Source organism: Tenrec ecaudatus, chromosome 4, assembly GCF_050624435.1.
Source record: "Tenrec ecaudatus isolate mTenEca1 chromosome 4, mTenEca1.hap1, whole genome shotgun sequence".
In the NCBI taxonomy this organism is placed as follows: domain Eukaryota; kingdom Metazoa; phylum Chordata; class Mammalia; order Afrosoricida; family Tenrecidae; genus Tenrec; species Tenrec ecaudatus.
In genome coordinates this window covers 191,659,082-192,235,797 of record NC_134533.1, presented here as the reverse complement: position 1 = coordinate 192,235,797, position 576,716 = coordinate 191,659,082, and the positions used below count along the sequence as shown (strand labels likewise).

Genomic DNA, 576,716 nt, shown 5'->3' with positions numbered 1-576,716 from the left:
TTGTGTCTCAGCAGGTGGTGGTTCATTCTCAAGAGTCTCTGAGCGGCACCAACGACCAAGTGCTTAACTACCAACAAAAAGGGTGGCCAGGTCAATCCCATTCAGAGGCCCCCTAATAAGAAACACCTAGGTACCTGCTTCCAACAAGTTGCAGCCTTGAGATCCCTGTGGAACACATATGGAAACTGTGCGCACTACGGGACACCATGAGCTGACACCATGAGCTTCCCTGAATAGCAACTGCTGGTTGGTTTCTGTCAAGTTAGTTTGGGAAATGTATTCTACAGTCCGCTGTCAGAAAATAAGTAAGCCCACTCATGGGAATTATTGTAATGACCACAAGTTTGTTCCAAAGAATGGTTCAGGTTTAAGCGTCAGTCGAGGAACTTTTTATTACTGTATATACCGAGTTTTTCAGCACACATAAGCCGAGTTTTTCAGCACATTTTTCATGCAGTTTTTGTGGTAAAATTAGATGCCCTGGCTGGTTTTCTGGTCAGCTTATACTTGAGTATATATGGTAGTATTGATGGGCATTTCAGTCCTGGGCAAACCTTGGAGAGAATGAGAGAGAGAGAGAGAGAGAGAGAGAGAGAGAGAGAGAGAGAGAGAATGTGTACAAGGAGGCTTCCAAATGTACATTTAAAAATGGAAAGAAAAGATAATGAAATTATTATTACTGTTGAAGAAGCGGAAAATACGGTTTCCACTTACGTTAAGAATTCTACCTTACTTTTTCCATGATTGTTTTTATAATCATCCACTTTTAATTCATGAAAACAAATTTGGAGGAAAAGCCAGTTATAAAAATCTACCAGTGCATTTTCTCACAGAATTTTCTGATACAACTTAGAAACTAAAATGCTCCTGGCTGACTAGATTCATTAAAAAATTCTTTTCATGTATGTATTATGTATATATACATATATAACTAAACACTTTCCCTTTCAACAATTTTGACATATCCAATTCAGTGACAGTGAAAAATCGCTGTGTTTCCCAACTTTTGGCTTCTAAAGAAAGATTGATTAACTTTTTTTGGTAACTATTGTATATGTAATCAAGAAAATCTACTGCCTCCATGCCTTAAGAATGAATCAACAGGCTACCTCCCACCACCTCTGATACTAAATCATGGATTACCTGAAATCACACTCTCTCAATCTCTCTCCTCACCTCATCATCTCAAATTGCATTGACATCTGACCTCAATTCTTTCTCCATCTGGGATGCCATTGTATCATGCCAACATGAATAATATCCGCTCTTTTGTTCAGTCTTCCTCAAAGTATCTCTCTTTTCCACGAGACTTACTGATCCCAGGAGCAACTGCCTACAGACACATTTCTACAGACAGCTGGTGCAGAGGTGGTCCTGCCCTCCCTCTGACCTTGACACTCCAAGGTCATCCATCCTCTGCTTTACTCCCAGGCTTCCTGGTATCCTACAGAAAGGCCCTCACTCTGCAATACTTAATAACCTAAAGTAAACTGTTGATAACCTGAGAATTAACTGTTTGGGCTTATAAATAAATAAACCAATATGGTTTGTAAAGTATGAGGAAGCTTCCAAAGAGTTAGTGGGGGAAAAATCCACTATATTTTAGTTCTGTGTTTCCACAAACTTTTTCAAGCACCCTTGTAGGGCTTACACAAAAATAGGACATATTAGGGGTTACTGGGGTGAGGGGCGTGGCGGGGAGGGAGGGAAAATGAGGAATTGCTACCAAGGACTCAAATAAAAAGTAAATGCTTAGAAAATGATGATGGCAACATATGTCCAAATATGCTTGATACAATTTATGTATGGATTGTTGTAAGACCTGAAAGGGCCCTTAATAAAAGGTAAAACAAATAGAACTTGTTCTCTAATATCAAATTGATAATCGCTTCTCAGCCTTTTGGCTAAGATCAAGTGTAATATCAAGTTGATAATACCGCCTTACACAGGTACTGGTTGAGGTCTTTGGAGGGAAAATTCCCATGACAGTGATCCCAGGTGCCAGTTTGCACTCACCAAGCTTTTTAGAGCATTCCAAACCTGGCCACCGGCCAGAGATCAACACCTCAGACCCCACGGATCGTATAAAACGTGCCAGTTGGGAGATGCAGCCAGAAACCTCATTTTTAAAATCTCCGTTCCTACAACACTGAGCCATCAAACCAGCCTGCTGGGTTGGCAGAGGCTGCCCTGGTGATGTCCAAGACCAGAACAGTGGCAGTGAAAGGGACGCAGGGTTTGGCAGCAAGGACAAAGAACAGTTTCTCAGCACCTGCCCACAGCATGCTTGCTTCCAGGTGCTATGATAAACACCTTGGCTTTTTTATGACTCCCCCAAATCATTCCTCAGGCCAACCTGAGACTGGAAACAAAGGGGGGCCAGGGGAAGTAGATGAAGTAGAGCTGCCTCCTTGGAGAGTGGTCCATTTCATAGGACCCACATTACCCTTCATAATTCATCTTTGGCTCTTTTTTTCATAGTTTAGTTTCATGCCTATGACAACTCATGGCAGTAAAATGCTATATTTACTTCATGGTGAGCTTAGAACTAAAAATTCTAATAATTCACGCTAACACTCTCAGTAGTTCTCTAAAATAAGTGCTATTTTACAACCCTTAATCCACGTGGATCAGCTGAATCTTGAGAACCCCCTACTAAATGAACCAGAATTACTCCCAGTTGTCATATTGTTATTTATTTATTTAATGGAGACCCTTTTATTCAGCCCTAAACAGGACAAAGACAAGACATAGGCAAATCATCCAGATAAAGAGACCACCAACAGGAGGCCAGGCCATAAGGGCAGCTTAAGGATCCGCAGCTGCATGGTTACTTACATGGAACATGGAAACCAAGGATATAGGCACCAACTCGTGATTGGTAGCAGATAAGTTCATCAGTCACAGACAGGACGAGGAAAATGGGAAGGGATCATGATTGGGATGTGTGCACCATTGCAGGTTAAAAACGTAAACCAGGTTGGTTCTGGGGCCCATAACTATGAGACCCTGATACCCCAGTTTCCATGAAGGGCATGCTCAGACAAGACGTTGAGGCGAGCTTCCCCCTCTCTGCGATGGCCAGCAAAGAGGACTCTCATTTCAGAGACGAGCATGGTGCACTGTGGTGATGACAAGGAGTTCTAAATGCAGGCGGGCGTGTTGTGGGCTACCGGGAGTTGTCGCAGTCGAATGGCGTGAGGGGGCAGCAGGTGAGCTTGAGAACTAACTGCAGGTGGATGCAGGAGAACTCCGACCTCCTCAGTGCCCATGGGACAATGAGAGGATAATGAGAGTTTAATCCTCATCTCAGTCAGCCTCAGTTTCCCCATCTGTAAAATAAATCCATCTTTCCCACAGAACATTTGGAAACTTATTTAAAAGCATTGTAGAAACCCATGCCAACCACTAGGAATAGCGTGGCACCCACTATTAATAAGAAGTCAAAAGGAATGGGAAACCGCACTTTGAGCCAGGTTTGTCCAGCTCCCAAATTATCCTCTCTTCACCATGGAGCGGGATGGTCGCCCCAGCAAACAGAATTAGAACATGGCTGAAAGAATGCTTCCTCTGGGGCCATGCAGAGCACCAGGCTCTGGGGAAGATGCTGAAGGAAGCTATCTTTCATGAGGAACTGCAACCACTTTTAACTTATTCGGGTAGCCGTTGAACATGGGTCAACCCAGCCTGAACCCTCACTTTATAGGACTTATCGGAAGAAGTATGTTTTGCCAGGAGGCAAGCCTGTGGCAGGTCTAGGCAAATAAGACAGTCCTGCATCAAAATGCTAGCAGCCGTGACTACATGGTAGGGTGGGTGTGTGCCTGCGTGTGTTGGGACAGCGGTGGCAGGATTTCAGCTCAACCTACTCCTGCGGACATTTGAGGCTGTCTATAAGATCACAGCACAGAGTGTCTACCTGGAAATCTAAGAGTTCTGTCTTCATGCCCAGGATTCCAGAAAACCTGGCGAAGACGCATTCCACCTTGCAGCAGGAGATTTTACTATGCAGACCTGCTAGGTCTCTTATAAAACAAAACAAATCACCAACAAGTCTCCATCAGACATGTGTGTGTTTGTGTTTGTTTGCTTGTAACAAGTATTGCGATGGGCCTCTGTAAAGGATTTCTAAAGTATCCATTGTAATCTATGAGCTTCCCTTACCAAAACCTCTTTGGCGTCCCTCCAGCTCACGCTGTCGATTTGGACTACGACAGGCAGTACACATAGGGAGACCATTTTATGATCGTGGAATCGAGAAACCCACTTGGAAGATCCTGAGCAATTTTGCTGGGCTGTTTGACTCCGCAGCGCCGTCACTGTGCAGTGGAGCTGTGCTGCTTTAAAGGGCCTGGCCCCAAAGGCACATCTCTCTGCATCTCAGGAGCATGAGCCAGAGCCATCCCGTTAGAGTAAATTCCTTTTTTTTTTTACAGCAGAGATGAATAATGAATAAGCATGCATTTCTTATGGCCACTCCAATGAATTTTCAGAAGACTTTTAATGCTAAGTGACCAAAGGTGGCCTTAGGTTTTTCACGATCATACATGTACCAAGCCTGAAATAGGAGAAAATAAACCTGAAGAAACTTAGCAGAATCGTCTTTCTATCCTCCAACACGTGTTGGTGTCTCTGGAAAGCTCCAAAGTGTCACTGCACATATTTCAGAAAGTAGGAGAAGAATAGAAACACAATGAAGTGACCTCCTGGAGGTATCATGATGGACACTGTGCAGGTGAGGGCAAGCGAATGGCTTCTCGGCACCTCCACCCTTTCCAAGCACCGTAGAAATCAAACATGAGCATGATGATGGCCTCTGGAGTAACTAGCACAACAAAACACCATTCGGGTGAGGGGGCACATTCACCCCTGCATGCCCACCTAGAGACATGCAATACAAGGTGACACAGCACAGAGACATAGCGGTAACGAGGACCATCTCTCTGTAATCAGAATCCATGTAAGGAAGGTCTTGGATCAGGAGCTTCCATTTCCAGGCCATGCAGTCAGCCACCCTCATCTCTGAACTACAGATGGAAAATGCTCTTCAGAAGGCTCACCTGGAGATGCTGCAGGTGATTCACCTCACACTTCATGTGAAAAATACTTACTGCTCAATGGCTTGAATCATAAATAAAAGGATGAGCCAACCCTGCTGTGAGACCATTTATGTTTTCTTGTGTTCATCTTTGGTGTAAAATGGTGATGTTTATTTACATAATATTAATTCCCCAACCCTCTTTTCTATTCAGAGCAGCAATGTACCCAATTAAACATAGTCCATTGCAACTACAGCCAGCCAGGAGACATCATTTCAGCAAAATCGCTGAGGGTCTCTGTAAAAGGTTTTCCCAGTATAGATCCCACTGCTTCCTGTTTGACCCAGTCTCTACCTGCAATGGAAATAAGGTGACAGTAGGTAGAACTCTCTGAGTTCCCCCAAATAAAATGAGTAAAAGAAAAAAAGAAATATCTGAGTTCTTGATATTTCTCTTTTTAAAAATCATTTTATTGGGGGCTAGTACAACTCTTACAAAAATCCATACATACATCCATTGCAACAAGCACATTTGTACATTTGTTGCCATCACCATTCTCAAAAACACTTGCTTTCTACTTGAGCCCTTGATATCAACTCCTCATTTCCCCTCTCTCCCTGCTCCCCCTCCCTCATGAACCCTTGATACTTTACAAATTATTATTATTTTGTTATATCTTACACTGTCTGACATCTTCCTTCACCCACTTTTCTGTTGTCCATCCCCCAGGGAAGAGGTTATATCATCAGAGCCTTCAATCATCCCCTTTGGAAATTCCACTAATTAATAAAGAGTAGTCTTGATGCGCTGGAGTGACTACATCCAGGTATTCTAGTCTTTGAAGCCGATTTCTATCTGACCAGCCTTAGCAGACTGCACTCACAATTTTGGGTGGCCGAAAGTATTCTTGGTGGGTTTCTTTGGAGGTTGGTGGAGCTAAACCATCTGAAGCAGAGTTCTTCTTTCAGATTTCCTCCTAAACAATTGGACCCACAATGCCACCAAGGAAGACTCTTTGCTTCCCCCCACTTGCCCTTCCAGTGCCCCGAGGCATCCTCTCTGGGTTTGTACATCTTCTTCCCTCAGGGGTTCCAGCTCACTTCAGTAAAGTTAACAGAAAAGTCAGACGGAGTAAGTTAGAGGTAGAAGTAGAACTATTTGAGTTTAAAGACCAAGACCTACAAAGCAGACCTTAGAACAAGCATTTCAGTACATGCAGCATGTCTGGGAGGAGATGCCAGGAAGCACTCTGGGGCAGTGAAGCAGTGAGACAAGGAAGAGCAAGAAGTAAACTAAGAGTATATATTTTTAACCAAAAACCACCAATGGGCCCATCAGCTAAGGTAAACGGTTTAAACCTTGCTTCAGAAGTATCCTGATTTTTTTCAACTACTACCAAACCTAGCAAGGCCGTTGAAGTGTTTATCCATGAAGTTATGCCCATGATTGGTTGGGGGGTATTGGTGAGGTTTGGGGTCGATTCCCTACACACTTGGCTTGCTGGGTAAACCAAGCAGTGCCCAGAAAAGAGCTTGATGCTGAAAGCTCTTAGTTGGTGCGCTCACAATGGTAAGCGTTGTGCTTTGGGTAGGGCCGCAGCAACATCAGTTATACTCAATCCTGTGGATTAGTCTTTTCAACTTCTGCCCCACCAGAGTTGATACTTCTCCAAGATCACGCTCAGTTTCAAATAAAATATAAAAAATACATAGCAGTATGTTTAGTGAGACAAGTTACTATCCTTGTTACTGTGCTATACCCAAATCCTCAATTAATGCTTATCCACTTCTGACCTCATCACCCATTCTAGATTCTTCTCATTTTTGTTTCTTTTCATAACAGTTTTATTGACATAATCACACATTTTCAATTCAATAGTTCAATCATATTAAGAAAAGTTGTATAATCATCACCACACAGTTAATTTTAGAAAAGTTTCCTCTTTCTTGTACTCTTGTTATTAGCCCCCATTTCCTGATAACCTCCCTTGCCATGCCCACAAGAAATCACGAATGCAGTTTCTCGATAGATTTACATGTCCTGAATTGCATATACAGAAAAACATCAAAGAAAACCACCTAACAACAACAACACAGTAAAACAGAGAAAAACCTTAATCCAAAAGAAAGCAGAATATACTAAAATATAGAACAAACTTTAAATGTGTCCAAAGGGAAATCAGATGATAAGGTGTTCAATTTTAACCAGCTCATCTGTAAAACTCCACTTTCCAGTGCACTCTGTCTGAAAGAGAGGCGATTCACTCCCCTAATCTGAGATCAGAGGGGGCTCACTGGAGACTTAATCCACATGTATCCCCCTCGCTTTTTTTTAAACTGAAACAACTTTAAAACATGTCCAAAGGGAGATCAAATAATAAGATATTACATTTTTATCTAGCTACATCTGCCATAATCAACCCTCTGTGTGATAACAAAGCTAGTCTCATTCCTCAGCCATGACTAGAGGGGATTCAAGGGAGACTTCATTTCTGTGAGGAGCCTGCAAATGGGTTTGGGGGCATCTACGGTCATCCATAGCCTTCCAAAAACCAGGTGTTCACCATTTAAGCTCTGATACCACTCTCTCCTTTGGATTTGAATTTTATTATTTACAATCCTTGGATCACACTGGCTGGTGTGAGTCCTTACCCAGTTATAAGTGTAATTCCATGTGGAATTAATTGACACCTCGCTTCGATGATTGCTTGTTTGAACACAAGCCTGTTGGGCACCAGACGCTATTATTTATGATAGTTGGGCATCGTCTGCTTTCTTCACCACAATTTGCTGTAGCACTCATATTGTCAGTGGTCTCTTCATGAGGGTGAGTGAGCATTGAGTAAGGCCATGCCGTAAGAACTAATTGTTCTTAGATCAGGGCTAGAATTGTGTGTAATCCTGAATCCATCCACACCTTAGAGACCTCATTAATATGTCCAATCACTTAACAATATGTCCAGTCAACAATTCATGTGTTGCAGCTCATAGCCAGCCTCTATTACCCTTTTCTCAACAGCATTTAAATTCTATACCACTGGCTAAACTAATGACACTATCAATCAAATTACTTTATGCCCCAGGGGGCATGATTGATAATGGTCTTCATCATTCTTGTGTTTTGCTTGATGGAGTAAATCAGGCCTTCATCCCTAAACTGCTTCAACCTACGGTTGCCATCACTTACAAGGTTACAGTTAGTGAAATTGCCTAGTTACAATTATAACGGGCATGCAAGCACCATGACAAGTCCCAGTAGACCCCTGAGTCCCAGATACATTTCTTCTGCATTCGTATGCAGTGCAATGTTTTCTCCTGTTGATAAGCAGGGATAATGACCCCAGCCAGGAGAGTAAGTTTGTTCTTCGCCTGCTTGATTACTCTCAGAAGACCAGGTGACAGCTACAGTTCTGTTTAGTGAAACCCTTGTTTCTCCTGAAAGAAGCCTCACCCAAGCCCACTCCCAGAAAGTAGGGCATTGAGTTCATCAGAGCAAAGTTTGGGGCACAGAAAGTAAACATTCTGCAAGTAGAAGATAGGGACTGAAGGTAAAGGGGGCCACTTCTATTTACACTCTCAGCTCTCGGATCCGTGTTTTCTAGCTAATGGAGAACAGGCTGCGACACGATGAGTGTTGGCTCACAGTGGGTGCTATGGTTTCAGAATTGGTGTTTCTGCTCTGAAAGATCTTGTCCCCAAGCTGGGACCTTAGCTGGGCCTCCAAACAGTCATTTCACAGCTCTCTTGAACCGGTACCTTCTGAGTTATGGGAATCTCGTGGCCACGTGCACCATACAATAAACCACGTGATTCAAAAAGATTCCATCGTGGTAAATTAGCACCACTTCAGATGGTGAGCTCTAAACTACTAGGATGGGTGGAAAAGGCAAATCCATAACTAAGTGCAGGTGACCTGACATACAAGTATTTTACTCGGGAGCTGCATTCCCACTTTATTCCAAAATTAGAAATGGGGGGAAATAGAACTTTCCAGTGGAAGGTTTATACCAGCGAGGAGCCCAACAGTGCAACAGGCTGTCTCTGTGGGGTTGTGTTTGAAATCACAATACAGAGAGAACTTCCAGATACATAGAGCACTTTTTAATTTGGAATTCTCCCCTTGAGGAGTCACAACTAGACGTTTCACATGAACTCAGCTTCTGGTAACGACAAGAAATGACTGCTGACCAAGAGCAAACAAACAGCGATAATATTCTTTATGTCTTAGGCCACTCCTAGAAGGTCTTGGTTGACTAAACTAGATAGCAGGACCCAGCTATTAATCACTGACTAACTGTTGGGTAAATAAGAGAAGATGCTCAGAATTGTCTGGCCCCTCTGGGTGACTTCTACATGCAACCTGTTTGTCCTTAAAGCAATTTCTAGAAATTTCATGGAGACCGCTTTAAGTAAAGTACCTTAGGCTAACTGCATTTAGTAAGCCTAAAAGCAAACTAACAGGTTATGTACACATTTTCCTCAATAATCACAAGCCACTGGCCTTTCCATAATAGGAGAGATATAAGGTATCAACTTGCGGAGATGACCCAGTTCATGTCTTTCAGTATTGGTTCATGCTGAATGCTTAACACCTGTCTGTATGCACGTAGGCCATTTAACAGAGCAGTAACATGCCAAAGCTTGAGAAATCCATGTTCCAGGGCCTATGCATTACTGTGCACACCGAACATCACGGAATGGGTCATCCTGCCCATCTCATTGCTGTTGGCCTGCTCTGTTCTGCTCGACCTGGCACAAGTGGCCACCCTTGTGAAAGCATCAAGATTTTCAAAACGTCCAGTTCAATAGGGCAGAACATTGATATTGCCCTTCCCAGGGGTCTAACCATATATACTTCTTCCCAGACCGCTTTACCTCTGAGCTGACTCTCTTACAGATTGGGCAATATTTTTAAGGTTAAAATTAGAGGTTTATTATTGATTAGAGAAGAATGAATAAATGACATGCCATTAATAGGGCAATGAATACATACGATGAAATGGAAAGGAAAAACAAGCATTTTCCTCTGTTCCAGAGCCCGTGCACATGTTTACGTCAGGCTCTGCCCAGTTGAGATACAGCCCATGGCTAGACATCGGCCCTGAGGAGGTATTCCCTGCTGTCTTCAGTATCTCAAGTCAAACTGGTTCCTAAGTCAGTCCAGAGGACTTGATTTCCCGGACTGCTGGGCACATTCACCCCCTTTACTTACAGGTTTTAAAAAAAATCCCAGGCATGTCTATGGACACATTAGAACCTCTGTCAGACAGACATACTTGTGTCAGGACACTGTCATCTGGCTTCTGCATGTTCTTATCCATTAAAAGGGCCACGCTGGCATTTTTGAGATAGCTGATTTCAATGTCATCTGAAATCTACCAATGAGTATTCCCTTTGGTGTGAGGCTACAAGACCCTTTGAAGAAAAAGCTATGATATGTCCCTTGGTATTAAAGGCTACTTCCTCGAAGGAACCTGGAATGTCTTTCCATTAAGCAATGCCTTTCATATCATGGTCATATATGCATCTTCTTGCCTGGGGCTGGAAACTGGCTCATACCTAGAAGCTCTGTGACTTTTTCCCCTTTGACCCAGCTCTCATCAATCCATCTTCCTTTCATTTGGCGTGGTAGTGATATCAGAAAAACAATATTCTCACTAGCTACCCCTCCATGTCATCCCCAGCTGCATCCTGATCTACATAACATTGCCACAGATTGCTGCAGGTCAGCACACACTGGGCCTCCCTGGTCTTTTTTGCCCCCATGCAATTGCATGAATCTTGCTTTCTTGTGGCTCAGCATTACCAGAGGGTCCCTTAATCTGCTTCCCTATTATCTCACTGACACAACCAGGAGAGACCAGCCACTGATGAACTTTGCAAAGATGCGAATGTTCGTGTCCTCCATGCATTTCTTAGTATCTTCATATGTAAAGACCTTTCAACACACTGGTCTGTGTACATTTTTAAGTTCGTCCTCAAGTCTTTCCCAAGATATTTTCCCAGATTTATCTCATTTACTGCCGTTGTTCCCATTATCAAAGAATCCTCAGAGTTTGGGAATGGTGAGAACCAATTGTTACATAAAGGGAACCCAAACGATCATCTCCAAAAAGAAACAGGGGTCTCCTTGCTATTATTTATTTGTGTTTTGCTTCATTCTTGTAATTTATTGCTTTTAACCCCTTGCCTGTCACTGTGGGGGCTTGTGCATTGCTGTGATGCTGGAAGCAATGTCACTGGTATATCAAGTGCCAGCAGGGTCCCCCAAAGTGATCAGGTTTCAGCAGAGCCTTCAGACTAAGAACAAGGAAGAAGCCCTCAGCCCCCCCCCCCCTTTGAAGGAAGGAGCCTCTGAAAACATTATGCTGAGCTTCAAAACACTGTCAGGGGCTGAAGACCAAGGAACTGATGCAGAACATTGTCAGAGATGGTGCCAGAGGCTGGGCCCCGGGGATCCAAGGATCCACAGGCACTGGAAATGTGACTGAGGTGGAGCTAATTTCTCAGAGTGGAGTTGAACCTAGTAACGTGAGTAGGTTAAAGCCTGTGGGGGTGGATCTTTGGAAACGTCACTTGCTGATGGCGCATGGCTCAGGACAGGAGAGATAGTTGCAAAAATATGCTCATGTTCAGACCTTGAAATGTTTGAAGTCTGGTTCTAGGAAAATTGGAAGTCATAGATTGCACCCTCAACTATTTCAAGGGGCAGCACCTGAGCAAGAACCAGCGGTACTGAAGGAAGATGGCCATGCTGTGCTGGAAACGAAACAAGGCCCCGAGAACTGAGGCAATGGCAATTGAAAGACTGTAACAAGCTGATGAAGCTCTGGAAGCACTCACTCATCGACGCCAATGAATTTGGAAGAGAGCTACTTGGCCAAATGACTAGAAGAGGTCTGTCTCTGTGCCCATCCCAAAGAAAGGTACCCCAAAAGAATGATCACATTATAGAACCATAGCATTACTATCATATGCGTGTGCATTTCCTCTGCAGACCACCCAGCAACGGTTGCAGCTGTCAGGGAAAGGGAGATGTCAGAGTATATCTACAGGATGTTGTCAGAGGCTCAGGCCCACGTCAGAAGAGCATGTGAAACAGGAGATAACATTGCTGGTGTCAGAAGGATCTTAACTGAAAGCAGAGAATCCCAAAAAGATGTTTGCTTGTGTTTTATTGACTATTCAAATACACTTGACTGTATGGATCATTAAAAAAACTATGCATAAATCCTGAGAAGGATGGGAACTCCAAAACACCAGATTGTGCTTATGCTGAACCTGTACATGGCTCAAGAAGCAGTTGTGGGAACAGAACAAGGAAACATCACATGGTTTTTAAAAAAGTGGATGACAGGGTTGTATCCTTTCATGATCTTTATTCAATCTATATACTGAGCAAGTAATCAGAGAAGCTGAATGAAATGAAGAAGAATGCAGTTTCAGGATTGGAGGAAGACTTATTAACAATCTTTCATTTATAGGAGGTACACATTGCTTGCTGGAAATGAGGAAGATTTGAACCCCTTGATAATGAAAGTCAAGAGTTGCAGCTTCCAATATGGATTACAACTTAATATAAAAAAATCTCACAAAACCATATTAAGACCCAAATTCCCACAACATAATAAATGGAGAAAAAAATTGAAGTTGTCGAGTAGTCTTTCTTGCATGGATCCACAACCACGACCCATGGAAGCTGTAGTCAAGAGATCAAAGAATTCATTCCATCGCCAAGACCACTTTAAAGTGTTTTAAAGCAGAAATGTTACTGTGAGGACAAAGCCGTGCCTGTCCTTAGCCACTATATTTCATATGTGCCACCTGCATGTGAAATTAAGTCATTGAATAGGAAGATCAAAAAGAAAAAGAAAGAAAAGAAAACAGCTGCATTGGATGTAAGGTGCGGGTGAAAAATAGGGAAAGTAGCAGGGACCGCCAAAAGAACCAACAGGTCTGTCTTGGAAGAAGTACAGCCAGAATGCTCCTTAGAGGCTAAGAACGTGTGACTTGTCTAGAGTACTTTGGGCAGATTTTCAGGAGAGACAAGTCCCTAGAAAAGGATGTCTTGCTTGGTTAAATAGAGGGATGGTGGGAAAGGCCTTCCTCAAAGATGGGTGACACAGTGCCTGAAACAACAGGCTCTCGAAGAACAACTGTGAGAATGGCACGGGACCAGGTGGCGTCTCCTTCTGTTTACAAAGGGTCGCTACAAGTGGGACCAGATGCAATATCACCCCAAAACAACAAGGTTTCCCTACTCAAAGTAGTTTCCCCTAGATAAATATGACTATTTAAATGGAAAGGAATTCGTATTAAGGAAATCTGAACATCATTTCCTGTTTCTATAACTTTGTCACAAGTATTCAATAGCCATGTGCAACTACTGAAATAGAAGAAAATAGATCATTTTCATCATCAAAAAAAGTTTTATCGACAATGCTCCTTCCAATAAGTACACCATGATAATATTTCTCCTGCTAATAACATTATTAGCTAGCATGTGTTTACCACCTGCAATGCCACCAGCTCTTCACAATCATTTTCACAAGAAATCTCTGACACAGGTATTCTTTCGGCCACCACCATCACAGAGATTACCAGATCACTTTCTTGAGATATAAAGAGATGAAGAATTCACCCAAAGTCACATAACACAGGAGTGGTGAATCTGGAACTGAGAGTAGGTCAACTGTCTCCCATATTGCCGCTCGGATCAGATCTTTTCTATAGACACACATTTTTATGTCACATACATTTCCATTGGAAAGAAGCCATGGATCCAGACCGTGAGTTCCAAGAGTAAGAGAGAAAGAGAACGTTTCTGTAAATGTATTTAAAGGTGTCATCTAAACTAGCCAAGAAAATACATTTTTCCCTCTATCTGATATAATAGTCATTAGCTCCATGTGACTATCTAAATTTAAATTTAGGGATTTTTATTTTGCTAATTATTCAGGAAATTTTTTGTTTTTATTCTTTACTTTCATAGTTATCTATATACTAATGTATACATTTTAATTAAATGTTACAAAAACTTCGTGCTTGGTTTTATAGGGCTAAAATTAGGTAAAATTTTAAATTCACTTTCTTACTTATAATTACAAAAATACAAGTGACCAATATCTGCATGTATCAAGTGGTCACCATATTGTTATAGAACAGTGCATCTATAGCACATATATTTCATTTTAGGATCATCTAAATGACAATGCTGGCATCTATAATCTGTAGGTCACAAATGTATTTTCACACTGTCGACTATTTTTATCTCTTAAAAACAATTCCTGAAGGAGTCCTGGTTAGCATTAAATTGTTCATCTCAAAGGCAGGAGTTCAAACTCACCAGCCGCACCACAGGAGAATGATGAGGTTATTTGCTCCTGTAAAGAGCTGCAGCCTCAGATACCTTCCCATAGAAAGGGACACTATGAGTTGGAATTGACTCAATGCTAATGGGCTGGCTAAGGAAAATTCTTACTTTAAGATTTTTGTCCATTCTAGTTTTAAAATGATTTTTCTTTTTAAAAACTATCCCCCCAAAATGGTGTAATTTTTAAAAATGCTCTTCCCATAAAAGGGGGAAAAAAACAGTGGCCACCCTATAATAGTTGCCTTCTCTCCTATCCAACTTCCTCACATAAAGAGTCTGGATCCATTGATGTATAATGTTCTCAACATCACCTCAATTTGAAAGTCTATGCAGAGGGAAAAAAAATACTTTGTAAGACTAAAGGTAGAGACAGGTAAGAATCTTATCTTATTAAGATCCATTTTACTGTCATGTAAATATTGCAGCTTAGTTTAGAAACAAAGGTGATGCTGACAGTGAAGTGCTAATATTTCAACCTCAACTTGGAGGGGGGAGAGGTATGCAGTTGACTGAATCAAAAGTATTCCAAAAGGAGGGGGAGGGATTATTTTGTTGCTGTATCTACAGAAGAGGGAAGAGATGAGAGAAGACATTCCGTAGACATTCAGCTTTTCCCAGTCATCTGGGTGTGCCTTTGATTGTATTGTACTCAGCTCTGTGAACAATACCACAATATGTCAAGACCGTTAAACTTCAACTACAAAGGAGCTAAGAAAAGAGCTCGCTGGTTCTCATGTTGATCAGCATCTTCTGCCTAGACTTGAAGGACTTAAAATTAACTCAAGCAATATATTTTTAAAATATATATCAGACACAATGTATAGCAGGCAGTCTCCTGAAAGACTTCCTTTATAGCTCATCAGAGTAAATGTCTTGTCAAAATACTCCCTGCACTAAGTTAAGGTTATCTATTCATATGAGCACCTGATTTATAAAATCAATCAGGGCACAATAGAAAGGATGCCAGCTTCTTGTGTGCCTTCTCATTCTTGCTTGCATTAACTTAACTTCCTAAAAATATATTTCAATTTTTTCAGACTGCTCTGCATAACTCATTAACATCATAATCACCAGCAATAATTGCCTGAAGTGAGTAAAGAAAATCGCAAAAGATGAAGAGTTGAATTACCACTTAATGAAAGAAAAAAGGGAGACAATTTAAATCAACAGTCTACAACGCTGCACCCGTCCCCTTCCTTGAGAAAAATGTATAGTAATTGTGTGTCTTGGAGTCTGTTGTTTTAAAATGAGGGTTCCCAGACAGTGAGTTCTCAGAATGATTCTCAGGGTTTAATTGATGGTATGAAACAGACAAACTTCAGAATATTTGCTCAGGAATCTAAAAAGACATTTTAAAAGAAAACTTTTTATTAAGAAGTAAGCGAAGGTTTACAGAGCAGCTCATCAATGCTACATTCACCATTGGATACACGGTTTGTTTCAACTCATCCATCGTAAGCCCTTTATGGGGCCATCACTTAACTGACTTGCTCCTTGTGTCACTGTTTCCCACCTCCTGGTTTCCTAGCCCTCTGAGCTTTGCCCTGGATCTTAAATGGTTGACTATTCTACCCTAGATGGAAATTCTGTTTCAGACCTGAAGTTCCTTGGGGAGCCCACAAGGGCAGCTCGACGCTATCTTGTAGGGTGGCTCCAAGTCAGGATTGACTAGATGACTATGAGTCAGGGAGTAAATATAATGGCTCTCAACTGCGTGCATATGTCAGACCCACCAAGAGGAGTGATTCGAACAGACAACTTGGCTGCCTTTCAGTCTGCAATGCTCACCAATCCCAGGTGATACCGGTCAAGCATAACTCCTAGCAGCCCCACAAGAACAGTGTCCCGTGAGGTTTTCAATTTGGGGGAACAGATTGCCAGTCCTCTCCTCCAGTTTCTCAGGAGGGGGAGGGACTCCAACCTCCAACCTTTGGGCTAGTACATTAATATGGATCCCAATGACGATATCCTGTATGTGAGAACATTCTCACCTTCGTGAATCTCCATTCTTCTCCTCCCAAACTGGAAGGATCAAAACAAGGTTAGTCAGTGGACAGAATGGGGTCCCTCCTGCTATTCATCTGGCTGTGGGTGGAAACGGGAGTGGCAGAAAAGCAGGCGTTTTTAACTGCACCTGACACCCGACTTCTAAGTTGCTCATCCAAGGTCATGTTTGTGATTTTACTCAACAGGAGAATCAGTTTTGTGAAGAAGGATCACAAAGGCAGAAGTCTGCCTGAGATTTTATTCTGAAGGAAGTAGGGGATTTACCTCCATTGGTGAGATTTCGAAGCAAAATGGGAGACCAAAAATAAGGTTGCCCTTGCTTTGAATTTGCCCACATGTGTGGCGGTCTTCAGCCAGTTCGGGAGATAGCTTCTGGCTACACAAACCATGTCTATGCGACCCAGTCTCAACATACGTTCTCAGCATCCTTTCTTTGTTAAAAGAGATCAATGATTATTCTTATGAAATGGGACTGGCTGTATCTCAAACAAAGCCCTATAATGACTGCTTGAATACAGAAACCTGACACTGTCTCACAGGATAGATAAGTCATCCAAAGGATTTGCCTATAAAGTATTTGACTTTGAAGTGTTCTGATCATCCTAATTCTTAAATGATAATTGAGTAAAAAGACGTGTTCTGATCATCCTAATTCTTAAACGATAATTGAGTAAACCATTTGAGGATCTAGTTTTAAGTTCATTTAAAATGGGCAATGTGGTAGTTACATAACTTTGTGTCAACTTAAAGTGCAGGGGTGGAGTCTAGCCTGTCAATCAGGTCACAGCCCTATGGTGCCACCTTGTGGGTGTGACTTCCTTATAAGGAAGGGCCTGGAAACCTCTGCCTGTCTCTCTGCCTTCATCCTGCTGTGGGGGAACTACAGGGAAATCCGTATGAGCTCTGGAGATGCGTCCACCACCATTGGATCCATGAGAGTTTGCACCCACCGACCAGTGATTGTCCTACATTCTGCATCATTGCATGTAGCTGGGTGAGTCTGAAGAGGTATTTATGGAATAGTGTCAGACTTATGGACTTGATTTGGACTGGGCTGGGATTGAATTGCTGTGGACTATGAGTGAGAAAGAGAGAAAGGCAGAGAAGAGAGAGAGAATCTTTTACTCCCCTAAAGAGGTACAGTGTCTGCAATGTACTGCCTTTGGGGTAACTATGAGTCAATCGACTAGAAGGCAGTTTGGTTTTATTTTTTTCTGTCATTGGCATCATAGGGGAATCGATGGGCAGTCATCTTGACAGGAGATCAACAGGCAAACCTGAAGGTCAGCAGTCTGAACCATCAGGCACTCCCCAGGTCAAGATTGACAGCAGCAAACAGCATCGTTATGAGTCAGAATCCACTCGTGGGCAGTGGGTATGCAGAACAATTCCTAGCCAATGCACTCCAAGCCCAGCCACCAGTGGACTTTTGGGTGTTGCTGTGATGCTGTCGGCTTCGAGGTTAACAAGCTTTAGCAAGAAAGCCCTGGTGACCTAGGTCCAGCCAGTGGGTCACAGTTGGGCTTTGAGTCTGTCAAGAGTCACAGCCACCATGAGAATTAGCAGACTAACAAGAACCTCATCAAATGACCTCTCCAGTTGGCCATCCCCAGGAGTCTAAGATCGACAGCATTTGATCCTGGATTCTGATTCCTGAAATGTACGCTGAAGGAAATTAATATTGACATGTACAACTTACAAACCTCTGTCCCACCAGCCATCCGCGCCTCCACTCCACCCAAAGAAATACACTGACAGAGCCAGTTCCAGCTCAGGTCACTAATGCACCATGAATTGCATGACTTCTAATGTTCTAATGAGGTGAGGGGTAAAAGGCTTCTCAGATGCATACTGTGTTTATTTACTTCTTTACGTGAAAACATTCCTCCAAGTTTCTATAGTAAGCATGTGCATTTGATGCTCTGAAAAATAAACATTATATATATATACATTTTTAAGTAACTGCAAGAGATTTTAAACCACCAATAAAAACAAAAACAACTTTGTAATTAAACTAACTACAGCACTCAGAATATGACAACATAATTTGTATGTATCACAATGTTATGATTTTAGTTCTGTGCCTAACATGCCACATAGTATCTAATATCAGAGAATGCTAACTGTGTATTTTTAAAGTCGAGCTCTCACTCCCTGGGTCCCCCTGTAGAGGAACCTCCAACAGTCTGAGCAGAGCATGAGGGACACGTGGAAACAACCCACGGCTCTTTGACCCGGAGGCTGCCAGGCCAGGGATAAGTAGCCTGAGTAACAACAGAAATGTCTCTCCCTAACCCCATTGCTGAGAAACTGCGGCTCCATCTCAACTCAGGCCCCACCCCCTCCTGCCAGGGACGGATACCTGCAGACCACCCATCGTGCCTCTTCTCTGGCTCCACAGACAAAGCACCATTGTCCTTGGGGACTCACAAGCTCAGCTGGGGAAGTTGCTTCCATTAATTACAGTAAAAAGAAACCTCTTGAATGTGGTATTGTGAAGTTTGTTTGGAAAGGCATATTCCTTTTGAAAATTACCATGCATTATGCTTGGTAGCCAAATCATTTCATTTAGGAACAAAACAGGGGGAAAAGTGATTTTCCACCAGCTGAAGGGCCGCTTCACAATGAAGCTGGAGAATCATTATTGGAACACGACTGCCTCTCCTGAAGCTGTGTTCTTACTGCATTTTAGGGAGGGGGGGGGAGAATAGGAAGAAATGGGGACGGACAGATCCTAGACAGGTGAGAAGAGAGAGAAACCGCTGAGAACCAGGAGAGACCTCTCTCAGCATTTCGCTCTTTTTTCTTGTGTTGCTTGTAAAATGAAAAACAACATAGCTGCCTGTACTTTTTGTCTGAGTAACTGGATAATGCAAAATCTCTTTCTCTCAGATCTGGAATTCCTCAGGGACTCTGCCATAAAGCTATGGAATCAACTCGAGGTGTGTCAGATAACCCATGCCATCTGACAACCTGATTCAGTCATTTTTCGGCTCCTTGGCATTATGGTTTCTCGATGTATACGGCACCATCTTTATGCAATACCATAGCTATGAATTGTATTTGCTGACTAGACGGCAATGATTTGTGTAGCCATTTGTAATGTGTGTGCCTGAAAGCAATTGTACAGAAATAAATTGCATTATAAAAACCACGTGGAGGCCTCAATCAAGCTAGTTCATTATCAGTTTGAAAATTCCACCACACATAGGTCAGAGCTATTGCTTTGCATATCTTAGTTTTCATCTAAGTTTAGAATTAGGAATGTGAGTTTATGATTGTTTTCCATTCTAAACTGAATACTAGTAATCAAAGGAAAACTGTTTAGATAATAACTGTTAGAGCAAATCATCAAGCATCTGTCAGTTTGTCGTGCTGGGGCAGCTTTTGTGTGCCTGTGATGCAGAATCAACGCCACGCCACGGTACTTAAACCAAAACAACAGCAGGATAGCTCCGGTGGGCAGGTTTCGGCAGAGCTTCCAGACTAAGGCAGAATAGAAACACAGGTCTGTCCACCTACATCCAAAGATTAGCCTATGGAGACCCTAGGGATCTGTGACGTGGGCTTGCTGACTGGACTCATGATCGGAAGAGACGTAAGGCTGGAGAAAAACATCATTTTCATAAAGTGGAGGACCAACAAGGAGGAGGGGAAGCCTTAAGGAGCTGGGTTAATGTAGCTGCTGCAACAATGGACTCACTCCACCATGAAGAGATGGTGCTGGGCCAGCCCGTGCTCCATTCTGTTTGACGGGAGAGCTTTGAGTTTGAGCTAATTCGGCAGCAACTAACAGCAGCATTCTAGCCAAATGCCTTGAGGAGGACTGGTGGTGTAGTAAGTTACGGGTTAGGCTGCTAATGAACTGTAAGATCAACAGTTCAAAGCTGCCTGCTTCTCTGCAGGAGAAAAATGAGACTTTCTACTCTTGTAAAGAGCAGCTGTCTCAGAAACTCAAGGGGGCAGTTCCACCCTGTTCTAGAAGGCAGACATTAAGTTGGAATCCACTTAATGTCAGTGAGTTTGAGTTTGTTTTTATTTTTTATTACCAGTCAGTAAAATCCATCTTCTGAATAAAGCCTTTGCATATTGTCCTCAGGACTAGCCCAAACCCATGACTCTCAAGTCCATTCTGATTGCTGTTGATCAAGGCAGAACCCCCATAGGGCTTCCAAGTCTGCCATCCTCAGAGAAGCAGATCACCACCTCTTTCTCCTTTGGTGCCAACTGGCGGGTTTGAACCCCTGACCATTTAGTTAGCAGCCAAATGTGTAGCGAATGAAGCCACCCCACCACCAGTGGGTCTTTTGTGAGCACTGAAGTAGGTAGTGTATTGAAGAGAACGATGGTGTCTTGTAGGAACAAAAGAAATAGGGCGAGATTTCATTTGCTTCTTTGCTTTCTTTAACTAACATGAAATAGAGCATGGTAAGGAACCTTAAAAAAAAAACAACTCACTGCCATCGGGGTAATACTGACTCAATGACTGCCTGTGAACTTCTGTGACTGTAACCATTGATGGAACTAGAAAGCCTCGCCTTTCTCCCAAGGAGCTGATGGTGGTTTCGAACTGCTGGCCATGCAGATCGCAGCCCATCTCATAACTACTACTCTAGTCACTGATTAAGAATAAACATACAAACAAATGTAAAACAAAATACCATGACTTTTTTTATGCAATGCTTAATCATTGCCTGGGATATCCCAGAATCCCACTAATTATTTGGACCCATAGTGAGAGGACAACAAGTTTGAAATGACCAGTGTTGCCAAACAAAAAGCAAGAATGAGGAGGTGAATCATCCCTTCTCCGTCTCTGCCCCATCTGGGATGCTGTGAGATTGTGACTGCTTCCTCGCTTGTCACTGTTTCCAGGAGGATGCAGCCTCTTGGGAGATACAAACAGTTTATTTTTGGATTTTTTCCTTTTTTCACGTTTCCCCCCAAGGCTTCCCAGAGGCCCTGGCACACGGCAATGCCCTTATAAATGGATTTTATGATCATGTTGAAGCCTTCAGCGATTTTGGACATTCCAAAAATCAGAAAGTTGATCTCCTTTTGAATCCCTTTAAAATTTGTGAGCATTTAAAAGGTTTTCTGTTTTCTTTCTTATGGAGGTTTTTATGTTTTCCTTTGCTATTGATGTTAGTCTGTTCTTGTTTTCCAAATGATTTTCTGTAGATGGAATCCAGGATAGGTAAATCTTTAAGGACAATAACTGGATTTATGGTTCTTTGGGGTTATGGCAGGGAAGGTTGGGGGGAAATGGGGAGCTAATAATAAAGGGTATAAGAATGAAGAAAACCTTCTGATGGTGGTGATGGTTGTACAACCCTTCTTGACGTGATTGAACTGTCGGATGATATGAAATGTGAATTATATGCCAATGAAGCTGTTTTAAAAAATCAGAAAGTTGTTGATTGGATTGATTAGGTACAGATTGAAATGGTCGATCACTTCCCTAGCACTTCAGGGCTGATCCATGGCAAGCCCAAACCCATAGCCACCAAGTCAACACGGATTCATGGCAACTCTACACGTGGTTTCCAAATCTATACATACTTCCTAGAGCAGACAGCCTCATCTTTCTCCCGCAGAGAAGCTGCTGGGTTTGAACCAGGGACTTTGTAGTTATCAGTGAACACTCAACCAAATAGCTCTGCCAGGGCTCCTTACTGACAGCAAACCATGCTTATAAAATGTTCTTTTTAAATAATAATAAAGAGAAACTTAGCAGAGACATTAATGACTACGTCCAGCAGGGATACCAACTACAGAATTAGTTTAAGCAAATCACTAAATAAATAGGAGTGGGAGACAAGGCAGGTAAGGTTTGATAAGCCTCCACTCTCCATCCCACTCTGTACTAGTCCCTGCCTTAGGAAACTACATGTGCATAAACCATCAGGATGGTGACGCGGCGCAGCAAGAAGAGGAAATAAACATGAAAGATGCCATCCTGGAGTGACACTAAAGGAAAAGTCTTGCTAGATCATCACTGTGTTAGCACTACTGCTGTTAATGAGTGTGATTCAAGTTCAGTTCGGTGACAATAAGAATGTGGCGATCTGCACATAACTATGTATGAGCATAGAGGACATCGGTCCTTTCTCAATTTTCAAAGAGAAACTTGGAAAGAGGAGGGCACGAGGGGAAGCGGAGAAAGGCAAGGCAACTGCAGGTTGGGAAAAATGTCCAGTTTCCCATCAGGACGAAGAGCCTGGTAGCCTCGTGGCTACAGGTTGGGCTACCATCGCCAGGGTCGGCAGTTCAAAACCATGAGCCTCTCTGCAGGAGAAAGATGAGGCCTTCTAATCCCATGATTTTCAGTTTGGGAACCCCACAGGGGAAGCTCTGCCCTGTTTAGAGGGTCACCATGAGATGGAGTTGACTCAATGGCAGTGAGTTTGGTTTGGGGGTTTTTTTTGGGGGGGGGGGTACATCAGGACAGCTATGTCACAACCACAAAGGTCACAGCCACGTGCCCTTCACCTTTGACTTTGTTCTGAGCTGTTATTTCCTGCAGATCGAGTGATCATTTCATATTTTTCACCAAGTAGATTACGTCAATGATGGCCAGTGGGTGAGAATATTTTAAGAATTCAGAGCATACTCATTATATCAAACAGTGACATTTCCCTCTGGGCTACACTATTAAGAGGACCCTAAAATTCCAATGAATGTGATTGAGTCTTGCCCTCAGAGATACATATAAATTGGCACCCTAGAATTCTTGACTCTTCTTTGACTCTCCAAGTCCCCACTGCACACACAAGGGTTTGTGATTTATATTAGCTGTGTATTGTGATTTATTCTAAGCTGTGTGTTGTGTTTCAGTTACAGAAATTCAGATTATTGATCATTGTGGAGCCTGGACTTTTAGAGCGAGAGAAATCCTAAGCAGTCTCTCCATAGAAGTAATGGTCTGAGAAAAGTGCTTTCTCTAATATCATCCCTCTCTCTAAGCACACTCCACTCTTCCTTGGTAGAGAGACTTGTTGCCTTCCATAAAGTTGCTCTGATCACTGGCAGTAGCACACGTTGCTAGGATGGCCTGGTCAAGCAGCACTGAAGTAAACAGCCTCACTTGTCAAAGTAAGATCATCCCTAAAGGGGAAATATTGGCTGAGGAAGAGAAGACGTCAGGATGGACTATTTGGAGATGTCTGTGGCTTATTCCTTGGGAGAAACCTTCCTTCCCCGATAAATAGACGGTCTTCCCACAGATGACTCACAGACCTTGACTTTGATGATCATAATATTTTGTAATGTCTTACCCCATGAAAAAGTGTGAATGGCTCAATTTAGGGAAGGCAGAAGTAAGCTACTAGGCTGAATTACTGTTATGTGTGTGTGGCAAAGATTTTATATTATGGTTTAATTGAATTCTGTGAGGAAGACACACATGTCTACCTGAGGAGTCCAGGGATGATGATGGAATTCAAATGGTTTGCCCAGAATCAAAGCAGATTAAGCAGGGCTATTTCCCTAGGGTATCACTCCGGCGCAACCACACTGGAATTCTTGGTACATCTATTGCCAATCAAGCTAGACCCTCACATTTGTTTTCCTACCACTGTTTTACAAATTCAATTTATCCTGTGAAGCTTCAGGAGCCAGAGAGAGAGAGAATCTAGTTCTCCTCATTCACACCCATCCTGCCCCCAGGAAGTTAATGTTGACCAAACACTTAAAGGATATGCATCTTCTTGAAAATCTGTTTATATATTTAACTTTCCAGAGGCCTCCTGTGTCTCTCTCAGACCCTGGTCATGTTCAGGCAGAACCCCCGGTGTGTTTTCCTGAGACAGAGTTGGTGTTTACGAGGAACCACGTATTGGGGATTGTTACAAGGATTCGTGTCTAAGATGGGAAAAGAAGCAAAGAGAAGAGCAGGGACGTGAACAGAAAGGCAGGAGGGGGAAGGGAGGGAAGCCTGCAAGGTGGGACCAGGGTTTGAGTAACCGTGATGAAGGCCCAAAGAAGGTCTCCAGCGGCCCCTGCAGGCGCTCTGAAGGCAAGACCTTCCAAAGGATACTGACTTGGGCGGAGAGGCCAGGCCTTTATCGCCCAGTCGTGAAGTGACATGAAGTCACTGCCAGGCTGCCAGGGAGGGGATGTGATCTTGGGCAAGGGATGGTCAAGGACAGTTCTCTGGAGAGAACTGATAACCAAGGACTAACAGGAGGAGAAAAATGCCTCTGAGCGACCCATCACAGCATCCACTAGATCTAACTTCGCAAAGGATAAACGGACAAGCCGGCCTTCAAATGCAAGCAGGTCTGGCCCAGGCTTTGGCCCTGAGGCAAAGGGGGTTCAGAAAGTTTGTGGATGGATGGAATTAAAAGATAGTGAAATAGCTCCGCATTTTGCAGCGGACTTGACTGCCGTGGCGTGGATAAGCTGCGTGAGGGGGATGTTCCAGAACGGAATTGTAACAACGACGGGAGCCAAGCCTGCTCTCCAAGGACTTCACAAGGAGGGAAGAGAATCAAACTCATTAGCTCAAGGGCGATGCCTTCCAGGCAACGGTCCTATTTGCCTCTACCTTCCAGCCCTCTTGATCAACCCTGACACCAATCATCCCTCCCACTGCACCTTCTACCTCCCTGTGGAGTTTGGTACTTATTAGCAGGGACCTCAAAAAACCAGACAATACTCACAGTGATGGAGTGTATCCGGGAGGGTAATAGGTAACAGTTCAGGATCAGGAGTGTTCAGGACGGTCTCTTCCCAGCCTTGCGGATGCCTATCTTCGGGTCTTTGGCCTCCCTGCCACATGACCCTTTGACCTCTGCCCCGGCTCCAGAAAGTTACAAAACTCTTTTAGCGCTGCTGCTAAGTGCCCACAGGGCACACCATTCCACCAAAAGCTTCAGCCCAGAGGCGCTCGGATCTGGTGCGGTGGGTCCTCCCCAATTAAGCGCTAGGAGGCACCCCACTCTGCAAGCATTCTCCTTGCCTGAAGACATTCGGCTCTAGTCTCTCCATGGCCTGGGGATCCCACTGTTCTGGCTCAGGCTCCGCCTCTCCTGGGCACTCCTCCCATGTCACAGCTGCCTGTCTCCCCTGAGGAGGTCCAGTGCACAGGGATCGCAGGGTCCAAAGATGGAGCTTTACACCTGGTTCTTCTCTCTCGGTTTTAGTAAGATCCCCTGTGCCTGCTTCTGAACCAGCCTCCCGATACCCAGCGGGACAGCAACGCTGAGGACTGCCTGTGCACAGCTCCACATGGTTACAATCACCAGGAATCCCGCTCACACCCACTCGCACCTGAATCATACATTCCTACCAGCGCCTTGGCGCCACCCTCCACCCACCCCCCGCCCCTTTTCTTCCCCAAACCCACCAGGAAAGAACATATATCCGTCTGTAGGGTCACTCGGTGAGGGTTACATCGACTCTATCTTTCAATCCCCCCACATGGCTGTCTCTGTGGCAGGCGGACATCCGGGGGCCTTGCTGAGCCCGGCCAAATGCTTGGCACCGGCCTGAGTTAGGTGCCAGAAAACCATCAGGCCTGGTTGCCTCCACCCCCACCCAAACAAGTTGTTGCAGCTGTGCAAGGGAATCTGGCCAACACGAGGGAATCCAGTCGCTTTTTGTTCTCCTATCGATAATCAAAGAATCGCCACAGTGGAACGAGGGGTCCTGGCCTGCCTCACGGGGTCACAGGAGAGTCCGTGGCAGCCAGGGGTCAGGTGTCACCTCACCGTGGTTTCTGCTCCTACACGCCGCCAAGCAGTCGAACGCGCAGGCACGTAAACAGTGTTTGTAAAAACGAGATGGATAGTTTTGCTTGGGCAGGATCTACTAAAAGAGCCAGTTGCGATAAACACGTGCCCTTCCTTTTCGTGTGGATGAATGACATCTTCCAGGGAGAAGAGAAATCAGTAACTCGAAAGCTTGTTCATCTGTGCGGCAGGTGTACTTTCTTTAAAAGTTTCTAATTATTACACACACACACACACACACACACACACACACACTTCATCTACCTCTGATGGCTGGCAAACATTTATTATAGGTAATGGGGGAATTGCTGATGGAGCTAGCTTCTTACCCTTAACTAGAAATTCTCTTGGATTTTGGTACCTTATCTGTAAATTCTATGATTTCAATACATGTCCTGAAATGGGCTTCTGCCTCCTGCGCTCCCCACTCCCACCCCCAGTCTCTTTTCAATCACTCGGGCAGCTGAGACAGACCATTTCATTTCAGTTCAATTCATCGACTACCATTCTGTATGGGGTAGAAAGAGCTCAGTTCTATGTGGGGGCACCTTTTCATTGCAAAGCAATTGGCTTTTCTCCTACTTTTTGGAAAACTCTGATAATATTCATGCATCCAGATCTCTCTCTTTCTCTGTGTGTGTGTGTGTGGCTGTTTTATAGTGTGGAACCTTGAAAGGTAATTTTTCCAACACAAAAAACAAGGCTGCCAGGTTTTGGCTGGCACCGAGAGAAGGAGCAGAAACACATGGTCGGCTTTAGTCCCCTGCCCTTGTTAGCTATCAGACGTGTCCTTCTCACTCTGAAGCAGACACGCAGACACGTCAGGCTGAGTTCTCCCAAGAAGCAAACCATGCAGATAAAGAGATTTAGGTCAGATAATGGTCGTAAATGTGGGTAAGTCCAGCCTGGCCCAAGTCTGTGAGTTGGATATAAGCCAAAGGCACCTCCTAACTCCTCAGTCTGCAGGGGCTGATGAACATGAAGCAGGAAGACCAGACAGAGGCTGGTGGATGCAGAGATGAGTGCGCCTGAGGCCAGAGGCTTGAGGCAAAGGTCGGCAGTCAGCTGACAGGCCTGAGGTGGAACAACAAAAGATGCCAGATCCAGAAGCAGCCACAGAAATGAGCTGGTTTCACAGTGCCAAGGTATACTGAGTAGCCCACACCCCAAAGGAGACCCCCCTCAGTTATATCAGGACTGTGACCACATTAACAAGGTGGCACCTTACCCTACTGTCCCAAGCTGCCTGGCTTCTTCACAGAAGCCCCATCAAGAGGGGCGAGCACACTGTTAGAGCATATCTTTGGAGAATCCTGGCCCAACCAAGTGACATAAAACCGACTCCCCAAGTTAATCACTCAGGTTAGCTCATTGCCTTTGCATCCATGCTGGCTCAGAGTGACCCTACACGACAGAGTAGAAATGCCCTTGTGGGGGTATGGGACTCCAACTCTTTACAGGAGCAGAGAGCCTCATCTTTCCCCTGTGGAGCCGCTGGTGGTTTTGAACCACCCGTCTTAAGTTTACCAGCTCCGTGCAGAGCCCACCATTCCACCAGGGTTCCTTATACAGTAAAGAACATATTATTGAATTTGAAAACAAACCATGAACGGTGTGTTTGTATGTCATCCATCGCCTAATTCTCACCGTCTGCCTGGTGTGTAAACTCACATCTGTGAGTCCCATCAACAGGTGGACAAACCAGGGTCTATAGACACTATCAAATGAATTCACAGTCTACACACCTAGGAAATCAGGGGATGAGGGTTCCAATCCAGTAACCTGACTATAAGAACCCATTGTTTCTGCGACACCTGCTGCCATTCGTTAAATGTCTCTGGAGAGTCTCTCAGGTGAAGTTAATTCACGAATACGCTGTCAAGCCAGCATAGAGTTACGGATGCTAACACTAAGTATATAAACTCTTTAAATTTGCTTGAAAATTAGCAGGAAGGGCAGCAAATCCTTGTGGATTCTCATCTTTGGGCACCAGATCAGGCCAGACTTCTAAGAGGCATCTGCCTGTTTTCCCATGACACTGAAAAGTGCCTTGAGTGTGGGGGCTGCAGCCGGCGATTAGTAATAGCAATTCTGTTCAGTATCTTGGCCCCCACCTGCATCTAAAACCACCAGAAACCTTCTCTAATGAAGCTAATCAAGCAATGAGTTTGCCATGTGCCTACTGCCAATTCTTTCTCAGGTTTCTAGGTGTAATGAAGTCCTAGGACCACACAGTGGCGGTATTGCTACATGAGAGCCCAACCTGGAAAACCAGTTTGGCTTCAAAGGCAGGACTGTTTTCCTTTCAAAGCAGGTGATTTAAGTTTGAAATCAGACTTGACAATAAGTTGGCTTGTTTGCTTTCAGGCTCAAAGGTCAAGACCTGTGTGAAAAGTGCTAAGTTAGAGATGAGAGAATTGTTCTCCGGTCAACCGCTCAATAGGAGTCAATAACAGTTTTTCGGGTCCCCCTTAGCCCACCCCAAGATAGGAAAGGTCATTTTAACTCTTTCCACAGCAGGAATCATTGTAGGGAGTTTTGAGGGCAGAAAAGTTCACATAGTTTATTTGACTTTAGATACTGAAATAGCTGACTTATGGCTACTTTTTAAAATTGTTTTGTTAAGTCATTTTATTGGGGGCTTATACAACTCTTATCACAATGCATACATCAATCGAATCAGGCATGCTTGTACATATGTTGCCTTCATTCTTTTCTAGACATTTGCTTTCTATTGAGCCCTTGGTATCAGCTCTTTCCCCCCACTCCCACTCTCCCTCCCCCACCCTCGTAGCCCCTGATAGAGTGCACATTGTCATTATTTTCTTCTCTCGCACTGACCACTGTCTCCCTTCCCCCATGTTTTCTGTTGTTCTTCCCCCTGTAAGGGGGTGTATGGTTATGTGCCAATCATTGTGATCAGTTCTCCCTTCCCTTCCCCCTCTTCCCTTACCCTTCTGGTATCACTATTCGCACTCCTGTTTCTGGATTCTGTGTGTTGTGAGGTCCCATTCTTTTTTATACCTGTGTACATATTCTGGTCTAGTCTGTATTGAGAAGCAGCACTGGGGTCATGGTGGGGGGGTGAGGAAGTCTCAAGGAACTAGAAAAATATAGTATGTTTCATCAATGCTTCATTACACTTTGGTGACTCATCCCTTTCCTGTAGCCCCTCTGTGGGGAGATTGTTTCACTGTCTACTGATGGGCTTTGGATCTCTGCTCGAGCCCCCCTACTTTTCAACAATATGTTTTTGCTTGTTATATGTCTGCTGATGCCTATTACCTGGTCCCTAAAAGTCATCATGATTGCACCGGTGGTGTGCTTCCTCCATGTGGACTTGTTGCTTCACTGCTGAATGGCAGCTTCTGTACCTTCATGCCTTTAAGACCCCAGACGCTATGTCTTTTAATAGCCGGGCACTATCTGCCTTCTTCACCACATTGGGTTATGCTCTGTTTTGTCTTCAGCGGTTGTGTCAGGAGGGTGAACATCTTAGACTGCCGATTGGTTAGAACAAAGTGTTCTTGTTTTGAAGGAGGGTATGAGCAGAGGCCCAAAGTCCATCCCCTACCTCAGCGTATTTCCATATAATGATACGTGCATGAGATATGGCTAATGTTAAGTTAGAGGATTATAGGTACTATGTAGGTTTCAAAATGAGCTACATTTCTAAGTGTGTCTTCAAGTTGAACTTCCCAGGGAGTCAGAATAAGTGACTGCAGGCAGTTCTTCTATGTCTTTCCTGGAGTGCAAGTAAAGGCTCAAGGTCACAGCAGTACTGTGAAAGATACACATACTGCAGTGAAGGGGATTGTAATGAAGAGTTTGCCTTGGGGGGCTGCGTGCCAAGAGCGCTAGTGCGTGAGCATTTGACGGGGAACTGGGATCCCAGGGATGGAGCCTCCCAGCCCCTCCAAAGCAGAAAGATGTGGGAGTCTACTTCTGTACAGACGGACAGCCCGGGAAACGCGCTGGGCAGTGCTGCCCTGTCCTCTAGGCTCACTGCGAGTCAGAATCGGGACCCCCAGGCAGTGGCCATGGATTTGCTTTGAGGATGAATGGCATTAAAGGGCAAGAGCACGTTGTCCATAAGTTGGGCATGCATAACCGACTCACTGACTAAAACGAATAGCCCGTTGGGACCATATAACGATACATAAAATATATGCTAGCTATTGTGTGCCTGTGCACATATATAGATTTTCCTCTCCTCTTTCTCCTCTTCCTCCTCCTTCTTCCTTGATCCTAAGTGTATTTATTTTTTTCCCTCCAAAACTCATGGGAATGGAGGGCCATACAAACATTTAATAGTTTCCATTTTATCTTCCACAAGCCACTGAGGTCGCTCAACTTCTCCCGTCCCCCCTTTGTTGCCATTCCTAAATCTTTATCCCTCTCAAATCCAGACTAAGACCAAAGGGTCTGCCACTGAAATCCTCAACTAGGCTGTCCTGCACATGCTGCGGAGGATGGAAAGTGGTGTTCCCATGCTCACCGAGCTCAGGAGGACAGAGATACCACTGTGCACCCCTGGAGACAAGAAGATGCTTCTGCTGTAGGAGTCACTCAGGAGGCTCTCGCATATTGGGGCCGAGACCAGTCCCCTGCTGTGCACAGTGATGTTTTGTGAGAAACAGATTTAGTAAGCTGGACAAAAATATCCAAATGATGGAGCTACCACCAGCTCCTAGGCTGAACTGCGACTATCTCTTTCCCTTCCCTCTGGCCTGCGGTCACTGCTCCAGGGCTTTGCATCCGTTTGCTCGTCACTGAGACTGTGTGTTTCCACTCCAAATAGACCAACTGCATCAGGAGGTAGATTTTAGCCCGATCCCAGGCTCGGGTATCAGGGTCCGAGGAAGACTTATGAACCACCTGTGATGTGCAGCTGCCACCACCTTGCTTGCTGAGAGTGAAGAGGACTTGAAGCGCTTGCTGATGGAGATCAAGGCCTCCGGCCTTTAGTGTGGATGACAGTTCAGCATAACGAAAGCATGATCACATTCTGATGAAAGGAGAAAGGATTGAAGTTGTCAAGGATTTTGTCTCACTGGGATCCACAGTCAATGTTCCTGGAAGCAGCAATCAAGAGGCCAAATGACACACTGGTTGGGGGAAACCTGCTACACAAGGCCTCCTTAAAATGTTGACAAGCCAAGCTCGTCCTCTGAGGACTTAGGTAGTGCTTTCCTGGTGACGGCTGGCCATTGAATATAGAAGGCTCAAGACGAATGGATGCCTTTGAATTCCAGTTTGGGCAAAGAATGATCAACGTATCATGGACTGCTGAAAGAACCAACAGATCTGTCGTGGAAAAAGTACAGCCAGAATGCTTCTGAGAAGCATGAATGGTGAGACTTGGTCTCCTGCACTTTGGACATGAAGAGAGACTCATCCCTGACAAAAGACATCACGTTTGGTAAAGTAGAGGGGAAGTGGAGAACAGAATGACCCTGGGCAAGATGGATGGACACGGCGGCTGCAGTGACAGGCTTGAACATAAGAACGATTGTGAGGATGGCACAGGACTATCTGTTGGACATTGAGTTGCTATCAGTCGGAACCAACTCGAAGGCCTCGCTCAACAACAACCGGGTGATTCTTATAGATCCCCAGGCGAGTCCTACGTAGACGTAAGAATCACCTGGGGACCCTGTTAAAGTCTGATTCAGTCTACCTGGAGAGGAAATTCGAATTCTCAGCTGGATGGGGGGGGGGGGAGGCCAGGGGGTGGTATGTGTGTGTAACCAGAATGAATCCATTTTAAGCCTGCTTTCATCAGATCCCCTGAGTCAGATGGCAGCTGATGTTCCCCTTTATCTTGCTACAATTCCTGTGACGTGGCACGAGCCCAGCAGGGCAGCTCAATGTTATTATCAGGGAGAATAAAATTAAAATGTCTGTGAAACTCTGCATTTTTATTTGTTTGCTTGCTGTCTAGTTAGTGTTTTGCACATTGAGGATTAAACACAATTGATCTTGCAAAACAATCACCAAACTTTACTTAAATGAAACAAAACAAGCACATGTCTAATCGGCAGACAATGCACCTGTCAACACTTTGTTACCCTTTACCTGAGTTCCTAAATAGTTACCAACTTCATCCTATTCTCTTGATTAAGCCTTCTTGCTTCCAAACCTTCCTCTCTCTCTTCCTCTCTTCCTTAATTTTATCTCTGCCAGCTATCGAGCACAGTGTAATATGTCATAAATTACAGGCAGTGCTTCACTGTTTATCATTAGGAAACCCGAGGCCCTCGGCATGCATGATTTATAGATTGAATTCAAAATTAAAGATTGGCCACTGAATCCCAACTCTCAGCTCTTTGTTGTCGGGTGCGTGGGCGGCTTCCATTCTCAGAACATCTCTTCCACGGAGGAAATGGCGACGTGGAAGCATCAGTTTCGAGGGTCTTGTCCCAAGGGCACGTGGTGAGTGGTAGAGCCAAGACTTGCATTCACTTCCCTTACACCGAAGTCCAGTGAAACAGTCCGTGTGCACTTGCTTATGACAGTGATGAAGGAAAGCAGAAAGCAGAAGCATTTTCTCTTGTTTGGAAAATCAGCCTCACCTCGTGACCTCCTGGAGGAGCCCTGGTCGCCCAGGGGTTACACATTGAGCTGCCACCCGCACAGTCAGCAGCTTGAAAGCACTGGAGTAAGCCCAAGCTGCTTCTGGTCCCATACAGAGAGAGCCCCAGCCTCAGAAACCCACAGCAGCAGTTCAACGTGGCCCTAATGGGTTGCTGTGAGCCTGCATTGACTGCAGTGTGTGTGTGTGTGTGTGTGTGTGTGTGTGTGTGTGTGTGTGTGTTTACCCTCTTAGTGTTTAAGCGGGAAGGCTGTATACCTCGGGGTAAAATCTGTCCATTAAAGGTAACCGTTTCCCAGTTGTCATAAAGTTGATTCCTGTGTGTGCAGAGCAGAACAACCCCCAGCCCCCCTCCCCTCACACACACACCTGTGGTTTTCAAGGTGGTGAGGGGTCAAAGGTCGATCACCAGCTTTTTCTTTCAAAGTGCCTCCGGCGGGTTCAAACCACCACCCACCACACTTCCAATTAGTGGTCCATCCTTTGCCCTGGTACCACCAATGAGCTAGGGAGGATAGCTCGTTGTCAATCATTGCACCCACTTGAGCTACGTGTTTAATACCCCTAACATTGTCTTTTTTTCACTCAATCTTGTTTGGCAGTTCTCAAAATTCCATGCCAGATTAGTTAATCAAGTTGTTCTTACGTTTAAAACACTGGTTTTAAAAACTGACAACCAAAAACGGCCACACAGCAGACAAATGGTCCACCCACCACTCCTTCCCCTCTGAAGGCTTGACCAGGCCTTGGTACCATCCGCTAGTCTTTTACATCTACATTGAAAATGACCCTTCAAGATGAACAGATCTGAGACCATTTTCCCCAACCGATTTCGACTGGAGTGGCCAGTGTAATCAAATCCACGTAGCCCTCTGAGCCTTCTGAGTTCTTTGAGCCGGCTAGACATCCTTACCCTTTGCTTTGACGACTCCTGTGGCAACTGTCTGTTTTCTGTTGTGAACAACCAAGTGACCCAGAGGAGAAGAGTCGGAGGTCTCAGCAGAAGCAGACTTGCTCAGCACCATGTCAAGCATCGCAGCATCGCCACACTGCAAGAATGTGGGGCCCTTCTCCAGCTTCAACCAGTGTATATGGCGTGACAATCCAGCCCAGGTGCAGCGCCCCCACTGGCTTGGTCTAGACAGTTCATGAGGATCACCGAAGCCGGGAAGCCTGCTCCTTCCAGCGGTGGCTCCTTTTCCTGCCACCCGACTCATTGCCACGACAAATCTGTGGCAGTGACCCTCCTGATATTGAAGCCTACATTGTCTCCAGGCAGAGTTTTATGAAATCCTTCAGGGTGCGTAGCAACTGAGTCTTAACATTGGCTGGGACTAAGGTGAACCCCTCTCCCCCGCCTGAGAGACAGTGCCAATACCACACACACTGTAGACATCCTGCAGAGAGCTACCTGGCTTGTCTGTTGGAGGAGCTGGGGGCAGAATGCCATCCAGAGCTCCAAGCGGGGTGGTTCCACTGGCACTGCCATCTTTAGGGGTGACTTTTGACCCCTTGAGCCAAGTCAAGTTATCACTAAGATACAGCATGTTATCACAACTCGAACCAGAAATTGGCAAGCACGTTATTGAATGTATAGGGTTGTAGCCAATGTTTCTTCATACATAGTAACTTGCTTAATGATCTCTTTGGATCTTTTCTGACTGGATGGTGGTTTAGTGGAATACATTTTGCTAAAATCAGTGATTAGTTGCTTCCTACCCAGCATGTAAGCCGGAAGGGCATGCTCATAAGCCTGTCCATTCTTGAACATAACCAGCTTCAGATTCACCAGCAACAAGAAGCAGGAGAGGGCAGTCAATTTGTGATGTTCCTGCAGTCTTGGTTTTTCTAAAAGCCCCGTGTCCTGGGGCATCAATGATGGCCACACACTCCTTGCTAGTCTCAGTTCTACACAGGGAGATGTCAATGACGATGCCCGGCTCACACTGAGCTTTTAGTTTATTGCTGCGTGGGCATTCTTGGTGTCCTTTCCCATGTCGGCAGCTTCCTTCTCAAAATAGTCAGTGGGTGTTTTGGTGATTCCAGCACCTGTGTTGCTCAGGTGACCAGTAGAGGTAGATTTACCCAAATCTGTGTGTCCCAAACCTGAAGGACCAGACAACTCAGCCACAGATGGCAAGTGCAGAAAATATTAAAGTAGTCAAGGATTTCATTTGACTTTGATCCACAATCAATGCGCATGGACACAGCAGTGGTCAAGAGCTCAAGCGGTCAAGAGCTCAAACGGTCAAGAGCAGTGGGCACTCTGCTGCAAAGGACTACTTGGAAGTTGCCAAAAATAAAAGGTGTCACTTTGAGGACTAAGGTGTTCCGGACCCGAGCCAGGGGATTTTCAAACACTTCATATGTGCAGGAGAGCCCGGGAAATGGTTACCAAAGACCAAAGAATTGATGCATTTGGTTTATGGGTTTGACAACGGATATGGAATAAAGCATTGGCTGACAGATGGACAAGCAATTCTGGGTTGGAGAAAGTACAGCTAGGAGGAGTGAGGATGGTGAGGTATTTTGGTCTCGGGTACTTTAGACATCTTATCGGGAAGGACAGTCCCTGGAGATGGGCATCCTGCTTGAGAAAGTAGAAAGTCCATGAAAGAAAGGAAGATCCCCAATGAGATGAGGAGACACCATTGCTACAACAGGCTCAAAGATAGCAGTGCTGGTGAGGAAGGCACAGGGCTGGCCAGGGCTTTGTTCTGGTGGACATCAGGTTGCTATGGATAGGGATTGACTCAAGAGGACATGGCAACAATGAAAGCAAATCCCCTAATGTCCAAATAGCATTCTCTTTCTGCTAACAAGAGAAAAATAGGAAGACTCCCCAATGAGATTGGTTGTAACCATGGACTCAAACATAACAACTGGGTTGCCCTGCGAGGACCAGCCATTGCTCTGACTGAGGTTTTCTGGAAGTCAGAATCAGTTCAACAGCATTTAACATCACATAACATGTCCACTGACCATGGAGTCACCAGGGGCCTCTTCCTCTCTCACTCTGGTTTCGGTTTTATGATGACTTTTGCCAACATCTGTGCCCCGGCAGCTAACCCTTGGAAGGAAACTCCTGGATTTTTAAGAAGAGGAATTCACAGCCAAATGCACAAAGGTTGGCTTCATGGTTATAAATAAAGGAATAAACACACACACAGAATTTCGTCTCCTCTTTGTTCTTTATTGTACAAAAAGCCATTAGAACGAAATGTTAACTGAAAGTTGCTCTCATGGTCTTCTCTTGTTGGTCTTCAAATTCTCTGAACCCAAAGTTGGATGTTCTTGAGTTTGAAAGGATGAGCAAGGTCAATGATAGTCCCCACACTAGGGGCAAGACTGCTTTAGCACTTTTGCATAAATGTACTTTGGAAGAAAGGTGCATTCAGTCTCTGAACCAAAGCCCTAGAGCAATCTAACTTATCAAGAAGGTCTTAGAGGTCCCTTCCGATGTTAATGGAGATGTCCTTTGTCTATAATTTTGAAAGCTGTGGAGATGAAAATTAGGTGAAAGTCTCCATAAAACACAGTCAAAGGTCAAAAAAAAGAAGAAAAGGAGGAGGAGGAGGAGGAGGAGGAGGAGGAGGAGAAGAAGAAGAAGAAGAAGAAGAAGAAGAAGAAGAAGAAGAAGAAGAAGAAGAAGAAGAAGAAGAAGAAGAAGAAGGAGAAGAAGAAGAAGTCCTGTGTAGGCTAATTTTAACAATAACAAAATCAGTTGCCCTTCATCCCACCATGTGCCTGACTTGTGTGTTTCCAACTAGAGCAATGTTCCAGGGGGATTTTAAAGACTGGATTTTAAGAAGTTGATCACCATGTCCTTCTTCTAAACAACAAACTGTTTGGTGACCAGTCAAGCCCAGCAGCCATTTGCACCACGCAGGGACAGCTAACAAACTTAACCACACAGGCCTTTCTATCTTCCTGATGTTTGGTTGATAGCTATGCATGCTGGTGGCCATGGCCCCAGAGGAGGCTTACAGGTCTACAGAGGGTCAGTAGAGTTGGGACTTCATGAAGATCCTGTGCACTTACGGCTCTTTGTTAGTCTTTCCAGTCTTTTTGGGGGGAGGCCAGCAGCTGACTCAGATGTCATGGTCAACTGCCCTTGCCTCTTTGCTTCATAACACTCCACCAGAATAGTCCATTCCTTAGAAGGGCTGGTCAGCTTTTTGCCACTGCACTGGCTTTCCCATTCTTCTTGCCCACTCCTCCTCTATGACCACAGTCTGCCTCTTTTCTTGTCCAAAAGACCAGAGTCCCTAGCTGCAGTTTCCAGCTCCCATCCCAGAAGAAATGCTACCACCTAAAGTGACTCTTGATTTGATGATTCCAATCTGAACACATTCAATATCTGTAAGGGATGCTATGAATAATTATGTGGGCAGCAGAAGTCAGGTCAAGACAGGCCCTGGTCAACCAGGACATAGAGAGAACCTCTATTCCTAGCCAATGTGACATTCAAATGGACTGTGGTGGGGAATCAAGGCATTACCATTCCTGATGAACATCTAATCAAATGGGCGAGCAAAGTCAGTCCTCTGCCCTCCATGGACCTTATACACGGTGCTAGGAATTGACTGATCCCACTGATTACAGATCACTACTCTAGGCGAGTTTTGCTCCTTTTAGGGTGCCTGCTTTTCAGATCATCCCCGGTCCAAACACATCTGAAACCTAACCCCTTTCCCATGTATAGTTGGGTTTCCCTTTGCTTTTGTGTCTTTTGTTTGGCAACTAAGTGTCTAGGTTCATGTTTAACCGAGTATTTACTATGTGCCCTCTATTTAGGAGGATGATGAATATATAGATTAAATCAGCAAGAAATGAACAGACTTACATTAGTAAGTACTGAGTTTTCCATGCCAGTTAAGAAGTTCTGGTAAGAAGTACAAGCCTTAAAACAGACACTTAATTAAAGATTTAAATTTTGCCAAACCAACCATTTTCTGGTATCAGCCATTGCCAACAGAAAATGCATAGCACGCCCATGTTAGACTCTTGGCATGCTCTTACAACTTGATTAATTACAAACACCTTTGTAGGAGGCTGGAAACCCACAAACCAAACTGCAGGAGGCAGGTGGTGGCAGCACCCAGAGGTGCTGCCACAACAAAGCATGCAGTCAGGGGAGAAAGCAGTATCTGCAGCCGAGGGCGCGAGTCTGGTAGGTGGGCCGCCGACTCCTTCATTGCTGCGTGGTTTTCATTCATGGTGACTCCTTGGGAACCACTGAGAGGGCAGCAGTATGCAGAATTGAGGAACCTCGTCAGTCCGAGGTGGCTTTTCAGAGGGAAAGCCAGAGAATGGTTACTCTGACTCCTCTCTGCTCCCCAACTCTGAGCTCTTCCTGAGGCTCCTATGGTTTAACACAATGAGATGCTGGATAGCAAAGGAGCCCGCAGATACAATTCAAGCAGGCTGCTATCCACAAGGAAGAAAACATGGTGGAAACATGTGGAAAGTAGGTCTGCAGGAACAGAGTGGCCAGTGGATGGGATCTGCCTCCCCAGCATTATAGAGATGTCTGTCCCAGCTAGTGCTGCTCCGAAACGGCTCCAAATGAACTTGAGTTATACAACCCATTGCTGGCCAATCAGACCTTCTGACAGCAATCCTGGAGGACAGACCTGCCCCATACAGTTCCTGAGGCTGTTACTCTTTATGGCAGGCCTGGAGAAAGAAGGCCCGTGAAGTCATCAGTAACATCTCACGCTGCACCTAAGAGAAGCCATTCCAGCCATCCATTAGGGTTCATTTAATTAAACGTTTGACCAAATAAGTGGAACAAACGTTTAAGTTCATAATTCTGTGTAGTCCATGAATGATGTTATACATATCTAAATGGCCCTTGGAAAAAAACAACATATCCCTAACCCCACTTTACAGACACAGGCATGGCCCTTGTCTCCCTAGAGGCACTGGTGGGTTAACATCACCAAGTGTTTGGTAATCAACGGTACAATTAGCCACCGTGCCACTGGGACCCAGTTGAAGCATATGCGAATTATGGATGCTGTAAGTTTGAAAGTCAAAAAAACAAAACAAAACGGGTCCACATGTCTCAGTTTGTCTATGTTCCTGGGCATCCAGAGTCTCAGCAGGAAAGGCGATATTGAGGAGCCACTAGATGCTTAGTGCCAGAGTCGACAGGAGTAGCAGCTGAGTTCGACAGTCATCGGAGGCCTTAGCTGGGCTCCTAACAGTATGGTAGCTGGTCTCTAAGAGTGTGGTAGTTACATAATCTGATGTTAACTTGAGACTATTAAGAGTGAAGGGGTAAAGGTTAGCCTGTCAATCAGGTCTCAGCTTGATGACCTTATTTGGAGGCACTAAGGAGATAAATAGCTCGCCTGAGGCAGGACATAGATACTTCCTGTAGGAGACATTCCTGCTGACAAGCCATGTGGAGCTACACTGATGGAGCCAGAGCCCCTGGAGCTAGAGAAGCCACATGGAGACCCACACCAATGCTGAGCTGCTTCCACCACACTTTCCACTCACTGGCCTGTGACCATCCTACATTTGACAGCATTGCAAGGCTGCATGAGTCTAAAGAGGAATTTATGGACTGGTATCAATATATGAAGTTGTATTGGATTTATGGACATGATCTGGACTGGCCTGGGATGTTTTCTCAATATTCAATTGCTCTTTGATATAAAGCTTTTACTTACACACATGAATCTCCCTGGATTTGTTGCTCTAGTCCACCCAGACGCACACGAAGAGAAACAGGGAACCAGATAGAAGCCGTGTCAACTTTTACATATTTGCCTCGCATCTCCCAGAGTGTCCTTTCCCTTAGAGTCATAATAAGTTTGCTCAGATCAAAAGGAGAGAAAACCTAAATTCCACTTTTCCATGGCAGAGGGCCAAAGTGACATTGTATGAAGAGCATGTGGAGAAAGGGATATTGTGATCACCTTTTGAAAATGCAGTCTTCCATAACAGATCAATAGAAAAGAACCCCTTGCCTCACCTTACTATTGCCTTTTATGTGCTTTGAAGCTAAACATTGAATTAATATACTGTATATATTCATGTATAATTCAAATTCATAGACACTCATATGTACATAAGCAATAACTTTATATCAAATAGTAATTGTATATTATGGAAACATCTCAGCTCAGTGCAGATCAAGTCCTTAAGTCCAATATTAGCCCCGATGTCCAATATCAGTCTATAAAGTCCTTTTCAGACTCATGCAAATATGCAACACATTCAATGATGCCGAAAGCAGGAAGATCACAGGTCAGTGAGTGGATAGTCTTGTGGACCCAGTGGCAGCGGAAGCATTTCAGTGCTGGTATCAGCTTCCATGTAGCTCCTCCAGTTCCAAGGCTCTGGCTCCATCAGCATAGTTTCATGTGGCTAATCACCAGGAATGTCTTGCAGGAAGTGTGTCTCATTTCCAGGGAGGAAGATAGGCGATCCCAGAATCCTCAAGAGAAGGCCATGCCCAAACAGAGATCTCGTTGGCTAAGACCTGATTGACAGGCTAGACTCCACCCCTTCACTCAAGTTGACAGGTTACATAACTGCCACCAGGCAGTTCTTCTGTGTCCTATAGCATTTCTGTCCGTTGGAATGGAGTCAACAGCAATGAGTTTATAATGATATTATAAATCTCTGCCATCATTCCATAATGTTGATTGATTCAATAACTCTAGGTAAGTGTTACATGCCTGCGCAGACAGTGCATGCTAGGTGAATTCTCTTGTATAAGGTAAGGATTTGAATGAGAAATATTAGGTTAAAATTTTGTTGTTTTTTTCCCTAAGTGGTTGTGGTAAGGGAATCAAATTTTATACTTCTCCATAAAGTCCAAAATGGTACATAATTATGTAGTGGTGAAACCTAATTCAATTACAGGGGACTTGAATCCTAGGCTGGATGTGTTCCAGATCTCTTGGAGTGACTCGTTACTTGGTCCAGGCGCAGTTCCATTGTTAAGGAAGAGAATTCCTTTCTGTGGTTAGCTTAAGTCCTGTTAAAGGTATGAGTCAATATAATAAACCATGAGTAGAGTTCACAATCCACACTGTCTTATTTGATATCAAAAAGCGGCAATACTCCTATCAGAAAGAAAACTCCAACACCGCAGGACAGAAAAGGCGGGAAAATATGAAGAAAACTTTTGGACAAAAGAAATTGGGATACTGGAAGAGACTGATGATGAATTGGTCAAGCAGGAAACATATACTGTTTGATGGAGAATGTAGTTATGTCATCAGAGAAAGGTAAAGTCTTCCATGGAAAAGAAGTATATGTACTTTGGAAGTTGGCTAACAAATAAATGTTAAATATGATCATGAAAAATCCTGAAGAGGTGAGGACCATGTAGGTTGAATCACATTCTCCCAAAAAGTTATGTTGAAGGCCTAATGCTTCGGACCTGTAAACACAATCTTGCTTGTAAATAGGATGTCTGTAGATGCAGTTCATTAAGATGAGAGCTTAAACCGATGACTAGTGGAAGAGGTGGCTGTGATGTGCCCACCAAGGACTGCAAGGACTGCCTTCAGCCAACTCTAGTTAGACTCCACAAGAAAAGATCTCCCTTAAGGTAAAATGAAACAGAGGGACGATCTAGGAAGCAAAGCTATGGGTAGAGGTATAAACATAGGTGTGAACTTATGTAAAAATATTAATCCACAGAGCTATTGGCTTAGGTACATATATTTATATGGAAATACATTGAGCAAGTGGACAGACAGACTTTGGGCCTCTGCTCAAGCCCTCCTTCAACCCAAGACCACTTTGTTCTAACAACCTGGTGTTCTGTCATGCTCACCCTCCTGACACGATCAATCGCTGAAGGCAAAATGGGTACATAAGTAAATGTGGTGAAGAAAGATGATGACGTTATCAAAAGATATAGTGTCTGGGGTCTTAAAGGCTTGAAGTTAAACAAGGGGATATCTAGCAAAGAAGCAACAAGCCCACATGGAAGAAGCACACCAGCCTGTGTGATCATGAGGTGTGAACAGAATCAGTCAACGGGCACCAGAAGACACAAAACAACAAAAATAAACCATCTTGTTGAGTATGAGGGTGGTGGGTTGGAGGAGAGACTCCAAAGAAGGGTCACAAGGAAGTGATGTGTCAATCAGAGTGCAGTATAGCATCAGTGAAACACACAGTAGTGCTCTGGTTCTTTGAGGCTTCCTCAACCCCACCCCGCACCCCCACTATCATGACCCCAGTCCTGCTTTTCAGTTCTGGCTCGACCGGAGCATGTACACTGGTACATATAAGAGCTCATGATACATGGATTCCAGGAACAGAAAGGGGAGTAGCAATACCAGGAGGGTAGGGAGATAAGGGGGAGTTGGGGGCTGTAGGGAAGGAAGGGGGATCTGATTGCAATGATCGATGCATTACCGGCTTCCCAGGGGGGCAAACAACAGAAACGTGGGTGAAGGGAGACAGCAGTCAGAGTAAGATATGAAAATAATAGCAATTTACAATTTATCAAGGGATCACAAGAGGGGGAGGCAGGGAGGGATAAAAAAAAGGAGCTGATACCAAGGACTTAAGTAGAAAAAAATGTCGTGAAAATGACGATGGCAACATATATACAAATATGCTTGATACAATTGATGGATGGATTGTTATGAGTCCCCAAGAAAATGACGCTTCCCCTGAAGCTTCAGAGAGAGAACATAGCCTTGCTGACTTTTTAATTTTAGACTTCTGACATCTAGAAATGTTGGAAAATAAGTTCCTATTGTTTTAATCTACTGAATTTCTGATGGTTTATTAGGACAGTCCAAGGCAATGAATCCAGATATTAATATAATCTTGCTGGGATATTTATGCAATTTATGTTGTTGTTTAAAGGAAATTTGTGTGGCTACATGGAACGGGTACACATTAGGGAGATTTTTTAAATTCATGGTAAAATGAAATGGAAAGATAATGAATATTTCCACGAACCTTTTGAAGCCCTCTCATGTAGTCCCAGTGCTGGGCATTCATTTGCAGGCAAGTTCCCAACTGGTGTTCTTGAGAGAAAATGAAAAGAGAAACAAACCGCTGCTGGGGAGCCAGTTCTGATTGGTGGCAAACCCGTGTGTGTTGGGGTATATTTGTGCTCCTGGGGCTTTCAGTGGCTGATTTTTTTCTCAAGTAAATTTCCAGAATAATCTTTCAAAGTGCCTCTGGGTAGTCAAAAGCTGTCACCTGGTCATTAGCAGCTAACCATTTGCCTACTGAGGGATTCCTGAACAAACTGCTTGCCTTGGAGAGATTCTGACTCACAGCTGCCCTACAGGATGAAGTAGAACTGCCCTATGGCATTTATCAGGCTATTTCCAAGCAGACCGCCAGATCTTTCTGCCATGGAGCAGTAGTGGGTTCAAAGTGCTGACCTTCCCATTAGCCGATGAGCAACGGAACAATGGCACCGCCAGGGCTCCTTTGGTGGCAGTAGGAACACTTAGATCTTTCTTTCTAAATCTATTCTACCTCTAACTATTCATGACTCAAAGCTGGATGTGGGGACTAACCATGCTTGGAGCAAAGTCCGTTCCTCTACAGCTTCTTTGGCCACATCATGATAGCCACATACGTCAGGGTAACCCCAACCATGGGAGGCTTTCAGTGTGAGTATTGGTTTAGGGTCCACGTTGCTCTGTCATTTGAAAGGAGCTTTGCCCCCAAATAGAAAACATACAATCACCACTTTCCTGTTGCTTGATATTAGACATTTGGAATGAAATCTTCCATTGCCTTCTTAACGTTACAGGAAGAAAGACTTTTGAAAGAATAAGAGACTAGCACAAGGGACTCTTGCATGGTCTTTAGTGTATGACAATTTGTTTTTGACTTATCTGTTCATTGTCACTTCTGACTTGGAAACCAGCATTTTAGTGCCATGGCTATTGCAACTGCCGATACTATATTTTAGATATTTCTATAAAATCCAATGACACGCATAAGTCATTTATAAGAAATGTATAGAAATAGATGCGATGCCCCAATTTCATTGATACTAAAAGAAATCCTGATTTAGAATAACACTGGGTAAGCCACACATTATTCTCCTTTTCAATGGGCACATTTAATAGCCCTATTGTCAGAGGGAAATTGCTTCCTTCTTGAATGACTGGAGAGTGAGGCAGCTTCTGTTCAGTCTGGATTCAGGAAGATGCTAATGTATTCTGTTAAGTACAGAAAGAATATATTTCCTTGAGGTCCAGACAATCAGGCTTCCCTTTTTGCCAGCTGTAACTGTATGACAGTATTTTCCTTGTCTAACTTTTCCTGACGGTTGGCTCCCTGCCCTTTAAAGGGACACATGCATTCTCTGGTCCTCAATCTAGCACAGAGAAAGAGGCGATCCAGTGCCCATGAGAAGCATACTGTTCATGTAAAGGGGGGAGGATCAGCATCTTAAGCTTCATCCAAGTGGACCCCCCACCTTGGCATATTCTTATCACTGCTTCCCACTGGCCTGGAAAACTCTAGCTTATTTTGTCTGGTGTACTCTGACCTGCCCGTGAAAATAGCCCTGAGAACAACTTCAATTTTAGTTTATTTAATTGAAAAAAAAATCATTCCGCATTCACGAAAGTCTCTGATTAGTTCTTCCCAGCATACTTCTCTTACATCCATTTTAACAGGCTCCGATAAAATAGTGTGTGTGTACACACTTTGTAGTTTATGAAGTGCTCTCACATATTATTTCCTGGCCTTGGCTATGTTATCGCCATGTATCCTTCTCAGAGGAGAGGTTATGGGGTTTAATCTCAAGGTCATACAGGGAACAAATTACACAGCCAACCCCGGAAATTAGATCCTCCATCTTCTTGTTTATTTACAAGAGTCATTCTTAAACTTCTTGCTAGTGAAATGATTTCAACTCATAGTGACTCCGTGTGACAAAGCAGAATTGCCCCATAGTGTTTCCTAGGTTATAATATTGACAGAGGGAGAGGCCTTGTGGTGCAGTAGTTAAGCACTCAGCTGCTAACTGAAAAGTTGGCAGTCCTAATCCATCAGTCCTTCCCCTGAAGGACAAAGATGTGTGTAAAAATTTCAAAATCCCAAAACCAAACCCACTGCCATTGAATGGGTTCCAACTCATGCTGACCCCATATATGGTTTCTAAGGGTGCAGCTGCCAGGTTCAACATTGGACGTGCTGCGGGTTGACTTAAATGTGTCTTGGGGTTGGCATGAGCCAGAATGCCTCGATAGAAATAGTTTTACTTCTGTTGTAGTTGCTACTGTTTCACCTTCACAGGTGCAGATCACCAGGTCTCACATCTGCAGAGCCACGGAGGGAGTTCAAAGCATCAGTCATTAGGTTGGCAGGGGACAGAATGAATCGCGAGGCTGTGGTTTGGGGTAGAGATGACTGCAGTTCTCACAAATTCCCTGGTCATGCTGATACTGCTGGTTTTAGGGCCTAGGTTTGAGGTTCTTGGTACTCACTCCATCCTCACTCCAGTCCCAGGAACACTACTGAAAATAAAGCACATGCATTTAATAAGTCCAAAATTTGTTCGAATTTTATAAAGTAAAAGAAGCAAATCTGTAAGAAAAAGGAGATAGTAATGTTATCAAAATATGTTTAGACCTTCTTGCTCCATAGAGTCCAGAGTTTATATGCATTACTATTTCATTGTACAATCCTGAGATTTAAGAGGATATATGCTGAGAGGGTGTGGGGAGAGGGGAGATGGTGGGATTTTTTTGTTTACAAAATACATATTTGGGATATGATCATTTTGATCTTTCTGTCGATTTCATCCCATGCTGTTATCTCAGCAGGCTTTCAGCATCTGGCCTCCACAGGAGACTCCAGCCTGACTCTTGGAGTGAGGTAAGGCTTATTTTTAGCAAGAAAATATTCAGTCACCAAATGTCTTTGGTTCTGCTGTAGATTTTAAAATGTGGATTTATTAAGAAAACAACTGAAGCCCAAAGAAAAATAAATCAGCCTGTGTTTGGGGGACTACTGTCTTATCAAACATCAGGGAAGTTGGAAAGTTGAATTTTTAAGCATTTTTCAGTCCAATGATGTCATGTCCTTTGTAAGTAACTTAAATTTAGAATGCCCTAATAATGAGTACTGCCTATGTGCCAAGGACACTTTTAGTATGAGGGGCTTCACACGTTCCTAAAAAAAAAATTAACTATCATTTCATTCCATTTTTTGGTACTTTGAAGTCCCTCATATGGATTGGCATATATTAATTTATGTGACATTATTGGCAACTCTACAAAAAAGGTAGAGAGGAAGACACTGAGGCCAGATATGGATGGACTCACCAAAGGTCACCTGGATGACTAAGATCTAGGATTTGAACTCACACACACACGGTCTGCATTGTGAGCTTGACCCCACAACCATGACACGCTTCACTACAAGGTATCCAGGTCTACGGTATGCCTTCATCAGGGTTGGAGAAACGGGGAAGGAGGACACTGAAGCCCTGTGGGATGTTGTGCCAGGGCAGAACTGACACAAGGTAACAACTACCTTGATTGGACTACCTGATGGTTTGGAACCAGCAGTTGAGGTTGAAGATAGGTAACTTCTTTATAAATTTTGTGTATGAACCTGGAAGCCTAATTTAACAGTTCATGAACTGGGAGGTATCTGGACTGAATATCAGACGCCATGCTGAGTAAATTTCAGATTGGCTGGCAGCATTTTTCTTTCCTAATTTGGAATTAAAAATAAGTTAAATATTGCCGGCATACCCAGATTGGCTTAGGTTTCTGATCCCAGGAGGGTCAGCTGGTCAATTTACATTTCAGATACTCAAAAGGCTAGGTATTTACATGAAAAATGACAAGAAAAGTTTGTAGAGAAATGGCATTAAAATATAATGGGAATTTTTTCATGAAATTTTTGAAGCCCCCTCATAGAAATTTAAGTCATGGTTTGCTGACCTGAGGCCCAGCACACGCAGCTCCATTTGGGGCCTCGTTTGGGTCGAGTTAAAGGAGCTCTGGCAGTGTGGTACTCAGCCACCTGCTTCTGTCAAGCACTGCGAACCCTATGGGAGAAGTCCATGCTGTGCGATCGGCTGCTGAGATTTACAATAGACTCAACTGTGATTGGCTTTGTGACGGATTTTGTCAACAGAAGTATTGGAAAAATTGTAGTCAACTTGATGGCAGTGGATTAATGCCAAAATAACACCAACTGAAGAGCCCCAGTGCCGTAGTGGCTTATGCATTAGGCTGCTAACACAGTCAGCAGTTCCAAACCACCAGCTGCTCCCCAGGAGAAAGTTGAGGCTGTCTGCTCTCATCACATTGTACAGTCTCAGAGACTCCCATGGACAGTTCTCCTCTGCCCTTATAGGGCCATGTGAGTTCAAATCAACTCAACCACAGTGCATTTTGAACACTGAATAAAATAACTTGACTGGAATACAGAGAAAATTAAGCGAGAAAACAATTTGGTTTTGTTTGATGGTTCAATTTAGTTACTATGTCTGTCTGGTATTTGTCATGTCTCTTTTGAAAGAACAGTAATTAAGATCTTTTGTCATACAATGAATCATGTAATAGCAATGATTAACTTCCAGTGGATCCCAGGTCACCTCCCATTGCTCTTTAGCTAACGCGTCAAAGTGGTGACTGCCTTTGTTTTTATTTTCTTCTTCAAACATTGGGAAAGAGGAGAGGCAGATATGAGGAGAATGGAGGGGATCACAATCTCCCACCACCCCTCAGCTCCCCAAATCTTGAGTCAGAGATGAAATGACAGTACGCCCTTCAAGATGTGAACTTCATGCTAGTTTCAGACTCTAAGACCCAATTATCAAACTGTTCTAGAGGTTTAGGGAGTTCTCAATTTAATGGTGAAAAAGAAATAATTTTAATTGGCATGGCAATTCGAGTTTATAAATTACCTTATATATTATTCAATTTGATTATTTTTATAAAAGATCATTTTATTGGGAAGTCTTATAGATATTATAACAGTCCATAATTCAACTAGATCAAGAATAGTTGTACAATTGCTGCTACCATGATTTTCAAAATATTTTCTTTCGTCTTGGACTCTTTGATATCAGTTCCCCTTTTCCCCTCCCTCCCCACCCTACCCGCCTACAGGAACACTTATTATTATATAGTATTTGTTTGTTTGTTTGTTTACTGTTGCTGTATTGTACAACATCCATTGTATCGATTCACCTCTCAGTCAGCTATTCACTACCTTTGAGTGAGGTTATACAGTCATCATTGCTACTAATTCCCCCTTTCCCACCTCCCTGTACCTTTAGGGAATCATTACTCCTGTTACTATTTCTGAAGGGTTTATCTATCTTGAATTTCAAGCATCAAATACTCTTAATTATACAAATGAACATACACAGGCCTAACAAGATTAATGAAGTAAAACTAATACCATAATAGCTAGGGAGGAATTATTAAAGAACTAGATGATAGTTATGTGTTCATCAGTGATCTACTGCACCCAGGATATATCTTCCCTCTCCTATGGCCTTTTGTGAGGGACTGTACAATTATCTTACAGGTGGGATTTGGGTCTCCACTTTGCCTATGCTCCTTCACATCAATTTGTTTGTTTGTTCATGAATTTCTTATACCTATTCCCACAACCCCTGATAATCACACAGTCAGGTGTGCTTCTTCCATGTGGGCTTTACTTCCCTGCTAGATGGTCGCTTGTTTAACTTCAAGCCTTTAAGACCCCAACCCTATGTCTTTTAAAAGCTGCACTAGAGGATGTACACTGGTACAGATAGAGCTGGAAAGACAGGAAATCTAGGACAGGTAAACCCCTCAGGACCAACAATGAGAGTAGTTATACCAAGGTATGGAGAAGATATGGGAGAAAGAAGGAACCGATTACAATGATCTACATATAACACCTTTCCTGAGGAAGGGACAACCAAAAAGTGGGTGAAGGGAGACATTGGACAGTGTAAGACATGAAAAAATACTAATAATTCATAAAGTATCAATGGTGAGGGAAGGAGGGGTGGGAGGTAGGGTAAAAATAAGGAGCTGATACCAAGGGTTCAAGTAGAAAGAAAATGTTTTGAGAATGATGATGGCAACAAACATAAAAATGTGCTTGACACAATGGATGTATGTATGGATTGTGATAAGAATTGTATGAGCCCCCAATAAAATGATTTTTTTTTTAAATAGCTGGACTAGTGTTTCTCCTATATCTCCTGCAACTACTCCATCAGATGAAGCAGTCTGTTTGCCTACCCTACTGCATTGAGGGAATCTTCTAATCTCTTTGACCAATAGGATATGAAAGACGTTATGTTATGCTTGTTGAAGATTTGGCCCTTAATTGGCCTGATTGTTTCTACTTCTTGCTTCTTGTGCATATGCACAATTGGGATGCTTTTTCTAGGAACCCAGGCACCATGCTCTGGCAAGCACGAGACACTGGCAGAAGGTGCACCTAGACATCCTAGTTTATAGCTTAGCTGAGCTGCTGCTTTTCAGGTAGCTTCACCTGTCAATCATATGAGTTAGCAAGCTTAGATGCCTAGGCCAGTCTAGCCAGCAAAATTCAACATTAATGTCAAGAAGATCACTGGTAACCCAATATCTCTAAAACACATGAAGCACACAAGGATGCACAGATAAATACAGCCAACGTGATAATTTCAGGCTTGACCCCAGCCTGAGTCAGAGACCTATCATTTCTAGTAGGAACTATTGAAGGAAGGTTATTTATTAATCAAAATTGCATGGGATGTTTTGTGTGTAGATATGTAGTCTTAATAGACATAAGTAAACTATTGGCATAACTCATTTATATAATGTAGGAGGTAGGCTGGTCCAGGTGTTTATTGGTGGGTGACTCATTAGTCCCCTGTGCCTCTGATGTCTTTGCAGATAAAAACATTGTGAGATAACTCAGTTATTTACGACCTCTTTAAGATCCTTTTGAACCTTGCATATCCTTTTGCTTATCTTAGAATATAGTGCTTTTATTATTCAAATGTTAAGAAAGTGTGACTAGTTAAGTAACATTTGCATAGATAGGAGGTTAGGAATGTTTTTAAAAAGCAAGTTCTTTGATGTTTGTTTTGTAACCATTCCCTTGTAAGAAGAGTCTAAAAACCAAACTTTGAATATACTCCATATTTCAGTCCATCAGACTGTTGTCCTCCCAATCCCATGCTTTGTATTTATCTTTCTTTTTCCTTCCACCCACATGCCTCATTTCAGATGCAGCTTGATGCGGGATAGCTGGTCCTATCACCCGCAATATAAGGGGTGTTAATATATGTACAAATAGCACAATATATTCCTCTAAAAGAGACCATTTCAAAAAGCAAACAGGTATAATAGTATAAACCATCAATTAAAAAAATCATTTTATTGGGGGCTCGGACAACTCATCACAATCTATACATCCATCCATTGTGTCAAGCACATTTGTACATTTGTTTCCCTCATCATTCTCAAAACATTTGCTTTTGCCTTGAGCCCTTGGTATCAGCTCCTCATTTTACCTCTCTCTTCCCCCGCCCCCTCCCCCATGAACCCTTGATAATTTATAAATTATTATTATTTTGTCATATCTTACACCATCTAAAATCTCCCTTCACCCACTTATCCGCTACCCGTCCCCCAGAGAGGAGGTTATATGTAGATCCTTGTAAGAGGTTCCCTATTTCTCCCCCACTTTCCGTCCATTCTCCCGGTATTGCCACTCTCACCACTGGTCCTGAGGGGTTCATCTGTCCTGGATTCCTGTGTTTCCAGTTCCTATCTGTACCATCAATTTTTAAAAACGTATATTTTTTGTGAATTAGGTGAGGGTTTACTTTCAGATAATCACTTTTGTATTCAACAATTTAAAATACTTATCCAACATTCCTTTTAAAAAAATCATTTTATTGGGGGCTCATACAACTTTTATCACAATCCATACACACATCATTTGTGTAAAGCACATCTGTATTTTCATTGCCCTCATCATTATCAAAACATTAGCTCTCCACTTAAGCCCCTGGCATCAGCTCCTCATTTTTCCCCTCCCTTCCTGCTCCCTCCTCCCCCATGAACCCTTAATAATTTACAAATTATTGATTTGTCATATTTTGCACTGTTTGACATCTTCCTTCATCCACTTTTCTGTTGTCCATCCCCCAAGGAGGAGATTATATGTAGATCCTTGTAGTCAGTTCACCCTTTCCACCCTACCCTTCCTCCACCATCCCGGTATTGCCACTCTCACCACTGGTCCTGAAGGGATCATCTGCCCTGGATTCCCTGTGTTTCTGGTTCCTATCTATACCAGTGTACATCCCCTGGTCTAGTCAGATATGTAAGGTAGAATTGGGAACACGATAGTAGGGGACGAGGAAGCATTTAGGAACTAGAGGAAAGTTGTATGTTTCATTGCTGCTACATTGCACCCTGACTGGCTCGTCTCCTCCCCAGAACCCTTCTGTAAGGAGATGTCCAATTACCTACAGATGGGCTTTGGGTCTCCTCTCCGCACTCCCCCTCATTCACTATGATAATATTTTTTTGTTCTGATGAAACCAGATACTTGATCCCTTCGACACCTCATGATTGCACAGACTGGTGTGCTTCTTCCATGTTAGCTTTGTTGCTTCTGAGCTAGATGGCTGCTTGTTTACCTTCAAGCCTTTAAGACCCAGACACTATATCTTTTGATAGCTGGCCACCATCAGCTTTCTTTGCCACATTTGCTTATGTACCCATTTGTCTTCAGCGATCGAATCAGGGTGGGTAGCACACAATGATATGATTTTTTTGTTCTTTGATGCCTGGTAACTGATCCCTTTGACACCTCGTGCTCATGTAGGCTGGTATGCTTCTTCCATGTGGCCTTTGTTGCTTCTGACCTAGATGGCTGCCTGTTTACCTTGAAGCCTTTAAGACTGCAGATGATATATCTTTTGATAGCTGGGCACCACCAGCTTTCTTCACCACATTTGCTTATGCACCCACTTTGTTTTTAGCAATTGTGTTGGGAAGGTGAGCATCATGGAATGCCAGTTTAATAGAACAAAGTATTCTTGCATTGAAGGAGTACTTGAGTGGAGGCCCAATGTCCATCTCCTACCTTAATACTGACCCTATGCATATACACACATAAATCTATTTCTACATCCTCATATATAAATATATTTACATATGTACATGCCTTGATTTAGACCTTTTTAAATGCCCTTTGGCTCCTAGTTCTTTTCTCTATTTCCTTTTACTTTCCTCTTGGCTCACTGCCATGTTCAGCCTTCATTAGAGTTTCACTAATTCCTTTCAGTTTCATTACCCTTGGTCACAGCCTACCAGGCCTCCTACACCCTCCTCACCACCAATTTGGATCACTTGTTGTTCCCTTGTCCCTGGGTTTGTTAACACCATTTTCTTTCCCCGCACCTCCGCCTCTCCCATGTCCCCCCAGAACTGTCCGTCCCGTTGTTTTCGCCTCCAGATTGTTCGTCCAGTCTATCTTATTTAGACAGACCTGCAGAGATAAGAACATGCACAAAAACAAGACAGAGAAAAACCAAATAACAAAATAAAACAAAACAGCAACAAGCCAATGACAAAAAAAAAACAAAGCAAAACACAACAAGAAAGAAAAGCTGTAGTTAGTTCAAGGACTGTTTGTTGACTTTTCAGAGTGTTTTCCAGTTGAGTCGGTTGGGGTACCAAGTCCTGGCCCCAAAGTCTAATTTTGATATTGCCTGGGGACTTCGTTGATCTGTTCACCTTGCTGTTCTGCTCCAAGTATTTAGTGTTTTGCCTCCATGTGATGGGATCAGATCAGGCAGAATTCCCACACTGTGTCTCCAGTGTTGTCCCCTGTAGGGCTATTGGTCAGGGAGCGATGTCGTGTCTCATAGTGGGGTCGGCCATATGATCTTCTCTGTGGATTGGTTACTATCAATGGGAATATCATCCTCAAGGCTTGGTGGGCCAGGATGTTCTCCAACCTCTCTTCCTCCTATTCATTTGCTCCTGTATGCTCTGATGAGACATGTACCTCTCCCGGAGTTGCAGATTCAACTCTAAGATAAATTCATCTGGGGGGAGCGGCAGGTGTCCACGTAGTTGAGGGACCAGACTTCAACCAAGTGCTCCAAGATGTGAATGCAACATGACGGCATCAAATAGGGGACCAGTGGAGAGATCTACGGGGCTGACCCCAATCTCAACATTCCATTTTTAATGTGCTGAGGTGATCCAGATTAAGGTATAATTTCAAGTCATTTGAAATTATCCAATTAACTCTTTTAATTCACCATTTTAGAAAGAGGTAAATCCAGTCCAGTTCAACTCGTGCTTCCCCTGTCTTGTGGAATCACGAACAGGAAGCAGGGTAAGAAGTAAGAGACAGCAGGGAGCAAATGCTGATGGATGACGAGGTCCAAAGTTGGGCCAAATGAATCCACAGTCTGTATTCCACTGATGGCTACTTGAATCAGCAGGGGATGCAACAAGAGATCCAGAACCAGACATAGCTTTGGCTCTGGCAGAAGGCCAAAGGCCAAAGAGCCAATCTGATTCTTACAGAGCTTCATGAGCAAATTGTTAGTAGTGTTCACAATTTTTTATTAGAAGGCTAGAAATTAAACTCATTTATTCTAAGTCACGGTGTGTTTAACTTTTGAATACATTGTCTGAAATTTCTCATGAAAAAAACCCTACAAATTGTTTTAGGAACATATAGGAATGTCTAATTAAAATAGTGAAAAACAAACAGACACATAAAAACTCTCTGACATCAAGTCAATTCTAACTCAGGACAGGACAGAACTGACCCTATGGGCTTCTGAGACCTTAACTCTTTACAGGAGAAGAAAGTCTTGTCATTCTCCTGAGAAATGACATGGGGCTGTTGGTTTCCAACTGCTGACCTTGCACTTAGCAGCCCAATGCGTAACCCACTACACCATAAATTACAGATACACCACAGTCATTTTTGCATTATCTATGTCTCTTCAATAACTTCCTGTCAGATAACACACAATATAACCAATATTATCCTCATTTTTCAGATGTAGCATTTGGGTCCTAGAGAGACTACATTAAAAATGTATAGTTAGTACCAGTAAGTGATGGTTTAGAAGCCCTGGTGGCAACGTGAGCTATACATTGGGCGGCTAACGGCAAGGTCAGCAGTTTGAAACCAACAGCAACTCCATGGAAGAAAGATGAAGCTATTGAGTCTTGTAAAGATTTACAGTCTTGGAAATCCACAAGTGCAGTTCAACTTTGTTGTACAGAGCCTCTGTGAGTCAGAATTAACTCAATGGAACTGTGTTTTTCATCTGGCTGACGTGAGACATTAAAATCAGACAATAGCCTCCACTATAAAATTGTAGTCTTCTTTTCTACTATAATACTTGAATATAAATTACACTTTTATTGTATTCTTTCTTTTCATTTCAATTGAAGTTATTCCACATATCTTTATTAAAAATGTTTCACGTGAGTTATTAGTAATATTTGAGGCACAGGACAACACAAAAATTCTGTTTTTAATTGGGAAACCAATTGCAATACAAAGCACCTCAATTATAAGTTTTTCAAAAATAATTAACCAAGATTTGCTAACATTAAAATGTCAATTTGTTGACTTGTATAATTTGCCATTTTAGAGAGATAGAAGAAAAGAGGAATTGTAAGGACAATGAGTAGAGAGAGTAAAGATAGAGTAATGAGAAATTAAGAAAACACTTGCAAAATAGATATGCATACAAAATAACATTTTTATGGCATATCAAAGAGAGAGAAAGAGAGACAGAAAGAGAAATAAACAACCTCAACCCACATATATATGATCTTGATAATAGAAATAAAACTGGAGAACACGTGATAGAATTATTATTTGTTTTTGTTATTACTGTTTATTGTGAAATAGGTAAAGTTTTACAAAGCGGATCATCAGTTTTGCATTCAACAATTCATGCACAATTTGTTCCAATCCCTTCAATGTACCATCACTTACCCCACTCCCTCCCTGTTTCCCATTTCCAGTTCTCCTTCTTTCTTAACCTACACAACTTTCCCTTCGGGTTAATGATGATCTTGTGACCTTAAATGGTTAATTACACAAACTTAGGGGTAAATTCAGTTCTAGACCCAAAAGGTGACTAAATGCCAGAGTCGGGTTTTCCACCAGTCTCCACACAACCTGTAAGCCTTGTCTCCTTTATGATTTTGAATTCTGTTCCACATTTGTCTTCTACTCTATTCTGGGCCTTCTAATGGGATTATTTTGAGGGCAGCTGGTAGGGATAGCACATGACAGTTTTGTAAGACCATTTGTTGATAGAAATTACCTTTTTCCAAAAACACCAATGGCAGCTATAGTATACACATGGACTTCTTCAGATAGAATACATAGAAATAGGAGATGGAGGAAGATGGCGTCCAGTTAGATTTACCTGCCTGGAGCTCCGGCTGCCAGACCAGAACATTGGGAGGTAAGGTGAAGGAGACTGGGAGGCAGTCTTAAAATTAGAATCAGGATACTAGGGTTTGTCCTGAACCCAGTTGGGGTTTTTTGTTTGTTTGTTTGTTTGTTTTCCACTCACAAAGCGAACCCAGAATGCACTCAAGCACTCTAGGTTCCTTGGGCCGGGTTGGTTGGCTTCAGACAGGGCAGCTACCAGCACTCTATTCAGGTAGGGAGTAGTGATTTCTCCAGGCTGACGTCCAGAAGGAGCCATAATTCCAGACTCAGAGAATCTGTGGAAGCTAGTCACAGGACCCACAGCAAAGCTCCCCGCACTGTTAGCTGCCTTGCGCTCATAGCCTGCGGGACAGGGTCAGGGAGGGTTGCCATAGATTTGGGACAATTGAAAAGAAGTCAGGGATTTACCTGCGTCAGATCTCAGTGTGGCAGAGCATAAGTGGGTAGCCATAGCGCCGGGGGCGGAGTCAGTTCCAGTTGGCTGAGAAGAAAACAACTTCTCTGAGAAGCTAGATCTCCTTCTGGGTGGGGCGGGGGGAGGGGGGGTGTCAGCGTGACAGTCACGAAATCAGGGCACCCCATCCCAATATAAAAAAGAGAAAAAATACTTTTTCTGTAAAAACTGCAAATCCCAGGCTCATTGTTTAACTCCACAACAAACTGGCAGAATGAAGCTTTTAACATACATTAGCATAATAAGGGAGCCAGTGCTAAGGCATTCCAAAAATTAGCTACAGAGCCAGGAGGCTTTCAACAAAACAAAGACCCTCTGGAGGGAGCCTCGGTTTCAGAATATCTCACAGAGAACATACTCAGAGTCCAGACCCAGGGGACCGATTTAATTTAATTCAATTCCAGCTGGGCAGGGGGAAAAACAGAACAGAACAAAACTGAGCTGTTGGGTATCAGCGGTCTTAGCACCAGCTGGGGCAACTCCACAAGTCAAAGGAGGGGAAGCTTCTGTCCGCCCACGCAGCTAGGGCAGTCCTCTGTGTGGCTAGGGGATCCCCTACCTGTCCTGGGGCCCTACATATGGCTGAGGCAACCCCCCACCCACCCATCCTGCTGCAGTGCTGCATCCAGTACCAGGAAGCTATACCAGTGATCTCCAGTGCTCAACACCAGTGCGGGAACCACTGCCTGGCCTCTGCTGTGGTCTTGCCTTCAAGAGTAATTCTACCCAGCCTGCGTGGGACACTACACCATGCGGGAACACCACCCAGTTCCCTCAGGCAAGGTTGGAGCTCCTCCAGCCCCAGTCAGGCAATCAGGCCTCAGCCATCTCCTTACTTACTATTCTTTGTCTTCTCCCTCTATTCTCTCTCCCTTTTATCTTTCCCACTGCAGTCAGTCCAAGTGGGCCCAGTTCTGTTTTTCTTTTTCTTTCTGCTTGTTTTATTTCTTTTCCTCTTCTCTCCCTCTCCTTCCTTTCATTCACCACTGCTAGCATGCGGACCACTACCCTCTGCCTAGAGCAACACCACCCACCCATTGTGGAGAGCTCCAGCCTGCCTCCTATGGCAATGCTGCACACGACACGAAGCATTGCTGTACACGGCATGGCAAGGGGCTCAGCTATCTCCTTATCTATTAACTTCTTTCTTTTCTGCTTCTCTTATCCTTGTCTAATATCTCTTCTCTTTTTCCTGCCACAGTCTCAGAAGATTAAGTTTTTCTATACTGTTTTCTTTTTTTCACTCTTTGTCTTTGTTATTTTGTCTTTGTTTTGTGTGTGTGTTAGCTTTTTTTCTTTTTTTTTTGCTTTCGTCTTTGTTTTTTTCCTTTCTCTTATTTTCTTCTCTTCTCCCTCTCTTTCCTTCCATAAGCCAAGCCACTACCTCTAGGCCACTCCCCTCTGCCTAGGGCAACTCTGACAGGTCAGTTGGGGAAGCCACCACCCGTACTTGTTGGCTTTACACGCAGCTGGGGAAATCACACCTGTCCTCCACTACAACCCAAGAGGCTAGGGGAATCTCCCCTTCAAATGGCTGGGAGAACTCCTGCCTACACCCCAAGGCGCTATCAATGACTGGAGGAACCTCTGCCCACTGTTTGTGGTGCTGCGTGCTACTGTGGAAACATCCACCCTACCTCCATGGTGATCTCTCTGACTAAGGTAATTCCACCTCACCAGTTGCAGAGCGAAACACCACACACCATCCGAGGAACTCCAAGCCCATGAGACACACCACTATGGCTTTCTGGGAGATCAGCCAGTGAAACACCATCCACATGGGCCCCAAACCACCTGACCAGTGTCCTGTGAAAGGACTATCCAATTCACAATCAAAATAAGGGAACAATATTTGGTTAGGGTGAGAGTGAAATCACAGGAAGATACAGCGATTGCCTGAATCCCCAGTGCAGCTACCTGCAAGTAGTTCTAAGAAGCACTCATATGAGACCCCAAAGAAAGAACCCCATGCTCTTCGACTCTGGATGATGGCACCAGGTGCCTCTAAAACAACATGTATACAGCAACCAGCCCCAACAGCCTCAATTAAAATTCAGGAGAAGCAAAAGATAATGCCAGAAGAAGTCATAAACCTAATGATGTACATAGAAGAAGCAGACATTGACCTGCCACAGAAAGAAAATTTCAGAATGCTGCTTGGAGCCATACAGGATATGAGGGAAGCAATACAGGAAAAGGATGAAATAAAGGCAACACACTAAAGGGAAATACAAGATCTAAGGGATGAAATAGCAAAATCCAGTAGCAAATTAACAGACTTTGCCAACAGACTAGAGGAGGGAGAGAATCATACTAGTGACCTCAAGGGTAATGAGGCAGACTTCAACAAATAGGAAAAACAGTCAAATGAAACAATCAGAGAAGCTAAAGAAAACCTGAGAGCCATGTCTGATGCTATGAAGAGGAATAATATTACAATAATTGGACTTCCAGAACAAGACACAACAAAGAAGTCAACAGTGAAAATAGTAAGGGAATTCTTAGAGGAAAATTTCCCCAGTTTAATAAATACAAATCAGGAAACCATTCAGGAGGTAAAAAGAATACCAGTCAACTGAGCCCCCAAAAGAAGTCACCAAGACACATAGTTAAATGATACAACAATGAGGAAAAGGAGAACATCATAAGAGCAGCCAGGGAAAAGCAAATAGTCACGTATAAAGGTACCCCAATAAGAGTATGTTCAGACTTTGCAGCAGGCATTTGTAGAAGAGGGGGGAATGGAGTAACATATTCCAAAAACTGAAGGAAAACAACACAAACCCAAGAATACTATACCCGGCCAATTTATCTATTAAGATAGATTCAGAATTAAGAGTCTTCCCAGACAGGGAAAAAAATCAAAGAATAAATGAAATGAAACTCAGCCCTACAAAAGATTCTTGCTAACCCCGTATGGGCAGAAGATCAACACTTACCAAGCACAAATAAGAGATCATCACATATAACAATTCTATCCAGAGGGTGACAAAGAGAAAACAGCCCCCGAGATAGCATTAGCTGAATAGTGGAAAGAAGGCAAGAATGAACCACACACACACACACACACACACACACACACAACATAAACTGATAAGATAGATAGGTAGGAAAACACCCAACACAAAAGGTACAGGATGACATCACAGAGTTCATAGATGGATGTAATAACACTGAATATCAATGTACTGAACTCAGGCATTAAGTGGCAGAGGCTAACAGACTGGCTTAGAAAGCATAATCCATCGATCTTTTGCCTACAGGAGACACATCTCAAGTTTACAGACAAAAGCAGGTTGAGAATTAAAGGCTGGAGAAAAATATACTAAGCAAATGGCAGTGCAAAAACAGAAGGGGTAGCAACCCTAGTCTCTGATAAAATTAATCTCAAGGTATAAGCCATAACAAGAGACAAAGAGGGGCATTATATAATGCTCAAGGGAACATGAGACCAAGAACCAGTGAGCATAATAAATATATAAGTGCCCAATGAGAGACCCGCAAAATTTGTAAATCAAACATTCCCAAAAAATGGGGGAAAAAATCATAACCTAACTAGTAGATGACTCTCTAATACACCACTCTCTGAAAAAGACAGATCACAGGGGAAAATACTTAACAAGGAGGCTACAGATCTAAACAGCACAATTGGATGACTTGACCTGAAAATGCACACTGCTACAGACAAGACCCCACAACACAGGGAATACAGGATAGATTAACACCCACCCCCCCTCCCGAGCCAACAATGAGAGTAGAGATACAGGAGGATTAGGGGAGGGTGGGGGGAATAAAGGGGGGAATTGACCACAAGAATCAACCTAGAACCCCCCTCTCAGGGGGTCAAACAGAAAAGTGGGTGAGAAGTGACGGAGGATGATGTAAGATATAAAATAATAATCTATAACTTATCAAGTATTCATGAGAGCGGGTTGGTGGGGGGAAGGGGAAGAAATGGGGAGCTGATATCAGGGTCTCAAGTGGGAAATAAATGCTTTAAAATGATGATGGCAGCATATTTACAAATGTGCTTAATACACTGGATGAATGCATGGGTTGTGATAAGAGATGTAAGAGCCCCCAATAAAAGTATTTTTAAAAATACACAGAAATAAAATTGACTACATTTGTGGGAAGAGACATTGGAGAAGTTCAAAATCAGCAACTAATAGCAGACCAGGGACTGACTTTAAAACAAACCATCAATTGCTCATATTTTAGGTGGAAGCTGAAGAATATTAAAACAAGTGCACTAGAGCCAAAATACCACATGGAATCTCTCCCTCTTAAATTTCAAGGACACTAATAACAGAAGACCTGGTGAACTGTGGGAGCACATAAAAACCATCACTCATGAAGAAAATAAAAGGTCATTAAAAAGAGAAGAAAGAGAAGTACAAAGCAGATTTCATAAGAAACTCTGAAGCTTTCTCATAAATAATTGTAGGAATAATGAAACCAAAGGAATAAACAGAAAGTTTCAAAAAGCAGCTCTACAAGACCAGGGAGATATTGTAATGAAATGTGCACAGCCCTTGAGTTAGTAAAACTAGTGATGACCATGCTCAGCATATCTTAAGTGGAAAGAACTAAATACAAAATTCAAGTTGCCAGTTGCAAAATCAAAAGATTGTATGAAATCTTTAGTGAAATACAAGTTCATTTCAAACATATGGAAAACAGTTTTTGAGCATTCTGTTGGGTCACTTTTCTTGAAATGGGTACAAATACAGCTGTCATCCGACTTCCTGGCATAGATAAGTAACTGCTTCCAGTGCTTCTTTAGCTTGTGCAAACATTTCCGTTGGTATTCTTCAATTCACACTGTTTTGTTTTAGACCATTGCTTTTAAGGCAGCTTCAATTTCTTCTTTTCAGCCACCATTGATCCTTACTCATATGCTACATACTGAAACGGTAGACTGTCTAGTAGCTCTTTTTGCTATAGTGACTTATATTCTTTCCATCTTTGTGGATGCTCCCTGCATCATTAATATTTTGCCCATGCATATAATCTTTCAATATTGAAATTTGAGGATTATACTAGGGTCTTTCCTAGAGCCTTGTCCCATCACGAATTGGTAGGATATCAATTGACATGTTTCAGTAAGCAGAATTACTGTGAGAACTCCCTCTCTATGCCAGAAAATTTGGAAGACAACTACTTGGCCAACTGACTGGAAGAGATCCATATTTGTGCCCACTCCAAGGAGGGTGACCCAAAAGAATACTCAATCTATAGAACAATATCATTGATATCACACACAAATAAAATTTTGCTTAAAATTCTACAACAGTTGTGGCAGTACATTGACAGGGAGCTGCCAGAAGTTCAAGCTAGATTCAGAAAAGGATATGGAACAAAGGATAACATTGCTAATGTCAGATAGAACTTGGCTCAAAGCAGAGAATAACAGAACGATGTTTACTTGTGTTTCATTGACTATACTGAGGCATTTGACTGCATGGACCATTATAAATGAATTCCAAAACACTTTATTGTGCTCACAAAGAACTTGTCCATGGGTCAAGAGGTAGTTCTGTGAACAGAAGAAGGGAATACTCCATGGTTTAAAATCAAGAAATGTGTGTATCAGGGTTGAATTCTCTCACCCTATATGTTAAAATCTGTATGCTAAGCAAATGATAAAAAAAATCTGGATTATATAGAACAATGGCATTAGGACCAGAGAAAGGCTTATTAAGAACCCATGATATGCATATGACAAAACCTTGCTTACTGAAAGTGAGACGAAATTAAAGCACTTTTGAGATAGTTAATGTTTATTGTGTCAATCTGATCGATAAACACATGTGGGATTAATTGAAGGGCGGAGAGATAAATGGCTCAGTGAGCCTCACCTTTCTCGTTCTTGGGTCTCCTGCTTTCTGATGTTCGAATAAGGGTGCAGCTACCTTAGCCAGTTCCCTGCTTCAGCTGGCAAGGCTCACTTCCTGCAAGACATCCCCAAGGAGAAGCCACATGGACCTACCCCAATGAAGCCCTGGGTGCTGGAGCAGCCGTGTGGAGACCCCTGACAGCTCTGAGATGCTTACACATTCACTGATTCGGCTTTCCTCCTGAAGTTGGCATCATAGTGTGTGTTTTGTGAGATCGAGGAGGACTTTGTGGATTGGTGTCAGACATATGGGTTAATGTTGGACTTGTGGGCTTGGGCAGCACTGGGTTGGGATGTTTTCTTGATGTGCACTTACCCTTTATATAAAACTCTCTCTTCTACATGAGTTTCTGTGGATTTGTTTCTCTAAAGTACCCAGACTAACACACAGTCTAAAGTGTGTCTGACCTGAGCCATAGTATTCTCCATTACCTTATATGCATGTGAAAGTTGTCCATTGAATAAGGAAGACCATGAAAGAATCTGTCATTTGAATTAGGTTGCCAGAGGAGAATAAGGAAAGTACCATAGACTGCTAAAAGCACAAACTGACCTGTGTTGGAAGAAGTAAGGCCAGAGTATTCCTTATAGGCAAGGATAGAAAGACATTGTCTTGCATACTTTGGACATATTGTCAGGAGACACCAGTCCTTGGAGAAGGACATCATGCTTGGTAAAGGAGAAGGGAAGTGAAGGAGGTGATATGCATTGACACAGTGGCTGCATATATTGGCTCCAGCATAGTAGCAACGATAGGAAGGATGGTGCAAGACCAGGTAGTGTTTCTTTCTGTTGTACGTAGGGTTGCTGTGGGTTAGAGCAACCTCCATGGCACCTAACAACAACAGGGTCCTTACATTTGTGTTTATCTTTTGTTTGTGTTTATTATGGTTATCTGGTTTATATTTAGGTCTCCAATTCATCTTGAATTTATTTCTGTGCATGTTGTGAAGTATGGGTCCTATTACATTACTTTGCAGGTGAAGAGCCAGCTTTTCAAGTACCATTTGTTGAAAAGGCCATCTCTTCCCCATTTAATGTATTTTAGGCCAAAAGCTGATGGTGCCCGGCTCTCAAATGATGTAGCATCTGGGGTCTTAAAGGCTTGAAGATAAACAAGTGGGCATCTAGCTGAGAAGCAACAAAACCCACATGGTAGAAGCTCACCAGGCCGTGTGAGCATGAAATGTTGATGGGATCAGATATCATGCATCGAAGACCCAGAACAGAAAATCATATCCATGTGAATGAGTGGGAGTGCAGAGCGGAGACCCAAAGCTCATCTGTAGACAGTTGGACATCCCCTAACAGAGGGGTCACAAGAAAGAGACAAGCCAGTCAGGGTTCAGTAGCACCAATGAAACAGACTTTTCTTTAGTTCTTTAATGCTGCCCCCACCAACCAACTATCATGATCCCAATTCTACCTTACAAATCTGGATAGACCAGAGCATGTACATGGGTACATGGGTACAGATAAGAGCTGAAAATACAGGGAATCCTGGACAGATAAACCCCTCAGGACCAATATTGAGAACAGTGATACCAGGAGGGTAAGGGGAAGATGGTGGGGAGAAAGAGAAAACTGATCACAATGATCTACATATAAACCCCTCCCTGGGGGACAGACAACAGAAAAGTGAGACATTAGTCAGTATAAGACATGAAAAAAGTTTTATGTATTTAAGACATGAAAAAAGTTTTATGAAAAAAAGGGCTTGTGAGGGAGAGAGAGTGGGGGAGGGAGAGAGAAAATGAGGAGTTGATACCAAGGGCTCAAGTAGAAAGAAAATGTTTTGAAAATGATGATGGCAACAAATGTACAAATGTGCTTGACATAATGGATGGATGGATTGTAATAAGAGCTATATGAGCCCCCAATAAAATGATTTTAAAAATGTATTTTAGTCCATTATCAAAAAAAGCTACTTTGTTTTTTTCTGTGTGTATATATATGTATATATATACATATATAATGTAAATTACATATAGATATATATGAGTAGTTATCATGGAAATGATGAAAGTTTATTGTAAGACCGAGTCATCATCCTCCCATTCCTGGGCTCATTTCTGTGCAATGGTATAGATCACAAAATAATTGTGGAGTCAGTCATTAAAGCATGCTATTTGAAGTTTATAGACATACATATCTCAGTTATAAAATTGCTTATTTTTATAACTCATCAGGTCTGAGTTAAGTGGCCTGGTATACCATAAAACAAATTAGCATGGAGCTCTGTGTCCATCTTTGATAATTAATTCCAATTCCATAATCCTACAGTATGCCACATGCAAATCATATTGATTAATCTGTATTAATAGCTGCTGTGGTTGTCAGAACATGTCTAGGTTTTTTGCTTACCTCTATGGCAGTGGTTCTCAACCTTCCTAATGTGGTGACCCTTTAATTCCTCATGTTGTGGTGACCCCCCCCAATCATAAAATTATTTTCTTTGCTACTTCATAACTGTAATTTTGCTACTGGTATGAATTCGGTAACTGCTGTGAAAGGGTCATTGAACCCCGAAAGGGTTAGAGACCCACAGGTTGAGAACTAGGTCTCTGAGGCATGATGGGCCCTCAAGAACAGCTTCATGAACAGAAAGGTAAACTGAAAAAGGCTAGAGTGTAACCTAATGGCACTGATATAGCTACAGGGCTGGCTCCCAAAGTAGGTGGGAATCAATGAAAATTACATCATTTGACATAGTAGAAGATGTTCAAATCTAGTAATCTCAATTGATGTCATTATCTAAGCAGCTGGCTGTCCATTTAATGGATGAGCATCACAAAACCAACCCCAATGAAAGGATGAATGACCACTTGTAGACATCAGGGAGAGTGCTTTTTTCATTTTCCTTTTCTTGTGGATGGATGGCTTAAATTTTAACCTGAAGCATAAGCAGTGTATCCTAAGAGAAACTAGTGCCCTGATGGCACTGTTGGGTCAATATTGAGCTGATAACCATAACATCAGCAGTTCAAATCTTCTGGGAAGAAAGTTGAGGTTATCTGCTACAGTTATGATGTACATTGTAGGAAACACTATATAGCGTCACAAAGCACTGACTTTGGTGGGGAAGTCATCGAAAAGACATTTTCTTAGAACTATAATCTGAGTGTTGGCCAAATCTATTTTTAATATTGGTTAAAGAATTGACCTAATGCAACATAGCAACCAGCCTCAAAATCCCTGTAGCCTATGACGGCCTCAAATTGTTTTGATTAGCACAACTCTGCTAAGTACAAGTGGAATTCAGTTGACTGACGCAGGGTGTGGTTGGATCAGTCCTCGTCCAGGTGTCTCACTCTAGGACTCATGGGAATGGCTAGCAACTACTCAGGGTCAGATCTTCTCACAGCAATGTCAGGGGTCCAAGAGGGCCTATGCGTGTATCACATTTGTTATATTCCTATTTACAAGCAAATTAACAGAGTCAAGCCCAGAATCAATGGGCAGTGAAGAAGATGCCTCTCACAGAGATGAGGTCACAGGCAAATATATGGGGCAATGGACATAATTACTAGAAGGGATAATGTATCAGGACCAATGATTCAATCTGTCTCTTTGATTATGTTAATTTAAGCAAGAAACATAGGTTGGTTTTTCATGAGCAGAGTGGTATTAAGAGTATCAGCATCGGATTATTGTAAAGGGTAACACATTGCTCAATCATCAGAAACTGAAAACCAAAACCAAGTTATGAGTAGGTAACAGAGTTTGTGTCATTTGTTTATTAACATATACTTGTTTCCTAAATTGTGATTAGTACTAGGAATATTATACAGTGTCCCTGATTAAACCACCACCTAATTGAGGAGACCAAGATACAAAACTGTAAAATACATAGGAGAAAGATGGCGCAGAGCTGAATTCTCTTTGGCCCTTAACCTTCTGCTGGAGCCAGATTCTGTGTTTAGTCAATGATTCCCTGTTGTGACACCTGCCAATCCCAGGATTATAGGCTACAGACAGGGATTTCATTTGGTCCACCTTTTCCTCCACCAGCCTGTGGTTCCCCGCTGCATTGTCATCCTGCTTCCTGCTACACAAGTCAGGAGAAGCCTGACTTGCACCAGACTGGATTCACCTACTATTACAACTGTGTAAGCCATTTTTATATGAATTAGCATCAACTTGATAGCAGTGATTTTGTGTGTGTGATTTGTTTTCTATAAAGAAACACATACAAGTGTTTCTGGTATTGCTTCTCTAGAGCACCCAAACTAACAGACCACAGTCAAATCAAATCTGGCTCAGAAGGAACCAGAAGTTAGAATAGAACTATTCCTTAGGTTTCCTGAAACTCAATCTTTATGGGAAAAGACATCCCAATTTTTCACCCTTGAGATGAGCATCCCCATGCTTTATCCACTACCCCTGGGTCTCCATTGTGTGCATAAAGTTGGGAAAACTAATACAGCAGAGTGATGGAAATAAGTAGTGGTGTGCTGATGACAGAAAGGCATGGGAAATATTCCAGTAGCAAAGCTGTGGGTTTAAAGGAGGAAGTAAAAGGAGTAGAAATTTTCTGCATGGTTAGGATGGGAGGCTTAAATGGAAAGGAGATAATCCAGGAAGAGACACCATCATGTATGCAGTGCCAGAGAACTCAGTGCTTAATTCTCAGCAGATGGAGAGCAGGGCACATATCCAATCATAGAACCAGGTCACACATCAGGGGATGGGTTCTCTGCAGCTCATTAAGTCCCCTAATTCTGGTATTTTGGACATGCAAATGGTCCTTGGTGGGGCCATAGTTAAAGCTCTAAACTGCTAATGGTCAGCAGTTCAAACCCACCCCTAGTTTCTCAGGGAAAACATGTGATAGTCTACTTCTGTAAAGATAAGTCTCAGAAACCTTATGGGGCAGTTCTAGTCTGTCCTATAGGGTCTCTAGGAATTGGAGTTTAATGGACCACAGTGGGCTAAACATGGAACTTGGAATTACTTCCAATTCTATCTGCTCAGGGTGTTTTATATACTTTCAAAGGTTGTTCTCAACCCCAGGACAAGAGTAGAACCTACTGGAAAGAAAAGAGCGAGAACTACAGCCCTAATGAACGAGTTTTGAGAGACACACAGCATCTCCTCATCTTTGAAAATAAGCTAAATCTAGACACGCGTGTATGTTTAGAAAAACAAATTAATTTAAGATGAGCCCTTATGGTGAATCTAGAGAACACGGGGGGCGGGGAGGAGAGAAAATAATAATTTAAACACATTATCAAACTAAAAGTCTTTTTAACAAAGAAATTCAAGGTCTAAACTAGTTCTGCTAGAAAATACTACCAAAACATCACTTTCTCGAATTACTTTTATTAAGTTGTATAACTTTTCTTAAAATCCCCAGTGATGTAGTAGTTAGGTGTTTGGCTGCTAACTGAAAGGTTGGTGGTTCTAATTCACTAGACACTCAGTAGAAGGAAGAGATGGCAGTTTGTAATAAGTATTCCAATTTTAAACTTTCATAGAGTAATTCTACTCTGTCCTATAGGGTCCTTATGAATATGAATTGACCTCATGGCAGTGCATTTGCCTTGGTTGGATAACTTTGATATCCAAATTTGAAAGGAAGTAATAATAATTTTTAAAACCTTAAAGTATTATTTCACCCATTAGCACGTATAAAAATTAGTATATATATATATATATATATATATATATATATATATATATCCACACACACACTAATTTTGGGTATATATACCCAAAATATTAGCATGCCAATAATAACATTGGACAGAGATTATATATAATTAGTAAGGTGACCTTTCCTGGTGTACAAAGTGCATTTACATTTAAAATCAATTAATGGAGTTCATAACATTAGCAGGTTATGTTATAGGGAAATAAAATGCAGTCATCTGAACAGATGCAAAAAGGCATTCAATACCATGCCTTCAGACAGAGTGCTTCAGAAAGTGAATGAATGCAGTTATAATCAGGTTAAAATTTAACATAATGATGTTTTTTCTCCTTGGTGACCCCATTGCTAGTTATCTAGTTTTTATTATTTTTTGGTTTTTTAATTAAGGCTTTTCTGTGTTTCCTTTTGTTATTGTCTTTGGGGTATTTTGTATGGTTTTCTTCATATGAAATCTAGGATAGGCAAACAGAGAGAGATAGTCACTAGATAGCTCCTTAGGGTTATGACAGGAGGTGTTGCAGGAGACCTAAGAACAGTGAATACAAAAATTAAGAAAATGTGCTGCATTAGATTGTGGTGATGATTACGCAATTCATTTTTTATTGCATTCAAACCACTGCGTTGCTTGGTATGTGAATTATATATCAATAAAATAAAGCTGTTAAAAAAGCATCCAACAATGTCAGTTATATTCATGTTTACAAAATCAAAACCAAAACAAGCAAAGCAAACTTCTTAGTACATGAAGAATAGGTTGGACATTACCTTAATAAAGGCTTCTTGTTGTCAAGTGCCATCAAGCTATTTCCAGTACACAGCAACGCTAAGGACAGGCTCAGAAATTCACGGGGGCAGTTCCACCCTGTTCCATAGGGTGGCTAGGAGTCAGCATAGGGAACGAGTGAGTGAAGAGTAACAGTAGAAACAGCCAAGACCAGATACATCTCAATTGGTTCAACTTCCACAATTCTGCCTCAAAAACTAAACGTGAGCAAAAATTTGATGCCGTGGGTGCCGACACTGCTGTGTCCAGATCAGCTGCAGACAAGAAGAGCTGTCACTAAACATTTTCGTTTAAGTGGGCTCAGGATCTTGAAGCATTTCTGGGAAGACTTACAACAAGGGTGAAACATGGTTTTATCAGTGTGCCCCTGTGACCGGAACTCCTCTCTCTGGTTAGCCTAACCCATGCCAGGTTTGCCCTGACTGTAATTAGTCTAATTTGTACCATGTTTCCCTGTTCCCTACCTCAGCCTCTTTGGAATTTTTATAACTCTGTATTGCTCAGAGGCCAACGTGTTTGATGTGGTTGCCCAGAGAACTGTGCGATACTTCTTTTATTTGCCTCACCTGATTTTTAGAGGCCAATAAGCTAATTCTTGCTATCTGGTTAGTCAACAGAGAAATCTTGAAATTGTTCGGAGGCTTGAAAACCCGTATGTTCTGTCTACTTGCTAATGGTCAATAATTGCATGCCATATTATCCTTAAATCCGAGTTCATGTAAAACATCTAGGAAAGTACCCGACGTCCCCCAAGTGTCAATTCCAAGGTAAAAAGTATTTTGTCGTCAGATGCTGTCTAGTTGATTTCACCTCCTGGTAAGTGTCTGTGCAATACATAACAAATAACACACAGCACCGTCTGGGCACTTGTTTCACACTAGCACGTGTTTGTGCTTGAGCGCACTGTGGCAGCGGCTGTACCAGTGCTTCTCATCCAGGCTGCTCCTCTTTCACTGTTTCCCATTTTATAAAGCGGGACATCTTAGTCAAGAGACACGTGTCTCTCGATACATGTCCTAAGTATGTGAGAAGGAGTCTCATCATGCTCAATTCTAATGTACATTCTGAGTTTCTTTCTTCTAAGATATATTTGGTTGCTCTTCTGGAAGCTTGTGGCACTTTGAAGATTCTTCATCAGCACTACAATTCAAATGCACTGATTCTTCGTCATCTTCCTTATTCAGTGTTCACTTTCCACACGCATATAAGGCCATTGAAGTAGCCTTGATGTATTCTGATTTCACGTGGGGCCCCAGTAAAACAGTCTGTGGTGCTGCCAGTCACCTTAGTGGTTTACCTGCTAATAAAATTTCCCTTTTCTCTCTAACTTGTAGTTAGTGAATATGGCTCTTGCTGCTCCGGGGCTCAAACCCATATTGGGGGTAACAGCCTGAAGACATAACACAATCAAATCAAAACTACCAAGAAGTGGCCGTGGTCCAGTCAAAGCAAGAGCAGACTATTCAAGAGGAAAGTCCATGACAATACTTTTCTTGAGATGCTCAAGGCATTTTGTCTGTTGACTTTGGGGAGTGCTAAGAAACAATAACATAGCATCCGCTTATTATGAGAATATTCTGAGAAAGCTAGCCAAATATTTATCAGAGGAAACCATTCACCATGACAATACTCCTTGTTCCTTCCATCAAATGGGCAATTCTACAATTTTATAGGAATTCATTAGATATCTACCTACAGTCATGATTGATTCTTCTACTTTCTATTTATATCCCAATCTTTTAAAAAACTCTTTAAAAAGTTCATATTTTCCATCAGCTCATAATAAAAAAACCTGACTGGATTGACACGGTTAAGTTTCAGGATGTTCACTTCTTTGGAGATGGACTAAATGGCTGATACCACCGCTTACCAAAGAGTCTTAACTTGGACAGAGCATTTAAGAAAAATCATTTAATTCCACTTCCTATGAACTTTCTGAGATTCTCTGGTGTATCTCCTCCAAATACGTATTACTTTTCAAAATTTCAAATGTATAAAGTATAAGCTCAGGAAAATTGGCTTTACTTTCTAAATGCTTCATCATAGGCAAAGCTATTCCAGTCCTCTGCAGACACAGCGTCTATTGCACTACCTTATAACACACCTCACCTTCTTGGGGAGCACTTTGCACTATTGCATTAGTTTCTGCTTTCTACCTCATCCCTACTACAACTTTCAGACGGTGTTCCAACACGAACGGGAGTAAAAAACTAACTGTCCATGAATGAATGTGCTGTCCTACTGGTCATATAAGAATCAAGTCGAAGTCTAAAAAGTTATACTTTGAAAACTTTCTGTTCAGCTGTGCACATGATACTATTATCTCTGATCTTGCCTCAATATGAAGATGAGGTATACATCACAGACCAATAATGATGGAAAAGGAATGTATTAAAATATAATTCATTGCATTTGTGTTGTTCTGCGGGCCTTGAAAAGTCATTTTCAAATACGTGATTCTCAGACCAGCAGTAACAGAAACCCTGTGGAACTTATTATCATTGATATTGAGTTGATTATTGTGACCCTAGATGGCTGGGTCTGTAGAACTGCTCTGGTTAGCATCCCAATTCAAAGCCCACTCTTCCACCAGGGCTTCCTGTGGAATGGATTAGAAGGGAAAATTCTTAAGTCCCACTGCAGACCCATTTAATCAGAACCTCTAGAGGTGGGACCCAACAATTATGTTAAAGTCTGAAGGAGCACTGATCTAGAATCCTCCTTACCTCCTTTCAATGGTCTACCTGGCAAGAAAGGGCAACAATGCTTTGCCAATTTTGTGAAGCTCTCTCCCCAAACATAACATTATTGAATGGGTAGGGAAAGCTTCCTATGTCTTTCCCTTGTGCCTCTAGAACACAATGTAATACATACAAATCTATATTTAGCACACACCACTTTTCCAGAAATCCACTCTTCTCCCAACTGGCCACATTTATATCAATGTGCTTGCATCTCATGATGCCACGCGGTAAAAGCCTATCAGAGAGGAAACTTTGGAAGATAACATTGAACCAGTTAGCCATACCCATTGAAGTAAGTCACAGGAGAAAGAGCATGAATGACATAGGACTGAAGTTTTCATAGAAATCTCTTTTTCCATCCTGGTGGTCTCGGGAGAGACAAGAACCCATAAAGTAGTTATTAAGAAATGAAAGCAGTTGGTGAGCCAGAAAAGATTAAAGCACAAATCAGTGATCAGTATGAATACGAAACCATTCCCCTCTGGCTGAGTTTTACTACATGGCTCACCATTTCTTAATTAAGAGATCCTTTTGCTTTGCCATTGAGGCTTCAGGCATTGCTGTTTTTCATATGTTGGGTTGGACGTCTTCACCTGGTCAAGGAATCAGGGGGGTACAGGCCATGGATCTGTCAGGGAGGTTTGAGATACACTTGCAGCAAGAGTTACTTCGTCCCCATGGGAATGGCTCCCTGATTATAATGTAGAAACTTCTGGCGCTGCAGAATTCCCTTTCTGCCCAGTGTAATTAGAAAACGACTGCTATCCTGAACTAAACCTAATTTCAAAAAGTAAATACTGAGTGTGCTCATTCCGGTAGGATTCAGCTCACTTTCCATTCCCTGTGTTGAGAAACCATAGCTGGATACTTGGCAATCTACCAGAAATCTTTGCAAACTAGGCGATTCCAATTTTTATTTTGAACTTGGATATTCTCCATAAAATATTTCATACATTTCTTTTTTGTGTGTGGTGGTGGACAAATAGGCAGATTTCCTTCAAAAACAATGCTTTTGTTTGGATGTTTTTTTTTTTTAATTAGGTGATTTCTTTTTATGGCTCTTCTGGTATTTTCAGGAAAATGTAGTGCCCTTTTGTCATTGAACCCATCACTTTGATGTTTATTCATAATGGAAGAGAAGTCCTAACTGATACTGGACAATAAAGAAAAGGCACTGTACAGTATTACTGGCATGTCAATCTCCCGTTACTTTATTTTATCTGGTTATATGGTACCTTATAATAAAGCAAACATTTCTCATGGCCTCTGTTCATTTCTTTACATGCTGCTTTCATGAATTATTTTATAGATAATAAAAGGACAGAGTGGTACCATGCTTTTAAAATTTTAATATGTAATATTTAAAATTTTATATCTGTTTTAGAAAATGAGTAAGAACATATGAAATAAACTAATACAACTAAGAAAATTAATCTCACAATTATACTGAATCCTAATCTCACAATTAAGAAAAAGCACATTAATAATGTATTTATGAATAACATTCAAGTAATTTGGCTCTGTATATGTTTCATTTTTCCCCATCAAATTTTTGATAATAATGTATGATACTATTTTAGTAATGCTTTTAGTTAACACAACTTGACTATTTATATTTTCACTTTTTGAAATTTTATAAAGTTACCTAACTCTTTTCTGTTTTTTATTTTTAAACCATTATAGTCATTTGAGTAAAAGCCCACAGTACCAATTCCTTTCCATTCAACAATTCATAACCATGCTGCTTCATGATGTTAACTACAATCACCACAATTTAGCACTACTTATCCAACTTGCTCTCTGTGTCCCCCCTTTTCATTTGTACTTTTCTGTCCCTTCCAACCTTCTGGGCTGCGTCTCTGGGTAAATTTTCCTCTTTGGACCTCAACTGTTTGATTATTCTAAGGAGTGAGTGCTTTTTTGGTGTTATTGGTCACTTTATAAGCCCGGCTAATGTTTAGCAAAGATCCAGAATTACTGCTCATGGAAGCACGGGTAAGAAATCAAACGAAATATTACATTGGGAAAATCTGCACAAGGTCTATTTAAAGTGTGAAAAAGCAACCTGGTCACTTTGAAGACTAATGTGTGCTTCGTCCAAGCCCTGGTATTTTCCATGGCCTCGTATGCATTTGAAAGCTGTTTAGTCAGTAAGGCAGACCAGAGAAGATATGCCGTTTATGAATTATGGTGTTGACAAGGACTGCCGAATATACCATGGACTGCTGAAAGACAAACAAATTGGTCTTCAAAAGTGCAACCCAAACGCTTCTTGGAAATAAGGATGGCAAAACACATTATGAGTTTGGCTAAGTGTCACTTCAAGGGAGTGAGTTCAGTTTTAGGCCTGAAGAGTGACTAATTCTCAAATGCTCCACTTATCTCTATCTGACTAATAAGCCTTATATATGATTTTGAAGTTTACTCCCCATTTCCCCCCACTCTATCCAAGGCACCTTACTGTGATCCCTTTCAACAAGTCAGTCATAAGAGCCAGGAACCATCTAGTCCTTCTGATCTCAATGTCATGAAGGCTAAGCTTTACATGGTCCATTAGTCCTTTGAATGAATTATATCCATATGTCGAAGATTCTCTTCACTCTCCTATGTTCTGGAAATAGACTAACAGTTGCACCGTAGATGGCCACTCCCATGCTTTTAAGGCTCCGATCACTACTCACCAAAGCAGGATGTAGATTATTGTCTTTGTGAACTAATTTATGCTAAATGACTTTGGTGTCCTCTGAGATTATGGTCCTGAGCACCTCCAGGTCCAGAAATTAAATCCTTCATGGAATTTGGTTATGGGTAATAAGCTTTCAAATCTTTGCCCCTATATCTTCTAGTGTATTCATGGATATATTTGTACCACATACAGAATTATGCTCTATTAAATATATATATATATATATATATGGCAGGAACCCTATCCACACTATCAGGTCATACTGATCTATCTGCTATCCCATCCACTGTCACCACCTCCTCCTGTACAACTTGATTTAATATTGATGGCAGCCAACATCAGTCCAGCCCACTCGGCTGTGGTACAAAAACAGGACAGAGGAATGTGTACACATTCTTCTACCCCATCCATGAGGCACCAGATGATGAATTCCTAATTGGTACTAAACTGGTAAACTAAAGAAATATGCTTGCCTTATATGCCCAGATATACAAACCAAGCCAACTATAAAACCTGGATGGTACACACCAACACACAATCAAGAAAACACAAATACTCATATGACTACATCACCATGTTTCAGGGACAACAGACAATCTCAGTTCACACAAAGAAACAAGTCAAAATGGCTCACACAAGTGACCATAATAGAGCCAGAAAGAATTTCGAGGAAGAAATGATATTAGAACTACCTGATGAGTAATTCAAAAGAATTATGCTGTGACTCCTTCAACGGATAAAGAAAGAAATCCAGGAAATAAAGAAAATGTTAAGGAACCCATTTTAAAATTTTAAAAAGAAAGAAAAAAATCTATAGAACCATCCAAAAAAACAATATGAGAATAAAATTTCAAAACAAGTGGAAAATTATAAACCATACAATCTAGGAAAGATCTGGGAATAATGAGCTATAAACAGGTAAATGAGCATGTAAGTATTTATTTTAAAGAAGGTAGTCAAAACAATGCATTTCATATATATTTTCATTTAAAATTAATTAACAGGTTCTCCTTTCTCAGGTCATGTTCTACAAATGCCCCGTGCACACCTTTCATTTATGCCTGGTGTTGTCTATGGCATAGTCAAATCTGGGGAATCTGGGAGAAAGAACTAAAGCTTGCAGAGAAAGTGAGTAAATCTAAGGAAATAAGTAAGAAACACGAATCAAGTAAGGTGCTTTTTAGTTATCTACAATTAACAACTCCCTAAGTGAATCACTGGTTATTATTAAATGATTAGTAAAAGGTTTTTGATAAAAATCACTAAATTGTTTTCTCATATAACTTGAAAGAAATTCCTGAAAAATTTAAGGGCCATTGGTAGTATCATACCACTTTCTGTTCACATATGTTTACTTACAGGAAAATGGTTCGCAGCCCTTATAAGAGAAGAAATATTAAATAAGAATAAAGCTAACTTATATCGATCACTGTATTTTTAAAATGATTAACATTTACTTTGCACACATGAAGAAAATTTCCTTCCGTATCCTTAAAATATTTACTTTAATTTAATTATTTATTCATATTTATAATATCGCTATACCACTTTTATTTGATCTACATTAATAATTGTTAATATAATGAAATATAAAGTGTAAGTAAAATATTAAACTTCAATTAATATGCAGTATGTGATGATAGGTACATAGACTAATGGAACAGAAGAAAGAATTTGAAATAAATGCATGCATGTACAGGCAACTGATCTTTGACAAAACACTGCCCCCAAACTCAGTGGAACAATATGCCCTCTTCAACAAGTAGTGCTGAGGAAACTGGATCTCCCTCTGTAGAAGAATTAAGCAGGACCCATACCTCACCTCATGTACAAAATGAACTCAAGATGGATCAAAGACCTAAATGCAAATCCTAGAAATGTAAAGATTATCCATGAAAAGGGGGCACACCAAAAGCCCCTATAGCACCGCATAAACACACTGTCAAGTATAATGGAGGAATCAAGAGTGGACAAAGACAGAACTTTTGTTGTCTTTCGATAGGTGACATCCAGTCTGTTCCAATTCGTAGTGGCCCTTTGAGCAATAGAAAAAAGCACTGCCTGGATCTAGCTCCTGACAGTGAGCTTCTCCATCGTGTCTTCCTGGAGATGTAGACAACTTCATTTCTGTGTATTCCATCTAAAGTCACTTTGTGTGTTGTTAAGGTATTTGCTACAAACCCGTCGTGTTTTTGCAGAATTCTGTCATGTGACAGCCAGTTTCCTTCCGATCACCAGGCGCATATTCCCAACTATGTTCCTGCCTCTTTGCTACTACCCTTTGCCTTCCAGTTCCCAATATTCATGAGTGCATCTTGATTGTATGCTTGATCCATTTCAGACTCAAGACTTTGATAGACGTCTTCATTTCCCTCCTCACTAGCTGTAGTGGTTGGTGCCTACATTTTAAATAAGAGTTGTATTGATATCATTTCCCTGTATGGGGTTAGACACCATCTTATCATAGACAGCATTGCACTTGAAGACAGATCTGGAAATGTCTTGTTTGAGGAGAAGTGCAACGCTTACTGATTGGGTCATTCCTGGCACAGTAAACCATATGACTTTCGGACTCAAAATGGCTAATGCCAGTCCATTTTAGCTTGCTAACATCCAGGACATTGGTTTTCAACACCATCCAGCGTTCTCAGATTCGTAGTTCATACATTCCAAGTTACATTTTGTCATTGATGTGTGCAGCTGTAGCTTCTCAGCTTGAGATGAGCCCCACCAGCAAAGGAAGGTCCCACAGGCTTTATTTACTCCTGAAAGCTTCACTCTATTTACATCATTATTTTAGACCCATTTAAAAAAGACAGCTCTTCTTCAGTCACATTTTGAAAGCCTCCTAAAGTGAGGGACTCATCTTCTGGCCCAACCTCTGACAAGGTTCAGTTTCTGTTCACGGTGGTTTCAGACTGATGACTTGGCAGTTAGTAGCCCAATGTGCGAACTCTTCTTAACACATTATGTATTTCACTTATTGTGCATGTGTTTTCTGTCAGCTTCTTATATAATATAGGCAAGACAATGTTTTAGATCTCCAAAGAGATCTGTGGAAGTCTGACTTATGAATGTGTTTAATCACTAAGAAAAGTTGAATTAGAGGGAAGTGTTTTCCAATAGGAAACACTAATTGTTTTCATACTATTTTATCATTGAATCCTAACAATCACATGAAGTAGATTTTATTTTTGTTACAATTATTTACTATTGCATAACAATTCACCCCTAAACCGAATGACTGATACACGATAGCTTTGTGGGTCAGAAATTTTGGCATGGCTCAAATAGATGGTTCCTTTGTTACCTAGGGGGTCAATCCTTTGGGGTGAGCAGGCTGAAAGATTGTAGAAGGCACACCGATTTCATAGCAACTAATAATAACAATGTTCCTCAATATGGTATCTTTCTCATGACATGATCTTTCTCTTCTTCTCATAGTCTCACCTGAGCCGCTTTAAAACACAGTGTCTTGTTCTCCAGAGCAAAACCTAACAGATTTTGTAAGGCTTACTTCTGATACTGACTCAAAGTTAAATTCTAATGGTAACGATAATTGAGGAAGATGGCCTACATTCAAAAGATGGGAAATAGCATCTACCTAATAATTGGTGGAGTGCCCTGACATATAGGAAAAAAAATTCAAGCAGTCTGTGGCACGCAGCCAGGGCCACTGCAGGCTGTGAAGAAACAGTCAAAAATGCATGATTAGCAACATAATACTGGGGAAACTCTCCCACCGAAAGACTTTATTAGTAACGTTTAGTGTTTTCTCCAAGGGCTTGCTACTCCTCCTGACTTTACCCATCAACAGAGGTGTCAAAAAGGTGTTCACTTGAATGTTATTGACAATGCAATGTTATTGAAATGTGTGAACCATAACAAATGATCGCTAACTTTGAGTGGAAAGGACATCCCAGGTCACTTCATTGTGCTCCTGTGGAACCTGTACATGGATCAAGATACAGTTGTGCAAATAGAGTAAGGGGATAATGCATGGCTTAAAATCAAGAAAAGTGGGAGTCAGAGCTGCATCCTCTCCTTCCTTATTTCATCTGCCTGCTGAACAAATAATCAGAGAAGCTGGATTATATGAAAATGAATAAGCTATCAGAAGGTGAGGAAGGCTCATGAAGAGCCTGTGCTATGAAAGGGGCACAGACGATCTTGCGGACTGTGAGGGGGACGTGAAACACCTGCTGCAGATCAAGGCCTGCGGCCTTCGGTGGATTACAGGTCAACGTGAAGACGACTAAGGACCGATGGTAACATCTTGATAAACCGAGAAAGGGTTGAAGTTGTGAAGGATTTCTTTCTTGCCCGCATCCACAATCAATGCTCATGGAAACAGCAGACAAGGGATCAACCAATGTATTGCGTTGGATAAGTATGCTGCAGAAGAGCTCTTTAAAGAGTTGAAAAGCAAGGATGTTGCTTTGAAGGCTAAGGTACGCTTGACCCAAACCATGTTATTTTCAATAGCCACGTATGCATGTAAAAGTCGGACACGGAATAAGAAAGACTGAACACGAATGGATACATTGGAGTTATGGTGGCAGGAAAGAATATTGAAAGTAGAATGGACTGCTGAAAGAAAGACACTCTTTCTTGGAAGAAATATAATCACAATCATCCTTAGAGGTAAGGATGGCAAAGCTTCATCTCACACACTTGACCATGCTACCAGGAGAGAGCAATCCCTGGAAGAGGAAATCATGCTGGATAAAAGGAAGGACAGCCATCAGGAGGAAGTCCACTGACCAGGTGGAGCGACGCAGTAACTGTCATAGTAGGCTCATACAGGAGCACACTGGTGATGGTGGTGGTACATGACGAGATGGCATTTTGTCCTGCTGTACACAGGGTCTCCATGACCTACTCAACGGTACCTGACTACAACAACAATGAAATAGAAGTTTATGGTTTTCAGATTGGATTACACCTTAACGTAAGAAAAAAAACAAACAAGAATCCCCGCATTTGTTTTAGTGAGCAGTTGAGCAACAGCATGATAAACAGAAAAGAGACTATAGTTGTGGTGAAGAAGTTTATGTTTTCTGTATGGAAAATAAACTTCCATCGAAGTAGGTGTCAACAAATCCGGCAACTGCAGAAGGACAAGATGGGGCCTCCCTATCATTGCTTACCTCTTTACAAACATTACAATAGACATCCCGGATAGGGGACGAGAAAAACGTGGCCCCAAACTCAAAATACTGGTCTGATAGAGATGGTAGAACCATGAGAGAATGGCACGCTGACACACTTTAGCCCTGAAACTGAGCTGAAGCCAGTGCCGCTGCTTTTAAGCCAAACCACAGATAAACTTTAAAGTCAATATTCGCATCAGGGTCATGTCATTAGAACAGAACTTTGGACATTTTTCCAGGAGAGCCTACTCCCTGGAAAAGGCCATCATGATTGATAAAGCAGAGGATTAGTGGAAGAAAGACTTCCAGTGAGATAGATTTTTTCCGGGGCGGTAGTACAAGGCTCAAACCTAGCAATGATTTTAAGGATGGTGAAGGAGCAATATTTTGTTTCCAACGTTTGCTGAGTCAGAATAACTTGGGCAGTACCTAGCAAAACAAAAACTGGCCTGTGCAAGGTTTTGTGTGAGGAATGGTGTTCACTGTCTAAAAAGGCAATAGTTTCAAAACCGTTTCATCAAATGATCTCCAAATTTAGAAACGCAACGAAAATGTCCATGGTTTCTGCCCTCCCAGAAATGTATCTTGCAAACTCTGGTTGAGCAACGGTTCAGCTGCAGGCTATTAACCAAAGCAATCGCGGTTTGAATCTTCCCAGTGGCTCCTCAGGAGGAAACGTTGACAATCTGCTCTTGGCATGATGCTGTCTAGAAGCGCCCGCGGTGCGGTTATGCTCTGCCATTGCGCGGGGTCGCTGAGTCAAAACCAACTGAGCATCATCTAAGAACAACAACAATACCAACTATATTGCTAGAGTAGTTCAAAGACTTGATAATTTATGAAATAGTCTGAAATGATGGCGTTAAGTGGAAACAGACAATGTAAGAAAAATAAAATCCTCCCTCCCTATGCTTTTGATGAACTGATATGAATATTTTGTCCTGGTGAAATGATTTCTTTATGACCTCTTGAAAGTAGTTTGGAAGCCCACAGTTTCTCTAGGAAGCTCTGAACTTTCCAGGAAACTCCTTTTGATCAGGATTGTAACTCTGTCTCTCGCAATCAATCGAGGATCAGAAAAAGGGGACTGTCTTTAACCGTAAAAGAGTAAGAAATAGAAACGGCTCTAATTTTTTCATAGATACAATCTCATATTTAACAGAAAATCCATTCTGCTTTATTCTATATTTCACCTTGTTTGCATCTAAACCATATTTCTATTATGTACTTTTAATGTGTCCTCTTGGAACAATTCACATTTGTTCCTAAAATTCCTCCCAGCCTAGAAAGGAATAAAAGCGGTTTTATTCTCTAACGAGTGCTGGCAATCAGCAGGCACTGTCAAGTCGGAAGAGAAAACACTAAGTTGTTCGAGATCTGCTTCAATGCTGACTGTTGATGCACACTAGTTCTAGAAAATAGAGAGTACCTTATGTAATCAACTTATATAATCAAAGTAGCTAATTTCCCACAGCCCAGGTTCTTAAGCTGCAAGAGAAAATCGATAGGAACCAAGGTTTTAGCAAAGAGGTAACTTTGAACGAACATTCCTGGCTTCAGAGAAAAGCAAAGCAAAGACTTTAAAGATGGTGTATGCTCTTGGTTCTTGACTTGGAAATGACTGCTGAATTTAACAGTGAGCGGGTCATTTTAAACAACTCAAACATTAAAAATGTCAAGGAGCAGAAAAAAGCTAGCAACAAAGTGGGGTGGTAGAAAGGGATGGATAATAGAGAGAAGCTGGTCTAGGTACGCAACTCTTCTGTTTGCGTGAGACTGAACTGTTTCCCCAGATGTCAGATTTTCAGTTTGAACACTGAGACAGTCCTGGACAAATCATCCAGATTCCCTGGGACTGCCAGAACCCAGCGATTGTAGCGGTAAAATTGGGAAAGGTCCAGAAAAATGGAGAGAAGTTGTTCATCCTAGTGACACTCCTTATTTTTCTGATAACCGCCCATTTGCTTGTCTTCGGAATCACTGCAGAGTTGTCCTCTTCAGAAAACACGGCACCCCACCATTGGCGCACCCTTTGCATCTGGAGGGTTCCGGAGATTTCTGTGCTAAATGTCACTAGATCACCTTGAAAGGGGCCAACAGAGGAGAGAGAGCGAGCTCAAGCAGAATGTGCTTCACAAATAAAAGCGAAAGTAAAAACCACATAAGTTTTCACTCGCCCTTCTACACTACAAAATAGGGTAAAGGAAGTTCTTCAGCCTGAGATAAAATGTACAAGATTGACATTTAGAGCTATCAAAAGAATCTAGAGTACATTTAGGTTAAAAAGAAGTAATTTCTTTGCTACTGAATTTCTTCTAAGGGCTGATTATTATTGAATAAGAAGATAACAGGGATATTATACATGTAACTTCTAGTTTCTGCTCAGAATTGTTTGGGAAAAAAAGGTAAAGAAATTCGCTTCTTCCTCATAAAACAATTTAAAATACAAAGCATCTAAAAAAACTACTATTTTTCTTGAATCCCTAAGGTAGCTGAGCTTATGAGACGACCAGCTCATGTGAAATCTAAGGGAAAACAGGGTCCAAGGAGAGAAGAGACAGGGGAAATGGCTTTCTTAGATCAATATCTCACACTCAACCCAAATGTGAGTCCCTGCCATCGAGACCATGAGGACTGGCTCATAGCGACCCTCTAGGACAGACGGGTAGAACTTCCCCAGTGAGTTTCCAAGATGTCCACTTTCAATGGTCGTTGTAAGTCCGTTTTTCCTGAGGGTGGCCGCTGGTGTCAATGGACTGACCATGCAGTTGGCAGCCTAACCTGCAACCACTCTGCCACCAGGGCTCCGCTCATTTCCTAGGACTCAATAGTAGTAACTCCAGCAACATCTTTACCTAATTGCTAAATTAGGAGCTGAACTAGCAAGAAATACAGAGTCTCTGGGACCATCACACAGGAAAGGATTTCTATTTATTTGCCGTTTCATATCTATGAGTCTTTCTAGACATCCATTCACAAGGTTAGAGGTCAACAGGGACTCCAAAGAACTTCCTTTGTGGTGCAGACCAAGAGAAGGGTGGGGGCCTGGGAGAGAAAGGCAGAAAGGCCCACCTAGGTTGTTTTCTGCTATCTCCCCTATTGAAGAGTCTTAAGACTCTGGGGAAGGGGCATAAGGCCTTATACCCTTCGACCACAGACGAAAACTCAATCCAGCAGGGGGAAGAGAGCAAGGGCAGTGGCAGCAGGAATGAGGCTTCATGGCATACGAATAAACTGCTGGACATCAATAAGGTGACAGGCAGGCGACCCAGCACAACAGTGGTCGCGCAGCAGAATTAACCTGGCATTTTACAAAAGGGGCTAGCTAAATAACTAAATATTGTCTTGAAACCATTCCATCTCAGTAGTTGTGACTGAAATACAAAGTGAAAGCAAATGCAATACCATCAGATTACATGAAATTAAAAGAGTTGATTCTATCCCTTGCTAACAAAGGTGTGTATCCATGGTAATTCTCACATGCTCTTTGAGGATTTTACATGCTACAACTATCTTGAAAGAATAATAGTTTCCAGTAAAACGAAACACGTGCGCGCGCACACACACACACACACACACATGCCATGATAGTTTCAAAGTATATGCCCAAGAGTAATAGTACATATATACACACACACCAATGACTTTCATTCAAATGTGCTCTGGAAATTTAGTGACAATAACCTAAAAAGCAAAAGTGCGTATCAATGGGAGAGTGAGAAAATGACTCATGATGTAATCAAGGTGGAGTTCTGGAAGCACCCTGACTGACTTGCTTGACAGTTAACCACAAGTGATGTGCTTCTGTGAAGAGTTAGGGTTGAGTTGCTGGACTCCCGAAGATGCTGGTCCTTGGTTCTGGGACTGATTCCACCATAGTGGCTCAATCTTTTGCCAAACACCAGATAGGTTTAAAGGTTGGAATAATGACATGATTAATGTGTGCACACTTCAGAAAAATCCACCTGTTGGGGTCAAGGAGGCAGCTATTACCCAAGGGCCAAGTTCAGAAAGATTAGAAAAGAGGGAGGAGTTGAGACAGACACACAGCGTGGTGGAGGGGTGGTGATGTTCCGTCGCAATGAATGCGATAGAACAGAATGTGCATGAATCACTGAATGGAAAACTGATCATTTGGTCTGTAAATCTTCACCCAATTCACAATGAAAAGTAAAAATAAAAATTGTACAGCTTTGGAAACCACATGGAGCAGTTCAACTCTGCTATCTATAGAATCACTGTGAGTCAGGCTTAGTTCAACAGCAATGATTTTGATTTTAGGCTTTAGAATGAAGATACTCATATAGTGGACGACTTTGAGCAATGAAAATGAACAAAACATTGCTACCAGACACACAGTAGATGAGTCTCACAACCAAAAGGTTAGTGAAAGAAGGCAGTTAAGAGAGAATGTCTACTTCATGCTTCCGTTTATATGAAGTTCAAAACCAGGCAACATGAATCTTGTAGGTAAAGTCAGGGTAGAACCAGGCCGGGACTGGAAAGGTCCCTGAGGGGGGTGTGTGTGCACCTAATGCTCAATTACTGGACCTGGGTGCTAACTGCCAGCGTGCCCATGTTTTGGTTCTTCCTTGAGATGTGCACTTCATCTTTGTGAATTTTCTAGGATGCATGTTAAAGTTCAATAAAATACATATTTTTAAAACATAATCAATATGGAAACTACAGAGGAAGGCATTGTTCAGTCCTACACATGAGACATGTCGTCACTAATTAAGTACCAAACTAAGAAATTATCTATTTATTGTACATTTGATCAATTTGGGGGTTGTTTGCTTTTGGAGATGGGTGTTGGGGAAGTGGTCACGGCAGGGTTAGGTGCTTGGTCTGCAGCCCGGTGGAGCCTAAAGTATGAGTCAGTCCAGGCTGCAGACGCACGCCTTTGCCGGAGCAATGCCCAGCAGGTGCCATCAGTTGCCCTTTGGTAGCATTCTTCACCTGTTTACTTTATGCCCCTTGCCTGCTGAGAGGTCCCTGGTATTAACAGCAAATCAGTGGGCAGCTGAGGCCAACACAAAGGGATGCCTTAGGTAATCCTTTGTGATGAATCATCTGATTTTTTATTAATTCTTGTCCTTTTGATTTCAAGAAAAGTCACAGGGCCATGCCAGAGGATCCCATCACTGGTGAATACTGTTTGCTACTTTCTTGTCAATAATTGACAGGCTTGACCTCTCTAAAGTAGAAAATAATTATAATTATACTGATGTTATTTGCACAGCCTATTAGAAAACATTTTATATTCATTATCTCATTTGAGCCTCTTAATAGCCCTGCGCTGTCAAGGAATGCTGGGCAGGCACTATAATTTCCACCCTACTTATGAGCACACTGAAGTTCAGCTAGATCTTACAAAACAAATACATTGAATGGAGTGCGAGAAAGTTTCCTTTTACTATCCCTGTGTGTACGCTTGGATCCCCCAAGAACTAGATCCTGAGCCAAAGACGCCAGGACAAATAATGTGATTGCTCTTAGAGGGAGGCTGAGGAAAAGGGGGAAACACAGAGGGTAACCGTGACATGTTGGTGCTTCATCTACCATGGTGGCCATTGGGATGGGACCCTGCATAGTCATCCCTCTCACAGAACAAAGACCTTGGAGTATTGATTCACCAAGGTGGGTGTTGAGAATGAGAATTCCGTGAGACTTCTGACCTGGGGCCTGGGTGGTCAAAGAGTTTTCACTCCCAGGGAGAAGACCACACACCATTGCTCTCACAGCTCCAGTGGCCCAGTTGTTGCTGTCTGTTATCCTTTTGCGCATGTTTGAAGTAAGCCGCCTTCATCCTGACTGTGGACGTTTGGAATCCTTAGGAATGTTGTCTTGAATACTGACAAGTACTTTGGCATAAAGCTCATGGTGTAGTTGAAAGTAAAACAAAACAAAAGAATGAAATGAGCTCCTCAGTTATTATTTAGACACGTCCATGTGCCAAAAATGCAACTCTCCAATGTATTATAATTTTTTGCTTTCTTGCCTCCATACTTTGATTGCCTGATTTAATGGATAATTCAAAGTTACCAAAGCAATATATACAAAGACTATGGCATTAATTTGACCTATGCCCCAAGTCATTAAAATCAATTGATCATTCAGTACTTATTGAAAGACCCTTCGTACGGCATTTCTTTAGGGTTGGTATCTCAAATCAGTCAGTTTTGTTTGTTTGTTTCAATCCTATAACCCCCAGAATATCTGGGCTGTTATTATTCTTATTCGTGTATATTAAACATTCTCCAATCATTTTCAAAAATGTATTTGTTTCTTATAATGACATCACTTGAAGCCCCTCATCCTACTGCATGCCAGTAAATTCTAGAAAGTATCTTGTCACGTTATAGTACGGATTCCATCTTTGCAATCTGTGTATAAATTTTTCTTACCTTCTAGCGTCCAGCTAAAGAAGAGAATGCCATGTGTTTTTTAATCTGTTCATTTTCCCTTTTGTTTTTATGGCAGCTTTAACTTCCAGAATCAATAATTATGGGTCAGTGTGGTTAGTAGAACATGAAATCCTTCCATCTCAGGGCTGACCATAGCACATATTCACTATTTTACAAAAGCACACTCGGTCACTAGTTGGTAACTCTGTTTAGCTGCTGGCCTTAAAGAGACTCCGGATCCTTTCAGTCTTATGATGATGTGCAGACTATTGCAGAAAGGGAAGAAAGATACAGGATACTAGCATTAGTCAGTGGTCATCGTATGGTCCTGGTAGCCCAGAGGAAGCTGGGAGTCATGAGATGACACATGGCTATGTGTTGAGCACCAAGTGTCTCTAACACATTAAATTTCACTGGTATGGAAAAAAGGAATTCATTCTGCACAGATTACAAATACACCACCTTAAAGGACAAACAACAATGGAAGCTATTTTCGAGAAATTGAAGGAAAAGCTAAAAAAGTATGATCCTAACTGAAAAAAACAATGCAGTACCTTTTGAGGTTTTTCGTTTTGCTTGCTATTTATCTTTATTTATAATTAACTGTTGTGTTTACAGATATATTTTTAGTTTTTTTTCATTTTATTGTGGTCTCTTACAACTCTTGTTACAAACCATACATCAATGATATCCGACATATTTATACATATATTGCATCGTTCTGTTCTAGACATTTACTTTCCATTGAACCCTTGGGATCAGCTCCTCCTTTTTTCCCTCCCTCCTCCCCCCATCCTCATGGCCCCCTGATAGATTGTAGATTGTTAATTATTTTCAATTTGCACTCTGACTGCAATACCTTTTTATAAAGAAAAACTATATTTTAATTGCTTGTCATAACATCACACTCTACAACTGTATGTAAACATATCTCCAGATATATTTACCTCCTAAGAAGTCTTTGCCATTGATACTAGAAGCATTTATAAGTAGCCACAAAATATTTTAAATTATTATATCATCATTACAACCTTCATTTTCTCCCAAGATTATATGCAAATTATGACTCTCAGTAAATACAGAAAACGTGAAGGAAATAACATGATCTTGCTTCCCAGTAATAACTACTATTAACATTATTATTATTTCAGTTCATTATCCCAAATATCAGGTCAAGTGCCCTGGAGCCACTGAGCGTAGTTAATAACCATTCCAATGGAAACAGAGCAAGAGAAAAGACACTTATTATGAAGCTAGACTAAGGGCAGTCAACAATGGTCAAGGCTCGCTTCTGTTTAATAGCAACAATGATCCTACTTTCCCAATAACACCACTTACATCCTGCATGAACGTGGGCTCTAAACTTGAGGTCCGTGATAGATAAAAAACAAAAAGGACCTTATCACGAATCATCCTGCTGATTAGTAGCCTTTTCTAGATAACTACTTCCTAACAGACCTCATACAGGACAACTAGAGGGACCAGTGACCCACTGCTTCTAAACTCCTGACTGAACCCTAGGGAAACAAACTGTTAAGACATTCATTTGAAAAGCAATGATAAGACATCTATGTATATGTGTGTGTGTGTGTATATATACACACAAGTGTTTTATATATATATATAAAACACTTAACAAAACACGTGGTGGTGGCTGTAGGGGGCAGTCCGGTCAGTCTGACTCTGGACGACGCTGTATAAACGGAAGGAAACACGGCAGGTCCTGCGCCATCCCCCGCTGTTCTTTGGTTTGGGCCATTGGTGCAGCCAGTTCCAATCTGTCTTGCCTAGGGCCTCCCTCTTTCCCTTTGAAGAACATTGAATAGTATTTTTCCATATTATTTAATTTTTTTGTAAACTTTTAATAGATAGTCACTCAGCAGTATGGGAAATGCCATAATGATATAATTATACCTTGCTTCCCGGGTATTTCAGTTTCTTTACAATTTCTAGATTGAAGTTATAAAAATGATTATATTCTCATAAATTTTTGGACTTCTGAGTAGTTTATTAGTATAGATTCTGAGGAATGTAAATATGTAACCAAAGGGAAACATATTCATAAGTTTAATAATTACAGGTGATTTTATTTCCACAAGAGGACTCATTTGTCCACTTGTACTCCTACCAAAAATACACAAACATGTCCACCTCACTAAAACTTTAAAAACACGGTTTTGTGTATTAGTGTATATGTGTGTACACACCCACATATATGCATGCATGTATATATCTTTCCTAATTGAAGTGAAGTAAAAATACTCTTATTTTACTTTAAATAATTTTTATTTAAGTGAAGATTAATGTACATAAAATAAAATGCATATTTTAAAGTTGTAGTCAGACACATTTTGACAACTGTAATGCGAGCAGAATAATCACCATTTTAATCAGTGTACAGAATATTTTTATTAGCCCCCAAAAGTCCCTTGCAACCACTTCAAGTTAGTCCTTTCCTATGGACGCTCTTCTGATTTTGTAATGTATGAAAAGAGCGTAACTATTCGGTGTGATTGAGTCAGTTTTGACCATGGTGAACCTGTGTACAACAGAACAAAACCTTACCTGGCCTGAACTCTCCTTGCAATTGTAACTATAGGTGAGCCTGTTGTTACAGCCCCTATGTCAGTCCCTTTTGTTAAGGGACTTTCTCTTTTTGATGGTCCTCTACTGTACCAGTGTGATGATACCTTTCTCCAGGGACTGGTCCTTTTGCATGCCCTGAGCAAAATACATAAGGAGAAGTCTCAGCACCGTTGCTTCTGAGGAGCATTTTGGTTATACTTTGTCCAGGATGGATTTGTTTTTTTTTCTGGAAGTCCATGGCATTTTAATATTCTCCACCAACACCATAATTTAAAGACAGTTTAAATGAGCTATTCCTGCTTTAACCTGTATAAGAGACAACTGAAAATTCCATGGCTTACTTCAGACATACCTTAGTCTTCAGAGTGACATGGTCACTCTTTTAACATTTTAAAAAGATATTTTTATGTGTGCTATAGCAAAGGGTGGTTAAGAAACTAGATGGTTCCCAGCTGACAGAATAGTGTCTGGAGTTTTAAAGGCTTGTCTTAAAATAAGCAGCCATATAAGTGAGGCATCAACTGAGTCCACATGGAAGAAGCACACCAGCTTCTCTTCTTGTGAGCCAAAGATTATATATGTATGTATATACACACGTATGTATACACACATATGTGTGTATATGTATATATGTGTGTATGTACATATATATATATTCCAAACTGAAGGAGGGAATGGTATCAGAGCTTGAATCGTAAACACCCAGTTTGCAGGTGGATATGGATGACAGTGAAAGCCTGAAATCCACGTATAAATTCCACACATAGATTAAGCTTCTGGCGAATGCCTTCTAACCATAGGCAAGGGATTCACATAGTCTTGTTATCAGACGGAAAGTATTATTGAGAAGATTATAGCAGATATGTTAAAATATAACATCTTCTTCGATCCCCTTTTGACCCATTTAAAAATTGTAACAGGATGAAAAATAAGTAGAGGAGAAATTGAACCTCTTTTTAAAAAGTGAAATGGACTAATGTGTTAGTCTGGGTAGACTAGAGAAACAAAATTTATAGACACTTATATGTGTATAATGGAGAGTTTTATATACAAGAAGCAGTTGAATATTGAGAAAATATCCCAGCTCAGTCCAGATCAAGTCCATAAGTCTGATATAAGCCCATATCTCTGATATCTATCTATAAAGTCCTTTTCAGCTTATGAAACACATGCAATGATGCAGAATGAAGGAAGATCGCAGGCCAGTGGATGGAAGGTCTTGTGGATCCAGGGGTAGTGTAAGCAGCTAGGCACTGGTGGGGGTCTCCACGTGGTTCCTTCAGCTCCAGGACTCTAGCATAGCTCCATGTGTCTTAACTGAAATGTCTTGCAGGGAGTGAGCGTGTGTCCCGCCTCCAGTGAGCTATTTAGCTCCTTAGTGCCTCCAAATAAGGTCATCAAGCTGCAACCTAATCGACAGGCTAACCTCCACCTCTTCAATCTTATATTCAAATTGACAACAGATTATGTACCTATCACACCAGTCTATAAATTCCTCTTCAGACTCATGCAGCCAAGCACTAATGCTGAATGCAGGAAGATCATGGGCCAGTGGGTGGAAAAGGCCGGCAGGCATCTCCACATGGCTCCTCCATATCCAGGGCCAGTGTAGCTCCATGTGTCTTGTCATCAGGAAGACGAAGCGGAGAGTATGTGCGTCTACCCTCCAGTGAGCTATTTGTCTCCTGCATGCCTCTAAATGAAGTCACCAAGCTGCGACCTGATTGACGGGCTAGACCCCACCCCTTCGCTAGTTGACAGGAGACGATTTAACTACCTCATGCTCTAAAACCATCCAACTAGTAACCCATAGCATAATACTCTGAGATATATTACACTAGAAACCGAATAGCGATATACCAATATTTTCAAGAAACTTCTCCAGAAAAGTGAGCAATGTGGAATCAAGTCCACAGATTGCATTTCCAGATGAAAGACAAATATTCTGATAATTTACATTACGATTTGTTTGTATCATAAATGTTTAAAACTAAGACTGTAGTCTCTTGGGTCTAAGTGCAGTGGTGTTCCAATCCTTTCACTCTGTTGAGGGCATTTTCTTTCTTTGTCCACTTGCTGAAGCACGTGCATAAAAGAAAACAAACAAACTAATTAACACAGTTTTTATGGAAATGGAGTTATTATCCAGAATAAAAATAATAATGAGGAAAGATCCTAAAGTATGCTTTTGGGTTTTGCAAATTTGTAATCCACAGAGATGAGCAAAATATCGATCTGGTTTAAATTATATTTCAGACATAAGTTATATCAAACTCACTGAAATTCTATCAATGGAAAATAATAGTTTTCAATTTGCCTATGAGTTTTGCTATTCAGGATTATAATGGCACTTGTAATGTTTCCAGAATGTGATCACTGTGAAGAAATACAACTTATATTCTGCCATTCTTCATGCCACTTTTTACTTCTTTTCTGAAGAGAAAGTAACCTTTACAACTGTTCTAACCCTTACAAGAAATGATAGGGAATAGAAGTGCTTTTAGCTTTGCTTCCCAAAATTCTTCCACATGTGCTTAAATAAGCATTTAACAGCAATTAAAATACATTCTCTAGATGTTCCTGTTTGTTGCCTCTGGCAGCAAAGCGTGAGTAAGCTTGCAAAACGCTATCTAGGGAAGAGCTAACTGCTAACATCTGAACTTAATTTAAAGAACTGCAGTGTGGGCTTGCGGATCGATAAAAGTATTGTTCACTTCCAAAATCCACACAAATCCACACCTGCCACGCACTATATAGAATAAAACAGCACACTGAGCCAAGCCAACTGCTAGTTAATTAAGTGTTTGACTCCATTCACTTAATCATTCATTTTTCATTTGGATCGATCACAAGTCTAAAGTACCTCAATGATTTTGGGGAGTATGCACCAAGCATGGCTGTGATATTTCTTTGATGAAAAGAATAAGTATTTCCATTTCACCTTAAGGAAGCCTATTTTTAACATTTCTAAGAATTTTTATACATTTTCTACAGATCTAACCTTCTCCTGGAGATTAGGACTCTCAATGGTATTATCTGCTAATGACAGATGATGGGACAAAAGGGAGCCACAAACTATGCTTTTCAAAGCAGCGATCATTTTTGTTCTCAGGTGGCAATCTCGCCATCATCCCGGCCGTGTAATAGAAATGTTATCTATTTTTTAATAGAAGAAAACAAAACACTGCCAAATGTAAAGATACTAGTTAGATAAATTCATTTCTCAAGACGTTTTATTTTTCTCTGTTTAATTAAAACTCAAACATGAGCAGTTCTTCTTTAATGTTATAAAGACTCTGGCATAGATATTTTAGAAAAATCTGTAAAGAGAGCATATAAGATCAGATATGCATGCAATAAAATGATTGATATGCATGTAGAAGTGACTGAGCTTTTAATTTCTGTTCTTCGTATAATATATATGCATTAGGCTTTATTGAAAGCCCATCCGTTTTCTCTCAATCAGCAATTAAAGTGAAAATATTTCTTCAAGTAACCCACAATTTTTCTTTTCTATTTTTTTCCCAGAGTTTAAAATATTCCCCAGGTGCTATGCTTCCTGGATTTCTGTGATAAATGATATGGCATATCTGGGTCTTCATATTTCCTGGGGCAGAAACTGCCTAGCCTTCTGCCTCTACAAATAGTCTGAATAACTTGTGTCTTACTCATCTCTATTCTACATTTATTTGGAAAAATATATTGTACTGTATACCTACTTTGTGTATGGTGCTGTGCTAAGTGGTAGGGGACACAAAGAGCAAGATTGATAAAATGTCACGATTAAATTATATTAATAATTCCATGCAGAGTTATAAACCGATGTTTTGCAACTCACTCGCTATTGTTACATTCTGTCCCTCAATGTTTCTGGGGCTGTTCTGCTAACCTTGAGGAAGCCTCAGTGCTATTCCAAGAATAGCCTGAAGGAGCAATCACGAATTTGAAGTATCTTTGAAGTCCTTTATTAAAAAGAAAAACATTAGACAGCTGCACTTTCAACACGAAACATAAAGTTTCTGTGAGTTGCCCCTTGTCTATCCTGTGGCTTCAGAAATGACTGTATCATGTACTGTGACTCATCAGAGACACATACACACCACTTTGAGAAGCACTGAAGGAGAGCCGCCATGAATATTTTAGCAGAGGGGTGATAACAAATAAAAGGAAGAAGTTGGTCTTCCATGCCACAGTGACGATTGCGCATACTGACATGTTTTTCACCTTCACAAGCATTTTGAAAAACCTTGAGGCGGAACAGGTCAGTGGTATACATCAAGGCACATTTCTTATTTTTTTTAAATTTGTAAAGGGTACTTTATAAAACAATCTAGGTTTCATTGAATGGGGTCACTGTGGGGAGTGAGGGTAGGGCATGCAGGGATGCAGACCAATCTGAGCGACACTCTACCAGAGTGGATGAGACCAGAAGGACTGTCTACAAAGCGTTTGTGCAGTGTGTCAGCAGAAATCTATTCTTTTTCATTAAATATCCCTGTCGGTAGTTATAGCAACAGAGACACTTTACAAAAGCCCAACAGAAATGTGCCCCTGTACCTACAGGCGGAAATCTCTACAAAAAGTTACTTACTAAACTTCCTACTGCACTCTGCTAAGAGCTGTATTGGCACTCAGTCACAGCGATGTGTTCCGTCGAGGGGTTTCTGTGCGAGCATTACAGACGCACGTAGTTGTTCTTCTGCTGCATGTGTTTCCACAGTCACGCCTTTGTCACATTTTCTGGTGCTTTAGGAACAATATTGTGGTAATTAGGTTTTCAAAACCTAGTCGTACTTGAGAAAAATAGGACATGTAAAGAAAGGCTACTTCTCAGCTCCTAATCAATAATGTTGTAAAGGTAAAAAGTTTATATAAAACACCGACTCAAGAGAGACCCCTGTAGGGTTTCTCAGGTTTAATGAGAGCAGATCACCTCAATTTCTCCTAAGGAGATGCACTGGTTTGCACCCCAACATTTACTGGACAGCGCCACCAGAGCAGCTTAGGGACCCTGTAAGCCAGAGGTTCTTTACCTGTGGGTCACGACCCTTTTGGGGGTTGGAGGGGGGTGTCAAACAACCCTTTCCCAAGGGTCGCCCAATTCATCCCAGTAGCAAAATGACAGTTATGAAGTAGCAACGAAAATAATTTTATGGTTGGGGGTCATCACAACATGAGGAACTGTATTAAAAGTTGCAGCATGAGGAAGGTTGAAGCGAATGAAACTCACTACTATCAAATCAATTGCACTCATACCGGCCCTATAAGGTGGGGGAACTGCCCCTGTGGGTTTCGGAGCCAATCACTCTTCCTGGGATTAGAGAGCCTCTCCTTTCACCCTAGGAGCAGCTGGTGGATTTGAACTGCTGACTTGGTTAGCAGCCCAACCCATAACCCACGACACCCTGAGGGCTCCTCAGGAATCGTATAGGGCACAGTGAAACTGTCATGTGGATTTTCCTAGGCTTCCACCCTTTATGGAAGCAGACAGCTACAGAGGAAGCAAGTTTTGAACCAGCTTTGGGACATAGTGGTCTGTAATTTAAAAAGGAAGGGGATGGAGATGTTGAGTGCTTTCTTTTTTTGTTGAAGAAAATTCAGTTGGAACGAACCTGATGTTTATGGATCATAAATGCTAGGATAATTTGGAAAAGAGATAACCCAGTTCGTGAGATTATTTTTTTAAAAGGGGGTGGAGTGGGGGTTCGAAGTCTAACCACCAGGACGTTAGATTTGTTAAACATCTACTTCATCAACACTGAGAAGTACTCAGCCCGGCCCTCTAACCAGCCCTTTTCTTTCTGTTTTCCATTCCCCGAGCGATGACGGCATTGCCATTTACATCAGCACGATCTATTCTCATCTGCTGCTAAAACATTGTGCTTAAATGCATACAAAGGAGCAGCAGGAGCCTTGGAAAAGACACACTTTATATATACATTTTTTTCTGGGTGAAAATCTAAAAACAGAAACTTGGGTTGAATCTAGGAAGGAGAAGGAAGGCAGAAAAGTCATTCTTTTTTTCGTTCGTGCACCAGGCACGGCGGAGTTATCTTTATCTGTAGGTGAGCAAAGGGATACAGTTTTTCTTGCAAGTTTTCAAGGAGCAGCGAGAATTGCTCCTCGGGTTTAATGTTAAAATGTAAAACAGTGGCTCCCAATTCTATTTGGAAATTCCCAGTGAGAACATGGATCATATTACACTAACCTGGGAGAGGCCAGGCCCAAGAAAATTACTTTCCCTTCTTCTGGCCCACCTGTGAGTTCCAGCAACGTCACGTATTTGGTCAAGGTCTCAAAATTAAGGAACTTGATTGGGAACTTGGCTATTCCTATTGTTTCTGTTCAATATCTTGATATGTTCATAAAATGAATTGAAAAAATCTCCTCTTGGAACTTGTTTCAGGGTTTAATTTCCATCTCATTCACATAACCCAGACAGGTATTTTCCACCTGCCTATGTATTTGTCTCTGTGTAAAAGTCAGTCAGCTGTGAGAGGTCAGGTGACTAAACCACAGTCCTTGCTCAATAAATTGTCCCCACCTTTTACGGTGATTTGGGAACATATATTTTATTATTTTTTTGTGGTTGAGAATATGCAGAGCAGGACATACATGAATACAATCTTTTACATATGTATGATTCAGTGACAGATTACATTCAAGTGCTGGGATGCTTATCAGCTACCGTGTCTGAGTTGTTCCCCCTCTGGCTCCTGTCTAATCTTCTGTGTGGTCATTGTCATGTTGACCTCATAGAGATGGGTTTGAAGAGAACTATGCTCAAGCATAGGCGTCAAGCTAAACTTTTGCTTTACTTGCACACATTTTCAGAGGATGTTTTTGGATAGAGATTTAAAGGTGAATTCTGGGTAATAGTTTTGGGTATTCATCCAGCCTCTGGCTGCACAATGTTTAGATTCCACGAGAATTCAAAATTTTGTTCTTCATTTCTCTTTGCCTGCCCCTGCTTTTACATAGTTTCTGGTTTTCTTGTTTGCTTTTTTTGGGGTGTATTTCTATTGTCATTCATATTGTGTTATTTCTCAGGTGGGAAATACCTCAGTACTTGGCTTCCAATGAGAGAAAGAACTCACACCGAAGCCTTGTTTGTGGTTCAAGTGGGTTTTTATAAAGGACAGAGGAAGTTTAAAGCTATATAGTCACTGACCACAGGCACCTTCAGGATACACACGTGGTGGAGAGAGAGGGAGAGGGAGAGGGAGAGGGAGAGGGAGAGGGAGAGGGAGAGGGAGAGGGAGGGAGGGAGGGAGGGAGAGAGAGAGAGAGAGAGAGAGAGAGAGAGAGAGAGAGAGAGAGAGAGAGAGAGAGAGAGAGAGAGATTGAGAGACTGACTTTGGGTCCCAGTGTGGCTAAGCGAAGGTGGAGGAGCAGCTGGGATAAAAGGTGGTGGTGGTGGTGCAGGAGTATTGAAGTTCCAGTCTTTAGGGCCTTCAGCTGGGAGGCAGGGTCAGCAGTGCTGGTTGACCCCATTTGGCTGAATTAAGCCCACCTGGCCTAGTTTGGGCCCACCCAGGTATACCACCTACCACTCACCACCCACCTGGCTCATGAATTGGTGCCTGTTCAGTAGACACCCTGGTCCCTGTTCTGCTACCTAACAATATCATTATGGAAAATTTGGAAAACACAAAGGAGCAAAAAAGATTTTTCTTAGAACCTCACCAATCATATGACTTTATTTGGACTTCATGTTTGTTCATAAGTATTATTGTGGTGGTGTGTGTGTTCGGCTGCTAAGTATAGGTCAGCAGTTAGAACTGATCAGCCACTCCACAAGACAAAGGTGAGGTTTTCTAGTCCCACAAAGGGTTAAGGTCTTGGAAACTCCAGCAGCAGTTCTACTAGGATCACTATGAATTGCAGTTGACTGGATTCCAGTGAATTTTGAATGCTCAGCTATATGCTGAATAGTTTTCTATTGAAGTTTGGGTGAAACTTTACAGAGCACATTTGTTTTCCATTTAACAATTTCTGCATATTTTGTTTCGTAATGTCAGCTGCAATGCCCTGAGTGTGAGAGTGCTCTGAGTTCTCCCGAGGGGGCCGTTTGGAGGCGTCCCTCTAGTCTGACCTTTCCTGCATTCTGAGCTTTGTTGTGGGGCAGATGCTGCCCTTTGGCTTTCATACAGTTAATTGTTCTGAGGAGTACCTGCCTCACAGGTGTTATTGTTCACTTAGAGGCCGACCTGGTATTTGACTACAAGGTGGTCGCAGCCACTCTATGCCCACATTTCAAAGGTGTCTAAGAGCCACAGGCTTGCAGATTCCACCAGTCCATATGAGCCCAGTAAGTTCGGTCATTTTTTTTAATGCTGTTCAATTTTGTTCTACATATTTCTACCTTTCTGTTCAGGACCTTTTGTTCAGGACCTTTTGTGTGCTGGTTGGAGTGTTCCATAGGAAGTTTGGATCATTTATTAACTACCCTTTCAGGGGTTTTGGCATATAAATGACCAATCCAGCAGGATGAGGCAGACTGATCATAATATTTGTTTAAAATCAGATTTAGTTCATTTATAAATAAATTAAATCAAAGATGAACACACTTTCTGGAACCATCGAGGGTGGGTAAATCCCCAAACTTTTGCCTCGAGGTAATCTCTAAACCTTAAAAAATTATCTCCTTAGGTTTTCCTAAAACCAAAAAATAAATTAAAAAATTCATTGTCTTCTAGTCAATGCTGACTCATAGCAGCCCTATAGGACAAGGGGTTTCCTATAGAGACTACGACTCTTTGCCATTGTAGAAAGCTCCATCCTTCTAAAATCTGTAAAAAAGTGCTTTGATAGTGCAATGGGATACTTGTTGGGCCAATAATCCCAAGGTCAGTGATCCAGACCAGCCACTCACTCCAAAAGGAAAAAGATGAGACTGTTTGCTCCCATAAAGATTTACAGTCTTTAAAGACTTAACAGCAGTTTTACTCTGTCCTCAAGGGTCACCATGAATAATAATTGACTTGCTATCAAGTGAAGTGAATTTTAATCAGTGAAAAATATTTGCTATAGCATTGTCCCTTTCTTTGAGAAAACATTTATAGTATTTTATTTTGAAATAATTTTAGTTTTAGATAAAATTAATACAAATAGTTCACAGAACTTTTATACTCCCTTCAGCCATATTTTCCATCCCTACAGTGTAATCCTCTGTGGAGCCCTGGTGGGCTAGAGCGTTATGCCCTGGGCTTCTAACCACAAGGTCAGCAGTATGAAGCCACCAGCTACTCTACGGGAGAGAGATGAAACTTTCTACTCCTGCAAAAAGTTACTCTTGGGAACCCAGAGAGGCAGTTCTATTCCGTCCTTGAAGGCTTTTCTGAGTAGAAACTACTTGTTGCTAGTGAGTGAGAGAGAGAGAGAGAGAGAGAAAGAGAGAGAGAGAGAGAGAGAGAGAGAGAGAGAGAGAGAGAGAGAGAGAGAGAGAGCGAGAGAGAGAGAGAGAGAATATAGTATAATACTGAAAGATAGAAAACAATTTAATTTATGACCTAATCTACAGACTAAATTCTATTTCTACACACATTTAATATAAAATGCAATCAATGAGCTATTTTGCACTCTTTTACTCTTTCCCCCCACAAAGTCTTTGAAATACTGCCTGCGTTTTATACTTCAGAGGCCATCTCAGTTTGGACCAGCTAAATTTAAAATGCTCAAAGCCATGCATGACTGTTGATGAATACAGGCAAGGTCATTCTTACTATGCTCCAAATATGGGGTTTCAACTTTATCTCTAGGAATGTATCACAGTACGTTTAAGGATCTTCTCATATGCATGTGACAACAAAACAGTGAATAAGGAAGATGGTGCAGAGTCAATGCATGTGAATTGGGTTGCTGACAAAGAGTATTGCATGTGCAGTGGCCTGACACCACCACTTGCCTGTCAGCCTGTTGAACTGTGGTGGTTGGTGTGTTGCTGTGGTGCTGAGCTACGTCACCAGCTGCAGCATACGCTTCAGCAGAATTTCCAGACTAAGAACAGACTGCCAAGAAGGAATAGGTTGTGCACTTCAAGGGAATTAGCCACTGAAAATCTTATAGCTAGTACCCATACATTGTCAGATATTGAAAACCTCATGAAGAGAAGCTGAGACATTGTCAGAGATATGCCAGGAGTTGAGTTCCTCCGGTCGGAAGAGCTGCCTTCTCAAAGTAGGGTCAACCACAGTGAAGTGGATGGAATGAAGCCTTTGGGAGTAAAACCTTTGGGACCTCTGTTTGCTGATGGGGCATGACTCAAAATGAGAAGAAACAGCTACACACATCACTTAATAGTCAGAACTTTAAATACATGAAGTATGAATCTAGGAAAATTGGAAGTCACCAAAAATGAAATTGAACATATAAAAATTGGTATTTTAGGGCTAAGGGAGCCAAAATGGACTGGTATGGGCCATTTTGAATCAGACAATCATATAGTTTACTATGCTGGGAATCACAGTGTTGTATTCATCATAATGAAGGTCATTTAAAGATCAATCTTGAGGTATAGTTCTGTCTATGATAGGATAATACCTATTCACATACAGGGGGATATAATCAATACAAATATTATACAAATTTATGCACCAACCATGAAAACTAATGATGCATAAATGGAGGAATTCTACCAACATCTTGGAATTGACCAAAAGTGAAACAAAGATGCACAGATATTTATTGATTATTGGAATGTAAAAATTTCAAACAAAGAAGTGAGAACAGTATTTGAAAAATATGGCCTTGGTGATGGAAGATTTTTCTGAAGATCACTCAACCATGGTTGCAGCAGTACCCTCACAGGGAGCTGCCAGAGGCTCAGGCTGGATTCAGAGGAGGACTTAGAACAATGGATACCATTGCTGATGTCAGATAGATCTTGACTGAAAGCAGACAATTACAGGAAGGTGTTAATTTGTGTTATAGATTATAACTGTGGTCTATATCATAAAATATGATGGATAACCTTGAGAAGAATGGGAATTCCAGAACACCTCAATATGCTCATGAAGAGCTTGTACATGGATCAAGAGGCATTGTGAGTGCAGAACATGGTAATATCGCATGATTTAAAACCAGGAAAGGTGTCCCTCAGGGTTGTATTTTCTCACCATACTTAATAAACCTGTATGCAGATCAAATAATCAGAGGAACAGGAGTATATGAAGAATGTGGCCTCAGGATTGGAGAAAGGCTTATTAACAGCCTGTGATATGCAGATGACATAAACTTGCTTGCTGAAAGTGAAGCGGAATTGAAGCACTTGCTGATGAAGATCAAGGAGTACAGCCTTCAGTGTGGATTATAATGCAATGTAGAAAAGGCCAAGATGTTCACAACTGGACCAATAAGTAACATCAAGATAAATGGAGAAAAGATTGAAGTTGTGAAGGATGATGTCGTGCTTGGATACTCAATGAATGTTCATGGGACCAGCAATCAAGCTATCAGAACAAGCATTGCATTCGGTAAGCCTGATGAACATGAACTCTTTGGGATATTGAAAAACAAGTATGTTACTTTGAGGACTACAGTGTGCCTGACCCAAGCCATGATATTTTCAGTGGTTTCATATGCTTGTGAAAGTTGGACATTGAATTAGGAGGCTGGACAATGAATTGATGAATTTGAATTGTGGTGCTGGAGAAGAATATTGAAAATACCATGGACTCCTAAAGGACAAATAATTCTGTCGTGAAAGGAGTATGGTCACAATGCTCCTTAGAGGCAAGGATGGTGATTCTTTGTCTAATATACTCTGGATATAGTGTCAGGAGAGACAGGTACCAGGAGAAGGGCATCATCCTTGGTGTGGTAGTTAGGTGATTTTTTATCAAGTAGATACTCCTGGTTAAGATTGGAGCCAGATTCAACAATCAGATCACAGTCTGATGCTCTCTCCTTGGGGACATGGCCTTCTTAGAAGCGTGACACTAGGAAGTGCTCTCTCTCTCTCACTCACTCACTGGCTTGCTGGCTCACTGGCTTGCTCGCTCAGCTACTTCTGCTGGGAGCTGCTGGAGTCCTGCCAGGTGTTCACCGACCTTGGATCCATATGACTCTGAACCCACTGGCCTGTGATCCTGCTGCATTTTTCCTCACTGCATGTGGCTCCAAGATTCTGATGAGGATTTATGGACTAGTATAGGACTTATTGACTTGAGTTGGACTGGGCTGGGATGCTTTTTTATATATAATTACTTCTCACTATAAAGTCCTTGTGTGCACATACATGAATGCCACTGGGTTTGTTTCTGTAGTAAGCCCAGCCTAACATACGTGATGAAGTAGCAGAGCCGTGAAACAGAGGAAGGCCCTGAACAACATGATTGACACGGTGGCTGCAACAATCATCCCAGCACAGGAACTTTTGTGAGGATGGCGCAGGGCGGGACAGTGTCTCATTGTGTTGTACACAGTGTTGCTATGAGCTGGAACAGACATGATGACTCCTAACAATGACATGAAAAAAAATGAACACACACACGCACAAATACATACGCACACTCAGGATCACTGTCAACTAAGGAAAGCGAAGAGATAAGACAAGAGGAATTCTAATAAAAGGAACATTAAAATAATGTTGGCATTCGCTGCAGCAGCAGATTATCTACAAACTATTATTATTTATCCAAGTATTCATTCCTCATTCATCACAAGTGTTTTGAATACACATTGTATGCTATGTATCTTCAAAATAAGGTTGGATATGAAGCTGAGTTTGTGGTGAAAGAGGTAAAACAGATTAAACTACTAACTGAGATAATCGTGATCATCATTAGCATTCAGTTAAAATCTAATATTTAAGTGTGTACAAAGTGGTAGGAACCATGTTAACCACTGGGAATGGAATAGTATACACACAGTGAAAACTTTACAAATAATCACTTTCTCTACATTGTCTCACTGATCCCTAATTACTGCCCTATGGAATATGTTCTCTCTTTTTTTTTTTAGCTTCTCTTTTTTTTAAGTAGTATCCAATCTTTTTTTAAAAATCATTTTATTGGGGGCTCATACAACTTTTACCACAATCCATAAACATGGAATATGTTTTCTTATAATCCCCTCAAGGGTCAGAAAAGGTAAGTACGGTAACTCGCTTTAAGTCACACAGGTAAGGCTGAATAATATAAACTAAGTATTATAAAAACATACTTCCTTTATTTTTAGTGGCATTTAAATAAAAGCGGAGTGGAAGATAGGTATGAGTTGTGTTAAAGAAGTTTGGGAAGCATTTTCTAGGATGTAAAAATGGCACTATCAAAGCCAAAATCTATGCATAGCAATACATTTATATGCAACAATATGTAAATAATTTTGATTTTCCTGGAGCATAGCATTTGAGGGTGATGTGAGATGGGTCGTGAGAAATAACTTGGAAAAACATACATGCTGTTTTTAACTATTATTTTACTTTTAAGTTTGTTGAGCTTGGATTTAATTTTGTGTTACATTAATGGTAGAGTGACATTTCTTAGTATGGCTTTTCTATCCCTATCTCTATAAATCCCAACATAGAATTGTGTAGGACCAAGAAAATGGGACATATGCACCATGAGTAGAAGGGACTGGCCAGTTTTAATTGCCAAGGATGACCCATCTTGGCAGGGGGAAGAAAATCCCAGGAGCAATGGAAGAAGAGGCCCCGTGTAGTGAGTAGGAGATCTCTGCTTAAAGTGGCGGAGACAGATCAGAGAGCAGAGCTGGCGGCAAGATGACCGTGAGCCAGAGCATTTCCATTTTCTTGGGATACTCACTCAAACTCCTATATCACACTGTGAAGAAACCCAAGTAGATAACGGAGAGAGCTAACTGAAAGGCAGAGTCACAGGAAGACTGAAGCTCCAAGGCCCCAGGCTTGGACTAATCTCCCAGCTGACATCCAACACCAAATAGTCATCCAGGTGAGTTAGTCACCTTAGAAGTGTACCTTTCAGTCCAAGCCACACTGAATAGAAATCATCTGTCCCCACTAAGCCTGGCCCAAACTGCTTATCTGTGAGCTATATAAAATACTGTAGTTGCTTTAAGTAAGTAGGTTTTGAGATTGTTAGATAGCAAAATAAACAAACAAACAAACAAAACAAAACTCACTGACATGGTCAATTCTGAAAGACTAGAACTGCCTTGTGAATTTCAGACACTAATTATGTCCCCCCAATGAGCCAAATATAGAGGGACCCTAGATTCAAAACCTGAGCAATGAAGGCAGTCTTCATTCACGACTGCTCCTGGAGGAAAAGGTGTAAGGAGCATCCAGAGGCCATAAGGCCAAGCTACTTCCTACCTACTTCCTACTGGCTGATTACACCGCCTGACTCACCTGACTCACGGGAGCCTGCCTGGCAGCGTAGAGCAGATCCCTGGGGTTTCCATGAGGGTGAGGCCTCCAGGCAGCAGAGAACGTCATCTTTCTTTCACAGATGGGTAGAATTTACAATTACTTTCTATATTTAAAATTTACTCTCCGGCTTTTTTGGGTCACGTTGAGCATTACCTCTGGCAAATAGATGATGGAGAGGAGCCTAAGCCATTGAATGATACTTGCCTTAAAATCTAGGCTTTCTTACAGGATTGCCAATCTTCTTCCCAGCCTGACTTGCTTCTGGCAAGTAATTCTATGCATGTGACAACATAGGGCAGGCTCATATGGAAACCGCTTACACACACACACAGCGCACATTTTATGAACTTGAATCTTGGCTTGAAATGAACATATTTCATAGGGCGCGTGGTGTCATTTCAAGGAAGGTGTTCGTCTAGTTTATCCATTTCTGGAGGTTGCCCAGGGTTTTCTGGGCCTATAGGCACATCTCAAGCAGAAGCAGGGACTCTCTCTCTCTCTCTCCCTCCACCACGCCCCTGCCTGGCGAAGGGGGTGCACAAGCTCCCGCGGTCCTGCTAGGAGCAGCTCTTAGGGGACATCCCCAGCCAGGGCTGTTTGAGCAAAGGGCAGCCGGTTCTGGTCCACCGGAGGGTGGACTAGGAGAGGGCGGAGTCCTCCCCGGGTGGCCGCCCGCGCCGCCCCGCCCACTCAGGAATGTCCTCCTCTCCGGCAGTGGCTTCGCTAGACGGGTGCACGCCGCACCCCTTTCCGCGGTCGGACTGAGTCCCTCCAAAAGGACCCCAAGGAGGGGACGCTGTGCCAGTCGGCCCCGCCCACGGGGCGGGAGAGTTTCCCCGGGGGAGGGGGGTTGGAGGGGACCTCGGTCCCTAGCGACGCCCCCGCCCTCCCCGCCGGGCGCGCCCCCGCCTCGCTGGCCGCGTGCCCGGCGCCGCGGCCGGATCTTCTCGAATTTCAACACAAAGGGAATCCTCAGCGGCAGGAAGTGCATCACGAGCCGGGAGGGAACCGCCGGGCGGGGTGAGGGGGGGGGGATGCCGCCCTCCCTCCTCACGCTCCCGCCTTCCCCCGGCCTCGGGCGTCGGTGACGAAACCCGCAGGGTCCCCTCTCCGCCCCGCGAGCCGGGAGAATTCAAACCAGGCTCCCGCACCCCACGCCCAACCGTGGGGCGGCAGCCGCGCCCCGGCTCCCGACGGCGGGGCACAGAGCTGCCCCCCACTGCCGCTCGGACACCTGTGCACTGGGTCCCGCCACTTCTTCCGGGTGCGCGAACCCCGGAGCTCGCTTTCGTCCCCCTGACCCTGCCCTCTCCACTTACCGTCCACGTCTCCCTCTTTCTCGGGGTTTGCGGTGGGACCCCGGCTGGTCCGCATGACTCCCCCCCCCCACCACCCTTTCCGTCCCCTCCTCCCAGGACTGCGCCCAGGCTTCGGGCGAGGCTTTCCCCGGACGGAAGGGAGTCCCCGCGAGAGCCGTGGGGAGGCGGGCCGCAGGGACCACTTTCTCGGAAATAGGCGGACACCTGCGGTTCCGGGGTCGGGGCCAGGTGCTCCACCTGGAGGTGGTCCTCTGGGCGGGGCGCTCTCGGGAGGAGAGGACGAGGAGCCGGCTGAGGGATCTCTGCCGGAACGGTCTTTATTTCGCTTCCCTTCTGGTTTTCCCTTCGGTTGTGCCAATCCGGAAAAACTGCAAACTTTGCTTGAAATCCTCTCTTCGCATTGCACCCGAAAGTAGGAAATCCCCAACTGGCCGTTATAGATGTAAAGATGTTATAGGGTTTTTTGTTTTGTTTTTTTAAGTTTGGGATGACTTGTGGGAGGTCCACGGCCGTGAAGAGAGGGGACTTCAGCATCCCTTTCGGGTGGCGGCCCGTCGGTGGAGTTGGCCCTCTGGGGTGTGTGAGTTGGGTCGCCCAGGGCAGGCCTGGGAGACTGGAGAAGGGGCGCGCGCCTCGGGCGTCCCTACCACTCCACCTCGGGTATCCGCAGTGGCAGGTCCGGAAGGGCACTGCCTCCCGAGGGACTGGCAGCAGCCTCTGTGTCCTCAGCACCAACTAGTGACCTCCCCCTCCCAAGTCCCAAGCGCAGCCGAGTACCTGCCGGGACCAGTCTCCTCCTCCGCCCTGGCACCACACCCACGGCACTGCGGGCTCCCCTGGCGAGGGACAGGGAGGGAACAAAGGGGTCTTTGTTCACTGGCTCCTGGGGGGTTGGCAGCCTCCCTCCCTCCGGTTTCCCGGAGACTGCTAGGCTCCCAGCCTCGGGGACTCAACCAGCGCCCTGCGCAGTCCCCAGCGACCCCAGACCTTGGGTCAGGGCGGGGCACTCTAGGCCCCCCGCGGGCTCGTTCCGGGAGGGCGGGGTGGGGGGCGAGGCACCACGTGGCATCGCCTGGCGGGGACAGCCGCCCGCGGAGGGGTGGGGGTGGGGGTGTTAGCAGCTGGCGGAGGTGGATGGGGCGGGAGGGGGAGCCTGCTCGGGGCTGAGCCCGGGCGGGGTGTGGGGAGGGCTCGGCGTGCGCTCGCGGGGCTGCTCTTGCTGGAGCGCTTGCGACGCGCGCCCTCTCTCCTTCCCTCCTCCCGTTTCCCTGGAGCGGCCCGGGCTCCACGGGGGCTCCCTGGCCTGCCATCAGTCCTCTCCCCTCTCTCCGATCTGGGCACTTTACTGGAGAACCATCCTGCCGGACAAAGTTTGATGGAGCTTTTCACACGCCGCTGGGAAAATGCCGGTTATGAAAGGATTACTGGCGCCCCAGAACACCTTCCTGGACACCATCGCCACCCGTTTTGACGGAACACGTAAGTCTCGGACTTAGACGGGTCGCGTGGCATTTTTGAGATGGGTTTTGGTCCTGTGTGTTACTTTTGCTTCCGCCGAAGTGAATTTGCTGCTGTTTTTGCCTAGGTGTCTCGAGTGAGATTTTTTGTTTGTTTATTTCCTTTTCACTTCTCTGCTTCTGGTGGTATTCACATTCTGGATGAGTGTAGTTCTATGTCTTGATGTTTTATGTTTGTAAAAGTCTTGACCCTCTGCCCCCCGCCCCGTGAGTACGACCTTGTTCACTGTGGAACTCTTGGCACCTCTTCAGGGAATCGGTTGTAATTTTATGAAATGAAAACTGGTACTTGATCCAATCAGTATATTTGGCTGTCTGTACTCCTAGAGCTTGAAGACTTCTTTGATGATAGGTTTCATTGCTGGGAGTTTGGAATGTTCTTCCAGTCCAAGCCTCCCTCCTCTCCCAGGAGGTCCCTTTCTGAGGCACGGGTTCCCATCTGAGTATCACCGGGAGGCAGACTAGAATCTGGGTGACTTTCAGCTTGCTGTAGAATTCCAAGTGTTGTCAGTTTTTCAAAACATTGACTCCAGCTTTTGGGGCTACATTAACATACCCGTTAATCCTGAAAATAAGATAGCGCTGAAAGGAAGAGTACTGGGGAGGGCGGAGGTGTACTTTACAAAGGCTGATCATAAAAGAAAGTATTATCACCAACTTAGGATGACAACGGTTATTAGGCACTTACTTCATTAAACTACACTTAAAACACGTACACACACAGTGTTGTGTGTTCTCTTGAAGCATGTTTGAAAAATCCTCTGCAAAAGGTTCTTTTTCAGCACCATGGTCAGGTCCCCATCGCTTTCCATGTTGCTAAGGCTATTGCAGCTTGTTTCTCTCCCTACCCAGTTGTCTAGTTAGCTGCCATTTGCTCTGACTCCTAACAACCCCAGAATGAGACAGGTTCTCACCATCATTGCTATGTTTGAGCCTCTTGTTACCACCATTGTGCCAACTCATCTCCCTAAGGGTTTGCCTCTTTTCAACTCTTTACCACACACTAGGTGCTTCTCCAGCTCTGGTCTCGCCTGCGAACATCTCCCAAACACGGGGGATGAAATCTTGCCATCCTGGCTTCTATGAAGCATTCTGACTATACTACTGCTCACTCTTCTTCTGGCAGTTCATTGTGTGTTCAGCGTCCTTTCCAATGCCAGCATGCAACGGCATCGGTTTTCTTGGGTGCTCCTTACCACAGGCACAAGCGGCGACAGAAAAGGCCATTGCTTGGATCAGGTGTGCCTCAGTCCTCAAAGACACATCTTTGCCGTAAAACCACTTAAAAAGAAATCTTTTGTAGCAGATTTGCGTGCTGTCCTATGTGGTCCAATTTCTTGACTGCTGCTTCCAGGATATTGTTTGTGGATCCAAGTAAATGAAATCTGTGACAACTCCAGTGTTCACTCCTGTAAATCCTAGCCCAGTGCGTTCCACGGTGCCGCTAGGGCTCTCTGTTTATTAGTTTGGTTGTAAGGATTTTTGTTTTCTTCTCTTGAGTATTTTATTTATTGTTTGTGTTCCTTGTGTTAAAGAGCAGGAAGACAAAGAAAAGTCGTTAATGACATGTGCAGAGTCCTTCCTATAGTAGAAAACCAAAAGGGGGGAAACGTGCTGAACATTTTGGAAGCTAAAAGGACAGAAGACCAATTAAAGCCTCAGGTTGCAATACTGAAGGGTGCTGCAAGTGAAAAACAACCTGAATCCAAAGATGATGGAGAGGAAATGCAGATACTGTGCAAAAAGAAAATAAAGGGTAAGGGACTAACCATTTCAGAGAGTCGTAGATGGTCAAGAACTGATGAGATGAAGGAAGAAATCCAGACTGCATGGAAAGTCACCGTGGGTTTCTGAGACAATAACTCAGTAGTTTTCAACCTTCCTAACACTCTGAGTCAAGACTATGAGAATCAAGTCAGAGGCAGTGGGTTTGAGTTTTTATTTCTACTCGACACAATGATTTTAATCGTTTTATGATGATTATCCATACCTTCCTCTGTGCTTCTGCTGCATCTCTGTGCTAGTTTCCTTTTTTATGTCTACCACACAAGACACAAAGTAACTGTTTAATATTAGAGATTTTCTCAGTGGTCCAAGTATCACCGTTTTTACTGTGACGGTTGCTTGGCGGTGACATGGGCTAGGACATGGAATGTCATTTCTCATCCAGTCGTGTAGGCTCCATGCACCCACTCTCATGGTGGAAAGCACACCCTGGACTTTGCTTAAGGAATTCCCATGAATGGTAACATTAGCAAGATAGTAAGCATCTGCTTTGATTTTTAAAAAAATTATAGCCTAATCATGGTGTTTAGGGATGAAAAGTTAGTCAAATCTTTCAGGATTGTAATATTTAGCTTTAGTCATTGTCTTCCAAGTATTTGGGTGGTAGATTCTACAGTATTCAGGCTTCATGAGTATGGTGCAGTACTTTTACTTTGTACTTTTCATCTTTTAGTACTAAGGAAACGATATGATAAGAACACCTCAAGTCTAACCAGGCATGATTATGGGGGCTGCTCTCTGTTACCTGAGAAACTCATCAGTTTCCTGTGGATGTTTGATTTTGATATTACACATTTTACACCAAAGGCCCTTGAGTCAAGATCATCTATGCTTCTGTTGAAATTTTCCTATTTGGGAAGTTGGTAGTTGCCTATCTCATTCTCATTTAAAGTTGGCTGGAACGCAAAGTTCAGTGAATCCCCCCAGCATGGTTAGGGAATTACTGCAGAAATATTCTCAGAGATTCAATTGTTAATGAGAAACGTTAGCTCAACAGTGGGAGGCTACCTGGGCCTCTCTCTGGCTCTCTCCATAACAGTATCTCTACAGGCACAAATGTAGGCTTGATGGGTGTACTAGTGAATACCTCTTTTAGCAAATCATTAATGTTAATGAAATAGAATATTTAAAGCCTATTTTGGGAAGACTATCCTCACATACCAACCTTAAGAGCAATAAGGAAACTAAATATCATTGGAGATCATGCTTGATCTGTTGAAGAATTCCTGGAGCAGCGGTTCTCAACCTGTGGGTCATGATCCCTTTGGGGGTCGAATGGCCCTTTCACAGGGGTCGCCCAATTCATAAGAGTAGCAAATTACAGTTATGAAGTAGCAACAAAAATAATATGGTTGGGGGGCGGTCACCACCACACGAGGAACTGTATGAAAGGGTTGCAGCATCAGGAAGGTTAGAAACCACTGTCCTACAGGGAAGCAATTTGTATGAAATTTGGCAATCGATGAAGCAAATTTGAAAGTGACAACATGAAAGTTAATTTTGGTGTACATTTAATGAGTACTCCTTTTTTCAAAAAACTAGAACAAGCACGCAGTGAACGAGGGTTGTGTTTTTCATCTTTTTACTTTTGAATTACAATGTAACTTTAATTATCTGAAAGTTTAGCAAAAATAAGTGAAGTTTTAGCCACAGATTTTTCTGTATCTAGAACTATGAACATTCTATTTTCCAAGCTAATGATTTGATTTATCTTATTATACCACTTAGATGTGTGGATGCAGTTATATTTTGTAAAATTACTGTCTGAAATTCTCCTTCTATGACCAGCCTTCTTTCTTTGGACTTTTTATAGCAATCCATTTTATTGAGCAAAATTAAACTAACTGCAAGTTTTGAATGCGCAGATGCATTCAAATGCATCCTACACTGCAAAGTGAATACTATTTCTAGATTCTGCGTATAATGTGTTGATTTGATCTATTTTATGCTAATTCATTAGGTACATTGTACAGTCATGCCAGTTTCTTATTTTGTTGGACAACTCCAGTGAAGCAGTAGCATATCAGAGCAAACAAAACCTTGGCAAACAACTTTGCTAACTTAACATTTCATATGTATTATTAGTCTCATTAGCTTAATATTGGATGGAAAATAATAAAATATTTTAAAGACATAATCTAGCCTTCTTCCCCAGAGGAAAAAGATATGATAATATAAAAGCTTATGCCATAGTTCAGATTATCATCACTGGGTAATATAAAAGAAACTTATAATGTCTTTATTTTTTACTGATACTTTATTGTTTCACATAATAGCATATTTTGTTTTTCTTTTATTACTTAAGATATGAGCCCATTGTCAGGAGTGAAAGATAATTCTGGATCATTGACTAAACATATATTTTTTCTGGAATGTTTTTTTAAACACTACTGGAAAATATAATTACTTAAAGTAGAAAACTCCCAGTGAGATTCTTTTATTTGAAATGTACATCCTAGATTTCTTTTTAACTGAAGTGTGATGAAACTTAGAGAAACGAACAGTTTTAACTGTTACTGGAGGATAGAATGATTTCAGTTAATATCTTTGAGTAATTCAAGAGCTCATTCCTGTTAGCTAGAATATGGACATAACTGCAGTTCAACATTGGGATCTAGATATAGTATACCTTTAGTTCTTCCTTTTTTAAACATGTTTCATGCATTTTTAAAAAAGTATTTTCACAATTGACTTTTGCTTTAAGCATTGCTTTAATCTTGCCAATGGGTGATTATAATAAGAGAACACCTAAGTATATATTTAGAAAAATGGTTTTCAGTACAAATATTTGTCACTGGGTACATTTTTACTTATATAATGCTTTCAAAGAGGTGTCCATTTTCAAACATAATATGTTAATCTACATTTTCCAGAGATAACAGAATTCTGACGGTATAGTTCTTCTGTGGGGTTATTGAGACAAGCTGTAAGGTTTGAAGGAACTGTGTAGCCCAGTGGACTCCATCAAGGATATTTCCGTCAGATTTCTGGAAATGTTTGTGCTTTAAATACTTAGGGTGTTTGCACATTATTTGCATATATTTTACCTGCTCCAATAGAGCCCACTGAAAATGGTCCCAGGAAACTGGTTATAATTTAAATGCCCCCCCCCAGCTCCCCTACATCTTTGAGTTCATCAAGGTGCATTGAACAAAACATTCAAATCAGAGAGATATGGGTGCTGGAAGAAGAAAATAACAAAATGATGTCAATGGAGAACTTCCAAAATCTTTTCAGGGTTATAGTTTAGAGAACGTTATCAAAGACCTGTAGCCAGTAAAGAAGAATGAGCACCATTGTACATCTCTATGCATAGAAAATCTATTAGATGAATATCTCTCAACTCATCTGCATATCTCCACAAATGGAGATTTATAAATGCACTTTTACATGCTGCTACTAGTCTCTTTCATTCCTGTTCTTTATGCTCATGAAGAGAGTTGCTATATGTTCTGATTTGGATGTAACAAATCACCACAAATTTAACATTTTAGTGTTCAATGTTTAATTTCTGTCCATCAGCTGTTCACGTAAGGGTTGTCCGGACCTCCTGCACTGGGTCTTCCCTCCACTCACTGCCATGGAGTTGATTCTGACTCTTAGTAATTATTGGGCAGGATAGAACTCCCTTTATGGGTTTAGTGTTTTGGAACTGCTGGCCTTGCTGGACACAGTCTAATGTGTAACCACGAAGGCCAGGGCACAGGGTCTCAGGAGATTGAAGTCACGTTGTCATCTGGGGCTGTGCTCTTCTCGGAGGCTTGATTTCCTCTTCTAAACTCAAGTGAACATTGCAAGAGTTTGGTTTCTCATGATTATATGATTGAGCTTACTATTTTCTTGTTTGTTCCTGGCCAGGGACTTTTCTGGACTCTTACAGGTTGCTGTCAGGTTTTTGCCCAACGGCCTCCTTTATAAACACTCTTACAGTGGGATTGCTCACACCTTCCCGCCCTGCAGGTGGTTCTCTCCTTTAGGATGTCACTTACATGAAGTCAGGCCCACCCAGGATCATCCCCTTTGGTTTCCTCAGATACCTCGTTTGCAGCCATCTCCCGGCCGTGCCTCATAGCTGCAAAATCGCTTTCCCTCTGCCATATCCACCATATTCACTCCTCCTCAAGGGAAGAAGTTCTGTAGGGTCCATAAACCAGGAGGTTGGAATTGTGGGAGCCTTGGATGAGGTTTAGCTATGGGGCAGTGCCCAATGATCTGCCCATTTTCTTCTATGAAGAAACTTCATTGAGAACATTCTGTAATTGTATTTGCAGGATGAATATTCTGCTGAGTTTATATCTGAAACTGTTAGAACCGAAGGCCGGACTAAGTGGAAGAAGGGTGCTCTTTCATATGCAATCATCACATACAGGCAATTCTTGATCGAAATTTCTCTGGCACAATTAGGCTAGCTAAGGACATACGCAGGGTTCTCAGCTTCAGATCCTCCATTTACTAACTTAGTAGTAATGCTGAGGAGTGTCTGCACGAGTTTAACCTCAGTCTCCTGACTGATCCTTCCCTTCCAGAGAAGGAAAGTTTCATAGATTCGGTTGTTCTGTTTGCAAGTATTGTAATCTCTATTGGTTGGGAAAATTGACCAAGAATGTGGCAGCTGCAAAAAATGACATTCAAGGCAGACACTTGTTCTCTAAGATGACTAGACTGTTTCTGCCTTGTTAACTTTTAAAAAAATTGGGCCCATTTTTGTGTGTGTATATAATATTAATATATATAATATATAATATATAATTGTGGTGCATATAATATATCCACATACATGATGAGCACACATGTATAACTTGCACTGTATACATAAGAAACTAATGACAGAAAGGGATACATAGCTTCCAAAAGAAAAAAAGTAAGATGTGTATGTTATATTTATAATAATGCAGGATGTGGTCTGTTATGAAAGGGCTTTTTCTTTTTTTTCTTGTGTTTCTAACCACATTTAGGATTTAACAAAATCCAAATACATTCTTGCACTGAGTTGACTATTGTGGTAGTTACATAATCTGGTGTTAACTTGAGACTATTAAGAGTGAAGGGGTGGAATTTAGCCTGTCAATCAGGTTGCAGTTTGATGACCTCATTTAGAGGCGCTATGGAGATAAATAGCTCACTGGAGTTCAGATCCACGCTCTCTTCATCCTCTTCCTGCTCACAAGCCACTTGGAGCTACGCTGATGGAGCCTGAGTCCTGTAGCTGGAGGAGCCCCGTGGAGACCCCTGCCAGTTCTGAGATGCTTCTACTGTCACTGAATCCACAAGACTTTTCTTTCCACTCACTTGCCTGTGATCCTCATGTATTCAGCATCATTGCATGTATCGCGTGAGTCTGAAGAGCAATTTATGAGCTAGCATTGGACAAATGGGCTAATTTTAGACTTGTGAACTTGAACTGGATGGGGCTAGGATATTTTCTTAATATAAAATTACTCTCTGATATAAAGTTCTCCCTTCCCAGATAACCCTTACAGAAGGGTTACTGGGAGGAGATGAGCCAGTCAGGGTGCGGTGTAGCAACGATGAACCTTGCAACTTAAAACTTTCCTCTGGTTCCTAAATGCTTCCTACCCCCAATGCCCCCACTCTCATGATCCCAATTCTACTTTACAAATCTGTCTAGATCAGAGGATGTACACTGGAACAAATAGTACTGGAAACACATGGAATCCAGGACAGATGATCCCTTCAGGACCAGTGGTGACAGTGGTGATACTGGGAGGTAGGGGGGGGGGGAGGTGGAAAAGGGGAACCTTTTCCTCTACATATAACTTCCTCCCAGGGGGAGGGACAACCAAAAAGTGGGTGAAGAGAGACAGTGTAAGCTATGATAAAATAATAATAATTCATAAATTATCAAGGGTTCATGAGGGAGGGGGGAGCAGGGAGCGAGCAGGGAAAATGAGTTGATACCAAAGGTTCAAACAGAAAGCAAATGCTTTGAAATGGTGATGGCAACAAATGTACAAATGTGTTTGACAAAATGGATGTATGTATGGATTGTGATAAGAATTGTATGAGCCCCCAATAAAATTATTTTAAAAATTTTAAAAACTCAAAAGGGCAGCATTTACCTAGGGACAAAATTCTGAAAGGTTAAGAAAGGAAGAAGAATGGAAACAGGAAGCATAGGAAGAAAGTGGGACAAAGCAAAGTGCATTGAGGGTATTGGGATAAATGAGATGGAAAAATAAAAGTTCTATCTTACATCCTTATGAATGTTCCTGGCTTTGTTTCACTAGTCAATGCAGACTAATACAACTGTATTAAACTAAATCTTGTTCTTTATTTAGACCTTATTCCAAGTTTGCTAAAAATAGGAAGAGGAGAGAGAAGAAATTATTTATTTTTATTTTCTTTACTTTATAGGATGCATTGTAGGTGTTCTCTTAACTTTTCTGTAGTTTGCAAAGTATTTGGCTTTCAGCGTTCGGTGGGCCAGGTGGAGACACCCCTGGAGGCAGGCATAGCTGGAGCAGGCAGGCAGGTTTCTCCACTACTAGGAAGATCCAACCCCCAAGGAAGCATCATCAGGCTGTGACTTGCGCTACAGGTGACATACCATCTCATACAGGTGCATGCATCTTCAAGTTGCCATCCAATCTAACTACCACAGGCAATAACAACTATCTCAGAGGATGTTAAGAGGGCCTGTTGGAGGCAAGGGGACAATCAAAGGAAGGTTAAACCAGGTGGCTGTAAATGCAACAGTGAGCGTGTTCTTATAATAAACCACTGGTGGTGATAAATCTACATCTTGGTCCAAGTATGGTGCCATTTCTACCTGGTTTACTAACTATTAATCTTTTCACATTCTATAGTCTGAAGTATAAAATAGTAGACATGCCAACTTTGAAACCTAAGATGTTTTTCTTCTTATCATCTCTTCCAATAATATTTTAAACACAGACAGGGGACCCATAGAATGTAGAGGAATGCAAGTTCATTTTCTTACATAAGTCTGCTTTGCCCTGGAAGCTAACTTTCTCATACGGGATAAAAAGATGGGTTTCACTCTCATAGCGGAGGACTCTTCTTCTCCAGAGCCATTCACCACTGTGCTCTTGTATAGAATTTTTCCTGTGGTAAAGAAAAAGGTCATGGATATGCTAGAATTTGGTACCGGTGAAGTTGATTGGAGAACTGCCAAGGATAAAAGGTACAGAATTGCAGCTGCTGCAGAGAATAGGATTCCCTCTAGTGATGTATATTTGCTGATCTTGCCTAAATTTTTGCTTTTAAAATCCATTTTGGATGGACAATGTCTAAAAGCAAAAGGGATGAGAGTTTAACTTTACCTATAGTGGAGTTCATATTTAGCAATTGAAGCAAAAGATGAGCTTTCTTGATAATGTAAGAGCTTTTGTACTATATATCTTGGTTTATAAATTGCTTAGAAGATGAATTTTTCTTCCCTCTGTTAACGGTCATGCAACTTTGTATCTCCTTTAGCCCCTACAAAATTCACATGTTCCCCAAATGAACGGATCGTATTTGTAGCATATGAAACCAAATGATCTTCTTGTGTTTTCGGGGCCCCTTATTTGCATCACCATCATCCAATTTTCTAAGCTAGAAATCTAAGTTGGCTTTACCTGCCCGCATTTCGCATTGGTTGTCAAATCTTTGGGAGTTTATTTTTGATGTGCCCTAACTTGGTGCATCATCTCCCTCCTTTCAGCTTCTGCTTCCTCTCTCATATCTCTGTCATTCCATCATATCCTAACTAGGACCCCGTGGCCATAGGTCGTTTCTCCCTTCCCTCTCGCTTCAGTTTCCCTTGACTCCAGAATGATCCAAAAAACCATCCTCTTACTATTTAAAAGCAACGAACTCTCCTACTTCAAGACGTCCATTGGTTCCCTCTAGCTTATAGACAGTGGCCACAATGTTCAGTGTTACCTGGCCCCAAGGAGATGTCGCAGGATCTTTCCCAACTGCAGACATAGTCACCCTCTGGCTGCTAACTCTGAATTCACGCCACTTAGCATTTCATTTCAGGAAAATAAAATTCCTATACGGTCTTTGAGATCCATCCTAAAAGTTACATTCTACTTCAACTCCAGTGAGGCTCTCAGCGGAGTCAGGTGACAATTCCTTTGTGTTTTCACACGACCTTGCACATCCCTTAAATGAGCTCTTAACAGTGTGCTGTTAACTGTGTGTTTTCATGTTTTACCACTTGGCTCTGAACTCCTTATAGCCCTGACTGTCCTGGTTGTTTTGTAGCTCGAGTGCTAAGACTCATGCTTGGAACAAAGTCTTTACTTTGCACGCTTCTTTGAATAAAGAAGAATTCTCACTCGTTACTTCCAGATGTTTCAAGGAATAATTTCCTTTCTTACAGCTCTAGCTAGGTGAGGTGAGTGGCACCCTCTTTGTTGTGTCTGCTACACACTGGACAATACTGGTGCCTTATCTACTCCTTGCCACCTACCAACCATCCTGAAAGGTGGAAGGCAGCTCTTTCTTTGACTATAGAGGAGGAAAACACTTTCTTGTTTTCAGTATTTTTCTATTATACCATCATTTTACTATGCCTGTGATTTTTTCCACTATCTAAATCAAAACCCCCTAAACCAAACTCACTGCCATTGAGTCAGTGTCGACTGACAGTGACCCTGCAGGTCAGGGTAGAACTGCTCCTGTGTGTTTCTGAGACCGTAACTCTTTACCGGAGCAGAAAGCCCACCTTTCTTCCACTTAATCTATCATACTTCTGACGTGTTTTGTGCAGGTGAGGACAAACTGTGATGTCATTTCTGGTTTTTAACTCATGCTAAAAAGGATTTCTTTATTAAAGTTTTCTTTAGCTATTTCTAGCTTATGCATTTCCCCCCATATTAGCCTTTAAGTATTCGGTTTTTTAAAGTCTTTAAATTGTTATTTAAAGAGTCTCATATCTAGAATTTCTAAATGTATTCACTGCGCAAAGCAGTTTTGCTCATCAAAAATATTCTATAGTCTGTTTTTTTACTTTTTTATTTTTTAAGAAGAAATCTCTTTTTCTTGAGATTTGGTGGTTAGAATTTGCTGACTTTAGCGCTTGTTTGTGGTTTCTTTTCATTGTTTGGCTAATCTCTCTGTAAAAGACATTAATTTTCTTAACCGATTTGGTAGCATCACTTGGATTGTTGCCTTGCTAGTGTCTTGAAGACAAATTCTACCTATTTTGAGAGCTTGCTTCTATTGGAGAAAATAGACTCTCCAGTGTCAGGTGCTGTTGAAGTCTGTTAGCTGAAATTACTTACCTTTTCTCTACAATGATTTAATAGAAGGTTAGCAGTCTACCCGGCTCTCCAACGCTCAGATCTAATCTAAAGCTCATACGTCACCCAGTCAGCGTTTCTTTTGTTATGTTAAGTGTCCTGGTCAGACTTCCTTATACTTGTCAGTCCAAATGAGTTTTTTATTTTAGTTATTAAACTAGAGGGAGCTGAGATCAGGGCCCTTATCAGTCTCTCCATGTTTTATTTGATTTTCTAGAAAGCACGAGCCACATAAGGTGTTCAGATGTTAATCAAAATGTCTAACACTCAGCTTGAGAACCAGTGCACTGTCTTTAATTGTGGTATGCTGGCTAAGCCTTCATGGAGAGAATCACGTAGAAGATACAATGGCACACAGTTTTTACCGGAACATGGAACAGAGAACGGTTTTTGCTGAGATTCTATGAAGGGTGGAAAAGGATGAAGTTTTGTACTGATAGTTTTTTTTTAAAAAAAATCATTTTATTGGGGGCTCATAAAATTCTTATCACAATCCATACATACATCCATTGTGTCAAGAACATATGCACATTTGTTGCCATCATCTTTCTCAAAACATTTGCCTTCTACTTGAGCCCTTACTATCTGCTGCTCATTCTCCCTCTCCTCCTCCCTCCCAACTCCCCCCTACCTCGTGAACCCTTCATCATTCATACATTATTATCATTTTGTCATATATTACACTGTCTGATGTCTCCTCCTGCCCTCTTCTCTGCTGTCCCTCCCCCAGGGAGAAGGCTATATGTAGATTCCTGTAATCAGTTCTCTGTACTGATAGTTTTTTTAGTTGGCACCTCTTCTCAGTGCTCCATATGAGTATATTGTTGACTTGACTTGACAGAAATGATTTTGGGTGGGGTTATTCATCACAAGTCCGATATGGAAGAGTGTAATACTGGCTATATATTACTTGTTCCATTATCTGAACTGTTTTCAAAGTAATAGATGGTTTCTTACTGTGATTTTCATTGTACTTTTGTTTGGCCGTAAATGAAGTTGAGCATCATTTAGTATATTTAAGGAATATTTGAATTTCTTTTCTTGAGAATTTTTTGTTCATAGTGATGCTTTTTATTAATTGGGTTACTCCTCTTTTATGATTTGTCTGAACTCTTTAGATTGTTAAAATAAGAATAAATTGAGCGATATAAAATGTATATGCTTTTTCAACTTTGGATGGCCTTTTGATTTATATATAAATGAATTAACCAAATTTTATTTTATGACTTCTATATTTTGTTTCATACACAGAGGCATTATCTTGAAATTATTTCTGAAATAAAAAACCCTATATCCACTCATACCTTCAGTTTATCTTATGTACTCATTTTTTTCTTCTTCATTAGTAAATTCTGTAATCTGCCTATTGTGTATGAAGGAAGGATCAAAACACGTTGTCTAGATTAGTATCCAATTTTCTTAGCAGCATTATTCAAAAATTTTATTTTCCATGGTCATTTGAATATCTTGCTTATCATAACCTATAGTCTTATTCATGATTCTTTCTTTTTCCTTAGGAGTATCTTCTTACATCCATCCATGTTTTATACATTAGGATATCAAGTTTAATTACAAGTTTCATAGTATGTTTGAAATCTCATAGATCCTGTCTCTCATTCTACTATTTTCCTCCAGCATTTTAGGATGAATCTTGTTATTTTGAATCTTAATTATTATATGAATGTAAGAATCAACTTATCTAGTTTTTACCAATGTTTAATTGAATATCATATTGAAAAATGATATTTTTCTGATGTTGAAAATATATGTCCAAGGTCTTATATATTTCTATTGTTTAATCTTTTGTAGTGCTCAACATAGCTCTTAAACATCTTTTAGATATTTCATTACTTGTAATTGATACCTATATGGAGTTTTTTCTTCACAGCTTTGATCTTTTAATTCAAACATATAAAGGATATTGATTTCTGTATATTGTTACTATTATTGCTATTTTAACTAGCCATCTTAGTGAGTTTCTCTTACCTTTTAAAATATTGTTTCAGTTGATTTCATGGGGTTTTCAGGTAAGAAATAACGTTGCCCTCAAATAATGAAAATGCTACTTTGTTGTTTCCAATTCCTGCTGTTTCCATGTTTCTTTCCTTTTCTCTATTTTGCCTAATTGCTGTTATTAGTACTGCAATCCCAGTGTTAAAAAGTGCCTCTAAAGGCAATTAATCTTGTTCTTGATTTTAATGAGGATTAATTTAGTGTTTTCATAGTATTTTTCTAATTTTTAGAATGAGAAATACACATTTTACTTATATTTATCTTTTATTCAGAGTTTAGCATGTATTCCTGTTTCTTAAGCATTTTTATCAATTACCTTTTTCTTATATTTCAAAGAAATTATGCTATCTTATTGAATAAATTAAATCAGTGAATTCTATTACCAGGGTCCATAATGTTGAACATGCAATCCTTCAGTGAAAGTTACTTGACAAAGTATCTTTTCATTTTGACACTGCTGAATTTTACTTGTTAATGTTTAATGTGGACACTCACAGTTAAATACATAAGTGATATTGGCAGTGATTTTTTTTTTATGTGCCCTAGGCATGAAACAGCTCTGGCCATGATCTGGGCATCAAGCTAGGATGAACAAAGGGCTGCCAGTCTGCTCTGGCCCTGACTGATATAAGAGCACCACCACCAATCAGGTGTCTCTTTTCCCATAGCCAGGGGTTGGCAGTGATATTTTTAATAGAATTTTCCTATTGCTGAGTGTTGGTTGGGAGACCATATCCATATTTATGTATATTATTATATAGACTTATATGGTTAATCATCTGTGCTTACTTTTTAAATTTTTAATAAAGTATTATTAATATATGCGTTAAAATCAACCACCACAAATTATTTATCCTGCAGTTAATTTTTAATGCTTGGCTATGGCCTTGTGGAATGCTTCAATAGTGAATATGCTTCTATCGCAGTTATCTGGAGCTGAAGTAACAAAACACCACAAGTTTGTGGCTTTAACAAACAAGATTTATTTCCTCACAGTATAAGAAGCTACAATTCTGAATTTAGGGCACCCACTTTCTTTCCCTGTCATCTCTGGAGGCAGGTTCTTGCCTCTCCTGAGCTTCTTCTCTTGGGGTGATACTCATATAACTTGGCGTCTCTCTTCCCCACCCCCCAACCTCTGCTTCTTTTGCTTTGTGTGTTTAAATACCTTTATAGCTCAATAGGTACTGACTCAATATATACCCTACACTAATTCTGCCTGCTTGACATAACAAAGGCAACTCATTCCCCCAAATGGAATTTTGGAGCATAGTTCAATCCATAACATTCCAACTTTTGCCCTTATTCATTTCATGTTCACATAAGGTTGCTAGGAGGTGGAACCACCTTGACAACAATCAATTTTTTCCCTCCTAACATGGAAAACACATTTCTCCTCACCTAATCACCTGAAAAGTCTAAAATCAAGTTCATGTTTAAAAAATCTCATGTTCTAAATCATCCAAATGGGGGGAACTTTAGGCATATTCTATTCTAGTGCAAATTTCTTTTTGTCTGTTATCCTGTTAATTCTAGAGCACAAGTTATCTGTTTTCAAAGCCTAATAGTGGAATAGGCACAATTAGATATTTCTATTACAAAGGGGAGAAATTGGAGGGAACAAAAGCATAGCAGGTACCAAGTGTGGTAGTTACGTAATCTGGTGTCATTTTGAAATTTGAGAGGATTAAGAGTGAAGGGGTGGAGTCTAGTCTGTCAATCCAATTGGATCATAGACAATGAGGCCTTTGTGTGGGCATGGCCTTCTCCTGAGAGTTCTGGGAAATCCTGTATTCCTTCTTGGAGGCAGGAGATACTGTCTCTCTCTCTGCTCACTCCCTGGGAGACATTGCAGCTGACAAGACACATGGAACAACTCAAGTGCCCTGAGCTGGAGAAGCCACATGGACATACCCTGATGCAACCAGATCTCTGAAGCCGGAGAAGCCTCGTAGAGACCCCTGCCAGCGCTGACATGCTTCCATTGCCACTGGATCCACAAGATTTTGCACCCACTGGCCTGTGATCTTCCAACATTTGGCATCATTACATGTGTTTTGTGAGTCTTACAATGACTTTATAGATTGGTATCATACATATAGGCAAATATCAGATTTAAGGGCTTGTACTGGACTGGGTTGGGATGTTTTCTCAATATTCAATTACCCTTGTATATAAACCTCTTTCTTATATACATATGCATGTTTATGAATTTGTTTCTCTAGTCTACCCATACTAACACACTAAACAACTCTAAAACCCAACAGAACAATTCACATAACTGTCAAGGCTTGAAAATAACTGCGTTCTTAGAGACCATCCAGACCATGACCTTGTCTTTCAGAATAGATATCGAACCATGTTATCTGGACTGTAGATGGGGGCCCCTCAGCCCTGGGCATTAATTCTGAATTCAAGATGCACTTGGGGTTGCAACTCTGTGTCCTTGTCTTTGGGTGGCTCAATTCTCAAACGATGGAAGTTGTCAAGGATTTCATCCTGCTTGGACCCACAGTCAATGCTTTTGGAAGCAGCAGTCAAGAGATCAAAGGACACTTGGCATTGGTTAAATTTGCTGCACAAGATCACTTTAAAGTGTTGAAGAACTTTGAGGACTAAGGTGCCATAGTATTTTCAGTTGCCTCATGTGCATGTGACAGTTTGACTTTGAATTAGGAAGACCAAAGAAGAATCGATGCATTTGAATGTCCAGGTGAAGGTTATTGCCAAAACAATAAGAACATCTGTCTTAGAAGAACAGCCAAAATTCTCCTTGGAAGCAAGTATGGCCATACTTCATCTCATATATTGTGGACATGCTATCGGGAAAGACCAGTCCTTGGAAAAGGACACCAGGCTTGATAAAGGAGAGGGCAGCAAAACAGAGGAAGACCTCAAACTAGAAGGATTGACACATGGCTGTAATCAGGGCTCAGAGGTGACAATTGAGAGGATGACCCAGAACTGGGTGGTGTTTTGTTCTGTTGTCATATCTTCATCATCAACATCAACAACTTCCTTGGTCACGTAGTCTTTTCTTTAAACGTTTTTCTCTCACTCATATCTTTACAATAAGTTGTATCTCTTTTTGTGAGGCAAGTCCATTATATTTTGTTAGTACGTGCCTTCCAATAGGTCCTGACTCATAGTGACCCTGTGCACAACAGAAGGGAACATTACCTGGGCCTGCATCATCCCGCAAATCATTGCTAGGTCAAACCCACTGTTTCAGGAAAGCTGTTGCTCCATCTCATTGAGTGTCTTCCTCTTTAATGCAAACTTCTACCTTAGCGAGTGGAGTGCTCTTCTCCAGGTACCAGTTCCTCCTGATCACATGCCAAAGTTCATAAGATCAATCTCCGTATCCTTCCTTCTAAGGCGTCTGTTGGCTGTCCTTCCTACAAGACATATTTGTTCTGAGAGGCAAGTCAGTAGTCTTTAGATAGACCCTGTAACAGTTCAAAGGCGTCAGTATTTATTACGGATGAAGTCAATCTTGGTTCCCCATATTCACTGTTGAGCCTTCACGAGCATATGAAGTGGCGGAAGCACTCTGGCTCAGAGCAGGTGCACTTGAACCCTCTCAGTGACATCCTTGCTTTTCAACACTTTAAAGACATCATTTGCAGTGGGTTTAGCCCATTTATTTTCCGCTGCTTCCATGGGTGTTGATGGTGGGAAATTACCATTAAAAAGCAACATATTTTTTTCAAGTCTAGTTTGTGACTTTCTTAGACATTTCCTTACTGGCTTATACTTTTCTAGGCCTCATTAGCTCTTTGGGATAACACAGTTTATATTTTTGCTCCTTTTCATCCATCTCTATCTATCTGCTTATTCTCGGTTACTAGTGGGGTATAAACCAAGATACCAGAAAGCAAAAGGAGTGTTCCCCTTTTGGAATGTCTTTCTCCAGCTGTTATTCGGTAAGGACTGAGGCAAATGCTGGAGGTATGTGGCTTTTCATGTTCCGTGTGCAAGCAGATAGTCAGTGCTTGAACCAATCCATAAATGGACCCATCAGAAGTAAGATGCATGAATGACAGTGCTGCCCCTCTGAGGACTAAATTCACTTAAATGATTTCATGTAAACTTTTAGTTGATATCACATTTTCGATGACAGCAAGAGAACGTGACAATTACTTCCATTACTGAGTTTACAGATAAAATGAGAAATATCCCATTCACCCTGAGTGAGAAATGCCTCTGAGTTGCTTACATGAAATGTGAAGCTGAGATTGGTTTTGAAATCCAGAAAAACATAACCCGGATGTACTTTTGCTGCGGTGATATCAGTTTGACGGTTGGGTTTTCTCTGCTCACTGGGATGTCAGAGAACATGTCTAAGAATTTGACAGTGTTTGTGTTCAGTGTGACAATAGGGTAATTTCATCTGAACATAGATATTTCCATTTTTTCTGTCATGTAGGAGGAATTAGGAAAGTCTTTTGATCTTTGTGGTTAGTTACTGTCGATGGATTTTTCTGGATAAAGATTTCATTCATTGTTTTTTCTTGTATGATATCCATTACTTACTTTATCTACCTTCTTGGTTTAGGAAATTAACAAAGAAGCATTGCTAATCTTTTTGCTTCACAATATCTAAATAATTTTCTCCAATTATAACGGAATTTTATCTCAAAGCAAGAGGTAGACTTTGTGTGTGTGTGTGTGTATAAGAAAGGGTTTTATATGAAAGAGAAATTGTATATTGAGTAACATCCCAGCCCAGTCCAGATAAGTCCATAAGTCCAATATTAGCCCATATGTCCAATACTAGTCCAAAATTCAAGAGGTAGACTTTTGTTCATGCTCATTGTGATGTTACCGGTTTTCTTTCTATTTTTCATTTATTCATTTATCTCCCCCACATGAGCACACACTTCTTGAAGACTGTCCTGTGTTTTTCATCATTTTCTGTCTAATGCTTTAGGTAGCATCAGAATATAGTAGATAGACAAAGTGTATTTACTAGTAATTTAGCACTTTAAGTTTGAAGTAAGAATTATAAGAAGCTGATACCAAGGGCTCAAATAGAAAATAAATGTTTAGAAAATGATGGCAACATATGTACAAATATGCTTGATACAATTGATGCACAGATTGTTTTAAGAGCTGTAAGAGCCCCCAATAAAATGATCTTTTAATAAACAAAAGTTGAGTTAACTAAGAGAATAAAGGTCAAAGAGAATAAGTCTTGGAATTACTTTCTTTCTATGTGGTTCACACCCTGGCTTCATACCAGAATTACCCAGTGAGCTATTGAAAGTTATCGAGCCTCTGGCTTTATCCCAGAGCTGTTGTATTAGTCTCAAGGAAGGCACACAGGGATCTGATTAAAGAGAAACCAACAAATGTCCTGAGTGATTTCTATGTTCACCCAGGATGTAAGCATCTGTGAGCTGGATGCTTGTATCTGTCTTCCCCAGAAAACGGGGCCATCAATAGGAGTGCCTTGGGTGAGGGAGGTGGTACTTTGAGTGGGACCTACAATGTCTAGATAGCTTTCAGGATTTTTCCAGTTCCTTCACTCAATAGGTAAGTTTTGAGGATCTTTATGTACCTGACAAATATACTTAAAGTATCTCATTCACTGCCATTGAATCAATTGCATCTCATAGTGACCCTCTAGGACAGAGCACAACTGTCCCTGTGGGTTTTTGAGACTGCAGCTTCTATAGGAGTGGAAACTCCTCTGGGGATTAACTGCTGACCTCGCAGTTGGCAGCTCAGTACATATCTCACTGCACCTCAAGGGCTCCTTCCTGTAGAAAGCAGTCCACAGGCCCGGTAGGATTGTTTTTGCTTGTTGGCTTGTTTTAATTAAAATTGCGAGACAAACACACTTTGTCTTCAGCATATGTAACTTCTCATTGCTTTAAGTTCAATTATTTCAATTTTTAAAGTGTTATAAAAAACGTTGATGTTTAGGAAAGAGGGAACAGGAGGAAAAAGACACACCATCTATATGAACCTCCATCATGACGGAAGAGACACAATCATATAAATTGCTGACAATTGATGACTTATGAGAAGATTGTAGAACATGCAGACCTGGGAACAAAGGACACACCTCTCTGAACGTGACTCAGTCTCTGCATATTCTCACATAATTAGGCGTCATCAAGCAGGTGTCGGCTCTGCGCTAACCTGTGGAGGCTTTAGTAGAACTGTTTCATAGTATTCTCAGTGCCTGCTTTTTCTAAAGGACTGCACCAGGCCTGTCTTCTGAAGTACTTCTGGGTACTTAAACCACCAGCTTTTCATTTAGCTCCTAAAATTGTTAAGCTTTGGCATCACCCAGGGACTCCATATCTTAACCTTGGGACTTCTTATTCATCCCAAAGGCAAACAAGTTCTTTGACTCACTAGTACTTAATTAGAATAAACTTGACAACTCGTGATGATCAGGACTGGTATCAAAACTTATTGTTCTCGGAGCTGTTCTGATTGCCGACCACTAGCAAACGGCTTTTTGGAAACGGATGCTACTTTACATGTAAGCTGTTTCCCTCACATTCTTTACCTTCCCGCTGTTGGGCTCAACGTCTTAATTCATATCTAAAGTTTCTGTCCACTTCACATCACCCCAGCCTGTCTTCCAGGGCTAAAAAAGAAATATTGTCAAGAGGACGATATGAGGGTCAGGTAGGAGCCCTGTGGGCACAGTGCTTATGCATTTATCTGTTTATTGAAAGGTAAAACTTTGAACCCATTGGTGGGAGAACAATGAAACGAGAGATACAGCCTTGGAAACTCTTTCTGGAAGTTCTGTTCCATCCTGCAGGGTCACAATGAGTCAGAATTGACTGGAGGGCAGCTTCGGTTTTTGGAGGCTTTTATAATACCTTTTTTGGGTAGATTATCTCAGTGAAATTGGTTTCTTCCCTTTGTTCAGTATTTTTAAAACAATGTTATATATGCTTTCAACTCTAAGTTTTAGAAAATAAACTATACTTTAAAAATGAATTGTATTTTTCTCAATATTTTCAAAAATCACTCAACACCCCCTACAGCCCCACCCCAGACAATTAAAATTTTGTAGTATACCCATATCCAGTATAAAGTGTCTGCTTTTGCAGTCCCTCTGGGTCACCCCAGAACCCCCACAGTGCGCTGTATCACCCACTTTGGGAAACACTGCCAACAATCCTATGTTGGTTTCGGTTGCTGTTGAGTTGGTTCAGAGTCCCAGAAACACTTAGAATTAAGTTTGTGCAGTTTTCTTGGAAAGTTTATACATTTTAGTCTCCCTTCTATTTTGGAGAAATAGGAAATATCTCTACTAGGTTCAAGCAATCCAATGAATAGTCAAGAATTCATTTCAGGATCTCTACTGTGGACCTCCTTCAAGTTTTTAAGAAGTTATCTCTTATAGGTTCTGTCTCAAGAACTAAGGGGCCTTGGTGGTGATGTTGAATAAGCTTTTGGCTGCTAATTCAATGGTTGGCAGTTCAAATCCATGAGTCACTCTGTGGAAGACAGATGTGGCGATCTACTCCCAGAAAGATGTACAGCCTTAGACACCGCAAAGGTCACTATGAGTTAGAATTGACTTGATGGCATTGGGTTTCATCCTGAGAACTTCATTAAAATGAATTTTTATGTTTTAATGAATTTATTTTTCCATTGTGTCTGGTTAAGTGCCACTGAGTCTTTAGACTCATTCTGATCCCACATTACAGAGCAGGACTCCCCCCAGGGTTTCCTAAACTGTAATCATCACCGTAACAGATTACCAGGTCTTGGAATTGCTGGTGGATTCACATCACCAAATTTTCAGTTAATCAGCCCAGTGCTTAACCCTTGAGCCACCAGAGATCCTCCATTGCCTCCATTGTACCTTAAATCATACTATAATTCAATTCACTTGGCATATCCTACTTACTTTAGAGTATCTTTAGTTTGAGAATAGGCTATGACTCTTCATTTCAGTAATCCGAGTTGGAGAGTGTAATAATGAAGAAAGGATCGATTGTGGATTATTTTCATTTTAGTGTGGCTAAAATACTGCACCTGTTTCAAGAAAAGGAATATTGGACTTCATCTAAAATAATTTTGTTTCTCTTAGTGAGAAGCATTGCCTATGAATGATGTGCCCCTTTGAATGAAATTTCAGTTATCTTATGTTCTATTATTTCTTCATTGTTTTGGACCAAACAATCAATCAGAATATGGAGCAATCAATCATCATTTTGTTTGACTTTTAACTGTGAATCTGCCCTCCTCATCCTAAATGATGTTCCCTGAGTTTTAAAGGATGTCATCACACTGGGACAAATATTTTCAGGGTTCAAAATATTCATGTATGAGTTCATCATTGATTAATTTGACATTAAATGGAGAAATGTGTGGGAGCCTGCTTCCATTAATTCTTTCAACCTTGGAAACCAAATGGGGCAGTTCTACTCTGATCTATAGAGTCACCATGAGTTGACATTGGTTTGATAGCAGTGAGTTTTTATAGAAGGACAGATGCTGCGTGTTGCCTTCCATCAACCTATGGCAACTGTAGGTATAAAAAATTGAAACATTGTGTGGTTGAACATCTTTCTCTGTTTGAGTCCATTATTGTACTTATTGTTGCAATTCTTCCTTTTTATTGTAGTGAGGAATGAAAGATTTGCTTCTATATTTATTTATTTCAATTAATCTTTTTATTGGGGTTTCTTACAGATATTATAATGATCCATAAATCAATTACATCAAGCAAACTTGTACAGATGTTGGCATCATCATTTTTAAAACATTTACTTTGCACTTGAACCCCTTGCTATCAGCTCCTTTTTCCCTCCCTCCTTAACTTCCCACCTTGGTTAATCCTTAATAAATTATATTTTATAATTATTATTTTCATATCGTAAACCATTTGATGTATTTCTTCACCCACAGTTCTGTTATTCATCCCTCTCAAGGGTTGTTATACATCCATCATTGCTATCAATTCCTCCATCTTCCCCTTCCCCTCCCCACCACTTCCTGTATCCACATGGAATCATTACTCCCCTTACTGTTTCCCCTTCCTGTATCCACATGGAACCATTACTCCCCTTACTGCATACAGGCTTATCTATCTTGGATTCTGTATGCCAAAATCTCTTATCTTTACATACACTGGTCTAGCAGGATTTGTGAGGTTGAACTGGGGCCATGATAGTGGGGGAGGAAGCATTAAAGAAGTAGAGGAATGTTGTGTGTTTCCTAGGTACTACCCTGCACCCTGCATGAGTCGTCCCTTCTGTGTATCTCTTTTGTGAGGGAGTTACCAATTATCAAGAGATAGACTTGCATCTCCACTCTGACCCCTCTCCTTCACAATGATACGATTGTTTGTTATTGATCTCCTGTTACCTGATCCCATTGACACCTTATGATCACACAGGCTTGTCTGCTTCTTTCATGTGGATGTTGGTGCTTCCCTGCTAGATAGCTATTTGTTTAACTTTAAGCCTTTAAGAGCCCAGATGCTATATCTTTTAATAGCCAGGCACCATCAGACTTCTTCACCATATTTGTTTATGCACCCATTTTGTCTTCAACGAGCATGTTGGGGAGGTGAGTATTGTATAGTGCCATGGTATTAAACAAAGTGTTCTTGTGTTGAGGGAAGACTTAAATAGAGGCCCAAAGTCCATTTGCTATTTTGTGCATAGCCCAATACAACCTATCTTTATATATTCATATTTACATATATACATGTAACTCTATGAGTAGAATTTTTTCCCTCCTCGTTATTTCCTTTTACTTTCCTCCTGCTCCACCATCATGCTCAACTTTCATTTGGCTCTCAGTAATTCCTCTCTGCTACCTTACAAATGACCAATCACCAACAGGCATTCTACATACTCCTCACCTTCGATGTTAAGTCCCTTGATGTTCCCCTGTCCATGAATTAATTGGCTCACTACTCCACCTCCACCCTGCCTCCTCCTCTCCCATGCCCCCACCCCCAGAACTGTCAGTCTCATTGTTTTCTCCTTGGGAGTATTTATCCTGCCTATTTTATATAGATACGCCTGTCATTAAAAAAATGCCTATCATTTAAAATAAAAGCCAGGTCCATCTGCTGACCTTTGTGAACGCCCCTCAAATAGGTCAGGTGAGATGCCAAGTACTTCCCCCGAGTCAGAAGCCTATTTTCAGGATTCCTCAAGGACTTCTTGAATTTGTTCCCATTGCTGATCTGTTATGGTCCCTTGGTGATTGGCCTCCCTGTGGGGTGTCAGACTGGACATACTTCCCACACTGTGTCTCCGTTGTTGTCCTCTGTGAGGAGACAGCATGTCTCGAGCTGGGGCTGATCCTACGGTCCTCTCTGTGCATTGGCTGTTCCCACCAGGCTTGGTGGAACAGGATAAAGTCCACTCTCTTTCTTTCCTTCTTAGTTTGTTCTCGTGTGGACAGGACAGACCGGCCTCTCTCCCCAGTCTGTATCTTCACTGTTGTCCTCCGTAGCACCTTATTTTAGGGGGTAGTAAGCATAGCTCAGATTGGGGTCACCCCACAGTTCTCTCTGCTAATGAGGGGCTCCATGCAGGTATGTTGCCCTCAGGGCTTGGTGCACTGGACTGAAGTCTGGTCTCTCTCTCCCTTTCCTGTGGAGACTTGAACAATACCCTTCCTGTGGATGGATTAGTGCCATGCTCCCCCAATGATGCCTTCTCTCTCTTTTTTGACCCCCCTCTTTAAGTTGAATGCTATATGTATCCCTGGGTTTGTCCTGACCCCTGCCAGAGTGCCTGGACGTTGACCAAGAACTTGTGCAATACGTTACTCTTCCTTTATGCCTATTGTGCTGCTTGGACTTGCCTCAGGGGACCTTGTCCTTGTCCTTGTCTACCTTCCCTTAGCATAATTTCCTCCAACTCTTCCCATGAGTCGATATGTTTAATGTGTTCATCATTGCTTTTTAGGGCTGCATGACACTCCATAGTGTGTATATACCAGAGTTTTTTAATCCATTCGTCAACTGATGGACATGTAGGTTGTTTCCAATTCTTTGCAATTGTGAGCTGCACCACAAGGAACATCGGAGTGCAAATGTCTGGTCGTGGTCTGTTTGTTATTTCTGGGTATATGCCCAATAGGGGGATTGCTGGGTCATATGGTAGCTTGATTTTCATTTGCTTTAGGTATCGCCAAATTGCTTTCCATAGGGGCTGCACTATCTACAAGACCACCAGCAGTGGATGATAGTTCCTATCTTACCACATCCCCTTCCAACATTTGTGGCTTTCTGCTTCTTTGAAATGGGCTATCTTTGAAGGTGTCAGGTGGTGTCTCATAGTTGTTTTAATTTGCATTTCCCTAATGGCCAATGATGGGGAACATTTTCTCATATGCTTATTGGCCATTTGGGTTGCCACCTTTGTGAAACTTCTGTTCAGGTCTCTTGCCCACCTTCTAAAAAGGCTGTTGGTCTTTTTTTAACTGTAGGCTAGCAGAGGATTTTAGATTTTAGTCATAAGTCCTTTGTCTGACATGTCATTGCTAAAAATCATTTCCCAGTCTGTGGGCTCTCTTATTATTGTCTTGGTGAAGTCTTTTGATATGTACTTAGTATATCCCACTTGTCAATTTGTGCTTCCTCTGTGTGTGTCCTTCCCTTTTTTTATTAATAATATTTTTATTGACATATCTTTATTCATTCTAATATGTCCCTTCCCTTCCCATACCGTTCTGCTGTGCAGTCCCATTAGATGGGGCTGTACAATCATCAGTGCTGTCAACCTCCTTCTTCCCCCCTTCCTCCCCACGCCTCACTTCTCGTACTCTTGGGGAACCCCTACTCCTGTCAATGTCTCTGAATACCATGTGCCGAGCGATCTTAAAAGTACAAATGAACATACACAAATCTAAGATACTTAATGAGGTCGATCACGTAAGGACCATAATAGTTAGGGGAGGAAATTGTAAAGAGCTAGAGCACAGTGATGTGGTTCATCAGTGCCACACCCCACCCTGGATCTATCCTCCATCCCACGAGGCCCTACTAGAGGGACTGGCCAATTGTCTTGCTGGTGGACTTTGGGTCTCTACTACATCCAGTCCCCTTCATATCAATTTGGATGTGTGTTTTTTGAACTTCTGATACCTCTTCCAGTCAACACTTCATGCTCACACAGCCTGGTGTGCTTCTTCCATGTGGGCTTTGTTGCTTCTCAGCTAGATGGCCGCTTGTTTATCTTCAAGTCTTTAAGACCCAGAGGGTGGGGTGGAAAGGGGAAACTGATTACAAGGATCTACATATAAACTCCTCCCTGGGAGATGGACAACAGAAAATTGGGTGAAGGGAAATGTCAGACAGTGTAAGTTAGGACAAAATAATAATAATTTATAAATTATATAGGGTCCATGAGGAGGGGGTGAACAGGGAGGGAGGGGGAATCAAGAGCAGCTGATACCAAGGGCTCAAGCAGAATGATGATTACAACAAATGTACAAATGTGTTTGACACAATAGATGTATGTATGGATTGTGATCAGAGTTGTACAAGCCCCAGTAAAATGATTAAAAAAAAGAATTCTAAAATGGACCTTGAGGAGTGTATAGTTTTTTTGGGCATGATTGATCAATGAAATTGTAGCTGAGAGGAATTACTAAGAGATGAATGACAGGCGAGCATAATAGTGGGATAGGAAGAAAAACAAAAGCCAAACCCCGATATATGTGTGTGTACATATTTGCGTACATATATGAATATGTATACGTTTCCTTATGTATGTATATGTATATGAAAGTGCAACAAGGAAACAGGAGGACTCTGGGCCTCTTCTTAAATCTTACCTCTGTACAAGAACAGTTTGTTCTCATAATGTGACCCTGTATGATACTCACCTTCCTGACATGATCGCTAAAGAAAATGGGTGCATAAGCAAATGTGGTGAAGAAAGCTGATGGTGCACGATTCTCAAAGCTCTAGTGTCTGGGGCCTTCCCTGTTTCTGTTAGCCAATGTAGTTCCTGCACCAGGGTTCCTACGTTTGTCCCAATTTCTTCCTTGATGACCCTAATGGTTTGGGGTTATGCCTTGAGATCAGTGATCCCCTTTTAAATAGTTTTTTTGTGCCTGGAGTGAGGTAAGGGTTTTGCTTCATTTTTCTGCAAGTAGATATCCATTTCTTCCCAGCACCATTTGTTCAAGAGGGCATCTGCTTTCCATTTGATATGTTTGGGCCCTTATCAAAGATCGGTTGTCTTGATACTGATGATTTTCTTTCTGGATTTTCTGTTCCTATCCATTTGTGCCAGTTCTTCTGATGACCGTCATTATCACCTTTATTAGAGGTGAGTATAATAGTTGGGCAATACCCTTTTCCCTTCTTGCCAAAGTTATATAAAATCTAAGAAGTTGTTGATTTAAAACATGCAAAATAACTGTTTTGCTCTTTTATCAGTCATGTTTTTTAACTCATTGTTTTCATTTCAAATAGCTATATAAAATAACTAAGATCATGCCTTACTTTGTATATTGATAAAGAACCAGAGCAGTTTTATTGTGTGGGTTCCTGTAACTCTGTGGAGAAGAGAAAGACTTGACTCTCGCATACTTGCTCGCCTGGTTTCCTGGAAAGATGAGAAAATTGCTTTCTTTTCATAGCCTCTCAATTGAAATTTGATTTGTCATTTTTGTTCTTCTGTTGATTCATATGTTTATCCAACTAAGTATCAGGGCTGAATGTAAACTGGTTCTCCTAATATTCTCTATAGATTTCAGAAGGGAAATGTAAGAATCTGTTAGCTATTTATATTTGCATTTGAATTCAAGTCCAAGTTTCCATATGGTGCTCAGATTTCACATCAGACATTTTCCTCAACTGATAAATTTCCAGCAACTATGTGGGAGTTTAGGATCAATTTAGCTACATTAATCTGTATAAAAATAATACTATCTAAAATAATAGAAATTCAAATTATGATGTCAATATTGGCTGTGGACTTGTTTATATTATTAGAATTTTCTCAGGAAAATTTTCAGTTAGGGGGAAATATTTGTTCAAAATTTGTCCTTCTGTAGTTCACTCGGGGTTTATTCACATGTAGATTCATAAGGCCTTTTTTAAAGATAAAGACCTGTAAGGTTGCTGTAAGATTAGCTTGCTACGGCTGCTTATTTAAAAATAAAGAACAGGCGTAGCAAGGTAGCTTGTCAAGAGTCATATCGATGGTCAGATTCATGCCCCACCCCACCTTTTAACCTCAGCCCCCCACGATTCCATACTTCCTCTCCACTGTCCTTTACATAAGTCCACAAATGAAATATGAAAAAAAGGTTTGATTCTGAGACTTCAGTGTCTTGTGTTCTAGATAGTTTTCTGTGAGAAAATCTTTCTGATTATAAACGTCTTAGATGTTATGAGATTTGCTAGGGCAACAGTGAACCTGTGCTAGCTCTTGAGCGTTTTCTTTGAAATGAATGTTTTCGGAGATGTTGACGAGGTGAGGTCAAGGTATAAAACTAAAAATAATCATAGGATAGAAACTTAGTATCCAACAGAAGTCAACTAAGTTTTTTTGTCAATTAAGTCTTAAAATATAATTCTAGGCGCTCCTGATTGTTCACCCTAAGTAGTGTGTATATGTGATACCCCCATTGTGATTTAGTGTGATGGGCATGGTGGTTTGCCTGTTACTGCAATACTGGAAGTTATCCCACGAGTTTTTCGAATAGCAGTGGGGTTAGCAAGCGTGAACAGGTGTCAGTGGAGTTTCCAGACTGAAAAACAAGTAGGAAGAAGGAACCGGCAACACGTTTCTGAAGGAGCAGCCACTGAAATCTTGTGACTAGAAGTGCCACATTGTCTGATGTAGCCTTGGAAGATGAGCCCCTTAAGTCAGAAGGAGCACAAACTCTGACCGAGGGAGGCCGCTTCCTCAACGTCCAGCCGGCCTGAGTGATGTGAGTGAAAGAATGCTTTCAGGACTTTGCTTGTTGATATGCTCTGACTGAAAAGGACAAGAAACAGCTACAAATAGCCATCAGTAAGAAGAATGTGAAGTGTGCAAAGCCCAATACTGGTAGCTGTCACAAAAGTAATGGAATGCATACAGATACATATCTTGGGCATTAATGAGCTGAAATAAACATTACCATTTTAAATCAGACAGTCATATGTTTTCCTATGCTGGGAATGACAAGTTTGATAGGAATGGCATCTTGTACCTCATTAAAAAAAGAAAAGAAAAATTAAGATCTGGTAGGGCAATATCTGTACACAGGAAACACAGTGAATATAGCTATCATACAGATGTGCACACCAACAGTTGGAGCCAGTGATGAAGAAATTGAAGAATTTTAGCAACTTCGTCCTACTGAAATTCATTAGATATACAATCAATATACATTGATAATTGCTGCTGAATGGAATATGAATATTGGAAATGAAGAAAGTTAGACATGATGCCAAAGATCTTATGATACAATTTTACAAGACCTGTATCTTCTTCATTGCAAATATGACTTTCATAAATATAAATAGTGACTCTACACGTGCATCTCACCAGATGCAAGAGGCAGAAATCAAATTATTTATATCTATCAGGAAAATGGAGACAATATCACCAGCTAAAATGAAGTTAGGTTCAACTCCAGATCATCAATTGCTCCTATGTAATTTCAGGTTAAAGCTCAAGAAAATTGAAACAAATCCACAAGAGCCAAAATGTGACTTAAGTATATCACACTTAGGTGTCAAAGACAGATCCAAAAATAGAGATGTTGTCAAATGATAGGAACATCATGCATGAAGAAAGAAAAAGACCTTTTAAAAGACAGGAAAGAAAGAAAAGATCAACATGCACGTCAGAAGAGGCTCAGGAACTTGCTCATGAATGTAGACTAGCTAAAATGAATGGAGGAAATGAAGTAAAAGAGCTGGACAGGCAATCTCAAAGTACAGCTCAAGAAAAGTAAGGAAAGTGTTATGATACAATGTGCAAAGACTTGGATGTAGAACATTTCGACGCATAGCGATCCTGCGTGCAATAGGACAAGCACTGCCCGGTCCGGTGCGAGCCTCACAGTTTATGAATGTGGGGCCATTCGTTGTTCTCATGGTGTAAATCCATCTCGGCATGGGTTTGGTGCTTTTTCATTGCTCCGCAGCTCCCCCAGGCAGCATGTCCTTTTCCAGGGACCGGTCTCTCCCGAGAACACGTCTCAAGTTAGTCTCACCCTCCTTGCATCTCAGGAGTATTCTGGTTACACTTCGTCCAGGACAGCTTTGTTGGTCTTTTTGGAAGTCTGTGGTGCTTTCAATTTTCTTCTCTAGCACCAGAATTCAGGTGCATCAATTTGTCTGTAATCTTCTTTATTCAGTGGCCAACTCTCGCGTGCATCTGAGGTGATTGGAAAGATGATGCCCTGGGTCAGACGCACCTTAGCACTCAACACCGCATCTTTGATTGTCAACACTTTAAAGAAGTCTTGTGTGGCAGAGTGACATGATGCAACACATCCTTTGTTCTTTTTTTGTGTTTAGTTATTATTTTATTGGGGGCTCTTACAAATCTTATAACCATCCATCATTTGGTTGTATTAAGCATACTTATACATATGTTGCCATCAACGTTTCCAAAATACTCGTTTTACTTGAGCCCTTGGTGTCAGCTCCTCGTCCACTCCCCACCCTTGTGAATCCTTGATGAATTATATATTGTTGTTGTTATTTCATGTCTTACACTGTCCACTGTCTCCCTTCACCCACATTTCTGTTATTTGTCCCCCCGGGGGGTGGTCTATATAGCCAACCTTGTGATGGGTCCCCCATTCCCCCTACCCCCCACCCCCACCCTTCTCCTTTCTTCATATTGCTGCTACCACGACTGCTCCAATTCTGAATGCCATGTGTCCAAAGCTCTTATCTGTACCAATGTGTGTACCAGTGGTTTGAACCACCGACTTTGTGTCGAACGGTCCAGTGCTTACCCAAACAGCACCACTAGGCCTTGCAGGAATGATAGAACCAGGAAGTGAAGAAGAACTGGGCTTCCTAAACAGATAGGGTGCTTACAAAGATAGGGTGGCTGCAGACAATTGTGCTAATTTAGTGTGAATGCCCACTTTCTTTTGTTGTATTTTTAAGGATTTGTAAGGGTCATGGTAGTAGGGGGAGGACACATTCAGGAATCAGAGAATGATGTTGGCGCTATACTGCACCCTAGTTGAATTTTCCTTTCCCTGCAACCCTTCTGAGGGGGGATGTCCACTTGTCTAAGATGGACTTTGGTTCTCCACTCCAACCCCCATCCTTTGTTCTTTTGACTGTTGCTTCCATGAACACTGATTGTGGGTCTGAGCAAGATGAATTCCTCACAACTTCATCTTTTTTTCTCCATTTATCATGATATTACATATTGATTCACTCATGAGGTGTTTTGTTTGCTTTACAGTGAATTGTAATTTATAGCTACGGTTCCCTTGTTGTGGGCCTACATCGGTTTCTGAGGCTATACTTGTTTATGGGAGTAGATAGCTTCTTCTTTATTCTGCTGAGTGGCTGGTGAGTTTGAACCACTGATTTTGTGTTTACCAATCCAGTGCTTACCCAAACAGCACCACTAAAGCTTCCAGGAATGATGGAACCAGGAAATGAAGAAGAACTGGGCTTCATAAACAGATAGGGTGCTTGCAAAGATAGAATGGGCCGCAGACAATTGTGCTAATTTAGTGTGAATGCCCACGGACGTGTGTGCATGCGCGTGTGTATGTGTGAACATTGTGCTTTGTTGGGACAGATGCAGTATGAGATTATGAATATAATCTCATTATATTCTGACTAGATGCTGTCACAGGTGGAAGTTACATATATTGTACATATTGTCATGCACTTACCCAGCAATCTCACATTAGTTCCAAGTACTCCTCCCCTTCTTATCCCATATCCTTTAGGCAAGATGTCTTTCATAGTCAAGACTTTTTCAGGTTTTAGTAAGGTAATATAAGGTACATGCTAGATATTCCCAATATCCCAATAGAATATTGGGAGTCATATAAGATGACTCCTGTAACCAAGTGTATATGAATATTTTTATAGCAAATGCATTTTTACTCACACGCCAAGAGAAATATATAAATGTCCTTTCATCCATTGAGGGTAGGTTGTAGGGTGAGTGACTTTGTGGTAAATTTTCATTTTTACAGATTTTGACTTCGGGATTCTTGACAGTAGACTTTACTAAGAAGGAAATTAAGGTTTAGAGAAGTTAAGTGAGTTAATATAACTAGCTTCCTAGATTTGAACCCAAGCTTGGCTGACTGCAAACTCTGTTTCTAACCATTACATCACACCATAGCTACAGATTATTGTAAATCTAAATGATTTTTTGAGAATTAAAACAATGTATTTGTGCCTTATAGTATTCTAACATCAATATAATGTTAATAATGAAAAAACTATCTGAAATGCTTTAAAGATTTAATTATCACAAAGTAATTAATGATTTAATTAAATGACTTAATTACAATCAATTAATTACATAATGACAACCATTAAAGACCGTGCTTTCTCCATTATTCCATTTATTAACAGAGAAAAATACTGTGTAAATTATAGATGAAAGCCATACTAAAATAATTATTTTAATAAAAGTTTAGAACCTAAATTCGCACAGAAGTGTACCTGGAGGCCCGGCCCGCTGTGGTGCACTCACGCTCACCTCACTGGAAACGTACACCTAGAGGAAGCGTACACACAACAGAGCTCTCACTCCCTTCAGAGCGCTCACTGCAGAGATGGAACCGTGCTGGGGAGGTCACAACACTGGGGCAGACTGTAGTTCTTAGAACATCTGGTTTGTGGCCACCAATGACTGTTTCTCTGGGGGAAGTTATCCTGGAAGTTACCATAGTCTTCCTTGACAGAAACTTAACATTGGAGCAGATGATTACTTCCTATTCATGCCATCGATGAAAGCGGGGTTCCCCCACCATAAATATTATAAGGGAACCAAATTCATGGCACTGACACTGGGCCGATGAAGTCAACAGCAGTTCAAGGGTCACGTATCCTCACAACCTGGAAGAGTGGCCAGTGCACACACCCTGGATGAGCACAGGGGAATTGCATTTAGAAGCCAGAGCCGCTAGCCGGGCTGTGGGAAGCAGGCGTTGTAGTTCCAGATGGACATGCTTGGTAACATGGAGGGACAGTGAACAAGAGGAAGGCTCTGGACAAGATGGATTGACGCAGTGGCTGCAACAATGGGTTCAAACAGGAGCACTTGTGAAGATGGCACAAGACCAAGGGGGTCACCATGAATGGGACCTGACTCGATGGCACCTAACAGGCTGCACTTGGTATCTGCAGTATGATGTGATTGGTTGTATGAATCATTTTATGCTCAGGTGTGTGAGGAGTGCCTATGATTGGTCTGGTTTGAAGCCTTTCCTGATGTTTGAGAAGCCCATCTGGTTAGAACAAAGGAATCAATATTCAGCTTCTAGGTGGCCTGGTAGGCTCAAAGACATCAGTCAGTACTTAAAATTTTAGATCTTCTGATGCACTAGAACATCGTAATTTTAAGCATGAAGAGATAAATAACTAATAAAAACATGTTTCTATAACGTGGCTATATTCTGATGATTTACTTTCATAGTTTGCTTGTAGATTATTCTATTGCATAAACATATATATATGTCTGTGTATTGTATGTGTGTGATATAAAGGATGGATTTATGACATGTTTTGGTCAGTATATGGTCAAAATTATACCCTATTTTTGAATTGATTATACTTGGTAGTTAGTACCTTCTTTCTGTGCTTCCACTTATTGCTACTTATTGACAGATATCTCTAAATGTACTATGTATTTCTCATTTAAATACATGAATTAAATACTTGGTTATTTAAATACATGTGCTTTATTAGTATAACCATATCAGAGTGTGAAAGATAGAGTAAGGACATATTGCTATGCACAAGAAAATAATTTTGAAAAATAATGAATGTTCTAATTATTCTTGTGTAAATGTGACAGTCTTTTAAAAAACTGTTTGAAGTATATAAAATTGATGTAACCTCTTCTGTTTATAGGCAACTAAAATGAAAACTTTCATAATTAATATCATCTTAACATTATTTGAAAAGGCAGTTAATGGGAAGTAATCCATCATCTGACACAGTTAATTCATCTTATACCACATGTCCAGACCTCTTAAACTTGAACTTGACATTCTATATTAGAAGGTGGTGCTTTGATATTTTTTCTCTTCCTAATATGAAATTCAGTGGAATGTTTGCTTAATATATTACCAACTGAATTCTTGGTTCACTTATGAACAAAATTAATTTATGCCTTCTAGTAACATGAGTAGCCCAGGAAAGTAAATGCAGTAATTGGGTGGTTAATTACAGGGAGCCCTGCAGTCGATTATTAGTAAGACTTAACATTTGAAGCTTTTGAGATACATTTACTGATTTGTATAGTGTACATTTGGAGTTGGTTTTTTTTTGAGTGTTACACATTAGTATTCCAGAAATTTCTGGCCATGATAAGTCTTTTGTCTGTTTGAAAAAGTTGTTGGGAATTAACTGGCAAAGGTGGGTGCCCTTGTTGAACTCCAACTTCTTTATTCTGCAACACAGCGCTTGACACATCAGTGTGGCAAACCACTGGGGTACATATTGTTAAAGGGGTAGCCCCAATGGGAAGAAAGGGTCTGCCTGTCCTCACGACACTTACACTCTAGTAAGAAGAGATTAGTGTGATTAGAACACAGCTTAGGAGGAAAAGATTGAGAAACAGCACAAAGAACTCCAAGTGGACAAACAAGAGGATGCTGCTTTCTCAGTGAACGAGCAGGAAATATTTAGGCTGAGACTTACGTTCTGAGTAGCATCTGTTGGGTAGGAAGTATGAGTGTGGGCCTCCAGCACATTGTGATGGAGCAGGGAAAATCTGAAGGCAAATAGTGGGAAGACAAATTACAGGAGTACTGGAAGGTTAAATTGATTTTACTAATTCGGGTATTGAATGTTAGGCTAATACAGTTGGATGTCGCTAAATAGAAAATAGGTAGCCATTGTCAATTACCGAACTGTCCAAGTCAGAGCCTTGATTTAGGAAGCTCATTCTGAGAGCAGACTTTAGAGGGATTAGAGGAGCCATGGAAGAAAGGTGTGGCAATCTTCTTCCCTAAAGTTCCATTCAACTTTGAAACCCTATGGGGCAGGTCTATTCTGTCCTATGCCGTGTATATGAGTCAGAATGGACTCGCTAGGGGGAGAATGTAAAAGCACCCCTGGAAAAGAATGTGTTTAACTAGTAAATAATCCCCATGTGGCTGAATTATTCTTTGAATGAAATGTTTAGCTTCTTTAGAGAACTGATTCCTGACATGTTGTTTTGTTGCTCTGCTTGTATTTTAGTGAAGATTGTTAATTATTTGCTTCTCTTGGTGGTAGAGTATTTAAGCTCTGGGCTACTGTATTGGAGCATGCATTCTGAGCGCTGAGGTGGTAGAAGGCTACAGTTTACCTAGATAGCCCTAAATCTGTTCTGAGTCTCTGCATCAATTCAGTCTCCACTGAATTGCTGCGGAGAACCCCCTTCCTCTTCCTACGGGCCTGACTCCTGTGTCTGGTTTCCCAGGACTTGCATCAGTGGCCCGCAAGTAGTCTGCGAACCCTGAGAGCTGTAGGTGGCCTGCCATGTTCCCTACCTTGGATCCACTCCATTGGTTTGCAATCAACCTACTTCCTGTTTCATTTTCCTGGTTCCTGGCTTGGCAGCTGCATGAGTCAGGAAGAGTCTCCAGCTAGTGTCTGACCCATGGACTGAGCTTGTGCACTGTGCAGCTGTGTAGGGCCACTTTCTTGATGATATGCATTATATATGTGTATATATATATATATATATATATATATATATATATATATATATATATAGTTTCTTGGGTTTGTTTCTCTAGAAACCCAGCCTAACATGACATGCATCCCCATCATGTATCCTTTCTCTCTTCTGTGGTTCCTTCCACCTTCAGTTGTGATGAATCAGTGTCCCCATGGTGATTTTGGTGACAAGCTCCTTTGTTTCTCATGTCTTATTCAACAGCCATGTGGTGGTGAATCCTCTGGACACTATTAAGGACACATGCTCATGGTCTCCCTCAACTGTTTAATTCATTTTTTGTTTAGTCTTTTTTCCTGTTTAGAACTTAAAGGGATTTTAATCGCACATATTTGAATTTGTGTCCTCAACCTCCTGCCCCCCTAAAACGCTGCTAACTGTCAAGCTGGAAGATTAACAGCCCAAACCCCACAGCCACTCCCTGGGAGGAAGATGTGGCACTCTGCTTCCATAAAACCCTTGGGGAGTAGGAGGCAGCTCTCTGTATGTAGGGTTCCTATGAGTCAGACGTGGCTGATAACGGAATAGTCAAGAGTTCAAAACCACCAGCGTCTCTGTGGAAGACAGATAGGACTTTTCATTCCCATAAAGAGTTTCAGTCTTGGAAACTCACAGCAACATTGCTTATCCGGTCTTTTAGGACTTAGTCAACATTTTTTTTTTCTTCTTTTACATTTTATTAGGGACTCAAACAACTCTTACCACAATCCATACATATACATACATCAATTGTATAAAGCACATCCATACATTCCCTGCCCCAATCATTCTCAAGGCATTTGCTCTCCACTTAAGCCCCTTGCATCAGGTCCTCTTTTCCCCCCCCCCTCCCTCCCCATTCCCCCCTCCCTCATATGCCCTTGGTAATTTATACATTGTTATTTTGTCATATCTTGCCCTATCCGGGGTCTCCCTTCCCCCCTTCTCTGCTGTCTCTCTCCCAGGGAAGAGGTCACATGTGGATCCTTGTAATCAGTTCCCCCTTTCCAACCCACTCACCCTCCACTCTCCCAGCATCGTCCCTCACACCCTTGGTCCTGAAGGTATCATCCACCCTGGATTCCCTGTACCTCCAACCCTCATATGTACCAGTGTACAGCCTCTGTCCTATCCAGCCCTGCAAGGTAGAATTCGGATCATGGTAGTTGGGGGGAGGAAGCATCCAGGATCTGGGGGAAAGCTGTGTTCTTCATCGATACTACCTCACACCCTAATTAACCCATCTCCTCTCCTAAACCCCTCTATGAGGGGATCTCCATTGGCCGACACTTGGGCCTTGGGTCTCCACTCTGCACTTCCCCCTTCATTTAATATGATATATATATATACATATATACACATACATATATACATATACACATATATACACATACATACACACTTATATCTTTTTTTTTTTTTGCATGATGCCTTATACCTGGTCCCTTGGGCACCTCGTGATCGCACTGGCCGGTGTGCTTCTTCCATGTGGGCTTATTTGCTTCTGAGCTAGATGGCCGCTTGTTCACCTTCAAGCCTTTAAGACCCCAGACACTATCTCTTTTGATAGCCGGGCACCATCAGCTTTCTTCACCACTTTTGCTTATGCACCCATTTGTCTTCAGCGATCCTATCATGGAGGTGTGCAGTCAATGATATGATTTTTTGTTCTTTGATGCCTGGTAACTGATCCCTTTGGGACCACTCGATCACACAGGCTGCTGTGTTCTTCCATGTGGACTTTGTTGCTTCTGAGCTAGATGGCCGCTTGTTTATCTTCAAGCCTTTAAGACCCCAGTCACTATCTCTTTTGATAGCCGGGCACTGTCAGCTTTCTTCACCACATTTACTTGTTCACCCACTTTGGCTCCAGCCGTTGTGTCGGGAGAGTGAGCATCATAGAGTTCCAATTTAATAAAAGAAGGTGTTCATGCATTGAGGGAGTGTTTGAGTAGAGGCCCAAGGTCCTTCCGCCACCTTGATACTTGACCTATAAATATAGACACATAGATCTATTTCCCCATCCTCCTATATATATTTGCATGTACATGTCTTTGTCTAGACCTCCATGAATGCCCTTTGACTCCTAGCTCTTTCCTCCATCTCCCTTGACCTTCCTCCTGCCCTACTACCATGTTTCATCGCCACCTGGGCTAGAGTATACCTCTTCTCTAAGCAACCTTATCCTTGATCATTTCCCACCAGGCCTGCCACTCCCCCTTCTCTACCATTTGGGAAGTCGACATTTTTAAAAGCTGGAATGCATTGTAATTTGCTCAGAAACCCTGACTGTGCAGTGGCTGAAGTGCTCAACTGCTAATCCAAAGATCAGAGGTTCCAACCCACCTGCTGCTCCGCACAGGAAAGTTGCGGTAGTCTCTTCCGACACAGATTGCATGCAGCCCGTGGGGTAGTTCCACTATGTCGTGCAGGTTCATGGGGAGCCGAGTCCACTAGGAGACAGTCAATCTGTTTGTTTATAGTTCATTGTGATTTACAAAGTGGTAAGTCTAATATGCAGTATTCCTCAAGTGCATTTGATGAAAAGACAGATTTTGAGGATAAATATAGAGATGCTAGATTATTGCAGAACAAGTTGGAGAAATCAAAATCTAGAGATTAGCAATGCTTTGGAATAGTTTTTAAATGTCCCCGGGGTCTGAACAAGCATAAGTTCTTTTGACAATCTAAATATTTAACCAAAACGGATGAAGCTTTTATTTTATATAATTTAAACTTGGGGGTTTTAGCTTTAAAATGGTTAAAATGTGTTCCTTAAGATAGCTAAGTAATTTAAAACATACATTTTTGTATAGTGTATTGTGCTCTCATTTATATACCATGTTTCTTTTTTTGTAAGTATATTTGGATTATGAATTCACCAGTTGATGGTTATTTAAATTATTATAAGTTTGGGCTGTCATGAGTAAGGCTGCTAGGAACATTCCTTTACAGGTCTTTTGTGGATTTACTTTAATTTCTCTTGAGTAACTTTATAGAAGTGAACTTGGAGAGGCATTGTCATCTATGATAACTTGAAAAAAATCTCACCAAGTTATTTCCTAGACCGGTTGCCCTGTTTTACATATTCACAGCAATGCATAAAGATTCCGGTTTCTCTTCCTAACTCAATATTATTGTTTGTGGTTTTAATTATAAACAAAGTAGTGATTATACAATGTCACCTTACTGTGGCTTTCATGTGCATTTTACCCGTGGTGAATAATGTTAAACACATTTTAATGTATTTATTAGTCACTCAATGTCTAATTCAGTATGATTTTCAAACATTTTATTTCTTCTATGTACTTGTAAGTAGGGTTTTATTTTCATTATATCATATCTCAGACGATCTTAATAGAGAGTACTTATGCGAAGACAATTTAAAAGGGAACCATTATCTCTCTTGCTGAGATGTTTTCATGATAATGCTCACATGACTTATTTGCCCCTTTTCTTGTTCAAGAAGGGTTCAATTAAATGAACAATATTGATTCAAACATAATAGAATCCGTGCATCCCAATAACTGGTGGTTCTGTCAAGTCAATGTCCTCGATTTATTTTCTATGTTCCCAAAATTTAACAGTTGCTCCAAACACCTGTTGAAGTATTACCATGATTTTCACTCCAAGCCAGCATCAATCCCCTATACAATTCAGGTGCGCACACTCACATGCACACATCTCCACCCCTCACCCCCACATTTTCTCGGCCTCATAATATACACTAATATTTTGTCAATGGTGAATTAATCTTCCTAAAAGTTGAGCAGACTCTGGCTGGAACTATCAGAATCTCATGGAAGATAGTAATTTAGCTAGGGGAAAAACAACAGGGAAGAGCAGCGTTAAACTTGTTCCAAAAAAAGAGCAGTAAGTAACAGTTCTCGAGGTCAAATGGAACTAGGTTAATCAGTGTGAAAACCTGCCGGATGAGGTAACTCTTCTCAGGAATCACCTCCTCTGATTCTTCAGAGACATTATTGCTTCGGCACAGCCCTCTGGGAAGCGCTCCCACAGCTTTATTTCATGCAGCTGGCTCCTCTTAAAAAAAAAAAAAAGTTTTGCGACCCACTCTTACTGGCTTGAGCTGTCCTTTACGCTTGAACATGCCTTTGTTTCATTTTTCAAAAGTCTCTCCAAAAGAAAACCTCGTAGAAACACCTGGCATTTCACAAATTATTGTGTTGCTTCAGGGCACTTTTCCCAAGCCTTGTCTTTGTATTCACATGTTGAAAGGACAGGGTAGAAACTATTACTTCCCCACTCCAGCATGACGTTAGGAGTGAGGAGAACAATACATATTTCTTCATAGGTTCTTTTGTTCAAAGGAAGGATTTTTTATTTTAAGTAAAATATAACATATATGCATGTTATAGAGTTTATTTAACTCACTATTAAAAAAGGAAACAAGCGGGCAACTGTTTCAAAACAGAAACCTCAACAAATCCCGAATGCATGTGGAGCAAAGGAATGTTGGATGAATTTCCAGTTCTAGGAGAATCTGGCTTTTTCCATAGAAGGAGGAAGTAGTTGTCAATTGAATCACTGTAATAGTTTATTTGCATGACTATAGATGGGAAGTATTTTGTCTAGTTATCCATCATTTACAATTTGTTCTTGTTCCCAGTTGCTGTTGATTTCAGTGTACGGCAATTTACAGAGTTATAAAACAAATAACTCAATGGCTACAGAACCTCAGAATTGGAGAGTCAGCTTGTGCGCCACACAATGCATAGTTAGCGAATAGTCATCTTTTCTGAGGGAGAAAGATGAGACTTAGATTATTCCAAAATTTTTTTTTTTACAATCTAAACCAGGGTAAGTGCCAGAGAATAAGTATTTTAGGTTTTGTTTGGCTTATGGGCCCACTAATCACTCTGAAGAGAAAGAAGAGGCTGTCCACTTCTGTTTAAGGACTGGAAAACCCAAAGGGGGCAGTTCTCCTCTGTATTAACAGGATGCTGTGCTGTGAGTTTTGATCACCTCAATGGCCGTTGGATGTGGGTTTTTTTTTGTCACCCGCTCAATTCTGTTGTATTCTGATAGCAGCCACAAATGACATGTAAACATATGACATGACTGTATCTCAATACAATGTCATGAACAAACACTGAATATGAATTTCATCTAATGTCCCTGTTTTATTAACTACCGTATATACTCATGTATTAAGTCGAGTTTTCAGCACATTAAAAAAATCAGATTATTGGGGACTTGTACAACTCTTATCACAATCCATTCATCCATCCATTGTGTCAAGCACATTGTACATTTGTTGCCATCACCATTCTCAAAACATTTTCTTTCTACTTGAGCCCTTGGTATCAGCTCCTCATTTTCCCCACTTCCTCCCCGCTCCCCACTCCCTCATGAAGCCTTGATAATTTTTAAATTATTATTTCGTCTAATGTCACACTGTCTGACATCTTATTTCCCCCACTTTTCTGTTGTCAGCCCCCAGGGAGGAGGTTACATGTAGATCCTTGTAATCGGTTCTCCCTTTCTACCCCATATCCCATCCACCCTCCCGGTATCACCACTCTTACCACTTGTTCTGAAGGAATCATCTGTCCTGGATTCCCTGTGTTTCCAGTTCCTTTCTGTACCAGTGTACATCCTCTGGTCTAGCGAGATTTGTAAGGTAGAATTGGGATCATGATAGTGGAGGAGAGGAAGCATTTAAGAACTAGAAGAAAGTTGTATGTTTCATTGTTGCTACCCTGTACCCTGACTGGCTCTTCTCTTCCCTGAGACCCTTCTGTAAGGGGGTGTCCAGTTGCCTACAGATGGGCTTTGGGCCTCCACTCTGCACTCCCCCTCATTTACAATGATATGATTTTTTGTTCTTTGATGCGTGATACCTGATGCCTTTGATACCTCGTGATCACATAGGCTGGTGTGCTTCTTCCATGCGGGCTTTGTTGCTTCTGAGCTACATGGCTGCTTGTTTGTCTTCAAGCCTTTAAGACCCCAGACACTATATCTTTTGATGGCTGGGCACCATCTGCTTTCTTCACCACATTTCCTTATGCACTCATATGTCTTCAGCGATTGTGTCAGGAAGGTGTGCATCATGGAATGCCATTCAGCACATTTTTAATGCCGTATTTGTGGTAAAATTAGGTGCCTCGGCTGATATTCTGGTTGGCTTATGCTCGAGTATATACAGTACTTTTCTTCTTTTGATATTTTTCATGATATTTTAAAGGTATTTAAAACACTCCTAAATTTTAGGTCATACAAAAGCACATGACATGGCAGATTTGCCTAAACCCCTAGTCTAAGGGACTGAACTGGAAAACTCATAACTAAAAGTCAGCACACCTTTTCTAACTGAAAAAATGCATCACAGGAGTAAGAAAAGAATGTCAAATGTTTACATTAAACCATGGCACAGCATTGCTATCTAAATAAAAACTATTATCATTTTTTGTTGTCTCAAATTAGATATCTCTAATTCATCACCCATTTTTCTCAGTGGACTCAACTCATGTGATCAGGTCAAAGCTACCCTTGAAATTAATACCCAGTTACCCTGAAGTGATTCTCTTTCAGAACTGACTTTCCCAAACTTACCTGGAGTTTCAAACAGATTTGAAACAGTTAATGTTTCACAATTACACAGTGAATGGAAAAAAAAGTAAGAGTTAAATTGTGAACAAGCATCTTAATACAACTGAATTAAATAAACTGAATATATTCTCTTTACTAAAGGGCATTAAGGAAAAAAAAAACACATGTACTGCATTGGGTAAATCTGCTGCCAAAGACTTCCTTAAAGTATTAATATGCAATGTCACTTTGAGGACTGGTGTGCCTGATCCAAACGATGATGTTGCGAGTTGCCTCCTTTGCCTCCAGAAGTTGGTCAATTAATAAGGAAGACTTTAGAAGACTAATGTATTTATGAATTATGGTGGTAGTGAAGAATATTGATTATCCCGTGGGCTGCCAGAAGGATAAACAAGTCTTTCTGGGAAAAAGAGTCAAAATGCTCCTGAGAAGCAAGGACAGCGAGGCTTGGTTTCACACTGGACATGTTATCAGGAGGGCCAGTCCCTGGGGAAGGAGAATTCTCTGTAATGTAGAGGCTCAGCAGAAAAGGGGAACACGCTTACAAGATGTTGATATAGTGGCTATAATAATAGGAAAGATTGTCAGGAAGGCCAGAGGGTCTTTAGGAATCAGATCCAACTCCGTGTCTCCTAACAATCATGGCCTCTTACAATGGTTGTGCGTGCTGGTCACTCATTAGACTGCTAACCACAAGGTCAGGGGTTCCCAGGAAGAAGACGAGGCTTCAACTTCTCCGGAGGAGGAAGATGAGAGACCTGCCCTTGTCAAGGCTCAGGAACTTCAGGTAGTGCTTCTACTCTGTCCTATAAAGTTGCAATTACTCGGAATCCACTCGATGGTGCTGAGTGTGGTTTTGGTGTGTAGATACTAAGGTCATGGGCTAGTATCATGGTCGATGTCTATACGCTTTCTAATAGAATTTTAAGATAATTCAAACATATGCATTTCAAAACATTTAAATTAAATTCACACACACTCTAAAGCTCAGCCTGACTCATAGCCATAACCTACATGCACACGCGAAGAACTGAATCAATTGCTAGCCACAATTCCTAGATATGGGCATCGTTTTCCATTCTCCTTTTGCAAGTGCAGGCTTTTTATGCAACCAAATTGCAAATTATTTTAGATGTATAGCTGGGTCGTCAAAATGCAACAGTGTGCTATCTTTTGACAAACCAGAGAACACATTAAAAAAACACCCTGGCCCAAACCAGTTATGCTGCTTTAGAATTGATTCTGACTCCAGGCATCCGGGGGGTGTCAGGGTAGAAGTGTGGTCCACAGGTTTTTCAGTGGCCGGTTTCTTTTGGAGTTAGCCTCCCCCTCCCCCTGCCCAAGGCACCTCCCCCCTACCCCCCTGCCCAATGACCTCAAGCCTCCACTTTGGGATGAGCAATCATGTGACTTAACTGTTTGTACCACCGAGGAACTCAGAAACTGTCACTGTCCCCGACAGCTCTTGGTTGTAGGTCTGAGCTACAGAATCTGTAAATATTAAAATTTCTGCTAACTTATAGCCCATATATTTGACACTAGTGACAGGATTTGTAGCCTGAGAACATGTGGGCATATAAATATTAACTCTTACACGCCCATTCATTTTTATTTTATTTTTTAGCTTTGGTACTGCTCACTGGGACCCCATACCTGCCAGAATTAAACTGTGCTCCATAGAGTTATCTGGCTCAGGTGAGAGTTCTCCCTTTGGTAAAGCGTGGTGTTTATTTTATCAAGTAGTAAACATAAGAGATATCAATCTTATGAATCATCTACTATTACTGGTATTCTAATTTGCTGTGTTTTTTCTCTTGACTACCAGGGACCCAATGCTTTTGTCTGGTGATTATTTTGAGTTCTGACAAAATTCATATTTATCGTCTTCTGTAGTTGAGGTTGCCTCAGGTCAGTTGGGTGTGGGTATCAATCTTTACCCATTTAGTGTCTCTTCCAGGAAATCTACAACTGCTCAGTTCTCTTTATCATTTCCTGTTCTTTTCCATTTGTCCTTTTCTAAGGAATGTGAGGACTGAGACAATTAGCTTAGTCCGTCATCTTCTATCTTGAACTAAGGACAGGATGATTATTTTATTATAAGCAACATGAAATCCCTGTTGTTAAGCTTTGATACATTATGCTTCCATTCTGGGCGATTTCTTTTATTTTCTAAGTTGCTTCTTTCAGCTCTCTGCGGGTTTGGGACTAAGTTTGGTGTCACTGTATTTCTTTTCACTAAGTCTGATTCCAGTGAAAGAGAGGGCTTTTCCTGTTTTCAGTCTGAAATAATTGCAGGGATATTTAGAAATGGCCTGCAAATATCCTGGAAATCAAAACACAGTCAAACACTATTAGAAGCATTATTCTTCACTCCTCTGACTGTTCCAAGTGCGGGATTGCCAGCGCTTGTCATCAAGATTTAACGTTTCCACATCACCTTTTAGTAAGCTTCATTTTCAGAGGCACTGAAACTTTCTCATTTTACAGCACTACTCATGAGAGCCAGAGCTTTACTTTGAAAGCTGGGCTGATCCAGTGCGAGGATTATTTTCATCCTCTCTTTGACTGAAAGTTTTAGATTCTTGAACATATGTCGTTTTTAAAAATAGTTAAGAGAACATCATCTAATTTACGTATTTTAATAAACCTCTCTTTGCGAAACTTGTAATTTAGTGCTTGACATGGTGTATGCAGTTAAGAATCAAAAATTAATATAAATAAGTGAAGTTCCTACCTAAGAAAAATCAGAACAGTCATCTCTGTTGCCACGGGCATTACTATTTCACGCCTTTCAGACACCATGCTCTCCCTGTTGCCATGCTTCCTCCATTCTCTCCCTTTACAATTATTTTGGCGAACATTTATCAAACATCTCATAGGTTCTAGTCACTGGCCTAGATCCAAGAGATGCAGAAATGAGTATGTGAGACCTCATCTACACGATTGACCTCATGTCTTGTTCTGTGTGTGTTCAGAAGGATAACATGAGACAGTAGATGTGAAAGTGATTTGTGAACTGGAATGTAAAAACATAAAGGACTCTAGAAGGTAGAGTAAGTACAGAATTATTTAATTTCAAATTTTAGGTCTAGCCGATCAGTTCTAAAAGTTGTAAGAGGGTTCAATTAAAAACTAAGTATGAGATTGGGAATAATTAAGTCATTGCAGAAGGAGACTCTTCAAATGAAGGCTTGTTTCAATTTCAAAAAGTGATATAACTTTAAGGCCTTCAACAGTGTGAGAAGCTTATTAAATGTTAACCTTCTCTTGTAGTTTTGTTTGTGTGCATCCAAAGACCAAATAAGATAGAAAATATGAGTGTGTTCTGTAAACTGTAAGGCGCTGTATAAATATAAGGTGTTATAAGTGTGAAACTGGGTAGTGTTAAGAGACTATCGGACAATTTGGGTAAGGTGTGCAGAACCAACGTTATTTCAGGCATACTTGCACAGAACAGTCAGAGGAGTAAGCCTTAAACAGTAATACAACTGCCTTTGTGATTTTTTCAAAAAGGCTAGAATAGATTCTCTCTCAAAAAAAAATATCTACCATTTATAGCTTACTGTAGCATTTAACCACCACGTGTGTGTCCCTTTGTGTGTGTTTCTGCGATGCTGGAAGCGATATCACCTGTATTTTAAATACCAGCAATGTCATCCACGGTGACCATGTTCCAGCACAGCTTCTAGACTGAAAACAGACTACACATAAGAACTAGTCTGCCTACTTCTGGGGGATTAGCCAGTGAAAACTGTATGAATAGTAGCAATACGCTGTCAGATATGGTGCTGAAAGAAAGGATGTCCACCTTGAGGTATTAGCCACAAAAATCCTTATGATTAGTGGTAAAACGCTGTAGGATATAGCGCTGAAGGTGAGCCTCTTACTTTCAGACACAATTTATAAGACACATCTCAAAATGAGAAGAAACCAGAGCAAACAAGTATTAATAATCAGAATGTTGAATGTACAAAATATGAATCAGGGAACATTGCAAGTCATCAAAAGTGAAATGAAATGCATAAAGAGATAGACTGGGTTGACTAGAGACACAAATCTAGGGACATCCATATATGTACAAGAAAGAGCTTTATATCAAAGAAAGTTGAGAAAACATCCCAGGCCAATCCAGATCAAGCCCTTAAGTCCGATATTAGTTCATGTGTCTGACACTAGTCTATAAATTCCTCTTCATACTCACATAGCACACGCAATGATGCCCAATACATGAAGATCACAGGTTGGTGGGTGCAGAGCCTGTGGATCCAGTGGCAGTAGAAGCATCTCACTGCTGATGTGGGTCTCCAAGTGGCTCCTCCAGCTCTCCGAGTGTAGCTCTTCAACAGGAAGGTAAAGCAGAGAAAGGGGCTCCTCACAGAGCTCTGCCAGTCTCCACATGGCTTGTCAACAGAAAGACAAAGGCCAAGAGAAAGTTCCCCGAATCCTTATGAGAAAGCCATTCCCAAAGGAGGCATCATCAGGCCGTGACCTGATTGACATGCTAGACTCCACCCCTTCACTTATTTATCAAGGTGACATGAAATGACGTAACTACCACAGATTGATATCCTAGGCATTAATAAGCAGACATAGACTGGTATTAGCCCTTTTGAATCAGACAGTGATATGGTTTACCATGCTGGGAGTGACAAATTCAAGAGGAGCATAGGGTCACATTCATCATCAAGAAGAACATTTCAAGCTCTATCTTGGTCTACATTACTGTTTGTGATACCATCTATAAAGGAAGCCCAGTTCATCTTTATTAACGTTAAGTACCACGCACTAAAGCTGGTGATAAGAAAAACTGAAGAATTCTACAAACTTCATCTGAAATAGAGCAAATATGCAGTCAAGATACATTGATAATTATTGGTGGTTGGAACGCAACAGTTGGAAACAAAGAAAGGAACCAAACTAAAAATCAAACTCACCATCATCGGGTCAGTTAGTTGGAAAATATATCCTTGGTGAAAGGGATAAAGCTGCATGATGAATTTTGCTGGACCGTACAAAGAAGGCGGCATCAGGGCAGGAGGGAGGCATATTAACAGCCTGCAATTTCAGATATTACTTCCTTGTTTGCCAAACGTCTGGAAGACTGGAAGCACTGCTGATGAAGACCAAAGATAGCAGCCTTCAGTATTAACTAAAACTCAATGTCAAGAAAGCCCAAATCCTCACAACCAAACCCACAGATAACATCATGACCAATAGAGAAAAGATTGAGATGACCAGGGGTTTCATTGTACTGGTTCTACAATTAATGTTCATGGATGCACCAGACGGGAACTCAGATGATGTATTTTACTTTGCAAATGTGTTGCGTAAAACCTTTTCATAGCATTGAAGAATAAGGATGTCATGTTGAGGTTCAAGCCATGGTATTTTCAATGGCTTCATCTGCATGTAAAAACTGGGCAATGAACCAGGAAGACCAACGAAGAATGGATGCATTTGAGCTGTGGTACTGGCAAAGAATATTGAGGGATGAAGGATTGCCCAAAGAAGAAAGAAATCTCTCTTGGAGGAAGTACAGCCAGAATGCACCACAGAAATTAGGAAGATGAGTTTGTCTTTCCTACTTTAAACGTTCTCAGGAGAGATAATTCCCTGGAAAAGGAGATCATGCTTGGTAAAATAGAAGATCAATGAAAAAGGGGAAGACACTTAACAAGGTCGATTTATACTGTGGCAGCAACAATGAGTTCAAACAGAATAACAAATGTGAGGATGGTTCCGGAAGGGACGGTGTTTATGCTGCACCTAGGATTTCTGTGAGTCAGAGCTCACTGAAGCACACCGAGCATCAACAACCTCATGACTTTCAACATTCTTCTAGGAAGATTGATTTAGTTTGACATTAAAACAAACAAACAAAAAGAAATCCATGGCCATCAGGTCTGTTCTGACTCACGGTGACCCTGCAGAGAGTTTGTGAAGCTGTAAATACTTCCAGGAGCAGCTGCCTCCTCTTTCTCCCAGGGAGTGGCTGGTGCGTTTCTTTTGATGCGACTAGTTGTTAATGAGCGGTTCAAGATGAGTATATTAAAATGCAATGATGTAATGTTGGGAAGTTATTTTGCCGAATCCTTATTTTTATAGGGTGAATTTTAAGCTAGGGGTTTATGACATTCTTATCTTTATCATCTTTATTGTTTCTATCTTATTTATGAGAAAGCAAGGATTAAAAGTTATATTAAGTATTTAACCCCATAACCAATATATGACAGGGTCAAACCTAGACTTCTTCACTTTGGATTTCTTTTCACTTCACCACGATTAAACATTGATGAATGAAGTGTTTATAAAGTACGTAGTACAGATTCAAAAAAGTTCACAGCCAATGGCACAGATTCTTCCTGTGGCCAAAACAATAGTAGGAGATAGAAGACTTACCAATCAAAAACAATTAGTGAAGTTCCTAAAGAGTGTTTGCTCTGAAGTAAACTCTGTGGTAAGAGCTTCACTAACTTAAATCTTTAGAAAACAGTATGGATTAGTTTAGGACAGGTTATGCTTTATTAAGTGAAATAGTTGTCCCTAAATTTTAACATTACAAAGTAGATAGACAAGGAAGATTTGGTCATGCTTTTAAAGCAGGTTAATAGCATTATGAGGAATGTTATCATAACCAAATATAAGAGTGAACAGTTGAATAAGTCATGGTGCATTTTAAGGGAATTACCCTAATTTCCATAGTCATAGGTTACCCCATGCTTCACCAGCTGTGCTCATAAGAACACCCCGATCCTCTGTGCCCAGTGTTACTTGGTCATGGAGCCTCAGCATGCTTTTTTTTTTCTTGACCAGTGTCATCGTCACCACCCCTGAGCCCCTAATCACATTCAGGGACTGCAATTCTAAGATTCCAATGTCTTCAGTTTTCTTGATCTCATGAAATACCCTCATTGATCCCTCAATTTGTCTTTTCAGAAGGGACCTCACCTCAGAATTGTGTGCCGCTAGCTTTGCAGGCGCCTCTTTTCTGATCCCCACAGTTCTCTCTTCCTCACAGCATATCATACTGTAAAAATGATCAGATTCACCATAGATGGATTCATGTCCCAAGCACTCTGAATACTAAACAGAGAACCTCTCTTCACTCCCAACACCCAGAGATTTCAGAACAGCTGCCTGTAGACTTGACTTTGGAACATCCAGCCCCTACTTTGGTATTAGACAGTCTTTACCATGGCGACAAAGTATAGTATTAGGGCACTGATGTGTTTTGCCATTCATGACAAAAGTGGGAGGGGAAAATATTATGCCGTCTGATAATTCCAGTAGCCAGTGAATGGCATATGATGAAGCTCCACCAGTCTGATGCTGTTGCATGGAACCCTTATCCTGGACCAAATGATCCAGGGCAGACTAGTCAGTAAAGACTCCCTCATGTTGACTTTACCAAGGCCCAGTTGTGATGGAAGTAGTAACTCGGAGGAACCTACTGTGGAAAAGAGTCAGGGTCTTGTCCATTGGCCTGGTCATTAGCCTTCCCAAACTTCTCTGTGTCCTACAAAATTAAAAAACAATGCGTATTCCTCTAGTCTCTTTGGGTCTGCGAGCTTGATCTCTTTCCTTCAAAAAATTTGAATGTTTTTGTTTGCTTTTAAAAAAAATTTGCAAAACTCAAAGTAGTATGTATTTTCTGGCAACAAAGCACTTGAACTCAAAGAAAAACCACGCTGTCAAATCTGGTTTATTGTGCCAGGATGTTACACTTTTAGTTCCCAGGTCTCCCTGTTGTTGTTGTTGTAACTCATAGTGACCCTGTGCACCATAGAATGAAATACTGTCCATGCTAGCACCATCCCCACAATTGTTGCGTTGAATCCTTTAGTCTCATCCATGTGTCAGCCCATGTCTGTGGGGCCGTCCTCTTTTTGCACTGACCCTCTATCAGGTCAAGCCTGATACCTTTCTACAGGGTCTGATCCCTTCTGACAATATGTCCACATATGGATTGAATTAATATGGTAAAAGGATACAACTTTGACGCCTACCTTTTCTGAGATTAAACCATTAATTTCCTCTCATCCTCTTCGAATGGTGACCTCTTTGGTCTACCTACAGGTCCTTCATGAGCACAAAGAAATATTTTGTAACTTCCCTTGTACTCCATGTTTTCCAGAATTTGTTTATAATCCACATAATCAAATGCCTTTTCATAGTTGCATAAAATATAAATGAACATCTTTCTGGTACTCTCTGTTTTTTTTAGCCAAGAGCCATAGAGCTATCTCATCTTACCAGTGATAACCTTTATTCCATGCTGTTTTCGGAATCTGGCTTGAATTTACGGCAGTTCTTTGTTGATATAGTGTTATAATCATTTTTGAATTATGTTCAGCAACATTTTGCTGTCATATGATAGTAATGACACTGTCCAACAGGTAGGTGTAGTGCTGGGCTACCTTTCTTTGGAGTGACCACAGACATGGATCTCTTCCACTGGGTCGGCCAGGGAGTGGTCCTCTCAATTTCTTGACATAAGGCAACTGAGTGCTTCTGACACTACTTCAGATTGTTGAAATATTTCAGTGGTATTGTTAATCCTGGGAGCCTTATTTTCCACAAGTGTTTATAGTACAATGTAGACTAGTCCCCTGAGACACCCCCAAAGTCTCTCTGTTTAGCTGCTCTCTCGCCTTGCCATCAAAAAGTAGTCAAGTGTCCTGGTCTATACCTAAACCTCAAGAAAGACACAGTTCTCTCTTTTTCAAAATATTTCTGCATCTAGTGTACTATTCAAGAGATTAATAGAGAAGTGTCATGCATTAGGAAGTTTAAAATCTCTGTTCTGATCCAGTATCGTTGATACTCTAATTGAATGCTCACAGCAATATCATGAAATAGACACTTCTATTTTGTCAAGACTGCAATGGAACAAAGATAGTACTGTCTTGAATATAAGGAGACATTCTCTCAACCCACCTTTTGGTTATCTGATTATGGAATGCATGGCCCCTTTAATAATCATTGAGTTAATTACATCTCTCTATTGTGGACAACAGAAAGCAATGCATGTGATTCTGGTTCATAAATTGGCAACTCTTTTTTTTTTTTTCCTGGTGGAGAGTCATTTTTTACTCCTTTACGTATGACTCTTCCTTCTGCTTTGAATCACATATGTTATCTTATAGTTTATCTAATTAATTAATAAGGTCAACAATATCCTTCACATTGCTTGCTCTATATTTGTATGAAAGATTTAAAAAGTATATTCTTTAAACAACCCCAAAATAAAAATACGAAATATTACAGTTTAGACTGAAGTGACATGGAAAGAAAAGCAGACACTTCATTTGAAATCACATTTTACAACTTCAAACTCAACAACATTTTGCTGGAAAGGGTGATAAGAAAAACAAAGGCCCTACCACGGCTGCCCAAACCTGTGAAATAAAATTCCAATAAGCTTGCAGCCTCTGGTTGGTCTATATCCTGACATTACTTTGAAACAATTACTTGATTCTGTTTTGAAATGTCCCTCAATGTCTTTTATGATCACTTAGAATATTTGGAGTAATGAGCGTAGAACATAACTCACCCCTTACAATCTAGTCATATTTACTTTCCAATATTATTGCCCAAACAATGTAATCCTAGTGCTTCCATTCCTTTGTTTCCTCTGATTTTCTTTTCATGATGAAGCTTCTGTTCTGTCTGACTTGCAAATTCAAGTTCACTTCAGTCAGATTCTACAAAGTCCATTTCAGGTGATCCGCACTCTGCTAGCACATTTTCCTGTCTCTCTGGCACGCCTTCACGCTTGCCTTTGTCTCCCCAGCCATTCGACAGTGAACCTTGCCATTTTTAGGGGCATTTAGGTAGTCATGACTTTGAGCCATTCTTTGAGAGGTCATAAAGTGCAGTATGTGTGGACATAAGTTTTGGAGCCAAGCTCTTTGGCTTCACATCCCAGCTCTGCCACATAGTAAGTAGCTGTCTAAACTTCAGCAAATCATGCAATAAACTTTGTGTGATTTGGTCTTTTTACGTCTAATAGGATAAAAAAACTTTCTATCTAATGCAGTTATTATGAGGAATGATGAAGATGTGGGTCAAACTATATCAAGTTCTTCTAAACACTTGGTTCCTAATAAGCATTATCTGTTCGGTATTATATATAACCTTACTATTCTTGTTGATATTATTTCTATTTTACTAAATCTTAGCTGATTTTTTTCAGCTGAATTTTAAGTTATGTTAGAGTAAACAGAATGTTTCTCTCTCAAATTTGGCAGTGTGGCATAAAGCTGGTGGACAAGAAGAGCTATTGTAGACCTTTAAGGATGGCTTTCTATGTCCAATGCAAAACTAAGTGTGAAGGAGAATTCCAAATACTGTACATATCTGAGTATAGGCTGACCCAAATATCTACCGAGGCACCTAATTTTACCATAAAAACTGCATTAAAATGTGCTGAAAAACTGGGCTTATACTTGCATGTATACGGTAAGTAGAGCAAATTCACAGAGACCAGAAACAGTAGCACGGTGGCCGGAAAGCTGTTGTGTTTTAAGGAAGCAGCCATGTGCTATCGTGTTGAATGTGGGATGAGGGAAAGCAGGAGAAGTAAAAAGCAGTCTGTCTTGCCATTAAAAAAAACACACATTTTGTACTCTTTCCCAAGAGTGGTAGACAATGTGTGGAATTTTAAATTTTTATAATAAATGATCCACAAGGTTTCTAGCCCTTGGTCAATCTAAGGTATGCCTCATTTTAGTATTGCAGATAGAAGGATTTATCTTGTAAGAGCACAATGAATATGATCGTGCCCTCCCCAACTAGAAAACAATAAATCCTTCTCCGATAAGAGCCAATGCCAACCCTCACTTTCTATTGATGTTTCAGTGTTGGTGGGTTGTTTTCTTCACACAGAGAACTATATGGTGATTGGTCTTTAGATTATATCCTAGAATGTAGGATACCTTTATAGGGAACATCGTTCTGTCATAACTTTCATGGGAATTGTCGTCTCCTCAAAAACAGGGATCTACAGTAATGAGCCAGATACCAGAATAAACAGAATATGAAAAGAGGAACATCCAAACCAAGTCCACTGCCTGGGCGAGCTAAGGATGGACCAGAACCTTGAGCAGTGGCTGCTGCAGGCGAGCAGGCAATGAAAACTGTCCAGCAGACTTACATCTACCTATTTCCAACCACCTGTTTGAGGCAGAAAAGTATCACGTAGAATGCATACTGTAATAAGGAACAGTGTGACATTTGAAAGCTGCTTTTCCTTGCCCTCATATATAGATATCTTTAAAATATGTATGGGAATTTTCACTATATTTTAATTCCATTTGTCCACACACTTCTTGAATCCCCCTTATATTTAACTTCTATTACACTACATATCTGTTCAGTTATTATATTATTTCTTCCTAATAATATATAAAGTATTATAGTTATTCATGACTAATCAGATTAAAATAAATCATGTTGTGTATTAAACTTTCTCCTTTTCATCTGTAAAGGTGCTTTTTGAACGATAAGTTCTACAAATCTCAGCACAAATAAGCCTTCATTATAGAAGCAATTCACTAATATTTCATAAATCATAATGAGAAACAAAGGACATCTGGTTCTAAGATGTGAACTTTTCAATCATTTAACAAAAGAATATCTTCCTACGTTTGTAAATTGTCTGTTGAGCTTACAATAGTAGACGTTCCTCTAGCTGCTGGAGAAAAAGGGCTGTTCATATCATCCGGGCATTAGAAATCTGCTGAAGTCTGCCACTGCTGGAAATGCTTTACGAATTTATAGTCTCTATAATCTTTTCTGCAATGGATACTGAAATTTTATCCTCATAAACAATTATAGGGATTTTTTCCTTTAACTATGAATATCATCGAATACGTCATTGACAAGTGACAGATGTGCTAATGAAGCAAAGTGGCATATGACATAAGATTCCTGTTTCAATTCACAGAACACACAGTTCTGTCTGTCTTCCTACACGGAAATTCAGCTAACTTCATGACCTAATGTGACATTAGCTATGCAGGGCTAATGGTAGAATATATTTTTATTTTAAACTGTTTTGCTACAGCTGCTCATATGTCATGAACATTCTCACAATTAAAAAAAATGAAATGGATGAAAAACACCCTGTTGAATGAATCATTACAAATGATTTGTGCTCAGCTGCTAATTTAAAGATTGGTCCTTCAAGCCCACCTACAGCATCTTGGAATAAAGGACCGGTGCTTATTTGCCTCCATAAAAGATGGAAGCCAAGGAAATAACACATGGCCTCCAGGAATCAGAATTGACTCAGACAACAGGTTTGGGTTTGTTTGCTTTTTTCCATTTGGTATGTGCCATTTTTCATTAAATTTAGACTTCCCTCACTGAGGTGTTTGATATGTCCACTTTATGGGTAAGGGAAAATTTGGCTTTGCAATGTTAAAAAATATTAGTAAGGGTACTTTAATATAAATATTTTAATGTTTTTAATGCAACATCCCACACTCTGCCACATAACACAAACCTCCTTGGTTATGTTCTTAGCAGATGATTCTCATTTTATACCATTAACCCTCGGCCCTGCACCTCAATCCAGCAAACTCCTGTGTGCCTTGTAGAACCATCTTCATGAATAACATACATAGAATCCCCAGTCCACAGCAGAATAAGCACAGGATACCCACATCCTCCCATATCTACACTTCATTCAATTTCCCCGTAAGCACTTCACTTATATTATCATTCAGGGTTTAACAACTTGATTGCGTGCTATTTAAATCAAAACCATTCGATTAAAACTATGTTGATTTATCTTTCTTTGAAAACAACTCTTTAAACTCCTTCCCATTCTAAAATACATACATACATATAAATAACACTAATTAAAAAAGGAAAGTTGATTTATTAAGTCTGAAAAATTCAATCGTGGATGTAAAATGAATATAAAAATTGGCAATCTCAAGTTTACAAACACATCTGCTGCACCATATTAGTGACTTAGGAGAACTGGGTTTTTAAAGGAAGGCCCTTCAAGAGTTAGACCTGGAAGAGTCAACAGATTTCATAAGGAAAGTGACCACACAGTCTGGTTTGCTTGGGACCCCAAACCCAACCCAACCCAACCCAACCCAACCCAACCCAACCCAATCCAACCCAACCCAACCCAACCCAACCCAACCCAAGCCAAGCCAAGCCAACCCAACTCAACCCAACCCCAACCCAACCCAACCCAACCCAACCCAAGCTAAGCCAAGCCAAGCCAAGCCAACCCAAACCCAAACCCAAACCAAACCAAACTCACTGCCAGTGAATTTATTCTGACTCCCATTGACTCTTTAGGACAGGACAGAATTACCCCTGTGAGTTTCTGTGATGGAAACTCTTTTTTTTTTAATGAGATGGTAAATCTTTATAGGAGTAGAAAGCCTCCTCTTTTCTCCTGTGCAGAAGCTCATGGTTTCCAACTGCTAACCATGCAATAGCCCAACACATAATCTGCTATGCCCCAAGGGCTCCTTTGCTTGAGTCAGTCCTGGTTAACTCCTATGGTCTGGCCATCCTATGTGTTGAACATCTTCCACATTTTTATTTTTTAAGGATGTATCATTATGAAAAATTTTCCTAGCATGATAGAGATTGGGCCTGATAGACCTCTACTTTGCTTGATGCATCTGCTATAGCCCAGTTTAATAGCTTGTCAGACCCATGAGCAGTGAAGAACTTTGCATTTTAATACATGGTTGAATCTGAGGCACTGTAGCCAACCTCTCCATTTCTAACCATTTCCAGCTCTAACTCCCACTCCAAAGACTGTGTGCGTTGTACTTGCTGAGAAAAGACATAGTGCTCAGACCATAGGGATCCCAGGTAGATCCCTCCCTCCGTACCGGATATACAGAGCTGCCAGAGGACCAGTGAGTAGGGTCAGCAGGAAATGTGGGAAATGGTGGTTATGGTCTGAGAAATGCTTTATGGAAAAGAAAAGTGCAGTCCTGTTCTATGTATTGAAGTAAATCCTTTGGATAGCAAATAGGAGGGAGCAATAAGTATTTAATAAAGTGGTAGCATTTCAACTTACACTCTTACAAAAGGCTGGTGAAACACAAGTATCTAATGGACATTGATATGAAGACGGAAGACTTGTGACTATAATATACATGACCACATACACAATGCCCCCCAACAGACACACACAAATTTTTTGAACAAGAATTAGCGTTAGAAACTTAGTACTTAGGCCTGAGAAGAGTGGAGTGACAAAAATATTCATATTTTGAAATACATAACAAGCTATCATTATTGAAAATGCTCATATTAAGGAGCATACTGAAATAGATCTCGATCCAAGCAAAGAAGATACCAATACAAATTAAATAACAAGTTCACAAATGGAAGACAAGGTTTAATTTTAGAATTTTTAAGTGCACTTTAGAGTATCTTGATTAATGGGGAATGTTAAGCAGAATCCTTTTTCTCTGTAATTGGATAAATAAATATATGAACTTTCAAGAGTCATAGTCAAAGTAACTTTTTTTTGTTCTGTTTGTATTATAAAAATATTTATCTCAATTTTAAAGCCCTAGTGTTTATAAAAAAATATTAACACAGTTCAGTAAACATTTGCCAAACTGAAGAATATGTTCAATATCATGAAACTTGCTTATTATTTATCAAATACCAGACACTTTTTCCAACTGAAAATTTTATTATGTATAAAAAATCGGTCAGTTAAAACATACATCTTTGAAGTTATATACAGGTATTATAGAACAATTTATAAAAATTTGATCATATTGAAAAATTGTGTTTTAAAAATAATACTAATGTCATGATGATGGAGATATACTTGTTTATCTACTTACATGAATACTTTAAATGATATTTTTGTTTATAAATATATTAATGTTACTTGCTATCAAATAGGTTTTGATTTATACAACAAATCAAATCAAAATTTGAGTACATATACAAAATCAAAGCCAATTTGAATCCATATACAACAAAGCAAAACACTGCCTACTCTGGTGCAAACCTCACAAATGTCCTACTGAACCCAACGTTGTAGCCACTGTTAATTCATCACATTGAGGGTCTTCTTCTTTTCATTGATCTGCTACTTAACCAAGGATAATCTCCTTCTCTAGAGATAAATACTTGGTGTGCTTCTGCTATTTCTAGGCTCATTCCTTTTTGTAAATTTCTATAAGGATTTACAACTCTTTTTTTAAAACTCAAACTTAAGTGTCTAAAATCAAGGGTAATCTAAATATATGCTGAAGTATTCAAATTTAGCTAAACTTTCAAAAGAGTCATAGTTGAGAGAAATTTTCTGTTATAATTTTCAAATATGAAAATCAGGAAATGGATGTTTCTTATATCACTTAATATTCAGATAGTCAATATTAATAAGTATTTTAATGTTATTTTGATGAATGTGTTACTTTTGAGAATTATTTTTATCTTGGAAATAATTATTATGTAGAACCCTTTTCACAATTCAACCAATACTGAAATCAAATTGAGAGCTCTTAATTAAATAATTTAGAAATTATCTATTTTAATTATTTTTATAATTGCTGTTCAGTATCTAATATGTCTTAATCTTGGATGTTAAATTACATGGTCTCCTTGTTCATGCTGGCTAGAAGCAGGAATTTAAATCTACTATGTAATGATGCCACTCTTCTTGGGCATAAACATCTATGATCTTGGGAATAGAATTGCATGAACTAAACATGGACACATGAACTTATCTCTTGATAGTAGAATAGTTCTTAGAGGTGGCTAGATAGAAGCCTTCATAATTGCCTACTTCCACTTGAAAGGCTTAAATTATGACAACCTTATCCAAAAGGAGAGAAAGAGAGAGACTTATTTTTAAAACACTGTTATCCTAGGGAAGACCTTGAGTGCTATAAAGTGTTGCTGCTAAGCCAAAGGTTGGAGGTTCTAGTCCACCCAGAGTACTTCAGGAGCATATACTTGGTCATCTATTTACTAAAAATTAGCCATTGAACTCCCTATGCTGTTCCACTTTGGAACACATGAGGTCTGGTGTTAGTTGGAGTCAATTCACTCGTAACTGGTTTATTATTACACACGTTTGTGAAGACTTTTCTCTCTCATTTAAAATTCATATTTAGCACAAATTTATTTTCAAAAACTAACTGAAATATTTAAACAAGTTGGCTGAATGAAATGAGAACTGAATCACACCCCTCTGTACAGGAGGGTTTGGAAGTGATCTTACTTTCATTCATTATAAGTGAGATAAAGGTGTTTAGCGATAAACTCCCAAAACTACTCATTCGAATATTCCTAGAAGTCTTATTCTTCTCTAGTTTTGCCAAATACAATATTAAATACCATGACAAATATTTGAGGAAGCAGGAAAAAATATGAACTGAGAGGCAGAGGTGACAAAATCCTTGTTTCTTGTGGAAAATTAAAAGCAAACAAGTACTGAAAAAGCATGAAGGGAAAGGCCCCATGATTAGGAGATGCGCTGGAGAGGAAGGGTCGGATCTGCCATGGGACAGCATGGAAATGGTTGTCAGTGGTAGGGTAAAAGGGTGACAAGGTCAGAGTTTATTCTAGATTAGTTCTCCACCTTGGCATTAATAACCTTTGGAACCAGATAATTGCTGTGATTACATGGAGTGGGAAGAGCTTCCTTGTGTATTTAGAGGATTTTTAACATATCCTATAGCCTATACACTCAAGATACCTGGGATCATACCTAGTTATGATGACCAAAAATGTCTTCAAATGCTGTCGATGTTCCCTGAGAGGCACATCATGCTTAGATGAAAACCACCAGGTGAAGGAAACAGGAAAGAAGTTTGAGGAGGGCAGGCAAGTGGTCAAGTCAGCATGGAATACTGGAGTCGAGATTAGAAAGAGAGAACAGATACACCCGGCAAGTAGATTGGGAGACATTACGATGGAAACTATAGGAAGAAGGGAAATTAGCTTGGAGGGAATGAGGCGGTGGTTGGGGTAGATGGAAATAACGAATGCTTATCCCTTAATTAGTTTATGGTGGTATGAGATAAATTGTTAAAATATAAAAAGTATTTTGAGACTTCATGACATTACAGAGATGTTTTATTATACTCTTGTCCATATAAATATGTGCAAATAGGTACCTGAGTTATACAATGATATATTAAATTGAATGTGTAATTGGATTTATTTCATTTATAAATGTTTATAAATATGCCAAGATGTATCTAGAATGCTGTGCATAGCTGTCCCGTGTTGCTAAGGTTTTCCTCACCCACAAATGCAATAAACTGAAATGTGAATAGTAACACAATTTGTTTGGGATACTAATGAGGGGTAAAAGGTTGCCTTGCATGACATTTTAATATAATTGATATGAATTTCAGGATTGTTTTTTTTTCTACATGTAGTTCTTTGAATAAAGTGCATTTACTATTGGAAATTTTATCAAGATTTTTTTAAAAATAGGAAGCACTTTGCAGTTGCAGGGGCAGCAAAAAAGGGGAATTGACAAGTGGCAGCATCAATGAGCTCAGGCATAGGATCAATTGTGAGACTGGCACAGGATCGCGCAATGTTTTGCTCTATTGTGTGTAGGGTCACTATGGATCGAAGCTGACTCGTCACCTGACAACAACATTTATGTATACATTTATACACACACACACATATGCACTATGTTTTGTAATAGGCTTGATGGCAGTGAGTTTAGAGTTTTTAGATAAAGTTGATTATGACTCATAGTGGCCCTTTAGGATAGAGTAGAGCTGTCTCTGTACATTTTTACAAAAACAGAAAGCTTCATCTTTCTCCTGTGGAGCGACTCATGGCTTTGAACTGTTGAGACCTTTCAGTTAGCAGGCCAATGCATAACACTCTACAGCACCAGGCTCAAGATGTATGCAAATACAGGCAGATTCACTTCACAAAAATGGTCAAACAGTTGTCGAAGGTAGCACCTCTCAAATCTATGGGGTCAGGAGTCAGAATGGTGACTTCTGTCTCACATAGTTTTACGGACTGGCAAACCAAAAATCTCAGGTCAGAATGGGGGCTGCTGGAACTGGTGGCCCATGTTTCAAGAACCAGAATCATAGGAATGTGAGTCAGAAGCAAATCAAGAGTCAGTGAGCTCTTCCAGAACATCCATTTATATTGGATACAGGACGCACACCTAAGGAAATCCCCCCTTCAATTTGATTGGCTGCACACATCACATACATCACAAAATGGAAGATGATTACACAATATCCACTAAATCATTTAGAACCATGGCCTACCCATATTGCCACATAACCATAGCCATAACAATCCTCCCCTTGTTAATGTTACACCTGCACGGGACTATTTAATCATGCAGAATTTCTAAGTAAAGATAAACACTGGCATAATACTTGTACCTAACAGGGTACACCTACCATCATACAAGGGAAAATGTACTCAGACTCATCCACTGCCATGGAGTCAATTTTGACTCATTTTACCTAACCCGAGGCTGAAAATTTTTGTAGGAACTGAAAGTCTCATCTTTCTTCCAAGAAGCCATTGTTGGAGATGAATAGCTGACCTTGTGGTTAGCATCCAAACACATAACCCACTATGCTAACAGAGCCCCATTTTAATCCTATGTTTTATAATAATTAATTAAATGAGAGAAGGAAAAACAGATATGGGTTAGATATATTTATATAAAAATTTAAATACACACATACATACACACACACATATATATGCACATATAAGAAGATAAGGAAGAAATAAGAAAACCGAGAATCCTAATTTCTGTAACTGATCACATGCACCATGTGCAGATCTTTAGAACTACCTTTGTTCACCACACATTCCACACTAACTTTGCCTCAGCAACTACCTCATGTTTTTTGGTCTGGTAGGATACCTAAACTTTCATTCCTCAAGGATTCAGGAGATTGGCAGCCATGCTGGAATTCAGCTACTATCATTTCCATTGCCTTTAATCACAGGGCATGTTAGTACTGAGACATACTAACCGATCTCTTGCATTACAGACATACTCTCCTTTACTTCCATTATGTAACACCTATCTGATGTCTCCCCACCCTCCCAGTAATCAGGGTGAATCATATTAGCCAATACAGTAACTCCCTTCTTTGCCTATTAACCCAGATGCCTGAGGAGCCCAAAGTAGCTGATTGGTATTGTTAATTTCCAGTTCAGCGGAATCAAGTGTTTTCTCTCCTGGTGGGGGCATTCTGTCTTTTGGAACTAAACAGACCTCCAGACCTGAAAAGCATAAGGTTGCAGGAACAGAGAGCAAACATTTGCAAGTGGGTCACTAGGAGTAAATGAAGAGTGCCACTTTCATTTCCACCTCTTAAGTCTTGGACCTGTGAATCCTGGGTATGGGGATATGGCATTAATTATTGGATGTTGGTTTAGAGAATATACAGCCTCCTAGAGAATATGGCCTCAACCTTGTAGGGTATTGTGACCCAACTGTCTCTATATCTGAGTCTTTAGAAAGTAATTCTGTCCTTCTTGCAAGCCAACTTCTTCAGGATGATGGGGGAATGGTAAGTTCAATAAATTGTGCATGGGTCTACTGCTGCACTTCATTTTCTGTGAAGTGAGTTCATTGATCTCCAACAATGCTTTGTGGTATACCATGATCATACATGAGATATTCTTTAAGTCCACAGATGGTGGTTTTGACAGAAGCATTGTGTTCATTGGTAAGGGAAATATGTATCTGAGTGTCTTATTTCAGTATGAATCAAATAGTGCCCTTTCTCTGATGGAGCTGGCATGATGTAATAAACCCACCGCTGGTTTACTGGGTGATTGTCCCTAGGAATGATGTCATATGTGGGGGGGTGTCTCAGTGTTGATTTAGTGTTTTCACTCAGCATCGTATGCATCCAAGTTAACCTTCAAGGGTGGAAATCTGTGTGGCTAATCACATCTATAACTTGCATCACTTCCACTAGACCCTTTTGTTCATGAGCCCACTGGACAATTGCAAGAGTGTTTGGAGAAAGGTTTACTACTACCCCCAAAATGCATTATCCTATACACTCTATTGTTTAAATCCTTCCCTGCTGAAGTTCCCTTTGATGAGATTTACAAATTCACTTGCTTTGTGTATGAAGAGAGGTCTATACCTATGTCTCTTTCCCATAGCTCCTGGTCACCAATTTTCTGATTATATGCTCCTGAGTCCCCGATCATCTATCCAAATCTTCAGCTGCAGTCCATAAATGTGGTCACATCTCTGGCCATATATCCAATAAAGCAGCATTAACAATTAGGTGAACTGCTTGGAGTTCTGTCTACTAGGAAGATTTCTTTTCACCAATGTTCTCCTGGGAGGTCCCAGAAAGAAGCTGCCGTGCTGTCCCTGTCTTCTTCGAAGTGGTGCCTGCATGTGGTGCAAAACCATTTGTAAACAAGCACATATTTTCTCATCATTAGTCCACTGATAGAAAATGAGGTCATAACCAGACTAGGAGAAAGAAGGTAAGATGGCAGGAATGGGAACCATGGGAATTTGCACTACTTTCTCATATACCTTACTTGCATCTTTTTACTTGAGGCCCTGATCAAATCCAGTACATACCATCTCTATTTAATAATGGAGTTCTGCTGTGCATTTCTGATTTTATGACTGTGGGTCGATGAACACTCAGTTTATGATAGGTAATTCAGACCTTAGAGTGATTTGCTGGGCCATTAACTGTTCAAGTTCTTTACTAAATTTAGTAACATAATCAAAGTGGTGGTTCAATAAGAGAGACGATATCTGCAGGATTTTGCTCCCAAATCCTAAGGGTCTATACTGTGATTCATCAATACAGACCTGATAAAGACTCTCAACAGCTTCTCTAAGTGCCACTGCCACTTCAAGAACCATTGAACCAGATAGGTTATATAGCCCAAATGGCAAAGCATCATTTTAAATTACCTGAGAAATAGACTGTAGTAACACACCCGGATGAGTGAGATGTTATCTCAAAAGTCCAAATGGACCTACCAAGTGTTGGGCCCCTATTTCATTGTAGGAGGGGCCAGATCAAGTATTTTATCTTTCCTTTTAGAAGGACTATTTCATGCCTTACACTACTAGACCCATTGAAATGTAGGTAGAAGGTACCTACATTTTTCTCTTCATTGCCCTCTGGGTGGGGTTGTTCTATGTGGCGGTCTCTTATTTGTGCTTGGTGAGTGCTGTTCTTCTGCCCACACTGGGTCAGCAAGGATCTTTTGTAGGGCTGGGTTTTTTCTAACGTATTCGTTGAGTCCTCGTCTGGGAAGACTCCTAATTCTCCATCTAGGTTGATAGATAATTTGGCTGGGTAGAGTATTCTTGAGTTTGTGTTATTTTCCTTCAATTTTGGGAATATGTTATTCCACTCTCTTCTCTTCTTCATTGTGTCCACTGAAAGGTCTGAGCATATTCTTATTTTGAAAACTTTATATGTGATTTCTTGTTTTTCCCTAGCTGCTCTCATGATTTTCTCCTTTTCCTCAAAGTTGTATAGTTTATCTATTATTTGCCTTGGTGACTTCTTCTTGGGATTCAGTCTAGCTAGTGTTCTTTCAGCCTCCCGAATGGTTGCTGGCCTTTCATTCCTTAAGCCAGGGAAGTTTTCCTCCAAGAATTCTCTTACTATTGTTGCAAATGACTTCTTTGTGGTGTCTTCTTCCAGTAATCCAATTATTCTGATGTTGTGCCTCTTCACAGCATCAGACATAACTCTTAGGTTTTCTTCAGCTTCTCTGATGATCTTATTAGATTATTGTTTGTGTTTGTGAAAGTCCTCTTGACTGTCCTCTAGGTCACTGGTGCGGTTCTCTGCCTCCTCTGGTTGATTCACAAAGTCAGTGAGTGGGCTACTGGTTGTTTTTTTTTATCTCATCCTTAAGCTGCTGTATTTCCCTTTGGTGGATGGACTTTATCTCCTCTGTCATTTCATCCTTTTTCTGTATTGTTTCCCTCATATCCTGTATGACTCTAAGCAGCATTCTGAAAATTTCTTTCTGTGACAGATCAATGTCTGCTTCTTCTATGCACATTGTTAGGTTCAGGACATCTTCTGTTTCTCCTGTTTTATCATTGAGGTCATTGGGCTGATTGCCGTTTGCATTGCATTGTTTTAGAGGTGCCAGGTGCCATTTTCCAGAGAGTCAAAGAGCAGTGGCTCTCTCTGGGAGACTCGTAGGAATGCTTCTTTGAACTGCCAGTAGCTAATTTTAGTCTGGAATTGGCCTACCACTTTATCCTCCTGTGACTTCACTCTTTCCCTAGTCAACCAGTATATTGTTATTTGGAAGGCAAGTTGGATGGTACTCTCAGGAGCCAATGTTTTGGTTGTTGTGGACCCACGAGGATGGTACTGTACTGGGTGACCTCATAAGAATACGTGATGGTGTGGCCAACAGCAGCTTGGGGTGCTGCAGAGGGTGTGTGAGGGTGCCTGCTGCAATGGGAGTGCCACAGAAGGCTGGTGGGTTTCCTGTTTTGGTGTAGATCCCTGTGAATGGTGGGTGGAATTGCCCTGGTTAAGAAGATCACTGCGGAGGTTGGGAAGAGGTTCCCACAGCAGCGTGGAGCATTGGTGAGTGTTGGCTGAACTGCTTTAGGCCGTGTGAGGCACTATGGTAGGCAGGAGGATGTTCCCTCAGACATGTGGGACCATAGAGGATGGATAGGAACTCCCCTAATCATGCAGGCAGAATTTCCCCAGCTAAGTGTTAAGCATTACAGAGGGCAGGCAGGCGGAATTTCCCCGGGAAGAAGTTGGGCAGGATATCCCCTGGTGGATAGTGGGCAGACTTTCCCCAGCCTCAGGTTAAGCTGCAGAAGGTGGAGCGCTCCCAGCTGGGTGGAGGGCAGGAGTAAATGCCCTAGGCTAAGGAAGGTGTTCTGGAGGTCGGCAGTGATGTGTGAGAGTAAAGGGATGAGAAAAATAAAAAAACTAAACTAAGTCCCCTGAGACTGTGAGGGGCTAGAGAGAAGTGAGGGAAACAAAAGTAACAATATAGCTGAGCCCCAAACCCTGACCATGAGGCTAGAAGAGTTTAATCCTTGCCCCGAGGCAGTGGCAAGCTGTGTTGAAATAAAGTCCTGTGCTAGCTCCAAATGATCCCGTCTCCAGCCAAAACAGTGGCCGGGCTTAGGTCAGACCCTAGCTGGCCTCCACTGTGGTAAGCCAAGAGCCCCCAGCTCCTCAAAACCTAGTGTTTCTGTACTGGTATGTGTTACTCAGTGGCCAGCAAATTGTTTCAAAAGTATGTGGCAGCTGTTGCTTTTTCAGTAGCATTGATCAAGGACCATGCACTGCATTTTGCAGACCATTTAAACTGTAATTTATAACGTTTGGAGGATCTGAGAGAACCTACAGTGATAGACCGGTACCTACATTTTTGGGATATTAATTTCCCACCATCTAGCACTCATATAAAGAACACTGGTGGTGCAGTGGGTTATACTTTTGGCTGCTAAGTTCAAGGTCAATGATCAATCCCACCAGTCACAGTGAGGGAGAAAGATGAGGTTTTATGCTTCTGTAAATATTTAGTCTCTAAAACCTCTGTCCTAAAGGGTCATTTTGAGGCAGAATTCACTCAATGGCAGTGATTTGCATTTTGCTTTCGAGTCTGTGTATGTTTTATTAATCAATCAAGATCATGAATACTTCTCTTACTAGGTTCAGTCTTACTAATACCATCAATGTAATGGACCAGTGTCATGTCTTATGGAAGGAGATGTTGTAAAAATCTCTGTGGATGAAATTATTACATAGGGCTAAAGAGTTAACATACTCTTGAGTTAGGACAGTACAGATGTATTGTTGGCCTTATCATCTAAAAGCAACCTAATCTGGCATTCTTTCAAAAAATTGAAGAAAGTCATTGGCCTTCTCAATAGCTGCATATGAGAAGAGGTAGCATTTTGCTTAAAAAATGAAACCATGCCAAGAATGGCAGTTGCAATTAGAACCACCACCTTGATAAACTTATGGTAATCCACTGTCATTCTCCAAGATACAGCCCCACCTTTTTTTTTTGGTACAGACTCTGGAGGCTAGTTGAATGGGAATATGGTAGGAATCACCACCTCTTCATCATCCAAGTTTTTGATGGCGCCACTAATCTTTGCCATCACTTGAGGAATGCTGCAGTTTTGTATTGCTTTCTGTTTACTATTTCCCTAGGTAGGGGAGGTTCAAAAGGCTTTTTTCTGTCATATTTTTCCTTATTCCACATGTACATAAAGAAGGAAGACTGAAGAAGAATCTATGCATTTTCGCTATGGTACAGGAGAAGAATATCGAAAGTACCACGGAGTGCTAAAAGGTCAAACTGCTTTGTATTGGAAGAAGTAAAGCCAGAGGGTTTATTGGAGGCAAGGATGGCATGACTTTGTCTTATATCCTTTGGACATATTGTCAGGAAAAGGACATTATGCTGGGTAAAGTGTGTGAGCATCGTGAAAGAAGAAGGCCCTTGCTGAGATGGATGGGCATAGTGGCTGCATCAATGGGATCAGACATAGGAATAATTGCGAGCCAGGAATAGGACTGTGCAGAGTTTTGCCCTCTTGTGCATAGAGTCACAATGGGTAAGTAAACATCAACTTGACGGCACCCAAGAACAACAACCATAGGTCAGCGATCCAGTCTGAGGGCTCAGCCAGACACTGAGTATGCTTATTCCAATTAAACAAACTAGAACTTCCAAAGACATGAGACTCAGGGACTCATTGAATCTACTGTGAGATGGGTCTGGGTCTTACTTTGAACTTCACTTCTTGATCTTGCTGAGACTTGTTTCATTGTAAGCCTAGAAGTGACAAAGGCTAGTGAATGTGGATAATTGGAGCATTCAGCAGATACTGTTCCAGGCACCATTCCAGACTAAGGCTCTTCAGACACAGCAGGGTTAATGTCATCAGAAAAAAGGTGGGGTTGGGGGTGAGGAGGATGGGGTGGAAAGGATCATGGTTTTATAGGGAAAGGTGGCTTAGCAGACAGAGATGGACTAAGAGGACTGGTTTGTAGAAGGCATTCAATGTAATTTGGGGTCTCAGTGTTCCCAGTTACCTGATTATACACCCTTGTAACCTCATTCTAAGTTTTATGATTGCATATCTTATCAGTGCCCTCACTTTAAATTCAGACATCGATTAACTTCATACAACAAGGGATGTTGGTAATTTAATTGGTATTGTAATTCAGCTTTTCATTCGAACGAGATTCTCGGTTTTATTGTTCAACAGTTTTCTTCAGTGTGCTTACTGCAAGAGTAGGCTTTCTTTCAGGGATCACGGGGTAACTCTCAGGTATTGTATTTAGTGTTTGAGTTGTGAGTCTGAAGCTTTGAGCTAATACTTTTCTTTCATCCCTCTAACTGTTTATTCAAACAAAATTGTAAAAATGTGTCAAATATGCAATCACCTAGAGCTTTGTCTTTCTTAAGTATTTGATCCATTGGTATATATTTTTTGCATATTTACATTGCCATCTCATGCCATGGAGTCGGCCCTTTGTACTACTGAAGAGGAGTCATCAGCCCTTTTAAGACTAGACAGACTTGAAAACTTGTACATCTTTACTGGAGTAGACTACACATCTTTACAGGAGTCGACTGTACATATTTACTGGAGTAGACTGTACATCTTTACAGGAGTAGACTGTACACCTTTATAGGAGTAGACTGCACATCTTTACAGGAGTAGTACACATATTTACAGGAGGAGACTGCACATCTTTACAGGAGTAGACCATATATCTTTCTGTAGCTAAGCAGCCGGTGATTTTGAACAACTGACTTTGCAGTCAGCAGTCCAGCTCCTAACCCAAGACTTCCATATTATCAGAGAATAAATTCACTCTGAACTTAAATGAACTGTGGTCATACCCTATTTTGATGTGTGTTTTCAAGGACGTGAAAGAGTTAAAAGCATGATGTATGATTCTCAATCAAGTTAGTCTGACTTGAAGGCCTGTCTGTATTGGTAGACTACTTGGCACAAACAAAGCATAAACATTAAGTATTAATTATGGTCCTGTATCCTCATAAATTTGCAAGGCAGTTGGAGAAAAGAACCCATGTACAAATCAATACAGGGACAATTAAATACTAAGTGATTCAAAGATGGCAGTGACACTTAATCATTGAGTCAAAGTTGTCTTCCTGAAGGAGGTGGTCTTTATAGTTTAGTACCTATGTAATGTGTTAATAATCTCAAAGAAAAATTATTTTTCCAACTTATTAGGATCTTTTTTGTGAGTGGGACAAAACTGGGAAAGGTCATTGAATTTGCTTCTTTTAGGAGGTCAGGTTTAAGGCATTGATCTTAAATGGTTTGGAACCCCAGAGGTATTTTTCCATATATTATACAGGAAACAGTAACAAAGTCTGCTTTGGCTCAGCTGATTTTCACTCAGTTTTTTGAGAGGTACAATATTCTAGAAGAGACACTTTAGCAAAAGTATTATGTGTGTGTCAAGATGCATATGTGTACATATGTATGTATCTTGTGTGTACTGAAGATAGTATACCTATCTAGAAAGTACATAGATATTTTTTTTGAGTAACGTTCTTTTTTATTTACATTTTATTAGGGGCTCATACAACTCTTATCACAATCCATACATAAACATACATCAATTGTATAAAGCACATCCATACATTCTTTACCCTAATCATTTTCAAAGCATTTGCTCTCCACTTAAGCCCTTTGCATCAGGTCCTCTTTTTTTCCCCTCCCTCCCAGCTGCCCCTCCCTCATGAGCCCTTGATAATTTATAGATTGTTATTTTGTCATATCTTGCCCTATCCGGAGTTTCCCTTCCCCCCCTTCTCTGCCGTCCATCTCCCAGGGAGGAGGTCACATGTGGATCCTTGTAATCAGTTCCCCCTTTCCAACCCACTCACCCTCCACTCTCCCAGCATTGCCCCTCACACCCATGGTCCTGAAGGTATCGTCCACCCTGGATTCCTTGTGCCTCCAGCTCCCATATGCACCAGTGCACAATCTTTGCCCTATCCAGTCCTGCAAGGTAGAATTCAGATCATGGTAGTTGTGGGGAGGAAGCATCCAGGATCTGGGGGAAAGTTATGTTCTTCATCGGTACTACATCACACCCTGACTGACTCATCTCCTCTCCTAAACCCCTCTGTGAGAAGATCTCCAGTGGATGATATTTATACCTTCTCAGCTTCTTCTTCTAGCTATTTGGTAATAGCTGTTCCTTTGGTGTGTGGCGAAGCCAAACAGAGGAAGGCCCTTAAGGAGATGGACTGACACAGTGGCTGCAACATTGGTCTCCGGCACAAGAAAAGGCTCTGGACTAGGCAGTGCTCATAAGGCTTCTGTGGGTCAGAATCCTCTGGATGGTACCCAACCACTAACCACCACTAACAATATTGTTTCTTTGGTGTTTAGAACAGTATGCAATTTTTAGGTTTAACGTCCAGAGATGCAAAGAGGCAGCTTTAATCTGTCCCATGGACATAAATAATAATCTGGCTAAAAGCATTTATGTTCTTCTAGGTAAAATTTAGTTACACTGCCTCCCCCACTCTGTACTTCAAGGCTGACTTCTTCTATGAAAAGAGACATCCTTCACCGAGTATAAAATGAAAGCAGATGAGATAGGATTCTGCACCATGAATGCAAAACTTCACTAACGTCCTTCATGGAAACATACTCTTAATAAAAGAAAAAAGAAAGAAGTGTGCATTAACTAGAACAAGTTCATTGTGTTTCATTGTGTTCATTGTGCCAAACAAAAATCCTCCACTTGGGTTTAGAAGTACATTTGCTAATGAAAATAAATATCTAAAAGTATGATTTTTAAAAAAAAATTAGGAATGTGTATTTCTTGGACACATTGTATATTTCTTCATGTGTATTTCTTGGACACATTGTCAACACACTTACTGAAGTCAAGAAATTCTATCCCCCTAGGAAGTAATGCTGATAAATTTAAGAAAGACTCAGACCATTTTAAAATAGAGCACGATCATGCAGGCAATGCTTATTTAATCTTTGGGAGTTCGGAAGGTCATTTAATACTTACCCAGAGATTGACTATTACCTTGCAAAGCAGTCAAACCAGTAATGTTTTAAATTATCTGAGAGATTTGAATTCCCTTGCAAAGGTAAGCAAATGATTGCGCCTTCACATCTATTCGGAGTATACATCACAGCTCCATCTACTGTACTTTGCATGTGGGAATACTTATATTGTTGATGGCAGTGTGAAACAGAGAGGTGCTGCGTTCACTCTAATTGAAAAGAACGAAAGTTACGTAACTAAACCATCTCCTCCTTCAAGACCTGGCACAGTGTTTAGCAGCTATCTCGTGCACTCTCTGTCATCCATGCAATACCAGTTCTGTTTTCTCATTGTGACTGCAGGCTGGGCTAAGGAAAGTTCCTGCCTTTAATAGTTTTTTACTCCAATAGTTATCTCATGGCTACTAACCGAAGGATTGGTGGTTCAGTTCTACCCACTGGTGTAAAAGAAGTCATGGCAGTCTGCTTTCATAAGAAGGTTACATAAAATGATTACGTAAGATTACATAAAATGATCCTAGCCATTGCAAACTTGTGGAGCAGTCCAGCTTATATGCTGGACGGTTTTTGGTTTTTTGTTTTGGTAGGGGCAGTGAAATGACTAAGGTAGAGTGAAGGCCCTAGGTTTCAAGTAAAAAATTATTTGGGAGAAACACATTCTTTGAGGATTGACCAAGGCTACTTACTTGGCTCCAAAGACCTACCTGCTTGACCTTTCTTTACGAAAAGTAATGGACCTTGGACCATCCTCACTCTTCTCTAGCCTCCTTGGGAAATCTCCAGCACCTCTTCAGGATTAATAAGAATCTTTTGGAGTTTCCTGTTATTTATAGAACTGCATTTTTGCATTCTCTGAGTGAAGAGCCAGGCCAGGGTGAGTGAAAAGGGAGGGAGGACAACTCGGGCTTGTCCACAGCCCAAGGCTCGCAACTCTGGTTCTTCCTCTTCTATTATCTTTCTTTGGCCATTATCTGATTTTCTCTAAAGTGACATTACCCAAATGCATAAAATGAGATTATGTCTTTTCAGACCATACGCCTAACCATGTGATGATTAACATCCTGATTATTACACAGGGCTTAGCAGGAGGATAATGTAAGTGTTCTGCCAGCGGGCTGAATAAAGCTTTCTGTTTGACATTCCAATCTCATTTGAAGTGTAAGATGTGAGAGAATTCACTTTACTTCATTGCCTTCTTTTGTATGCTACTTTTTGAATGTCTTTTCCCTTCTTTTACAATTTGTTTTTGGCCAAGATTATCTTTATACTTCTGAAACACCAAGGTGGTACCCGCTGATACATTGTGAAGTGAACGTATTTTAGGGCTGTAGCCAGTTAATATTCATATACCGATCCTAAGGAAAGTAATATGAAAATCTAAGCTTATTTCCAATAGAATTCATTCGCATTCCCTAGTGAGTCAAATAAAAGTTAAACATTAAGGATCTTTGCAAGAATATTACAGTGGATTCTTCTGACTGTGCCACCTGCGCAAGGAGCTCTGATACCACGGGGCCCCTGAAATGTGTTGACTTTATGACATAGGTGCTGACAGCTTGGTTGTCTCCGGAAACTATTTGTTTCTATTGCCAAATATCCAAATATCTTCATTTTAATAGCTATGCCACTTATCATCTAGATTAATAAATTCTGTTCCATAGCACAATCATAATTATAGAACACATATTTAAATTACCTTGTCTTCAAGGTAGTCTGGAATAAGATATTGAGGGAGAAAAGTAAATACATAACTCTAACCACAAGGACTTATATTGAGGAAAGAGTAGTAAAAACATATACCATCATAGTGTGATTTCAAGAGCAACATCCTAGGATGTTAGAAATAGAAAGAGAAGAGGCATCATGAGGAAGTTCATGTTTACCTGCAGATGAGTTTTCTAAACAGCAACTGCTTTAAGGTAAGGAAAAGAGTAAGGAATATTGACTGGAGAAATCAAGGGAGACTTCATAGAGGAAGTGAGCATTGAAATACGGGTAAAGACTAACTACCCTCCAGGCCTGTCTAACTCATAACAACTCTGTAGGACAAGGTAGAACTGCCCTTGTGGATTTCTAAGACCGTGACTCTTTACAGATGTGGAAAGTCAAATCTTTCTCCTGCGGATCAGCCAGTGGATTAGAACTGCTGACCTTGTGGTTGGCAGCCCAACACATAACCACTGTACCACCACAGCTCATTTTGAAATGTGGGTAGGATGAAATGAAGCAGATAAGCAAAGTAAGGCACAGCAAGATGGTGTTTCTTAAAAAGTAGATCCTGTACCACTGGTGATATGCACATTACATAGATGCAATAATGAATAACATCAGACACAATGTTTTTTCTTTCTCGTTCAACATTTCTTTTACTCAGGAAAATGAAGCCTTAATTGATGGCAGCGTTTCTTTAACCTCTTTCTATATTTGTCAATTAACTACTTCCCAGTTTTTAAGCTAAGCCAACAGGTCTCAGGCTTAAAAACATTTATTGTAATTCAAGAAAATAGATTTTAGTTTGCATTCATATTTTAGTTCTCTTCATTGATGAAAAGTAATGTTTGTTTTCACTTAAATGTGTGACAAATTGGTTTTAATAAAATAAATGCATTTACGGAAAAATTTAGATAACATTTTTATATGAAATGAAATACTAGTACAGCTTTTAATAGGGCAACATTTGTTTGGCTAGTCTGCGAATGACAACATTGGACTAGAGATAAGTTATACAGCAGAATCGGTGAGAATCAACTCAATGATACGGCCTTGTTTTTCTGGATCTCATAAGCTTTTTGACTTTGATAATTTCCCACTTTTCTAGTGCTGCAATGGAAAATCGTTGCCTTCCCTTCTTTGGTAGGCTTCCACTTTACACAGGTTCTGGCTTGCGCAGGTTTTCTTGTACTTAGGGTGCTGGTAGCTAGCTCCACGCAGTAACAAGTTATGAAGAAAAGTTGCCAGAGCGAGAGTGAAAAGAGAAGGTGTGGTGATATCATGCTGAATGCTTGATGTACAGATTGTATCAGGGTCGGATTACTTGAAAAGTAAGATAAGCATGGGTTTACTTGTGCTTACTCTAATCACTACTGTGAAGTTTCACCTGTATGTCACCCGCAGGATGAGATAAAACTCATGTGAAATTATAAGCATACGTAAGCCCATACTTAATTTACTTCCCGGGTACTTTGCCTCCTTCAGGGATTGTTTATTTGAAAAGAGGCTTTGATTCTGGAATAAGGTTTTTGAGGTTTGCACGGGAGGCTGTTGCCAGCCATACTTAGAAGTAAAATTCCTGATGGGGTGAAAAACATGGAACTCCTCATTACTGAGTAGTTAGGAAGCACAAGGATGCTCAAATCTTGCTTTTGAGTTTACTGGCAGGGGCTTTATTAATATTGCTCCATCTCTTGGGAATTCATTGCCACCTTGTTACCTAGGTAATACGAGCTACAGCCATTGATTCCTTCTCAGATTCCAGGGACTGCATCTTGCACCTATCACCGTAGTTTTCATAACAAGGCCCTACGAGGAAGTGCCGAGTTTAGAAGTAACAGCGAATAGTTACTGTACTGGAGTGTGGAACACAGACCCATTTCAAAGCTCTTACTCTTCATCATGCCAGCTAACCCTACATATTGTAAGCTCCAACACAAATGCCAGGTATTTCTCTCCCAGCCCCACTTTTATAGCAGATGAGCCGTCTGCTGTTGGCCCTTCCCAAAGCACTGTGCATTTCTGCAGAAGGGCTTCTCTCCTGCCCTTTATTAGAACCACTTACCTGGCCGTTTACCTAACTACCTGGAAGTGCTAAGGCTGTCTCAAGTGTCCCAAGGCATCCAGCACTCTCATTGTCTTATGACTGGGCCTCACATTGTTTGAATTGAGCTCAGTCTCACTTCCTGACCTCGGCTTATCACAGAAGTACAGCTGTGCAGCCTCATCGCGGATGCGGGAACAGAAGCTCAGGCAAAGATAACAAGGATTCGCCTTGGTCAGACACCAAGTCTCTAATTAATTAGTTCCAAGGAAATCAGCAACGCTGCATTTGCTAAATAATTTTTAATATTTTGGGGGTAAGGTTTGGGTTAAATAGTAAAATAAAACAAACCAAAAAAAACAACCAAACCGACACCTTATAGTTTCACACTTCTAAATATCTGAAGAGAATCTTAAAGCATATCTCTTCTAATGCCTGCATTTTATTAATAAAAAAGTCATAAAATGACTATTAAGGGAGTTGCATGAGTTGCTTAGGGCTGCAGAGCAAGTGAAGGGCCATCCTTTACCTGAGACTCCGCTCTCCTGGTCCTAGTAATTCTCTTCTATGTTGATGGCTTTGATCTTGGAGCCTTTGGGAGCCTTGTTCCTCCCCAATGTTGGACTCCCTATCGTAGTCCTGACTGATTTTGAAAGGTGCTGTCTCATCACATGAGAGAGGCAATAATTGTCTGTGAATGCAATAAATGCCACTTTAAAGGGAGACTTTTTCTCTGTTGAATCGAAAAGCAAGCACACTCCCATCAAGTCCATTCCAACTTAGAGCAACGCTGTAGGACAGAGGAAAACTGTGCCCTGAGGCTCTGGGGCTGTAACCCCGTGTGGGAGCACAGTGCCGCACCTCTCCAATGTAATACAATCCAAATAGAGCCCACACTTCTTCCTATTGCTCTGAACACTGGAGTGCCCTAGGACTCAGCTTTTGAATCTGTTGTTTTTTTATATCCATAGTCACTTCCTTTATAATTCTCTTAGTCCCAAAGCCTCAAATATCATCTATAAACTCTTTATATCATTAGATCAGCCCTCTCATATACAACCGCTTACTGGTTATATCCCCTTAGGTATCTATTAGTCATTCAGATTTAGTGTCAGAAAATAACGTCTTGACTATGCTTTGCCACCAGAAGCCTTCTCCCCGAGTCTTCATCTCATGAAGTGAGATTTCCATTTTCCAATTGCTGAGGTCAGAGACCGATTTCCTCCTGTTGTGTTTTTTCCTCTCCCCAATGGACTAGTATGTTTATTAACGGTAAGTATTTTGGAAGCTATATATCTTGCTTTTGTTCTTGAAAAGTATTATTTTCTATGAGCTAAAATTAAGTACAGTTTCATAATTCCATATGAACTGAATACAGTCAACAGAATGGGAAAGAAAATAATTTTAGGAATAATTCATTAATTAATGGGTCACTGAAAGTTTCCTCCATTCACGTATTAATTCTAGCATTTTAAATGCCCTTGCATCCATCCGTAGTTCCCCTGGCTCCGCTTTAAGATTACTTTCGGAATCTGACTTGGAAATTCCAATGCCCTTATTCAAATCCTCGGTTTTGCTTCTCAGGCTGAGATCCCTGCCACCCCTCACCTCTCAACAGTCTGCTCTTTCTGTCTGTCTGTCTGTCTGTCTTTTTTTCTTTCTTTCTAATGTTCTGTTTTTAAAAATCATGTTATTGGGGGCTCATACAACTCTTATCACAATCCATGCATGCATCAGTTGCGTAAAGCACATTTGTCCATTCGTTGCCCTCGTCACTCTCAAAACATTTGCTCCCCATGGATGATGAAACATGAGCCAACTCCTGTTAGTCCTCTATTTAAATCCTCCATGTGGTCCTCACTGCACGCATAGTAAAACTTAAAAAGCTTTACCATGGGCTGCCAGGTCCTATGTGATCTGGTCTCTGCTTTCTGTTTAACTTTTCCTGCCTGCAGTCTTCGCTGGGCATCTTGTCTCCCTAAGGTCCCTCAAACATTCCAAATGAACTCCCCTCTCAAGCTCCTGCATTTGAGGTTTCCTCTGCTAAAACACTCTTCCTGCTGATGGGCACAAGTCACGCCTTCAGCTTTCTCTGGACTTTATTCATCTTCTCTGAGAGGTGTTGTCTGAGCATCCCCTTCCCACTACCTTATCCCAAAGGTGCTGGTTCCCTTTTTTTTTTTTTTTTGCATTTATCCCAACCTGAAAAACTATACATTTCCATGCTTATTTACTCTACACAGGTGCCACAAACATGTGACCTCAGCGAGAGCTAGATTTTATTTTACTCTGTTCTGTCCTGCAGTGTTGTCTGCATCTCAATCGTGTCTCCAGAAAAGGGGTGCCACAAGTAAACCCCTAAGTGTTTGAAAGAATTGCTTCTTCAATGCTGCCATTTACCTACGTCCGATATCTGTCCAATGTGTTAGGCGATCTATGTATAGCAATTCGTCTTAGTTCCTATAAATATCATGATTTCAGCTTGGGCCATTAAGCCATGTTGGAAAAATCTTTTTGAATCTGGAATTTTGCCATCCTATATTAATTTATGATGATTGCTATTATTAGCTACAGTTTCCATTTATCAAACATTTTTATGTGACTATAATTTTGCCAGGAATTTGGCAATATTATTTCACTTAACCCTAACAGCGATTCTCTGAAAAATGTCACAATTCTCCTCATTTTACATTTTAGAAAATAGACCTCTGATGAGAGTAAGCAACTCACGCAAACTCATACAACCAATAAGTGACAGAGGAGAGTCACACTTGTGACCCCAGCGTCTCCGAGCAGTCAAGAGCAAGGTGGGGAGCACTAGCCACGGTTCTGCGATGGCTGTCAAGCCATTGGTCCCCAGATTTGTACCCGAGGGCTACAATAGTGCTGACTTCTGGTGAATAGATAACACCAAGTTTGCTGAGTGCAGCTCTGGCACGGAGTAAACGTTTCATAAGTGTGATCTTAGTAATATGGATAAGATAGTTACAACTTCAATTACCGGATATACTAGGGTATAAGCCGACCAAATATCAGCCGAGGCACCTAATTTTACCACAAAACTCAGCGTATCCTTGAGTATGTGGGTAATAATCATTTTGACACTATTAAGGAGTGTAGCTCTTTTAATTTTTATTCTGATCATTCTCTGTATGAGTTCTCACTTCCATTTGTATAATTTGAAAATTTGATAATGCCATCTTGACATAGGCCTCTGATTAAAAGCGTAGAAGGATGTAGAGGAGAGACAAAGCTTTGCCACACGACCAGAGACTCCTTCTGGATACCACCTGTGTTTGCTTGCCTGAAACAAGACACCTGTCACTATAGCACCTCTAGAAACGATGGCTTATTTCTTTTTCCATCCGCCCTGCCCACCTCTTCTGCTAACGTATTGGTGCAGTTTTGCTTTTCTCTTCTAGTAAGGATTTTGCTAGGACTTGTTGGAAAATCTAGGAAGAAACTCTGAAGTCTAAAGCATGGCACAGACTAGACTTCAGCCAGGTCTCTTTTGAATGGTACTGCGGTTAACTTGGATGCCCAACACTGTTAAAAGAAGTGTGATGGAACAACCAGTCCTTTCTGTAAATATGCCCCATAGCTTGGCATCACATAGCAATGCTGTACAGTAGCATTAGGTACTATTTCCCAGTATTTATTATATGCCAGGCACTGTGGCAGGTACCTTATAAGACTTTCATTTAATCAACATTATTTTGTATACTAGATATTATCTAATCTAGACAAGAATACTGAAGAATGAATATGGTACATAGTATTAGTAGATTAGTAGATGCAAGAGTTGATGAAATACCAATTGAACTGTTTCAACAAGCTGATGAAGTAATGGGAGAACTCATTCATCTATGCCAGGAAATTTGGAAGGCAGCCACCTTACCAACTGGCTAGAAAAGATTCAGATTTGTGCTAATTTTAAAAAAGGGACTCAACAGACTACTCAAATGATAGAGCAATACTGCTAATATCACATGCAAGTAAATTTTTGCTGAAGATCATCCAACAATGATTGCAATAGTACATTGACACGGAGCTACCAGAGGTTCAGGCTGGATTCAGAAGAGGATGTGGAACAAAATATATTATCGCTCATGTCAGATGAACCTTGGCTAAAAGCAGCAAATACCAGAAATATGTTGGTTTGTATTTTATTGACTTTACAAAGCCAATCGCCTATGTGACTTATAAACTATAAATAGCCTTGTGAAGAATGAGAATTCCACAGCACTTGCTTGCGTTCATGCAAAACTTGTACATGGATCAATAGGCAGTTGTGAGAACAGAACAAAGGAATACTGCATGGTTTAAAATCAGGAAAGGTGTGCATCAGGGTTGTATCCTCTCACCATACTTATTGAATCTGTATTCTGAACAAATCAACAGAGAAGCTGTATCATAGGAAGAAGAGTGTGGCATTAGGATAGGAGGAAGGCTCACGAGCAATGTGCAGCATGCAGATGACACAGCCTTGCTTGCTGAAAGAGGCGAGGACTTGAAACACTGATGAACAAGACCTGTTTCGAGTACTAAAGAGCAAGTATGTGACTCTGCACTAGGGTGAGGCTGACTGAAGCCATGGTATTTTCAATCTCCTCATATGCATGTGCAAGTTGGGCATCCAGTAAGGAAGACTGAAGAAGTTTTGATGCATTTGAATTTTGCTGCTGGCAAAGAATTTGGAGATTTCCATGGACTGTCAAAAAAACAAACACGTCTATTTCGGGAGAAGTACAGCCAGAATTCTCTGTAGTGGGAAGGATGGCAAGACTTGGTCTCATATTTTGGACATGTTATCAGAAGAGATCAGTTCCTGCAAAAGGGACACAATGCTTGTGAAAGTGGAAGCACAGTGCAGAGAGGAGTGTCTTGGACATAGGGACTGACACAGTGGTTGCAACAATGGGCTCCAGCACTGAGAATCACGGGGAGGCTAGGGCAGGACCCGGCCGTGGTTCGTTCGATTGTACGTTGGGCTGCTCGGAGCCAGAACCACCTTGATGGCACCTGAGAGCAACACTACGAGGTGTCACTGGTCTTCTACTCAGATTCCTTTTCACAGGGAGGTGACCTGTGTCAGTCATCAATTTATTGACTCTGGTCCAGTGAAAGTCTTAAGAAATACATGCCCACGTGTTTCCACTTAAAGTTAACAAGATGTTACATGTCCTCAGTAGAGGGTGCTGGAAGGACGTTGAAGGAGGAAGAGACTTTCCAGCTATTTCCAGCATGATCCAGAGGTCCTGCACGGACCCTGTACTAGTGACGAGAACAAAATGTGTCTCTTCTCCATCTTGCGACTTCACTGTGCAGATAACCTCTCCTCCATACCGCATGGCCTGACAACCAGTCTAGGTATAGCTCCACTCCATTCCCTGTCAACACCAGACTTTCAGTACATGCCCTCGTCAGTAGCCACATGCCTGCTACCTCCCTTGCACCCCAAAAGGGGTGACCTACTGCTTCCCCAGAAACTCTAGACTAGCTCTGACCTGGCTAGTAAGGGCACTGCTCTGCTCTCTGGTAGGCTGCACCCACCTCATGTCTCTAGGATTGTCTTTCCTGGAGTCCTCTCCCACTGCCCTATGGTACCACATAGTTATACTCTTCTGTCTATAAGTTAACCGTTCCCTGTTTACCCTATGGTGCGCTTTCTAGAGCCAGTCTTTCAGATGTCCCTGTCTTTGGATAATTGTTCTCCGATGATGGGAGCTGCCTTCCACATGTGCCCCTGCCAGTGATGGAGAACGGCAACTCCTTTGCCTTAGCGAAGCTGCCGTTCTGATGGCTGGCGATCCTGTGTGGACCAATATAGAACTGGGCACTGTAGTCCATTCCATGGAAGGAGATCACTCACCTTTGTTCTGAGGTACCTGTGGGTGGAGCTGAACCACGCATGTTTTTGATTCGTTGGTAAGCACTTAACTTTCTGCGTCAGGCAGGGACTTCTCCCTTACCCTTAAGATGGGGACAATGCTGTGGGGCAATTGACCTTTCAGAGCTTCCCTGTGGGGTGTCCAAGCTAAACTCTACTAGAAACCATATCTTACGGCATGCTTCCGTAACTCAGTCACATCCTCAGTCTTGCTTCTTTCAACACTAGGATTTCCTGACAATCGTCCATTAATAAATTGGGCAATTCTTCATCTGTTTCAGGCTCCTCATATACGTCAAACATATATGTCCTCATATGATGTCAAATACGTAAGAAAGTCAGGGTACCAGAAGACAGGGACATTGATCATTGTATTAGGTCTGTCTGACTTAACGTCTTGTCGTCGGGTTCATCACCTACCTCCAATGCATTCTCCTTACACGGAGACATTTTTGGCTTGAAAATGGTCTGTCATTGATGCCATAATACCCGAGGCCTGTGCCAGCGGGTACCATCATTTCAGCAGGCCCTTTATGTGCTCCATGGAAGCTTATGTGGCCCCTGTTCTTACTGCCTTGGAACCAAGTCTCTTTCTCTTTCTCCTCCCAGGAGCATGGGTCAACCTCTTCCGTGCCTCTCTATGCAGGCACTTCCCTGATGTGAGTCAGCTGGTTTAGCTAACTACATCATGCACTCTTCGCCAATCATGTTTGTTTGGAGTAGGATTTTTCTCTGTGCCCTAAGAACTGCTTACTGGCATTCACTTAGATTCAGAAGCAAAGGGAACAGCTTGGCACCTAAATGTTTTTTCACATTGTCTAGCTCTGGCCATCTCTGGCACACTGAGGCTGAGCGAGTGGAAGGGAAGCAGTTGAAGGTTGTTTAGGTATCTATGAGAATACAGTAGAACCCCAGACCTCGACATGAATCCATTCTGGAAGGAGCGTCGAGATGCGATGTAGTTGAATTCCAAATCAATTTTTCCCATAAGACATAACTGAACAGAGGGATTCAGCAAGGGCAGTGTAACCAAGAGAAATTACTGAAACCCAAATTAAGGCTCAGCATGATAGTTGGACAAGAGGAAAGTAAAAGGAAATAGAGGAAAGAACTAGGTGACAAAGGGTATTTATAGAGGTCTAAAGATTGGAATGTACATATGTAAATATATTTATATCAAGTGTGGGGAAACAGATCTACGTGCATGTATTTATAGGTTTAGTATTAAGGCAGCAGATGGACATTTGGCCTCCACTCAAGTACTTACTCAATGCAAGAACACGTTGTTCTATTAAATTGGCGTTCCAGGATTGCACACTTTCCTGACATGATTGCTGAAGAAAAATGTGTGCATAAGCAAATGTGGTGAAGAAAGCTGATGGTGCCTGGCTATCAAAAGATATAGCATCTGCAGTTTCAAAGGCTTGAAGATAAATAAGCAGCCATCTAGCTGAGAAGCATCAAAGCCCACATGGAAGAACACACCAGCCTGTCTGACCATGAGGTGTAGAAGGGACCAGTTATCAGACATCAAAGAAATAAAAATCATATAAGCGGGTGCCCACCTTCCTGATAAGATCACTGAAGACACACTTGTGCATAAGCAAATGTTGTGAAGAAAGCTGATGGTGCCCGGCTATCAAAAGATATAGTGTCTGGGGTCTTAAAGGCTTGAAGATAAACAAGTGGCCATCTAGCTCAGAAGCAACAAAGCCCCCATGGAAGAAGCACACCAGCCTGTGTGACCAGGAGCTGTCTAAAGGATCAGATAGATATAAAGCATCAAATAACAAAACAAACATCATATCATTGTAAATGTGGGTTAGTACAGAGTGGAGACTCAAAGCCCATTGGCAGGCAACTGGACATCCCCTTAGTGAAAGGTTATGGGGAGGAGCTGAGCCAGTCAGGGTGCAGGTTAACAATGATGAAACATACAACTTTTCCTCTAGTTCTTAAATTCTTCCTCACTCCCTCCCACTATCATGATCCCAATTCTACCTTACAAATCTGGCTAGACCAGATGTGCATTGGTACAGAGAGCAACTGGAAACACAGGGAATCCAGGACACATGACTCCTTCAGGACCAGTGGTGAGAGTGCCGATGCCTGAAGGGTGGAGGGGTAAAAATGTGGGGTAGAAAGGGGGAACTGATTATAAAAGTCTACGTATAGCCTCCTCCATGGGGGATGGGCAGCAGAGAAGAGGGCAGTGGGGGAGGGCGGAGATTTCAGACAGTATAACATGACATAATAATAATAATTTATAAATTATAAAGGGTTCATGAGGGAGGGGGGGCTGGGAAGGGAGGGGGAAAATGAGCAGTCGATACTGAAGGCTCGAGTAGAAGGCAAATGTTTTGAGAATGATGGCAACAAATGTACATATGTGCTTGACACAATAGATGTATGTATGGCTTGTGATAAGAATTGTAAGAGCCCCCAATAAAATGATTTTTAAAAAAAGAAAAAAGAAATAATTGAAAAGGGATTAATCTGTTCTCAACCATCAAGTTTTTACCCTAACCTTGATGTTTTATACAAAGCATTACACAGAAATTTCAAAGTAAATAAGGTCAGAGTTAAATAATTTAAATGAGAAACATAACATTAAAAAAGTTTTTAACAACTATAGTGTGGCCCATATCTTGAGACTGATGAGGATCTGGATCTGTAGACATGGATGTGGAGAGGAGGGATGGAGAGAGAGAGAGAGACATTGTTTGGAAGGGGAATCCCCTTCCATCAAATCAACTGGTAGCTGCTTTTCAGGAGTTTTTTTTTTTCCACCTTCTTTGCCTTTTTTCACTAGGACCTGGCTATGAAAAATAAAAATCTCTAAAAAAAGAAAAATCTCTAAAAAGTTTTTTAATTCTCTAAAAAAAAAATCCTCTCTAATGTGGCCTGTTTTTGGCATTCCCTTAACTGTTTTCTAAAAGGGTTTACTAAATTATCAACAATATCGATAATATGGTTAACTAGTGCCTTATCATGATGATTCTTTTCAGAAAACTCTTTCTTGGGACCCATGTATTTTATCTAAAAACAGTACAAAAAGCCACAAAAACTAAGAAAATTAAAGCAAAATATTTGGAAAACAGACAAAAAAGGTTTAAACAACACAATGTGTACTTACAAGGCCAACCAACTCTATTGACCAAACACAAACTGCTTTTGTTTACAAAAATCACCTGTGTGGGGTCAGATTCCAATGGTCAAGCCCCGATGCAAAAATTTCTTGACATTTCGTGTCAAATTCCGATTATGTTGAGTATTGATACCATGGAGTACCGGGGTTCTGTAATGAGGGCCTGGGCTTTCTACTCCCTTTATAGAGTGACAAGCTTAGAAACTCACAGGGGAGGGGCAGTTCTGCCTTAACCTGTAAGATGCTTGTGAGTTGGAAATGATTCCGTGGCAGTAAACTTTTATTTTGGCTTAGGATTTATGGGGCATTTTGAGTGACAATTTTGAGAGACAATTGGGCCACTATCAAGTAAGAAAGGCCAGTCAAACCTACAGTGAAACTCTTAGTGAAAAGTCTGGGATTTAATTAGTTTTTCCCTTTTCTCCCAGCAAATAGCTGGTGTTGTGTTGCGTTCTTTGACCATGACATGCAGATGGTTTGGGAAGGTCTGAGCCTAATCAGTGCTATGTGGTTTCGTTGACTCTTCGTGATTCTTGTTCTTTCTTTCCATTTTGGTAGTAATTACCTGGCAGTTGTATAATTTATATATTCATATATATATGAATTAAGGAATATATAATGAATTATATTATATGATTTATATATTAATATGAATTATATATGATGATATATATGAATTAAGGAATGGGTATTACTCTTCATAAAAATATTTCCTTACCTCAGAGAGGCTGTTCAGAATGGTAGCTCCACCCTCCTCCAGTGCCACCCTTTTCTCACAGATGGAAGCAGTATGGAAACCCAAACCAAACTCGCTGCCGTTGAGTTGATTCCAATTCACAGCAACCCTCTAGGGCAGGTTAGAACTGCTGCTTTGGGCTTCAGAGACTGTAACTCTTCACAGGAATAGGAAGCCTCATCTTTCTCTTGTAAGCAGCTGGTGCGTTAGAACTTTGACCTTGCAGGTAGCAGTCCAATGCACAGCCAGTACGCCAGCAGGGCTCCTATGAATGAGGGACAGCTACAGCTCAGGCGGGCACATAGTTAGTTGCTCCACAGTTAGATGAAATTATTAGTCAGCTCTACAGCGTGTCAACAACGATGTCAACAAAGGCGAATGGAATGTGCCTTTGAAAGCCACCGAATCCAGCTGGGAATCGAGAAATTAATAGGAATTTACAGTAACAGGCATGCTTGCGACGAACCATTTACGGTTTCGGAAGCCTAGTGCCTCTGGTAATTTGAATGGGCAGTTTTGCTAATAAAGTTTGTCTGTGTTTAGTGAAGCTGCTGGATCGACTTGTCATTTGCAAGCAACTTGAGATGTCACTTTCCTAGCAGATTTTACCCTCTCCTTTAGCTTTCTGGCACGCGGAGCAGATTTTCTCCATGGCCGGCAGGGAGAGGAGGAAGGGGAAATAAGAAAGAAAGAGCTTTTAGTTTCAGTTCAGGCCAGTTGATCTCCGTCTGTAGCAGGGATGAAGAGCGTCTCGCTTATGGTGACAGCGGTGCATGCAATTCAGATGGTTCCATGTTTATTAGAAACACAGCTATTGCTTATAAACAGTCCTCATTAGGATGACTATGTACCCGCCGTTCTTGACCGCTCTACATGGATCTCCAGCTATTGTGATTCCCACCTCGCTGGCCACAGTGGATTTTAACTCCAGGAACGTGAACAGATGTCACTCAGCTTCGCCATCTGAGCAGCCATGCTAATTCCACACCCGCCAAGTGCCTTGACGTTCGGTTGCCACCTGTGTTTACCTGATCCTTGGCCCCTCTGCGCTGCCTCTCTTTCTGCAGGAGAAATGACTGTCCCTCAAGGAAATACAAAGCGTTGCCCACTCACTAAAACATCAGGAGCCCCTTTGTGTTGGCTGCACTTTCCCCAGCATCTAGAGTGCTGTTCTCAAGGAAACAGTCATCAACAGAATTGATTTTTCCCTTGGCCCCTGGGATTGCGCAGAGTGGCAACAGGCCAGAGCGAGTCTCCGAGGCGCTCTGGGAAGGGTGTGGAGGACCGAGGCATCCCAGAGGGCCGCTGGAGCAGCCTGGCGCAAGCAGAGCTGAGGGTGAGGAGCTCTGCTCTGGGGTGTTTTTCTTCCCCGTTCTAGCTCTGAGAATCAAGTGAGGGTTCGTAGAGTAGATCACCACGTGCACCTTCAGCAGTGCAGAGATGCTCGGTTCCCACGCGTCCCTTGCCATCCCCTCAAGTTGCCGTTCCTTATCCACGTCCTCCCTCCTCTCCTGCTTCCCCTCCTCCTCCTTTCCTAACCCTCGGAGCTCTGTCTTTAGGTACAGGTTCTTCCTATTGATTTAACACAGAGCTGACCAGGGACCACAGGCTCAGGAATTCCACCACGCTCTCTCTGAGCAGCAAGCCCGGACGCTTCGATGATTTTGAGTTTTGATTTTTTACATTTTCTCCCCCTTTATCCAGAACCTTTTCAATAGGGTTCTCTTAGGACATCACCTCTATATTGTTTTGTTTTTCTTTTAGTGTGTGCTAGCTCTGCGAGGGGAGAGAAGATGTTTAGCACTGAGCGATGCTGCCTCTTCCCTGAATGGGGTTGCTCATGAGGCCCCCGTCATGTGGTTCCTTGGAGAGTGAGCACCGTGCCTTAAAGGAGCCTAACATACAAGGATCATCAGAAAGTTCATGGAAAGCCCAGGCCTCCTCATGGCAGGCCTATTCCTCCACAGCCGCAAACAAGATGGAAGCAACCTCAGTGCCCGTCAGTGGAGAATGGAGAGATAAGCTTTGGCACAACACACACACACACACACACACACACACACACGATACTATGCAATGTTAAAAAATACTGATGAATTTGTTTAAATATCTTATAGCATGGAGGGTCCTTGAGGACATTTTGCCAAGCAAAATCAACTACAAATATTGTATAAGACCATTATTTTAGAAAGTCAGGAAAATGTTTTCCCACTAAAAGAAATATTCCTTCCTGGTTGCTGGTGATGGTGTTGGTGTTGGGAGGGTGTTAAATCCTGGACTAGAGGGTAAACAAGTGTTAACTTGCATAAAGCAGAAGGGAATAAGGCAATGTACCATCAGAGGGCAGTTGAGACAAATTCATGGAGGCAGGAGATTTAGGGAAGCAGAGGAGGCCAGCAAAATGGTGTTAAGGCCCCTCTCAAGAAACTCCGCCCTGCCCATAGGGTGGAGCGAGGAACCCTAGAGGTACTGTGGCTAAAATGCCTGCTGCTAACCAGAGGTGACAGACTAACTCTCTATATAAAGATTTATATTCTTGAAAAATCTGTAGGGAAGTTATATGTCCTATAGGGTCCTATGAGTTGGCTTGTTTGCACTGGCAGTGGGTGGGCAGAGTTGAGTGGGTTAAGCTGTTTTTCTATGAAGACTTTTGGCATTCTTAATCCTTTTTAAGGGTCTAAACCCTACCCACTGTCTGTAGTCAGTTCTGACTGATAGCAACCCTGCAGAACAGAGTGGCCCTGGCCTGTAGGGGTTCTCACTGGAAGCCTGTATGGAAGTCACATTCCGTTACATCTTTTGCCTATGGAAGAGCTGTTGGGTCAAACTACCAGCTCTTTGTTTAGCAGCAGAGTGTTTAAACCTCTGTGCCACCAGGCCTCTTTTTTCAGTGCTTCAAGATTCAAAATAGTTCTCTTCAGCAAACGAAGAGGATCTTTACACTGAGAACAGTATTTTATCTTTAACCTTTTATTTTCTGATAATACCGAATTTTAAAATATCCAAAAGACTTCGATAACCATCATGAATTCATGAGTTCAAGACCTCCTGTCATTGGCTCCCCTAGGTTGTGTATGCTTTTAAAGACGTCAAGAGTTTCTTGTTCCAGGCCTGTGGAAACAAGAGATCTGGTGGAAATATATTGAAAGTTTTGGGGCTGCTAACCAGAAGCCACCCGCCAGTCCACAGAATGTCTTGGCAATCTTTGGGAATCCCATGGGGGCAGTTTTACCTCGTTCAATCAACTGAAAAACAAACCCACAGCCATCAGATTGAGGCTGAGTCTTAGCGACCCCACACAGGTTTTCCAAGCCTGTAAATCTTTACAGGGACAGCCTCATCTTTCTCCCAGAGAGCTGCCGAATCACCTGTGTTAGTCCAGGCTGACCAGAGAAGCAAATCCAGAGACACTCACATGTGTAAGAGAGAGCTGTATATCAAAGAACAATTGTACATTAAGAAAACATCCCAACCCAGTCCAGATCAAGTCCACAAGTCTTATATTAACCCATATCTCTGATAATAGTCCATAGGTTCCTATTCAGACTCACGCAGCACATGCAATGATGCCAAGTGCAGGAAGATCACAGGCCAGTGGGTGGAAAATCCTACGGATTCAGTGCAGTGGACATATCTCCAGGGCTCTAGCTGCTGTCAGCCTTGCTCCCTGTGGCTTGTCAACAGGAAGGTGAAGCAGAAAAAGAGTATGTCCCACCTTCAGGGAGGAAGAGAAGAAGTCCCAGAATCCTCATGAAAAGGCCGTGTCCACAAGGAGGGATCACCAGGCTGTGACCTGGTTGACAGGGTAGACTCCATCCCTTCATTCTTATTTATGAAGTTGGCATGAAATTGTGTAACTACCATGTCGCACCTCTATAAGTAGGAATTGAGTTTATGGCAATGGTTTTGCTTTTGAAATATCAAATGATCAGGTTTTTCATTTGAAAAATACCACGAGCTTTCTCTGCATCACATATCCCTGAGATTTACCCCCTGTGTCACTGGCTGCCCCTCATGAAGCTGAATGCTTCAGGCTCAGCCTTTGGCCAGATCACATTCTTCCTCTACCCACAATGCTTGGGTCAGTCTGGGTACTTTAGAAAAACAAATCCACAGAAACTCATGTAGAAGAGAGAGTTTTATATAAATGTTAAGTGCACGTGAAGAAAACATCCCAACCCATTGCTACCCAAGCCCACAAGTCCAACATTAGCCCATATGTTAAACACCAATCCACAAAGTCCTCCTCCATCTCACAAAACACACACTATGATGCCGACTGCAGGAGAAAAGTGAATCAGTGAATGTCTAAGTACCTCAGCGCTGGCAGGGGTCTCCACATGGGTGGTCCAGCACCCAGGGCTGCATTGGGGTAGGTCCATGTGCCTTCTCCTTGGGGGTGTCTTTCAGGAAGTGAGCCTTGCCAGCTGGAGCAGTAACTGGCTAAGGCAGCTGCACCCTGGTACAACCATCACAAAGCAAGAGACCCGAGACCTAGAAAGGCGAGGCTCACTGAGCTGTTTATCTCTCCACCCTTCAATTAACCCCACATATGTTTATCGGCCAGGTTGTCACAATAAACATTATCTCAATGCTCTAAATGATTTCTTGTCCATCATCCTTACATCGAGACCCCTTTCCAACTCCTTTTTACTTCCCCATTTGACTTCATTGCCTATCATATTTCTCCCATCTCACTGTGAAGTGGATGGCCACACTCTCAGCCTTTCTGTTCCTTGAATATGTGGATGTGCTTTTGCTTTAGGCTCCTTGCATGTCTGTCTAGAACGTCACCTCCCCTGTAATCCTGAGGATCACAAGCCTCCTGTTCAAGTCTTCGTTCAAATGTACTTTCCTCAATGATGCCTACCTTGAACACTTAAACCGCATCTCTTCTTTGCATAGCCCCCAATTTCTCCCCATTCACTGTTTTCCTTTATTCCAGAGTTCTTAACAGTCTAAGTAAACTTCATAATTTGCTTAAAGGGCCCAGGTAGTATTGTCAGGGGTGCTTGTCCCGATAACCCCAAAGTTGATGCTCTATAACCGCCAGCCACGCTGTGGAAGACAGATGAAGCTATCTACACCCATAAAGGTGTATAGCCTTGGGAGTGGTATAGAACGTGACTCTGAGTTAGAATAGACTGGATGGCCGTGGCTTGGGGGTTGGATCATAATTTGCTTATTTACTAGATCGTTTATGTCTCTCTCCCCCCTTTCCCATCCCCTTTTATGGTTCCCTTCTACTCTGGAATGTAAGCCCGTGGAGGCTCCTTGCCTGGAGCAGCCCGTGGGGCATCCTATGTGTGTGGTTTTCCCAGTGGTCTTTGTTGGTTTACGTGAAGAGATGCGGAGCTTTGTGGCTTTGGGTTTAGGTAAGTGCCAGGAGGACAAGCAGGCTTCGAGCCCTTTGTGAGCACTGTGGCCTGACTCTCTTGTGATCCTACACCTAAATGCCACTTCCTGGAGACTCTGGCTCCTGGGGGAGCTTACTGTTCTGTTCTTCTAAGAATGTAAAGCGTTAAACCAAAAGCCCTCTGTGTGAGAGTTGGAGCCCCAGTTCCTGTGTTTCTGCCTTTGTGCAGCGCAGGGAGAAGCGGACCCGAGGCTCCTGGGAGACAATGACAGGCAGCGCAGAAACCCAGGCCTCATGACTTCTTGTGATTTTCCAAACGACCATGGAAAGCAGAACGCTCCAGAAATGACCACAAAGTGCTCCAGGTGGCCCTTATTTCTGGCTTCACTAGAGTGGACGAGCTTTAAGTGGCCCATGGACGTCACCGTCGATTCCCTTAATAATCACATCAAGGTTTCTCATTGGCCCTGGTAGCCAAAGTCAGAAAGTTTCCCAGCAGAACCACGGAGCTAGCCAAGCCATTGTGCATTTCTTGATCTTAAAAACCACTGTTTCATATGAAAATGATCTGGTGTCAACCTCTGTCCTCATAGGACATGAACACTTGTCTCATCTATTGTTTTCATTCTGGTTCCCAACCTAGATGCTGGTTCATAGTAGATGCTTAAGAAATGCTTGCCACCCCCCACCCTCCCACTCCCACCCGGAAATCAGTGCTGGGGCCCAGCATCACGGTCTTGTGTAGCTTTATCGTTGTGCAGCTCTCTGGGTTCGATGCAGTTGAGGGCAGGGACGCTGACAGCCAGTTTACTTTAGCTTCTCCTTAAACTCATGAATGGCTTACGAAACTGAATGGTGCAAGTATTTGAGCAGCTCTTCTAGCAGCAGAGGGCTGATGGTTTATAGGGGAGCTTGAAGGATATTTCCGATGTCATGTGACCAAGGATGTGAAAAAGCCCAACAAGGCAACCAAAGCCTATGCGGCTTCACCTAGCTACACAGGTGTGTGGAGCATGGCATTGATTTTTTTTCCAGCTACGCTCACTCAGAGATAACAGTAACACTGGTCATAAAACAGAGTGGATATCAGGAGATACAAGTGGACCAAGACAACAAGTTGTTCCCTCAATACACAGGCAATAAACTGGTTGCTATGGATTCCTATCTGTGATGACCCCATGTCAGAGAAGAACTGCGCTCCAACGGCTGGTTGTTCTGAAGCAGATTGCCAGGCCTTTCTTCTATGGAGGCTCTGTGCAAACCTTCCAGTTGACGGTCAGATACATGGCTCCCCTCCCGGACTCACTTCATTCCTGTTTCAGAGGCCCTAAGGGGCGCAGTGGATAATCAGCGGGCCACTACCTGGGAGGTGGCAGTTCGAACCCACAGCCACCAGACAGGAGAAAGATGTGGGAGTCTAATTCCATCAAGATGATCTCCTTGGAAACCCTCTGGGTCCGTTCTAGTCTTCAGACTGTAGGGTTGCTATGAGTCAAGTTGACTGTTGTGGGTTCGTTTATGTTGGTATGTTCGTCTCTGTGTACTTCCTGAAAAGGTCTCCCTTTTGTCTCGAATCCTGTCAGTATCGAATCTGTTGGTGTGTTTGATGGCATCGGTGCTTTCCTTCGATGCCACTGAAGTCTTGTTGCAGAAAAAGAGCTTTAGCAAGAATCTAATTAAGCTTCAGGCCCTCTCACTTGTCCAAGGTGGGAGGGGGGGGCTGCTGACATGCCCCCCAAATCTCATACGTGTGTAAAAACTTCTAAAGTAAAATATTTTACACACAGTTGGTAAAGTGTGCTGTTTGTTTCCAGCCTGACGGCCCCTCTCCCCACGTGGTTGCAGATACTTTTTGATTTTGCTAAAGGAGACGCTCAATTGGGAATGCATTTAGTTTGGGTCTATTGCAGTAATAATTTTTTCTTTTAAGAATCATTTTATTGGGGGCTCGTACAACTTATCACAATCCATACATACATCCATTGTGTCAAGCACATTTGTTGCCATCTTCATTCTCAAAACATTTTCTTTTTTTACATTTTATTTAAGCGTGGTTATTGCTAGTCATTCTGTCCCAATGCAGGAATGAACAGCTCATAGGGATCCTCTGACATCTGGCTTTCCAAGACACCAGGTGTTCACTGCGAAGGTGCAGAGCCGGAGAGCTTAGCCCAGTGTGAGTGGCCCCCGTGGTGCTCGGCACCAGAATCATGAGACTATTGCAGGAGAAACAAGACTTCAGAGGGAGCCAAAGCTAGACTTAGAGAGCTCAGGATAGGGCAGCCAGGTGGTTTATAAATCATTAGGTTGCTTTTCTAGGTTTGGGGTTGTGTGTGTTTGTCAGTTGGGGGATTTTTCATCATTCTAAATGGGTGTTCATCTTTTCTCCTAATTTACTGTTATTTTGTGTTATATTGAATTCTCCCTACTTTTAAGAGCTTCAGGACTTCCCAAACCTGGATCTTTCCTGCCATTATCTCATTGATGATGTTTTAATTTGTTAGTGTTCAAAAAGCCTTCAGAAGTCTAATGGAGGAAATTTGATAAACAATGCCTAGTGTCATATTTAGTGATAATTTTACTAAACACTGAAGTTTCTAAACCTCAGGTCAATATTAAATGATCCGTCATTAGCAAAGTTTCCAATGATAGAACTCCTATCTTTCAGTCTCCAGCATTGCTTCTGTCAAAGACTACAGTTTTATGTATGGAATTAAAAGTCTATGTAAAGAAAGCAAACACTCTCAAAACTGGGCAAGGCAACATTGTGAGAAATGGGAAAATATTGAAGTCGTTACGATTTTCATTTTACTCGGATCCACCACCAACACCTCCAACGCATGAACTCCCATGGAAGCAGTAGTCAGGAAATCAAAGGGTGTATTATATTGTGCAAATCTGCCACAAAGCCCTCTCCAAAATGTTTTTTAAAAAATCAAAGATATATCACTCTGAGGACTCTGGTGTGTCTGGCCTTTCCTATGGCATCTGCAATAGCCTTATAGGCACGCAGAAGCTGGCCAATGAATAAGAAAGACTGCAGGGGCACTGGTGCATTTGTGTTATGGTGCTGGTGAAGAATATTGAATGTCAGAAGGATGAACTAATTCATCTTGGAAGAGGTTCAGCCACAGTGTTCCTTGGAAGTGAAGATGGCACGACGTCATCGCATGTGATTGTTATCAGGAGGGACATGTCCCTGCAGAAAAACATTATACTTGGTAAAGCCAAAGTTCAGCTAGAAAGAGGAAAGCCCCCGGGAGATGGACTGACACAGTGGCTGCAACAATGGATGCTCAAGCAGAGCAGTGATTGGAAGGCGGCTCCAAACCAGATCGTGTCTCCCTGTGGTGTACGGAGGGTCACTGTGAATTGTGACTGACTTGGTGGTACCTGAAAGCAATACGCCTTGTGGTGAGGGGGGTTACACGTTGGGCTGCAATCCACATGGTCAGCAGTTCGAAACTACTAGCTGCTCCACGGTCGAAAGACTGGGCTTTCTACTCCTGTAAACAGTTATAGTCTTGGAAAACCACAGGGGGTCATTATGAGTCACCATTCCTAATGGCAGCAAGTTTGATTTCTTTGGTATAAAGCCAATAAAACGAGAGGAAAAAGTGAGCTAAAAATTAGGTCCCTTATTTTATGGGACAAGTGGAATGAGGGAGTCAGGATTCTTATAGTCTTAAAGCCACTATGAACTCATATGTTCATCCACGTACATATTCTTTTCATCTAATTATTCCCAGATTGTATCATGAGCAAGTTACTAGATGCCCTTTTTGCTAACTGTCTTTATTTTACACTTATGCAACCAATACTAAAGTGCAAATGAGTACTTTGTAGAGGCAACATATTCTCATATTTTCTGAGAAGAAATATGATGGCGAGGTGTTTAATCATTTCTACTTGGATTAGATTTGACTAATTAGAAAAGACCAAGGCATGGGCATCGGTGCGCAGAGCATAATGCTGTTTGGCATTTCCCATCATCAACCTAACTGCAGTGTGTAGCCTGCAGTTACAAGTTTCAGAAGTTATCAGGAATGCTTGTAAAGCTGCCTGTGCTGTGACAAACAACACTATTTCACTCTTTAAATAAATGGAAGAAGAGTGATAGTGAGAGTTGATAAAAGTACCTGGCCCCAAAGAACTTCCTCACTCAAGTGTAAGCCAGATACAGATCTTCTGAAACCTTTGAAGCTTCTATTTTGGCCACTGATAAACCTGTGGTGAATTCATTTGCATCATATTTGTTCCAATATACTTTTAAATTGATACTCTATGAGAAACAAAAAGAGATGTCTCCATGTCAAGCTTTTTTTTTTTTTTTAATAAAGAAGAGTCTGTTTTTTTCTGTTCCCAGCAATTTGCTAAGTGAATTCAATGTGAATGATATCATGACCAGTGCAGACATTGAACAAATCCGTGAACTTCTTCGGATCTCAATTTCATAAAGTGGAAGTTTGGGGCCACATCTCTAACTCTATAGGCTGTTTTGGAGTAACCATGCTGTAATTTTTAATCTCTATCCATATATTAACTTGGTCAGATCCCTTAGGGAGAGGAAGAACAATTGGCTCTCTAGTTGTAAGCAGAGTACTTGGGAGATAAAGACACCACTCAAACTTTTAGAATTCCCCTGAGTTACTCCTTACTTCTTAGGAAAGACTTACTAGAGAGGATAATTCTGACTTGAGGTCAACAATTCTAAATTTAAGGGAGTAGAACAGAGGCACGCCCTATTTGTCACTATTCTGTTCTAAAATCTTTGCATAGGGCTAAATTTGCATGCAGTTAAAATTACCCACAATGGTCTCCTATGAGGGATCTGTGTTTTTCAGTTGCAGGTTCACTGCAAGGCATGCTTACATCTTGTCTCCCAGACACACTCATTGAGTGGCTCTGCAGGAGAAGACCTGGGGATCTCCCCTAGATGGGACAGCCAAGAAAGCACCATGGAGAATTGTTTGCTCCGAATCAAAAAGAGACTCCACAACACCCAATCACAACTCTTTAAATGCCCCTTTTCTCTTGTAACACTGATTTATGTAGTTGTGTATGAGTCCACGCTGACCATGTCTGTAACATTTTTGTAAATCATAACTGCTGAGTTGGGGTTCCACTGTGCTACTGTTCATTTAAGTACCCATCCGTGGTCATCACTAAGGAGCCCTGGTGGCGTCATGGGTTATGCTAACCACAGACCAGCAGTTCAAAACTACTAACCAGTGTGGGGGTAAGATACACCATTCTGCTCCCTAAAGAGTGGCTGTCTCAGAGACCCTCAGAGGGCAGTTCTAGTTTGCCAGGTGGGGTCGCTATGAGTCCAAGGTGACTCGGTGGCAGCGACTTCGGTTTGGGTTTCTGATTCATTCCTAACTCACGCTACTGGGATGATCCTTTCTGAGAGCGCCGTCGTCTTTGCCGTCTAGTCTTACTTTCCCATTTAGGACTGTAAACTCTCCAAGTTTTCAGTGCTTCCCCATTTATAACCACTCACCACATTCTCTTATTCACTATTAAATTTAAAAACCTCTTCCTTTTGAAACCTTATTCCACTTAATAATTACAGGTAAAGTAGTTTAGCTTTTAAAGAACAAAAGGCAGATAAAATTGGGGTGGGGAAGATGGAAAGCATATTATTTCAGCAACGATTCGATATCGCACAGAGGAATTAGTAAAGGCAGACTGAGGCTATAGCAACATATTTTGAGCTTCTCTGTAAGAGGGTAGGGAAATGTGAATCGTAAAAGACAGAACCCAAATTTCTGTGTTGATTAATTGCCACCGGGAGGTTCTCTTCTTAGTGATTTCAAAGTAAAAAAATTTTTTTTTCTTGTATGGGAAATAGAGTACCCTATTTCAAGCAGGGGATTAATTGTTCTTGAACATGGACTAAAGGCAAGTCCCATCAGGTTTCAATGGTGAATATATTATAGCATGGGACAAACTCATGTTCAGGGACAGCTATGGTCAATGCTAGAATAGGGTAATGGTTAAGTTGAAGAAGAGGCAAAGATTACAAGGCAGCCTAGATGAAGAGAGCGAACTGATTTGTGTGTAATTCTGGTGCTGTTTGAGACGAGAGCAGACTAAGAGTGGAAGTGAATGCTGTAGTTAGGTTATAGAATCTCAAATGTCGGGAATTGAGATGCTATTCCGTGTTCGTCCTAGCAGGTCCTGGTATCAAGGATGACTTCTAGAGAAACAGGGGAGTCATTGGACGTTAAAACTGGAAGAGTCCCTCCAAATGTAATCCCGCGCTTTTCCAATATGGAAACCAAGGCACAGGGAGGTTCAGTCACTTACTAGAGGTCATGCATTTGATCAATAGCATAAAAACCAAACCCATAGGGTTCGCTTCACAGTGAGCCCAGGCAGTGTAGGAAGTGACACATTGAGCCAACCTGCTCATCTCAAGATCAGCCTGTTGAAACCATCAGCCGCTACACCTGATAGAGATGCGGCTTCGTTCTCCCGCAGAGTGGAAGTCTTGGAAACTCACGGGAATGGTTCTACCCTGTCCTTTCAGGAATAAGTCAGAATTGACTCCATGGCAGTGAGGTTTTTTTGTTGTTATTTATAGGACATAATAGAACCACTCCCATAGGATTTCCATGATTGTAGATCTTTCTGGAAGTCTATGGCTCCATCTTTCTCCATAGTGAGCTGGTTGGCTGGTTGGTTCACTGACCTTTCTCTTAGCAGGCAAGCACTTAACTATTGTGTCTCCAGGGTTCTTGGATCAGTAGCATGAAAAACAAACAAACAAAAAATAACATCAAATTCTTGCCATTGATCTTGGCTCCTAGTGGCTTTAGCGAGCAGTGTTAAACTGACCTCTAGTGTTCCTACGGCTGGAAACTTTAAGGAAGCAGACTCTGCAGAAGCACCTTGCTCCCAGAGTGACAGTTGGCTAGCAGCCAAGCGCTTAAACCACTATATTACCTTATCAGTAGCATAGTAGGGACAAATCCCAAATCTGCTGATTTTCAGCCTAGAAATCCCTCTATTGTACCTGGCGGCATTGGACGTTTAAGGTCAATGTCTTCAGCAGTAATCGTCTCTGGAATATGTAGAGATTGGCCTACTTCTCATTTTTTAATAGCAGTTTACTCCTACGGCCTTCTAAATTCAGCTGTGACTTCCTCCCTGATTCCTGAATGTGGTGTGTATGTTCACTGTAACACACTTGTCCTTCATGGATAAAACTCTTACAGTCCGCATATTAGGAAATCGAACAACCTTTTGGCTTGTGTAAGGTGGTATCTTCATTCATGTGAAGACTATTCACAATTCTCTTCTCAGATGGGCTTTCATATATGCTCTGTGGGTGCTTTTGTGTTTGGGGCATACACATATGTAGATGGCTGATGAAACAATATGTGTGCTCATAATATGAGCCAAACGTTAACATGATATATATATATATTTGAAATCCTCAGGAATGCTATTTTCCTCTATAAGATATTTGGTTGTTGTAGTCAGTTGTGCTTACATACAGATCAGCAATTTTAAAAATGAGTCTTATCATTAATATATTCATTGGTGTTGACTATGACTTTGTTACCGGTGAAAAGTGAGAGGAGTAAAACACAATGTCAAGAACTACAAATATCTATTTTTAGATAACCCCTTTGACATGAGATCCTGCCTGTGTATAAGTATCATGTGCTTATTTTGTCAGGCATTCATTGCAAAGTAGGCTCACACATAACAGGATTGTGAGGATGGTGTAGGGTGTGGCACTGTTTGTTCTTCTGGGCATTGGAGCTGACCTACAGCACCAACAGCAGAACCTTGAAAGCACGTTTAAGGTCTTTACATTGAGATTGCAGTTTCTAGTGAGCAGTGCTTCAACTGCTAGCCATCTTGACAAAACGAGCTCATTTTTCAATGACAAGATCGTTTTAGGAATAGGTATGGCCTGCTGTATTTAGTTGTTTCATAAAGTGTGCACATATGTTTCACCTAATTGTGTGCATGTGTGCACGCATTTTTTGTCCTAGGTCCTTTTTGACGACGAGTCCGAATTAAAACACACAGAGAACTCTTGTGCACCAAATGTCGCAAAGGTGTGCTTGGTATTTGGGAAGAACATGGCCCTTGGAAGAAAAGAAAAAAGGAACAAAAGAAAGTGGTTTGGTAATCCTTGCCTTCATAAGGACCTCGACACAACTAGCTTGAGTCACAGTTTGGAAACACCATGTTCCTTGTGGAATTAAATGTATTACTCTACCGACCCTCAGACACACAAAAAGTCCTGGGAGCTTTGACCTTCAGGAAAGGCAGCGCTGTCAGCTGACGAATCCTTGGCCTTGAACAGGTGCCATCCCTGCAGTCTTCTGCAAGGGCAGTGATTATTCCATGTCTTAGCACTGATTGGATTACAACGTGGTGCTGCCCATGTAGTTTCCCAGGATGTGATGTTTTCCTTTTTTTTCTAAATATATTTATTTTACTTTTTGTGAAAATTTACACAGCAAATTAGATTCTCCTTTGACAATTCCCATACAAACAGAGCAGTGACATGAGTTACATTTCTGCATTGTGTCAACAGCCTCGTTAATTGTGTTCTGTTTGTTCCAGTTCCAGCACTCTCGCTTTCCGATCTCTTCTCTTGTCATCTTTGGGAGTCCTTGCTGAACTTTGGGTGATTTTTCTAGTCAAGCACTGATGCCACGAGTAGGATGTGTGGTTTTAGGATCATGCTGCTGCTCTGTGCTGAGGTGATTGCGGAAAACAGTTTATTTTCAAGGAACCACAGCAGCTCAAGACAATCATCTTGGAATTCTTTAGTCTTCAGTGGCTCAGTTGGTCTGACCATTTTTTAAGAATTTGAGTTTTGTGCTGAGTATTTTTTCCCCATTCTAGGGCTTTGAATCAATTCAATAGGCTCCACCCTGTGCTGAGAATTTACATTTCCACTCCAGATTATACTGAATCTGATTCGACATTCTTGTGCATGTACCAGGGTATCTAATCAAACATAGATTCTGATTTTGTCTGGAGTGGAAATTTAATTTTTTTAAAAATCATAAATAATGTTATTGGGGGCTCATACAGCTCTTATAACAATCCATACATCAATTATATCAAACACATTTGTACATATGTTACCATCATCATTTGTAAAACATTTTCTTTCTGCTTGAGCCCTTGGCATTAGCTCCTCTCTTTATTTCCACCCCCCACCCTCCTACCCTCATGGACCCCTGATAAATTATAAATTATTAGTTTCATATTTTACACTGTCCACTGTCTCCCTTCATCCACAATAACTCTTATCTGTACCAGTGTACATGTTCCAGTCTAGCCGGATTTGTAAGGTAGAACTGTGGTCATGATAGTGGGGGGTGAGGGGGGGAGCATTAAAGAATTAGAGAAATGTGTATTCCGTTGTTGCTATGCTCCACCCTGGCTGACTCATTCCCTCCTGTGATCCTTCTGTGAAGTGATGTTCAGTTTTCTACAGATGGGCTTTGGGTCTCCTTACCGGTCCTCATCATTTGTATCAATATTTTTTTTGGGGGGGGGGAATCTTCTGATGCCTCATACCTTATCCCCTCGACACCTAATGATCACACTGGCTGTTACGCTTAGTCCATGTGGGCTCTTTTGAATCTCTGCTAGATGGCCACTTGTTTAACTTCAAGCCTTTAAGACCCCAGATGCTATATCTTTTACTAACTGGGCACCGTCACGTCAACTTTCTTCACCACAATTTCTTATGCATCCATTTTGTCTTCAGCGATCGTGTCAGGAAAGAGAGCATCACAGAATGCCAGGATATTAGAACAGTGTCCCTGCAAAGGGGGAGTAACCAACCAACTAGAGATTCAATGCCCATCTGCTACTTTAATACTTAACATTTAAATAGATGTACATAGACCTGTATCCCTATTAATATATTATATATGTGCATGCCTTTATTTGTACCTCTACAAATTTCTTTTGCCTCCTAGTTATTTCCTCTATTTCTTTTTACTTCCCTCCTGTCCCACTATTATGTTCTCCCTTCATTCAACTCTCAGTACTTTTTCTCGGCTGCATTACACTTGATCAACCCCTACCAGGCTTTCTACGCCTCCTTTCCATCTATTTTCAATCTCTTATTGTTCCTTTTCCCTGCCTTTCTCCTCTCCCTTGGATCCATTGGCCCCATTATTTTCTCCTTGGGATTGGTTATCCTGGCAATCTTATATTTATAGACATGAGAAAAAATAAGAAAATAAAAAGCCTATAAATTGTTCCAGGTTTGTTTGCTGAGCCTTCTGATTGTTTCCCAATCAGATCTGGTGAAGTGCCATGGCCTGCCCACCAATTCTGTAGTCTATTTTTGGGATTCCCTGGGGATTTCATTGCTTTGCTCCCCTTGATGCTCTGTTACGCTCCCTTCATGTTTCGCTCTGGGGTGTGGGGGTGGTGTGGGGGGGACTGTCCCTTTAGTACTGTGGGTCAGTGAGGGGATGTTGTGTTTTGTGGTCAGGCCAACCCCAGGTCCTTTCTGTGCATTGACTGCTCTAAGCAGGAATGTCATCCTTGAGGCTTGGTGGTCTAGGATGTGGTGTGTGTTCTTTCTCTCTCTTAGTTTGCTCAAGTTGGCCTTGGCAGACCCACCACTCTCCTCAGGCTTATCTTCAGTGTTGTCCTGTGTAGTGCGTTCTTCTGGGAAGGAAATGCAAAGGAATAATTCAGAATTTGAATCCAGGCAGTGAAATTCTGAAGTAAGGGTTAGGGAGACTGCAATCTGTGGGCCACATCTGGCTCACCATCTGCTTTTGTAGAACCTGTGAGTTAAGAATAGTTATTATATTTTAAAATGGTTGGGAAAAAACAAGAGAATAATGCTTTGGGGAAATATTGGTTTGTATATTGTCTCTCTTGTTATGTGACAATAACAAAATTGAGTTTTTGTGACAGAGAATGTATTACCCTCTGGCATTTTACAGAGAAAGTTTGGGGACCCTTAGGTTTAAAATCTGTCAATCTAACATAACTTTCTCCTCCAGATCACTTTAAGCTTATATTGAATGCTATTGGAATTTCTTTTTTTGTATCACGTGAGAGTTTTTAAATGAAAATAACGAACACCTGAGACCTTTGGACGAGAGTGGCCCAGATGTGAACTTTTGTGATGTGAAAATGGATTCTGTATTCTAATGTGGGAAAACTCAGACCATTACTAGCTCTATGAATCATTAGAAAAATTCTTCCCCATTGGCAAATAAAATGGAGCTTTATTCATGGTCTACATCACGAATATATTTAGCTAATTTATATTCATTTATATTCATCAGGTTATTTTCTAAAGTAGATAAAAAGCAGAACATTAGCTAGAAAGTTAGAAATGAAACCACACACTTAATGGTTTGGGTAATAGGGCTTTTGAGAGAAACTAAAAGAATTAGTTTAGTTATGAAAAAGATTCCCGTTCATGCCGCCTACTGTGTGTCATTTGCGCTCCCAGCGGCCGTCTCCTCGACTCCTACAGCAATGCTATTTCATAGACGAAGATGTCAAGGCTTCCATGTAAAGCTATTAGTCATGCTGCTAATAGATACAAAGATGAACCAGGCCTGGAATCTTCAATTTTGTTGGACTTTCTATCAAGTAAGTAGAATTACTCATCCAGTTGCACAATTGATTCTCATTGTAAATTCGGCTGTTGTATGACTCTATTACTTCTGCCCATTGTTTATGTGTTTTCCAAAGGTAAGAAAGTAGAAAAGGTAAAAGAAGTAAATAATATCTCACATGTTAGTGAAACTGACCCAAACATTACATTTTCCTAATTTGGGAGATTCACTAAATTTTGTTTGCAATGTTTTAGGCATGCCTTTTTATTTTCATTTTTAAGATAATTTCTTATCTCTATTATTGGTGGCTATTCCTATTATGAGAAGAACCCTGGGGACATAGGGGTCTAAGCGTTGGGCTACTAACCACAAGGGCAGCAATTTGAAACCACCGGCTGCTCTGAGGAAGAAAGATGAGGCGGTCTAGTCCCATGAAGAGTAGAGTCTTGAAACCCACAGGGGCAGTTCGAGCCTGTCCTACAGGGTTGCAGAGTTGAAATCTACTCAGTGGCAGTGAGTTGGGGTTTTTTCAGTTTTTTTTACTCCTAAAACCATGGGAGAAGTCTACGTAAGAGTGATTTTTCATTGTACATAGAACTTGATAGGACAAATAGCAGGTCAGATGGTGAGCAAAAAAGATATGTTTTGAAGTATTTATGTAATGTCAATATGCATTCAGTTATTCAAAAGGCAAATGAAAGCTTAGAAAACTTCCAAATTTTGAAAAAAATCAAGGAGAATGTGATATTTAAAAGAATGTACATATAATACATGTACATATATTTTTTCAAAGGCATGTATTAGGTTCAGTGTTTTGTTCTTTGGGAAGTGATGTTGCAGGATGTGCCAAGGACCTTAGCAAGATGCTTACCTTTTAAACTGTTGACTTCTCGACATTTACCTTAGAACAAATGTGCAAGAGGTTTATCATTATGTTTCTTATAAGACAGAAATACTACTTAGAAAACCCTGATTTAAATTTTTTCTAATAGTATATTGGCATATAATTCATATATAGTTCAATAGTTTAATCATATTAAAATGAGTTGAACAGTAATCTTCACAATTTACAATGTTTTCTTCTCTTGTAGTCTTTGTTGTTAGCTCCCCATTTCCCCCACCTTCCCTACTACACCCCCCACTTAGACACACAAATAGCCTCAGTGCAGTCACTGACTCTATGACTTTATTCATCCTTTACATCGTATACAGAAACAGATTAAAAATACATAGGTAAAAACCCCACAAACAAACAACACAGAAAGCACTGCCCCTGCACGATAGTAAGGCTATTCATATGTCCGGTGTATGGTCGGACGAGATTTATTGGAGGCGTACTCCATGGGCGGGCCCTGAATGTGGATTTTGAGTTCCCACTGTGATCCAACACCTTTTGCAAACTGAGTGTTTACATCGTAAGTTCTGACTCTATTCCCTCCTTCAGATTTGTATTTTATTATTTATAATTCTTGGAACGCATAGGCTGGTGTCCTTCTTGCATGTGGACTTAGTTGAAGAAAAACCTTTAAGACCCCAGATGCTATTTTTCAAAGAGCTGGGCACCATCTAGTTTCTCCATCCCACTTGGCTATAGCATCCATCACTTTGATGATCTCTTCATGAGGCCAGGAATGAAATGTGAGCCCAAAATCTAATTTCTTTTTTTAACATTTAAAGAGGCCTTTGTAGGATATTTTTCTCATTGTACTACGTCATTTGATTTCTTGACTGCTGCTACCATTGTGTCAATTGTGGAATCCAGTAACATGAAATCCTTGGCAACATCAGTCTTTTTGTATGTATCATGATGTTTCTTATTGTTTTAGCCATGAGGCTTTTTGTTTTCTTTATATTGAGCGCTAATCCACACTGTAGTCTTTGTTCTTCGGTTCTCCTTGCTTCATCCAGCAAGTTTGTGTCATCTGCACAGGGTGGGTTGTTGATAAGTCTTTCTCCAATCCCGAGGTTACAGTACTTTTCAAATAATCTGACTTCTCAGATGATTTGCTCAGCACACAGATTGAATAAGTGTGGTGTAAAGATAGAACCCTGACACGCATCTTTCGCGATTATAAAGGACATGGTCTCCCTTTCTTCTCTTTGAACCACTGTCTTTCGGTCTATATAGATGCCCCACATGCACAACAGTAATTGCTGTGGAATCTCCATTCTTGTCCATGTGAAGCATAACTTGTTATGATCCACACAGTTGAATGGTTTAAACACAGGGAAATATCTTTCTGATATCTCCTACTTTCAGTCAAGATTCATCTAATATCAACAATAGTCCAGGTTCTCTTCTGAATCCAACTTGGATTTCTGGCAATTCTCTGCTGCTATGCCATTGAAATGTTTTCAAATTTATCTTCAGAAAAGTTTTAGGTGCTTGCTATATTAATAACCTTGTCCAATAATTGTACATTCTACTAGATCACCTTTCCTTGGAATGTATGCAAATATAGATCTCTTTCAGCCTGTTAGCCAAGTCGCTGTCGTCTGTGCTTTTTGTCATAGATGAGTCAGCACATCTATGAAAAAAATCTATTCAGGTTTTTTCATCATTTCAATTTCTAGAGTCTTGTTTTTTGGCCAATGTCTTCCATGTTACAATTTGAGGTTTGAATTTTTTCTCCAGTTCTCCCAGCTAACGTATGCTTACCATGTACTTCCTTTTGGGATTTCTAACGCCGTGTCTTTGGACATTTCACTATCGTATTTTGTCTTTTTTGAGCTGCCTTTTGAAACTTTCCATTCAGCTGTTTTACGTCATGACTTCTTGAATTTCCTTTAGCTAGTCTGTATTCAAGAATCGATTTTGGATTTTTCTTTCCTGTCATTTTAATGTCCTTCTGAGTTTTTCATGTATGATGTCTTTGATGTCATCCTACACTGAATCTGCTCATCAGTCAGAAATGATATAGGCATGAAATCTTTTCTTGAGATATTCTCTAAATTTAGAGAGTACTCAAGGTTATATTTTTCTCTTGTGTACTTTTTTGATGATCTTTTCAGCTTCAATTTGAACTGGTAGTCTATTCTGTATATTGCCTCAGCCTTGATTTGGTGTTATTGATAAGTATTGTCTCTATTTTAGGCACTGTTTAAATTCCATCCCACTGTTATTGATCACACTTTCAGTGGCTAATTCTTCAGAAGAGAACTACCTCATTCTTCTTCCAATCTGCTTTAGATTAGAAGCTACTCTGATTAGAAGCTGTGCTGGGTCAAGTTCCAATGGCATAGCTCCCAGTAACGCAGTGACACACAGGCCTCCACTGTGTGACAGACAGACAGAGAAGTGCTAGATCGTCATTCTCCATTAGATCATAATTCATTTTAAGCCTAGGACTCTGCCTCATTTCCTATGTACCCTATATTTTGTATATTACTTGGTATGTACTTTTGAATGAATAATAAAGTTGAAAGGAGATGGGAAAATATAATGAAATACAGGTTTTGGTTTCCTTTTTACTACTATTTATATGTAATTTGGCTTTCATTGATTATTTGTACAATTAGAACAAATGTTTTTTATATTCATGATAAATTTATATATTAAAAAAAGAGATCACTTCTTTTTTTTCTCAAAATATCTTTGTAGATATTTGGTGTTGAAATGCTTCTTTGTATGTTGGCTCTGGTTTGCATAAAACCATAATACCAAGCCTTTTGGTTTCAAATCAAGTATGAGTCAAGGGGGACCCTGAGGGTAGAGGCTAACTAGCCCAGCGGATTTCCAAGGGTGAAACCTTTAGGGAACCAAGGTTTCCTCCACAGAGTGGCTGGTGGGTTCAAGTGGCCTTTATTTTTCTCCTTTTTTTCGTAAGCAAGGGAGCACTTAACCACCGTACCACCAGACCCCTCCTTAGTTCCAATAATGCTCTCTTCATGAGCCAGCCTGTTGCTTGGCTTCTTTTCTACCTGAAAGCACTCTTGTACAGAATGAAATTATCTAACAATACAAGCGGAGTCATTATCGTCTCTCATTTGGGGGGTTGCTTTAGTGTGTGGTGGGGGTCGACTCTGTTACCGCTGTGTACCCTCAGCCTTCCTCTTATGAGAGGACCGCGTGGTCATTTACAAGCATTCCTTTTTCCTTAGAAACATCTCTGCAGTGCCTTTCCCAGATAAATACACCCCTGCCTGAAATGTTAAATCAATACATCAAAGTAATTGCATGAGTTGAGACCTGACACCAAAGAGAATATAGGACGCCTAGCTTGTGTCAGAGGTCAGAGGTTTGAACTGCTTTAAAATAACTGAGGTTCACATTTACAATGGTTGCTGTTGGATCACAGTTGGAATTTTTTTAGCTGATAGGAAGGAGAGCCACAATATAATCTCTCTCTCTTACTTTTTTTAAAAGAAAGAAACACATTTAATCAGAAGCCTCCTGCATGAGTGGCAAACAAAGCATACCTTACAGCTTTGTTTAGTTCAATCAATAGATTGCAGATGTTCTAAGGTAACATTGATAAGTCATCTCTGCTTGGTTGCCAAGAAGATAATCTGAATCCTGATTTTATTTCCCTGACAAAATCCTTCATCAAAAATCTGGAACTGACCATCTCAAAATCATTCCAGCAGGGGGATCTTTGAGGACAAAAGAACTGAGCTGGGAGAAAACCAGAATTCCAGCTAACAGAGACATCTCTACTTAACAGAGACATCTCCATCTAACAGAGATGTCTCTGTTTAACAGAGACATCTTCATCTAACAGAGTTCCATCTAACAGAGATGTCTCCATCTAACAGAGATGTCTCATCTAACAGAGACATCTCCATCGAACAGAGATGTCTCCATCTAACAGAGACATCTCCATCTGCATGTGAGACACCATTTTACTTTGGAGTTCATCTTGTGCTTCCATTATCTGAGTTTCCATTGGGGTTTAGAAATGACTGAATGTAGCCTATAGGGTGCTTTTGTGCAGATTAGACACAAAGATACTTCCTCGGATGAATTAACTAAACACATGTGGGATGCCAAGATGGTAGCCGTCTGTCTTTCCCCTCCTGCGGAAAGGAGCTTTTGTGAAATGCACAAATGTACAACCATGGATGGTAATGCTGGGCAAAGAGTGACACCTTCGTTGGGGTCAGCATCGTATGGCCTTTTTGAGGGACGTGCTACGGAAGATAGCCTACTCCCAGGGGCACATCCAATCTCAGTACCTATGGTCACTGCAGCATACTGTGTAGAAGCCCTCCTCTGGGAGGAGAGCAATGCGTGTGGCAGGCGCCGACCAGAGTGCGGATCGTCTCTCTTGGTAAACGGTGTGCTGTCGCTTCTTCCTTCATGACACACCTCTCCAGCCAGCCAGTCCATCGAGAGGGGTTGCTCTTGCCTTTGCTTCAGAAGGAAGTAGACTGGAAGCTCTGTGTGTGTCTGAGCGAGCTGAAGGTGGAATAAGTAAGAGGTGGTCAAAGTCAGGTGGGTAAGTGGAAAAGAAAACCTTACAATAGAGAGAACTGACGAATCCATGATCCTTGTAGAATTAGATAGAAGGAGTAGTCTATAGCAATGTTATATACTTGTTCCTTAGAACCTGGGATTGGAAGATGGGGTATGAGGATGAGATGGAGTGATTCATAAAATTATTCAACCAGACGGTAGCCTTAATGGTATAGTTTCCATTAACAGGTGTCCAAGTAGACAATAGTGAGCAAAGTGGGGAATTCTAAGATAAAAATAGAAAGGAAAAGATAAATGAATATACTTTTACTGCAAAAATTAACTATTCTTTCTCTCATGCAAAATTCCACTGTCCCATGTATTGTACATATATTTAAAATATTTCAGTGTTCTTGTTTTAAAAGTATCATTTGGTTTTATTATTTTTAGAAATAATTTTATTGGGGGCTCATACAGCTCTTATCACAATACATACACAAATCTATTGTGTCAAGCACGTTTGTACATATGTTACCATCATCATTTTCAAAAAATGTCTTTCTATTTGAGCCCTTGATATCAGCTCCTCACTTTTCCCCTCCCCCATCCTCCCTCCCTTATGAATCCTTTGTTTTCAAACACAGTTAAGTTGACTTGATTTTATTAGTTGGCTTTGACTCATTGTAATTCCTTAGAAGTCAATTTCAGTTTATCTCAATTTAAAAAATCTATATTAATGTGTGGTGTGAAGTTATAGCATATAACTGTAGCTCTCATGGTCAAGTTAAAGGATATATATTAGTATCTCAAATAGCAGTATAAATTTTTCATGAGGTTTATTTTTAATTCATATTGATTAATTTTCTAGAAATTGCTATTTGATATAAGGCGACAAGAAACATCTGTATTTGCTTTCACTATTGTTGTTGGTGTTGAGTAATGAGAGGTTTCAGTTCAGAACTTTGGTCAGGTGGTAGTTCCCAGAGCCACTTGTGGCCTGTTGGACGTGGACAAAAGTGCCCTTCTGTGTACATAGCCACTTGGGTGAACTGGGTGCAGACTCTATTTCAGTCCCCGCTTGGCCCTTGTTCAGGTCATGACCCGCTCAATTAGATGTGGCAACTGGTTGTTGTCTCCCAAAACGTTGAAAGCTTATAAAACTCTGCCCATTACATCAGCACAAGGAGCACGTGCCAGAGTCAGGTCAGGGGTAGTGGGCACGCGCATTGGATAACAGTGTAGTCCATCATTTCATAGACTAGTATGAATGGGTACAGAAGCAAAAACAAAGCAAAGTAGATCATTAGAGTCCCATAAAATCAGACAAGGGCGATCTTGTGTTTTACAGAGTAGACTTGGAGCACATGTAACAGCAAGACTGCAACAACAGGCAGTTGATGTCTCAACTACAGTAGATCAAAATGCCTGGACCGTGTGAGCCTAGAATAAGCTCCAGGGATACTACAACCCCGGTTACTGTGTGGGTCCCTTCAGTTCAGAGCAAATGATATTTAAGTTCCTGGAGAACATATGATTGAAGGGTCTCTTTTGAGACTATTTATTATTAGCTAAGGAGTGATTATAAACAAATAGATACTTCATAATTTATCTGGTGTTACATTTCATGACAAAAGTTTAGTTTTAAAATACAGCTCTGCTCTGGCTTTGATTGGAAGCAATCCTTCCAAAAGACGTGGCAGGTTACTTCTCAGAGTTTGAAGTGGCCTCAGTAGTCACCTGGGACAAGTTTCTGCTTCCCATGTGGGCCTCTTGCCACTGTCTTTGAAGCTGCCCTCCATTGTAGTACGGGCACTCTTTTAAAAATGTCTTTTTAGCTTTATATTGTGATTTATGTGAACGCATATAAAGCAAGTTCGTTTTCCATTGAGTAATTCATACACGATTTGCAGGACTCTTCCCACATCCTTCCTATGTTTCCCACATCCATTCATCTTTTTTTTTTCCTGTTCCTGCCTTCTGTGCTTTATCTCTCATGTAAGAAGTTCCTACCTCCCTGGTCACTCTCTAGGCCTATGTACTTTTGGCTGAAAGTGCAGTCATGGGGATGAGTTCATTTCCAGGCCTGAGGAGCGACGAAGGGTATAGTCTCCAGGGTTCCATCACTAACCCTCAGAGGAGCAAGCCTGGCTTCTCTGTGATTTTGCATCTACACAGGAGACCAGAAGACCAAGAAAGCACCTTAGGTAGCTGCTCACAAGCTTTAAAGATCCCAGTCACAACTCGGCAATATAGGCAATAGAACGCTGCCTTGTGGACGATGTTATGCCATTTGCCCATGAGAGTATCCTCCCACCACCGCCACCACCCATGGCACCCGGTTATTCATCCACTCAAGAGACCTGGTTATGGCTAAGAAGTGTGCATATCTTTGTCCCCCCATCTGCCCCATTATATAAATGAATGTATGTACAACATGAACAAATACATGTAGAAATAGCCACTGCCAAACTATCTATGGTTCTGACTGTAGTGCTTTCTGCCTACTCATACCTGCTTTTCTTGTCTATCTGCTTACAAGTGTATCTACTACGGCTTGTTAGTTCTGATAGTGCAGGACTGGGTATGTAGTACAATTTAATTTGTGTAGTACAATTACTTTGCTGTCTGTAACACCTGTGCACCTCTCTGAGACTTCCTTTTCTTTATTGATCATCTATTGATCACATCCTAATTGTGTACTCTTTGCCCTTCAATCAACTTAATATGCATCTGTTATCTATCTAGTTAGTGGTTTTTCCTCTGTTCCTCTCCCCTCATATTCCTGATAATCATCAAATAACTTTTTTTCTGGATGTTTTTCTCCTCTATATAATCCTTGATTTCTATCTTATTTTGTCTTTTGGAGATGGATGAATGCAGCTTGTCTAGGAAGGAGATGGGACTAGATTCTACAATTTATTTGGGATCATGGGAATGACAGTAGGGAAGAAAACTATTTGCACATTACAGATTTCTAGGTACTTTTTGTTGCTAGTTTTATGTAATATTTATTGAACATTTTGACAAATATTTATTTTTGAGCCTAAAAGTGATTCTTTGAAAGTTTAAAGAAACTTGACCAGAAGACAGACACTGGCACTTGAATGTTGAATGTCACCATATGCGTGAAATTACATAGTTTGGGGTCGCGTGAGCTTTTAATGTTGAGTCATACTAGCCTCTTAAGTCAAACTAAGCAGACGCGGCATCACTTGTCTTAAGATGTTAACGACACACTTCAAAACGCTGCTATGAAGTGTCCAGATTCTCAGATGTGTGTTGAAGGAGTTTCCTTTAGTTGTGTGTTAGTTTTTCCGTGAATGTCTGGCACGTAGCGATCCTCAACCCCCCGTGGCTGTCTTTGCTGTGTTGGCACAGTCAGTGACTGGTACGTTCAGCAACAGCATCGGAGCAAGCTTGCTCAGCAAGCAATACTTTCCGTTAATGTTTCCAAAATCATTTTCGATGTTGGAATCATTTTGAAGTTTAAGGACTTTTAAGTTCTAAAGTGGTTGCCATTGTGATGGATTCATTTCATTCAGCATGATCGTCTCCAGGTTCTTCATTATTCTATAATATTACGTATCAATATGAGTACTCTTTGTAATAGGCGTGCCTCCATATTTGAGGTAGATTAGGGTTCCTAGAGACTGCAAATGATCAGTGTGTTCAGATGCTAATCAAAAGGTTGGAAGTTCATGTTCACCCAGACATGCCTTGGAAGAAAGGCTTGTTGATTTGCTTTGGAGAAATCAGCTATTGAAAACCTATGGAGCACAATTCTACTTCATATACATTATATACAATTCTACTTACTGGACGGTATGCATTATCAAAGGCAACTGGTTTGTGTCCTTTTGAGCGGCTTACATACCATGATACTTATGCGGAGATGAATGTTTTTCTTTGTAATGTTCTTTCATGCACTCTGTGTCGGCTGCCAGATGAACATCAAACAAGACTTCTCTCAGTTTATATGACAGTGTTGAAAATAGTAGGAAATTATCAAACAACCTAAGCAAAGAAAAGAGAAGGCAGAGCTCAAAGGTTTATCCACATCTTTGTTTTTGCACATGCTTTGTCCTACTTGAGGGACTTCTGTTGGAAATGATCAAATCTGGAACAAATGTCTTCAAGGTCGTGTGAGATCAATAGGTGTGTAATCACGCTGCCATCGAGTTGGCTCTGACATGTAGCAAGCCTGTGAAGGCTTCCCAAGGCTGTACATTTTGATGGGTGCAAGCAACCTCGTTTATATCCCCACACCTCCCCACAGTCTCCACCTGAGCCATACCCAGCAGGGCCACCAGGACTCCTTAATACATATCTAGAGAGAATGGAAACAAAATATCAATTTCATTCTTTTAAGGAACAAGCCCATAGAGTGTCCAGACGCTATATAATGCCCCAAATAGGGCTGGCTACGTAACACCTGGTATTTGTTGCTATTATTAGGTGCTGAGTTGACTCTGACCATCACTGACTCTGAAGGACAGAACAGAGCTGGCCCATCGGGTTTTCCTGGCTGTAATCTTTACAGATTACTAGGTTTGTCCTCTGAAGAGCTGAGTGGGTTTGAACCATCCACCTCAGTTTAGCAGCCAAGCATTTACCCATTTGCAAGTTTTGGTATATTAATTATTATATTACTATTCAAATTATGCTTAAAAAGAGGCCTATTGTAGTGAAATATTCAAAATGTATGTTTTGCTTAGGAAGACTTTCTCCCTTAAAAAGTCTTGCGTAGACATTGCTGCTCTTAGTACTTCCATATAAATTCTGACTTTTCCCCATACTTTGCCATTTGACGACTGATGTGCCAGAGAAGAAGTATGTTCCACAGGGTTTTCAGTGGCGCCTTTCCAGGAGTAGTTCACTAAACCTTTCATCCCAGACACCTCTGAGTGGACTTCCTCTCTACCCTTTCCCTTAGTAGCCAAGCCCATTAACCGTTTAGATCACAAAGGGATTCTCATCTATCCTCGTGTCATATCTAGTCAGAGTTGGCATTTCATCCTGAAACTTATTGTCTCAAAGTTACATTGTGGCAGACACATCCTAGACACCCCACTTATATTTAAAAAATGGAATGATAGAAAGGGAAAGTAGGCAGGGGTGGGGGAGCAGCAGCCTGGATAGTAGGATATATATCTTGTATCACTTTTAGTAGAGATTGATGCATATTGCTAGATTACCTTCAACCCAACTTCAAATTTCTCATAGGAGAAAACATATTAACCACGCCATGTAATAACACATGCAAAATCAGTTTCAATACTGGGGAAATTTAAAAAAAATATATGAACAGGAAACTATTTTAGGAAATAATTGCAAATTCTTGTTTGCTGTAGAACAGTTGGCTGGTGGTTGATACATTTTCCTCTTCTAGAGGCCTACTGCTTTGAAATGCGGTCCTTTTGGTTTGAAAATGAGAACAGACACTTTTAACTTTGTTAGAAGTGAAAGTAGGTAGACATTGGACTTAAAGTCTCCTGGACTCTCGCCCACATGTTTGGGTTTAATTAAGAGAGGTAAAGGGTAAGGGAAGCCTGGCTGGAATACCTTTTGGTTCTCTTCTTGTTAGAGCGTGCACAATATCCTAACCGACTCTCCTAACTTCTTCAAAACACGACTCTATGAGGCTATTTAAAAACCTGATTTGTAAATCATATGTAATGCATAATATGTGCGTGATACTAGCCTAGCATCATGCAGTTAGTTTCTCTGACTTGATGGCGTCTTTCTTGTTTGCCTTCTGCCCACTGCCATTCTTTCTTTCTGGATTCTTCTCTTTCTCAAAACCTTCAAATATTGAAGTTCCCTTGGAGAACGTGCTTAGACCTCATCTTTGCTTGGCTTATATTCACTGCCTAACTCATCTAAATCCCAAACTCCAACATATTTTCAGCACATTTCCCACCCTTAGCCTCATTTGTTCAACTGCCAACTTGACATTTCTTCCTGGATACTTAATAGGCTTCAAACTCTACATTCTCAGGTCTGGAAATTTGTTTCCTCTGACTATCTTGTTTCTAAGTCACAAGAAATGGAGCCATCCTTGAATTTTCTCCCATGTAATTCAACCCATCATCAGTTTCTCGTTCTAATGGAACCTTCATCGGGACATAGCTCATCACTTTCATTGTTCCCTCTCTGGTCCAAATTACCCTCATCTATTTTCCGTGGATTATTACAACAGAGTCTAATGAGTTGTGTGTTTTTTAAAGCTCTGGCTCTTGTTTTTATACAGCTTATTCTCAATAACCATTTTCATTATAAGACTCATAGCTAAGGTGACCAGATTTTAACATTGGTAAAGTGGGACACCATTGATTGGGGTGAGGTGGGGTTCTTGATTAAAATTTGGTGTGTATGGAGCAACAAACATTTCTATAGAATGTAAAAGTAGTATTATAATATATATTTTTAATTTCAACATAAGTACAATTAATAAATATAATACATTAAAATTATATATTTTATTATTTGGCATATTTCTCATTTGAGTGAATTCTTTTTAGTACATTGCTGTCATTGTTTAAAAGGTCTTGAAAATTTTCACAAGATTTTGTTAAATTATATTTCACACATAAAATGGCTTTCAAAGTCTCAACACTTAATTGTGATTTTTCTGATGTCCACACTTTATTTACCATAGAAAAAAAACACATTCAGTCGCAGCATTAGTTCCTGGTAAGGACAGCATGTATTCCACAATTTTTAGTGAATTGTATGGAACATGGTTTGTTTCAAAATGATGAAATATTTCTAACCATTTGTTTTCTATTGTGATTTTTGCTGATGCCCAAAATTTAACCTTTTCCTTATCAATACATTTTAAAAATAATGACACCTCATTAAAAAGATCATTTTCGGAAATATTACTATATGGGAAATTTTGAGTAATCTCGAATGATTTTTGCACATCATTCCAATTAAGTTCTTGTTTTAATGTAACCCAATGAAAATGTTCAATATCATTGTAATGTACCGTCCACTCTTAAATAATCTATGTAGTTACTATAGAACTTTTTAATGTGATTCATGTCATGATATCTGCATGATACTAGTTGGCTTATACTATTACATATAGTTAACAGAAGAAAATTATTTTCTAACCGCACTTGACACTGAAATTTTAAATTATTAACTTCATTTGCTGCTTAGATTACTGAAATTTTGTCACCGTCAATAAATTTTATAGCATTTTGAAAAAGAGCTGCTTGATTGTATACAATCTCTAGCCAAATTTTTGAAGATTCTTTTTGAAAAACCTCTTCTGAAATTCTAGGACATTTATCTTGTACTTGAGAGTAGGATTTCAAAGGATCATATATTTTCAAAATCCTTTCAACAGCTGGCAAAAGAGCTAACAAGCGCGTTTTACTGTATCCAAGGATTTTCTGATATTCGACTTCCACAGTTTTACAAAATACTTTAAGCATTTCAACATGCACAGTGTATATATAGAAATAAGAATATATTTTAATAACAATATTTTCCACATCTACGGGCAATAATCAGCAGCTATTTGAATGGCGTTATGTGTGCTGCACAACCAACACCAATAATGTTTGATTAAGGTTTTTGTTTAATTTATAAAAAAATATTATTTTACCTCTTCCCCCTTTTCCTCCAAAATTTGCATTCATGTTGTCTGCACAATATACAATCATTTTATGTTTTAAATTGTTTATTTCCACAATGTTAATAATGGAACTGAAAATTATTTCAGAAGTTTCGCCGGGCACAAAAACGAAATCTAAAATTCTAATTTTTATTCAAGATTCCAAATTATAAAAATCTAATAATGGTTGGAAATAACTTTATATCCTTATGATTGGATGCGCCAGAATATGTGGATATAAAATTAATTTTTTCTAGATTTTTGTTTAATTCTGAAAATGCATATGGTAAAAACACATTACACACAATTGTCTCAGATTTTGTTCTAGCAAAGCAAATTTTTTTGTTGATTAACCCTTTGACAACTTGTGATGTACAGTCAATAGATCTGAAGGAATGATTGTGATTAATAGCATGAAAAGACACAAGTCCTTTTGCTAATGCTAATTTCTTTTCTTCGTGTCCAGAAGTTGTTTTCTGAAAAAACTCCTGTATTTTGGAGGAAAATGCAGCAGTATTTAAATATCTTTTATGTTTCTGTGTCTCCAAGTGCTTTGAAATATCATTCTTCCCACTGTGCGTATTAGAAAATTCACCATTACATTTCTCACATTTTACCATGTAACCACTTTTGGTTTTTTTAATAAAAGGAAATTCACTTCTTAGATCATTGAATTTGCATGCTCTTTTCTTACTCATTATGTTAAAAATCTAAAAAAATAATTTAAAATTATATTATAAATTATATACATATTACTTAAAACACAGCAAGTAGGTACATAAATACATGAACATATTTTATCATTAGTTTATAAATTGAATTAATTTTCTTGAAATAAAGTAACTATATATTTTTAAATTATTTTAATTTTAATCCTATATTTCTTTCTAAATAATAACAATACTAACTTGTATTTTTTTTCTGGATTTGCCATCACTTAAGTCATGTCACTTTCACGGCCAGTGCTAGACTTTTTGCCACTACTTAAAATATAAATAATATTAGTACAGTCTGCTAAATTCAAGAAAATGTATGTATTTATGAAATAAATAAATAAATTACCTAAATTATCTGAATAGCTGATTTGTTGACATTACTTGTTTAACTAGCACTAGCACGCAGTACTATGTGTATCATCTGAGAGACAGTTACAAAATGTTTTCGTCGTTGCCAATGCCAAAAAAATGCCATTGTTCATTGAGTCCAAACAATGGTGGTCGAATTCAAACAACTGATCACAATGAGAACTTTGATAAGCAGTTCTCGATAATCAGTTCTCAACAAGTATTTGTTATTATTAAAGTTTAACATTATAAAATTAACAAAAATAATATAAAACTCATATCCTGGTGAAATAGCCACATGGCAGCCTTAAAACCATATATTTATTCCCTTCCTGTTCTCCTGCCATTCCCTAGCTTGTCGTGCATTCTTTCCAAAAATTGGGACTTTTTAAAAATGCTGCAGGACGCGGGACAAATTGTTAAAAATCGGGACTGTCCCGCCCAAAGCGGGCCGTCTGGTCACCTTACTCCTAGCAGTCACCTCTTTCCTCAGAAGCTCCGGGAGCTTCGCTTTTCTCTGAGTAAAATCCAGCATTCTTACCAAAGTTTAATATTCTTGAATGACCAGGGGCCCTCCCTTAAGCTCCCCAATGTCCTCCTGGATGTCTATGTTCTTGCTACACTGGTTTTACTCACTGTTCTGCAAGAATACCAAGCATCCTTCCATCTCCCGACTTTGGTACTTGTACTATCCTCTGCCTGGAAACTTCTATCTATCATCTATCTATCTATCTATCTATCTATCTATCTATCTATCTATCTATCTATCTATCATCTATCTAGCTATCATCTATCTATCTATCTATCTATCTATCTATCTATCTATCTATCTATCTATCCTCTGTCATCTATCTATCTATCTCTACCTACCTTACACTGAGAGAAAAACAAATTTGTCTTGAAAGAAGCAGACAGAATGCTTCTTAGAAGTAAAGATGGAAGACTTTGTTTCACATTTTTTGGTCTTGTTATCAGGAGGGACTAATCCCTGGAGAAAGATATTATTCTTGGTAGTAGATGATTAGCAAAAATGGGAAGACACCGAATGAGATTTTTTAATACAAAGGTTGCAGCAATGGACTCAAACAAGGACATGATCGGGAGGATGGTGGTCAGTGATTTTCCTGTTGTATGTCACTATAAGTTTGTACCCACCCCAAAGTACTGAACAATGACAATAATGTATGTGTGCAGAGACAGGGCAATGCGGCTGATGAGAGGACATCTTTGTTGAGGGGACCAAATGCTTATAGATTGACAAGTGGTTACATATTTTTCTTAATGATTCTGCCCAAACTTTAAACTTCTCTAATACCATGAACTGAGCTAAATATTGAAAAAACTATTTAGGAATGATAGAAAACCATCCATGGCCTTGAAATCAAGTATGTACTCATTCATAAAGATAGTATACCCTTCCCAAATTGGGGCTGAAGAATGTTATCTGCAGCCACCGTCATTAAGGCAGAGAGTCGGAAGGTGTGTGTGTGTGTATGTGAGTGTGTGATGGATCACCTAGCAACTTGCTTAAATTGGAGAACCAAGCTTTATACCTTAATGGGCCCAATTGAGTAGACTGAAATCAAACCTAGGAAACTGCACATTTAATCAACAACACAAGAAATTTTCAGGGAGGTACATGAGGACCACTGTTTGAGAAACAGCACTAGGTTTATTGATGGTAACCTTCTACTCCGACCCCACTTGCACATCATCTCTAACATTGATCCACAGGACTCCAAGGATATTGTAGTTATGGGGATATCTTGAGGTACCTGGGTAGTGACGATGGCCAGCGTGCTTAACAGCTAATCAAGGGACTACAAGTTCGAGGACACTGAACGGTACATTGGAAGAGAGGTATGGCAATTTATTTCCAAAACATCAGCCCTGGAAACTCTGGAAGGCAGTTCTACTGTGACAAGCAAGGAATCACCGTGAATTGGACTTGGTTCACCACCAGCGTTCAGGGATAAGGAACTTTAGCTTGCTGCCCAGTGCTGCCAGCACTGCTGGATTATTCTACCTTTCTGGGAAAAAAAAGTCCTTTCGTGACACTTTATTACAAGGCCTGGAATTTGAAACACGAAGTGCTGACCTGTGCACCTGGCACGTCACAGCTGCTTAAACAGCAGCCGTTCGCCTGCTACCTTCTGTATCTCAGTGCGTCTCGTTCATTTGGCTGCCTCCCTCCACTCATCTTGATTCCCTAATGTGGAGGCAGCCTGCACCTGTGTTTGCTTCTCATCAATTTTCTTCTTCTTCTTCTTCTTGCCTCTGCTTTTCTCACAGATTCCAAGCGACCTGCCATTAGAAGGTCTCACTTTAAAGGTGCACGTGCTTTCTGCATTATTAGAAAGACACTAGAATAAAATCACTGATGGTATAGCCATGGACTATCTATAAATATCAAATTAATTTTCTCTTGTGTGTCCTGCTACTTAACCTTCAATTATCTCTGATGAAACCACTCATCTTTCCTGTGTAATCTGGCATGCATGTTGTGAAGCAGAGAGAAGACTGTGCTGTGGACTGATGAGGTTCTGGAAGAGGCTGCCAAATTATGAAAGCATTTGGATAATATTAGCTTCAGTGGCATCTAAGCAGAGCTTCCATGGAAAGAGAAAGGTCACCTTGGTGCAGTGGGCACAATAATTTGTATTATGTTGGTTTAGGTTCTCTGGAGGTACAAAATTCAGTGAAGGATATATATATGTATATGTATATACACACATGTATACATATATGTAAATATTTGTGTATATGTATACCTATTTGAAAACAGCAGTCAAAATACCATATGAGCCATTTCACTGGGTAAATATGCTGCACATGACCTCTTTAACATGTTGAACAATGAGGACGTTATTTTGAGGACTAAGGTGCACGTGACTCAAGCCGTGGTATTTTCAATCACCTTATATGCATATGAAAGTTGGACACTGAATAAGGAAGACTGAAGAAGAGTCAATGCATTTGAATTATAGTTGTTTATATTGTTGCCCTGGATATACATATATTTAAAATAGTTTACAGAAAAACTCCATTATCTTTTAATTGCATCTTGCCATGCACCTTTTGAAGCCACTTTATCTGAATATATATGCTGTTGTGTAAAGAACAGTCAGTCTGAACATCTTGGAAGAAATATTTATTTGCTCTTTGGACAGTAGGTGATAAATTCACTATTCTTCAGCAACACCATAATTCAGTGGCTGACAACCCAAAAATCCACAGGTCAGATAATAGATTGTTAGCTCACATATAGTGAATCAGAGTTTAGAGAATGACGGGTCAGATTTAGAATGGACAGAGCTCTGAGAGCTTTGTCTGAACATCGTACATGCTAGATGCAGTGTACACCCAAAAGGAAATGGGTTGGATTTCAACAGATTGGCCTGTAACTGAGTGTCTGCCCACATCTAATCAGTTCACAAAATGGAGGATGATTATATTACATTTTGAAAGAAAAATCTATTCAATCTATGACAAACTACTGATAATCACTGCTCAACCAGTGAACATACAACATTGCCTGAAGAGTGTCTTTTAAAAGCCTTCGACTCTTGAAGGCTTTTAAATGTGAGAATAGATAAGTAAGTAAAATAAAATCACTAAAATATAGCTTTAACTTTCAAATAATTTTTAACTAACCAAAATTTTAATCTATGTTTAAAATAGAGATGCTGCTCCAGCCTGCATGAAATTAAAAAGGAAATATTCTTTGAATTAAAGATAATTGAAAGCAACATTGTACAAGATTGTACTAGAGGAGAAACAAGGAACATGTTAAATGAAATATTTTGGGGAATCTGGGTATTCATAGAGTATATCTTCCAAGAACTCACTGCTATCGAGTCGTCAGATTCATGCGACCCTGGAGTAAAGGTAGAGCCGCCCCTGTGGGTTTCTAAGACGAGGGCGCCTTCCAGGAGTAGAAAGCCTCATCTTTCTCCTCTGGAACAGCTCGTGGTTTCTAACTAATGACCTTGTGGGTAGCAGCCCCATGTGTAACCCACTATGTTGCCAAAATAAATAGCTATGTCTTTCAGAACAAAATAGTCGTGTAGTGTTTTTGAAAAAAACAAAAACACAAACCTAAAAATAAACTCTTACGAATAGTTTTATAGAAGTATATAGCATTCAAATCACAGTTAGTTATACCTTGGGTAATTCATTTTTATTTAAGAGTATAAAATTGCAGTAAATGAGAATGGTTTCAGACCATGTAGGCCGCAAGGTGGCCAAGGCACTAAAATGCCTCTCCCTTTCTCCCGAATGCTCTCTGGTACCGTCTTTTGGTTTGGGGAGTTGAGATTTGTGTATCATCCCATATTGAAAAGAGAGGGCGTGCATAAAAATAAGACCCCCTCCCCCTCTACTTTTGCAGTGATTGGAACAGAAGATGAACCTTGTAGGAATCCTACTAAAGATTCATATTTGATTGTGGGTTGAGAAAGGAATTATAAATGTCAAAATGCGTACATACAGAACTATTTGTATTAGACCTAGTTCTTTCTCGAAGCCCTCGGGATGCTGTCAGGTAAGTGCTGGATTGCTAACCCCTAGGTTGATGGTTCAAGCACACTAGCTGCTCCAATGAGGATGTATAGCCTCAGAAATCCTATCCAGGGTCACTATGAGTCTGAATCAATTTGATAACGATGCGTTTGGGGCTTTTCATTTTTCTAGGCATTATTTAGAAATAGTTTACTTAATCTATTAGTATTGACCAAAATATTGTGTCCTGGACTAAAAAACTATGATAATCAATTAATACCTTCAGAGACCATATTCCTACGGGCTGTCCTTGCGTTGGGTATGATTCATCACCACCTAATATACAACAGTACACAACACTGCCCAGTCCTGCACTACCCTGGAAATTCTCGTGGTTGAGCCCACTGTCTCAGCCACTAGGTCAAGCTGTCATATTGAGGGTCTTCTTTTTTGTTGCCATTCCACGTCATTAGGCACAGTGCTTTTCTCCAGGGACTGGTCTTTCTTGATAATTTGTCCAGAGTATGTGAAACGATGTCTCTCCATCCTTGCCTCACAGGAACATTCTTGCTGTACTTCCTTTGGAAAGTCTATGGTACTTTTAATATTCTCTCCAGCACCAGGTTTCCAATACACAGAATTTTCTTTGATCTTCCTTTGTCACTGCCTTTCACATGTATATGAGGCAACTGAAAATACCATGGATTGGGTCAGGCACACCTTAGTCCGCAAAGTGACATTCTTATTTTTCAACACTTCAAAGAGGTCTGGTGTGGCAGTCACTCAAGACAGTGCACCTTTTGATCTCTTGACTGCTGCTCTCGGGAGCATTGATCGTGGACTAAAGCCGGACAGAATCCTTGACAACTTCAACCTTTTCTCCATTTATCATGATGTCACCCTCTGGTCCAGTTTGAAGACGTTGATCTTTACATTGGAATCCATACAGAACACTACCATCCTTTATCTTCTCAGTAAGTGCTTCAAGTCCTCTTCATGGTAACCTGCAAGGTTATGTCATTGGCATATGGCAGGTTGTTAATAAGCCTGCCTCCGATCCTGATGCTGAGTTCTTAATGTACTCCAGCTTCTCTGATTGCATACTCAGCATACATACTGAATAAGTCCTGTGGAAGGACACAGACCGGATGCACACTTTGCCTGGTTTAAAACTGTCCATCATCCTTGTTCTGGTCTCACAGCTACTTTTTCATCCATGCGCAGGATCTGCAGGAGCATATTTAAGTGTTCTGAAATTCCATTCTTAGAGTTATCCATAGTTTGTTATGATCCATACAGTTGAATGTCTTTGCATAATCAATGAAACACAAACACACATATTTTGCATATGCTATGCTTTCTGCCAATATCAATCTGATATCAGCAATGATATCTCTTATGTTCCAGTTCCTCTTCTGAATCCAGCCTGAACCACTGGCTGCTCTTTATCAATCTACTGCTGCGACCTCTATTGGATGATCTTAAGGAAATTTTACTTGTGTGCGATATCAATGATATTGTTCTATATTTTGCACCTTCTTTGGGGTCACTTTTCTTTGGAATGGTACAAATGTAGGTCTCTTCCGGTCAGACGGCCAGTAGCTGTCTTCCAGATGTCCTGGCAGAGAAGAGCGAGTGCTTCCAGTGCTCCATCCGGGCCCTCATCACGGGTCTCTATTTCACCTCTCTGTAGCAATGGCTCCCCAGAACACACAGGAAAACAACGATGACTGAAGGGTTTGTTAAGGAAGTTAGCAAGTGGCAATGCCAGGGCGAGATGCTCAGGGTTCAGTTGTTTATCAGAACCTGTTAAAAGGTGTTGTCGGCTGCTAATGCCCAAAGGGCATGCTACTCAGCCATACACTTTCAACTTAGAGATATTCAGTTTAAACTCAGTGGTTCCGCAAACTCAGCTTCCAGAACTACATGCGCAGAGACACCCTTCTCCGGTAAACTCCATGGGTCAGCAAGTCCAATTTCTCAATCAAGTGCCCAGAGGCACCCCCTGAAGCCCAAAGCACTCACCCGAACTTGCTTCTTGGCTTGGGAAATCCAACTCTGTTCGATGGTCTGGCTCTTGGTTATCCTGCTCATCTTCCAATTGCTTCCCATGATCCTTAGCTGTGCTCTGGATCCAGGAGGTTCACTTACCAGGGATCTCAGGCCCAGAGGACCCTCTCCACTCTGGCTCTGCTTGTAATGAGACCCTCCCTCCTCCTTCTCAGAGAGTGAATTTTATGCACAGCAGGATGGCGGTCCAGGGAATCGTGGTCACCTTTACTCCCAGGGGGATCCTATGTTTCTTCCTCCACCTTCTTACCAGATCCATCCAGGGAAATGTCCTGTGGTGGGAGTTAGAGACTTTGGCTAGAAGACGCCCATTGAATAGTTCACTGTCCCTGCAATCAGTGTGGTAAAACATTTCAGTTGATGTCCCATCAATTTCCGGAGCTTTATTTTTGGTTAATGCTTTCATTGCAGCTTAAACTTCTTCCATCAGTAACACTGGTCCTTGATTATAAGCTACCTCTTGAATTGGTGGAATGTTGGCTAGTTGGGGGTTTTTTGTGTGTATAGTGACTGTGTGTTCTTTCCATCATCATATTTTCATGCTTCCTCCATCATTCTATATTTTGCCTATAAAAATCTTTCAATATTACAACATAAGGCTTGAATTTTTCTTGAGTTTTTTTTTTTTTTTTTTTAGTTTAAGGTTTACTGATTGTGTTCTTAATTTTTGGCTTTTTAATTCTTGGTCTTTGCGTATTTTAATATAATATTTGCCTTTGCCTTCACTAGATACTCTTTGAAGTTTTCTATTTAGCTCTTTGACTTTATCATGTTTTCCATTTGCCTTAGATACTCTATGACTAAGAGCAAGTTTCAGAGTCTCTTCTGACATCTACTTTGATCTTTTTTCTTTCTTGTTATTTGGTTGACCTTTGATCTTCTTCATGGATGTTTTTAATGTCATCCCATGGTTCATCAGATCTTTTGTCAATAGTATTTAATGAATCTAATCTGTTCTTGAGATGTTCTGGAAATTCAGGTAGAATATAGTCAAGCTTATATTTTGGCTTTTGTGGATTTGTTTTAATTTTCTTCAGCCTGAATCTACATAGGAGCAGTTGATAAAGTGTTACACAGTCATCCCCTGACCTAATTTTAGCTGCTGATATTAAGATTTTCTACTATAACCTCCCACTTGGAATTTTAGTCAATTTTATTTCTGTGTGTTCCATGTAGGAAAGTCCATGTGTATAGCTGACTTTTTATTGTTGAAAAAAGAAATTTTCTATGAACAAATTGTTGGTCATGCAAAATTCTATGCCGCCATCTCCAGCATCATTTTTATCATCAAGACCTTATTTTCCAACTACTGTATGGCAAACTGACAGACAGGTGGTGGGTAAAATCCAAAATGATCCCCCAAAACCTGAGTAGAAGTGGCTTATAATAGCTCGATTAACATTTTGGAGAATGAGTTTTGTTTAACATTGATGAGCTTTCTATTTTCTTCTTAAAACAAACCTTTCTATTACTTTCTAAAGAAAACTTTACTTAAAGAGTAGCATATTGGAAAGCACAGTATAGGCAGGTAATGGGCTTTTCCCTCCTAAACAAATAAACAATAAACTAGACCAGAGATTCAACTAAAATAATAAATAAGCAAATAAACAAACGGAATTCACTGCTATTGAGTTGACGCCGACTCGGTGGTCCTATAGGACCAGGTGGAACTGCCCTTTGAGTTTCTGAGACCATACCTGTTTATGGGACTAGAAAGCCCAGTCTTGACAGTCCTGCTTGGAGCAGCCAAGGAACAGAGAGGACCACATGGCTGGCCCCACCACCATACACGACACCCCCCTCACTGACCCACAATGCTATGGGGGTCAGCACTGGAGATACAGGGAAGGAATTGTGCCTGGTCTGACACACATACCAGACTGAAATATGAAGGGAGTGCCACAGGGCAGCAAAGCAATGAAGTCCCTGAGGAATTCCAAAAATAGACTTCAGAAGCAGTGGGCAGGGTTTGGCATTTCACCAGACAGTATTGGAAAACATTCATAAGGTCAGCAGACAGACCTGAAACTATTTATAGGCCTTTTTTTTCTTTCCCGTGTGTATCCATGTAAGATAGGCAGGATAAACAATCCCAAGGAGAAAATAATAGGTCCAATGGCTCCAAGGAGAAAGGGAGGGGCAGGGAGCAAATAAACCCAGGGCCAAGGGAACAACAAGATATCTAAAATTGATGAGGAGGGTGTTGAATGCCTGGTGGGGATTGATCCAGTGCAATGTAGCTGAGAGAAATTACTGAAAGCCAAATGAAGGTTGCATATGATAGTGCGGCAGGAGAAAAGTAAAAAGAAATACAAGAAAGAACTAGGACAATTATAAAGTTGTAAATATAGGCATGCACATATGTAACTATATAAAAATATAATGAAAGGGCTATAGGTCTATGTACATATATTTAAACGTTAGGTATTAAGGTAGCTGATGGACATTGGGTCTCTACTGAAGTACTCTTTCAATGCAAGAACACTTTGTTCGAATAACCTGGCATTTTGTCATGCTCACCTTCTCGACACAATCACTGAAGTCAAAATGGGTGCATAAACAAATTGCGTTGAAGAAATGTGATGGTGCCTGACTATTAAAAGATATAGGGTCTGGGGTCTTAAAGTCTTAAAGTTAAACAAGTGGCCATCTAGCAGCGAAGCAACAAGCCCACATGGAAGAAGCACACCAGCCTGTGTGACCATGAGGTGTTGATGGGATCAGGTATCAGGCGTCAGAAGACCCCAAACAAACAAATATATTGATGCAAGTGATGGGGGTCAAAGAGGAGACCCAAAGCTCATCTGTAGACCATTGGACATTCCTTCACGAAAGGACCATAAGGAAAGAATGAGCTAACCAGGATGCAGCACATTGCCAGAGACACATACAACGTTTCTGGAGTTCTCTAGTGCTTCTCCCCTTCCCCCGTCATGACCCCGCTCTACCTTACAAATCTAGCTAGACTGGGTCGCGTACACTGGTACAGACAAGAGCTCTTGACTTACAGAATCCAAGACTGATAAACTCCTCAGGACCAATAATGAGAGTAGTGATACCATGAGGTTAAGGTGAAGGTGGGAGGAGAAGAGGGAGAAACCAGGAACTGAAGGGAGAGAAAAAGGGGATGGCCGACATATAACACCACCACCCCTCCCAGGGAGACAAACAATAGAAATGTGGGTGACGAGAGACAGCGGATGGTATAAGATATGAAAATAATCATAATTTATCATTTATATATGGTTCATGAGGGTTGGAGGGTGGGGGGGGATAGGGAAAAAGGGGAGCTCCTACAAATGTGTTTGACACAATTTATGTATGGATTGTTATAAGAGCCCCCAAATACAATGATTTATAAAGAAAGATAGAAAAAGGACAGCCCAGTCTTTCTCCCATGGACACCTTGGTGGTTTTGAACTGCCAAGCTTTTAGTTTGTAGTCCAGTATGTCACTACTGTGCCAGTGGGGCTCCCGACTACTATAACACTGCCCTCTAATTTGGGGTGCTTTCAGAAAAAAAATGGTTATAAATTTATTATATTCATTTATTTAACAAATATTTGTTCAACACCTGCGATGAGCCAGTATTGTTGTAGGGGTTGTGATTGCACCAGCGAACAATAAAAGTCGACCCTTAGGCTTGGAACCTGCATTTCAGTGATCGGATATAAAGGATAATATTTTTTTTTAAAGAAGACAAATTATGTGGCAGACCATTTAGTCAAAAAGATTAGTTTTTTAAAAAGTGTGTGTGTGTGGCGGGGGGCGCGGGCGGGAGGGGAGAGATTCATTCTGGGCGGCAGTAACCAGAAACCAGTGGATCAGATTGTAATAGTATGCGTGTGTCTGCAGAGACTAAATTGTAGATAAGATACCAAGCATATTTCATTTTTTCCCTCAAGACTTTCTGAAGTTGTCCTTTTACTCATATTTCCTTTTGACAAGTACTCTTACTTTACCATCATTACAAAGAAATTGTTCTCAAAGGAAAAGTAAACTCATTTATTGAATTCTTAGAAACATTAAGCCAGAGAAGAATCGTATAAAATAACACTGAAGCTTACACAGCAGAAAAAATCGCCACACTTATGAATTAATTTGCTAATATTAAATTATAAAGAATATGCTAAATATGCTGGATTCTGTACTGAAAAAAATTTAAGTTTTTCTTTAAGGAAAGGCTTTTCTATCTTAAGTTATTACGCCATTCAAAGAAATTATTAAATAAACTTAGAGTGAATTTTTCAAAATAGGTATTCCCTGTATATGTTACGAAAATTAAAAGTTACAAAGGGTCACATAGGTTCCCAAACCTATTTGACCTGCCACCCCACTGTCAGCTAAAAAATAATTAATCAACACCTCCTGCCAATTAAAAACTTTTGTACATGATCTAGGATAAAGTGTCGATATATGCTTTTGCAGCACCCCCAGATTGTCCCTGCACCCTTCCCAGGGACTGGCTGACTTATTTTGAGAAACACTGTCCATAGGATGGAAAACTGCGTGAAACACTGGAGTGGAGCCTTAGGAGGCATTGAGTGGCTGTTGAGGCAGGAGAGACAACTCAGAAAAGGAGGGAGGATGGCTGCCTCATTTGAACAATGTAAGCAAAGTCACCGAAATGCACACGTAGGGGCTGTGGAGCTGCTGTGTAGGTCACTGTGTGTCCGAGCTTGGGTGGCACAACAGCTAAAGTTCTTCGCCACTGACTGAATGGTCGGTGAGCCCCGGGGCAAAGTTGTGAGAATCTATTTCTGTAAAGATTAACAGCCTTAGAAACCCTGTGGGACAGATGGAAATGGGTTTGGTTTGGGGTGACTGTGTATATTATCAACATCACAAACACACACACACACACACACACACACACACACACACACACCTTCACCTTTCCATCCATGCCTACTTACAGTAAGCTCTATACAGGGTTTTTGGGAAGGAGACTGTGAATCTTTATGGGAGTAGATAGCCTCAACTTACTTACTCCCATGAGTGGGTGGTGGTTTTGAACTGCTAACTTCTCAGTTAGCAATCCATTGTTTAGCAAAGAGAGCCATTAGGTACAACGTTGGTCTCTCTATTTCTCTGTCTCTATCACTATCAAGTTATATATATATATATAATATATATATACACTGATTTTTATACTTATATACTTCTTATATATATTTTATTTCTTATACATATACTTACCACTTCAGCACATAATAGAGTATTGATTTGAATTTTGCTTTGTTATGACGTTTTCTTCTGTTCTTTCTTGGAAGTGAGTGATGATTTAACCAGTATTTTAAAATCAAGTCATAAAGAAGTATGAACACTGCCAATATGATGATCTGAAAGTTGATGAATGTGAATTGCAAGGACTGTGGGAATCCCTCTTTGCAAATGTTTCATCTACTAACAACAACAACAACAAAAAGGTTTTCATCATATTAAAAGGAGCCCCCAAATCCAAGTAACCTTGTAAATTTTGACAGCATACGGAAAAATTTAGCTTGCAACCAGTACTCTAATCTGATAAAGATGCCATCACACTTGGAAATGATACAATTAAGATAACTGACGTCAATATAAAGTGCAAAGATCATTTAAATATTTTAAAGTCATAGACATTAATATTGTATCTTCCTGAATAAAGTAGTCTCGAGATGACTGTGTTCAATATCACGAGGCGTACAAATACCTTGTTAGATCAGTATGTAAAAAGAAAGCTGAAATCGTGGATACAACTCAAATAAAATTAAAGTCCATGGTCGTTTCTTGTCCTATACAAAACAATGAGGACTAGTAAACTTGATTTTGCCTAGCTGTCACACCTGATGGGTATGTTAGTATATGTAATTATTAATACAACACATTTGGTTAAAAAATCTTTGAAGTCTGTATTCAAAAGTAAAGCTTTGGCCCATCAAACTCTCAGCTTTTGCATTCCTGGCACAAGGAATTGAGAGAGTAAACATATGAAGCTAAGTCAGAAAATATTGATATTAAAGTTCCAGTTCATACATACACAGGTTTATTCCAAACAAAAATATTTAAACATACCTCTGCATTTGGGGATGGCTGCAGACAAGTTATCTCAGTAGTGCTTTTGTTTTAATCTTGTCGGGATGCCTTCAAAATAAGGCCCAATTAGTAAAGTGGTTTCTGTAACGATATGGCTGAGCCCTGATCTCTGATGATGGCTCCAAATGGCTCCGGCTCTGGCCCAGATGTGGGGCTAAGGTCAAACCCTAGCCGGCCTCCATTGTGGTAAGCCAAAAGCCCCCAGCTACTCAAAACCTAGTGAATCTGTGCCTATTTTTCTTTATGACGCTCCTCCTGCGACCCACAGTGAGGAATTTCCCTCGTAGTTACTCTCCTGGGCTGTTTTCTGTGGACTCCCTCTGGTACGTTAGTTGCCATCTTCCAGCTGAGAAGCTGCAAAACCCACATGGAAGAAGCACCCCAGCCTGTGTGATTACAAGGTGTCGTTGTGATCAGGTATCAGGTGTCAAAGAACAAAAAATCATTTCATTGTGAATGAGGGGGAGTGTGGAGTGGAGACCCAAAGCTGATCTGTAGGCAACTGGACATCCTCTTACAGAGGGTCACAGGGAGAAGACAAGCAAGTCAAGGTGCAGTGTAGCAATGATAAAATATACAATTTTCCTCTGGTCCTTAAATGCTTCCTCCCAGCCACTACCATGATTCCAATTCTACCTTACAAATCCGGCTAGACGAGAGCATGTACATGTATACTCATAAGAGCTGGAAACACAGGGAATCCAGGACAAGTAAACCCCTCAGGACCAATAATGAGAGTAACGATACCAGGAGGGGAAGGAGAAGGAGGGGGAGAAATTGGGAACCGATCACATGTAACCCTTCCCTGGTGGACAACAACAGAAACGTGGGTGAAGGGAGACTTCGAACAGTGTAAGACATGACAAAATAATAATTTATAAATTATCAAGAGTTTGTGAGTGGGGCAGGGGCAGGGAGGGAGGAAAAAAATGAGGAGCTGATACTAAAGCCTCAGTTGGAGAGAGAGTGTTTTGAGAATGATGATGGCAACAAACATACAAATGTGCTTGACACAATGGATGTGTATGGATTGTGATACGAGTTGTACGAGCCCCCAATAAAATGATTAAAAAATAAGTAAATAAAAAATAAAGTGGCTTCTGATAGCATCTCCTGGGCCTGTTCAATCAAGGCAGAGAGGTCAGTTCAAAAGTTGTGATGACAGGTATTTAGGACTCCACGGGTGTAAATCTGATGTAATTTCTCAAAGCCCACAGGGAAGGATGGGGGCTTATTAGAAGGAAGTTTTAAGAAAATTGAAGCCTGCATTGATGAGAAAAGGCAAGGAAAGTTGCATCCAGGAATTTTTCCCCCAATGTGACAGTCACCTGTTTATTTGCTGCGGGTTGTTCCAAACCTTGCTCGATCCTCTTCCCTCCCGGATCTAATCTCTATAGACTTCCTTCTGTTCCTCGACAAACCAAAGGTTATTTAAAAGGAACACAATCCGAGGCCCTCGTGGATGCCACGTCTGCTGCTTGGATGCGGTTTACATGGAAGAGCACAGCGTCCTGAAGGGAAGTGTTACAGTGATGGAAACTCCACCCTGAGCATTGCACAGACCCAGAAGGAGGGTGTGTTGCCACACAATAGCTTTGCAATTTGTCAAATTTTGTTCCGTAGTTTCTGTGTTTTGGGCTTTTTGTTTGTTTGCTTTGGGTAGCATTACTCTTGTACTAACCCGTCTAGAGCCATTAGTTTTCTCTTTGGTGCCTAGTAAAAGTCCATCAATGATCCCAGGGACTCGCTCAGTGACTCCCGAGAACTGTCAGATAGTTCTCAGACTGGGTTTGAGGTTATATCCAGAGATACTTATTTGGATCTGCTTAATCCCTTTGAGCACGCACTGAGCTACTTAGAGTTAAAGTTCACAAGCTGAGGTTGTTCAATGGTATATGAAGCTGTATGTACCAAACAAAACCAAGTGTCATTAAGGGAATTTTGAATCATATATAGAACAGTGTTAATAACTGCCTTGAGTTTCTGAGGCTGTAAATCTTTACAGGGCGAGATAATCTCATCTTCTTGCTCAGAGAAGATAGGGGGTTCAAAGGGCTGACGCTTCTATTAGCAGCCCAAGTCATGACCTACTCTCCTACCAGTCATAGGAAAACAAAGCATCTACCTGAAGTTCCAGTTTGATTGAACGCATTTATCAGATTCATATGAAAACTTTATCACAAAAATTCAAGTAAGGATGAATATACGAGAGCGGTAAATGGAAAATTCTGATGAATTTTTAAGTTAGATATGGGATTTCTAAACAACATACATCTTAGATCTATGCCTGTAGACCGGTTGGGGTACACAATCACTTGTACCCACCTTTCGAAGTGTGGTCATATACATTGAATGCATATCATGGAATGGGAAGCCTCATCATGTGAATAGCAACTGTATTTTCCCAACTCCTGCTGGACTCTGAGTAGGGCTAATGTAAAATATTTTGGAACAAGCACAATTACTGCCATATATATTTAAATGCTGAACGTTTGGATGAACTGATGTATAGGTTGCTGAGAAAGTCCAACTGACAGAGGCGATGTCACCACTGAACTTTGAATAAGTTATCTCGGTGGACAAAGATTTTGTGGCCTTGTCCTGGGGACATGAAGAAGTGAAAGTATTTTTCTAGAATGTACCCAATTCTCCTGATCGTAGAGAAGAAGCCATCATTTGTAGGGAGTATGCGTGATATGGCAAGCGAGGGGCTTCAGAAACATTGTGGAAAAATATTATCTTTTAATTGCATTTTCCACAAGTGTTGGAAGCTCAGTTGTATTATCTATTCACTGCCATTGAGTTCATGCTGACTCATAGTGACCCTGTGGGGCAGGGTGGAACTGTACTTGTGAGTACAGTTGCATTCTTGTATTTGCTGAAAAGCAGCTGCTGGTTTTGAACTGCTGATGTTTGGGCTAGCAGCCCAACATATAACCACCACGGCTCCTAGAATACCAGGTTTTTATCCTTGTCTTGGGCCTTTAGACCAGTAATGAAAGTTCTTCATGTCTAAGTTTCTCAACCACGAAATGCGGCAAGTACAAGAATGCATAAGTTGGTACACCGATGATTGCCCTCTTTTTGCCCCTCTTTTTCTTCTATAGTTTTCTGATTCTATCCAACCCTTCATCAAGGAAGCAGTAAGATAAATATTCAGTATCTACTAGGAGAGGGCTTCAAAACGTTAAGTGGAAAAAGCTCCACTATCTTATCATCATATTTTCCCCACAAGCTCTTAGAGACCCTCTCATAATGTAATATATTTAGAGCTTACTGGTAAGCGGCACTTTAAAACGGGATATACCCAAACAGATGACTTAGAAATAAGCAGGGAAAGGTTGTGTGGCATTTAGCTGCACGTTGCATATGCATAATTGATTCTTTCAAAGGTTAAATACTCTTGGCACATGTATGGCTAGTGATATACCCATGACAGGTTCATAATCATTATGGCAATGACTTTGTTTTACATAATTCTAAAGTAAATGTCATGTTTGTTCTCCGGGGATTCCAGCACTGGTATTTAGGAAAGCATATGTTTTCAAGTAGCTAGCTGGGTGAGAGGAGCTACTCTTTCCCAACAGCAGGACTATTCACAGAGCCAAGACACTAAGCTTTATGGGGTGCTGGCTGCCTCTGCATTCTCTTTTGAATTGAAATGCAATTACATACTGAGGACAAATGCTAAATATAAACTGAAAAGACCAATGACATGACTTTTTTCTCCCCGTTGCTTTGTTTGTCTACTGTCTCCGTGGAAAGAATTAACTACCACAAATGCACTCTAATCTGTAATTGAAACACAGATTAAGCAACTTGGTGAGTCCTCCAGGAGCTCATTGAAGAACTGTGTTGAAACTCTCCTGGACTAGTTCTTCCTTCCATCCATCCAGGATCATAAAGATGCTTTGGAAATATGAAAGACGCAAGGCACTGCAGACTATAACACTGTTACATATAACTTTAATTCAAAACAAAACAAGCAACAGCCTAGACAATACCTTTTATGGGAATCTTACATAGCTGACTAAACCTATATATGTCAATTGGAGTGTTTATTACAAAAATTCAAAATATGGATTTCTTGGGGAAAAATAGACAAGATCTTAGAAAGACTGAAAGTAGAAATGAAGAAAATTTCTGGCAAATACTGACAAAAGAAAACTATTGAAGCTAATAGACAATGGCCAAGCTGGACTTCAAGCTTGTCCTGTCTCCCCACGCCGCTGTGAACCTTTTCCATCCAGACAACTGTTCCTCACCTTCAAGGAGTTTTGATAAACCTTTATTTTGCTCTTTTTTATTTCTATCTATATTGAAAGCCTAAAATCTTTACTCTCTCAGCTCTTATAGTGGTCATTATCCGTGTACCAAGCATTTGGGGTTGATCAGATGTTGTATCTTAGTATTATTGATATTCATGCCTTTGCTTAGGTAAATTGTACAATCTTGTAACTTGGACCATGCTATATAGTTTTCTTTACACTCCCTATCACTTCTCTGTTGGACCTGCCATGTGGGGAACACTGTAATCTGGCACACAGTAGAAGAGCAATAAACATATCAGTGGTCAACTGAAAAACGGCATCTGAAAGCACATGAAAAAGCCTTTTTGGGGTAGTTGAAGACGTTGCCAATATTGTGCTCTTATATTATCTTTTATGACTTCTCTCTGCCAAAGTATAAAAGAGGAGGTAGGCACACACACCATGGTTAGCGAGTGACGTGAAGCTGTGCTGCGTTAGTGAGGCTAAGACTGTGGTCCCACTGCCTAGCAGAGGCTGGTCCTCCTGTTAACCGAGTTGGGAACTCCTGAAGGTTCCTCATGACTATGTGACATTTAAAGGAAAGGATGGCATCTAATAAATGGTTTTGTTATCCCCCCCTTACTGGGATAGGATCCAAAAAATAGTGTACTGTTAGTTGCAAGTGTATGTGGAGAATTAGGTCTTCATCTGGGTGATCTCCCCATGCCTCAAGATAGTGTACACTTGAAAGCGCCCAGTTTGGGTTTTTAGCTCTGGCTTCCCTCCTCAGGGAGAGGTCAGCTGAGAGGTTATAAGAGGCATCACACATACCCAGGTTGCAGATGTAATCATTAACACTGGTAATTTGAGGTTAGAGGTTGATTGGAGATTTGGTTCTGCCAGCTGATGGTAGACCAGGTAGCCTATGGGAACAGAAGTTGGAAAGGAGTTGGGCAAGTCCATGGGCTAGAGCTTCCGAGCTTTTCCCAAAGTGGCCATCAGGAAGTGGGGTACCTTCTCTCTCATAGCCTACAATATGGACTTTCTCCTGCAGATTGTTTCTAACACTATTCTCTGAAAAGGAAATATATTGCACAGATACCACAAAACCAAAGGGTACAATAATTAACTGTTATATGGTAAAATATAATGTAAAAATAACTTGGTTAGATATGGTATATGATAAAAATAACTTCCTCCTTCCTCTGACCATCATTTGTCTCTCTAGAAATGACTAGAGTTACCCATTATTTCATTTATTTTAGACATAAACTCTTCATATTTCAGTATACAAAATTCCGAATTTATATATTTTCCAGAAAATATTTCATAGGATATATGCCATACTAGATTTTGATTTTTTCCCTTTCAATTATGGCTTTATCAACCAATCCTGTAACTTTATTTTAATTTTTGTTTTATTTAAAATCTCATCCTTACCACTGTCTAGGATCCTGACTGTGTCCATTATTTGCTTTATGATTTATTTAACATTAATCTCGAGTTCATTCTAACTTAAAAGTCCTCTGCCAACTGGTTTTAGAATGCCTGATCTTCATGTCATCTCCAGAATGCGTCTTTTTGTTAACAAACAACACATCTATCCTCCAGAGTTCATTTAAAACTACCTTTCCCCTAAGAACCTTTCCTGAATGTCAGGGATCATTTTGTTCCAGGAATTATCTCTAAGCATTAAATAACAGTGTTGCTTGCCCTCTGATTCTTGTTTGATGGTACAACAACCATAAAAATGTGAATAACATTCAATAATGAAGTTTTAGAGCAATTATTTGTGCCTCATGCTTTGCTAAGTACTTAATCGGTATTATTTCATTAATCCTTGCATGTATTCAGTACTATGACACACATGCTGTGTAATATTATTATCCTGGTAGCAAAGCTATAGGTGCTTTGCTAATATGACTGTGATGTCACCCCTGAGATCATGTACAGATGGTTTTCTTATACACTAGTGACTTTCAGCACAGTGTATCTAATGTGGTCAAACGCGTAGGTCAGAGATGTCAGAAATCACTCTTGAGCAAGTAGACATAGCCAAAAATGGATAATTATCCCAACTCCTTTCAGTAGGGCTGACTTTTAAATAGTATTTTCTTGTTCATCTCACTGTCTGCTTTTGGGGTACCCCAAATTAAAAAACAAAAAATAAAAATTTAGTAGTAGAGTGATGATGTAATTTGTTAAAGTTCACCTGTATATTAAGTGGCCATTTAGGAGATAAACTGAACCGAGACTCATAAACACTGTATCCAAATTCAGCGGGAGTGAATACTATGTTCTCCTTAGTGTCCTATCAAATGCAAGATGACATTAGATTGAATCCTCATGCATTCTGCTAATCAATTCTAGTTTGTGCTTTGCAATGTCATTTTTCTAACACAAGCTATATCTTTTTGGTACTATTGGCTAAATAAATGTGTTCTCAATGTCGATGACATTGTAATTAGACAATGGTTTCTCACTCTTGTCTGGCTGCTGAATGTCTTCTCCTGTTGTTCTTCTACAGACAGTAACTTCATCCTTGCCAACGCCCAGGTGGCCAAGGGTTTCCCCATCGTCTACTGTTCCGATGGCTTCTGCGAGCTTGCAGGATTTGCCCGAACCGAAGTCATGCAGAAGAGTTGCAGCTGCAAGTTCTTATTTGGGGTGGAGACCAATGAGCAACTGATGCTGCAAATAGAAAAGTCGCTGGAAGACAAAACAGAATTCAAAGGAGAAATTATGTTCTACAAGAAGAATGGTGAGTTGACTTTCTTTGGTGCTTATTGGGAGCTCAGAAAGGTCATCTTCTCTCGACTCAATAATTGCTTTATAACTCCCATTAAGGCTTCTGATATTTCTCATAAATACACTCTGTTATAGATGTTCTATAAATGACTTGGACGATGGCCTTATTTTAGTCATTAGCAGCCTCCGCAGCCTGGAAGCTGAGCATTAGAATTTAACTATTTGATAATATATCAACTCAGTTGATAGATGTTAAATAAAGTGGGTTACTATTATATTACGATCATCCTCATAATGATAGAGATGACATATGAGTATTAATGAATGCGCTTTTATCCAGAGATTTTTTTCCTCCAAATTTTATTCCTTTAAGAAGCACATTCCAGTCCAAGTCATTAAGGGCAGAGATCCGAGGATTGAATGGCAAAAATCCCAAGTTAATTTAAAGAAGGTCATCAGTGTATAAATCCTCTCTTTCAGTTCTTTGGCCACATCGCCACCTCTCTTACGTCATAATAACAAAACAGGGGACATGGTATCTCATGGTAGGAGTTAACCTGCCTGAGCCCTGCACTGCAGCTGGGGAAAGAGCAAACATCTTTTGACTAGTTTTGTGACTCCCTTCTAAATGGAAGTGGATCTGGTGTTGGGGGTGGGTGAGGGTAGACAGCTCTAGGGTATGAGCAGTGGTCATTGGGTAAATTCAAGAGACAGTGGTCATTGGGTAAATTCAAGAGATGCTAAGGGAGAAAAATAAAATAAAAATGGAAAACAAAACTATCCCCAAAAGGGGAAATCTCGGACGTTCGGAAAAGTCATAGCTTGTTCCAATTTTTTACTTAGCTGGGCACATGGCTATCAAGTTAGACATTCTGTTCCCCCACCTTTTTTTCAGTTGGTTGGAGCATGTGACTATTTCTGGGTCAATGGTATGTGAGGGGATGATTTTTCTCCTTTTCCTTTCCCATAAGTCAAAACATTAAGGTAAGACTCATAACCCACATTTGACTATTTGACAAAGTCAACACCACGAGGGAATGGCGAAGAGTAAGAAAAAGGGAAACTGGTTATTAGGACAAATCCACACTTTCACCCCAGATGAATAAAATTGCATTTCTAGCTTGTTTAAGTCACTATATTTTGGGGTCTTTGGTTAGAATATTTAACACATTCTCTAATTCAGGGGTTTTCAACCTTGGCACTATTGACAGGTTAAGCCAGATAATTCTTGGTTGTGTGAGGCTATCCTGTTCCTTGTAGATGATTAGCTGTATGCTTGGCTTCTGTCCATTAGATGCTAATAGTGCCCAGTAATGAAAATTAATGTCTCTAGACAGTGTCAGATATCCTCAGATCTCTTTCATCAACTCCTAGTGATCCCATAGGCTATAGTACAACTCTTCCTTAGGGTTTCCAAGACTGTAAAATCTCTACAGGAGCGAACAGCCTCATCTTTCTCCCAAAGAATGGCTGGGATCTTGAACTACCAACCTTGCAGCCAAAAATTTAATCCAATGTGCCACCAGGGCTGCTTCAGGATTCCCCCAGGGAAGCAAAATTCCTTCAGGTTGAGAACAATTGTTCGAATACACTGGCAAATATTGTAAGGAAGACAGATGACAATTTTACTTGCTGGCATCATGAGACTAGACAGTAAGATCTCTCAGCTCTGCAAAAAATGCCTGAATATTCAAAAACACTGTTAGGTACTATTCCAGTTAATAATTTTTGGCTAGTAAAAGAATGGCCAGCGATTGTGGTTTAAGAAAATAAAGTTGATTCTGGAGGAGAGAGAGGGGGTTCTAGTTTGCTAATATAGTTACATAATGTTATAATTAAGGATGCAGATCCTTTTTTCTCCACATATTTAAAAATCTCCTTTTGTGGGTAGTGTGTCTGCATGGTGTCAATGGACTAGCTTTGTATGCAACAAAGAATATATATGTGGGTCCTCTTCCCATTTTCTCTTCCCTTATGGACCACCTTTGATCCCATCTTCTGTTCATATAACCATAATGTTCTACTGCCAAGATTTAGCACTGGAGTCAATAGCAGGAGTGGGGAATAGGCGTACACATGGGGACTTCATTCTAATTTCCTTGGGGAAATCTTGTCCTTAAAGAACATTCTTTGGTCTCGTAGATTCTAGATATACAATAGCTATGAAGTATTGAAGAACACTGTCTGAGATAGGATATCTTAACTCTTTGTCACTGGGAACACACTTTAGACCATCGTGCCCTTGTCAATGTGACTAAAAAAAGGCCCATATAATAAATATGATCATTAAAAAAAGAGTCTAGTTCTATATAAATATACTGTAATCAATGGAAAGAGAGCCCTGGAATAAAGAAAATGGAGCCATGCAGACTGGCAGAGACTGATAAACCTGCCATCAGATGGAACAAAGGAAGAGGACTACTCTTTGTTTCAATATCTGCTGACTGCAGACTTGTCCTTGCTAAGATCGGTGCCTGGTACAGACCATTTCAAATGCCTCTGGATGCTGTCCTCTTGAAATGTCCTCAAGATGTCCACTGGCACCACTGGGAAGGGGTAGGTCAAGAGGGAGAATCTAGGTGCAAAATCCAAAGGATGGAAAATTTGTGGGACAGATAACAAATGGAGAGGGGAGAGTCAGCATCGAAAAGTTTTTCTGAGCATAGTGTTTTATAAGATGCCTGAATGGACTCATGCGGGTGGAAGCCATTGATGACCTAAATCTCCTCTAAGCCAGCCACCAAGGGGAACTGTCGAACAGTCTGCGTAATCGATCCAGCTACGAATGATTTAACACTGTCCTCGACCTTATGTTAATCCTACTGTGCTATAACTGTTTATATTAATGTCTGGCTCCACACTCAATTTTAAGCCTTTGAAGGCACAGGCTATGTGTTAGCTATTTCTGCATTCCCCATGCATACAGCCTTGAGTCTAAAGAAATGTTTATCAAATTATTCTTCAATACATGATTGCGGAATGGAATGGCATTTACTTATAGGGTTGTTAGGCGTTGGAATCAACTTGATGGCAGTGAGTTTGCTTCAGGTTTTTGTTGTTGTTGTTGTTACTTGGACATATAGATACTTTAGGGGTATACGGATTTCTGATTCTCATGTTTATTATGATCTCAACAGTACCCCGCGTTTGAAACAGACTTTCTTTCAAAGGTCGCTTTCTTCTAGGATGTTTTGGAAAGTGGTGCTTAGCTCTCATCCTATCCAGAGACAGTTTAACATTCGGGACTGAGCTCCCTTGGTCACTGTTACGATTCCTCTCCTGATCTCACAGGGAAAGTGCTATGGAAAACACTGCCCTTACCTCCCTGCCCAGACCTGCAAATCCAATTCCCTGACTCAAGGCTGATCATGTGATGCAGATTATACTAAAGGTTTAAGATATCTAGTAGGAATTATCATAAAGGAAGATACACTTCAATCAGAGTGACAAATATGCTAGTTTACTAAATCCAGAGGAAAATCAAAGTGGGCAATTTGTCACTGGAATTACCCACTGGGAACAGCTCTGGTTTCTAGTCTTTTTTCCACCTCTTTTTTCCTCCTTTTTCCCACCTTGAATTTGGACCCTTCTTTCATAAGGCGTGGCTTGCATACTTCCAGCCTGTTTAAGAAAAATTCCTGTTGCTCACTGGTGGGTGTTGTCCTCTGTTGAGGATCTGTCCATATCTCCCTCGGGACAAACACGGCATTCTCTGAGATAACTCACCCCTAAACAGACTAAAACAGGGATTTACACGAACAGCCCGAATCTAACCCCTTTCTTTGATCGATCCTCTAGAATGAGGTGAAATTATGCTTCCTTTTCCCCGTGGTCTTCTTGGGAAAATTCACCGGAAACACACACATGTGCACATCTCCCGAAACTATGTTTATAATGAGAGATGGTAATGTAATAGGTCAGAGATAGTTATTATAATGGTAATGATAGCTTGCGCTCTACAGCACAAACGGTATGTTAGAAACCATACAGCACAATTTACTTCATGTTAGTTCATTTAAATATAAAATAATTCTTAGGAGGAGATGCTCTTCCTATTGTTGCATTATAGGTAAGGAAACCAATATAACTAAAGGTTAAGTTTTTAAAATTAACTATTCATCAGAAAGGCACATAGTTTCACAGGTAACATAATCGACACGCTTTTCTCTATACAACATGTAGATAGGAATCTTTCATATGTGCAAGAGGTCTCATTCTCCATGTTTGGTCCTTCTTTTGGATAGTTCCGGGGGTATGCATCAGAAGTGAATTCCATTAGGATGTCTTTCCAAAGAGCAGTCCCATCCCCTTTGTTGAAATACAAAAGGTATTGAGCAGGAACATTCTAGGGAAAACATAACCGACAGTCATTTTAAGTAAAGGTAACCTCTTCTTCTTCTAATTCTATGTCTTCTCACTTTGTAAACCATATAAGGATGAGTCAAAAAGTAGTGTTACAAAAATCATAGGAACCTTTATTAAACAAAAAGTCAAAATGTGTGTTAGTTCAGGTGGACTAGAGGGACAAATTCAGATACTCACATGCATATAAGCAAGAGTTTTATATCAAAGAGCAATTGAACATTAAGAAAACATCCCAGCCCAGTCCAGATCAAGTCCATAAGTCTGATATTACCCTGTATGTCAGTACTAGTCCGTAAATTCCTCTTTAGACTCATGTAGCCATGGAATGATGCCAAATCCAGAAAGATCACAGGCCAGTGGGTGGGAAGTCCTATGGATCCAGTGGTGGTGGAAGCATCTAAACACTATTGTGGGTCTCCACATGACTACTCTAGCTCTGGCTCTATCAGTATAGCTCAATGGGCCTTGCCAACAGAAATGTCTGGCAGGGAAAGAGTATGTCTGGCCTCCAGTGAACCTTTTATCTCTGTTGCTTCTACAAATTAGGTTATTAACTTCAACATGACTGACAGGCTAAACTCCACCCCATCATTCTTAATATTGTCAAATTGATACCAGATTATGTAACTTTCACAAAATGCTAAGTTATTATTTCTCAACTGGTCCTACACTAAGGTATTTACACTTCTGAAATCGGTATTTCCATCTCGCTATCCCTTTCCCACATAACTGGGTTAGGCATTGAGTTGTTAATTACAAGGCTGGAGGTTCAAACCAGTAGCCTTTCCATGGGAGAAAGATGGGTCTGTCTTCTTCCATAAAGACTTACAATCTGGAAAACTTTATATGAGTTGGAATCAACTGGATGGCATTGAGTTTCAGTTGGTTAAATAATTATGTGCTATTCAATTTTTACCATGCCAAACACCATTTTGGCTATCCTCTAGGGACAGATTCAATTGTGTTCTTCTCTGGAGGGGCAAGTTTAGAGGTGTAGGTGAATGGGGTAAGGTTTCCCAATGAAATTTTAATAGGATAGCTCTTGTTTCCCCCAAAGAATTAAAAAGTACATTACTGTAATGGGGAAAAATTCCTCTGCACAATTTTCCTGGCTTTTATCTCATCAGTACAGCCTTCAAAATTAAAAACATTCTTAATAATTTGTCCTTAAGAACATCCTGTGTTCTTTGACAAAGTCCCTCAAGATTGTCCATTTGTAATCTCCCAAAGTAGTCACTATCACCTTCGGAGCTAATGTCTCTGCTCTGAAATGAATGGACTTAACAGATGTCCTCAGAAGCTACTAGTTGTGCATGTGGGTGCAAATTTGAAGCTGAAAAACTAAACCGTTGAGTAAATAATAAGTGATGTGAGTGATGAGGAAGACACTTGAGTCAGGAAGCTGAAGAGGCTCCTCTGGAGTTGGCATAGGTTCTGGAGAGAAGTAAAGATTGGATGAAGGAGGGACAGAGGTGGAGGAAGGAGGAAAAAGCTAGAGATACATGAGGACACACCTGCTGACATTTCACTGTTTTCTCCTCAGATATCTAAAGGTGGCTTTGGTAGACTAATTACATAGTATTGTTTCTAATGTACTGTTAAAATAGTGCCTAGATATGAAAATACAAGATATTTATATGTATCATCTACATACATTTCTGTACTACCAGGAGCATGTGTAACCCTCACGGACAACACATTATCTTAACATATCTGAATCAGATATTCTGATATCAGATATATAGTCAACTCAGTCTTTTGAGGTTAGCTCATGATAAAAGACAAAAGGAAACACAATTTTATGACTTGCATCCTTTACGGAGACGTGACAATATTATCCCAGTAAACATTACTCATAATTCTAAGTTTATGTTTGTGATATTTTGGGTGAGTTCCGTTAAAGCCAATTATTCAATACAATTCTACTGGCATTTTTAAAGAATATTTGATTATGCCCCGTAGGTATTTTGGAACTGGAGCTCTATATAGGAAAGTGAGGCAAAAGCCTTAGGGCTGTAGGATGTCAGACTATTCTCAAAATTAAAATTTAAATGTGCAGCATATGTGGTGTCCTCGTGTAACTCTTAAGAGATAGGTTTCAGCATTGTGTGTGGGACAGGAAAGAATTCCAGAGTAAGAGGCATGGGCCTATTCTTGTAACAAGTTAACAGCAGGAAAATTGCTTTATAATGTAGAATGATGTTTTATAATGTCTACACTATTGTTCCTTGGGGATACAAGGGTTGCTTCTTCAGCAGGTCATGACTTGTACTTACTGTCACCCTGTTGAGACAGTGCTGAAGCAGGCAGCCATGCATCTCTCCGAGCAAGATCCAAAGAAGCCTGGTTGGGAGTATGGAAAGGTATAGAAAACGTTAACCTGTGGTTGAGTGAGACCTGGGGAGGAAGCACAGAGTTCTGAGCAAAACAGAGTTGCTCCCATACATAGCCCTTCCATGGACTCAAACCAGTGTCCAGTGCAAGGACAAAAGCAATCCAAGCGCAACTGCATTGGACTCTCTTCAGCCTTTGGACCACAGACAGTGCCAAGTCATCAGGCTCCTGGACATCGGTCACGCATGTTGTCAGCGTGGGAGGAGAGCAGCAACTCAGCATCCGAGTGAATCCCAAAGACAAGGGAAAGATCTAGAGCCTGAAGAACTAGAAGCCACTCGCTGTCACTGAAGCCAATTCCAAGGATGGAACACAGGGACATTTCCTCTGGATTTCCAGGCATAGCTGGGAAGAGCCCAGCGAGGGCTTGGTCTCCTAAGCAGCTAGTGAATGTGAGATCCTCTATGAAGTGGCTCTGACAACATGATTTCCCTCACTGGGCGATAGCATCAAGGAAGCATAGTATAGTTTATCTGCTGCTCAGTTATTTATTATTATATATCTGTGACTTAAAAAAGCCACGTATTTCATTATAAGTTAATTTATTTTAGGTCAGAGATCCAAGCTGGACTTGCCTAACTGATTCTTCTTGTGGAGTTGGCTGTGGTTGATTATTTGGCATTGTGCAGATGGGGGAGGTGCTATTTGAGCCAGAGTAGGACAGCTTGCCACAGGGCTGGCAGCTTAGAAGGGTAGGATCAACTGAGATGTTGACCACATGTTTCCATGCGACCTCCTTAGTATAAAAGCCTCAGGGTAGTTGAATGTTCTGAAAAACAGGGAGAAATTGCAAGACTTTCTATGACCTCACTGTGGAAGTTACTTCTGCCATATTGCATTGATTGGAGCAGCCCAAGTCAAGTCCACCCAGACTCATGAAAAGGGGGCATGGACCTTACATTTCGAAAACATGCAATCATGATTTAGATAGAAATACATTTACTGAGTCTGGGTATGTGTTCACATTTGCAAAGAGAGAAGAAATTATTTATGACATTTTAAAAATTCTATAATTTTCACTAAGCCTGAAAGGCCACCAAATATACATAATACTTTCTGCCACTAAGTGTATTAGCAGATGAGTAGACTTATTATTATCATCACCATCAAAATGAAAATATATGTTAAAAACATGCCAAGTCAACAATTTCTGTGTGTATAATTCAGTTACATTGAATAAATACTTCAAGTTGTGCAACTTTCTGACTACTCTTTTCCAAATCATTCCATCATTGTGGTAGTTACATAATCTGTGGTCAATTTGAGATTTAAAAGTGAAGGGGTGAACTTTAGCCTGTCAATCAGGTCACAGCTTGATGACCTCATTTAGAGGTGCTAAGGAGATAAAACACTTTTTAGAGGTGGGATACACGCTCACTCCCAGCGATATATCTCTGTTGAGAAGACACCTGGAACTACGCTAATGCCCTGAACTGGAGGAACCATGTGGAGACCCCTGCCAGCACTGAGATGCTTACAAAGCCACTGGATCCACAAGACTTCCCACCCACTGGCCTGTCATCTTCCTGCATTCAGTGTCATTGCATGCGTTTCCTGAGTTTGAAGAGGACTTTATAGATTGGTATCGTTCATATGGGCTAAGATCAGACTTATGGGCTTGATCTGGACTGGGCTGGGATGTTTTCTTAATGTACAATTGCTCTTCATTACAAAGTTCTTTCTTATACACATATAAGTGTCTATGAATTTGTCTCTCTAGTCTAACCAGACTAGCACAACCATCATCAACATAAAATCAACACTCCTTCCTCCTTCTCTTATAACCATGTATATATAACCTTCAGTTTCAATATATTTGCTTATTTCATATACTCTTATGGACTTTTACAGTACTTGTCTCCTTTTGAATGACTTATTTCACTCATCATGTTTACAGAGTTCATCTGTTGTGACATGCATCAGGACTTCAAATGATAATCCGTTGTATGTATGTACCACATTTTGTTTGTCTTTTTGTTCCTAGACACTTTCCATGTTTGGGTTACTATAAATGTGCTGCATGCTTACATTTTAACTGCTATTCAGTTGATTTCTTCACTCTTGATTCCTGTCAGTCCTGACCTGAGACCCTGCATGGTCTGAAATAGAGAACATGCATTGTTCATGTTATAGCTAAAGATTTTATGAGGATTCTCCAATGGGTCTGCTAAGATTGGATATGAGATCAATAATTTAGATTTCTCTCTTGTGACTTCCCCATTCAAAAGGTGAATTTCACAAATAGAAGAGCAGTAAATAACCTCAAAATGAGGGTGGCAGGAAGCCACCATAGAGTTCAGAAAGGACATGGGTTGGTGTGCATGCAGCTGGTATGAGGAGCTTGCCCTGCATTTTGCCCCCTTCACATGCATTTATTCAAGCATTGTACTCATCAAGGAAGCAGATGTCCTAGCCTACTTCTCATATATCTAAACAAGCCACTCCAAGAGATAGTGGCTGTTCTTTTTTTAAAGCCTCTTTTAAGGTTGCATTGTTTCACTAATGAGCAGGGTCATTACGCCAGACTTTTTATTAATGTGTTCTCTGCTGATCATGCTCTCTGGTCAGGGTGATGAGAATATAGTGAGACAGCAGTGCAGACCATTTCACGACCTGTACCAGGAACTGCTGAACTTTGCCTGTCCTGGCAGGAGTTAGCATTCACTGTTACTGCCCAGTTCGATTCCTCCACACTTGAACTGCTTCAAAATCACTTCCCTAACAAAACAGATGACTTCATAGCTGCACCCATCGATTCTGAAACCAAGCCCTGTGCTGCGACTCTGTTTAAGCCCACATCACCCCATTGAGGTGGATTCTTCTCATAGCCCTTTCTTTCCCGGGTGAAGAAGCGGGGTCCCAGAGTGTTAGTGAAGTCACCAGGACGCATGCCCAGAGATTCTGCTACCTTCCCCGATACTCGTAATATGACTTGTTCATACACTTGTCACATGTAGGTTTTCTGGGCACTAAGCCCATGGCACATTTCCCCTAACCCCTCATACCTCCCATCTCTGCAGGTCAGTGAATGGGCTACTGACTAGGCATCTTGCTTTGTCCAGAGCCAAACTTAAGAAAATGAAGACAGACAGAGTTCTTGTCCTCCCGTCCCTTACACTCTATTGGGAGTTAGACCTTCTGATCAAATAGTCCTATAAACCCGTAATAAATGGTTAGAAGACAAGTAGATGATTTCTATTCGAGGAAAGGGATCCCTGATAATGTAGTGGTTAAGTACTGGGTGACAAATTGAAACTTTGGTGGTTTAAACCCAGGAGCAACTCTCTGGGAGATCTGGGAGAAAGATGTGCGAGCCGCTTCGGTAAAGTGTTTAGAGCGTTGGAAACACTGTGGGGCAGTTCCGTCCATCATGAATGGTCAGTCTTAAGGTATTGCTACACTGCTATGGAAATATAGATTAAACAAAGATATCAAAACGTGAGAATCTATTGCTTCTCAGCATATCCTTCATCTAGCTCCGCTTACTTCTGCAGATAGCATTTCTTTTGCCTCATGTACTTTGGCTATGTTATCATGAGAGGCCAGTTCCTGGAAAAAGACATCATGCTTGATCAAGCAGATGGGCAGGGAGAAAGAGGAAGACACTTGACACAACAGATGGACATGGTGACTGCAAAGGCCTCAACTAGAACAACGATTGAGGGCGGTGCCGGGCTGAGCAGTGTGTCCCTCTGATATCCACAGGGTACCTGTGAATCGGACCAGACTGGAGGACACTTGACAGCAACAATAGCATTGCTCTTCTAAATAATTCTGCCCTCTTTGGTTTTTATTACATCAAAATGGCAGTTCTTCGGGCACTTTCCAGGAACTTAAATCATGTTCCTTTGAAATGTTCTCTGAGTTTGGAGAACAAAATTAAGTCTGAAAAGGTGAGATCAGGGCTGTAGGATGGATGGGGAATGGTATCCCAACCAAATTCTCAGAGGAAGGCTCTTAGCACCCTTAAAAAATGAGTAAATATGTTGCCATAATAGAAAAAAAAATTCCTCGGCACAATTTTGCAAGCCTTTTTCTCACTAGTGACATTTTCAATGTTCTTAAAACTTCTTCCTAGTAAGTCCTTCTACTGGGCCCTTTAAGGGAGCCTGTCAAGTTTATCATTCTCGTGGCCCTGAAAATAATTACTATAATCTGCTTTTTCTTTGTCGGTCATTTTACTGGGAACTCTTACAGATAGCATAGCATTCCCTAGTTCAATCACATCAAACAGTGCTGTACAATGCTACCACAATCACTGTCAAGATATTTTCTTTCTTGAACTCCTGACATCTCCCCTTTACCCTCTCCCTTCCATACCCTATACCCCATTTGGGGGGCCATATCTTGCATATACAATATACTTATTCACATACAATTCTGTTGCTTGATCCTATTGAATGGAGTCACACAGTCATCAATTCTTTCAGCTCCCTGTCCCTGCCACTCCCCTCCCCTTCCCTTCCCATACCTTCAGAGGACCGTTATTCCTGTTACTGTTTCTGAAGGGTTATCTATTTTTCCTTTCATGTATCAAATGATCTTAAATATAAAAATGAACACACTCAAATCTAACGTGATTAATGAGGTCAAACAAGTGAAAACAATACTAGTAGGGGAGGTAATATTACAGAACTAGAGGATAGTTATGTGGTTCAACAGTGTTATATTATACCCTGGACTTATTAACTCATCTGTATGACCCTTCTGAGAGGAACTGTCCAATTATCTTACAGGTGGTTTTGGGATCTCCACTACATTTTCCAAGCCCTTTGACATCAATTTGGTTGCTTGTTTTTGAACTCCTGATACCTTTTCCAATAGACACCCCATGATCACACAGCTGGTGTGCTTCTTCCATGTAAGCTTTGTTGCTTCCCTGCTAGATGGCTGCTTGTTTTACTACAAACCTTTAAGATCCCAGACACTAGATATTTTATATCTGGGTACCATTAACTTTCTTCATCACATTTGCTAATGTACCCATGTTGTCTTCAGTGATCGTGTCAGGCAGGTGAGTATCATACAATGTCACATTATTAGTACAAGCCGTGCTTGTACTGAGGTAAGATTTAAGGAGAGACCTAAAGTCCATCTGCTTCCTTATTGCATTTGCATGTATATATATATTTATAGCCAAATGCACATATATGTTTTCCATTTTTTCCTCCTGCCCCTCTATCATGTTTACCCATCATTCACCTCTCAGTAATTTCTCTCAGATACACTTCAATTGATAACACAATCGCAAGAACTACACCCTCCTTGCCATCAATTTTAGAACCATTCCTGTACCCCTGTACCTGTCGTTATTGACTCTCCACTCCTCGCCCCCCACTCCTGCCCTCACATGACCCCCAGGAACCATCAGTCTAGTCGCTGTCCCTGTAATATTGCCTATTCTGCCTGTCTTGTATAGATAAGCATGCACACACACAAAATGCAGATAGTCACAAATCTGACTGGGGTCCTGACATACAGCAGATGAATATCTCTCTGTTAAATAGAGAGCAAGACATCATCAGTCTAGTCACCATTTCTTTCAGGGTTACATCTCCTGGGTCCCTCTTACCTAACAATAAATACACCGTTTTAGTCTTTAGCCCTTGTGTCTAAAAGGTGAGCATACTGCAAGTCCCTATTGCTATTCCTGCAGTCAGGGATGGAGCGGTTTAGTACCACCTCCCCCCAGTTATGCCTGTAGAGCTTCAGAGTACCCCCCTTTGAATAGTCCCCTGCCAGGTCAGAGGGGGTGCCAAGTGCTGTCCCCATGACCTCTTTGCCTTGAATTTAATTGGTCCCAAAGATCCCTTAAGAAGCTGCTGTTTCAGTTGGACTTCTTTTTAAAGCCATCCTATTAAGACTAAGACAAGTATATTACTAAGAGAACTTCTCTGCTATCAACTGCTGATTGAAGAGATCTTTTAAACATGTGTTATTCAATGATGCTGTAAAATTTGGGTCATTATCCACAGAATAATGAAGGAAGACCCACACCTTTCCCTATGCACAAAAACAAACCCAAGATGGGTGAGAGAACTAAATATAAAGCCCAAAGCTATAAGATCAGCTTTGAGAAAATTGGGACAAATTTAAGGAACCTTTAATGGGGCTTACACAGACTACGAAATATAATAAAAGCAGCACACACAGTAGAAGACAAATTCGGTTACTGGGATTTATTAGAAATAAAATACTTATGCACATCAAACCACTTAATTGACACAGCCCATGGATTTGAAAAAAAAGCTTCAGCAGTGGCACAATGGGCCAGGGGAATAATTACTAACCTCTATAGAATTCTGTAACACCTCAATAAGATAAAAAAGAAATAATCCCATTAAGTGGTGGGAAACAGACATAATTCACAAGGGACAATAATTGAATGCTAATAAGCACATCACTAGCCATTCGTGAGATGCAAATCCACACAACAATGAAGTATCACCTTCCACCTAAAATGATAGCCCATTAAAAAGGAACAGCAAATGCTGCGGAGAGTGCACAGAGACTGGCACTCTGGTGCAGTGCTGGCGGGCTTGCACACGTGCAATCAGTGTGGAGAGAGAAATTCCACTACTTAAATCAACTGGGGAGAGAAATAACATATGACCCGGCAAGACCTTTGCTGGGCATGCTCTCCTATGTTCGTTGCAGCAGACAGTAGCAAGAAGCTGGCAACCGCCCAAATACCCATCCGTAGAATAGTAGATAAAGAAACTCTGGTAAATCTACACAGTGGTGTACTAATCACCCTAAAAATAATCAATAAACCAGGAAATACTTTGTAACATGAGGCACCCGGAAACCATTATGATGAGTGAAGTTAGCGAATCACAAGAATTATACGAGTCTGTTACTTTAAACACCAAGGTTCAGGCAGGCGTCCATGTGCTCTCAGGTCAGGCAATTTTCTAATCTGGTTTCCCAAGCAAAAAAGGTAGTTGACCTGCCTAGTGCCCATGAGCCATATATCAGCCCTTTTATTTGTCTAGGCAGAGGCAGCCTTTCCTTAGCTGGGGTCAGTTTCTGGAGATGGTGGGAGAGGGAGAAGACCAACCAGTTGATCTCATACGACATTGTGCTAAGGTCATCCCAAATCAACAGACACGCCTACAAGAGTGATGAGTGAACCTGACTGGAAATTCAAGTGTGCATCAGAGCACGCACCGACACTTCTGTTGGTGTGTAAGCCAGACGGGAAAATTACATTAACAATAACTATATAGAACCCAAGGGGAAAGTATTCCTGGTACTATGCTTCCAATTGGACACTTTTTACATAGTTCCTATCTAGCCCTTGGTGACCCAAGAAGTGTGCTGTAGACCATTGGGACTTTAGACTCTGTCCTTTGGAGGCGCACACACCTTTCGTAGGTCGCCCCAGAAGATTCAACATATAAGCCCCACTAAATGAACTGGTCTTTACCTCCAACTCACCTGTAGCAGATTTAAGCAACCAACTCACTCTTTGGGGCTTAAGGCTGAAATGCCTTAGTGAGAAGAAGCATATAACCGCTCTCCTAAGGTTATGTAATTGTGGTCTCAAATCTCTTGCATTGGGGGTTCCCAAAGAATGGTGACCCCGGGCCCACCAGATATTTGCTACTTTAATGCTCTCCTTGTGTTTTTATGGAAATTATTATTCTTGAAGGCCCGAGTTTGCCTTGTGAATGAAAATCTTGCCCTATGTACAATTCTCATTGCTTGTGTAAATAATGTTCAGTCATTTAAGCATTTAATCTGTACATGTGACAGATTATAATTCATGTATTGTGTTCAAAAAAGCTGTCCTGTACATGTATAATTTATTTTTTGCAATTGTGTTTTAAATTCTACGCCATTGGCTAAATTATTGATACTATCAATAGAATCACTTTATGCCTATGAGGATGATTTATAATGTTCTCTATTATAAGACAGATAACGATAACTTTAAATGATGTCACTTAGATAGTGAAAATGATATCTCTAAAGTGAACTAGAGACATAAGCCATAAATATATAAATGGATTTGGGACTCACATGTAACTGTGGCCCTAACTAAGAACAGTTAGTTCTCATGATCTGGCCATACTTGATGCTCACCTTCGTGAAGTGCTCACTGAAGATAGGAGTGTTAAAGCAAAGTGTGATGAAGAAATCAGACGGTGCCCAGCTATGAGAAAGAATAACACCTGGAGTCTGGAAAGCTGGTCTTAAAGCACATACCCATCTACAAGAGGCATCAACGAAGTCTACGTGGAATAAACACACCAGCCCATGTAATCCAAGAATTTTAAATAATAAAATGCCATCCAAAGGAAGGGATGGTAACAGGGCCTACATTTGGAACACCCAGTTTATAGAAACCCAAAGTCCATTTGCAAGATCCCCCCAGATGAAGCCTCTGAGAACATTGAAAGTTGATCATGGCAGATGTAGTTAAGGGAAAAAGTAATGCCTTTTCATTTCATCTCCCTTTTGACTCATTTAAAGTTGCTTAAGTTTATATATTCTGCTTTCTTTTTAAATTGAAATTATATGTATATATATATTTGCTGTATCTTATGCCATCCTATGTATCCATTCACATGCAATTCTGTTATTTATTCCTCTCAAATAGAGTTCTACAGTCAACATTGCTATCGACTCCCCCTTCCCCATACCCCCTTCTTCTTCCAGTACCCTCAGGAAATCATTACTCCCATTATTGTTTCATGCATCTGTTTGTTTTTTATTGAGTTTTCTGTTTTGTTTTATCATTATTGTTGTTTTTGTTTGTTTCTTGTTTGACTTTTGTATGTTTTTCTGTATATTAAATCCAGGGTGGGTAAATCAGTAGAAACAGAAAGTGGATTAGTAATTACCTAGGGGCATGACATGGGTGGTCAGGGGAATTGGAGTGCTAACAATAAGGAGTGTGGAAAAAAGAAAATATTCTGAACTTTATTGTGGTGATGATTGCACAAGTATTCTTAATATGATTTAACAAGTCAATTCCATGATATATTATATGCCAGCAAAATTATTAAACTATATAATAAAATTAACATGTGTTTTTTTGAAATAAACCATGTGTATGAACTAGAATTCTAGTGGTAATACTTTTTGACTTACCTCTGTGTGAGGCTGAGTACTGACTTACTCCAGCACAATGCTTTTGTTATTTTAATTAGGCAAAGGAATAGTGGGATCTGACCAAATCTGGGTTTAAGGAAAGGAAACCTTCATTGAGGAAGGTAATATTGAAGTGGAATTTTGGATGGTGAGTTGCAGTTCATTTCTGAGCAACATACATAAAAGCATTCTAAGCAATAAGAGTCGCATGTGTGAAGTTCCTGGGCGCATAAAAGCAGACTGTGTCACTTTAGAAGTGTAGGGGGAGAAATCTCACAGTGGCTGAAGAGCAGCCCGAATGAGCGTGGCGAGGAATCAGGCAGGCTTCATAGTGGGAGGCTTTGGAGAGAAAGTTCAGGCAATGGGGGGTGAACAAGTGCATTCAAAGTGGGTTAAGTTGCATGATAAATATTTAATTTTGCAAGGATTATTTGTGCCACTGGGTGGGATGGATAGTCCATGTTAGAGATGATGGTAGTTCCCACCAGTGCTAATCAGCATGTGAGCGGAAGACGGAAAGCACCAGTCTTACCTGTGCATGCACGTAACATTCAGATGTTCGCTTCCCACCTCAGACCCACTGAACCCAATTTTTTTCTGGGTGTGGCTCAGCTATCTGTGTTTTCACAAATCTTCCAAGTGACTCTCTACTCAGTGAACCTTGAGATAACTTGGTTTAGACGAAGATTTGGACTAAAAAGATGGGGGAGTGAATGAGTTTAAAGCCAAATTCAGAGGCCTCACTCTTGTTGGGATTGTGTGATCTCTTTGTGTGAGACATGATAAAAGGGGGGAAGTCGAGAATAACTCTAAAATGTGCATCTGTGATAGAATCCCCCAGACTGGTTTTGATTGTCATGTGGGAATGCATGTTTGTAGAGCAGAGTGGAAGGAAGGCATAGATTTTGGTTTCTGTGTATTTGTTGTTTCATATGTACTAATCCTTAAGGCAGTGTTGATAAGATCCAAGAAGCGTCATTATTAAGAATGGCTTCTGGTGAAAGAAATCCTCTATGAGGCAGATCATCTCTAGCGATTGACGGTATGTATTAACCCAGCTATAACTGGAGACTGATATTCTTTATGATAAAGTGAGATATTTTGTTGGAAATCCTTACTTTCCCAGAATCCTTTTATTTCAAATCCACCCAAGTACCCTTTGAAACATCACGTCAGACTTATTTGAACAAAAAACGATTCTTCTGGAAATATAGTAGGAGTGAAATAGCAAAAATAATTGTTAACAATATCACTGAAGAAAAAATAGGATTAAAAGGGAAATGTAGACTTAGACTTAGAATCAGACTTAGAATGAATGTAAAGGTTAAAAATTATCTTTGTGTCCTAAGGTTGTTTTATTGTACCCATATACAATGTCTATAATGACTTAGAAAGGTACCCATTCTTCTCTGTGCATAAAAGAGATTTCCAGAATAGAAATGTCTCAGTTCAAAAAAGAGAGATTTTTTAAATGTTTAGTTGGTCCAGCCTAACACTGTAGAGATTCTTTGACCACAATTTCCATTTAGCTCATTTGGACTCTTATTTGCATGTCTTTGGCTTTTGAGAACACCTAGTCAGTGCTGCAATCCCAGAGTAGCTCTGCTTACAGAAGTAAACGCATTTTCAAAGACCGTATCAAGCCTTTGAGGGCCGGACTTATTTTTGAGATGGGTGTTATTCGTCATATTCTCTTTATCAATTGATGACATATTCTCTTTATCAATGTATCAACTGATGGACATTGATGGCTAGCACCCTCAGTTGGAAACGAAGTTTTCGGAATAGATACCTTTTTAGCATTCACAACTCTGGTATTGCTAGCATCGGTTCGGTTTTGTTCTTGTACTCCAATATATTGTGCTGTTGGGTCAATTCTGATGCATGGTGACCCCATTGGACAGAGTGAAATTGCTCCATTGAGTTTTTCTTTTGGGCTCTGTCTTTATATCGTGACCAGATCACCAGACCATACTCCAATGTAACCTTTGGGTCAAGTAGAGCCTCTAAGCTTTTAGTTAGGACTCGAATGCTTGACTGTTGTGCCACCAGGTTCCTGGCACGTATAAATTTAAAAGCACTAAAAGCACGCAAACTTGTTGCTGTCAGGAGGATTATAACTCATGGCAACTTTTTAGAACACAGTAAAACTGGCCTGTGTGGGTACAAGACTGATTCATCTTCACGGGAGCAGATTGACATCTTTCTCTTATGGACCAACCAGTAGGTTTGAACCAGTGCACTTTCAGTTTGGAGGTCAGCACCAAGCAACTCTGTCATCAGGGCTCTTTGCACAGATTACAGCAGAATGAACTTGTTCCTTTGCGTTTCCAAGACTAAATTCCTATGGGAGCGGAGAGCGTCAGTCTGCCAAAGAGCTCCAGATGGGTTTGAACTGCCCACCTTATTGTTAGCAGCCCACAGCCTAACCTACGGTGCCACTAGTTCTCCATGCACAAACAAATCAGGATTCTTAAATTGATATATGGAGTCTGGTCAAAACTCCCAAAGAATCAAGAATTGACCCCCACTGTACCATAATGGGTAGGTTTCACCCTCAGGACTTGGCAGATTTTGGTCCAAGGGCCATATCCAGTAGATTCCCCTTTTCTGTAAATGAAGGTTTACTGAAAATTACTCATTCTCGTTGATTTATATACCATTGATGTGTATTTTTCAAGGAACTTTGGACTGCTAACCTCAAGGGTGATTCAAAGCCAGCAGGGCTTCCGTGCAAAAAATAGGTGGCTCTCTGCTGCTCTAAAGACTTAAAGTCTTGAGAACTCCTGGGAGCAATTCTGCTCTGTCCCACCGGCTCTCCAGGAGTCAGACTCGACTCCACGGCTGTGGTGCCAGGTTTCAGACCACAGTAATGGGCAGACATTAGTAATTGAGACAGAGAACATGTGAACCACAAAGCCAAAGTACGCTTACTATCTGATCCTTTACAGAAAAAGTTTGTTGGTCTCTGAGGATAAATTTACCAAATCTGTGTGTCCAGCTTAAGCCTTCACTGTTTAGAAGAATTCTGAATTGTCATTCTTTAAACCACATGTGTAAGTGTCAAGCGTTTATTTTGTTGGAGTGGTGTGCTTATAATCAGATGGAAGCCGGTTAGAAATTAGTATGCACATATTTATTTTTTGACAACGGAATGACTATTTTAGGACCCGTGCCTGATTAGTAACTCACGAATAAGTTTACCAGTGCTGACACGTCACCTGAGAAAGCTGAGTATGACAGTGCTAACCCAGGCACAAACACACCAGGATGGGCCTGAATCTCTAGTGAGCTATCAGCTCTATTTTAAGAGAAAAGTAGTAAGTTGAGGAAAGCATCTGACTGCTCCACTCCCTTGCCTGCCAAGTTGTGACTCAGGGCAATCTGGTGTGTGTTTATGCGTCTTTCACTAAGAGTCGAGTTTACACAATGGAAGAACTGTTCAGTATGTTTGTTGTCTCTGTGTTCTTGGAAGGTGCTAAGTTAACACTTAAAACTGTTATCATGTATTTATACACTGGGGAATTGTGGCGAGAGCCTTAACCATTTATTTTCCGAGGTCTATTATCAAGATATGTGTTTTCTCTATTAGTACATTTTCCGATCCTTTTCACCATTTGAAGGAAACCCGATCGTACTGTAGAATAAGCATTGGGCTGCCACCTGCAAGATTGATGGTTCAAACCCACTACCTGCTCCAAGGAAGAAAGATGAGGTCAGAAAGATGAGATGAGGTCAGCTCCCATGAACCAAGTGTAGGCTCGGAAACTCTAAGGGGCAGTTCCACTTAGTTCTATAGTGTGACTGAGTTGAGTAAGTTCCACTTAGTTCTATAGTGTGACTGAGTTGGAATCAACTTTGTGGCAGCGAGTTGCCATATTTAATGTGGTTGTTATAGATGCACATCAATATGTATACACATATGATATATGCACATCAAGAAAACATTCCAACCCAATGCTGCCCAAGCCCACAAGTCCAACATTAACCCATATATCCAACACCAATCCACAAAGTCCTCCTCTATCTCACAAAGCACACACTATGATGCCGACTGCAGGAGGAAAGCTGAGTCAATGAACATGTAAGCATCTCAGCCCTGGCAGGGGTCTCCACATCGCTGGTCCAGCACCCAGGGCTTCATCGGGGTAGGTCCATGTGGCTTCTCCTTGCAGGAAGTGGGCCTTGCCAATTGGAGCAGGGAACTGGCTAAGGCAGCTAAACCCAGGTCCGACCATCAGAAAGCAAGAGTCCCAAGAACTAGAAAGGCAAGGCTCACCGAGCCATTGATCCTTTCACCTTCAATTAACCCCACATGTGTTTATCGGCCAGGTTGGCACAATAAACTAACTATTTCAATGCATATATATAGATTTGTTTCTCTAGTCTATCCAGACTAACACATTTACCAAATAGTTTAATGCAGATGCTTTTTTTGAGACAAAGTGATATGTTTTTGACCTTTTTAAAAATAAACATTAAATAGTTCATGCATACCCAAGACAGATTTTTTACAGAAAATACCCTCTCTGTGCTAGTCCAGGTAGACTAGAAAAACAAATTTCATAGATATTCAGATGTATATAAGAAAGAGCTTTATATAAAGGAGCAGTTGTATATTGAGAAAACATCCCAGCCCAGTCCAGGTCAAGTTGGTGCGTTCAGTATTAGGCCATATGTCCAATACCAGTCTATAAATTCTTCTTCAGACCCAGCAACACATGCAATGATGCCAAATACAGGAAGATCACAGGCCAGTGGGTGGAGAGTCTTGTGGATCCAGTGGTTGTGGAAACATTTCAGTGCTGGCAAGGGTCTCCACGTGGCTCCCTCAGCTTCAGAGCTCTGGTTCTATCAGCATGGCTACATGTGGCTTGTAAGCAGGAAGACAAAGCAGTGTCTGTGTCCCACCTCCAGGGAGGAAAACAGGAGTTCCCAGAATCCTCAGGAGAAGGCCATGCCCACACAGAGGCCTCATTGGCTATGCCCTGATTGACAGGCTACACTCCACCCCTTCACAAGTTGACAGAAGATATGTAGCTGCCACACCCTCCATACCATCATCTTATTTTAATAAATATTTACCCTGTGTCATATTTATACCAGATGCTGTTTTATTATTAGGTAATTAAAGCATTTCATATATAGACATGATATAATATAAAAACATTTATTTTACATACCTGTTTATCTGGTTTTAGGTGCAGTCGAGTCAGCTGCAACTCATAGTGACCCTATGCATTATAAAATAAAACACAATGAAGACCTAAATCATCTTCACAAGTATTGTTCTGTTTGAGCCCATTTGTGCCACCACTGGCAATCCAACGCATTGAGGGTCTCCCTTTGCTCCATTGGCCCATGCTGATCAAGCATGGAGATCTTGTCAAGGGACTGGCCCTTCTAATACCATGTCCAATGTCTGTGAGACCAACTCTCACTATTCTTGCTTCAAAAGAGTACTCTGTGCTTCCTCCAGGGAAATTTTGTTTAATATTGGACAGTCCATGGGAGTTCATGGTGCTTTCAGAATTCTTAGCTCACACCATAATTCAAAAGCATTGATTCTTCTTTGATTTTCCTTATTCCTTGTCTAACTTCCGTGTGCATGTGAAGCGATTAAAGTCCCATATCTTGGGTTAAGTACATACACCTCTGTCTTCATAGTGATGTGTTTGCACTTTAACACTTTTGATAGGTCCTGGGAAACAAATTTGCTCTAACGCAATACATCATTCCTGTTTTTTTGACAGCTGCTTCCATGAAAATTGATTGTGGCTAAAAGTAAAATGAAATCCTCAACAATATCAATCTCTTCCCCATTTATCATGAGGGTACCGGTATTTGTAGGCACAAACGTGAGGATTTGGGTTTACTTTATACTGAGGTGTAATCCATACTGAATTGGTAGCCAGCGGTGGGATTCACGTAATTTCATAACGGGCTTGCTGTCCTAATGACCATTTCACGTAAAAAAGAAGATAGCTTATTATTTCATTCAGGTAACACTTTGAAAAGAACAATAAAAGAGGTACACAAAATTAGATTGTGTTATAAGAAAATTTTAAAATATTAATAAAAAATTAAAAACACCTGACCACAAAAAGCACACCACTGTTATTTAAGAAAAATCCATATTTCTTCTTGATTAGCACCTTTACTTGCAATGTCCTTCACTTTTTTTCAAAGAATCACCAGCTGTGTGATTTATGCTTGACTTTCCTTTCCCTGTAGGAGTAGGGTTCCATTCCTTTTGCGGAAGGTCAATTAGGCAGGAGCCACGTTGTTTAATATATTAGAGACAAATGTATTTTTTCCTGTTCATCTTTGAAAAACTCCTTTCCGAGTCTGCTGAACTTACAGCTATTGTTCTGAGAATAGTGTTTCGCTCTTTGAACACTTTCAAGAATCGCATAAACTACGCACCATATCTCCTGAGCTAACTCATAATATCTCACAGGGCATAAGACAAAGCTGACATGAATGACAGCGCATCATGTTCTGATTATCTGGCACCTTTTCTCGTTAGGTTATGTTTGTTTACTGAAGTAAACACACAAGAGAATAAAAGTTTGGTATTTCATCAAAAGTATAACAAGTTTTGTGAAATGAATAAATGAATATTACAAGCATAGTTCCTTCTATGTTTTATACTTATGGATGGAATAAACATTAATACGGTGCTTAGAATACACTGTTGTGAAGATGGACATTAAAAAAGAGTAAGGAACGTAAATTTGTTATTTCTTAGAATCTTAGAACCCTGGTCGCAAGTGCCATTTTAACCACTGGCCCAACAAATGCAACCAAAAATCGGTAACAGTTCTGCCGAACAGTTGTGAATCAGCTGAATCCCACCACTGGTGGTAGCCCTTGATTAAGACCCCAGATGCTATATCTTTTGATAGCCGGGCACCTTAAGATTTCTTCACTACATTTGATTATGCACACATTTGTCTTCATCGTGTAGGGAAGGCATGCATCATGGAATGCCAATTTAATAGAACAAAATGTTCTTGCATTGAGTAAGTACTTGAGTGGAGGTCCAATGTCCATCTGGAGAAGCTCACCTTTTAACACTATATCTGACAGTGCTCTGGGACTGTTCATAAGGTGTTCAGTGCTTAATTTCTCAACATTAGATGACCTATTGCTTTTCCATAGGCTGTTCTTACTTTTAAATTCCCCTAAAACCCGTTCACCTTGGTTAACTGTACCAGTGTTCAAAATATCATAGCTTCTAGCATCATAGTTATATGCAAATGATCATAACAATCTGATAACAACTGGTAGAGGTGCTTAATAAACAGCATAGATCATTTCTGGTTATCTTAAGTATAAATAATTATTTGATATGATATAATTTGTAGAATTAAATAAGAATGAGCCACCAGGCATTGAAAAGGCAGAATTATGTGCGGTTTACATAACAGGATAACTGGAGAGATTTTTCTGGCTATCATTGTTAAAATAATTTGTCTCTTTCAATTTTGATCTTAGATCCATCTGTCCAAGATTAAAATTACAAGAGAAAATGATAGATTCCAAGTTGGTGATTTTCCTATTGTTCCAGTGAGAGATAGGCACCCAGATTTAAAAAAATTTTTTTAAATAGTTTTATTGGCACATAATTTATATATCATTGAATTGAATAGTTCAATTGTTCAAATATATCAAGGGGGAATTGTACAATTACCACCACATCCACCCTAGAGCATTCCTTCCCCTTATGGTTGATCCACCCCCATAATGAGCTGTGTAATCAAGATCAGCCAGCTCTAGTGTTTCCCTCCTGGCTCCAGTCTTTGTTATTTACTCCCATTCCCCTCCCTATCCTATTGCCCTCCCCCTCCCCACACTCTTTGTAACACTGTGTGTCAGTTGTTAGCATTGTATATCTCCTCCAAAACTGTGTGCACAAAGGAGGTGCACACAGAGAAGATAAAAGTTCCCATGAGAAGACAGACAGACGTACAATAAGAAGAGATTGGAAGAATGAATGGCCTTAGGCTGAAAGCATGATATGTCTGTTTTACGCACTGTGATGACCAGGAGAATGTGCCTTTCAGATCAGGATGATGGACGAGTACTTGGCTGACACCCCTACGTCGCTGTATTTGTGCAGATTTAACATTCCACGGCTGCCTTAGCTACAGAATGAGGATGTAGCAATGTTAAAATGGACCTTTTTTGGGGATAAGTGAACCCGGACACTGTGGAGCATGGGGGCAATTTGGCAAGCTGATTCCCACTTACACTTACTGACCTTTCATTAGAACTGCATTACAGTTGAAGATCTTTCTATCAGTTATTTTTTACTCTTTTATCCTTAGATCTGCAACATATCTGCTTGTTTTCATCTCAGAGGACTTGGAATAACCCACCATTGAATCCATGAATATTCAGATATAGTACTGAAATGAACCCTGCACAAGTAATGTCTTAAGCAGGTTTTCCCACAGTCCCAATCCCTGTTTCCCCCACCTCCCCTTGTGTTAATCTGCGTAGACTAGAGAAACAAATCCATGGACACACATATGTGTATAAGAAAGAAATTTATATACAAGAGCAATTGAATATTGAGAAAACATCCCAGGCCAGTCCAGATCAAGTCCATAAATCCGATATTGGCTCATATGTCTGATACCAATCTATAAAGTCCTCTTCAGACTCATGAAATACATGCAATGTCATAGAATGTAGATGATAACAAGCCAGTGGGTAGCAAGTCTTTGGATCCAGTGGCAGTGGAAACATCTCGGCACTGGCAGGGGTCTCTGCATGGCTTCCCAGGGCTGCATCAGGGTGGGTCCATGTGTCGTGTCAGCTGCTATGTTGACCAGGGTGTGACAGAGAGAGTCTCTCCTGCCTCCCAGGAGGAAGTACTGGTTTTCCCAGAATTCTCAGGAGCAGGCCATGCCCACACAGAGGCCTGATTGGCTATTATCTGATTGACAAGCTAGACTCCACCCCTTCACTCTTAATCCTAAAATTGACCAGCGATTACATATATACTACACCCCCACTTTCCATCCCCTCCGGCAGCTTTACTTTCACTTTTTCGGGATAAAATCCATAGCCTTCTCATAATTATACTGTTTACTTTTTTATTATGTTTATGACTTAATTTTTTCTCTCCTAAGTAGAATATAAGTTCTTCCAGAACAGAAGATGAAGAGCTATTTCTGTTCTGTTCACAGATGTATTCAATCACTTAGTAAGTGCCTGTCATAGCAGGCACGCAAATATTTGTTGAATAACTTGACGTCCAATTGTTTGAAAATAATCTCCAAATATTTTCTTTCCTAAACTTTTGTAGCCTAAACTAGCTCATCTCAGAGGGCTAGACACTTTTCACCTATGCTGAGTTTACATAGGCCTTATGATTTCGGATACCAGCAATGATTCTCCTTGCTCTGCAAAGAATATAAATTTCTTCAAGTAAAACTCTGAGCCCTGGGAGGAGGTTTACCCAAACCTTCAATCTCATTTAAAGGAAGTATCGTCTATACTCAATTATAAGCCAACTTGAATATCAGTCTAGGCACCTATTTGTACCACAAAATCAGCATTTAAAATGTGCTGAAAAAAATTGGCTTATACACCAGTATCTATGGTACTCACTGAACTGCAGGTTTGGAGGAATCTTATGCTGCATTTCCCCAAGTTGTATATCAAAGGAGTGAGTTGGTCTTGGTGCTTTGCTCTCAGAAAGAAGTGATTTATCAGTCACCAAAAATTGCCCATCATATAATCTTGTCCTTTTTACAGGAGGCTCATTTTAAAAAAGGAACCGTGGCTCACTCGTTGCCTGGGGCTCACTTCTCTCAGTCACTTCCAGCCTTAGAAGAGATGTTCAACACAGAGCTGCTATGGTGTATAGATCATCATTTTCACTGTTCTTTAAAATTATATTATTCAATCATTTTATTAGGGGGCTCTTACAATCCATCATTCAATTATATTAAGCACATTTGTACACACATTGCCACCAACATTTCCAATGCATTTTCTTTCTACTTGAGCTCTTGATATCAGCTCCTCTTTTTCCCCCTCCCTCCCCTTTCCCACCCTTGCGAATCTTTGATCAATTATATATTATTGTTGTTATTTTGTGTCTTACACTGTCCCTTGTTACCCTTCACCCACATTTCTGTTATTCGCCCCCCTGGGAGGTGGGCTATATATTCAACATTGTGATGAGTTCCTCATATCTCCTCCCTCCTCCTTTCCCCACAATCCCTTTACTTTCATGATATCACTACTCCCACTATTGCTCCTGAAGGTCTAATCTGTCCTGAATTCCATGTGTCAAGAACTCTTCCCTGTACTGATGTGTGCACTCTGGTCTAGCTGGATTTGTAAAGTAGAACTAGGTACTGGAGGAGAGGAAGGTAGGAACTGGAATGATGTGCATTTCCTTGGCGCTATACTGCACCGGGGTTGAATTGTCCCTTCCTTGTAATCCTTCTGTGGGGGGATGTCCAATTGTCTAGAGGATGCACTTTGGGTCTCCACTCCAAACCTCGTCTTTCACATCAATCTACTTGTTTGTTTGGGATCTTTTGATACCTGATACCTACATCACCATTTCTTAAGGTTCCAAGGAAAGAAAGACACAAATATATACTTGGAGGAGGGGCTCAGCAAAGGTTTAGAGAATGAGGTCAGGCTAAGGTACTAAAAGCCTGAACAATGTAGGCAACTAAGAAACTGTAATCATGAAGTATATATAGGTATATTTTCTTTGCATGAACTTGGGGGACTAAAAGCAGCCACAGTGGAGGCTTTCTGATTTCATTGTCTCCTGGGCACACAAAGAACTTTAAAATTAGCACCATGTGGGTACAAGCTAATAGCAAGGTCAGCAGGTTGAGCCCACCAGCTGCTCCTCTGGAGAAACATAAGGTGCCTTACTCCCTGAACGAGTTACTGTCTTGGAAACCCACAGGAGCAGTTCTGGCCTGAGCCATAGGGTCTCTATGAGTTGTGAGTTAGTCTGGGTTGACTAGAGAAACAAATCTAGCGGGACTCATGTACATAAGAAAGAACTCTAAATACAAGAGCAATTGAATATTGAGAAAACTTCTTATTCCAGTCCAAACCAAGTCCATAAGTCCTATATTAGTCCATATGTCTGGTTCCGATCTGTAAATTCCTCTGCAGACTCACACACACATTCAATGACACCGAATGCAGGAGGATCACAGGCCAGTGGGTGGAAAGTCTTAAGGATCAGTGGTTGTGTAAGCATCTCAGCTCATGGGTCTCCATGTGTCTCCTCCAGCTTGAGAGCTCTAGCTTAGTTCCATGTGGCATGTCATCAGGAATACAAAGCAGAGTGTTTTTCTGACACCAAGAGCTATTTATCTCCATGGTGCCCCAAGCTGAGGTCATCAAGCTTCGACCTGATTGATAGGCTAGACTCCACTCTTCCACAAGTTGACAGGAGATTATGTAACTGCCACAGTTGGGACTGACTTAATGGCAGTGAGGAGCTTTATTATTTGTTTGTTAATCCTAATTACTTGATGACAATGGATTTTGTTTTGTTTTTCTATTCAAGGAATCCTTGAATGATCCAATTGAAAACATAGTCAGACACTAACTGAAAAGTTGGAGGTTAGAGTTTGCCTAGACCCTTCTCAGAGGAAAGGCTTCAGAATCCACTTCCTAGAAATCAGCCACTGAACACCTACCGAGCACAATTCTACTCTGACATCTACGGAATTGTCAAAATCAACTTGATGGCAGCTAGCTTGGATTTTATCGGAAAGATGTGTTTCAGTTTGAACTGAAGTAGCATTATCTTGCGTCAAATAGAAATTTCACCCACTCTTATTCTGTGTTTAAGGGCATAATTTTTTATTTTTGAAAGATCTCACTTTTTATCTTGGATGACATTAAAATATATATACTTTTTCCATCTAGCATTAGTAGAAAAGATAAGTAAATGGAATTAAACTAAATTCTCCAAACATTGTACACCCTGGGTCATTCATGTGTTTTCTGTATCATTAGAATAATATAGCGAAGTAGTATTTAATAATTAAATTTAGACTTGTATTCAAATTCTCATCTCTGATATTCATTAACTCCGATGGACCTTCAGGAAGTTGTTAATTGTCTCAATTTTCATAATTGTAAAATTGAGTTCAGTTTGGTATTATATTAAGCAGGAAGCAGTATAGATGGAAATATACAGAAAACATGTAGAACATTGTATACTACTTAATGTTGTTGGTGTTGTGTGCTGCTCAGTGGATTCTGTAGCTATTCTGATTCTTTTTTTTTTTTTTACATTTTATTAGGGGCTCATACAACTCTTATCACAATCCATACATATACATATACATACATCAATTGTATAAAGCACATCCATACATTCTTTGCCCTAATCATTTTCTTTCTTTCTTTTTTTTTTTAAATGTAGAACTTTTCTTAATACTCGAAAGAATATTGTGGGGACATCTCTTTTAAGTCATGAAGGGTATTTGAAATGTATCTCCCCAGTAATATAGTAATACAGTGTCATCGTTCTTCATATCCTACCCTTGAACTTCTTACCTTTCTCACCCCAAACTGCTAGACTTGCCTGATTCTCTCTCTATGTTCCTTCATGTTGATGCCAGAAAATTGGAAATGTGAATGTTGAGAAAAAATAAGGGAAGAATAATAGAGAATTATCCCATAACATACCACTATTAGTATGATGCCTATTGTGTCATTGGGCAGTCTGGTTTTCTACGCATAAAAAAATCAAGCCACGTTGCTTTAGGAAGACGTCATGCTCATTAAATATTGACTTTAAGTGGGCCTTATCTGCTTCCCAAGGGGCCCGGGTGGTGTGTTATGTGTCGAGTTGCTGTGGCTAACCACACCGTCCACATTTCATGTTCTCCAGCTGTTCCACTGGAAAAGATGTGACTTTCTACTCTCGCAAACAGTTGCAGTCCTGGAAACCCACAGGGGCAATTCTATCCTGTTCTGTAGCATTGAAACCCACTCAATGACAATGAGGAGTTTTAGGTTTGTTTTGAGTTTATTTACCACCCTAATGGAATAGTGGGTAACTTATGAGGCTGCTAACCTCAAGGTTAGCCGTTTAAATCGACCAGCTGTTCCTTGGGAGGCTTTCCACTCCTGGAAATATTTATAGTCTCAGAAACCCCCAGGAGGGAAGACCTAATCATTGTATTGGGGTGCTATCAGTCAGAATTGACTCAATGGCATGAGATTTTTAAAAAATCTCTTGTTCAGGGATGTGCCTTGCTGTTGTCTCCTTCCAATTCCTCTGGGCACCAATCTGCTCTACAAGATGCCAGGACATTACAATGCACTTTACTTACGTACATGAGTATCCTGGAGAATTGGAAGGATGGGTGTTTACACAGGAAAGATACAAAAGGATTAAGCAAAGTCAAGGAGACTAAGCAAAGCCTTACAACATGATTGGACTGCCTTATCGATTGATGCCTCCCAACAGAGGTGTCCAAGTGCAGTGATGTATTCACCAAAGAACGATTACTGAAGTCATGTAGTGCAACGCAGACACTGCGAAGAGCTGGGCAGACTTCTGGGGAGACTGGTTTCCATGCGACTCTGGAGATTCCAAGGGACTTTTCCCTTCTTTTTAATATAGAACTCCTTTTTACCTTTCCAAACTACTTTTCAGAACCCTAGTTCCGTTTCTGGTTACTTGAAAATAGATATTCCCTGTTGATAACTCTAGAATGTTATGCTCATTCCGTCAGCAGTGGAAAGCCACTGGAATTCTTAAGTAGCACCCTCTATTTTCAAAGCTTCCTTAAGGCCGAGAAGAAGACTAGAAGCAAGAGGGAGAACTTTTCTGAAGAGCAAGTGAGAGATGATGAAGGTCAAAACGAGGCAGTAGCAGAACAGATCAAGAGGAGGGACAGCTGGGAGTTTGGTGGTCGAGTTAGTTGGTACCCCATCACGGCAACATTGTGCTCCAGACAGTCGCCCACAACCCAGATGCCCTTAATATTGCCTTTCTTTACACACCTGCAGCTCTTTCCCCAGCCCTGTCTGCATATCTGTGGGGACTTCAAAATGCCCATGGAAAATGGAAATGAACAGATAATGGATTTGCCCACAACTTTGCAATGTTCCTTTGTATATCTCTTGATTAATCTCTAAACGCTGGCAATGCTGTCACTATTTCATTAAGTTGCACTGAGAAATATGACTGAAACTCTATCATGATGGCACAGTCATTCAAGAGAGCAAGGCAACTTAATTTGGGTTTTTAAAATTTTAATTTATACTATCCTACGTCAAGTTGTTAAACTTTGAACCCAGAAATATGTGGGTATATAGCTGCCTGATCTTGCACGTTTAAGCATGTATTTTGTCTGAGTTCATTGTGCCCATCCATTTAACCAAAGGATATCTGTCACTGGCTCTCTACTTCCCCACATGAAGTGCTCATCCTTCTTGTGATCAATCTTGTAGCGGGTGCCAAGCTATCGTTTGTTTTCAAGTTACTGCCAAATGCAGTATCTTCGGTGTTGTCTGGAAAACATATAAGTTCATTTTAATTATAAATAGTAGCCAGTCAAATTCTTCTACACACCTATTTCCTACTCAGTGTGTGTGTGTGTGTGTGTGTGTGTGTGTGTGTGTGTGTATACTGAAATGGAGATAATGGATCTTTCCACCAGATTAAACTCTATGGAACTCTTATTTGAAGTCCAAAAATAAAGCTTTCCACATAGGGTATAAACCTCATTTCTCCCCATCACTTGTGCTGATCTATGGGACTCAAAGGCGCTGTTAACTCAAACCTTTGCAGAGCCTCATGTGTTGTGGCCCTTACCAGCTCCACCTGGTAGTTGCTGCCGCTATATTCAGAAAAGAGTTAAATTTGACTTAACATTTCTGCCCTCCAAACTCACTTCTTACAAACCACCCACTATTTTTTTTAAAGTACCTTTGAGATTCTCTGTATTTGAGGCCTTGCAGCCTCCTACCTTAAAGTTAAGAAGGTTTATTGTTCTGCATCTGAATTACTCTTCACCTGATCGAAGTTGCATGAACATCCCTGTATGCACGGGCAAGAGCAAGAAAGGCAGAGCCCAAGGAGTCGTCCTGAAATACTAGTTGTGCAAGGGTCAGGAGATGTGGGGGAGATAATTGGGAAAGTTAATAACGAAGTGAGGTCAGATCAAGAGTTTGGAAGAGAGAGAGATTCAGGTGGGCAACCCGGCTAATAGCTGTTGCCCTGTATCCCACTCCTTCCAAAGGAAGAGCTTTTCCTTTGTTAACTTTGGAGAGGTATGTTTGTTGAACAGTTGGTGTGTCGACATCTGATGGAGCAGTTGAAAGACGAAGGGAGAGAAGAAGAGGAGGAGAAAATCACGTTTAATAGGCCTCTTTCCCTGGTTTGCTAGCAAACCTGTGTATGTGGTTGTGTGTGTGGTTGTGTGTGTGTGTGTGGTGTGCTGTGTGTGTGTGTGTATGGTTGTTGTTCTATAGGTAATGGAGAGGTAGACATCAGCTTAGTTCATACCAGATCCGTACAAGGCTAGAGTTTAGAGGAGCCAATGCTAATGATGTTTTATTGAATGTATAAAATCCAAGATCACATCTCACTGTAAGTTACCGGATAGAGGCGTCTTTCCACTCTTCGAGGATATGATGCAAAATGACATGTGTGCATCCAGAACTGATTAGAGAATATTTCTGCCACATTGGCAGTTATTTCCTTGGCTTTCACCTCATGTTATGCTTTTTCCCCTCGCCAAAATACTTTGGTGTTTCGGCACGCAGCCTCAGTGGAGACAGTGATGATCCCGGTCTGAGTGCATAGATAAAAGGATTTTCAGGAAAATTAACAGCCTGTGTTCTGATTGGGATGTAGTTTTTTTAATGTGATTGACAAAAAGATACTTTAAAATGTTAGAGTCATACCATGACCACTGTTATTGTACTGCATTACTTTGGGATCTGATGGATAGTGTGGCCCGATCGACCCCCGCTCATAGCTACAGCATTAGTGGAAAAGACTACCAACTTGAAATGGTGGCTATAGATGAACTCTGGAAGAGAAACCAACCTGCAAGTTCATTTATAGGGCTTCTCCTTAAGTCACAGATAATAGAACTGATGTGTTGTCTCAATATTTGGGGTGTTCATTTGTTTTCCACTAATTTGAATGTAGAAGGATGTGAGACTATTGTGATTCAGGGAACCAATTATCAGAAAAGTTCATTGACTCCATGGTCACATGGCTCGGGAGAGCTCTGGTTAGAGACAAGGTGCCCTTGAGTCTGGCAGTAGGGTACTAATGTAGGATTTCCATGCTTTAGAGATCAGAGGCCTAGATATTGAGGCAGGTGAATGAAAGGAGGCTGTGGTCGGGTCAAAGGAAAAAGAACACATGACTTTGAAACTATCAGAAGAGTGTAGAGAGACAGGTGACATCATTTATGCACATGGTACACAGCATCAGTGTTGCATTCTGTAGCTTCGTGTGAATGTATCTTCACACTGCCAAGTACTTGTCAGAGTGGATGTACCAATTTGCATCCTTCCAGCTAAGTATAAAAGTTGAAATGGCTATTCATTCTCTCCCAACTTGGTGTTTCTAATCCTTTTCTGATGACTCCTCTTGATGGATGCTCAACGATCACCCCACCACATCATTGATTTTTAACTTTACTAAATAAGCACCCAACAAACTCATTACAAATCAGATATCATTTTTAGGGCCAGTGTCTGCTGTAAAGGAGCCTGGTGTAGTAGTGGTTATGTGTGGGGCTACAATCTCCAGAATCCTCAGTTTGAAACCACCAGCTGCTCCTCTGGAGACAGACTGGGCTTTCTACTCCCACAAACATTTACAGGCTCACAAGGGCAGTTCTACCCTGTCCTATAGGGATGCTATGAGTTGGCATCGACTCAATGGCAGTGAGTTTGTTTTTTGGACGTTTGGTGTGCTGTGATGAGGCAGGGCAGTGATTCATTAGGTAGACGGCTTCCCCATGAGCAACATCAAACATACGGTATGAATGACATAAGCAAAAGTGTATCAACACAGTCTTATTATTACTTAAAATACTGCCTTTTCATAGCCAATATTGTCTTTGGGATGGAGGAGATAAACATCTAGGCTAAACTTTTATAGAATCTAAAAATTGCCATTAAAAACAGAGATTTTTAGGAGGAGTTCTGGGATAACAGAAAACTGTAGTGAATGTATTCACTCTACCAGCAATGATTGTGGTTGTGCTATGGAGGTGGGTCTGGGGTGGGAGGAACAGGCTGAGGTTGACTGTGTTTTTATTACTGTTGCAGGGTTTCCATTTTGGTGCCTATTGGATATTGTTCCTATAAAGAACGAGAAAGGAGATGTGGTACTTTTTCTGGCCTCATTCAAAGACATAACAGACACAAAAGTGAAGATTACTCCAGAAGATAAAAAAGAAGGTTTGTACTGTTTTCAGAAAACATTGACAGATGGAGTAATATTTTGAAATTGTTGACTCAAAAATTGCAGGAGGAAAAACTTGTCTTTTTAATAGCAGGAACTGATAAATATTCATAACTGTTAGCAGTCGGCGTTTGGTGATGAGATGAGCCTGGTCCAAAATCACAGAGACACAAATGCAATTACACTATTGTCTTTGTAATAAGGACTCATTTGACATGAACCAGAAATTCACATGCCTATGCAAATAGGATGAGGATGAGAAAATAATCTATCAGAATGTTATGGACTTATACTACCTAGGGAAAAATTGATATTAACAAGTTATGCCAAACATGATGTGGTTGAAGTACCATATATACTCGAGTATAAGCCATCCCGAATATCAGTCGAGGCACCTAATTTTACCATAAAAACTGCAGTAAAAATGTGCTGGAAAAAACCTCAGCTTATACTCGAGTATATACGGTAGGTCTCTCTTCATTTCACGTGAGGTATGATAATGCAAAAAAAAAGTTTTATTTATTTACAAAATTATGACCCCTAGTTTAAGGGGATGAGGAGCCCTGGTGAGGGTGAGCACCCAGCTGCTCCATAACAGATTGGCAGGTTGAAGGGCCAGTCTGCTTCTAGAAGGATATGTAGCCATGGAAACCATAGGAACCATTTGACTCTGTACTACTAGGTTGCTCTGAATCAGGAGTGACTGGATAGCCATAGTTTCAGTATTATTAGAATGGAATATTGTAAATAAGTGTATGTTTATACCTCTTATTATAAAACAGTACCTAGTGAAAGATACAGCCAAACAACTAGAAAAAGTATTTTCAAAGGATTCTTTCTGAGGCTTTATGTTGCTTACCTGATAGCAAATGTTTATAGCTCCTTAAGAAGCCACTGACGTTTTTGATTAAAGTAAAGAAATTAACACTGAAGTAAGTTCTAATCCTGTGTTTTAAAAATAGAAATGAGATCAGATATTCTGGTGATCAGATAAAAATCAGTTATCATTTAGGGATTTCCTATGTCGTAAGCTCACTGTGTAGAGCCCTTGTATAGATTAAATATTGGGCTGCTAATGAAAAGGGCAGGGATTCAAATCCACTAGCCACTCTGCAGGAGAAAGAGGAGGCCGACTGCTTCTGTAAAGATCCACAGCCTTAGAAGCCATCAGGGCAGTTTTTGTCTGTCCTAGAGTTATTATGAGTTGGAATCTACTGCATGGCTGAGGCATGTTTTGTTTTAGTTTCTTATTGGAGCCCCTCTTTGGTGCAAATAAATAACACGTTCAGCTGCAAAGGTAAGAGATTTGAATAGACTCAGAGTCATCTCTTGGCTAGCAATTGAAGACATTAAGTGCTTGCACCAGCTAGGACCTCCAAGATGTTTATTATAACACTATTTGACGTCTCAACAAATCACCTTTTGGGGGAATAGGTAATTTTATTCCAGCTTTTTAAAAAATATATCTCCTGAAAGGATAACACAATTGAAGTACTAGCACAGTTTTATGCCCAGCCTCGTGGCATTTATTAAAATGCTTGCAAATGCATGACTGTTTCCTATGCATTTGCATGACTATTGTGGCACATTTTACATATTCAAGGAAGAACAGTCTCACAATAATAAGTACTTGGATATTAGAGCAAGTGCTACACCTGTCCAATAACAGAAAATTTGAAAATCAGGATGGGTCGCTTTTGTTACTTTTTTACCATTCCCTTTGATGTTATAGAAATAAAAAAGGCAAGCATTATTTGAACATAATCCAATCTGTGCATATTATATGCAAGTACATGTACACATGGACATAGGGGGTTCAAAATCTTGATAGAAAACTGGAATTAAAATACTTTCCCCCCAAGCTTTTGAAGCTTCCTCATTTATATAGATAAAGTCTAAAACTATCCTTAGAAAGAAATATGTGGATTTTATTCCTTCAAATGGCACCGTTTTTTTAATTAAAAAAATAAACAAATGGCACTGTATAATACATCTGATTTCCTTTGAAGTTGAGCATCAGGCTTACCAGTTGTGTGCCAGCGATTGCACCATCTGGTGTCTCAGGTTCCTGTGTGTGTTTGGGAGAGAAAGCTCCTGGGTGGAGGACAGCATGATAAAAAGAGTAAATATATGCCAGGGGGCTCCAAACATTGGTGAAAAGTGGTTCTCTTTCTATGTGCTCTTTCCAAACTCAATCAGGTTAAACGCTCCTCTTCCCTTAATGTGGGGATGAAGAAGAATCTTGGCACCTCATTGGTTAATTGATCTGTTACAAAGGGTTCCTGTGAGTAGAAAATCAATGCAATGGCATCTGCTTGCCACCATGAAGCCAAGAACAATTGTCTTCACCTAGAGGTCTATCTTAAAAGCAGTTTTAGCTTGATAGGTTTCAATTAGGCTTAATAACAGTCTCCTATCGGGGGCAAGATCCAAGGAGCTCAGATAGCACAGTGATGTCAGTGTTAGGCTGCTAACCCAAAACTCAGTGGTTCAAACCCAACAGCCAACTATGAGGCTGCCTGCTCCCTCGAGGCTTTAGTCTTGGAAACTCGAGGGAGCAATTCAATTCTGTCCTATAAGGTCCCTATTGGTTGGAGACAAATCAATGACAGTGATCGTAATGGGCAAGTGGCAACATTTTAAGAAAAACTCCAAAAATAAAGATTTTCATTAATGATATAGTTATGTAAAATATGATTTTAAAATGCTGACATAGTAGCAAGTTACTTCCTTTTCAGAATGTAATGATCTTGTTTATCAAATAAATATTATTTCATACGAAATAAAGTGTAATTTCTAGTATATACCAAACCTTCCAGAACATAATTATTTTAAGTTACTAGCTTAGTTGGAAGTTTCCTCCAGTGTATGTAGTACTTTTAGAGAGGCAAAGTACTATAAGTTACCCTGGTTGTAAATTTACCGTGAAAAATAGTTACATGTACATTTGTTGCTTTTTGACCCACACTTAAAACACCTCGTATTCACCAATTGGAGTCCTATTTTGCAGGAAAGGCAAAACTTCGACATAAGGTATTCTTTCAAATTTTAATATGTGCTTGAAAATCATGTAAATGACACTAGGTAGCTGGGGCAGTGCTGCATCCTGGGACTTGGAAACACTAACTGGGCACGAAGCTTCCCTTTGACTCAGTGCCGCGTGCCGCGCTCATGTGTGCTGAAAGTGTCCCTCATGTCCATCCGTGCCGCAGAGTTAAGGTTTGTGTCGATGACTTACTAAAACGCAGTTAGTGGACCTTTATTTAAAAGTGGTTAATGGTGTGATTTACCTTGGCCTTGTCTTGGTTTTTATTTGAAAACAGAGAAGCTAGGCTGATGCTTTACAGACAAGGTCAAGGAAAGATGAATTGTAAGACGGTTCTACTAGCAGCACTGATGGAAGATTCACACGCGTGCAAACTACTTCTTGCAAATTTCATAACTTGCATATGTTTCCATGTGAGTGTGAGGGAGGAAAAGAGAAAGAAGTTTTAGCAGAAACCTGGTGATTTTTTTTAACCAACTTTAAAATAACTTCTTTTGGGGGCACATCTCTTTTACTTTCACTCCCAAAACATTGAGTAGAGATAAAATGAGGGCAGGGATATGTCCACTGAATTTTTTCATGGAAAGGTCACTGAACGACTATTGTCAAGCAATCACTGGAAAGTGCTGGGAGTGAAACCCGAGAAATTCATCAAACGACTTCTTTAAAGAGGAGACGACTATCATAGCACTTCCTCCTCTTAGCTTGTGTGTTGTTGTGAGCTGCCTTAAAGTCGGCCTCTTCCTCATGGGGAACCAAGGCACAACAGAATGAACGCTCCCGAGTTCTGAGTTCTGCACCTCCCATAATCCATTGAAGAGTTGACACTTGTAATTCGTGTTTTCAGTTGAATTTCAGAAGTAGTTACTAGAGAGCTTTCTTCTTAGTTTGGAAGCTCCGAACTGAAACCTGTTCCCCGTCATAGCAACACACAAGTTACCACTGACAGAACAGGTAGTGGATACATAGAAGATGCCTTGACTGGGATTTGAACTCAGGTCTCTAAATAGAAGGTGAGAATCCTACTACTGACCCCATTGCCCCCTAGTTTATGTTAGTAACTCATGTGCATTTAAGATCAAGTTATCCAAGAATCACCTTAGAAGGAAGGCTGCTCTCAATCCACTTTTATCTCTCACCTTCCAGCAAATAGTAGGCATCTTTCCTTAAATGAGTCCCTCCCTTGCTGCTGTCTCATTCTCTCACTCTACGCAAACTGATGAATCAAACCGCCATTCTCCTCTCCTTCTCTCACCATTTGGTCCATTCTAGCTGGCGTAATTCTTCACACATCGTTGCATTTTCTACGGAGCCTTGCACGTAGCACGGACTCATGAAATACTTGCTGATTAGTTAATTTTATTGAAGTTCCTTTCCACAGTCGATAGCATTTAGCGTCTGCTGACAGTTCCTCTTCTCTGGCCCAGCACATGTGTCTCGATTTGCTACGCGTTTTCCCACAGTAGTTCATTCATTACGCTGACATGGTTTCCATTCAAACTGGTGGAGGGAGTATAATAATGCGTGCCTTGCTTTTCCAAACACAGGGCCCAGTGCCATTAGTTTTGTTTATTTCTTGTAGAGTGCCCCAGATTTGGTTTGGAACGATGGCCGACACAATGTGATTCATTATGTGACAACAGCGTCATAAGCTATCCCAGAAACGGGGAATTTCAATGACACGTTGGAAAAAGTGGTCACTTCGAATAGGTGTTGAGGATTTAGGGACGGATGTGTTTCACATTAGTGTCAGTGGTGATACAAATCAGCGCTCAAATGAAATGCAATTTCTGGGCAGCCGCACTTTTGGCTGTCAGCAGCAAGTTGGCACTGTAAGTTCACTGACAAAAGTGTTCTGTTTCATCAGGCTTCTTTTCTTATTCCTAAGTGGCTTCAGAAAGAAATAATAGTAATGAGTGGCTGTTCTGAAAAATCAGACATGAATTGCATTTAGCAACAAGAACCACAAAAACATAACCAACAGACTCTTAAACAGTGAAGGCTTATTTTTCTCACAAGGAGCCCTGGCAGTACCATGAATAAACAGTCAGCTGAAGCCTCAGGAGAAGAGGGGGGCCTGGCAATCTGCCCCAGAGGTTTACAGCCCAGCAAACCCTAGGGGTCAGTCAGTCGCACTCTCTCCTCTGGGGTCCTTCTGAGTTGGAATTGACACACCATTTCAGAGACTGGCATCGCGCAGCCTGTAGCTGGAATGGGACTGCTGGTGCGCACACCGTCTCTCTTTGCCTTTTCTGCTCTTCTGTCCTTGATGGGCTGCTTCATCTTCGGGCTTAGACTTGGGCTGCACCATCACAACCTCATGCCTGTGATGCAGACAATCAAGAAGAGTGAATGAGAAAGGAAGGGCAAAGGCCTTGCCTTTGAAGCCTTGCCTTTGATGCAAGAAGGAACACCTCCCCCCTGACCTCCCTTTCCTGTCAGAGATGTCCATCAAGATGCCCTTGACCAGACTTCTGTCACACCATGGACAGCTCTAGCTATAAGGGAGACTGGGAAAGGACAGTTGTGTGTGTATGTGTGTGTGTGTGTGTGTGTGTGTGTGTGTTTTAAAGCTTGTATACCTCTATGATAGGAATAGTAGAGAGCAGGCAGAAAATGAGATTGTGTCGAGCAATCAAAAGTGTGCATCCAATTGCCATTTCTGAATATTTTGTACGCTTGTTTAATGTAGGTCTTCCCTGTGACGATGAGTTGTGACATTGCAATTATTTTCTACATGTTAGGCAGATTATCCGTGGCACACAAAGAAGGGTGAGATTTGAGTAATGGATTACTCAAGTGCCCAGTGATAGAAAGAGGTGGCAACAGAATTGTAGGCTCGGGCATATTTCTTCCCATCATCCTTCAGCATCTTCTCTGAAGGGGAGAGAGAGAGAGAGAGAGAGAGAGAGAGAGAGAGAGAGAGAGAGAGAGAGAGAGAGAGAGAGACCTGGAAATGAGGTGGACAGAAGCTTTCTGTGATTGTCACTAAAGCGGATACTGCTGTTGCATGTCTTTATCCTATTCTCATTCCTTGCCTAATGTTTTTACTATCCAAAGTAAAATCCAAAGTCTTGATGCATTGACATCACTTGATGCTATTTAGAAATCCAGAATTCCAAACTCCGAGTAAGCACCTGCACTTTGACAAGGTCCCCAAGCGATCATGTGAGCGTCCAAGTTGGGGAAGCCCTGGTGACATAGTGGCTCAATGTTGGGCTGCGCAACCATAAGGGCACCAGTGTGAGACCACCAGCATTCCACGAGAGAAAGATGAGGTTTCCCATTCTCATAAAGAATTACAGTCCTGGAAACCTACACGGGCCAATCTCCCCTGTCCTACTGGCTGATAAGTGAGTCAGTGTCGTTTTCTCCTAACCTAAAGACAAATGAGGCCAACCAGTTTCATAAACTTTGTTGCTGTGAGAAGTCAGGGAATAATACAATGAGTGAAATTTTGTGATAGCCCTTGGCGAGCAGGGCAGCCAATTAGAACTGGCATGATTTACTGAGTCCTTCTATTATAAAGAGAAGTTTAGGATATTTTTCAGGTCATCAAAGCACACCGGTCGATTAAGTGTTGTGTGCTCGTCAATAGTATGTTTTCCTGGAGAACAACTTCACCGGCTAATATCTTTATAGCTGAATTATACAATTACATGTCTGCCTAGCTTTATTGTTTAGAAAATGGAGGCTTGTAATTCTTTGTGGTTGAATTTTACTTTTCACCTACCCTTTTGCCATTGAATGAACAGGCATGGTTATCCAGGCCCTTGTGAGTTAGAAGATTAATAGCTGCAGACTGAGTTGGTTTTTTTTTTAAGCCATTTAACTTGGACCCCTGAAAAACATATATTCCCAGGGACCGTCCCTATAGTAGCAAAATGTACAGTTGGTGTTAAGGAGCATCCCAAATGTAGGCGTGATGCTGACATGGCAGCGTCATTCATGAGCGGTAGTGTTGTCAGTTGCAGTGGGCAGAATTCAAGGACAGTAATCTCAGTAGGTGTTGCATCTCTAGAAAGAGCCCGGGGCTGGAAAGACAGACTGTTGAGTGCTCCTTCAGTGGGGGTCATTCAGAAAGGTTCTCATAACCTTTTCTTTCTTATGAGTTAATCCAGGAACGGCTTCACCAGTGGGAGAAAACAGACTATCAGGTGCAGAAAGCTACTGGCTGTTGTCATCTCATACATGAAATACAAAAGTTGGGAGACAAATGTTTAGTTTTAGAAATGACTCAAGAAAGGAAAAATTTTATCCTCTAACCGTTAAACAGTGAATAGATATTAATTTTTTTTCTAATAAGTGCTTTTAAGAATTAACACTCCTAAATGTTGACTAAAACGGTAAATCCAATAGTAAACAAATACACTCCAATTATAAAAGAGAATATAATCTTGATTTAGAAACTAGAGAAAGATAGCTGGATATGTATGAGAACTGTGTGGATATTACTAAAAGACTAGAAGGAAGTATTGAAAAAGTATATAAAGGGGATATGTGAGTATGGAGCAGTAGGGAAGCTGGTGTTTGAATGACGGTAATCTGTGACATGGTCATCAATTATACAAGACTCTGATGATTCTAGAGAGAAAACAGAAAAACCTGGTTAACATAAAAAACATTGGTGTTTTCTCTAGTTATTGAACTGTTTAATTATAACCCAGTGTGGGAAATGCAGACTCCTGAATTGGGCCATGTTGTCACGTAGCTGCACTTGAATTCTGTCGTTTAGAAACAATGATAGCAACAGCAAAAAAAAAAAAAAAAAAGCTTACTTATTATAACTAAGCCTGGATCCTTGGGGAGCTACTCATATTTAGAAATTTACATTTAAAGGTACTCAGGATTGTGAATTATATGCATAATTTAAAAAATAATTCCTGATAGAAAGATGTTTTTCTCAGTGATTCCTTTTTGAAGACCATGTGGAAAGGTTACTATTAGGTCAGGTGATGACGTTTTATTTATTTATTTTCCTGTTTTTAAATTTCCATTATTTTGTTTTTAAATACATCATTTTATTGGGAGCTTTTACATATATTATAACAAACCATATATCCAAAATCTCAAGTGGACATGTACAGTTGGAGTCAACAATTTCTAAAGATTATCTTTCTTCTTGAACACTTTAATATTAGTTTCTCAAAAAAAGATACTAGTTTCTCTTCCCCCATACCTCCACCATCCCCACAAACCTTTAATATATTATGTATTATTATTATTATTTATATATCTTTCACTGCCTATTGTATTCCTTCGCCAGCTATCCTGGTATTCTTCCCGAGGGAGCTTATTCTGGCATCATTGCTGTCCTTTCCCTCTCCCCTCCCTTCATCCTCTTCCCTTTCCTTATCCTCCTGGAATCATTGCTCCCATTACTGTTTCTGAGAGGGTTTGTCTTTCCTGAATTCTGTATATTGAAAGCTCTCACCTGTGCCACTGTCTCTACACCCATCTAGCCAGAATTGTGAGATTGGACTGAGATCATAAGAGTGAGGGAAGGAAGGATTAAAGAACTAAAGGAGGGTAGTGTATTTCGTGGGTGCTAAACTGCCCCTGGATACATTTTCTCCTCCTGCAGCCCTCTGCAGGGATGGCCAGTTAGCCACAGATGGGCTCTGGGTCTCTAGCTTGACGTCTGTTCATCACCTCCATGAGGTTGTTTGCTTTTGGAATTCTGATGTCTATTTCCAGTCACATCTCATGATCTCACACACTGGTGTGCTTCTTCCATGTAGGCTTTGTTGCTTCACTGCTAGCTGGTAGCTTGTTTGGCTTCAAAATTTTAAGACTCCAGACACCATGTCTTTTAATAGCTGGACACCATCTGCTTTCTTCACCACATTTGTTTATGCACCCAGTTTGTCTTCAGCAATCCTGTTGGGGCAAAGGCCCCGTCCAGAGGCCCAGAGGCCATCCACTGCCTCTATGTTTGCTATATAAATATATGTATATAGGCCAATACCCCTATTGTTATGCATGAACAAATTTACATATGCACATCTGTTTTTACCTTCATAAATTATTTTGCTTCCTAGTTCTTTCCTCTATTTCCTTTTTTAATGTTTTTAATTTTATAGACACCACATTTTTGCCTTTTCAAATGAGAGCTGCGTATATTAATATAATAGAAAGCAACTAATGTTATTAACATCTTAACTCTTCAGTTTCCTTTGCCTAAATTATATATATATATATATACACACACACACACACACACACAACACAAATAATGTGTACATAACAACAAACTTTCCTGATAAGTCTTTTTTGTAAACCACCTTAAAATTTAGGGGAATAAAAGTATTAACTAACATTTCTGTATCTATCTGGAGCTAATTACTCTTCTAAATATTTTGAATATATTCATTAATATAATCCTCGCAATGACCTGCTTCAGTGTCATGCCCTCTCCATCAGAGTATAAAGGGATATAAACTCGATAGCATGTTGTGATTAAAAATACGACCTGTGTCAGGCTATATCCAGGGAAAAAACATTGCATGTTCATTAATTAAAAATTAGGAAAATACAGAAAATAATGATGAAGTAAAGAAAGGCCTCTTGTAAATTAACTATCCAAAGAACGTTGTCACATTGCTGTTTACATCTATTACTTCTTTCTCTGTGAATCACGGCATTTTTTTTATCATTTATTGGGGGCTTGTACAACTCTTATCACAATCCATTCATCCATCCATTGTGTCAAGCACATTTGTACATTTGTTGCCAACACTATTTTCAAAACATTTTCTTTCAACTTGAGCCCTTGGTATCAGCTTCTCATTTTTCCCCTTCCTCCCCACCCTCCCTCCCTCATGGATCCTTGATAACTTATAAGTTGCTATTATGTTTTCATATCTTACACAGACCAATGTCTCCCATCACCCACTTTTCTGTTGTCCATCCTCCTGGGAGGGGATTATAGATAGATCATTGTGTTCGGTTCCCCTTGTGTTCGGTACCCCTTGTGATTGGTTCCCCTTATCTCCCCCCACCTTCCCCTTACCCTCCTGGTATGACTACTTTCATTATTGGTCTTGAGAGGTTTATCTGTCCTGGATTCCCTGTGTTTCCAGCTCTTATCTGCACCCCTGTACATCTGCATATTTTTAAGATAGAAAATCCAGCCTGTAATAATCCTTCTAAGAAACTCTTATGCAAAACATCTTTTCAGCTAGAGCTCATTTTATCATGCTTGGGTCCTTTAAGGAAAGGATGTAATGTACTGTCCAAAAAGAACTTTCACTTACCAATTACCCCACTACACTTTCTCAGCGAATCACTTGAAAATGTGTAAGTGAATGACTTGCATTAGGGCCATTTGCAAACAATTTATATCTTCTATTCCAAATAAGCTGCTGTTTCTTCTCCTTGAGACTGAAAATCTCCCAATCTCTCGTTCTTTAATCATATTTGCTATTTTCTATTAAGCCCTCTCGAAATCCATTCTACTGTTCTTGAATCCAGAACTGTAGATACTAATGCATTTTGTCTCTCACTCACTCGAGTTCAGTGAAAGGGTAGCTTCTGAGCGTCTGCATCTTCTGTGCGCTACCCGAGCACAATGGCGATTTAAAATAATTATAACTCTCTCTCAAGAAGTGAGCCACCATGCCCCCGGAGATAACATCCATGTTTCAGTCTACGGCAGCCATTTTTATTATCGTATCATTCTAAAACCTGTAATGAGTCCATCCATATTGAACTTTAGTCTGATAGTTTCTGGCTATGTAGTTCCTTGAGAATCAGTTAAATTTCGAAATGCATAATCCTTTCTTGCTTAACTTTCCTGGGTTAGTATAATCAGAGACCTTAAATAATGATTGTTTCTATTCCATTAGAAATTTACATTAAAATGCATGTATTACAAAATATCACTAAAATGAAAATGAAGTGTTTTGTTGAAAGACATACATCTGATTCGACTTAGATGGAGGAAGATGGCATCCAGTCAGATTTACCTGCCTGGAGTTCCTGCTGCCAGATCAGAAAATTGGGAGGAGAGGGAGAGAGAGACCACGCTTCAACCCAATGCACCAAGAAGTGAATACAGCACACCGGCATGTACCAGGAAACCCAAAGAGAGGTCTGTGGGGCCGGTCCCTATCCCAACTATGTGGCCACCCCCCTTCCCTCTCCGACGAACGTACTTCAGAGGACAGCACTGGGGCTACAACGTAGGGAGAGGGGCACATCAGATCAGAGCACACGGGAAAAACAAAAAGGGATAAAGAAGGAGGAGAGAACATCCTGGCACACCAAGCCCCGGCGACAATATTCCTGCTTGAAGCAGACAACACACAGAGGACCATAGGGCCAGCCCCCACCATGAGACACAATGTCCTTCACTAAACCTTAGTGCTGCCGGAGATAACACTGGAGACACAGAACAGGAATAGTGCACAGTCTGACCCCATCACGCTGGAGCCATACACTGAGGACATGCAACAGAGCAGCAGGGGGGAGCAGAGTGATGAAAGCCCCGAGAAATACCAAAAACAGACTTTGGAGGCAGAGTGTAGCACCCTATCAGACTCTACTGGAAAACACTGGCAGAGGCCAGCTGACCTTGAACTATTTATAGGCTTTTCCATTTTTGTCAGTGGCTTTCTTTTTGTTATTGTTATTTTGTTTTTGTCCTTTTGGATTATTGTTACTGTTTTGTTGGTTTTGACTTCCTTTGTTGTTTTATTTGACTTTCCCTGTTTTTTGCACTTAGTAATGTATCTGCATGTCTATCTAGATAAGATAGGCGGGATAAATAATTTGGAGATGAAAAGAATGGGACCAATGTTTTTGGGGGGTTACACGAGAAGGGGAGGTAGGAGAAAGGAAGGGGGGTGGAGTGGGAAACAATCCCAGGGACAAGGGAACAACAAGTGAACTAAAATCAATGGAAACAAGGGCGTAGGATATCGAGTGGGACTTAATCAAGGGCAATGTAGCAGCAAGGTGTTACTAAACCTCAATGAAAGCCGAACATGATGGTGAGACAAGAGGAAAGTAAATGGAAATAGAGGAAAGAACCAGGAGACAAAGGACATTTACATTTATATACAAATATATGTATATATTTATGCAGAAATATATATGATTATGTTCATTGATGTATATATATATATACACATATATATATTCAGCCTTGTGTGTTAAGGCCATATATATATATATGGCCTTAACACACAAGGCTGAATTTTGAAAAACATTTACATTCTTGCAGTGTTTGCACACTTAATATTGATCAAACCAAGGTAATGAAAGTCGGGAAAGATGATGAGAATGCTCTGGAGATGGGTTATGAACATGAGGTAGCTCCTCTCCTGCGATGTAAGAGACAAACTGATAATAACCAGGAGAGCAAGAAGTAGCCATAGAGTTACCTTCAGAAAAATCAGTACTTTAAAATGTGGTCAAAAGACCTAAAACGTTTTGATTTTGAGGCAGAGAAAGTGGGATTCGAGAATCTGGGGCCCGCACACTTTTAAAAAGCTGTTTGCATCACGTGCATGTATAACTTTGATTTTAGAGGGTTCATGGGTGGAAGATTATGTTCCATCATCACCTAGAACATAGTCAGACATTGCTAATCAGCTTGTAGCTCAATCAACTCTTCTCTACACCGGTCCAGAATTATGAAGTCCTAAGAAATTTCTAAAATGCTAGGAACAGGGTAAATTAAAATAATAATATATACACATGCCCCCCCCCCTTCTCTTCCAACCCGATAGTTACACTAATAAAACGTGTCTTTAAATTGAAAACAACAGCATGTTATTCAAAAGGAAGCCTACCATTCAAAGTAGTCTTTATAAGAAGTGTAGAGGAGAAAGACTGGTTGTCTTCACAAGACCAGGGGTGTATTACAGTGGGAGTTTGTGTGACCATCTATTTGGATGTACAGTGTTGGGTGGAGCCCTGCTGGTGTACTGGTTATAAGTTGAGCTATGATCTACAGGGTCACCAGTTCGAAACCGCCAACAGCTCTGAGAAAGAAAGACTGGGTTTTCTACTCCCATAAACAGTTTCAGTGTCTGAAACCCACTGAGGGTCGCTAGGAGTCAGTATTGACTTGATGGCAGTGAGTGTGTTTTTTGTTTTTTCTCATGTAAGCTGGCTTTCCGGCTATCCAGTTAGTGAGCACCTGAGCTCTGCCCCCAAAGCCACTCATCCTTGGAGAAAAGTTAGGACCGCCAGTGGAAAGAGCACTGCCCTCATGCAGAGCCCTGCCCGCAGAATTGCCAGCCCTCTTTTCCAGAAATGAAGGGGTGAAGGCACCCAGGACACAGCTAGGATGCTTATCTGATTCTTTTTGCCTATCAGAGGATGTGCTATCATTTCAGGGATTACGTACTACAGATGACCCATTCTCCTTTAAACAGAAAAAAATTTCACCTTCACATTCCAAGTTTTCCCTAGACCCACTTAAAAATAAACAACAACAAAAAAACAAGCAACAACAACGACGACAAGAAAAACCAGCCTCCAAAATACTAGAAGCTCTGTCCTGCAAGACTTGTAGATTTTCTTAGGCATAAGGCAAGAAATACTTTCCCCTCATTTGTAAAAAAGTGAGAATTCGAATTTCCTTCCCTCGAGCTCATGCGGCACCTCCTCCCTCACTGCTCCAAGTGCAAGTCCGAGTTTCTGACGGAAGTCCATTCAGTTCACTTTTGGGCAAAGGCTATTTGAAGGTCTGTCAAGTCAGCAAAGTAGAACATTGTTGGGTCTATCACCATTTTTATATGAGAGTTAATTATAGAATATCACCTTAAATTCAAATTCACCCCAATAAGGGTATTCAAATCATCATATATTTGAAGAATTTTTCAAAAATTCCCACGAGTCCATACACACAGAGACACTGTGAGCCTTGCTGGTTTTTGTGGATTTTTCTTCTTCTTGTTCCACTAGAAACTCAAATCATTTTTCAGTTTTATATTCAAAAATTCATTTACCAAATATTTTTTCTTTATGACAATGAGTCACACAGCTTTTCATTTACTACATTTCTTTGGGTGTTCTTCGTCCTGCATTGGGCTTTGAATAGTTAAGGGAATTCCCTCAAGTGAGTCTTTCAAGGGCAATTGTATAGCACTGTGCTAACTACCAAAACTATACACCTTTGCTCTTCTTCAAATATCTTCCAACTTTGGGTACAAATTAAAGCCACAATAGTTACAAGTATAGACATATATATATATATGGCAGTGAAAATCATCACTTTCAGTTTTAACTTTGTTAAAACTGAGACAGAAAAGTAGTTTCAGGGTAGGGAAATGACACTACATAGCAAACAGACACGGTTGCACCATCTCCCACTGTGAAAAATATGAGTGTCTTTAATTTTATAAATAGACGTTGAAAGACATCTTTATTTTTTTTTCTTCAAAAGACCAGTGGCAGCTGGTGAAAACCAAACTAAAACAAACAGAGTCTCAGCTTTGAGACAAATGAGCTTATTCCCTAATTGCTCGTCACATCCCTTCCTGAGCAGCCTTTGTCCAGTGACTGTCGACTGTGGGTGTATAAAGGCCCACCCCCTTCCTGGGACAGTTCTGAAGGACCTCCTTAGATCCAAAGCTCCTGTGTTAGTCAGGTTTCTCTAGAGAAACAAAACCAGAATACGTCAGATAGATGGGTGATAGATAGATAAATAGATAGATAGATGATAGATAGATAGGTTTCTACAGGAAGAGGGAATATAACCAGCTAATTAGTTCACACAGTAGTACAGAGGGCTCAGTTCAGCTCACTTTTGTGGAACAGTTAGTATACTGAAAGTCCTTCAACTCCCACAGGCTTCCAGTCCAAGGTCAAGGAATCAGACAAAGCAGAGTATTCCCTTAGGCAAGACAGGCAGAGTTTGTCTGCAGGGAGCAGGCAGCAGGGTGGGTCAACGACAATTAACAACAGTCGGTGGTAGGGGACTTAGCAAACCAAGCCCTATGGGATATGAAACCCAAGCTGATGCATGGAGACAGGATACACCAACCTCAAGCTCAAGTGATGTGCCCAGCAGCTAGGTGAAGCAGGTCTCAAAGGAGCCTCAAGCTCTAGCTACATGATCCGTGGATTGGCTTGGCCCAAAGTTGCGCAGCGCGCAGTTGAGGCTAAGAAGTAGCTCAAGTAGTAGCATGGCTGCTCCGATCACCAGAAAGGAAGAGAGATGGGGGCAGGCCTTGGAAAGCCATTTATCACGTTGCCCTCCTTTCAAGCCGCGATCTGATGAAACTCTGCCCATATGTTTTTGTTTTGATTGCCCTAGTTGTCACAATAAACTTGACTTCCTGTGGAATTGTCAAGGCCTTCATTGAGACTGCTACTCACTGCCATCAAGTCAATTCCTACTCACAGTTGCTCCTGTACAGGGTTTCCAAGACTGTAAATCTTAAAAGGAACTGATAGCCCCTTGTTTCTCTTGAGGAAGCAACTGATGGGAGATCACTGATGAGGGACCATTGACCTTATGGGATTCTTTTGTTAAGATAGCAACACAGTCCAATATCTCCTATGCCCAATCCTGCTGTGATCTTGCTGTAATCATTTTTCTAACAATTGATCACTCTGAGCACTTAAAAATACAAACCATCAGAAAACCCATTTTATTGTTAATTGGGTGAAGGTTTAGAGAGCAGATCATCAGTGGCTTTTTTATTAAAACATTTTATTAGGGGCTCATACAACTCTTATCCATACGTATATATACATCAATTGTATAAAGTGCATCTGTACATTCTTTGCCCTAATCATTTTCAAAGCATTTGCTCTCTTCTTAAGCCCTTTGCATCAAGTCCTCTTTTTTCCCCCTCCCTACCCGGTCCCCCTTCCCCCGTGAGCCCTTGATAATTTATAGATTATTATTTTGTCATATCTTGCCCTATCTGGCATCTCCCTTCACCCTCTTCTCTGTCCGTCCCCCAGAGAGGAAGTCACATGTAGAGCCTTGTAATCGGTTCCCCCTTTCCAACTCACTCAACCTCTACTCTCCCAGTATCACCCCTCACACCCCTGGTCCTGAAGGTATCATCCACCCTGGATTCCCTGTGCCTCCAGCTCCTATATGCACCAGTGTACAACCTCTGCTCTATCCAGTCTTGCAAGGTAGAATTCGGATCATGGTAGTTGTGGGGGAGGAAGCATCCAGGATCTGGGGAAAAGCTGTATTCTTCATCGGTACTACCTCGCACCCTGACTGACTCACCTCTTCCCCTATACTCCTCTGTGAGAGGATTTCCAGTGGCCGACAAATGGACTTTGGGTCTCCACTCTGCACTTCCCACTTCATTCACTATGGTATTTTTTGTTTTTGGATGCAGATCATCAGTTTTACATTCAACAATTCATACACATTTTGTTTCAGTTGAGCCATTGCAATCCACGCAATGTACAATCACTTACCCTGCTTTCTCCCTGTTTGCATCCCTCCTTCTTTCTTAATCCTCTAAACTTGGTCTTTCTGTAAATAATGTCCTTTTGATCTTCAATGGTTGATTATTCTACTACAGGCATGAGTTCAGTTCCAGATTGGATGGGTGACTGAGGGTCACAATCTCGGTGTCTGTCCACTTGAGGACATTTTTGAGTGAACAATCTTCATGAAGTTCTCTGACTTTTTCTGCTTTCAGGGTTTCTCACATGGAACCCCGTTGTTGTAGTGTTTAAGTACTCAATTGCTAACCAAAAGGTGTGGATCTGAGCCTGGCAGATGCTCCACCGGTAAAAGATGTTGTAGTCTGATTTGGTAAATAAAGTAGTCTGATTTGTGAAGGCCAGATTCCTTCATGGAAACCCGCCCAGACAACTTTACCTTGTCAAATAGGGTCAAGGCTAGTAGGAAACTACCTGATGGCAGTGGGTTTCGTTCACACAGGTCAACCTGAACTGGGAGAAGAGGAAACATCATGATAAACAGAGAACAGCCAAGGAATTGTTCTTGCTGAGATTCATCATCAGTTATCAGGGAAGCCAATCGCATTGAGTAAACATGCTGCATAGGCCTAAGTGTTGAAGGGCAAGGATGTCATTTAAAGGACTAAGGTGCACCTGACCCCAATCCCCAGACCATGGCATTTCCTGTTGCCTCATATGCATGTGAAAGTTGGGCATTGAATAAGGAAGACAAAAGAAGAATCTATGCCATTCAATTATGGGCTGGAGAAAAAGATTGAAAGTACCACAAACTGCCAAAAGAGCAAACTTGTCTTGGAAGACCTACAGCCAGCATGCTCTTCAGAAGTCGGGATAGCCAGACTCTGACTCTGGGACTTTGGGCATGGTCTCAGGAGAGACTAGTTCCTGGAAAAGAACTGCTTGCTTGGTAAGATTGAAGGGTAGAAAAAAAAGAGGAAAAAAACCTTGATAAGAGAGACTGGTATAGTCACTGCAACAATGGGCTGCAACCTAAGAAGAGCTGGGAGCCTGGCACAGGACTGGGCGGTGCTTCCTACTGTGGCACAGAGGGTTGCGCTGAGTCAGAACCCCTGTAAGGCACCTAGCAACAACTACACCCCCCCCACCCCGGACACACACGGACGGAAAAATTGACTCCCATGGCCATGAAAACCTTGGTTTAACTTTGATCTGTTTTCAGAGGAGCAAGATGTTTCCTTCAGATGTATAAATGTAAATTCCAATAATTTCTGTTATACTAACTTGAAACAAAAATAATGTGAGCAACAGTTTCAAAACCGAAAATAATAGAACATTCCAACTCTTAAGTGTTTCCGTCAAATCAAAATGTGACAATAAAATTAATCGTGATACAAGGAAAGTGGTTTCTTTGATGATTTCTTTTACATTTGGCAACCTTGGTCGTATTTTGAGTCGTGTTACCTGAGTTTAGTGCTTTTCTTCGGTTTTGTTTTTTTACCCCCCTCACAGGAACCGACTTTCAGTGTCTCCACTGAATAAGAGACCTGGAGTTTCTTTGCCGGGAGATGAACGAGGAAAGAGAAGATCTGCCAGTAGGAAATATCAATCTTGGTTTCCTCAGCTCTTGGAGGAAATTGTTCTGCAGCTTTAATGGTGTTACATCAAATCAAAAAGCAGAACTCTAAAAGCATAGTGTTTTAAAAATTATTATTTAACCTAAATTTTACCCATTGTCGCACTCAATGATGCAGCCAAGATTTATCAAATATCTACAGACATCAGTAAGCAATGGAAATGTTATTGAGTTTGTGTAAACCACAGTCTACTACAAGGAGCAGGATAGTAAATTGACTAAAATAAATTCGTTTACATAGTAAAATAGGTTTGAGAACCAAGTGGTTTAAGAGGATGATTATTTCTGAAGAGGGAAACTGGGTGAGTGTGAAGGAAAGACTTCTCAAAGGAGATGTGATTTTCAGAAGAAAAATATTTAGGTAGATTGATGGTAGAATACGAACCCCGAGACATATTCACGTAACAAATAGGAGTCCGGATGGCACAGTTCTTAAGTGCGTGGCTACTGGCTAGTGGTTACAACTCAGCAGCTGCTCGTGAAAGAAAGATGTGGCGGTTGGCTTCCACAACGGGGCAGTTCTGCTCAGTTCTAAAAAGTTGCTGTAAAGTTGTCTCAATGGCAGCAGACTTCACCAAACTGCCTGTTCCTATGTGGGCTTCTGAGCATAATAGTTGAACAAGAAACGTGTATGTTACTCAGGATTCCACCATCACTGTGATTAGAAATATCACATGACAATATACTTTGGTGTGGCTTCAAGGTATTGGTGAATCGAATTAGCTATCACAGCACACCTACCTGGTTGTCTATGCTGTTTTTTAGGCTTCCCTATTGCTAGCTAAGTAACTTTTTTGATTTTCTACATGTGAGAATGATGTGAGAGGAAATGATTGGGATCCTGAATCCCTAGAAATATAAACTGTGTGAAATAGGGACTGGTCTTATTTACCACCTCCTAAAATAGTGCCTGTTTTTGTAGGCATGTCTATTTAAATATAGATGTTTATGTATATGCAGAAGTGAGTAAAAAAGAATTGCTACAAATTCAAAGAACTATTTATTAAACAAAAATACAAAATTAAAACTATTTGTTCCTTGGCATATCCTCCCTCTAGGTCTCTATACTTCTGAAGATAGTGTTTCCATCTGTCTATCCTTTCCCTGAGGAATTCTACAATCTTCTATTTTCATGATATCAAAGTGACAGTTTGGGTATCCCTAAAAGTATAAAATGATGCTCTTAAATATGCTTTGAGTCTGAGAAGCAAAAAGAAGGCTGGGGGAATAAAGTCAGGACTGTAGGGTTGGTGCGGTAACGCTTCCCCATGAAGTTCTCCTATGACAGCCTGAACAATGGGCAGGGGTGGGGCCATAACTCTGATGACCTGTTTCTCACCAATGCAGTTTTCAATTTTCAGAAAAATCATTCCTAATAAGCTCCACTTGGTGGTTCTGTATGTGTCAAGAAAATCCATCAAAATAGTTTTCATAGTCTTTTAAGTTGATCTCTTTGCCTTGAATTTAACTGACTCAACAGATGTCATTGGAAACTACTGGTTTGATTGTAATTTTTTAGGGTACCCCGATGACCCAACAGCACGTGTGTAATGATAGCACTTGTCTGCAGCAATCTGCTGATTGCAAAGGTTTGCTTAAGTATTTTTTTCCTTTGTGTGTTTGCAGTAAACAGTGAGTCGTACACTGGAATCCAAGGATCAATGCTAGCAATACATTTTTCACTTAGACTGATTACATATCCTTGAATGCATAGATGCATGAGCAGTCAACTTATTGATTATCAAAGCATTTGAGATGAGTGGATGTTCCTTTTATTTTTCACCCAAGTAGAAGTCCAATGTTACCTTACAAAATTACTGTTCTAAAACTATTTCATTGTTACCACCTCATCCCAATGGTTAGAAAATTTTGAGTGCAGAATAACACCACTTTAATGTGAAGCAACCAACTTGGAAAAACAGTAACCCAACGTGGTGCAGGTAGTTTGATCCTCTAGAAAGTTTTACTGAAAATCTAAGCAGGAATAAATATAAGATAGCACGCATGAATTGTCAATGTAAATGACATGATTTTGCTTTGTGTGTAACATGGATTTTCATAATGTGAGGATCCTAACAGCATTGCTGTGTTGAAGTCTCTGAGGAGAGACTGTGAGAAAGGGGTTGGAGGTCAAGAGCATCAGGAGAGTAAGTAATTTTAAAATGACAATAATAACCGTTCTATGAATGGATCCATATAGGACGTGTATATTGCTGTTCATCAGACTAAGTAGTCAGTATTACCAACTATATCTCAATTGAATGATTTGATGATTCAGCTTCTTTTGGAAAAACACAAAGCCGTAATCTGAATAAGACAAAGAGTAGCTTATGGAGTCAAGAAGGAATGTCTTTAAAAAGAACCATCTTTTAAATTCTATACTAGAGGAGTTTTTTAATTGTCTGTATGCCTATTCTTCAAAATGTTATCCATAGCTTGCAATGATCCAAAGTCAAAAACTTTTACATGGTTAATAAAATATAAGTAAACTATTAAGGGTGCAGGGGGAAGGGGGAGCGGGGAGGGAGGGGGAAGGAAAAAAGGAAAACGAGCTGATTCCAGGAACCCAAGTGGAAGGCAAATTTTGAGAATGATGAGGGCAATGAATGTATCAATTGATGTATGTATGGATTGTGATAAGAGTTGTATGAGCCCCAATAAAAAGATTCATTAAATTAAAAAAGTAAACATTTGAAAAAATGTTCCCTATGTTCTAGGATTTTGAAGATTTCCTGAAGACAGTTTTCCAGGACTTCCATAGGCTACCCTAGGTTCATGTAATCACTCTGACCAAGTAGCCAGCTATTGAGTGAGACAATATAGACACCAGGAATGTGGGTGTTTACATTAAATAAAAAAATATATGTTTAGGATAGGCTTCCAACTATAGTGAATGTTAAATGAATCTGATATTTATCGGGCATCCAGAGATTGAGTCTTCCTACCAAAAAATTCCTTTAAAAGGGAGTTTAGGATTGTTTCTCATTATGTGAGAACTTTTTCCCTGTTTGATCTTTTTATCTGGGTCATATCATTTTGTTTGCTTTGTGGCCTAGGAGAAAGGTCCTAGGAGTTACAAATTCATGTTCTATCACTGCTACTAGCTACCATTTTGCATCCTCAGTTTCTCCTAATGAAACATTTAAAAAAGAGAATTTCTAAGATGTCTTTCATTGTAAGGAGCTAAGATGTCGTAATCATCCTACATATTACATTATCATACTATATGAAAATATAGCTAAATTACACTGTATGTCATACTTAAAGATTGTACACAAATAATGCTAGTTTGTAAATTTTCTATGTGAGTTCACTAGGTGCAAAAAATACTCCATACATTTGTGGTGTATTGTGTTTTATCTGACTTCACTTCTGCTCTAGCCTAATTTCTTGAAACTGAAATGTACATTTTTCCCCCTTGATACTCCCACAGATTCAGTTGGGAAAAAACATACAAGCAAACAGTAAATAGCTCTCTGGTGAAGTAAAGAAACATTTCCTAAGGTGTGTCAGACATATGATTGTGCACAATTACATGGAGTCTCTCTATCAGACATATGATTGTGGGAAATCACATGGAGTCTCTCAGGGCACCTTGGCAACCTATGGTCCTGTTCACAGAGCAAAAAGACAAAAATAGGCTTTAGTATTCACACTGAACTTCATGGGAATTTGCATTTCAATGCCAGGCCTTAAATGGTTTTTATAAACCCAACATTTTATGGAGTGATTGATGTTACATAATGGTGACAGTGAATAGAATTGGGAAATATTTGAACTCTAAATGTGCTTCCTGAGCTGATGTGCTTTAAAAAACAAAACAAAAAAACCCCTTTAAACCACTTACACACATAAACAAGGATCAATTATGTGCAGTTACTATCTGAACATTTTGATAAACCTGGGCCATTTCATTGCACTTTCACCTTCGTTAGAAAGCGAGTTCTTAGAAATATTTGGAATATATTGAGGGAGACTTATTGTGCAGATTGTTTTTTCTAATTGTTTAGAATGAGGATCAGGGGTCAACATTTTTTTTTTTTGTAAAAGACCCAGTAGAACATCATGAAAATTAAAAACTTTTGTTCATCAGAAGATTTTACCAAAAAATTTAAACCTCATGAAAATGAAAAACTTTTGTTCATTAGAAGATTTTACCCAAAAAAAGTTAAAAACAAGCTAACAACTGGGAGAATATCTTTAGATACCATTTACCTGACAAGTATATAATAACCAAAATAAGAGAAGGGTTCAAAATTCTCATGGAAAAATGGAATTATAAGATAATGTTCTTTTTACACAAATACTTGAAAGCCTGTTGTATGTAACGCTTCAGCAAACTACAACAAAAAGACCTCATCATGGAATTAAGTCTATCATGGAATTAGAAAAGGACCCCAAGAGCCATTCTACCAAAGAAGACGTTAAACTGGCTGCAAAACACATGAAAATGTGCCCAACAACACTAGTCATCAGAAAAAGGAGACCGAAGCCACAGTGAGTTAACATTTCACACACCACTGGGATAGTTTCCATTAAAACAAAATTAAACTAAAACAAGAATGCAGACATGCATTGCTGATTCAAATGCAAAACTGATAGAGTTGTTGTAGAAACAGTTCAGCAGATCTGTAAAAAATGAAAGAAGAACAAAGTATGACCCAGCCAATCCACTCCTAAATATTTACCCAGTAGACTTGACAGCAGAGACTTAAAAGGAGACATATACAGCAAAGTTTGTTATCGTGGCCGTTGACAACGGGCAAAAGATAGAAACAACCCAAATGCCCATCAACAGATTTATAAGTAGTAGATACCTCACAGGTACCCCTCCTAACTTCTCCAGTAGGAGATATTTAAAAGTCGGGACGCATGCAATAGAGTATTAAAAGAGATTAAAGGCATTATATTGAGTGAAATAAGTCAATCACAAAAAGGCAAATGTATCCTCTCACTTATATGAAAATACAAACAAACCAATAAAAAATAGCATTATGCCAATTTAAACTCATATCAGTTCTATCAGACAGCATAAGACTTCCCCCATTGGATTTTCTACATTGTAATTCTTTATTGGAGCAGAAACCTCATCTTCATCTGCCACATAAAGGACAAGAAAAGGAAAATATATTAAGGCCAAAATTCATTAGAGGCTACCAGAGACAGGAGGAAAAGGGGATTATTGGTGATCAAAGAATGCATTGATTCAGGGCAGGATTGCAATGCCATCAATAAGTTGTACACTTTTAAAAAACTAAACAGCTAAACTTATATAGCAAAAACCTGTTGACAACAATGATTAAAAACAGAGTGAAGCTTCTGAGGCTACTTGTATATTATCAAAACACTTTATAGAATTTGATTCTTTGCGGTGGAGGTTTAGGGTTATAGTTTCTTGGGACATTCCAGTTCCTCGCTTTAATATCATATTTAGTTCTGGTCTATTTTCTAGTTTGTTGCATCATATGCCTGGGCCTGAAAAGCTTGCAAACAGCCAACCAACCCACAGTAATTGATCTGTCTTTATTTGGAGTAACAAGAAGAATCAAGAAAAGAAGTAGGAAATGAAACATGCAGCTAATTGCCTCTGTGAACAACTGCGTGCTTTGCCAATCAAACAGAACTGGAGAGTACCTTGTTAATGTTACTGAACATTTAAAAAATAATTTTATTGGGGGCTTATGCAACTCTTATCATAGTCTATGCATACATACATTATGTCAAGCACATTTGTACACTAGTTGCCTTCATCATTCTCAAAACATTTGCTTTCTACTTGAGCCCTTGGTATCAGCTCCTCATTTTTCCCCTCCCTCTCTGCTCCCCGCTCCCTCATGAACCCTTGATAATTTATAAATTATTATTATTTTGTCTTATCTTACCTTGTCCAAGGTCTCCCTTCACCCACTTTTCTGTTGTCCGTCCCCCACGGAGGAGGTTATATGTAAATCCTTGTAATCAATTCCCCCTTTATACTGAATATTTTAATCAAAATTCTGTAGAGGAATCCTGATCAAAATATCAAAATTATATTTTTATATTTTCTAAATACCATAGGTTTTAGATTTTCAGGAGGTATGGGGGAATTGATGAACCCCTGATACGAGAGCTCTAAGATAAACTTTAAGTCTGAAACCCAAAAGATCCTTTGATGTCTTCTTAAAATGAACAATTTAGCATGAAATTAGTAAAAACTGAGCATCATGCTCCCTTAAGAACTTCCCATGTGGGATGAGATGACACCGGCAACTAAAACCTTAGCGAGGACCCCACAGAGTGGCGAGTTTATGCTGGTGATGAGGAGAGAACTCAGGAAAGGAACGTAAGAGTAGTTGTACAACTTGAGGAATGTGATCCGTGACCTTAAAGTGCGCATGCGGAAACTGTTAGTTTGACATATGAATGTATTTTGCTGTAGACTTAAAAGGTGTGCTCCGAAACCCCCAGCTGTGGCGCCAATTGTAGCTCCTGATGAACCTGTGCTTTCTGAGGCTGCAAATGTTTCTAGAGTGTATAACACATCTTTCTCTCTCAGATCATCTGGTGGGTGTGGTGTCTTATATATGCTGTCAGAGCAAGATGAGTCAGGTCTGTGCTGAGGAAGCCCAAGGAGATGCCCAAGGGAAGAGGTAAAATATTAGGAGGCCTGGAAACTGGAAGAAACCCCCAACATAATGAGAAGTAGAAAACTTGCCTAAAAGCTCTTTGATGTTCTACAAACTCTGGTCAGCTTCTTTCTTGTAAGAAGCTTCTTTCATGTATCGATGGTGTTTGGTTAGCTTTTGTCTCACAGAATGTATAGGCATGTAGACCTTTCCTGCCACAGAACACAAAGGATCCCTGGTGTTGTGGGTTATGCATGGACCTTCTAACCACAAGGTCGAACTCTCAAACTCGCCAGTTACTTTTTGAGTGAAGATTGAGGCTCTTAGAAGTCCTAAGGGACAGTGCCACTCTGTCCTATTGGGTTACTACAAGTCATAATCAACTCAATGGAATTTAGTTAACATATTGTAAATAACAGTAAAACCATACAATGATGACCTACAGAGAATCGATTTATTGCCTAAAAAGAATACGAGTTCTTTGTAATTTGCTACTACCTTGACCCCTCTGGATTGTGTTAGGTTGCCTGGAAACTGTTACTTACGGGTTATCCCCTGATATATAAACTTATTTTAATTAGTGGATTAAGGAATCAAAGCCAAAGAGCCAAGGCATTTTTTTAGCCAAGGCATTTATCTCCATTTTTACTATAGTTGTAACAGATTCAAAATGCTAATTTAAGTGAGCGAAGCACTAGCATTTTTCTTTTCATTTAAGTATCAAAATAGTCTTTTATGATTTTTCACTAGGTGGAAATCGTTTCTAAAGAAAATCCCACATAATCTTAGAAACATAGATCGTAATTTTGGTGACTTCTTTGGGCTGACTGGAGAAATACACATCAATTGAGAGTAGACCATTTCCAAATTGAATACTTAAAAATTTCACCTTAACTATTATGGATCAACTCAAAATATAAAAGAATATAAGGCATTTCCAAATTTCAAGTAAGTTTACTTCTGCATAATCCTATTCCCGCCTTGGAAAATAAATATAAATATTTCATAAGGAGTAATTAATCTTTACTGTATCATTGGTTTCTTCATCTTCATGGTTGAATTCTATGACAAGGTTTTTAAGTAAATGTAAAATTCAGATACGCAGGTCTTGTCAACTTGGCAACTATTGGCATTTAGTTCAGATCCTTGGTTGAGTGTGGTTGTTTTGTGCATTGTAGGGTGTGTGGTTATTGTCCTCCTTTCCACTCGCTAGTGCAGTACCAGCTGTCTCCCCTGGTCTCCTGAAATTGTAACAACTAAAATTGGCTGCACATATTTTGCCAGATGTCCTCTTGGGTATAAACTTGCCCCTGAAGGATGACAACTGGCGTGCATCAGGGAGCTCTCATTCTATAACTTGCAGCCCTAAGGAATAAACTATTGATTACCATACAAGGATCTGTGGTGGTGCTGTGTTTCAGTGCTCGGCTGGCAATTGAAAGGTCATTGGTTTGAACTCACCACCCATGCTGCAGGACAATCTACTACAGTAAAGATTCACAGCTTTGGCAATCCTCTGTAGCAATCCTAAAGGGTCTCTCTGAGGCAACTGTGGCTTTGATTTTTATTTAATAGAAAACATTGTTTAATAATTGAAATTTGATATTATAGTGAATAAATGTGCATTATTCAATATGTTGGGGGTACTTTTGCTTGCAAAACAAAAATACAGCTATCCTATGTGAAGGACGCTGCGCACCTCCAGCATTTGCATATAATGTTCCCATCATGTTGAGGGTTTAATTAGAGTGCTGTCTCCATGAACTTATTCTTCAATCAGATATTTTATATGGAGAAGCATTAATGGAGTAACGGTTCAGAAGATAAAGTACAATGGACCTAATATTGGGATCTCCTTGGACCAATTTTGTCCTCTTTACACTACCAAGCACCTCTAGATAAATCAGATTGCTTACTTTTCTTTAAGGTCAAGAATTATGAATTATTTATCTTTGTTTCTTATTTCAGCTCAATGGCTGGCACAAAATGAGTGAAAGCTTTAAAGTGTATGAATAGATGGATCTACTTGTTCATTTTGTAGAAAAGGGGCTGGCATTCATTGTTGGCATTTCCTTTTGTAGTCTCTCCTTTCCTTACCCCTAGGGATTCCTTCCTGAGTATTTCTAACTGACCTGAGATCCTCATAGATACTCTGCTTGATGTCTTCACTGACTCCAGATGTGACTAAATGCTTTGCTTTGTCTTCTGTACATGGGAGAGGTCCTCAGGGACAGGCTATGGGATGTTAACGTGGGATATTGGGGAATTCCAAAAATAATAAATACATTAAGTTTAGCCCAGGATCCATCAGCACGGTAATCAGTTTGTGAGCTTTTAAGTTTTTTAAGCAACCCCTTATCTTCACCATCATTATTTTTAACTTCATTCCCACATTAGAATTCCTGTAAACTGGCTTCTAAATTTAAGCAATTTTAATGTATTTTAGCATGTAGACAAGTTTCCTATAGCACTTTATAATTTCTAGATCTATTAGGTTTTTTTATTCTTTCAAAATTTGGATTGGAAATCCTCCAATGTGAACAGAGAAGTCCTTAAAGCAATGGCATGCGTTCAGAAAGAGCAAAGTTCAAAGGTATTAGAATTGAGTGAGCTGGGGGCTAAGTATCATTCAATTTTTATGAATGACCTGGATTTGGACAAACTGAATAGAAATTTTTAAAGGACAGCTCAAGAAGTCAAAGCCAAATATTATAATGAAATATGCAAGACCTAGAATTAGAAAGCCAAAAAGGAAAAACATTCTCAACATATGTGAAACTAAAAAAACCCAAGAAAGATTTAAGCCTTGAATTGTAATTTTGAATGATTTTATAGGCAAAATATTGAATGATGCAGAAAGCATCAAAAGAATATGGAAACAATACACAGAATTGCTGTACCAAAAAGAACTAGTCTACCATTTCAGTAAGTGGCATATGAGCAAGGACAAAAGGGGCTGAAGAAAGAAGTTGAAATTGCACTGAATTCATTGGCTTAAAAAAAAAGGTTCTAGGAATTGCAGGAATACCCATTGAAATGTTTCAGAAAGCTGGAGGCACTTGCTCTTGTACACTAGGAAATTTGGAAGACAGCCACCTGGCCAACTGACTGCGCATCTTCTAAAGAAAGGCAACCCAATGTAATGCTCAAACTGTATAACAATATCATTGATATTGCACACAAGTAAAATTTTCACTGAAGATCATCCAACAATGCTTGCAGCAGTATATTGACAGGGAACTGCCCAAAGTTCCAGCCAGCTTCAGAAAAGAACTCGGGACAAAGAATATCATTGCTGATATCAGATGGATATCAGATGGATCTTGGCTCAAAGCGTAGAATACTAGAAAGACATTTACATGTGTTTCATTGATTATGCTAAGGTATTTGATTATGTGGATCATAATAAACTGTGGATAACTTTGAGAAAAAAGGGAATTCCAGAACAATGCATTTTGCTCATGAAGAACTTGTATATATCGATCAAGAGGTAGTTGTGTGAACAGAACAAGGGAACACTACATGGTTGAACATCAGGAAAGGTGTGCATCAGAGTTGTATCCTCTCACCATACTTATTCCGTCTATATGCTGAGCAAATCAACAGAGAAGCTGGATTATATGAAGAAGTGTGTGGTGTCAGGATTGGAGGAAGGCTTACTAATAACCCTTGATATGAAGATAATACAAACTTGCCAGCTGTAAACGAGAAGAACTTGACATACTTGCTGATGAGAGTAAAGTATTGTAGTTTTCATCATGGATTACATCTCAATGTAAGGAAGACCAAAGTCCTCTGAACTGGACCAATTTTTAAAAACTACATAAATGGAGAAAAAGTTAACATTGTCAAGGATTTCATCTTACTTGGATCCACAATCCATGTTCATGGAAGCAGCAGTCAAGAGATCAAAGGATGTGTTGCATTAGGTCAATCTGCTGCACAAGAACTCCTTAGAGTATTGAAGTGCAAGGATGTTACTTTGAGGACTCTTGTGCACTTTGACGAACCTCTGGTATTCTCCATTGCATCGTATGCATGTCAACATTGGACATTGAATAAGGAAGACCTTAGAAGAATCAATGAACTTGAATTGTGGTACTGGAGAAGAATATTGAAGGTACCATGGACAAAGTGACTTGTATTGAAGACATAAGACCATAGCACCCCTTAGATGCCAGGATGGCTAGACCTCATGTTACATACTTCGGACATATTGGCAAGAGAGACCAGTCCTGGAGCAGGACATCATATTTGGTAAACTGGAGGACGGAGAAAAAGCGGAAGACCCTGGAGGAGATGGAGTGACACAGGGGCTGCATCACTGGGCTCGGGCATAGGAACAATTGTGAGAATGGGGCAGGACCGTGCAGTGTTTTGTTCTGTTGTGCATCGGGTCACTATGGGCCGGAGCTGCCTTGAAGGCACATAACAATATCAACTAAACTTTAACGTCACCATCTTTAAAGAATTGGAGAAAAGAAATTTTATCTAAAATGGTGCTGGGTGGAATTAGTATTTGTAAGCCAATCATAGCTTGGCGTGTATGATTGAAGAAGACTGTGAAGATTATGTTGATGGTGGTAAATTGGCATGACTAGAGCCAGTACTTTTGTGATACTTTTGAATGGATTAGTTTTAAGTTGGGGAACTCCTATCCTCTTGTGCTCAATGTGGGCACTCTACTGCCAACTAAACCCTGCTGAGCAGTTAACTGCCCCTTTCAAGGAAGTGGTTGTTTATATTTGAATATAGACATTCACTAATATCAGTTGCAAGCTCAAGAATCTCAGTGACATTATAGACTACAATGCCACTACCCTGTTGAGTCACTATTTTCCTGTTGATTTTGCCCCCACTCTGGTTTTCTGAATGTAGATTTACTCATTAGCATTTGTTGCATATGTATGAAAATGACATTTATTAGGTTTAAAACAATAGCACTTTATTACACCTAATGATTTTGTTAGTAAATTGTGTAAATCTGTTCCACATCGTGTAGGCTAGTCATTTATGCTTTACCATTGGCTTGGAACTAGACTAAGGCTAGAATGTCCTAAAGGGATTTTTTCACATTTTGGGAGCTTCACTGGGTGACTGGATTGACTGGAAGATCTTTACATCCCTCTCGATCATATTCAGCAGTTGGGTCGTAGCTGCTTAACATGATCCTGAGGATGCAAAAACAGAAGTTGCCTTGGACCTTAAGTCACATGATATCCCTTCTGCTATGATGTATTAGTGAAAATAAGTCAATGACAAGCCTAAATTTAAGAGAATTTTGTTGGCAAAAGAGCCGTGCTTGAGTAGAAATTGGAAGATGCATTGTTGGTCAAGTTTATAAACTATGTCCCATAGTCAGAGAAACCATTCTCTTTCACCTCACTTTCCACCTTTTCCTTCTCCCGAGTCCCTTTCTACATCTCTGGTGTTAGGATTGGTGGATCCATTGGTTTCTGAAAGGGGCAATGGCCTCATGCTCTTTAATAAAGTGTGTTTAGTGGAAAGAACATGGTTAAATGAATACCATCCACTTATTCCTAGCTATATCACTCTGACCAGGTATATAAATTTCTCCGTCTTCTTGTTCAATAACAAAATAGCAGTACAAAGTCTAACTGCTAAGGTTTATATGAGGTTTATAATGATATATTTTATGTAAAGGGTGATCCAAAACTGAAGAGTGCTCAATAAATATCACTCTTTCTGTTTCTACAGATCCCCAAGCACCTCTCCTATTCTTCTATCCTTTTTACCTTTATCTGGAAAATGCAAAAGCCAAGTCCAAACTCAGTGGTGCCTTTGAGTCCATTCTGACTCATGGTGACCCTATAGGACAGTGTAGAACTGCCCTTGTACCTTTCCACGACTGTAACTCTTTACAGGAGTAAAAAGCCTTGTCTTTCTCTCCCAGCGTGACTGGTGGTTTCAAACAACTGGCCTTCTGGTTAATAGCCCAGGTTCATAATTATCTGGAAAATAATTATTTGAAAAAGTCTAAACACTACTTGTAATAATCAAACATATTTTACCCAAGCCTATAATAGTGTCCAAAATTAGTTTAGATTTATTGAGCATTTTTGACAATTTCTATTCCTTATGTGATTGTCCTAACTCTTGCTTTATATTTATCTCTTACTTGGTCATTTATCTTCATTCTCCACTACTTGATTCACTTGAAATCCATATTTCCAGAAACATTATCTAATGTTTCTCATGCTCAATAATTATAAATTTTGTTTAATCTACTGAGTGTTCCCCATATTATTTTCTATACATTTTAGGTAATTTGGGGATCTTATTGACCATGTGCCGCTACAACTTGTTATTGGCAGCCATCATTGAAGGAGTCCCTGTCTTTTGCCCACAGAATTAGAAGCACTGTGTGTGTGCTGTGCTACTTATGAATTCTCTGTGTGTTGTGCTACTTATGAATCAGACTGAAATGACCCAAAGGGCTTTCATTTGCAGAGATTCTAAAGTAGATGACCAGGTATTTATTTCGAGTTCATTAGTCTGGAAACTCTGATAAAACAAATTCAGCATCATAGCACAAGGCAAGCTTCACTTAGTAGATGGATAGTAGCCTTCCAAATAGAAGTTAAAAGTCCACCACTGATCGATCCATCACTGCTCTATATCCCCACCTACTCCAAAATGTACACATTGTAAATATGAGTAAACCATGAGCAACTTCGCCATCATAAAATATTGCATTAGTTCCAAGTACAGCCTAAGGGATACTAGAAACTTGCTTTTAGGGATCATATCCCCTGGGAAAGTTTCCAGAGATTGTATTAATCAATATCTTGATAAATTCTGTGAAAAATATATAAATAGAAACTAACAGCAATGATTAGGGACGATTGAGTGATTGCGATCTTTGAAAGTACAAAATTGAAGATAATGTATTATCTTGCTTGATTCATACATTATCTTGTGTGATTTGAATTTCTAAAAAAGATAACTCTAGCCAATATGTGTCTAAGTGTTAAAATGAAACAAATTGTGAATAAGATGATTTTGTCTCTACCGTGTTATAATATCAACTTTAGATAGAATATTTAGGGACTGAAGATATAAATGTGTGTTGCTAGATCATTTTCTTTATTCTTATCTTCATTAAATATTGTCATAGCTATGTCCTAAGAGAATCAGTAACTAGGGGACAGTTCTTACAATCCATTAGAGCTTTGGTAATTAGTCACCTGCAAAATCTTTATTCAATGCATACATTATTATATGCCAAATGTTAGAGTCAGATCACTCTTATTTTTAGATGACCACAGTTTTTCCCATAAGAGTTAAGACTAGTCTCTTCAACATGTGATATAAGGTTCCCAGTAAACTGAACCTGAAGATTATCCCCCAAATTCATCTCATCTCCCACTGTATCTTTCTCACATTGTATACACACACACACACACACACACATATACACATACACACATACACATGCATGAGGGGTATACCCCCCCAACAAAAAACCAGACACGGAGTTGTGCTGTGTCTAGGGGGCTGTTGTAGTATGCATTTTCCCCACTAGTTGAGGATCAAGAAACACACTCTGAGTTAGTGCACCCAGTGGCATCGCCTGGAAAGGTTCTCACTGTTCACAGTGATTTTTTTTTTTTTCACAAAACCAGTTTCACTTGAACCTCATTCTTTGTGATGGACAATTTAAGAGAACAGCATGTGGCTGTGAAATTTTGTTTCCTGCTCAGGAAAAATGCTGCAGAAACTGTTGTGGTGTTGGACACAGCTTACAAGGAAAATGCTATGGGAAGGACTCAGTGTATGAGTGTTTTTATCATTTTAAAAATGGTGAAATGTCTATGGATAACAATCCACATTATGGACATCCATCAACATCCCAAACCAATGAAGATGTCAACTTGTAGTGCATTTAGGGTTCAGTTTCACCAGGTCAAACTGTTAATCAAGTTTTCCATTTAGAGGTTCTGAAAAGATTGTGCAATAGTGTGGGACAGAAAAAGGCCTGATTTGTGGTACACAGGAGACTGGTTTTGCCTGCAAGACAATGCACCTGCTCATGCAGCCATCTCAGTGCACCAGTTTTGGCCAAACAACAGCATGCCTCTCTTGTCCCACACAACTTATTCATCTGACCTCACTCCATGTGACTTCTTTTTGTTTCCATGAGTACAGAGGGATGTGAAAGGACAAGGATTTGAGAACACAGAACAGGTGAAAAAATGAGGGAGGTGCTGTTAGCCATCCAAACAGATGAGTTTGAAAATGTTTCCAAGATTAGAATTGCAGATTTGACAAATGTATTAAGTGTAATGGAGATGACTTTGAAGGAGATAAGGTTGTTTTGTAAAAAAAAATTAAATACATAGCTTTTTAAAAAATTACCTTTTCGAGGGGGGGTGTTATCCCTTTGTGTGTGTGTGTGTGTGTGTGTGTGTGTGTGTATGTGTGTGTAATTTCATACCAAGCCATCAATATTTGGTGGACTTAAATCAAAGTTCAATTTCTCCATTGAAATTTTTGTTATGGCTTCTATATATAACTATTTATATTTCACACACTGTTCCATTTAGCATTTTTGTGCATTAGCCTACACTCAATTATGCCCATGTTTCCAATTGGATTCAATCACCCTGGAGTAAAAAATTACTTAGATTACCTTAGTGCTTCATCACCTCCCTTGTTCATAATGGAGTCTTAGCAAAACTTAATCTATTCCTAACACCTCTCATGAAACTGTTGTGAGACACATGTTTATTTTTAACTTCTATGTTACGTTAAAGTTAACCTACTCAGAATTTTAACAACATCACGTTAGTCCTGAAATTACTGTGATGCTGAAATGTTACAAGTACCATATTTTGGAAATACTATTAATAATAGTATCAAAGATAGCATAGTGGTTACACATTGGACGACTAACCACAAGGCCAGCAGTTTGAAACTAGCAGCCACTCTGAGGGGGGAAGAGCAGGCTTTTTGCCTCCCTAAAGACTTAGAGTGTTGGAGACTTACAGGGGCAGTTCTACCCTGTCCTACAGGGTCACTGTGAGTCAGCATTGACGCGATTGTAGTGGTTTTGGTTTCATTAATAGAGTAAACCGGTTAAAAGAGTTACAAACAAACAAAATTTAAAAAGAAAATTTTTTTTTTCCTTCACAGATAGGATGATTTGTTTTTTGTTTGTTCTGTTTGGTCTTTTACTTTGGTATCATCTACTACAAATGTAAGAGTCTTCCAGGTAGACACCCCGTCTTAGACACGCTTTACCATATTTTTACAAGGACAATAATCTCATTCTTTCATTGTCAAGATTTTGAAGGGTATTTACAGCCAAAGGGTAACCATACATTGATGTGCCCTGCTCTTGAATGCCATGTTTGTTTTTGAATTCCATCAAATGGTTTCTCTGTTGTTCTTGGAAATGTCATATCCTCTACTGAAGCATTTCCAAAATCCCTGGGAAAATACAAGCTTACCAATTGATCATATGAAATGAAATATCACTTCCCTCAATACAGACTGTTTCTTGCCAGGTGGCATAAAGAAGCTTTAAAACAAATCACAATGCATCTTTTGCCTTATTTCCTAGTACTATAGGTAAATTTTCTTGAGCTTTCCTTAAAGTTTCTGACTCTCTGATGTTGGTAAAGAAAATAGTAGCTATATAAGAATATTGACTTTTAGAAGAATTTCCTGAGATAGGTGTTCTATCATTATGTCCCCATGCTTAATTCACATATAATGAGAGTGCCCAGACTCTGAATTGGTTCACTTGTAAAAGCTACATCTCCACCATAACCACTTAAGAATATTTGCTTGGGAGGAGTAATCATTACTTAAAAATACATAGCACCTATTTTGGCATATCATTTATTTTGTTCGATTGTTTTATTTCTGTGAGAGCTCTAATACAGGATCACAAGACACGCTTCCTTGTTTGGGTCTGTGCCAGTTCTCTTGCAGTCTGTAGCTAGGAACACAGTTCTTAACCTCCATCCCCCAAACTGGAAAGGGATATGGCCATATGGCATCGAGGTCAGAAGATAGTGTCCATAGAAAATATTCAAAGTCAAGAGGCAAAATATTTCACCTAGGAATAGGAATCGTTCTAAACCTTAGTTGTATTCATTTCTGGTTCAAATCCAAAGGCTCAGGCCCTTTGAAATGATAAGAAAGTTGCCTTTTATGTATTTAAGGTTTAATAAATCTCCAAACAAAGTAGTGGGGTTTGAAATAAGAGGGGCCACAGATAAGGTACTAGATAAGTCAGAGGGACTTCACCCCTCAGCAGAGCCTCATCTGATACCTGAGACTAACTATAGCACCATGAGAGTCATTCATGATGTTTTAAGATAATGCTGTATTAGATGTTTTCTGCAGGCAACTCTCAAGTCAATTAAAAGAAGTAGAGTAAATAGTAGAAATATATGGTCCCCTGGTGGTTTTGTGTGTGTGTGTGATTTCTGGTATCTGAATATCCGCCACGAAGATATTCAGAAGCATTTTCCTGTTTACTTATATATAGCACTCCCCCAGTGAAATGACTGGTACTGAGCTACCAGTTTACCATAATGGAGTGGTTTGTGCATTACTCTGATGTCGGAAGCTATGTCACTGGTATTTTCAAGTATCAACAGAGTCACCCAAAGTGTACAGATTTCAGCACACTTTAGAGGCTAAGTACAGACTGTGAAAAAGGAACAGACTGTCCACTTCAGAGGAATTATCAACTAAAATCTTTGTGGAGAGCATGGACACATTGTCAGGTACTGAAAGCCTCATGAATAACAGCAGAACATTGTCAAAGATAGTGCCAGAAGATGCGCCCCTTAAGTAAAAAGGCACTCAAGATAGTGGCTGATCCAGAGCAGCCTTCTCAAGTAGAGTCAACTATAATTATGTGGAGGGATTAAAACCTTCAGAAGTGAAGCAGGAGGGACTATCATTTGCTTGTGAAGCGTGACTCAAAATGAAAAGGAACAGCTGCAAGTATCTATTAATAATTGGAACCTCTACTATATGGAGTATGAATCTAGGAAAACTTTAAGTCTTCAAAAGTAACATGGAATGTATCAAGATTGATGCCTTAGGCCTTAATGAGCCTTAATGACTGATATTGGCCATGGTGAGTCAGAAAGTCTGATCGTCTACAATGCCAGGAATGACCGACTGAAATGGAATAGTATTACATTAATCATTAAAAAGGACATTTCAAGATCTATCTTGAATTACAATGCTATCTTTGATAGGATCATATCTATCCATATACAAGTAAATCCAGTTAATACAAATATTATTCAAATTTATGCACCAACTACTAAAGCTAGTGATGGAAAAATTGAAGACATCTTAAGTCCACAATAGATTCAACAGGAAATCAAGATGCATTGTTATTTATTAGTGATTGGAATATGAAAGTTGAAAACTAAGAGGAAGGAACAGTAGTTGGAAAATATAGCCTCAGTGATAGAAATAAAACCAAAGAGAGCATGATCGAATTTTGAAAGACCGACGAATTCTTGATCACATATACTTTTTTCCAACAACACAAAAGATGAATCAACACAAGGACTTCTTCTGATGACTACACATAAGTCATATTGACTACATCTGTAAGAAAAGATGGTGTAGATGCTCAATATCAGCATTGAAAACCAGGCCAGGAGCTGACTGTGGAGCAGATTATCAATTGCCTATAATCAAGTTTAAGTTAAAGCTGAAGGAAAGCAAAACAAGTCCACCAGAGCTAAACTAAGACTTCAAGTGCATGAATGAGAACATGATTCTGAGAACATCTCAGGGACAAATTTGGCCCGGTGAACATTAATCACAGAAGACTAGCTGAGCTGTGAGATAGCATTGAGACAATCACGTGTAAAGAGAACAGAAGGGATAGTGGGACGGTACAACCGCCACCGGGTCCTCCCACTGGGAGCCTCTCCCTCCTCAGTGTCCGCCGCTTGGCTTCTGATATGGATTGTAATTCAACGTAAGGAAGCAAAAAGCCTCGGTACTGGACCAATAAGTAGCGTCACGAGAAACAGAAAATACTGGTGATGTTAAAGATTTTTCTTGGATGTACATCCAGTGTTCATGGAAGTAGCAGTAAAGAAGTCAAATGGCATATTGAATTAGTCAAATCTGCACAAGACCTCTTGAAAATATTAATGAGCAATGATGTCACTTTGGTTACAAAGGTGCACCTACCTCAAGCCATGGTATTTTCAGTCATTTCATATAGGGCCACTGAGTCAGCATCAACTCGCTGGCAGTGAGTTGTTGTTTATATAAGTGTGACAGCGAGCCAATAACCAAGGAAGACTGAAGAAGAAACATTTGAATTATGCTGTTAGAGAAAAATATAAAATTGACCCAAAACCCCCTTCAAATTCACTGCCATCAAGTCAATGACAACTCATAGTGACCGTAGAGGACAAGGTAGAACTGCCTCTGTGGATTCCCTAGACTGTAAGTCTTGACAAGAATATAAAACCTACTCTTTCTCCCTTGGAGTAGCTGGTGGCTTTGAGCTGCTGACCTTGCAGCAGACCACAGCCTAATGCATAACCGTTACAACAATAACAAATGAATCTATCTAGAAAAAAATAAAATCATCATATTCCTTAGAAGCAAGGATGGTGACACTTTGTCTCTTGTACTAAATATATTGTCAGAAGATACCGGTCCCTGGAAAAGGACATCATGCTTGGTAAAGTGGAAGAGTAGTGATAGAAGAAATACCTTGAGGCGATGGATTCACACAGTGTCTGCAACAGTGGGCCCAAACATAACAAGAGGATGTCACTAACAGGGCAGTGCTGTGTTCTGTAGTACATAGGATTACTGTAGGTTGGAATTGACTAGACAGCCCTTACCAACAACAATACCGAACAAAACCAGAATCCACTAACGAAAACTAAATTATGAGAAGTTTAATATCTTTTAACTATTTATTTTTAAAGTAAGTATCACAATTCAAAACTTCTATTAAGATGATTTTAATAAATGAAGGTTGACATTTAAATCATAATTAAGTTTTGGTGGAAGGGTTGAAGCATAGAAGAGGTGAAATCTAAATCTCAAATAATTAAATTGTCTACATGTGTAATTCTCAATTTGGGACTTGAATTAGAAATGGCTTGTTTTTAAATATAGTTTTTAAAGAACCTCGAGAAAAGGATTATTTTTAACCCCTTACATTTTACCTTGTTCTTATTTTTGGAAATGTTTCCACATGTACAATTTAAGGAGATTGGTAATATTTCTTGAGTTGTGCAACTATTCACCATGTCCCCTTGTGAGTTATTCCTCTCCCATTAACATAAACATATTGGCCCCTAAGATTTTTATCTAATCTTTCAACTTACTTTTGGCAAATTTCTCCCACAAGGATATTTCTTAGAAGAGCACAAAGCTCAAGGGAGACCTATTTTACTGCTCAAACTAAAGTTTATTTGGTTTTAAAGAAGCTTCAAGGGATATTTTTAGATTTAAAGAATACCTTAGCGTCATAGTTTAAGGTGTTATCCAGCCTGTGGCACCATCAAATCAAGAGTCCATGAGAATTCAAAATTGGGTTCTACGTTTCTTCTCCTTTGATCTTTGGGATCCTATAATGGGATCTTTGGGATCACTAATATTCAGTGATGGAATTGGGCACCATCCAGCTCTTCTATGTCAGATGCCATTAGCCGCACATTCTTTTCTGCCTCTTCTTCCTGATTCTCCTCCTTCCTCTGCTGCCCCATGTGAAGAGAGACCAGTTGCTGTGTCTGGGATGGCTTCTTGCAAGCTTGAAGACCCCAGTCACTGGGAGGTAGAATAGAACTTCTAAGCATGCCATTGGGCCAATTGACTGACATAGTGAGTCTTCAAGCTTCAACCAACTGGACCATGAAGGCGTGACTCTAAACCTTGAAGTCAAAAAGCCAAATCCCATTCAGTGTTTAGTTGTACAAAAGCAGCTCAGCCAATCTTTTTGGCTGTTTTAGGAATATATTTGTTACACAACTTTGCCAATGTAACTTTTGTAGCTATACATCTTATTGATAGACATTTATAATAATTGTACATCCCTACCCTTAATGCAATTTTCCATCACTGTTAACTTCCACTTTCATACTCATTCATACCCCTTGTAACCACCAATAAATTCTATACATTGACCTTTCCTTGTCTTTTTATTTAAGGGAGGGCATACAGCACTGTTCCTTTTTTAATTGACCCATCTTTCTCAGCATACTGAGTCTTCAAGCTTCAACCTACTGGCACCTGTATCAGGATGTCACTTTTCCTACTGGCTGAGGACTGTTCCCCTGTGTTTTTGTGCCACATTTTGCTTGCCCGTTCATCTGCCAATGGACATTTGGGTTCTTTCTAGCTTTTAGCTATTGTGATAAAACTGCAGTGAGCATTGGAATACATGTCTCTTTTCGAATCTTGACTGTCCACTCTTTAGGGTATGTGTCTAGAAGTGGCATTGCCAGAGCAAATGAGAGCTCTGTGTTTCAAGGAAATCCCACTCTGTTTTCAGCAGTGGCTATACCAGTTTGCATTCTTACCAACGGATCCCACCCACTGTTGAGTTGATTCTAGTTCATAGCAACCCAACACAGGGTTTCTCAGACTTTGTAATGTTTTACAGGAGCAGACAGATTCATATTTCTAGCAAGGAACAACCTGTGGGTTTGAACCTCTTGCCTTGCAGTTAGCGGTCCAATGTTTGGCCAACCAAGAGTACTCCCAGACCCTTTCAACATTTCCTTGCATCCTAACCAACATTTGCTATTTTCTGTTGTTTAGAATGTTAGCTACCATCGTGGGAGTGAGATACTCCCGTTGTGGTTTCAATTTGCATCCTCTGATAACTAGAGATGCTGAGAATCTTTTCATGTGTTTGGTGGCTATTTGAATGTCCTTTTTGGTGAAGTGTCTGTCCGTTGCCGATTTTATGATCCAGTTGTATTTTTGTTGTCAAGTTTGTAGAGCTTAAGACTTATTTTAGCTGTTAAGTTCTATTTGAATATATGCTTTCTGAAGATGGTCTCCAAGTCAGTAACTTGCCTTGTCAATTTTTTGGAAAAGTTTTGAGGAATAATATCTTTAAATTTTTTTTTAAAAAAAGAGCAAAACATCATGAAAAAGACAGAAAAGAAAAAAACATTAAAGTTGGTGTCAGAATAGATTCTGAAATTCTCCTCTAAAGTGGAGAGTAGCCAAGGAAAATGGAAGACATGATGAAATCTAAGAAATGAACAAAAATTTCAAGGGCAGCTTGAAAAGACAAAATAAAATAATATAATGAAATATGCAACAACTTAAAATTAAAAAACAAAAGAGTAAAAACACTCTCAGCATACCTGAAACTGAAAGCGCTGAAGGAAAATTCAAGACTGGCATTGCAATATTGAAAGTCTACGGCAAAAATATTGAACAATGCAGGAAGCACAAAAAGAAGATGGAAAATTACACAGAGTCACTATACCAAAAAAGAACTTGTCAACATGCCACCGTATCAGGAGGTCGCATATGAGCAAAAACCAGTTCAAGCTGCACTGAGGCGTTAGCCAAAAGCAAGTTTCCAGGAATTGATAGAAAACAAATAGAAATGTTTCAATAAGCTGATAGAGCCTGGTAATCACTCACCTATCTATGCCAAGAAACTTGGAAGACATCCTCTTGACCAATTAACTGGAAAAGAAACATATTTATATCCACTCCAAAGAAAAGTGACCCAACAGAATCTACAAACTATACAATAATATCATTTATAACACAAACAAGTAAAATCTTGCAGAAGAACATTTCACAAGAGTTTAAGCAATGAATTGAGAAGGAACTACTGGGAAGTCAGGCCAGATTCAAAAGAGGACATGGAACAAGCAATATCACTGCTGCTGTCACATGGACTTTGGCTGAAGGCAGAGAATACCAGAAAGATGTTTACCTGTATTTTATTACCTATCCCAAGACATTCAACTGTGTGGATCATAACAAACTATGGAGAGCTTTGAGAAGAGTGGGAATTTCAGAATACTTCATTGTGCTCATGGGGAACTTGTAGTTGGCAGTAGTGCCAACATAACAAGGTCATATTTCATGGTTTAAAATCAAGAAAGTTGCGTGTCAATGTACTGTTGTCTTACTATGCTTATTTAACCTGTACGCTAAGCACATAATCAGAGAATGCAGATTATATGAAGAAGAATTCGATATCAGAATGGGGGGAAAGCTTATTAATGACCTGCAATCTGCAGGTGACACAAACTAGTTGCTGAATGATGAAGACTTGAAGTACTTGAAGATCAAAGATGTCAACCTTCAGTGTAAAGAACACCAAAATTCTCACAATTAAACCAATGGGTAGAATCGTGAAAAAAAAAAAAAAAAAAAAACAGAGCAAAGAATGAAGTTGCTCAGGAGTTTGTCTTGTTTGGGTCCACAACCAATGCTCATGGAAACAAGAGTCAGATAAGACGATACATTACATTGGGTAAATCTGCCATACAAGATGTCTTTAAAGTATTCAAAAGCAAATATATTACTTTGAGGACCAAGGTACCCCTGCCCCAAGCCATAATATTTTCAATTGTCTTGTGTGCATGTGAAAGTTGGACATTGAATAAGGAAAATGCAAAAGGATTCATGCATTTGAATTATGGTGCTGGCAAGCAATAAAGTTTCTGTGAACTGCCAAAACACAAGACAAAATTGTGTTGGAAGAAGTACAGCCAGACTCCTCCTTTGATTCAAGGCTGGCAAAATTTGTATTGTGTCCTTAGACTATGTTATCAGGAGAGACCCTTCCCTGTAAAAGGACATCCTGCTTGGTACAGTTGAGGGCCAGCAAAAGAAATTGCTAAAGGAGGACACTTGACAAGATGGATTGACACAGTGGTGGTGACCATAGGTCCAAACATAAGAACAATTGTGAGGACGGCCAAGTACGATGCAGTGTTTCAATCTTTTTCATATAGGATTGCTGTGAGTGGGAACCTAATTGATAGCATCTAACAAGAACAACAGCGATTAAAAGATAAATGCCCAAATCTTGGCCCAGCTTTTGAATGGATAACATAAAGACAGTTTCATTCATTTAAAGAATCACTCATCTCCCAAATCTTCACTATCACGGTGCTTTTTGAATCTGTTTTTACCAATACTATTAATCACAGAGTTTTAAAAGTGTAGAAACAATACATGCTTGTTTTCTATTCCCTTCTCATCCTCTGTTAACATCTGGATGCATTATTTCAGGTTTTAAAATTTAGATGTTTTTAATTTGCAGATTATAGATAGAAGCTCTTTCTAAGATTCAGAGTAGCTGGTAGCTTTTTTCCTAGATGAATAACAACCAAACTTGATGCATTTTACTATATTGAATTTATTTTACTCTGCAAAATGTCTAAGCCAATGCAAAAGTGTAAAGAAGATTATAATGAAACCCCATTACTGATTACCCATATAACAATTATCACCATTTAATAATGGATGAATATAATTATATTCTCACAAATATCCAGGTTATTCCTGAGTGGTTTTGTAATTAGATATATTTTAAACTACACAAAGGAAGTTATTTACTACTGTGGCCACTTAAATGATCTCTACTCTTCATATATAGCATTGAAATATAATTGTTAATGCCTTTTTTAAATCCCTGAATTTTTAATAATAGTTGGTCTTAATCCCTCACTTTATTTCCTGCTATTTTGCTACTTGGAGTTTTCAAGCCTTTATGAAATTATCTTAGGCATTTTTGTTTCTCATTCTCAAGAGAGATCTGCCTGCTCTTATAATAATCCTCTTGCATTATCCTGATTTCTTTTAACTGAAGAAGAGGTTTCTCATGAAAAGAGAGCTGAAGTCTTTAAGTTAAATCCTAAAACAACTCCCTTTTTCTTTTTTTTCAAATGACATTCTTCTTTGAAGAATTGTCCCAAACTTTTGATTGGTACATTTTTCTGCATTAATAAAATGTGTAATTTAATCAATCAAAATAGAAAATTTTGTAAAGGCTGTATAAAACATATGATTCTGTAAATTCTAGAATAAAGTTGTACAGACAGGACAGCAGTATTTTGAGGATATTGCCCAAAAATATAATTTAAAAAAATAAGGATGAAAACTATGTATACTTAAAAAACTTGAAAGCAGAGACTTTACATATACATGCAAAGTATTGTAATACTGTAATATTGTAAGCATAGGATCTCATCAAACTATTTATCCATATATAGTCAAGCATACTATTTTATACAAAATGCATAATGGAAAAATATTATATTTCCCTTGGTTTGTTCATAAATTAATTTTTAAAAATGTATTAGTCCATGACTTATAAACATGGTACTCTCTAAAATATTTGGGGTAGATGACAAAAATCATATGTAACTAATTTATTCATATATTGAATTAAAATGATGGATAATAACAACATACATGTTTGCATGATTACTGTATATACTTCATGATAATTTTTTTTTTGCTGATAGAAGACAGTACAGTATTTTGCCAACAAATAGTTGTATAACAGTTGGAAGTAACAAGCTTTGGGAAGGAGCGTTTTTTTCCATTTATAGTCCTGGGATAACCCTTTATTTTTGACATCAAATACCTGGACCTGGTTTTAACACAGCTTAGATTCTCAGATGTTGAAAACAATCTAAAGGTCTTAATATACTACACCAAAATCAGTAAAAATAGGTCTACATCAGCGGTTCTCAACCTGTAGGTCGCAACCCCTTTTGGGATCGAACCACCTTTTCACAGGGATTGCCTAAGACCATCAGAAAACATTATTTCTCGTGGTCTTAGGAACCAAGACACAGCTCCTCTATCTGTCTCCAGGCAGGTCTGCCCACATGCAGATACACCCACCTATAAGTATCTGGGCCTGAAGAAGCATGCTACACCATGCTTCCAGACAAAATTTCATTTATTTGTCATTAGAAATAAATATTTCACAGTATATAATTAAATATTGTTTTGTGATGAATCACTATGCTTTCATTATGTTCAATTTGTAACCATGAAAATACATCCTGCATATCAGATATTAACATGATGATTTATAACAGTAACAAAATTATAGTTATGAAGTAGCAGCGAAAAGAATTTTAGGGTCGGGGTGACCACAACATGAGGAACTGTATGAAATGGTCTCGGCATGAGGAAGGTTGAGAATCCCTGGTCTACATTTTCTAGTTAGAGGGTCAACAAGGCAAGAAGACTCTCTGAACACAGTGGCCGCAACAATGGGCTCAGACATCTCAATGATTGTGCAATGCGGCACAGGATTACATTGTACATAGATCGGGCCAGAAGCAACGTGATTGCATGTAACAACAACCTAGCTAAACATAAAATGCAAATAATGTAAAATATTTTATTTTGAAATGATTGTGTACTCATAGGAAAATACAGGTAGTATTTAGAGATTCCGTGCACCTTTCATTCAGTGCTCTCAATCATCCAATGATGACATCTTATATGATTATAATTTTATATCAAAACTAGGACGTTGCAATTGGTATAATGTGGGAATAGACCGATGCCATTTTTCACACATGTAGGTTTAAGTAACCTCCACCCATAGTCAAGATAATAATTATTCCAATACCATAAACACTTCCCTGTAGTCACTCTTAGAAACGTCTAACCCCTCTCCTACCATGCCTGGCCCCTGGCAGCCACTATCTCCATCCTCGATCTCTTGCATTTTGAGAATTTCTTATATATGAGACATCCGATATCTAACATTTTGAGATTCGTTTTGTTCACTCACATAATATCCTTGAGATCTATCCCAGTAGATGTATGTGCTCCTTTTCATTCCTGCACAGTGTTGCATGGACGTACTAAAAAAAATTACCATTTGCTTATTGAAAGACATTTTTACTTTCTTCAGTTCTTGCGGTTACAAAAGAAACTACTATGAACAAACAAATACACATGTTCCTTTCTCTGGGCTAAATTTCATGTCTACTTGTAGTTTAATTTTAAGAAACATCTGAACTATTTTTAGAGTGATTATTATCAGTTTATTAATTTAGCTATTCTAATAAATATGTAGTGATAATTCACCTCTTTAAAGTGTTGAAAAGTTAGGAGGTTACTCTGAGGACTAAGGTGCACCTGACCCAAGCCATAATATTTATACTTGTCTCCTATGCATATAAAAGTTGGGCATCGAATCAAGGAGACTAAAGAAGAATCAATGTTTCTGAATTGTGGTCCTAGGGAAGGATATTGGAACAAACAGATCTACCTTGGGAAACGTACAGCCACTGTGCTCCTTAGATGGAAGGAAATGGTGACACTCTGTCTTACAACATTGGCAATGCCGTCAGGAAGACCAGTCCCTTGAGAAGGACACCATGCTTGAAAAGTAGAGGGGCAGTAAAATGATGAAGGCCCTCAACTAGGTGGATTGGCACAGTGGCTACAACAATGGGCTCGCACATAAGAACAATTATGAGGATGGGGTCGGACCACGGAATGTGTCATTCTGTTGTGCAGAGGGTTGCTGAGTGAGAACCAGCTCAATGGCATCTAACAACAACAGCAATGGCAAGTTGTTATTATTTTAAAATTATTTATTAGTTGTGATTATGTATCCTCTTCAGTTAAATTTCTCTTTAGGTCTTTTGCCCATTTTCTAATTTGATTATTCAATGTCTTTGAAGCATTGTTATGTAATACCGAGTCCTTGATCGCATGTCTTCTAATCTGTATTACATTTAATTTAATTTGTATTAATCTGATCTATAATTTGTATTAAAACATGTTACTTTAAAGCATACATATAAGATGGCTTTGGGAAAAATTCCATTACCTTTTCACTCCATTTTTCCATGAACTTTTTGTAGCCCCTTCATTATATAAAGTCAGTCTACAGATTAAAATGTCCAGTGGAAAAGGCTTTGAGTCTTTTCTTAAAACAAAACCACCTGCTACTGAATCAATTCTGACTCACCGTGACCCTATAAGACATAGAAACTCTCTCTCTCTCCAGGGTTCATGAGGCAGAAAGGATCTTCTTTTTTCCGGTGGATCTGAGCTGGTGATCTTGTGGTTAGCAGCCTAACACAGAGCCCCAAGTTCACCAGAGCTCATTTTTACACTCGAGCCAGGTTAAACAAGAACTGTGTGTATCGGTTCGAACGTACTTTCAAAGGACTCTTCCATGCCTCAGGAAGGTGTGCATTACTGCTGCGGTTCTTCGCTGTGGAGGCGAGATTGTCAGAGCGGTAGCGCCCTATAGCCCTTTTTGGAGGCTGTGTGACCTTTCCTAAACAGATACCCAGGCCTGTTTTCGGAGGTGTCTCTGGCTGTTTAAAAGCACCGTCCTTTAGGGCATCAATTGAGCAATTAACTGTGTGTGCCACACATCTGGAGCCATGGGTGTCCTTGTATGTGTATATATGAGGATGCTTCCAAAGTTCAGGGAAAACTTCCATGAGCTATGAATCCCATTCCCCACCTCATACGTGTGTGTCTATACTTAAATATGTAATTAAAATTCAATAGTAACCCCAATTGTTTTTAGCCTAGACCAACAAGAGATCTGCTGGGGCAGGGGATAGTTTGTAATAGACATTGCCAGCAATAGGATCCTAAAGCCGACCAACTTTAGTTGGTTGTGTGATCGTTTTTAAATTCTTACAGCCCGTGTTTCACTTTATGCCATTCCTGGGGGTGCCCTTGCCCCCACTGAGCCCCGAGATTAGCAGGCTGTTGTAACACTCTCTAGGGGACAGAAGTTGCAGTAGTTACATAAATTTGGAGGAAAAATATACACAGAAACTAGCTCATGCAGTGTAGCCAGCCCTGTAGCAATCCTCTTCATTATCTAAGTTCATTTCCAGTTACTTCTGTGTGTCAGCAAATCATTTTGACAGGGAAGGAGGAAGGGTTCCTTCTTCATTCCATTGTTCAGATGGTCACTTTCACCTCATTTAGTCCTCACTTAGAGCACACGCCAGCATTGCTGCTGCTTCCCCCTGTGAACTATGGGGAAACTGCAGCACTGCGCTGCAGGGCCCATCTCTGAGCTGAAGTCAGCACTCAGGAAGTTCACTAGGGAATGCTCCTGGAGCAGTGCTGGAGATTGGGAGGGGCAGGAAGCCTGAGTAGAGAGAGGGAGAAGCTGTGCTACCATGCCGCTGGAACAAAATATCAGAGGATTCCAAGTTAATCACTAGCTGAGGGTGTTCTACAATTCGGTAGGGAGTCAGATTGACCAATCATTGACTACAGTTAGTCCCAGGAAGTAGACATGACCTTGAGTAAGGTGACTCCCTTCAGTTGAGGGCAGTTCACAGCAGATTGGGGTCTAAGATCTGAGGCCTCTGGGAGGCACCCTCCCAGCTGCTGTACACATAAACTTTTTAATCCTGAACGGTCATCTGGGGAGTGTCTCACAGCATCCACTATAGGAAATTCTGCCAACAATTATTCCATCTTTCAATTTCTCATCACAGTGACCCCCCCCCCCATAAAACACACTCACGAATAAGCAGCAAAAAAGTTGCCATTGATTTGATTCTGACTCATCGTAAGCCCATAGGACAGAGTAAAACTGCTCTATAGGTTTTCCAAAGCTATGGATCTCTACGGAAACAGACTGCCTGCCACCTCTTTCTCCTGCCCAGACGCACTTAGCACCTAGCACTGTAACTACGGGGCTACCAGGAATCTTCTCATTACAAACCCCAAACCAAACCAAACCCATTGCCAGCAAGTTGATTCCAACTCACAGTGATCCTCCATAGGGTTTTCAAAACTGTAAATCTCTATGAGACTGAATAGCATCGTCTTTATCCCATAAACCGCCTTCAGTTTTGAACCACTGACCTTGCAGTTAACAAGCTAAAGCATACCTATCAAGTCCACCAGGATCCCTTCTCATCAAAAAAGGAGAGATCAACCAGTGACCCAATGGCCATTTGTACTGCACCTCTTTAAAATGAGGTCACATATATTTAAAATTCATATTGAATATATGTAACAATCCCTATATCAAACTAAAAGCTCATCCCCATGTTCATCAGGAGATAAACCATTTCCATTTCTTCATATCATAGTACTGCTTTGCTTACATTCAGAATTAGTTTATATAAATGACTGTTGATATAAAACAGAAGAAAGCCTTGAAAAAAATCAAATTGCTAAATTATTTCTGAGAGATGATATTATAAAAGGTATCCATTTCCTGTTTCACAATATGCTAGATTTTAAAGTTTTGTATAATAATTTTTTTATTATTTGAGTAAAATGTGTATATTAGATTGTTACTTCTAGATTTATTTTTTAAAACATTTTAATGGAAAGAATTGCACCAAATATATGTTTTTAATGTCTCGGAGTTTCCTGTGAAGAGATCAATGTCACGTTCGGTGTGGCTCCTTCATTCAGGAGGCACAGTTGCCTTAGCACCATATTTTGAAGAGACTCCCTGAATTACTTTGGCACCTTTGTTGAAAATTAAAAACCATATACTTAAATACAAAATGGCAGCAGATGCCCCAGAAAAGATTTAAAGAACAATGGATATGAAAGGTTTTAACTGAATCCGTCAGTTGTCTTATTAATTCTTTCACTTAGTAAAATATTAGATTAAAATATCCACAGCAGTTCATACATGCATTCAACAATTTCTCTGTGTTCAGTGCAATGAATTGCGTTTCCTTCCTCCCATATGTCACCAGCCTCGTTATCGCTACCCATTTTTTTTTATCACCATCGACTGACTTACTACTGCTCAACAATTCGTCTATGCTTCAGAGTTGCTGATGTCAGTTTGATCTCAGAGATGATTGTTTTAAAGAATATGTTGCTCATGGTGAACATTTGTTACTAATTTGGCCAGCCTTTTGTTTAGTTAAAAGATGACTTATTGATTCTTTTAACATCTTGATCAAAAACATCTTGATTCTTTGTTTGGATGATGAAGACAGCCAAGCACTCATTAGTTTCCACTTTTCTACAATTTTCTAGTTTTCCTAATGATTTTGTTACTCTTAGTTTTGGGAAAATTTTTTTCCTCTTTATAAATTATAGAGTTTCTGGGGTCACCCCAATAAATAATAGGCTTGATCCTGGTTCTCGATGGATATTCCCGTTCAAATTCAAGGAGATTTCCTCTAATCTCATAAAGAGTCTTGGAAACCCCCGGACCTGCTCTGCTCTGCTCTGTCCGATAGGGTCAATCTAAGCAGGCATTGACTTGAGAGCAGTGAGTGTGGTTTGATTTTGGTTCTATTGCTTACCTATTACAAAGTACTTTCTGTTCTTTGACCAAGAATATATTTGATATATGTATATATTCAATATTTATTCTTTTTTCTTTATAAACCCACTAGACTATTTTATGATTTTCTGAATAAAACCATTCTTGTCATAACTTCCTCATAAGCCTTGTCTATATATTTTTAAAACCCATTTCTATATTTATTTCACTAATGTAGTTAGGATCCTTGGATCTGTATTCATAAGGACACGTTTTCTATGGATTTATTTTTTGTATTATACTAAATCTGATTTTGTTAATAGGACTTCCCATGTTTATAGATTGAATTCAGGCCATTTCAGGGATTTTTGTTCTTGTACTCTTAAGCTTAAAAAAATGATTTGTTTCATTAAGGCTTGCTAACACTGTCCTTTGCTAACATCACCTGAAACAGGCTTTAGAGGGGTCTGGTAAACAGTGTGCGTGAGGTCACCTCTTTCTAACTTCATTCCACTTATTGGTCTATTCAAAAACTGTAATGTTTTCTCAGCCTATTTTAGTAATGGCTGTGATCCCCATACAATCTGAAATAAATTTTTCACAGAATAATAATAATTAAGATAGTCTGTACATTTATTCTTTTTAGTTTTAACATGATTTATTTCTTTAAAATTTTTTTTAAAAAACCTCTCTGGTGGTTTTATTCTCTTATCTTTTCTGAAGTTTTAGTTTCTGTTTCATTTATTTCTACTTTCTTTCCGATTTACCTATAGTTTACTAGGATTTGTTTGTTGTTCTTTTTCTAGATGATCATGTTTCATTGTGTGACTTGAGGAAAAGTTCTACATGGTTTAAATAGATTTTTTGTTTCACATATCAAATTCTTTTATATATTATATTTTTAAATGCTTGCATTTTACCTAATAACACACATCTGATGTCTTTCTTTTTTTATCATGTTATTGGGGCTTATACAATTCCTATCACAATCCGTTCAGACATCTCTGTTGCCATCATCAATCTAAAAACATTTGCCTTCTGCTTGAGCCCGTAATATCTGCTGCTCATTTTCCCCCTCTCCCCACTGCCCCCTACCTCATGAACCCTTCATCATTCATAAATTATTCTTATTTTGTCACATATTACACTGTCCGTCAACTCCCCCCACCTTCTTCTCTGCTGTCCCTCCCCCAGGGAGGAGGCTATATATAGATTCTTGTAATCGGTTCCCCCTTTTTACCCCACATTCTCTCCACCCTGCAGGCATTGCCACTCTCACCACTAGTCCTGCAGGAGTCATCTATCCTGGATTCCCTGATGTCTTTCAATACATCTGTTGGATTGGAATATCAGATAGTCATAATGTTATTTGTTTCTTAAAAATAACATATTTTCATATCCAAAAGTCATTAAGTTCCTTGTTGCTGCTTCATAAAATCAAGAGTTATAGAGAAGTCCAAAGGAAATATTTTTTCTATGTCTAGATGGATAGAGTTTGAACTAAATGTAATATTTAAAATAATTTCAATTTTGCAACATTTAATTTTTTTTCTTTCCAGTCTAACTCCAAATTTAACTTTCTGTATTTGTCATCACGATTTATCAATTTCTGACACAAGTTAAATTATTTCACTCTTTCTAACTATTTTACTTTTAATGATATATATAATTTGGAGCATAAAAAGCCATAATTTTTTTATTGTCTTGTACCTTTTTAAAGACTTTCCTTAAAAAGCTATCTTGAGTGAGACGTCTCTACAATAATATTTAAACAGGAACAAATACCTTAATATAGAAAGCACCATAACCAGACCAGTTGCTTTTGAGTCAATTCCAGCCCATAGTGAATCTGTGGGCTGAAGTGGAACTACCGCATGGGATTTCCAAAGCTATAAACTTTAGAGAAGTAGACTGCCTCATATATCTCCATCAAGTGGCTGAAAGGTTGATTTAGCAACCAAGCCATGGGCCTAACTACTGGACCAACAGAGACCTTTAATATAAAAGGAATCATGTTATAATCAGAAGGGGGATCACAGTTGTAAGAACTACGGAAATGCGCTTCAAAGGACCGCTAAGGAGGGAACAGTTTCCGGTCTGTGTTGGGTAGGACACACGGAAGGTGTGCATTGGGAGCACAGAAAGCATTGTCTAGCAGAGTGGAAGTAATTCCTGTCCACTAGATAGGCCCATGTTGACATCAAGAAGATTAATCTGATGTCACAAATAATGAAAATATCCCAGAAGAAACTTATGCTCGGTGATTTAAAACCTAATACACTATAGTAGAAAGAACTGGAGAATTAGAGTAAGATCATTGAAAACCCACATCCCTGCCTTGTACTTGAAACCACCTCTCTGTTTGGGGGCAAATTACTCAATTTCTCTGACCTTTAGTTTCTTTTCAATTAATCGAGGAGCTAATGATAGACATGACAAAGTTCCTGCCTTAAAACCCAGAACATTATGTGGACTACACAAATGTTACTGAGACGAGGGACCTTCAGAAAATTAGTGGGAATTTTTCCTCCAACTTTTTGATGCCCCCTCATATATGTATTTTGGATACATTTCACTGTATTGGTTTATAAGTATAATTTTAATTTCCCCCAGGACATTATCATCACTCAGTATTGCTTAATAACACGAACTACTTTTTCAATCACTCTGTTTACTGAACAGCCCTTCTTTCATCTTTATACATCTCATGTATTTACCTGTTTTGTTTTAACCTAATTTCATTGTCCTTCCACCTTAGCTTTGGTTTATCATTTTAATGTCTATTTTTAATCTACTCTAAATACTCAGAACACCTCTATATTTTAACTATATCCATTTGGCAGAGATGCAAAACTAGAAGAAGCTATTTTCTCTGGCTTTCACCAGGAAAGAAGTACTGTGAAGTACTTCTAAGTACTGAAGTACTTCTAAGAAGTACTGTGACAAAATCCACACTAGGACGAATGGGAACCATTTCAGATGTATTATTAGCACACTCAACACTGTTGATCACATTCTTCAACAAATCCATTAGCTTACGTAGGTAGCAACCTTGACCTCTCATCCTGCAAGACAGATATTTCAGATACATCTTACTATCTTAAAGCTATCATCTTCTTCTAATGAGCCCTTACCTCTAGCATTTGACCTCTCCTCAAATGTCTATGGAAAAATAGAAATGGAAAAAAAATCTCCCTGACAAAAGTGACATCAACTCCCTTTCATCATCACACCTAAATGTAGAATTGAATGTATAAGTAAGAATCACTCAAATTGAGCTCTAAAGCCACTGTCTACCTCCTGTTTCTGGAAGCATTCTTTTTCCTTAGTGTTTCCTCTCTGCACTTTTCCATCCCAAACTTTTTTGTCTCAAAGTTGGTCTACTGCAAATTGGAAATCCTAGTTTTTCTTCTTACTCTGAACTCTCCTACTAGAGTATTTCATATCCAATTGAATGATAAAACGTGGCAGATTTGCTTTCTAAATGTGTTTCCCCTTTACTCCACCTCTCCTGCTATGACCATAATCTGAGCTAACACCGGTCCCCATGGATAGACTGAGAAGCTAAAATGGCCTCCTGAATCATCTCCTGACAACTCCCTAGGGTTTCCACACTGTAGTTATTGTAGTATTTTGAAAATTTCTCATGACTCATGAATGTGCCAAACCTTGCTATGACTTCATGTGGCAGAAATATTTAATTATGCATCAGATAGCATTTTCCTCTTTCTCTTTGAGTTATAGAACCCTCTCTTCAGCACCAATTGAGTTTTAAGAAGGTATTAGGTGGCCCGGCTAAAGACTACATTTCCCAGTCACCTTTGTGGTTGAGTTTGACCAGTGAGCTTGAGTAAAAGGGATACTTCCCACTTCTGGCTCCTCACAGGAAGCTTCTTGCTGACCGCTCTCCCCTTCCCTTTCCCAGGGAACAACTGCCTTGGACTGAATGATTAAGACAACTTAAGAAGGAGGGATGAGCTTCCGCACATGGTAGAAGCTTCCCCACCACTATTCCAATGGAAAAGAGAGAGAAATAGTGACTTTGTTATTCAAAACTCCATCTTTGTCTTTATCAGTTTTTCCGTCCGTCCGTCCATCCATCCATCCATCCATCCATCCATCCATCCATCCATCCATCCATCCATCCATCCATCTTTTCTTGCTAGAGAAGTTTAGGATGTTTCTACTATTTTTTTCATTCCACTGAAATTGCAAACTTCTTAAGGTGATCTCAAAGGACCTAGGTGATATACATGACTTCAACCTACCTTCTGGATCCCCTCATTTCCTTTTTCCTCCCATTCTGAGTGTTCCTTCCATATTGAACTGCATTCAATTCTTAAAGACGTTGTATTCCTTCCTCACTAAGTCTTTCACACCTCTCATTTTCAACCAAGAATTTTCTTCTTTTCCTAAATCCTCCACCTTGTTAACAGTTGTTTTTATTTCAAATTTAGAGCAATGGAAGCCCTGAATTTTCAAGCATTTGATGACTTTCCATTCAGATGTTTATCAGGCCCCAATATTAATGTTTTCATACTAATTTATTCTTGGTCTTTTTTATTAAGTGTTTTTTATATTTTAAAAATCCTTATATAAATATATATCTATAAACCCACTGCTGTTAAGTTGATTCCAAGTCATAGCAACCCTGTAGGACAGACGAGAACCACCATCTTGTTCTCTTATTGAGTGGCTGGTGGGCTCGAACAGACCATCTTTGGGTTAGAAACTAAAATATACAATACTTAGAATTACTCGCTGAGGATTAATACATTTTCAAATGCAATCTACAGTTGGTCTATGGGAACTGAAACATTTAACACATGAAGGCTGATTGGACCGTTCCACAATACAGTGAAATATGCTTTGTGCAGCCTTAAGTTAGAAAATGAAGTGACCTCTTTGATGGTTTGCTTTGCGATTAGTGATCTTTTATAAGTGATTCAAGCCTATAGTAATATAGAGTATTTTATTTTCAATATGGTATAAGAAGCAAAATGAGAACTTTTTAAAAAAAATCAAACTTGTAGCGTCAGAACAATTCCAGTGAATAAAGCTTCCTGTGTTGATCATGAAAGGATGCCCAAGAGTCATGTTAGCCAGAAGGTTTGCAGTTCAAACCCACCCAGTATCTCTTCAGAAGAGAGACGTGGGAGTTTACTTCCTTAAAGATTAAAGCCTTTGAAACTGTATTGGGAAAAACAACAACAAATAAATGGTATCCGGCAGTCTTGTTCCATGTCATAGTCACCGAGAGTCAGAATGGACTTAATGGCAATGGGCATAAAAGAACTCCAGTGTGGAATGGGGAGGAGAGTGTTAAAGTTCTTGTAAGACCTGGAGTCTAAACCCAAGTAGGTGAGAACGACAATGTCCATTAATCTCTGTTACACTTAGCACAGAGCATTCATCCTGAGAAGTTACTGAAGCCATTAAAGGTTTTGGTGCTACGTGAAGGAACATGGATATCAGTGCATTCTGAGTTCACATACTGGATATATTCCTTGCTACCTGTGTGACCATAGGATTTATTATTAGACTTTCAGTTTTCTCATTTAGGAATGGAGGGTAATAATAATAGTAGCCATTGCTATGTATTATGGTGCTGCCCCAACAAAGCATCCGAACAAAATTATTGACCTCCAATCATGGAATCATAAAATCTTCATACTAAAGTGGTCCGATGATAAAGTTTAAGTAAATGTTAATTCTAAATAATTCTTTATGTTTGCAATCATTATAATCTGGATACAATTTATTTCCGGTTACATGGGATGTTTATTCATTGGCCAAATGTCAAGATTAAATGCTGCCTAGTATAATTTAATTAATTTCTCACTTGCTCTTGAACAAAATTGTTACTGCTAGATGCCTTTGAGTCCAGCATCATCGTTAGCCACGTGACAGAGCAGTACCGCCCCTCTAGGCTTTGCTTGCCACTAATCTTGATGGAACGAGATCTCAGGTCTTTGGCACCAGCTCTTGAGTGGGGTTCAACTTCCCAGATTTTCAGCTATCCACCAAGTACTTAACTATTAGACTACCAGCACATTTCTCGTGAACAGTAACCTTTATAAAACAAAATAATAAAGGTGGATCTCGACTTTTTTTTTATCAAAACAGAGACTATTGATTTAAATATGAAGCCATGAAGGTATTTGCTACTTTTAGACATTATGTCTTACACAGCTAAAACTTTTCCATTCAAAATTTTTTTTTAATCCAGCATATTTTCCCCCAATACTTTCATGGCTTAACAAAAGAAAAAGACCAATTTAAAATTTAAATTGGTAAAATAATATTGATAGGTTACAAAATGCAGATGGACAGCATTTAAAGAAATGCTCATGCGCATTCATAATGATAAAAATGTAATTACAACAAAAATATGATATTTTCAACCAGAAAAATGTTAGACAATGCTCATTCAATATTTCATATTTTGATTTGTGTGTGGTAAGTCAGGTATATTCATCTACTTATTCTTTGAATATATATTAATGGAATACAGGAATATGTATAGAAAGATTTAAAATGTTCCCTATCTACTACTATACTAGGAATTCATTCACTAAATATTGTGGTATGAGTTGGGGGGGTCAGCCCCCACCACTAATCACGGGTTCACTAAGCACAATTGTACAGTTGAGATATACAAAGATTATAGTAAAGTCATCGAGAGCATGAGAGATAAAAGATATTGCAATAATGGAGTCAGGCACATTTCATGGTAGCATTTCGTACCTCAGCCCCACTTGGTGGTTCACCTGGAGAGAGGGGGAAGGGAAGGAGGACAAGTAGAAGGGGAAAGAGGGGAGGAGAGGGAGCCAAGGAGAGGTCAAGGGAGGAGCGGAGAGAGTGAGAGGGAGCTCTCTTGCTAACCCAGGCCTATATTACCTTTGGGAGTGTGCAAGCCCACTAATTACAGGTAAAGACCTACGTCACAGGAAGGGGTTGCACTATAGGTTATACAGCAATGAGAGGGCTATATTCTACACACAATAGGAAGAGGAGGGATTGGGGGTATACATGTGACAAGATGGATGGATAAATTAGGATGGCAGTTTAATTTTGACCTGTTCTCTGGATCTCCATAGGAACCATTCTCAGTAGGGTGTGAACTCCACCTACAGGAACCAAGTCAATGACTGCAGGGCTGTCCATGTCCTTACTAGCAGGGAGGGGCCTACTCCCTGGTGACTGACTGTCTTCAGGGAGGATGTCTGTAAGCATCTGACCTCCCTCCACAAAATATCTTGACACACAGGATCAAAGCTCTATAAATTCAAGGATCTTCATTGAGGACTATCTATGTTGATTTGTTTTTTAATCCTAAATGTTAATACAAGTGATTCAATGAAATAACGAAATGAATTTAAATCAGTCTTAGAGACATTAAAGCCAGAACCCCCCCTTAGAAGGGAGGACGGTGAGACTTCATCTCACATATATTGCCGGGTGAGACCATTCCCAGGAAGATGGCGGCGTCATGCTTGGTAAAAGCATCCGACTAAAAGAGAAAGACCGTCAACCTGACGGACTGACACAGTGGCTGCAGGACTGGACTCGAGCAGTAATTCTGAGGAGTGCTCAGGACCAGGCAGTGTAGCGTTCTCCTATACGGAGGGTTGCTATGAATCAGAGTCTACTTGGAGCTTTTTAACAACTGCAGCAGTCATTACCCTCAAACGGTAGACTATTAGAAATTATAAAGAACAGGGGAAAATGATGTCTACAAATATGGAATGATTTTAGAACTTATTTTGATGTAGAAAGAAAAACTGTGCACAGCTTCATTGTAAAATTAAATTCATGCAGAGACAATGAACAGAGAAATATGGATGCAGGTGTTCTGGACTGAATTATGTCCCCTAAAATATGTTCCAAATTTACTTGGTCATAATTCTAATATGTAATTATCGTCCATTTTAGTGATCTGATACAGTTATCCTATGTGCTGTTAAACCTATCTTCTCTGATAAATTACAATTAGAAGTATTTATGTTGATGAAGCAGGATTAGGTTGTACCTGGAGTCAACCTCTATTGAAATATAAAAGAGAATAAACAGAGAAGCAGATCTGACAACCACCAAGGAAGAAGAATATTTGCGAATGATTGACACCAAGATACATTACAATCCCCAAAGAATGCTGTTCTCAGTTGTTGAAAGGAGACAAGGACCTTCTTCCAGAGCCAGCAGAAAAAAACCTTCCTCTAAACTGCTAGCACCCGGAATTGTGACTTCTAGCTTCTTACACACTGAGCTTGAAAAAAAAAAAATGTAGATTAAAGTCTCATTTGTCATGTTTCTTTCACAGAAGCACTAGAGAACTAAAACAGTAGGCTCTGTCTTAAACATTTTCTAGAAAAACATTAAGAAAAATATTGAAAATAGACTTAGTGATATGGGTTGGAAGAGGAAAGAGCAGGCAAACCTTTGTATTTAATATTTTTCTGAATGGTCTGAAATACCCTTTGTGGTCACATGTATTTCACTTTTAATTCTAAAGATGTAATGCATTTAATCTAATGACAAAAGTACACACATTATAAATGTCTTAATGACATTTAAGATGCTGAATAGCCTATACTGTATGTTCTTGGAAGGGAACTGTCAAGACTTGGCATTATTGAGTGGAAATCAGCTGTTCACTGACATGTAATGAATTTTGTTTTCCCCCAGACAAAGCCAAAGGAAGATCAAGAGCAGGGACCCACTTTGACTCAGCTCGGAGACGGAGCCGGGCAGTCCTTTATCACATCTCCGGGCACCTGCAAAGAAGAGAAAAGAACAAACTGAAAATAAATAATGTAGGTGGTATGTGTGTGTGCTGTGGATTCTGGTTTCTTCTGGTGGCCACATTTGACTTGCTAAAGAAATCTCCAGTTTCTCATGTATTGGTTTTCCAAGATTTCATTCCACTTTAGCTTATGCTTTCCTATAAAAAATGAACTGGAAAAGCTCAGCAATCATGAGGCATGGCTGTAATAAAAATGCTTAATCATAATGTTACCACAGCGCAGAGATTCAAATAGTATTGCAGTGAAGTTCAATGTGGTGCCAGGGATGGTACAAATGGAGACAGACTGGCAACATTTTATGAGACCAGATGCTGCAGCAAGCCATGTTACATAGAGATAGTTTGTTGGTGAACATTTCTCAGATTGAATTTCGGGACCTTTGATTTTGCCCTCTTCATCACTTTTTGTCCCTATGGGGACTATGAATAAATCAAAGCCAGGACTCCCCTTTGAAATTAGCACTTTATACAGAACACAGCGGGACATTTTACAGAAATGTTGCATTTGAACTTCCTTTCCATCATGCAGTTTTGTGAAAAAATTCACACTTGATCGATTCCAGCAGGTGATCCAGAAGTTCTTAGAATTAGCCATAGCAATGGTTTCTTTAGCATCTAACTTGTTACAGAGAAACTTCTGGAATGCCGGGCATACGTATACTTTGATCAAATAGGACCATGCAACCAATACACAAACTCTTGGTTTTCTTGATTGCGTTGAACAAAGATACGTGAGTCCGGATGTGGAGTGAACTCTAGGCTTTATACACCTGGTTCTGTTTCAATGCAATTCCTTTCTGGGAACCAGAACAAGGTGTCTTGCTCAGTTTGTTCTCTAGACCTATTAGTCATCCATATAATGGTCTCCATGTCCCAATGTGAAGTTCCACACTGTTTGAGGGCTTTTGGGGTCCTTATTTTAGATAAAGATTTTCTAAGGTTACCTTGGCCTTCATGCCCTAAAATTCCTGCGTGCTCAGAGATTGGCTTGAAACATTGCACAGCCCGTTGGTCCAGGGAGCTGGTTCCTCTTTACACCTCCCTCCGGTTACTGTCAGCTTTGGTGACAGTAAACAAGTCCTCAGACAAAACAAAAGCAATCACGTCTGAGCTCGAGTCTAAGCCAGCCAACCAGCAAACCACCTAAACAAATATTAGCCGAAGATTCCATAATGCTGAAAGCAGACGTTATCTTCCACCCTTTCATCAAGATGCACTTAAACATCGCAAATGTTAGCGGGCTTTACAATGCATTTTCTCAACCTGCTATTTCCCCCCTTCGGTTTCAACAAAGCACAAAACAGGACTTAAAAATCAGATTTGAAAAATGTAACTCCTACTGCTTAGCTAATTTGCTGTAATTGCCATTCATTTAAGAAGTACAAACATCAGGGTGGAATATCAAAATGATGCACAGTAATTAAAAATGTCTAATCAGCATGATAAACTGACTTTGCGGGTAATGCCCTATATCTGAAAGCCAAGTGTGGAATCAGGACTAGCCCTTCAGTTTTTCAAGGGGAACACAGTCACCTGGCTAAAAGAGACATTACAGGAAGACAGAAAGTAGATAAGGAAATGACCCGGCTAGTTTAATGGACAAACAGTCCATCTTAGCAGAATTTAAGCTAGAATAGCATTCAGGTGTACACATACAAAAGACATTTTTAATATTTTAGCCATTATTATTAACACTTTCCTTTCACTTAAGTCTGATTATATGATTCTCCTACCAATTCAATAGAAGGTATTATTTTTATTAGACCCATTTTAATGACTGGAAAAAATAACAATAGCATCACAAACCCCGGCCTATTAGAAGTCTTGTAGGTAGAAACACCCAGTCTAACACTCAGACCTGTCTTTTCATCCAAAGGCACTCTGCTGTGGGGGCTGCTTGCTGCTCTCTGCACTTTTTTGTGGAACAGACCATATGACACTCACAGACAATTGGAATCATGGGGAACTGGGGGCATGGTTTAAGGATCAGGGCTTGATGCCTTTTAGTTCTGGCTATCGCTTTCCCTATTACTTCCTGGAAAAAAACGTTTCATGATGCCCTGCTCCATGTGTAGACTGAGAATAGCAGATGACCTGTGTTTCAGAGCGCTGCAACTTTGGAGCTCACAAGGCCCGGTGCTGTAAATACTGAAGGTCGTGAGCAGGGCACAGCACTAGCGGTCCTCAAAGGTGCACACTGCGCGCTCACTGCCTGATACAGCGAGTCTAGGGTTAGTTTCTCATGTCTTTTCTCATTCAGACAGTAGTTTCCAGGGAATGCTAGAAAGATCATTTAAAAAATAAACAGTTTGCTTTAGTTAGGTTTGGCTTTGACTGTTGTATTTCAATAATTTATAAGGTAAAAATTATAAAACTAAAGTACCATTGGCATAAAGAAATATCCTTTGTGTTTAATATCTAAAACTGAAATTATATACCAGGGGGCTTCAAGAAGTTTGTGGAGCAATGCAATTAAAAGATGATGGAATTTTTCTACAAACTTTTTGAAGCCCCATGTGTGTGTGTGTGTGTGTGTGTGTGTGTGTGTGTGTGTGTGAAACTAAATCTAGACTAAGTATGTGTTCATAAAATCCAATTAAATCTAGCTAATTATATATTTCTTAGACAAACTGAGTCATTTTAGGGTTATAAATATTGTCTTCTCTCCCTTTCCTGCTAATGTTAAGTACACTTTCCAATATAATAAATGTTTTTAATTCAATATTTTTAATAGAAGTTTACAAAGAGTGTCTCATCTTTGTAATAGTCTCGTTATATGCAGAATTTTAGTACAAAAACATTTTAAGTCCAATCCAAGTTATAGTGAGTTCTCATTATTTTTTAATATTTTAAATAAGATTGTGTAGGTCATCTGTAAGAATAGAATAGTGTGACTTGTTTTCTGACGTGTAGGCATAACTAATGTGTGGCTGCGCTTTCCAGTCACTTCACTAAGGTCGCATGAAATCATTCATTTATAATCAAAAGAATGCACTGCTTGAGTTTTCTCAATCCTCATTCCAAGAGCGAGCTCCCCCGCATATAAACAAGGCAACATTTCATATCTGTAGAATTACAGGAAAACACTTATTTTGGATTAAAGATTGCATACTCTCCATTGCTTCTAATACTGTCTTATTGTAAGTACTTGAAAAAGAATGGTATTAGATGCCATTGTTTGGTATTATAACTGGAAGTGCTTTTCAACTGAAGGGGAATGAATACTTAGATCCAAGCTTACAAAAGAAGCCCAGTAGAAGCACTTTATTTTCTTCTAATTTCCATGCCAAAGTCCACTTTGGGTTGACAGGCGCCCCTAGAAACCAGAGAATCGGGCAAAGAGGGTAGATAGATCAGGCATCAGGGAATCGAATGGACATCAGAAACACTGGTACATGGGCTCCAAAAGACCATCTAGGAATCATGAGCTGATACTTCATTCTGAAATACTGGGGTCATGGGGTGTCTGCGTTGATTGCGTAAGAACATTAAAGGGAAGTAGAAACAAGTGTTGGGAATACCTACCACACACAGAAGCCAGACAGAGGGTGGGTGGAAACGAAGGTAGTAGAACTACATGGGCAACGAGAGTCACTGAAAAGTTGTTTCCTGATTTTCTGACTCTCTTCTGAACCTCAGACGCTTCAGGCAGGATTCAGTGAACACACCACAGTCCTCGGGCCTTGTCCCCAGAGCTCAGAGAAGCAAGCAACCCAGGTGCTCCAGAATTCGTTAACTGTTAGTTAATTCAGCTTAATTTCCACATTTAGTTTCCCGTGACCTATCACGTATTTCTCATTAATTGAGGTCAACGCAAGGTCTGCAAGTATCTGGTCACAGGCACTTCAAGTGAAATGTTTTTGAAGTTATCAAAAACTCCCATTATTCTTTTGCATTTAATCAGCTCCACAGTGAATATTGTTCTTCTCCTTCCACACCAACCCTTAGTTACCTCTTTCTCACCTCGCCATCCGAACGCCGGCTGGCCTTTGTCAGAAAAAATTCTTGTCAATAGGGCTATGAGGTTAGAGTTCCCAAAATTAAAGCTTCACCAACAACCACCATGCCAACTATATAGATGTCATGCAATTACACAGCCTGGTTATTTTTGGAAAGAAAATTAACAGCTGCTTGCCATTGTATGTTAATAATAAATGTATATTCTTTCTAGAGAGAATAATAGAAATCTTCCATGGCTAGATGAGAAGAAATTCAGGACAAAGATATATATATATATATATATAAAGATTGGCATCTGCAAAGAATTGGCGTACAAGATATTGCCATTACAATAAGAATACACATGTCTTTTAAGTGACCTTGAGTTTATAATGCATGTGGGGTTATAAAAGCCAGTGTGAATGTTCTTAGATGACAATTTAGGGGATGGTCATTTTATTCTTTTTAACAAACGAAGTATTCAAGCCGCACCAACTTGCGTTCATGTTTTATAGGAGGAAGCTGCCGCTATAGCAAAGACCTCTATAATACAGCTTCATGTTTACATCCCCCGCTTGTAGAAGTCACGTGTAAGATGTATTGCTGTTGTTTCCACGAATGCTCTCTGCACACAGTGTGTGTTTCAGACTGGGAGCAGAATCCTCTCTCATGTTGTGCTTCTCCTTCCTGTCTTTATTTACAGAATGTTTTTGTGGACAAACCAGCCTTCCCAGAGTATAAAGTCTCTGATGCAAAAAAGTCCAAATTCATCCTTCTGCATTTTAGCACTTTTAAAGCCGGCTGGGACTGGCTTATTTTGTTGGCGACGTTTTATGTTGCCGTGACCGTCCCTTACAACGTCTGCTTTATTGACAACGACGACCTGTCCACGACCCGGAGCACCACTGTCAGTGACATCGCGGTGGAGATTCTCTTTATTATAGGTAAGCACCCGCGGCTGCTTTCCTGGCGGATTTGCCTACGGGAAGGAAGTGGGGTTCCGACTTTTCCTGACACAAATTTGAACTGAAATCCATTTGCATGCGCCTGACTCAGCTCCTGATGCAAATCTTGGAGAAGCATGTCTTTGGGTTTCAGAAATGTACCTTCTTTCAGCCGGTGCACTGTTCCTTTATTCAAGCAAATCCAGACAAATCCAGACACCCTTTGGACACCCACTTCATCCAAAATGGCCGGAAAAGGCTTTGGGGGTGTTTTGTTTGTGTTCTTAGATATTCTAAACTCTGTAGGGTCAGAGTGGATCTTAGCGTGAATCCCCCAACAGTCCCAGGCATGGTTCTGAAGACACTGGCGGTGGTTGCTACAGGTGGTCTTGCTGCAAACTCGAGAGAAATCTCTCATTTTGCTCAAAGAGGAGTCCCCAGTGGGAGTTTTTCAGGAGAGTTTTCATCTCCAGACTATTGACAACTTTCATTGAAGTTGCTTCACTCTAACACGCCCTTTCCTGTTTTCTGCTTTTGTAAATCGTTGCTTGTTCACCCCAAGGCTAACTCTCGCTTGCACGTTCTAGAATTCTGCCTCTCCTTCTAAGGTTCAGGTGGACTACTTGTCACGTTCTTGACCCTCATTAGCAAATCGACGCTTGCATCGTCACCTGGCCGTGTTCATGGAGGGTCACATTCGTATAAGAAAGAAGTCATATCATTTGGAAAGCATTTCAGGCATTTAGACAAGAGTATGAGAAGTGGTTCTAAAAAGTTCAAAGAAAATGAAATGAATACACAGAGCAGATCAATTCTATAGTGAATGTTTTACATGTCGGGGTACTTTTTCCCCAGAAAACATATAAAGTTTTGGGGGAGAGTGTGGCCTCTCTAATAGAATGTCAGCTTCTGTTAGCTCGGCGGGTATCTGTGAGTTTTGGTGTGGCTTTAACATTATTATTGAGGTTGGCTATTCCAAGAAACACACTTTCAGAGTCTGGTGGTGTAGTGGTTATGTGTCGGGCTGCGAATCGAAAGGCCACCAGTTCAAAACCACCATCTGCTACTTGAGAGAACAACAAGACTTTCAATTCCCATAAAGAGTGACAGTATCAGAAACCCACAGCAGCAGGTCTACCCTGACCTGCAGGGTTGCTGTGAGTTGGAATTGGTTCAATGGCAGGGAACTCGAGGTTCTAGTTCTTCTGCCCCTACCCCTGAAGTGGGGCGTGTGGTATATTTTGGCCACTAGATGGCAACGTTGTCTACTTTGGTACCTTGCTCAGAAACAAACTAGGAAATTTATTTATCCACAGCTCTTAAGGAGTGCTGGTAGTGTAGTGGTTATGCATTGCGCTACTAACCACAAGGTTGGCAGTTTGAAAACACCAGCCTCTCTGCGGGAGAAAGTGAAGCTTTAATTCCAGGAAGGAGTTATGGTCTCTGAAGCCTGTACTGTAGGGTGTCTATGAGTCCGAATAGACTCACTGGCAGTGAGTTGTTTGTTGTACTCTTTATTAAAAAGAACCCCTGGTGGCATGCCGGTTACTTCCCTAAAGAGTTCCCATTTCAGAAACCCAAGTGGCAGCTCTATTCTCTTCTATAGGGTTTTCTATAAATTGGAATTGACTTGATAGAAATGAGTTGTTTTGTTTTGTTTGTTTTTATTTAAACCATTGTGTTAGTCTGGGTTGACTAGAGAAACATTCATAGACACTCAATGTGTATAAGAAAGAGCTTTATATACAAGAGCAATTGAATATTGAGAAAACATCCCAGCCCAAATTAGAACAAGTCTATAAAACCTGGATTAACCCAAATGTCCCCTACCAATCCATAAAGTCCTCTTCAGACTCAGGAAACACCTGAAAGATGCCAAATGCAGGAAGATCACAGGCCAGTGGGTGGGAAGTCTTTTGGATCCAGTGGCAGTAGAGGCATCTCAGTGCTGGCAAGGATCTTCATGCGGCTTCTCCAGCTGCGAGGCTCTGGCTGCCATCAGCCTTTCTCCATCTGCCTTGTCAGTTGCAATGTCTTCCAAGAAGTGAGCATAGAGAGAGTGTCTCCCGCCTCCCAGGAGGAATACCAGTTAGGAATATTGGAGTTCCCAGAATCCTCAGGGGAAGGCCATGCCCACATGGAGGCCTCATTGGCTATGACCTGATTGACAGGCTAGACTTCACCCCTTCATTCTTAATCCTCAAATTGACAACAGATTATGTAACAACCCCAACCCTATACCAATAAAGTGATGTCAAATCTTTGCTAAATTACATCTACCAAGGGTGCGCAAGAATTTGAAAGTGAAATCTTAGGCACATTGATTGTATGCGTGTCAATCTCTTGTTGTCTTCTATCCCTTTACTTGGTCATCCTTTGACTCCTTTGACTCCTTCCCACCCTCACCCACCTAAAAAGACTTCCTATGACCTTGAACAAAGTGCTCAAGAATCTGGTCAATCATCCAACATGTCTACACTTGAGTCAGTCACCATGTCCATTTCATAGAGTTTTGTGAAATACTAGATAGGAGTACTGTCTGCTTAGCAACTATTTTCATCTTCCTATATTATTGTTGCTGTTATTGATATTACTTTATAACTCTTTCACAAGATCAAGGTTATGTATGAGCCTCGTTTCTAATCTTCCTGAGTCATAAGGGCATAGAAGGAACCCTGATGTTTGGAATCCAACCAGTAGGCTCCAATAGAGCAAGATCTGGCAATCTGACTGTCCAAAACTTGGAGCCCAGAAAACCATATGTAGCAGTTCTACTCAGGGGTCTCTATGAGTCAGGATCAACTCGAGGGCACAGCAAGGCTGTAAAAACAAGGGCTTAGAAGTCACTCTGATACAAAATGTGCATTGGTACAGAATGCCTTCTTTATCCATCAGGGTAAATATTAATGAGCGTTATCTATGGGGATATATTGGGTTTGGGGGTTTGTTTTGTTTTGTTTGAAGACGTCTTTCCTCTACTAAACTAAGAGTCTGGATTGCTCCCCTGAAGTTACCCATGGTATTCTTTCTCATGGCCGCTCCCACTGGGCTCTGGGCAGCAAAATGGTTCTCCCAAAAGGCAACCCTGATTCCTGACTGACTGCACGATAAAGGAATGGAAACCAACACCTGTTTTTATGCCATTTAGCTGCTACAAAAATTGCTTTAATTTGAGCTTTTGGCTGATAACAATTTTAGGTTGCTAGCAGATTCCTGTCTGGAGTCCCTGCTGACTGACATGTTTTCCTAAGTAGTCAAAACTTCCCTGTTCTTTCTTGCTGCCATCTGCCGGCTTTCCTTGTCTCATTCTTCTTTTAAATGAGCATCGTTGTATAAATCTATCATAGCTAGAAAAATAGTTTAAACAGACTTTTTTTGTCAAAGTGTTGTTTCCAAGGACCTTCATTGTATGAGCTTTGAGGGTAAGTCTAAAAGATTTACTACTTGGGTTCCAGTTCATCCAAGAATGTGTGTGTTCCAGACAAAATGTTACAAGATGCTTCTGTGATCCACGGATGGCTGCTAAGTTCACCTCCTCAGACATGCGTCTTAGTCCTGCAGAAAAGGCCTTCGCTCCCACTACTCTATTTTCTCTGCTGACTCCGCTTTCAGCCAAAAAAACGGACAGGCTTGGAAGGGAAGAAACCCTCCAAGAGGTATAAGCTCCTCAGAGTAACCAAGCATTCAGAATCGAAAGCATTTGCTAATGGATACAAACTTGAGCGCAAGAAGGGACAGGAAAGAAGGCTGAATAATAATGAGAAAACACAGGGAAGGCGGAAGTGGCAAGAGTGCTTGTGTATCCTGGGGACTGCAATCAATGTAGATACTGTTGAATGGGAAACCAATTTACTCTGTAACATTTTAAATCATAATGAAATTTTTTTTAAAAAAGAAAAGAAAAGGCCTTATCAAAATATTGGCTTTGTAGGGGACCTGCTGGACCTGTTAGCGTCCAAACAGAGAGATCAGCTTACAAGGTTGTGGTGACTGTGCGGGGGACACAGAGGAGTCATCTTAATAGATTCTCTTGAAGGACAGGATAATCATGGGGACATATTATGAAGAATATGGTAGGAAAATTGAAAATTTTGTTGGAAGAAAAAGGTCATAAAAATTGTGCTGAGGCCTTACTTTTTTGTCATCCCCCAAAGCGCCCATTTATCCATGAAGGGTGGAAAGGGACTGGCTGAAGAGAATTTTGCTTGGAAAACTTTCCTTGTTCATGTTACATCCGTGATCTGGCCTCTTCAGACTTCATTTTTGTTCCTAAACTCAAAGAACATGTCAAAAGAACATTATTGAATTCCCTCATTGGGGCCCACACTGCTGTCTTCGTGTTCTGTAAATCAAGGAATGCAGAATCTTTGAGAAAGCTTAGAAAGACGGAGACACTTATTCCGCAGTGCCTTGACGTAGATGGAGTGTCTATCTAGAGATAATAGCTTAGCATTTTAATATTTTTATTTAACGTATGTTTTTTATTATTCCACAGCAATTCTTTTTGACTTACCCTCATGTTTTCTAAAAGTGTCTTCAAACCAATCTGACAAATCAGATGGGAGCTGTTGGGGGGGACAGTGGTTGAGTGCGTACCTGCAAACCACAGTGTCCCACAATGCCCTGCCATCTCCACATATTACATATAACACATATCACTCATATTAACTGGGACTCTAGACAGTATGAATCACCCCAGAGTTGGGTCAAACCTGGCCTTGAGCTCTGAGTTCCCACTGTGCACGCAATCTTGAGTCACTTTACTAAATAGCCCACCCAACTCAACATCAGTGTGACTGACTGGAAAGTGTGCCCTCAGTTTGTTCAAGGCTTTGGGGGGTGGGGGCAGTTTTGTGAAAGTGGGGCTCTGGGAAGTGGAACTCTCCACTGTTGTCCTCCATGTGATAGCTGGAGAGCAAACAGGAGGGGAAATGGAAAGGCAAGTACTCATGGTTGAGCCTCCAGTGCATCTGCTCTGAACATGGACCCGTGGTGTGAACAGCCTTGCTATCATGCAGAGTGCATTGGAAAGCGGAGTGTGGCAGATGGAGTCAGGTTAAACTAGAAGACCTTCTCATTTGATCTTCCTTTTGACCTATTTTTAAATTGTTCTAGTTTTAAATGATTTCTGTTTCCAATAGGTGTTTTTCTCTGTTTTATTATGACATTCTTGTTAGCTTTTATTGATTCTTTGTTTTTCTGTTTGTGTATGTTTGTCAGTATATGAAATACAGATGGGTGAATCTATAGACACAATAGCTGGACTAATGATCTCTTCTGGGTACAGCAGGAGAGGCTTGGGGGAAATAGGGAGATAACATCAAGGAGTAAAATAAAGAAAATAATGTTCTAATTTTTTATTGTGGTAGTGATTGTATAGCCTTCTTGATATGACTGAATTATTGAATTGCATGATATATGGATTATGTCCCAGTAAAACTGTTTATTTTTAAAAATAATAGAATGAAGGTCTACAGTAAGAGAATAGAAGAGGACCAAGTTAAATGAGAGAATTTAACAACCAAAATATTGAAGTAAATTAATGTTAACAGGACAAAGGATCTAAATATGTGTTCAAGGAAAACCACAATACCCAAACCATTAGGATAAAAATTCTTTTAATTTCCTCATCATCCTGAAATGTCAACATTATTTATTGCTAACAATTTTAACAGCAGCAAAAAAGCTTTATCTTTAATTTTAATTATTGAACTAAGGGAATAAATTAAGTATTTTTGTTTGACACTTTTCAAGAAAATAACTATCATAAATTAAGTTTTATTTATACAACAAAGTGTCTTTAGTCTTTCAGGATCCACTGAGGTTGATATATTTACCCCAAAGGGAAAATAAAGAAACCTCAGAATACTAAAAGAAAATTAAAGTACTTCTCTTTCGAGCAAGACTTTCTACTAGGAAGTAACAGGCAGACAGAATAAAAGAACCTTCCGTCTCATTTCCACATAAAATGAGAGAAGGCCTTTGATAAAAGAAGCAGTTAATCAAGAGGATCAACAAAATCTTAACTAGTTTTAAGATGTTGACACACTCAACCTCTGGACACCTAAGTATGTAAAGAAAACATTGATAGAAAAAGAAACAACAAGATCATAGAAACAATACTAGTTGCGAATTCAGTATATCACTTTCAATATTGGACAGACATCTAGAAAGATCAACAAGGAAGCAGAGGACCTAAACTGCATAATAAATCATATAGTCTCTCTCTCTCTCTCTCTCTCTATATATATATATATATGTATATATATATGTATATATATATATATATGTATATATATATATATATATAATCATTCCACCCAACAACAGCTTAGTATACATTCTACTCCATTCTTCAGGATAGGCCACCATTTACAACATCTTGGTAAATGTATCATGCAAGGTGTTCTCTCTGGAACACATTGGAGTAAAGTTAGACATAAGTAATGGGGAGAAAACACATAGAAAATACATAAATATGGAAATTGAACTACCAATGAGTGAAAGGAAGAAATCTTAATGTACATAGAGTCATACGGAAGTGAGAGCACCGTGGACATAAAAACTTTCAGAATACAACAGGTGGGCTAAATGGCTACATACTTGACCATGAACCAAATTGTTGGTAGTTCAAACCCAGGAGCAGCTTGATAGCGAGTTTGAGTTTGGGCAATCTGCTTTCAAATGAAACAGCCTTGAGAACCAACCCTACAGAGCAGTTCTTTTCTGTACTTATGATCTTGCTGGGAGTGGAAATTCATTCAACACTAGCAATAATAATAATAGTGATGGTTAATGAGCTGTTTCCATTGTTTAGTTTCTGCAAATAAATCTGTTGTATGTATCTCCCCACATGGATCAGCAAGCATTTCCCACCTGGGAAAGAATCTCCAGGCCCCAGGCTGTGTACAATTCCAAGTTGACCGGATTGTGTCAAATTGTTCCTAATTTTGTTTGTTTTCTATAGAGCGGGGAGTTTTCTTTTCTTTTTCAAAATATTCGAATGCTTAAATGATATGAGCCAGGTAAAATTATGGTAGGGCAGAAGAGGGACTACTTATAATCACACATATGTCCAAGGATAAAAAGCTATTAGCAAAAATAGGAATAAGAAATTTCAGGAAAAGCCCATAGTGTTGTCAGCTAGTGCTGTGGAACCGTGGTGTTTATTATTTTTAATTTAATTAATTTCATAAATATCTTTTAGTGTGAAATAGGTAGAAGTTTACATTTAAGATCATCAGTTTTGTGATCCACAGCTTGAACTAATAAATCCCTCACCTATAGCTTGCCCTTCTCCTCTCCTTTGATTTCTCTTTTCTCTCTAAGGAGTGCTTTCTCCCCCTTCACCCCAGTTAATATCTGCCAAACCTTCAGCCAATATGTAGCACCAATTTCTGTTCTTTATCACTTCCTTTCCCCTGTTCTGTCAGGCTTCATTCTTTTTCTTTAACTCCAGGAATATCACTTAACTCTTTTATAAATTGTATTTAACTGTAAGTTTACTCAGTTATTCTTATTTTAAATTTGATAATACATTCACATTGTTCAAGTCTCAAAGTTTTACTGAGAGTTAAAAATAAACTTATTCATTTACTCTTCCAGAACCTGCTCCCGTCTTTAGCAGGCAACATGCTTATTAGGTATTTTTATGTGCAGCCTTCTAAAAACAGCTTCAGCATTATAAAGTAAATATGTACGTAGATCTATAACATATAAATAGTAACACACTATACATATAAGAGTGAATCTTGCTTTTTTTCACATGATAATATATTTTGGAATTGACAATGAACACCTCATGAGAGGGCTTCAAGGACTTGGTGAGACTACTGCAGTATTTTCTTAATTTTTCTTCCATTTTTATTTTGAAATAATTGTGGGTACCTCTGCAGTTGTAACAAATAATACAGAAAGAACCTTTGTCTCAGGTTATCCCAGTAGTAACATCTTGTAATTGGTCTTTCTTGGATACACAATCAATGTTCATGGAAGCAGCACATGGCATTGGGTAAATCTGCTGCACAAGATCTCTTTAGAGTGTTGAAAAGCATGGGGGTTCCTTTAAAGGCTAGGATTCACCTGTCCCAGGCCATGGTATTGTCAATGCCTCCTGTGCATGTGAACGTTGGACACTGAATAAGGAAGACCAAAGACAAATCAGTGCATTTGAACAATGGTGCTGATGGAGAGCATTGAACCTATCATGGACTGTCAAAGAACCAACAAATCTCTCTTGGAAAAAGTACTGGCAGAATGCTCCTTCGAGGCCAGGACAGTAAGACTTTGTCTCATGTATCTTGGTGAAGTCAGGTTATCGGGAGAGACCAGTCCCCAAAGAAAGCCATCATGCTTGGTGAAGTAGAGGGGCAGTAAAAAGGAGGAAGGCCCTCAACAAGATGGATCGACACTGTGGCGGCAACTGTAGGCTCAGGCACAGGCGCAGTGGTGAGGACAGCACCAGATTGGGCAGTGTTTCATTTGTTGTGCGCAACACAGCTATGGGTAGAACCAACTTGATGATGCCCGACGACGACGACTTCTAGAGCTACAGTGTAGCAGCTAAAATGTGAACATTGATATGGGCAAGACCCAGAAGGTTTCCTTTTAACACTATTTCCCACAAATTATTTGAAGCCCACGCATACATTGGCAATGAGGGAGACATTTTTAGTCATGACTGGGCAGGAAGTTGGTATCTAGTGGAGAGTTCAAAGATACTGTTAAACATCCTGCAAGACCTAAGCCAGCCTCCCGCAATAAAGAGCTATCTGATTCCAAATGCCAGATGGTGACACATTTGAGAAAGTTTGCTTTTATGATAATGTCAGTTTTGTCCATTATGTTACTCAAATGATCTATATTCTAATTAAATATTTCTATTAATTCATCAATAATTACTTGACCCCCAGTGTCACTTGTGATAAGCCCCATAGCAGGAAACTAAAACATGGATTACATTTTCATGGAATTACATGTCTATACAGCAGCTGAAGTCCATAGCAATCTCTCAACTCTCCCAGAAATGGAAACGTAAGCCAGCCAGCCAGTCGGGACTGTCTGCCATTAAAAAAGCCCGTCCACCTTGACTGTGCCTCGGAGCTGCCTGTCTTCAGGGCCAGGTGTTCATGAATTGTAAAATAAAGCTTGTTAATTCATACACAAATTTAATTTTCGAAAAATTTGAGCAACAATTTCTGATGATAAAATAGTTTTATTTTGGTTTTGAAAGAACTGAGTGCAACTCTGTCATTTGCTCTTTGTATGTTTTTTCAAAGCAGAGTGGCAGATATCTCCATGTCCATAATAGTTTCAAGTTCTCAATACATTTCACCCTTATTATACAAAATGGCATACAGGACAGCCATGTGTGACCTCCTCTGGCTTCCCTATTGCCCAGAGCGAGGGGTCAGACACACCTCCATACTGCATCCTTCTGTATCGATTCTAGCACTGACCTTTTCTCCCACGCCACTCCACATCTATGCTGAGTTTGATAATTCATCATAGTGGCCACGCAGATCAGAACTTGATAGGCAGTACTCACTGTAGAGTAGGTTTCCTTGGGGAGTTAAATTACCGAAAGCCAAAATCATTAAACAGTATGTCCACAGTCATTAGTTCATAGAAACACCTCTCCTTGTCCCACAAGCAATCCTTCTCTCTGGTCTTCAACCTCTCAAAGTCTCCCTGTCTTTCCATAGTCTTGGAAAGTTCCATAGTCTCGTTGTTGTCTGTGCTGAAACATCTATTGTCTCTGCTCTCAGACTCCGCCACTTCCGATGGAGATCTGGAACATGCTTTTCCTATGGTCCTGGGCTTTCTGTCTCTGCTCTTTCTTCAAAGATGGCCCATCCTGCTAGCTAGAGGATGATAACTAACACTGACTAATCCCTTCATTCGTGTTACACAACACCCTGTCTAATGGTGTCCACTTGGCCTTTCCTACCATGAGAGCCCTTATTCCACATTTTAGGGATCCGATATGGGGGTTCATTGGGGGAAAGGAAATAATCAAACTTTTCGGGGATTACTAGCCACTGGCTCTGAACTGACACTAATTCCAGGAGACCCAAAATGCTTCGAAGGCTCACCAATCAGAGTGGGGGCTTATGTAGGTCAAGTTATCAATGGAGTTTTAGCTCAAGTACGCCTCACTGTGGGTCCCTGGACCCATCCTGTGGTTATTTCCCCAGTTCCAGAATGCATCATTGGAATAGATATACTTAGTAACTGGCAGAACTCCACTCCTGGCACCAAAATGTGTTGGACAGGGTTCTCTAGAGAGACAAGACCAGATTGCTAGCAATTATATATAAATAATGTATAAAGATAGATATATAATACAAGAAATGAACCGTTAAATTATATACAGATAGATAATACAAGAAATTAACAGTTAGATTATAAAGCAGTGAGACACTAGCAGTCCTTTAAGGCTTGAGAGCCGCCAGTTGACAGTCCCTTTCTGTAGAGAGAGCTGGGCTCTATATACAAAGGCAGCAAACAGCAAGGCAGGTCGCCAACTGTCATCAACTGTCGGTCCCCAGCTCCAGAGATGAACATTCCAATCGTGTGGGCTTAAAAGGACCTCAATTTACAGCGACACAGTCCACAGGCTAGGCATCCCACAGGTAGTATACCCCTTTAAATTGAGACACAAAACAAGCAAGGCGAGGCTCACTGAGCCATTTATCCCTCTGCCCTTCAGTTAATCCTACTTGTGTTTATCGGCCAGGCTGGCACAATAAACTATCGCACCCTGTTTACATAGTTTTCCCCAATTATTTGTTGAGTGTTACAGAGATATGGAAAGAAGAACCATATTATGAAGATCCCTTTACCATATTTATAGGAATACATAATGTCACATTATCCCTATTTGCTTCTTGGCTTTAAATTGTATTCCCTGTGATTAGTACTCTGCACCAGCCATCTTTTGGTGAGTATTTATATGTTGTGCTGTTGATTTTATCCAGACTCATACCAACCCTGTGTTCAAACAATATGGGGGGAAGCACACCCTGGCCCTGTGCTATCCTCACAGTGATTATATTTGAGCCCATTGCTGTGGTCATTGTGTCAGTTCCTCTTATAGGGATTTCTTTCTTTTTCATTGCCCAATACCAAGCATGATACCTTTCTTTAGAAACTGGTCCCTCCTACCAACACACCAAATATAAGTGAGATTAAATCTCATCCTGCTTGCTTCTAAGGAGCATTCTGGTTATACTTCTAAAACACTTTTTTTCATTCTCTTAGAAGTCCATAGTATATTCAATATCCTTCACCAACACCATAATTCAAAGGAATTCATTCTGCTTTGGTCTTCCTTACTCATTCTCCAGCTTTCGCATTTAGATGAGGCAATTGAAAATACCATGTTTGGGGTCAGGCATCAATGACTCTTCAAAATGACGTCTTGTTCTTCCACCCTTGGCAGAAATTACTTGGCAATAGGTTTCTTCAATGCAGTTGATCATTGATTTCCTGACTGCTGCTTCCAGACGTGTTGATTGTGGATCCAAGTAAAATGAAACATTTCACAAGTTGAATCCTGTTTTCCATTTATTATGTTGCTCATTCATCTACTTCTCAGTGTATTTATTTATGCTTTTCCACCTTCTTTGATAAGGAACCCTGGTGGCATAGTGGTTTCATGTTGGACTGTGATCCTCAAGGTTAGCAGTTTGGAACTACCTATCCTCAGCAAAAAGATGGAACTTATGGAGCAGTTCTGCCCTGCCCTGTATTGTCACTATGAGTCAGCATCAACTCTATGAGTTTAGTATTACATATATTTTTACAAACATGGTATTGTGAATTTTTTAATCCACTTTAGAATCTCAATAAGTGAATTAATAACTATTAAATATGTCCATATTGTAGTTACTTATTGTTATGAAATGAATTGTGAGTCCCTTCCGCTGAAAATTCTGTTGAACTTCCTCTGTCGTTACAAGTGTGGCCCTTTGGGGAAACAGGTATTTTCTGATGAGGTCGTGCAGGCATAGCGTGGGTCCTAAACTCAATTCCTTCTGGTAAATTAATGTCTTCGGAATAGCAGAGTTGACACCTACACCTGGGGGTAGACGGCACAGCTGCATCTGTAAGCAGTAGAATTACCGGTATTGCTGGCAGTCAACCAGTGAATTAACATGGCCAAGGTCCTGATATGTACTTTCAGCTTCCAGAACTGGGAGAAAATAAGGGTCTGTTCTTTAAAGTCACTCCCTTTGAGACAGAGCTATTGCCTGTTCTTCAGAAGTCCTTTTGAGAAGCTAAAACTCCTATGTAAATTAATTATTATGCAGATATCTGGTTTGTGTACCTGCTGTAGTTTACCACATGGTGGTTGGTGGGGCCATTGAGTTGGTTCTGAGCATGTGTACTGAATGGTAATGTTCTCAACAAAGCTGCAGATTATAATTTCCAGGCCTTTTAAAAATTAGTTTGTTTTCCTATGTGCAAAGAGTATGCAATTTACATAAACGTTTAAGTAGAACTTAAGTTGACAAACACAAACAGACCTCAGTCACACGCACCTCCAAATAGGAACATCACACCTGTTCTCAGACCACCACTGCTGACATGCTCAGTCTTTCTGACAGTGTTTTTTTCTGTGTTTTTTCAGGTAGTTGTGAACACAGCCTATGCAAATACTGGGACCTTTTATGGCCAAAATAACATTTTAATTCAGTTGTTTCCGTTTTATTAATATTTATGAACTTATTTAATGATACTGCCATCAAGTCGATGCTAAAGGACAGGGTAGAACTTCCCCTGTGAGTTTCCAAGACTGTAACTCCTTATTGGAGTAGAAAGCCCCATCTTTCATCCATGGAATGGTTGGTAGTTTCGAATTGCTGACCTTGTGGTTAGCAGTCTGATGCATAACCACTATGCCACCAGTACTTGGATAATACTTCATCATAAAGACGAACTATTCTGTTATATTACCAGGTCTGAATCATTTAAAACATAGGCTGATTTGAATTTACTGTACCTATTGAAATGAAAATTGCGATGAACATAAGAAAATATCTTTATTCATGCACTGAACCCATATATATATGTGTGTGTGTGTGTGTGTATATATATATATATATATATATATATATATATATATATATATATATATATATATATATATATATATATATATATATATATATATATATATATATATATATGCTGAGTGCCTCCTACTCTGCCAGGTAGTGATACAGCAGTGAGGTGAGTCTACTTCCTTTTCTTCATAAAGTATATATTCTAATCAAGAAGGAGAAACACCTTTAAGACAAATAAGTACAATCACAGCATGTTTGATAGTGACCAGTTGCATGAAGAAAATAAGGCAGAAAGGGGGAAAATCTGCAATGAAAATAAATGGTCTGGAAAAGCCTCCCTGAGAACACAGCATCCAAATACAAAAGGGAAGTGAAGAATGAACCTCTGTATGTCCTGAGCCTGTAAGTGGGAAAGTCCTGACATTATTTTAAGAAGGAATAAAATGTATTGGCTCAAAGAACAAATATTTTGGGCCCATGACACATTTTCTTTCTTTTTTTTACAAGATACATTCCTAGAGCATTTTGTTTGTCAATAAAATGCTGGCCGAGATGACGTTTGTTCATTATGACATTTTCAACAGCAATGCCTATTGTGTGGCTTCTAAGTTGCATGTGGTGCCCTGATATTTTTAAGACTATGGGCGTACTTCATTTAATGGAATGATTCAGATAGAGTAATATCCTCAATATTGAATTATTGTGATTTATTCTTTCTTCAACTAGAGGATTCGATACATATGGAAAATTGAGTATATTTTCTTGACAATTACAAAAATTATTTCACAATATTCCTTAATGGATTTTTGTTTATATCTGAAACATTGGTGAATTGGAAAATATGGGGGAGAATTGTTTCAACACGCATCTGAGAATAAGGCTGTCCTGTGACTTACATATTACTGTAAATAGAGTCTGTGAAAGAGCACCTAGTCATTAAAAATGAAACAATGGGGCTTGTTTTGAACAAGGTAGGGAATTAGAATGGAACAGTACTAAATTTAGGAGCCCAGAAGAAAATTGTGCATTCTGGATTTTGAAGCTTATTGCAAAAGTAATGGGCTTTTCTTTCCATTTGCTTCTTATAAACATAAACTTTTCTATGCCAATCTTTCCCTTCTCTGTCTTTTTTTCGAGTATGTCTTTTTAAAGTGCTAAAAAAAATATATCCAGAATACACATTAATTAAAAGCTAGCCTCTAAGAAGAAATGGCATGATTTCTTTTGCTTATAGTTTTCGTGAAAGAAACCTGGCGGGGCAGTGATGAGCACTTGGATACTAATCAAGTGGTTGACAGTTCAAACCTACCCAGCGCTCCCGGGCAGAATGACCTGGGGATCCTGGGTTTCTATAAAGTAGAACAGCCTTAGGGAAGTTCTACTCAGTCCTATAGGGTCATGGTTAGTCAGAACCAACTTGATGACAGCAGGTTTTATTGACAGAGTTAACATTTGCTATTGGAACAACTTCCTCTTCCCACCCCCTCCAAAGTTTGAGAGAAACGCAATGGTGAATCTATTAAGAAGTTACATTGTGTCTCTGGAGATTATAGCAAATGCTGCAGTCCCTCGGGCCTAGAGGTCATGAATTATTTATCATTTGGTACGTGTTTATTGGTCAGTCTTGAGGATCGGTGTGTCACCTACAGGGGTAGACATGCAGTTCCTGAATATAGCACAGAGACCCTTCCAGCTCTAAACGCTGCCTCTTCCCTTTTGTTGGACACTGCTGGGCCCCCTTCTATGGCTCCAGCCATATTGTACCAGGTTTCTCAGTTGTGTCATTCCAGTTCATCCTTACTTGTCCTCTGTACTTTTTATTCCCAGGGGCAGAGGAGGGGGAGTGACAAGCTATAGCCTTAAGCAGCTTTTTATCCAATCAGGTCTTTTATCTGAGAAGTGTCCTTTGTGATCTCCTCCACAGCATCTTCTTTAAACTTCTGAACTTGGTCAAACTTGTCCGGGTTGGCTTTTCCACAAAGATCATTTAGGTTCTTTTTACTCCTTAGCTCTTATATCATAATTGTCTCTGTCTCCCCTAGATGCCATAAGTAAACTGTGATCTCACAGAGGACATGGACTAGGAAATGTCTCTCTCCTGTTCTACCAACTGATGCAGTCTCTGACACACAGTACCCCCAAACCCAGCAAAGGTGTCCCGAGTAGAATAGTTCAGATAAAGTGGAACATGTACCTCATTGCATTGAGTAGCGATCATATTCCCAAAGACAGGCCCGTGTGCCTTTTTAAAATGTGCTTTCATAGGGAAATGTGTTTCATTTTAAATGTATAATCCATTATGTGCTTCCAAAGGATAGTGGTGATGATTGGACATGATAAATGTAATCAGCTCTCTTGCATGTTACAGGTGAAGAATATTGAAGTACCATGTTGTGTTATATAGCTTTACCTGCAATACAAAGGTATAGCCCCCTTTCGGGAGCCCTGGTGGCACAATTGTATGTGTCAACCTACTGACCACAAGGTTGTCATGTGAACCTGCCAGCTGCATCAGGGGAGACAGACCCGGCCCTCTGCTCCCAGAAAGATTTGCAGGCTCCCAACCCTTATCTGACAGAGGTTGTATGAACCAGGATCAACTTGATGGCAGCAGATTTGGTTTGTTATCCTTACAGCCCCCTTAAAAGTCATTAACCCTTAACAAGTCAAGTATCATTAAGCACATTTCAAACAACTTGCAAAACGGCTCCAGCTCCTTGCAAGCAATCAAGGGAGTGTCAAGGCCACCTGACCAGTGCCCTAGGCCAAGTGTGGGATGAGCTTGGTCATTTTAAGCTCTAGGTGTTCAGATATCGTCCTCTCTCAGATGAGGGCTTGAGAAGGGAAACGTATTGATTTGCGTGGGCACAGCGAGAGACAACCATTTTCACCTACGTGCACATTACTGGCCGCCAGACCACTAAAACTCCCTTTTATTTTCATTAACAAATAAGAATGATTTAGATGATGTAAAGGATACTAAAGAAGCTGAAGACAATCTTTCTGTCTTTAAGGAGATCTGGGAACATGGGAAATTTGCCAAAGTGTTGGATATGCATAACTCAAAATGAAAGAGCAGTGACAGCCATGCCCCCAGGAATCTCAGTTCATGGTTCCAATGAAGACAGTGTAGAGCCCCCTAGGGTTAGTCTGGGCAGACTAAAGAAACAAATCCATTGACACACATATGTGTTTAATAAAGAGTTTTATATAAAAGACAATTGAACATGGAGAAAACATCCCAACCCAGTCCAGTCCAAGGCCATAAGTCTGATATTAGCCCATATGTCCAATACCAATCTATAAAGTCCTCTTCAGACTCATGAAACACATGCAATGAAGTCAACTGCAGGACAATCACAAGCCACTGGGTAGAAAGTATTTGGGTCCAGTGGTGTTGTAAGCATCTCAGTGCTGGCAGGGGTCTCTCTGTAACTTTTAGGGCTTCAGAGGTCTGGTTACACCCATGTGGCTTGTCTTCTGCAATGTTTCCCAGGGAGTAGCAGAGAGAGAGATTTCCAAGGAGGAAATACCTGATTTCCCAGAATTCTCAGGAGAAGGCCATGCCCACAGAAGTCTCATTGGCTATCTCCAGATTGACAGCCTAAACTCCACCCCTACATCCTTAATCCTTAAATTGACACCAGAATAGGTGACTGCCACAGCCCTCTTAGAAGCAGGAATTGAGCATAAAATAGTAGAATCCGGGTGCTTGGTGTTTAGAGGATGCTAAGTAAATTTATGTTGATTGAAAGTAAGTACATCTGGGTATTGATGATGAGAGCAAATAGACTACTAAATTGGCCCGAGTCATGGATTAACCTGACATGACGTAAATAGACATGGGCTCCCCCATGTGAAAAATGTAAGATATTAAGTCACATTTTCGAATTGACTGGTCTATTATACATTAATCCTATTTTGAACATTACAGCATTTAAAGTATGTGTTCTTACATTAACTCATTTGAAACAATAATACCTTGAGAAAATCCTAATTATGGAGACCCACTTCTTCTATTTCTCATGTATCTCATCATTTTTAAGGTTAGCCTTATACATAAGGGACAATATAAGTAAGAGCTAAATCCAGCAATAGCATTCATCCTACTTTTATTGATAGAGAAAGGGAAGCTCAAAGAGGTTAAATCACTTTTAAAAGAAAGTAAATACAAGAGGGAGAATTCATAACTTGAATAAGACGTTTAAAGATAAATGTTTTTTATATTGAGTATGAAGAGTCGTGGTGGCATAGTGGGCACGTGTTGGGCTGCTAACAGCAAGGTCAGCAGTTCAAAATTACCAGCAGGTCTGCAGGAGAAAAATGAGGCTTTCTACTCCCCAAAAGATTTGCAGTCTCAGAAACCCACAGTGGCAATTTTATTCTACCCTACAGGGCTGCAATGATTTGGAGTTGAATGGATAGCAGTGAGTTTGGGTTGTTGTTGTTTTTATTTGTTTATTTTGTAACTATAGTAAGTCCACCAAGAGCCCTGGAAGTACAGTGCTTAACTGTTTGTAGTCTGCTTCTCTAAAGATTTCAGTCATGGAAACACTGTGGGGTCGTTCCACTCCAGGTAGGGTTGCTGTAAGTCGAATCGCTTGCAAATGCTGGGATTGGGATTTGTTGTTAACAGTCCCATAACAGAGTTCTTTCATCACTTATAGCCTACTTGTTTTTCTTTATCATCTCCCATATTTAGTACTAGGGACTACCCTTCTCTTTCAAGAACATAGGAGTAACCTCAGTGGATCACATTGATGCCTTGGCGTTAGCAAGCAATAGAAGGTTAAATGTCCAGAAGTAACTGTAGGAATGTATGTGGTGATATAATCAGACCACTGTGTGGCTAGAGGAAAACAATAGGGACAAACAGTAGTTTGCAAAAAGGCAAACTACTAGTGAGGAGTACTATCATCTTTGGAAGAAACTGGATTACTGGGAGTTCTTTGCTTGTAATAAGTAAAAACATACAGTTAAATTGGACATTCATGGCCCACAATACAAGTGCTATTCTCATGGGACTGGGATCTGTTAATACACTAAGTTAACAATGGGATTTTTTTATATGATGTTAATATGCTGTTGTAACGAGAACTACAGCAATAATTGTGTGATGGACAGGATCTAGAAATTTACTTCTTTCTAGCCTAATGTTCTCTGGAGTGTATTAAAAGCCAGCAATAAGGAAGCAGAGACTGTCTTCACAATCACTTAGAGACTGCGACTGATAATGGCTGTCATCTTTAATGGCTGGCTTCCAAGGTCATTGGGTTCTTCTTCATTCCAGCCATCAAAACACCATTAAAAAGTGATGTGGAGAGGCAAAGGAACAAAATTTTATGGGCAAAGCATGAAAATTGAAACCACCAGCTACCAGGCTTTTACTATACAAAATAGCACATGAGGTGAGGTCTGAGAGGTGACTATAGAAATGCTGGTAGTTCTCTTGTTTCTCTCCGGAGTCAAAATGATATTAATACTTTAGGAAACATACAACATGGCCACTAGATGCAAGCCAATCACATCATATGATATTTAACTGAAGGAACCGCATTTTTTTAAATGCTGGTGGGTACAGTTGGATTTAATGAGAGAGAATATGTTTGAATGGCATATTTTCTGGGTGATGTAAATTCCTTCAGATATAATTTTGATTTATTTTCTGCTCACTGGCTTTAGAACATAATATTAATATGAGGGACAATCTTCTATCTGTTCAAGCAATAAATAAGCTATTTTCCATAATCATATATTAATAGTTGAGCTGTGTCATGTTCTGCATATATTTTGTCTGGTGTACTACAAGAAAACTAGCTAGTTATTCCCAAGGAGTTAGACCTGGGGATAAGCAAAGGTAAGCAATGTGCATACTTGTTAAAATGTTATGTCAATGAAAAATAAGAGATAAATTAGCGACGATTTGATATCAGTCCCTGCTTTAAGCATCTTTATTAAGATAATTGAAATTAATCTGTACTTATCACCAAGAGTTGCATTTTTCATAACAGTTTGAAACTACGAAGTGGTTTTGTAGATGAAAGAGCCAATTATAGCTGCTAACAATAAAAATATAGAGCACATGGCCAGTAACAATGTTGGAACAATTTATGAAGTAGTAACGTTTGAATTATGTGAATGACAAGGGAGATATCCCTGGTTATCTCTTAAAATGTCTACAGTAGAGCATCATTGATGGACATTCAAATGATAAATAAGCAAATGGTATCAGCCTGGGTAATGGAATTTATCAATATGATCCCAAAGTCGGTAGCATCCTTCTGTTCATTGCCACTGAGTTGATTCCAACTCATGGCAATCCCATGTGTTGAAAAGTACAACTGCTCCGTGCCATGGCCTGGGCTGTCATCTGTGTTGTATCACGTTGCTGATCATTTCCTCCAGAGATTCACTGGGTGGTCTTGAACCACCACTTTAGGTTGGCGGGAAAGAACAAATACCACATTTGCATCCAAATACTACATTTGCATCCCTCAGTAGTTTGAGCGCTGGCACAACTTCTTCTTGAAATAAAACCTGAGACCTGTAATTCGTGGCAGATTAATTCTGGAGTAACTGCATTTTGTAGCTTCTTCTGTCTCCAGGCCAAAAGACTATCTGGTACTATCAGTTTTACTAAAACAAAACAAAAATCAAAACAAAACAGAGCGTAACAACAAAAAAATAAAAATAGATGACTATCTCACTTCAGTAAAAAGGTGAATTTGAGGACTAGACTTTCTCAGAGTATGTGAGAAAATCATATTTACCAATTGGGTGGGTTTTGTAAAGGTGTTAGCTCTTAGTCTGTACGTTAATAATGCGCCCATGAAGAATCGAGAAACAAGGAGCGTAGGTATCTTTTGAGAGCTCCGCTCAGCTATCTCAAGAGTGTCACTGAGAACATCTAGCCCTATATTTTATTCATTTAAACTAATACCAAAGCAGTGTCGTCTTTTCCCTCTAAAAGTACCATGCAGGAAATAAATGATAAACTTTGTAAGAAGCGTTCATAATATATGAAATACACACTGCAGATAAAAATAAATGGCAACTCTCTGTTTCCTAGGTCTTCAGCTATAATTGGCCATTCCTGCCCAGGTGACATAACGGTTGTGTATTGGGCTGTGAACAGCAAAGTCAGCAGTTTGAAACTATCAGCCAAGCCACGGGAGAAACAGGAGACAACCTGCTCCAGTAAAGAGTTACTGTCTCAGTCACCCACCCAGGCAGTTCTGCTCTGCCCCGTACTAGTTGGAGCAGACAGCATAGCAGTGGGTTTTTGAGTCTGATGTTGTCCGTCTTCCATTGATGGAGCCAACCAGCCTTCTGGGTTCTGTCTCCTACCAGGACTCAGTATGCGCCGAAGCATCTTGCATTAACTCTAGAATCCCTTCTGGCCCGCTCTAGTTTTGCTCTCTCTCGAACTCATCCAGCAAATATAAACACTCAGAATTTCCTTTTCTATCTGTGACTGTTTGGATTTTAATTCTCCTTGATTTTTTATTCTTCATGTGATTTTGGTGATGTAGCTATTACTATGAATTTCTGTGCATTGCATGTTTCGAAATAATGTTTTGGCTTATTATTGAGCTACTCTGCAGAATGAGATAACCCTCAAGAGGAGTTGATAAAACATAGATGCTATTTTGCTTCCAAACTTTCCATTTGACTTCAGTGATTTGGATAATAACACAACTGGGGAGGGGGGAGATTTTCCTAACTCTTCCATTATAGAAATTAGGCGAGGATGGCCTGATATTGTTGATATTTTTATGGTTATAGTGTTCACAGTGACTAAAGATAGGCTGACATACTGAAATAGCAAGTAGAAATGCAATTATAACATAGCAAAAAATGACCAATTTCTGTTGCAAGCATTTATAAAGTGAAATCATAATGCGCCTAAGTGAGAACCAATTTTTCTCTTAATCAAACATGCTCCGTTGCTTCAAATGATAAATAGTTAATCACATGTAAATACATATATATAATAGTTTATTCTTAGCTAAATTATACTTAATTATTGATTTAATTCAAATATATTAGTTATATTTTAAATCCTATTCCGGATCCTTAATAGTAACTTTAACACATCTGTTTCTGATTTTATCAACAACATGCAAATCTTTCTGGCTTTTCTGGAAAAACATATTTATATTTTACAAATAGGCCACTAGAACAAGATATGGAGACTGGAAACAAATCACGTATATGATATCCTGATATATGTTAAAGCTGTCACTGAAGCGCTTCAGGGAATATATATATTTTTAATGACACTGGATCATACATCATAACCCCAACATCTCACCATGCACAAAAGTCAATTGCAGCTATATTGTAGATCAAAATGTGAAAGTAAAAGAATTATTTGAAAATAAAAAATAAAATTAAAGAAGATACCATGGTAAAATATCTTAGTGTTATTGGGATAAGCTTAAAGTCCTTAAATTGGACACAACTTATATCCAAAAGATAATACTATGACCCATAAATCAATTAAGGTCTAGCAAAAAATATATATTCTATTAGACAAAAATCCTAACTAATATTTTCAAAGAAAGAATATCCAAATGTTCAATTAGTATGTACCCGATATCATTACTCATTAGGAAAACACATATAATTTCACCATCCCTAGACTGGCTTAAAACAACACCCAAATTATCAAAGATTGAGAGGTGATATAGAATAATCTATATATACATTATACTCTGCTTACAGGAGTGTGTATTAATGCAGTAGTAAACTCTATTAATGCAATAGTAAACTCTATGCCAGAATGCAGTAATGTAGAATGTAATCGCCGAATAAATCAAAAAACATTGCTACTAGGGTTCCCATTCCAGTTTATTCTAGACAAAATATGAATGAAAATGTCTCTCTGATCAATAGGTTGCTGCAGCCAAGTTGTCTCAGAATTACACGTGTCTTCCTAGAGGTGCTTTCTAAAAGGAAGGTCAATCAAAACAGTCCCTTCCAAGAGAAGCTGCTAGGTGACAAAGCAGAGCAGTCAGCTCAGAAGGTCACAGTGACCATTTTTGGTGATTCCAAAGAGGTAATCATGATAGATTCATTAATGGCCCATGATCTGATCACAGAGGCTGATTATGAAGAATTTCACAGAGGACTGAAACTACACAGTTGAGAAAAAGACTAGGAAATTTGCACTGAGGATTTTTTCCTTCCATCAAGACAACCAACCTACTCATTCTTTGAGCGCAGCAAAAGTTGTCCTATGACAATCCCATTGGCTAGTCATCTCCCATCCACGACACCCATGGCTTTGCCCTTTCTATCTACGTTTTGTTCAAGGTATTCAAAGAACATTTTCCCCTCAAAACCAGTTTGTTAGGAATGAATCCAGACATCATATCATTCAATCAGATCAAGGAGATCAAAGAACATTTTAAATTTAAGAACATTTTAATTTGAGAATCTCTAGGGTACCGAGCCTGTCATTTTGGCTTGGTATAAATCCAGGAGGGCAGAATTCTTTGGGAAAGAGTTAAGAGAGATAAGTAATTAATATGACCCTCAGAAATATGTAACACTGTACAGACAATATACTGAGAAATAATAATGTTACATTGTCATTGTTAATTTCATAAAGGTTTCTATGATTTTATGGCAATAATTTTTTACTTGCTCTCATGCATATGTACCTTATGACCCAGCAAATCTACACAGAGAACCAACCTGTATATTTGTATCTATAGACATGACATATGTGTTCGCATGTACTAAAAATATCCCAAACTGGAAATCGCCCAAATCTCCATCAACAGAAAAACTAAGAAATGCATTTCTGTACAGTCATACAATGAAATACAGTAACAAAAAATAGCACATGAATGAATCTCACATGTGAAATGTTGAGTGAAATAAGTCAGATACAAGAGTATATACTGTATGGTGTTATTTATAGAAAGTTTCATGTGAATTTAGTTAAACTAATCTGTGATCATCAGGACCATGAAGGATGTTTCTGGTGTTCTGGTCCTTATCTTTTGGGTGTAAAAAAGATGATTGCTAAATATTATATTTTATAAATCTAATATGAGCTAAATTTTGAAAAACAATTCATGTGTGTCACTAGAAGAATCCCCTTTCTGGACTGGAGGTACAACCAAAAATTATTTCTATAAAGGTGCCATCCTGCAGAATGAGAGACTCTGTAAGCACACATGCTAACTCTGTTACTACATTCTATTTGAAAGACCTCTCTCTCTGTCTCTGTCTCTCTCTCTCGCTGTCATAAACTCAAATCCACCTCTTGGAAACCCCATAAGACAGAATAGAGTTGTTCCTGTTGGTTGCTGGGGTTGTAAATCTTACAGGGAAGGGTCCATAACCCAGCGGTTCTGGAGTCAGAGTCCATGCTCTTAATCCCCCTGAGGAGTCCCTGTGCGTCCAGGGAGGACGGGCTGTGGTAACATTCAGCCTCAAAATTCCAGCAGCATGTGCACAAATGCTATCTCTTACTCCTGGGATATGTCCATGGTGGGTCAGCTGTGGACCCTTTTTAAAGTATTTCCTCAGGCACCCAGGTGGTAGACGCTTCATCTTGCCCCCTGCTTGGATGATCATCAAGACATGTGAGAGCCGTTCACTGCTCTACAGTCTTCTGCCCAGGATGTTGCAGGTTACTCCTGTTCTTGCACTGATAGCCTAAGCAGACTAGAGGGGCGTGATGAAAGATGTGTGAGATTATAATCATAACAAGATGCAGAGATCCCGAAGTAAAGAGCATACAAATCACTCCAGATCCTAAGAATATGATTTGCTTCAATCTATGAAAGCCCCAAGTAAAGTGTAACGTCCATAAAACTATAAAAGGTTTTATGTTTTAAGAAAACATGTTTCTTTCTAATGTACATGCCATATATTCTCAAGTATAAGCTGGCCCAAATATCAGCCGAGGCACCTAAAACATTTAAAAAAATTTTTTCACAGGATTTATTTATCAAATTCCTTTATCATCTAACTCTAAGTTTTGTAACCTATATAATCAATATTCATTCAGATTAAATTAATAGATTTTTAATTATTTTTAAATTGCATGAATGAATGTTATAGAAAAGACAGTCCTTATGTTCCTATTGGACTTAAACATATGAAGAAATTATATCATCTGATAACTAAATTCAAAATAACTGTGTCAAACCATATTGCAATTAAATAAGCATATACTTTTTACACCGTGGTTTTTCAGTAGATTTATGTTAATCATCCCATTAATTTTATTAAACATGATTCAATATTTCCTTAGTTCAATATATAATTTGGAATCATATCTCATGGTGAAAATGAATTATTTATAGAGAAGTCAAAATAAATAGTCTTTGCAACATTGCTACTGTGCATATTTGAGGAAAATATGTGGAAATCTTTTGAGAAGATGCACGTATGCATTCAAATGTACAACGTTAGTATAATGCAGATGTCAAAGCAAGGCTCGAGGTACACTGCCGAGCGTTCGTTTTGGAAAAGAAGTTGGCTATTGCCACAGTGATCCACTGGGATGTGCGCTCTCTTTTGGTTGCAGATAGGATGCTTTCTTAGGCAACTGAGCATGGAATGAGCAAGTAAAGGAAGACAGGAGAGTCCACAGTTGCTGGACAAAAGCACGAATCTTTTGGAAGCTTTGTTCATCCTTTAGTTCAAGAAAGGCAACGAACAAAATAGGTTTCCAGAAGCAATAGTTTTATGTTGCCGTTAGGTGTCAATGAGTCGGTTCCAATCCATGGTGGCCGGCCCTGTCCGCACCAGAACAAACTACTGCTCAGTCCTGCACCGTCCTCACAGTTATTCCTGTGCTGGATCCCATTGTTACAGCCTCTGTGTCAATCCATCTCATCAAGGGACTTCCACTCTTTTGCTGCCCCTCTACTTTTCCAAGCATCATATCTTTCTTCCCGGATTTCCCTCTCCTGACAACCCATCCAAATTATGTAAGATGAAATCTTGCCATCCTGGCCTCTAAAGGGCATTCTGGCCATACTTCTTCCAAGACAGATCAGTTTTTCCTTTTACCAGTCCCAGGTATTTTCAATATTCTTTGCCAGCACCATAATTCAAAGGCACAAATTCTTTCACCATCTTTACTAAGTGTCTCACTTTCACATGCATATGAAGCTATTGAAAAGACCATGGCTTGGGACAGGTGTACCTGGTCCCTAAATGATATCCTTTCAGTGTACTAAGAATATGACCAGAAACCCTGCTGGCATAGTGGGTTACGAGGTGGACTGCTAACCACAAGTCAGCAGTTCAAATTTACCAGCTGCTCCACAGGAGAAAGATGAGGCTTTTCACTCCCATGAAACGTTATAGTCTCGGAAACCCACAGGGTTAATTCCACCCTCTCGTATCGGATTACTATGATTCAGAATGGAGTGGATAGCAGTGAGTGAGCAGGATATCATAGACAATGGAAAAGGAAGAATTGATAGATTCAAAATGTGATCATGACAAAAGAATATGCTCCCTAGAAGCAAGAATGCAAGGCTGTGACTTATTTAAGTTAGATACATTGTCATCAGGAAAGACCAACCTATAGACAAGAACATCACGTTTGATATCGGAAGCAAGAATGAGGGGAACTGTCAGTGAGATGGCTTCACACAGTAGCCACAATAGTCAACTCAAACATGCCAATGATCATGACGATGACACAGGACCCAGCAGCATTTTGTCATACATGTGCTTGTTAGGTGCTGTAAAATTACTTCCAGTGCATAGTGAATCTATGTGCAATAGAACAAAACATTACCTGGTCCTGCAACCCTCACAAGTGTTCTTATGTCTGAGCCCCTTGTTGTGGCCATTGTGGCCATCCAGATTCTCAAAGACCTTCCTCTTGTTCACTGCCCCTCTCATTATCAAGCCTGATGTCCTTGTCAAGGGACTAGTCTCTTTTGGCAACATGTCCAAAGTATGTATGTGAGACCCAATCTCACCATCCTTGCCTCTAAGGAGCATTCTGATGGTGCTTCTTCCAAGACAATTTCGTTTGTTCTTTCGGCAGGCCATAGTACTTTCAAATACGTCACCAGCACCATCTTTCAAAAGCATCCATTTTTCTTCAGTCTTCTTTATTCATTGTCCAACTTTCACCTGCGTTTGAGGTAATTGAAAATGTGGCTTGGGAGAGGTCCACTTAAGTCCTCAGAGCCTCATCCTTGCTTTTCAATACTTTAAAGAGGCCTTGTGTAGCCCAATACCTGTGCCCTTTAATCTCTTAGCTGATTCCTCCATGAGCATTCATTGTGGATGCACGCACGACATGGAAACTTCCATCTTTCTCTGCTTATCCTCATGCTACCTAATCGCCCAGTGGTGAGGAGCGCGGTCTTCTCTGAATTGAGTTGCACTCCAGACAGAAGGCTGAAATCTCTGATCTTCTTCAGCAAGTGCTCCAAGGCCTCCTTATTTTCAGCAAACAAGGTTGTGTCATCTGCACATCAAAGGTGGTTAATAAGCCTTTCTCCAATTCTGATGTCACATTCTTCCTCAGATAACCCGATTGCTCGGATTATGTTCCTGGCATACAGATTGAATCATATGGTGAAATGATAAGCCCTTATGCTCACCTTTCTTGATTGTAAACCAGGCAGTATTCCCTTGTTTGCACAACTGCCTCTAGATCCATGTACAGGTTCCACATGAGCACAATGAGATCTTCTGGAATTTCCAGTCTGCTCACAGCTATTTATAGTCTGTTAGGATCCATAGAGTTGAGTGATTTCCATAGTCAACAATGCAGAAGTAAATATCTGTCTGTGATTATCTGATTTTAGCCAAAATCCATCTGACAATGAATCCCTTATTCCACATCTTCTTCTGAATGCAGCCTGAATTTCAGGAAGTTCCCTACCAATGTACTGCTGCAACCATTGGTGGATGATCTTTAGCAAAATTTTACTTGTATGTCAATGTGTTCAATTTTCCATAAGGACTACATATACACAAATACAGTTTGAATTGCCTCGATGTGTCTATAAATGTATAAACAGACCCTCTGAGGCCAACTCATAGTGACCCTATCGAACAGGGTAGAACTGACCCTTTGAGTTTTCCAGCCAGTAACTGCTAGATTAGAAAACCTCCGCTTTCTCCCACAGAGCTGACTGGTGGTTTTGAACTGATCATCTTGCAGCCCCCAACCCAATACTTAACCACTAAGCAATCAGGACTGCTACCTTTTAGGTGAGGATCCCTGATAGTGTAATGGATTCTGAGTTGGACTACTAACCACAAATTCAGTAGTTCAAAACCAACAACCACTCCACAGGAGAAAGAAAGGGCTTTCTAGCCCCATAAATATTTACTGTGTTGGGAAACAGGGCAATTCTACCCACTGGGGTCATTATGAGTCGGAACTGACGTGATGGCAATGGAGTTTGCTTTTATCATTAAGGAGCATATTGATTGTCTGGAGGAAATCTCAGTCTTTCTAAAATATCAGAATAAGTCACTGATTTAATTTGCAAAGATACAAAAGTGCTTTAGAAGTCAGACTGCCTCAGAGGCCCCCTTTGTTTGTTAAACGTCTCTGTGATCCTTGATTCTTTGGTCATTCGTTTGTCAAATCTCTCTCTCTCTCTCTCTCTCTCTCTCTCTCTCTCTCTCTCTCTCTCTCTCTCCCTCCCTCCCTCCCTCCCCCCTGCTCTTCCTCTTACCTCCACTCCCTCCTTTATTCCTCCTCCTCTTTCTTCATCTTAATTTTAGTTTCTTTTATGTTCCCCGCACCCTTTTAAAAAAATCCGCACGAGCTATCTCTAGCCTTACTTTTAAGGGAATATTTACAAACATCAAGTTATTTTAGTTCTTGGACAGCCTTTTTAACAATAAAGCTAAATAATTTCTCTTATGTCCTTCTGAACAAAATCTCAGTTCTCATATTTCCCAGAATCCAGGAAAATTCACCTCTACATTTAAATCTACAGTAGTTTATAAACATGGGTCATGGTGAAACTGACTCTGCTGTAAGAACTACAATCAGATTGCATCTCTGCACTGACCTGTTGCTATCCCCGGAACAATACACGTGGAAGCGGTGTTCCTGTTGCTGTGAGGTGCCATGGCAACCCGCTACCCAACGGAACGGACCCGCGCCCCAGCCCTGGGCGATGCTCACAACTGTTCCTATGCTGGAGCCCATTGCTGCAGCCACTGTGTCCATCTACTCCTTGAGTCCATCCATCTCCTTGAGGGTTTTCCTCTTTGCTGCCGCTCCTCCACCTTAGCCAGCATGATGTCCTTCTCCGGGGATTCCTTTCCCCCACAACCGTCGCAAAGTACGTAAGATGATGTGTAGCAGAACTTTAAACAAATGGGATCACGATAAGACTGAGTATCAAAAACGATTTTCTGTTTCTCGGCTGCTGCTGAGCTACATAACTTTAAACCAGGGGTTCTCCACCTTGCTCAGGCCGCGACCCTTTAATACAGCTCCTCACATTGTGGGGAGCCCCCAACCATAAAATTATCTTCGTTGCTGCTTTATCACTGTTATTTTGCTACTGTTATGATCGACACCCCCCCCAAAGGGGTCGCAACCCACAAATTGAGAACGGCTGCTTTATGCAACTAGCTTAGCCCCTCTCAGTCATTGGCAGTGGAACCACAAAAGCTGGAGTGTGAAAAATCCTTTGTCAGCCACAGTGTAGCAGCAATGTCTGCACATGTGTTACCAAAGTCGGTTTTGTGAATCCTTTCTTGGACTCCAACCTCCATAATTAGACAAACCTGCGTTCTTTCCATAATTATACCTTAATCATGCCATCTTTGAAATGTGACATGCATTTAGGTCTTTCTCTAAGAGTATTAAAAAATTTAAGTAAATTTGTACCCATACAAGAAAAAAATGAGATTTTATTATTTTCCTATTATCACTATTTGCATATGACAAAATATTGCATATTTTCTTTTCATTCAATTAACTCTTTTTTCTATCTTATTTTTTAAATCATTTTATTGGGGCTTATACAACTCTTATCACAATCCATACATATATCAATTGTGTAAAGCACACTTACACATTCGATGCCCTCATCATTCTCAAAATTCACCTTCCCCTTGGGTTCCTGGAATCAGCTCCTCATTTTCCTTTTTTTCCTCCCCCTCCTTCCCCCCTCCCTCTGGACCCTTAATAATTTATAAATGATTATTTTATCTTATCTTACATTGCCCAGCATCGCCCTTCACCCACTTTCCTGTTGCCCATCCCCCAGAGAGGAGGTTATATGTAAATCCCCGAGATCAGTTTCCCCTTTCTACCTCCCCTTCCCTCCCAGTATCACCACTCTCACCATTGGTCCTGAGGGGTTCACCTGTCCTGGATTCCTGTGTTTCATTCAATTAACTCATTGGAATAACCTGAAGAAGATTTTCTGAACATCATTCTACAATTACTCATTTAAGAACAGAACTATTTTGTACAGAAGTGTACCTCCATTTCACTCTTTAGTTACCTGCATAAAACCCACTGAAACCTGTTACCATTTCCCACCTTTCTGTTGTTAGGTGCCATTGAATTAGGTTTAACTCAGCAATCGAATGAAGTACAACAGAATCCGGTGCTGCCTGGTTCTGCACCGTCTTTACAGCCGTTCCTGTGTTTGAGGCCTCTGTTGCAGCCGCTGTGCTAATCCATCTCCTTGAGGCACTTCTTCTTTTTTTTTTTTTTTGCCGAGTCTCTATTTGTGCAAGCATGATGTCATTCCCCAAGGAGTGAGTGATTTTTCAACTAAGTTCATGCTATTTGGTTCTCATGAATATCCTCCATATTAAATATGCCTGAGTATTTTTATAGTTGAAAAATTAGGAATATCAATAGTATCAGTTTTCAAAGTTACATCACTCCATAGCAGACCGAAACCATTTTTTTTTTTTTTTTGGATCAACCAGAGCTTGCTTTCAGACCTCTGATATAACTTCTTTCGGGTAAGTTCCCAAAACCGGAAGCACTGAGTTGGCATTTAGAAGACTTTAGGAAACCAGGATTTGAGCCATGTTTCACCAGGCAACTCATTTGTCCCCCTTTGTACCTCGGTTGCCTCATCTTTAAAGGTGACAATCTTTGAAGGTTCTTGTTAGCATTCAATGAGATTATGATAAAGGACTTAGTGCGCTTATGGGCTCATAGTAACAATTTATGTTATCTAGAAGAATAAGCAGGTTTTGTATAATTCATCCACCAGCAGATTATGGAGTGAAATGTGGACAAGACCTGCGTGATCCTCTCTAGCTTTGCTATGTTGAGCCCTTTGCGGCGGCGACTGTATGAATCCATGCTGTGGCAGGTATCTCTCTTTATTGTTCACCCTCTGCCTTAACGAGCGTAATGTCCATGTGCAGCGATTGGTCCTTTCAGATGAAGCCTTGCCAACCCAACTTCTAATGAGTATGATGGCTGTACTTTCCCGAAGCCATCTTTGCTCATTCTTCTGGAAACCCGTGTTACGTCCATATTCTTCATCAACATGATAACTTACCCAAATTATTCTTCCTCGTTCTTCCTTAGTCATTGTCTTGCTTATGCGAGGATATGAGGTGATTGGAAAGAAGCATGGTATGCGTCATTCGAAGAGTAATCTTCCAAGTGATATTCCTGTTTTTATACATGGAATTAATTAGTATTATTTAAAAACAAATATGTGTGACAATGTTAGATTCTAATACTACTAATGTTAGGAATCTGGTCTGGAATGAGTTCCTTTTTCTCACGAAGATTTATTTTCTGGCTCTCTAAAAGGGCAATAGTACTGCTTCCTTCAAAAGGTATTTTAAGGGTTAAGTAGAATAATGCATGCTAATTTAGTAGAACAATGTGGTGAAATAATCTAAAATAAGGTAAGAGGTGATAATCTACTTCACGTTTTGCATTAATTAATAGATAAATAAAATATGTTGTCCATCCTTTCTCCCTACGTTGTTTCTTTGTTCCCTTCGTCCTCCCTTCTTTATCTGGTCCGCCCTTTCGTATTTGTTTCTCTCACTCCACTTTCCCTTTTCTCTTTTCTTACCTTCTTTTTCATAAGCAGATATTATTTTAAATTTCCGAACCACCTACGTCAGCAAGTCTGGTCAAGTTATCTTCGAAGCAAGATCCATTTGCATCCACTACGTCACCACTTGGTTCATCATTGATTTAATTGCTGCCCTGCCTTTTGATCTCCTCTATGCTTTCAATGTCACGGTGGTAAGTAAAGAGCATCCTTTCATGTGACCCTCAGGGTTAGTTTTACCCCTGTCTTTCTTTTCAACGTGTTCATGTTTGAATGCTTGTAGCGATTTACCTGGCCAAGTTGGTGATACTCGTTCATAAGGACGCCCTGCTGCCCAATGATCTACTCCCTTGGGAAATGTACATTAGTTTGCAGTCCTTCTCTAAATATCCAGAACCACAATCTGCCAAAAGCCCAAATATAATGTAAATACTAACCTGTTAAACAAATCTTTTGATAAAGAAACCATCGGTAGGATGATAAGCATCCTTTTATATTACATAGCTAGGTTTGGGGCAGAGAATTTGATGGAACATTTGAAGATTTTTTTCACCTGTGTGATTGCTGAATTCTTATCATTTGAACATTTTATTCTTACTCACTGCCATCGAGTAGATGCCAAATCGTACACACACACACACACACACACACACACACACGCACCCATGGGGTTCCAAGAGGGTAACTGTTTAGGAGTAGACAGCCCCATATTTCTCCCAAAGAACGGCTGGTGGTTTCAAACTGCCAATCATGAGGATGGCATCCCAACGTTTAGCCACTGCACCACTGCGGCTCCCGGACTTTTCATTATACATCGGCAAAGCCAAAAGAAGGCCGATACAATAAAGAAATCTCAAAATTAAAATCAGGGAATTCGGCCACTTTTGAGAATTCCTCATAAAACTGCTACACAAGACAGCAACCCAAATGAGGCCATGGCTAAAGTGCAACTTGAGAGTTCTCTTGAATTTGCATGGATATTTGTAATTTTTCTCCTTTTTCTTCTCCTCTGTCTCCCAATAGACTGTTATATGTGTGCTCATGCAACAGTAACAATTTCTGCTACCTACTGATATATTTATGATTATTAAATGTTCCTTTACAAAATAGGAAAGCTTTAAAAAAAATTTTGGTCCATTAATGCAATTTGCTGCCAGAGTAACTAATTTTAGCTCATAAAATTTACTTAACATTAGTACAGACTAAACAAATTTCTTAATCAGTAGACAAACCCCCATAAAAATTGAAGTCACTGCTAAGAATTCAAAGGAATACTCTTCAATATAGGCAAAATAATATTTTAAATATAGTCATTATTCACATCAAGGTGAATAAAGAATTTTGACTCCTTGGTATATACTGGATAATTGTTAATTGTTTATAAATATTGTTTTTCCCCTTTTTTGTGGCTTGGGAGTTTGAGAGTGTCAACATTTATAAGAGGTTTATAACTGGAACAGAAAGTTTGGGATGGGTGGGGTCTACTGTAAAATATCAGTCAATGCTACATGCAGTTTTTATCCAGGCTTTTAAACATGCTTTTTTAAGATTGAATTTGACTAGATAAGTGTATAATAATGAAAGTGGAGTTACTTAAAAGAAGACTTCCCAGCTGAAAAGGAATCTCAAAGGAGTACATAAGAAGGCTTCAGAATCTTCGTGGAGAAATGGAAGTAAAACAATAATGTTACTTCCCTCACAAACTCTGAATTCCCCTTGTATGTATGAGAACGTACTACAAGAAAAAACTTATCCTGATAAAATATAAGTGGTAGTTAATGAAAAAAGTCTGCTCACATTAGTTTTAGACTTTACTCTGAATGCCAGCGATACTTTTTTTGGGGGGGGAGGGGATGCGAGGGGTGGTGTTTCATCTTTCTTTGGGTCTCCAAGCAAGAGAATTTGGTACATAAGAGATGGCTTCAAAGGTGTGTGGATAGATGGAACTAAAAGATAATGGAAATATTCACAGAATTTTTTGAAGCCAGTGTGTGCGTGTGTGTCTGTGTGTGTGTGTGTGTGTGTGTGTATGTGCAACTAAAGAAGAGCTGGCTCCTCAGAGTGCAGCTCTCATGAATCATGGGGAAGTGACAATGTCCTCAGTGCCTTCATTTGCTGCTGGGGCATGACTCCAAATGAGAAACAGCGGCTGTACCGCCCCTTCGTCCTTGGACTGTGGAAAATCAGAAGCATGGCTCTAAGAAAATTGGACGTCATCAAGACTGAAATGGAGCACGTGACGATTGGTCTCGTAGGCATTCGTTAATTAAAACGCACTAGGGTTGACCATATTGAATGAAGCAATCCTATCCCTTGCTATTTGACAAATTGAATGACAAATTGAAGAGCAATTATGTCATATTGATCATCCAAAAGAACATTTCAAACTCTTTCCTGAAGTACAGCACTGTCGATGATAGGATAATATCCACATATTTATAAGGATGGACAAGTTAATAAGACTGTTATTCAAATTTATTCACCAAACACTAATGACAAACATTAGAAAGAGTTTTACCAACTGCTGCAGTCTGAAATTGACCAAACCTACAAGTTAAGGTGCATTGATAATTTCTCCTGATTGGAATTTGAAAGTTAGAGACAAAGAAGCATGGGTAGTTGGAAACTATGGCCTTGGTGTTAGAAATGGCTTGCAGAATAAAATTATACAAGAGTAACAGCATATTTGTCACACGAGCTTTTTTCAACAACATAAACATGTTCTATTTTGTGTGATTCATAAAATGAATTACACAGGAGTCAATGAACAACATCTGTGTAAAAAAGATGATTAAAAAAGCTAACTATCATAAAAAAGAACAAGGCTATGGGATGACTGTAGAACAGATGATCAATTGTTCACATGAACGTTCCAGTCAAAGCTGAATAAAAATTAAAACAAATCTTCCAGAGTAAGTTGGTGGATACATTTCACCTAAATTTGCAGCCATCTCAAGAATAGATTTGACCAATTGAACAATAATGTGTGAAGGCCCGATGAGTTCTGGGATGACATCAAGGACATCATGCATGTAAAAAGCAAACAAAATCGATTCATTAAAGATAGGCAAAAAAGACCAGCATCAAAGAGACTCTGCCACGTGCTTTTGAATGTTGTCACCTAAAGCAAAAGGAAGAAATGATGCTGCAGAAGCAAACAAGAATGTTGATGGTTGGGTCTGGAAGCCAAAGTAACGTGTCGTGAAGAAATATGCAAAGATAAGGAGTTAGAAACCCAAATGGGAATAACACGTTTGATGTTTCTTAAGCTGAAAGAATTGAAGAAAAGTGCATTAAGTTGCAAGATTGCAGAATTCTGTGGGCAAAAATATGTTCTTGTTCTTATTAAGTGCCATTGAATCAGCTCCAACTCCTACCAACCCTAAACACAATAGATCAAAATACTTTCTGCCTCTACGCCATCCTCACAACTGGACTTATGCTTGCTCCCCCAGTTGCAGGCATTATTCCAGTCTATCTCATCTAGGGTCTTTTCTGCTGACCTTCATTAGAAGCGTCAAATAAAGATGGAAGAAACACAGAGACAGTGCCAAAATGGATTGGTCAACTGTCTCAGGAGGTGGCATATCATCAAGAACAGTGGAACAAAAGGAAGAAATCTAAAGTGGAAAGGCATTAACAAAGAACAAGGCTTTAGGAATTGACAAATACCAATGGAGGTTTCGCAACAAATGCATATAAGACTAGAAGCATGTACCCTGCTTCTTCCAAGAAATGTGTAAGTCGTGCCCCACTACATGGTTGACAGGCCGCAAATCAGCCAGGCTGATATTCTCTATAAATAGCAATTTCTGAAGTATCACACTTACTTTCCAGGAATACATAATTTATGAAGAATAACTCGATCAGTTTTGCTATTGTTATTTTGCACAGAAAAGAGGGAAGGAAGAAAGAAGATTATTGATGTTAATCTTAAAATATGACCAGTTAATGACATTAAAAAATGCAATAAAACTGAACTACCCAAAACCATTGTATCATTAGGCTTGGTCTCTGCTCACAATTGCTCCAGCATATACATTTTAAAACTAAATGCCTACCAGAAAGACATGGTGAAATATGAAATAATAAATCAGACATAGAAAGTGTGATACAGTGAAAAGGAAAAGTGTGAATCATGAATCCGTTTTAGCCTTTACCATCTGCACAACCTTGGGGAAGTCTCTTAATTTCAAAATAGGACTAAAGCAGACATAAACATGCCAACAGGGTTCCTGAACATTACAAACGTGGTAATGTTTCTATAAAATACCTGGCTCGTTATCAGAAATAAATAGGTCAGTGAAAAAGAGGAAGCCCTTCAAGGCGCTAGATTGAAACAGTGACTGCCACAATAGGCTCGAATGTAACGAAGATCACGAGGGTGTGATTGTTTTGTCCCATTGTATCTGAGGTTGCTGTAAGTCAAAACCAAGGTGAAGGCACCTAACGCCAACAACCAGTATCTGATAGGTAGAGCAAAACCTCAACACATGCCCTCTCTGTTTCTGTCTCTTTCTCTCACTTAGGGAGGTGGTCATGTCTAGTTGGTAACAGGAAATAGAACTATTTGATGTCTTGCACCTATCTACAAATAGCTTAAAACTCTCATCTGTGGTAAATTTAAAGTAACAACCTAAGAGGGAAGAAAATCCTCTCCTTCTAGAATGTATTTATACATTCCCATCTAAATTAAATATGCTTCTTGTCACTTATTAAAATTCCACATTTACATAAGCGCTGATTCCAATGGGAGCAAGAGACCCAGAGCTATCTCGTCCTTGGCACCTAATGTATATTGCTGGTCCTTGCAAATGACTGTTTTCCTATATGGGCAGACCCATATCCTCCTCCCAAATAACTCTTCTCTGATTGGAGAAAGTAGGAGATTGACTGCATCAATAATTATGTGTCTACATAACTTTTCCACCAGTTGACACTTTGAAAAACTCATGAATAGCAGTGGAAAATTGTCAAATAGAATGCCAGAAGATGAGCCCTTGAGGTTGTACAGCAGTAGAAATATAGCTAAGGAAGAGCTGCTCTCTCAAAGTAGAGTCAACCTTCAACACACGAATGGAGTAAAGATTTTAAGAGTGAAGCATGTGAGACTTTCATTTCCTGATGGGGCATGACTCAAATGAGAAGACACAGCTTTGAACGTCTATTATAATTGAAACTTGAAGTGTGAATCTAGGAAAATTTGAAGTAATAAAAAAATGAAATAAAACACATAAAGATCCATATCCTAGGTGTTAGTGAGCTGAAACAAACTGGTTTGGGCCATTATAAATATGGTTTACTAAGCTGGGAATGACAGCTCCCAGAGAAATGGCATTACATTCATTGTCCAAAAAGAAATTTTAAGATCTATCTTGGAATACAGTGCTGTGTGATAGGATAATCTCTATCCACATACAAGGACATACAGTCCAAATAACTGTGTTAGACAGGGTTCTCTAAATAAACAAAACCAGGACGCTGTGAATTTATATATATTTAGATAGATAAACATAAGAAATAAATAGCTAATTATAGAGCAGTACAAATGGCTCAGTGCAACTCACTTCCATGAGACAGTTAATACACTGGAAGTCCTTCAAGTCTTGAGGGCTGCTGGGTGCAAGTCAAGGAAGCAGACTGCTGAGTCATCTGTAGAAAAAAATCAGGCTATCAGCCACAAGCAGCAAACAGCAAGGCAGGTCATCAACCGTCAGGCAGATGACAGGCCTCAGCTCAAGCAATGTATACTTTAGTAGCATGGCGAAGCAGGTATTGAAGGAACCTCAAACTACAGGGACACAGTACACGAGGTAGGTGTCCCACAGGTAGTGTAGCTAACAAATTGAGGCAGAGAACACTCTAAGGCAGCCAAACCCTGGTCTAATCATCAAAAAGCAAGAGAACAAGAAAGGCTAGGCTCGCAGAGCCATTTATCTCTCCACCCTTCAATTAATCTTACATGTGTTCATTGGCCAGGTTGGCACAATAAACATACCCATCACAACAACTATTACTCAAATTTATGCATCCATCACTTTAGTTAGTGATGAAGAAATTGAAGAGTTCTGACAATATCTACAGTCTGAAATCGATCAAACATGCTGTTGAGATGCATTGGTAATTTGTGGGTGATTGGAATGCAAAAGAGAAACAAAAAGGAAGGAACAGGAGTTGGAAAGTACTCCCTAGGTGATAAAAATGAAGCTGTAGATCACATATAGAATTTCAGAAGACCAATGGCTTTTTCTTTGGAAATACCTTTTTTCAATATGGATCCACTGTGTAATAGACAATCAATTGCTTCTATGTAAGTTCAGGATGATACTGAAGAATATCAAAACAAGTCTAAAGGAGCGAAATAAGACCTTGGTACTAAAGGAAATCAAAACAAGCCACAGGAGCCAAAATATGATCTAGAGTATAACCCAACGGGAATTTGAGAATATCCCAAGAACAAACTTGATACATTGAACACTACTAATGCCCGAAAACCTGGTGAGTTGTGGGATTACATCAAGAACACCATGCACGAAAAAGCAAAAGGTCATTAAAAAGACAGGAAGAAAAGTAAAGAGCAAATTGGATGTCCGATGAGACTCTGAAACTTGCGTTTAATCATAGAGTAGCTAAGACAGATGAGAGAAATGATCAAGTCAAGGAGCTGAACAGAAAATATCAAAGGGTAGCCCGAGAAGAAAAAGTAAAAAAAGCAAAGGAAGATCACTTACAGCATGTTTATGCAGAACGAACTCAAGAAAAAATCTAAGCCTTGAGTTGCAATATTGATATACTCTAATGGCAAAATACTGATGCTGCACGAACATCAACATGATGAAAAGAATACACAGTCACTGTAACCTAAAAGAAGCAGTTAACATTCAACCCTTTTGAGAAATCCCGAGAACATGCTACACTAAGGAAAAGTCTCTGATCAACAACCGATCATACCGAAATGAGTTCAAGTTATACTGGAGTCAAAAACAGGGCTCCAGAAATTGATGAGATATGAGCTGAATGCTTCAGCACAAGTGATGACGCTTTGGAAGCACTTACTCGTTTATGCTAAGAAATGTGGAAGACAACTAATTGGCCAACTGATTGTAAGATCTGTATTTGTACCCATTCCAAAGAAATGTGACCGAAAAGAATGCTCAAGCTACAGAATAGTATCATTAATGCGACATGTAAGTAAAGTTTTGCTGAAGATCATTCGACAATGGTTGCAGCACTACATTGCCGGGGAACTGCTGGAAAATCAGGTTGGATTCAAAGGAGGATGTGAAACCACGGATATCCTTGCTGGTGTTAGATGAATCTTGGCTGAAGGCAGAAAATGCCAGAAAAAAAAGATTTACTTGTGTTTTAGTAACTATGCAAAGATATTCAGCTGGGTGGACCATAACAAACTATGGATAGTCTGGAGATGGCTGGGAACTCAAGAGGACTTTATGGTGCTCATGGAGAACCTATCAATGGACCAAGAGGCAGTTGTGTCGACAACACGAAGATTTAACATCAGAAAGAGGTGTCTGAGTGATGCCCAGGGCCCAGCAAAAGGGACCAAGCTTGCAGAGCCCTGAAGACTAGGGGAAATACCCCTAAATACGGACTCATTTTCCACTCCACCTTCATTGGCCGCGCAGCTGCCAAGAACAAAGGCCGCATCTCCAGATACCTGGCCAACAAGTGCAGTATCGCCTCGCGGATCGACTGCTTCTCTGAGGTGCCCACGAGTGTATTTGGGGAAAAGCTTCGCGAGCAAGTCGAGGAGCGACTCTCCTTCTACGAGACCGGGGAGGTCCCCCGGAAGAACCTGGACGTGATGAAGGAGGCAATGGTGCAGGCGGAGGAGGCCGCTGAGGAGATGACTAGAAAGCTGGAGAAGCGGGAGAAGAAACGCTTGAAAAAGGAAAAGAAGTGACTGGCTGCACTTGCCCTTGCTTCTCAGGAAAACAGCAGTGCTCCTGAGGAGTGTGAGGTCCCTGAGCAGGAGACCAACGGGGAAAGGCCCAAAAAGAAGAAAAAGCAGAGGGCCCAGGAGGCTCCGCAGGAAAATGGATTTGAAGACCCAGCTCTCTCTGCTCTCCCCAAACCCAAGAAGAAGAGATCGAAGGAGGAGCTGGTCAGCAGTGATCCAGAAGGGACGCCTCTCCCCAAGAGGAAGAAACTGAAACCTCTCCCCAGAGAGGAGCCTGCACGTGACCCTCAGGAGGCAGCAAATGGCAGGAGCATCCCAAAGAAAAAGAAGAAGCTCCCCGCGAAGGGGGAGCCCGCCAGCAGTGGACCCGAGGAGGCGGCTGCTAGCAGCAAGAGCAACAGCACTAAGAAAAAGAAAAAAATTAAAAAGCCAGCCCAGGAAGATTAAAATGGACATTCCCTCTCAATCAACGACTCGACAACAGTTGATCCGAAAAAAAAAAAGAAAGAGTGTGCATCGGGGTTTCTCCTCACACCATATTTATTCCATCCGTGTGCTGCACAAATCATCGGAGAAGCTGGCTTGTCTGAAGTCAAATGTGGCATCAGGAATTGAAGAAGACTTTAACAACCTATGATATGCAGATGACTCATCTTGTTTGCTGAAAGTGAGGGAGATTTGAAGCACGTGCTGATAAAGATAAAGCATTACAACTTTTATTATGGATTAAAAATCAATATATATACAGAAACCAAAAATCTTCCCCACTGGACCAACATGTAACAGCCTGAGAAACGGAGAAAAGATCAGAGTATCAAGGGTCCACAATCCATTTTATGGAAGCAGCAGTCAAGTGACTAGAGGAGTATTGCATTGGGCGAATCTGCTGCACAAGACCTCTTTTAAAGCAGTGAAAAACAAGGAAGTTTCTTAAACCAAAGTGGACCTGACCCAAGCCACAGTATTTTCTTTTTTTCCCCCAGATTGTATTATGTTTATTTCACCAATGTGGGAAACTAACACTGAGGGAAATAACACAAGAACTATATTCTCTAAGTTATAACAGAGGGAATCTAGAAAACTAATATTCCACAGTAGGAAAGCCACCACTTTGGTTAAATTAAAGTAAAGTCCAAGTACATTACCCTGCTTTAAATATCATTCCCACGGATTCTCCCCTAACAGCTATGCTGACTTGAAGTGAACACATGGTTGACTTTTTTTTTTCACTTGAAGTGTAATTTTTTTTTCTTTTTTAATATTTTATTAGGGACTCACACAACTCTTATCACAATCCATACATATACCTACATCAATTGTATAAAGCACATCCATACATTCCCCGCCCCAATCATTCTCAAAGCATTCGCTCTCCACTTAAGCCCTTTGCATCAGGTCCTCTTTTTTTTTTCCCCTCCCTCCCCGCTCCCCCTCCCAATGCGCCCTTGGTAATTTATACATCATTATTTTGTCATATCTTGCCCTATCCGGAGTCTCCCTCCCCCTCCTTCTCTGCCGTCCTTCTCCCAGTGAGGAGGTCACACGTGGACTCCTGTAATCAGTTCCCCCTTTCCAACCCACTCACCCTCCGCTCTCCCAGCATCGCCCCTCACACCCCTGGTCCGGAAGGTATCATCCACCCTGGATTCCCTGTGCCTCCAGCCCCCATATGCACCAGTGTACAACCTCTGCCCTATCCAGCCCTGCAAGGTATAATTCGGATCATGGTAGTTGGGGGGAGGAAGCATCCAGGACCCGGGGGAAAGCTGTGTTCTTCATCGGTACTACCTCGCACCCTCATTGACCCATCTCCTCTCCCCTGAACCCTTCTGTGAGGGGATCTCCATTGGCCGACACTTGGGCCTTGGGTCTCCACTCTGCACTTCCCCCTTCATTCAATATGGTATATATATACACATACATACACACACTTATATCTTTTTTTTTTTTTGCACGATGCCTTTATACCTGGTCCCTTTGGCACCTCATGATCGCACTGGCCGGTGTGCTTCTTCAATGTGGGTTTTTTTGCTTCTGAGCTAGATGGCCGCTTGTTCACCTTCAAGCCTTTAAGACCCCAGACACTATCTCTTTTGATAGCCGAAGCCACAGTATTTTCAACCGCCTCACTTGCATGTGAAAGTTGGACATAGAACAAGGAAGACTGAAGAAGAATTGATACATTTGAATTATTGTGCTCGCAAAGAATATTGAAAGTCCCATGGCTGCCAAAAGAAACAACAACCACAAAAAATCTGTCTTGGAAGAAGTAGAGCCAGAATATTCCTTAATAGCAAGGATGATACTTCTATGTCTCCCATCCTTTGCACACGTTTTCAGGAGAGACCAGTCCCTGGAGAGGGACGTCAGGATGAGGAAGGCCTTCAGCGTGATGGATTGATACATTCGCTACAACAATGGACACAGAAAGAAGAACAATGGTGTGATGGCGCAGGGCATTCTGCTGTGCCTTGGCATGCAGTGATTCAGAATGGACTCAACAGCCCTTCACAGATGACTTGTTCCATCTGAGACTGTTAGTCCTCATTCTGTTTCACCTACGAATCACAAACCTACCTATCAGAGTTATCTACGTGTAAGATAAATCCCATCCTCAGGAACTCTTCTAAGCTACAAAGGTGTGCTGGCAAGGGCCTGGCATGTGATTCTCTGGTTTAGCACCAGCTGGAGAAATGATACTGAGAATCTGACTCTGCGGGGGAAGGACGTTTAACTCAACACAGAATAACAAATAGAAGTAACGGAGCATACCTAGCTCACACCACTTTCCTCAGTCACGCTGGAGATTGCGTTAACTCTGAATAAAGAGTAACATGCAAGATTGCAGTCAAACGTACTTTATTGGATCTCTATTATCAGGCTGAGTTTGGAGGATTTTGTTTCTTGGTAATTGAATCACTTATTCAGTTAATAAATGCATTCATCTGGCTATATGTCTGTTGCTTAGTGCGTGCAGTAAATGCACCAAACAACCTGTAAACGTTTTCTAAAGGTTTTTCTTTTTCTTCTTTTTTCTCTAAGCACATTGGTTTGAGAGATGAAAATGTACTTGCTTCGGGCAGTTTTCCCCTTCTGTCCATTGAGAATGTTAGAAGGAGAATAATATAGCCCATACTTGTAAAAAGAATTCATCCAAGTTTCATGAATTTAATGATAAAAGCACAACAGCTAAAATGTGTGTAGCATTTTCCAGGCTTTTACTTTAAGCTCTATGCTTTCCTAGGAAGGCAACTCGCTGGCATGGGAGTGGGGCGGGGGTAGGCTTGCGAGAAAGTGAAAGAACCGCTTTTGTTTAGCCCCGATACGACGTCTTCCCAGTGTGTATCAGAACACATAAAAACATATGAAATCCGACAGTAGAGGACAAGTAGGGGATCCTAGATCAGGAAGATAAGTATTTATCAAAGACCCTAAACCAGCTCGCCTTCCTTTCGGGAGCCCTGCTGGCATTGAGCCTTAGGCATTGGACTGCTGTCTGTTAGGACATCAGCAGAAACCATCAACCTCCGCGGGAGAAACAGGAGGCTGTTTGCACTCAGAAAGATTTGCCATTTCTGAAACTCTGCGCAGGGTCTCTGAGTCAGAGTGAACTCAGCAGCAGTGGGCTTAGCTTGTGTTCCATACCTTCTTTTATCCTCATTATCTCTCAATACAATTTGGTATCTACGTATACATTATAGAGCTACTCATAGGTTTAGAGTCAGGGTTATACTTAAGTTCAAGAAGGTTCCGGCATGGCTGTAAGTGGAGGGATTGGTGCAAATTTAACCCACGTGCCAAGTCATGCGACCCTTCGTTCCCGCTACAGGTGTCCCTTGTGCATCTCCTGAAGACGGTGCGGCTGCTGCGACTTTTGCGTCTCCTGCAGAAGCTGGACCGCTATTCCCAACACAGCACCATCGTCCTGACCCTGCTCATGTCCATGTTCGCGCTCCTTGCGCACTGGATGGCGTGCATCTGGTATGTCATTGGAAAAATGGAGAGGGACGACAACAGCCTTCTGAAGTGGGAAGTTGGTAAGGGCTTAACATTTGTCATATATTTCCCATTTTTTAATTGGAAAAGAAGACTGGGATTTGGAGGAGATGAACACAGTTTATAAAAAATGTACCTTCTGGCTCGAACTTCATCTCCTCTTTTTCTTAGCTCTGTTATGATTATTGTCCATGATACAAGTTGTTTTTAAAGAGCTTTTTAAAGAATGATCTTCCCCACCCAAAGAGTAATTAATTAAGCTTCCCAAGTAAAGTATCCATTCAAAGTGACTAATAAGACTATAGATGTGTACAGATATTACTATGTGATCTTATCTTGACATGTTCCCATTTAAAACTAGTAGCAGTAAGACACTGGAAAAGTGGCCTATCCTTGATCATTACAATGATTTTAATCAGAAAAAAAGTTCTATATTTCATTTGCATTTGAAGTTGTAAATTAATTGAACACATATCCTTACCTTATTTTTCATTTGAAAAAATATCGACTTACCATGGTGACACAATTATGTATATACTGTGCTGTGATAATAGATGGTGTCAGAAAGGACTGGATATTCAAACATGCAGCTTATAAAGTGCTGTGTCCCCCAAAGACAGAGAATTTAAGGCAGCTTATCTCGGAGTTTCCTAATTGTGCATAAGTACATCTGAAGCATGCTGCACCTACGCCCATTTTAAATTATGCGAATGCAACAAATTTATGGAAAATGAACTCTCAGGGTTGTTACCCTCTGCCCTAAAATGTTTGTTTTCTTCTCAAAGTCTGACACCTGAGAATTGTCACCGTACCCTAGGTAGTTTCCCACCCACCCCATTTAACATGGTGATTATTCAGAATATACTTAGTTTATTCATTGGCTAGAAATTTCTTCACTTGTCTTCAGCGCCAAAAATCTTAGATCTTTGTAGAGTGACAAATCCATCAGCGAGTCCCCAGAGAAAGAAATGACTCCAGCTGGTACATCATGGCACGATGCACTCGTAACAACCCCTTTGTCACCATAGGGCATGTACCAAAGCTTCAGAGAGCATTAGTAAGACATTAAGAAAAGAGGTTCAAGGGAATGAACCCACTGTCTAGTTTCTTACAATTCCTTACACCTCTCAGTTTCATCCTGGAGCTACCAAAGCAACGGATGCATCCTGATAATTTTCATCTCAGGCAGGTTTTCTTATATTCTCTATAAAAGCATGCTTTTCTAAGCCCTGCCTGTGGACCCCACTTCTCAGAAACAAAGAACTGCCCCTACATATCTCAGCTCTATCCCATAGCTGTAGGAAGCAACTGATGTGCTCTGACCATTTTCATCTCAGAGGGGTTTTCATATCTTCCTTATCAGAGCACTCCTTTGCTTCTTGCCTGTGAAGCTCGATTCTCAGAAATGAAAGGGAGAGAGACCTAAAGCTGCAGCATGCAAGTAAGAGCATCCTGAATAAAGGGAACAGGAGAGGAGGAGGGCAGAGGGAGGGAAGGAAGGAGCGAGGAACGGAGAAAAGGAAAGTCAACTCCGTCCAAAGAAGACTCAAGGGCAGGATTGTACTTGACATAAAACCTTCAGCCCTTCACTGCTGTTCCCCTTTCCATAACTCTGCTTTGAAGGTTTCTTCAGCACATAACGCCAATGTTTCCAAATGGCATTCCGTGAATTTGCAGCATTCAGTTCCTGGCGCTTTGTTGTGAACCCATATTAAGCTTCTGACTTGTGGCTAGCCACCTGATTCTTTTTGGTGATGACCTAATTTCCATTAGGTCCCAGACCTACGTACTCATATGAATTTGTAAGTCTTGTCTAGTCTGAGAGTCTCCAGATAGGGACATTCAGTTTATTCATGTGCTCAAATTTAGTTATACGGGGCAAGCTCTCTGTCTCCTTTTTTTCTGACATCCCAGTCCCGCTGCAGACTAGCTATCCACGCCACTCCACCAACATGTCGATTTATTTGTTTTCCAAAAGAAGTCTCCCAAGCACTTGGACTCCCTCGGTTTTGCCCCTTTCCATTCTTGCGCCTGCTCCTGGTGTTACAGGTTAATGTCATTACTAAGAAGTTGTAGATAGGAACTTAACCACACAGAGAACATGAAGCCATGTGGAAAAGTATATTGTGCTGGGATGGGGTGGGTATCAGTAGACCTCTCTTATGTCGTGGCTCCAACTGTGTGGTTTCCTATCTGGACCTCAATTTCCTCTTTGAAAATTCATTAGATTGCTTGGAAGCCTATTTCAGGGTTCATGATTTGTGAGTTTAAAGGAAGAACCAACTCACTGTTGTTTACAGCATACCTAAATATTTTTTCTTGTCATAGCTCAGTGCCCAAATAAGCCATTAGTATCAACCATCCAATGTCAACTGATATAAGAAAAATGGGTGACTCAGGAAACGTATCCTGTGATCAGGGCATGTAGAGAAATCAATATGTACGCATTTCTTGTGGCTGCTAGCATTAGAGATGTATTCACACAGCTCTCAAACCACAAGGTGCGAATCAGTGTTGTTGAGTTGAAATCCAGTTGTTGGCAATGTGATTTGTATACTCCCTCTAGAAGGTATTCCAAACTTTGTCGGTCCCAAGCCTTGGCACCTCCATGAATGTCAGGGGGCCTCTGGATAGAGTTGGATTGACCATACCTCACTTAGCACCCAAGTGTATTAAATATATGCACTATTCAGAAAGGTTATTAAAGGGATTTTTTTGCCCCCTTCAGGTTTTTCAGATTTTTTTTCCCACTTGTGTCCTCATCACCCCAATCTCTGCCCTTGTGCACATACAGGCTTGCCCTTGTCTGTCTCACTTTGCTCTGCTGATAAAGACTTAGAAAGACCCTCGTGAAAGCATTCAGGTCTGTCCCATCCCGCGGGTCATCAACAACGTGGATACCTGAAAGAGGGACTGGGAATGAAGATGGGCAAGAGACGCGAGAAATGGAGGCAAGACAGGAATCTGATCAAGCCTCATTTATTGAGCTGAGAGCAGAGGCTTAAATAGCCAGCGAAGGGCGGACACCATTATGTCACATGGAAATAAGGTATAGCTGAGGTAGCCAATAGTCGTGCATCTCCCAAATAAGGAAGAAATGGCGGGCAACTGTGTTCCGCAGGTCAGTATGCTAATGAAGCATACCAAGTGCCTGGGGGGAAATGCCACCAGTCATGTATTGTCCAATGAACATAGCAGCTGCTAGTGAAAGACCACCAATCCTAGCAAGGGTCAAGACAGCCACCATCTGGCGGGTGAAACAAAGGCAGTAAAACCACCGGGCACAGTTTGTATGGCAGGAAACTAAGAGTAAATTCATAAAGGTCATACATGGCTTAAATCCAGGGTAGGGGGATATGCAGTTCCCTACACAGGTCCACCAGACAACCAAGAATAATTCTATCTCAAATCCTCTATTTAGCACATCTGTAAAACTTTACCATTTATGGGGACATGGACATGTTTGAGAGATTAGGAGCTGACACTTTTAGATGTCCATTATCCAGATGACTACATTCTTATGATAAATTGCTGAAGAGATTTGATTTTCTGTTCTAATGTCCCTTTGGGGTACACTTTAGTTATTTATTTTTCCTCTTTAAAAAAATCATTTTATTGGGGGTTTGTAGAATTCTTGTCACAATCCATACATACATCCATTGTGTCAAGCACATTTGTACAAATACTAAGTATGTCTGCATATGTTGGGTGTGTGGACTTGAATACTTGAACTGTCCCATCTTATAAAGTTTCTTGTATTACTTGTTTCCTTAAAACATAATCCAGCTGAAATGTGGGTACCAACAAAAAGCATATGGCCTTCTCTATCTAATTTTAAAACAGAATACTTGAAAATCTAGCCTGATTTAGTTTTGACTATATAATTTGACCCGTAAAATCAGCTTTAACTTTTATGGTCTACCCATTTGAATCACCCAGGTAATTACTCACATAATATTTGGATACAGTGCAAGCTGCTATTTTTCTTTGAGGAACTAGTCTCTGTTCAGGACAGACCACCTTCAACAATAACAGATAGAGCTTCCTTTGTAATCATTGCCAATTGCCCTGAAATGTCATGATTTCCCCCCTTTTGACCTTGACACCATGTACAGCTATAGAGTTCTGAAGGTTGTTTTTATATTATATTTTTTACTTGTAGTTTGGATGAAAGTTTATAGAGCATATGAGTTTTCAATGATTTATACACATTTTATTTCATAACACTAGTTGCAGGCCCCTTAATAAGATAATAATTTCCTACTCCCTTCCTGTGATCTTCATTTCCTTCCCACCTTCTCCCTGCCCCTCCCTGCCTTGGGAGTGCTGTGTTTTGACAAAGGCAGTATTTTCTATCTCAGGTGGTTGATTTCACTAAGGAGTGCATTCCTCCTGGCGGTTGTTTTTCACTCAATAGGCTTGTGTATTATTTGCTTGAAAGTTGATACCCAGAGGTTGATACTCAGTTCCGGGTTTGAAGCGTTATGTAAAGGCCATAGTCTAAGAGGGTCAATCAGCTCTAGAGGACCAGTAAGTCCTATATTTTTATAATTTTCAATTTTGTTGGATATTTTTTCTTCCTCTCTGTTCAGTACCTTTTATTTAGATGCTGATCTTAGTGATCACTAGTAGTAGCTGGGCACCATCTAATTCCTCTGCTCTCCAGGTAATGAATGCAGTTTTTCACAAGATCCACAACCCCTGTGAATTAATTATCTTGGGTGTATTCCCATTTGCGTTCCTCCATCAATTCAGCCTGTGTATCTACCTTTGTATCTATTCATAGATATCATTTTCCATTACAATTATTGAAGACTTTTTGCATCTGACCCTATTTGCCTCTATTGTCTTTTACATGGATGCACTTCAAATGACTTCATTTGTCACTATTCATATTGTGATGACATCATAGTTATTGTATGTTGTCTTTCATTTTACCCAAGGTATTAAGTGTCCGCTCTCTAATAATTCTTTGACATTGCATAGTATTATAGTGTGTGTATACACAATAGCTTATATATTCCTCTGATAAGCACTTGAGCTATTTCCATCATTTTGCCTTTGTGAGTAATGCTGTCATGAACATGTGTGTGAATATATTTCTTCACATCATGACTCTCTTATTCTATATGTGATATAACTAATAGTAAGATTTGCTTCGACACATAGTATGTCTCTGCCTAACTTTTAAAGACAATGCCACTATTTTCCACAGTGGTTGCACCACTTAAGAGTTCCTCTTGCAATGTAAGGGAGTTTCTTGCTCTCCATACTCTTAGGAGCATTTTTTATATGGTAAGTTTTTTAAATTTGCTGTTAGTGCTGGAGTAACATAATATTACATTGTTTCAATTTGCATCTCACTAATAGCAACTCAATATGAAGAAAACCAAAATCCTCACAATCTAGCCAATAGATAATATCATGATAAACAGAGAAAAGATTGGATTGTTGGGGATTTGATCTTGCGTAGATTTATAATCAATGCTCATGGAAACAACAATCAATAGGAACTGGAAACACAGGGAAACCAGGACAGATGAACCCCTCGGGATCAGTGGTGAGAGTGGCGATACCGGGACAGTGGAAGGAAGGTGAGGGAGAAAGGGGGAACAGATTACAAGGATCTACATAAAACCTCCTCCCTGGGGGATGGACAGCGGAGCAGTGGGTGAAGAGAGACGTTGTATGGTATAAGATATGACAAAATGATAATAATTTATAAATTATCAAGGGTTCATGTGTGAGGGGGAGTGGGGAAGGATGGGGGGTGGGATGAGGAGCTGATACTAAGGGCTGAAGTAGAAAGCAAATATTTCGAGAATGATGATGGCAACATTTGTATAAATGTGCTTGACACAATGGATGGATGGATGGATTGTGATAAGAGTTGTATGAGCCCCAACAAAATGATCTTTTTAAAAAGAAGAAGAAATCAAATAACATATAACTTTGGGTAAAGTGGCTGCGCAAAACCTCTTACAAGTGCTGAAGAACAAGAGTGTCACTTTTAAAGACCATGGGATTTTCAATGACTTTATCTGCGTGTCAGAGTTGGACAGTGGAGAAGGAAGGCCTAAGGAGAATCAATGCATTCCATTTATGATACTGGCAAAAAAGAATGGAATCACCGTGGATGTTCAAAAGAACCAACTAATCTGTCCTGCAAGAAATATAGTCAGAATGCCCTTCAGAAGTGAGGGTGGTGAGTCTTCATCTCATGTACTTTGCACATACTATTCGGAGAGGCCAAAAAACCATACAAACTTCCTGCTGACTCAAAGGATGGGGTAGAACTGCCCCGAACTATTGTGAGGCTGGCGCAGCATGAGGCAGTGTTCTGTTCTGTGTAGAAAAGGTCGCGGTAAGTCGGAACCAACTTGAGAGAACCAAAAAAACAAGAGAACGATGGCTTACGACTCAGAGTTCTTTCTTCGTGTTTCTGACTTTCTGAATATCTTCTTTGATTAAAATGCCAGAGCCTTGGCCATTTTTATTACTTGGAATATTTTTTTGTTTATGTGTTGAGGTTTTAAAAATAAATTTAAAAATTATCCCCCTGTCAGATACATCGCTTCTAAAAATATCCCCTCTTTATGATCTCTTCTTCCTCCAGTGGAAAAGTCTTCTAATGTATACAAGGCTTCAGGTTTTAGGGGATGCTGGGGGTGCGGCCAGGCAAGCACTGGATGGGTCATTGGGAATCTTTTTAACATCCATGAGATATTTGTCCTTACCCTAAAGATGCCATAGCACATACGATGCTGAATGTCATGGAATTTGAAGTCTAGTGGGATCAAAGGTCCATAATGCACTGTGCTTATTGCAGTATGATACATTCCATTACAGTAATAAGCATAGAGGTGGTAACTAAATCTTCCTCTTCTTGGAAGAGCCAGCTTTAAAGGATGCGTTGCATCTATATAGATGCAAAGGAAAGGGCCTGTGACAGCAAGGATGTGACTGTATGGAGCACTTCGCTAGAATCAGCACTAAGAGTGGATGCATGCCAGGGTAGTGGAGGGATGAGGTTAAGCAGGTAGCTCGGTAGGGATCCGCTCCCAAAAGACTGGTTATGTGATACTTTAAGTTTGGACTTCCAACACACGCAAGTCACTGCTGTCCAGTCAATTCTGACTCCTAGCCACCCTTCTCTATTGAGCCGCAATCATATAGATCAATACCAAGGACCAGGGAAAATGTTTCTCGACGCTTTATTTTCAGTGCCTGCCAAACAGCAATGATTACAGTACTAGCCTCACTGTCATTGCCAGTATTAAATTTAGCAATGTATGTGAAACATTTACCACTGTGCCTGACACCTAGTAACTGCCTGATGAATATCAGCCAGCATAACTATCATTATCATTTTATTATAGCAATTACTACTAATGAAAGAATGTACCATGCGCTGTGGACTCGTGAATATTTAACTTTTTTATATGGGAAAGCCATTACGATCTGGGTTTAAAAATGCCACCCTCGGGTTTAGTTAGGTTACTGGACAATGCGTTATCTGCTTTGGCATATTTCCAAAATAATTTTTAAACTTTCTCTTTGAAAGTCAGGTTCTGAATTAATTGTTTTTACATAGTTTCACAATTATATATAGATATATTGATCCATTGATCTGCCTACTAAGCCTAGGATAGGAGATGGTACCTTATAGCTTGTTGGGAAATAAACTTCATGAGTGCTTACAGGTCAAGATTTAGTACTGTATCGAAGAGGTATGTCACAACTGTGTCTATGCTTTTTATTTTATTTTTTTTTTACTTCAAAGAAATGTATCACAATGATCTCTTTAGGAGCACTTTATATTATTTTGTTTTGTTTTGTTTTTATAGGTGGCTTAAGTAAATATTCAGCTAAAAATATATGGCATGGCTTTACATATGTCCTTATATTTTGCTCCATGTACTGATGCGTTATTTTAATTTTTACCTCTCAAGGTTCAATTGATGATAGTTGTAAGGTTGTATGCATAGTCTTCAGCTAGTGCTTGACAATCCCATCAGAATGCTCAGTCAAACACAGAAGTTGTATTTTGAAACTAGAAAGATGTAGCCTTGACTCCTGAAATTGATCAGCTATGTCATTTTGACTAAGATGACCTTAGTTTCCTTATCTATAAAATGGGTGTGGGGGTGCCCATCCCGTAGGCTCTTTGAGGATGAGATGTACTCACCGTGGTGTCTAGCATTCATAGTGTTTGGGATGAAACATGTTCTTTTAACTGGTCACTGCCCCATTGCCATTACCACTGACCTTCATGCCAATTGATTCTAGTCTCAAACTGCAGCCAACTGTTCACACTTACCTCTGTGATTTTGGTGGGATTAAAATAACAATATGATTCAACTATTATCAAAGAAGTGCTATTTTCTAAATCATGATTCTTGTCAGAAAAGTCTTATTTCCTAAATTTTGGGCCTTGATTGCAAGAAGAAAATTTTTTAAAAAAACAGATAAAGAATTTATTGATGGGTTGTACAGACTCACATAATTGGACAAAGGATGTAACAGAAAACTTGACAGAGAGGGTCATGACCCAACGAACTTCAGTTGCCCAAGTACAGAAAGCACAATGCTGACATTTTGCAAAGATGGCGTGGATTCATCATGGCCGCTGGAGCTGCTGTGAGCTCTCACCGTCCCTTTACTCTCTTACTGACAAGCCTGATGGGAGAATCCAGTGAGCCAAGCTTCTGCACAGCCGCTGAATGGCCAGGGCACATGAAGGCTCTCTGACTACACTGCATAGCGGCAAATAGGAAGGACCTGTCATCTTCCCATTAGAATGTGCAGTGGAGAAAGTCCTCACTCCAAACAGGATGTGATCAACCCCTCTCTCTCCCCCAAAGCAGATCATTTCTACAGTAACATCTCTGCCTGTGACACAGTTGCTGCTCCTTGTGTCAGTGTAGCCATGGAATCCTGCTTACCAAGATTTGCTACCTCAGCCTCATTGAAGCCTCATCACAGTTGCCTTTTGTGGGCCAAAATGTTGCCTTATGTTCCCTTTCAGAGCTCTATCCTGAGGCTGTGCATGACACACTGAACCTTAAAGTAACAGATCGGCTTCAGAAATTAGAGAGGAGAGTATTTTGTAGTAGAGAGGAGCTCTTTTATCTCTTAATCCTATGGTTTGAACAGTTTTATCCACTGTACATGCCCAAAATTGTATCTGGATCCGTGGCTTTCAAAACAAAACAGGTTCAAGAATTTAGAATGGGAAAAAGGATTCAGTCCAACATCCTTTGCAAATTTTCATTGACAATTTTAATCCTTAATCTCCTGATTCTCGTTGGATAAAACATAAAAGCTGATTTATTTGAAGGGCTCTCTGGTTGTTAACTGCTTTGGGTTTGGTTAGCATTCATAAGCTTTATGGAAGGAAAAAATTGCCAAGCGTATGATATTATGAACTGGTTATTTTAATACATGCAAAATTTCCCTCAAGAAGGAAATATTTACTAGCCTATACTGATTCAGATTCTATAAAAAGTATTATAAAATATTATCTAGAGAACCCTTGCTTGTAGATTCTTATCCTTGGGAATATATGAAATAAGGACAGATGGGAGCAGGAAGAGCCTAAATTTAAGATTTCCAACCATTAAGATTGTCTCAAAAGATTTGCTGTTGTTTGTTGTCATTGCTGGGTTTTTGTTGTTGTTTTGTTTTTTTTGTTTGGTAATCTTTGTTTGTTTTTAGCAGGGCATTTTAAATATTGATGTGTGTAAGAATTTCCTAGGAAATCTTGTTAAAATACAGCTTATAATTCTGCGGTCTCGGGTGGGAACTGAGATCCTGTGTTTTTGATAGCTCTCAGGGGAGGCTGATGCTGCTGTTGACCCTGGAACACACTGTGAGGAGCAAGGTTTTAAAAAGGTTTCAGACTTTGGGAGAACTTTGTTCTCCCTAGTTAAAATCAGGGCTAACTCAGGTAAATCTAATTTCCCCTTTTTTTCTTTTTTCCAACTTTCATCATATCTATAAATTTATTTGCACATAACCAATTCCTAATGGCTCACAGGGGTCCATTGGAAGGAATGGACCTCAGACGCGAAGTAACACAGCACTTAACATTTCATCATCAGAAGCAATGCATATTATTGTTTGTTCTCGGAAACTAAAACCAAATGCCGTCAGTTTTTAAAGAGTTGCTTATTCTGTCTTACTTATTGATGACATCAGGAAACCAGAAAATATCTCCCTGTGTTGAAGCCAAGATTCTACTTTTTTGCCATAAATAACAAATGATTTCTTTCCCAAATCCCGGCTTCCTCTATATTTGACTCCTGAGTATACCAATCAGCTTCTTATTATGAAAAATTGGGAATAAAGTAGAGGTGATTGTTCATCATGAGGTTAAATTATGTCTTCAATCTTCCCTGGTGTGTTTAAAACTTATTTGGGCACTTCAAGCCAAAAATTAGCTTTTAATTTCAGAATGTTCTCAGTCCTTTAAGAAGAAACTTGGGCATTTCAGGTAGCAGGTTGAGCATTACATCAATTAGTAGCTGGCAGGCTCACTCCCGAGGAGAAAACACCAACGTAGCAATATATTCAGAATCTCTTTCCCCCAGAGTTTTCGCAAGTATTCATACCCAGCGACACTCCATCCACCAAATGTTTCTGTTCTTATGTAAATCTGAGAATTGCAGAGCATTGTGTCCTCCTGGTAAGACCTAACGAGGAAAAATTGCATAGTAGAAACTCAGAAATCCCACAGAAACTGATCAAATGTTACTGAACACAGTGTGGCACTCATGTATTTTACCTCAGCACCTTACCTTCTTATAATGCACATTATTAGAATGCTGTTCGCATCCCATGAATCTGGCGTTCTGTGGAATATACTGAAGGCAAAGCAATATCATCATCGGGAGCGGCAAAATAACCTCATTCTTTAGGACTAGGAATGCTGCCTGTATCTTCTCACAGAAGCTCAACAGGAATAGGTCAGCTATTCCATCCTCATGACCCCTCAGTCCATTCTTATTCATAGCGAAGGAGTAGGACAGGACAGAACTATCCCCTTGGGGTTCCTGGTGCTCACAGAAACACACAGCCTCATCTTCCCCCGGCAGAGCAGTGGTGGATTCAAACCACCAACCTTGTGGTTAGCAGCTCAGTGTGGTGCCCACAGTATCACCAGAGCTCCTTGACTACTGCCATAAACAACATTTTTCTTGATCTGTTCATTAAAACTCTATTACTGAAGCTTAGACAGTCAATTTACAGGAAACCCAAAGTCAGAATTCTATTGTTTTTTTAATGGTCTTTTTCTTTTAAATAGTCTGATTATCCAGAGGCTGAATTCCTTTGGACTTCAGACAGTTGAGCTCACAACCCTGAAAACCAAAACTGAACTTACTGCCATCAAGTTAGTTCCAATTCATATCAACCCTCCAGGGCAGGGTGGAATTGCTCCTGTGGGTTTCCGAGGCTGTAACTCTTTATGGGAGTAGAAAGTTGTATGTTTCTTCTGGGGAGGGACTGGCAATTGAGCAAGAAAGATCTTTCTCTCTCGCTCCCCTCCTCCCTCCCTCCTCGCTCCCTCTCCCCCCTTTATAATATTCAGCATTCATAAGCATAGCTACAAATAATGTTAAGGGTTGTTCTTCTTCTTAGGTCCCTAGGTGCTATGGAGTCCGTTCAAATGCCTCGCAATGTTCGCATCATGAGAATGAAACATTGCCACACAATGCTGCTCCATCCTCCAAAGTCTTGCTGAGATTGAGCCCATTTTTGCAGCCACTGTGTCAATCCAACCTCTTAAGAGTCTCTCTCTTTCTCTCTGCCCCACTCATTCTTAAAGATAATGTCATTCTTTAAAGACAGCCCGAAAGCGTGTCCGGCCTTACTTGTAAAGAACGTTCTGGCTGTATTTCTGCCAATATGTTCTTTGTTCTACCAGCCCATACACTCAAAACTCACTGCCATCCAGTAGACTCTTATCGCAACCCCACAGGACAGGGTAGAACTGTCCTGTGGAGTTCCAGGTCGGTCACTGCTTACGGGAATAGAAAGTCTTATCTTTCTCCCACAGATCCACTGTGGCTCTTGAACCCTGACTGTGTGCTTAGTAGCCCCACAGGCAACCACTACACCAGCAGGACTCCTATGGTATACCCAGCCTGTGATGTATTTCAATGATTTCTGGCATCATCATAATTGAAATTCATCCATCCTTTTGTCTTACTTAGTGACTGTCCATCTTTCATATGCATTAACCACATATTCTTTCTCTGGTTTATAGAGCAGTGGAGAATGATCCTTAATCATTTTTCATTTCCAGAATTGAACACACTCCCATGTTCAATCCAGCCAAATTATAGGTCCCTGGGGCGAACATAAATACTGGGGAAGTATGCACACCTTAGAATAATTAACCATTTGTGATCAAAGCAGCATCGTTTTCCCAAGGTCAAGTTCAGAAGAGTTAAGGGAGAAGAAGGAAGGTAAACAGAAATGACAAGGAGGAAGTAGCTAAGACATTACACGATGGGGATTAAGTATGTACGTATGTATGTATGTATGTATATGTGTGTATGTATGAATTGCTGAATGGGAGAGTCGTATGCTCTGTAAACTTTCACCCAGTTTATAATTAAGTAGGGGTGGGGGGGATAGGATTATCTACATTGCTCTTGCCCTTTAAAAAATCTGTCTCTGACTCTTTGTACAATAACCAATTTGAAATTCTTAGCTACTTACAGATTTTTTCTTGATGACAACATGAAAATGATTATTCATTTTCTCCCGTGTTTTTTTCCCTCCAAGAATTAATTCTTTATTACTTATTTTTCACCCTAGCAATGTAAATTGATGGTAGATTTACATACATACATTGATGCTTATGTTTTATGTATACTTATAGAGCAAACTTTAGCTTTTATCCAATCATTACAAATTTAGTAATCCATGGACTATTTATAAGGTTGTGATAAAAACATTCATTACATTGATAAGACTTTCTGTATTGACGATGAGTATCAGTACTAAGAATATCACTGGTGTAATATATAAAGTAAGACATTTCAAAGTGCTTATATGAAAGGACAGTTCTTTGTCCCCTCACACCAATCTATCTTTTTATTATTAAACTTGTTAAGGCGATTTGGTGAATGTTTGCAAAGCAGAGAGTTTCAAATTCAACAATGTATATGCATTTTGTTTCTATTTTGTTATTTCCAGCCCTTCAATAAGCCATTGTTTTCCCTACTTCCTCCAGTTGTTTCATTTCTATTCCTTCTTGCATTCTTTTTTATTCCTTTCCATAAATGCACAAGTTTATTCCGAATAAATCTTGTTTAAGCATGTCTCTGCAAGCAGGGTATGACTGCAGATGAGGTTTTTCAGTAGGACACTTGTGTTAGTCTGGTTGGCGCACCTTAAAAGTTCCGAGTGACTTCTGAGGAGTTGGGGAGGGGGGCGTTAAGGGTTATGGAGAATGTTTAGCATCTCTTCTAAGGGGGTCATTTTGATAAATTTTCTCAAAGGACTATCATGACGGCTTTTTGTAAAACAGTTTTAGGCACTTAGAAAACTACACGATGAAAAAAGGCCAGGAAAGTTGCTCCAGTTTTTCCTCCATTATGATAATGCACATATCTGGGTGCTTTTTCCTCCTTTATGATAATGCACATATCTGGGTGCACATATCTGGTAACGCCAATCATAACAAGCCCATCCTCTTGAGTCAGGGAAGTTGTGGTTGCTGAGGTGACGTTTGAAGGAGCTAGTGAACTGGACCATGTTGTGGAAGGCGTTGCTGGCAGGGGCAATCCAGTCCCATGTGATATTGAGCCCTCCAGAGACAATGCCAGCTCTTCTGGGAAAGGACTCATCGGATAAGTCTGCGTCCGATGCAGAAATGGAGCTGACCTTCGGGATGCTGCACGACTGCAAGCCAGGCCTCACCCCCGAATCACGGGATGTGGAGGCCGAAAGCAACTAGAGCCAGATAGTGATAGGATTCAGCTCTTTGGCACCGGTTCTACCAAACTGAATTTTTGGTTGAATTTGGAGACTGACTTTTTCGATGGCACTTGTATTCAAGGTTCCCTTTTAAGCGGGTGGCTGGGGTGCTGCCCAACATGGCAATCACAAATTGGCATTCCATCCTCTTTTTTAAAAAACATCCACCTGTGCGATGGTGTCTTCGTAGTGTGCATTCTGTCCATAGGTACAAACCTATCTTGACATCTTTATTTCACAAAACTTGTTAGATTCTGATAAAATACCAAACTTTCAGCCCCTTGCATTTGCTCCTTTGGTAAAGAGACATAGAATGGACAAAGAAAAGGGGCCAAGCAACCTGAGCTGAGACGCTGCTTTTCGTTTCAGCTTTGTGTTACTCCCCAAATCCCCACGAGAGCTTATGAGCACATTATGCAACTCCTGAAAGCGTTCAAAGAGCTAAACATGCTGTCAGAGCAATTGCTGTCGGGTCAGGAGAAGCAGACATGTGTTTCGCAAGGATGAGCAGAATATGTTCACTGAAGAAAACTCACCCGTTTCATCGCCTTCGCAGCTCTGCCAAAAGAAGCCTATGACTTTGCTCGTGGAAGAGTTTGCCTCCCTCTAGCCTCTTAATTTCAATCCTATTGACTCCTCCTGTGTGTCTGATCATTAAGGTCGGGGCAGTAATATATTTGTGGCTCATAGGGTATAACATGAGCTCAAGGTTAAAGATGTGTTCTGACAGGAAACACAAGTTTTAGGGTGATCTATAAAATAAAATGAACATTCAAAAAAGAGCTTCTAATAATCTGGAGCATTTGATATACCAGCTTTAGGCCTGGATCTAATTATATTTGCATATACATGCATGCATATGTATAAACATTGTCATTGGGTTGACTTTGACTCATAGTGATGCTATTTAGGATTTACAAGAGTATTGGTCTCCTAAATGATATTTTTTTTATAGTACAGTACTCACATGTGATGTTCTATATCTTGTGAGCCAACCTGACCTTCAGCTAAAAGGCACATCTGTTCTTTGTAGCTACCATGGGTTCAAATGTTAAAGAATATGATGGTCAGAAGAATTTTCCATTCCCACCTATACCAATAAATCATTTTTTTTAAAAACTCTTCTTGCTATTGTTTTAGAAAAGTTGAAGTTTTCTTCCACGTTTTTTCTTACTCCTTAGAGTTCTTCAATTGTTGTCCTGATAAGAGTTGTGGATAATGACAGCCAACCACCATCTAGCTCAGGTCTCACAGTAGATGAGTCCATGGTTTGTATTCTGAAGTAACAGTTGATATCATCCTTAAGTAAGAGGTACCTACTGATGTTTGAAAGGGGGCCCTGGTGGAGTACTTGATGATCAATGGGCTGTTAACTGCAAAGTCAGCAGTTCTAAACCACAAGCTACACTATGGAACGAGTTGCTTCTGTCTACTCCTGTGAGGATTTACAATCTCCGAAACTCAAAGGGGCATCCCAGCAGGTAGTTATTATTTTAGAATGTTGTAAATATTACCTCACAAACAAACCACAGTCTCACCTACCTTGAGACCAGATCCAGAGTTCTAAAAAGACAAACCTATTTACAAATATTAATAACTTTCTTCCTGGTTTTTAAGTTGGTGGTTTTTGAGCTACTGGTTTAAGAAAATATTTAATTAAATATTTAATTTGTATACTTTATATGGTTACTAAGAAAATTTACCGACAATGTATTTTATATATCCTTAATGGATATCATTATTGATGCTTCTCTTCCACTAAGTCAGATCGAACTTTATATAATGACCCTCAAAATTACACTGCATAATAAAATATAATATAATGAAATAATTCTTAGCCTGGAAGTTCAGAACTTTGTTCTAACAATAACACTAATGAGCTAAACGACTTGGTAAATAATTGTATGGCATGTTCTTTGTCCCAATTAGGTCTTAAAATGAGAAACTTGACTAACTCATTGATCTTCATCCTATTTTGGATCACACACTAGTTTGAAAAACAAGTTGAAGACATGGAACTTCCCTGATGCTAAATCAATATATCCACATATAAATGACATTTTGCACAAAAATTGTGCATCATTTGTATATTCTCTGATGTTCTTTCATGTACTTCTGATAAACAGCATGTACCAAATGTCCTTGAACTAGATAATTGCTAAGATTATTTTGTACTTGAATAAGACTGAGTTATAATAACATTAAAAGAAAATTGTCTTTCCACCATATTAAACAAGCTGTACCTTCTCTTTTGACATTTCCATCCTTCATCTTAAGAGAAAACTAGGTCAGAGTTGCTCTGATCCACTCATGCAGCGGTTCTCAACCTGTGGACAGCGACCTCTACGGAGGGTGGGGGTCGAATGACCCTTTCACAGGGGTCGCCCGATTCATCACAGTAGCAAAATGACAGTTGTGAAGTAGCAATGAAAATAGTTTTATGGTTGGGGGGTCACCACAATATGAGGAACTGTATTGAAGGGTCGTGGCATTAGGAAGGTTGAGAACCACTGCTCTAGTGGGATATTCTTTCAAGTTGTGTTCTGTGCAGCAGTGTACATGCCACGAAATCCTTTGCATTTAATCCATTTCTTGCCCCATGTGCTTAACATTGAAGGAAGTTAGCTACAATCACGTACTTCCAATTTCGTGATGAAAATGTGCTCCATAAACAATCCCTCTTCCCATGCAGCTTTTTGGAAAGCAAGGGCATTCTCTAGATTGGGTAGAGAAATAACTTGTCATGAAATGTTCAAATGCTCTTTCTGATGGAATCGTGAAGCAAAGCAGACTTCCTACTGTCCTTCAAGACTTCTGTCATTTGGACGATGTTTTCATTAGCCCAGCTGGTAAGTCCCTTCTCAGAAGGGCCTTTAATCCCGGCATTATTGTCCACTCCTGTCCTCAGTGACCTTATACCACTAAATTTGGTTCCAATTTAGTTATTCTTATTAAAGCCTACTTTGACTCATAGATGGATAGGATGTTAGCATGATGAGGGATCCTAAAACTATTATATTTTAAACTTCTAGTTTGATTTGATTGCTTCCCAGCCAGGAGGCCTCATGATGGACTGGGAAAAGCAGTGGACTGGGAGTCAGGAGATTCAGAATCTTCTGATCCTATCGCTCAGCCTCATAACTTCTCCATAAAACGGAGGCAGTTGGAGTAAATGACCTCCAGGTTCTTCAGGACATCAGCTTTTATTTTGCATAATATCAAGACAAGAGGGAATGAAACTCTTTTCTAGTATAATTGTTCTACAGATGAGCAGTTGTAAAGGATAGAAGTATATGTGTCTGTGTCAAAATCATGTTAAATAGCTCTTGTGACTTCAGTCCCTTGTTCCAAAGAAAAGTCCACCTGAAATATGTCTTATTATTATTATTAGATGAAATAAATAGCAAAGCATTATTTTAGTTAGAAAGAATCAGAGCACTGCTGTGTCTTTAAGTGTCTCTCTTCCTTTCTTGGCCCATTTCCTTCCCTCGTTATATTTTAAATAGAGCCTTCAGGAAAGAGTTCAGCCGAGTGGCATGTCTAGAAGCATCCTCTTCCATCTCCCTTCTAGAATTCATACAAGCTCAGCATAAATAGTTTCACATCGCTACCATCAATGAAAATCAGAATGAACTCTTGATCTCTTATTACAAGAATATGGAGGAATCCCCACTGAAATCCAGGTTTAAAAATTCGGATTACAAAATGTAACCAAGAGACAGTCAACACTTTGTGAAACATACTAATGGGAAGCCCTTCGCCCACACGGGCTCTCGATCGTCTGGATCTAAGAACAAAGCCTTCAAATAGAGGATATTGCCTTAAGCCAAAATACTAGCTGCGCCAAGCCCGGTAGCTCTTTATTCCATTAAGTTAGAAATAAGATTCCAGAAACAATCAGGAGAAGACAGAGGTTTCTAGTAACAATTACCATCACCCTTACCCGAAGAGCCTTTATTTAGGAGTTTTTGCAGATCGAGACCATGGGGATATGAAAGGTGACCGGTGTGGTTGACTGCTGGCTGGATGAGGTCTCATACTACACAAAAATAAATTAGAAAGCCTTGCTACTAGATATTCAGTTCATACACACATGGGTCTATTTTCAACAAAATGTGTTTAAATATGTCTCTGTGATCAGTGGATGGCTGCAGATGAGTTCTCCCTGTAAATACACTTATTTTAGTCATAGTAAGGTGCCTTCAAACATACAATCCATTCAAAACAGGCTTCCAGAGGGGTCTGCCAGGCCAGTTAAATTTAAGGGAGAAAAGTCATCTAAAAAGGTTATAGTGTCTCTTTTTGATAATTCCATAGGGTGAAACTTGATCGGTTTTCTTGGGAGACACATAACAATCACAAGTGCTTACTAGAAAGAAGTTCTAAGGCGATTGGAAGCTGCATTGGCATGAGAAAGAATCCCTGAGAAATTATTTTTCTCTAACAATGGTGAACCTGCTCATTCTTCCATGATGGCAAGGGTTGTCCTAGGGAAATTTTGTTAGGAAATATTACCCAGTCCACCTTAAAATCCTGGTTTTGTCCCATCAGATGTGTTTTTGTTCCCAAACTCAAAGAACATTTCAAAAGAACACCATACGAATGCTTCAAGGTTTCTAAACTGCTGTGTGGGTATAGTGTAAAGGGGAAAATGCACTATCCTTCAGGGAAGAGTTAGAGAGGTAGAAGCTACGCCTCCAAAATTGTGTAGACATGGAGAGATGATATATCAGGAAGTAATCACTTCACGTTTTGAATTAAAATTTTTAAACCATTTCATTAACACGTAATCCACCCAACATACCATTCAGTAGTTCAGTCAGCAAGAAGTATTGTACAGTTGCTACCACAACCAATTTCAAACATTTTCCTCCTTTCATCTTCCTGGATGTTAGCTCCCCATTACTCCCCACCCCACGTCACATCCCTTGCTGTACCACCCAGGATCCCTTCATCTACCTATTTTCTTTAATGATTCACCCATTCTGGGTTTGATATACTGAAAAACTTTGCAACATACATAATGCAGAGTCAAGAAGGCTACCAACAATAACAAAATACAACAGAGATATACGTAGTTTGAGGGGCTGGGGACAGAATACATTAAAAACCAGATCAAACTCAAAGTATATACTCTAATCATCTCTACAATACTCTCTATCTGATACCCAAGCTATGCCCATCCCTAAATTATGGTCAGAGGGAAACCGCTGGATGCTTATTCTATGTCGATCCTGCAAATGTATTTTGGATTTCCACTGTCATCCATAGCCTTCTGCAAACCCAAATCTCACAATTTAAGCTCTGATATCATTCCTTGCTTGTGATTTGGATTATATGATCTACAATCCTCGAATCAAACATGTTTGTGTGCTTCTTCCAGATGGCCTTAGTTGAGGTCTTACTTAGATGACTGCGTGTTTGAAAAATATTTTGATGTTTTTGTTTAATAAATGTTTATGATTGTGTAGCAACACTTAGAACTTGCTCTCATATGCTGCTGGAAGTTAAGTCTCTTAGTTCGACTGCACTGAAAATAAGTCATGGCACAAGACTGGGCGTAAGCATAATCATGAAGATGCAAGACAGAGCTGTGTTGTGTCCTGTACACTTATTTGCCTTGCTAAGACACAGAGCCAAAGTCAGAGCAAATAACAGCCAACCTCATGAAACTTCATGAATTTAAGAAGTATTTAATGATAGAGGGGAAAGCTCGGCATTTTCAAGAGAATAAATCAGGATAAAATTTCTAATGTAGTATATCATTTCTACTTAAGGTAAAAAAGTAAATGGACACACACACTGGTGGACTAGAAATAGCAGTGGAATAACTTGTATAGCTTATTTTATTATTTCAATTTCTTTTTCATTTTTGCAGGGAACGTGTATAGATTCTACTGGGAAACAATATCAGAATTAATCAGTTTATGCTTTGGGAAAATTTGAAATAGAGGAGAATTCACAGAGTAATTAGCAAAATTATACTTTCCTTTATAGCCATACACTTTTTTATCTTTATTTTTTGGTCATTGAATGTTTTTAGCATTTTTATATTGCTCTTATCATTAATAATGTACTAAGGAGCACACATACCAATTGAACACTTTCTACCTATACAATTCAGTGATATGCTTATAAGTTTCCAGGATGTACCTATTCTCACCCTCCTTTGTTTGTGGAAGTTATCATCACCCATTAACATACATGCACTGTCCCCAAAGTTCCCATCTAATCTTTCAGGTTGATGTTATCCACTTGATCCCATGTAGGTGTACCGCATATAAGCAGACATTATCTGTTAAACTGAAGTATTGCTCTGTCTTAAGAAGACTTTGCGGGGTGTTCTTTAGGTTAAGGTTTGAGAATTATCTCAAGCTAATAATTGGGGGGTTCATCCTAGTTCCATAACTCCAGAAATATTGACTTTATGAGCATTTCAAATTCTGTTCTATAGTTTCCCCCTTTTGATTTTTTTATTATTTATCCAAATTAGTGAGTAAGAGAAGCCAAGCACCATCCAATGTTTCTGGATTAATATCAGAAAAGGAAACTGCTTCTGGAAGCCACCAGCCACCTGGTCCGTTTCCTCCCCTATTCCAGACTCCGCTTCTTCTCTTGCTCTGGAGGGAGGACATGGATGGGAGGGGAATTGCTTATAGACTCCTGATTTTCAGTTGATAGTAATGAAATACTTATGTTCATTAAGGGTATAATTTCACAACTGATTACAGTTGCCAATATTTAATTGTACATATGTAAAAAGTTGAATTTACAAAAGTAGTATGATGGCTATATTTACAACAGTGATTGAAAGTCAGAAGAGTTGCTGCTGAAACGGTTGATGTACCAAAGATACACTTCGTGGAATTTGGTTCCTTGGTGTGGATATTTAGGGTCGTGTTGCCATGGGATAGTTCGATTAATTAGCTAAATGCTTAGTGCTTCTCTTGTACGCTGACTATGGACTACAGTGCCTGACATCTTAAAAGCACACAAGCGTCCATCTAAGATACAACAATTGGAGACATTGTCATTTAAAGACTTGGTGGACTTATATTTTGCTAGGAAATAAGTTAAAGGATTCTCTGTTTTGTCACAAAGCATTATATTTGTTTTATAGGTTGAAAAATTTTTTGCTCTATTTTTTTCCAGAGTCTGTTTTTTACATCACAGTTATAATATATTCCCACGGCTGATATAAAATGAGTGATGAGACCATGAATCCTATTTATCAAAAATTCAGTACTTTTTAACAGCTTCATAAAGTGTTAGCTGTTGGTATTTCTGAGAGAAAGCTGAAATATTGGAATAGATAATAAGACTAATGAACTGAACCCAATAGTTTATGTACTTTTTAGTGTTTTCAACCATTTTCATTTATTAAAACCTTAGAACTAACTCTCCATTTTCATCCATTAAATTACTTTTTATCTTAGGTAATGTATTCTTCCTTACCTCTAAGGTCTCTGGGATTTTCATACCTCTTATTTGGGGTTTCCTTTCCTTAAATAGCTAGTATAGGTTATAAAAATTCAAATATGTTTAAAACTAATATAAGAAAAATCTCTAGATATTACATTTTAAGAACATATTTGCTATATTTTTTCTTAGCTCTCATTTAAAAAACTCTATAAAATATAATAAATTAAGCTAAATTCATAGACACCCTTTGTTCTACACTGGCTTACCCCTTACCTCTCCCTGTCCTAGTACATAGTCCTCTAACTATACAAATATGTTAGTAGAACAAACACAGCATTTTTATAATCTTTTATGCAAGGATTAAAAGTATAAGTAGCAGTAGTAATAAAATAATAACAGACGTTCACTATTATTTCAGTGTTAGTCACTGCTCTAGGTAGTTTGCTTGCATCCTATGACAATTCAATGAATTAGATATTATTATATTTTCTTTATACATGAGAAAACAGAGGCATATAAAGATTAAATATCCTTTCTAATATCACACAGCATAGATGATAACTGCCATTTTTGTCATTTGTCATCAATTACTTTCTCACAGATTTTTTTAAATCATTTTTTGGGGACTCATACAACTCATCACAATCCATACGTACATCTATTGTGTCAAGCACATTTGTACATTTGTTGACATAATCATTCTCAAAACATTTGCTTTCTGCTTGAGCCCTTGGTATCAGCTCCTCATTTCCCCCCACCCTTCCTGCTGCCCCCTCCTAAATGAACCCTTGATAATTTATAACTTCTTATTATTTTGTCATATCTTACACTGTACAACATCTCCCTTCACCCACTCCTCGTAAGTCCATCCCCTGCAGAGGAGGTTATATGTAGATCCTTGTAATCAGTCCCCGCTTTCCGCCCCACACCCCCTTCACCCTCCTGGTATCACCACTCTCAGCTCTGGTCCTGGATTCCCTGTGTTTCCAGTTCCTATCTGTACCAGTGTAGATCCTCTAGTCTAGCCAGATTTTTAAGGTACATTGGGATCATGATAGAGGGTGGGCGGGGGAGAATTTAGAAACTAGAGGAAAGGTGTATGTTTCATTGGTGCTACACTGCACCCTGGCTGGCTCGTCTCCTTCCCTCTACCCTTCTGTAAGGGGATGTCCAGTTGCCTACAAGATGGGTCTTGGGTCCCCAATCTGCACTCCCCCTCATTCACAATGATTTGATTTTTTTTTTTTGTTCTTTGATGCCTGATACCCGATCCCTTTGACACCTCGTGATCACACAGGCTGGTGTGCTTCTTACATGTGGACTTTGTTGCTTCTGTGCTAGATGGCTACTTGTTTACCTACAAACCTTTAAGACCCCAGACGCTATATCTTTTGATAGCTGGGCACCATCGGCTTTCTTCACCACATTTGCTTATGCACGCATTTGTCTTCAGCGATTGTATTAGGAAGGTAAGCACACAATGATATGATTTTTTGTTCTTTAATGCCTGATAACTGATCCCTTTGGCACCTCGTGATCACACAGTGATTTTTTTTTTTTGGTTTTGATTCTTGGAATTAAGTTTGTTTTGGGAGTTTTATATCCACTACAATATAAATGGTATTCATTTTAGACCATATTATAGAATTCTACTGTATAATAAATCAGCTTACATATCCATTTCATTTTATTTATCCATTCTTATGTAATACGTTGCTTCATACTTTTTATTATTACTGATAGCAAGCAGTGAGCAATAAAATACCAGTTTCCTTGGGCATATGTGCAAGAATTTCTCTTTCTAAGATAACCATTAATGTCCTTGTACAGGTCTTGCATCTGCAAACTTAATTTGGATTTCCAAATTCCTCTTCAATGCAATTGTACTAATGTATTCGTCATTGAAATTAAATATTACGATAGGGTTGCTATGAGTGGGACTCAACAGCACGGCGGTGAGTTTGAGTTTGTTTGCCAGCCCACGTAAGGAGGCTTGATAGCATGGGGCAAAGCACTTGGCTGCTCTCCGAAGACTGTGGTTCAGTACCTCAGCTGCTCCAAGGAGAAAAGATGTGACAGACTTGCTTCCTTGCAGTTTACACTCCCACAGATCCCATGAGCAGTTCTAGTCTGCCCCGCACGGTCACTCCACGTGGGAATCAACTCGACAGCCCCCGCACGGTCACTCCACGTGGGAATCAACTCGACAGCGACTGGTATAGATGTTTTGTCTGTTTGTTTAGGCGATCATTCTGTGCGTTCTTTCCCAGGTGCTACTATGAAAACAGCATGCGGCCATACCGGCCTCCTCTCGTTTCCCTATTTCCTCCACTCTCCAACCTTCTTTATCTCTGCTGACAGCCAACATTTATCCCACAGCTTTCCGTCGATGCTGGCTTGGAGAATCCGTTGCAGTAGGCAGACAAAAACTGACAGGAGACACTGATGGTTAAAGGGGAGCCCAAGTGACGTAGCGCTTGCACATTGAGCTGTGTACTGCAAGGTCAGCAGTTAAACCACCATTCACTCCGAGGGGTGGTTGGGCGGGGCCGTGCTTTCTAGGCTTGTGACGTGTTACAGTCTTGGAAACCCACAGGGACAGTTCTCCCCTGTCTAATAGGGTGGCTATGAATCAAAGCCCGTGCCACAGCATGAACTTGAGCTTGATTCGAGGAGGAGGACTCCCATGGCGTAGTGGACATAGTGGACATTTGGCTGCTAACCGCGAGGCAAACAATTGAAAACTACCAAGTTCTCTGCAGGAGAACGATGAAGATTCTCTACTTCTACAAAGAGTTACGCAGAAGGCAGTTCTCCTCTTTCCTATAGAGTTGACCATGAATCAATTCATTGGCAGTGAGTTTTCAGTCAGTAGTTAACAGATTACCAGAAGTCTGGATCAGCAAACAGCAAGGGCACCATCCTGGGTCCCCAGCATCACCTCTCTTCAGCCAGCACACAAATCTCTTTGGTCTTTAACCTCTCAGCCACATGGTCTCTTGGCTTCTTTCTCTGTGCACCAGGACGTCTGCCTCGCACTCTGCCTCGCCATCTCATAATCTTGGTGTTGCTCTCGTGTTCTGGGTCATGGTTTCTTTGCTTGGGGCCCTGGTCTCAGCCTGGCTCCTTAGCTCTGTCCCATAGTCTCAGTGCCACAGCCGCTGGTGTCTCTAGTCTCCATCTCCACCGCTGCAGACAAGAGATCTCTGATGTGCTCTTAGGCAGCCCAGAGGGCTTCCTCGGGGCCCCACCTGGCCTAGCACACAGAGGAATGGCTGTGATGGAGGTGTGCTTCTTGCCTTTCAGCAAAGAACCCCCCCAAAGAAGCAATGGGCATGACTTGGTTCATACCCTGTACTAAGGTCAAAACATAACCCCATGTTAATCCTACCCATTAACATAGCTGAGAACTCCATCCAAAATGGGATTATACTCACAGGCAGAGAGTCCAGAATTAGAACAGATCACATAATACATTATGGCTGGAGGGGCCATATTGACTGACTCCTTCTCACTTCATAATAGTTGTTACCAATTTTTTAGTTGTTACCAATTTCAGTTTTGAAAGCCTATGGGGTATGAAAGGGTTCAATTCTTGTTTTAATTTATATTTCCCTTCTTAAGTAAAGAAGAATATATGGTCATATGCATTTTGGGCCACTTCAGTTTCCTCTATGCTGAATTAGAAAGTTAGCTCATTAATGTGCAAGTTCTCTTATAAATAATTTCTTTAAGGTTTAACATTTTTTAAGGGCTGAAGCCTATGATCCGAATTCTACCTTGCAAGTCTGGCTAGACCAGAGGATGTACACTGGTACAGATGGGAACTGGAAACACAGGGAATCCAGGGCGGATGATCCCTTCAGGACCAGTGGTGACAGTGGTGATACTGGGAGGGTAGAGGGAGAGTGGGTTGGAAAGAGGGAACCGATTACAAGGATCTACATGTGACCTCCTCCCTGGGGGATGGACAACAGGAAAATGGGTGAAGGGAGACGTTGGACAGGGCAAGATATGACAAAATAATAATTTATAAATTATCAAGGGCTCATGAGGAAAGGGGGGCAGGGAGGGAGGGGAAAAATGAGGGCCTGATGCCAAGGGCTTAAGTGGAGAGCAAATGTTTTGAGAATGATGAGGGCAATGAATGTACAGATGTGCTTTACACAATTGATGTATGTATGGATTGTGGTAAGAGTTATATGAGCCCCTAGTAAAACGATTAAAAAATTATTTCAATTACGTGGGTCATTGGGACTAAGCTATTTTTCATTTCTAAATCTGATTGATGGTCACAAAGTGTATTCAGTATTTGTTGATATTTAATTTGTATCATTTGTACTTGTACAGAACATGCACCTAATATCTTCGTTTAGGCTTCCATATGCATCCATTCGACCAAACTCTTTAATTATACATATATATTATGAATGCCAATTAAATTTTTCTCACATGAAAAAAGACATTTAATTTGATGTTTTTGCAGCTCTCCCTGTTTACTTTCTTTAGCTACTTTTTGATACTTCTAATTATTTATTTATTGAATTTAATTTAAACATCTTAACTGTCTGAATCTATTGTACTTTCCTTTTTTGTTCTAAAAATCGAAATTCATTATGTGCTGATCTGCAGTTCTGAATCCTTCAATAAGTATACTGATTTTTCATATGTTTTGTAATTTAAATAAAGATTTTTATTGTGAGGTCATCTTTGATAGGGCATTTTTCTGCAGAAATCCCATGGAATTGGGGTGGGCCAATACCCTCCATAGAATTTTGTCCGGTTTTTTGTTGTGGCTTTGTTTTTGTTTTCCCCTTTTCTTTCAGTCAGGAGTGCCAAGATTAAAAAAAATAGGACTGAATTTCTAAAATCAAATTCAACTTCAAGAGTCTGCACATTCTGGATACTGTATATTCAGACACAAAGGCATGCAAAGCAAACACCTGGATTGATAAAATTTCTCACAGCAAACAACATTTGCTTAGCTCAAGTTTCCTTATCGTCTCTATATGTTAGTGGGTAATTATTTCTACCTTATGTTCCTTGTCTCTACTGCTCTTGGAGTGCCCACTTTGGTTTTTGTTTTTTCACGAGTGTGCAGTTCAGCATTTTCAGGATGAGTTATTTCCTGTGCCAACAAGGACATGAATGCTCAAGCCCCAGACACCATTATTTATGAATGACCGCCCACTCTCCCCTTTTGTGAGCACCATCAATGCAATGTCAGCTCACACACTTGCTCCAGCTTGTCATTTTTTGCATTTGGTGATTTTACTCCTCCATTTGGGTGGAAACAAATTACATTTAAACACACACACACACTCACACACGCACACACACACACACACACACACACTCACACACACACACTCCCAGGTATTTAGATCAGAAGGACTAGTGGATTGGCTAATTTCAGGATCCATCTAGAAAAACAATATTGATTTTTGTCCAAAATAAGGTGCCATAAGATCTGGTGGGATTCATTGCATGTTTTATTTGAAATACTACAGTTATTGTTATCTACCCCACAAAGGACCATGGAAAAGGGTTAATTACTCCAGACCTTGTTCCCACTGTCGACACCCTCACCAGGGAAAATCATTTCATCTTAGGACCTGAAATCTCCCATCCTTCCAACAGAAGTGTTCAGTTACCAGGAAAATAAATTATGCTGCTGCTTGAGAAGAGATCATCAAATGTGCCTAATTTACAATAATTTCCCTCAAGCTATTACACTAATCAAAGCCATTCTTTGGACTAGGTGACAGTTTAATATACTGCACATTATTTTCCTTTGAGACTGCAGAGATAGAAGAGAAAAATAAATGTGTCAAGAATCATTGCTTTTAATCCCTCAAAGATTTTTACTACTTACTATAAAAATAAATAATTGTTGACTTCCAAACAGGAACAGAAGGCTAACAGCTATGATCAACACGAAGGGAAACAGAAAACAAAACACTGTTACTAAACTTATTCTGGCTCCTGCTGCCCTGCAGGACAGAGCCGAACTGCTCTCTGAGGTTTCCAAGAGTGCCAAGCTTTAGGAGATTTGGCAACATTCATGAATCTTCCCTGGAGTGGCCAGTGGGTTTGGACTGCTGGCCTTGCAGTTAGAAACACTACACGAAACCCACTAAACCATCAGAGTGCCTTGTGAGCAATACACAGAAGTCTAAAAGAGATCCTTACCTCAACCAATGTTCTCCTAGGTTAGAAAGTTAACTGATGGACACATTTTTTTAAGTGAGAAATGTTAGATTAAGTTTGTACAGCCGAAAGCTGCCTTCATGGTTTCCAGAGAGTTAGGATTCTGATGGAATCACTGTAAATGCGGTATTTTAAATGTGGGCTTCTTAGAGGAGCACTATTTGGGAAGACAATTGTAATAGAATATTCCAGGTGAAGAGCCCAGGATGCATCAATCTGTGGAACTAGCAAACTTCCCAGCATATTTGAGGAACCGCTAATGAGCGGATCCATTTATTTGGGCGGTGAATCAGATACAAGGGAGCGGTAACAAGTGCTTAGGGAAAATTCCATTATCTTTTTATTCCATTTCCCCACGAATGTTTTGATACTGCTTCACACAGCCAGATTGCAAAATCCACATCCTACAAGAGAAAAGGACGGAGCGTAGATGGGTGAAGCCGGGATTCAGCTAAAGGTTGGTGAACTTGAGTTCTGTAAAAAAGTGGATTATTCAAGGCTCAGGGAAAATGCCCTGTCCTAACACCAGCAGCCTGGCATGGGTAGTGTGACCACATCTGATTTTTCTAGACTTTGAGAATCTTTATCTTTATGATCCAACTAGCCACCCAGAGGAAAAATTAAGTAAAATGGATTTCATAATTTATGACTCTGCAGAGGCTGCTGCCATGCCTTTTCTTGCTGACATGCCTTTTCATGGACATGTTTTGTCTCACTGAAATTAATCATGGAATAAAAACACAACCTGATTTTAATTCCTTAGACAAAAAGAACCCAAAACTCCATGCAATGTAGAAAGGACTGGAAGGCCTCACTTAGAAAAACCACCGACAGGTGCATTTCACAGTCTATATGTCCCTGTTTCTGTGCTCTGTGTTAAACCTAAGTTTACTGTTCACTGTTGAGTGTGGATTGTAGCTCACTGTGACTCCCCGTGTGTCCCATTAGCACTCTGCCCGTAGGGTTTCCAATGGCAGATTTTCCCAAAGGTCCAGGCTTTTCTTCTGAGGCCCCTCTAAAAACATCCACAGCCATTGACTCTGTTTTGACTCATAGTGGGTCTGGTAGAACTGCCTCTTTGGCTCTCTGAGGCTCTAAATCTTTATAGAAGCAGAAAACTTCAATGTGCTCCCAAGAAACGGCTGGTGGATTTGAATCACTGACCTTGCAGTTAGCAGTCTGATTCCTACCCATTATACTTCCAGAGTGCCTCTCAGGCAGCTCTAGTTGGACCTGAACCTCCTGCCTTTGGCTGAGCAACTGAATGTGTTAGCTACACGTATCGCCCATGGAAACATGACTCTCCATCCCTCTACGGCCATTGAGGAGATACCGATTGACAGTGATCCCATTGGACAGGGTAGAATTGCCCTGAGAGTGTACGTCTTCCTGAGTAGAACCTCCCATCTTTCTCCTGCCGAGCACCTGGTGGTTCCGAATTGCTGACCGTGTACTTAGCAGCCCAACTAATAACTACTGCACCACTAGAGTTCCCGGGACATAGTCTGAAAAAACAAAACAAAAAGTTAACCAGGAAAGCCATTCAATTGAAATATTAAAGATGAAAATTAATATACATCTAACTTTACATAGCATTCAAAATCTATAGATGAAGACAACTTCCAGTGAACCTATAATCGATCTCATCGAATTAGATTTTAATGACAAGTCCTAAGAATATAAATTCTCGATCCTTGACCTATTATTTGTGGAAGCTTCATTGAATTCCTTAATTTCTGTAAGACATGGTCTCATCTGTAAAATGAAAACAAGGTTATGGATCTCATCCATTTTTTGCATTCTACTGGGAACTCTTACAGATATAGCAATCCATATTTCAATTACATCCAGCATAATTGTACAATTGCTGCCACCTTCAGTTTCAAAATGTTTTCTTTTTTCTTGAACTCTTTGATATCAGCTCCCCTTTATCACCTCCCTGCCCCACCCTATCCTCCAGAAACCTTTGTTACTAGAATATATATTTTGCCATATCTTACGCAAGCCAATGTATCCATTCACCTACCAATCTGTTATTTGTTTGTCTTGAGTGGGGTTCTATAATCATCATTCCTATCCGTTCCTCCTTATCCCACTCCCCAACCCTTCCATACCCTCAGGGAATCATTACTCCCATTACTATATTTCTGAAGGGTTTATCTATTTTCAATTTGATGATCAAACAAGCTTAATTATACAAAAGACCATACACAGGTCTCACAAGAGTAATGAGGCAAAACTAAGGCCATAATATTAAGGGGAAGGAATGTCAAAGAACTGGAGGATAGTAATGTGTTTCCTCAGTGCTATACGGCACCCTGGATATGCCATGTCTTCCGTGTCGCCCTTCTGTGAGGTACTGTCCAATTATTCTACAGGTGGATTTGGATCTCCAATTTGCCTGGGCTCCTTCACGTCAATTTGATTGCTTGCTTTTGAACATCTGTATTTGTCTATAAATGTATGTATGTTAATGTGTGTGTATATGTGTGTGTGTGTAAATACAAGGAAGCAGATGAACTTGAGGCCTCTACCTCAATCTTACCTCAGTACAGGAACAGTGTGTTCAAATAATGTGGCACTGTATGATACTCACTTTCCCAACATGATTGCTGAAGACACAATGGGTGCATAAGTAAATATGGTGAAGAAAGCTGATGGTGCCTGGCTTTAAAAGGTACAGCATTTGGGATTTAAAGACTTGGAGTTAAACCGCCATCTAGCAAAGGAGTGACAAAGCCCACATGGAAGAAGCACACCAGCCTGTGTGATCATGAAATGTTGATGGGAATAGGTATCAGAAGTTCTCATCAAATTTTTAAAGGATGAACTGATATAAACCAAAACCCATTGCATCATGTTGATTCTGACCCATAATGGCCCCGTCTCCAGGGATGCCAATCTTTACAGAACCTGACTGACACATCTTTCTCATGCGAGTTTCTGATGCGTTCTGCAGGGTGGCCTTTCAGTTAGCAGCCAGGTATTTAACCACTGTGCCACCAGTAGTACTCCCTGATCTAATATGAATGGAATACTGCATGCTAAATGTGTGTTGTTTCTGTGCACTACTGCTGTTTTTTGGTGATCATTATTGTCATTGACATGGCAACATTTTATTAAAATCATGATTATGGCAGTTCATTTTGTTCCCAAGAACTCTGTAACTTAAATTGGTGGTTTAATGCCAGTGGCCAAGCTAACTGGAGTCTGTACCAAACACCCACTGTTAATGGGCTTGGAGTGTAGGATTATTTTTAGCAATCTATCCAGCCTGAAATGGAATTTTGGCCAGGTTGATTTTTTCCCGTATTTTAGTGAGACTCACAGGAGGAGAGCAATACTTCTAATTTTATTGTCTACCCATAAAATTATGTGTTTAAACTACCTAATTCCATTCTTCTTTAAAATGTGCTGGTTTAGGCTTACTGATCACAAAGCTATTCTGTGGCCAAAGTGGTTTATTTGGGGTTCATGGTGACTGTGAGCCACATGGGAGCAACCCCAAAGCCAGTGTATGACAGTTGAGAAGAACAGCTCGTGCGGAAGGGCATGTGATTGCCGATGCCTGTGCAGTGCTCTATATGGTTCAACCAAAAATGCCTGGCCATAGCAAATACAGAATTATCTGCCAGAGAATAAAAATAACTGCATGATACATTTAGAGTCAGAAGAGCCAGAGATTTTCAAATGAATAATATAGTGTTCTTTTTCTCATCATGGAGACCATATGACTATATATGAAGGAGCAGAGTAGAGATCCAAACCCCACCTGTGATTCTCTTCTGATAAGGTACTTGGTGAGTGGTGTAAATCATGCTGTGGTGGTTATTCTTTACAGATTTGATGGGTGCAGCATGTATGTGTGCGTGTGTGTGTGTGTGTGTGTGTGTGTTAGAGAGAGAGAGAGAGAAAGAATAGAAATATATTGTAACTTTCAAGATACAGTATTGAGCATTCTTTTCAGTTGGTGACTCAGATCATGTTTATTTTTGTAAAGAATAGACTTCATTTGGGGATGATAATTGAATAGAATTACTTTAGTAAAATTGTCTATTTTTAATGAGTCAAAAAGTATGTACATAGACATTGATAACAGATGATTTTTAAAATCTTTATTTGAACAAATGTGCAATTGATTTTGATGAATGTAAGATGTTTCGATCCCGCCTTCTTGAAATTCCCATTTTAACCTTGCTCCCCTCTCATGATCCCTACGGGCATTCCTATTGTGCATGTAAGAAGTCAGATCGTCTCACTAGAATGATAGCAAACTTGTGGTTCTCTTCTAGAACGTACTTCCTAGCATTCTTTTTAAATGAACTTAATTTTTAAATCAAAAACCTATTGTGTTAATAATTTCTTTTATAAGAATTAATAGCAAAGAAGTTGGAGATTGTGGAAGTCACCAGAGTCCAACTCTCACAACAAGCTAGGCTGCTCCATCTTCCCCTTGAGCGTATTCTCTCCCTTCTCTGAGTTTTGGAAACGGATGTGGTGTCTCACAGAACTCACAAAGTTCAAAGACATTGTCTCACACAGTGGTGAGTGCAGTTCGGTCCCAAGTCCAAAGATCAGGCAGAGGTAAGCCAGAAGCTGGGTCCAGAGGGTGCAATTCTTCACTCCTGGCTCATGCTGGTGATAAGATCACAGCCCCTGCTTCTCAGTGAACTCCTGTTATATGCAGCAGGATGGCCGTGTAGGGAATCCTGTTCATATGCACTAGCAAGTGGCTCCTATCAGTATCCCCACCCACCTCCAACTTCTTACTAGACCCAGGCAGGGGGAGGTCGTTTGGGGAAGTTACAGGGCACAATCAAATAGCACTCGAATGTAATAATCTATTCTTCACCCCTGGACTAGATCTTATTTATGCATCTAGGACCCACCCTTGGAAATGTTTCCAAATATGCGTTGCCTTCCTACTATTCTTAATCCACCAGACTTTTTCCCAGGCCACCCCAGAAGCAGTTTTCTTTCTCCTTCAGCTCTAGTATACAATGCCATGCATCTATTGTAAGGTACAGTGACTGAGGTCACCCTGAAACCAAGAATGTCGTCCAATCCCCTTCTATTAACTTCAGAACTCAATCTCATCCCATTCCGACTTATTAGTAGATAATGCCCTCCAAATGAGACCACTGGCATATGAAAACCAGGATTATTATACATAAGGGATTATAGCTGGAATGGCCACATTAATAGTATATACCCCACTTATATAATTGGATTAAATAATTTTGTTCCATTCTCTTTTTATTGACATTCAAATTATTTTTTAACCAGATGTTATCAAAAAAAATAAACTCTTTACAACAAATATTTAACTCATTGATCCCTTTATAAAAATGTCATATGAGATGGTGTCTAATTTTGTTTGTTTCCTTTAGGACATTCCGACAGAGAAAAAAATTTCTCAAAGATTTAGAGAACTAAGTTTTGATAAGAAGGTATGATCCTTCCATCAATTTTTGATGAAGACAACATTTTACTTTGTTCCATTGTGAGCTTCGTTTGTTAAAATCATTTATGCTGAGTCTGCGTTTTCTCTAGTTAATAATGTTTGCTGTATTCATGGTCCCTAAGGAATGTGCATTTTCAATCAGGTCATTTTTTTCTGTGTAGGGGCCCAATTTTAGCATCCTTTAGGTTAAAACATGGCCACATTTTTCTCACTTCTGTCCATCTTATTTATTAATTGAATGAAATGTGTACAATATGTGTTTATTTGCCCAATAAGAAATAAAAGCACATGTAATCATAGAAATAATAGCATTTGGGCAAAGAGTGGGGTCAAAACCAATTGGATCCAAAGCAGTGGGGTCAAAATGTCCTGATTCCAATTATTATGCATCTAAGTGGAATAATCATAGAGTTCTTATGGGGCTGCTGCTCAGACTGTTAACCACAAAGCCTGTGGTCCAAGCCTAGCAGAGGCTCATGAAGATGTACAGGCTTGGACACCCACAGAGGGTAATTCTGCCCTTTGCTCTAGGGTGTGACATTTCAGAATCAACTAGGTGGCAGTGGTTTGGTTAGGAAGTGGAATAACTAGGAGATATATGATTTTTCAAATTAATCATGATAGCATTAAATTAGCCAATACATTTGTTTTCGGTCTACATTTAAGGGTCATTTTTCTAACACCCGACGTTCTGTGACTGCCATGGGGCCACTTGTCGTCACAAACATCATACTGATGATGATGTTTATGTTAAATTGCCACTTCCTCTTCACCTTCTGAAGCTAATGTACTGCGGAACAACGCTTGTTTACAGGACAAAGTAATATAAAAATAAAGGAGAGATGAGCAACTGCTATTTTAAGGAGTAAATATACACACTTTTTTACAAAAATCTCCTTCTTTGATCCTCACAACTAACAAGATGGTCTTTTTAGCTCCATCCTACAGTTAAAGAAGCAAAATGTGTAAAGTATTGAGGGACTTGATTACTATTTTAAACCGTTTAATACAAAATGAAATTTATGAAATGTAACCCCCCCCCCACTCACACCTAATTTACAATGAAAATGTGGTGTTTTTAAAAATAATAAAATAAAGTTTACGTGCTGCTGAGAAGGCTTGCTGGCACAGTGCTTAGGTGCTCCTCTGCTGAGCAAACTGTGGGCAGTTTGAGTCCACAAGCCTGTCAGCAGCAGAAAAGGGGCAGCCCTCTGCTCCCGTGATGATTTCAATGGGGGCAGTTCCAACCTGTCGGGTGGGTTATCCGATGTCAGCATCAACTTGAAAACAAAAGGTTTTTCATGCTCCTAGATTTATTATCCAGGGAGTGAATCCCACAAGGCTTCTCTAACATGTCCTCAGAGTCACCGTACCTGTTATCGGATTTCTTGATAAAATCTTTCTAAATTTAAAGATGCATATCTGCATTGCATTTTTACATATGACTGATAAATTTGAACTCCCTAACTTTATGAGCAAATATATTCCATTCACCATCAACACACACATTCACACATATAAAACATGCATACGGAGAGGAAGACTTGCTTAGCATTATTTCTTAGTAAATACAAAGGCTTAACTTTTTGCCAAAAAAAATAGATTTTATAGGAAATATCAGTCTTTGACATCACAATTTGAGCACATATTTTCTTGTACTTGCTGATTTTTATACCTTGGAAGAAAAGAAAAACATTTGCAGGTCTGAAAATGAGTGTGTTAAAAATGTTTACCTGACTTTCTTTTTCTGCTTGAGCTAAATAGCATGGAACCTTTTCCCAAAAATATGACTCCAGTTTTTTTTTTTCTAGTATAGTTTGTTTATTTTTTTTCTGCTTCTCTGGTTCTCTGTCAGGTAAACATTGGACCACAAACTCTATGTTGGCAGTTCAAACCCACCAGTAGTCTTAGGGGAGAAAGCTGAGACTGTCTGCTCCAACAGAGATGTACAGACTTGCAACCCTTATATGGAGCCACCATGAATCATAATTAACTTGATGAGAGTGGGTATATTAGAGTCAAAATGCCCTTGGTTGTTGCTGGTTTGGTTTTAGACTAAGTTTCTCTGAGGGCCATGTTTCTGTCACTATCGTTCCAATCTCTGTCCATTCTAGTTCAAGTCTAGTTCATTCTAGTTCAACTCTGTCCATTCTAGTTCAAGGTTTTCCTTGAAACCTTTTTGATTGCCTCAGCCAGGTGTCTAGTTCAGTAAACCCTATATCATTTCATAACACTTAGAGTTCTGCCATAAGATTATGAAATCCTTGAGTAGCCATTCCCTGTAACTTTATATCTCACTTAACATCTCATGTTGCATGTAGTTCATAAAGTCTACGTATTGGGCGTTCGTTACCTTGGTGCTGCCGCTGCTATTGCTAGATGTCATCGAGTTGGTTCAACTTAAAGCAACCCAAAGACAAAACAAGGAAACGCTGCCAGCTCGCACAAGCCTCACAATGACTGCTGTTTGAGCCCTTTACAGCTGCTGTGCTAATCCATTCTGTGTGGAGTTTCCTTGTGTTGTGCTCAGCGTCACTATGGGTCAGAACCGACTCAATAGCATCTACCAGCAACAGCTAGTTTACCAAGCATCACAGTCTTCTCCAGGAGCTAGTCCAAAGTCCATGAGAGGAAGGCTCACCATCCTTGCTTCTAAGGAGTATAATGGATTTACTGTCAGGACAGATTTGCCTGTTCTTTTCACAGGCCATAGTATGCTTGATATTTTTTTCCAACATCATAATTCAAAGGCTCGATTCTTCTTCGGTCTTCCTTATTCATGATCTGGCTTTTGCATAAACATGAGACAATTAGATACTATGGCTTAGATCACATAGACCTTACTCCTCAATATTACATCTTTGCTTCTAAACACTTTGACGACTTTTGCAGCAGATTTTACCAATGTAACATGTCATTTGATTTCTCCATTGCTTCTTGCATGGGCATTGGTTGTGGATCCAAGAAAAATTAAATCCTTGACAGCTTCACACGTTTCTCTGCTTCTCGGGACATTGTTGATTGGTTGTGAGGGGCCAGTTGTGAGCATTTCTACTTTGTGGTAAAGCATAGTCCATTTTGAAGGATGTAATGTCTTATCTTCATCAGTAAGTGCTTCAATTCTTTTTAGCTTTCAGTGAGCAGAGTTGTGTCAACTGCATATTACAGGTTCTTAATATAGTTCATCTTAGTGCCACATTTTTAATGTTGTACAGCTTCTCAAATTATCTTCTCTGCCTACAGATTGGATAATTAGCTTATTAGGTACTATTATGGGCCTATTTGACTGATGGTCTCTGTGTTAGTCTGGGTAGACTAGAAAAACAAACACAGAGATACTCATATTTGTCTAAGAGAGAGCTTTCTATCAAAGAGTAATTGTATATTAAGAAAACATCCCAGCCCATCCAGATCAAGTCCATAAGTCCGATATTAGCCCATATGCCCGATACCAGACTATAAATTCCTCTTCATACTCAAATGGCACGTGTGATGGAAGATCACAGACCAGTGGGTGGAAAGTCTTGCTGATCCAGTGGTGGTAGAAGCATCTTAGTGCTGGTGTGTGTGTCTCCATGTGGCTCCTCCAACTCTACAGCTCTGGCTCCATCAGCATAGCTCCACCTGTCTTGTCATCAGGAATGTGAAGCAGGGAGAGTGTGTGTCCTGCCTCCAGGGAGGAAGACAGGAGTACCCAGAATCCTCAGGAGAAAGCAGTGCCCACTCAGTGACATGATTGGCTTTGACCTAATTGATAGACTAAAGTCCACCCCTACCCTCAAATTGACAGCAGATTATGTAACTGCCACCATCTGCTAGACAGATGGAAGCACTGAAGGTAAAATGTAGTTTCCTTGTTCCAGGAAAGCCTCTCATCAGGAGTGGTCTTAAACTAGAATTGATATGAATGTATGTGTGGTTGGATTTTCTGCCAGGCACTGGGAGTGAGAAGAGAGTTTTCAGGAATTAAGTCATATCATGAAGAGGGCAGTTTCTGCCAAGAATTGTTGCCTGTGTTCGGTTCTGGGACCACACATCAAAGTGCAAACTTCAACATTCTGAAGGGTGTTCAGAAAGGAGAAACCAGGCACTGTTTTGGGTTATGGAAAAGCTCATTGGCATAAAAGGGTCAGAATGGAGAGATTTCTAGCTGTATTTTTAAGAATTACAAAAACTATACAATAAAGGGGGAGAATATAAATAAAGCCAAAGGGTAAAAAGCCAAGGAAGCTTGATCTGGGCGCAATTCCAGACTTATAGAAAGCCAGGACTATGCAAACAAGGGATTCATTCCTCCGGCCTCCTCGCTGTGTTGGTACTGAGAGTGCAAATCCTACCCCTCCACCCAGATTTGGGACCACCAGAGCCTGAGTACTTCCCGACAAACCCTGCTGCTGCTTTCTTAGCCCCACCTGGTTTGGTTACTTCTGCTCCCATTTGCTTTTTCCCAAGACCTGTTGCTGTGTCCTGTTCCCATTACTTCTATGCCTCTTGCTATGCCCGCTGCTCTGTCGTGTTTCCACGGTTATACAGCTTTACTCCTGAATGACTTCTATAAAAATTTCCCCCAAGGATAGTGAAATATATACTGAGAAACTGGCCACAGGGGGGTTTGGAAAATACCAGCCAATGTCCCATTAAAAAAAGTTTCCAAATTAGCAGGATGAGTCTTAGGCATGTATGTCTCAGACCATTAGTAGGGTGAGTCTGAGACCATATCTGCAGGCTTATCTGGTTTTAATATCCCCATGTCTCAGAATTAGATATACAGATTAGGTTCCCCTGATGGGGTATTCAATAAGCCAAAAGAACTTCATGACAGAGTTGTCATAAGAGTGGATATGACAATGATATGATTTTTTGTTCTTTGATGCCTGATACTTGATCCCTTCAACACCTCATGATCACACAGGCTGGTGTGCTTCTTCCATGTGGGTTTTGTTGCTTCTGAGTAAGATGGCCACTTGTTTACCTTCAAGCCTTTAAGACCCCAGATGCTATATCTTTTGATAGCTGGGCACCATCAACTTTCTTCACCACATTTGCTTATGCACTCATTTGTCTTCAATGATCGTGTTGAGAAGGTGAGCATCATGGAATGCCAATTTAGTAGAACAAAGTGTTCTTACATTGAGGGAGCACTTGAATGGAGGCTCAATGTCCATCTTCTACCCAAAGCCCATCTGTAAGCAACTGGACATCCCCTCACAGAAGGGTATCGGGGAAGAGACAAGCCAGTCAGGGTGCAGCGCGTAGCAATGATGAAACATACAACTTTCCTTTGGTTCTTAAATCCTTCCTCCCTACCACCTCCCCTGCCCTCACTATCATGATCCCAATTCTGCCTTAAAAATCCGGCTAGACCAGAGGTTGTACACTGGTACATATAGGAACTAGAAAAACAGGGAATCCAGGACAGATGATCCTTTTAGGACCAGTGCTGAGAGTGGTAATACCTGGAGAATAGATGGAAGGTGGGGTAGAAAGGGGAAACAGATTACAAGGATCTGGGGGATGGGCAACAGAAAAGTGGGTGAGGGGAGACATCATACAGTGTAAGATAGACAAAATAATTTATAAATTATCAAGGGTTCATCAGGGATCGGGGAGGAAGGAGAAAATGAGGAGCGAATACCAAGGGCTCAAGTAGAAAGCAAATGTTTTGAGAATGATGAGGGCAACAAATGTACAAATGTGCTTGACACACAATGGATGAATATGTGGACTGTGATAAGAGTTGTATGAGCCCCAAATGAAATGATTAAAAATAAATAAAACAAAGAGGGGATATGACAGCTTCATGGTTTGAGGGAAATTTTATTTTACTCGAACTGGTCAGAGACCGGTTGTTATGTGATTGACTGTCAGATACTAGAGTGAAGGTCACACTGGGTGAACTCTGCATTCTCTTTACCTTCATGAGCAGACCAAGTAGAGGCTGACCATGCTGGACTGTAATGTTGTTTCTTAACATGAGTTGTTGGTTTGGAGGATTTTTTTTGCTCTCCTACTCACTCTTGCCAATTTTTATAACAAATTGTTGTTTGTTTGTTTGTTGGTTTTTTAGCCCCCGTGACAATGTTCCCTTTCCTCTTATATTTTGGCCCTGCTTCTCTGTCCCGCTCCCACTGCCCTGGACCTTGATTCTCCCTGCTGTACATTATCCAGAGGTCCCTGAGTTCCAGACTCCATTGCTCGTCCCCTTGGCCTTGAATTGGTGTTTCAGACTTACCCAGGGTTTTGCTGGATGGGGTGTGTGTGTGTGTGTGTGTGTGTGTGTGTGTGTGTGTGTGTATGAGAGAGAGAGAGAGAGAGAGAGAGAGAGAGAGAGAGAGACCACAAGTGTCAAAAGACCTCAATGTTCACCAATGGGCTGTTGCCTAGAGACTAAATATAAGTATTGATGTGAAAGGGGGAAGGAGGACTGTAGCATCCAAGGAAGTTGAGCCAGGAAGGCTATTTAAGGGATTGGACAGAAGCACATCAATTCTAATTAGATTTACATATTTAGAACTATATAATGTACTTTGATTAGAATGTCTGTTAAATCAGCTTCTGTGTACCAGCAAAATTCCAAATTACTTACAACGCCGCCACCCCCCCCCCATTTCCATTGATTTAAATCTATTGAAAAGGCATTATGGTCACCATGTGTTTCCAGAGAGTAAGGGGCTCTAGTGCACAGTGGTTAAAGCATCTGGCTGTCAGTCAGAAGGTCAGCGGTTCTAGCCTGTCCCATGGTCTCTGAGGAAAAGATGAGGAAGTTTGCTTTTGTAAAGGTTTATCGCCTTGGAAACCCAATGGACAGTTCTACTGTCCTATCGAGCTGCCATTGGGTCGGTCTCAACTCGAAGACAGTGGGGTCGTGTGTGTGCATAAAAGTAGAAGACAAATGCCTAATGAAATCAAATAAAATAGTCAAAAGATGGTTCTAGGTGCTCAGTTTCCCCATGATATTTAATAAGATTCAAAAATTACACAGGAAAGTGGGTTATGATAAAAAAAATCTGTGAGGTCTTTTATTTTCTCCACAGCGTAGGCCTGACCTATTTTAAATCTCTCCAAGTCCACAAGAGGGTAACCAGAGAGTTCTATTCCTGGAAAATGAAGCATTGGGAAGTTCTTGAGAGTTCAGGCAGTGGTTCCGAAAAGCTCTTATAGAACTCAAACTTTGGAAGAGCTATATCTATTCCTGCTAACTGTCTTTTGTCTAACGGCTGGGGCTTCCGGGAGAAGAGGGAGGAAATCTCAGGAAAAGTTTCCATGCTCGAAATAACAATGCACAAAGGTCTCCAGACAGCCTACATCCTGCTTAGTCGTGGCAGTAAACAGAAGTAAGACAGCACAGGATATTTCCATTAGAAAATAGATACAGTGACATGGAATGGGATTAAGTTCTCTGATAGGTAACATAGCACCCTCAGTGATCAATGAGCATCTCTAGGCACACATATGTAGAATTGGGCTGCTACCCACAGGTCAGCGGTTCAAAATGCCCCAAGGAAAAAGGACCGGGCATTCCACTCCCATGAAGAATTGCAGTCTTGGTAGCATACAGCAGCAGTTCTACCATGTCCTCTATGGTCATCAGGAGTTCGCATCGACTTGATGGTAGTGAGTGGAATTACAAATATGCAAACAACAATATTATAGCATTCTAGTTTTAACATAATGAGTCCAGCAAGAGCAAAGCACATTGACGTGCCCAAATATTCTGTTCCTGTGTCCTGCCCACGCAATGGCTTCGGGACCTTACTGGGGAGGATGGCATGTCCAAGCAAGATGATGCCAGGTTCTGGATTTCAAAACTTGATGGGGCTTTATTGTCTGCCGGAATGTGGCCTGATGAGAATGATGTGGTACTAATCCAGGTTTTCAGTAATAAAGAATCTTACATGACAGTCCAATTTTAAGTTTAAATAACTTGTTTCTTTAGAACAATAGTAGCAGTAATGATGATTTTTGTTGAATGCCTGTGACAGAGCTTCTTCTGAGCACTTCACGTGAAACATGTCACTTGGTCCCCCAACAACTTGCTATTTACGATGGTCTTTGCTTTTATGTTTGTTTGCTTGCTTGCTTTAAAAAAAAGGAAACTGAATCACAGGACAAGTAACTTAGCTAGGACGTGAAAAAGGCTTAAAGAAAACGTTCTTAACCATTTCTCCATTCTGTATTACTTGCCTTCCCATTGACAGGCATGGCTGCTCTGCCTTGGTCGGATCCATCTCTCTGTAGACATGTTTCCCTTCATTGTGCTCCTGTGTTTCTTTCCCTCCATGAATTCAAGCTATTCACTTTTTTTTTTAATTCCCATTCTCACCTTTAGATCTCTCTGATGCAATGCCATTGCCCTGTGTTTACTTCAAGTTCAATCCACCAGCCACCCCCGGCTAAAGGCTTATTTTGGAATGTTCATGCAAACTCCCACTCCTTACTGTATCTCCCCCTCTATCAAGCTATCAAACAAAGTTAGTAACCTGTTTTTAAGTACATTGCTACATAAGTGAGTCAGAATCAACTTTTTGCTGAGAGAGAACAAAAGACTACCATCTCAAAGTTGGTGGTCAGTTTTGAGACTCACGTCATTCCCTAGAAATTGAACCAAAGTTGGTCCCAAAACCAGTGAGAGGCAAGTAAAATCAGAAAACTCTAATGGAGAAAATTTATATCTAACATTATAGCAAATTACATATGTAACTTATTGTAGAGGTAGTTGTTATTATTATTATTATTAGAAAACTTATTCCTCTCTCAGACTTTTGGAAGAAATGATTTCTGCAAACCTGAGACACCCGGGTTCCTTTTTCAGTAAATGTCAAAGGTCAATCCTTTCCGGTGAAATGATGGGTACGGTGCTGCTAAAAACAGTTGGGAAATAGTTTACAAATTTGAGCAACGCTTGGTTAAGTGCTGGACTGCTAGCCAAAAGGCCAGCAGTTCAAACCCAGGTCCCCTCAGCAACCTGCTTATGTAAAGATCGTAGCCTTGTAAACGCTATGGGCCAGTTCTATGTCCTAGCTGGTTGCTGTGAGAGTCAGGACTGGCACAATTACAATGAGTGTTTGTTGTGTTTTGTGTTTAGTTTTGTCCCAATTCTGAGCCTTTGAAAGAAATATGAACACATAATGGAAATTCAGGGAAGAAAGCAGAATTATACCTTAATATATAAATAACTAACAGATTTAAAAGGAGCTCTACTGACACGTTGGACTGATGTCCACAAGGTCCTCAGTTCAAAACCACTAACCACTCCTCGGGAGAAAAATGAGGCTTTCTACTCTCATAGAGAGTGACAGTGTGGGAAACCAAAAGGGGTGTTTCTACTCTGTCCTATTGGATAGTTATGAATTGATGTCAATTCTATGGCAATGAGTTGAGCTAAGAACAGATTTTTAAAATGAACCATTTTGCTCAGTACATCACATGATTTTTTACCTCAGATTTCTACGCAAAATATGAGTAACATAAATTCATTTATTGCATATACTCGAGTATAAGCCGACCTGAATATCAGCGGAGGCACCTAATTTTACTACAAAAACTGCATTTAAAATATGCTGAAAAACTTGGCTTCTACACGAGTAAGCTCAGTCCATTTCCCCCTATTATCTTCCTGAATGAGGTTTTTGCTCGTGTTCAAGTGCTGGCGATAAATGTTTTCGATTAAGATCTTTTTGCTGCGGGGCCTCTGGGTCGGTCCCAATCCCAAATATTTCCTTAGCGGCCCCATGCTTAACCTTGTTGTCTGCAGGGCCCCTTCATCGATGCGCTTGGCTTGGTCATAAATTCATGTCCCACACACCTTGAGAGCCAGGGCAGACACCAACAGGATTCATTTTGGACACAGATATGAAAGCATTTTGAATGGTATGTTCTTTATGTAAGAAGGCTAAATACAAACAGTTTATACTATATGTTCTGCCTGAACTAAGCCAGGAGCTTAATCTTTGGTACAGTTTCGTCTATTTTTAGCTGAGATTTGGGAGGCATTCGGAAGTGCCCCAGTTGACTGGAAACAGATGGCCAATTCTACTTCTTCTTGGTTACAATCAGAAAACCCTACAGTAGTTACTCAAATTGATTTTAGATTGTTTCACACTTTCAATCTTTTCTGGTATATTTTTGTGTTTTGTGGTGTATTATCCAGTTGACTGGAAACAGATGGCCAATTCTACTTCTTGGTTACAATCAGAAAACGTACAGTAGCTACTCAAATTGGTTTTAGATTGTTTCACACTTTTAATCTTTTCTGGTGTATTTTGGGCTGTAACGTGATCACTCTTTAAGAAAAATGCTAGATTTTAGTAATTAATATTAATTACTATAGAGATTTTTAAACTTTAATTAGACTCTGGAGAATTTTCTGTTTTAGGGCAAGTGGTTCAGATGTTTGTTGATAAATCTAACAGCAGCATAAACATTTCTTGCTCCAAGATATCATTCAGAAGTAGAAATAGAGCAGAAATGCTACATACATAAAAAATGTGGCTTACATCTTTCTTCCATCAATATTTGCTTATGGTACACAATTAAAAAAAGAAAGAAAGAGTAATTCACAGGATCATAAATTCTAGCAAAAGCGTCTTACTTAACAACGTCACCTTTGGTAAGGAATGCTCTTTGAAGGTGAGGATGCCAAGGTTTGGCCTCGTGTGCTTTGCACATCTATCAGGAGAGATTTGTCCCTGGAGAAGGCTATCGTGTTTATAAAGAGATAGAACTCGACAGATGAAATACACATCCATCAAACAGACTACAGTTGTGGGAAAAGAAAGTGGAACAGTTCAACTTTCATCAAACAAAACAAGGCCTGGGACCTACTGTGACATAGATGATCAGTTACATAGATGAAAACTCAAGCAGAATCTAAAGAAAATTAAGACAAAGCCGCAAGAGCTAAAATACAAAGTTGAGTGTACCTCACCTTAATTTTAGAGACCATCTAAGAATAGATTTGACACTAATGAGGGAAGGCCAGATCAGTTGTTGAAGGGTGACATAAAAGAGCATCATGCATGAAGCAATAGGAAGGACGTTAAAAAGAGAGGGAGACAAAAGATCATCGTGGATGTAAGAAGACACTCTAAAACATGTTCTTAAATGTGGAAAAGTTATAGTGGTTGGGGAAAAAAATTACCAAGTAAAAGATCTGAACAAAAATCTTCAAAGGACAGCTGGAGACGGCAGAGTGAAGTAATATAATGAAATATGCAAAACCCTGGAGAACGGAAAAAAATAAAGAACACTCAACACATGTGAAGCTGAAAGAACTGAAGAAGAAATTCAAGCACTTCGGGTTGAAGGATTGAAGGACTCGATGGGTAAAATAGTGAATGATGCAGGCCACTTCACAAGAAGATAGAATACATGGTCACTGTACCAAAACCAATTGGCCAAAGTTCAACCCTTCAGGATGCAGTCTGTGATCACAAAGCCGTAGTGTTGAAGGAGAAAATCCAGACTTGACAGAAGACATTGATGTAAACCAGGTCTCCAGGAATGTATGGAATACCAATTAGAATATTGGGATAAACTGACGCATCACTGGAAGAACTTATCCATCTAAGCCATGAAATTTGGAAGACAGCTACCCTCTCATCCCATGGGAACAGACCCATAGTTATGGAAGAAGTATAGCCAGAAGGATCCTTAGAAATAAGGATTGTGAAGCTTTGTCTCAAGCACTTTGGTCATGTTATCAGAAGAGATCAGTCCCTGAAAATGAGCATCATGCTTGGTAATGTAAAAGGTCAGGATAAAAAGACAGAGGAATCCCACATTCTGAAAGCAATTGGGAAAAACATCAAGGACGGGGAGGCCATGTCTGCCCTCCTCTGGCGTCCCTATTGCCAGGAGGCAGATGTCGGACATGCCTCCACCCTCCACCTTTCGTCACCTGTTCAGAGACTACCTCTTCTCCCAAGGGACCCGACTTCTCTGCTGAGTTTGCTTTCTTGTAATGGCCACACGGAACTCACCGTCAGTTCTCACAATTATAGGAGTGTGTTAAGGACATTAATAGGTCATTGCAAGTCAGGATCAGTGAACAGTAAGGGTACAATCCTTGGTCCACAGCAACACCTCTCCTCAGCCAGCAGCCAAGTCTCTTTCCAGTCCTCAGCCTGTCAGTCTTGGCCTCTGTTGCCATGGACCCAGGAGACCCACTGCTCACTTGGTTCCTATCCTTTCAGGCTAAGGCTCAATCCCACCCCAATAATGTTTGTTAGCATGGCGGAGAAGTCCCTCTAAAATGGGAGAATAGCCATAGTCCCAGAATCCAGGATGATAATACAGCACCTCGTCAACCAAGGCCCAAAGAGCCATATTAATTGACTACATCACAGTAGCCCTGGCTTACCTCTGTTTGTTAGTGATCCTAACATTGTTTGGATCTTCCCCACTTGTCTTACTTCTATGAATGATCTTTTTTTAGTAATAGCTCAGAAGTTATTCGATTTAGAATGCATTCCACTTTAGCAGCATGATCCATAACAAAGAAAAATCTTTTCAAATAGTATTACACCCTCAGATATAGAATTAAGGAGTTCAAGACATGATTGGGCAGGGGACACAATTCAATCCAAAACAGCTTCCATCTCTTAAACTTCAGTACTTATAAAGGGATGCTTGATTTAAGGTTGGCTTCTGGTGAATCTCACCTGTGACTGCTTGTTTTCCTCAACATGGATGTGTACCATCACAACACACACACACACACACACACACACACTAAAGACCGGTGCCTCGCTTGTAAATGTGCCTTAGAAGCACTGGGACAAAGAGTCAAGAATTCTGGCTCTCACAGCTCTTGGACCTCAGTTAAAACCTTTACGTAACCCCTTTTGAACAAATCATCTAATCTCTGAGAGCTCCACTTTGTAAAAAAATATTTTAAACAGTTAGATGCTTTCAAAGTAATTATGACACTAAATAAAACGAACAAGACATGGGTAACTGTGTGTGTTTCATAGGGAGATGCAATTGTGTCTTCTTCAGAGTGCTGGTGCATATAAGTGAGATGCAAGCTGCAGAGCTCTAGTCTGGTCTGGAAAACAGAGGTACTCGGGTCAAGGTTAACTAAGTGCCATCCTCGTGATAAGGCCACATTCTTCTAGCTCAGTCCCAGTACAACATGGATCAGTCATAGGAAATACAAAAGAACACCAATTTCAATTACATAAGGCAGGGATAGGCACACGCCGATCTGTCTCCATACAAGTACACGTCCCTATCATCATCACCATCATCAACATATTTCAAAATCTTACCTAACAAGCTTATGTTATACTGAGTAGTTTTCTTATTTCTGAAGTGCATTTACATAATCAGAAACATTTATACTAGAGTTTCAATAAAGAGCATGTTGCTATTCTTTATCTAGAGAGCCCGCATGGCGCTGTTGGGTAAATGTGTGACTGCTAACTGAAAAGGTGGAGGTTCGAAACCACGAGTCCCTCTCTGGGAAGAAGATGAGGCTCTCTGCTCTGGTAAAGTTTGTAGCCTCAGAACCGCTATCTAGGTTTGCTACGAGTCAGAACAGACTCCGTGGTAGTGGATTTGGATTGGGATATTCCTAACCACTCATTCCCTCACTGCCATTGAGTCAAGCCAACTCAGAGTGGTCCTATAGGACAGGGTAGAACTGCCCAGGGAGTTTCTGAAAACGTCACCCTTTATGGGAAAAGAAAAACCCTACTTTCTCCAGGGGAGCAGTTGGTGGTTTCAAACTGTGGACCTTGCGCTTAGCAGTCCAACCTGTAACCACTATGCCATTCCTTACAGTGCACCTTAAGTACATTTTAATTTGCCAAATGCTGATAGAGGCGAAACTTTTCATGAAGTCGCCTGCTGTACGAATCAAGTCACACCTGTACCATTTGTGAAGGTACAGATGTAATTAGTGAAAGTGTATTACTGTAAGAAATTTAAGGAGTAGGATAATAAGAAGCTACCATTTAGACAAAATTACACAGCTAAGCAAAATACTATCCCTCTAATAGGTGTTCAGTGGAGAATAATTGTATAAAATAATCATGTAAATTATAAGTTTTTCTAAATATGATTACTAATACTAATTTTATTTTGAATAAATTGCTTATACTTCACAAATCTGCACTTTTTATTCATCTAGTCCGTTTCATGAGTGGTTGTTTTGCTATGGTAGTGTACATAATGCGTTTAGATTATAGTTTGTGCTGTATATTCATTTTTCCCTCAAAATGTCCTTAAGGCGGGACGGGAATGGAGCAGAAGCAGACTGTTCTAGGACAGCCTCTGGAAGTTTCTCTGGCATACAAAAAGTCCGGATCCTAAATGGGTTAACTGGCTTCTTTCGTGCAGTACAGTGAAATGCTGTCTCGTTACAGTAGAGCATGTGCTTGCATCGCAGGCAAGCTGTTCTGTGAAACAGATTTATTTCGCCCGCGTAGCGAGTCCTGGATTTGTAGGTGTCACCTCCTTTGCATGTTACTGGGTGTGTGTGTGTGTGTGTGTGTGTGTGTGTGTGTGTGTGTGTGTTATCTTTTTCATCTCTAGTGATGCTTCTGTTAAAAATAGAACACTCGGCTAAAGTAAAGAAGGGCAATCAGCAAAAGTCAATCCATTGTTCATCTGTGCTTGCTCCCTGAACCACTGATGCGATACACTGCCTCACACAGCTGTGAGGAACAGACATCGAAGGGAAATACAGCTGGCTTCACACCAACCTGTACCCTATTTTATTCGGGACGTCAAATTATATAAAATTCACATTGGTTCAGAGAATGCTTATTTGTGTTGATGTTGTTTGGTTGAAAGAGTAAATATATTGGTGGGCTGCTCACTTTTCTGTTTTAGTGAGAAAACTGGTTTCCATAACTAAATGAATGATTTAATTAAATTCAAGATCAACAGATGGATCTAGTTGTTCATTCATGATATAATTGTGTGTAACTGATTCAACCAGGAAGCAGCGGCCATTTTATTTATTTATTTTCTTCCGATGCATTAATTAAAACCAAAATGAGGTCATGCAATATTTGCTCTCTGGGCAAAGTGACATTTTGCACCTATTCATACGTTCCTATAATTATCTAGAAGGACGGATTTGAGACAGGAAAACAAGCCCACCTAATCGCTCCTTCGTCAAGCAGGGATGGTATGACATCTTTCGGAGAATAATGTGAAAGATGTCTAAAAAATTATCAGACCATCTGCCACTCATCTCATTGTTTTCCATACATGAAAATGCTTCAAATATACATCAAAGCATTTCTCAGCAAAAAAATGCAGATATTATCTTTGCTTTCTGATTTTTACCCAGAAGTCTGGACTTTCTTCCTACGGTGCAGTGCAAGCAAGTGTTAAGCAGGCTTCACGGTGGGAAAGTACCGCCGATGTTGCTATCTGCGTGGTAAGCGTCAGAATAAGTTCAGTTCCAAATATATGGGTGTTGCTCTAGTCCTAAACTTGCTACAATTCCATTTTCATCACCCAAGTCGCACTCTCCCCCTAATCCTGCCCACCCAGAGTTGGATCGGAGCTCACACATTAGAAGGATACCTTCGTTCAGACCAGCTGCCCAGGAGAATGTCTCTTACCCATGGATACCTGGACCTAGGTGGGCGCTCACAAGTTAGAAGTTTACTTTCATTCCTGCTGCCAACATCTGCTAGTTCTCACTTCTTCTGTGGCTTCATTCACTGCAACAGCTCAGAGAAATCACAGTACACCATAGTGACCGCCAAAGAATTGTAACTGAAAGAATCCAGACAGACTAATAGGATGAAGAAGGTTCCAAAGTGCAGATTCCAAGTCCCAAGGAGGGATGTACTCCCCCGTCTTTGCGTGGTCGCTGTCATTAGCTAGTGCTGTTATAACAGACATGCCACAAATGGCCAGCGTAAACAAGCAGAGATGTGCCGTATATACGCGTGTATAAGCTGAGTTTTTCTGCACATTTTTAATGCAGTTTTGTGGTAAAATTAGGTGCCTTGGCTGATATTAGGGTCAGCTTTTTTCGAATATATACGGTATATTCTTACAGTTTAGGGGCCTAGAACTCTAAATTCAGAGTCTGGTTCCAGGTAAGGACTCTGGAGAAAAGTCTTTGTCTCTTAAGATTCTCCGTCCTGGTCCTTTGAAGATTTCCATTTGTCTTGGCATCTGTTTTATACCTTGTCGCCTCTGCTGTCTTGAGTAGTCTCTTTCATGCCTCTAAAAACTCCAGTATTAACCCTGTGTCATTAACGTCATGACAAAACCCATTCCCAAATAAGATTATAACCAAGGTCATAGATGTTAGGCTTCACAGCATATGTTTTGGAAGGACACATACTTCAATGTATAGCAGACATCAATCAGGATGACCGCACATGGCCATGATAGATCTGTCATGCCTGCCGAGAGTTAGTCAGCATTGAGGTCCCTGACTACTATGGGGTCAACTCTGTCTCCTAGACACCTGGCAGGACAGGGTAGAACAGCCTGTGTGGCTCTCCGAGATTGTGGCTCTAGAGTGAAGTAGAAAGTATCATCTGTCTCCCACAGAGAGGCTGGTGGTTTTAAAGGCCTGCCGTTGTCAGTCCAGCTCCTCGGGGAGCCTCGTCTTGGCTGACCCTCTGGATCACCAACCACAATGCCCTTTTCCAGGGACTGGTTTCTTCTGCTAACAGAGCTAAAGCACTGGAGACAACGTTCTACACATCTTGCTTCTTAGAAGCACCTTGGCTGTACTTCAGTCCAGATATCATTGTTTGTGCTTTTGGCCGTCCGTGACACTTTCAAGATTCTTCACCAGAGTCATCCTCCCAATGTACCATCAATCTTCTGAGGGCTTCCCTGCTCATTGTGCAGCTTTTTCAGACATGGGAGGCAATGAAAATCAGCATGACTTGGATCAAGCGTGCATGTTGTCTTCCTCAAGCCTTATCCTTGCTCATTAACACTTTAAGGAGGTCTCCGGCAGTATGGTGTCTTGACTACTGCTTCCTGGAGTATTGACTGCAGATCCAAGGAAAATACAATCCTTAGCAACTTTACTCTTTTTTCTGTTTGTTATGAAGCTGTCTACTAATCTAGTTGTGAGAATTGCTGTTTGTTTGTTATGTTGAGTTGCAATCCATACTGAAGGCTGCATGCAGTCCTGGATCATCAGGATGTGCATCCAGTCCGCCTCACTTCAGCAAGCAAGGTGGTAGAAGTGTCTACGTGTGGAAAGCTGTTAATGATCCTACCAGGGGCCCTACTGCCCTGGTCTTTTTCATGTACTCCAGTTTATTAAATTCTTTGCTCAGCATACACGATGACTAAACATGCTGAAGATCCTCACTAACCAATACCTTTCCTGATTTTAAACGAATCAGCATCCTTTGGTTCTGTTCGCATGAAAGCCTTGGGGTCTGTGTACATATTCCTCATGAGCATAGTTCATTGTTCGGGATTTCCCATTCTTTGACATTGTCTGTCTTTTTTAAGATCTATAGTTGAATGCCTTTGCATAGGCAATAAAACACAAATGCACAACTTTGCTTTGAGCAAAGGTCCATCTGACCTCAGCAATGGCGGCCCTCTTCCAAGCACTCTTCAGAATTCAGCTTGAGCTCCCTGCCGATGGATGGCTACAACATGTTAAAATTATCCTCAGCGAACATTCACTGACACATGAGAATAAGTATATTGTTTGAGAGTATCTGCGTCTCTTGAATGACCTTGCATTACTGTGGTCACAAATCTGAATCTCATCCAGTCTGCTGTCTTCCAAAGTTGGTGACATAGATTAGTGAGTGCTGTCAGTACTGAACCCGTTTTTTGAAACATTTTCATGGGGATTCCATAAATTCCCGGATCCTCATCTTTCCACGAATGTCTTCGGTGAATCTTGGGCTTCTTTTTTCATCCCATACTACCTCTTGAAATAGTTGAGCGTTAACTGGTTCTGTTTGGCGCCCTCTCTCTCTGTGTGTATTTCATCATCTTTGGATGTCCCTGGCATCAGTCAATATTTGCCCATAGAAACTGTCAATATTGCTGCTTGAGACTTGAATTTTGCTTCAGTTCTTGCAGATGGAGAAATGCTACGTATGTTCTTCCTTTTTGGCTTCCTAAATCCAGGGTTTTGCAAAATTCATTATAATGCTTTTTTTATTTTTATAACATAGCATTTAGTCAATCTCACGATTGTCAGGTCTTAGATATAGTCTAAAATAGTTTTCTCAATTCTAGCTCACTATAAATGTCCCTGGGGAACTTTAAAAATGTACCAATGCCAAAAATAAAAACCCCTGGACGCTCACCAGAAATTCTGATGCAACCAGTGTGAAGTGAAAGCTGGGCAATGCTTTCTGAACGCGTGTCTCCAGAAAGGCATTGAATACTCCGTGCGACTTCCTGGTGCCTTGCAGAGTGCCTGACATTTCGAAGCTAGCACGTGGCTGTACAATGCTTTTTTTCTATTGACCTGGAACACCAGAGGAAGAAGGAAAGACAAATAGGAAGAGGAAATGGATATCTGGCTAATTGCCTCCATGGACAACTCCCTCTTTTGCCAGAAGACCAGGAATCTGAATGGTGCCTAGCTATTAGAATGGAACATTTTGATCAAATGCTCTATATAAAATAATCCTGCTAGAAAATGGGGAAAATGCAAAACACAATATAAAATCTGATAGAAGCCAAGCATGGAGAATGGAAGAATTCCTAAAACTCTTACCCTCAAACAATATTGAAACCTTATACCAAAAATACTGTCTAAACAGTGGTTCTCAACCTTCCTAATGCTATGACCCTTTCATACATTTCACTCATGTTGTGGTGACCCCCCAACCATAAAATTATTTTCATTGCTACTTCATCACTGTCATTTTGCTACTGTTATGAATCATAATGTAAATATATGATATGCAAGATATATTTTCATTGCAATAAATTGAACATAATTAAAGCATAGTGATGAATCACAAAACAGTGTGTAATTAGATGTTTTGAAATATTTATTTCTAATGACAAATAAATGAAATTTTGTCTTGAAGCATAGTATAACATAGGCAACAGTCTTCATACCAGGTACTCCTGTGTGGGCATATTAGCTGCATGTGGGCAGACTCGTCTGGAGACAGATTGAGGAGTGGTGTCTCAGTTCCTAAATCTACCAGAAATATGTGTTTTCCAATGGTGTTAGGTGACCCCTGTGAAAGGGTCGCTCGACCCCCAAAGGTGTCGAGACCCACAGGTTGAGAACCGCTGGTCTAGAGTCTACCAACCCAAAAGAGTTTCTTCTCTGAGCATTATGCTCTTTTAAGAAGTCTCCTCTCTTCTTCCCAGTAACATCCTCATCTCCTGGACCACAGTCACCAGAGTTAGAAGCCACGAGTCTTTGTTTAACAAGCGCTCTAGCTGTTTCGGATGAACACTAACAATTGAGACACGGGATGAATAAGGCATAACACTTGCCACTAAGCATTTCTCCTTGGTCTCAAAGAACTCCCAGCTGTTCTAAATTTACATTTTAATTACCTAGCATGGTTCCACAGTCTATAACCTTAGTTGAGAATGACAGTATTATGACTACTTAAGTGTAATGAGCTTTCATTTCTTCATGGGCACCCATTAAGTGAAATGTTCATGAAAAGTAGTGGTCGATGAAGAATATCCATTAATAAAAATATCCTCTGAACTTTAGTAGATTAAGCTGCATTGTCATAGTGTTTTGTAAAATAGAATGAGGGAGCATAAGAGAAAGATTAAATTTCACAATAAAAGCATTTTAAAGGCAAATGGTTTCCCAAAAAGATTTTGAAGGCTCCTTGCATTCCATTTCCACTTCAGTCCTATTTTATTATTTTCCATATTTATTAATATAGCTCTCTTTAAATTTTATTCCTGTGTGATTGGACATATGATAAGCTGCATATGGAAAGCATTTGATTTTATAAGTTCTGACGCACCCACACCCTTAAGCACTTGGCTGCTAACTAAGAGTCATGGTTAGAACCCACAGGACATCCACAGGCGGTCTATCCCTCAGATGTCACATTGTGGTAGCTCGATTATGTCATGGTACGTTTGGTATGAGTTAGAATCAACTGGACAGCACACAGCAACAACATCCAACCGTATAATAGCAGTTATAGAGGACACCCGATTCTCAGAGAAATATCATTTTGTTCAGCAACTTTTCCACTCTCCTGCCAAATGTGAATGACTCTGCAGAGAATGATTCCTCAAGATGGTCACATGACCTGAAACTTGAAAGGCCACTGGATACCAGCAGTCCAATAGCATAGACAAGGGAAAGATAGCAGGAGGGAAATCAAACTCATCTCACCTGTCTGGAGTCCGGAATCTATTTTTCAACAGTTTTATTGGCATATAATTCACATAACATACAATTCAATAGTTCAATCCCATCAATCAAAGAGTTGTACAATCAATTTTTGAAAATTTTGTAGTCAATTTTCAATCAAATATTGAAGTTGTACAATCAATATTTTCTTCATTCTTGTACTCATTGTCATTAGCTCCCCGTTTCCCTCCAACTTCCCTGACATCACCCCAAGGAACCACTAATCCAGTCACTGTCTCTATAGATTTCATTATTTTGGATTACATATAAAGATAAACAGTAAAAGAAAGACAAGCAACAACACAATAAATTAACAAAGTAAAACAGATAAAAGCCTAAATTCCAAAGAAAGCAGAACATGTTGAAAACTAGGACAAATTTAAATGGCGTAGAAGGGAGATCAAATGATGGGCTGATTTTACCATATCTAATCAAGCCCTTTGTTTCTTAAAATTTCACTTACCAATCAACTTGATTGATTGATTAGCGAAACGTCCAGCACGGAAACTGAGTGCAGCAATCTCTGTTTCCCTCTCTGCACTTCTTGCATTTGGGGTCAACAGCTTAACCCTGGACACCAGGCCGTGCTCCAGGCGCATTCCTCTGCTGTGTTTCACAGAAAGCAACTTGCTAAAGGGGATGTTTTGCTTTTATAGAACAGTGCGATCTAATGTCTTGCTTTTGGTTCCCATTTAACTCTCCTCTTTCCCCCACCCCAAGCGAATTCTCGCATCCCTAATTGATTGCCTCCTTGTGCTAGTCCTAAAACGTGACAGCTTGTCTTAAACGCCCATCCTCTCGTTCACTGCAGGTTGGCTGCACGAGCTGGGGAAGCGCCTGGAGTCTCCATACTCTGGAAACAATACGTCGGGGGGCCCGTCCATCCGCAGTGCCTACATCGCCGCGCTGTATTTCACCCTCAGCAGCCTCACCAGTGTGGGCTTTGGCAATGTCTCTGCTAATACGGATGCCGAAAAGATCTTCTCCATCTGCACCATGCTGATTGGTGGTGAGAACATCTTCCTTTCTTCCGAGCGAAGGACCAGGGTCTGCCAGTCGGTCGCTGTTCTCTCTTTGTTTTGTTTTTTTCCTATCCCGAGGCATGATAGAGAGAACTTGGTTTGTACAGAAGGATTCTAGAGCACTCATTGGGGAATCAGCCGTAACTATTTTAATATACATATTGATTACAAAGTCAAATCTGTCACATCACATCTTCCAATTTTTCTGGACACGTGAGTAAGAACCATTTATGTAACGGTTCATTTTGGAAAAAACAAGCAGGCACCATTTGTCAAAACAAAATTTTTTTAATAAAAATATATCCATTGAACTGTACAACTTGTGTCCAGTTTGCACACGCAGAAGTCAGTGGGGGTGGTGACATCCTTCGCATGACACCACCAGTCTCTCTACCTCCGTTCCTCTTGCTTCACCCCCGTCGATCCGTCAGCTCATAGGCTTTGCCTGTGAAGTTCCCCTCTAGGCTGTAGAGTCATGTCCGTATCACGTAATTCTTTACGCGTGTGTAATGCTCAAGAAAGACGCTATGTGTTGAGTTCACTTGTTGTTTAAGGATGACTTCTTTCCATATATTCAGCCATCGCTCCAGTCTCCATGTGTCCAGTAAATCTGGTTGCCAATAAGAGTTTGAAGCCCAGGCCTCTTTTTCCCTCCATGTGATCAAGACCAGTTGTTTGATTAGGGGCTCTGGGATCTCCTGGTAAAGGAAGCAGTCGCTCACAGAGGCGATTAGACCTGCAGCCACTTCCTCCTCGGGATCACTGGTTTCTTCCTTGTCTCTTGCTATCTTGGCTGACAACTTACAAACTTTTAAGACCTGAATAAGGAGAAAACTAGCATCTCTTAAAACACTGTTAAAATTGACTGACAGGTGCACTGTACCATCACCACAAACTCTGGAATCAAAGCGAATTCCATGAGGTATTTGTTTGTAGGTAAGGGATGATCATTCCTACAACCTTTCTTTTTTGCTGCTATTTTTGTTGCAAGCTTTGTACCAATTTTATCTACCATTTAGACCCCTCCCCCTTTTAAATTCTTCTAGTGTACAACAAGGAAAAATGATGTGGAGGCTACATCTGACCTCTTCTGGCTTCCTTAGAAGGAGAATCCAACTCCACACCAACTCAAGGCTGATTGCCACAGGCAGAGATCAGGTGTACCTCCGCCTTCTGTCCTGCTGTACCTATCTGAAACCATCTCTTCTTCCCACGGCACCTGACTTCTTTGCTGGATTCAATAATCCTTGGAAATGGCCATGCAGAACTCAGAGAGAATACTCAGGATTATGGTGTCCTGTGAGGGAAGTCAACAGGTTGCCACCAGTGAGGATCAGGAAGCAACATGGATACAGTCTTTTGCCCACAGCAGAGCCTCTTCTCAGGTAGTAGTAATGTCTCTTGATGGTCTTCAATCCTCAGCCATGCTATCTGGAGCAGGAAACTCTTTGCTCTGCCTCACAATCTGGGTGATGCTCCTCTGCTTTATCTGATCATCTCCGCGTGGCTCCTCTGCTTTATACCATGACCTTGGTGTTACGGCCTCTCGTGCATTGGCTCCCTCCATCGCTTCAGACCGGGATCTTCCCCATGCTCTGTTGGTGGCACGTCCTTATTGATGGTCATGGGCTCTTTCTATCTGATTTTGAGATGACCCCGTATGCCCAGTGCCTGGAAAAATTGACCTCTAGTAGTGCTACACATTATTCGTGTGGTCCCACTTAATCATTTGGCGAGAGTCACAAAGGCATGGAGAGAAAAGCCACGCTTTTTCACGTCTTTACAACTGCTTAGTGTTATCAGTTTTTGCGGTAATGAAATTGTGTATTAGATTTATTCTATGCCACTTTTCCCATCACCAGAAACAGACATTCAGCATTTCTCATAAAACGATTCTCTCTACCCACTTCCACCACTCGTAACCACTGGTGTCATTTAATATAAGAACATACAGTATTTTTTCATCTCATGCTTGACTTATTTCACTCAATCTAATATCTTCAAGCTTCATTTGTGTTGTAGAACGGGTCATAGCTTCATAGTTTAAAAGCTTAGTCATATTCCATTGTATGAACATACTACATTTTGTTTATTTTTCAGCTAAGGGACATTTATCCCCCTCAACCCATCTTCTTAATAATGTAAATAGAGCTACAATGAACATTGGGGTGAATATGTTTGCCTGTGTCCCTAATTTTAGGTTCCTAGGATTGCTGGATCATTTTTGCAGCTTTTTTTTTAACAATTTTTTGAGGAAGCTTCGAGCTGTTTTCCACAGGGTTAGACAGTAATATAGTCTTGCCAGTGGTGAATCAGGGTTCCTGTATCCTTCCATCCTTGCCCTCGGCTGGTCAGAAGTTTGAGCCGCCTAGCTGCTCTGCTGTGAAGCAAAAATGGCAGCTGCTTCCCCAAATCATCCTACCTGGAAACCTTGGAGGGCAGCTCCAATCTTCCCTATTAGGTAGCTGTGCATCTCAATGGGTTTGATTTAACTTGGCTTGATGATGGCTCCTGGTAATTAGCATCTTTGTGTGTGTTAGTTGACCTTTGACTCTCTTCATTGGAGAAGTGTCAGTCCAAGTCATTTGCCTATTTTTTAAATAGGTGTGTTGTCTTTTCATGGTTACCTACTGTTAGTGAGTTCCATGAGTTTCAATTAGGTTTTCCTCCTTGTAACTTCATAAATGGAAACTTGTGGAATTGTCAGACCGATGTCTTAGAGTAGTAGGAAATGTGGATGTCAGCTTGAATCAAGTAAACATTCCTCTAGACCACGGTTGTATTGGCATTGTTTTCCCTATTTCTTCTCCCAGAATCGATTTCATCATGTTTCCAAATGGTCTTAATCCCAGATTTGCTTAGAATGTTGAACCTTCCAATAGAGGTGCCTCCGAAAGACTTCCTGGGACGGGAGGTTTGATGTGAGGAGGAGAGATTTCGTTCCGTGAGTCACCCAGCACATAAATAAAAATCACAAGAGCATCGAAGCAGATCTTCCCTCACGAAGCTTCTGGTCTAGGGAGGAGGAGTGAGACTGTATTTCTGTGGAAAGTTTTCACACGGCTAAGTTGTACATTCTTGAGTGCCACGCTGAGATGTGGGGAGGAACAAGGGCCAGGGGAGTTTCCTGGGACAGGAAGAGAGTGGTGTGGCAGAGTTGCTGAAGCAGCAAGCTGGGACTGCAGCACTTTTAACAGGCTCTCAGCTGAAGGGAAGCAGTAACAGCCTAGGGAGATGGAAGAGGAATTCTCATTTTCTAAAGAGCTCCAATGTGCCAGACCCCATGTGTCTGTTTATACTCAGTATTATGACTTCTATAATTGCCTCTGTCCAGCATAGCCAGTGTTTTAGTCTAGCAAAAAAAACAACAACCAGGTTTTACAAATAAACACAGTCTATAATCAGTTCATCTCGATCCATGATTCTTCTACTCTTGATGGGCATTTTGGGAAATGCTCATGTGCACATGCCTTAAACCTACAAAGCTGATAGCTGAAGAACCTGCTAGACATCTGAGATCGTTCTCTCTTGCTATGCGGACTATATTGGGAGGGGGTCAGAAATCAGAAATCAGGGCACAAACGATATTTCTGCTTTTCACTGAAAATCAAAGCTATCTGGGTCACAAGGCCAAGCAAGTGTAAGGAATAATCTGATAATGTTGTGCGTTTATTAAATGTTTACTAAGAAACTTTTTTTTCTGATGTGAAACCCAATGCTCATTCATAGGTATCACTAGAGCATTTCTATGATTTGAATAGTAATTAGGAAACTTTCAGATGCTCAAATGGCATATGAATTACTTGACTCTGTTAGTGAAAATGTCTCATACTTGTGTTTGTAGGGAATCACTCTACTATATTGTTAAAAAATCACCCTAGCCTAGAAGAAACAATGTCTCCATTTTAATGTTTCTAATTAACTAGCTACTTGCATGACTTTAGGCACTAATTATAAGAGCTCACACATATTGAAAACTTACTATATTTGGTCCCCACAACACTTATCATATGAGAGAGCTTCAAAAAAGTTGTAGAAAAATGGAATTAAAAGCTATTTTGATTTTTCCCATGAACTTGAAGTCCCCTGGTGTTGATTCCCCATAATAATGTGAGATGCCCCAATGTGCACATGAATAATATTTCAGAGTGTAAATTTTCCACTGAAATCTTGCAAACTTCTGCTACAATCATACTACATACAATAAGCTGATTTTTATTCATTCATGTCAGTACATAGTTCAGAAATTATTGTGAACAAGAAAGTGCCATGACTAGGACCATGGAAAGGTGCTGTGGAGGTATAGTGGGTTAAGCCGTAAGCTGCACACTGAAAGGTCAGGGCTTCCCTCTGCCCGCCTCTCCATGGGAGAAACATAGAGCTGCCTGGTTCTGTAAAAAAGTACAGCCCTGGAAGCTCAAGGGGCGGTTCCTCTCTGCCAGATACGAGTCACAATTGACTTCCCAGCAGCGGGTCTGGATGTTCATTACCATGGCTCAAGCCTAGCGAACCATATTAGGAAGGCCCACGCAAGACTGGCGTAACTCTCATGGCGGGGACACCAGATGGACTACAACGTAGGCAGTTGGGATAATAAATGGGGTTAGGGCTTCCCAAACCCCAGATCATTATCAATGGCAAGGCTTCCTGCAAGCTAGGTACGGCGGAAGATGTGAGAAGTGCTGAGTGAACCCGGATGAAGTAAGCTAGTAAATGACTTAAGTCACTGCTGGTTTTAGACAAGTGCTTCAGGTTTCGTCATCTGGCCTTCATTTAACTTCCCAGTTCCAAATCAAATCCAGTTTCTATCTCCAATCCCAAATCAAAACCATTGCCATCGATTTGATTTCAACTTATAGTGACCACATAGGACAAGTAGACAGGACTGATAGGGTTTCCAAGACTGTAAATCATCGCAGAAGCGTGCTACCATATCTTTCTTCTGCACAGCTGCAGGTGGATTCGAGCTGCCAACCTTTTATTACTAACAGCTTAGAAAAAAATAAAAAAAATAACAGCTTAGCGCTTAACCATTATGTCACTAGGGCTTCTAAGCTTCCTGACAACTCACTGCCATTGAATCAATTCTTGACTCATAGCAACCTTGGAGGACAAGGTAAAACTGCCCCTGTGAGTTTCTTAGTCTATGACGCTTTATGGGAATAGACAGCCTCATCTTTACCCCATAGAACAGCTGGTGGTTTTGAACTGCTGACTTTGTGGATTGAAGTCTAATGCGTAATTACTGTGCCACCAGGGCTACCTCATGATAAGTATCTGTAATTAGGAAGTATACACAACCATATATGAATATAGGGAAATATGTGTATCACTTTGAAACAAAGATATTGAGAGAAAAATTCTATACCAAGACAAATCAATGTAAAAACAAAAAAATCCAAAGCAAAGGTGTAAACTTAAAACTTCAGTTAATAAATTAATCATAGAAGGTTACTGGATACAAAATCAATATGCCCCAAACCAATTATATTTCTATATACTGACAATAATTAGAAAAATAATTATAAGAAGGAATAAAAATATCAAATATACAGGATTTATTTGTTTCTACGCAGAAGAGAACAAGATATTAGTGAGGAAATTTGCAAAATGACCTTGGATATTGAATGTAGAGATGAGGAGGGCCTCAAAAAATTTTGGGAAAAAATCCATTAATTTTTTAGTCCATTTTTCTACAATGTCTTGATGCTCCTTCATATAATGTAAGACTATGTATAGCTAAGATGTCAGTGGTATGCAAATTATTCTAAAAAGTAACATAATTGCAATAAAAATTCTCATAGTCCTCTGTGTGTGTGTTTGATATTGACAAGCTATTTCTAAAGTATAGCCTAGGAGATGCCTAGGATTGAAACTAGTCAGAGCAATGTGGAAGAGGAACGAAGTGGAAAGTGTGTTCCACAGGAATCTCGATGGATTATAAAAGTACAGTCATTAAGGAAGCATGAAACTGCCTCAACTGTATATAAATAAGCCAATATAATAGAGAAGAGTTTGAAACCTGACCCTAACATAATAGGTTCACCTCGGCGACATCAGAATAGAAAAAGGAAATGCTGGTCCTATCCTCAACTGCCTTGACCACTTTTAAAACTGCTTTTTTAAAGGGAACTGATCTCCAAGAGTTCAAGAAGAAAGTGTTTTGAAACTGATGGTGGTAGCCATTGTACAGCACTTCTTGAGATGATTGAGCCATGGTATGTCCTATCAGTAAGAGCTCCCAATCTACTGATTAAAAATTGTTTTTAAAACTGCTCATTAAAATTGATTTCAGATAGATCTTCATCTCAATGTGAAAGAAAATAGAATAAAACACCTCAAATAAAATACTAAAAAGGAGAACATCTTCATCAACTTGGAGGTGACAACGTTTCCTGAGCACAACCCAAAAAGACCACGCCACAAGGAAAAAGACTGATAAACTTAACGACATTACAATTCAGACCTTTTGTTTTTCAGAAGACATCATTAAGAGTGTGCAAAAGCAAGACATGAAAAGGGAGGAAATATTTTCAAAGTAGATTCAGCGTATATGAAAAGATCGTTTACAAGTCAATGTGAAAAAATGCAAACAACTCAAATTAGGGACAAAAAAACACTTGGAAAGACGCTTCAAAGATGGATTTCCAAAACCCAAATAGACACGAAGCATTTTGAACAGCGCTAACATGATATTCATCAGACGCATGCATATTAAAACCACAATTAGAGACTACTTTACACTGACAAGAATGGCTATTTAAAAACACGATGACGCCATGCATTTGAGAGGCCCTGGAATACCTTGTCCTCTCCTGCACTGGCACTGGTCATGTCAGCCGATAGAGTTCTTGTCTCACCATGTACCAACCCTGAACCTAACTCTGGCATGTAATGCGACCCTTTGACTCATGAGTGTATGTTTACCTGATGGAAACACAATTCGATGCATACACGGATGTCTGTAGACACTTTATTGTGAAAGTCTCAAACTAGAAACACTGTAAATCCCTGTTAATAGGAGAGCAAAGAAATGGTGTAAAAATTATTCAATAGGCTTCTCTATAGCAATGAGAATGAGTGAACAACTACATCATGCAACAGCCTGGATGAATCTTAAAACTTAATGCTGAGCAGAGAGGCCAGAAATAGAGAAAAACACATACTGTACGATTTTTGCTTACAGACCCTTCAAACCTAGAAAGTTTATTGATTACAGTTGAATTCGGAGTTGTGGTGATCTTCAATGAACAGGTGGCTAGTAACTGAACGTGTCAACAGGGATGTGAATAAGTAGTTTTCTATGTCTGGGTGGTCGTTCCACAGGTAGGTTCACGTCGAGATCTCTACCTTTGTTAAACATTTTTGTGTGTCATTTTCTGTCTCCAATATTAATTTTGATTTTTTAAAATTTTATAGATTAGTGAAAAATAGTAGTATAAGAGGAGGATAAGATGGAGTAGTGAGTTAATGCCCCGTTTTTCATACCAATGAAAAGGTTCCCTTAACAAGGATGAGTCAAAGGAAGGAGGCAATTCATCTTGTCTAACATGTACTGCTAAGCACCAGGAAACTTGAGTGAGGTAATTTTTTTTAAATGCTGTTGGAGAGTAGGATGGGCTTATCAGACATCTTCTCGACAACCCAGTTACAGTTACGAGAAAGACAGAGTCAAATGGTTAACAGTTGTGCTTCCCTTGGGTAACCCGCCCTTCAGCTACAGCTTCCATGACATCTTGCTCTTCCACAATTCCCGGGGGTCTTGGGTATAGGCTTTCTCAAGGCAATGCATTGTTTGATCTCTTGCTTGCTACTCTTGTAAGCATTGACGGTGGATCCACGGGAATGGAAGTCTTGACAGCTTCAGTCTTATCGTGGTGTGGTCTATTAACTCGGTGTACCCGTGGCAAGGGCTGAAAAGTTGCAGAGGTCTGAGCTGCGGGGAGGGCACTCTGGTAGCACTGTGCAATCCGTGTTGCTCTGTTAAGCACAGGGCAGCCATTCAAGCCCGCTAGTCACTCTGTGGGAGAAAGATGGAGCTGTCTTCTCCCATCAAGAGTGGCAATTCCCCAAACCCTAGCGAGGGGCACTGTGAGTCAGAATCTATTCGAGTCGCGGGTTTGGTTTGCTTTTGTCTCTTTTGATGTCAGGACAAAACAGTCCCCTATAGGCCCAGATGGCATAAAAAATGGTTCACTAAAGAAAGTAGTAACCGTGTTGCATAAGGGGCTTTGAAAAATTCATGGAAAATCCATTATCCTCTCATTCCATTTAGTCCATGAACTTTTTGAAGCTCCCTCTTACATGCTTTAGGAGAATGATGTTGCCACAGGTCCAGGGAGGAAGGGAGCGTTGGAGGAAGAAATCGAGCCAGAGAGAGAGAGAGAGAGAGACTGGGGAGTAGTGAAGGGAAAGAAGAAAGAGAGAGGAGAGCTGATCAGGAAGTCGCTGCGGAAAGACACGTTACGGGAACAGTTTTTTTCATCTGAGGTCTAATTATGTTCCTCCTGTATCCCAATTGCTGAGGTTCCTTCAGAGACCTGAGACCGAGGTGAGATTGTACAGAACTTCATTTTATTCAAAATGACAGCACAAAGAAAAAGAGCCTCTCCAACAGCCAGCAAGCCTAGCCCGGACCTTCAAGCCTTCTATACATCAAACTGGCTGGGAGTGGAAAGGAAGGTGAACGGTGGTTTCCAAACTGGCCTGTTACAGAAGTTCTTGAGTCAAACTCTCGGGGCAGATGGGATGGTTGCACACACTCTCTGCCCGAGTGAACATGATAACCAGTGACAGAGGGCCCATAATAATTTTGGAAAATTAAAATCTCTGTGAGCCGATGGTTTATTTTTCCACTGCAGGACTTAAATGAGAAGTCTTCTCTTATGCTGAAATGAGACCTTGAAATTGTGGTGACTCAGACATAGAACAGTACTTCCCAACAGCACTCATGAATGCTACAATTAATCCAGTAATTCATTTTATTGATAATATACAATTAGGATGCTAAATGATCTGAGCATATTACTTCTCTTACTTTAAGTGCTTTACACAGATTATAATTAAGCAACGCAAAGTTAAAATCATACACATAATTAAGGAAAGCAGTGTTAAAATAAATGGAATAAAATTGTTCTCGGTACTCAGCTTAATCTCCCTGAAAGGACTATTACACACTTTTAAAGATGGTTAGGGGTTTCAAACATTCAGCCCATAAGTATATTAACGGAGCCTGAAATTGGTGTCTAATTTCTTTGACATGGAGCAGAATTGATTCTTCCCCCCTCCTCCTTTAGCGTGTGTTTATCATAAACAGGGCTCTTCTCTTCCACATAAAATATTAAAGCATCAGAAATAGTGTGCTTCAAAAATCACATAGAAAAATGAAACTTACCTGGAATCTCCTCAGAACCATTCAACAATAAATTGTTTAGCATTATGCGTTTTGTCTGGGCTATTTTGACCTGTCAGGAGATGCTTCATTTCTTAGTACTTTGCAATAATGTATATTTGCAGGGTAATATGCTTACAAACGTTACTATGGTTCTTAGGTGCTGCTGAGTTGATTTTCAACTCATAGACGATGGTCCCACGGGACAGAGCAAAATGTCCCTATAGTTTTCTAGGTTGTAATCTTTACAGGAGAACGGCACGCCTTTCTCCCCAGAGCCTCTCGGGTAAATTACAACCACTAAGTTTTGGAGACTAGCCAAGCCCTTAGCCCCTGTGCCACCACGGCTCCGGGCTTGCATGTCTCGTGCACTTATTAGCCAGGCCTTAAATCTCTTTAACCGGGACGTGATTTCCAACAATAACAATCCTATAGGAATGGCTGCTGAAATACCTTAAACATGGGTCCTGTAGCCCAAATTGTATTCCATTCGCAGGATGCTGAGCAGTGTGAAAACTCATGATAACACATTTCACACGCATGAGAAAACAATATGAAAATGAGCACTCCTTGTTTTCACGTGTACGTGAATCCCTTTAAAAACATATCATCTCTTTAAATCTTGAAACAGTCCGATAGCAAGGCGCTATTACGCTCAACTAATGTGTCAGAAAGCCAAGTTCCCATAAAGGAATTGTGTAATTTTTCAAGTTTACATAATTAATAAGCTGCAAATTCAGGGTTCCGTTTCAGACCTGTTTGATGCTGAAGCTCATATATTTTGGCAACATTATATTTCTTCCTGAAGCATAGTCACTATGTAACACCTTATTCTAGGGACTCTTCTGAAATACTGAAGATCCTGTTATGGGAGGGATAGCTTTATTAGCTCCGTGGCCATATTTTTCATAGAGAAATGATGGTGTGCCTGTGAGTGTGTGACCTGATGAAGAGTAAGCTCAGTGTATGGTTAGATTATACACTGATGTTTGCTGCTTTTCATAAATGTAAATTTTTTAAGTTTGACTTGAGACAGTCTTGAAACATTCAGAAGGATGGACATGATAGTATGCAGACACAGTCGTGCTGATTCGTTTTAGGACTAACGGACTTGTTATCAAAATTCCTTTGACTTTGAGGTTTTGAAGCAGGAATACTTTGATAGCTCTTAATAGACTATCTACTAAATATTTCATTTTTCTTATTTGCTTTAGTGAAAAACTACTGAAACAGATGAGTTATGCCAATTGCTGGGTTTCTTACCTCATTGCTGAGTTTGTCCACTGAATGGGGATAGGGAAGAAATCTGGGTATCACTTAAATTTTATCTGCCTATAAATATAAATACACCTGACCTTCATACTGCTCTCAGATTCTCAGCCCCAAATGGCTCAAAGACCTGTTTTAGGTAGCTGCTAGTGTCTGTTTATGCCATTCAAAATCTACTGACTATTTAGTACAAAATTCTATCATGCTTCTCTCTGATTTCAAAAGACATAATCATAGCCCACAAGAGTCAACTCCTCAAAAAGGAAGTTCAACCTCACATTTTACTTGCCTCTGGAAGAATACAAACCATAGACTTGTATTCTGGTGGACAATGTCTGTCTCGTGACAGTGGGATGGTGGGATCAGGGAGTGGGGATTGTCGGACTCACAGACCTCGGCAAAAGAGGAATCATGACTGCACCCGCTGGTTTTCTTCAGGACAGAAACAGTGACTCAGCAGGATAGCTAGTTTTTTCGATTTTGATTTTGTTTTGTTTTCTGTAAATTCATATGGATCTTGAATAGTCAGCATCTCAAACTTTCTTAAAAGATACTAAGAATCTAGCTTGGTGTGAGAATATATTTAAATCATATTAATCTCAGGTTCAGACAATTTAGAGAATCCTAGATTTATCATCTAATAACTTTGTTAATACTTTTATTAATAGGAATGAGATAACCCAAAATTGGTGATATAAATGCATGTCCCAAACTACTTTAAGTGATGCTTTTTAGGGGGTGATACTAATATTTCTATAAAGGATAATCAGTCATAGTGTAGTCCTTAATGTGTTTGTTACAATCATAAAAATAAGGAAATCACATATAACTCTTAAAGCAGAGCAGATATGAGTATAATTAAATATTAAAAATAATTGTGAAAACTAGAACAGAAACAAAGAGCTCAAGTATATCTCTAAGAGTCCTATTTTGCATATCACTAAGGATATTTTTGTTTGTTTATTTTGTTGAGGTGTTTTAATTATTTTGTTTTGTTTTGTAATATTAGTTGCAATTCACTCAATCTACTAAGACTCTTCCCACATCCTTCTGGGTTCCCTATATTCATTCATCCTTCTTTCTTGCCCCTTTCTGCCTCCTGAGCTTTGCTTGGGGCCAAATGCTATCTTTTGGGGTTCCTATGATCCATTGTTCTGAGGAGTATATTCCTCAGAGTGTCCTTGTTTACTTTGTAGACCTCTATGTTGTTGGGTGATTCCTTGAGATTAGCTTCCAGTCCAGGTTTGAAGGATTTCTACAGACCACTGTCTTAGGAATCCATCAGTCTCTCGTCTTCTTTATGACTTTGGGATTGTGCTCTCATTTCTCCCATTCTTTTCAGGACCTTCCCTGGTCCCAATCAGAGCAGTCAGCCATATAAGCTGGGCACCATCTAGGTCTTCCAATCACTAGGGATTAGAGACTGTGGACTGTGTGGTCCATTAGCTCTTTGGACTAATTGTTTCCTTGGCTCTTTGATCTAGGTGGGGAGACATTAATACTTGCACCATAGATGGACTCTTGCTAACTTTGATGGCCCCTGTTGCAACTTAACGCAAGAGGAGAGAAAACCCTGTCCTTATCAACTATGTTATGCTCGTTGAATTAGATGCTCCGAGACCATGGCTGATTCTCTCGAGGTGTTTGATTAAAGCTCAGATGTTTTGGTAACGTTGCTGCCTGTGTGTTCTACTACGTACGTGGATATACTCATAGCTGCAGTGCATACACAAATGTGCGTAGGAATACCCGCTGGCAGACTTGTATATGTCCATGGGTGTAGTCCCGTGAATCCACCTAGACCTGCTCAGCTTACGTGGTGCTTCCGCTTCATCTAAGTTAATGCTTATCTACTCTCCTGAGAGTGATTTTGCCTCCCCATCCATCCCTGGCAATCATCAAAAGATGTTTGTTCTGTGTGTAAGCCTTTTCTTGATTTATTAATATGAATGGTCTCAGACAATATTTTTCCTTTTGTGGCTGATTTATCTCACTCAGCATAATGTCTTTGAGCACTTTTAAGGCCTTTTTTTACTGCGATGATGCCATCTGGAATCACAGCAATTGCATTCTGTGGAACAGAGGGGCTGCAGCAAAGCGCCCACACCGAAGCTGTGACATCGGCCTGCCCATAGAAGCATGCTCTGCTCTGACTGTACACTTAGACAAAGACATGGGCTCCCTTGCCTGACTCTTCTCCCTTTGCATGTTGCTCCCTAGCCTTGATGCACGCCTTGGTGTTTGGAAACGTGACTGCAATCATCCAGAGGATGTACTCCAGATGGTCCCTCTACCACACGAGAACCACCGAGCTGAAGGACTTCATCCGTGTCCATCACCTGCCCCAGCAGCTCAAACAGAGGATGCTGGAATACTTCCAGACCACCTGGTCAGTCAACAACGGAATAGATTCAAATGAGGTAATGTGCATTTCTCAGGCGGGGCTTTTCAGACAGAGAAGATAGATTCTTAAGTGAAAGGCAAAATTCTTAATGGCAGTCTCAGAAATAAGGGGCATGCTGATCGATGTATTTACCTCTTTGCAATTAATTTTAATCTCCTAAGAAGTTCAGTCCAATTTTTATCACCTGTTTTTGGCTTGTGTTTTTCACAGTGCCACTTTGAATGTACCAATATTTGACACAAATTTGTTACGTTAGTCCATAAGGTGGACTTTCATTTTACTTAAATCATTTGAAGGAGTCAGTTCTTATGGGATGTTAGTTGGTCTAAATCTTTGAATTATGAACATCCAATTTATGACCAAATCATATTTGCCCTTTAGAGCTATGTAAATTTGTCCTCATTTTGAAATGATTGAACTAAACCTGCAACAAATGATCACAATCACCTTCACTGCTGCAGGAGCCGCTTTTAAATAATTGAAAGGGCTTACAACCTTTTCTTGCACTAAAGTAAGGCAAAGTAAGAATTGTGTGCACCTGTTCTGACTTACCTGTACATTCCGCTTAAAGTTACACTTTGGGACAAATCTCATTCATAACCCAAGGACTGCTAGTGTTAGATTAAGTAAATTAACATTTATCTTTAATAACAACATGCACATATAGATAAATATATATTTTGTTTGTCCTGCAAGATCTTAGCTATGGACTTCATGCAATATCCTAAACCACAACTTCAAAATTTAGCATATCAAGCAGCCACTCCACCCGCCAACCCAGCAACCAACATTTATAGAAGAGACGACTGGATTTATTCTTTCTTCATCTGAGCATGGCTCCAGAGGGAACACCAGGGGCCCAAATTATCATATCTGCTGTCCGGAGTAGTAGTCTATGAGAAACAAATCACAATGAGTTATATATATTTTGATTCTAGAAGTTTTTATTTTTATTAATTTATTCTGTTTCTTGAGTTTTATCCCTACCTGTTTATTGATGAGCACAGAGTCACAGGAACTGAAAAATATCTCCTCAGGATCATGTGCAGCAATGTTTGCTTCCTCTGCAGTTGGCCAAATAGGAAAAGTACCCTGATTTCTTCAAGAGTAAATCAGTTAGTCTCTACTGAGCCCAGCTTGATTTTGTCCTTTATCTCGTTTGACAGCTCTTGAAAGATTTCCCAGATGAGCTGCGATCGGACATCACCATGCACCTGAACAAGGAGATCCTACAGTTGTCCCTCTTTGAGTGCGCTAGTCGGGGCTGCCTCAGGTCTCTGTCTCTTCACATCAAAACGTCCTTCTGTGCTCCAGGGGAGTACCTGCTACGACAAGGGGATGCGTTGCAGGCCATCTACTTCGTGTGCTCTGGCTCCATGGAAGTTCTGAAAGACAGCATGGTGCTGGCTATTCTTGGTATGTCTAAGTTCAAAGGCGCTTCTGGATTTTTATTTATCTGGAGAAACAAGTAAAAGGGATAATATGGAAAAACAAAATCTGCTACTGAGAAGAGGGAAATTAGAGATAAATATGTGCATTCAAGATTATTCATCATGCAGGATGATAAATCCAGAACTATTGAATGAAATATGACTTCATCAACCATTACTGATATTATTATCATCCCCATTATGCCACTTACTGAATTTACACTGTGATAAGTATTATATCCAATTTATCATTTGATTCTTTTTATAAAAATTCAATAGTATAAATATTACCCTTATCATACAGCTGAATAAATAATACCTTAATTTCCCCCCCAAATCCCATAGTTGAAAAATGAACCCCTTTCTTACTGATTTTCAGGCTCAGATTATTAACCACAATATATACTGTTTCATGGCAAAATACCTGATCACTTTTAAGAAGTAGCTTATGCATTTTTACAAGGCATCAGTTCAGAGCAATATATGAAAATTAAGTTTAATCTGTGATAGCAATAGAGAAAACGATTCTATATTCCTAATAAGCTTTCAAAGCAATCATCAAGCAATACCGCCAAGGTGACTGACTATAGGCACACTTGTGACTTCCTCACAGAAAACTCACAGGTGATTTATGAGGATTGTGTACCTTAAAGCTGACTCCAAACATTAGGTCATAATTGCTATTAACTTAAATATAAAAAGAAGTGCCAAACATGGCATTGTAGTTCAAAATAGAAAAAAAAAAACTCATCCACAACTTTATATGTGACTATTCAAAATCACTTCTATTCATTTATCAACCTAATTAAACACCTACTATTTTAGTGAGATTTACTGAGACCCTACTAGTGGTGCAATCAGAGTTCCAAACAGTGAGAAAGAAAGTAGCCAAAATCCCGCTCCCATGGTGTTCAAACTTAAAGGATGCTCTTGAACCAGCCATAGCAGTGGAGATGCGAGGCAGAGGAATTCGGGACTCCTTGAAGGGGACTCAGCATGATGTGCTACAAGATATTTAACTTCAATGTTTGCAATTTGTCTTAATGATAAGGGACTGGTACCGCAAATTTTGCTTATTTTTAATTTCACATATAATAACCTATTTTATAAACAACTTGACCATTTGAAAACATTTTTTACATGTGCTGTCTCATTTAAATATTTATTCACACAAATGAGTGAAGACAAGGAATGTATGTTTTCTGCTGACTCAGACTGTGAGCTCAGGTAGGTTTTTGACTCTGTTTCCAGTCTCTCCCCTCCTCTCAACAGTTCTTATACCACGGCTCTCAACCTTCTTAATGCCACGACCCTTTAATACAGTTCCTCATGTTGTGGTGACCCCCCCCCAAACATACAATTATTTTCAGTGCTACTTCATCACTATCATTTTGCTACTGTTATGAATCAGGTGACCCCTGTAAAAGGGTCATTTGACCCCCCAAAGGGGTCGCAACCCACAGGTTGAGAACCGCTGCCCTATAGAATCATTGTGAGACTGCTCTCACTGGTTCTGGTCTGGAAGCTTCAGCGCACATCACCCTGGAAGAGAGAAGTGAACTGATATTTATCGATCCCTAATAAGACCTAGGTGTTTTATGTCCATTGATCTGGTTCCAAGCTTGTCACCTGATAAAACTTGTATGGTCCCCTCCATTGAAAGCTGAAAAGGTGGGGGAATGAATGCTGCAGGGCCCACATGTTTTTACTGAGGCATGTGACTCAGTTACCACTTCTCAGAGGAAAGGCCGGACTTGCCAAGCCAAATTTTGACTCCGTCTTTGACTCACCGCCTGCGGGGGATTAGACCAGCTATCCCGCATCAAGCTGGGTCTGAAATGAGGCGTGCGGATGAACGGAAAAGAAAGAGCTATGTACAAAGCATGGGATCGGGAGGACTCCAATCTGATGGACTGAAGTCTCGGGTGTATTTGAAGCTTGGTTTACATACTCTTCTTACACAAGGGAATTGGTTACAAAACAAACATCAAAGAACTTAAACATTCCTAAACTCTTATCTATGCAAATGTTACTTAACTAGTCACACTTTCTTAACTTTAGAATAATAAAAGCACTAGGTTCAAGGACAATCACACGGATATGCAAGATTCAAGAGAGCCTCAAAGAGATCTTAAATAGCTGAGTTATCCCTCAATGCTTTTACCAGCAAAATCACAAACAACAGTCACTATGCAATGCTTGTCTGCAGAGACACAGAGGCGCAGGGAACTAGTCACCCATTAGTAAGCACTTTGATCAGCCAGATGCTTCCTACAACCGCCTTACATATTTCTCCTGAATAAAAAGACATGGAATGCCCCCCACATTTCTTTTTTTAAGAGGAGATTCCCGCCCCCCTCTTCTCAAGTTAGAGACTAATCACCCTATCACATTGTGATTCTAAATTTAAGTTTTAATTATTCATAAATGTTCTTCAAAAACTTTGATCAAGAAGATTTCTCTGCAGATTTCCTTGGGACCACTCTAAGTTTTAATGCAGCCTCTTTCCATAGTCTGCTTCTGCAAGGGCATCTAGCTATTTTCCCAGAGGGTTACAGCTGAATACATGTGTCAGCAGAGTGGATGTAAACATTATATAAACCTTTTAAACAGTCAAATGTACATATTGTGCATAATCTCAAAAAACTCACTGCCACCGACTGGATTCTGACTCATGGCAATCCCTGGAACAAGGTAGAACTCCCTTATGCATTTCTAAGACTGTAACTCTTTGTTTGTTGTTTTTATTGGTACAGTTACTCTGCGTATTTTTTTTCATAAATCATTTTATTGGGGGAATCTTACAGCTCTTATTACAATCGAAGACTGTAACTCTTTATGGAAATAGAAACTCACGGCCATTGAGTTGGTGCTGACCCATAGCCACCCCATGAGACAGGGTAGAACTGCCCCTGTGGGTTTCGGAAACTGTAACCCTTTATGGGAATAGAACCCTTCCTCTTTCTCCCAGGGAGTGGCGGGTGGTTTCAAATTGCTGACTGTGCAGTCTGCAGTCCAATGCTTAGCCACCATGCTACCCGGGCTCCATTTTTGCATCACAGTGGTGCCTGGTTTACTCTGACAACTAGAAGCAGTTCAAAGAATGGAAATATGAATGCACCAGCATTTTAGAGCCCCTTAGGTCTACAGTATTGGCTTCTATGTGACTGCCCTCTTTTGAATACATGTCTAAACTAGATAGTCTCATTATTTAAAACAAATCTGCTTACTGCTGGAAGATTTCATCCCGTACCTTTTCCAATCGCCTCCATACATTTTGATTCCCAGTATTAACATGTCACATAGTTGCTTCTACTTGTACAAAGTTGCTTCAAAAACTTGGTAGAAAAAATCCATTTTTAAAAAATTCCATTTGAATTTCATTCAAATTGTGAAATATTTCTTTTTTCACATGACCGTTTTGAACACTTCTGCATGCTGTTAGGATTAAACACGCCAAAAAGATAATAATTTATTAATATTTTCTTTTTGTGATTAACAGTCTTTTGATGAGATTATTTTATTCATTGTGGAAATGCCATACAAGACCTCTTCAAATCAATACTGACTTTCAAAGGCTTAAACCCATAGCTTCATATTTGGTTTGATCTATAGACTTTTAATCCAGAACATGCTGCCAATGAAATGAATTCATATGTAATGTTGTGGAGAAGAAGTACCACTAAACAGCTGTCAAGACAGAAACTTATTCAAGCACAATGCATGAAGACTCTTCTTAATTGGGTGCCTGGAGAGGCAGTTGTCATAAGAGAAGGGATTTGCTATGGGGACAGGATCTGTGTGCTTCTCACACCTTCATTTTATATTGAAGTCATTGTTTCCTTCAGAGCTGTTTTAAGAGAAAGCAAAGCCCCAATAAATGTACTCTTCGCAGATGATATGAGTCTGCCTAATGATGATTCAACATAAGTTATAGCACCAATGCGAGCAGTTTCCAGATGCACCCCATCCACCCCGCCCACCTTTGAATAAAAACGAATTAGCAAATATCAATAATAGAATTTCTAAAAAACAACGGAAACTGTAAGAGTCCATAGCCATCTTTCTCCTTTTTGAGAAATAAGGCTATTTAAAACCCACAATTAAAAAAAAAACAAACCCACAATTACTCAGAAACTTAGCTCAGGGTCCTAAATCTAGACACTTCCGTGGCAGGGCGGTGAGAAGCCGGTGGTAATGAGCCAGCGCCTGCTGTCACCGCTCAGCACAGAGTCCAGCTACACAGTCAGTGCGCCATCAAGATGCAGGAGTGAGCACGTCAAGTCTTTCCAGGGTAGTGATTTTTGAAAGATTTTGTTGCTATTTTCATAGTTGTTGTCTCAATGACTAATGTGCCTGTATGTCTTTCTGTCTGCCTCGTACGCGCAGATCAACTGTGCCTGAACTTCCAGGCAACCGTCGACATCCAGAAATGAGACACATACTCTACTGTCATCAACTTGTCCATGGTGCCACCTTCATCTGGGGTAGAGCCAGACCCACAAGACCCTTACACAGCGTTGCCAGAGTGAAAGCCATGGTTATTATTTATAGACAGTCAATAGTAAATGATAATAATAGTCTCAAAAAAGCGAAGTGTTTACCTTTTCCCAGATTGCCCATGTCCATTCTTGAGTTGCTGGGCAGGTGCGCCCTGGTTCAAGTCAGAGGCCAGATGCTGCCTTCCTGGCACTGCCCCTGGCTTCGCTGATGCTATTTAACATGCCTACCGAACACCCAAGGCTGTTCCTCTGCTGCTAGACCCTCCTAAGCCTCTGCTACCAGCTCCAGTCACATTAGGCCTGTGGCAACCTTTTGATGCCAGGCTACGGGGGCACCCCCCGTCTGGGGCTTCTCTTGCCCTGCACAAGCGCTGTAGCTCACTAAGTTCCACTGTTGAGTGGAATTTCTCTGCTCAGAGGAAGCTGGCCTCACCTTGACGTAGAAAGACTCTTCCATGGGATCCTTCTTGGGAACCCTTGAAACATTTAGCTTCACAAGCATCCCTTCGCCAGAATGCGTTCATCCCTAACGCCGTGGACCAACAAACCCTCTGCCTTTCCCACTGTCTCTAGCTCCTGCCATCTTCAGTATACCAGGTCTTTGTTTGGGGTCTAGGAGGTTCGCAGCGGTTCAGAGACCCCAGGTCTTTGGTTCAAAGGACATGCTTTGCTCCAGACTCTTCTTAGTAATCATGATGCCCTACGTAATACTTGGCTTATAATTCAGTAATTTTTAAAACCCGCAGCTTCTTTATCTGCTGCAGATATTTATGATTATTACATGCATTCATAGTTAATTTGGTCCAATTTTGCTGTCCAATTTAACAGTTTAAAGCAGTTCTCAACCTAGGGGTCACGACCCCTTTAGGGGTCAAAGGACCCTTTCACAGGGGTCACCCAATTCATAACTGTAGCAAAATGACAGTGATGAAGTAGCAACAAAAATAATTCTATGGTTCGGGGGTCATCACAGCCTGAGGAACTGTATGAAAGGGTCATGGTATTAGGAAGGTTGAGAACCACTGGTTTAGAGTAATATTGAAGGCTACTACATATATTATTTGCTTTCAGAAATGCTGGGCAGAATAAAAATTTAAAATCATGAAAGTTAAAAATGTATTTAGATCCAGATAATTTTGTTCTATACATTGATCCTTTGTTAGTTATTTTCACTTGGAAGAGAATGGTCATAAAACGTATTAAGTTGAACATTAAATCCAAGATGTGATGCTATTTGAGGACTAATCAAAGATTCGGAAACTCCTGAGTTGGAGCCACGTCGGTTCCCTCTGTGGTCTTGGTCATATGACCCTACCCTTTAATCCAGGTATCTCTGAGTACGGAAGGATTCCCTCTTAATGTTTCTCAATGAGCATTGGCTGAATTAATGGCTGTGTCTAAAGTAAGTCTAAAGCTGAAGTCTGCTTATTTACAACTAGGTTTACCTTCCTACTACTTTGATTGGGATTCATATAAACATTTTAAGTACATTTTCCAGTATTTTTAATTGGTGAACTCAAGGAAACAAACTAGTTCCTGTAAAATTGAAGGCCAGCTCAGACATGGTAGGTAGAAGTGTAGTAGACCAAAAAAAAGGTAAGATGAAAGTACCCCCTGATCTTGCCGGATGTCAGGTAGGACGCATATAAACTTGGAGAAAGTGGCATTGGGTCTCTCCCTGAGGTGGCACCACTGAGGAGCTGATCATCTCTAGTCACTCTATGTTCATAGAGAACAATGAAGCTTTTGCAATGTCATTGGACATTAGAGCTCTGAGCTGTGTTTTATGTTTTATGAGATACATTTTATTGCCCATAATATGCTGTCGTTACCGCTTCTTCTGAACCCTGGAGCGTGGAATACCTTATGATCCTTGTCTTATGGACAAGTTCAGAGCTAGGGACATCAGGCTTGTCGTCTCTGCAAAGAACTAGAATGATAGCCATTAATACACATCTACATGATCTGACCTCAGAAAGAGCCATTTTTATACTTCGAAAACTCTGAGCCACTATTTTTTCCCCTTAAATGCTGACAGTTGTCACAGAAATGCTCAAAAGAGTTGAGTCCTATGACAATGTGGCAGCCAGCAATGGCCTGTGTTCCCTACTCTATGTGCCCGTCTTTCTCCCCCAGACCAGCGGTTCTCAATTCTGGGCAATTTTGTCTTCTAAGGGATAGTTGGCAATATTTAGTGATATATTTAAATTTCAAATTTGGGGGCCAAGAAATGTGAATGCCATGCAATGAGTAGTGGCCAAACACACCACACACACACACACACACACACACACACACACACACTTCTATCTAGTTGATTCTACAGAACAGGGTAGAACTGTCCCATTGGGTTCAGAAGCTATGGATCTCTATGGGAGCCGCAGGCTTCATCTCCCCCTCAAACTGACTGGTAGGTTCAGATCAGTGGCTTTTCCATTAGCATCCCAACTCACAGGTAACCAACCCTCTCTGCCTCCGGCCATAGGGTGGTGCCAGACCACCCGGAACTGTAAGGCTTACCATCTCCGTTCTGCAGAATTAGGGAAACCCTGCCCTAGGCAATGTTTTTTCTCTGCTTAATGTAATCTCAGAGCCATGAACCTGCTAAGTCAAATGAAATGATGCATCTTAAATTTGCTTTTCTTAAAATTAGCCTTTCTCTCTATCTCTCTCTCTCTCTGTCTCTTTTACTGTTTCTAGGAAAAGGAGATTTAATTGGAGCAAACCTGTCAATTAAAGACCAAGTGATCAAGACCAATGCCGATGTGAAGGCGTTAACCTACTGTGATCTCCAGTGCATCATCCTCAAAGGACTCTTTGAAGTGCTAGACCTTTACCCAGAATATGCTCACAAATTCGTGGAAGACATCCAGCATGACCTCACATACAACCTGCGAGAAGGTCATGAAAGTGATGTAAGTCTCGCTTCTAATTAGTGCTGAGACCTGATCACACAGGCCTGGAGGTCATTTATAATGGAAAAGGCCGCTGTCCTGACCTCACTTGAAGAAGTCTTTGAACATAGTAGATATGGTTAGTCAGCTGCCAGTGGGCAATTAAATAATTAGCTAGAAGCCAAACTCGGGATGTATTACCCACATTCTATGAAAAAAAAAAGTATTTGGATGGCTTCCCTTAACCCAGTTTCTTTCTTTCTTAGAAATCATTTTATTGGGGGCTCTTATAGCTCTTATAACGATCCATACATCAAATGTATCAAGCACATTTGTACATATGTTTCCATCATCATTTTCAAAACATTTGCCTTCTACTTGAGCCCTTGGTGTCAGCTCCTCTTTTTCCCCTCCTTCTCCCACCTTCCACCCTTGTGAACCCTTGATAATTATAAATTATTATGATTGTCATATCTTACACCACCCACTCTCTCCCTTCGCCCACATTCTGTTGTTCATCCCCCTGTGGGGGTGTGGAGGGTTATATGTTGATGGGTTCCCCCTTCTTCCCCCTTCTCTCCTCATTTTCCCTCTACCCTCATAGTATCACTACTCCCCTTATTGTTTCTGAGGGGGTTATGTGTCTTGCATTCTGTGTCTCGAGAACTCTTGTCTCTGCCAGTGTACATGCTCTGGACTAGCTGGATTTATAAGGCGTAACTAGGTTCATGTTAGTGGCGGGCAGGAAGCATTAAAGAACCGGAGGAGTGTTATGTGCTTCATTGGTGCTCTATTGTACCCTGGCTGTCTCGTCCCTTCCTTGTGACCCTTCTGTGAGGGGATGTCCAATTGTCTACATAGGGGCTTTGGGTGTCCACCCCACTGCCTCACCCCACCTCATTCCCATTGATATGATTGTTTGTTTCAACCCTGTTTCTTTATTTAGGTCTATTTAATTATATGTAGGCTTAATTTTAGTGACATTGAACATTTAGCTAGAGCTGTCTGATTATTCCAGATTTTAAGGGTTTCCAGAGTTTTCTGTGTGTTTAATGGTTTATTATTCTGCTTGCTTGGCATGGATTTGCTTCCAGTTAATCTTTTATGCTGCGGCTAACCAATACCTAAAATTGCCTAGTGTACTGTGTCTACCACAACCTACTGCCTCCAAGTCAATTCTGACTCCCAGGGACACAGGATAAGGTTTCCGACACCGTAAGTCTTTACAGGAGCAGAAAGCCTCCTCTTCCTCCTGCAGTGTGGCGAGGGGACTCAAACCGCTGACCTGCACTTAGCAGCTCACCGCATGACCGGCACCGCCACTAGAATGCTTCAGATCTCCTGAAGTGACTCAATTCGTGTAATAGGAATCTAACCAAGAATTAACTGTCACAGTGAAAACGCGACGACTATTTTATGGACCTATGTATTTGCTGCATGTGTCAGTTTATACAAACAGCTTTCCTATCAAACTTCGGGTTGTGCTGCATCTTGCCATTAGGCTGAGCATGAGCATGACTTCACTAGATGTGTCAGAAGGACAAGTGATTTAACAGGAGGGATTGCTGAAAGGCAAGCCAGAGCATGCATACCGTTGTCTAACAACCAAAGCCTCGTTCTAACTGGCTGGATATTTGGCCCACATATTGCAGCGTTCATTTCCCTCCCACCCCCTGCAGTGTAAGAAACCATTGACTGTACAGAAATCTTGGTCATCTTAATTATTAGCAATATAGAAAGAAAAATGCAGATTATATATTTATTCAATGTTGTCGGAGTTCATCAGTTAGAGTCGATACATAAGCCCCGTTCCACAGTCTGAGCCTACCATCTATGGACATAGGTGCCTCTCCATTGAAAATGGCAAATAACAAAGAAAATAGCATTATTCGTTCGTTATCTGGTCGATGCTAGCACTTTATTTTTAGAGAGCCTTTCATTTAGTCCTTTAAAAATTCTTCGTGCTGTTGTTGTTAAGTGCGGCAAGTTGGTTCAGACGCAAACGACCCTTTTTACGACAGAACGAAGCACAGCCTGGTCCTGTGCCGTCCTCAAAAATCTCCATATATTTCGGTAGAAGATCAGGTGCTATTGAGAGTGGTCTGTGTAACTAACTTGTACCAAAACAAGAAAATTACAGAAATGTAATAGATAAACCTGATGCTATGGAATCAATTGGCTCATAGCAGGCCTACCTTGGAGTTTCCTTGGTCTTCCAGCCTATAAATCCGTATGGAAGCAGACAGCTGAATACCTCTCCCACAAAGCAGTTGCTGGGATTACTGCCGATCTGGAAGTGAGCAGCCGAATGCTTCGCCCACTCCCACGGGTCTCCCAAATATCTAATTGGCAAGGACAGCGTTTTAAGCAAAGGTATCTAATTATAAAACCTATCCTCTCCCTCAATAGGCTGCCTTCTCTTCTTGAACACACTCTCGTTTCTTCTCATTCACAAGGCCAATTTTTTAAAACTGCAGATATTTTTTGAGCTCGCCTGGACTTCATAAACTGACAACTTTTTTGTTTGTTTATTGTAGTCAGGGTGAAAGATTACAAAGCATATTAGTTTTCCATTAAGAAATGTAAATATTTTATTTCATGATAAATAGCACTCTTCTCCCGGTCTCCCTGGGTGCCCATTTGCGTTTGTCCTTCTCTCACGCGCCCTTTCCTCCAATCTGCACTTTTTGGGGGGCCAGTTCTGGTTTTGGGGTCCTGAGTGATTGATAGCAGTCAGGTGGACATTTGGCCCTGGTGTTATTACTTCCTCCATAGACCTGTCTAATGTTTGCTTGTAAGATGATCCAGGGGCTGGGTTCACTCCCAGGCTTGAAGAGTGTGAAAGGACCATAGTAAGTATTTTCCGTGTGTGTGTGTATATTCATGGGTATACATATCACACATACCTATATGTGTAGAAATATCCTCTGCCATGCATAAACTCATTGACATGCCCCCATTCGCCTTGCCACACCTATTCAGCCTGCATGTCCACCCATGCAATATGCCCACCCATGCAACATGCCCACCCATGCAATATACTAACAGTTGTTTGTTAGTACTATAATGGCAAGACTATGTGTATAATCAAAAATGTTTAAATCAACCCTATAGGACCGGTCGACCTGCCCCTGTGAGTCTCCCAGGCTGTAACGGTTCACACGAGTAGACAGCCCAGTACACTTTAGAGCAGCTGGCGGTTTGGAAGGGCAAACCTTGCAGCTCACAGCCCAGTGCAGAACCACCACGCCACCAGGGCTCCCTCTGCGTACAATCGTATTGTTTAACTCCTCATCATCTATCTCTTAAAACTGTTCTTACGCATGAGTCTACAATAAAGGGGTACAGGACGGCTTACAGACTGGCTCTGTGGGGCCACTCTTTCCCCAAGGCCACTGTCTTCTTGCTCGCTGCCAATGAATTGCACACTACCTCGTGGCAGCTTCGTGCATTGCAGAAATGCCCCGCAGTGTTTTCTTGGCTGTGATCTTGACTCAGGACTTCACCTGACCTGGTTTCTGCAGAGCCACGAGAGGGTTCAAACTGCCCAGCTCTGAGGAAGCGCGGATCTCCAAAAACTTAGAAGATCGCATGCAGACGAGCGTTCGGGGTGTCTGGTGAGCGCATTCATAGTTGCGCATTTCTCTTCTGCAACTCCGCTCTGTTCAGAGAACACGTGTGAAACCTCGCCTTGGTCTTCAGTTTCCACACGCAGACAAACCAAAATACTCCATTGCGGTGTTGTTGTTGTTGTTGTCATCATTTTGGTAGCCTTTTGTGAAGGTTAGAAGTCCAGCGAGGAGCATCTGTTCCCTCGTTCTGCTCTAAAAGAAATACCAAGTTGTGTGCAGAAATCAGTCTCTCCCAGGCTGGGGTGCGGACAGTCAAAAGCAGGGTCTCTTCTGTGTGTTTCCCCTTCGTGCACCTAGGTGTTTGTTGGCTCTTTGACTTAAAAAGGATCATTGCATGGCATCTGCCCTACCCTATACAGATGCATGTTCTAATCCACTCTTGTTATTACAACTCCAAAGATATGAGAACCCACCCTACTTGAGTAATATTATTAACAGATTACAGCATTTTCAAACAAAATGAAATTTGTATGCATAAGGAGTTCTAAGATTACAGTGTATGTTTAGGGGATGAAATTTACTGTGTAACTGGAAGAAAAGCTATTTGAATAGTGGAACTGTTACATCCGTTAGGATATTTATACTTCTCTTGTTTAGAAATCATGTCACCACTCTGACAGATTTTTGCCATTGCCCCCACCTTTCCTTTCTCCTATCCTATGCTTATTCTTCATCCTCAAATGCCCCATAATTCCTTATATATATTAGTGTAACTCTGTCTCCAGTTGCCTTGTGTCTTTATAGTTTTACTTCCTGTACGTCACTCTAAAATGCTTATAAACTATTGGGTGAAAAAGTTACCAGAACACCTGAGTAGTAAAGGGGCTAGTAAACCGATTTTGAAGTACAATTAAACCCAACAAAGTATTTTGAGAAGTAATCAAGATTTTAAAGGGATATGCATGTCGCAATACGATGATGACCGTAAAACTGCGACAAAACACGTAACTTGAGTTCACCTAATTCTCATTCAAAAATTAATGAAAAGGTTTCAAATTCTGTTGTGAAACTGAAAAGGCTAGCAGGCCCTGTTTTGACCTCACATTATCTATTGTATATACTCAGTGTGTTTTCCATATTCTGTCCTTATTTATATCTCCTGGCTGGCCCAAGTAATTAAATAGATCAATTTCATTATTTTCATCTAGGCATATTATAAGAAATTTGCTTCACTGTTTTCTCATGTTAAATTCCTTAAAATTAATTTTAGCACAAACACGTCTGTGGCTAGATTTGCTGCAAAGTTCCATTTGCCTCAACATCAAACTGTTGAGTTTGTAATAAGGATAATATTTAAGGAGTATCTGAAATACTCTTTTTAAAACGTTAATGCTAATATTTTGAAAACTAGAGATCGATAGGGCTCTATATATCACAGGTACTTTACACGTGGTAGGTGTCGATTTGTTGTTGTGAACCAGCAGATGGCCCCTGTGGATCAAACCAAGATGAGTCACCCTCCAATTTGACCTTCATAGAGGGTTGTAAGTGATGAACCACATGACAGTTCTAAAGGTGTTGATCCCCTCATGTCGTCCTCAGTGGACCATTGTTGCCATATAACTTACTCGCCATAAAAAAAATAGTCTCCCTTCATCTTTAATGGAAAAAGCACATTTCCCTCATGTCCTGAGTTCCAGTGACTTCTGGTTGGTGGCCACCAAACTGCCATCTCCAATGGGATGAGAGATTACTCCCAAGGTTCAGAAAGGATCCCTGAAGCAGAAACACGGGAGTCCTACGAGGCGCATGATTTCAGCAAGTTTTCTTCACTGTGGGCACAGATCATGGTACCTGGGTGGTTTACAGGAGCTGTGGTCTTGCAGTGGCAAAGTACCAGCCACTGAGAAATCAGTGGTTCAATTCCCCTCCCACAGAAGAAAGATGAGTCCATTTGTTTCCAAAAGATGTTCAATTTCTGAAACCCTACAGAGGCGTGTCTTTATACGGTGACTATAAGTCCAGTGGACTCAACAGCAATAGGTTTGGGGTGGTTGACAGTGTAGACTCATCACAACTCAGAGCCTTAGTATTTATCATAATATCTCAAAACTCACCCTCCTTCACATTTCCTTTGCATACCAACCATCATGCTTCAATACTATAGTTACAAAATTGACTACTCTAATGTCCTAGTCCTTAATGAAGACAAATAGACATATAATAATAACTCAATCTAAAGATGGTCGAGTAGTTATATGTGTTAACATATATAAAACCATCCATAATTCCATATCACTCCACAGTAGGGGTGTACATAAAATTAATAAAGAGAGAATGGGAGGATATATTGTTAATATCTAAAACCAAACAGAATTGGTCAGCAAATAAAAATAACATCATCAATTCAAATATAGGCAAAGATAAGAACAGGAAATTCATAAGGAAATACAAAAAGGTAACAAGCATATAAAAATGCACTCAGGAATAATAGACTATTTCCGATTTAAACCCTTGGATAACACTTTTTAAACACTTAGCTAACAAACATTGGAAGTGGCTTAATAAAAGTACATGACAATCAACAAAACTGGTTAGCTTGCAGAAACCAAACTCAAATTCTTATACACATACACACACAGCTGGGTGATGCATTTATCTTTACCAAATTCTTTTCATTTGGCTGTCTATAAGGGTAAAGATTCTCCTTGTGTGCCTAGAGCTTTTAGACATTCTAAGTTTGTCTGGGGTTAGTCTCTCCTCCCGACCCTCTGGCTATTTGTTTCCCTCTTTCCATCATATTTTGAGGCCTTGAAGAGGGTATCAAGTTAAAATACCAAAGTTAGAAACATCATATTTTCACAAACCTATAGTTCATACGAGTCAAAGATTTCTGTTGAATTCGTTGAGGATACCAATGCTGCAAAAGAAGATTCAAGAAACGAGATAAGGTAGTAACAAGAATGCTGGAATGAGATTTCAGTTAGCTAGATAATACCTCCCAGAGCAATAAAACCCGAGCCCTTTGAGGTTGTGTTTTTCCCTAACATTTTGTATCATCTCCATTTTACTAATCTAACATCAGGTATGGGTGCTGATAAAAAAATTTTTTTAACCAACAAAAGTCTAATTTGAACAAATTTCTATTCCTTCTGGAAACTCATCTTGAGACTTTTCGAAATCTCTTAGTCATGAAAGACGGTGATGGTTGATCCCTCTCACCGTAGATGCTCCCTGTACAGGCTCCTGTGTGCCTTACTATCAACTTGAGAAGTCAGACAGCAGTCCTTTAGCCTGCTTTTTAAGTGACTATTTTTTTATTAAAGAGAAACATACAGTAGAGACTCTTAGAGGCCCAGCCTAACATCAGCACTCTTGAAGAGCCTTCGGCATGTTTGAGTTATAATGAGACACAGTTCGCATGATCTTGGTAATTTCCTGAAGTTATTTTTTCTAAGCTAAAATATTAGCTGCGCGGGGTTCACTATTCAAAATAGTGACTATTGCTTTTGTGATAACTTCCTGTATTTATGACATTTCTAATAGAATTCAGTATCCAGATGTAACTAAAGTAATCTAAGAATGTTTGCGAGTCAAGATCAGCATTGAGTAGTAATTTTATTTTAAACTACAGTGAGTTTATTCATAAGGAAGCTTGTGTCAATGTTAAAAGGTGGTGGGATTAAGATGTAATATAGATTTAATTTGCTGGTATTCTCCATTCTTGTTGAATGTGTTATTACATTAAATAACTAACCTTTAAAACTTACCCTATTTTATTTTAGGGGGCAAAGTAAATTATATGAGTGGGGTTTCACAAAGTTTGTGGAAGAATTCCCTTCTATTTTAATTCTATATATTCGTGAACTTTTTGAAGTCTCCTCATATGTTGCTTGCATGTTTAGAGTGTTATGTGGAAGCAGTAAATCATAAAGTTTTAACAGTATTTTTCATTGATAAATTTCTCACATACTATAGATCCATCAAGAACATGTCATCATTAAAAAGGAGAATGAAAATTATGCAACATGAAAAATTAATGAAAGAATAAAAATTGATCCTTTCATATATATACATATTTATGACAATCCTTATGTAACTATTGGTGGTGAATAGAGTTTAATGTACATATTTTTCTAAATTTAATTTAAAACTTTTTCCAAACAATTTTGTTAGGAGCTAATCCAGACATCATACCATTCCATACTGTAATCTTATCAAGCCACGTGCATGTAAAGCAATTGTACAGTTGCTACCCAAATAAATTTCAAAGCATTTCCTCCTTCTTGAGCACCTTAATATCAGTTCCACCTTAGCCCCCCAGCTCCCCTGCTGTACCCCCCAAACAAGGACCCCCCCACACAAGGACCCTTATTCTAGTGACTGTCTCTATAGTTTCCCCTATCTTGGGTTTCATATTGGAAAAACATGTAACAGGGAAGACAAACCCCCATATGGAAAAAACCAGACAATATTAAAAACCAGATCAAGCACAAAGTGTATCAAAAGGGAGCTCAAGGAACAGGTTCTAACCATTCAAGTCAGATGGATCATTTTAGTCTACTCTTGTCATCTCTCCGATACTCGCTGCCTGGTAGCCAGGTTGTTCCCAGTGCTCAGTTAGAGGGAAAACACCGGAAGTTTATTCCTTGTGTAGATTTTGGATTTCCACCACAATCCATAGCCTTCCCCATGCCATAATCTCACAATTTAAGCTCTGATACTGTTGCCTTCTTTGGAGTTGGATTATATAATTTATAATCCTCGTATCACGTATGTTAGCATGCTTCTTCCATATGGACTTAGTTGATGTCTCACTTATTGGCTGATTGTTTGGAACAAGTCATTAAGACCTCAATTCTATCAGCTAGTTTCTGGGCACCATCTAATTTCTTCACCACACTTTCCTATAGCACCCATATCTACTCTGTTTACTCCATGAGGGCGAGTACCGAGCAGGACCATGTTAGAAGAACTACTTGTTCTTAGAATGGAAGTAGGATTAAGTGCAAGCCCAAAATCCATTCCAGTATCTATGTTTTTCATCTGTCTCTAGATCATCTTAGAGACATCCTTGTAATTTATGGGAGAGAATCTTACCGATCATCTCCCTAGAGCATAAGGACCTTTGGTTTATAGTGTCATTGATTAGCCCATGGTACTGTTAAAACACTAATGAGAGAGGGAGATTGAACAAGGGCAGGCTAACTATATATCACAATTCCTGGATCATTCACTTGTACAGAATAAACTTTTACGTGACTGGGTGCTCTTTGCACAAGCAATACGAGTTGGTGGTCAGGCACGACTTACAACAATTTTGACTGGCAATATCTAGCATGGATCTGCCAGAAAAATAATGCACATGTTTCTCAAATCAGTCTAGTACCACTTACCATAATCTACTTATGGATATCAACTCTGCTCTTGGAGATGTGTCAAAATATTTTCACACAGGCCCCGACAGGTAGTTGCATGAGGATATTCATGGTAGCTCTATTTGTTAGTGAGTGGAGTTACAAACAACTTGGATGCTCATGATTGGGACAGTGAGTTCAGTAAAATATGGCATATATGGGGAATTCTATGCTGCTGTGAGTAGAAATTTAGTAAATCTACATGGATCCATATTTTCTATATAAACTAAAATACCTGCAAAGAAAGCAGTTCTTACTTTTACCAGCTGTGTATAAATTGAAATACCAATAGAAAAGAATAACTAAGAAAATTTGAAGAAGAACAAAATTAGAGGACTTGAGCTATCAGATCTCAATGTATTATAAAGCTTCAGTAATGAAACCAATGAGGTATTAGGGTAAGGCTACGGAATGCCGTCTTGCCTCCAGTATACCCACCAACAAAGGGGCCTGCTTTCTCTATTCGGCCTCTGGGCTGTTGTAATTGTTCTTCTCTGTCTGCAGTGCTGTTTTCTGGGGATTCTCTGACCACCTGTCTGGAGTTTTCTTTCCCCACTGATCTTCTCCCACACGTCTATGTATCTTTGTAATAGCATTCAGCAGGAACTGAAATACTGTAACATACATTTGTCCTTATTCGTGTTCAATTTTTCCTAACTAGATGTCTGCTTTGTGAGGGCTTTGCCTGTTCAAGCCTTAACTCATAGTTAACATTTAATATATCTTCAGGGAGAGGGTGAATAAATGCCAAAAGTTTAACTTTGGGACCATAGAAGCTATGTGAAATTTTCAGAAAATGAAGAGAGTAACCTCTATTGCTAATATAAATGGATTCTACAATGAAAAGCTAAGGTAATTTAGCGTGATATCCCTTAGAAGTAACAAAGCCAAAGAGAGTATGAATAAGTAGAATTTGAAAGAACAACTAAATTGAAGAACAGCTGTTTTTTCATTCCTCTAAGTTCAGGACAAGAGGTTTCCTATAGCCATAGCAGCTACTTAAGTTGAATAATAGATATGAGTTGAGATATGGGTAATATAATTTCTCCTTGTGGTTTTATAGTAAATAGTATTAAGATGAAAGAGATCTGCCTTCAAATCTAAGCTGACTCTCCCATTTTCTGTAGATAGAGATGAGCTCTTATAGTACTAATAACCACCAGAAAGTAGAGAAGCCAGCCTGCCTACTATTCAATCATTCCAAGCTGTTATTCACCGTACTACACTTTTATTACCAGACCCATGAAACTATAAGTCTCTTGTGCAACATGTGAAATTTTCATGTGGGAAATGCCAAGACCTAGTAAAACAACTTATCCATGGTTATAAAATATCAAATGTAATACATAGTGCTGTGTCCCTTCATGCTAAACTATGAGGTATAAGGTTTGTAATGTACAAGGGGATTTCAAAATATTCCTGAGAAAAGGGAATTAAATGATAATGGAATTTTTCCATGAGTTATTTGAAGCATTCGCATAGATTATGGAATCGGGTCAAGAATTTCTAATATTCACTGGTCAGGATTATTATATTAACACTAGCATTATGGAAATATGGATGCATATCTCTGTCTGAATTTGGACTCATATCTTTAATATGCAAATGTAAATTTTTATCTCCTGTTTTATGTTTTCTAAAAGCATTTCAAATGCCAATCACAATGACAAAACATGGAATCCCCTTACACTAGTGAGTTGTGTCCACTAGAACCATTCGATCCTGGCCCATTTCTTAGTAATTATTGTTTTTATTGAGCACCATTGAGTCAGCATGGACCCATGATGAGCCTGTGTACAACGGAACAAAGCGATGCCCGTCCTGCACCAGCTTCACACGTGTCCTTATGTCAAGCCCGTGTTGAGGGCCTTCGTCCTTTCACGGCTCCTTCACTTTACCCACCTTCTCCAGTGCCTGGTCGCTCTAATAACGCGTCCACAGTACATGAGATGGAATCTCACCATACTTATCTCTAAGGAGCCTTCTGGCTATCCATCTTCCAGGACAGTTTTTTGTTTGTTCTTTTGACAGCCCCTGACTCTTCCAGCACTCTTCGCCAGCTCCATAAATCAAATGCATCGATTCTTCTTTGGTCTTCAGTACTCAGTGTCCCACTTGCACATGCGTAGGAAGCAATGGGAATACCGAGGCTTGTTCCGGGCACACCTAAGTCCTCAGAGCCTGTACTAGATCCAGGAGGTTAAAGCTCATGCTTACTCACTAAGATCAAACATGCTTGACTAAGTATTTCAAGGAATGTTTTTGATTTGCCAACATTCTTTGCCTCAATGCTTGCCTACATTACAATTTAACTCCATTCACCAATGTACTGACAAGTGAACTAGTTCTGAAGGAGGGACTTGTGTTTAAATTCAGTCTGAAATAAGATTGAGCTGTTTCAAAGCAGTGTTTTTCTCTTTTTCTTTATTTCTTTATCATAAAGAAATCGTTGTATTGGGGGTGCTTACAGCTCTAATAACAATCCATACATCAATTGTATCAAGCACATGTGTACATATCTTCCCATCACTGTTTTCTTTTTGTTTGAGCCTTTGGTATCAGCTCCTCCTGTTTTCCTCCCTTCCTCAAGAACAATTTTCTTAAAAATGATTTACTGAATATTAATAATTAAAAAATCATTTCAGACACCTAGCTTTTCAGGAATGCCATGTATGTAGGGATACATCTGCTACCACAATCTTGTGTACTATCAGAACTCAAATACTAGGTCTTTTTGAGATAATTATTCATAGAAAGTTACATGTCAAGGTATTTGCATGTTATTTTATCATGTAAACTTTCTCTGTCATTCCAGACTCAGCAAATAGTTTTGTATGTCAGCTGTGTGTTTGAAAATGCTGTCCCATAAGAAACAAAAAATACTTCCTTCAAGTATCTTGCACTATTGAAACGGTCAATATATATTTTTGCCTACCATATATTTTATAGTACATAAGATGATATTAAATATGATGGGATAGTTCTATAAATAATAACTTGGAAATTATATTTGTACCCAGCATCTCTCTTATATTTTCAAAATGTTCTCAAACTACTGGCTTTCCGTGGGTGTAGAAGTGATCGTGACAAGCACAGGCCCTCAAAGGACAAAGATGTATTTTTATTAGCATCCCCACAATCTACCATAGCATCTGTGTTCATGGTGTGAGGTAGCTAACGACTGCTATTAAGCTTCTTGCCCTTATTGACATATTGTATTGCCTTTGACTACATCAAAAGGACCCTCGGGACCTTGTAGAGGCAATTGCATGATCTCAGTGCTTCATTTCCCTTCATTGTGATTCCTTCTCTCCCCATAGTCTCTCTCTCAAAGAAGATCTCAGTAAAGGCTGAATTCCATGGGACTCTGAAGTGTCTGTTCCCCTCTAGCTTGGGGTTCCGCCTCTCTCGCCTACATTCTTATTCCAGACAGATGAAAGTTTAATAGACAATGTTATAAAACAAAAGAAAGTAGTTACTCTGACTACAAATTACAAAATAATTCTTTTTTAAAAGCCTCATCTTACTGTGGAGCTAGTGTGGCACATTGACCACCCAATATGCCCAGGAAAACTGATAAACTCTGTGAAAACTCTCTCAATTTTTTGCTCTTTTCCTCCCTTTCTTCTTCCTTCTTCTCTCCCCCTGTCGGCTTACCATCCGACTGTCCCTGCCCAAATGGTAGAAAATGACCACACACAGCCACTTCTCGACTCACAGTCCATCTGGAGCCTCTTAGGGGAGTCTAGATTCTTATGGAAGGATTCTAGTAGCTCAGCGTAGTGCAAGTACCCGCCCATGTCTCATCAATTATTATATGTGTGCTGGAGCCAGAGGACCCAAGAACTGACTACAGTGCATTTAAAAGATGGTTTCCATGGCAACTCTGTGGAGTGACAAGATGAGGCAAGAAGATCCAGGAAAGGCTTTGGTGGGCAGAGTGGTTGTTACAAAAGAAAATAAAACTAGTGACTCTATAGCTGTGGGTCTCCTCCAGGTAACCCCAACACTATAGGTTTCTACGCAATCTATGTCAGCAATATCTTCTTAGAACCAAATCTCATAGATGTGTGAAAATCAAATCATTTCTACTCCCCCCCAAAATAACTAATATACTCTGGATTCTCTGTGTTTACCCTTTGTCAATCAGATAGCATAACACACACAGTTCAGAACACATCTCAGCTGTATCTGGATATGCCCGATTGAGTTAGCAAGAGGAACAGAGAGCACTTAAGCCCCTTGTGGGGCGATGGTTGAGCGAGTTGCAGACTGCTGAGAATAAAAAGGCCACCTGCCATCCCATAAACAAGGTCTCTCCCTAGTTCCCTGGCTGCTGCCATCCTGTAGGGAACAACAGATGTTCACCTGCAATAAAGTGTTAAATTTGCATATGCACTCAAACCACAGGGTCCAATTTATGTGGATTCCTAGATAATGAAAAGCTACCTACAGCTACACCCGCCAGGAATGCTTTCCCTTTCCCTTATTACTCTGGAGCACCCAAGGTCCCACTGCATTTCTGATGATTGTTAAATTTTAGATGTACAGTGTGTACTTTTTCTAGGGTCCTTTTATTGCGTGGAGTAACCGCCTCACTCTCATGGTAAAGGTTCTATTAAAAATGATGCTTAAGCTGGTGATTGCATGATAGTTACTCTTAAGCACTTTACAAATATTAGCTTATATTATTCTAATGATGTCCTTAAAGAGGAGTTATATAAATCCATGTCATAGCTAAGACTAGTTAATCATGGAGGTTGTCTGTAGTGTAATTTCTTTTTCTTAGTGTACTTTCCTATAGAGCCAAAATGTTGTTTATGCAGTGAACCACGTGTATAAACATGGTATATTCTGTAAATGGTTTTGAACTCGCACTTTAAGCGATAAGGTCGAATCAAAGAAGAAGCAGTTCCTACAATGACATGGCCTCTTGCAACACTTGCTTTGTGACACAGATTTGAGAGTAAAGTACCATGAAGGACTCAGATAGTGCTTGACTATCAGGAAGGGTAGTGTCTGGGGTCTTAAAGGCTTGCCCTAAAACAAGGAGTCAATTAAGATGCAAGCAGTTAGTCCTTGTAGAAGAAAGCTCACCACCCTAAGTGTGATCAAAGGATGTTGAATAAAAAAACTCTGTATGAGATAAAGGGCTACATTAAAGCTTACATTCTGAGCACTAAGCTTATAGAAGAAGCCCATGGTCTATGATGGGATCCCCAGATCCATATTTGAGTCTACATGAGTTCAGCCTGCATTGATTTTTTTCCCCTGAAAATTGACCAGAAATGTAAGAAGTCTTGCCTTCCAGCAGAGTGTGTTTAAATCACAGAGTGTGGATTGCTGAGTTTCCTCGTCAGCCTAGGGAGGGGCAGTCTCACTGTCAAAAACCTGCATGAGTGCGCTCTGGATGGAAATCGTGTAAAGGACTCACGTGGTTCTGAGTTATACTCCAGCGAAGGTGATTAGTAGACACTGAACAAATTTCCTAAACTTCGAATATTCAGTAGTGCACCAGTCCCAATCATAGTCCCTTTTCCAGCTTCTGTAGTCCTGCTGCAGATGTGATAAAGTAAGCTTTATATACCAAATACAATTAGTAAAAAAAATAAGAAATGAGCCATAGCCATTTATGAAAATTCATCATGTTGTGTGCGTTGGGCATACACCATTGTCTTTATGTGCATTACTGGTCAATGTAAAATTGGGGGGAGAAAAAAGGAATCAAGTATACAACCAAGCCACAGGGAAGAATTTAGCTGTAAAACTCTGAACTTCCCCAGTAAGGAGCACTGTCTTATTCGCCGTTGTAATCCTTCTCCGAGTACTACGGTTAGTGGTACACACCTGTGCTTGACAGATGTTTCCTGGAATCCAGTCAGTTCTCTAACATACATCAATGGTCTGAGATCCAGAGAAGAGGAGGGTACTTAAACTAGAAGGAGCCTTATAGACCCTCATAAAACCTCTTCATTCGATTTCTTTTGGTTACAAGTGATGTACGCTCCACGTGACTTCCTGTGCTGGTTTGGTGCCGTCAATGTGGTGCCAACTCTGAATCCTGAAGAAGAACAGAACAAAACCCTCTCCACTCCTGGGTCTTGTGTTGTCCTAACAGTTGCTGCGGCTCTGACCCATCTTCCAGCTGCCGTGTCCAGCTAGATAAAGACCTGCCTCTTTGGGTTTGTCCCACTGGTTTACCATCCTTGAACTTCTTTTGTAGGGCTTCGCCCTTCTTGATAACTTGTCCAAAGTAGGTGAGTGGAAATCTCGCTAACCTCACTTCTAAAGAGAATTCTGATTGTACTGCCTAGACCAGAGGATGTACACTGGTACAGATAGGAACCGGAAACACAGGGAATCCAGGGCGGATGATCCCTTCAGGACCAGCGGTGTGGGTGGCAATACTGAGAGGGTAGAGGGAGGGTAGGTTGGAAAGAGGGAACCAATTACAAGGATCTACATGTGACCTCCTCCCTGGGGGGCGGACAACAGAAAAGGGGGTAAAAGGAGACATCGGACAGGGCAAGATATGACAAAATAATCATTTATAAATTATCAAGGGCTCGTGAGAGAGTAGTGAGCAGGGAGGGAGGGGAAAAATGAGGACCCGATGCCAGGGGCTTAAGTGGAGAACAAATGTTTTGAGAATGAGGGCAGTGAATGTACAGAGGTGCTTTACACAATTGATGTATGTATGGATTGTGATAAGAGTTGTAGGAACCCCTAATAAAACGATTTAAAAAAAATAAAATAAAGATAAGGAACTAAAAAAAGACAAAGTTGTTCATTCTTCTAAAAGTCTATGGCATATTCAGCATTTTTTACCAACATCAAAATTGAAATGCATTAATGCTTCTTCTTGCTTCCTTACGCATTTCCCAGCTTTCATACACCTGTAAGGTGGATGGAAAATACCTTGGCTTGGGCCAGCACATAATTGTTACATTAAAAAAGGAGCCTATGGTGACAGAATTATGCAATGCCATGTGTAATTTGACTTCACCATTGATTCAACTGATGCTGTAAGATTAAATCTTTGACAACTTTGGTCTTCCTGCTGCTTACCATGCTGCTAGGAGCCCTGGTGGCATAGTGGCTACTCGTTGGGCTGAAATGCACAGAGTTAGCAGTTCAATGCTACCAGCCCCTTCGCAGGAGAAAGGCAGGGCTTGCTACTCCTGTAAAGAGTTGCAGACTTAGAAATTCACATGGGCAGTTCTACCCTGTCCTATTGGGTTGTTATGATTTGTTGGCAATGAGCTTGGTTGTGGGTTTGGTATCATGATGTTGCTTGTTGTTTAAACAGACATAAGGAGTGGGGGGTAAAAGAAAATGTATTTACTCGCAGAACTGAAAACCTAGCAATTGGTTAGGTATACAAGGGTAACTTAGAGAGTATTGCTTCTAATGTTCAGGACTGGCTGTAATCCAAACGAAACAGGCTTACCCACGTCGCTGCGATCAGCGAATGGCTGCAAACAAGCACTCTCAGTAGCACCCTGGTTTTACTCTCCATTGGCTGCCACCAAAGAAGAAGAAGCCTTTGTAAAAGGGGTAATAACAACAGTTACTTCAAGAAAATTTGCTGGGCCAACGAAATCCAAGACAGGGAGATCGGCTCAAAGGCGGAATCTTGTTCCATTTTGTCAGACACAAGATGGTCACTCGAGTTTACTATGAAGTTTTAAGAAAATTGAAAAGTGTCCTGAGGAGCAAAAGGCCAGGAAAGCTGCTTTTGTTGTTGTTGTTGTACAATTGTGACATCTAGCTGTTCATTCTTTGAGTATAGCAAAGGTTCTCCGACCTTATTTATGAACAAGGAAATTTACTTATATTGCTTCATTTAATTTTCAAACTCCTATCGTCCCTGAGTGTTTGGTTTATCTTTTTACATTACAGATAAAGAAGCTAGAGGTGTGAGTGATGCAGTATCTAACATGACTGAATTTGTTTAAATTTGGTTGGAAGACCATACTCCATGCACCCTATGGCATTGATAATGTCCCTTCAGACATCTTTGGTTCCCAAACCTCCAAGAGAATTGTAAAGAAAAACAATAGACATCCCTATAAGCGTCTCCAGCAGTGTAAATGGAAGAGTGCAGAATTATTGGGGGAAGTTGGAGAGATGAAAGCCTAATCTTCAGAAGGGTGCAGAACGAGATGGAGGATAGTTTGAGAAACAATAGTTTCACATTGTTTTTTATAAAAGCTCCCACCATTGTGGAACCTCTTGACTTATCATTCTGTATCAACTAAGTTACAGATCCTAAGTGTGTTAGAATATTCTGATTACTTAGAGAGGAGTTTCATGTGTGGATAAAATTTGGCATAGACCACATCAATGATGTGCTTCTAATAAGATTCAGCTTTTAAAACGATGCATTAAATGTCATTAGGCTTCAATTTATTTTGGCAACCGAATATTTTGATATTGCACGTACTAATGCTATAGAGTAACTAAAACAAAACAAATAAACAACAGCAAAAACATCCCTAATTGCCGTCTCACCAATTTAAACTCCCAGCAACCCCACAGGCTGCGGAAAGCCTGATGGGAGCAGATGGTCTCCCCTTTCTCCTAAGGTGAGATTGGTAACCTTAAGATCAGTGTGTCAAACCTACCAGTCGCTCCTCTGGAGAAAGTTGAGACTATCTGGTGCCCTAAAAATTTAGAGATTCCAACAACTCAGCAGTTGGTTAGCTATATACAAGTTGAAGTTCAAAAGTATTGTTACTAAATAGATTTTATTATAGGATAACTAGGAGTTGAAATCAATTGGATGACAATGGGGGAGTGTTTGTTTATGAGCAAGGAAATTTATTTACATTGCTTCATTTAATTTTTGAACTCTCTTACCATCTCCAGGTGTTCCGCCGATCCTTTTGCTTGCCAGACAAAGGCACCAGGTGTGTGAGTGATGCGCGACCTGACGTGACGACATTAGTTAAAAATCCCAGTGATGTCACATCAGACTTCTGGACAAACAGCACACACTTGTCCACTGAAGCATTTTGCACCAAGTCATTTTTCTAAAGTAGGCTGATCTCCTTAGGCATTCTGGCCTATAGTTGAAGCAATTTTGAGAATAAGATTCAATCTGATCTTCTTAACCTTCATTTTATTACTGTTATATCTCTTCAGAACCCCCCTATGGTAGCTACATATTTCAGGAATGACATCCTATGAACAGAAGAACAATGAAGGCAGCATTCAACTTGTCCTTTCCCCTCACAATGGTGCTGCCATTTGCATATACATCCGTTCATTTATTAAATAACCCTGTAGTCAGGAAGCACGATGGAGAATATCTTCCTGCTCCAAGTATGTGTTTTCCAGTCTGCTCTGCACATCACTGTACTTCATGTTGAAGAGTAAACTTGCAAAAATCTACACAATTATTTCAGGTGTGCAAAATAGCATTTACACTTGTTTCCAGAGACTATTTTGTTCTTAGGAGAAGTTGTAAATCTTAGTAATAAAAAAATATTCTCTTTGAGGTGTGAATATATCACATTTTTCCCAAATATAAACGCTTGTTATTTTCTGTAAGTATACACACAGAGACATTCGATAGAGGGACTGAACACGCATGTGCGAGAAGCAGTGCTTTGGACATTTAGTCTTTGTTTCTTATTCTCATTCACCCTGCGAACACGTACTTTGGATATGTGAGGGGTTTTTTAAAAACATCATTTTATTCTGTTTTGTTCAAGAATTCAGTCTCCTGAGACTTGTTAGCATGATCCTGAGTGTTTTAATGCCGGAACAGCTTCCTTGTTGGTGCCGTGCCTACCTAATAATGTCACATAAGCCATCCTTGGGCAGGGGTGACAATTCTTCGCTTGGCCCTCTCATCCCAAACCCAGGTGGAACTGGTACAGCATAGACTCCATGAGTAGTATGATTAAAGCTCTTATAAATGAGCTGAGTTGTTGAAAATGAAATTAAAATGAAAAACAAGTTACAAAATCCCAGGATAAACATCTTGAATAGTGCTTTTCCCAGCAAAGTTCCCCCAAAGGGTACAGACAGCAGAAACGAGGCCATACGGGTGAAGCCATCTACTGACCCTCTAGCACAGACTGTGCTCAGCAGGGAGATCCTGAGGGCAGCCTTTGATCAGATGTGAGGCATCTCTTTGCAGCCCAATATTCCGGAGTACTTGGAGTACCTTCTAATTGTAAATTGGCAGGCCGACATGTGGTAGTGCTGGCAGCTCTATGCGGGTGGTGTGGAAGGGGTGGGGACCCAGGAAGATGCGTTTCTGTGACTGACGGGGATTGGGATTTAAAGGATTTGGGTCCTGTGTCGTTGAGAAACTTCCCGATGGAAGAATATTCTGAGATGAACATCTGCATAAGGCTAAGCTCTTAGTGCGGTGGTAATCCCACTGTGAAGACGGAAGTCTTTGGAAGCAGAGCATATGGTGACCAATCTGTGTCATAATTAGTCCTCCAATCTTCCTGGTGCTCATGAAGCATATTTATAGTCCACGTTGTACCACTTGTATTTTTCTTTGAGACTATTAATCACCCTTCCATGCTGCTGAGACAAAAATGCTATCATCATAGATGGAGGGGATGGGGCAGCATTTTGCCCCCCAAAAACAATAAATGGAGAGCCAGAAATTTTAGGCTCCAGATTCAATATATATACATATTAGTTGACTGGTTCTATGACTTGGAACAGATTGCCTTCCTTAGGTAAGCTTCCAGTTTTTATCTGCGGACCAGATGATCCCTAAATGACTTTATCAGTTGGGTCAAACTAAATGCTATAAGCAAGTGACCCCAAGTCTTTGTGGCTTCATGCTGGTGTTCAGACGGTAACTTTCACCTGATTCACAAACCCAGGCTCCTCCAATTTGGTGGGGATTCCATCCTCTGGGTCTCAAAGTCACCTGGAACTCAGTACCTACCTACATTGTGTGCACCCAGTAGGTAGCTAAGGGGAGAATGTGAAAGTGCCTCTGGGATCACCACATAGCCCCGCCTACAAATGGCGTAGATCTCTTCTGCTCACATTCCATGGGTTACACTTAGTCACGTGGTTTAGACAAATTCGAGGCGTCGGAAATTTCACCAAGCAATGCGTCAGAGGAAGTAAATCTGAGATGCAGTTCCTATTGGCTTTATCTTTTTATTGTTATTATTGCAATTGAAGCAAGGTTTTAAACAATGTGAAGGCATTCAACTTAATGATAATATTTGGGATTGCTCCCTGTGTGTAGATGTATATACGTGCATGTACTTATTTTTTTTAATCATTTTATTGGAGGCTTGTACAATTCTTATCTCAATCCATACGTACATCCACTGTGTCATGCACATTTGTACATTTGTTGTCATCATCATTCTCAAGACATTTGCTTTCTTCTTAAGCCCTTGGTATCAGCTCCTCATTTTTCCTCTCCTTCCCCCACCCTCCCTCCCTCACGAACCCTTGATAATTTATAAATATTACTATTTTTTCATGTCTTACACTGTCCAATGTCTCCCTTCACCCACTTTTCTGTTGTCCATTCCTCAGGGCGGGAGTTATATGTAGATCATTGTGATTGGTTCCCCCTTGCTCCCCCCACTTTCCCCTTACCCTCCTGGTATCTCTATTCTCATTATTGGTCCTGAAGGGGTTATCTGTCCTGGATTCTGTATCTTTCCAGCTCTTATCTGGACCAGTGTACATGCTTTGGTCTAGCCGGATTTGTAAGGTAGAATTGAGGTCATGATAGTGGGAGGGGGGAGCATTAAAGAACTAGAGGAAATCTGTGTGCTTCATAGTTGCTACACTGCACCCTGACTGGCTCGTCTCCTCCCCACAACCCTTCTGTAAGGGGATGTCCAGTTGCCTACAGATGGGTTTTGGGTCCCCACTGCGCACTCCCCCTCCTTCACAATGGTATGATTTTTTTTGTTCTTTGATGCCTGAAACCTGATCTTATCGATACCTGTGATCACACAGGCTGGTGTGCTTCTTCCATGTGGGCTTGGTTGCTGCATGTACTTATTTTATTATGATGGTTTGCTTTCCCTTTAAATGGGAGCATGTGCACCAGGAAACCTATAAGGGGCATATATGATGTTATTTAGTGTTGTAGGGGAAAATGCCAACAATAGCAAGTAAGTGTCATTCGCTGGATAATGAGTGTGCCCTCGTTGTAAGAAAGCTTGACCTGTAAGAATCGAATCTATCGGTCTCATTGATACATTGGAGGTTTTTCATATTTCAAAGAACTCTTGAATTTCTCGAGACAATTTACCAGAGGCTCCCTTTGATTCGTTTACGAAAAAGAAGTATGTGCTTGTTTAGAATTTTTAAATGCGTTAACTCTCAAGGAAGGATCAGCAGGAGGAGAAACTTACAGAGTGGCTGGGTGGAGCCGGTGCAAAAGAGAAACCAGGCCTCTGAAGCCCAATCGGAAATGATGAGGGAACTATCTTTTCTCTGTGGGACTCTGCTAACAACATTTGGGGAGCAGCTTTAATATGTGGGGAATGGTGTTCCAATGTCCTGCTACCAGACACAACACAACTAAGACCAGAGCTATTTCTCCGAGGAATGCAAGGAGTTGTTTGCTAGTGGCTCTCCACAACCCCCAAGAAACAGCTTACTTGCACAGTGTGATCCAGTAGATTAGAAAATCGAAGGGCAGGAAGTGGGTCGCACACTTGTGCATAGTCATGTAGTGAACCTCTTCTTCCAAGAAAGCCACCGGTTCATAATATTTAACTGTCATGAAATGATCATGTTAAAATGGTGATACTTGCTTGATCTGTAAAGAATTGTACAGAATGACTGCATTGATTATTTTTAAATCTATAAATAGCTCAATAGAATAAATAGTTCTTACTATAATCATAGCAGCCCTAAACTAAAACATTATGCCTGTTCTCAATGGACACACCCTCATCACTGTCCACACAGTTACAAAGAGAAGCTAATACGGGATATCACTGAGATTCCCCCAAACTTGGAAGTGGTCACTTTTTGATGTGGTAATGCTTAAAGTCTGTTCACAGAGTATAAATTCAGAATTTCAGGAAAGAAGTTATCACCTATCTCTCCTCCCCAGCAACATTTCCCTTATTTGGCTCACTGTTTATTTTCACAGGGTAAAGAAAGGCCTGACCTACAATGAGAGCTTGGGCTTAAAGTATTCATAAAATTTAAAAAGAGAAGGAGAAGGAGAAAATTAACACTATAATAGACATAACTAGAGAATGATCTCCTCCTCGCCCACATCAGAAATAAGAATATTATCGGGAAAGTGACCCGGAGAAGAAGGCTAGATGTAAGGCAGTCATCGTTTAACCACGGCAGGCTTCTTGTTCTGGCAAGTTGTTTGTGGGGGACCATTCTTGTGGGAGTCAAACTACAAAATAATAAGCATTCTGTCCTAAATGTCCATAGTTTGTAATCACATTGCAGACACACACAAAGAACTGGCTTTAGTCCATATATAATTCGTCACTGGATCCCTCGATGGCCCCAAAATGTGTATTTGGCTATTAAGCTAAAGGTTGACTGCTCAAACCCACCAAGTAGCATCATTGGAGAAAGTCCTAGGCTTGGACTTCTGGGAAAGGGGATCCCTTGAAAATCCTAGGGAGCACAGCAGCCTGGTCTCTATTTACTGGGGTCATGATAAGTTGGGGGTCAACTGAATAGCAACTAACAACACAATGTAATCAATAAAATCCTGCCTTAAGGGTTCCATATGAACTTTGAGTACAATAAAACTGTTCCAAGTGAAGTCCAGCCTCACATTTTCGGTGAGACTCTTCCTCTTTGGAAAATATTGATTATTTGGTTTAATTCCTAATGCTATCGTCAAAATTATTCTTTATTCTTCAGTTTCAGAGACCTCTGTACTTTTAGAAGGCATGAACTTGATCATCTATAGATGGACATTCCATTCCACTTGTGACCTATTATCAGATCTCATCTTAGTTTCTATGACTAAATGAGCTTAGGCCAAGGCCCTGTGGTTCAGGGAAGCAAAGTAGCACATTCCAGTTTTCTGGTACATATAGTATCTTCAATATATAATCCACTACCATTGAGCCGATTCCAACACGTAATGACCCTATATAGGGTTTCTGAAGCTGTACATGTTAATCTTCAGGATCAGAGCTGTTCAACATTTGTATGCTACAGTATAAAATTGACAGTGGACTTTGTAAGCGGCAAATTAGGCATTTCACATTAACTTTAAAAGTGCTGCCAGGAACTGTGATGCTTACACGGCTCACACTACAACTGAACCTCTTTCTTAAGCAACCTAGTTTAGAACTGAGGACTCGGCGTGAATCCTAAAAATCGTATAAAACCGGCTATTGTGTTTCCTTACAATTGCACAGCAGCTGGTTTTGCAAGTTAACCCAGAACCATTGTGCCCTAATCAGAAGCGGGTCATTGGGTGGGGGGCATGGGATCTCGGCTCAACAGAATGAGTTTGAACTGTGCAAATTCTCTGAGCATAGATTACTCTGAACCCCAAATCATTGATTTGGTACAAAGCTCCTTAAGCCTGAAATGTTTATTCTGTGAGATGTCGCTGTTCAGAGGCTTCTTGGTAGTTCTTTTACATGATAGTGTTTTCCTCTTTCTCCTTCCTGGAATGATTTGAGCGACTTATTTATAACCCTCCCTCTCTTAAAATCAATTACCATTTCCCAAATTTTAAAAACACTGCAACAAGGATTCTTTGTGAATTTTCTTTCATTTTCAAAGCCCTGTGATTTGTGTGTTTGAATTCAGAATTAGGAAGTCAAGGTGATGTTTATTTGTGTATAGCTCTAGTGTCTCCCTGACTGTTAACACACAGGGACATTAGGAAATGAATTAATTTATTATATAAGCAGATAAAAGGGTTGAGAAAGAAGAAAAAACATGATCAAGTCTTTTTTTTTTAACTCTTCCAAGTTTTATTTAAAAAGAAAGAAATCATGTAAGCTATCCATGAAGACCAACAATCATCATTGGCTTAACATTATCAACTGAACATAAAGGACAAGGACCGCACGTCCTGGCTCCTCTTGTAAGTGTTTTTAAGAGTCACACCTTTCTCAGTGGGAACATTAGGGCGTTTGCTCCAAGTGGTGCCCAACATGGAGTTACAGAATCTATTTACCTTTTCCCTTCTGCTCCCTTTCCTTCTTCTCCCGCTCGGCTTTAGCTTCTTCTTCCTCGTGTTTTTTGATCAATTGCTCCACCTCCTTTTGTTTGAGGACTCGGATGACTGTCTTTCCATTCTCTCTTGTTAGAGTGGTGATTTCCACTTTCTCAGCAGAAAGTTTACTAACGTCCATGGTCTTGTTCAGCACCTTGATTGCTAAAGCAAGTGCAGACTTCAAGCTCATCTCACCTTCTTTGTAGTCTTGCTTTAACATTGACACAGCTGCAGCACTATTATTTCCAATGCACGTGGCTTTCCATCCTCCGTAATTCCCACTCGGGTCGCTCTGATAGAGCTGAAAGCCGTAGTGTTTATCCCAGCCAATGTAGAGCAACGACACTCCGAAGGGATGCTTTCCTCCAAACTGTGTGTAAGCCTGCTTGATGTCACACAGCGCTGTAACCAACTGCTCACAAGGAATTGGCTCCTGATATTGTAGTAAATACCTTTGAGCGATGAGTCGGAGTTCATTAGTGAGAACATTAGCATCAGAAGTTATGCCGGCCACACTACAAGCCATGTCCTCGTTGAGTTTATAAATCTTCTCGGATAAAAAGACTTCATCGAGAAGCTTGTGGATAGTCCATCTCTCTGCTGCAAGCAGAACTCCATCGTTCGCCAAAATTCCCAGACAGGTGCCTGCATGTCCAATTGCTTCCATGGCATATTCAACTTGGTACAGGCGACCTTCTGGAGAAAATATTGTGGTCCTCGAGTCATATCTTCGAGACATGCTTCCTGTTTTTTATAGAACGCCAGCGTGAAGACCGATCAAGTCTTTTTATATAAAGTAATGCACCTAGTGTAGTATTATGTAGCGAAAAATGTGTTGATGGCATAAAAATGACAGTTCTTCTAACAGAAGAACAATTTGGGGAAAACAGGTGTTAATGATTTTATGGTCCATTTGTTGAGGATTTCTACATGTGCCGGGGCTTCAGAAAGTTCATGGGAAAACAGAACTGAAAGATAATGACATTTTTCCAATATCTTTTTGAAGCCCTCGATGTATTAATGTTGAGCAAGCCTGTCTGTGTAAATGTTTAGCTAGATAACCATAACCAAGCTAGACAGTCGATGTAAATTGTCATAATACCTTGCTCTCTACCAACTCAACTGAAAGAAAGCTTTCTACGTAATCAACATCTACTAATGTGTATTTCTTTATGCCAGACATTGAAGTGTAGGAAATGGCTTGGTCAAGGGCCAAGTCTGACTTTCTTTTTTTTTTCTAATCATTTTTCTGGGGGCTCATACAATGCTTATCACAATCCATACATACATGCATTGTGTCAAGCACATTTGCACATCTGTTGCCCTCATCATTCTCAAAACATCTGCTTTCCACTCGAGCCCCTGGCATCAGCTCCTCAATTTTACCCCTCCCTCCCCGTTCCCTCCTCCCTCAAGAACCCTTGATAATTTATAAATTATTATTATTTTGTCATATCTTACACTGTCCAACATCTCCCTTCACCCACTTCTCTGGTTGACCAACCTCCAGAGAAGAAGTTATATGTAGATCCTTATAATCAGTTCCCCCTTTCTACCCCAACTTCTCTCCACCCTCCTGGTATCACCATTCTCACCACTGGACCTGAGAAGTTCATCTATCCTGGATTCCCTGTGTTTCCAGTTCCTATCTGTACCAGTGTACATCCTCCAGTTCAGCTGGATTTGTAAGGTAGAATTGGGATCATGATAGTTAGGGGGAGGAAGCATTTAAGAACTAGAGGAAAGTTGTATGTTCATCATTGCTACACTGCCCCCTGACTACCTCATCTCCTCCCTGAGACCCTTCTGTAAGGGGATGTCCAGTTGTCTACAGATGACACTAGATGCACTCCCCCTCATTCACAATGATATGATTTTTTGTTCTTTGATGACTGATACCTGATCCCTTTGACACCTCATGATCACACAGGCTAGTGTGCTTCTTTCATGTGGGCTTTGATGCATCTGTGCTAGATGGCTGCTTGTTTACCCACAAGCCTTTAAGAACTATCTGACTTTCTTTAACTCCCCAAGGAGGAAGAAGAATCAAACCGACATGAGCATCGGCCAAGGGCATTTCCTATGAGGCTGAGGTCAGACCTCCCTGCAACCTCCAATGTCCCTTATCAATCAGACCCTGACCAGCCCTCAACAGCACTGACCAGCCTCTACGATGGGTTTAATATTGCACTGCACTGACCATGCAGAACTCAGACAATACATGTGATTATGGGGTTTATTAGAGAAGTTAGTTATAGGTGGTTTATAGTATAGGGGATAGATGCTCAGAATACCATTATTTGCTTAGGACAATTTTATTGTTCAACTCTGCAGGCAGGCAATCTTCTCTTGCTCTCTGAGATTTGGTCTCAGCCATACAAGCTCATGGCCTCTCTCCTGCTCAAGCAATGTTACAAAGCTCTTTAGGGCTGCTAATAATTACTCAGAGTACATGCCACTTCACCATACACCTCAGCCTGAAAGCATTTGGCCTAGGCTTTATGAATCAGCAAACTAGTGACTAAGTACCAAGTGGAATTTGCCTCCACAAGTCAGCCTCTGCTCCAAGACTCTCACCTTTACTTGCTCTGGGGGCTGGGAAGGCCACCGCTCATGGTTCTCCTGTGCCACTCCTCTGTTGTTCCTCTAGGGTGGCATCTGCCTCCTGGATCAAGAAGATTCCATGTACAGGAATATCAGAGTCCAAAGGACACACTCCACTCCTGACTTCTGTCTTGCCAGAAGTGAGACCCTCTACTCCCTCTGCTTCTGAGATGGCTCCTTTTATACCCAGCAGGATGACCATCGCAGTGAACCCTACTCTTAAGTAATCACTCACCACCGAATCTTATAATCGGCATCTTCTCCCACCTTCTCTTCTGAGATACATCAGGAAAGGAGTCATTTAATAGGAGTTGCAAAGACTGGTGAGCAAAAGCCATATGAAGCCATTCACTGCACTGCACTGAGCAACGGAAGAACTTTTTCCCACAAATTATAAGAAGGAGCAGGCTAAGAGGGCTGCACGGCAAGCTTCTAGGGTTTTTTCTCCCCTGAGAGGCCTAAGAGCACTGTCACAGATCCCCTTGATCACGGATCTTTTATTGGGCTTTGTGACCTGAGGTGAGCAGGAAGGTAAGCAGCCTGCATAAAAGAGCCCATTGACAGTTCCAATGAGATCATTGAGAGAACGAAGAGGGATCTTGGTCTTGTAAAAGGAATAGAAAAGGAGACATAATTTTAAGAAAATCGTACTATGGAATTCCCCATGCAACTTCGTCCACATTTTTGGAGAGATACAGACAAAAAATATTAGAATTACTTTGTTTTATCTTTGTTGCTGCCACTGAGTGTCTCCTGATGAGACACGGTATCTGGTAGGGCGAACTCCATCTCCAGGAGTTATGCAATCGGCACCGATTGTCTCATTGAATCCAGAAAGCAACAGACATCACCATCATTTCTGAGAGGGGATGAAAGCGCAGGGAAGTCCCACTACAGGCGGCTGAGACACTGCTGCTGGCCTGCGGGCGAGTGGAAGTGACCATCGAACATCTAGCCTGGGGTGGCCGCATGCTCAGGACGCCTCCTGGAAGCTCCGTCCGCGGAGATGCGGGTTGGTTGTTGCTGGGACGGACCCAATGGCAGAACCACAAAAGCATCTAGTCTGGGTGCCCGAATCGCCATTTAGAGGAAAATGCCATGAACCACACATCAAACTGAGACCCGCAGGGGAAAGGAATGCGTTGTATGGGACCATTACAATTGAGAACATGGTTATTTCCGGGTTAGCATGTCCTAATTAATGTATTGCCCAAGGTCGCATAGCTAATATGTGGGAGAACCACCACCTCCTGGGTTGCAGCCTCGGGAGCATCATCTGTTATAATAACATAGAGTGATGAGAAATTGTTGAGGCGTCGTAGCTGATGCGCAGCTCAGAGAGTGGGTGAAGGATGAGTTCGGAGGCCTGGACTCTTACTTGGAACGTGCTCTCTGCGTCAGAACTGGGCTCATTTACTTAGGGGAGAAGTTGCCTCTGGGTCTTATTCGCCTGCCTTGACCTTACTGCTCAGGGGGAAATGGGGGAATGTCAAACCCATCAATGTTCCCATTAAAACCTCATTCCTGTACAGTGAACAACGGGAGTACATAGAACCTGTTACTGGCGTAGACTTTCAGAATCACCTCGACAAGCACTTGTTTAGATTGGATGGTGGTAAAATCTCAGACACGTTTCACAGAAACTCGCTGCTGTTTATTGCCCCACATCGACTGCTTTGCATGGCGACCTTATGGGGGTGGAACTGCACCCTGAATGTCAAGGCTGTGACCACTTGGAAGCAGACCTGTCTCCTGAAGCGCCGCCGAGTAAATCGGAACTACTTCCACTCTTTCAACTAGCAGTCACGCACTTTAATGGGGGCCCCACCCAGAAATTCCCATTCGAAATGTTTGTGGTTGTGTGCCATCCATGTGACTTTCACTTTCCCACTGGCTTCCCGCGATTGAAATCGAGGCAGAGACAGCCTGCCATATTTCTCCCTCGCAGCGGCTGGTGGATCCAATCCCATGACCTTTCGGGTGCCATCCAGCGAGCCACCACCGGACCACCAGAGCGTCTTCATTAAACATGCATGCTCCTTTGTTCAAAAGCGTCGAAATCTCCAGAGGTTTCTATTTTCTCTCCTCACTTCCCCTCTGCCTTTGGCACCTCCTCTTGTGTCTACACGAGGAAAAACAGCTTCTTGGCATCTTCACAGCTTCTTGGCACCTCCTCTTGTGTCTACACGAGGAAAAACACAGAACAGTGATGAACCGCAGACCCATGGGTTTGCTATGTGCTTGTCTGGTGTGAGCCTCGTCTTTGTTTCGGCCGGAGGGGCTGCGTTAACACTGCGGATCGTGAGGAGTCAGGGAGCGTGCTTCGTTCACAGTCCCCTTGTGGCAAATGGCCACGCACACTGGTTATGTTCCTGTCTGATGAACTGGATAAAGCAGAGCATAATCCCCTTGTTTTCTGAATGAGGAAATATGTCCCTTTAATCTGCTTGGAGATTTAATCAATGTCGTTATTAATGAAGCGGAAGATATCATGAATCAACCATTTGCATCGCATTTCTGGGTTGAGCAATCCGCTCTAGATAACATTGCTGCTTGTTGTCTTACACGATTCCATAGTTGAGAGTTCATTTGGGGACCCAGAAGCTTATATGTCTGACCTGTGGGCCAATTAACAGTGGAAATAGTTCTTCAAGTATACTTGCCACTGGCCCATTCTGTTACACTTTAGAATACGTGAATCCATAGTTTCAGTTTTCAATCATACTTGCTTCCTACTGGCTTCGTGAGAATCTTCTATTTGTGTGTGTGTGTGTGTGTGTGTGTGTTCTTGAAAAGCACCCAAGAGTAAGACAGTTTATAGATAATGCCATGTCACTAGTAAAAAAAAAAAAAACGCAAAACACTTAACTTTCTTCTAAAGATAGGACATTAGCACCGCGATCTTAGTGCCTCCTAGCATAATCTATAGATATTTAGTAAACAAAAAAACGCATTGCCATTGAGTCAAGCCCAGCTCATACTGACTCTATAGGAAAGGATAGAACTGCACTGTTGGTTTCTGGTATTGTAGCTCTTTGTGGGAATAGAAAACCTCATCTTTTTCCTGCCAAGCAGCTATTGGTTTCGAACTGTTGACCTTGTTGGCCCAACAGGTAACCACTATGCCACCAGGGCTAGTAGTGGGGGGGGGGGGAGATTAAAGAAATCAAGCATTTCCATTCCCAATTGATAGTATTTGTAGAAATTCTAACAGGATGAGGTAGAGTAGTTTGGAAATTAAAGAAAAATATGTAATTAATGACCAAGCTCATTATGATCTTATGGCCACTCTTACAGAACTATTCTCATTAGAGAATGCAATAGTATTTCTTCCATCTACAGTGATTATTAATATGCTGAGTGTATTTGATGATCACATGCATTTAAAGCTCTACAGTAGAAGGTCAGTACCATTGGAGCAAATGATGGTGAACATGCTTTGCTTTCTTGCTGCAGAGAGTCTGAGGGCCTAGAGGCTACGTTTCCTATGGCTGATTGTTCATGCCAACCATCAGCATCTTTTCCACTTAAGAGTCCTCCCTCTCAGTTCCCATGGACTCACAGGGAGAGGGATTTGGGTTCTTCCAAGGGGGGAAATTAAAAGAAGATACTAACTGTATGGAAACCTTTGAAACCAACTCATCATCGCTGAGGGTGAATTTCTTCCCTAGACTACACATGTATAAGCCATACCACTAATCATGATAACCTTGAGGCAAAATGTAGTTTCAGTCTTTCATGTCCACATTCTCATTCTGACAGATAAAAGAATACAGATAAAAGTATGTGAACCCTCAAATATCTTGAACTAAAGCTATCTAGTACAATGCTGGTACATTACAATTTTTTTTCATTTATATGCAAGGGGCATTTATAAGAGAAGCAAAAAGATTGTATATCAGTGTCTTTTACATATATCATTGTATTTAATCTCCATAAGTTTACCTAATCATCAAATGTTCCTGCATTCATTTTCCTGCTCTGTTAATTACTACCTTGCAACCTTGAACATGTCCTTTACCACTGTGTCTGCCCTTACTTTCCTCCTCTGCCCAATGGAAAATTTTAATGTATAGCATGAATTAATGGCATAAAACTTCGAAAACTCTTATCAGGTTACTTATTACATGCATATTGTATGATGTGGAGCAGATTATTGACATTAGAGGACATGGGAGAAGAGCCCCCATGGTTTCCTAGGCTGTAATCTTTATAGAGTAGGGTACCATGCAAGCAGAAAGATTAAGCTGCTAGTCGACATGGTGATAAACCAAATGTACCATCACTCCATCAGAGAGAGGTGAGGCCGTCTGTGAAGACATGCAGCCTGGGAAATCCTGGGGGAGCCGTTCCGTTCTGCTGCATAGGGTCACTAGGAGTCTGAATTTTCTTGTTGGCAATCAACTTGATTTTGTTCTGTTTTACTTTTTCTTCCTTAGAGTGGCTGCTAGGTTCGAACTACTGACCCTTTGGTTAGCAACTCAACCCTTAACCATTGGCACCACCAGAGCTCATGATCATATGCGAGCGGGTTTCAAAGAGTATATGGAAAACTTCGGTCATCTTTTAATTCTGGGTTTTTTTTTTAACTTTTTGAAGTGCTTTCAATCACAGCATTTCCTCGGTGAATTGATTTGGATCAGATGATGGTAACCGCGCTGTAGATATCAGTAGATGGTAACCGCGCTGTGACTCAGTGTGCCCAGTGACCAGCCGGCACTAGTATTACCCTGGGATTCATTAGAAATACAGAATCTTGTTCTCTCATCCAAGACCTCCTGCCTCAGACTCTACTCTAAGATGCTCATGTATAGGCATATTGCAGTTTGAGAAACTATGATTGATTACATTATATGACATGTGAAGTATATACCAGTGAAACTATTAGAAGGTAAAAAGCAAGGCCGTGATTTAGAAACTTCACTGAACTCACACGAGACATAAGCCAGGATCTAGGTAGGAGTCATACCTAAATCAAAGGGAATTAGGGCCAGGCTCTGCCTCCGTTGCGTCTCCACGGCGTCTCTGATTCAGCAGTGTCAGACCTCCTGAGTCCCCCTGCAATGACAACAAAACAGACCCTGTACCATCAAGTCCATTCTAAATCCGGGACCGCGCGTGTTCCAGAGGAGAACTTAGCCAGAGGGGTTGGTTTGGGTTTTACTGTCCTCAGTAGAGAAGGAAGTGGCCAGGCTTTAAATCGTCAGTGCCCCCGGGTGAGTTCTAAGCCAACAGTTAGCAGTCTGTCTCAAATAGGAATGCTTACCCTCTGATCTGGACTATCACTGAAAGGGTTTTTAAAGCACTTCTTTGTGTCTGCCATAGTTACAACAGCACCATGATTTTGTTTCATTTTTCACATTTTAAATTATTCTGTTGTTTTATTTGTCACTGTTTAGGGGATTATTACAAAGCGTATGTCCACAATGCTTCTGATTAGTGCATATTTAAACAACTAAGCAGATGTAGAATGGATTGACTACTTTGATAAAATTAAACATTGATGAAACATATATTTTCACAGCAATAATGATGCCAGCATTTGTATAAATAACAGATCTATTTCCCTAATCATCGAGGAGAAAAAAAAATGTGAGAGAGTGACAGAAATACCAAATATGTCTGGCTTACTAGACAGATCATTTTCAAGTGCAAGTTTGTTGGTTCTTTTGTTGGTGGTGATTTTTAACGTGAATAAATTATTTTCATTAATAACATTTGTTACCATTGAAAACTAAGTGTATGTGAACAGTAAAGAAAGCAAAACATAAAACAACATGGCTGAGACCTGTATGGGTTCCCAGGATGTCGGATACATTGTGGAGGATGCAGGGTTTTAAGGTGCATTTCCATGTTCCCATAGTGTGATTTTATACAAGAGGTAGCCTGAGATCTGAACTTCTCGTGTCTACCTCAATCATCTGTTGCTCACATTTTAGCATCACTGAATTTGGGACCCGTCTTTCAATTGGTAGCACATCACAGGTGGTGGACAGGATTCCTTCTGTTTTACCGTCAGTGGGATCTTGGATTCCGTGAACTAGGAGATTAGCACCTTCAGTAGAGCTCATCCTAGTCCATCAGGAGCAATAACTGCAGCAGAGAGCCAGAGAGGAAAACCAAAGGGAAATAAAGTAGACGTAACCCTCCACCGCATGAAACCTAGACATGGAGATACACAAGCAGAAACTATTTTATTTCCATGGGTTTCTGGTGTCATGGAGCCAGAGCAAGAATTCTTGGATGATGAAAGACTTTAGGAATAGAGCAGGAAAGAGAATAAAGAAGCTGGGACAGCAGGAGAGAGGAAATCACAGCCACTAAGCACACGATTGCATCATTCTACCCTCGGGGAGGCCCTGTGCCAGCTACTCAGTTCGCTGCTGCTCTTTCACTACAAGCATGGGCTATTAGTGGCTCCAAAGTGTGAAATGTTGAGCTTTCAGGGCTCAAGGGTTTTTTTGTATTTGTTTTTCTCTTCTCTGGCCTACCCAGGTGGACTATGGTGCCATCATTACACATGCTCTCTGAGCTCTGATGGCAGAGTTGGTAAAGTTTTAGACTGCTAAGCACAAGGTCAGCAGTTTGAAAGCACCAGCCACTCTGTGGGAGAAAAATGAGGCTTTCCACTCTCATAAAGATATAGTCTCAGAAACCCACAGGGGCATTTCTATGCTGTCCTATAGGGTCACTGATTTGGAATTGAATCAGTGACAGTGAGGAGGGTGTGTGTGTGTGTGTGTGTGTGTGTGTGTGTGTGTGTGTGTGTGTGTGTCTTCAAGTATTTCTGAGTGCTTCCTTTCATCTCTGGCCTAAGCCACCAGGTAAGGTTTGAATGATTGTTAAATTTCTGTTTGTTTGTTCTTTCAGGTGATATCAAGATTATCGAACAAATCTACAGTCTCACAGGTATGGATTTTTCTAGAGCAAATAATTATCCAACACCTGATGGCCTGTCAATGAGTCGGGCTCCTGATTTAGAATTTTGGTGTATTCGTTCATTCATTTATCCACTGATTTATTTGTACATTTTAATTCTTGTACTTGAGAATAGAGTATTTAAACTTATTTCAGTATTTAAAAACAAAAACTTATGTATTTTGTTATGGTAGTGTCACCAAAACACTGCCAAAAGTACAAAATCTAAAAGTACTTTCGTTGAATTTTGCATTGATAGTCAAATGTCTTCTTGTAAGCAACCGATTGGTGATACAACATGAGTATCTGCAATGCAGACAAGCATTGTCCCAAGAAATCCTGGAAGTAGTTTCACTTGAGTTCTTAAGTTAGAGTGAAGTTGATGCTAACCATTGTAGTTGACTCCTGTACATGCTGCTTTCAGTGGAAAGTGCTAAATTCATTTTGGAAAATTATTTGGCTCTACCGATTAGAACTGCAAACAAATACCCAATGGCTTAGCCATTCCACCCCAATTAAACATGTTTGCTAATAGGCATGTAGAAGGATCTTCATAGCAACAGTGTGTATAATAGCCCCACCTATCAGCAGCTCAAATACTCATTGAAAGTAGAATGGATAAATACTATCTAGTATACCATATAATGGAACCCTATACGGCAAGAGTGAATAAAATATAACATGAAACAATATGGATCATTTAACATAAAGAATATTGAACAATAGGAAACCAACTCATAAATTGTTGAGTGTAAAACTGCCCTGTAAACGTTCACCCAAGTCACAAATAAAGTGTTTAAATTAAAAAGGAAACAAAAAGTGCTTGCGTTGTATTTGAAAATGATAGTCACATGTTTTCCAGTAAGTAACCAATTGATGACACAGCTCCCGGATCTATAACATAGATAAGTGAGATTCAAAGGGATCCTGGGAGTAGTTTCACTTGAGTTCTTAAGAGAGTCTCAACTTACAAGATCTAGCCAATGGCGCGGAGTATTTTCCAATGAAATGGCGATGTGTCCGATTTGTTATCTGAACTTCTCGTTGTCGATAACCCTGTGACAGGAATTCTACGAGCAGTTCCTTCTCTTATGTGGTGTCCTCCTTAGAACAACCCCCCCATGACACACACACCCAAAGCACAAATATGTCCAATGACATAATGAGGAAACGGACAGTTCACTGAAGACGGTTAGGGACATCAAGCAGGGTTGACTCTTCACAATACGTGGAGCAACTTCGCAGGAGCTCTGAAGTCATCTGTTCTTTCAGTTTCCTCTCTGACACCGGTGATCTCTTCTCTAGAGAATCCCTCCTTGGAACCAACAAAACGTCTTTTATGTTTCAATCCTCCTCCTTAAGGAGCCTTTCCTGCTTTCTGTATCTCCCACACTTCCCACAAGGATCTCTATGTTTTACACAAAGATCCGTCCAGCTATCTTTTTGGGGTGTTCTGATTTGACTTCTCCATGACTCTATTAAAAGCAAATTAATTTTTTTAAATACTGCCATCAAATGGAGTCCCACGCATAGTGACCCTCGAGGACAGAGTGGAGCGTCCCCTGGGGGTTCCCAAGGCTGGCATCTTGGCAAAAGCAGACTGTCACAGCTTTCCCCCAAAGCAGCTGGTGGAGATGCACTCTCAACCTTTTGCTTGCTAGCAGAACATTGATCCACATCTTTGACTCCTTCCTCACACTCTGAAAATAAATATTCCGCTCAAGGACTAAAACATCCTTTAAAAGGTGGAATGTAGAATGTTAACTGAAAGAAAGGAAAAACAAAAAACAGTACTTAAAAATCGACTGTCATAAATAGTGACCTGTATAAGGTTTTCGAGACCATAAATCTGTATTTACAAGACTTTTGTTTTTAAAAATGACAGTTTTTCCATGATTGTGAATCAGTCATACTTGCTCAGAGCTGCTGGTGGGTTTGAGCCACAAATGGTACGGTTAGCGGCCCAACGGCTAATTCACTGCACCGCCAGGACCCCTTCCCGGCCAACCACCGTCTAATACTTGTTTCATGGTTTAGAGAGTCAGGCCCAAGGTTCGAGGACAGAACCCAGGTAATTGTCCTAATAGCGACACATATTTAGTACTCACAGTGCATTGCATGGCTCCAGGAATCTTTAAACATTGTAAGTAACCATCTAGACACAAAGATGTATTGCTGTTCACCGGGAGCAAGAGAGAAGCGGAGTCAGGAAAAGAAGTCGTATGTGGAGTGTACAACTGCCTCCTTTCCAGGGACCAGAAGAACTAGCACAGGGCCTCACTACTGCTACTCAAATTGTATCAAAGATTTTCTATAAGAATCATTATCAAAATGCAGATAAATCAGAAGAGAATTTCAGATTCTCATGGGCTTCATACTAAAACTATCTAAAATATCCCCTGAAGTCATCATAAAACCAAATAGTTTATGTTAACTAGTAAAAGTATGTGCCTTGAGCAATATACTCTTTGAAGAATTACCCACAGGCAGTTACCAGGTTCTAAATGGTATCTCTAAGTATTTCTTTAAAAGTTACTAGTAAGAAGAAGCAGGCGCATGTGGTTCTTAGGATGAGGTTTTGTGTCTTGTAAGATTTGCAGACTTGGAAACCTTACAGACAGTCGCCGTGAATGTAAATCAAGAAAGGTCCCCGTCAGGATTGCATCCTCTCACCATAGTTAGTCAGTCTGTAAGCTAAGTGGTTCCTCTGGGCAGCTGAGTTATATGAAGAAGAACACAGTTATCAGTATTGGGGGAAGGTCGTTAGCAACCTTCCATACGCAGAGGACACACCCCTGCTTGCTGAAAAAGGAGGACCTGGAGCACTTCCTGATGGAGATCAGGGGTTGCAGACTTCAGTGTGCATTACAACTCAATGCTTACAAAGAAAAAAAGCCTCACTCACGGTGGGTAACATGATGCGAAGTGGAAAACACGTTGAAGTTGTCCAGAGTCCACCTGGCTTGGATCCGTAATCACTGTGCACGGAGCCGCAACTGGGAGACCAAGTGACGCGTGGCCTAGAGCAAAATGGCGACACAAGACTTTGTTTTTGTCTGAAAGCAAGGGAGTCCCTTTGAGGACTGAAGTGTGCTTTGAGCCACAAGAAATGCTTTGTGCACATGTGAAAGTCAGACATCGATATAGAGAAACCGAAGAAGAATCGCTGCCTTTCCATGGTGGTGCTGGAGAAGAATTAGAAAGTGGAATGGATTCCCAAACGGTAAATCTGTCTTGGAAAAAGTAGTCAGAATGCTCCTTAAATGCAAGGACAGTGAGACTTAAACGTTGTAAGTAACCATCTAGAAGCCCCTTCACAAGGGTTGAAACTAACTTGATGACAGTGAGATTTTGTTGTTGTTGTTGTTGTTATTTTTAAATGTAAGAAACTTTCAAAGCCTTGAGATAGTTAAAGTTTATCGTGACAATCTGGCTGCTAAACATATGTGAGATCAATTGAAGGGCAGAGAGATACATGGCTCAGTGAACCTCGCCTTTCAAGTTCTCAGGTCTCTTGTTTAGTGATGGTCGGACCAGGGTGCAGCTGCCTTAGCCAGTTCCTGCTTCAGCTGGCAAAGCTCACTTCCTGCAAGACATCCCTGAGGAGAAGCCCCATGGACCTACCCCGATGCAGCCCTGGGTGCTGGGGCAGTCATGTGGAGACCCCTGCCAGCACTGAGATGCTTACACATTCACTGATTCGGCTTTCCTCCTGCAGTCAGCGTCATTGCATGTGTTTTACGAGATGGAGGAGGACATTGTGGATTGGTGTCGGACATATGGGTTAATGTTGGACTTGTGGGCTTGGGCAGCACTGGGTTGGGATGTTTTCTTGATGTGCACTTACCCTTTATATAAAAATCTCTCTTATACATATGCATTTCTGTGGATATGTTTCTCTAATATTCCAAGACTAACACAGCCTTTTCAATGATTTAAAGTTGCATACACAAGTAGAAGTCACTGTGGTGGAGGCTTTGTAGCCAATAGGGGTTGACTTAGAAGAAAGATGAGGCTTTGTATTCCCACTAAAAGTTGAAGTCTGGGGCAGAGGGGCAGTGAGTTTAGTTTGTTTTAAGGGTTTGATCTAATCTTTTCAAAGTGAGGACAAGCTGGTTATCCTAGTAAGGAATTTATGGATTTCATAATGGACTTACCATTGATTAAAACATTCATATCTACTTGGAAATGTGAATCTAATAATGCCGCTTCCTTAAGAAATGTTAAGCCATTCACACACACACGCACGCACATGCACGGACATGCACACACAGACACGGTTCCACGGGTAAGCCAAACATTTCACTTAGCACATTCACCGAATTACCTATCAGTCACTATAGGTTCAAGTTCAACTTTTGGGTTGCTCTTTTGTCTCACAGTTCATATATGTTAGGAATATAGTAAAAGTCATGACTATACCAGTGAACTAACTGGCAATGAATAACCAGGACAGCTCATGAGATTTAAATAGTGCATTTAGGGTTATTATTCTGATTTTTATTCTAAATCATTTATGAGAAAATACAGGTGATTGTACCTTTGAAAGAAACTAAATCCAAAAAAAATGAAGTGACTTTTGGGACCAGAGAAACCAAATCTAGGGCAGAGTAGGAATCACATGGTCATGTAAGGGTCTTATGCTATCCTTTGCTGACTTTTACCCTGTTCCTGCACCATCACCCCAGTTGTCCTGTCCCATCATTCTTCTTCCTTGTTGTTGGCCACAAGGTTGAGTGAACTCAATCAAGAGTTTGGTGGTCTTGAAGCAGGTTTGACAAGACAATTTCTTCCCCTTTTCCAAAGCTAACGCCCCCTTGTGCAAAGGAAGGGAGCAGAGAACAGTGCCACTGAGAGACAGCTTCTGGGCCACTTCCAGTGAAAACTGCAAAGTTGCCTAATGGCCCATCTCTACATAAAGTTCTATTGAAGACCTTTCAACTTAAAAAATCGGGTCTCAGGCTTTGCATTAAAATGGAGAGCTTCTTTATCCCTAAGACCGCACTATTAGATACAACTGCAAGTGAAAGGCTATTTACAGTCAAGATGAAAATTTGGTAAAAAAGTACTGTTCACATAGCTCCGTGTCCCCCACCCCTTCCCCATCGAGGCAGTTAAAAAGACCAAGAGAAAGGAAGCAAAAGTAAATGAAGTTGGGTTTGGGTTTTTTTTTTAATGTGGTTCTAATATGTGCATTAATAATAGCAACATCTACAAAAAAAATAATCATTTTAATGAGAAGTCTCCCAGAGACTGAACTTTGTCCAAATGAGAATTCTTGTCTGCAGAGTGTCCCTCCCAAGGGTTTTGCAATCTCTACTAATCCTCACTCTCTTCTCATTTAGTCGGAGCCCAAGGGAAATGGGAGCATCAAGAAGCGACTCCCATCCATTGTGGAAGATGAAGAAGAGGAGGAGGACGGGGAGGAAGAAGAGACTGTCTCCCTCTCCCCCATCTACACGAGGGGCCCCTTCTCTTCACGGAGCAAGAAGGCTGGAAGCCATAAAAGTTATCTGGGTTTAAGTTTGAAGCAGCTGGCTTCGGGGACAGTTCCATTTCACTCACCTATCAGAGTCACCAGTTCAAATTCTCCCAAAACCAAACAGGAAGCCGACCCCCCTAACCATGGGAAGAGGAAAGAGAAGAACTTGAAGCTCCAGCTCTCCGCTCTGAATAGCACTGGACCCCCGGACCTCAGTCCCAGGTAAGAAGAGTTCATTTCACATCATTCGTCGCAGGTAGTGGTCACTGCCTTTGATTGAGTCAGGTACTGGACTCGAAAGCAGTCAACCCTCCGGGCCTTTCTCCTGCCTGGGCTTCTGATTGACCTGGATTTTTTATGTTTATATTTTTTCTTTTCTTTTCCTGAATTCTGTATACAGTGTTTTTGACTTTGTGGTGCAGGTGCGTGTGCATGGGAACAAATAATTTTAGGATCTTCTCAAAAAGGATTCATTAAATATTCAGAACTGCTTTTCTTCGCAGTTTATTCTGATCATTGTTCTAAATGTGTACTTCTATAATTTTATAACTTATAAATTTACCAATACTCAAGAAACGTTTGTTGTTATCATCTTACCAAGAGGTCATGAAGGAACAAGTTGAAATTAGAAAGGAATTTCATAGGGATGCTATATAAGGTTTCTGAGGTTTCAGATCTTTACAGGAGCAGATAGCCTCATCTTTCTCCCACAGGCTGGCTGGTGCGTTTGAACTGCCAGCGTTGGGGTTACTCGTCCAGTGCTTACCAACAGTCCTAACAGAGCTTCAATGTCCGGTAACAGGCCTGCCCCTGCCCCCTAATGTTCACTTTAATTTTTACTAAAGGTAACTGAGAGGGTGAAAAATCCTGATGCAGAAAATGTGCAAGGGACAAACTCTGGTATACAGAAGCAATAGCAATAGTTCAAATCACTGAAGAGCTGGATTATAAATAGAAGCTAGAAGGGTGGTGGGGGTGGGAAGTTATGGGTTTTCTGTGTGCTGTGCATTTTGCTAGGTAATTTCACTTTCATTATTGCATTTAGTCTTCTCTGGGATTCCATAAAGCAGTTCATATTATCTGTACTGTGAAGTTTTAAGAAGTGAAACTTGAAGGTTAAATACTTTTATCTCAGATATTAAGTTCTGAAGGCTAGATTCAAATTTCATTTTCTATTTGTCAGGGAAGTAATCTGCAATATATTTAATTATTCACTTTCATAATACAACTTATCCATTACAGGAAATATTAAGGATTTTAAGATTGTTTAAAAATAGATTTAGTAAAAAGCAGGCATATATTAGGTATCTAGTAATTCAGTTAAAGGTGGTCATTTGAGTACAGAACAATGCTTATATCTCTCCCATCCTAAATTTTTACTAAAAAACCCCAACAACATACATTTTTAAACAGGAAAATGCATCAGAGCTGGAAAAAGAAAAGTTTCTATATAACATGTTCCCGCATTTACAAAAAAGAATATATTTTATTTCCTATATGGAAAAGGCTTTGAGGACATACACCAAAATGTTCAAGTGGTGATAGATTGCATGTGATTTCTATGTATGCTATTTTTGTTATTTTTGCATTAAAATGTTCTATAATTAACTTGTTATTTATTTTTATAATATTAATAAGGACTGTGTTAGAGATGGTTTACTAAGAAAAGAAGACTGGATAAAGTCCCGATAGTAATACAAATATATTTCTTTAACCCTCACATTCAGAGTTTTGTCCAAGTCCAGAATGGAAATGTCACTCAGGTTATTTTCTGTGATGTTATAATAATACCTTAACATAGCTTCTTACTAGATTGGGTAGTGGTACAATAAGAATTTAAGAAGTGAGATTCTGGATCTTAAGGTTGTGAATATGAAAATTAATGAGTCTAAATCTTACAGCAACATTGTTCAATAGAAACAGAATATCAGCCACATATCACTTAGTTTTTTTCACATAGCCCCAGTAAAATATTTTAAAATAAGATGAAATTAATTTTAATCATATATTTTATTTGAAGCAATATATAAAAATGCTGCCCTTTTAAAGATAACCAATTAAGATGGTACTAATTGATGTAATTTTTAATCCTTTTTTGTGGTAAATCTATATTTTATAGTTGCAGCCTATCTCGAGCGCACTGTGTACATTGTTCTCAATCAACATAGAAGGCTAAGTGTTACCAATTCCACAGGACAAGTCTAAAGTAGCTAGAACTTAGATACATAGCACAACATTTTAAAAGAAATGTATTTCAGTAAACCTGAGACCCATTAATTTAAATACACAATCATTTGAAGTAAAACATCCTTTCTTTTGTACAGAATGTTTTCCTTTCATTCAAACCACATGTTTTCCTTTATTTTACCCAGAATTGTTGATGGAGTTGAAGACGGAAACAGCAGTGAAGAGAGCCAGGCTTTTGACTTCGGCTCTGAACGAATCAGGCCGGAACCCAGAATTTCCCCACCTCTCGGAGGTGAGCTCTAACTTCATTGAGTCTTCTCGCAAGGGGCAGTTTTGCTTTTCAAATTGTGGTGTTTGGCACAAGCATCGTTTTGCTTTCCCATTCTCAGAGTATTCTCCATGCAACAGAACGTTACCAGTACCTGAGGTCCTTTCATTTGAGTCTGTGCTGTCTCCAGGTTAGAATGATATCATTTGCTATTGTTCCTCTGTCCTGCTATTTAAGAGGTAAATAGCGCCCCGGAAGACTCACATTCCTACAATCCATCAGAGGTTAAACATGTTTCCTTATTGTAAATACAGACTAATCCACAAAGCAACTTTATCCAGAGGAAATGCACTGTCATTTGTGTACTGGAGGAACAATGGCTATATTTGGTGTGAAGTTATTGACTTGAAGTTTGTCATAGAATAGACAGTTTTAGAAGGGTATGAGCAATTGTTAAATGATGGCAAATGACGTGAAGCTTTACCATCCAATAGACAGTTGATGAATGTAAGGGTACCCTCAAAATAAACCTTACGCCCTCTCCGTCCCTTTCTGCCTTGAATTCAATGTTTATAAAAAGAAGTCTGTCAACATGATGAAGGCCAGAAATGACACAAAAGAAAACAAACAAAATACAAATCCAGGCCTATAGCTTATGCAGAGAGAAGACTAAACAATTGTTGAATCGTCCAATCAAAAGCAAGCCAGATGCCAAATGCAAAGGCAACACCATCCCTGCCCACCTTCTCCTCTTCTCATTCAACTCTGGGACCTTCTCTGTCAATATCTTCTACTCATCAATGAGTCTGCCTATGGACAAAGTCAAGGCCAGTAAAGATATTGAAGTGTGCAGTTCTGTGGGTAGGTCGCTGGTTACTGTGTCCAGTCTGTGTAAATCAGCAATTGTTCTCTGTGCACACTAGCTCTAGGAAAACATACAGTCCTGTTAGACTCCATTCATGACAGGGAGCGGGAAACTTTTGTAGGTATTGTACAGAAGTTAGCCAACCATTCGGATTAATAAATGCATTTGATCTACATGGTGTACACAAGAGATATAAGATAGTCCTAGCCATGTGGTGGTGAATTTCAGTTGGAAGTTTTCCCTGTTGGCTCATCTGGAAATAATGTCAACAGAAAGTCTCACCTCTGTTCATTGACCTATTGTAGAGTTCACTGGCCTTAAATTTCTTTCTTTTACTCTCACAACTATGTCAAATTATCCATTCAAGTAACATTTTTTTCTTGGTTCTTCCTCCTAAATTTCTCTTGTTTTTATCCATTTTTACTACCAAATTTTTATTTCTTATATGCATATCTTGGCTCGATTACTACCAAAATACCTGCTTCAGCCTCACTCTATAATCAAGGAAATGTGAACTTTCTAAAGATTCAAATTTATTCTTTTTTTAATTTTACTCATTTTATTGGGGGCTCTTACAGCTCTTATCACAATCCATCCATCCATCCATTGTGTCGAGCACATTTGTACATCTGTTGCCATCATCATTCTCAAAACATTGGCTTTCTGCTTGAGCCCCAATTTATTCTTATTACTGTACTCCTATATTCTCCCACAGAGAGGCTTGTGGTTTCAAATTGATGATCTTGTGGTTAGCAGCCCAGCCAGAAAAACATGCAGTCTCATAAGCCCACCGGGGCAACTCTGCTCTGTCCTTTGGGGTCGCTATGAGTTGGCAGTGAATGTGTGTGTGTGTGTGTGTGTGTGTGTGTGTGTGTGTGTGTGTATCCGTGTGTGTGTGTGTATCCCTCCGATCTTTTCTCCTTGCCCTTTGGACAAAATCCAAACTTCTTTTACATTTTAAATATCTACACTCGAAGCTCCATGCAGGGCAAATTTATGTATTTTCTTTATTACTGTTTCCTCTCCAGGAGTCCTGGCCTATTCTTCTAGGCGCGGCTCTGCATTCGTTGTTGAATGAACAGATTGCCTATGCAAAAGAGCCCTGCACACTAAGACCCTTTCAGGTGGTTGGAACGACTGTATTTCAAATACCAACCTGGGAGCCTGTGGGAACTGCTTTCAGCGGAGCTTCTAGACTAAAAATAGTCTAGGACAGATTAATCAGCAATCCACTTCTGAGGCATTAGCTGCTGAAAAATGTATGCAGAGCAGACGAATAGTGTCCGCTATGGTGCCATCTTGACCATGGTGGTGACTGGGATCAGGGAAAGCGAGATTTGCTATCCCGTCAATTGTGGACATGATCACCACCATGATACGTGCCTAGCTCTATAGCATGTATCAGGTGCTATCAAAGGAGTATAAGACAATTGTTCCATGATGATGCCCGGCTAACAAAAGAGATAGTGTCTGGGGTCTTAACGGCTTGAAGGTGAACAGCGGCCATCTAGCTCAGAAGCAAAAAAGCCCACATGGAAGAAGCACACCAGCCTGTGTGATCACGAGGTATCAAAGGGATCAGATATAAGGCATCATCAAGGAAAAAAAAAATCTTACCATAGTGAATGAAGGGGGGAGTGCAGAGTGGAGACCCAAAGCCCATTTGTCGGCCAATGGAGATCCCTCCCAGAGGGGTCTAGAGGAGGAGATGAGTCAGTCAGGGTGCGACATAGCACCGATGAAGAATAGAGCTTTCCTCCAGTTCCTAAATGCTTCCCCCCACCCCCCCTGCACTACCATGATCCGAATTGTACCTTGCAAGTCTGGATAAAGCAGAAGTTGTACACTGGTGCAGACAGGAGCTGGAGGCACAGGGAATCCAGGGTGGATGATCCCTTCAGGACCAGGGGTGTGAGGGGTGATACTGGGAGGGTAGAGGGTGAGTGGGTTGGAAAGGGGGAACCGATTACAAGGACCTACATGTGACCTCCTCCCGGGAGGATGGACAACAGAAAAGGGGGTGAAGGGAGATACCGGATAGGGCACGATATGACAAAATAATAATTTATAAATTATCAAGGGCTCATGAAGGAGGGGGAAGCGGGGAGGGAGGGGGAAAAGAGGACTTGATGCAAAGGGCTTAGGTGGAGAGCAAATGCTTTGAAAATGATGAGGGCAAAGAATGTACAGATGTGCTTTATACGATGGATGTATGTATATGTATGGATTGTGATAAGAGTTGTATGAGTCCCTAATAAAATGTTAAGAAAAAAGAAAATTGCTCCAATTGACCAAAGCCTAGTGCCCGGCACCAGTAAAGAGCAAGGGCAAAGCTCAGCTTCCCTCCCCAATCCTCGAATGTGAGTTCTATTCCTAAGGGACTAATTTGTGGGTTTGTTGCTTTTCAGACCCAGAGATTGGAGCAGCTGTGCTCTTTATCAAAGCAGAGGAAACCAAGCAGCAAATTAACAAACTCAACAGTGAGGTATGGGTTTGTTTTTTTTTTCCTTCTATGGGCTGGTTGGACAGGTAACTGGATTTATAATTCCTAATCACTGAAGGACACAATATAATATATTGATCATTGGCATGCATTTGGTTGTCAATCTACAATTATCCTAATAGTTGTGTGACTTTTCACAAGTCATATAGTCTCTCTAAAGCTCCATTCTTCCATGTGTAAAAAGGAGGTCATATGAGGGAGTTCAAAAATTCATGGAAAATGGAATTAAAAGATAGCAGAATTTCTACATTAACTTTTTGAAGCCCCCCCCATCCTAATATTGCTTAGTTTGTGGCTCAAAGTGAACATTAAATGAGAAAATCTAGGCAAAGACTTTAGCATTAACTGAGCACTAAAGAGTTGATTTTTTAATACCTTATACTTTAAAGATATTGTTAATAGGTTTAATTGGGGAGTTTTCTGTCATGCAATTTTTAATGGTGTAACCAAGAATATTAGTCCATACGTCATTGTTATTGCCTGGATCAAACAGTCTGAATTCTGTTCCTTTATCAGGTATATACTTGCTTTCTAAACTTGCTGCGGTTATTTTACCTTTCTATGTCTTACTACCTGTGCACGTAAAATAAGGTAATTCAGAGTTTTTTGTAACAACTTTACTGAGGTAGACTTTACGTATCATAAAATGTGTACAATTAAATGGCCTTAGTAACTTTACCAAGTGATTCAATGATCTTTAACAGTTTAAAAATATTTTCCTTTGACCATTTACAGTTAAGCTTCATGTTCTCCCCAGCCCCAAGCAAGCACTATTGTAATTTCTGTATCTATAAAGGTGTCTTGTATGCATGTTTCACATAAAGAAATAATATTTGGATCAGATAGAAATTGACATGGGTGCAAATACATAGTTTCTCTGGCCGGTGATCAAGGAAGCTTTCTGAAAGAGTGAAGAAGTCGAAGAGGAGAAAGAGGAAAGTCAAACGAGATGATGCTGATGAGAGTGACTATCCCAAACAACTGGGCTCAGCCCTGCTACAGATCTTTGAGAGGCTAATAGTTGACCCATCAAGGAGCAGGGAAAGTGAAGTTCAAGTGTCTACCAGCGGAAGATGCAAAAAAACCAATTTCCAGCAGGAATATTCCAGACTATTAGGCCAAGGCTATATGGGCAGGCATAGCGTGTACAACAATATACACTTCTAGGTTTAACATGTTAGATTACATTTCTGGGTATGTTTGACCTGCTGATTCAAACAAATTAATAAAAGGCATTAGTTTTCCCCTACTGGCTCTAGTTTCTGAAATATAGAGCATAGGCCTTCTACCACTCTCCACACTATGAAAAACTAGACATTTTAATGTAGTGTTAGCTAGCCTGAAACAGAGGAAGTGTGCACAGGCTTTCGTTAAAGCTGTTTGTTTTGTACTAAATATTTAGGTCAACTTGTGCTTCCCATGGCACCCTTTGATCCAAAGATATATTTGAATGGTGTCAATTACATGAACTAGGAACTTTCCTCGGTATCACTTCACCTTTATTATGAACAGACTAACGCGCAGTTCCAATTTGTTATCTTAAACCGGGGCCAGAAATCAGTGCTACTCCACAATCAGTAAGGAGCCCTGACGGCTTAGTGGGTCACGTGCTTCACTGCTAAATGCAAAGTCAATTATTCGCGCCCGCCAGCCACTCTGCAAGAGAAAGATGAGACGTTCTGCTCTCAAATGATTGAAAGCCTCGAACCCACATGAGGAGTTTCACTGTGTCCGATAGGGCTGCTGTGTGTTGTAATCCACTGACTGGGAGTGAGTTGGGTACAATAAATAGAGATCCGAGTGTTCTGAAATGCCTCATAGGTCTATCAGAGTTCTGCCACCTTTACGAAACTTAAAATATTCCAGGCCTGTTGTAAGATGGCACAACTTCTCCACCTGTGCACAGAAAATCTTAAAAGTTAGAGAATTTTCCTCATAAGGGTTGTTGGAGTCAACCTCACCCCTGAAATATTTCACATGAATCAGCCATTGACGTTTCTACATGAAAACATGTTCTGAAATGTTTAGTGCGTAATTTAAAGAGGAAAAATGTACAGTTAGCAGATTTTCAAAATATTTATGAAAATTGCTATGAAGTCTGACATTTTGGGTGCTCTAAATTTCCCTTGCACCTCCATCTCTGTACCTTTTCCATTTCCTTTTTGATTGTCCACGATTTTCGAGCTGTGTTCTGGATTTGCGGTCTGCACCTTGTCTCTATAGATTGCACAGTCTCCTATATCAAAAAGAAAACCTGCTTCCTTCTGATCAACTCTAACTCACCTATAGAACAAAGATAAGCCTATAGTTTATCGAGCAACCCCATAGAACAAAGGTAAACTGCCCCTTTGGGTTTCTAAACCTTTAAATCTTTCAAGGATGCAAAGTGACTGGTGGGCTCGAACCACTGACCTTATGATTGGCAGCGCTATGTGTAACTAACTAGCCACTATTAGTCTGTGGACAGCTTCCCTGGATGTCCCTTAATACCTAATTCTTTTTCAAAAATGTCTTAACTTTTTGTTTTATCATGTAACCTGTGGTCTGAATTCTCACATTTAAAACTACAATTATAACTAAACAGCTGGAAATATAATGGAGCACCCACTCTAAGAAACCATGGCAGAGTTTCTGAATCAGTGCCCCTAGTAGCCCCAGGAAGAGGCCTAAAAACCAAGACACCAAGAAAATAATTTTTCTTTGGTTGGGCTGTGTTATCTCATTATTTCTTAGAGGAAAATGTAACCACATGATAGTGGAAGTTGAGAAAAATTATATTCATATAATCAGCTTCCAACTATGTTATAATAGGATTCTGCAGCTTGTTGTAAAATGCACAGATTTTCCTTAAGACTATTTCTTCACCTAAGTGAAGATTTATGGTTTGCTGCCATGTCTCCCACACCTGCACTCTCTGGGGAAGGGTTGCTAACTAGAAGGCAGAGGACCAAAGGGCAGACTAACAAGACAGAAAGGAAAAATTACATGACCCACTCTCTGCATGCTAAGTCCTTAAATCAGAAGAACCTAAGCCTATGCCGGGTCATCCAAATGGCTTCTTATTAAAATATACCCAAAAAAAGTTTTAGTGCCTGTGGAGGAACTGCTTGTTACCCATCTATTGAATACTTTCTCTTGAGATATTTTTTTCCTTAACTAAAAAGGAACATTAATGCCATTTGAATCCTTCTCCCCGCATTTGGAAAGAGCACTTGATAGTTTGTCACTCATTGACCACTATCTTAATTCAAGTGTTGGAGTTAGTGATTCTTCTGAAAATTAAAAAAAAGTATTCTAATCTTCATCTTTTAGAAAATAGATGGTGTTTCTACATTAAGGCGTGTATACACACAGTATCTAATTTTTTGACTATGTGGGCTAGTTTTAGATGCCTTAAATCAGATAACCGCTGAAAAGAAACTATTTTATCCACAATAATTCTGTATTCATCATTGCTTTTCTAGCAAAAAGGCATACATTTTTTATCTTGTCATTCACTGAAAGAGAAACGAGATAAAATATCACTTAGCCAACTATCTTTTCCTGATGAGTCCATTTTTTGTGTTTGGAAAGAGATCTCTATATCTTCATGCTTAAAGCTAAAGTAGAAAAATAGTATCCTTTACACATAGTTTATATAAAAGGATCCTTTATATGATCCTTTGGGAAATATATTAGAATCCACTAAGCTAGGCAGATTACAAGGCTTGAAACGGTCAAATAATCTTCTTCCAACCTATTTGCTTGTTCATATCTCCTACAGTCATTTTTCTTGGTTGTTGTTGAGTGTTATCATGTCGATTCAGATCTGAGTGACTCCAATGGCCAGAGTAGAACTACTCCATAAGGTGTCCTTGCGATCATATTTAGGGTCTTTGTGGGAATAGACTGCCAGGCCTTTCTTCCATAGAGCCTCTGATGGGTCTTAGCCACTGACCTTGTGGCTAGCGACCATCCACCTCACCAGCGCACCACCAGAGATTCTTAAAGAAAAATAAAACGTGTTATTTAAAATCTAAGCCTAGCTTTTCCCTTTTGTCTATTTTCTCCTTCTCAGATGTATGCTCATATGATTGTTCAATTGGTTATTTATTCTACTCCTGGTTCAGTAACAAGCAAGAGAAGGTGCACATCCTGACAGTCTTTCCCGACTGATGAAATATCTGAGGCTGTTGAGCAGACCATGGGGAGTACTATGTTCAGTGTGAAGCGTAGAGAGCATTGAAGAATCCTTAGTCGGAGACTTGTTCAATGCATTTTTTAAAGCATATTGATGTGTAGATTTCACAATCTGCTGTCTAAATACAGAACAGTGATCAGAAAAGGAATACTGTTAGCAGTAACCTACATCCACAGAACAGATCAGAGACTTAAAAGATGGAGGGCAGCTGCTAATATTCGAGTCTTTTTGACATTGCTCAGAGCAGAGGAAGAGGTTGTGTGAATGTAAGGACATGCTTTGGAAATAACAACAGAAAAAGTCGCCGTGGGGGACATGGGCTTTGTAAGTCAAACGTTCCACATCTGAAAAGGTTTGTAGGTGAGCATGAGAGTACTAGCTCCTTTCTAAAATCCGACTGACCCCGATTTTAGTATTTTCACGGATTGTGCCTTTATCACCAAAATTCATTTCAGACATTTTATTGCTTTGTAGGACGCTTTGAAATGAAGAAAGGCAAACCGTCCAATGATGTCATTTTTGAGATTGTCTTGCCTATTGTCTGTCCCTTGGAAGTTCACATGAATTTATAGACTAGTTTGTCCATTTCTACAAAGAAGTCGAGCTCGGATTTTGATAGCCGGTGAATTTAATCTGGAAATCTAAATGAGTAACGTGTCCAAGTGTTTTGCTGGCGAGTAAGTGCTCCACCAACCACTTGCATTGCAGTTTGCAGTACTGTGGTGGCTTGTGTGTCACTGTGGTGCTGCAAGCTATGTCACGGGTATTTTAAATACCAGCAAGGTCACCCAAAGTAAACAAGTTTTAGCAGAGCTTCCAGAACAGACTAGAAAGAATAGGTTATCCACTTTAGAGGAATTAGCCACGGAAAACCTTGTATGTCAGTCTGGGTACTTTAAAGAAACAAATCCACAGAAACTCACGTGTATGAGAGAGTTTTATATAAAGGTTAAGTGTACATCAAGAAAAATATCCCAACCCAGTGCTGCCCAAGTCCACAAGTCCAACATTAACCCATATGTCCAACACCAATCTAAAAAGTCCTCCTCCATCTCACAAAACACACACTATGATGCCAACTGCAGAAGGAAAGGCGAATCCGTGAACGTGTAAGCATATCAGCACTGGCAGGGGTCTCCACACAGCTGCTCCAGCACCCAGGGCTGCATTGGGGTAGGTCCATGTGGCTTCTCCTCAGGGATGTCTTGCAGGAAGTGACCCTTGCCAGCAGAAGCAGGGAACTGGCTAAGGCAGCTGCACCCTGGTCCGACCATCAGAAAGCAAGAGACCCAAGAACTAGAAAGGCAAGGCTCCCAGAGCCATTTATCCCTCCACCCTTCAATTAACCCCACATGTGTTTATCGGCCAGGTTGGCACAATAAACTGACTCACCTTGTGAGAGCAGTTACACATTGTCAGATACTGAACACTTTGTGAATAGCAGCAGAATATTGTCAGTCATGGTGTCAGAAGATGAGTTCCTCATGTCAAAGGACTCAGAACATGAGGAGCAAGAGCCAACCATAATGACATAAATGAAATAAATGCATCGTGACCTTCATATGCGGATGGAGTAGAACTCTAAATGAAAAGGAAAACCTGAAAAAAAAAAGTTAATAATCAGAATGTGTAATATACAAAGTATGAATCTCGGAAAATTGAAGGTATTGATACCCTATGTATTAGTAAGCTAAAGTAAGAGCCCCCAATGAAATGATTTAAAAATAAATAAAAATAGTCAAATGCCATGTTGAATCATAAAAGTCAAATTGCTTACTCTGCCAGGAATTTAAAAAGAATGGTGTCACATTTATCATCAAAAAAGACATGTCAAGACCTATCTTGAAGTATAATTCTGTGATAGGATAGTGTTTATCTTCATGCAGGGAAATCCAGTCGATACAAATATTATTCTCATTTATGCACCAACCACAAAAGCTAGTATTGCAAAATTGAAGAACCTACCAATATCTTTAGTCTGAAATTGATCAAACATGCAATCAAAATAGACTGATGATTATTGGTGCTTACAATGCAAAAGTTGGAAACAAAGAAAAAGGGAAAATAGTTGGAAAACCCGATCTTGGCGATAGAAATGAACCCGGAGATCGTATGATAGAAAATTTTGAAGGATTAACTACATCTCTCATTGCAAATACCTTTTTTTTTCCAACAACACCAAAAGTGACTATCCACGTGGGCTTCTCCAAATGAAATACACAGCTATCAAATGGACTACATCTGTGGAGAGGCATGATGGAGAAGCTCCATATCAGCAACTAACATGATGCCGGTGGCTGACTGTGGACCAGATCATCAACTGTGCATACATAAGTTCAAGTTGAAGAATACAAAAACAAGTCGACGAGAGCCAAAATACAACCTACAGTACATCCTACAAGAATTTTGAGAACACCTCAAGAACAGATTTGATACATTAAGCGCTAATAACAGAAGATCTGATGAGCTGAGGGACAACATCAAGAAAACCAGACCCGAAGAGAGCAAAGGTCACTAAAAAGATAGGAGAGGGGAAAAAATTTAAAGTGCTGTCAGAAGAGACTGAAAGATGCTCTGAGATGTTGAGGAGCTGCTGCAAGGGAAAAGGGAGAAGTAAAAGAGTTAAACAGAAAATTTCTAAGGGCAGCTTGAGAATTCACAGTAAAGTATCATTAAGAAATGTCCAAAGACCTAGGATGATAAAACCGAAATGGAAGAATGCTCAGAATATTTTAGACTGAAAGAACTCAGACAAAATTCAAGCCTCGAGTTGCAATATTAAAAGATTCTGTGGCCAAAATACTGAAGTATGAAGCAAGACGCATCAAAAGAAGATGGAAAAGTGTGCAGTCGCTGTACCAAAAGGAGCTCATCGACGTTCAGCCATGTCCAGAGGTAGCATATGAGCAAAATCCAACGACATGAAGGAAGAAGTCTGAGCTGTACAGAAGGCAATGACCCTGAACAAGGCTCCAAGAATCGATGGGCTACAAACTCAAGAATTCGCTTATCTATGCCAAGGAAACTGGACCAAGTGACTGGAAAAAAATCTGTATTTATACCCATTCCAAAGAAAGGTGATCCAACAGAATGCACAGATTAAGTCTTACTGAAAATTGTCTTACAGTGGCTGCACATCAGATGGATCTTGGATGAGAGCAGAGAATTCCAGAAGAATACTTATTTGTGTTTTGATATGTTATAATATCATATAATATTGATGTGTATAATATAACACAAGTAAACATCTTTTTTAAAATCATTTTATTGGGGGCTCTTACAACTCTTATAACATTCCATATATCAATTGTATCAAGCATATTTATACATATGTTGCCATCATCATTTTCTAAACATCTAGAAATTACTGGCTTTATTTGGGCACCAGGCAGTAAACGATGAATGTATTATACTGACAGCAAAAAAGCTGTCAATCATTACTAGGTTGACGTTAGAATAATTCAGGAGGGTCAAAAGAAGTATCACTTGATTTTTAGTAACTGTTTGTCAGATAATGCATGCAAAACTCTAAGATACATCCAAATTCATGAATCTCACAATATGATTTTCCAAAAACGACTTGCTCACTTTCAAATGATAAAAGGGAAACAATTCATTCTATTTTTTAAAGAAATTTTAAAGGGATTTTTAAAAATGTCCTGCCTTCCTACATTAACTGGGGAAACCAAATAGTCAATGATGTAAGCATCATTTTGAAATCATTTCAATTAGGCAAAATAATAGAATTAGAGTTATACTATCACCCGTTAGCAAATCTGAATTAATGGTGAATTAACCATGCTGCATATTCACATTAAAGACCACATACTCCCTGAAAAAAACATAACTCCACCTAGAGACTTGCTAACGAAAAGAATAGGGAATCAAAGGTTCCTTATACTTATTTTTAAACCCTTCCTGAAATAATGACACATGATGAGTTAGCCAAGCGACCAGTTCCTTAAGAATCAGTACTAATGATCTGACTCTGTGGTCCATGGACAAACAGTATTGGCTTCAACTGAGGGCTTATTAAAAATGCAACATCCCTGGCTAATCCCTAGACCTGCTGAATTAGAAAACACCTATGATTAAAATCCCCAGGTAATTCCTATGCACATTAACTTTTAAGAAGCATTGCTGTATATAACTGGGATTCTGCAAGAAGAGCTTTTGTTTGGTGTTTACTGGCAGCCCTGTGACTTTCTTAGCCAAAGAGCAGTTCAATTACTTTGTCATGGGGATCAGGAAAATAGGTGTGGAAGCAGTCAAAGGGTTAATAAATTACTGTCCTATAGCTAACGTAGTAAATTGAGCCTAAAGGCCTGAGCTTGCAGAAATTCAGTGAATCCATGGAAGTAATTATTTGCATCACCTAAAATTGCTCATTTTAGATCGGTAAACTGGTCTTGTAATTATTCTCTTGTTATAATTTTAAGAGGCATCAGCTGCACCTGCAGACATAAAGTTTTGGGTACTATTCCCGTGTGACCCTGAACTAGCCACTTTACCCCCCAACATCCTAGTCCCTGCAGCTGTAGACAAAGATTTACAACTTTCACTAGCAGTGGGATTGAGATCCTCATTAGGATTAAATTTATGCAAGTGCCGAATATGATTATTATTTTAGCTGACGGATAAAAAGACTGGCACTTGTTTTTTGAATTCTTTGCGAAGCAAAAGACACAGGACGAAATTATGCCCATCGTCTTTTTTGTTTTGCCTGCTTACGGAGTTTGATTGAACTTGTCTGGATTCCATGACAAATGTGCAACATAACAAAGGATAAAATGAAAGACCACTTAATTACCTGAATCAGAGCTTGTAAAAATGTATATGTGTTCATGGTAAGGAGAGAGGATTGGTGTAATTAGTACCTTTGAATTTAGGAAAATTGTGACAAGCAGGAAAATGAGTACATGTTTGGCAAAAATCGAGTGACGGGTCAAGCACTCTCCACGCTAAGAAGATTAAATCAACAGATGCATTTACCATCTGCTGACTGAATGCACACAAACAACCCCAAAACCTGGAAATCACTTTTTTTTCTCTACTGACTGAAGTTCCAGTTATGCTAAACTCCCATGAATCATTTTACACTAATAGCCAAGAGTGAGAAATGCAAAACAGGAATAAGAAAGGGGAAAGTGTTCTCTGTATGAAACGTGTTTCTGAGGACTTGGTTTCCTCGTCCTCCTAGTTCTTTTTCTCCTTCTCCTCCTCCTTCTCCCCCTTCTTCCCCCGCTCCCTCTTCCTCCTCGTTCTGTGAGATTCACTCTACTGCTCCCAAGGCACAATCCAAACACCAGAATGGGAAACCTGTATTTGAATTTAAAAAAAAAAAAAGCCTAAACCCTCAAGCTCCCTGGGATTGAGTCCATCCTGACCCCCAGGGACTAGAGGATACCGTAGAACTGCCCCCTGGAGGTTTCCAGGACCTTAACTCTTCATGGACTAGAAACCGCATCCCTCTCAAGCTGCAGCTGGTCATTCCCAGCTGCTGTCCTCGCAGTTAGGCGCCCAACTAACCAACTATACTGCCTGCCAGGCTCCGCGTTTGCAGTAATGGACACATATCCAACTCTAAAGGCGGATGTGCATGATGTTGCTGAGACATCCCATCGCGAGCAGCACTGTGAAGGCGTCCTTTAAACCAAATAATCAATTCATCACTGTTTCGAAATCTTCCACACTGAAGGGGTGGAGACCCCATGAGTCAACTGGTTCATATGACATCTTCGAACTGGCTGAGGTGAGGAGGTATAAAACTCAAAACCAAACTCACTGCCATCCAGCCGATGCTGACTCATAGGCACCCCTGTGGGTTTCCGAAACTATAACTTTACAGGAGTAGAAAGCCCAGTCTCTCCCGTGGAGCTGCTGGTTGTTACCCTCTGCTGATCATGCGCATCTCGCTGACTCATGACCACGACACCCCCAGGCTCCTGCTGTGCAGGGTATCACCATTTAACTATGTCTGGCATAGCATTTAGCGGCTATTGGTGTGGGTGCAAGTTATTTAAATTCAATCGCAAATAAATTCACACTAGAAATTTAATCATAAAACATATTGTTTATAACACATATTTAAAACATGCCCTCTATATATCAGGATCTGTGCATTGGCAGGAGCTATCATGAAGAACAATAAAGATCCACAGTACCCATCCTTCTAGATCCACAATGGTCCTTAGTCCGTGCTAATCAGCCCCGGGCTGCTCATTCTTGCATTTTGGCTCACTTGTGCTTTATAAAGAATCTCAACTCATTTGCCTAAAACTACTCAGATCTTTTATTTATCAGATGGTAAATTAAAAACTCAAACAAAACCCATGCCACTGAGACCATTCCCCCTAATTGTGACTCTATTGGATCATGTAGAACTACCCCTTTGGATTTCTGAGTCTCTAAAACTTTACCGGAACTGACAGTCTCATCTTTCTCCCTCAGAGCAACTAGTGGGTTTGAACCACCAACCTTGCAGTTGGCAGATCAATGTATAGCTCATTACATCACCAGAGTTTCTTGCACAATAAATACAGAGCCCCAAGGAGCATTTATCCCATCAGTGAAGCAAATGATCGCTGTTGATACTTTCTTATAAATTGTGTGAACGTGTTAACAGAAATGCTGTGTGTCCTTTTTAAAAGAAATGTTTTATCTCTACACCCTGAGGCAGAGGAAGAGTTATATAGATCATTCTGTTTTTGTACTTTCTTTCAATGTAAGAGATTCCTGGGTTTGTCCTCGCTATCATGTACAAGTTGTCAGCTAAGCTTGTAGAACCCACGTGACATGAGCAGATCTAATACCTAGGAGTCTGCTATAATACCAGTTATGTGGAGTCTAAATATTAAAGACATTACATAATTTAATCCTCACCACACACCCCTTAAGAAAATATTATACAGAAAGTGAGCAGTAATACTACATCAGTGGAACTAATTACACGTGAAAGGAGAAAGCCAGATATTCTGAGTATGTAAGACAACAAGGACCATTTCTAAGTCAACAGAAGTTCTGTAGGAATCTGGATGTGGCATAAATAGAAAAGTCACAGTAGTCAGTGGTTCCTTTCCTGGGTGTATGGAAAGCCCCGCGTGTGCTTCATAATGGACAGTTGGCAATTCTGTTGTCACACAGGTGTGTATTCATGGCAGGGGGTGATGTCCAACCAAAGCAAAGGTAGTGCCTGCAAATGCACTAAAACACCTGCTAATTTGTGTGGCTACTGGATGATTCTTGGAAAATAGAAAAATGGAAACGCTTTCCGAGGTCCCGCAGTTTGGATGGAAAACAAGACCACTTGGAACCACAGGCGGTATTTTCATTGCTTCTTCTCTCGGACAGCTGGGATTTGGGAAGGGAGAGCAGAATCTAGGATGTGAACAATTGGCTCCCCAGATGGTGACAACTAGCTAACTAGTTTGGGAATTGAGAGCAACAGATTGAAATTCCATATGGATAGATTCCTCTCCATAGATCAAAGAAGTGGATTGAAAGAAGAAGAAAATAAATAAAGGAAATGTAACTCAATTTAGAAGATGAAAAGTATATTGTTATATTTTCTTTATCCATTTTCTTTTTCTAAATAGAAAAACTCAGAAGACAGCATCTCAAATATCGACCCATTTAACAATCAGGCATAGAAAAGGATTTGTCAAATTTGAGCAGAAGAAAGATCCGACTAAATGAATTGAATTTGTCACTTGTCGAGAGATGAGGGTTAGTAAATGAAGATAATTTCCCAGAGAAATAAAACTACCGGTGGACATTAACTTTATTGTGTGACAGACAGCAAAGCAGTGTGATGAGTGACATCTTAACAGATGTCTCAACGCAGGGTAATTCAGTTCTACAATTATGACGGAACTACAATAAGAGAAGGATTCTTAACTGTGAAAATGCCACCCACTCATGGGGAACTAGGGGAGACTCAAGGGCGTGGTTCAGCAAATTTAGCTATAAGACCTTCAAAGCTGTAACTCCTACTCTTGATGCACTTACTGGAAATGAAGAGAGTCAGTTACAGATTTTCCAATATAATTTGGGTAACAGAGAGAACCCGTCCAGGATGTTATGGTCTAGACAGTGTCCTAAGTGCAGGAATTACTGAGATAAATAATACAGCTTCTGTTCTCAAGAAAGCCCTAGCGTAGTTGGGAAAAATCAATCCCATCAGTTCTGTACTGTGAAAGATACTCAGGACTGCCTGGGGGCCTCTAAACAAGGAGATGGGCTTGTGTTAAAGGGATTGTAATATCTGCTCAAAAAGAGGCTGAGTTTTCTTATATGAGTGACAAAAAATTACAGATTTAAGTAGTTATGGTGGTAAGTGGAAAAATTTTCTTTGATCAAAATGAATTTTCTTTTGTTTTCATTGAACTATTTGTAATACCTACTTTGATTTTGAGTCAGAGCTTGAAGTCTTGCCTTTTTTAATGGACAGAATCCTGCTCACAGAGTAGCCACGTAACTATTTAGCAAATGCCAGGCTCTCGCCATTTTTAAAGGAGACGCTGTATGCTGTGCCTTCTATCTCGCAAGCATAACAGGAAGCAGGAAACAAAAGTACAGCAAAACTGATCTTTCAGACACCCAATTTACCACATTTTTGTGACAGTATGTTGTCCCAGTTTATGTCACCAGGGTCCCCACCTCCGGGAGATGCTGTCTCTCCTGGTGACAGCTGGCTTTGTCCTTTGGAAGGAAGAGGAGCGTCCCCTTACCTAATGTGGATTACTTCCCTCCTGTAACTTTAATAAGGTACAGGGGTGTGTCTCGAGAGACACAGTGACAGATCTTCTCTCACAGAAATTGATCATTACCCTCGAGTGCTAAAGAAAGCTTCCCCACTTCCTGGAGTCTTTTGTTCTTTTCCATTCAAACTAGTATAGTAATTTTGTTTTCTGAAAAAGTTAATGCTTGTTTACATTCCTGGAACCAGTCAATCCTCTGGAGACCCATTCAGAGGCCATGACCTCAGACTTATAGCAAATTTACAGTAAAAGCTAGATGTGCAGAACACTGAGAAGTCATGTCACCCAACATTAATAGCAAAGTTAGCAAAAACATAACAGCAAAGTTTGAGGTCGGTGCAGAGAGATTGGAACCCTCATCTAATATACAGTAAGTGGAACTGTAAAATAGGGCAGCCGCTTTAGAGAGCAGTACAGAGCTCCCTCAAAAAGAGGTGACTAGAAATACCATATGACCCAGAAAACCCTATGCTTGCTGTATATCCCAGAGAAATAGAGCCATGAGCCTGGTCGATATCTAGAGACCCATGTTCAGCACAGCACTATTCCCAGTTTCAAAAAAGAGGGAAATAACATAAATGCCTACAAGTGGAAGAATGAATACATAAATTATGTTACATATAACAATGGAATACTATGCAACAATGAAGAATAACAATGTTGACTCCTCCAAATATTTTACAACTTCGGGAATGTGGAAGACTGGATGCTGAATGAAATTCAAAGAACCAAAATCGCGGACATGAGTGCTTTCTGACTCAAAGTGACGATATAGGACAGGGTAGAACTGCCCCCCTGTGGATTTCCAAGACTGTAACTCTTTGAGAAGTAGAAATTAGTTCATCACAAATGGCCAAATGTTGTCAGAGACCAAACTCAAGCCAAACCAAACTTACTGCCATTGAGGCAATGTTATAAAAAGCCAAGAAAAGGATTCCAGAGTAAAAGAAATTATCCTTAATGGTTATTAGGGATGGAAAGAGAAAAGCAGGAGGGTTAGAGGGTAAGCAAGTGTTAACTTCAGTGAAGAAGAAAGTAATGTGCAATAAGAGGGAAGTTGGCAAAAAAAATGACACATGGGAGAGATACTGAGGTTTGCAAGAGTTAAAGATAATTCAAATACTATTATATATATAACCCTGTAATAGTGGCAATCTGTGAATAAATGCTTGGATCGACTTGTGCAGGCTAAACAGATGTGAGAAGAAAAGTGAAAGCATACCTACAAACATACATAGATTTGACGAAAGACATCTGTCTATGCGTCTTTCCGTTTGTTGCGAGTAGACCATGAATATGGTGTAGCAGACAGGAGGCAAACTTGTGACAACTTTTCAGATATAACCAAACCCATTGTTGGAATGGAGAGTTGGGCCTTGGGAACAAGACCGTAGTATTGGAGGAACACTCAATTCACTGGACAGAGCCTAGATAACACAGACAATGGTCTCCAGCCTGCTTTGGTGAGTCACAACTTAGGTCTTAAAAACTGGCTGGGTCTTACAGCCATCTGAGGTGAAGCTATTGGTCTCTCTTCATCGAAAGAAAAGAATGATGGAAATCAAAAGACACAATGAAAACTATTAGGCCAGTGAACTTGTGTACCACACAGACATGAGTTTCCACAATCCTGAGACAAAAAGAACTAGGTGATGCCCAGCCACCACTACAAATTTCTCTGAAAAGGATCATAATTAAAGAGTTCTGAAAAGAATTAGAAAAAATATTTTGTAATAAAGCTGAAGATCATGGAAAGATCAGGCTTAGTGATTGAATAGAGACTGGGGGAACCCCTAAGACGATGGCACCTACTCCCCTTTCTGGTCTGGAACTGAACTCAACTGTGTGTGAGAATAATCAACCGTCAAAGCGAGCAGGGGCAGCAGTGATGCAAGCAAGAGGTTCTGAGCATTAGCCAAGGAGGAATGGAAAGAGCAAACACAGGGAAGACGTGGGATAAAAGATAGGACATTGAGAGTAGTGCAATGTGTAAGTTGAAACAACATGTGTACGAATTGTTGAATGTAAAACCAAAGATCTGCTCTGTAAACCTTCACCTCAATCACAATTTTAAAATTTTGAAACGAAAAACAATGTGGTGAGCAAAGAGGTATTTCAATCATGGAAAAATATCTGTTCATGTTGTTGGTTTTTTGTTGTTTTGTAAACTCTTTTTTGTGACTTGTGTGAAAGTTTACAGAACAAACTGGTTTCCTGTTCAAATACTTCATATGCATTTTGATTCTTGACATTTATTACAATTGCTGCAATGTAATGGTTCTCTTCCCCCTTCCTTCCTCTCATCACAATTTCCATTCAGCTTTTCCTAGTCCCTCCTGCCTTCTGAGACGCATCTCTGGTCAATTGCTGCTCTTTTGATCTCCTATGGGATTGTTCTAAGGAGCAAATTCCTCCCGGGTATTATTGCCCAACTTGTAGACATATTGATTATTTGGGTAAAAGTTGACTAAAGGGATGTTTGATTCAAAACCTGAAAGATATCTAAAGGGCCTGGTCTTTGGGGTTTCCAAAGTCTCTTTCAGACCCATAAGCCTCGTCATTTCTAATGATGCTATATGTTGTTCTATATATTTCCTCCACTCTATTCAGGACTTCGTACTGTGATGACTTCCAGAGTGGACATCAGTGGAAGCTCAGTTTCATCTACTTCGAGTTTCAGATTAGTGGAGTCTGTGACCTGTAGTGCATTAGTCCTTTGGATTAATTGTCTTCCTGCATCTTTGACTTTCTTCATTTATCTTTGCTCTGAGCAGGAAAAGACTACCAGTTATACCTTATATGACCACTCGCAACCTTCTAAGACCCCAGTTGCTACTCACCACCGTTGAATGTAGAGCATGGTCTTGATAAGATACTTTATGCTAATTGGCCTTGATACCCTGAGTCTATGGTCCTGAGCTCCCAGACCTAGTGACTCATTTGGTTGTGGTTAAGTAATTTCCATCACTTTTCCCCCTGTATGTGCTATTACATACATGGATATGTTTATAACACATATGTAGAATTACAATATATATAAGTATAGCTTCATTTGCCTTCCTCTTCCTGTTTAGCTTATAGGTCCATGTATTTACTCATATACAGATATATGTTAGTATTATTACAAGATTATTTATCTGCTTATTTTGGAAAGTAGGAAAATATTTCCTCAGAAATATGTCCATGTTAACATTTTCACTGGTTCTGTGTTTCCTATCTTGGTTTTTTGGGTTATTTTTCAAATTTCCCTTCTTGGTATTGATATAATTTGTTATGTGTTCCTGGATGGGGAAAATCAAATGATTGATGTATTTGGCTGCTAACTTAAAGCTGGAGGTTCAGGTCACCCAAAAATGATTATAGCAACTGGTAGAGATTTTATTTTGTTTTTAAATAATTTGTTGTGGAATGATTGTCCTCTGTATCAACAGCTCTTTAATTTTCCAGAGAGCTTGAACCCATGAATCTTCATAAATTCTAAACACTCTAACAAAACTTCTGACTTCTCTTTAAGTCATATTTCTTTTCCATTAGATAATATATTTCTGAAGAAAAGCAAAGACTGCCACATAAAATATTGGCCTTAAAAATGTCAATTTAGTTCCTGTCCTTAGTTTTCCATTTTTAAAATGAGAAAATAATTATGTATTTCTCTACATCGCATCTTAGTGATATTTTGGAACCAATAAAAATGTACATAAAAGCACTTTGATAATAATTTTAATCAAATAATTTTAAATAAAATAATGGTTGAGGTGCCTAAAATGTAAAGCTATTCTTCAATTCAACCTACAATAAAAGGTCAATCGAATGCATTTTTATTGGTAGCTGAAAAATTCGTTTCAGAATGATACAAAGCTTACAGAATCTCAGTTTTAACATGATGCCTACTGTTCTGAAATTTTGGTGAAAGGGCTAATCCATGCAAGATGGAACCCTTAGGTGAATGTCAGCAGTATAGAAATCACATGATACTGACTTAAGTGAGATCCATGCACTTTAGATAGGAGGGTTGGCAGGTGATGATATTGACAACCTGGAGTGAACATTTCAAAAGACCTTGACTTTTTCTCAGAATCACTGCAGCATGTCTCCAGGGGTATCTCTTTTTCTCTGATAAAAAGCCCAGACAAGTGTTCTCCTGAGTCCCTAGGATTTCATACCAACAGCAAAGCAGAAAAATTTGGGTCTGGCCATTTTAATGCAAGTGTTACCAGTTGGTTCCCTGAAGCAGAAAAACTTCACCATGGCCTTTTTAAAATACCTGATTCTGAGGGACAGTACTTTCCAGTGGCTCTTCTGGGGAGAATTTAGTATATATTCCCAGGAAGTAGAATGGAGTAAGTTACTGGATGAACTATAGATGTATATTGAAATGCTGAAACACACATACACACACAACAAACCTCTACTTGGGAATGGAGAATATAGCCACCAGATGACAAGTATAGTGTGCTGGTCCGGGTAGACTAGAGAAACAAATCCAGAGACACTCATATGTATATAAAAAAGAACTTGGTATCAAAGAGTAACTGTATCCCAGCCCAGTCCAGATCAAGTCCATAAGTCTGACATTAACCCATATGTCCTCTACCAGCCTGTAAATTCCTCTTCAGACTCACACAACACATGCAATGGCACCGAGTGCAGGAAGATCACAGGCCAGTGGGTGGGAAGTCTTCTGGATCCCATGGCACTGAAAGCATGTGGCTCCTCAGCTCCAAGGCCCTGCTGCCATGATCATGATAGCTCCATGTGGCTTGTCAACAGGAATGTCTCAACATCCACGCCTCAGGCTTTTGTTTCTTTTGTCTGTCCTTCTCTTCTCTACATATCCATACTCTTTGTTCCTTCTTTTTCTCCTTGTATTTTCTTTATTTTTATATCTTCTTAGCCTTCTCTAATTTTCCTTCAATCTATAATTTAATTATCTCTCTCTTTAATGATTTTTTCATATCTATCTATATCTACCTATCTATAGATATAGATAGATATACATAGATCCTCTTCTTCTGGTCTGAATATTTGCTTGCAATTTTCTCCGGCCCCACTCATTAATACTTTTTACTTTCTATTTATTTTTCCTCATGAAATACATTTCCAAGCCCAATTCAGATTATTCCTCTTAAAATGCATAAGCCAATTATTTTCAAATATCTGTTGGCCTATCCAGGTGACTGTTTATTATTATTAATATTACTTTTGCTTTATTCTCTCTCTTCTCCCTCTTACTACACTTTCCCCACTCACCCATTTTTCTCCCCTTTTCTCCATTTCACTGTGGTATGTTTTCCAGCCCCTATTACACCTCTCCCATGTCACTGGAGAGAACAAACTACCCTCCATGAGCCAGCAGATCAAACACTGAAATAGATGTGGCATAGTGCTAAGGAATTAGTGGTACATCACAGTAAACCCCTCCTCCCCAAAAAATCAAGAAAAATAAATAAGCAAATGTCAGTCAAGCCCAGTGGAGCACAATTAATAAGAGGTCCTGGAATGACCAAACAAAACTCAGAAGGATGATGTTTATGTTTCCTTCAAGAGATAGGGGGAACATTCATGAGAACAGTGGATGACACAGAAAACTACAATCCTTAAATCAAAAGGAATCTCAGGATATAAATAATGAGATAACAGGATTAGTCAAAATAGTAAAAGGCCCAATGAATAGAATGGAAGAAAAGCGAAATGGAATCTGTGAGATCAAAGACAATCAACCTGGCTTCAAACAAAGGGAGAAACAATCAGCAAAGGGGGGAAGTGCAGGGATCAGAGGAAAGCCTGAGAATGATGTAGGACACTCTCAAGAGAAAAAATCTATGGCTCATCAGAATCCTGGAGCAAGAAGAAACCAAAAATTCTGAAGAGAAATCGTATGAGAAATCATAGAAGAAAATTTACCCAACATCATAAAGTAAGAGAAAATAACTATTCAAGAAGATAAGAGAACCCCAAATATGATAGATCCCCAAAGAAGAACATCGCAACATATCATAGTCAAACACTCCAATTTCAAGAAAAAGAAAGAATCCTGAGGACAGAGAAAGAACAGTCGCAGGGGCTAGACCAAATCCAGGGATACATATGGTAGCCAACTAAAAAGGAAGGGGAAAAAAAGAGAAAAAATTATGAGTGGCAGGGTAACAGGGCACTATCCCACCCAAGGGGAGGGTATTGTTTATATTTCCACAGGGAAAGAGAGACTAGATTTCAACCCAGTGCTGCAACACATGAGTGCAACATACTGGCATGAAGCAGAGAACTAACAGAGAGGTCTGAGGGGCCAGCCCCAATCCCAACTACGTGGACAGCCCCTCTTCCCACAGAAGAATTCACTTCAGAGGACAGCACTGAAGCTACAGCTCAGAGAGAGGGACATATCTGATCAGCGCATAAAGGAGCAAATAAAGAGAGGGGAAGAGAGTGGAGCACATCCCTGAGGACGATATTCCTGCTCAGAGTACCTAATGCACAGATGGGACTATAGGGCCGGCCCCACTATGAGACACAATGTCCCTCACTGACCCCTAGCTCTGCAGGAAACAACACTGGAGACACAGTGCAGGAAATGCGCCCAATCTGACCCCGTCATACCGAGGCGAAACACTAAGGGCATGCAACAGAACAGCAAGAGGAGCAGAGCAACAAAGTCCTCAGGGAATACCAAAAACAGACTTTGGGGAAAGCGCATGGTACCCCATCAGATTCAACCAGAAAACACTCCTAAAGGTCAACAAACAGACCTTGAGTTATTTATAGGCTTTTCTTTTTGTTGTTGGTGATGTTTGTTGTTTTCATTGTTGCTTTATCTCTGTCTTGCTTGTTGTGCATATTATTGTCTCTGCATGTCTATCTAGATAAGATAGGTGGAATAAACAATCTGGAGGAGAAAACAATGGGACCGAGGGTTCCAGAGTGACATGGGAGAGAGGGAGGTGGGGGTTTGGGGGGAGGAAGGGAGGAAGTGGGTGTTAACAAACACAAGGACAAGGAACAAGTGATCTAAAATCAATGGTGAGGAGGGTGTAGGAGGCCTAGTAGGGCTTGATCAAGATCAATGTAACTGAGAGGAATTACTGAAACCCAAATGAGCACGATAGTGGGACAAAAGGAAATAGAAGATAAAACTAGGAGGCAAAGGGCAGTTATAGAAGTCTAAATACAGGCATTAGAACAAGCTTAAGGGCCTTATTGCAGTGCATACACAAATATAATATTATAGAGGGACCACACACAGTGTAAGACAAAATAGATTACTAGAACCTATTAAAATAAATCATTTATGCATATCAAAGGACTTCATCAAAAGTGGAAAGCAGGAGGCCACAGATTGGGAAAAAAATCTTTAACAGTGACGCAACTGGAAAGGTACTAATTACTGAAATCTATAGGATTCTGCAACACCTCAACTAGTAAAAATAATACAATCAAAATTGGGCAAAGAACATGAATGGACAATTTACAAGGAAAGAGTCCAGATGGCATCCAGGTAGAATTCCCCTCCTGTTGTTGGGTCAGAAAATCAAGAGGCACGGGAAGGAAGCCAGAGGAGAAAGCAATGGGATTAATGGTTCCGGAGAGACCTGGGGGGAAGAGGAAGAAGGGATAAACATTGGTGAGCAAACAGTGCCATAAACAGAGGAACAACTAGGGAATTAAAAGCAACAATGAGAAGGACAGAGAGATTCTGCTGGTGTTGGAGCAATAGCAGTCTAGATGAGAGGAATCATTAAGAGGCAGAAGAAGGGTAAGCATGATGGTGGGGCAGGATGAAGGTAAAAGGAAACAGAGGAAAGATTTAGGAAGAAAAGTTAGGGATACAGGTCTAATAGGTGTGCACTTATGTAAATATATTAATTCATAAAAATAGATGTATTTGTCTAGGTACATATATTTATATGTATATGTAATTTTAGTTATATTTATATGACTTTGGGCCTATGCTCAAGCCCTCTCTCAATGCAAGAACACTTTCTCTAACAACCTGGCATTCTGTGATCCTCACCCTTCCAACATTATCACTAGAGACATAATGTGTGCATAAGCAAATGTGGTGAAGAAATCTGATGGTGCCCAGCTATGAAAGATATATCATCTGGGGTCTTAAAGGCTTGAAGTTAAACAAATGGCCGTCTAGCAGAGAATCAACCAACCCACATGGAAAAAGCACACCAGTCTGTGTGTTCATGAGGTATTGATGGGATCAGGTAACAGGCACCAGAAGACCCAAAACAAGCAAACCAACAAAAAACTATATTGTTTAGACCAAGGGAAGCCAGAGAAAGACCCAAAACCCATCTGTAGACAATAGGGCATCCCCTCACAGAAGGGTCACAAGGAAGGGATGAGTCAACCAGGGCGCAGTATAGCAAAATGAAACACACAATATTCCTTTAGTTTTTTTAGATTTCTTCACCCCTGACTAGGATGACCTCAGTCCACTTTAATTCTGGCTTGACTGGAGCATGTACACTGGTGCAGATATGAGCTCACGACACACGGAATCCAGGTCAGATAAACACTTCGGGAACAGAATTGGGAGTAGCAATACCAGGAGGGTAGGGAGAAGATGGGGGGGAGGAGGGAAGAAACAGGAAACCGATTGCAAAAGTTGGCACACAATGCCCCCCTCCCCCAGGGGGACAAACAACAGAAACATGGATGAAGGGAGACAGAGGTCAGTGTAAGACATGAAAACTATAATAATGTATAAGTTAGGTGGGGAGGGAGGAAAAAAAGGAGCTGAAAACAAGGGCTGAAATAGAAAGTAAATGTTTAGAAAATGATGATGGCAACATATGTACAAATATGCTTTAAACAAGTGATGAATGAAATGTTATAAGAGCTATAATAATCCCCAATACAATGATTTTAAAAAGAAGAAATTGTCTAACAAACACATGAGGAAATGCTTACTATCACTAGCTATCTGGGAGATGCAAACCAACATAAGAACAAAGTATTATACCCATAACAACAGTCCAATCTGAAAAAAAGAAAGAAAGAACAACAGATATTGGAGAAGGTACAGAGGGATTGGAACTCATGCTCTGCTACTAGGTTTTTAACTATGTACAACCATTGTGGAAAGAGAGATGGCCATATCTAAAATATCTGGGAATAGAAATGCCATATGACCCAATAATATCTTTGCTGGGCATTTATCCCTCCAAAGTAAGAGACAAACACAAACAAATGTATGCTCCAGCACCATTAACAAAAAGCAAGAGACAGCCCAAATGCTCATCGGTAGAAGAATGTATAAACTCTGCTACATACACAGAATGGAATACTATGCATCCCTGAAAAAATAGCAAAGAAGTCATGAAACTTATACTGAGTGAAGTTAGTAAATCACAAAAGGACAAATAGTGTACAAATCTGCTTCTATAGAAAGCAAGACAAGTCAGCTTCTGCAAGCAAACACCAAGACAAGCCAGGCTTCTGCTCTTTGGTCATGTAATCTTCTAATCTTGTCTCAATCAAAAAGGTAGAAAGCCTGCCCAATCCCCATGAACCATATATTACTCCCTTTATATGTACATCTTAAAATCCACTTTGACTGAGAAGACCTCGGGTCAGCTTGTGCCAGTGGTTTAGTCATACAACATTGCACTAACGTCATCCCAAATCAACAGACACTCCTATAAGAGGGCTAAGTGAACCTGACTGGAAATTAAAGTCAAGGTGGGGTAGGGAAGCATGGGTGTCTCAGAGAAGGGATTATGCTGCTGTTGTTCCGTAAACTGGGTGAATCATCCTCCCATGAGGGAAACATGCTCAACAACACTTGCGTAGAACCCACGGGGAGAATGTGCCTGGTACTATGCTCCTAGACGAGACACTTCTGACCTAGTTTCTGTCCAGCCCTTGATGACCCAGGCCATGTGCTATCGACTACTAGTATTTAAGACCCTGTCCTTTGAATGCACACAACATCCTTCATAGGCTACACCAGCAGGAATCAATGTGGAAACCCCACTAAAAAACCAGGGCCTTACCTCAAACTCACCTGTAGCAGATTTAAGAAAAAGACATACATACTTGCCCCTATGGCTGAAACATCCGAGTGTGAGAAACAGATGACTACTATTGCAAAGTTATTGAATTTATGAACATTAGATTTTGGTTCGGATCTCTTGTTTTGAGAATACTCAATGAATTGGATGGCCTGGGGCCTGGGGTTACAAAATATTTTACTATTTTAATGCTCTCTTTGATTTCTTATGATTTGTATTAGTCTGGTAGGCATGATTCTGCCTCTATGAATGAGTGTTATTGAAAGTTTTGCCCTATCACTAACCCCCATTGTTAGTGTAAGTAGTGTCTAGTCACTTAAATGCTTAATCTGTACAATCCAACTATTCATTCATTTCCGTCTGAAAAGCTGCACATGCATAATTTGCTCTTTTCAATAGTGCTTTAAATTCCATGTCATTAGTTAAATTAATGATACTGTCAGTAGACTCACCTTATGCCCTACTGGGATGATCTATCATAAAATGATATGACATCTCTAAAGTGAACCAGAGACATATATAAGTCAGAGCTATATGAATGGATTTGGGGCTCGCACTTAATTCTCATCCAATCTAAGAACCATTAGTTCAAATGACATGACCCGACTCAATACTTGCTTTCATGAAGAGATCACATCACTGAAGATATGTGTGCTAGAGCGAAATGTGGTAAAGAAACTAGATGGTGCCCAGCTAGTCTTAAAACAAGCAGCCATCTAGATGAAGCATCATCTCAGGCCACATGGAAGAAACACACCTGCCTATGTTACCCAAGGACTGTAAATAATAAAATCCAAAGCTGAAGAGGGGAATGATGTCAGAGCTTAAATTGGGAACACCCTGTTAGCAGAAGGCTGCAGATGACAGTAGAAGCCAAAATCCATTTTCAGGGTCCCACCTGGATTAAGTCTCCAGTGATCCCCTCTGTCCAGAGATGTGAGTCATCTTACTATCACACAGAGAGCACTGTAAAGTCAATTGTGTCCGATGTGGTTAGGTTAAAATGTAACATTGAATCATTTGATCTCCCTTGTGACCCATTTTTAAAAGTTGTTTCTGTTTTGAGGTTTTCTAATTTCTTTTCAATTGAAGGCCTTCTCTGTTTTGTTTTGTCCTTGCTGAGTTTTTTGTTTGTTTTTGGTTTGTGTTCTATATGATTTCTATTCATGAAATCCAAGATCAGTAAATTTAGAGACAGTACCTGGGTCCATAACTACCAAGGTGGATAGCAGAGGCTGAGGGGAAGTGAGGAAGGAGCTGGAAACAGTGAGTAAGACAGGAAACTCTGAAAACTCATTGTGGTGATGAGTGTACAACTCTTCTTAATATAATTGGAGGATTAGATTGTCTGATATGTGAATTTATATGTCAATAAACTATTTAAAAAGAAATTCCACTCGAAGAGCAATTTTAGTTTGGACACCATTATCGATATTGAATTGGCCAAACAACTACCCCCATCTCGCTGGTAGCCAGGGGGGTTAGCAGGAGGAAGAAGAAACTTTCTAATCTCTTAGAGCAGTGGTTCTCAACCTTCCTAATGCCACGGCCCTTTCATACAGTTCCTCAGGCTGTGGTGACCCTCCAACCATAAAATTATTCTTGTTGCTCCTTTGTAACTGAAAGTTTGCTGCTGTTATGAATCAGGCGACCCCTGTGAAAGGATCATTCAAACCCCAAAGGGGTCGAGGAGCGCTACAGGTTGAGGAGCGCTGCCTTGAAGAGTTACGCTCTAGGGACTTCACAGGGCCAGTTCTACTCTGACCTCCAGGTGGCTACAAGTTGGGATAAACTTGATGGCACTGATTTTTTTTCTTTCTGTGATGGATTCAGCTTCTTTTAGGGGAATTTGGTGGTTCATTATAATACAATAAAATCATGGGGAAATTCAGTATAAGATATAAAACATTATTAAAAATAAAAGTAAAAAGATTGCTATATTGTGTTATATCAGAAAATAAATGTGCCCTTCTTTCTGGAATTATAGGTCTATCTGACTTTGAGGATCAGAGAGCCACACTTCAGAAAAGTAGACCGAGTAAAATTCCATCATCTGGTGGCCTTTTAACCAAAAACTTAATAAAAAAAACACTGCCATCTAATTAATTCCAACTGATAGCAACCTTATCGGACAGCATAGAATTGTTCTTTAGGATTCCAAGATTATAAATATTTTCTTAAATAAACAGCCTCATTCATCTTTCTACCACAGAGTAGCTGGTGGGCTTGAACTGCCAACCTTTCAGTTAGTAACCCAATGCTTACCCCACAGTCCCACTAGGGCTCCTTAGTGGCCTTTTATTATTGAAATAAGTGGCGTTAGGAAAACAAATCCTCCAGTGAATATTATTCTTGGTTCTAAGTATAAAGTGGTAAGACATTTCCATGATCCATAAGCATTTGGGGCCATGTGCCCAGTGGTGTCTCTTCAGAAACTTGCACTTATGACAAGCACTGAAATTGTATGCCTGTGCAAATACCTGACACCCACCTTTTAGATAACTTTACCAGAATATCAGCCCCCAAATACAGTCAAGCTTGTTAATTTTTTACTTAGAACATCATGACACTAAAGAAACATTACAACTAGCTTTCACTGATGAAAATTAGTCTATGGCGTGCTTCAAATAATTCCCTTCCCCCTGATTTGTCCTGTTTTTATAATCAGCAGAGAATACAGAATTACACCCTCAACACTTTCCAGGGAGCAACACACCTTGGGTCCCAGGACCTACAGCCACCAGTGCCCACTCACCAACTGTAGCAAGAGCACAGGACAGGAAGATTGACCTGAGCTTTTAAAAAAGTGGGAAGTGGGAGGTGAAATGCAGTCAGACTAGTCTCCCGGCACTTCCTTTCCAAACTTTATAGCCACACTCAAGTTCATGCCCACTCACGGACCCAGGCTTTGAAAACCAAGCCAAACTCACTGCCACCCTGGTGTTTTTGACCTCAGCACATCTTTTAAAATAGAACCGCCTCTGTGAGTCTGGTAGACGGTAAGCTTTTATCTGTCTAGAAGTCATCTTTCTTCCAAGCAGCAGCTGGTGGTGGTTTCGAATTACTGACCTTGCAGTTAGCAGTCCACCACATAACTCACCACACCACCAGGGCCCCTACAGATCCAGACCCAGGAAAAAACCTTTCTCTGACTGTCTAACTACCAGTTCCTGCCCCTCTGGGCTGAGATAGTTCAGACAGATAAGCATTTCAGAGAGAGGGAAAGATCGCACAGTCTGCCTTGACCCAGAGAGGCTCTCAAATATTCTTCTCAAGAACATGAGTGTTGGTTTTAACTTGCTGAAAGATCCCCCATAACTAGCACCAGAAACTGCTCGATGGCTCCTCCCCTGCACCTTCAGGGTCTGGGCTATATCTGCGTTACCTTAGTTAAGGCTTCTCACAGCCCCCTTGCGAATCTGAGGAAACCTGAATGTCTTGCTAGATACTTGAACCAAGCACAGATGACACAATTGGGCTATATAGGGTTCGGGGTTCACTGATTGCCCCCAGAACATAATGCTTATTTGTACTTCCCTACCTGGCACATCTCTTACTTTCTTTCCAATTTTTGGCAGCTTTCTTGTTTCGTTTCGTTTGCCTGTGAACTCTGTCCCTAGCAATTCTGGTGTGAGATCTCACTATCACTGGTTGGCAATATGTCCTGCACCTACTGTCTGTACCAATCTCAGCTAGAGAATGACAGATGTTAGAGATACTATTTACTTGTGTTCTCAAGGCATGTGCTTGGCTGAGTGTCATAGGTCCCAAATCCACCAGTGGCATTCTTTTGAGATCTCCAGAGCGAGTTTTATACCAGGCTGCGCCTCCCAGCGCTTCCGAAGCAAAGGGCAACCATTGGCATTTGAGAGGTGAGAGATGACAACGGACAGCTAGCGCTAATTTTAGTGGGCACCACGGATTGATAGCTCCAGACTAAGTATGTCTCCCAGAAGCCCTCAGGGCGCTGTGGGTGAGGCATTGGTCTACTAACTGCAAAGCCCGTTCTCAGGAGAAAGACGAAGCTGTCTGCGCCTGTACAGCATTCACCTTGGAAATACTGTATAGGCCCATGTGAGTTGAAAGCTATTGGATGGAGGTGAGGTGGGATTTTTTAATATACATTTATCTCAGGAGTCTGGTGAAAATGGTTTGGGGCTGCTAAAATTAGGAACCCCTCAGAAGAAACACCTGACGGTGGACATCTGATCAGTCCCAGTCACTGAAAACCCCATGGAGCTTAAGTTCTGCTCTGCAGAACGTGAGCTTTCCGTGGGTCAGAATCAACTCAAAAGCATCTTTTTAATTTTTTTTTTTAGTATCTCTCAGAATAAGGATGGCTTCAGATGAGGATGTCTCCCCCATCCGGGGCCTGTCCGTCTGGATTTGGAGCAGCTTGGTGGACCTTCCCGTTAACGAATTTGTTTTCCCTGCTCTGATATCTCACCGCTTATGGCCACGACCTTGATCTGCTGTCTTTTGCTTTGCTTTCCCCGCACAGGTAACAACGTTGACCCAGAAGGTCTCCCAGTTAGGCAAAGACATGAGGAACGTGATTCAACTTCTGGAAAAGGTTCTGTCACCCCAGCAGCCCTCGAGAGTTTGCGCTGCGCACCCGGCCTTGTTGGGCCCCTGCAGGGAGAGCCTCCCGGCCAGGACGGCCAGGGGTCCGCACCCATCCTGCCTGCACTGGCGGCCGGGCGCCGCTGCGGACAGCCAAGCACCGCTTTGTCCCGGAAATGTCACCTCGGACCTTTGGAGTGTGGGTCCCTCCGCTGTGGGGTGCAGTCCCCAGCAAACTGGAGCTCCTGAGCAAACTCCTACAGCCCGTGACCTTTTTCCTTCCCCGGACCTGGACGAGTCACCTGCCCACTACCAGGTGGCCCACGAAGGTCACTGGCCGTTGTTAAGGTGCATCTCTCCCCCTTCAGACCCCACGCTGTCGCCACTGCAGTCCATCTCGGCCACCCTCTCTCGCTCGGCCTCAGCGTGCTCCTCTTCGGAAACGTCGCTGCACCTGGTTCCCCTCAGTAGATCCGAGGAGGGCGGCTTCAGCCAAGCACCCGTTAGTTCCTTCAGCCTGGAAAACTTGCCAGGATCTTGGGATCGGGAAGGAATGGCCTCCATCACGACCAAACCCTTGGAAAATGTCCCCCTGGAAGTTGTCACCAGCTCGGCCGATGTGAAAGAGAGCAAAGCTGTAAACGTATGATACCAGCGCAGGTGACGCAGTTGCCCATCCCAAGCCCCCCTCTCACTGCATGATGGCTTTCATTTGCCTTTTTTTTTTTTTTTTTTTTTTGCCTCTGGCAGGCACGAGGACCCGGCAAAGGTGGCCCTTGAGCAGAAGACAGTGTGAGGAGCCAGGGAGAGGCAGAATCCCCTCCATACTGTAGCAAACAATTTCTAGATCCTAGAAGTATAAGAGAAACTCTTTTTTCCCTGTACAGGTATTAAGTTACTGGTCTGTTGGACAGACTTGGTAAACTTTCGAAGACCCCGAGGGTCTGAGCAGCTAGAAGCCCCAGACAAAGGATGTGGAGTAGGACTTGTCCTAGGTGGCTTTTGTGAAACGCAGCAAAGGTTTTTTTCCTGAGCGCCTGATTGTCATCCCTGAACAATATATCCGTAGCACTGTTGGCCTCAGGAGAGCGTATCTCCTGCTGATCTATTTTTCCTTTTGTCAAGGCAAAGGGACAATTATCGCTGCATGTCATCTCCTCGACAATCAGTCAGATAGAGTTGGTGGCCGGTGGCTAACTATTGCACGTCATTTGCCATGTAAATGAAAATGTCTTTATTTATCCAAAAAAGGCTATTTTTATATCCTTGGTATGAAATATGTATTTAAACTATTTAAACTATTTATAAAGAAGTGAATGTTTTCTTTTCTTTTTGGTAAAAGTGGGGGGGAGGGAAGCTTGCCGTTTTAACAAGAAATGCACTAATGTTCATGTATAGTAGATAAATTATTTATTATTAGGAGGATGTAGTTTCCAAAGGACTCTGGCTTTTATCTGCATGCAGTTTGCAACAAATGTATCCTCACCCTTTCGGCTGACAAAAGGAGAGTGAGGTCATATTTTGTTAATGAAATAAAAACATGCACTACTACGTGTCAATGACATGAGCTTTGGAATGGTGGTGGGAGGAAGCTATCTCTGCTGACTCCTGCCAGTGGTTGGGAATAAGGCTGCTCCCCACTGTGCACAGGTCTTTCCTCCGGGCATCCTACGGTGTTGTCTAGGAACCCAAAGTTTACCTGTGGAAGATGAGATCGCAGTTAACCCATGTAATTGTGTATAACTCACAATGACTCAAGAGCCATTTGGGGGCCCAAGTGAGCTAGAAAAATATTGGGGTTCTTCTGTGCTATGCTACTCTTTCATAAGAGGCTGTAGACCAGTGCGAAATCCAAAAGAAGCCAAGATTCTAGCTGTGACCCATGAGACTGACACCAGCTTACATGGAATCAGCACTTTATATACGTACATGCACATACATACATGCATATATATATATATCTTTGTGAACAACTAGTAGTTAGGTGCTTGAATTCCGAATGGCTGGAATTCTGAGTCCACCCATAAGCACTTTGGACGAAAATTCTAATAATCTACTTCTGGAAAAGCAATCATTAAGAACTCTTCTGCAACATAGATCTACCATATTCCATAAAATAATACATATCACGGAAACTCTCTCAACAGCCCTGTAAGTTATGCAAGACACAGGTTTTCATTCCCATTTTGCAAAAGGGAAACCGAAAGCCCCAGAGATTGCACAATTAACCTGCAATGCTCCCTACATGCAAACACAGGTGCTGCTTAACAGTTATTTACACACATAAAAATATTGTTTTATTGACATATAAGTCATGTATCGTACAATTTGATCATTCAGTCATATTAACAAGAGTTGTGCGATCATCACCGCAATCAGGTCCAGAACGTTTCTATTTGCACTCAGTGTTGTTAGCTCTCCATTTCCCCAGACCTCACCTGCCGTGCCCATAGGTAATCACAATGCAGTTACTGTCTCTATCCAGGATTTCACAGACACAAAATGCATGATACCAACCAACAACAATGACAAAAGAAAACAGAGAAAAACCTCAATTGAAAAGAAAGCAGAAAATATTTAAAGCTTTTTACATAAGGTTTGCTGAACTCTGGTGGCCTGGTGCTTCAGCCCCCGGGTGCTAGCGGAAAGACTGGTGGTTTGTACCAGGGGTTCTGTGGGAGAAACACTGGTGATCTGCTCTGTAAAGATTACAGCCAAGAAGACACTATGGGGTCCTGCTTCTCTGTCATGGGGTTGCTGTGAGTCGGAATCAACTTGAGGGTATCCATCAATAAATTAAGCTTTTTAAATGTTTTAAGAACATTTAGGATTGAATCATCTCAGAAAGTCTGGGAAAATACATTGATTCACACTTTGGAGTCTTGCTGTTCTTACGTCTCACCACAAATTGTAAACAACCCTGAGGATTGTGGTATAAAAAACATGAATGCAAACCAAGTTTCTGCTAGTGTGTGAATCTTGGACCCTAAAATGCGAGAGCAACCGAAGGGAGGAAACTCATCCATAAAAAAACAGTGGTATATATGTAAGGTATGTATATGTATGAGCACTCAAGACTCGGTGTTCTCTACTTCTCCACTTACAAACTCTGACTGCCCCCTAAGTTCATGGGCAAATTGAGGCAGAAGCAACATTCTAGATTTCTTCCATGCATTTTTATTCCTCCCTGAACTATGTAACCATTTTAAGTACAGTTCAAAAGGAGCTCACGGGTGTTGGTCCATGAATGCCCGCCTGGCCCATGAACTATTGCTGCTGCTATTCGGAATAACTTATGTTCTGTTACATTTGAGTGCTGAGATCTAGGAATTAATGCATATTCCATTCCCTCACATAATCTTCACACACAGTACCAAGAGTCAGTTGTCGCTTCTTTTGTCAATGAACAATTGACACAGAATGGTTCGTGCATGCAGTCACGTGGGGTTTTTTAAAGGCAAAGACCCAGAAGCCTCGTGGTCATAGCCTTCATTCTGTGTCCATATCCATTCCTGTTGCCCACTGAAACTTTATTAAATAATTAATTTCTTTCAGAATCTGCAAGTAATTTTTTTTCAAACATAAACCAATAAATGGGTGAGTATAAGTTCTGAGGACTTGTACTCCTGGCGAAACCCTGACCAAGTACCCAGACATGCTCTTCCATCCTTCCTTTGTGTCTTTTCCCATCCACGTCAGCTGACAGTGGCTCTGGGTAGATTAGCTGGAGTAATGGAGCACTCGGGAGTCGTTAGAGTTCCCAGAGAGTGCTCGTTGGTGGGTTACCTGCCCCACCTGAAGCAGCTCAGCTTGTTCCTCATCAGCTTGTTCCCTTTTCAACACTACTCTGCCAACTGGAAAGCTACTACTTCCCACAAAGCTTGGCATGGTAAGCTTTTGTTTCATCTGGGCTGTGACATTAATCTAGGAAGTGAGACTCTCTAGTTTTCCTGGATGTTTGATTTTCTAAATTTTGCTGCTATGCAAATAGCAACGTCTCTCGTCTTTTCCTCAGGGACACAGTTTTGGATCGCTCTATTTTCCGCACTTACTTGCTCTCTGCTGCCGGAGCAAGGCAGGGCTTCCGAGGGAACAGACGCTGAGTTGCTGACTCAAATCTGTTTTCTTAAAGATAATAGTGAATGCCAATGTCTTTTGTATTGTTCTAATTCAACCAACCTGAAAGATGGATGGCATTAGTTTTATTTGAATTCATCATGACTAGAAAAATCTGGCAATGATAGTTGGGGCTGGGAGTAGAATCTCATTAACAGAGGACACGTCTTTCAGAGGCTGCATGGCCATTAACAAAATACTGTTTTCCTTAGACACTCTGGATCTGGGCACAAAGTTGGCAGAGTGTCTGCCTTATAATCATGTGGCATGCTTCTTCGAAGGGCATAAAATCTATCTTCAACCGAAGCCCTTTCCGTGAGGCTTGGGAATCTCTCATGGTGATTTCTGTCCACTGAAACATGTGGATCTAAGATCTGTAACAGTGAAATGTGAGCGCGATTTAACGTTTCCATAAGTAGACTAGCATCTAAATTGTACTCTAAATTCTGTCAGAAACCATCTAAATCTTTAATTATATGGCAATGAGATCTACCTCAAGCAGTCTTGTAGAAGAATGGGTAAGTGCTTGACTGCTAAGCAAAAGGTCAGCAGTTCAAACTCAGTGGCGCTCTGGAGGTGTGAAGGATGTGGCATCCGCTTCTGTCAAGATTGCAGCAGTGGCCCCAGTACAATCGCTGAAGACAAATGGCTGCATAAGCAAATGTGGTGAAGAAAGCTGATGGTGCCCGGCTATCAAGAGATATAACGTCTGGGGTCTTAAAGGCTTGAAGGTAAACAAGCGGCCATCTAGCTCAGAAGCAACAAAGCCCACATGGAAGAAGCAAATCAGTCTGTGCGATCACAAGGTGTCGAAGGAATCAGGTATCAGAACAAAAAACTATATACTTGTGAATGAGGGAGGGTGTGAGGTGTAACCCCAAAGCCCATCTGTAGGCAACTGTACATCCCTTTATGGAAGGGACATGGGGAGGAGACGAGCCAGTCAGGGTGCAGTGTAGCAATGATGAAGCATACAACTTTCCTCAAGTTCCTAAATGCTTCCTCCCCCCACTATAATGATCCCAATTCTACCTTACAAATCTGGCTTGACCAGAGGATGTACACTGATACAGATAGGAACTGGAAACCCAGGGAATCCAGGGCAGATGATCCCTTCAGGACCAGTGGTGAGAGTGGCAATACCAGGAAGGTGGAAGGAGGGCGGCATGGAAAGGGGAACCGACTACAAAGATCTACATATAACCTCCCCCCTGGGGGACAGACAACAGAAAAGTCGGTGAAGTGAGACATCAAACAGTGTAAGATATGACAAAATAATAATTTATAAATTAGCAAGGGTTCATGAGGGAGGTGGCAGCAGGGCGGAAGGGAGGGGAATGAGCTGATGCCAGGGGCTTAAGTGGAGAGCAAATGTTTTGAGAATGATGAGGGCAATGAATGTACAAATGTGCTTTACACAATTAATGTATGTATGGATTGTTATAGGAGTTGTATGAGCCCCTAATAAAATGATTTAAAAAAAGATTGCAGGCATGGAGGTGCAGGAAGCAATGTCGCTCTCTCCGTCATGGTCCTATCAGTTGAAATCTATTTGATAGGTCACTGGCTTGGGTCTGTGGTGAATAGCCCCAAATCTTCATTATGCAAATTATATTTCCCGGGAATTTTTTTTCAGGATCTCACTGCTATAGATCTGGGCATCTCATTAGTGATCTTGATATAGATGCGTCAGAGAAAACACTATAGAAATATTTCCCTAAACAGTAAGTAGAATCATCCCAGAACCAATAGTCAGTTCTGTGCTAGGTAACCCACATAAAATTGACTAACTTAAAATTGAAATGTTGTCCCATACTGTTTCCCAACATTTCCTAACACATCAATGATTGTCGATGAAAGTGGCAGATCATTTTTCTCCAAGAGAGCATGGACATTCTTTCTTTAATTCAACTAACCATATCATATGCCTACTATATCACTTATCCTTGAATTGATTGTCTACTTGTCTTTCTTTCTTTCTTTCTTTTATTATTTCCTGGCAGGAAAAATAATGTCAAATGCATGTTATAATTTGGATCCTTAAAATTGGATAGTCCCTTGCTGATATGATAAATCACATTTGGATACAAAGCAAGACAGTTATTTGTTTAGGGCATAACATGATTATGGATGACTCTGATGTAGCATAGGATCATTCATGGCAAGGGTATAATTTTATCAATAACAAGGGAATAATTGCTCCAAATGGGTTTTTCTAAGGTGCTTGTGTCACAGTAGTTCCAGAGCTTGGCTGCCAACCACAATTCGGAGGTCTGAACCAACCAGTGCCTTCATAAGAGAAGAATGTGGCAGTCTGCTTCGATAAAGATCGACACCTGGGAAACCCCAGGGTCAGTTCCCGCCTGTCTTATAGGGCTTCTCTGAGTTAGAATCACCTTGACAATAAAGGGGATTGGTTGGCTGAGGTGGCATCTTATCAAGAAGTCTGTAGTTTTTCTCAGCTCACTCTCGTCAGCAGTATCAGATTACCCACATAAGGAAGGTCAGCAAGAGCTGACTTGCGCGTACTTACTAATGGCTTGAACAATTCCACATGAGTTTCACTGCATCATTGTTTCACCACCAGTAAGTTCGCGCTTACCTTGCTTACTGGATACCATCCATGCCAGGAATTGTACATTGAAGAGGCTTTTTACTCTGCAGGAAGGTCTGTGAGCTTGCAAGCGAGAGATGCCAGTCACTCCCAGAAGCAGAACTTCTGACGTAGTAAAATAAAGGGTGGAATTGTTCATTACAGGCTCCTAAGTAACCACAAGTAGCTCATATTTATTTTACCCCTTGGATAATCTTCCCTTGCTTTGGAGACATCGGTTTAGAAGTTAATGATACTCCTTAGATCACTATCGCTAAATACAGCGCTTATGTGCTCCCTGCTCTGTTACAGGCTGCTCCCGAAGACTACCCTTTACCCTCTTCTGTCGAGGTATCTGACAGCAGATACTCCAAATGAGTATGCTGTTGAGAAAGAAGAGGGATTTGGGGACACTCAGACAAGTGTTTGCTTCCCGGCCATCTGTCCTGACTCTGTGACCCCAGACAATAAACATAAAAGGGCGAATTGAACCATCTCTCTCTTGCAGGGCCTTTGAGGAGATTTAAAGGAGTAATGAAGTCGCTGGTTGGTAAACTGGCCTGCGGGCCCGCCTGGCTTTCTCTCTCTCCTTCCTCCTCTTGCTCCTTCCCTCCTGTCTCTCCTCATTCCCTGACCCTTTTCTTACGCCGCCCCTTCACCCAGCACCCTGGGTTTCTTTTACCAAACTGGCTGCTTCTCCATTGATTCCAAGGCTGTGAGTTTATGTTCGTATGGATTGTGATAGGAGTTGTATGAGCCCCTAATAAAATGATTTTTTTTCAAAAAGATTGCAGCCATGGTGGTGCATGAAGCAATGATGCTCTCTCCTTCATGGTCCTATATGTTGAAATCTATTTGATAGGCCACTGGCTTGGGTCTGAGGTGAATAGCCCCATTGATGTCTAACTTCCGCCCTGGTGCTTCATTCAGCTCCTTTCCTCCACGCTTCCACATTTCCTTCCTCTTCTCCCTCGTTCCCCCTCCCTCTCTCTCCTTCTCACCTGACTTCCCTGTCCTGCTCCCTGCTCATGTTCTCATCTCTTCCCCTAGAGGACCAAATCAACTTCTGGAGAAAGAGCCACTCTTTAGCATCTTCTCTGCACAGGTCACAATCTAGCTTTCACACCAACGTCCCCTGACCCCTGTTCACCAGGGTTACCAAGTCAACAGTTGTTATCTCTTTAAAAAGGTCCTTGGCAAGGCCCCGGTCTTGAAAAATGTAATCTTCCTTTCACTAACCCTATCCCATGAGGCTTCCTATATATGCAACTGAATTTGATTAATTAAAATCATGTTTTAAATGCTTTACACTTGCAGAAAAATTTTTCCCACTGTTCGAAATATAGTCCAAACATATATTCCAATTTTTACCCATGGTATTTTTCTATGGAAATTTCCCATCACTTGAGCATCACAATAATATATGTGCTACACGTAGCACCTCAGGACATGAAGGACCTAGACACTGTCATGTCAGCCCGCAGCTCAGACCTTTCCCGGTGACCAGTGGTCTTCCCTTCCTGCCCGGTAGCTCCTGTGGTTGGGAGCAGCTATGTTGAAATGGCTGTCACTTCACAGAGATGCCTTCAAAGATTCCCCTTGGTGTCCCCTGGGGTGAGCAGGCCCCACTAGAGGGAATAAGCCAAATGTCACTCCCTGAAGCTCTGTCCTTCAAGAACCTGCCCTTCAGCAGTGCCCTGCATCAAGAGCTCCCAAAAGACAGGAAGACAGCCCTGTGGGGCGAGAGGCGCACATCTGCACCCGTTGTTCCAGGGAATTAAAGAAGCTGCACATTCTAGAAAAAGAAACAAAATCAGCTGAGTGGGCAAAAGGTGTCCTTTGGGCAAACTGATGTCTTCCTCAAAGATTTATTTCTGGCTTGGGTTTTTCCCCTGTGAAACTGAGAAGCTGGGGAGGGGTTGGGATTTCATGCTAATGCATAGCTGCTTTTTTTTTCTTCTTTAAAAACAGCTTACTTGATAAAAATAGAAACTACATGTATATATATATATATGAGTACAATAGAGAATAAAATGGAAGGATGTGAGACGAAGGGGTGTGTCTGTGCTTTCTGTTTGGGTTAGAAACCGATATGCTAAGTGAAAGAGCTCAATTTCATTGAAGATGCCCCTCTAGGGTAAAAAGGATCCTACTCCTTTGACCCTTCTACTTTCCGTGGGTAATTCTCAGTTAGGGAAGCCACTTCATTCTTCCGGGTGGCTTATTTGTCCAGAGAGAATATTCCTGAGCTCTGCACTGGGGTCCCTGTGAGCTGCGGTTGAGGAGGGGACTCAAACTCAGCTGCCTGGCCCTGAGAACAGAGTCCTCTGACTGGCTCCAACACGAAGCCCCCTGGGGCCCAATGCAGTGATTCCCAGTGAAGCCCTGGAGCCCTGAAACAGTCTCAGAAAGTTGCCATGGTAACCCTTTGCCCACCAGGAGTCCTGAGAGCTCCTCTTGCCATGATCAGACAGGCTGTGGACAGGATTCCAATTGTCACCTCTGGCTGTAACCACCCCAAAGATATTTGCGTTCTCTAGACCGCCGTCATTTAGTGTACATCTGGTTAACTTTCCCCAGACTCACAGCTACAGAAAAGAATATGATCTGTGGAGGAGCCGCCTCTGGAAGCTAGTTAAAAATGCAGGATGTCAGGCCCTCTCCAGGCCTACTCACTCAGGAGACGCCCGCAAGTGAGATTCTCAAGTTATTCACATACATGGAAAAGGGTTGGAAGCACCAGGACAGACCATCGCTTCTAAAGCCCTGCAACATATGAGTCCGCATCAGCTCCATGACAGTGAATTTCAGTCTTGTTTTGTTTGGTGTTTTGAATCATTTTATTAGGGGCTTGTACAACTCTTATCAGCTATCATACATACATCCATTGTGCCAAGCACATTTGTACATTTGTTGCCATCATCATTCTCAAAACATGCTTTCTACTTAAGCCCCTGGCATCAGCTCCTCATTTTTCCTCCTCCTTCCCCGCTCCCCCGTCCCTTGATCATTCATAATTATTATTATTTTGTCATATCTTACATTGTCCAACATCTCCCTTCACCCACTTTTCTGTTGTCCATTCCCCAGGGAGAAGGTTATATGTAGATCCTTGTAATCAGTTCCCTCTTTCTACCCCACCCTCCCTGACCCTCCCCGTATCACCACTCTCACCACTGGTCCTGAAGGGATCACCTGTCCTGGATCCCCAGTGTTTCCATTTCCTATCTGTTCCGGTGTACATCCTCTCATCTGGCTGGATTTGTAAGATAGAATTGGAATCATGACAGTTAAGGGGTGGTGAGGGTGGGGAGGAAGCATTAAAGAACTAGAGGAAAGTTGTATGTCTCATTGTTGCTACACCGCACCCTGACTGGCTCGTCTCCTCCCCATGACCCTTCTGTAAGAGGATGTCCAGTTGTCTACAGATGGGTCTTGGGTCCCCAATCTGCACTCCCCCTCATTCACGATGATTGGATGTTTTTGTTCTCTGATGCCCGATACCTGATCCTTCCGACACCTGGAGTGCTGCTATGAGTTCGCTTCAAGTCCATGGCAAGGAGTTCGGTTTGGGCACACCTATTTGAAAGCACTGGTTTTGGCCCCAACCCCATAGATCTTTGCTTTAATTGGTCCAAAGGCAGTGGGCGGGGGTGCCAGTGAGGGCAGGTATTTGGTAAGGTTGAACATCTTTTTAAAGGTTCACCAGGATGACCTTGAGACCTCAATACATAGTCCACGACACCACCACGGCTCCTAGTTCCTTAAGAGAAGCATGGGTATCACAAGGAAATTGTTAGAATTGAACATTTATATGCATCTCCCCTGCCCCCCCCCCATGGTCCCAAGACCTACTGGATAGGAAATCCAGGAGATGGGGTGAGAACTATTGCTCTGTTCTAGAAATGAGGGAAACAACATGGTCTGAAATAGGGTATAAACAGCAAGGAGTTTGATGAGAACAAGGAAGTGTATATTAATGTCAAGCTTCTTCTTAAAAGCTTGTTTTTCTTTTTATTTCAAACATTCCTGGTTTGTTTGTTTTCATTTGTGTGTGTGGGATGTGGGTATACCTTTCTTTAAAAGAACTTTTCATTGTGAATTGGATGACAGTTTACAAAGCAGATCGGTTTTCCCTTTAATGCATGCATGTTGTGTTCCGTCTCTTTGATTTCAAGCCCCACATGGTAGCATCACGGATCCCATTTTCTTCTTGTGTTTCCTGTGTCCGTGCCTCCTTCTTCTCTAACCCTTCTGAACATTGTCCTTGGATAAATACTGCCCTTTTGATCTCAAAGGTTGGTCATTCTCACGTGTGCATGTCTGGGGCTATGGTTCCCCTGGTACATCTGTCTACTGTTGAGATGAAAATTGACCCCTGGAGTGGATTCACTTCCAGAGCTGAATTGTGAAAGAATGTCATAGTCTTGGGGATTCCGCCAGTTTATCTGATCCGGAAGCCTGATCTAGTTTATGATTTTCAGAATGGCTCCATATTTTTTCCTGCTCTCGCTAGGAGAGCAGCTTTCAACCCCTGGATCGAGACCCCTTTGGGAATAAAATGACCCAGGTGAAGGGGTCACCTAAAACCATCAAAAAACACAAATATTTCACAACATATAATTACATATTGTTTTGTGATTAATCACTATGCTTTAATTATGTTCAATTTGAAAAAAAATTATGTTCAATTTGTAATAATGAAAAGACATCCTGCATATCAGATATTGACATTATGATTCATAACAGTAGCAAAATTACAGTTATGAAGTAGCAACAAAATAATTTTATGGTTGAGGGTCACCTCAACCTGAGGAACTACAGCATTAGGCAGGTTGAGAACCACTACTCTAGGACCTTCTAAAAGGTTCTATTTTCAAACCGTTGGCAGTGGTGACCCCACATTATCAAATTCTGGATACTGATATCCCACAGCCCACCCCCCAATAATCCATTAATCCATTGGACGAATTGTTTCCATGTATCTTGAATTCCCATCACTTTTCCTCCTTTAGGGCAAGAGAGACAAAGAGTTGCACCTTTGATGGCCACTCACAAGCTTTTAACACCCCAAATGTTCTTCACCAAACAAGTATGCAGACATGTCTTTGTGATTATGTTGTGCTGATGGACTTTGGTGTCCACTGAGTCTATGGTCCTGTGCCCTGAAGTCCAGCGACTTATTACTTCAGTTTTTTGGTTGTGATGTAAGAGTAGATGGACAGATATACAAATAGACTGAATGGGCGGGAGAAGAGGAGAGGGGGCATGCTCACAAATATATATAGGACTGACAGAGGATACTTGGATCTATTTACCTATGCTGCAAAAATAGCTATAAATATGGTGGAGCATACGCGGGTGGGACAAAGTTATGGAAACTTCTTGGACATTTCTGTCTTTTTAAAACCATCGTAATACTTGCTAACTGTTCGAACCCACTCAGAGGCACCTAGAAGTAAGATCTTGGCATCTGCTTGCCAAAGCTCACAGTTTTAATAACCCGACAGAATGCAATGATGCTCTACACACACAATGGCCACTGTATATCAGAAATGACTCCACAGTAACTGCCAACAATAATGTCCCGTTTTTGCAAATTAGAATGGGCCCCCACCTGTCATCTTGTCTAATTCTACAGCTCATCATGGAAATATTAATATGAAAATTATTTTGCCCTAGAGTAGCATTGTGCATCTCATTTGTGCGTGGCTGGCAGAGAGGAAAGAATGACTGCCCTTTACAATCGCAGGTCACAACTGTGGGTCTGATGAACCATGGGCTGGAAGAGAGGATTCTCATCCAAGACTACAGGCAGTGTGTGACAAAGAAAACCTGCCTAATGTGTCTCTTGAGGCTCAGAAATCGTGTTTAGAAATCAGGATTTTAGATTTTAATTTAAAAACGAGCTGCATGTATGCCATAAGAACAACACGAATGTTGTTTTAATCGCAGTCATTGAAAATGAAGCCATAGTTGTTGTTGTTGTTGCTGCTGCTCTTGTTATTGTTGAGTGCTGTTGAGTTGGTTCTATCTCATTAGGACCCTGTGTACAACAGAAGGAATCCGCCCACTCCCGCACCGTCCTTACAACTGGACTAACGTTTGATCGCATTGTTGCAACCACTGTGCCGATCCATATTCTCAAGGGCCTTCCTCTTTTTCACTGCCTTCTACTTTGCCACGCATGACATCCTTCTCCAGGGACTGGTCCCTCCTGTTAACATTTCCAAAGGGCATGAGATAAGTTCATGCCGTCCTTCACTCTAAGGAGCATTCTGGCTGTACTTCTTCCCAGATGGATTTGCTTTACAAGGAAAGTACCATGGTACTTTCAATATTCTTTTCCAGCACCATAACTAAAGTGCATAGATTCTTCTTCAGTCTTCTTTATTCAGTGTCCAACTTTCACATGAACACCAAGGCATTGAAAACAGCCTGGCTTGGGTCAGGCACACTTCAGCCCACAAAAGTTATAACTAATGATACATAATAATGTGGAGAAATGGTACCTATTGGCAATAAAATACCACATGCAAAATAATGACAGGAGACAGTTTACTATTATCAGACAATATATTTATTTTAATGTTGCCTATGTCACTGATATGGAAAACTTTATACAGATAAACTTATAGTCAAGTCAATATTAGGCTTATATGGGCGACATCTGTCTTCTTCAATTTATGTATTTGTTAGCCTGATAGACCTACATTTAGCTAATATGAAGTTAAACTTCCATTTGTAAAGATATTTGCCTAAGTCCATACCAAAAAAAAAGAGAGAGAGAGAGAGAGAGAGAGAGACGTGAGCAGAGATTACCTGAATCCTAAAGTCCATTTATTAATTGTGAGTCTTTGGATAAGACAAATAAATTATCAACCTCTTCATTCTCTCCTCTGTACACTGGCACATATTAATCTGAGCTTCCCTCAAACAAGGCTAAACAAGGATATCCTCAGGGACAAAAAATGACTGAAATAGTCCATTTGGAAGATGACTCCAGGAAATACTGGCATGTGCAGTTGTGATGTCCAATTTACATAATATTTTATTGGGAAGATAATTATCGTGAGCAAGTGAAGCTCAGCCACCCTAGGGAACTCTAAGAGATGTTATAGAGCATGATTATGAATGGTCCCATTCCAGGAAGTAGATGCTGAAATGTTTATCCTCCAACTCTTGTGTGTCAATGACTGTAGATTATTCCTATAAATGTTAACTTCACTGTATGCCTGGCCTGCACATACAAAGGCAAAAATAAAATCTTCACAGAGTTACTGGGAAGAGGATTCTATGGGTCTGGACTATGAGGGCATATGCCAATGGATATGGAGGGCATCTCAGAAGCAGCGGCTCTATTTGGTGTAGATTGGTAAGGAGACAGAATTTAGCATAACAATCATTAACTTTTTATACAAAATTAACAACTCCAAAGGAGTAAATATTTCCAAGAAATTAACACCCTTAGGATGAAGGATACCCAGAAAGGGACAAATCTGAAAGGAAGGTCCTGAAGGCTTAGAGGCAGACTTTATTGGATAAAATATGGACACCGAATTGCGAAAAGGCTTTCTGAGTTGTGTGCCCAGAGACTCTAAGTTGAGAGTGACAAGCAAATATTTTGAGGATGGGATTGGCTAGTAAAACTTCCCCCACTGAGATGCAGCAAACTGAGGCTGGCATCCAAACTAATGGATCTTTTGACTTATCGGTGTGCTTCTGGCTATTAATTTATTGTCTCTTTTCCATTGCAATCAAGAAATAGTAGCTTATAATTCTAAAAAATAAAAAACCAGACATCTTAATGTCTGATGCTAGGTCAGAGCATCTTTCTTTCTCCCTCTTCCTTTTTGTACCATGACGTTTCAATAGTTACCAAGAGGATGCATTTGAACAGAACTCAGACACACACACACACACACAGACAAAAAAGAGGTGGCCATGGGATTGGGATGTGTACTCTGTTTTGAGAGTTGTATGTGGCGGAGTAATTGATATTTTGAATGTGATCCTAGTACTGTGATGGAAGAGTAGCTTAAAGCCCAATGGTCATGATCATTGTGAAGCCAGTGTATGAAGTGAGTCATATCAGCTCAGATGACTTAAAAAACAGCAACATAAAGATGCTTTCTGGCTTGAAATCTTCCAAGCATGGGGAAAGAGAAGAAAAACGAATCTAAGGAAAACAGAAATAGGCTACGAGTACTCTATTTAGATACCAATCAAAGCTAGAACTACAGAAGCATGGAAGGGAACCAACTCATAGCAAAATGAGAAGCCGTTTGGATGTAAATATCCACGTAGTTGATGTCACAATTCACAGCGCTTAGCAAAACATAGTTTGTAGCATCATCGAAGAGAACTGTACCCCTTCTTTTCTCTAATTCTCGGATTAATTGGTCTGTTCTTTTGTCTGCTTGTCCCTGGTTTTCAGCAGACAGGTAAGAGGAGCAGTTACATTGACGAGGAGGAAGATAGCTGGAAGAGTAGAAGGTTTGGGACGTAGGCTTCACTGCCTGCACACAGGCTGCCTCAGCTCTTGGAGATTTCAGCTGAACCACAGGGGTTGGTGTAAAGGGTCTTCAAGTGGGGTTCTACGAGCTCTTTTCCACAGTCCTCTCCTTCCACATCTTACACTTTTCTATTTATGTCGACAGAGGATGACTTTTATTGCTGATCTGTAATATATGAGGCACTTTACATATGTGATCTTTTTTCTTCCCACCAGCTATATAAATGATGTTCTCTTAACTAGTTACCAAAAGTAGAAAAGCAGACACGGATAAATTATAATTTTCCATGTTGTCATTTCCACAAACAAACACAGTTCTTTTCATTTATTTCTTCCCCCCCCCATTACTTTATCTTCTTTATTGTTAATGCTTTGTTATCTTCCGTTTAATGACTTTCATACTTCAATATCTTTAACATATAGCCTGTGTTATCTTATAAAACGTTATTGCTTTTACAATGCAATTGGAACTTACTTTGTGAATACTGTTAGGGCCAAGAGTGACTTTTTTAAAATACTTTTATTGTGGGCCCTTACATCTCTTATCACAATCCATGCATTCATCCAGTGTGTCAGCACTTTTGCACATACGCCGCCATCAGTTAATTCTAAAGATCACTCTGTTTCCACAATTCCACAGGGTCACTAGATCCCTCCTGAAGTTTGGCAAGTGCATATTTAGTACTGTCCCACATTTGAGAAGAGGAGACAAATCTTCATAAGAACATACACTTGTATAGTTCCATAATAGTGTAAGCGCTTCTGTAAGAGTCTCCTCATTTTATATTAAACCTATTTGATTGTCACGGAATGTGATGCCAAACCTCAACCCACTGACTTTGAGTTGCATCCTGACTCACAGAGAACCCACAGGACAGAGCAGAACTGTCCAATCCAGCTTCCAAGTCCATAAACCTCTACAGATGCAGACTGCCTCATTCTTGTCCCTCAGACCAGCTGGTGGGTCCAAATGCCCAGCCTTTTGCTTAGCAGTCAGGCACTTATTCACTATGCCCTTCGGACTCTTAGCAAATAGGCTGTGAGGCTGTTGTATAGATTAGGATATTGAAGCAAAGTTTTTAAAAGGAGTGTAAACTAAAGAGGATGAAAATATCTAATATATACATAGGTGGATCAGTGGGAGAATTTTCCAAGTTTTCTTGCTGGGCAGTGCACCTCCTGGCCGGTCACCACATTTCTGCCAGGGAGGTTTGCCTATTTATGTAAGGTTGATCCTTTTTAGTGGAGTTTCCAGAATAAGATAAACTAGGACGAAAGGACTGGCGATCTCTTTCTTGAACCCCCACAGTCCAAACTCACGGGGATGGCATAGCACCAGGCAGCATTTTGCTCTGTTGTGCACGGAATCCTCATGGACTTGGAGGCAACTCAACCGCAGTTACAAGAATAATAGCAACTTGTCGGAGAATAGGCATAATGCTCAGAACCTTATATCTTAATTCGTTTTGTCCTAATAGAAACCCTATCGGATAGAGGATTTCCTCTCACAGCTATGAAAATGGAGGTTAAAAGGAGATAAATAGTAGCTCTACTGTCACTTTTTTTAAGTGGCTGTGCTAGGATTTGCTGTTCGTTGCCAAATTATGGTGGCCCCGTGAGAGTCTCTACTCCTCTAAAGATTTACAGTCTCAGAAACTCGCAGAGATCTTGCTACCCTGTCCTACAGTGTTGCTATGTGTCAGAATTGACTTGATGGCAGTGATTTTTTTTTTTTTTGGCAAGAATCCTTGCTAGGATTTAAACCCCATCATGTTGGTTTCAGACTCTTGGCTCTTCCCTCTACATCACAGCCCAGTGTGTACTCGCTCCTTGTGCATATGTGCCCCTTCTGCTTATAGAGCTTGCTACAGAACAGGCCGACTGCCGGTTGATCCCCACCACACAGCAACCAGGAGCATGGATGCCACAAACATGAGTCTGACAGCTCCTGTAATCTAGAAAATGGCTATTATTTGCAGAAGGAGAACTGAATCCAAGACAATTCAAGGTCATCACATGGGAATGCACAATTAGCCCTCAAAGCAAATCACTGAAATGCCTTTGAAATCATCCACTCCAAAAGATCTCCTTCTGTGTGTCCAAGTCTGTCTGTGCATGAAGGCAGGGTATCAACAGGACTTAGTATGATGTATTATCAGTTCTACAATCTACAACCTAGAGGTGGATAGAATTGCCACTCAGCTCATTCCACATAGTATATACTCGAGTATAAGCCGACCTAAATATCAGCTGAGACAGCTAATTATACCACAAAAGCTGCATTAAAAGTGTGATGAAAAACTCAGCTTATACATGAATCTATATGATAATCATCGTAACCTAAATTATTGACTCTGCTTTAATACACCCTTCTTTGTGGAAGCTTTAGATTCTGCAGATCCCTGGTGGCATGAGGTTAGCAATTCAAGACTACCAGCTTCCCTGTGGGAGAAAAGTGAGATAAACAGTCACCATAAAGATGTTCATCCTCGGAAACCTTAGACAGTGGGCCTACTCTATCCTCTAGAGCGACTGTGAGTCAGAATCGACTTGACAGCAGTGGTTTTTCATTAGACAGTAGGATTTGTGTCCCTCAGAATGGTTAGCACAGTAACTTGTTGCTTAACAAACTCACAATAGCAGCTTATCCAACAAATAAATCATTTTACTATTGCCACTTTTTCCCACACACACACACACACAAACAGAGAGTCAAAGGAAACTATTTCTTTTCCAAAAGATTTAAATTGTTTAGGTGCCCAAGATGATAGCCGTGTACCTACTGCAGTATAAATACACAAGAATTGCACACCAAGGGTTTCGCTTCACTATCAAAACCAAACATTGGCACATTGCAGACAGACAGACACCTTCCTCATTGCTTACTGAAACAGAAAGGACTCCAGTTGTCCCACCTAAACTAGTCTAAGTGATACATAAATCCTTCATGAGCATGAATACATAAAACAAACATAAATTTTAAATAAGTCTAACGTCTGCCACTGGAGCTATCTTTGAGAACCAAGCTCTTTTTGCTCGCAAAACTTGAGACTTGACAAAAACTTCTCTGCTCGCCTGTTTCCCTCCTCCTTCCATCCCTTCCTTGTTGCTCCCTCTCCCTCCTCACCACAGTTTATGCTTAAACTTTAAGTTGAAACATCAACACCAGGGAGTTAGCTTGAATGTGAGATAAAACATTCCCATCATCTCCTCAGAGACTCCAGTCAAATATCAAGGCTGTTGACCCACGTGGAGTGTAAATAGACTTTGAAAACCACGTGTCAAGAGGCCACAGCTTACATTATCCACTGGGGTCTGCTGTGGAGCAGACTGCTCAAAGAGATAGCTATGCCGGGGGGGGGGGGGGGGGGGGGCGGTGTGCACAGTAAAAGCAAGGCTACCGTGTGGTTGTGGCTTTTTATTGCTCAAATTAATAAAGCAGCGGCTCCTTTGCAGGGACACATTGATTGAAATACAAACAGGTGTGGTCTTCATTTGCAGTGGAGACATTTGTCAAAGTCAAAGGGACATCTGATTTTTCCAAAGATACCATCTACATTAGCTCTCATGATCAACTTTCGTTTTTTCCTACAACCGTTTCTTGATGGATAAGGGGTGGGGATGTCAATTTCTCACATGCCCTGAGTGATTCCTGTCGCCTGGTGTTGATGTCCTTGAATGATCCCCTTCTCTTGAGAATGCTCTGGACCCGATGATGACTTTTCTTTAATGAATTGGTCACAGCAGAAGTGATAGGATGCCACTTCTGTGACTGGATAAAAGACTGCATTCTGTCTTGCTGGTGTTTTCTCTCTCAGGTTTTTCCCATTGACTTGCTCTTATGCAATGGGCCACATGCCAAGGAACCAAGGCAACCTCAGGCCAACCACCAGCAAGGAACGGAGGCCTTCAGCCCAATACTCCATAGGTTTGTAAATGATGCCAACAACCATTAAGTGTGCCTGGGAGCAGACTACCCCAGTTGAACCCCAAGATGAATCTTTCTGCCTCTCTCTCTACCTAGAATGCAGCCTATGAGAGAACTTGAAGCAATTAAGAAACTGCAATTTTCCAGATTCTGAAACACTAACTCATTTGCAGTGAGGCGTTTAGTAAAATACAGTTGTTTTTATCACCAAAATGATAAATAAAAAAATCCACTGCCATCATGTCAATTCCAATGCATGTTAACCCTATAGGATCCCATATTTCCAGGACTACAATTATTCACCAGAGCAGAAAGCCTCATCTTTCTTCGGTGGAGTGGCTGGTGGGTTTGAACTGCTGACCTTGTTAAATCCACTGTGGCACCAGGATTTTGTATTCCTGACATACAGAATCTGTGAAATAATAAATATGTTCCTTTTATCTATTAAAATTGGGGGTGATCTCTGAGCAATGTATATGGTTAATATCAGAGCTGATAATGAAATGATTGGAAATTCAAGTCTATCCTGACATGACTCAAAAGAAAGCACTGGGCAAGGGCTCAAGTAGAAAGAAAAAATTTTGGTAATGTTGATGGCAGATAGGTACAAGTTCATTTAATACAGTTGAATGATGGGTTGTTATAAGATTTGTAAGAGCCCCACAATAAAATGATTAATAATAAAAACAAACAACATTTTTTAATTAAAAAAGAGAGCACTGGGAATCTATTTCTGGAAAAATCAGCCACCAAAAATCCATTGTAGCTAAATTCTCCTCTACACACACTGGGTTATTATGAGTTAAAAATCAATTAGACAGCAACGGGTGTAGTGTATTTTAACTTTTGAGGTAACGTTATACGTACTGGATAATTAACTAGTGGTTACTGGGGATGGGTAAAGGAAGCGGGGAGAGGAGGTTTATTTCTTAGGGGACACCGAGCTTCTGTTAAGAGTGATGGGAATTTTGCAAATGGATCATGGTGATGGTTGTACCCATAGTGACCATCACGACTGCCACTGAATGGTCCCTGTGGTGAATGTGGAATTCGTGGATGGTCTGTTATTTGTTTGAGACAATTAAGCAAAATCAAGCATTAAAAAATTAGTCCTTGAACCAGGGGTGAAGGACAAATGAGGTCATTGCTACCACTAGGTTTCTTCTACCATGGATAAAGGGTTTCTTTGGGGACCGTGAAAATATTCTGAAATTAGATAGTGAGGATAACTGCACAATCATCTGGATACTCTTTAAATGTTGTTTTTAAGAATAAAGAGGCTTCCAATGTTGCTAGAGGTTGATCTTTAAGATATAAAATAAGAAAATAGAGTAAGACTCTGTGTATTGTATGGTAGTATCTGTGAACTAAAGGGGAACGTATATTTTATAAAACCAGGTGTGTGTACATATATTTATACATAAATGGGTGTATGAATGTATATATCTGCCTTTATATGCCTAGAATATCTTTGGAATATTTGTGGGAATCCATGCAGGAAACCTAAATGAGAGAGAGACTTTTTCACTGTAGATACCCTTGAACAATAAAAGTTTACTTCCTAATCTAAAAGGAAATTGAATTTAAATTTCAAAAATAACGAAGTATACACCATTAAATTGAGCAGAAGCCAGAAAGCCCCTTTTTAGTTTAAAAGCAGCTATTTAAGAAACCCAAAGTGCCTCACTTAAAATGTTAGTCTTAAGAACTTTTTCATGCCAAGTTGATCAGCTCTTAGTCTAAAAGTTAAAAAATGCTTTTCTCTCCTTTATACAGGACCAGAAAGCACTTGTGATTTTTCCCCCTTTTGTTCTACACAACCCTTCACCTAACTGTCCAGTTACAATACAGTTGATTAGGTTTAAGCCTCCAGTACTTATCTCTCGATAGTCACAACCCTCTAACCACCCTGATTGCCTTGCATGGCTTCCAAGCCTCCCGCAGATAGTTCTACAAATCATGTACTGCTGATTGGTAGTCGTTTCTATCTCAACCAAATCACAATAACTACAGTATTATGAGCTCCATTTTATTCATTAAGGGATCTGAGTGATGTCACATGACATATAAATGGAAGAAATAAGAATACAATTATTCTCAAGGGCTCTTTCCTTATGTCACTCAGTCTCTCATAAACACTCTTCTCTGATTTTCTCTGGTGTTAAAATCTACATGTTCATACTCATGATAGAAGATAGATTTTTAAGATTCATGCATTGAATAGTGCTCATAGCTCCCATTTCTACCTACATCTGCATGAACACTCTATACCAAGTGCTTGTCTTCATGGGTCATGGAATCCCTGCTTGAGCCACATGCTTTCAATGATCCATACCGATCTCCTCAGACTCTTGGGATCATAGGAATCATAACGGTGGACTTTTTCTCAAATATTCTCTTTTGCCTCCTTGAAAGACTTAGAAAATGTGTGGATTTTGAATTCTGAAGTCCAGAATTCTAGGATCCTCATTCTGACTGTACCATAAATATATACACACAATAGGGGATTTTTGAGCAAGTTGCATAATATCTCTGGGGCTCAGTTTCCTATTGTATAAGAAAGTAATTAGGATAATAATATATATTTTGAAAAGTAAGTTAGATATATTTTTTTAAAGACCTGTATGGTGTTTTTCCCCCTTACTGTTATTTCTGTGACCCTTAAATTCTTTTCTACTGCTCAAAACTTTTTCTGTTATTTATTCAACAGTCTAAGAGAGATGATTATTTTACCAATCAAGATTCCTAAGTCTATATACCATATGAAATTATCCTTCAGGTGCAAGAGAGACATAAAGGACTTTCCAGACAAGGAAAAATGAAATTAGTTTGTAAAAACAAGGTCAGCTGTACAAAGTTCATTAACTGGATCACTAGAAACAGAGAATCAACAGCAGACAAATCTGAGGGCATAATACAGTGTCACACCACCCAGAAACCAATACAATGAAAGCAGCACTGAAAACACCCAGCACCAGAGGAGGAAATAGACATCAGTGAAATTAGAAAATAAAGGGGAGCAGGGGGAAGCGGGAGGAAGGAACCAAACACAGACACAGCAAAATGACACCACAAACCCACATACATAGATAATGACTGATGTCAATGGATTCAATGCACCAATGAAAGGGCAGAGAGTAGCAGACTGGGTTAGAAAACAAGACCCATTTTTATGTGTATACAAGAGACACACCTAAAACTCAAAGACAATATCAAAAAGAGAGAGAACTCACTGCAATCTAAATTGATGGTGACTCACAGCGACCCAATAGGATAAGGCAGAACTGCCTCTGTGAGTTTCTGAGACTGAGACGGTAATCATTTACTTGTTTGTGGGAATAGAAAACCTCATCTTTCTCCCCAGGAGTGGCTGGTGGTTTCAAACTATAGACATTGAAGATTGCAGGGCACCATGTAACTGCTATGCCACCATGGCTCCTCAAAAACAACAAGAGATTAAAAATTAAAGGATGGTGAAATATATACCAAGCCATTGGCAACCATAAATAGGCAGAAGTAGCAATATTAGTCTTTGATACAATAGACTTCAAGACAAATAACATAAGAAGAGACAAGAGTGGATATTACATAATTATGAAAGAAACATTAAACCAATACATCTTAATAAATATATATGTCACATATGAAAGCCCCTCAAAAGACATCAATCAAATCCTCACTGAGTTGAAAACAGAAATAAACAGCTTGACAATAAAAGTAGGAGACTTCAACACATCATTCTCAGGAAAAGATACATGAGGAAAGAAACTCAATAAAGACACAGAAGTGTTGACCAACACAATCAACCACTTCAACTTCTTACACATATAAAATGCACCCAGCCCCGGAAAAGCATAGTACACAATTTTTCTCCAGCACACATGGTACCTGCTCTAGAATAGATTTCCAGTTAGATCACAAAGCAAGCCTTACCAAATTCAAAAGCATTGAAATCATACAATCCATTTTCTCAGATCAAAATGCTGTAAAATCAGAAATTAACAATAGAAAGAGCAGAAACATAAAGACAAATGTGGAAACTGAAAAACATATACTTAAAAATGACTGGGTAATAGATGAACTAAGAATGAAATAAAGAAATTCCTTGAAACAAACAAGAATGATTACACAAATAACAAAACTTTGAGACACAGCAAAAGCAGTAGCAATTAACACACATGGAAAAAGAGGAGCTATCCAAAATCAACACTTTAACACAATACCTCCAAAAATCTAGAACAAGGATAACACCATAGACCCTCCAACAACAAAAGAAAAGAAATTATAAAGTTTAGAACAGAAATAAATGAAGTGGAAAACAGAGAAACAATGGAGAAATCAATAAGACAAATTTGTTTTTTGAAAGGATGAATGAAATTGAGAAACTACTGGCAAATTTAACCAAGGAAAAGAGAGAGGAGACGTAAATATCCAGAATTAGAGATGACAAGGTTGACACTACAACAGATCTGAAAGAAACAAAAGAACACAGTTGCTATAAAACACTGTCCTCCAACAGGTTTGATACTCTAGAAGAAATGGGCTAATACCCAGGAGTGCTCCATCTACCTGAATTAACACAGACAAGTACAGAAAGCCTGAACAGATGAGTAGCAAAGGAAGGAGAAAATCCTCAAGAAACTTCCAACCAGAAAACCCCAGGCTTCACAAGGGAATTCTCTAAGCATTCCGTGAAAAGCTGCCACCAACTGTATCCCACCGACCCCAGAATACAGAAGGGGACTGCAAACTCCATCATCATTCCATGAAGCAAGCATAACCAGGACGCCAAACCCAAGCAAAGGTCCCAAAAGATAGAAAACTACAGATCAACCTCCCTCGTGAACATAGATGCAGCATTTCTCAACAAAATTCTGGCTAGTAGAGTCCAAAAGAATAATCCACCTGACCAAGTGAGATTCATACCAGGGATGCAAGGATGGTTCAACATTAGAAAAACAATCAGTACAATCCACCACATAAACAAGAAAAAGAATTAGAACCACATGAACGTATCAATCGATGCAGAAAAGGAGTTTGACAAAATCCACCGTGCATTTCTGATAAGAACACTTAAGATAATAAGAATAGGAGGGAAATTCATCAACATAATAAAAGCCATAGATAAAGATCCAAAGGCAAACACAATGCTCAATGGGAAAAGAAACTGAAAACATGTTCTTGTGAATGGGAACCATGCAAGGATGCTCAGTATCAACAGTCTTAATCAACATTGTACCAGAAGTCTTAGCCAGACAATTAGACTACAGGAAGAAACCAAATCAACAAAGCTAGGCAAAGAAGAAATGAAACTCTTCCTATCTGCAGATTATGTGATTTTTATATAGAGAACCTCAAGGAGTCCAAAAAACATTATTGGAAACAATTTTAAAGTAGCAGGATATAAAATTAAGAAATAGAAATTAATTGGACTCCTGTATACAAGCAAAAAAAATTCCAAAAAAGACATTAAGGAAAAAATATGACCAGGGAATTCTAGGACTATACTGAAAAGTATTGAAAACAGGGATTCAGATAGATACTGTAGACAGTGTTCATTGCAGCACAATTCATAATAACCAAAAGGGAGAAGTGACAATTCATAATAACCAAAAGCCCAAGTGACTACTAACAGAGAAGTATATAAATAAAATGCAGTAGTTACATACAATGGAATATTATACAGTCATGAAGAGAAATTAATTTCTGGTACATGATATAACATGTATCGTGAAACTTGAATATATTGTGCTGAGGAAAAATGTTTGACCAAAATATAATAATACTAAGTACTCCATGACCCGATTTATCTTAAATACTTAGACTAGGCAAACTGATAGAGATGAAAGTTAATTAGTGCTTACCAGGGACAAAGAAAACAGGAGCCTTGGTAGTGGGGTGGCTGCTAACTGCAAGGTCGGCAGTTTGAAATCACTCGCTACTCCTAGATCCTAAAAAGAGTCCCAGTCTCAGAAACTCAGAGGGTTGTACCCTGTCCGAAGGGGATGCTGTGGGTTGGCATGGACTCAATGGCAGTGAGTCAGCAATACAAAGGAAGAAGAAGGGGAGAGGTATTACTCAAAGGGTATGGAGTTTGTGCTCAGGAGGGTAAAAATCTATTGAAAATCAATAATGGTAATTATGGTACCGCATGGTGAATTTAATCAATGGCACTGAATTATACACTTAAACTGGCTAACATGGCAATTGTGTTGTGATACATGTTTAACCATAGTAATGAAAAGAGGCACGCACTGACATTTTTCTTTATTACCTTATCCATGATTCGATCGTTATTTATATTTTGCCACCTGTGTTGTGTGCCGCAGTTGGAGTAGGTTCTGCTTCGATTTTAATACGAAGCTAAACAGTTTAATAAAATCCAAGACGAAATTCAACTTTCAGTTGCCGGATGAACTACCGCTTTCTCACAGCAATTTGTGATTTTTCTTTCAGATAATTCAAATTTTAAAATGTGCGCTACTAATGTGCTTAATGTTTCCTTCCCATCAGGAAACTCTTTAGAGTCATCTTAACCAGGTTCTCCTCCGTGTTTACAACACAGAGCAAAAACCACACCGAACTCGAAACCCATTGCCGTGAAATCCATTCCAACCCACAGCACCTCATGGAGCAGAGGACAACTGCCTCAGAGGTTTGCAAGGCTGTAAATCTTTGCAGAAACAAAGGGCCCCATGTGTCTCTCCCAGAGTGTGTTTGATCTGGTGGCCTGTCTAGTAGAAGCTGAGGCCTGCACCACCAGGACGTCCTACAGAGAACACATCCATTGATAGTGAGTTGATTCCCACTTGAGTTAGTTAGATTATTGTGCCAACCTGGCTGATACATACATGTGGTATTAATTGAAGGGCGGGGGGATAAATGGCTCCGTGAGCCTCGCCTTTGGAGTTCTTGGGTCTCTCGCTTTGCGATGGTCGCACCAGGGTGCAGCTGCCTTAGCGGTGCCCTGCTTCAGCTGGAAAGGCTCACTTCGTGTGAGGCATCCCTGAGATGAAGCTACATGGACCTACCCCGATGCAGCCCTGAGTGCTGGAGCAGCCCTGTGGAGACCCCTGCCAGCGCTGAGGTGCTTACACATTCACTGACTTGGCTTTCCTCCTGCAGTTGGCGTCATTTCCTCTGTTTTGTGAGATGGAGGAGGGCCTTGTGGATTCATGTTGGACATATAGGTTAATGTTGGATTTGTGGGCTTGGGCAGCACTGGGTTGGGATGTCTTCTTGATGCACACTTAACCTTTATATAAAACTCTCTCTTATAAATAAATGGGTTTCTGTGGATTTGTTTTCTCTAAAGTACCCAGATGAACACACCACTCATGGCAATTCTACCCAGGGATTCCAAGACTGTGCCGCTGCAGGAGCAGAAAGCCCCATCTTGATCTTGGTGGGCTCCTACTGCGGACCTTGCAGTTGGCAGGACAACGTGCAGTGACTACACCACCAGGACGCCTTTGCGGCACATGCAAACGGTACTAAATACTTCTTGGTTTAAGGGAGTCATTCAGCAGGGGAATGGGACGGAAAAGGAATAAAGACCTGGGATGAGGCTTTTTGTTTTTAGAGAAATCATGTCCTTCTGAAATCTTGTGGTGACCAAGACCATCTCCACCTTGTGTTCTCTATAAGAGAAACATTGATGGATTCATAGGGAACCTTCTGGCAGAACTTTTGAGTTCTGTGTGGCTATGTGAAACCTTTAACATTGTGTCTGACTCTTCTCCATACAAGACCACCCCACGTCTTATTGACTCACACACTTTTGGTTCTGGCCCAGTAGACAGCAGTAATGTACCATTGTCAACATGCAGTGATTTCTCAAAGAACTTAAAATGAGGCGTATTGGATCAAACCATTTCCTCAAAGCCCGAGAGCAGAGTGGGACGCACTATTCGGCCATACTTGAGTGTAAAGGAAAGAAGTGATGGAGGGGCGAACGAGGTTGATAATGAAAGGCTAGAAGGAACTGAAGACAACACTTTGCTTTGTTTTGTTTTGAATAGCATTGGGTTTTCACCTTATTTACGACAGCATTTGAAAGTATGAAAACCAATTATAATTCTCATGTCATCAGTCAAAATACTATATATTTACCAAAGAAATAGAGCACATTTCTCAAAGCTCAGGTTTCATTCATTGATCAAGAGACAGGTATTCTCTGTTGCAGTGGAATATGGAGCACCTGGGAACATGGTAAGATACCTGGTGTTTATATTTAATATGTTTCTTTTATGTTTCATGGGAAAGTTGAATAAGGGCACTGTGGCTTAGAATATCTCAAAATTCCTTAGCTGTAGCTCTATGTACAGATGTAATGAGTAGTGGGAATGGAAATTCCCCACACTGGGAATCCTGGCCTTATTGCTATTAAAGCCTCCGCACAGAGGTCGAGCCAGAAGGTCGTGGAACCACACGGTCCTCTTCCCCCTCCCATCCTGACACCAGGTTTTTTTGGTGGTGTTTGTTTTGCTACTGAAAGGAAAATTGGCAGCTGTTGCCATAGCAGCTAAAACATTCAGTTCTACCTTCTCCTCTCAAAGAGACTGCTTAACACATTCAGCACCTTTCTTGGGGTAAGAACATAAATTAAGATCTGGGTTAGGATTAGCCTCAGATATTCTCTCAGCCACTGAGATAGAACAACTGTGTGAATTCATTTACTGTTGATTTTCCAAATCATCCTCAAATCACTTGCAGCACCATAAATGAATTAACCCTATGAGCTGATGGGTGGAATCATATTAATACCATCTGTCTGGTTCTAGGACCAGACAGAACAAAGAACACTATCGAGCCTGAACTTTCTGTGCCTCAGATAGCTGGTTGCATCTCAAGTTAGATTCCTCGTGTTTGATTCCCTCTAGTTTAATTTAGTAAGCAATACTCCATTAATGTTGGCCCCCCTCTGATTGAGTCAGATAATTACTTGCTTATATTTTCAAGTTCTCACAGCCCTTCCAATTTCTTTTGTTTTCTCAATGGACTTCCTGTCTGCTTAGTTAGTTGGAAGGATTAAAAGCTAACTGAAAGGAAAATAAGATTCTTCCGCTGAAGTGGTGGCTCTGTCTGTACAATCGGAAACAGGATGAGTGCTCCAGGAAGTGCTACAAACTCTGTCACCACAGCTAGTGCTAAGTTTGTTCATGTACAGCCATTTCAAATCATAACTCCCAAGGTGTGGAAAATCAAAAGTGAGACCAAATCTGAGGAAGGGAAACAAAAGCAAAGATGTCGTCATTATACACACATGTTCGTGTCTGTTTTATCTATTCCTGCGCATGGTGACTCTACTGTGTGTCAAAGTATAACTGTGTCCATCTGGTTTTCAGTGACTGATTTGTGAGAAGTAGATTGTTTGGGCTTTCTTCCCAGGGTAGATTTGAACCTCTGACCTCTCAGTTAGCAACTGAAACTATTGAGTATTTGTACTACCCAGGGATTCTGTTTTATTCGTAATAGCTGCAAACTGGGGGTCCTGCAGATGTAATGGCTAAGAATTGGGTGGGATCAAATGGTCGGCAGTTTGAAACCACCAGCAGCTCTGCAGGAAAAAGCCTGGGCTTTCTCCTCCCGTGAACAGTTACAGTTTCAGAACCCAGTAGGGTTTGCTATGCGTCCGCAGGGACTCCAACACAGTGAGATGTTGTTTGTTCATTTTAGAGAAACATCCCAAATGTCTATCAACAGTAAATTGATAGAATGCTACACAGCAATAAAAAGGAATGGTCTCCTGATAACCTGAAAGAACATGGATACGCCTAAAAAAGGAGTTACACTGAGTAAAATAAGCATGTTATATGGTTAAACTTACATGTACCTCTAGAAAAGACTAATTTTCAATGACAGAAAGCAGATTGGTCAAGAAAACTGAAGGTGCCCAGCTATCAAAAGATACAGGGTCTGAGGTCTTAAAAGCTTGAAGAAAACAAGTGGCCATCTAGCTGAAAAGCAACAAAGTGGAAGAAGCCCACATGGAAGAAGCACACCAGCCTGTGTGATGATGAGGTGTCGATAGGATCAGGCATCAGGCATTAAAGACCCAGAACAAAAAATCATATCATTGTGAATGAGGGGGGTTGCGGAGGAAAGACCCAAAACCAACCTGTAGACAATTGGATGCCTCCTTACAGAAGGGTCACAAGAAAGAGACAAGCCAGTCAGGGTGCAGTAGAGCACCGTTGAGACATACAGCTTTCCTCAAGTTTTTTAATGTTTCCTCCCCACCACTATCATGACCTCAACTCTACCTTACAAATCCGGCTAGACCAGAGCATGGACACTGGTATAGATAAGAGCTAGAAATACAGGGAATCCAGGACAGATCAACCCCTCAGGACCAATATTGGATTAGTAATACCAGGAGGGGAAAGGGAAGGTGGGGGCAGAAAGAGGGAACCAATCACAATGATCTACATATATCCCTTCCCTGGGGGATGGACAACAGACAAGGGGGTGAAGGGAGACACTGGTCAGTGTAAGACATGAAAAAATAATAATTTACAAATTATCAAGGGTTCGTGAGGGAGGGAGCGGAGGATAAAACGAGAAACTGATACCAAGGGTTCAAGTAGAAAGAAAATGTTTACAAAATGACGAGGGCAACAAATGTACAAATGTGCTTGACAAAATGGATATATGCATGGATTGTGATAAGTGTTATATGAGTCCCCAATAAATGATTTTTTTTAAAGAAAGGAGATTGGTAGTTGCCTGGGGAACAGAGAGGGACTAGGACCAGGGCCTTGTGAGGTAATAAAACTGGTCTGTATACTGAGAGCAGTAGGGTTAGATTGGTTTGCAAATTTGTCAAAACTCATCAAAATACTGTTACAATAAAGGGAAACCCATCACAAGTTTGAATATATAGCCCCCCACCCTAGAGGGGGATGAACAACAGAAAAGTGGATTAAGGGAGATTATAGAGTGTGTAAGATACAAAATAACAATAATAATATGTAATTGATAAGGATTCATGAAGGTAGGAGGCTGGGGGAGGGAGGAGGAAAAAGAGGAGCTGATATCAAAGGCTCAAGTAGAAAGAAAATGTTTTGGAAATGTTGATGGCAAATATGTACAATTGTGCTTGATACAATTGACTGATGGGTTGTTATAAGATTTATAAGAATCATCCAATAAAATGATTAATAAAAAGGACTTGGGATCATGATAATGGGGGGGAGGAAGCATTCAAGAACTAAAGGAAAATTGTATGTTTCATCATTACTACACTGCATCCTGACTGCCTCGTCTCCTCCCCTCAGCTCTTCTACAAAGGCATGTCCAATTTCCCCCAGATGGGCCCTGGGTCCCCAGTCTGCACTCGCCCTCATTCACAATACTATGATTTTTTTTTTCATCTTTGATGCCTGATACTTGATCCCTTTGATGCCTTGTGATCTCACAAGCTGGTGTGCTTCCTCCATGTGGGCTTCATTGTTTCTCAGTTAGATGACCCCTTGTTTATCTTCCAGCCTGTAGGACCCCAGATTCTATATCCTTTGACAGGGGAACGTAGGCTGTACACTGGTACAGATAGGAACTGGAAACACAGGGAATCCAGGACAGAGGAATCTCTCAGGACCATTGGTGAAAGCGGCAATACCAGAGGGTGGAGGAAAGGTGAGGGAGAAGGTGGGAACAGATTACAAGGATCTACATATAACCTCCTCCCTGGGGGACAGACGATGTAGAAGTAGGTAAAGGGAGACATCGGATGGTGTAAGATATGACATAATAATAATAATTTATAAATTATCAAGGGTTCATGGGGGAAGGGGAAAGGGGAGGGAGGGGAAAATGAGGAGCAGATACCAAGGGCTCAAGTAGAAAGCAAATTTTTTGTGAATGATGATGGCAACATATGTACAATGTGCTTGACATGATGGATGGATGGATGGATGGATGGATGGATGGATGGATGGATGGATGGATTGTGATAAGAGTTGTACGAGCCCCAATAAAATTTTTTAAAGACTAATGAATAATAAAAAATTTTAATGTTGCATTTAACTATGTCTCAATAAATTTATAGTTTAAAAATGTAACATGTTCTCCATTTCTTACTACCAAATCCTTGTCAAAATAGACACTGCCTTTTAAAGGATTTGACTTTCAAACAGGGAAAAAAACCAGCATAAACAAAAATGCTTAGACCCCTGATAGATATTTCCAACTTCGGGTGACCCTGTAGGGCAGAGGAGAATGCCCCTGTGGCGTTGCCAAGGCTGTAACTCTTTATGGGAGTAGAAACCCTTCTTTCTCCTGTGGATCGGCTGGTACTTTCAGACTGTTGACTTTAGGATAAGCAGCCTAACAAATAACCCACTAGACCACCAAGGCTGACTACATGGTACCGATCCTTGTGACCTGTAAACATGATCTTGCTTGAAGAAAAAGTCTGTGGAGATGGGATTAAGTTAAGCATTTTTCTGGATTATGCAGGTGGACCTTAAAGGCAATCAAATATAAGGGCCCCCATTAAAGAGATGCAGAAGGTTAACACCGAGGAGAAATGGTGGTGTGAAGACCAAGGCCATAATTGGAGCGATGCAATCCCAAGCACAGGAATGCCAAGAGCCTGCTGAGGCTGGAAGATCTGTGGAACAGATTCTCGCCCAGAGCCCTGGACTTCAGCACAGCTTCCCTGGCCCTTTGATTTCAGGCGTCTGGCTTGAGAACATTAAGAGAATAACTTTCTCCTGTGCTGATTTGTTTGTTGTTGTTGTTGTTGTCAGGTGCCTTCGAATTGGCTCAGACCCATAGTTGCCCTATGTACAAAACAATGAAACACTGCACAGTGCTGCACCTTCCTTATAATTGTTGCTATGTGTGAGCGCATTGAGGCAGCCACTGTGTGAATCCAGCACATCAAGAACCTCCCACTTCCTCGCCACCTCTCCACTTCCCAAAACTTGATGTCCTTCTCCAGGGACGTTCCTTATAACAATATGTCCAAAGTATGTCAGAGTAAGTCTTGCCATCCTTGCTTCTAAGGAGCACTCTGGCCTTCCTTCTTCTGACACTGACCAGGTTGACCTTTTGGCAGTCCATGGTACTTTCGATATTCTTCTCCAGCCCCACAATGCAAATGCATCAATTCTCATATGTTCTTCCTTATTCAGTGTCCATGTTTCAGTGGTCACGTGGAAATAATGCAGGATTGAAGCTATATTTCGGATTTTTTTTTTAACCGTAAGGAGCATACATCTATTCTGACAATTTTGGGGTCACCATGAGTCAGAGATGGCTCAATAGCAACTGGTTAGTTCTTGACAATGCCCTTTTACATTGGTTCCTGCGTAATTTAAGGTTTTATGAACTGATGGCTCTCCAGTGTTTCAGAGATTCATTTGTGCAAAACAAATGAAGAAATGCAGCAATGGAAGTAAACATTCCAAAAGACGTCTAGGGACTGGTGACCAATAGCAGCCCTTTACAAAGCAAAACAAAAAAACTAAGTGCTAGGATTTATACTTTATTCCTGTAAAGAGTCACAGTGTCACTAGGAGTCAGAATTGTCTTAATGGCAGTGAATTTAGATTTTTGATGGAATCTCATGATAGATGGAGAAAAGATTGAATTATTAGGGATTGCATTAAATTGCTTAAATTCACAATCAGTGCTTATGGAAACAGCATTCAAAAGACCAGAGGACCCATTGCATTGGGTACATATGCTGCACAAGACCTCTCAGAAGTGTTGAAAGACAAGGATGTTACTTTGAGAACTAAGGTACAGCTGACCCAAGCCAAAGTATTTTCAAGCACACCATATGCCTGTGAAAGTTGGACGTTGAATAAGGAAGACCGATGGAGAACGGATATCTTTGAATTATGGCAATGACAAAGAAGACTGACAGTACGGTGGACTGCCAAGAGAACCAACCAGTCTGTCTTGGTAGAAGTACAGCCCGGGTGCTCCTGAGAGGCATGGATGGTGAGACCACCTCTCAGTACTTTGGACATATTATGAGGAGAGACCAGTCCCGGGAAAAGGGGAGGAGCCTGGACAAGATGGATTGACACAGTGGTTACAACAATGGGCTCAGATATGGCAGCCATTATGAAGATGGTGCACGACAGGGCAGTGTTACATTCCCTTGTGCTTAGGGCCACTGAGTCGGAACTGGCTCCATGGCACCTAACAATGTACAAAGTTCCTCTGACTTTTCATTAAGTCCTTATCTCCCCTCTATGCATTTCATCTCCCCCCTAAAAATGGAATTTTTTTCAAAGCTATATATTTAATTTTTTTAACAACACAACCTTATCACTTTCAAATGACTCTAATGCATTTGTCAAATCTGTGATTCCATTCTTGGAAACATTTTTCAAAGTCATCTGTTTGGATGGCTCACAGCATCTCCCCTGTTCTTTTTTTTCACCTCTTCTACGTCATCAAATCCCTTCCTTTCGTGTTCCTCTTCATTTGTGGAAACTGAAAGAAGTCACACGAAGCAAGGGCAGGTGAATCAGGCGCATGGGGCAAGAGAGGCATGCTGTTTTTTGTCAAAATCTGGTGCACAGAGATAGGTGCATGCGAAGGTGGCTTGTAGTGATGGCAAAACCAGCCCCCTGTCTGCCACAAATCAGGCCTTTTTTGTCACACACTGTTACACAATTTTTTCAGAACCTCTAAATAGAAAGCTTGATAACAGTCTTACCTGCCGGAAAGAACTCCAAATGCACTATCCCTCTCACATCAAAAACACAAATGAGCATTGTCTTGCTGTTTGATTTCACATGACTACTTGGGAAGGAGCATGAGGTGATGATGGTGTCTTCCACTGGCTTGATTGGTCTTTGCCTTCAGGGTCATAAGAAGAACACCATATCTTGTCACCAGTAATGACCTTGGGGAGGGGGGCGGAGTTTGGGTAGCTTCCGAGCTGTTCTTTCAAAGCAGGGACTGTTTCCCATCGATGCTCTTTCTCCAGGTCAGTCAGAACCCGAGGCACAAATTTTGCAGCAACCCTTCCCATTCCTAAATCTTCTCTTAAAAATCACTGAACTGAGCTCCAAGATTGTCCAGATAACTTGCCCATCTCCTCAATGGTCCATCATCAGGGGACAAGGGCACAAATTTTGTCGACATTTCCTTCCATTCAAGAAGTCAATGGATGTCCAGAAGGAGGTTTCTCATCAATCGGCATCTCTTTTTGAAATGAGAAAATCACTTGTACACTTACGTTTTTCCCATAGCGTTGTCCTTGTAAGCTGTGTTCAACACCACAACAGGTTTTGTGGCATTTTCCCCCAGCAAGAAACAAAATTTCACAGATGCACACTGTTCCCTTGAACCAGCCATCACAAAAAAAAAAAAAAATGAGGTGTGAGCAGAACCACTTTTACAAAAAATGCACTGTGACTAGAGAGAACCTTCCCAGGTGACACCACTGGGTGCACCAACTCAAGGTCAGTTGCTGTGTGCTCACCTAATGGAAAAATGCTTACTACTAAAGCTCCACCTAGCAGAACTTTGCTCCATTTTCTGTGGAGGTGTACTCCCTCATAGTCAAGTTTAAGGAGAGTAAGTCCTACCAGACATGAAAGCGCAGTACAGTGAATAAAAGTTTTATTCTAGAGATGGTATACCAAGCTCATTGATAAAAAATAAACCAAACTTACTGCCATTGAGTCAATTCAAACTCTTAGTGACACTGTAGGACAGGGCACAACTGTGCTTGTGGGTTGCTGAGACTGCAACTCTTATGGGAGTAGAAAGCCCTTTCTTCCACAGAACAGATGGTGGCTTTGAACTAATGACCTTGCAGTTAGCAACCCAACTTGTAACCACTATGCCACCAGGGCCAGAGAACAAATATACATGTGAATTTGGCATATTTGAAGTTAAAATTTCATATAAATAATTAATAAATGGACACTAAAAAGGCTGTAGTCTAACATACTCTGTACTAAAACATAAATCCCAGAAGAATCTATATTTCTATATTAAAAATTGAAATAAGTATCACAGAAACCACACATAATCACTCATGTGCATGTACAGATTAATCTGTGTACAGAATTTATTTCCAAAAGAGCCACAAAGCCTAGTTCCATAAATACAAAAAGATTGAATTCATAATGAAAAATATTTAATAATTCTGGTTACAGGAAAATGAAACTGTTGTACCAGAAAAAATATACTATGAAGAATGTCATAAATATGGAGCAAATATTTGTAGCCATGACAAAGTGCTATTTTCCTTAATTTATTATACATTTTTAATACTAATAAAATTTCAAATATCCTGTGGAAAAATTATCAAAAGACAAAGTCATTAAATGGCTATAAAATATGTTTTGGTGTGATGTTAAATTAGAGCCTCCTTCTTAAGGCACTTACCTGTGTGCTATTAACTGGAAGGTCATCTGCTCAAAACCATCAGTTGCTCCACGGGAGGAAGATGAGGCTTTCTGCTCCCATAAAAATGTGCAGACATGGAAACCCCCAGGGGTGGTTGTACTCTGTCCTACAGAGTCACTGAGCTGGACATGATTTGATGCCAGTAGGCGAGTTTCTTAAAGGACAATTTGGCCCTGGTAGCATAGTGGTTCCATGTTGGGCTGTTAAGTCCAAGGTTAGCAGCTTGAAACCACCAGCCACTCAGGAGAAAGATAAGACTTTGTACTTGTACGCAGAGTTACAGTCTTGTACACCCATTGCAGCAGTTCTGTCCTGTCTTAGAGGGTCCTTATGAGTCAGAATCAACTCAATGGCAGTGAGGTTTTTTGTTTGCTTGCTTGTTAGTTTTTGGTCATTTTAAAATATACGTACAATTTGATGGCAATTTCACTTCTAGGAATTTATGCTACAAATATTCTCATCAAATGACTCATAAATATTTATGCATAATAACTTTTATACATTGCAGCATTATGACAATATATTGGCATGTAAAATTGTTGCAGCAAATTAGTCCATTAAGAATGAGATCCTGGTTTATAAAGGATGTCTATCACCATCACTCTGCAGAAAGAAATATATACTTGTCAAATAGATCTTTATTAGAGAAAAGCCCCTGCGAATGTGTGAGAGGTGGAAAGGAGCAACCTGGAGTTACAAAGTCAGTCTATATAATTTGTATTTAAAAGAAAAGAGTGTAAGATTTTTAGCAATATATAAAAGTTGAGACATAGATACCATCTGGGAATATAGTTATGGTGGAACTCATTAAAGTTGGTCATCCTCGTTCCCTAAGGTCTCCAGTCAAGCACCTTAGAAGTCTCTCCCACTCTACTAGCAAAGAGGTGAGAAAAAAATCTTGTAGTGAAAGTGATTTAGGTTCAGAGGCTTCTCAAATTACATTTTAGCCAGTCATAATGAAACACCCACCTTCCAAGTTATTAACAAAGAAAGAGACTCGTGAAATAGCCTAACTTGAGATGCAGGGAAATAATTCCGGGATTTTCTATAGCTCACTAAAACTGGATGGCACTCACAATTATCTAAAAGATATCCTTTATAAATTGGAAATATAATACATTCCAGACAAGATACTCCTTCAGACCTAGCATACTGAAGGGCTCTCCACATAAAGAGCTTCCTATAGATAACTGCGTACACAAAGAATAATCCTGGATAAACGTTCACATGCAGTCTATACCTTGGGTAACTCAGGGAATCGAGTTTTTATTTTATTCTTAGGTTGGAAATCTTGCTGAAATACCCATTCAAGGCTTTGACAATCAGCAACAATCTTTGGATCTGTGCCCAGTTAATGGAGGAATTTGTACTCCAGGAATTCTTAGGCCAAGGGAGGGTCAGGAAAAAGCAAACCTCATTCACTGGTAGATCAGCATCAAGATTTAGTCTCAGTGACTCGAAGGACACTTTCCACAATGAACAAGAGGCAGCAGAACCTGTGATATGTTGCTCATATTACACTGCCTTTTATCCAAGATTTTGCAATACGAAACTCAGCCACTATTTTCTATACCTTATGCGCATTTTCAGAAAAATTAAACATTTTGCTCAAATATGCACAGCTCACATAGAAAAATGCAAAAGAAACATAAAACATCTTTTAAGAAAACATGCTACCATGACCACATGAATCTAGTAGAGTCTCTGATTAATTTTACCTGCTCTGTAGCAGCCTGTAAGTGATAAATACAGACTTTACATGAAATATTATCCCAATCTCTTAACTGGAAGAAAAATGGACAAATCTATTGCCAATTACTAAGTAATTTATTTTTTAATAATTACACTTTCAAAAAATATCACCATGTTTCACAGATGTAAAGAACATTTATTGTCAACCCAATTACTTTACTTTTCAACCAAGCTATACCAATTTAAAATATACCTATCAATCTGCCTTAAATGTATTACCACTGGTTGAATGAGTGTTTTATGCTTAATGTTGCTGTATTTTGCATTTTTATCACTATATAATGTGAATATTTTCTATCTTATCATTTTCCAATTTGAATTGTCAGTCCATGTCACTTGCCTGCTTATCTTTTGTAGTCTTGATATTTTTCTCATAACTTTGAGCACATCCTCAATATTTTAGGATATTAAATTGTATCATATCTGATATAAATATTTTGTGTTCCCTGTATTTTTTATTATAAGGATAGTTACACTTATATATTAATACATTTTCATTTTTCTGATCTTTACTTAGAAGTTGAAAAAGTTATCATTCATCCATAGATTAGATAAATACACTGTTCTAGTTTCTTCCTGCTCTGATATAATTTGATTTTTCATATTTAACCCTCTAATTGGTGTTTCTAGACATCTCATTTTTCGTCAGCACGCAAACAAAAACAGATACATTAATATTCCTATTCTCAATGCTATCTATAAAGCCACTCCTGTTCTGTCATCCAACAAAGAATGCAGCATAATTCTGCAAACAATATTCCTTATTCACTCCACACCTCCCTGCCCACCCTTTCACCCATAAATCACTGCCCTTATTCAAATAGAGCATATTTTAATGATTAGTATAAAATTTTTGGTTTCCTTATATATCAACATGTTAGCCAATTATTCCAACATGTTATATTTAATAATTTTTCTTCCCCAAACCTTTCAATTTATTCAATTTTATACAGCTTATTTATACCCATGAGCAGCTAGTCCATTATTTCATGTTTTTATTTTCTACTAAATCAGAATGTCGTAAGTGCTATTGCCTTAGGGAAAGCTTTAATATCTTAAAATTGAATATTTGTTAAACACTATTATGAACTAAAGTTCATTATTTATCTTAGAGTGTTGTGGACTTTAACACATGCATAGTGTCATATATCCACCATTACAACATCATACAGAATACTTTCACTGCCTTAAAAGCTCCGTCTGGTCCACCTATTCATCCTTCTCTCATTCCCTGGCCGTCAACAAACGTGAGCAATCGCAAGTACTTATAGTATCTCATTAGTTTTGTTGTTATATAAAAAAAGCTATGTATGAGTAATTGATCACTGTCCACATATGCAAGTCAGGTTAAACTGATGAAAATTAAAACAAGTCCACAAAAGACAAAATGGAACTTTTAATATAGCCCACTTCAATTAAGAGATCACTTCAAAAACAGATAGGACGTACTGAACTAATGATCGAAGATTAGACTAGTTATGAGGAAAGTGAAAGGTCATTAAACAGACAAGGAACAAAGAAAGAAAAGACTGAAGTGGATATCAGAAACTGACACCTACTCTTGGATGCGGAGTAGTTAGAGCCAATGGAAGCCATGGGGAAGTGAAATATCTGAACAGAAATCCCAAAGGGAGCTTGAGAAAATAAAGCATAGCATCGTACTAAAATGTGCAAAGACCTGGAGTTAGAAATTTCAAAGGGAAGAATATTATCAGTCTATCTTAAGCTGAAAGGATGGAAGAGAAAAAGTCATGCCTTGACTGCAATAGGAAATGAATCTATTAAATGAGTCCACAGCCACTCCAAGGGAGAAAGACACATGAGGCTTTCTACTCCAGTAAAGAGTTACAGTCTCGCAAACCCAACGGGACAGTTCTGTCCTTCCCTGAAGGGTTTGTTTCTCCGAGTCAGAATTGACACAATGGCATTGACTAGTAGAACATATGAGTAAATATTAAATGATGCAGAAAGCACCAAAATAAAATGGAAAGCATATACAACATCACTGTATTGGTGGCCATCCAATCATTTCAAAAGGTAGCATATGATTGAAAACGGAAAGTATTGAAGCAAGAAGTCCAGGCTTCCCTGAAGGTATTAGTGAAAACCAAGGCTTCACGAATTGATTGAATACCAATTTAAATGTTTCAAAAATACCAATGCAGCCCGAGGAGCTCTCACTAATCCATGCCACGAGTTTGCAAGTCAGCTACCTGACCAACTGACTGAAAGAAATCTATATTTATACCCATTCCAAACAAGGGTAATTCAATAGAATGCAGAAATTATCAAACGGTAGCATTAATATGGCTTGCAAGTAAAGACTTTATGAAGATGAGAAAAAGTGCTTGCAGCAATACATCAACAGGGAGCTGACAAGAAATCAAGAAGATTTGGTCTCAAAAACTCAACTCACAGTGACCCTGAAAGATAGGGTAGAATAGCCCCATGAGTTTACAGGAGTAGAAAGCCCATTCTTCCTCCCACGTGATCGGTGGTTTCAAACAGCTGGCCTTACAGTGAGCTGTCCACTGCATAACCACTCTGCCACCAGGGCTCAGAAGAGGGTCTGAAAGGGGGACTATTAATGCTGACGTTAGAAGGATCTTGACTGAAAGCAGAGAATGCCAGAAGGATATTTAATTCATTTGTCGATGGTCAACAGTAAGTACAGTAGAACCCCGGTACTCGACCCCATCAGTCCACGACATAATCAGATTTCCACGAGAAATGTGGAGAAAATTTTGCATCGGAGCTCAAACAAAACATCAGACTCTGACCCGATGCACGTGATTTCTGTTAACACAAGCAGTTCACGGTTAGGTCAGTGGGCGTTAGTTGGCATTGTTAGTGCGAGTTATTTAAACCTTTCCCGGCTGTGTCCCAAGCGTTTTGCGGTAATTTTCAGCTTTTTGTACTGCTGTTAGATAAAAGACATGGGTCCTAAGAAAGAGTTTTTGAAAAGATCCATGATAAGGAACTGGTTAACCGTGTTACCAGTATTGTTGATGATAATTTAGTAAACCCTTGTAGAAAATAGTTAAGGAAACGCCAACAGCAGACCACATTAGAAAGGAGGGTTTTTGTTGTTGTTGTTGTTCTTTTTTTAAGGGAAAACCAGCCAGGGCCTAGTGAAAAAAAAAGGCAAAGAAGGGGGGAAATTCCCGGAAAGCACTACCAGTTGATTTTATGAAAGGAGATTCCCGTTCCAAACAATGGCTCTCTCTCCATCCCTCCTCTGCACATCCGTGTCCACAGATCCAGATCCTCATCCATCTCAAGGTATGGGCACTACTGCAGTTGTTACAAACTTTTTTAATGTTGTATTTCTTATTTAAATTGTATTATTTAGCTCGGAACTACTTTGAAATGTCTGTGTGATGTTTTGTATAAAAAGGCAAGGTTAGGGTAAAAACTTGGTGGTTGAGAACAGAGTAATCCGTTTTCAATGATTTCTTATGAGGAAATTGATTGGAAATCGCCTGCATCGCATGTCGATGCTCCTAGAATGGATCCGCCTCAAGGGCGGGGGTTCTTCTGTGATTGTATGGATCATAACAAACTATGGCTAGAATTGCAAATAGTAGGAATTCCAGAACACTTCGTTGTGTTCATGCAGAACCGCAGTGCCAGCTCCTAGTCACCGTACAGGAATTCCTGCGTGCAAACAATTAATTCGCTGGGTTGCTAACGGAAAGATTGAGGTTGTACTCACTGAAAGTGACCTCAAAGATAGGTGTTTGACTTCCAAAACACTCAGCCACTCTAACCTGTGAATACATGGGGTCTCCGTGAGCTGGAATCAACTGGATAGTAACTGGTACATATTTCACATAGCAACAGCCTTTGCACTGGGAACGACATTTTTATATCATATCCTTTTCACTGAAGACACTTAAAACATCCCATTACATTTTGACTACCATAGTCAAATAGAAAAGTAAGAGCTATTCCAATTTTAAGTCCATTGCCGATCATCTCTAATTTTGAGGTGGGAAGAGACTTAAAAAAATTTTTACAATATGAGAGGTATGGAACTACCGGAGGATGCCTTGGAAGGCTGGGTTTGAGTTGGATTTCTTGTTTGTCTTCCTTATCTAGGAAGCAAGGAGCTACTGTAGTCTTCTACCACAGTAATTTATTTATTTAGAAATACATATAACAAAGCATGTGTCTTTAAAAAAATACATATGTAATTCTATAACATTAATCACATCACCATGTTATGCACCCATTACTACTGTTTTCAAATTTTTGAGCACCTTAATCAAAAGCTCAATATTGAGGCAACTTTCAAAGGTCTTGGGAAAACTCTATGATCTTTTTATTTTATTTCGCCATGAATGTTTTGCCCCCTCCATCCCTTAAACAATATCTTCCCCTTATCCTTCTTTTCTGCTTTTGGGGAACACTAATAAATTTTGTCTTTATAATTTGCCTATTCCATATATTTCATGTAACTGAAATCATATAATAGTTGTCCTTTTGTATCTGTCTTAGTTCACTCTGTAGTTAAGGTTAGACTTGCTTGAATTTTAAATATTCTTCAACATTTTTATTTAGGACCATGAATATTTTTTCTTTCTAGTTTGCATGATCTTCTATATGTTCTGTTGAGAAATTAGGAGAGAAGATTTTATCTATTTAACTATCTTCCTGGAGTTCATCCATTGAAGATTATAGTGTCAAGAACAATTACATACCAACATCCATCAAATTAAAAGTAATAACAAATAACATGTTATAATTATTACGTTCAAACATCTAGAAGAAATAATTAAGATAACAATCAATGATCATACCATATAATGATTGTCAATGGAATCATTTATCCATTATTTTATCATGCCTTGAACTCATGCCTGCGTATTCAAAGAGACAACCATATATATAGTGACCTACTTACTATCACAATTGCTGGAAGCAAATACAAATGAAGTTAGATGTCTGTACTCACCCATAGCTTCTATTCCAATTAAAGGTAGTAACAATGGAAATCTTGGAATGAAAATTCACTCTCTCAGTTTTCCTTTATAGTTCATGTTGGTATGGATTCTTTCAAAGGTATATTTTCTCCGGTGCCTGCATCTGCAAAGATTTACCACATTAGATTCCATCGTTGCAGGTCAATGAGTCCTTGAATATGGCTCAGAAAATTATGGTACCAGGGAACCATCAGAAGAGTGACAGAAGCAGACACAATAGTTATAGCATGAGACAGCGCAATGGACCGCCTAGGTCATGGAGTGAAAAGCTGAGCATCTGTGGGCAGGAGGTTCACTTGCAAAGTGGGGTCCCTCTGGTCACTTTAATGAGGGAGCTAGTTTTGCTGACTCATAGACCTAGAGCTGACCTCCTTCAGAGTAAGGCTATTGTGGAGTGGTATGCCCTTTGAGTGCTTTTTGGTAGCCTTAAAAGAGCTTCGTAGCATTGCTTGAGCGGGGCATAAAACAAAGGTATATGTAGCTAAAAGGTCAATGGCCAGAAAGAAGTCTGTTTGTGGACTTGGCTGGGAAGAATCTGTCCTAACCAAAGAAATTGAGTCTTAAGGATGTCTGATGTTGTTAACTTCCTTAATAGAGCCCATAGTTGTGAGTACAGTCTCTAAGTTCTGTGTAGCCATGGCAATGAATTATCGATCCCTGCAGAGAAATAGTGAATGCTATGGCAGGGACAGTGGGTGTTGGAATCAGTAAGGAAGACTGGAACATAGAGGTATGTTTGCCCTCAGCCTCATAGAAATTGACTTTGGCTGATGTTGAGTTTGTGCCTCCTACCCCCTTGTGAAATCAGAGGTCATAGGTGGCTCCCATAACCCTCTTTCCAAGCATTTAATGAGGTTGAAATATTAGAGATTATGTAAACAATTATTTGTAGAGTGATAAATGAATGAGTTAATATACGCAGATCAGTAGTAATGAGTAATGTGATTTTAGTCTATCTCATTTCCTATTATCCCCTGTTATCACAGTAATTTTCAGGGCTCTTTATCATTCAGACTTTCTTGATTATGGTATTCTTTTACTCATAATCTATGCCCTTTCTCTCTTTGTTTGCCAGCCTCTAACTTTCCTTGGAAAATATTTTCCTATGCCATTTATTTATTTTCCCAAACATGGTGCTGTCATATATATATATATGTGTGTGTATATATATATATATATATATGTGTGTGTGTGTAAAATCACCGTGTATTTATAAAAAAATAGTTCCTAGGGGAGGAGCAGTCGGAAAACAAGCATAGCAAGCATACGCCATTTCCCAAAGGTAGACCACTTGAGCTGATGCTTACAAAAATACTATTTATGAATTAGACCAAGTTTATCGATCTTTTTGGTAGTTTTGTACATATTATAGAATATTGATTATTATGTCATTAAATTTATATTCTGACATTTATATTAAAATTTATATTCTGAAATAAAATTTGACTTGACATTAGAATACTTCATGTTGGTCTGAAAGAGTAACTTTTTCTCTGTCACGGTGAAGTGAAATGTATTTGGCTATTTACATGGGTTCTACAGCTAGAATACACAATAGGTTAACGGAATTCTAGAAGAATTCAAGTCTAGTTCTGAGGGGCCTTTTCTGCACAGAAAGATTGGTGATTATGCTTCCATCCCCCAGAAGCTTCAGTCTAGGATTTCAAACGGTGTCCGGTGGCCGTGTCTCCACTGGAAGTAGCCAGAGGCACTCAGATAGATAGGCACATTTTTTAGCGCTTATCTTCTCTTTACTTTCAAAATTACTATCATTGCTCAAGAGATAGAGAAATGAAACAAAAGGGAATAGCGATAAAGAATGACAAAGTGATAGCAAGAATATGGGCTGAGCGATCAGTGTTGCTTTATATAATCCCTATGAAGTTATAAAGTAGTTATCGTTCTGAAATGCTTCCTAAATATACCAGCTTGATTGCCATAGCATTGAGCAAAAGTTTCATTTATCACTCCCAGCTGTTACATGAACCCAATATTTCATATTAATCATATAATTTAGAACTATTTTTACTAATCAGGGATAAGTATGAAGATTGAAAGCAGAGAGAAGAATCGATATAGAGAAAAGAAAGTAGAAAAGAAACCCGAGATTCAGAGATGAGTCTTGTTGATGCAAACAGATACAAAGAGGGTTCTGGCAATTTCTGAGAAGGCAGGCACTGGGGACCCAATCAGAGAGAAAATTTCCTCATGTGCTTTTTGAGAATCAAAATCTTCTCTGTCAGATTGATAATATTAAAGTAGTAAAGATGCCCATGCAAACTAGATGCTTGTGGCTCATACAAACGAGAGATGTAAAGCATCGTGTTCATAACCTGGATCAGAGTGTCTACTGCCTCCAGAATGATGTCCTGGCAATAAACCAGGGTTCACTGGTATACGGGCTCAATTTTACTGAGGGATTCATAGCGCAGGTCTTGGAGTTATGAAATTTGAAGTGTTAGTGCTAAAGATGTGAGCCATAAAAATTGTATGGCTTCAGGAGTTGTCACATGCCTTTAAGGTAGCAGTGGCAAGCTCTAGTGAGGAAGGAAGAAAATACTGCATACACGTGTCTCCACATGCCTCTGTATCTTAGGCAGGCCCTGATTTTCATAGACATCAGTGCCAAATATCTATTGAGAGAACTTTCTAGAATGAGAAATAATACAGCCTGTGTAAGAAGACAAGTGCCTAGTCAATACAAAGTTAAAAGACTGGAGAACACACAAATTCTGACAACACCCTTTTGGTACCCTGTGCACATCTCGGTTGGAATAGACATAGCAAGCATGTCCTCTTTATGGGGACTCAACAAACAAATTTCTCAAGATTTGATTCTGGGTGAATCTAAAACAGACATTAAAGAAATACTCAAACTAGAGGTCCCTGTGAAGGGGTATCAACCAGGTAGATGGGTATATGATCAAGATGAAGGATCATTCATCTGTCTGGGAAGTCCTGCTTGATCCCATTGCTTACCCCGTTGGGGATGATGGTGGTCACTGTACAGGCCAAACAATATAATTTTTACAAACAGGCTAAATATAGGCAGAGTAAAAAATTTGAAATAATCATCTGTTGGTGATAGTGAAAATATTTTAGTCACACCCTCATTCCTGCTTCATGATGTTATGGGGCCCCATCAAGTTGGCCAGGCGGGTCAATAGTATATGTCTTCGATGATGATTAAGATGAGGGAGGTATGATCCCAGTATATGCCATCTATGATTCTTCTGCCAGTCAATATGGTTGCATGCTTGTATCTATATAACTGTAGAAACATAGATCATCTCAGAAAACAAGCACCTATTTGGTTGAATCTTAGACTCCCTAACTCCAAATATGACTTTTATTGGCATTCCTCTTGCAAATAAAACACTGTTTGGGGTACAAGGATGAGACAATGACTGAATAAAAGACTGAGTAGGTAATATAGGCAACACAACTGAAGTCAAATTTAAGATATAGATCTCCGGGCTTATAGTAAGATAGAACATTGCAGACAAGTGGCTCAAGGAGTGAATAGTAATATAGACAGGAGATATTAGAGAGTAAGGGCTTGTCATTGTGGTCCAAGATCATCTACATGATATTTTAGGCTGTCAATAGCCACAGCAGGAGAGCGACAATATACATTCTCATGGCGGTGGGCTTTGAACATGGTGGGCCAGGTAGACATCTTTATGCCCATCTTTCTATCACAGTGCAGTTTAGGAATAAGTATGGCTCCCCCTCAAACCTGCACAAATGGTTCAGGGTTAGAGAACAGTGGGATTTCGAGATGAGCCGTGAACTGGACCAGTTTCCCTCCACTAGCTGCTTAGTTTATTTCCCTGTGGTTCCTTCTTGAACTTGCCTTGTCAAAAATTGCATATGAGTGTTTCCCATTGTTTTCCAATCTAGCAGAGGCCCTACTTTTTAGATATCAATATGGGGGAAGGAAAAAGGGGTATGTTCATGGATTTCTTTTCCTTCTCCCTGTCGTAGAAACCTACCTCATCTCCATATTCGTGAAATATGCCTGTGACTTCCTTTCAAAGGAGATTTTAACAGGCCCCTAACTACATTTCTACCTAGCTTTTCTCATCTATCTGTAAGTTAAAACACCCGAGTATTACTAATATTAGCGTAATAACGACTCACTACCATGGAGTCAACGCTGACTCATAATGACCTCTTGTGAGTTTCCAAGACCTTAACAGTTTGCAGAGTAGAAAGCCCAGTCTTTCTCCAGAGGAGCTGCTGGTGATTTATTATTGCTGACCTTGTGAATCACAGCCCAGGAGTCCTAATAGCATAGTATCAATACCTATTATTAAAAAAATTTATTATAAGCTATTATAAATAACTATTGTTTATTGAAATATCACTATGTCCTAAGAACTGTCCTAAGTGCATTAGACACATCATTCCATTCTCACAAAATACTCCACGATATAGATCCTATTATAATCTCAGAAGTTGAAGCTTAGAGAAGTGAAATAATTTCCCTGAACTGGGTCTTACATCTAATAAATGGCATAAAGGAATTAAAATAACAAAGCACACAGACTAAAACACACACGAGGCCTACAAAGACCCATGGAAAACTTATCTTTTTATTTTATTTTTTATAAACTTATATTAACATCCATATATGAGAGGATGTTTAAAATTATAAAAAATAGAATAAGAAGATAATGGGAGTTTTCCACACATTTTTGAAGGCTCTGTGTGTGTGTGTGTGTGTGTGTGTGTAAGACTGTGTGCTTTGGTATTTTAATTCCTATAGGTGGTGTGCCAATTTGCCCACGTGAAAATATCTGAATTTCTCATCCATCCTAGTAGCTTAGGGTGATTCTGTTCTGGGCACCAAGGCATAATTGGGAATCAGGTGGGCATTTCTTGATATAGTTTTCTCTCTCTCTTAATGTAAGTGTTTCCCTTTTATCTTTATCTTATCTGCTCCTACTTTTCTCCTGCCTGGAATATGAACTTGTCCTCATGCACTGCAAAATGACAGAGGAGTGGGAAGGTGGAAGAAACAAAATCTCTGGCAGCATTCTAATCTCACTGAATGATTTTTTTGACTTTAAGTGAAAAAAAAATAACCCTTTACCTTTTAAGCCATTGTGTGGTAGGTAGACTTTCTGCTACCTGTTGCTGAATGCATTCCCAACTAATATAAATTTTAATGAAATGTAATTAAATATGGATGAAGTTTTTTTCATTAAAAACTTGTTGTAATTGGCTCATCATTGGCAATAGGCACCTATAGGCTATCATAATAAATTTCCCAAATTTCAAGACTTTTCCATATTCCGTCCCCACCCAAATTTCTGTACCAGAAAGCCATGCCCTAAGCACGGAATAACATTGGTACAGCAAGCTGATTTGTTTAACTAAATTACAAGAGGAACAATATCGTGAGGGCCCCTGCTGCTCTCCAGCCAATTTGCACATCCCCCTAGAATCATCTTAGAGGTTGTTAGCACCCAAACACCTGCTGCTCGGTAGGCAGAAAGCAAGATCCAAGAAAAGTGAGGAAGCAAAACATACACAATTAAAAACAAATGCGCATAATCCTGAGTGTAGGCTACAAATCACAGCCTTTAAATGTGAAGGCAAGTGCTCCTGGTTAACAACCAGTCTCTAAGCTGCTGCAAGTGCCGAAATCCAGACAAGAGAAAATGAATTCAGATAATTGCCACATTGCTTTTTCTTCCTTGTTGTTGTGTACATTCTGAAGAATGGTCGGGGAAGGGAAGGGCGCGGGAAGGGGGATTCAGAACGTGCACTCTTCGCTCCATTTCTCTCTTTCAACAAAACTCAGCTGTGATTTCATTTGCATCAACAGTTTTGCCCAAAGCAGCTTTTTAAGTTCCTTTACTTGAAAACTAAGCACACAAAAAGTAGGTAGAGACAGAGAGGGGGCGGGGGAAGGTTGATATTAGATATAATCTCACATGATTTTAACATTGAAAATTGTCAATTTGTTGAACTCAGAACTCAATGGACCTGGGCTGATAGGGAGGGAAGTGAGTTGAACAATTCCGAGTTTCTAGACATCAGATTGAAGATTCACTCTTTGAATAACTACCTGCAAGGGCCTTTTCTCCACTTCAAAGTCTACCCACGGGAAGATGTCCTCTTCATGTCCTTTCTATTGGTTTTAGAATGCTCAGCAATTGGGTGAGGGAAAGAAGTCAAAACCCACACCAGTGTCCTGATGCCCGTTCTTTGTACAGCAATGGCATGGTCAAAGTTATTGACCACAGTTTCAAGATGGGGTTGGCGCTCGGTTATCATAACCAAAGCTGTCAGAACTAGGTGGGGTCAGGGTAGCCACACACTCTTAAGAGTCATACACAGTTCTTTGGGGAGATTATGTTTCACGGGAAAAGGATAAGTTCTTTGGGTCCCAGGGATGTTTACTGGACTATAAAGGTAAGAGAGGAGGGAATAATACTTTTCGCAGCTTCGGAAGAAAACTTCAAGGGCCGAGAAAGATCTGAAGAATCGATAAAAAATGTTGCTGCATTGGATGAAAATGCTGTGTTGCCACTTGAAAACCTGCAATAATGACTGATACTGTGCTTCAAAGTTTTAATTAGCAGACTGTCATTCTTTGAATGCAAGTGCAATATGGATTATAAAGTGAGTGAGCTTACATGTTGAGGACCACCACCCAGGCCCTATGAAAATAGGTGTTCGGCCGATTTGTGCTGGAATGGAAACATCAACAAAAACCAAAGCACAGGAATGGCCCACCAATGTCCCTCCAACCCTAGAAGCACGGAGTGAAAAAGGATTGAACACAGTCTGTGATACTTCTTGGAATATCCATGCAAATCTAGAGAGAGAGTTTGGGAGAGAATATGATTTAAATTTGCATGTTCTAGAAAGAAAATCAGATGTCCAGATGTAGGCAACATGGTGTGGCCTCTCAACTATGTAGGTCTAAAAACTTACTTATGAATTTACTTCCCAGAGATTTGGTTTTTTGAGAACAACATAATGATCCTCCACTTTCTCTATAAGTTCATCTTTTCTGGAAGATCAGTGGAAGTAAGCGCAGGCATCCTACTACTGAAATCCATCTTTTGTCATTTTCAAAGCATAGTAAGACCGCATATCCTGGTCTTCAATTTTGCTCTAGGCGTTGCAGTTAATGAGATATAAATTACTGGTGCATGCTACTGTCAACCAGAAACTGGGTAAAAAGCTTTATGAAACTGGGTTATAAAATATGCTAGGAACCCCTGTCTGTTGTCTGGACATGTCTGCCTCGCCTCCTGTGTGTCATTGTAGGATTGTTTCTCCTTGAGTGTGGGCTGTATCTCGTGATTCACTTTTAGTAAATAGAGTACAGCACACATAAGGGGAGGTTCTTCGTGAAGTTGGGTTATAAAAATATGGTGATTTCCATCTTAAGACCTCATGCTATCACTCTTTTGCTCACTCACTATAAAGGAAGCCAGCTGGCGTATTGGTAAGTGTTTAATATCTGACTTCATAGAAAGATAATGAACTTCCACTGGGGTCCCAACCCATGCCGACAGCCATGTGAATGAGCTTTGAAAAAGAGTCTCCCCTCCCACAGCTGATGCCTTGCCCACGACTTAAAAGAAATATGCTGATCAGGGGCCCCTAGCTGAGCGATAGTGCGTTACAGCCTATATAAATGGTGACTACACAATGCTGTGTTAAGCTGTTACATTTTGAAGTCCATTGTCATGTAGCAAAGATAACTGGTATGTTCGCCACGGATAGAAATTCTTAGTGGTTGGGAAATGCCAGAGAAAAGATGAAATTATTTGGAGACAAAATTTAGGGGTAAATTACTGACTCAGATACACTTTCTAGGGTTTGAGCTATAATGTGTACACAAGGTAGCTGACATAGAGATTTGGGTCAGAAGTCAAAGAAAAAAGTTTTGCCTGCAGCTTCGATGTATAAATGTCTATAGTGTGCTTTCAGGACCCAAGTGGAGCAGTGGTTACTCATTGGGCTGAGATTGGCAAGGTTGGCAGTTCAAAACCACCAGCAGCTCCAGGAGACAAAGACTGGGCTTTCTATTCCCATAAACAGTTAGTCTTGGAAACCCACAGGGGTCACTATGAGTCACTGCTGACTCGATGACAGTGGGGGGGAAAGTGTACTCTCCACCAGGATCATAGTTAATGTCTTCTTGAATTGTCGATGAGAGGTTCAAATCCAGACACATGATTTACAGCCAGCGGTATACTGGAGCTGACTAC

The 576,716-nt window shown here is 40.5% G+C and overlaps 1 protein-coding gene, 1 non-coding gene and 1 pseudogene across 2 annotated transcripts; 1 reads left to right on the top strand and 2 right to left on the bottom strand.

Moving 5' to 3' along the window:
* Window positions 1-104,628: 104,628 nt before the first annotated feature.
* On the top strand, window positions 104,629-526,850 carry KCNH8 (potassium voltage-gated channel subfamily H member 8). Its single transcript, XM_075548953.1, has 16 exons — window positions 104,629-104,704; window positions 238,247-238,480; window positions 271,645-271,776; window positions 329,359-329,486; window positions 334,119-334,359; window positions 365,483-365,640; window positions 377,197-377,404; window positions 431,583-431,780; window positions 444,674-444,873; window positions 446,024-446,273; window positions 453,490-453,704; window positions 487,325-487,363; window positions 492,718-493,076; window positions 495,227-495,333; window positions 498,583-498,659; window positions 526,140-526,850. Exons 1-16 carry the CDS (start codon window positions 104,629-104,631, stop codon window positions 526,848-526,850), a joined length of 3,333 nt encoding a protein of 1,110 aa, XP_075405068.1.
* Window positions 118,349-118,492, bottom strand: LOC142447745 (small nucleolar RNA SNORA48). The gene has a single exon (XR_012784402.1). It is a non-coding gene; the product is annotated as a small nucleolar RNA SNORA48 (small nucleolar RNA).
* LOC142447254 (proteasome subunit alpha type-4 pseudogene) lies at window positions 477,582-478,618 on the bottom strand (annotated as a pseudogene).
* Window positions 526,851-576,716: the final 49,866 nt, after the last annotated feature.

Bases quoted from the DNA above. Each gene is read 5' to 3' on its own strand.
- KCNH8 (XM_075548953.1), top strand. From the start codon at position 104,629: ATGCCGGTTATGAAAGGATTACTGGCGCCCCAGAACACCTTCCTGGAC. The intron at 377,405-431,582 runs GTAAGGGCTTAA...CGTTCACTGCAG, and splicing joins CCTTCTGAAGTGGGAAGTTG to GTTGGCTGCACGAGCTGGGG. The intron at 498,660-526,139 runs GTATGGGTTTGT...TTCCCCGCACAG, and splicing joins TTAACAAACTCAACAGTGAG to GTAACAACGTTGACCCAGAA.